Below are 556,605 nucleotides of genomic sequence, written 5' to 3'. Positions count from 1 at the left end.
TCACCAATGACAGGTGCATGCACTAACACTGACAGGGCTTGTGGGGCCATCCTCAGGCCCCTAGTGAAATGCCCAGCTTAGGGGCAAGTGCTCCTGTGTCAGGGGCTCAGCATGGAGAGAGTAGGGCAGTCTCAGCACTGCAGCCTTGGCAGGCAGGAGTGGGGCCTGCTTCCCTCTCACATCCCAGTCCCAGTAAGGCTCACTCCCTAACCCAGACTGTGTCCGCCAATCTGCATATTTATTCAGTCACTGCAGTTTCCTTCTATTCTGCAATGCAGCCCCAGGCAATAGGAGTCATTGCCTGGCTCAATACCATGCCTCCCCAGAAGTTCTCCCCCTGCTCCAGTCAGAAGGTGGGGACAGCCCAGTTCAAGTGCCAGCAGCTGGAGCACACACCAGACTTGATTCTCCATTCTGGCTGTAGGAGTCCCTCACCAACTTGAGCCCCAGTTCCCTGAGTCCCAGCATGAGTCTCTAACACAGTCAACTGATGCCACTGCTAGCTCCCTGGACTCAGTACAGCTTTATAAGAGCTAGGATTGAGAATAACATCCTATTATTGTAGACGCCCAGGTCTAGAGGAGTTCATGGGATACTTCCCAAAGCAGCTCTTCCTCACAGTCTACTGACTGCTCCCAAGTTAGATCCAGGGCTCAGGAGGATCAAGGTGCTCTCCTGTGGCCTGGATTGCACAATTCCCTAGAGGGAAAATGAACCACAGAAAGGCACTCAGTTACCCTCTCCCATATCAGGGATTCACTCCCAGTTTTTGGCCAATTGCAGCCCTGCAGGCTGCCTGCCCTCCTTCTCTTCCCCAGATTCTGGAGATTCCCTTTGCTTTTCTTTTGAACTCCTATGTTCCCTCTTGGATAATATGTTCAAAGTGTGATTGCCCAGACACTAGTTTGGTTCATAGAAGTGGATAAGGTGAACTGAAAAAGCCTCTAGTCAGCCATCTTGGGGAAAGAAAACCAAAATTGTATTTTTCTCTTGAAAATTCTACTTTTATATTGACCAATAAATAAATAAATAATAAAACCCTGTCATTTGCCTTCCTTTAAGTGACAAGTTTACTTGGTTGATTTTTGAGAGAATACCTGCAAAGGTTTCTCAGTCCTTCTTTAATGCAAAGTTCAGCTCCCAATGTAAAGTTCACCTCTCAATGTAAATAATCACACAAATGCTTTTTCTTGAGACAACTGTGGAACTTCAGTATACAGCACAGAACGTTCATTGCACAGATATTAAAAAGAGATGTATTTAGGCCAGGCGTGGTGGCTCACGCCTGTAATCCCAGCACTTAAGAACGCCGAGGCAGGCAGATCATGAGGTCAGGAGTTTGAGACCATCCTGGCTAACACGGTGAAACCCCGTCTCTACTAAAAATACAAAAAAATTAGCTGGGCGTGGTGGCGGGCGCCTGTAGTTCCAGCTACTCGGGAGGCTGAGGCAGGAGAATGGTGTGAACCCAGGAGGCAGAGCTTGCAGTGAGCCGAGATCGCGCCACTGCACTCCAGCCTGTGCGACAGAGCGAGACTCCATCTCAAAAAAAAAAGAGATGTATTTAAGAGTTGATATTTAATAAAATGACTCTTTACTGCTTTATCAAAGACATCCTAAAGTTAAATTGACTTCCTTTAAAAAATACAAATCTGGGTGGAGAGGCTCATCTCTGTAATCCCAGCTACTTGGGAGGCTGAGGTGGGAGGATCACATGAGGCCAGCAGTATGAGACCAGCCTGGATAACATAGCGAGACCCCATCTCTAAATAAAATAAAATTACCCAGGTACGGTGGTGAACACCTACAGTTCTAGCTACTCAGGAGACTGAGGCAGGAAGACTGCTTGAGCCCAGGAGTTTGAGGCGGCAGTGAGCTATGATCATGCTACTGCACTCCAACCTAGGCAACAGAGCTAGACCCTGTCTCAAACAAACAAACAAAACTATGAACGTGTAGTGATGAAGAATACAATGGCTGCTAATAAATATCTTTTTTTGCTATTACCTTGATTGATGCTGAAGTGCCAGCAGTTTTACCCACCATCGTTTTGTACCATCAGTGCAAATTTCAACACAGTAGATAACCGCTTAAAATTGGAAATATCAGTGTTTACTGTAAAATTATTTAAACTCTTCTGTAAGTTTGAAATTTTTCATAAGAAAATATTAGGGGAAAAGTCATTATGGAAAAGATAAACTTTTCAATAAACTGTATAGGAACAACAAGGTAGCTATATAATAATATAAATAAAGATGGCTGTCTCACAATATATTTAAAATAAATCTCAGGTAGATTAAGTACGTCAACTAGGCTGGGTGTGGTGGCTAATGCCACCAAAGCACTTTGGACAATTTGAGAAGACCTCATCTCTAAAAAAAATTTGTTTAAATTAGCTGGGGTGGGGGTGCATACCCGTAGTCCCAGCTACTCAGGAGGCTGAGGCAGGAGGATCCTTTGAGCCAGGAGTTTGAGGCTGCAGTGAGCTATGATCATGCCACAGTACTCCAGCCTGGGTGTCTCTTTAAAAAAAAGTATGTCAGGCTTTAAAAAAAATCAGGCTTTAAAAAATTTTATATATTATATTATATTTTATTTTTATTTTTAGGAACATGATCTTGCTCTGTTGCCCCAGATGAAGTGCAGTGGTATAATCATAGCTCAAGGTAACCTCAAACTCCTGGGCTCAAGTGATCCTCTCACCTCAGCCTCCCAAGTAACTAAGACTACAGGTATGCACCACCATGCCTGACTTTTTTTTTTTTTTTTGGAGAGATACAGTCTCACCACGTTGCCAAGGATGGTCTCAAACTCCTGGCCTCAAGTGATCCTCCAGCCTCAGGCTCCCAAAGTGCTCTTTAGCAAAGCTCATTACCCAAGATAAGGGAAAAGATATTCAGGTATGGTGACATGCCTGTAGTCCCAGCTACTTGGGTGGCTGAGGTGGCGGAGGATTGCTTGAGCCCAGGAGTTCGAGGTTTCAGCGAGCTATGATTACACCATTGCACTCCAGCATGAGTGACAGAGTGAGACTTCCATCTCTTAAAAAAAAACAAACAGAAATGTTCACACAAAGACATGTACATAAATGTTACCAGAAGCATTATTCATAATAGCCAAAAAGTGGGAACAACCCAAATATCCAACAACTAATGTTTGAAAAACAAAATGAGACATATCTATACAATGTAACACTATTAAGCAAAAAAGGACTTAAGTACTGGTACATGCCTGAGCAAATAAACCTCAAAACATTATACTGAATGGAAGAAGCAAGTCTTATAAGACCACATATTGCATGATACTATTTACATGAAATGTTCTCAGAAGGCAAATCTGTAGAAACAGTAGCTTATTGGTTGCCTAGTCTGATTACTAATGGATATGAAGTTTTGGGGAGGGGGTATATGAAAATGTTCTAAAAATTAATTTTTTTTTGGAGACAGAATCTCACTCTGTCACCTAGGCTGGAGTGCAGTGGTGCTATCTCAGCTCACAGCAACCTCCAGCTCCCAGGTTCAAGCGATTCTCCTGCCTCAGCCTCCTGAGTAGCTGGGATTATAGGTGTGCCACCATGCCCGACTGTGTGTGTGTGTGTGTGTGTGTGTGTGTGTGTGTGTATTTTTAGTAGAGACAGGGTTTCACCATGTTGGCCAGGCTGGTCTCGAACTCCTGACCCCAGGTGATCCACCCATCTCGGTTTCCCAAATTTCTGGGATTACAGGCGTGAGCCACCACGGCAGGCCCTAAAATTAAATCATAGAGATGGTTGCACAATTCTGTGAAAATAATTTTTTTCTTTTTTCCTCTGTTTTTTTTTTTGAGACGGAGTCTCGCTCTGTTGCCCGGGTTAGAGTGCAGTGGCAAGATCTCGGCTCACTGCTAGCTCCACCTCCCGAGTTCATGCCCTTCTCCTGCCTCAGCCTCCTGAGTAGCTGGGATTACAGGCGCCCGCCACCATGCCCAGCTAATTTTTTGTTATTTTTTTTTTAGTAGAGACGGGGTTTCACCGTGTTAGCCAGGATGATCTCGATATCCTGACCTCGTGATCCGCCTGCCTCAGCCTCCCAAAGTGCTGGGATTACAGGTGTGAGCCACTGCGCCTGGCCTGTAAAAATAGTTTTAAAATGAAATTATATACATTAAATGGTTACATTTTATGATATGTAATTTGTACCTTATGTTTTCACATATCATAGTGCAATGAGGGTTGGGGGAATCTCTGCTAAAGTCAATCATTCAGAGACCCATGTTTACAGAGTCTGTTGCTTTCAGTATATGATTCTGATAGATTTCTTATGTTGAAATCCAGCTTGCAAATGGTGGATGGGAGAGACAGTGGAAGTTATACAGGGTGTTTTAAGCAACTTTCACAAGATTTTTTTAAAAAATATAAAATCAGCTGGGCACGGTGGCTCATGTCTGTAATACTAGAACTTTGAGAGGCCAAGGTGGGGGGATTGCTTGAATCCAGGAGTTTGAGGCCAGCCTTGACAACATAGTGTAACCCCGTCTCTACAAAAAAATACCAAAAAAAAAATTAGCCAGGCATGGCGGTGTGCCACCCATAGTCCCAGCTACTCAGGAGGCTGAGGTAAGAGGATCACCTGAGCCTGGGAGGTCAACACTGCAGTGAACCGTGATCACGACACTGCACTCCAGCCTGGGTGACAAAGTGAGACCCTGTTTCAAAAAAAAAAAAAAAAGATAAAGTCATGACTCTCATACAAACACAAAATAAACATGTGCCGAATATTTTAATTACCTTCTTATTTAATGAGTGTACCAGTAAGCTGTTGTAAATAGTCCAAAGAAGAATTCAAGGAACCACAGATAAATAGGTAAGAAATACGAGGGTGAATTTACAAAAAGATGCAAAACTAAAGAATTGCATTCAACTAGACATAATATATTTGCATTTCTATGGAGAATAATATATTACAAGTTTTCGATAAAGTACAGGGTTGTAAAACATCTCAAAGACAATGAAAAGCAGATATAATATGGAAGAGTGCTTTAAATAATGCCTAGATTTACACTGAAAATACAAAGTAATATTTTATTCATGTCTAATTCTTTTTCAAGTTTCCCTGACAGTCTTTCCCACTTTGTGTAATAATCTAAAGAACGTTCATTCTTCATCACATGGGACATGACTGAAAGCAGTATATCCCATTTTAGCCCATATTCCATGGCCAGAACTTGGTCACTTGACTCCATGTAACTCAAGGTGTGTTTGGAAAGAGTTGCTAATGAGGAAAAAGCAAACAGTTTTGATGAGCACTGGCAGATCCTCTACTACAGAAAGTTGTCACAGTAATCAGGGTGGAATATGCTTATGTCTCAAGCTATTTATTTGAGATATTTAGATTTTCCTGTTGAGTTTGCCATTTATTATTATAAAATTTTCCTATCTCTCATGATATTTCTTGCCATAGTCTGATGTTAATATAGCCATGCAAGCTTTTTTTTTTTTTTGGTTACTGTATGCATGGTATATATTTTTTCCTCTCCTTACATTTCACCTCTATTTACCCTTATATTTAGAAGGTCTTTCTTACATCTGTTCTTTTAAAAATAAATTAAAGAGACAGGGTCTCACTCTATCACGCAGGATGGAGTTCAGTGGCACGACCATAGCTCACTGTAACCTCAAATTCCTGGGCTCAAGTGATCCTCCTATCTCAGCCTCCTAAGTAGCTAGGAATACAGGTGTGCACCTGTATAATATATATTATATAATGTATGCTACATTATATAATATATATAACATATATACCTGGCTAATTTTTTAATTTTTTTGTAGAAATGGTGTCTCCCTATGTTGCCCAGGCTGGTCTTGAACTCCTGGCTTCAAGCGATCCTCCCACCTTAGCCTCCCAAAGCACTAGGATTATAGGCATGAGCCACCACAACCAGTTCTCTTTAAAAATGTTTTTCATAAATCACATTAGCATAAAAATTTCTTGTCATCTATCACTATCAATAAATATATACTAAAGGCCTGAAAACACCCCCAAACACACACACACAGACAAAATAATTGTGAGGGGAAATTAGCCTATGCTTGAAATGCAAAATTCAATATGATGTAAAATTGGCTAATTCTAACATTTTAAAATTACTCTCTTTAAATTTTTAAAATTTCTTTTTATCTCATTGTGGATATATATACATAATAAAAACTTCCATTTTAACTATCGCTAAGCATACAATTCAATGACATTAATTAGATTCACAATGTTGTGTAACCATCACCACTATTTCCAAAACTTTTCCATCACGCCAAACAGAAACTCTGGTACTCATTTAGCAATAACTCCCCATTCCCCCTATTTGCCTGGAAACCTCTGATCTACTTTCTGTCTCCATGAATTTGCCTATTTGACCTGGGTCATATAAGTGGAATCATACAATATTTGTCCCTTTGTGTCTGGTTTATCTCATTTGGCATAATGTTTTTCAGGATCACCTATGTTGTTGCATGTACCAGAGCTTTGGTTCTGTTTTATGACTGATAATCCTGTTGTATACTCCATTTTGTTTATCCATTTATCTGTTGATGGACATTTGGGTTGATCCACCTTTGGGCTATTATGAATAATTCTGCAAGGAATATTGGCATAAAAGTATCTGTTTGACTCCCTATTTTCAATGCGTTGGGGTATATACACAGTGGCGGTATTATTGGGTCATAGGGCAATTCTGTCCTTTCCAAGAAACCACCAAAATGTTTCTCACAGTGGCTGAACCGTTTTACATTCCCACCAGCAATGTACAGGGGCTCCAATTTCTTCACATCCTTACCAAACACTTGTAGGAAAACAGTCTGTTGCCAGTCAAGAGTAAGGCCATCTTGAAATGAAACTGACATAATGACTAATGTTTGAAGCATGCATACCAAGACATTGCTACGGTAAGTTCAAAAAACAATGCCCGTGCCATAGACAATCCCTCATAGAGATGCTTCTCTAAATTCCTATTGGTCATGAGTTTTGCAAGAGAGTCTGAAACATGGCCAGCTGAACATGTCTTAACAAAAAAGCTTGTGATATAAAGAATTCCTTCTGGAGGGTGAGTGCAGTAATCCGCAGTCTCATGGTTGCCCAAGACATCACTTCTGTTTATAAGTCCCTATTGAATGTTTCTGAGAAACTGGATTTATTAGCTTCTTTCTTTGGCTTCTCAGTTCCCTTGGACTGTAGGGGTAGGTTTGAATATACCTGTTCACTGGGGAATAAGACTTAATACTTTCTGCTTTAAAAAAAAATTACACCTATCCTAGAAGATGTGGAGTGGTATCTCATTGTGGTTTTGGTTAGCATTTCCCAAATGACTAATAACTTGGACCATCTTTTCACATGTTTAGTGGCCATTAGCACATCCTCTTTGGAGAAATGTCTATTCATGTCTCCACTCATTTTTCAGTGGGGTTGTTTTTTGAGTTGTAGGAGTTGTTTAAATGTTCCTGATATTAAACTCTTACATGATTTGCAAATATTTTCTCTATTTCTGTAGGTTACTGTTTCACTTTCATGATAATGTCCTTTGATGCACAAAATTTCAAAATTTTGATGAAGTCCAATTTATCTATTCTTTTCTGTTATTGCTTGTGCTTTTGGTGTCATAATTAAGAATCTATTGCCAAATCTAAGGTTGTGAATATTTTTTCTTTTTTTTTTTAATAGAGATGGGATCTCACTAGGTTGCCCAGGTGGGTCTCCAACTCTCGAGGTCAAGTAAGCCTCCTGCCTCAGCCTTGCAAAGTTCTGGCATTACAGGTGTGAGTCACCATGACAGGCCCTATGGTCATGAGGATTTTTCCTTTATGTTTTATTCTAACAGTTTTACAGTTTTAGTTTTTAAGTCATTGGTCTAGTTTGAATTAATTTTTGTATGTAGTGTGAGAAGGAAGCCAATTTCATTCTTCTGCATGTGGAAATCCAGTCATCCGGTGCCATTTGTTGAAGAGATTATTTTTCCTTACTTAATATACTTGGCACCCTTGTAAAAATCAACTGGACATACATGTATAGGTTTATTTTTGGACTCTAAATTCTATTCCATTGATCTAAATGTTTATAGTTATGCAAATACCACATTGTTTTGATGACTGTAGCTTTGTAGTAAGTTTTGAAAGCAGAAACTGCCTCCGACTTTATTCTTCTTTTTCAAGATTGCTTTGGCTATTCACAGCCCTCTGGACTTCCAAATAAATTTGAGGCCAATATAGTCTGAATTGATACAAAGTTAACTTCAATATCATGCAAAAACTCTGCTCTTATATAGTTCTGTTTCCTGCTTCCCTTTATGTTATTGTCCCAAGTTACATCATTATATATTGTGTGTCTGATAACATAAATTTATAGTTTTTTTTTTTCTTGAGATGGAGTCTCGCACTCTCGCCCAGGCTGGAGTGCAGTGGTGCCACCTCGGCTCACTGCAAGCTCCGCCTCCCGGGTTCATGCCATTCTCCTGCCTCAGCCTCCCGAGTAGCTGGGACTACAGGCGCCAGTCACCACGCTAATTTTTTGTATTTTTAGTAGAGACGGGGTTTCACCATGTTAGCCAGGATGGTCTCAATCTCCTGACCTTGTGATCCACCCACCTCGGCCTTCCAAAGTGCTGGGATTACAGGCATGAGCCACCACGCCCAGCCATTTATAGTTATTTTTATGTATTTTCTTTTACACTGACACTAGCTTCTATAAGTGCCCATGTAGTCTTTTCTTACTGAAAATCTTTCTTACTCTCTATATACCATCAAGTTACTGTCTAGTGTCCTTTCATTTTGACCTGAAGGATTCCCTTTAGAATTTCATGTAGGACAGTAACAAATTCCGACTGCTTTTGTTTATCTCATTTACCATTCTGAAAATCCTAGAGCCCTTAAGAATTATGCTAAACCTATTTTGCTGTGCTCTATAAATGGAACAACAAAGCCTGGGTGACAGCACATCTGTTTATAACATGGTTTACTGAATATTTTAAGCCCACTGTTGAGACCTACTACTCAGTAAGAAAATATTTCTTTCTAAATAGTACTGCATATTGGCAATGCACCTAGTCACCCAAGAGCTCTGGTGGAAATAAATGCTGTTTTCACACCTGCTAACACAATATCCATTCTGTAGCCCATGGTAAAGGAGTAATTTTGACTTTCAAGTCTTATTTCAAAAATATATTTTGTAAGTTTACAGCTGCCATAGCTAGTGATTACTCTGATGGATCTGGGCAATGTAAATGGAAAAAACTCTAGAAAGGATTCACCATTTTAGGTGCCACTAAGGACATCTGTGATTCATAGGAGGGAGTCAAAATATCAACATTAATAGGACTTTAAAATAAGTTGATCCCAATGCTCATAAATGATTTTGAGGAACTCAGAACTTCCATGAAGGAAGTAAATCTAAATGTGGTGGAAATAGCAAGGAAACTAGAAGTGGAGCCTGAAGATTTTAGTCCTTTCTCTTCCTTGTGTCTTTGCTCTACCAGTAGTAGGCTTTATATTTTCATATGTTTTCATGATGGTAGATATTGCTCTTTTGCTTCCAGGTGTAGGACTCCCATACGAATTTCTTGTTTAGCCAGCCAGTCTACTGGTGATGAATTCCCTAAGTTTTTATTTGCCTGGGAAAGACTTTCTTTCTTCTTCATTTATGACTTCATTTAACTTTTCTGGATATAGCATCCTTGTTTGCTGGAGAGTTACTGTGTTCCTTTGGAGGTGTCATTTTTTCCTTAGTTTTTTTTTTCATATTTCTTGTGTTCTCAACATTGATATATACACATCTGGTGAAAAAGTCACTTCTTCCATTTTTTTGAATTTGCTTTAGTAGAGGAGGACTTTTTCCTAAAGATGTATCTATGGTGACTGCAACTATGTGTCTATGGCTGACTGCAAGCTTTACTTCCCGGGCTTAAGCAATCCTCCTACCTCAGCCTCCCAAGTAGCTGGGACCACAGGCATACACCACCTGGCTAAGTTTTGTATTTTTTGTAGAGACTGGGTTTCACCATGTTTCCCAGGCTGGTCTCAAACACCAGAGCTCCAGTAATCTCCCTGCCTTGGCCTCCCGAAGTGCTAGGATTACAGGCATGAGCCACTGCACCTGGCCAGGTAGGGCACTTTTTAATTTAATTTAATTTTTAAATTTTTTTTTTGAGACAGAATCTCACTCTGTTACCCAGGGTAGAGTGCACTGGTGGGATCTGGGCTCACTGCAACCTCTGCCACCCGGGTTCAAGCGATTTCCCTGCCTCAGCCCCCTGAGTAGCTGGGATTACAGGTGCCCACCACCACACTTGGCTAATTTTTGTATTATTAGTAGAGATGGAGTTTCACCATGTTGGCCAGGCTGGTCTTGAACTCCTGACCTCAGGTGATCCGCCCACCTCCCAGAGTGCTGGGATTACAGGCATGAGCCACTGCGCCTGGCCCGGGGTAGGGCACTTTAGTTTTTATTTTGGGTCCATGCAGCAGTGTAGTCTCCATATAATTTCTTCAGCTGTAAGCAGTTTCAGTGGTACCTGTGATTTCCTCAGTGGCTTAGAGCACCATCGTTGGTGTAGACTGTAGTAGTTTTGCTGGAGATAGGGATTCCAGGTGGGCCAGCCCTTGTGCCCCAGGGCCCAAGGGAGTGGGAGTGGTGGGCCAAGCATGCTTGTCAACGGGGCTCCTGGGATGCAGATATGCAGGAGCTATTGAGCACCAATGCAGGGTGAAGTGTGGTAGGGTCTGGGCTCTCAAAATGGCACTGTGCTGCAGCTACTTAGGACTCAGGGTGTGTGTAAGACCCAGTGTATGCCCCATCTCTGTAGCAATGCCATCATGTGGTCTCCAGGCAGCTACTATGTTGGTCTTAGGGCCTGTGAGGGTTGAGGAAATTTCCCATGCTAGGATTGCAAGAAACCATGGTGGAAATGTGGACTGCTAGGGAATCTCTCACATACCCTTTCCTCACATTGGGGTGTTTCTCTGGGTTCTCAGTCAATCTCCAGTGGCTGAGCAGGCTACCTCACCTCCCTCTGCTTCCTTGCCTTAGGTGTTTTCTATCACTTCTCTGTTGAATTATATGTCCTCTCTTAGATGATCTACTCAAAGTGTGATTATATACTTGCCATTTTTGGTTCCTCTTTGTGAATGAGGTGAGTACCAAATGCCTTTAGTCAGTCATCTTGAAGCCCGCCCTCTAAACATAGGTTTTATATTCACTAGGAAACCAAAAATATTGTGTGACTTCCTTATGATGATTGATTGCTTTGTTGTGGTGGTGTAGAATGAAGCCTGCAGTATCTCCAAGGAATGCCTGTAATCTGTTCACTTTTTAAAATTTACTTTCTGTTCCTCACACATATAATTCCAATTGTTTTATCTCCAAGTTTGCTGATTTACCTTCTGTCTGCTCAAATATGCTGTTAAACCTCTATACTGAATTTTTCATTTCAGTTATACTTTTCATCTCCAGAATTTCTCTTCAGTTCTTTTTAATAATTTCTATCTGTTTATCGATATCACCATTTTGTCTAATAAGTTCAATGTCTAGGCAGTGAGGACTGATTCAGGAACACTCATGTGAAAAGCTTCTATTTCCCAAACATATTATCACAGCATTCTCCAGCACTTTTTAACTGAAAAACCCTTCAGATCAGTATATGACAAAATTCATTAGAATTTTAAAAAATTGGCCGGGTGCAGTGGCTCACGCCTGTAATCCCAGCACTTTGGGAGGCCGAGGTGGGCAGATCATGAGGTCAGGAGATCAAGACCATCCTTGGCTAACAGGGTGAAACCCCGTCTCTACTAAAAATACAAAAAAATTAGCCAGGCGTGGTGGTGGGCGCCTGTGGTCCCAGCTACTCGGGAGGCTGAGGCAGGAGAATGGCATGAACCCGGAAGGCAGAGCTTGCAGTGAGCCAGATCGCACCACTGCACTCCAGCCTGAGTTACAGAGCGAGACTCCGTCTCAAAAAATAAATAAATAAATAAAATAAAGATTAATTTCGGGAGGACTGCCATCTTAACAATACTGAGTTTTCCCATCCTTGACCAAGGTATATTTCTCCGTTTCTTTTGTGTTATTTATTCTTATTATATGTTCCTTAACTTCTTCCAGCAATGTTTTATAGTTTTCACTGTGCAGGTCTTTCATGTTTCATTAAATTTATCTAAGTATTTCACATTTTTTCTATCATTGTAAATGGGATTATATTTCTAATTTCATTTCCTAATTGGTCACTGTTAGTCCAAGCTGCAACATTTTATAAACCCCCAACCATTTCACAGACCCTGGTCAAGGCGATTCTTCAGGGGCTTGGGCCATGAGAAACATCCTACCTAACCACCTGACAACAGGAACATCTTTATCAAATGCTGCCAGGCAGCAAGCCATACCACCCAGACCCCTTCCACCCAGACCTATAATTACCCCAGCCTGAAAGCAGCAGTGGGCTCCGGCACTAAGCTGGTCCCCTCTCTGCAGGTTTTTGCTGGCAATAAACCTGTGTTTCTGTTGAGCCACTCTCTCTTTAACCCTCACCTTTCCTTCAAAACCTAACTTTTTTTGTATCATTATAAATGGAACTGTATTTCCAATTTCATTTCCTAATTGGTCACTGCTAGCATATAGAAATAAAATTGATTTTTGTAACCTCATATCCTATGACCGTGCTAAATTCCTTTATTAAGGTTCTAGTAGCTTTTCTTTTTAACGGAAAACGAAGAGTCTCACTCTGTCACCCAGGCTAGAGTGCAGTGGTGCGATCCTGGCTCACTGCAATCTCCGCCTCCCGGGTTCAAGAGATTCTCCTGCCTCAGCCTCCCGAGTAGCTGGGATTACAGATGTGCGTCACCACACCCAGCTAATTTTTGTATTTTTAGTAGAGACAGGGTTTCACCATGTTGGCCAGGCTGGTCTTGAACTCCCAACCTCAGGTGATCCACCCGCCTCAGCCTCCCAAAGTGCTGGGATTACAGGCGTAAGCCACCGTGCTGGGCCTCTAGTAGCTTATTAATATGTATGAGCCCTCACACCCCTTTTTTGGAGACAGGGTCTCACCCTGTTGCCCAGGCTGGAGTGCAGTGCTGTGATAATTCACTGCAACCTCAAACTCTGGTCTCAAGTGGTCCTCCTGCCTCAGGGCCTTTTAAGTAGCTAGGACTATAGGTATGCACCACCACACCTAATTTTTAAACTTTCTGTAGAGACAGGGTCTCGCAATGTTGCCCAGGCTGGTCTTGAACTCAGTCAATCCTCCTCCCTCAGCCTCCCAAGTTGTTGGGATTATAAGCATGAGCTAACACACTGGGCCTTGGTATGAGCTTCTGAAGAAAAAAAAAATTCCATCACTGAGGAGATTGTTTTCCTAATTCTACAAGTAAGATATATTATTTCAGGAGGCTTTGGAAAGAACTGAAAAGTGTAAAAATAGAAAAGGAAACACCAATTTTCCCAATATATAGGCTAACTACTGTTAATATTTTGACAAATCTCCTTAGTTTTGGGCAACACTCATTTTTTACATTTATTTTGACATATTTGAGCTTATTCCATATTAACAATTATTTATCATGCTTTTGTAACACATGACAGCATTTTTCCTTTACCAAACTTTTTGTGTACATATTTTAATGCCTGCATAATCTTCCATTACACGGATATGCCACAAATATTATGCTAGTGTACATTTTTTATTTTGCAAATTATGCACTGTCATAAATATTTCAGTGATCATCCTCATACATATTTCTGTCTTCATTACAAGTTAGACCCTTAAGGTGTTAACAATAGTAATATTATTAATGGCACCTACTATGTGCCAGGCACTCTTTTATGTGATTCATACATATCATCTCAATCCACATGACAACGCTTTGAGGTAGATACTAGTAGTAACCTCATTATACAGTTGAGGAAATTGAGCCACAGGTTATTAGCAATGTTAAGAGCCCCAGTTAAGTGACTATTCTACTCCCTTAATGAAAACCATTTCTGATAGGTATGTTGTATGTGGGCATGGTGTGTACACAGTGAGAAGAGCAGCAGGAAACATGAAACCCAGGACCTAGTTCTGAGTCTGACTTCACTGAAAATGTGAGACCGGGGCCAATTCACTTGATCTCAATTGTACAACGACAAGTATGAGCTAGAGGCTGCCATGTTCCTCGTAGTTCTCAAGTCTCCTGATTCTAACCATCATTTCTAGGTTTTTTCCTCAGAGAGAGATCAAGATCTCTGGTTGGCTTCAGCAATACTTCATCTATCATTCAACAATCAATCATTGAGCAGCTAATATTTATGCCAGAAAATGGAGAATCATGGTCAGTCCCTATATACAACAGACTGATTTATAGAATGAAAGAGAAAATTAAAATAGATCCTCTTCCTGAATCTTTTGTGGGTTATTAACTTACCAGAGAATCTGAAGACTGGGATCCTCTCCATAGAATGGAAAACCTTTGTACAAACAGAATAAATGTGTATACAACATTACAAGCTGTTTATTGATCCTCAGAAATGAAACCTATATCCACTATTTGTCAGTGATTTTCCCAGGCTGTTGAGTTCTGATTTAGGCAAAAGGGAAAAACCATGTATGACTGTAAGGGAAGTGAGAACTCAGTAAATTCTTATAAGCACACAAGCAGATTTCAATTAAATAACAGATATTAGGGTGCGGCAATATTATTAATAATCACAGCCAGTAACTACAGAGAACATAATATATGTCAGGCACTATTCTAAGCTGTTTCCATTTACTCATTTAATACTCACCATAATCCTACCAGGTAAGTACTATTATTATCGCTAATTTACAGATGAGGATATCAGTAAGTTTGGCACAGAGAAGCTAAGCAGCATGTTCAAGATCACCCAGCTAGTGGGGTTTCAACCTGGGTAGTCTAGCTCAAGTCTACGCTCTTAAACACTAATCTTTCTTTATAAAGATAAAAGACTACCTTGAGAAAGAGGGTATCTTTGGACTGTGCTCTGTTTATCACATGAGGACACTTGCTCTAAATATTGTTTAAATACTTGTTCCCACTAAAATGGGGACCCTCCCTGATATGTTCAAATGCCCAATGTTCCCCTAGGTCCTAACATCCAGAGAATTACTGTGTTTTTAAATTCTCAGGAGCTTTTGCAGTGCTAATAAGAGTGGAAAAAGTGGAACTCTGTGACCCAAAACAATTTAGAATAGGAAAGCTCATTAACAGGTGGTACTCAAAAGCTTCTTTGATGGTAGAATAGAGAAACTAGATATCCTCTTACAATATTTAAAAGTTTCTTAAAATAATTATTACAGCAACATTAAACAGACTATAAAACTCAGTCAAAATCTCCTTATCTAACAAATCAATTCTGTTCAATTATCTGTATACTTTCAATTCTTGCCCACATGCAAATGTACTTAAAAATGGGTTAGCACTGGTAGTGGAGATGTGTTGTTTTTAATTGTACTACATTATAAGCATTTTTCTTGCTGTTAACCAAAATATGGTTTCTACCAGACACATAAAACATACCAAACACTACTAAATGTCCCAGAAGAGAGACATAGTCAAGAAAACAATGACATATTGACTGAAATATTATTTTCCATCTTTTGTTGCATTAACTGTATCATTTCTTAATTCTCAGCAACAACTCTCCCTATAGTAGCATACTCATTTCTTTTCAAATGAAGGGGTTCTCGCTCAACAACTCACCTATTTAATAATTCCTTCTCAGATTCTAGCATTTAAGACTTGGTCAAGAATGCTCTCAGGCCAATTACTTCTGTAGGAATTCATGAAAAGAAGAAAATCTGATGGATTTGTGTACTGAAATAAAATCTGTGGTTTCTTTCCCTTCCAGGACCAATTCTCTAATGTGCAATAGGATAGTAACAAGACTGAAAGCATTTCCACATAGATTCAATTTGTACAGCTTATCTCCAGGAGTTCTCCAATGCAAAATAAAGTCATTGCTCTTTGTGAAAAATTCCCATATTTATTAGTAAGCATTTTCTCTAATATGATTTGTCTGGTATCCAATAAGGTTAGAGGTATTAACAAGCGCTGTCCCACATTGATTGCATGTTAAGAACTGCTCTCCAGTGTGAGCTATTTGATGAACTATAAATGGAGAGTTCTGGCTGAAGATAATGCCACATTGATTACATTTATAGGTCTCTTCTCCAACATGAATTCTCTGGTGCTTAATGAGGTCATTCTTCCGGATGAAGGCTTTCCCACACTGACAGCATTCATATGGTTTCTCTCCAGTGTGTATCCTCTGATGCACAATAAGGGCAGAACTCTGGCTGAAAGATTTTCCACAATCATGACACTCATATGGTTTCTCTCCAGTGTGGGTTCTTTGATGTGAATAAAGGTGAGAGCTTCGACTAAAACATTTTCCACAATCCTTACACTCAAAAGGTTTTAGTCCAGTGTGAATTCTATGATGCACAACAAGGTGAGATCTCTGGCTGTAAGACTTTCCACATTCATTGCATTCATAGGGCCTCACTCTCACATGGGTTCTCTGATGCAGAATGAGATGTGTGCTCTGTCTGAAAGATTTCCCACATTCAGGACATTCATAGGGTTTCTCTCCAGTATGTGTCCTCTGGTGTCTAATAAGCCTAGAGCTATGAACAAAAGATTTCCCACACTGATTACATGTGTACAGTTTGTCTCCTGTATGAGTTCTCTGATGAGTAACAAGGTGAGAGAACCAGCTGAAGGATTTTCCACATTCTTTACATTCATAGGGTTCCTCACCAGTATGGGTCTTTTGATGTCCAATGAGGTGAGAACTCCGGCTGAAAGACTTTCCACATTCTTTACACTCATAGGGTTTTTCTCCAGTATGAATAAGCTGATGCCTAGTAAGATTAGAGCGCCAGCTGAAGAATTTTCCACATTCCTTACATTCATAGGGTTTCTCTCTATGTATGCCCTTTGATATACCAAGAGATGAACCATGAGTAAGAGAGTTGTCATTATCAGGGCATTTGTAGGATTTATCACCTGTGTGAGTTCTTGCAAACTGAATAAGGTGAATGTTTTGACAGAAAGTTTGACCACATTCATTACTGTTACTTGCACAACTGTCCTGATGACCATTAAGAACTAAATCATGTTTTAAACTTTTAGTATGTGAGTCACGTTTATGGAAATACTCTCTCAGTACTAGCTGAGCAGGAAGAAGACAGTTTCCCCCATATTTACCACTTTCAGAGACTCTCTCCTGAGTAAGTACTTTCTTTTGGGTGAATGCCACTTGCCTCAAATGTCTCTCTGGGTTTTCCTGATACTTGTCTAACTGGTCTCTACATTTCCAGACTTCTTCTAATGACAAATACCAGAGATCATTCCTTGCCATTCCTTCCATTTTAATGTCACAGGATTGCTTATCTTTAAAAATGCTCCTGCTGGAAACTGATGATTTGATTTCAAATGCAGTCTCTGAATCTGAAAGAAATGAAAAATGTTTGTGTAACTAAACAGAGTATTAAGGTGAGAATGCTAGGATGTATGTGGAGACAAAGTATGCAAGATGTACACAGTTGCTTTCAAATATGGCTTTATAACTTTGATAGAGAATGAGAAAAGGAAGAATGGAGCGGTAAACAATAAATGCATTGTGGTATACAGTACTCACAAAGGGCAAAAGGAGTAAGGAGAAGCCACAGGACACAGCATGACACATGGGATCAGGGTATCAATGGTGAGGGTAGAAATAAGGGAAATTCCATAAAAAGGACTGCACTCTCATTTTCTAATCCAGATATTAACAGTCTAAGTTCCTCACCTGTCTACTTGTTGTCAGGACTTTCCCCTGACACACATTCTTCACATTACTATCAATTTAGTATTCTCTCTCTTTTTTTTTTTTTTGAGACAGTTTCGCTCTTGTTGTCCAGGCTGGAGTGCAATGACACAATCTTGGCTCAATGCAACCTCCGCCTCCCAGGTTCAAATGATTCTCCTGCCTCAGCCTCCCAAGTAGCTGGGATTACAGGCACCTGCCACCATGCCTGGTTAATTTTTAATATTTTTAGCAGAGACAGGGTTTCACTATGTTGGCCAGGCTGGTCTTGAACTCCTGACTTCAGGTGATCCACCCGCCTTAGCCTCCCAAAGTGCTGGGATTATAGGCGTGAGCCAGTGCGTCCGGCCCAATTTAGTATTCTTAAACCATGAATGCAGCCATACGTCAGGCAATGCTTTCTATCCAAATCACAGAAGCACTATAGAATAACACCCAGATGAGTGACACAACAGACCTCTCAGAGCAGCTACATGACAAGGTGGAAGAGTAACTGCACAAAAGTTACCAAGATGCAAGTTCTAAGTTTTATATTACGACTAGTGGTGAATTTAGACGAGTTGCTAAACTTTGAAGAATTCATTTTGCTTATCTGTAATCTAAGGATGACAGTATTTGTTATTTAAGATTATTATATTATATAAAGCATGAGCCTATTACAGTCTCTGGCACATTTATGGTCAAAGCAATAAGATTTACAATAATCATCATCATTCTTCTCATTTTTTTGATTTCTTCGCTCTGAAACATAAGGACTTAACAACTGATAGGACTACTACCACAAGATGTGAACTTAGAATCTGAAGCCTGACCCATACGCTCTTAGAATTTCTGCCATCTGCTACCTGTGTATATTACTGCAAATTATTTCTCTTGAATAAGAGCTTTATCTGTTTCTCAATGTCTTTCAGGTAAAACATATAATCCCAAACCTAAAAAATACACTGATGATACCACTTCATCTTACATAAGTGGGGTGACATTCCACTCTTACCTGGTATTATGGGTTAAACTGTATCCCCCCCGCCGACAAAAAGGTATGTTGAAGTTTTAATCCTCAGTATCTCAGAATATGACCATATTTGGAAATACAGTCTTTCCAGATGTAATTAGTTATGATGAGGTAGTACCAGAAATAGGATGGGCCCCTAATCCAGTATGAGGGTGGTCCTCCATAAAAAAGACACAGACACAGGGGAAGAGACCATGTGAACATGGAGACCAAGACTGGAATGATATATCCACAAGCCAAGGAACACCTGGGGCCAGCAGAGCCTGGAAGAGATAAGGAAAGACCCTCTCCTAGAAGCGTAGCAGAGCCCCACTGACATCTTCATTTTAGACTTAACAGCCTCCAGCTGTGACATGATACATTTTGGTTGTTTTGAGCCACCTAACTGCTGGTTCTTTGTTACCGCAGCCCCAGGAAACTAATACACCTGGTAAATGATCCCTGTGCCAGGCCTGGTCCCTAAATGACTTCCTTATACAATCCCACCCCGACCAGTCCTGTCCCTTACCACTTAGTTAGTTCCTAGTTTCTTCCCCATCCTGATGATTTTTAATAGGAAATACACCACCCTTTCCTCCCTTTCCCCAACCCAGAACATCAGAAAATCTTATGGAGAAGTTTTTCAACCTACAAATGCCAACTGGAAGATTCTATGAAGAATATCTATGATAAGGGGGGTGCTGAGCACTTATGGAGGACAATTCTGAGTGGAGAGTTTGGTCATAAGAATGAGGTGTTTTATTAATATCCTAAAATCTTCCACATATTATGTAATACAACCATGCCAGTAAGTTATTGTCGAAGTCTGTTGGACCCATCAATCAACTAATCATCTGATTTTTAAAAATCATCATTCATTATATTTTTTGATTTGATAATGAATTTAACAGCCTTGTAGATTCTGTAAAACTCCATGCCTTTAAGCCCATGAAGTCTGAGTATTTCTTTTGACAATAAATTCTCAATAAAAATATAAACTGCTGGGTCCAGTTAATAATTGTTATTTTTGGATACTTGTCAACAGACATTCAGGAAAGCTTACTAGATGAACAAAATAGAAAAGAAAGAAAGAAGGTAAGTAATAAAAAGAAAATATAACAATATTTCCTCCCATGGTCCCAAAGAAAGACTTGCTTTGAGATACCATTTTGATACAATCACCTACAAGGCAAATACTAAAAAGTAAAAAAGAGCTTATGATAATATTTCAAAGTAGAGATTTAAACTAAGTGGAAGTTCAGAAGAGGAAGAGGCCAATACTTAATGAGGAATCATAAAAGCCTTCATGGGAAAGAACTTGAGGCTAAATTACAGGACAAGTAAGACTCAGATTTAATTTACATCACACTCAAAGTCTGAGATGCAGGGAAATGCCTATAAATAAATTTTTAAAACATTAAATACAAAACTAGATAGAGGCTGGGCATGGTGGCTCACGCCTGTAATCCCAGCACTTTGGAAGGCCGAGGTGGGCGGATCACTTGAGGTCAGGAGTTCGAGACCAGCCTAGCCAACATGGTAAAACCCTATCTCTCCTAAAAATACAAAAATTAGCTGGGCGTGGTGGTGCATGCCTGTAATTCCTGGTTCTTTGGGAGGCTAAGGCGGAAGAATCGCTTAAACCTGGGAGGCGGAGGTTGCAGTGAGCCTAGATCGCGCCACTACACTCCAGCCTGGGAGACTGAGTGAAACTCCATCTCGAAAAGAAAAAAAGATCTAAAGTACAGTAGGAAAAACTGGTGTTTCTGTGAGCAGCCATTCTGGAAAGGAAGGAGAGTTGAGGCAACAGGAATTATGAGCTCTCTGCAGCAGTTTTCTACCTGGCAGAAAACAAACTCTCAGAAAAGAAGGTGATAAGAGTCCCACTCCAGAGCTTGCACAGAGAACTGAGTTGTGGGAAGGGGTCACATGAAAGAACAAAGAGAGGCAAAAATGCAAGAAGTGATTCTATGACAAACGAAAGCACAAGATGCTAGAGTGAGTGGTAACAATTAGGAGAGCGACACGTGCAAGCGCTGAAACCAAGCACGTCAACAGACAGAGAAACCTTTGCCTCTGAATGCAAATGGAATGTAAAGACTGGCAGTGGGGAAACAGGGGCCAGATAAACTCAGTCTTCCCAGGAAGAAGGGCCTGTGAGGAGGGCCAGTGACCACTATCTCTAGAAGTTCTGGCACCTCACAGCCCATCTGGGCTGCTGCCTATGACAACTCTTGACTGGTCCTCACCAGGATGGGTCTCTTGGTGAATTTCTCTCTCCACCAGCCAGGGCTCTTCTCCCTTCTCCAACCGGAGGATCACATCTGGCTTAGTAAGCTGATAACCTGTTCACAGTGAAAGACAAAGAACAGGGTAAGAGTCAGGGGAGCTCTGAGGTAGGCACGAAGAAACATCTCAGATTCAACCTGACCACCAACCCTCTGCAGGACTGGCAGGGACTCTAAAGTTGACAGAGGCAGGAAAACTTATTTTATTTTATTTATTTATTTTGAGATGGAGTCTCTCTCTGTTGCCAGGCTGGAGTGCAGTGGCATAATCTTGGCTCACTGCAACCTCCACTTCCGGGGTTCAAGTGATTCTCCTGCCTCAGCCTCCCAAGTAGCTGGGACTATAGGAGCACGCCACCACGCCCAGCTAATTTTTGTATTTTTAGTAGAGACGGGGTTTCACCATGTTGGTCAGGATGGTCTCAATCTCTTGACCTTGTGATCTGCTCACCTCGGCCTCCCAAAGTGCTGGAATTACAGGCGTGAGCCACCATGCCCAGCCAGAAAACTCCTTAAAGAGGCATTTTTAAAACTTCAATACATTAAAACAAGTTTTCCACAAAAGCTGGAGTAAAAAAACCCTGTTCTATGCCTCAAAGAAATTAGGTCTCTGAACGCCAAGCCTATACTCTGGTGTGATACATGCTTCAGGGTCTCTGTACCTTTTGATCAATGGAGAACCAAAATCTTCAAAAACAGAGCTAGTCTTACCCAAGGAAACCAGGTTCTTATAGTTCTCCAGCATCACATTTCTGTACACGATCTGCTGAGCAGTGTCCAGCAGCTTCCACTCCTCCCTGGTGAAGTCCACAAATACATCCTTGAAGGTCACCAGTGTCTACAACATCAAACACATTTGCATTGCACCAGATATGCATCTTTGCTATCCCCCTTTCCTGATCGCTAACAGGAAGAGAAATTAAGCTGACAGCACTGGGGCAGGTAAAGTGGATGGACCACAATTTATTCTAGGAGTGAGTAGTATTTATTCTAGTCAAGTCTTAAAAGGAATGGCTATTAGGTACCTACTGTCTGAAAACAAGTTTTATGTGATGCTTTAGGTTAAAGAAAACTGTCATAAGCATTTTTATTTAAATTAAATTTTAAACAGCTATGGCAGGGGGAATCATCCATTCTCCAAAAAAGTTAACCCACTTTTATACTACGTAAATAAAGAACCTAATTCAAGTACACCTTAATGCTTAAGAGATTTACCACCCTAGCCATGTTTTATAACCTAAAATAATTATCCAAAACATTTTTCATGACTATTGGTAGGTACTAAAAAAAAAAAAAACAGAAGAGTTGGGAGATTATATTTTAGCAGTAGCAAAACAATTTGACAAAGAAACAGGAGACAGATGCAAGGCCCTTATCAGCCACATCAAAAATAAGTGTTGATTGTATCTAGAGAAAAACCTATTTGAGTGACTGAGGGTCTCTCATCAAAGACCATAAAGGTCAGAAGACAGTGGAATAATGTTTGTTTGTTTTTAAATGTTGAAAGAACAGACAAACCAGAATTTCTACGTCCAGTGAAAATATCTTTCAAAAATGATGCAAAATTAAGATATTCTCAAATGAACTAAAACTAACAGAATTTGTTGCCCGAAGTTCTGCTCTAGAAGATGTGCTGAAGGAAGTTCTTCAGGCAGAAGGGAAATGATACCAGAGAGAAACCTGAAATCTCAGAAAAGGAAGATAAATAACAAAAACAGTAGATATCTGGGTAAATATAACAGATTTGTTTTCTTCTCTGAAATTTTTCAAAAATATACAGAACAGTTGAAAGAAAGACCTGTAACATTTTCCGGTGCAGTTTTTCAACGTACACACAACTTTAACAAAAAGGGAGGAATGTAAAGGGACCCACATGTTGTAAGGCTTCTAGATTTTGCTTGAAGTAGTAAAAATTAACTCTAAGTGGACTGTAAAAGATTAGATATGTATATTCTAATCCCTACAGCAAGTATTAAAAAATACAAAAATATAAAGCTGAAAAACCAAGACATTAAGTGAAATACTAAAATATATTCAAATAATCCAAATAAAGGCAGTAAATTAAGAAGGGGGAAAAGATATACAGAGAACATATAATAAAATAACACACTTAAATCCAATTGTATTAATTAATAACATTAAACAAAAATGGTCTAAACATAACAATTAAAAAACAAGTAGCCAAACTTTATCAAGAAAAAAAAAAAGCAACCGGGTGCAGTGGCTCACACCTGTAATCCCAGCACTTTGGAAGGCTGAGGTAGGTGGATCACTTGAGTTCAGGAGTTCAAGACCAGCCTGGCAATATGGCAAAACCCTGTCTCTACAAAAAATACAAAAATTAACCAGGCGTGGTGGCATGTGCCTGTAGTCCCAGCTACTCGGGAGGCTAAGGTGAGAGGATCACTTGAACCCAGGAGCCAGATGTTACAGTGGGCTGTGATCACACCACTGTACTCTAGCCTGTGCAACAGAGTGAGAACCTGTCTAAAAAAAAAAAAAAAAAAAAAAAAGCAATAGCAAAAACCACAAGCCCTTGAGCCCTGGAGTTTCAGACCAGCCTGGACAACATAGGGAGATCCTGTGTCTACAAAAAATTTAAAAATTAGCCAGATGTGGTGGCTCATGCCTATAGTCCCAGCTACTGGGGAGACAGGTGGGAGAATCACTTGAGTCCAGGAGTTTGAGCCAGACTGCAGTGAGCTGTGATAGCACCACTGCACTCCAGCCTGGGCAACAATGAGACCCTGCCTCAAAACAAACAAACAAACAAACCACAAGCCTCAACTATCTGCTACCTAAAAGAAAACACTGGGCCGGGCACGGTGGCTCATGCCTGTAATCCCAGAACTTTGGGAGGCTGAGGCGGGCGGATCACCTGAGGTCGGGGGTTCCAGACCAGCCTGACCAACATGGAGAAACCCTGTCTCTACTAAAAATACAAAATTAGCCAGGTGTGGTGGCACATGCCTGTAATCTCAGCTACTCGGGAGGCTGAGGCAGGAGAATCGCTTGAACACAGGAGGCAGAGGTTGCAGTGAGCCAAGATATCGGCATTGCACTCCAGCCTGGGCAACGAGAGCAAAACTCCAACTCAAAAAAAAAAAAAAAAAACCAACATTGAATACAACCTAGAAACCTAGAGAGGTTAAAAGTAAAAGGACAGAAACAGATATACTATGGAAACACTAATCATACAAAAGCTAGAGTGGCTGTATTAGTATCAGACAACATAGAATTAAGAACAAAGAATATTAGCAGAGATAAAGAGGGATATTACACACTGATAAATGTGTCAATCTGCAAAAAAATTTCAAATCCTAAATAGATCAAAATGTAACATATAAATTTATAAAACTTCTGTAAGAAAACATAGGAGAAAATATTTGTCATTTTGAGTTCTTCAGAGGGTTCTTAACAATAACACCAAAAGCACAAATTGATAGGTCAGGCATGGTGGCTCACGCCTGTAATCCCAGCACTCTGGGAGGCCAAGGCAGGAGGATCATCTGAGGTCAGGAGTTCGAGACTAGCCTGGCCAACATGGTGAAATGCCGTTTCTACTAAATATACAAAAATTAGCTGGGCATGGTGATGCACACAAGTAATCCCAGCTACTTCGGAGGCTGAGGCATGAGAATCGCTTCGACGCTGGAGGCAGAGGTTGCAGTGAGCCCAGATCACACCACTGCACTCCAGCCTAGACGAGAGAATGAGACTCTGTCTCCAAAAAAATAAAAAAGAACAAATAGAAAATTGACAAAGTGAGCTTCACCAAAACTAAAAATATTTTTCCTCTTCAAAAGACATTGCTAAGAGAATGAAAAGACAAGCCAGAGACCAGGAAATAATATTTGCAAATCACATTATCTGACAAAGGACTTGTACATATAAGGTACAGAGAACCCTCAAAACTCAGTAAGAGGCTGAGCACAGTGGTTCACACCTGTAATCCCAGACTTTGGGAGGCCAAGGCAGGCCTCGGGAATGCCTCAGGATTGCCTGAGTTCAGCAGTTCGAGACCAGCCTGGGCAACACGGTGAAACCCCGTCTCTACTAAAATACAAAAAAAAAAAAAAAAAATTAGCCAGGCATGGCGTCATGCACCTGTAGTCCCAGCTACTCGGGAGGCTAAGGCAGGAGAATTGCTTGAATCCGGGAGAAGGCAAACGTTGCAGTGAGCTGATATCGTGCCACTGCACTCCAGCCTGGGCTACAGAGCAAGACTCCGTCTCCCAAAAAAAAAAAAAAAAAAAACTCAGAAAACAGACTAGTTTTCTTACTGAGCAAAAGACTAAAATAAACATTTCACCAAAGAAGAATATAGGTAGTTGGTAATAAATAAGCAAATGATGCTTAATATCATTATTTATTAGGGAAATGAAAGTTAAAATGACAGTGAGATACCTCTAAGACACTTATTAGAAAGGGTACTTTTAAAATGTGTGATACCAAGTGCTGGTGAGGATGCGGAATAACTGCCACTCCCACACATTACTGTGAGAATGCAAAAATGCTACAACCACTTTGGAAAATTTGCATATTTTTCATAAAGTTAAACGTACTCTTGGCACACACCTATCATTCTCTTGGCTAAATACCTGAGTATGAAAATTTATGTCCACACAAAAACCTGTATGCAAATGTATAAACCTGAGAAAGGGCTTTATTTATAATTGGCAAAAACTGGAAGAAACTCAAATGTCCCTCAACAGGAAATGCATAAACAAAACGTGGTACAGCCACACAGTGTAAATCTACTCAGTAATAAAAAGGAACATCCTACTGACTCATGCAACAACAGATGAACCTCCGATACATTATGCTATATGAAAGGAGCTAGAGGCTTCATACTATGAGATTCCATTTATGTGACCTTCTGGAAAAGGTAAAAATCAATAGATCAGTGGTTGCAAGGGGCTGGAGGGGGAGTTAGCATGGACTATATACACAGGGGCAGCACACAGGGAATTCTAGGATCATGGGTTTGCCCTGTATCTTGGTGTTTTGTTTTTTTTTTGAGATGGAGTTTCGCTCTTTCACCTAGGGTAGAGTGAAGTGGCACAATCTCGGCTCAGTGCAACCTCTGTTCCCTGAGTTCAAGCAATTCTCCTGCCTCAGCCTCCCAGGTACCTGAGTTTATAGGCGCCCGCCACTGTGCCCAGCTAATTTTTGTATTTTTAGTAGAGACGGGGTTCCACCATGTTGGCCAGGCTGGTCTCGAACTCCTGACCTCAAGTGATCCACCCGCCTCCGCCTCCCAAAGTGTTGGGATTACAGGCATGAGCCACAGTGCCCAGCCTGCTCTGTATCTTGAATGAAGTGGGGGCTACACAACTATATGCATCTGTCAAAAATCACAGAACTGTAAATCCAAAGTGGAAAACGTTACTGTATGTAAAAAAAAAATTTTAAATGGAATGTCCTATGAGATCTGTATGCTGGATATCTTCTCTCCTTCCCTCCAGGTTTCCTCTCCACCCTACTCTGTTCCCCAGGGAGGGTGAGCTGTGTGGATTATACCAAAGGTTTCTCTTGCCCTCTGCCTTTCTGATTTATTTCACCAATGGAGATCACCAGCTGGATATGGCAAGAAAGTTGCCCCAGTGCAGTGGTGGTGACGTAATGGAGGTACCTTGACAGATGGGAACAGCCTCTGTGAACTGCAAGTCTGGTTTCCAGAACCTGTTCTCATCCCTTCAGGCCTAATGGTGATGACACTCTGCTCCCACCTCATTCTCGTATTACTGAAGTTCAGTGTGCCTGCTACTTTCCACTAGTCCTTGACTCACTCATTGCTGCTCAGTTTCTAAGAAGCCTGCCCAGTTTTAACTTCAGTGGCTATCTGATTTCTGGCCTGGTGCTTTTAGCATTCCTATAAGTAATACATTGCACTTTTACTGTGAACACAGAGACAAAGCATATCATGGGGACACCACTGAAAGGTGCATGACATGTTAGCCAAGAACCGGATTTGAAATCAGGCGAACCTGTGGTCAAATCTGTACATCTTAAATTTTGTGTTTTTTTTGTTTTTTTCTTTTTGTGGGGGTGGGGGGGTGGGACAGAGTTTTGCTCTGACACGCGGGCTGGAGTGCAGTGGCATGATCTTGGCTCACTGCAACCTCCGCCTCCCGGGTTCAAGCAATTTTCCTGCCTCAGCCTCCGGAGTAGCTAGGACTATGCCACCACGCCTGGCTTGCTTATTTTTGTATTTTCAGTAGAGACAGGGTCTTACCATGTTGGCCGTGCTGTTCTCAAACTCCTGACCTCGGTGATCTGCGCACCTCAGCCTCCCAAAGTGCTGGGATTATAGGTATGAGCCACCGCACCTGGCCTATATACCTTAAATTTTGGATTGGATAATGCTTATTTAACTTCACCATGAGTCAGTTCTCTTAGCTGTAAAATACCGTCTGTCTCATAGTATTATACACACTAACACAACAGTACAATACCGTGTTAAAGAAGACAGAGATGAGAAGTGCCATCTGCTGCAGTCCAGCATGTACAGACATGCCAAGAAGGTATATAGCCTAAGTATGCTTTCATTCCTCCTAATACTTTTGAAATATCTTGTGTGCTTCTTGTTCTTTGCTGGAAGTAAGCATTATCCTGAATTGTGTTGTTTATTATTTTCAAAATGCCCTTACCTCATATGAATATAATTGTAAACGAATAACTGGTTGGCCGGGCGGGGTAGCTCACACCTGTAATGCAGTGCTTTGGGAGGCCGAGGCAGGCGGATCACCTGAGGTCAGGATATTGAGACTGGCTAACACAGTGAAACCCCGTCTCTACTAAAAATACAAAAATTTAGCCAGGCATAGTGGCACACGCCTGTAGTCCCAGCTACTTGGGAGGCTGAGGCAGAAGAATCACTTGAACCTGGGAGGTGGAGGTTGCAGTGAGCTGAGATCGCGCCACTGGACTCTAGCCTGGGTGACAGAGCAAGACTCCGTCTAAACAACAACAAAAAAAGAATAACTGTTTGTAAATACCTGTTTTTGAATTTTTTGGTCAGCATGAGTTGATCTTTTTCTTGTATTAGCCTCCAGTCCATTTTAAATGTAACACTAATCTCATTCCATTCTGTCATATTTTCCACTACTATTCTACTATTTTTATTTTGTATATATTTGAAAATTTCTATAATAAAAGAAGAGAGGGAAAGACCAAAGCCCACAGTGATCTGTCTTCTTCCTAACTCACCTGGAAACAAAACAAAAACCTAATTCTAGTCTGCTGGAGAAGAAGATATAATTTCTGAAGATCTTTGGCAAAGGAACTAAAGCAAAAAGGAATTCCCAGTTGGAAACTGGGAAGAAAGCCCAGCTTACCCGGGACCAGGCAGTTAGTGACTTAGCATCCATGCCCTCCTTGTTCTTGATGATACTTCCTTGAGTGACAGCAGAGTGCTGAGGAGACAAAGCTGGGAAAAAGAAAGAAACATAAGTTAAGTTTGCTATGACTGGGAGGCTCCCTAAATTGTCAGTCTAAACTTCTTCATACCAGCTGGGTATGACACAAACACCCACTATACAGAGGAACATCAGAGATATTCTATAAGCAAATCTACAGTGCCCGAAGCTCCCCAAGATTAGGAAGAGAAGAGCTACATAAATTGCATTTTTACCCCCTTAATCTCTGGAGTTCCACACCACATTTGAAGATTTAAAACTGAATGATCCTACCTACCATTACAAATTTTTTTTTTGCGGAAAAAAATACCAAACCTGACCTAATCAAATAGTCTCACTTTACAGATTAAAAAAACAAGTGTTGTCTCCAGCTGGTCACAGAACGGAAGTCAGAGATAGAAGCCCAAGAAAAATGTGACGCACCATTACTGGCTTGAAGATGGAATGCAGTGTGAGGAACATGGCAGGCTCCAGCAGCAAAGAGCAGCACCAGCTGAAAGCCAGCTAGGAAGCAGGGACCTCAGTCCTGCAGCCACAAGGAACTGAATTCTGCCAAGAAGAGTGAGCTTGAAAGTGAATTTTTCCCCACGGCCTCCAGATGAGAACTCAGTCCAGGTGACACCCTGATTTCAGCCTTTAGACATCCTGAGCAGAAAACCCAGCCATGCTGTGCTTGCACCGCTTCTGACCAACAGAGCTGATAAGGAAATGCTGTTTGAAGCTGCCAAGTTTGTGGTATATGCTACAAGCAACAGAAAACTAATATAGCCAATTACATTTTAAAGATAATTTAAATATTAAGGAAAAATATTATATATTTACCTAGGTAGTTACCATTCGCCAGTGCTGTTTACTCGTTTGTGTAGATCCAGATTTCCATTTGGTTTCATTTCCTTTCTCTCTGAAGCACATTCTTTAATGTTTCCTGTAACGGAGGTCTCCTAGTGATAAATTCTTTCAGCTTTCTTATAGCTAACAATGTCTTTTTTGTGCCTTTGGCTTTTTTTTAAAGAGCCATATGGTACAATTCAACCATTTAAACTGTGTATTCAGTGGGTTTTGGTATATTATATAATTTTTTAAATTGCAGTAAAATAATTTTTTTTTTTTGCCATTTTAACTGTTTTTAAGTATCCAATTCAGTGGCATTAAGTACATTCACAGTGTGGTACAACCATCACCACTATGTAATTCCAAAACTTTTCCATCGCTCCAAACAGAATCTCTGGTACCCACTCAGTGGTAACTCCATATTCTCCCCTATTCCCTGGAAGCCCCTAATCTACGTTCTGTCTCTATGAATTTGCCTGTTCTACTTAGGTCATGTAAGTGGAATCATACAATATTTGCCCTTTCGAGTCTGGCTTATTTCACTCAGTATACATTTTTCAAGGTTCATCTATGTTTTAACATGTATCAGAACCTCACTCTTTTCATGACCAAATATTCCACTGTGTAGAGACTACATTTTGTTACCCACTCATCTGTTGATGAACACTTGCATTGTTTCCATCTTTTGGTTATTATGAATAACACTGCCATGAGCACTGGCATACAAGTATCTGTTTGAGTTCCTACATTCGATTCCCTTGGATATACACCTAGGACTGAAACAGCTGGGTCATATGGTTTTATGTTTAGCTTTTTGAGGAACCAACAAATTGTTTTCCATAGTGGCTGCATCATTTTTACATTCACACCAGGAATATATATGCATATTCTAATTTCTCTACATCCTTGCCAAATACTTGTTATTCTATTTTTTTTTAATTACAGCCATCCTAGTAAGGATGAAGTGACATCTCATTGTAGTTTTTACATTTCCCTAACGAGTGATGATGTTGAGCATATTTTCATGTGCTTACTAGCCATGTGTATATCTTCTTTACAGGAATGTCAAGTCCTTTACCCATGTTTACAATTGGGCTGTGTGTATTGTTGAGTTGTAGGAGTTCTTTGTATATTCTAGATATTAAACCCTTAACAGATACATGATTTGCAAATAGTTTCTCCCACTTTTTTTTTTTTTTTTTTGGAGACGGAGTCTCACTCTGTCACCCAGGTTGGAGTGCAGTGGCAAGATCTCAGTTCACTGCAACCTCCACCTCCCAGGTTCAAGCAATTCTTGTGCCTCAGCCTGTAGCTGGGACTACAGGCATGCAAAGCTAATTTTTTGTATTTTTTAGTAGAGACGGGGTTTCACCATGTTGGTCAGGCTGGTCTCGAACTCCTGACCTCAGGTGATCTGCCCGCCTCGGCCTCCCAAAGTGCTGGGATTACAGGCGTGAGCCACCGCGCCCGGCCTGTTTCTTCCATTCTATAGGTTGAGTTACCTTTGTTGTTGAAAGATGTTTTTTCCTGAATGTGTAATTCTATTTAATAGGTAGACAGTTATTTTTTTCTTTCAGTACTTTGTAGATATAGTTCCACTCTTCTTAGATGTCTTATTTCTGGTAAGAAATCCAATGTAATCCCTTATTCCTCTGTATATAGCATGTATTTTCCTTCTGGCTGCTTTTGAGATTTTCTCTTTTATTGATTTGAGTAATCTGATTATTATTTTCCTTGGTATACTTTTCATGTTGCTGGAGTTTAGGGTTCCTTGAGCTTCTTGAACTTGCGGGTTTATAGTTTCATTAAGTTTTGACATTTCCAGCCATTATTTCTTCATATATTTCTCCATCTCTCCTTTACTCTCTTCTTCAGGGACTCCAATTACTCATACGGTAGGCTACCTGATGCTATCCACAGCTTACTCAAGTTCTTTTCATTTTTTTTCTGGTTTCTTTTTTCTCTCTGCATTTCATTTTGGATAGTTTTACTGCTATGCCTTCAAGTTCACCCAACTTTTCTTCTGGAAATCTAATCTTCTGTTAACCTGGTATATTTTCATTTCAGGCAATATAGGTTTTCTCCCTAGAATCTCAATTTTTTTTAATACTTTCTATTGCTGTACTTACCTTCTTAGCAATACGAAATACAGTTATAACTAATGTTTTACTATCCTCCTCTGCTAATAATAATATCTATGTTAAGTTTGGATGAGTTTCAAATCATTATTACCGTCCTCACTATGGGCCATGTTTTCATCTCTTTGCATGCTTGGTGAATTTGATTGGATGCCAGATACTGTGAATGTTATTGTATTGGATGCTGGATATTTTTATAGTACTATAAATTTCCTTAAGCTTTGTTTTAGGATGGTTAGGTTATTTGCAAACAGTTTGATCCTTTTGGGTCTTTCTTTTACAATTTGCTAGACAGATTTAGCAGTGCCTAGTATAGGGCTAATTATCCCCCATTACTGAAGCAAGACCTTCTTGATAGATACTGATTGGGTAGACACGACCTATCCAATGCTCCAGGAATTGGAAGAGTTTTCCAGTCTGGCTGGTGGGAATAGATATACTCTTCTCAGCCCTATGTGAACAACAGATACTGTTCCCAATAATCCTTTAGAGGACTCTTTCCCTGGCTCAAGTAGTTTCCTCACACGTATGTACTAATCTGTGCTCTGCTGAATACTTGAGGGAGAACCTTTGCAGATCTCCAGAATTCTCCTGCTGTAAGATGCTCTCTTACAGAAGCCATATTGCTTTTACTTATGGGACCATGCATAAAACTGAAAAGGAAACCCTTAAATCTTCAGAAGACAGAGCAAACAATATACAGGAACAAAGTACAAAAGAAATGCAAATGTAAACATATAGGAAATAGTCAAATTTAGTATTCAAAAAATGGAAATTAAAAAAATCTAAATTTAAAATAAATTTAAAATGCAATGTTTATAAACTTCTGCTTCCAGCCGAGATGGAATACGAGAGAATAGAATTAACCTCTTGCCCCAACAACAACAAAACAGACAAAATACATTAAACAGTGGTTTTCAAGACCAAGAGAGATAAAATAGTATTGACCTCATAGGGTTATTGTGGGAATTAAATGAGTTAGTATTTGTAAAACATAGAATGGTGCCTGACACGTGGTAAGACTTATTTAAAAAAAAAAAAAAAAAAGACGTCTAGTGACCCAGTAACACAAGTGTCTTTCTTTTCTTTTTTTTCCAAAGTCGAGGCCTCATTCTTGTCACCTAGGCCGGAGTGCGGTGGCATGATCATAGCTTACCGTGGCCTCAAACTCTTGGGCTCAAGTGATCCTCCCTCCTCAGCCTCCCAAGTAGATAGAACTACAGGTGTGAGCCACTGCACCTGGCTTTTTTTTTTTTTTTTTTTTTTTTTTTTTGAGACAGGGTCTTACTCTGTCATCCAGGCTGGAGTACAGTGGCACGAACACAGCTCACTGCAGTCTTGACCTCCTGGGCTCAAGTGATCCTCCCGCCTCAGCCTCCTGAGTATCTGGGACCAAAGGCACATACCATCACACTCAGCTAATCTTTAAATTTTTGTAGAGACAGGGTCTCACTATGTTGCCCAGGCTGGTTTCAAAGTCTTGGGCTCAAGTAATCCTCCTGCTTTGGCCTCTCAAAGTACTGGGATTACAGGTGTGGGTCACCATGCCCAGCCTGGCTAATTAAAAAAATTTTTTTTGCAGCGATAGGGGTCTCATTATGTTGCCCAGGCTAGTCTAGAACTCCTAGCCTCAAGCAGTCCTCATGCCTTGGCCTCCTAAAGTGCTGGGCCTCTCAAAGTGCTCAAATGACAGATGTAAGCCACTGCGCCCAACCAGCAAGTGTCTTTCTAGAGTTTCTTTTTAACATCCAATCAGTCACCACAACCTATAAATTCCCCCTCTTAAATGTCTTCCACCAACTCCTACTGCTGTGGCCCTGATTCAGGGCCTCATAATTCTTCACCTAGAGACCTCCTACTTGACTTCTTTGCCTTTGGTCTCTCTCACTCCAATGAGTGTTTGCAGCAACATCATCTCTGTAAAACACAAAAGTTTCACTCCCTGTTTAAAATTCCCTTTTGGTCTCCCAGTACGTATAGAAAAATGGACTAAGTCCTTGGCATAGATTTAGGATCCTCTGTGATTGTGGCTTTTCTACCTCCCTATGCCCTAAATGTTTTATCAAACTACCATACATTTCCCTATAACTATGGTGAACCACTTGAGTTGCCTGAACATCTTTATCTATGCTATTCCTAAGCCAGATATGTTCTTCCTTTTCTTGTCTCTTGGTAAAACCTTACCCATGTTGCAAGATCAAACATTATCCATTCTTATGTCATTACCTAATTTCTCCAGGAAGTTTTAGTGTTTCTTACTCTTTGCTCCCACAGCCACTGAAAGAAGAAGCAACAATGACTGAATTAAAGTACAGCAAGAGAGATCCACAATTAGCTGACCAAAGGGTCATGTCCTTATGGAGAGAAGTTTCTGACATCAGGTACAGGTCTCTGTCCTTACCCTGTTTTTAATCCTTTCACCAGCAATATAAGTAAAGATCAGTTACAAATTTTAGCTGACAATAAAGGCAATGCCATACTATTTCAGGAAATTAAGATATACAAGTGGATGCTATATGTACTTTGTATGGATGTTATCACAGGAGTACAAGGTTCCTTTTAAGGAGTCAGAATGCCAGAGTTAGCAGGATAAAGAGGTGTACGAACCCAGACGGTTCCTTTATTCATCCCTTTTTACACCAGACATTAACTGAATACTTACAATATGCCAAGTACTATCCTAGGGGCTAAGAACAGAGTAGTAGCCATTCAGACATGGGTCCTTCCCTCATAGAGCTTGCTTTTCAAGATAAGCAAAGGCTGAAGTAACTGGAAATACTCAGCCTGAAAAAAATTACTTACAGGAAGCAAGAAAATAGTTTTCACACATTTGCACATCCTATCCTCGGAATAATATTTATTCTGAGTTGTTGCACAGGGAAGGATTAGGACATATGTGTGGAGTTACAAAGAAGTCAATTACAAGTCAATATAATGAGATACTGTTAATCAAATGACATATCTGGAAATAGTACTGGCATCCCAGGGAGGTTATTGTGGCCTCAAACTCCTGGGCTCAAGTGATCCTCCCAAGCAGCTAGAACTACAGGTATGAGCCACTGTACTTGGCTAATTTTTTTTTTTTTTTAGACAGGGTCTCAAAATTTCTGGTCACTAATAAATTTTCAATAGGATCTCATTAAAAAAAAAACAAAACTACAGTAAGGCTTCTGGTTTAGACAGACACATAAGGTCCATTCTAATAACTACCATAATTATAAACAGTTTGGGTTAGGTCTCACTCAATTCTAATTTCCCTTAGCAACTACTACTAGATAACTCACTCAAACCTTTATCTAACCCAGCGGTTTTAAACTCTGGCTGCACGCTGGAATTGCTAAGTATGTTTGGCATTTATTGATACCTGGGTCCCATACCAAGAGATTCTGATTTAATTATCTGAGAAGGGATTAAGGATTTTTTTTTTTTAAGAGCTCCACCTGGTACAAATGAATGTATAGCTAAGGTTGAGAAACACAGATGTAAACCATTATTTATTTAATTCCAGGTTTCTACCATTCTTGAGGTAATCAGATCCATCACAAAGGATCCTTTTATGTGACTGGCCAAAACTGACTTCTCTAAAGTATCAGTCATTCTCAGAGCAGGGATACTGGGAGAAGTTTTGTTTGTTTTTGAGGAAACAGCTGGTAAGTTAATAACTATCTTAGTGGTATAGATTTGGAACTTCTGCCATTTTAATAAATCTCTACCGAACACTTATATTCCTAGCTCTGTACCAGGCCTTGAAGATAGAAATGTGAACAAGGCATTTAATCCCTTACCTCAAGCAGCTGAGGCTACTGGAAGAAACTGAAAACACACATTTACAGTAGAGTTTGATTACTGCTATAATAACAGCAATGGACAAGGGCTCACAGGAGCATAGAAGGTGGTTTCTAACACAGCCTAATGGTTTCAGGGAGGAATGGGCTGAGTGTCAGAGCTGGTTTGGTAGGTAAGGGAGGTTGGGGAACATCGTGAGCAAAGGCAATGCCTAAGAAGATTATGTGTAAGGGGAAGAATTTCAATACTTCTAGTGCATATAGTTTAGGCCAGAGAACAAAAAGAAACAGGGCCAGAGGTGTGCAAAGCCAGATCTAGGTCACAGCCAGCCAAGAATGCCATTCTCAGAAATGTGGACTCTTTCCTAAATGTTGTAAGCCAGGAAACAATATTAGTGTCTTCAAAGTGCTCTTCTAGGGGTAGCTGTGTAATGGACTAGAGGAAGATATAATAGTAGCCCCAAAAAAAACCAGGTAGTAGGCTAATACTTTAATCCAGAAGATTTGGGAACACAAATTAGGGCCATGATGGTAGAAATGGAGAGCAGGTAGATTTGGGTAGGATCAGTATGTCCTGGAATTTGACTGAATGTGGGTGTGAGAAAGGGCTAGCAGCTTCACATGACTCTCAGGCTTCTGTGTGACTAAATGGAGAACAATATCAGAAGGGTTACGTACTAGAGAAATGATGCGATTGGTTTTGAACATAGTGAGTAGGCCACATGAACACAGTGAGTAAGCCACAGAGAAGTGGCATCTAGGAGGCTGTATTTAAATGTGAGGGTTATCCAGATGTACATCATCTGCCTTCCATATCTGTATTCTATCTGAATCCACTCAAGCTGCCTGGCTATATACTCAAACAGGACAAGCTTTTCGGGAGGAGGATGGTCTTTTGTCACATATTTAAGAGTAACTATATTCTCCTGCTATAAGATATAGGTGAAGTAAACACATGAATAAAGGAGTCTAAGGGGGATCATATGTTCCTATCAACAACCCTGTGACATATTTCATATAAAGCTTACTAAGAAACAGTAATATTCAGTAGTGCCACGTAATGGCATTATCAGATGAAACCTTGGCATAAAACCAACCAGAGAACTTGAAGAGTAAAATAAACGGTAGGACCAGGATTATAGAGAAAAATCAACGTTTAGGAAGCAAATAAAAGAGAAGCCCAAAAAGGAGGCAGAGAACCTCCAGATAAAGAGAACTAAGATATGTAAATTTCAAGGATGGGTAGATCAAAATAGAGTTAGATAAATTAAGGATTGAAAGGTATTGGATTGGTTAGATAAGCCTTCACTAATAATTTGAGGAGATCAGTTTCAATACACTAGTGGAAACAGCAGACAAATTCCACAATAGGAATGAAAAGTTTGGAAGTGGAGAAGGAAGAGAAAGGGCAGGTAGAAGAGGTGGTGGGGTCAGAGTGGAGACTAAAAACAGAGGAAGCAATTAATAGACAAGGGAGTTGGAACTAGAGGAGAGAGAAGGGGGGAAGGATGGGGTCAAATCTCTGATGAAGGCATCAGGCTTCTAAAGGAAGAAGGATGCTTCATTCTCTCCTACCTCCTGGAAGTCAGGATAGGTGGGATGTTGACAATTAGCAGGCAGTTCAATAGAAATGTGAGTCAAAAAAGAAAGCAAGGCTATTTGCTAACAATGAGAGGAACAACAGATGGCCATGATCATTGAGGACAGTGATAAAGGTTTGGGCCATGCAGTGACAAACTAGCAAAAGCTGCTGACAAAAGATAAGCTGAGGTTACGGAGAGTATGTCTGTCATACTTGTCTGCCTAGCTGTGATTTCCTCAAGCAGCACTCGCTGCCTGAACAGAAGAAAAGGCAAACTGTGCAGTGTTCTGGGCTGGGATTTCTATGTGTGCAGGTAATGCAGAGCAAGAGAAGTAAGAATGCCTCATGTGAGAAATGTGTGCAATCAACAACAGGATCTAGTTTTGGTATAGACATGAGTCAAGGAAGGAGCTGACAGATTTGAGGAGAACCTCCAAGAAGAGTCGTGAGAATAAGGACATAAAAAGAGCCAGGAGAACAAGGGGTAAGAGTCAGAAAGAGGGATACCGAAGTTTGCAGAGGCTGTGCTGTTTGGGTCATGAGTGGAAGTCTGAGACACACAGGAGTGATGACATGAGCAGAGTGAAGTGAAGAGCCTCCAGAGATGAGAAGGCAAGGTAGGCTCAGCTCATATAACGAAGTCCTGGAACACTGCGATGCCACAGAGGAAAGCTGTTTCAAATCCTCTGCCTGATGATGTCCAGCATTATTTATTTCCTGTTTTGGCTGCAGCAGCATAATGGATCTTGGTATTCAGGGAGCATTGAGTGCCCTTTCCCCAGCTCACAGTGCAGAGTTTGGAGCCCAACTTACTATTTGGTCACTGCTGTGTAAGAACAAAAGATGAGAGGTAGTCTGGATGCTCTGAGATCCAATAATCTTCCCAGTAAGACAAGGCAGACCCATGAAAGGCAAAAGACAATTCTATATGCGCACACTAAGATCAAAAGGCATTTCAGGTAGCTATCAAGAGTGACTGAGCGTCCCCTACCTGAGAAGCTCTTTTTAAGATGTTAGGAACACAACTATGAGAATAATTTCCCTCCCTCAAGCAGATTGTAACCATGGAAGGATGTTAAAAGTCTAGTACCACAGACATGAAGAGAATGGAGAAAGGAAATGTGGCTGGGGAAATCTGCAAAACTTCCTGGGGAAGGAAAAACTGGAACAACGATGAGAAAAGGTCCAATGTTAGGAGTTAGAAAGCACAGCAACAGCCATTCCACAATGTGAGCTTTACATTTGCAAAGAGATTTTTCTTCCCACCTCCAAATGGTAAAATCTCCTAGAAGACTATATAATTCTATTTGTGAACATAAATGTTACAATAAAGTCTATATTTTCTACCAGAGTGGTCACAAAAAATATTTATAATCACTCCATTTTTCTTCTGAGGCAAAGTCAAAACATAGTGCCAGAGAAAGGGAGACTATTTTTATTTTGGTAAACTCTTAAGGACAGAGGGCTATATTAGTTTTCCATTGCTGCCAATTATCAAAACTTTGTGGTTTTCAACAACACACATTTGTTACATAACAATTCTGGAGGTCAGAAGTCTGATACAGGTTTCGGAGGGCTAAAATTAAGGTGTTGGCAGAGCTGTGTTCCTTCTGGAGGCTCTAGAGAAGAATCTATTTCCTTGCCCCCGTCCAGTGTCTAGGACCATCTACACTCCTTGGCTCCTGACCCTTCCTCCACCTGCAAGGCCAGCAATGATACATTTCTCTGTGCCTTTCTTTCATGGTTATATTTCCCTGATTGCTAACCTTCTTATCCCCCTTTTACTTTTTTTTTTTGAGAGGGAGTCTTGCTCTGTTGCCCAGGCTGGAGTGCAGTGAAGCAATCTCGGCTCATTGCAACCGCCGCCTCTTGGGTTCAAGTGATTCTCCTGCCACAGCCTCCCATATAGCTGGGATTACAGGCGCCCACCACCACACTCAGCTAATTTTTTTTTTTTTTTTTTTGTATTTTTAGTAGCGACAGGGTTTCACCAAGTTGGCCAGGCTGGTCTCGAACTCCTGACCTCAGGTGATCTCCCCACCTTGGCCTCCCAAAGTGCTGGGATTACAGGCGTGAGCCACCGTGCCCGGCCACCCAGCTCTTTTACTTTTAAGGACCCCTGTTATTACACTAAGCCCACTGAAATAATCCAGGATAATCTCTCCCCATCTTGAGATCCTTCATTGAATCACAACTGCAAATTTTATTTTGCAGTATAAGGTAAAATATTCCCAGGTGCTGGGGATATCTCTGGGGAGCCATTATTTTGGCTGCCACAAGGGCAGAGATGGGCTGAAAAGAAGCTCCAAGTATCGGCAAGAAGGCTATGAAAGTTACTATTTGAGGCACACGCAGTTCCAAAGCACAGCTCCAATCAAACACTTAGCGTACAAGTTTCACAACAACGTTCTGGACCCTTTTCAACTTAACTCCCACTACACTTGCCCCATATTCTCTAAGGATCACTTTAATGCCATCTATGCTGTGACGCCTTCCCACTATCTCAGAGAGGATCAGTGGTTCTATCATCCGTAAACATGAAGGACTCTGCCCATGCCCTATTCCAGCACTTCAACGCTGCCTTACGGTACCAAGATTTGTCTGTCTCCCTTATGAGATAGTGAACCACTTAAGAATTAGGACAATCTCATTCTAAATCCTGGGAAGAGGCTAGCAAAGTGCTTAGCACTTCATATTCATTCACTCTGACATGTGACTATACTTAACCAGCACTCACATTGACAGGTACAACCTCGTCAGGAACCGCATTTCACTTGGGGACATGGAGTACATGTTCATTAATAAAGAGAACAGGGTCTCTTCAAGTTCTGAATAGGTTTACCAGTATTTGCTTCAGCAAAGGGCAAGGTATGATCAGCAAAAAGGACCCAGCAGCCACAAAGTTAAAACTCGGTAACCAATAGACATGGCAAAGATATACTTAAAGATACAAAAGGCAAAGATCCTGCATCTGTCAAAACTCAGCAAATGTACACTTAAGATTTGCGCTTTTCATGTTATGTAAATTTTACATCTAAAGAAAAATCTAAACAAATATAGAATTCTAATTAATAATACATACGTATTCTGAAATTTTTAAGGAATACGTACCCATGTCAATTTACTTTGAAAAAAATTTAAAAATACAATGAACTGATGGATAAAAAGAGGGACAGATGGGTATGTGTTAAAATTAGGTACAGTAAAATATTAATGGTAGAGTCTAGATGGGAAGGTTTATAAGTATTCACTGTAAACTTCTTTTAATTTAGCTGTATGCTCAAAATTCTTCATAATAAAATTTTGAACAGGAAATGTTAGGATCAGTCAGCAAGGAGATATTGTGTGGAAAGAGGAAAAAATAATGCTCTTGGATGTTCATTACGAGTCAAAGAGGCACATACACAGACAAAGGTGGCCTATATCATATCTTGTCCCAACCTTGCTTCATAGCCAGAAGAATTAAAAGCCCTGGCTGACATGAGACATGCTAGAAAGAGTACTGCTGATGAAAGTAAAAGAGTCTCTTGTAGGCACAACAGAGATATTAACAATAAGAAATTTCTTTTTCCTTAAAATACTTTTTTTTTGAGACGGAGTTTCGCTCTTGTTGCTCTTGTTAATTTAAGATGTGTATCTCAAATCTCTGCCCTTGTGACTGGCATATGTTAATTAGCTGGGCATGGTGGCTGGCGCCTGTAATCCCAGCTACTAGGGAGGTTGAGGCAGGAGAATTGCTTGAACCCAGGAGGCAGAGGTTGCAGTGAGCCAAGATCGAGCCATTGCACTCCAGCATGGGCAACAAGAACAAAACTCTATCTCAAAAAAAAAAAAAAAAATTCTCAGATTTTCTTGACAATTGAATATAATCTATAAACAGAACTGTTTTTATTCTTACTCATCCTTTATTCTTCTAGTAAGAATTGCCTAGTAAGGTTTTGAAGTTTTTCTCATATAGTTCACATATATTTCTAGCTAAAATTATTTTCTTCCTATTGTGAAGACTTTTTAAAAATAAAAGTATGTGCTAACTTGTTGAGGACGGCAATCAATCTATTAGCTTATATATTTCCTTTTCAGTCACTTTACTACAAATTATTGATAGTAATTGAATCTCTTCTCATTTTGGGGACTTAATTAGTTAATTAATTAACAAGGATAATTTTGTAATCTCTTTTCCAGAAGGTAAGCCTCATATCTACTTAAATATTGTCCTAAGTAGAATTTCCAGACAGTGCTTATATAAAATACTGATAAGCAGAAATTCTCATTTAATTTATGATGTGTATCTCAAATCTCTGCCCTTGTGACTAGCATATACTAAGAGCTAAAGAAATGCATGCTGAGAGAAGTAATCAAAAAACAAATGTAACTTTCAAAAAGAGGCAGGAGCGTGTGCAACTTACCATCCAAGAGGCTTTGGAAGATGGGGGACAATTTTAGTAAAACAGAAGAGATTAGTTATGTCACAAGAGAAAAGTTAGTGTGGAGGTAATTTTCAAAAGGGTAGGGAGGATTTGTGCTATCCAGTTCTCGGAGACCTAACTGCAGTCATTTCTAACCTAATAACACTTGTTGGCTGGCATTCTGGGTGACATCCTGCCTTCCCTTTTACTTTTTTTTTTTTAATTAACAGTATCTTTCTGCAATTAATGTATAGCTGGAATTGAAATTGTTCACCTTCTGCATACACTTTGGGTGGGATCTACGTACGAAATCTTGATGTTAACCTTATCTTTGACACTCATATTATGTGTTAGATGGCGTATATATATCTAGTGTCAAGGGAAAATAAAAATATAGTAATTAAACTTATGATCTGTCTCTGAAAATAAAAAAAATAGATTAACCACACAAACACGCCTTCAGTTAATCTATCTGATTAAAAAACAAAACAAAGATGAGGAAGCTAAGAGCTAGAGATGCAGGATTTGTTTTTAAAAGACCACACACGAATCGGCGTCACTATTTCAACAAATACTAGAAAGGCCATATGCAAAATTTTAAACATCTATCCCAGCTGGGGGGAAAAATGGAAGTTAGACTAGAAGAAACCTTATTTTGTATTACTGAAAATATCTGGTTCAAACTTACCACCACCGCCGCCCACTCTGCGTCAATCTCCAGGTGCAGCCGTTATTCTCCACAGAACAAGAACGTCCGCCGTGAACGCCGGGGCCGCGCGAGGGACAGAAAGTGACTGAGGCAAGGGGTGACGATCACCGTTAAATTTTTTCATTGACGAAATTACCGTCTACCTAGAAATACGAAGCTAATACACTGCTACATTACTAAAGGGCTCAACACGCGCCTGATGACGATGCAAACACAAAATTCAGCACTTTCGTATATACCTGCAATAAGCAACTAGAAGGTTCGATGGGAGAAAGCGATCCCGTCACAAAGGCAGCAGCAACAGCAAAACAGAGAACGCGACTCCATTCACCAGCGGAGCGCGAAGAGCGGCGTCAGAGGTGAGTCTGAGGCCGGCTCGGCACGGCGGCGCCACCTCCCCGTGGCCTGACGTCACGCACGCGCACGCGCCCCGCCCCCATTGGTCCTACGCCCGCCCCTGCTGCGAACGCACGCACACGCACCCACAACACACACCGTTACGCACGCGCCCCAGCCTGGCGTTCAGGCCACGCTCCGCCCCCAGCCCGTCAGCCGCGCGCCCCGGGACCCTAGAGCCGGCGATTCGTCGCCGGCGCCGCAGCCGCCACTCTGTGCCGGACCCTGCGGGCCTTCGGCCCAGAGCGCGTCCGTGACGCACAGACCAGGCCCCTCTGCGGGGCGGCGCAGGAGCTCCTGGGAAACGTAGTTCGGCCTCGCGTCCCCCTCGGGCGGGACCGCGGACGCCTGGAGGCAGGCACTGAGGACGGGTGAGCATGCGGGCCTGTGGCTCGTTCACCCGGGACAAGTCCCTCGTGGGATCAGCCTGGCCCGCTGAGTTCTCCTGCGTGCAGGGATCGCCTCACGGGAGTCTGAGCAGCAGGGAGCCTGCCCGGGAGGCGGCGGTGGGAGAGGCCCTTGAGGGAGGAGGGGCTACTTACCGGGTGCGAGTGGAGCGCGGGGAGCGAGTGGGGACCAGGGGCGCGCGGGGCGGAGGGGTCCCGGGCTGGCTGCGGGTGCCACGCAGGGAGCGCTGGGGGGCCGGGGATGCGCGTTTGCCTCCTTCTCTAAGCAACACGGGAGGGCTAAAGGGTGCACGCCTCTGTCCAGCAGCCTCTCTTGAATCTCTAAACCTAGTAATGAGTTGAATCACAGCCATCGTTTTTTTCACCTATTGCCTTATACTGTGGTTGAATGCGATATGGTTTTATTTCTTTAATACTCTGGTGTATTCAATTGGCTGTTTCCCTTTGACTTCACCTATGCTCACAAGATTGTGTTTTAATCTTTTTGTGTACTATCCTTGCCCGTTATACTAACAAGATTTTACAAGCTTCATGAATAATTTGGACAGCACAGTCTCTCTTCTATTCTGTAAAACAGGTCACCACCCCTCACCGCCCCCCGCCCGCCTCCAAAAGTTTGGTGCTATTTGGTCTTAAAATATTTAGTACGCATTTAACTTCTGACTCAATTTTTTTTTTTTTTTTTTTTGAGACAGAGTTTCGCTCTTTGTTGCCCAGGCTGGAGTGCAATGGCGCCATCTTGGCTCACAGCAACCTCCGCCTCCCGGGTTCAAGTGATTCTTCTGCCTCAGTCTTGTGAGTTGCCGGGATTACAGACATGAGCCACCACGCCCAGCTAATTCTGTATTTTTAGTGGAGATGGGGTTTCTCCATGTTGGTCAGGCTGGTCTGGAACTCCCGACCTCAGGTGATCAGCCTGCCTCGGCCTCCCAAAGCGCTGAGATTACAAGCGTGAGCCACCGCACCCGGCCCTGACTCAATTTTTTAAAAAGTCTCATTGATTAGGTTTTTTAGTTCGTATTCTGTTTTAGATACCTTTCCTAGATAATTGTTTTTAATCTAATTTTTCAAATTTATTGGCATAAAATTGCCCATGCTATTTTATCACTGTAAGTAATTTCTATGGTGATTTTTAAAATCACCACTTTTTAATATTTTACTGCTGTAATTGTTATTTTTTTCTTTTTTGAACCTAATTATCTAGGCCTTTTTTTCTTGATTACTCCTATAAGGTATATGTGTACATAGTCTTTTCAAAAATGTAGATTTGGTTTTGGTTTTTTTGTTGTTTTGTTTTGGTCTTTTTTGGGGAGGGGGGTCCTATTACAGTAAGTTTTGCTCTTAATTTTTAAATTTTTCTTTTACTTTGTCTCTGTTTTTCTACTTTTTTTTTTTTTTCGAGACAGAGTTTCACTCTGTCTCCAGGCTGGAGTGCAGTGGCGTGATCTCGGCTCACTGTAGCCTCTACCACCCGGATTCAAGCGATTCTCCTGCCTCAGGCCCCACCACGCCCGGCTAATCCAGCTAATTTTTGTTTTTGTTTGTTTGTTTGTTTTTGAGACAGAGTCTCTCTCTCTCGCCCAGGCGGGAATGCAATGGCAGGATCTCTGCTCACTGCAACTTCCACATCCCGGGTTCAAGCCATTCTCCTGCCTCAGCCTCTGGAATAGCTGGGATCACAGGCGCACACTGCCATGCCCGGTTAATTTTTTGTATTTTTTAGTAGAGACGGGGTTTCACGGTGTTGCCCAGGCTGGTCTCGAACTCTTCAGCTCAGGCAATCCGCCCGCCTTGGCCTCCCAAAGTGCTAGGATTACAGGCGTGAGCCACCGTGCCTGGCCATCTGCTTCTTGATTTGACTGGGTAATTAATTTACTACTCTTTATTTGTGCTCCAAGAAATGTGTGTGTACATTTTTAAGAGCTGAATATGTTAAAAGACTCATAATAAAAACAGGAAACACCTTAACCCCATCTCTTCCCAGTGGCAACCACTTGGAAATATTTAAGCAGTTCTGGCTTCGAACTCCTCTCAGTATTTTTTTATTCACCGATTTGTGACATTATTTTAAAATTTTTATCATGTTAAATAAGAACTTTGGCTGCCTTCTTTCTACATCCTTAAATCACAATGTAATTATTTTACAAATATTATAATGTAGTTCTCCCACAAATTTTGGATAAATATGTTCAGTGTTTTCATTTGATGACTACTCTTTAGTACTGAGCCATAATATGTTTCTTTCTTGTGCAAGGTTTACCTTTCTTGTTTTTAATGACTGCCTTTTTTATTCATTTGCTTAGTTTTTCTTAAATCTATGTAAAATGTCTTTTGGTTCCATTTTCCTCAAGGGCTAATCTGTCATACAGTCTTATCACTTTTCTCCTTTCCTGGACATCCCCCTGCAATGTAGATTGATCAGTTACTCTGTAGGCATGCAGCACGCTGGCATACCACTGGGCTTCCCTTTTGCCCTCATCAATTTCCTCATCTCACCTCTGTGTTAAATCTCCTGTTTCCTGTAAAGCACTTCTATTCCTGTTTGGTGGATTGTAATCTTAACTGCCTTGAAGAAAGGGTCCATATGATCTACATATATTAAAGTTGTAGAAATGATTAGAAATTACTTTTTCCTCACATTTGTGTGGTGTTTTCACCGAGTATACACATCTCAATAGGAAATTACTTTCCATTAGAATTTTGAAAGCCAGTGAAGCTAGATAGGAAATGGAGCAGTGTTACTGTTACTGTTGAGAAGTCCTATTTCATACCTTGTTCTTTTATGTGTAATCTGTTTATCATCTCTTGGAGCTCTTTGGTATTCAAAAATTTCATGATGATGTGTGTTCTAATTATTTAAAGAAATTACTTGCTTTGATGGATCAGTTCTTAGATACTGTGTTTTTTTAAGGAATAAGAAGTTTCTGGCCGGGCACCGTGGCTCACGCCTGTAATCCCAACATTTTGGGAGGCCGAGGTGGGTGGATCATGAGGTCAGGAGTTCAAGACCAGGCTGGCCAAGATGGTGAAACCCCATCTCTACTACTAAAAATAAGAAAATTAGCCGGGCGTGGTGGCCGGCGCCTGTAATCCCAGCTACTTCGGAGGCTGAGGCAGAGAATTGCTTAAACCCGGGAGGCAGAGGTTTCAGTGAGCCGAGATTGTGCCACTGCACTCCAGCTTGGGCGACTCCGTCTCAAAAAAAAAAAAAAAAAAAAAAAGTTTTCCTGTACTTGTTTGTTTCTTCCTCTTGTTTTTTCTTTCTGGAACTCTGAGTAATCTGGGGTACCTTAAATTGCTCATATAGTGGTCTTTTTTTATTTATTCTTACTTTTTCTTTTAGATCAGCTTTACTTATTTATTCATTTATTTATTGAAACAGAGTCTCACTGTGTTGCCCAGGCTGGAGTGCAGTGGCACATCTCGGCTCACTGCAGCCTCCACCTCTTGGGTTCAAGCATTTCTCCTGCTTCAGCCTCCCGAGTAGCTGGGATTACAGGTGTGCACCAACACATCTAGCTTTTTTTTTTTTTTGTATTTTTATTTGAGACGGGGTTTCACTGTGTTGGCCAGGCTGGTCTTAGAATTCTGACCTGAAGTGATTCGCCTACCTCGGCTCCCAAAGTGCTGGATTACAGGCGTAAGCCACTGTGTTCAGCCAAGATCAGCTTTCTAGAAAAGTTCCTTAAGTTTATCTTTTTTTTTTTTTTTTTTTTTGAGACGGAGTCTCGCTTTGTTGCCCAGGCTGGAGTGCAGTGGTACGACCTCGGCTCACTGCAAGCTCCACCTTCCAGGTTCATGCCATTCTCCTGCCTCACACTCCCGTGTAGCTGGGACTACAGGCACCCACCACCACGCCCGGCTAATTTTTTATATTTTTAGTAGAGATGGGGTTTCACAGTAGCCAGGATGGTCTCGATCTCCTGACCTCATGATCCACCCGCCTCAGTACTGGGATTTCAGGCATGAGCCTCCGTGCCCGGCCCTAAGTTTATCTTTTAACCCTTGTACCTTTTTGGGGAGTTTTTAAATTATAATTTTTAACTTCCTGGGAAATTAAAAAAAATCCATAGAGTTGTATTCTTATTTCATAGAGGAAATATCTCTCTGATTATTTTTCAAATTATGAAGTTTTCAAACACATACACAAATATAGTAGTACAGTGTACCAATCATCCTATTTTATTTTTTCCTGATGAGAAGATGTACATATTTAGAATTAGCCAGCTGGACTCAGTTTAGATTATTCAGTTTTGTTGGCAACATCCAGAGCATGGGAACCAGGAGCCAGTCAAACATATGCCTTCTTCTCTCCATCAGGCCTGATCAAGGTGTTGACCTTGGCCACATCAGTGTCATAGAGCTTCTTCACAAGCCTGTGAGGAGGGCATGTTGACCTGGTGCTTGTTGGCTTTAAGATCCACAGTGAGCACAAGTGTGTTACCTTCTATCCTCTTCATGGCAGACTCAGTAGGAATTTGATGATAGCATGGTGGTCAATCTTGTTTCTCCTGAGGGTGCTCTTCTGAAGATACGTGGGCTGCCTCCAGAGCCTCAGTGTCTTGGGCTGCTAGAAGATGGGTGACATGCGGATCTTCTTTTTTTTTGTTGCTGTGAATACCTTTCACCACTGCCTTTTTGACCTTCAAAGCCTTTGCTTTGGCTTTAGCCATAGGAGAGACAGGAGTTTCCTTCTTCGCCATCAGTGCCATCTTGTGAAAAAGGCCCCATTGTTCTATTTTGAAGCAAATCTTGGACATTATATATTATTTGCAAATATTTCAGAATGCATCTCTGAATGATAAGTACTCCTTTTTAAGTAGGATAGTCTCACACCTGCAAAATTTGTAATTCCTTTATATCAAATTTATAGGCAAAAGCCAAGGGATGGGGTGGGGAGGGTATGCCTGTAGTCCCAGCCATTCAGGAGGCCAGAGGCTAAGGTGGAGGATCACTTAAGCCAGGATTTCAAGGTTAGCCTGGCCAATATAGTGACACCCTGTCTCTAAAAAATAAGTAACTAATGTATAGGCAGTGTTCAGATTTTTCCGTTTTCTCGTGAATTTTTAAAATTCATTTCTTTGACTCATGGTCCAGATAATGTTTATACAATTTGAAGTCTGTATGGTTTTTCCATAGAAAAATTATGTCTCCATATTGTTTTAATTCCAATATCCCTTGCTGTGTGCTCTTTTGAATATGCTGTTGTTGCTTTGAAGTTTGTTGTTTTCTGTTTCTTACATTGTTTCCTCTGAATTCCTTCTTTGCTTTTGTTTTACTCCTACACCCCTCTGCTTTCTTCTGAGTTCAGCTTACATCCTTTTAGTAGTTCCTTCAGGAACTATCTTGAGTGGTTAACACACACACCCATATAGAACACCCATATAAAACAACAACAACCTAGAATTCAATCGTATGCTAAAGACTGAGAGCAATATAAAAGGCCTTTTATATTGCTCTCAGTCTTTAGCATACGATTGAATTCTAGGTTGTTGTTGTTTTCCTTTAGTACTTTGAAGATATTATTTTATTGCCTTTTTGGCCTCTATCTTTGCAACTGAGAAGTCTGTAGTCAGTATAATTGATATTCCCTTGTAGATAATTAGCCTTTTTTCTTCGGTAACTTTAAAGTTTTACACATTATTCTTGATATTCTAGTTTACCTTCAGTGTAGCTGGTAGCTGATGTATTTTTAAAATGTATTCTACATGGCACATGGTATATAGGCTTTCAGATCAAGGACTTATATATCCTTCTTTCATCTTGGAGTAAAAACAATCATTCATTATATCTCACATTGCTTCTTTTCTGTTCCCTTTTTTCTCCTCTTCTGGAATTCCTGTTCAACACATATGCATATCTTTAATCCATCTGGAATTTGTGAATGTGAGGGGTGTGTTTTTTTCCAAACAGAAAGCCATTTGTCTTGATATCATTTGTTAAATAGTTCATCCTTCCCCCCACCGATTTAAAGTGCCATCTTTGTTATGTACTAAATGTCTAGCTACACAGAATCTGTTTCTGAAGATACTGTTTTGTTTTCTATTATTGCCCTAATATCATTCTGTTTTACTTACTAGAGATTTATAATGTATTTTGAAACATAATAGGGTAAGGCATTTTAAAGTATTTGCCTTGATTTTTTATATATCTTTAGTTTTCTATAAAACTTTAAAAGCTACATTTCAGGAAATCCCTATTAAATACATAGATTAATCAAAATCCCATGGTGATTCACCTAGTGAATCTCGCCATTTATTCAAATATTTTTTCCTATTGTTTAGTAAAGTTGTTTAGTGTTTGTAATTAGTGCTATAACTAGAAAAGAAAGAAAACTATGAGGAATGAAGGGTTAAACCTGCAATACAATTCTTAATATCTTTTACTACAAGGCAAACAGATTTTCTTTCTTGAAGAGGAAGCCTAACTTTGTTGTTGTTGTTGTTGTTGTTGTTTGTGTGTGTTTTTGTTTTTTTTTTTTCAAGCAAAGGATTTCACTCCGTTGCCCAGGCTGGAGTGTGGTAGCATGAACATGGTTCACTGCAGTCTCAACCTCCTGGGCTCAAGTGATCCTCCCATCTCAGCCTCCTGAGTAGCTGGGGCTTCAGGCGCATGCCACCATGGTTGGCTAATATTTAAATTTTTTGTAGAGACCCAGAGTCCCACCATGTTGCCCAGTCTGGTAGCAGTCCTCCGCGTTGGTCTCCCAAAGTGCTGGGATTACAGGCATTAGCCCCTGTACCCAACCCAGAAGCCTAACAATTTCCTTTTCCTTCTTGAAAGAAGGGTGTGGGTGTGGAAAAAATACCCCCATGCACAAAACCTTAATTATCATAGGTTCATTTGGTTTACTCAAATTGTTGAGTTTCTGCCATGGGCTGAGGACTCTTCTAGGTACTAGGAATATAGCAGTAAACAAATCAGACAAAATCTATTTCTAAATGAGTTTCCCTAAAGTGACAGACCTATATACGCTCCTGGTTTAGGGACATAGACTACCTGATAAAGATCTTTGTCTAAATAAAAATGTCAGTTCTATAATTTTGTCCATTAAAACTGAGTTCTATTGATGTACAGTATTCACAGAAAAGACTTGCATTTGACGGTTAACTACCTAGTCTTCCAAAAGTGAGAACTTTAAAAATATTAGTATAATAAATTGTTTTGTGATTTGTCATGATCCTTAAAGTCCCCAAGCATGTATCTTTTGTATTTACGCTATATGTTATTTTGTTATTTATATTAAATCCATTATAAAAATTATCCAGGAAAGTACAATATCTAATGTTAATAGTTAGTGCCTCACTCCTAAACTTGGGAATGCAGTTCATGGTTCTTCCTTTGTCATTTGACCCCATTCAAGTGTTAGATAGAATAAATTATCATAGATGACAATATGGACTTTGGGGAGGGAGGTTAAACTGGAAGTAATAATCAAATGAACATCTGTTTCTTTATTCTAAGTTCTAGGGTACATGTGCAGAATGCGCAGGTTTGTTAAGTAAACATGTGCTGCACCTATCAACCCATCGCCTAGGTATTAAGCCTGGCATGCATTAGCTCTTTTTCCTAATGCTCTCCCTGCTGCCCTCACCCGACAGGCCCCAGTGCGTGTTCCCCACCCTGTGTCCGTATGTTCTCATTGAAGTGAACATCTGTTTCAAAGTCACATATACACCTTTAACTTCAATAAAATTCATTGGTAGGATAGCAGCCAAGTTGTCAGTCCTGTAAGGTTATTCTTGTAAACAAGTTATAGAAGAAATTTATATGAAACAGGTGTGTTTCACAGGGAAATTGTTTGTTTTTCTGTCCCCAAAAGTTAAAAAAGTAGCAAATAGTACATTAAATTTAATTTGACAGCCATGCATTTTTTACTGGTTGGTTCTCTTTAGTTTACATTTTTAAAAATAACTCATGCCCCATTCACCCAGAGCTCAAAGTGGTCTGCAGGAGAAGCCAGTACAAAGAATCAGGATGGCATTTCTTGAAGTGGGTAAGGATCGTTATATTGCATGTCAGTACAAATCCCAGTAAAGATTTTAAGCTGGTTAGACCTTGCTGAGAGGTAATGGGGAGGGTCTACAATTTTGTATTCACCTTTCCCCAAGTGGGGCCCTGTTTCCAGCTTTCTTCTTTTACCTGAACTTGCTTCTTTGGCTACAGGGAGAACTTCGGGTGAAATGCATCCCTCCTGTGACTGGATTGGAGACACAAGAACAGAAACATCCTGATCTCTCTACTCTACTGTGCAGGCTTATGTACTCATAAAATGGCAGTTATGGACCTATCCTCCCCATGGGCTTTAACTAAACAGGACTCTGCCTGTTTCCATCTGAGAAATGCTGAAGAGGAAAGGATGATTGCTGTATTTCTGACAACCTGGTTACAGGAACCAATGACTTTCAAAGATGTAGCTGTGGAGTTCACTCAGGAGGAGTGGATGATGCTGGATTCTGCTCAAAGAAGTCTGTACAGAGATGTGATGTTGGAAAACTATAGAAATCTCACCTCCGTGGAATATCAGTTGTACAGGCTTACTGTGATCTCCCCATTGGATCAAGAAGAGATAAGGAATATGAAAAAGAGAATTCCCCAAGCCATCTGTCCAGACCAGAAGATTCAACCTAAAACCAAAGAATCAACTGTGCAGAAAATTTTGTGGGAGGAACCATCCAATGCAGTGAAAATGATAAAACTCACAATGCATAATTGGTCCTCCACATTAAGAGAAGACTGGGAATGCCATAAGATCAGAAAACAGCATAAGATTCCAGGGGGACATTGGAGGCAAATGATATATGCCCCAAAGAAAACAGTACCTCAGGAGCTATTCCGTGACTATCATGAATTAGAGGAAAACTCTAAACTTGGATCAAAACTTATTTTTTCACAGAGCATTTTCACCAGTAAACATTGCCAAAAATGTTACTCAGAGATTGGATGTTTGAAACACAATTCAATCATAAACAATTATGTGAAAAACTCTATAAGTGAGAAGCTCTATGAAAGTCATGAATGTGATACAACTCTATGGCATTTTCAGAGAAATCAAACAGTACAAAAAGAGTACACATATTCTAAACATGGAATGCACTTCACACATAATATGTTTCCTGTACCTAACAATTTGCATATGGCACAGAATGCCTGTGAATGTAATAAAGATGAAACGCTGTGTCATCAATCATCCCTTAAGAAACAAGGACAAACTCATACTGAAAAGAAACATGAATGCAATCAATGTGGAAAAGCCTTCAAAAGGATTTCTAATCTTACTTTATACAAGAAAAGTCACATGGGTGAGAAACAATATGAATGTAAAGAATGTGGTAAAGTGTTCAATGATTCCTCAACCTTAAGGAGACATGTAAGAACTCACACTGGAGAGAAACCCTATGAATGTAATCAATGTGGAAAAGCTTTCAGTCAAAAAACATCCCTTAAGGCTCACATGAGAACTCACACTGGAGAGAAACCTTATGAATGTAATCAGTGTGGAAAATCCTTTGGCACAAGCTCTTACCTTATAGTGCACAAGAGAATACACACTGGAGAAAAACTCTATGAATGCAGTGAGTGTGGAAAAGCCTTCAACACGAGCTCTCACCTTAAAGTTCATAAGAAAATTCATACCGGAGAGAATGTTTATGAATGCAGTGACTGTGGGAAAGTTTTCAGTGGGGTCTCATCCCTTAGAATGCATATAAGAACTCACACTGGAGAGAAACCCTATGAATGTAAGGAATGTAGGAAAGCCTTCAGTGTTTCCTCTTCCCTTAGGAGGCATGTGAGAATTCACACTGGAGAGAAACCCTATGAATGTATTCAATGTGGAAAAGCCTTCAGTCAGAGCTCTTCACTTATTATACACAAGAGAATTCATACTGAGAGAGAAACCCTGTAAGTGTTATGAATGTGGAATTGCTGTTTTCATTGTCTTAAGGTGGATTCCAAGCTCCTTGTCTCAGTCTTTGTTCTCTAAAAGAACGATTTAAGGTTACAAATGGCTCTTTTTTTAATATAACATTTTCTGTAAATACTAATTATGACTTTTTTTGATCCATGGCTGTTTAGAATTAGGTATTTTTAATATGTGAGGTAGGTATATTTTCAGTTATCTTTTTATTGTTGGTTTCTAGGTTAATTCCATTGTGTTCAGAGAATCTGGACTATATTTTACTGCTTTGTTGGTGTTTTTATAAAAGTTGTTTTCTGGCCCAGTGAGACTGGTATTGCTAGCAGCCAACCAAACATTTGAGCTCATCTTTCCTTACTAATGAATTCCATCTTAGCCAAGAACAATAAGGTCTCTGGTTATAGAACGCTTCTTTGACTTCTTGTAGCTAAGGGTAGCCATATCATTCATTCTTGCTGATTCAAAAATAGACATATCACTGGGATCAGAACTATCTATCTTGTCCTCTACTTTTTGCACTTCATCTTTGTCCCTATGAATTGGCCATTCCTGAAGCTGCTGAAAGAGCTATCTTGTGATCATGAAAATGACAGCTGTAGCCAAGGGATGAAGTAGAAGAAAGAGATCCCTGTTCCTCAAAGAAATCTTTAAATAGTTGTACCAGCCCTGCACTACTTGTATCTGGATATGTTCCTACATGAGAAAAATAAGGTTTTTTGTTTGTTTTTTGAGATGGAGTCTCGGTATGTTGCCCAGGCTGGAGTGCAGTGGCACAATCTCAGCTCACTGCAACCTCCACCTCCCAGGTTCAGGTGATTCTCCTGCCTCAGCCTCCTGAGTAGCTGGGATTACAGGCACCACCGCCATGCCTGGCTAATTTTAGTATTTTTAATAGAGACGGGGTTTCACCATGTTGGCCAGGTTGGTCTCAAACTCCTGACCTCAGGTGATCCACCCACCTAGGCGTCCCAAAGTGTTGGCATTACAGGCGTGAGCCACTGTGCCCGGCCAAGAAAAATATGTTAATTGATTTTTTCTTTTTTTTTTTCAATTTTTCAGACAGAGTCTCTGTCTCTCAGGCTAGAATGCAGTGGTGTGGTCATGGCTCATTGCAACCTCGACCTCCTGGGCTCAGGTGATCCACCACAGTCTCCTCAGTAGTTGGGATCACAAATGCATGCCACCATGCCTGGCTAATTTTAAAAATATATATTTTGTAGAGACAGGCTCTTCCTACATTGCTCAGACTGGTCTGAAACTCCTGGGCTCAAGCAGTCCTCCTGCCTTTGCCTCCCAAAGTGCTAGGATTCCAGGCATGAGTTACCATGCCTGGCTCTTACTGATTTTTTTTAAAGCACTACATAAATACAGTCAACGCAGTCACCATATTGTAGAAAAACAGAAGTATATACAGTTAAATGTTTTATGTTGGATGTACACATTTGAAGAGGAACATAGAAAAAAAGTATGGAAAAGGAATGTTGACCGAGCTTTTATGCTTAAGCAGCAGATGAAGATAGAACCAAGATCACTGAAAGCAAGTGTTTAGAACAGCAAAAAGAGTATCCCAACATTTCAGCATTGGAACTACAGAAAGTTTTCAGACAGAGGGGAAGTTACCAATTTTAAATGCTAAGTAAAGCATGAGATTTTGCTGCTTGATCTTGCAGATACTGACCAGATTAGTTCTAACAAAATATGGAAGGAGTGGCATACGGTGGAAGAAAGAAGGCAGTAGCTGCTGTTGTAGTTATTCATGTTAGCCTCAGAGGATGGTGAGACATCCAGATGAAGAGGTTGGTACGCAATTCTAGAATTGAGGAGGTGTCTAGATAGAGATATAAATTGTAGTGACATCAGTAAAGAGACAATAACAGGCTTTGGAAGGTGAGTAAGAATGAAAAGGGAAGGTCTGCCACCTACCCTGAAGACATACATTTAAAGGAACTATAGTAGAGAGATAAGAGGAAAACAAGAAGAGTGGAGTTTCACTGAACCAAGACAAACAAGTTTCAAAAAGGAAGGTGAAGTTGGCCAGGTGTGGTGGTTCACGCCTGTAATCCTGGCACTTTGAGAGGCTGAGGCAGGCGGATCACAAGGTCAGATCGAGACCATCCTGGCCAACATGGTGAAACCCTGGTTCTACTAAAATACAAAAATTAGCCGGGTGTGGTGGCACATGCCTGTAGTCCCAGCTACTCAGGAGCTGAGGCAGAAGAATCACTTGAACCTGGGAGGCAGAGGTTGCAGTGAGATGAGATCTCACCACTGCACTCCAGCCTGGTGACAGAGCAGGACTTCATCTCAAAAAAAAAAAAAAAAAAAGGAAGGTGAAGGTAAATGTTTTTAGTGTTACTTAGGGATCCAATTAGATGAAGTCTAAAAAGGTAAACATATACAGCCAAGTGAAGATCATTTGTGATTGTAGTTGGAAATAACATAGTGGTACATAATGAAGATGGTTGCTAGATTGGGCTGACTTTAGGAATCAATAAAGGGCAAAGAAGTAAAGACTGGATGTAGACAAGTTTGAATAATAGGAGAAAGGGTAGTAGCTGGAGAGATTTGGAGTAAAGAGATAATATGTTTAAAATATGAAAAACTAGAACATGTTTGAATTCTAATGTGATGAATGTAGTATGGTGAGGTTTAATATGCAGCATAATAAAGTTTAATATAAGCTTCTGAGAATGGGGTGTAGATGTTTAGAGCACAAACAAAAGTATTGGTGTTTGCCATGAGGCGGAGGGATACTCCCACCATTCTTTCAGGAGTAGAAAAATGGGTGGGTTGGTTTAAATTACTTGTTTATTTATTTACACCTAACTGTACTAAGCAGTGATCAGAATATGTGAACTATATAATGTTTTGTGTTTCCTAAGAACTGTGTGGCAGCCACTGCTAATTACTAACCAAATATATATATTTTTTATTCTTTATGAATAGATCTTCAGTTTTGCTAACAGTAGTATTGTATTTAGCTACAAAACTACTTATCCCAACCTCTTTGTAGCCTTGATGCCATTTCTACTGTTCCTGGCCAGTAAAATATAGATATATGATTATAGGTTTCATGGTAAGATTATCTGCTAAGAGGAAGGTGGATGAAATTCTGCAAGGAGGTTTTAGTGAAGAAGATCTCTATGTATTTGAAAGTCCTTCCAAGTTATCAATAGAGCCATCAGTGGAGAAGACAGCAAAGCAAGTAGCAAAGTCTATGTGATTGAGGAGAGGTCATTTAAATAAAAGATAGCAAGGAAGAGAGGGAGAAAGTGGTATAACTAGATGGTATGAACTTCAAAGGAAGGAGTGGTTTTCTCCAGGCTGCAATGGTTAGAAGCAGTGTTAGGGAGTAAGGAAGATACTGATCCCACTTCCAACCTGTGGATATGTGGAATACATGAGAATAAGCCCCCTTGTGATGTGATTGTTGTCAGGTAGGTGTTTTTTCCTTCCCAGGGAACAGCCAAGTTTAAATTAATGAAAGGAAATGTTCAGGGAAATAGTTGAGGATATTAAGGGAGTTTATTAAGGGAATCTCAGAGGGCACCATGAAAGAGTCTCCAGAAGGGCAGGGGTTTAGGGTTTCTGGCTTTGGCCTGAGGAATACAGAAGATTGTAATGACATTATTGATAGAGGAAAAAAGACCAGATCAGGGGCTATGACCAGTGAAAACAAAATTTAGAGGGAGTATAGGTTAAATCCCAGCAGTCTGTAAGAAGATGATGGGTATTTAGGTCTACTGGGATTCATTTGTAGCTTGGAAAGGAGAGCCTGCAGTCATGCTGTGAAACCAAGTGGTTTCAGGTGTTAGCAGCCCTGGTGGGTATAGCACTAGCCATCAGTAGTTAGAAAATGGTCCCAACTGGCCGGGTGCAGTGGCTCACGCTTCTAATCCCAGCACTTTGGGAGGCCGAGGCAGGCGGATCACGAGGTCAGGAGATTGAGACCATCCTGGCTAACATGATGAAACCTCGTCTCTACTAAAAATACAAAAAATTAGCCAAGTGTGGTGGTGGGCGCCTGTAGTACCAGCTACTCGGGAGGCTGAGGCAGGAGAATGCTGTGAACCCGGGAGGCAGAGGTTGTGGTAAGCCGAGATCGCACCACTGCATTCCGGCCTAGGTGACAGAGCAAGACTCCGTCTCAAGAAAATCGTCCCAACTGCATGTGGTCCTTGGGTGAGATCATCTTAAGGAGTACTCAGCAAGGGATTGTACTTTGCTTGGTTAGGACTGGAATTTACACTCTAATTTTGGCCCAGTGATCTTGGAACAGATTGAGCATCTCAAATCTGAAAATCTGAAATTCAGAATGCTCCAAAACCTGAAACCTTGTGCGCCGATGTGACTTTCAAAAGAAATGCTCATTGGAGCATTTAAAATTTTGGATTTTCAGATTTGTGATGCTCAACTAGTAGGTATAATGCAAATATTCCAAAATCCAAAACAGTTCTGGTCCCAAGTGTTTTGAATAAGGAATACTCATCCTGTACACCAGGAGGTAGACTCAGGCACAGTCTCGCCCAGCATCTCACCTGGATTTTATTGCAATAGCCTCCTAACTGGTTTCTCTGACTTGAATCATACTTTCCTTTAGTATGTTTTCTATGCAGCTGCCATGGTATCCTATTAAAAAACAAAACAAAACAAAACAAAAACTTTGTGGTTTTTAATAATAAAACTAATACATGCATAGGAGAAAACAATGTAAATAACTTCTGCCCTACACAGAAGGAAACCCTGGATTCTACTGCCTTAAAAAATTAATATCGTAGGTGAATGTGCATTCTGTCAGACTTTATGTACATACAAACATTTTATAAAAATTGAGTTATACCTTTTATCCCACATCTTTTTTTTTTTTTTTTTTTTTTTTTTGAGAAGGAGTTTTGCTTTTTCCCAGGCTGGAGTGCAGTGGCACGTTCTCGGCTCACAGCAACCTCTGCCTCCTGGGTTCAAGCAATTCTCCTGCCTCAGCCTCCCAAGTAGCTGGGATTACAGGCATGTGCCACCACTCCTGGCTAATTTTGTATTTTTAGTAGAGACAGGGTTTCTCCATGTTGGTCAGGCTGGTCTCAAACTCCTAACCTCAGGTGATCCGCCTGCCTCAGCCTCCCAAATTGTTGGGATTGTGAGGCCATCGCCCCCAGCCTATCCAACATCTTTTTAAACATCTTTCCATGTCAGTGCATGTAGTTCTATTTCATTTGTAATAGCTGCTTAGTATTTGATTATATGCTTGTACCATAATGTATTTGATCCATTTGCCTCCAGAGTTTTTATAACAATACTGCAATCAATAATATTGTTTATATATTGTGCTTTCCTATCAACTGTTCTCTACACTTCCCAGGGTGATCCATCTAAAGTACTAACCTGATCACATAACATTTCACGTTTAATCTTCTTCTGGCCTTTTTCTCCAGTTAAGATAAAATCTTTTTACAAGACCTTGCTCAAACTCTTGCCTTTTCAGGCCTTATCTCTGGTTATTCCCTTTATCTTCACTGTCTCCCTAATTTAACCTGTCCTATTTATCCTTTAGGTATTGTGTCCTTCATCTGCTTTAACAATACTTGTCACACTTTCACACTGTATTGCCTGTTTGTGTATTGTGCCCTCTACACTGTAAGTTTTGGTAAGGTGGGAACTTTGTCTAAATTTTTCATTGTTTTATTACTTGGCCCAGTGTAGGTGTTCAGTTAAATATTTACGGTTCTTCAGCAAATTTTGTGCCTTTTCTTTTACTTACCATTCTAGTGGAAGTTTAACTTAAAAGCTATTTAAGTGATTGTAAGGTAAAAGTTGCAAGGAGGTGGGTGCAATGGCCTGTGCCTGTAGTCCTATCTGCTCTGGAGGCTGACGTGGGAGGATTGCTTGAGCCCAGGAGTTTGAGACCAGCCTGAGTAACATGAGACTCCATTATAGTAAAAATGCATGGAATTAATTTTTCTTCTAGGTATAGGAAAATGTTGCACCATAACAGGTGTGCAGAAACTAAGACTGTTAGGACAACAGCAGTTTAATGTTATTTATATTATGTCCCTCTCCTAGTCCTTCTCCTCTCTTCCCTCATCCCACTCACCACCACCCCATTCACTACACAGACTTATTTTTTGTAGAGCAAGTGTTCATATTCTGTTCCATTATGTATTATAATATGAAAAGGGATGAGTTGACCAAGTATTGGTGGGTGTGTCGTATACTTGCTTTAGACTACCAATGGAAGCGTAAATTAGTACAAACTTACTGGGTGGGTGTGGTGGCTCACATCTGTAATCCCAGCACTTTGAGAGGCTGAGGTGAGTAGATTGCTTGAGCCCAGGAGTTTGAAACCAGCCTAGGCAACATGGCAAAACCCCATCTCTACCAAAAAAAAAAAATTACCCATGGTGTCATGAATCTGTGGTCCCAGCCACTAGGGATGCTGGGGTAGGAGGATCACTTGAGCTGCAGTGGGGTTGAGTCTGCAGTGAGCTGTGTGCACCACTGCACTCCAGCCTGGGTGACAGAGTAAGACCCTGTCTAAAAACAAAAACAAACCAAAAAAAACTTGGGACAGTAAAGCAATAAATGTCCAAAGCTGGAATATTTATAACCTTTAAATATTTAAAACCCAGCAATTTTAAACTGAGATTTTATAAAAGGATTTTTCATGTATAAGTAACAATATTCACCTGTTTCATGCCCTAGTGAAAAACTGGAAAATTCCTAAATTCCCAGTAACAGTCAATAAAATGGAATATAATGCAGTCATTAAAATGTATTTGTGTGGATTGACATGTGGAGATATATTTGATACATTATGAATTTTAAACAGTCACAAAATATGGTATGACTTTTTAATGCATGTTATAAATATGTGTGTGTGCATTGAAAATATGGAAAGACATAACACCAAAGTTTTATCAATGGTTATGTCATAATTTTTTTCTTTTGTCTTTTTTTAAGATGTCTAGTTTAGTGAACAGAGCTGTGGTCTATTTCTTAAAAATAATTCTATCATTAACTTTTTAATAAATACTTTTTAAAGCATGATTTTAATATCTTCAAAGTTGTAAAGTAAATAATTTGCTTAGGCTGTTGTTGGACACATAGATTCTTTTCATTTTTTTAAATACCAGATTAAAAAAATTGAAAAATATATTTTTTTATATTTTATAAATATATTTTTAATAAATAAATATAAATATATATATATATATTTTTTGAGACAGAGTCTTGCTCTGTCGCCCAGGCTGTAGTGCAGTGGCACGATCTCTGCTCACCGCAAGCTCCACCTCCTGGGTTCATGCCATTCTCCTGCCTCAGCCTCCCGAGTAGCTGGGACTACAGGCGCACGCCACCATGCCCAGCTAATTTTTTGTATTTTTAGTAGAGACAGGGTTTCACCGTATTAGCCAGGATGGTCTCGATCTCCTGACCTCGTGATCTGCCCGTCTCGGCCTCCCAAAGTGCTGGGGAAAATATATTTTTTAACTTACCATTTCTATCTCCTACTTTTTAAAGGCAAACTTTTTGAAAGTGTTGATAAAGGGTGTGGATACTTTTTAGACTTCCTCTTACTCTAGGCAGAATTCAAAATATGAAGGATACAAATAAGTTTCTCTGATAAGAACAGGGAATTGTGTTAGAAAAAGCAGTCAGGGCTAGGCGCAGTGGCGCACGCCTGTAATCCCAGTGTTTTCGGGAGGCAGAGGTGGGTGGATTGCCTGAGCTCAAGAGTTCAAGACCAGCCTGGGCAACATGGTGAAACCCCATGTCTACTAAAAATACAAAAACTAGCTGGGCGTGGTGGCACACACCTGTAGTCCCAGCTACTGGGAGGCTGAGGCAGGAGAATCACTTGAACCCAGGAGGCGGAGGTTGCAGTGAGCCAAGATAGTGCCACTGCACTCCAGCCTGGGTGACAGAGCAAGACTGTGTCTCAAAAAAAAAAAAGAAGGTCTCCATGAGAAAATAACATTTAACTTGAAATACGAAGTTAAAGAAGGAGTAGGGAGCTCCTTCTTCTGGCTCCATGGGCAGAGGGTGGAGGGACAGAGGAAGAGCTTTCTAAATAGAACAGCAAGAGCAAAAAGACTCATCAGGATTTGACATATTTGTGGAACAGAAAGTAAGTCCAGTAAATGGAAAACTGTTAGGCAAAGGGGTAAGGAGAAGAGTATGTGAAACCAGATTGAAAGGAGGCAGGGGCCAGATAAAGACCTTGCTAGCTATGACATGAGTTTATACTTTATTTGAAGAGTTATGAGGAACTATTTAAGTTTTTCAGAGATTGAAATTATTTGTTTTAAAAAGATCACATTTTTGTATAAAAAAATCTTGAGAGACTAGGAAGCTATTTGCAATAGTTCATGTATGAAATTTGAATGCCAAAAACTAATTTCCTTAGCATTCACTTTTTTATTTATTTTTCTTTATTTTTTAATTTTCTGTAAGTTACTGGGTTTCCTTTTTAATTTTTCCATAAGTTGCATTCACTTTTTAAAAGACAATGAGATTTGTTTTAGCATAAACAGGAAATTCATGGCTAATACATGTCATGACTTAAATTCACCTCTAACTTAAGAAATGCATGTCAAATACATAAAATTATATTTTCTACCTATGAGCACAGTTTCATGGGAGTTTTGATTTTTCTAAAATATTTTTTGATGCAATATCCATTTTTTTCCATGCAATTTTGTCCTTTGTGATATTGAGGGTGTTCATGATGCAGAATTTATTTTAAAAAATTATTTCTGTAATATTTATTTCTCCCTTTTTTTGAGACAGTGTCTCACTCTTGCCCAGACTGGAGTGTAGTGGCACAATCTCAGCTCACTGCCACCTCAACCTTCTGGGCTCATGTGATCCTCCTACCTCAGCCTCCTCAGTTGTGGGGACCACAGGCATGTGCTATTACACCTGGATAATTTTTTTATTTGTATTTTTTGTAGAAATGGGGTCTCACTGCATTGCCCAGGCTGGTATCAAACTCCTGGGCTCAAGCAATCTTTCTGCCTTGGCCTCCCAAAGTGCTGGGTTACATAATTTATTTTTTTTTGTTTTGTTTCCTTAAAAGAATTGTTAACATACCAGATAATTTTTTACACTTTTTGCCACTTTTTCTATGTCCTGCCTTTTAAAGGCAGACTTTTTGAATGAGTTGCTAAGGACTCAGACTCTTTCTTCCAAATCAATCATACCCAATAGGCAGGTTTTGCTACCTCTCTTTGCTCTGAAATTTCTTGGATCTCTTCAGAGGGATTTAACAAATTTCCTGTCCTTTTTCTCTTTTCTTTTTCTTTTGTTGGTTTTGTTTTGTTTTGTTGAGATGGAATCTTGCTTTGTCGCCCAGGCTGGAATACAGTAGCGTGATCTCGGCTCACTGCAACCTCCACCTCCTGGGTTCAAGTGATTCTCCATGCCTCAGCCTCCATGAGTAGCTTGGATTACAGGCATGCACCGCCACACCCAACTAATTTTTTGTATTTTTAGTAGCAATGGGGTTTCACCATGTTGGCCAGGCTGATTTTAAACTCTTGACCTCAAGTGATCTGCCTGCCTCAGCCTCCCATGCTGGGATCATGCTGGGATTACAGGCACAAGTCACTTAGCCCCCTGCCTTACATACATTGATGTATGATAGAAAATTCTTTTGGGCACATCACAGCAACAAAAGTTAACCCAGCTTTACCTATTTGTGAGTATCTTAAGTCTCCCAAAGCATTTGATTGTTGCTTTCCAAGAAAATACAGAATTGTGGTCATTCTCCCATGACTATTCTTTACTAATATTGATTGCATCTGTTGTTCTGTCGCCTTTCTGCATTCATAGTAACTTCTTTTTCCAATGCTGAAGATTAGTTTTAATAACCTTTTGGGAGACTTCTTTTAAAAAACTTTTTTTTCCTGAAGAATAATACATAAAGGCATGCAGCTTTATGAATTTCCCCAAATAGAACACACTTAACCAGTCCCCAGATCATGAGAGCCAAATTAATACTTTTACTACTTTTGCAATATTCCTAGACTCATCTTTTAAACGTCTCCCTCCTTTCTTGTGCTATTGTCGTGCTATTTACTTCGGTGTATTTTATAATCCACCAGATATTGTTATGAAAGTAAATATTTATATCAGAGTTGACAAACTTTGTCTGAAGGTCCTGAGAGTAAATAAATATTCTAGGTTTTCTTTTTTTTTGAGACGGAGTCTCGCTCTGTCACCCAGGCTGGAGTACAGTGGCGCAATCTCAGCTCACTGCAAGCTCCGCCTCCCAGGTTCACGCCATTCTTCTGCTTCAGCCTCTCAAGCAGCTGGGACTACAGGCGTCTGCCACCACGCCCGGCCAATATTCTAGGTTTTGCAGGCCATATATGGTAACTGTTGCATATTCTTATTTTTCTAAGCAGCTTTTTAAAGATGTTAAAATCATTCTTAGCTCAAAGGCCTTGATTTGGTCCATAGACCATAATTTCCCAACACCTGACTTGTATTTATCAACATATTTACCCCTCCAGTGTTATTTATTTCTGCATTTCCAAGTTTCTAAGATCATTTCATACTGCCTGAAAAATTATTTCTTTTAGCATAAGAATGCTACCGTAAATTTCCTCTATTTTTATTCTGAAACATCTTTATTTCTGAAGGATATTTTAGCTCAGTATGAAAAGAGGTTAGCAGTTTTTCACAGTGTACATATGAGCCCCCCGTCCCCCACTGCAATAGTTTTTCTTAAAGGGACCTGCCTCTCCCTTAGTTGAGAATATTTAAGTGAACTTGAGAATATTTAAGTGAACTGGCTTCAACCATATGTCAAGTAGTATGTTTGTGGGCTATCAATTTATTTCTAGGAACCCTATGATCATTTAGCCATTGCCACCTATATGGTTAAAATTCTCATTAACAGTGCATCCCTTGGACTCTTGTGCAGATTTTACCCAACCCCTCCCATGCCAAGATCCTATGATCTCTACTGAAATTGGGATCTTACTTTCATTATAGAAGTTCTGCATCATCTACAGTCTAGAGAGGGTGGGTACCACAGAGTTGTCCAAGGATGGTGGTAAACTCCTCACCAATGTATTTCTTAATACCCTGACGGGAATGTCTTTTGGCCTTTCTCTGGCTAAGGGAAAAAATGAACATAATAATTCATTGATAGTTACATCTCCCTCTAAAGCAGAGGTGTCCAATCTTTTGGCTTCCCTGGGCTACACCAGAAGAAGAATTTTCTTGAGCCACAATAACTGATAGCTATCATTAGTGTTCACGTATTTTATATGTGGCCCAAGACAATTCTTCCAATGTGGCCCAGGGATGCCAAAAGATTGGACACTGGATTCCATCCAGTATGACTTTTCAGATATCTAAGAAGATTTTGCTACACTTATTACAATGGTAGTTTTCCCACAGTGTAATTCTCTGATATAGGTTTGAAATATTGCAGAAATTCACTCTACATTCATTTATACAGTTGCTTTTTCTCCTACAAGAGTATTAAAATTTAAGTATTGCATTGTAATTGAAGGCATTCCCAAATCACTGTGTTTGTATCACTTTGGTTAATTGGAGATTGCTCCAAAGTAAACGTTCTCAATGTTGGCTGCACTCAACAAAAACTAGAGGGCAAAGATTTGATGTAGTCAGGGGTTGGCCAAGTTTTTCTGTAAAGGGCTAGATAGTAAATGTTTAACCTTTATGGCTGTATATTAAACTCTTCAGTTATAGAGGTAAGGAGCCATAGACTATGTAAATGAATACCTGGCCCATGGGCTGTAGCTTGATGACCTCTGATATAGTTCATGAGGTGCATCCCCACAGAGTAAACAGTAGGAAGGAAAGTGGATGTGGAGCAGATAATGGGAGAAATTGAGTATACTCTTAAATAAATAAATAATGAATTTTTCATATCCTAATTTTGCTGACAGGGTAACTTGATTTTTACCCTGATACAAACCATTCCTGCCTGAGAAAACCAAATCAGATACTAGATACCCATATGTAATAAGGCATGCTGCTTGAGGACACCAAATCAGATATTAAATACCCATATGTAATAAGGCATGCTGCTTGAGAAAATCAAATCAGATATTAGATACCCATACGTAGTAAGGCATGCTGCTTGTATTCGAGTCAGACTGTACACTATTGTAAGATAAATCAGCCTCTCTGAAACAACTCTTATGGAAACTTGAGAAGCTTCTAAATGTATGTACCAATATGGCATGCCAATGGCAGGTTTGAGGAAATACACTTCTGATAATGTATTTAGAACTCTAGTACATGTAAATAAGGTGTTTTTGGGCTAAAACTTTTATAAATTTCACCTCTTACAAAATTACTTATATTTATCTAATAACACCTCCTACAAATGTGCCCTCAATGCAGCCATTACATTAATGCTCACTAAATTCATTCCTATTCATATTCTCTACCTCTCTTTCTACAAAATAAAATTGCTTACCTTCCTGATTAAGGCAAACTAACCCTGATGGTGTGACCTTTGTCAGCTGGGCAGGTGGTAATGCCAGAACAGTTTTAAATACCTGCTTACAAAAGAACGGTTTTCACCGTACATGGAACAAAACAGGAAGAATACCTTGGTAATTTTCTGTGATGTATCTTATATTTGTTTCACACTGAATAACAAATGTCTATAGTCAGATTCAAGGATAACTGTCAGCATTACCTTAAATCCAAACTCTGTCTGAAAGTTAAAATCATAAAACACCTAAAAACACTTTGTTATGTTTGTATGTTTCAACAAGAAAAACTACTGTTTATTTTTTATGTCAATATTGTAGTTACATTTTCAGAATCACATGCTGTGGGAAAAAATCAGCAAGCAGAAGGTTTATAATAAACCAAAAGATTTATTTATAACATTTTCTGAATTCACTTAAAAAACAAAAAGGAATCCCCCTTCCCTCAAAATAGAACCGTTTCCTACAGATTCCATCCAGTATGACTTTTCAGATATCTAAGGAGATTTTGCTACACTTATTACAATGGTAGTTTTCCCACAGTGTAATTCTCTGATATAGGTTTGAAATATTGCAGAAAGTCACTCTACATTCATTTATACAGTTGCTTTTTCTCCTACAAGAGTATTAAAATGTAAGTATTGCATTGTAAATGAAGGCATTCCCAAATCACTGTGTTTGTATCACTTTGCTTAAATATGAATTTTCTGATCTCCAAAGTGCATCATCTTTGTAAAGCTCATCCCTTGTCCATGCTTTCTGTCCTGGTTGACAGATGCGGAATGAGGGCTAATCTCTGGCTTTCTCCAATCTATTGGATATGTATTCTTTCCTGGTAGGAATTTACACACGTAAAGTAAGGGACTCCTACCAAATGAAGTCTTCTCAACATTACCAGATGGAAGAATCTTCTCAACAATATTGATTTCACCTTGTTATTGCAAAAAAATAAAAGAGTGGTTATTAATGGCTTTTCCACATATTCCTGGGTTTTTTTTTCTCCAGGGTGGTGAATAAAGTGTGGGCCATATTACTTCACAGTCATCACTTTCACATAAGGCTTCTTTCCAAGAGTTCTCTGAAGTAAGGCATTATACTTCTTTTTAAAAAATTCCATACATTCATAGTTTTTCTTTGCAGTGTAAATTCACTGGTGTTCAGTAAGGAATGAGTGGTAATTAAATGAATTTTCATATTCATAGGGGTTGTCAAGAGTGTGTGTCCTCTGATGTTTAGCAAGGTTTGAGCTCCAGCTGAAGGATTTGTTGCATACCTTACATACATAGGGTTTCTCTCCAGTATGAGTTCTCTGATGTAGAATGAGGGAAAAGCTCCGGCTGAAGGCTTTATCACATTCAGCACACGCATAGGGTTTCTCTCCAGTGTGACTCTTCGTATGTTGAATAAGGGATGCATGCCAAGTGAAAACTTTACCACATTCATCACATTCATAGAGCTTTTCTCCAGCATGAATTCTCTGATGTTTAATAAGGAATGAGTGACAACGGAAAGCTTTCCTACATTCATTACATTCATACGGGGTTTTGGTTGTATGGATGCTCTGATGTCGAGTAAGGTGTGAGAAACGGCGAAATGCCTTCCCACATTCAATGCATTCATAAGGTTTCTCTCCAGTATGTGTAATCTGGTGGCGAATGAGTTCTGAGCCACTGCTAAATGCTTTACCACATTTCCTACATATATATTGTTTCTTTCCTATGTGAATTCTTTGATGTCGAGTGAGGTTGGAGGCACGGCTAAAGGCCTTTCCACACTCAGTACATTCATAAGGTTTCTCCCCAGTGTGCGTTCTCTGGTGTTCAATAAGAAATGAAAGGTAACTGAATGTTTTATTACAGTCCTTACACTCATGGGGTTTCTTTCCAGTATGTATCATTTGGTGTTTCACAAGGTTTGAAATCTGGCTAAAGGTTTTGCCACATTCCTTACATGCATATGGTTTCTCTCCAGTATGAGTCCTCTGGTGTAACACCAGGGAAAAGCGTCGACCAAAAGTTTTTCCACATTCATGGCATCCATAGGGCCTCTCCACAGTACTGATATTCATATGTTGAGCCAGGGCTTCTTGATGAGAGACTGTTACTTTCCTAATACATCCCTGATTTTCTTGCAGCATCTCAGTATGATCCTTGCATTTCCAGCCTCCTTTAAAACTGGAATACACAGGGCCTTGACTTAGAATTCTTTCCATGATCAAATACTGGGATGAGTCATCATAAATGACATTTTTTGGTGAAAAGTCTTTGATCTCACCACTTGACTCTGAAACTGAAAGATACCAAAAAAAAAGTGAATGTTTCTTTTTCCTGTATTGAATAAAATAAGGCCATTTCTCCCTTCTTTAGCAACAGAATGAAGTTTCAAAAAATCTTATCAATAGCAGCTTTCACAGCTGTGACTGAAATCTGAGTAGTATGCCCAGAACTTCAGAAAAGATCAAACAGAGATAGACATATAGGTAAATAAAGAGAAAGTGTAAACGTAAGTAATTGAAAGAGCAGGGAAAATAGAGCTATCAGGAAATATTTGTGAAGGATAGGTTGCTAGTCTTCTTCACCACCATTTAAACGGTATTTACTGCCAGAATTATCTAAAAATGGCAATTTCATAATGCTGCTACTAAACACTAAGTGTTCGTCAGATTGCACAAAGACATTAGATTCTGTTCACTTAGTGCCTCTGGAACATCTTATAATAATCTAAATGAAAAAAAAAGCGGTTTCTCTGAAAACTTGCCTATGATCCTCCAACTCTACCTTCTGAACTAGTATGAAGCTCATATTTGGTATAATTATGTCTTTTCTGGGACCTATTTGAGGGTGGAATGTGGGAGGAGGGTAAGGATTAAAAACCTGACTATTGGGCATTATGCTGATTACCTGGGTGACAAAATTATCTGCACACCAAACCCCCATGACACACAATTTGCTCATGTAACATGAGTAACCTTTAACCTAAAATGAAAGTTGGACAGAAAAATAAAGTGTCTTAATATCAAATGTGTTTGACAAATATAAGCCCTAATTTTCTCCATGCTGAATTTTAACGAGGGACTTCATCATTTTTAAATTGGAACAGAATTTTGAAATAATATGAAGTGTCTCCTTAAAAATACATTCATACTCTTGGCCGGGCGCAGTGGCTCACGCCTGTAATCTCAGCACTTTGGGAGGCCAAGGCGGGCAGATCATGAGGTCAGGAGATCGAGACCAGCCTGGCTAACACAGTGAAACCCCGTCTCTACTAAGAATACAAAAAATTAGCCAGGCGTGATGGCATGCACCTGTAGTCCCAGGTACTCAGGAGGCTGAGGCAGGAGAATCATTTGAACCTGGGAGGCAGAGGTTGCGGTGAACCGAGATTGCGCCACTGCACTCCAACCTGGGTGACAGAGCGAGAGTCTGTCTCAAAAAAAAAAAAAAATTGTATCTTTAGGAAATTCTTATTAGGAAATCTACACTTAAGTGTATAGAGGTAAAAGGCCATAATATATAGAACTTATTCTCAAATGTTTCAGAAGAAAAATCATATGCCAAATGATAAGGCAAATGTGTACAAGCAAAGGTGAATGTGAACATTCTTTGTACTATTCTTATAACTTTTACATAAGCTTAAAATTCCCAATAACATCTAAAAACGCATTTGTCATTTCAGTCAAACATACGTTGGCACTTTGGGAAAAATGTTATCTGTTATTGCTCTCACAGTAAGCTTTTAAGGAAAGGTAAATAGACTGTTTCTTTGATGAAATATTTAATTCATATCTCAATAATGGATCAAGATCTGTACCTATATGGTAGGTATACAAAATACATGAAAGATCAAGATGGGGAGGCAGTGAAACAGCTTTTAAAATAATTGTGTCAATGCAGATAAAACATTAAATTCCTTTCTTGCCTCTTCTTTAAACCAATTCTGTATCTACTGAGTACCTAAATAAGAACTCTGTAGATGTGAACTGAGTAATTCTTTTCAGGAACTGAGAATATAAATAGGGAAAGAGAACACAGAAGAAAATATTGATATAAGACACAAGAGCAAGTTCATTATACTTAGGGTAAAAATTGTATAAAAGACCAGAGATAAGATTTAAAAATCCACTCCAATAAATAAAGGCTTCATCTAGAAATGCTTCAAGGAAACTTACTGGGAACTGAAATATACCAAGTGAACCTGGACATTAAAAAAAAATAGAAAGCTGTTGGGGCCGGGTGTGGTGGCTCATGCCTGTAATCCAACTTTGGGAGGCTGAGGCTGGAGGATCACTTGAGTCCTAGAGTTTGAGACCAGCCTAAACAACATAGTGACAAAGTGAGACCCCTGTCTTTACCCAAAAAAAAAAAAAAAAATTAAAACTTAGGCACGGTACTGTGCATCTGTACTTCTAGCTACTTGACAGAGTGACCTGGAAGGACTGCTTGAACCCAGGAATTCAGGCAACAGAATGTCACCCTGTCTTAAAACAAAGGGGGTGTTGGACAGGTAAGATGTTATTGTTAGATATGAAGAATAAGCTCAGGTGTTCTCTTGCATGGTAAGGTGATTATAGCTAATAATAATGTATCTTTCAAAATAGAAGAGAGAAGTTTTGAATGCTCTTATCACATAGAAATGATACACATTTGAAATGATACACATTTGAGATAATGGATTTGCTAATTAATTTTATATGATCATTATACAATGTATACATGTATTGAAACATCACATTGTACTTCATAAACGTACAGTCATTGTGTCAATTAAAAAGAAGAAAAAATGGGGTTAATTGCACAGATTTAGTGTATTTGCCATATTTCTCACAACAATGAGAGTAAAAAACACAATCAAAACAATGTTCGAGATATAAAAATAGAATGCTAATTACATAGCCCTTCACACACTTCCCTTCCTCAATCACCTCACCTCTTCCCATCTCCTACTATACCTCCATACTCTTTTTAGTAGATGCCAAATGGATTTGAGGAAACTCAGTACTTATTAAAAGCCTATAGATAGAAGGTTTCTTTTTTCTTTTTTTTTTTTTTAAGAAACGGAGTCTCGCTCTGTCACCCAGGCTGGGGTCCAGTGGCACGATCTTGGCTCACTGCAACCGCCGCCTCCCAGGTTTGAGCAATTCTCCTGCCTCAGCCTCCCGAGTAGCTGGGACTACAGGCACACGCTGCCACGCCTGGCTAATGGTTTATTTTATTTATTTATTTACTTATGTATCTTAGTAGAGATGGGGTTTCACTGTGTTGCCCAGGATGGTCTCAAACTCCTGAGCTCAGGCAATCTGCCCACCTCGGCCTCCCAAAGTGCTAGGATTACAGACATGAGCCACCAAGGTTTCATTCTTGATGTAATAAAGGATTCCTTTGATAAACCAGCAACTAATATACTCCAAGGAAATTTTTTAGATGTATTCACTCTTTTCTTGGGAAAACAGCCTAATACCTTCTATCACCAATGTTATTTAAGATCAATACAGGAAGAAGGAAATTATGGAAAATTATGACAGGGAGACTTGCAGTTTCCAGTCTGACTTACAAGGATCTTAGAAGTCACTACTCTGTCCTAAAAACAAGTGAAAAGTTGAACAAACTAAACTCCAGCCCCTTCTAGCCATCCTATCCCACATAAGGTGGAAAAAAAATTAAGAACTAATTAAGTTCTTAGTCCAGAAGCACAGGCTTACCATGATTTTAAGATTACAAAATGCTTCTCTTCCCTCAACACCTTACCACTACATTACAAAAGGCAGTTCCTTTTACTCAGTACATCATGTCCACCCTTCAATGTAAAATTATGAGGTATACTAAATGGCAAAAAAAAAAAAGTTTGAACAGACTGAACAAGCATCAGAATCTGAGACAGATACGGTAGGAATGTTGGAATTATCAGTCCAGGAACTTAAGAAACTATGATTAATATGCTAACAGTTTTACTGGGAAAAAGTATACAAGATGCAAGATGAGATGGATAATGTAAGGAGATAAATGAAAATTTTAAGAAAGAATCAAAAGGAAATACTAGAAATAAAAATTCCTGTAATGGGCCAGGTGCAGTGGCTCACGCCTGTAATCCCAGCACTTTGGGAGGTGGAGGCTGGCAGATCACAAGGTCAGGAGATCAAGACCATCCTGGCTAACACAGTGAAACCCGTCTCTACTAAAAATACAAAAAATTAGCCGGGCGTGGTAGCGACTGCCTGTAGTCCCAGCTACTCGGGAGGCTGAGGCAGGAGAATGGCGTGAACCCGGGAGGTGGAGCTTGCAGTAAGCTGAGATCGCGCCACTGCACTCCAGCCTGGGTGACAGAGCGAGACTCCATCTCAAAAGAATTCCTGTAATGAAAATAAAGAATGCCTTCAATGGGCTCATAAGTATTCTGTGTAGATATCTCAATAGAAACGTCCAAAACTGAAAAACAGATAAAATATTGAGGGAAAAAAAAGGAACAGATTATCCAAGAACTGTAGGACAACTACAAATGATGTAATATACGCATAACAGAAATACTAAAAAAGAAGGAAGAACAGAAGCAGTCTTTGAGGAAATAATGACGGAGAATTTCCCCAAATTAATGTCATAAACCAAACCACAGATGGAGGAAACACAGAGAACACCAAGCAAGGTAAGTGCCCTCTCGCCCCTCACAAAAACCCCTACAATTAGGTATATTATATTCCAATTTCAGAAAATCAAATACAAAGAAAAAAGAAGTCAAAGGAAAAAAACCTTACCTATAAAGGAACAAGGCTGGGAATTACAGTAGTCCTCTCCTCTGTAGTTTTTCACCACTTCAGTTACCTTTGTTCAATATTTAAAAGTATTAAATAGAAAATTCCAGAAATAATTCATGTTTAAACTGTACACCATTCTGAGTAGTGTGACGTCTCGCACCATCCTGCTCCACCCCACCCCGAATGTGAATTGTCCTGGCATATCTATGCTGCGAATGCTACCCACCTGTTAGTCACTTAGGAGCTGTCAGATCACCTGATGCAGTATCGTAGTGCTTGTGTTCAACTGACCCTTATTTTACTTAATCATGGCCCCAAAGCACAAGAATAGTGATGCTGACAATTCAGATATGCCAAAAAGAAGCTACAAAGTGCTTCCTTAATGGGAAAATGTGAAATTTCTTCTCCACTCAATAAGGAAAAACTCTCTCATATGCTGAGGTTGCTAAGATTACAGCAGAATGAGTCTTCTATTCATATGAAGAAGAAAAAAAGCAACTCAGCTAGTTTCGCTGTTGCACCTCAAACTGCTAAAGTTGCAACCACAAGTGCATAAGTGCTTAGTTAAGGTGTAAAAGGGCCAGGCAAGGTGGCTCATGCCTGTCATCCCAGAATTTTGGGAGGCCAAGACAAGGGGATTGCCTAAGTGCTTGAGGCCAGAAGTTTGCAACCAGCTGGGCAAGATATGGAGCACCCATCTCTAAAAAAATTTTTTTAAATTAGCCAAGTGTGGTGGTATGCACCTGTGGTCCCAGCTACTCAGGAGGTTGAGGTGAAAGGATCGCTTAAGCCCAGGAGCTCGAGGCTGCAGTGAGCTATGATAACACCACTGCACTCCAGCCTGGGTGACAAAGTAAGACCCTGCCAAAAAAAAAAAAAAAAAAAAAAAAAAACGGAAAAGGCATTAAATTTTTGGATGGAAGACATGAACAGAAACATACTCTAACCAATGGCAATGAGGTTCAATACTATCTGCATTTTCAGGCATCCATCGGAGGTTGTGGAAAATATCCCCTGAAGATAGGGGAGGATTACCGTACATCAGATCTTCTCAGAAACCAAGAAAAAGAACAAGGAGAGTGGAGTGAAATATTTGAAGTGCTGAGAGAAAAAAAAAAAACTCTCAAGCCCACAATTCTGTAGCCTGTGAGATTATCCTTCAAAAGTGAAGGAGAAATTACTCTCTTAGAAAAATAAAAGTTTTTTTAAGGAATTTGTTGCCAGTACACCTGCCCTGCAAGAAATGTTGAAAGAAGTTCTTCAGAGAGGTGGAAAATGATACAGGTCAGAAACTCAGACCTACATGAAGAAAGGAATAGCATTTAAGAAGAAATAAGTAAAAGTAAAATAAATATTTTATTTTTTTAAAAGACAGGGTCTTGCTTTATTGCCCAGGTTACAGAAGAGTGTTGGGATTATATTTCACTAGAGCCTCAAATTCCTGGGCTCAAGCACCTCCCACCCAAGCCTCCCAAAGTACTGAGATTCCAAGTGTGAGCCACTGCACCCAGCCTTAGTTTTCTTATTCTTAATTAACCTCACAGATAACAGCTTGTTCAAAATAATAACAATGTATTGGCCGGGCACAGTGGCTCATGCCTGTAATCCCAGCACTTTGGAAGGCTAAGGCCGGCAGATCACCTGAGGTCAGGAGTTTGAGACCAGCCTGGCCAACACGGTGAAACCCCGTCTCTACTAAAAATACAAAAATTAGCCGGACGTGGTGGTGTGCACCTGTAATCCCAGTTACCCAGGAAGGAAGCTGAGGCAGGACAATGTCTGGAACCCGGGAGGCAGAGGCTGCAGTGAGCCAAGATCATGCCATGGCACTCCAGCCTGGGTGACAGAGCAAGACTCCATCTCAAAAAATAAAATACAAGGCTGGGCACGTTGGCTCACGCCTGTAATCCCAGCACTTTGGGAGGCCGAGGCGGGCAGATCACAAGGTCTAGGAGTTGGAGACCAGCCTGGCCAATATGGTGACACCCCGTCTCTACTAAATATACAAAAATTAGCTGAGCGTGGTGGCTCGCGCCTGTAGTCCCAGCTACTTAGGAGGCTGAGGCAGAAGAATCGCTTAAACCCAGGAGGCGGATGAGCCAAGATAGTGCCACTGCACTCCAGCCTGGGTGACAGAGCAAGACTCTGTCTCAAAAATAAATAAATAAAATAAAATACAAAAAATTAGCCAGGCATGGTGGCACACACCTATAGTCCCAGCTACTCAGGAGGCTGATAGGAGAATCGCTTGGACCCGGGAGGCAGAGGTTGCAGTGAGCCAAGATCGTGCCACTGCACTCCAGCCTGGGCAACAGAGCGAGACTCTGTCTCAAAAAAATAATGATAATAACAATGTATTTTATGATTATAGCTTACATATAAGTGAAATGAATGACAACAGTGATACTAAGGACTGGAGGAAAAAATGAGAAATATTTTATTATAAGGTACTTGCACTACACATGAAGTGGCACAGTATTATTTGAAAGTAGGGTTGGATTATTTATAAATGTAGGCTGGGCATAGTGGCTCATGCCTGTAATCCTAGCACTTTGGGAGGCCAAGGCAGGTGGATTACTTAAGGTCAGGAGTTTGAGACCAGCCTGGCCAACATGGCAAAACCCTATCTCTACTAAAAATGCAGACCATTAGCCAGGCATGGTAGCACGCATGCCTGTAATCCCAGCTACTATGGAGGTTGAGGCAGGAGGATCTGTTGAACTCGGGAGGTGGAGGCTGCAGTGAGGAGAGATCATGCCACTGCATTCCAGCCTGGGTGACAGAACAAGACTCCATCTCAAAAAAAAGAATGTATATTGCAAACTTTAGGACAACCATGAGAAAAAGAAGTATAATCAATATGCTAAGAAAGAAGAGAAAATGAAATCATATAAAATGCTCAATAAAAAACACAAAAGGGGGCTGGGTGCGTAGGCTCACGCCTGTAATCCCAGCACTTTGGGAGGTCGAGGTGGGCAGATCACCTGAGGTCAGGAGTTAGAGACCAGCCTGGCCAACATGGTGAAATCCCGTCTCTACTAAAAATACAAAAATTAGCCAGGTGTGGTGGTGGGCACCTGTAATCTCAGCTACATAGGAGGCTGAGGCAGAATTGCTTGAACCCAGGAGGGGGAGGTCGCAGTGAGCCAAGATTGCGCCACTGCACTCCAGTCTGGGCTACAGAGTAAGACTTCATCTCAAAAACACACACACACACACACACACACACACACATGGTTAGATGTGGTGCCTCATGCATATAATCCCAGCACATTGGGAGACTGAGGCAAAAGGATCTCTTGAGCCCAAGAATTTGAGACAGCAGTGAGCTATGATTGTATCATTGCACTCTATCCTGGGAAATGGGGAGATCCTGTCTCTAAAGAAATAAGTAATTTTTTTTTTTTTTTTGAGACAGAGTCTCGCTCTGTTGCCCAGGCTGGAGTGCAGTGGTGTGATCTCGGCTCACTGCAACCTCCGCCTCCCGGGTTCACGCCATTCTCGTGCCTCAGCCTCCCGAGTAGCTGGGACTATAGGTGCCCACCACCACACCTGGCTAATATTTTGTACTTTTAGTAGAGACGAGGTTTCATCATGTTAGCCAGGATGGTCTCAATCTCCTGAACTCATGATCTGCCCACCTTGGCCTCCCATAGTGCCAGGATTACAGGCGTGAGCCACCACACCCAGCCAAAAATTAAATAAATTTTAAAAATGAAGGTCAACAGTCTAAATACACTAACTTAAGACATTGTCAGAGTGCATCACAAAACAAGACCCAACTATATGTTGTGTACAAGAAACCTAGTTTAAATATGAAGATGCATATAGATTTAGAATAAGTGAGTACAGAAAGGTATACCATACTAACACTTATCAAAAGAAAGAGACGTAGCTAAATTAATTTCAGACACAGCAGACTTCAGAGCAAGGTTAAAGAAGAGCATTGCATAATGATAAAGGAGTCAATACTCCAAGAAAGAAATCATAAAAATCCTTAGTGTGCATGTGCCTAACAACAAACCATCAAAATACATTAGGCAGAGCCTGATAAAACAGCAAGGAGAAACAGATGAATGCACTATTACACTTGGGGACTTCAACACCCCTCTTTCAGAACTGGACAGATCCAGCAGGCAGAAAATCGTTAAGAACACAGCTGAACTTAACAGCACCATCAATCAACTGATATCAGTAGACTACTTCATTCAACAGATTACACATTCATCTCCAATTCCCAAGACATTCACGAAGATAGACGCAATTCTTAGTCATAACACACATCTTAACAAATTTCAAAGAATAGAAATCATATAATATGTGCTGTCAGACCACAATGGAATGAAACCAGAAATCAGTAACAGAAAGATTAAAAGGAAAATCTCAAAACACATGGATATTGAACAACACACTTCTAAGTAACACAAACAAGAAATCTGAAACTTAAAAATATGTTGAACTAAATGAAAATGAAAATACAACTTATTTCAGTGGGATAATCAGTGGGATGCAGTGAAAGCAGTGCTTAAAGGAAAATTTATAGCATTGAATTAATATATTAGAAAAAATGTAAATTGTACGGAAAAGAGAGGGAGATCAGACTGTCACTGTACCTATGTAGAAAGGGAAGACATAAGAGACTCCATTTTGAAAAAGACCTGTACTTTAAACAATTGCTTTGCTGAGATGTTGTTAATTTGTAGCTTTCCCCAGCCACTTTGACCCAACCTGGAGCTCACAAAAACGTGTTGTATAAAATCAATGTTTAAGGGATCTAGGGCTGTGCAGGACGTGCCTTGTTAACAAAATGTTTACAAGCAGTATACTTGGTAAAAGTCATCGCCATTCTCTAGTCTCAATAAACCAGGGGCACATGCACTGCAGAAAGCCACAGGGACCTCTGCCCTTGGAAGCGGGGTATTGTCCAAGGTTTCTCCCCATGTGATAGTCTGAAATATGGCCTCGTGGGATGAGAAAGACCTGACCATCCCCCAGCCCGACACCCATAAAGGGTCTGTGCTGAGGTGGATTGGTAAAAGAGGAAAGCCTCTTGCAGTTGAGATAGAGGAAGGCCACTGTCTCCTGCCTGCCCCTGGGAACTGAATGTCTCGGTATAAAACCCGATTGTACATTTGTTCAATTCTGAGATAGTAGCAAAACCGCCCTATGGTGGGAGGCGAGATATGTTTGCAGTAATGCTGCCTTGTTATTCTTTACTCCGCTGAGATGTTTGGGTGGAGAGAAACATAAATCTGGATTACGTGCACATCCAGGCATAGTACCTTCCCTTAAACCTAATTATGACATAGATTCTTTTGCTCACATGTTTTTTGCTGACCTTCTCCTTATTATCACCCTGCTCTCCTACTACATTCCTTTTTGCTGAAATAATGAAAATAATAATAAAAACTGAGGGAACTCAGAGGCCGGTGCTGGTGCAGGTCCTTGGTATGCTGATGCCGGTCCCCTGGGCCCACTGTTGTTTCTCTATACTTTGTCTCTGTGTCTTCTTTCTTTTCTCAGTCTCTCATCCCACCCGACTAGAAATACCCACAGGTGTGGAGGGGCAGGCCACCCCTTCATCTGGCGCCCGATGTGGGGGCCTTTCTCTAGGGTGAAGGTATGCTAAGAACGTGAGCATTGAGGACAGCCGACGAGAGATTCCCAAGTACATCCACAGTCAGCCTTGCGGTAAGCTTGTGCGCTCGGAGGAATCCAGGGTAACAATGGGGCAAACTGCAAGTAAATATGCCTCTTATCTCAGCTTCATTAAAATTCTCTTAAGAAGAGGGGGAGTTAAAGCTTCTACAGAAAATCTAATTACGCTATTTCAAACAATAGAACAATTCTGCCCATGGTTTCCAGAACAGGGAACTTTAGATTTAAAAGATTGGGAAAAAATTGGCAAAGAATTAAAACAAGCAACTAGGGAAGGTAAAATCATCCCACGTGCAGTATGGAATGATTGGGCTATTATTAAAGCAACTTTAGAACCATTTCAAACAGAAGAAGTTAGAGTTTCAGTTTCTGATGCCCCTGAAAGCTGTGTAATAGATTGTGAAGAGGCAGAAACAGAGTTCAAGAAAGGAACAGAAAGTTCACATGGTAAAAATGTAGCAGAGCCAGTAATGGCTCGGTCAACGCAAAATGTTGACTACAATCAATTACAGGAGGTAATATATCCTGAAACATTAAAATTAAAAGGAAAAAGTCCAGAACCATCAGGGCTGTTGGGGTTAAAAGCACGATGGCCACCTCCTCCTCAGCCGAGTGAGTGCTGGGGGAGGGAGCCTGAAACTACGCTTGCTGCGACTTGGCTCGTGGCACTCATTATTGCCCAACCTGCAGTTCACTACGGTGAAGGAGCAATTCAGACTTGCCCTGCAGCTTCCTGTATGGGTCAAAGAGTGGCCGCTCTCTAAGGAAAAGTTGGGGGTGTTACATAAAATAGTTAAAAAACTATTTTAAATAGGATGTGTTCCACCCACTTTCTCTCTTTAGAATTCTCCTGTGTTTGTAATTCAGAAAAAATCAGGCAGATGGTGCATGCTAACTGATTTGAGAGCCATTAATGCAGCAATTCAACCCATGGGGCCTCTCCAACCTGGGCTGCCCTCTCCGGCCATGACCCCCAAAGATTGGCTTTTAATTATAATTGATTCAAAGGATTGCTTTTTTACCATTCCTGTGGCAAAACAGGATTTTGAAAAATTTGCTTTTACTATACCAGCCGTAAATAATAAAGAACCAGCCACCAGATTTCAGTGGAAAGTGTTGCCTCAGGGAATGCTTAATAGTCCAACTATTTGTCAGACTTTTGTAGCTCAAGTTCTTCAACCAATGAGAGACAAGTTTTCAGACTGTTGTATTATTCATTATGTTGATAATATTTTGTGTGCTCCAGAAACCAGAGACAAATTAATTGACTGTTACACATTTCTGCAGACAGAGGTTGCAAACGCAGGCCTGACAATATCATCTGATAAAATTCAGACCTCCACTCCTTTTCATTATTTGGGAAAGACCAACAGAGAGAAAAGTAAAACTGGGGAGAAAAAGAGAAAGAAAAAGAGACTAAGTGTGAAGGAGAGAGGACACAGGGGATAACAGACAGAGAGACTGGAAAAGACAGAGATCAGAGAAAGACACAGAAAGTGAGACTGGCGAGAGAGATCGTGTAAAAGGAAGAGACAGAGATTAGAGAGAGACACAGAAAGTGAAACTGGAGATAAAGTGTGTGAGAGAGAGAGAGAGGAAGAGAGAGACTGTAAGAGAAGGGAGACAAAAAGTAAGGAATATAACACTCCCCAGATACAACTTAATCTAGCACTCTATACTTTGAATTTTCTAAACATATATAGAAATCAGACCACTACTTCTGCAGAACAACATTTTACTGGTAAAAAGAACAGCCCACATGAGGGAAAACTAATTTGGTGGAAAGACAACAAAAATAAAACATGGGAAATAGGGAAGGTGATAACATGGGGGAGAGATTTTGCTTGTGTTTAACCAGAAAATAAATCAGCTTCCAGTTTGGATACTTACAACTTACAAAAGAAGTTTCCATCTACCAAGAAAGCGGAGCCGTCGACATGGGCCCAGCTAAAGAAGCTGACACAGTTAGCTGAAAAAAAGCCTGGAAAACACAAGAGTAACACAAACTCCAGAGAATATGCTGCTTGCAGCTTTAATGATTGTATCAACGGTGGTAAGTCTCCCTATGTCTGCAGGAGCCGCTACAACTAACTATACTTACTGGGCCTATGTGCCTTTCCCACCCTTAATTCAGACAATTACTTGGATAGATAATCCTATTGAAGTATACGTTAATAACAGTGCATGGGTACCAGGCCCCATGGATGACCGTGGCCCTGCCCAACCTGAAGAAGGAATGATGATAAACATTTCCATTGGGTATCATTATCCTCCTATTTGCCTGGAAAAAGCACCAGGATGCTTAATGCCTACAATCCAAAATTGGTTGGTATAAGTACCTACTGTCAATGCCACCAGTAAATTTACTTATCACATGGTAAGTGGAATGTCAATCGGGTCACAAATGAATAATTTACAGGATTCTTCCTATCAAAGATCATTAAAATTTAGGCCTAAGGGAAAACCATGCCCCAAGGAAATTCCAAAAGAATCAAAAGACCCAGAAGTCTTAGTTTGGGAACAATGTGCGGCTGATACTGCAGTGGTACTACAAAACAATAAATTTGGAACTATTATAGACTGGGCCCCTCGAGGCCAATTATATTATGATTGTACGGGCCAGGCCCACTCATGTTCACAGGCTCCATCTCTCTGGCCCACTAATCCGGCCTATGATGGTGATTTAACTAAAAGGCTAGACCAGGTTTACAGAAGGCTAGAATCACCCTATCCATGGAAATGGGGTGAAAAGGGAATTTCATCACCCCGACCAAAGTTAGTTAGTCCTGTTGTTGGTCCTGAACACCCAAAATTATGGAAGCTCACTGTGGTCTCCTACCACATTAAAATTTGGTATGGAAATCAAGTTATGGAAACAAGAAATCACAAGCCATATTACACTATTAACCTAAATTCCAATCTGACAATTCCTTTGCAAAGTTGTGTAAAACCCCCTTATATGCTAGTTGTAGGAAACATAGTTATTAAACCAGATGTCCAAACTATAACCTGTGAAAATTGTAGATTGTTTACTTGCATTGATTCAACTTTTGATTGGCAGCATCGTATTCTGTTAGTGAGGGCAAGAGAGGGTGCGAGGATCCCTGTGTCCATGGACCGACCGTGGGAGGCTTCTCCATCCGTACATATCTTAACAGAAGTATTAAAAGGAGTTCTAACTAAATCTAAAAGATTCATTTTTACTTTGATTGCAGTGATTATGGGTCTTATTGCAGTCACAGCTACTGCTGTGGCTGCTGGAATTGCTTTACACTGCTCTGTTCAAACTACAAAATATGTGAATAATTGGCAAAAGAATTCCTCAAGACTGTGGAATTCTCAGACTCAAATAGATCAAAAATTAGCAAATCAAATTAATGATCTTAGACAAACTGTCATTTGGATGGGAGATAGGCTCATGAGCCTGGAATATCTTTTTCAGTTAGTGTGACTGGACTACGTCAGATTTTTGTATTACACCTCGAGCCTATAATGAATCTGAACATCACTGGGACATGGTTAAACGCCGTCTACAAGGAAGAGAAGACAATCTTACTTTAGATATTTCCAAATTGAAAGAACATTATTTTTGAAACATCAAAACCCAGTTAAATCTGGTGCCAGAAACTGAGACAATGGTAAAAGCTGTTGATAGCCTCACAAATCTTAACCCTGTCACTTGGGTTAAAACCACTGGAAATTCCACTATTACAAATTTTGTATTAATCCTTGTATGTCTGTCCTTTCTATTATTAGTCTACAGGTGTATACAACAGCTCCGGAGAGACAGCGACCAGCGAGAACGGGTCATGATGACGATGGCGGTTTTGTCAAAAAGAAAAGGGGGAAATGTAGGGAAAAGAAAGAGAGATCAGACTGTCACTGTGCCTATGTAGAAAGGGAAGACATAAGAGACTCCATTTTGAAAAAGACCTGTACTTTAAACAATTGCTTTGCTGAGATGTTGTTAATTTGTAGCTTTCCCCAGCCACTTTGACCCAACCTGGAGCTCACAAAAACATGTGTTGTATAAAATCAATGTTTAAGGGATCTAGGGCTGTGCAGGACGTGCCTTGTTAACAAAATGTTTACAAGCAGTATACTTGGTAAAAGTCATCGCCATTCTCTAGTCTCAATAAACCAGGGCACAGTGCACTGCAGAAAGCCGCAGAGACCTCTGCCCTTGAAAGCAGGGTATTGTCCAAGGTTTCTCCCAATGTGAGAGTCTGAAATATGGCCTCGTGGGATGAGAAAGACCTGACCGTCCCCCAGCCCGACACCTGTAAAAGGTCTGTGCTGAGATGGATGAGTAAAAGAGGAAAGCCTCTTGCAGTTGAGATAGAGGAAGGCCACTGTCTCCTGTCTGCCCCTGGGAACTGAATGTCTCGGTATAAAACCCGATTGTACATTTGTTCAATTCTGAGATAGTAGCAAAACCGCCCTATGGTGGGAGGCGAGATATGTTTGCAGTAATGCTGCCTTGTTATTCTTTACTCCGCTGAGATGTTTGGGTGGAGAGAAACATAAATCTGGATTACATGCACATCTAGGCATAGTACCTTCCCTTAAACCTAATTATGATATAGATTCTTTTGCTCACATGTTTTTTGCTGACCTTCTCCTTATTATCACCCTGCTCTCCTACTACATTCCTTTTTGCTGAAATAATGAAAATAATAATAAAAACTGAGGGAACTCAGAGGCCGGTGCTGGTGCAGGTCCTTGGTATGCTGAGTGCTGGTCCCCTGGGCCCACTGTTGTTTCTCTATACTTTGTCTCTGTGTCTTCTTTCTTTTCTCAGTCTCTTGTCCCACCCGACTAGAAATACCCACAGGTGTGGAGGGGCAGGCCACCCCTTCATAAATCAATCATCTACGTTCTATGTCAGGAAATTTTAAAAAGAGCAAATTAAATTCAAAGGAAGAAGAAAAGAAATAAAAATCAGAGCAAAGGACCCAGGTGCAGTGGCTCACACCTGTAATCCCAGCACTTTGGGAGGCCAAGGTGGGTAGATCATTTGAGGACAGGAGTTCAAGACCAGACTGGACAACATAGCAAGACTCTGTCTTTACAAATAAAAAATAAAATATTTAGTCAGGAGTGTTGGCATGTGTCGGTACTTATAGCTACTTGGAAGCTAAGGCAGGAGGAAGGCTTGAGCCCAGGAAATTTACGTTGCAGTGAGCTACGATTGTGGCACTGCATTCCAGCCTAGGTGACAGAGCAAGATCCTGTCTCAAAAAAATAGGCTGGGTGTGGTGGCTCACATCTATAATCCCGGCACTTTGGGAGGCTGAAGTGCGTGGATTACTGGAGGTCAGGAGTTCAAGACCAGCCTGGCCAACATGATGAGACCCCATCTCTACTAAAAATACAAAATTAGCTGGGCGTGGTGGCGTGCACCTGTAATCCCAGCTACTCAGGAGGCTGAGGCAGAAGAATCGCTTGAACCCGGGAGGCAGAGGCTGCAGTAAGTGAGATAGTGCCATTGCACTCCAGCCTGGGCAAAAGGATAGAAACTCTGTCTCAAAAAAAAAAAAAAGCACAAATATTGATGAAATTTACAATAGGCTATTAATAGAGAAAAGCAACCAAATCAACCTAGTTCTCTGAAAAGATAATTAAAATCAATAAGCCTCTAGCCAGGCTAATTAAGAAAAAAAGATGTCATACATTATTAATATCAGCAATGAAAGGGGGCCTCAGTACAAATTTCATGGGCATAAAAAGGATAATAAAGGAATACCATGAATAACTCTGCCCACAAATTTGATAACATAGCTAAAATGGTCCAATTCCTTGAAAGACATACATTGCTAAAGCTCACACAATAAGGAGGAAACTATCTGAATAGGCCTGTATCTAGCAAAGAAATCAAATGAGGCTGCGTGTGGTGGCTCACACTTACAATCCTAGCACTTTGGGAGGCCAAGGTGGGCAGATTGCTTGAACCTAGGAATTCAAGACTAGCCTGGGCAACATGGTGAAACCTCGTCTCTGCAAAAAATACAAAAATGAGCTGGGCATGGTGGAGCGCACCTGTAGTCCCAGCTACTTGGGAGGCTGAGACGGGAGGATCACCTGGGCCGGGGGAAGTTGAGGCTGCAGTGAGCCATGATTGCACCACTGCACTCCAGCCTTGACAACAGAGTGAGACCCTGCCTCGAAAAAAAAAAAAATCAAATGAATAATTAATAACTTTCAAAAATGAAAGCATCAGGATTCACTGGTAAATTCTACCAAACATTTAAGGAAGAAATTATACCAATCCCCTCAATCTCTTCCAGACGACAGAAACGGAGGGAAAACTTCCCCACTCATTCTATGAGGCCAGCACTGACCTAGTATCAAAACCAAAGGAATTATAAGAAAAGAAAATGACAGGCCAGTATCTCTCATGAACATAAATGTAAAAATTCTCAACAAAATACTAGTAAATTTAATCCAACAATGTATAAAGGGAATTATACTCCATGCCCAAGTGGAATTTATCCCAGGTATACAGGGCTGGTTCAACATTTGAAAATCAATTAATGTAAAATATAATCCATCACATCAACAGGCTAAAGAAGTAAAATCACATAATATCAATAGAAGCAATAAAAGCATTAGCAAAATCCAACAACCAATCGTGATAAAAAAATAAAATCACATGATAATATCAATCATTCATTGCTGACGGGAATGCAAAATGGTACAATCACTTTGGAAGACATTTTGGCAGTTACTTACAAAACTAAATATATTCTTACCATATGACCCAGCAGTCACACTCCTTGGTATTTACCCAAATGAAATGAAAACTTATGCCCATACAAAAACCTGCACACAGATGTGCTTTATTCAAAATTGTCAAAACTTTGGAAGCAACCACAATGTCCTTAAGTAGGTGAACATATAAGTAAACTGCAGTACATGCAGACAATGGAATATTATTCAGTGCTAAAAAGAAAGAGCTATCAAGCCATGAAAAGACATGTAACTAAAATGCATATTACTATGTATTAGTATGTGAAAGAAGCCATTTTGAAAAGGTTAATTCCAACTCTCTGACATTCTGGAACAGGCAAAACTATGGAGACAGTAACAAAAATCAGCGGATGCCAAGGGTTGGGAATGGGTGATTAGGCAGAACACAGAGAATTTTTAGTGCAGTGAAATTATTCTATAAACAATAATGGTATTTGCAGGAAAAAATCTAGAAAGATTTAGAGCCTTCCTTCCTTCCTCCCTTCTTTCTTCCTTCCTTTTTCTTTCTTTTTTTTTTTTAGACAGAGTCTTGCTGTCGCCCAGGCCGGAGTGCAATGGCATGATCTCAACTTACTGCACCCTCTGCCTCCTGGGCTCCAGCGATTCTTCCACCTCAGCCTCCCGAGTAGCTGGGATTACAGGCGCACACCACCACACCCGGCTAATTTTTGTATTTTTAGTAGAGACGGGTTTCACCATGTTGGCCAAGCTGGTCTTGAACTCCTGACCTCAGGTGATCTGCCCACCTCGGCCTCCCAAAGTGCTGGGATTACAGGTGTGAGCCACCACACTCAGCCGTATTATTTGTATAATAAAGATAAAGAGATATAAATATACAAATTGACTAGCATTCCTATAGAGAAGCAATATAGAAAAGAAACTGGGGAAAGTTGCTTAAGAAGAAATAACAGGTATGCAACAATTCTACAAAGAAAATTCAAAATTTTAAGAAGCTGTGCAGGTAACTCCTAAATGTCTACTTTAGTTCAGCATCAGCATCATCTGGTCATTTGTTAGAAATGCAAATTCTGGCTGGTCTGAATGCAGTGGAGTTTATAAGTCATTGATAACAACTAGTTATAGATTTCTTTGTTTCTCCTCCACTCCCGCTTTTTTTTTTTGACTAGCCAAAAAAAGAAAGAAATGCAAATTATTTGGTTCCACCCCAAACCTACCAATTTAGAATTTCCAGGGTGGGGCCTAGGAATATGCATTTGAAGCCTCTTGACTATGATACTCAATTGCCTACTGGATTTATATATTCGTATCCCACAGAGACCCAAACTCAACAAGTCTCAATATAATCTTCCCTCCCCTACAAACTTGCTGATCCTTTTTTTTTTAACTAAGGAAACAATCATACCACCAAAAAGACTAATGTCAACCACGACTTCTCAGTCTTCTTCATGTCTGTCATCTAGCCAATCGCCAGGTCCTTTTGAGTCTACTTCTTCACTTTATTTCCAATCTGTCTACCTCCCTTAGCTCCCTGGATGCCTACATAGTTCAGGTAATGATTAGATCTACACTAGGTTGCAGCAACAACTCTTAAATGGTAGCCCTGTTTACTTAAAATAATTCAGAGAAAAAAAGGGGCAGGGGTAAGACAAATACAATAAAATGTTAATCATTAAATCTGTAACTAAGGCTGTATAGATTTGAGCAAAGAGAAAAATGAAAGAGAATTGAGAACCTAGAAACATACAAACACAAAAATTGACATTTAACTAATTTCAAAACAGTGAGGAAAATGGTTGATCTATCAATAAATGGTACTATGATAACTGGATCTCCATACAGAAGATAGCAAAGTTGACTACTAACTCACATGACAAAATAAAGTGAACGATGGATCGAAATGTGAATGGCAAAATAAGTAGGCTTTTTTAAAAGAAAATATAGGAAGATGTCTTCATCATAATCTCTTAGGAGGGAAAGATTTCTTAAACAGGCTAAAAAAATACTAAACATAAAAGAAAAGATTGATACATCTGACTACACTAAAATTAAGAATTTCTGTTCATCAAAAGAAGCTATGAAGGTTAAAAAAAAGCCACATGTGAAAGATTTTGAAGTACATACAATTAGCAAAGGATTTCTATCTAAAATATATAACTTCTACAAATCAATAAAAGAATCCAATAGATACAAGAGAAAAATCTTCAAGATTCACTTCGCAGATGGGGATACCTAGATGTTCAATAAACATACGAAAAGGTGCTCAACTTTATTAATGGCCTGACAAATGCAAGTTTAAACCACAAGCTACCACTGCACACCCTTCTGATAGATGAAAATTACGATGCCCAACAGGCATTCACTTATTGGGTTTGCGGGAGTATAAGTCAGTCAAGGGTCTTTGGAAAACATTTTGGCATTATCTAATAACATAAAGAGGTGCATTATCCTCCAACTTGGCAATTCCAGTCCTAGATATAAACCACAGAGAAACTTGTGCCAATATGTATCAGGATACATGCACAGTAACAGCATTGCTTGCAGTATCTCTAAATGTGCAAAAAACTTAAGAAGCCCTCAATAGTAGAACGAATAAATTGTGGTATACTTATCGTACAATGAAAAAAACTATTAGAGCAATTACGTTAAAAATTCTTTTAACTTTTAAAAAAATAGGGTCTTGCTGTATTGCCCAGGCTGGAGTGCAGTGGCACAATCATAGTTCACTGCAGCCTGAAACTCCTAGGCTCAAGTGGTTCTCTTACCTCAACCTCTCAAGTAGCTAGGACTATGGGCACATGCCACCATGCCTAGCTAGCTTTTAAAATTTTTTTGTGGAGACAGGGTCTCTCTATGTTGCCCAGGCTTGTCTTCAACTCCTGGCCTCAAGTGATTCTCCCAACTCAGCCTCCCAAAGTATTGGAATTATAGGCATGAGCCACCATGCACAGCCAAAAACATTTTAAAAATAATTTTGAGAAGCAAATCAATAAATACATTATAAATCTTTCTATATAAAGTTAACAAACACATGAACCTCAACTATAGTGAACACAAATGCAAAGAGCTGATGGAACAATAAAGAAAACCAAGGAAGCTACTTTACCATAAAAGCAAAGAGATGATTAGCTTTATTGGAGGGTTAGGATGAGCACACAGAAGGCTCTCAAGGAACCTAGCAGTATTGTGTTTATTGACCTTGGTCACGTGACTGTTTGCCTTATAATAATTTATTAAGCTGTACATGTATGTTCATGCATTACTTCTGTCTGTGTGTGATATTTCACAATGAAAAAAATTTTCAAAATAAGATCCTGGAAGGAATACATAAAAACTTCAAGAACTGTGTTAAAGTAGTAGAATTAGGCCAGGCACAGTGGCTCACACCTGTAATCCCAGCACTTTGGGAGGCCTAGGCGGGCAGATCACTAGGTTAGGAGTTTGAGACCAGCCTGGCCAACATGGTGAAACCCCATCTCTACTAAAAATACAAAACTTAGCCAGGCATGGTGGCAGGTGCCTGTAGTCCCAGTTACTCAGGGGGCTGAAGCAGCAGAATCACTTGAACCCAGACAGCGGAGGTTGCAGTAAGCTGAGATCGCGCCATCGCACTCCAGCCTAGGGGGCAAGAGCGAGACTTCGTCTCAAAAAAAAAAAAAAAGTAGTAGAATTAGAGGCAACTTCCATGTTTTCCTTTTTCCTCACTTCCTTTGTACATGCTTTTATCAGTTTTGTTATTTTTTAATTCAAAAAGGACATTTTTCCTCATTTGCTCCCACTAAACAAAGTTTCCCTGCACCTGTTCCATCTCACTGCTTCAGCCCACATTAGTACCTCCTTTGCAAATCCTTCTGGACATTCTCCTAAGGGACTCCGCAGCATTTCATATGAACCACTACTCTTCCTTAAAGCTACAGCTCAGTTTTCATGACATCTGTTTCATCAGTCCTAAGCTGCTGCCTCCTAAAAAGTACGCATTCCTCCTTTTCTCTCTAAAAATCAGTGTACCTCCATTAAACATGTGCTATAGAAGCAACTATAGAATTTACAGAACTTACAGAATTCATCACCTTTTCTCCAAAACTGACCCTTTTTCTGTCTTTTGTTTCTCTAGTACTATCTGCATCCAAATTACCCAAGCCTAAAACGACAACTGGAAATTCCTTTTTTCACTGCTGTACTGCTAATTTGAGGATATCTAATGCAAGCTATTTAGACACATCACTAGGCCATGAATTCCTTGATAGTTATTACACTTTTGCACACTCTCTAGTCTCTGTAGCACTTAATAGAAAGTCTTGAGAAAGATTTGACAAGATTAAAATTTCTGTAAATATTAAGAGTGTATGTGAAGGAATAAATAAATATCAATTAATCAAAGAGTAATGAATTAATCTTTTCAAGGTGATTAAATAGAACAGCAAAATATGTACTTTTAATTTTTTTTTTCTTTCTCAGGTTGAATTCAGGCAATAGAAATGTATGTCCATTTGAAGAAAGAAAGGAAAGAAAAAACAAAAAGAAATGAAATTCAGAGACCAGACAGAACTAACAATGGGAACAAAAAAGACACCTGTGAGAAAGAAAAGAAAGTATAAGGTGAGAACTGGTCGACTATGTCAGCTGTTAGGTAATATAGAAAAAACAGAATTGGGTATGAAGTAGTGTTTTATGGAGTTGTAAGTGAAACTTCAGTCTTTATACCTCTGGTATCTTTTTTTTTTTTTTGAGATGGAGTCTTGCTCTGTCTCCCAGGCTGCAGTGCAGTGGCGCAATCTCGACTCACTGCAAGCTCTGCCTCCCGGGTTCACGCCATGCTCCTGCCTCAGCCTCCCAAGTAGCTGGGACTACAGGCACCCGCCACCAAGCCCGGCAAATTTTTTTGTATTTTTAGCAGAGATGGGGTGTCACCGTGTTAGCCAGGATGGTCTCGATCTCCTGACGTCGTGATCCACCCACCTCGGCCTCCCAAAGTGCTGGGATTACCGGCATGAGCCACCGTGCCTAGCGTATCTCTAGTATCTTTAAGGGAAAATTTTCCAATCAACATATTAAAAAGTATTCCTTTTTCATTGACTAATTGAGTGGTTTTAAAAAATTTCCCCATCAGCTTCCAACTCACTCACCTGAAAACAGATCTCTTTTCACTTCCCTTTTCCCCAGCCAGGGTTCTTTCCCTTGCTCCAATAAGGAAACCACATCTGGCTTAGAAATGGAAAGACCTGCTTGCAGAAAATGAAATAAATTCAAGATCAGTCATTGAATCCTAAGAGGGGCCACAAAGGAAATGTCAGATGTAAGTTTTTAAAATGTCTAAAAATAAGGTGCAGTTACGTCCCCATCTTAAAACTAATTTTAAGAAACCCCATACCTCTCTTGGGAATATTCAGCCAGATAATTATAACAGCCACCCTAACGGTCAAATTTTGCCTTGAGGGAGATGAAGAAGAATACTTACCCAGTGAGACCAGATGGCCATAGTTCTCCAACATTACACATCTGTACAAATCTCTTTGAGCAGGCTGAAGCCATTTCCACTCCTCCTGGGAGAAGTCTATGGCCACATCTCTGAATGTCACTGACCCCTGAAATGACGGACAGATATTTGCATGACCAGCACGCATGCCCCCAAACTCCCTCATCAAGGAATAAAATGAGTCTCACTGTGGAGGTTAGGCAATGTGTCTAAGTAGTAACAGTGAGAGTTTTCAGAATTCTGAGTAATTATATAATGAAGAGCCTAGCTCTTGTGTTTTGTTGTATAACTGGAGAAAAGGAGAAAAACATAAATTATCTGTCCTGAGATAATTTACAATTTTATTCAAAATAAAGGATTATACACATGAACAATATGGATTTTTGGCATTGGTTGTAAAAATTCTTAAGATTTTACAGTATTCCTTTATGTTAATAAACAATGTATATTTTCCTTAATACCAGCCTATTTTAATATAATTCAGCCAGAATTTCTTCAGGGTAATAATTCGCTACAGCAGATAACAGCACCACCCTTCAAATGGGGCATACAGTCTCAAGTTTGTCACAGTTATCCCTAATCCTAAAGAAATACCTGTGAAACTTAGTGGTAATTTTAGCAATGTCACAGAACAAGGAGGATAAGCAATAAAGAATCTTGATTCCGCAAGAAGAGAATGTAATACCTCCCAGGACAGAACCTAAAGCACTTTCCCTCAGAGTTAGGGGGAATAATATATAAGCCCTTGCTTTGCAGCCTGGTTTTGCACCACTTGAGTGATCCACATTGATCTATAAGGCATGAATGGGAATTTAAAATGTCTCAAACTAGTAGCAGTCCCAGATGGATGGCAGTTATAATTTACAGTTTTGAAGTTTAATAAAAAAGTGATTAAAGACTGTTGACTAATAAAGCAGCTGTTTCCTACACAGCAAGATCTGCAGCAGAGGTGGAAATTGGATTCCCCAGCAAAACTCAGAGAACCTCTGAATTTGGAGAGAAGTATGACAAAAAGTAGGATAAAGAAGTGGAACTGAAATGAGGGACTCATTTTGAATAGTTGACCCTGTTATCCCCACTGCTGTGAAGCACAATTACCAGCCAAGCCCTTAGGCCAAATCAAAATAAAAATGTGTTCCTTATGTCATGTCTGAAAAATGAGCTCTGAGGATTCGGAGATTTTGTTTTGGTCACTTCTGCATCCTCAAGACTTAGAATGAGTTGCACATTAGAATCACTTGGAAGGACTGTTAGACTGCTGGGCCAAATTCTCAGTTTCTGATTCAGAAGGTCTGGGGTAGGACTCAAGAATATTCATTTCTAATACGTTCTCAGATGATGCTGATACTGCTGGTCCAAGGATCACACTGTGGGAACCACTGAAAGTAGAGGTTCAGTAAAAACATATTGAATAAATGAATAAAGGGGCGCTGGAGTAACGTAAAGCACTCCTCATTCTAACACTGTGGGAAAGAGGAGGCGATGTAACAGCTGGCACCCTACCCTCTCACCCTAAAACATGCCAGCCAGGTCAGAAACCCCGCCCACATCTGGATAGCTTCCTGTCACTCTCTTCATGTATACTTAAGTATAAGCACCTGAAAAGGAGGAACAAGGGACAGGGTCCTGGGGTTCTGCCAGGCAGGTGGTTGTAGGAGAAAGAAAGCCACGTCCCAAGTCCTGAAAAACACGGCTGCACTTCACAAAGAAAAGCGGAAACAGGCCAAGTGGGTTGGCTCACTTGAGGCCAAGAGTTTGAGGTTACAGGATGCTATGATCGCTCCACTGCCTGGGCGACAGGAGGAGACCCTGTCTCTCTCTTAAAAAAAAAATAAAAATTTATATATATATATATATATATATTTATCAATCATTAGCTTACCTGAGACATAGCTCACAGAAGGGAAGGAGGAGATCAGAAAAGTGTAAAATGGCAGACCTGGCAGAGAGAGAAAGGAGCCCTGAGCGAACAGGCCAGCTAGGCCGCGCCCAAGTCACTAGATTCCCGCACTGGGGATTCCCGTGGCCCCCGCTCCGCGCCTCCCACGTAGAGAGCAGGGCGCCCTGAGAGATCGCGCTTGGACCACTGGCGCCGGCTTTCTCTTCCTGCCACGGCGCGCCTCCCCAGAACCCCCTCACCTAACAGTGGCCACAGAAGGATGCGTTTCCGTGGTGCTTTCCGCCAGGTGGGCGTAGCGTTCCAGGGCTCCGGACCGAGTCACCGCCCGGGGCCATCCGGCGCAGACCGGGAGGGCTCCTTTCGTTGCCTACAGCCAACACAGGCCAGACGCTCGGCGCCGCCCCCCAGGGCCCCTCCGCGGGCGTCGCAGGAATTGCGTCTTCAGAAGCCTCGCCGACGTCACCCCAACCAGGCCGCCGGCCTCAAGAAACTACAATTCCCAGAAACCAATGCGGCCCTGCGCGCAAGGGCTTTTCGTTCCTACTGGAACTCCCAGAGCGCCTCGCTGCCGTGCCCAGAACGCCAGGAGACAAAGAACGAGGGCCTGCGACAACTACAATTCCCAGAGCCATCGCGGCCCGGTGCGCCAGAGCATAGGGGCTATCCTCCCACGCCCAGAGCCGAGAAACAAAGAACCCGGGTCCTAGGCAACTACATTTCCCAGAAATAACCGCGGCCCCCCGCGGAAGAGTACACAGACCTTTGTGTTCCTATAACTGCCAGAGTGTCTCGCGGCCAAGCGCACAACTAGCGGAGAAACGAAGAACGTGGAACTCAGGCCACCACACTTCCCAGAAACAACCGCGACCCCGCGCGAGAGAGCATATGGCTTTCCCCGCCCCACTGCAACTCCCAGGGTGCTTTGAGGCCAAGCGCACATCATCGAAAGACAAAGAACACGAGCTTCAGGCAACTACACTTCCCAGAACCTCTAGCGACCGTGCGCAAAAGAGCGGAGGACGTTCTTCCCCTACTACGACTCCCAGAGTGCATCGTGGCCACGCCCAAAGCCGGAAGACAACGCAGAGCTCTGGCGACTACATTCCCCCAAACTCCTGCGCCGCACGCCAGAGGGTATAGGGTTTTCCTCCCCTACTACGACTCCCACAGTGCTTCGCTGGCGTGCACACACGGCCCAGAGACAAGGAACTGGAGACTCAGGTGACTACACTTCCCAGAACACACCGCGGCCCAGCAAGAGCCCAAGACCGCCTCTATTAAACAACTAGGATTCTTAACAACGACTGTGGAGTCAGTACTTCAGTCTAAGACCTTTTGCTACTGGAAAGGGGTCCGGATCTCAGACTCTAAGAGAGGGTTCTTGGATCTTGCACAAGAAAGAATTTGAGGCGAATCCATAAGGTGAAAGCAAGTTTATTAGGAAAGTAAAGGAATAAAGAATGGCTAATCCATAGGCAGGGCAGCCCCGAGGGCTGCTGGTTGCGCATTTTTGTGGTTATTTCTTGATGATATGCTAAACAAGGGGTGGATTATTCATGCATCCTCTTTTTAGACCATATAGGGTAACTTCCTGACGTTGCCATAGCCACTGGTGGGCAGTGAGGACAATCAGGTCGTTCTCATCGCTATCTCGGTTTTAGTCGGCTTCTTTACTGCAACCTGTTTTATCAGCAAGGTCTTTATGACCTGTATCTTGTGCCAGCCTCATGTCTCATCCTGTGACTACGAATGCCTTAACCTCCAGGGAATGCTGCCCAGCAGGTCTCAGCCTTATTTTAACCAGCCCCTACTCAAGATAGAGTTGCCCTGGTTCAACCGCCTCTGACAGTGGAAGACGTAGCAATGAGGACAGCCAGAAGTCACTCTCATTGCCATCTTGGTTTTGGTGGGTTTTAGCCGGCTTCTTTACTGTAAACTTTTATCAGCAAGGTCTTTATGACCTGTGTCTCATGCTGACCTGCTGTCTCATACTGTGAGTTAGAATGCCTAACGGTCTTGGAACGCAGCCCAGTATGCCTCAGCCTTATTTTACCCAGTTCTTATTTAAGATGGAGTTGCCGGGTGCTGTGGCTCATGCCTGTAATCCCAGCACTTTGGGAGGCTAAGGCGGGCAGATCACCTGAGGTCAGGAGTTTGCAATCAGCCTGGCCAACAGGCCAGAGTGTAACCTCGTCTCTACTAAAAATACAAAAATTACCTGGGCATGGTGGTGGGTGCCTGTATTCCCAGCTACTTGGGAAGCTGAGGCAGGAGAATCACTTGAACCTGGGAGGTGGAGCTTGCAGTGAGCCAAGTTGGCGCTACTGCACTCCAGCCTGGGCGACAGAGTGAGGCTCCATCTCAAAAAATAAAAATAAAAAAAAAATACAGGCCGGGCGTGGTGGCTCACGCATGTAATCCCAGCACTTTGGGAGACTGTGGCCAGCGAATCACAAGGTCAGAAGTTTGAGACCAGCCTGACAAACATGGTGAAACCCCATCTCTACTAAAAATACAAAAACTAGCTGGGCGTGGTGGTGCACGCCTATAATCCCAGCTACTCCGGAGGCTGAGACAGGAGAATTGCTTGAACCTGGGAGGCGAAGGTTGTAGTGAGCTGAGATCGCGCTATTGCACTCCAGCCTGGGCGAAAGAGCGAGACTGTGTCAAAAAAAAAAAAAGAGCAAAACAACAACAACAAATAAAATAAAAAACAAGATGGAGTTGCTCTGATTCAAGCACCCCTGATGCTTTGGCTTCGTATAACTGTAATAACCAGAATCCTTGCAACGCTCCCAGGTCACCTTGAAACAGTGGTCTCAGAGGATGTGACTCCGAGTCCCTCGTGGCCTTATGGAGCGGCCCAGTCTCTACTTGGTACCGGCACAGCCATGGCTTCTCCCTCTGGGATTCCCCCAGCCTCGAGCAGTCTCTGAGCAGTCTCATGTTACCTGAGAAGGAACGCTGGAGCGGCCCTGGTTTTTCATGTGCTCCAGCTCGAGCCCTCCCCCAGAAGCCTTCTGGAAAGAGGCGCTGGATTGCACCTACAGGGGCTGGACGCCCAGTGACCTGGGGGCGCCTCTACTCCCAGCATTGTGTGGGGCACTGTCCTGGGCACGTAGGAGAGGTTTTGGGGAAGCAAGCCAGTCACATCCCTGTGCTTGAAGAGCACCAACTGTATGCTGAAATACGAGGTTAGGGAAGAGTCAACCCACTGAATCAAAGGAGTATTGTTCCAGATCGAGAGAACAGTTTATGAAAAAGAGAGACAAAAAAGAAAAAGCCCATTATACAAAATGGAAGAGGGCAAAAAAAGAGGAAATTCACTGGCCTGGTGAAAAGACATGAGACTGAAAAAAAAGTCCTTGTGAAGGAGCTTGGATGTCGCTCAGTAAGCTAGGAAGACACATTAAAATTCGAAGGAGGATGTGCGTAATCATATTTGCATTCCACAGCCTGTGTTCATGGTGAACTGAAGGGAAGAAGGCCACTAGGGGCAATAGTTAAATGTTCTGGAAACTAATCTGAACTGTTGCAGAGAATGGATTGAGGGGAATGAGTTAAGAAACAATTTAAGGCCAGGCGTGGTGGCTCACGCTTGTAATCCCAGCACTTTGGGAGGCTGAGGTGGGCGGATCACGAGGTCAGGAGTTCGAGACCAGCTTGGCCAACACAGTGAAACCCAATCTCTACTAAAAATACAAAAATCAGCTGGGCGTGGTGGCGCGCGCCTGTAATCCCAGCTACTCAGGAGGCTGAGGCAGGAGAATCGCTTGAACTCAGGAGGCGGAGGTTGCAGTGAGCCGAGATCATACCATTGCACTCCAGCCTGGGTGACAGAGCTAGACTCTGTCTCAAAAAAAAAAAAAACCATTTAAAGGGAGAATCTAAAGGACTGGGTGATGAATTGGATATCATCCAATTAGATGGAAGGGAAGGAAGAGCTAAGTTTCTTGTTTGGGTGATATGTTCACAGAATTTCCTTCTTTAAAGACTCTTATACCACAGCCTGTCCACTCTTCCGGTTTCAGCTTCCAGTTAGGCTACAGATGACTCACCCAGATCTCATAGCTATTTTGTTTCACTGAGATGATGAACCCAGGAAAAGAAACAAGTTCGGAAGAGAAGAAAATTAATTGGGGGACATGTAGAGAATGATGTGTGTGTGTTTAACTTTATTAATATTGTCCAAATTATCCTTTCTAACCTGGAATCTTGCCAAAGATTTCACTTCATTTCCCCACATCTTTTCTTCACACCGAAGTCAGCCTGATTTTTATAAAGCAATTCTGCTCATATTCTTCTGCTTAACATAACTTGATGACTTTTAATTGTTCTTAAGTAAAGGCAAAAGTCCTTACCATGGTCCACTGGCTGCAGGATCTTACTCCCATCTTTTCAAGCTTTTCTTACATGACTTTCCTCCTCTCTAACTGCACTTTGTTTCCTCAAATGTCACGTGTCTAAGGATCTTTGAGCACGTTAATTCCGTCTGAAAAAAAGGTGACTATCCCTTCACACCATAACCTCATTAGTTCATTTCAGGTCATCCTTTAGATTTCAGCCCAAGCAAGTCTTGCTCAAAGAAATGTTCTTTGATCCCATTATAATCAGTAAGGTCCCAGTGATTACACCCTAGACTTACTCTCTTTAGCATTTACTTAATTTGCAATTATGTTTGTAATTATGTACTTACATTCGTGTGATTATTATGTTAGTGATTACATCACTAGACTGTAAGCACTATGAGTCTAGACACCATTTTGTTCATCACTGTACCCATAATGACTACTATGCTACTTGGTGCTCAGTGAATATTTATTGACTGAAGGAATGACACATATTATCAAATTTTAACTTTATCATATTGTAAGGTAAAGTGATATCGTGTTTTAATTTACTTTTTATGATAATATGAAACTGATCATTGACTAGTGTCTATCTTCTTTCATAGCAAAGGCTATGAAACATTATTTTGCTATGAATCACTTTTCTATTAGGAGTCCTATGTTTTTATTATTAATTTGTAGAAGCTCTTTGCATAGTGGGATTTTATGCCTTTTGTATATATGTTGCAAGTACAGTATATTCTCACAAGTCATTACTTATATTTTCCCTTGTATATAGTGAGGCTGTGTGCTATAAGCTTTTTTAAAAAATTTTGTTTCTCTAGACAGAGTCTCATTCCATCACTCAGGCTGGAGTGCAGTGGTGCGATCTCAGTTCACTGCACCTTCCACCTTCCTAGGTCCAAGTGATTTGCATGCCTCCGATTCCCAAGTAGCTGAGACTACCGGCACACGCCACCACACCTGACTAATTTTTTTTCTTTTTTTAAGTGGAGTTTCACTCTTGTTGCCCAGGCTGGAGTGCAATGGTGCGATCTCAGCTCACTGCAACCTCCTCCTCCTGGGTTTCAGCGATTCTCCTGCCTCAGCCTCCCAAGTAGCTAAAATTACAGGCACCTGCCACCAGGCCCAGCTAATTTTTTGTATTTACAGTAGAGAAGGGGTTTCACCATGTTGGCCAGGCTGGTCTTGAACTCCTGACCTAAGCTGATCTGCCCACCTTGACCTCCCAATGTGCTGGGATTACAGGTGTGAGCCACTGCGCCCAGCCTGTGCTATAAGTTTTTACGTAGTCAAATCTAAAAGTCTTTTCCTTTCTGGCTTTTGAATTTCTCTTGTTTAAAAAGGGTATTCATATACCAATTTTTAAAATATTTCCTACACTCTTAATTTTCCTTGTATTTGGGTCTCTTTCTGGATCTTCTATTTTGTTACATGGATCTTGTTGCCTATTTCTGTGCCAATATTATATGGTCTTAATTACTGTAGCTTTCTGGTAAGGCACATCCTCTCTTACTCTTTCTTTTCTAATTTTCTAGACTATCTATCTTATGTGTTTTCCCCTGTAGATAAATTTTATTTTTTATTATTTATTTACTGAGACGGAGTCTCACTCTGTCACCAGGCTGGAGTGCAGTGGCGCGATCTTGGCTCACTGCAATCTCTGCCTCCTGGGTTCAAGCGATTCTCCTGCCTCAGCCTCCTGAGTAGCTGGGACTACAAGCGCCCACCACCACACCCAGCTAATGTTTGTATTTTTAGTAGAGACAGGGTTTCACCATGTTGGCCAGGATGGTCTCAAACTCCTGAAATTTTATTTATTTATTTATTTATTTCGAGACCAGGCCTCACTCCATCACCTAGGCTGGAGTACAGTGGTGCAATCATGGCTCACTGCAAACTCTACCTCCTGGGCTCAAGCAATCCTCCAGCCTCGGCTTCCCAACGTGCTGGGATTACTGGCATGAGCTATCACACCTGGCTGTAGATAAATTTTAAAATAATCTTGCCAAACTCCTTTAGCAAAATTTATTTGAAATTCCATTGTGATTATATTCAGTGTTAAGAGAGAAACAATATATTCCCTATGTGGTAACAACAATTTGAATGACGGTAGCTTTGTCATCTGAAACCACGGAGGCCAGAGGGAGGTGGCACATTTTCCAAGTGCTTGAAAGATTTGTCAACCTCTAATTCTATATCTACCAAAAATACCTTTCAGGAATTAAGAAGAAATAAAAGCATTTCAGATGAAGCAAAATAATAATTGGTTGACTGCCCTTCAAGACTGACTCACAGAGCATCTCTGACTGAAAAGGTAATAGGCTGGAACTTCGAAAAGACAGAAAAAACTGTGGAGTGGGTTAAAATTGGGGTAAATGTAACAGACTACCTTTCTCGTGAGTTTTTAAAATCATGCTCAATGGTTGAAGCAAAAATTTTAACATCATCTGATGTGAGACTTAAATGTATATAGAGGAAAGACTTAAGACAATTATAGTAAAGAGTGAAAGGGCCAGGTGCAGTGGCTCACACCTGCAATCCCAGCACTTTGGGAGGCTGAGGTGGGAGGCTTGCTTGGGGCCAGGAGTTTGAGACCAGCCTGGGCAACATAGTGAGACCCTGTCTCTAACAGCAAGAAGAAGAGTAAAGGGACCTAAATGGAAGAGAGGTTTTTACACTTTAGTCAAAGTTGTAACATATCAATACCTGTAGATTGTGACATTAGGCATATATATCATACTACCTATTGAAACCACAAAGCTATATTCAAAAATACTTTCAATAGCTAAAAACTGGAATTCTAAAATAAGTTCAAGTAGCCCACAGGAAAGCAAGAAAATGGAAAAACAGTAATAAGCAGAAGGAAGAAACAGAAAATAAAAAATAGAAGTCCCACATAATGCTTATGTATAAAAAATAAAAGTCCCACATAACGCTTATGTATAAAAAATAAAAGTCCCACATAATGCTTATGTATAAAAATAGGAAACACACAGACACACAAGTATATATCACTGTGAGTATACTGTAAATTCTTGTTTTTTCTTCTTTCTGTTTCTTAAATATACTAAGATAATTCTCACGAGTTACTCCTCTCTGCTAGAACACTAGTATTTCCACTCAAATTCACCTTCTTAAAAAGACCTATTAAACTACCAATTATATGTTCACCATTTCGGTAATGGCTATGCTAGAAGCCCAATCTCCACCAGAATGCAATATACCCAGGTAACAAACATGCACCAAGTACTCCCTGAATCTAAAATAAAATTAAATTTAAAATTTAAAAATTAAGGCCGGGCATGGTGGCTCACGCCTGTAATCCTGGCACTTTGGGAGGCTGAGATGGGTGGATCACTTGAACTCAGGAGTTGTAGAGCAGTCTGGCCAATGTGATGAAACCCCGTCTCTACTAAAAATACAAAAATTAGCCGGGTGTGGTGGTGCACACCTGTAGTCCCAGCTACTCGGGAGGCCGAGGTGGGAGAACTGCTTGAACCTGGGAGGCGGAGGTTGCTGTGAGCTAAGATCGTGCCATTGCACTCCAGCCTGGGTGACAGAGCAAGACTCCGTCTCAAAAAAAAAATTAAAAATTAAATAAGCTTGAATAAGATTTTTAAAAAACTACCAGTTGCAGTTTTCCTCACATTTAAATCAATCTGTATCATATTACCCTGTTTTGTTTTATCATAGCATTTATTCAAATATTTAAAAGTATGTATATATAATTAAAAAGTGTATGTATATATACATACACTTTTATATACATATATGTACATATTTACATATATATATATATGTCTCTTGTTAAAATATAAACTCTGTGACAGAAGAAATCTTTTCTTACTGACTTTCACCCTATTGCGTGGAACATTATAGGTAGTACATGGTAGGTAAAGGTTCATAAAATATGTTTTGAATTAGTATATTCAATTTTTTTTGTAAACGTCTGTGCACAGTTTCATTGTATACATTTTTCATAAATTAGCCAATAAAGACTTACAGGAGACAGTTTTACTTTCTATAACCTTAAGTTTTATGCAAGTGAAATCTATGTTTTATAGTTATTCTCCTTAGTGTATGTTTTAACATTTTTTTCACCCACATTATAGATATTAATATAACTATATATAATGTTTTTACTTTTTTTGAGACAGGGTCTCACTCTGTCACCTAGGTTGGAGTGCAGTGGTGCAATCATGGCTAACTGCTGCCTCAACCTCCCAGACTCAAGTGATCCTCCTACCTCAGCCTCCCAAGTAGCTGGAACTACAGGCCTATGCCACCTTGCCCAGCTAATTTTTATTTTTTGTAGGGACAGGGTCTCCCTATGTTGCCCAGGCTGATATCAATTCCTGGGCTCAAGCAATCCTCCCACCTTGGCCTCCTAAAGTGCTGGGACTACAGGTGTGAGCTACTGTACTGTTTCTTATGTGCCAATTGTAGAATTATCCTTTCTGGCATTTGTCTTTTTTAGTGTGATATAGGGATGCAACATTATTATTTTGTACAAACTGCTTGGTTGTAGGTCCAAACAACATGTATTGGATAAAACGTGCTTTGAGCTGGACATAGTGGCTCATTCCTGTAATCCCAGCAGTTTGAGAGGCCAAGGCAGGAGAATCACTTGAGGCCAGGAGTTCAAGACCAACCTGGGCAACATAGCGAGATCCCCATCTCTACAAAAAATAATTAGCCAGACATGGTAGTGTGCATCTGTAGTTCTAACTACTTGGGAGGCTGAGCCAGCAGGATCACTTCAACACAGGAGTTGAAGGCTGCAGTGAGCTATGATCGTACCACTGCATTCTAGCCTGGGTGACAGAGTGAGACCCTATCTCTAATAATTAAATTGGCTGGGTGCGGTGGCTCACGCCTGTAATCCCAGCACTTTGGGAGGTTGAGGCGGGCGGATCACCAGAGGTTGGGAGTTTGAGACCAGCCTGGCTAACATGAAGAAACCCTGTCTCTACTAAAAATACAAAATTAGCCGGGCATGGTAGTGCATGCCTGTACTCCCAGCTACTCAGGAGGCTGAGGCAGGAGAATCACTTGAAACCAGGAGGCGGAGGTTGCGGTGAGCCGAGATCGTGCCATTGCACTCCAGCCTGGGCAACAAGAGCGAAACTCCATGCCCCCCCCAAAAAAATTAAATTAAACTGAATTTTAAAATCAAATTGTTTTCAGTAGCCTAGAGAACACATAGAGGATGCTTCTCTTCAATAGGGCTCTGCCACATGAAGTCATCTCTGGATGTATTTTTAAGAATAAGGATATATATATATGATCTCTCTATATTATATATATAAGATCTGTATATAGAGAGATATAGATATAAGAATAAGTATATATATATCCCCCTCAAGGTTCTTTTAATGACTCATTTTCTCCTTTTCTCTGATCCTCAGTTTATAGCTTCAGCAGCAGAGATCAGAAGAGATCAGCCTAAACATTTCTTAAAATGATATTGTGAACACTAGTGTATAAGTCTTTGGAGACACATGTTTTCATTTTCCTTGGTAAATACAGAAGAGTAGAATTGCTGAATCATATGGCCAGCATATATTTAACTTTTAAGAAACTGCCAAACTGTTTTCCAAAGTGTTTTTTTTTTTTTAATTCCCACTAGCAACGTCTGAGAGTTCTGGTTCCTCCACATTATTGCCAGCACTTGGTATTGGCAGTGTTTTGTTTAGCCATTATGATGGGTGTAATGTGGTATCTCAGCTTTATTCTTCATAGCCGAAAATCTGAAACAACCCAAATGTCCACCAACAGGTGCACAGACAGACAACTGGGTATATTCATACAAAGGAATAATCAGCAATAAAAAGAAACAAACCGCTGATGCCCACACAACACGCACAAATCCCAAAAACACCAGAGTGGAAGTAACCACACAAAAACAAATACTTTTTGCATAATTTCCATTTATATAAAATTATAGAAAAGATAAAAATAATCTATAGTATTAGAAGGGAGATTGGTGGTTACCTGGGGTCAGTGATGGGAGTGAGATTTGACCGGGAAGAGAAACAAGGGAATATTTTGGAGTAAAGGAAATGTTCTACATCTTGACAGGAGCTGTGGTTGCACAGCCAAAGACATTTTTCAAAGCTCATAGAACTTGAACTATACATTAGAAATATGTACACTTAGCCAGATGTGGTGGGGTGTGCACCTTAGTTCCAACTACTAGGCAGGCTGAGGCAGGACAATCACTTCAGCATAGGAGTTCAAGTCCAACCTAGGAAACATAGCGAGACCCAATCTCTAAAGAAAAAAAAGAAAAGTAAGTATACTTATTTGTATGCAATTTTTTTTGAGACAGAGTCTCGCTCTGTCACCCAGGCTGGAGTGCCGTGGCACAATCTCGGCTCACTGCAACCTCCACTTCCTGGGTTCAAGTGATTCTCCTGCCTCAGCCTCCTGAGTAGCTGGGATTACAGGCACCTGCCACATGGCCAGCTAATTTTTTGTATTTATAGTAGAGACGTGGTTTCACCATGTTGGCCAGGCTGGTCTTGAATTCCTGGCCTCAAGTGATCCATCTGCCTCAGCCTTGCAAAGTGCTGGGATTACAGGCATGAGCCACCATGCCTGGCTCTATGCAAATTATATCAATAAAAATTCTAAATGTTTTGAAGAAATAACAAGAATTGATAGCAGTGGCTCAAGCCTGTAATCCCAGCACTTTGGGAAGCCAAGGCAGGCAGATTGCTTGCACCCAAGACTTAGAGACCAGCCTGGGAAACATGGTGAAACTCATCTCTACTAAAAGTTATTCGGGCATGGTGGTGTGCACCTGTAACCCAGCTATTCGGGAGGCTGAGGTGGGAGGATCACCTGAGCCTGGGATGTCGAGGCTGCAGTGAACCAGAGCTCCACTGCACTCCAGCCTGGATGACAGAGTGAGACCCTATCTGAGAAGAAAAAAAAAGCAAAGCAAATAAACAGACTAAAATTTGTTAAAGGAATATTTAAAACACAGCGTGTCTGACCCCACAGAAAGCAACAGTTGAACCAGAGATGGTGCGTGGGCCCTGTGGAGAACAGATCTGAAATTTTTTTTTTTGAGGCAGAGTCTTGCTCTGTCGCCCAGGCTGGAGTGCAGTGGCGTGATCTCAGCTCACTGCAAGCTCTGCCTCCCAGGTTCACGCCATTCTCCTGCCTCAGCCTCCCGAGTAGCTGGGACTACAGGTGCCCACCACCATGCCCGGCAAATTTTTTGTATTTTTTTTTTTAGTAGAGACGGGATTTCACCGTGTTAGCCAGGATGGTCTCGATCTCCTGACCTCATGATCCGCCCGCCTCAGCCTCCAAAAGTGCTGGGATTACAGGCATGAGCCACCGCGCCCGGCCCAGATCTGTAATTTTTATGTAAGAAGTAGCAAGTACCGAAAGTGGCCTAATAATACATATATGTGCTCGAAGATTTAAGGGCCTGACATTTATGAAGTTTTTAGTTCAGTGAATGGAGGAATGCTAAGACATCCCTTTAAGGGAAAAGGCAAGTTATTGCTATTTGTACCCCACACATGCAGAGATAAAATGCTTGGTAGACCTCGTTGGATTTGGAAAGCAGCATAGAACACACTTGGAAATTCTATTCTAACAAATAGGCCTCTTGATGGATCCCAAGTTGTACAGTGTGTGCTTGTGATGCAACTGCAAGGTCCATTTTCAAAGATACCTTGTTTCTTCTATATTTTGGGTTCTCAAAATAAGGTAAGACATTCACAAGCTGTTCATCTATTTTGGCCTTTAAGATCCCTGATCAGTTAACCACTTCCAAAGGTTTATGTAGGTTTAACAATTCTCATCACCATTATGACCATGAACCTCCTGCACTAACCATGCCTGTCTTGCTCCTTGTGAGTAAATTCTGCTGAGAACTGTTCCATTGCAGAACCTATCATCCCCTTTGACATCAGGAATCTCATTTTAATGACAGTATCTATAACACATAACTATACCCACATTTTTACATGAGGCTGGTTCTCCCTTCACCAAGTAATTTCTCATGGTGAAAGAACTGTCCTCTGGCCCCTGTTGGGGGTCAAAATCGGAGGAATGAGTGAGTGGGTTACTTATGACAAATCTATATTAACAATATTTCCTTAAATCCTTAGATTTATGCGAAGAAATTTTTGACATCTCTATTTTACCTTAATATTGGCCTCTGTCAAGTCCAGCTTTCAGCTAATCAGCTAAGTAGAAACAAAGATACAAATAGATCAATAAAACCAAAGTCTTGTTTATTGTAAAAGCTAATAAATAAACAAATTTTGCCAAGATATAACAAGAATAAAAGTAAAAAATAAATATTATTAATGAAAAAAAGCAATATAACTACAAATACAGAAGAGATTCCAAATTTGGGGTTTTTTTTGAGATGGGGTCTCACTCTGTCACCCAACTAAGGTTCAGTGGTGTGTTCATGGCTCACTGCAACCTCAAACTCTCAGGCTAAAGCAATCCTCCCGCCTCAGCCTCCCAGGTAGCTGGGACTACAGGCAAGCACAACCACACCCGGCTAATTTTTTTAATTTTTTGTAGAGATGGAGTCTCACTTGTTTTTTTGCCCAGGCTGGTCTCGAACTCCTGGACTCAAGCGATCCTCCCACCTTGACCTCCCAAAGTGCTAGAATTACAGGCATGAGCCAGCATGCCCAGCTGAGATTTTAAAATCAGTAGGAACATATCTGTAATTTCATGTCAATAAATAGATATAATTAGTAGGAAAAAATCTACAAAAACGTCCTCAAGAATTGATAAAGCAGTGTGGAAAAACTGTGACTTACATGCTATCTTTTGTGGTAACTTGCTGGATTTTTATACGGTTTGTCTCCAGTCCTCTAGAATGCATGTGGTGTCTCCAACCTGCTGGCCACTTCCTACCTATCCTGCCTGACTGACATGACTTTGCTGCCATGTGTATTACTGTGATGTTCTATAAAATGTTCAGTCTATTCAGATTATATTATGATGGCTGACAGCCCTGGGTAAAACTGTGAATGCACAGTATTGTCTGTCTCATGTTAATGCTACATTTTCTGATCCTTTTTCCTGAATTGAATAAAAAGAATTGGTTTTCCAAATCAAAGGCCACTGCCACATACCCAAGGCCACTTAAATCTGCCTTAGAAACAATGTCATGTCTGCAAGTGGGACATGGACTTGGCTGAGCTCACCTGTAGTCATTCCCTAGGATTTGTTAATATCCCAGGGGCACTACTACCACATTCTTTAGGTCTTTACGAGTCGCACTCATCTCTGTCACCCCCTCCAACTCTTCTCCCCAAAATGCAATATTGTTTTTAATTTATGATCTTACCTTCTGGGTGGGATTCAGAGGTTTTCACCTGGCCTTCCCCACTATAGTGGCTTTTAACCAAAGACCAATAGTCCAATGTAGAAAGTACTCCAACTGCCAAGGATGTCAATCCCAATTATACATTCGAAGACCAAGCAAATGAGTAATGCATGGGTCAGGGTCACTGGGACCATTGGCCCCACAGTAAGCCTAAATGTATGACCAGGCCTAAATACGCTCTCATGCTGGCGGAGGCATGATAATGCTATGAAAGTCTGGTATCAGTATCAACTCAGACTTTGCGTATAATAGTCTTTAAAATCTCTGGATATTACCCTTTACCCAGTGTATAATGAACCAAGTAAGTGCCCATCAGTCTTTGACGAAGGGCTGGAGGTGTCGTCACAGTATATATTTGCCGTGGTGTCATAGGGTCTTTCCCCTTGGGGACCCACCTACCTCTTTAGTGTCTTTCTGATCTGAATATTAGCTCAAGTTCAAGGATCATGGCATTTTACTGAGGCAACTGCCCTTAGCCTCTTGCTCACCCATTCTCATCTTCTTGGACTATGTTTACTAACAAATTTCCTGGTTGCCTGTCTTATCTAGTTTATCCTTGGGGAAGTTATGTTTTACTAACCATCTTCACAAGTTCCTGTGAATCAAACCCTCTTGGCTGTCACACTGACCTTACTATTTATTATAATAAATGTGAATCCCTGGCTTCTGCCAATTAAGACTCACCACCCGGCCTTTCTTCCTTCAATTGTGGGATCCTTACAGGTGCATTACTCCAAATACCTTTCAAGAAAATACTTCCCATTCTCCTGGAGGGATTCATTGCTTTTGGGAGTTAGCACAGTATTTGAGACTGTGACCTTTTCAGGCAGCTGCCAGCCAGTGCGTGAGCACCATGGGGGATAGGATGGCCTGGCATCATTTCTGCTCAGTGTGGAACTCCTCTGTGGTAAATATTTGTGCTTGCATTTTACTTTGAGCTGACAAGAAATATCCCATTCCAGAGAGACTCTGGCAAACGTGGCAGCCCAGCTGCTACATATTTCACTGGCAGTTACCTGGGAAAATGTCCAAATGGAGAAAAACACCTGGTTGGTGTGATGACCCAGGCACTTAAAAGGTACGGAAGGGGGCGGGTGCGGTGGCTCACGCCTGTAATCCCAGCACTTTGGGAGGCCGAGGCGGGCGGATCACAAGGTCAGGAGATTGAGACCATCCTGGCTTGTAGTACAGGTGTGGGGAGTTAGCAGACAGCCCTCGCCTGTCAAGCCCTTCATGGTCAGCCTTTGCTGCAGAAGAGCTTCATCCAAAGTCACCTCCCTTCCAGGTCAGGCTGTATTCAGTGACTGAAAGAGGTGTGAACATAGACTAGACCATGCTTGCCTGACACATGAGCCCTGTCAGGCAACACTCACTACAGAGATCCATTCTAAGTTGGGAGCAGTTTTGTAGGATCTGCATTGCAGTTTAACCTTTTCTTTTGCTTAATCCTACTTCCTTCTCTTTCCTTTCACAGATACTGATCTACAGTGAATACCTCCAAAGTATATCTCAGAGTCAACTTTCAGAAAACCCAACAGATTGCAGCTTGTACCATTATTGAGGTGCTCCAAAATAGCAAAGGATGGGCCAAAGTTTTGGAACTGGATTACTCATTATCCAGCTGACATACAAACCCCACCACTGTGGCAGGTGGAGCACAAAGAGGCCCCGGCATAAGGAGGTGGTTCAATCATTAAATAGTTCACCAATAGTAAATTAAGAGGAAGCACCTGTGTTATGTAACAGATGTTTGAACTTAGGAGATAGATTATTATTAAATAACAGGTTTGGGTGCTGATATGTTTTGGCTGTGTCCCCAGCCAAACCTTATCTTGAGTTGTAGCTCCCATCATCCCCCCGTGTCGTGGGAGGGACCTGGGGGAAGGTAATTGTATCATGGAGGTGGGTTTTTCCCATGCTGTTCTTGTGGTAGTGAATAAATCTCATGAGATCTGATGGTTTTATACGGGCAGTTCCTCTGTACACGCTCTCCTGCCTGTCACCATGTAAGACGTGTCTTTGCTCCTCCTTCATTGTGAGGACTTCCCAGCCATGTGAAACTGTGAGTTCATTAAACCTCTTTTTCTTTATAAATTACCCAGTCTGTGGTATTTCTTTATAGCAGTATGAGAACGGACTAATACAGTGGCTACTGCTGAAAGCCACTGATGCTCTACATAAAGATAACAAACAGTTGAGGACAAGTAATAGACAATTGATTGCAGTTGTGAAAGTTAGAGGGCCTTTGGCTGCACAAAAAGCAGCTCACATCTGCTGTATCACAAGTGGTTATTAGGTCCTTGCTTGCAGGAAAAAAAAACTATTGCATGAGGAAAGGCCACGTGGAAGCCTCAAACTACAATCCACCCAAGATAGTAAATAAGAACAATCTCTGGGGGGATAGTAGAGATTAGAGACACCCTTCAGGATATAAAAGATTTAGGAGTGATGGTTCCCATCATATCTCTAGTAAAAACTACTCATAACTGCAATTCAACTTCAAGCTCAACTAAGTAGTAGTCCTGATCACAGCCATTAGGCCAGATGTGATATTTCCACTAGAAGAGATTAATACAGCCTCAGATACATGGTATATGGCCACTGATCCAGTAAATGCATTTTAATATCCCGATTCAGAAAAAAGCATAAATGTTTGCATTCATATCAAGTGAAATGATGTGGGCAATGAAATGAACAACATACACGGCCGGGCACAGTGGCTCATGCCTGTAATCCCAGCACTTTGGGAGGCTGAGGCAGGCAGATCACGAGGTCAGGAGATCGAGACCATCCTGGCTAACATGGTGAAACCCCATCTGTACTAAAAATACAAAAAATTAGCTGGGCATGGTGGCAGGTGCCTGTAGTCCCAGCTACTCGGGAGGCTGAGGCAGGAGAATGGCGTGAACCTGGGAGGCGGAGCTTGCAGTGAGCCGAGATCGTGCCACCACACTCCCGCCTGGGCGACAGAGTGAGACTCTGCCTCAAAAAAAAAAAAAAAAAGAAAAGAAAGAAAAACAATGTACACAAAATGGACAATGATATAACTAGTTTTGCTCCCAGAGCAATATTAACTCTCTCAACCTCAGAGCTGTGGTTATGGGAAGCACAAGGTCCCCCTAGAGGATCATCTGTGATCTTCCTGCTTCCACACTGCAGTACCCAAACCCATGTGTTCTTTCTCTTTGAAAACACAGCACCGTATAAAGGTCAAACATCAAGGATTAGCCCCAGAGGGGGCACTTTCCACCTGAGGACAGAGTGTTCTAAATTATAAACTACAGATACAGCATGGAACTTTGTACCCTTGTGTCCAAGGACCAGCATGCCAGAAAAGCCACTCTTTGCTGGGGCATTGACACTGATCATCAGCAGGTATGGCTGCTGTTACACAACAGGGCAGGAGAAAAAAGGAGTGGAACTCAGGTGGCCCTCCTAGGTGCCTCTTTGAACTTCCTTGCCCCATTGTGATGTAAGTGGACAAATACAGCAACTTGGATCTGAAAAGGACATGGTGGCCAGGGCTCTGACCCCCTCAGGAATAAGGGTCTGGGACAAGCTACCACATAAGCCACTTATGTCCACAGAGGTGCTAACAGGGTGTGATGAGAATCTACAGTGACTAATACAGAAAGCAACTGCAACATTAGGGGCTGTGGTTTGTCCTATGAATCTTCCTTTTCTTAGTGTCTCTTCAGAGAGAGCCCCACCAGAATCCTAGAGCAGCAGCTTCCCAAATGTAACATAGACAAGGGGATCTAAGTGGTGGGAAGGATGGACTGTGTGATCAGAAACATGCATTATGACTCAGATCTCTCTTCAAGGAGGGACTTACCCAGGGCAGGGAGAGTCATCAGCAGAGAACCTCCACTTTTGAAGCTGGCCTCAGCTGAAATGAGCTGCTTCACCTAAGAAATCAGCAGCATCACTGAAGAAAAGAGCTGCTTCACCTAAGGCTGCTTCCTTCCCAGGGCAGCCTGAGTCTGGGTGATGGGGTGAGCAATGCAGGGTTGTAAGGGCCTGGCCGTCTTGGTTCAACACGAGGCACTCCAATGGGCAGTACATGTTCCAGAGTTCCCTGCTGGCTCCAATGCAGTGCAAATTGACTTCTTCCTCAGCTCAATGTTTTCTTTCTTCTTCTTCAATCATTTCACAGCTGTTGATCCTCAGTAGACATCTTGCACCCAAACTTCTCAGTAACCACTTCCAGAGAACAAGTTACGACATAGCCTGATTTCCTCTGTTAGAAATATTTGGGTTGTAACAAACACAACTTGAGCCAGATGAAGCAAACATGAGAATTTATTAGGATATTTGGAGTATCTCACAGAAGAATTCAACAATCAAGACATGAAAAGGGCAGAGGTGGACCTGAACATGAAGACCAGAAGAACCAGGTACTGGAACACAATCGGGACTCTTTCTTGATTTTGCTTTCATCATGGCTTCATTCTTCTCTCTCACTGCAGACCATGTTTCTCCATGTGGCAGAAAACAGCCACTCACTGCACCCACATTTAAATATAGCTTGTGATGCAAAAATTACACAGACAAAAAAGATAGTACTAGCTTTCTAGAAGCTTTCTAGTGGGAAAGATAAAACATGCAATGATTATATTATCACAGTGAGAAACACACGTACAGGTTCATATAGATTCAATAGGCATTAACAAGGAACAAGGGCATTTCAATTGCAGATTTGCAAAAACATAAGTGATAATAGAAATCTCAAGGAACTACAAGTTGTTCACAGAGGCCAGAAAATATTGCATAGGAGGAAAAAGTTTTCAGAAATGATAGATAGATAGGCATTGGTTTATACAAAAGTCCTTACATACCATAAGGAGAATGTTACACTTTAAGTCCACAATAAGCCACACGATATTTCAACATGAGGCATGTGAAATCAGGGTTGCATTTAAAAATAATCACTATGTATACATGTGAAAAATGGACTGAAAAATGATAGCAAGGTGCAGAAAACATGCATGCATCTGCAAGGGTTATGGTTGGTTATCAGCAGTTAGGCCAGGGGTAGGTGTTGAACATCTGAAAGCTCATTGGTACCTGTATAGACTAATAAGACCTCTGAAATTGACAACCTGGACATAGATTGCTGGAATGACCAAATGACTGCAGAGGTCTCAAATGCAGATTCCAAATGCCTACTGCTGTAGATTTTGCTAGAAAGTTACTTTTGATAAATACGGCATTCTGTGGGTGCATTTTATGTCAACATTCTAAAAGTGATGTTCCCGAAACCAAAGTATCACAAATATATGGACCCATAGGTAATGATGTCAGATCCTGCAAGAAAAAGTCACACAGAAGGCAATCCTGATACAGGTCTCAAAATTCAGTCTGGACCTTAAGGAAAACCCACTACTTAGTAAAAGGAAAACAATGTCAATTGTCCTTTGTAGAACTGTGCACAATTCCAGGTCAGTGGGAAAATCCAGGCAGTAAGAGAATAAGAAAAGATGATGCTTCCTGTATTTGGCCTCCTTTAGTATGCTATCTCAATGTACCTTATTGTGCTCCATAAAATCACAAATAAATCCAGTCTAACTTTAAAACTTTCTTCTTGATGTAGAATTTGTGGTAGGAAACAATAAGGGGCAATGCAGAGACACAGATTTGTGGTTTACAAGGTAATTTCAAAAACACATTAAAAAATCTCTAATTGCAGAATCAGAGCTCTCATGACACTTTAGAAGGTGAGTTCTAGTGATTACTGCACAACGTATTTGAACCTCTGCATCAGTTTTTAACTAGACCTCTGCTGTCAGCATCAATCCTCCCCATAACACCTGACATTTAGAAAAAAATGTTTGTTCTTGGGCAATCAATAGGCTAATGTTGAAGTTCCATTATCTAGTGTAGGAAGTATCAGGTTTAACTGCTTAATAGTTAATGGAATAATCTAGAATTTCCAAGACCTAATAAATCAATCTCTGGGATTGGAAAGAGAATGGTGATAGATGGAAAGAAAAAATAGGGCAAAAATCACAAAGTACAACATCACCCTGTAACTGTTCATTTGCATTAGTTGGTCTCCCACGTCTAGTAAAATGAATTTGAGATATTAAAAAGTAGGAAGTTCTTTTTCTTTTCTTTTTTTGACAGAGGCTCGCTCTGTCGCCCAGGCTGCACAATCTTGGCTCACTGCAACCTCTGCCTCTCAGGTTCAAGTGATTCTCCTGCCTCAGCCTCCTGAGTAACTGGGATTACAGGCACGCACAACCATGCCCGGCTAATTTAAGACAGGGTTTTGCCATGTTGGCCATGAACATGCTGGTCTTCAACTCCTGACCTCAAGTGATCCACTTGAGGTCTCCACTTGAGGTCCTCAGCCTCCCAAAGTGCTGGGATTACAGGCATGAGCCACTGTGCCCAGCCAGGAAGTTCATACACTTGAGTATGAACAAAAAGTTGGAAAATTAAATGCTTTAAAATTACAGCATGGAAAGACAGAATTATTTGGCTGTTGAACTGGTATTCTGGTTTAGAAAATTATTCATTTATTTAAAATTCCAACTTTCCCAAAATGTTGCAAAATCAATAATTAAAGGAGAAAATATTGTTTAAGGTAAAGGTGCAAAATACCATACTGATACAACAATTTGAACATAAAAGGAGAAGTCTTGAGTTTTTCTAAGTTTGCAATCAAGCTCAATATTGGACTTTTCTAAATTTCATCAGCATACAAAAAATATTAACTTTGCCAAGCAACATTATTGAGAGAACATTACAAAATCCTTACTTAGCTAAGGGATGGTTCATGCATTTTTATGGAAATATATAATGGTAAGTTCTCAATGTGAAGTTTTCCATGGGGATAATGCAACTAGTGAAACAAAGTCAAATACATTTCAAATGATAAAATGGAAATCTTGTTTCCTTATACAGATAGTTCCTGACTTAAGAGGATGTGACTTACAGTTTCTCAACATTACAATGGTATCCATACACTACTATTTTTCACCTTCAGTATTCAATAATTACATCAGATATTCAACACCTTTTTATAAAATAGATGATGCATTAGAATGTGTTCTGAGAATGTTTAAGGTAGGCTACGCTAAGCTATGATGTTTGGTAAGTTGGGTGTATTAAATGCATTTTTGACTTACAATGTTTTCAACTTACAATGGGTTTATTGGGAGGTAACCCCACTGTAAGTCCAGGATCATCTGTACTTTTCCAGGGACCACAGAAATTTGCTAGAAGATAAAATAGGCATCCTTGAATGTCAAAAATGTTTTTCCAGCACAAAATTCCCTAATACTTTACATCTTCAGAAATGTGATTTTTTAATAATTCATTTATCCATCTAATTTTTACAAGATATTTTATGCAACACAAAAAGCATAACAGCAGCACAAAATATCCATGATACTTTATCACAGTAAATTAAAATAGTGACATTTGGGTTACATATCACTTAAGATACATATATATATACTATATGGAGGCACCTCACTAAATGAGAAAAAGATTTAATACAGCACTACTTTATTTCATTTAGTTTGGGTGTTGTAATGTAGTTCACACACCTTTATTTTGCTCATTCAGTTATATATTACTATGGTTATTCTGTGGTTCCTGCCTTTGCATATTTATTTTATATAAACTGTTACTCAGACTCTGAGGATGCAGAAGACTTACACAATGTTGGCTTCAGTTACTGAATAGAAAGGTCCATAAAAACAAAAGACCCCTTATGTATGTCTATAAGTTAAAAGAAACGGGTTATCACTTAAGGTACTTATTCATGTAGTCATGTTACATGAGTTTCCATTTTTTATATTATTGTTAAAAAATAAAAACCAGTGGTGTGTAGTGTTGTCTTCACAGACATCAGAGGCACTAAAAGGCATATGCATTTCATACTCCCAATTACATTAAATTATAGGTAAGTCCAAAACACAAAACATACGTGACACTAGAAGATAAGCCACAAATACCACTAAGAAATGTCTTAGATGTTTCAATAACCAATTTATTCACGTATTTTTAAAACTTCACACTTCAAAGTGAACATCTGTCAACCACTTAGAATTGGGTATTTTTGGTACCCATGTCTACAAAAAGTGTATGGCTTCCCTTGACAGTACTATACTGAGGGGCAAGTGTTCCCAGTGTCTTTAAATTGTTAGGTTCTCCATAATATGAATTCTCCAAAATACAAAATAGTCTCGTTACTTGTTGCACTGTCCCATATTTAGTACTTTCATAGAACTTCATTCCTAAGAGCATTTTCTTATGTACAATGAACTGTCATTTCTTAAAAATATTGCCTCATTTCCCGCATTCATGGGGTTTTCCCTCATCCCCAGTGGGAATATTTCTAATAGCTTAAGAGACTTGACTTCTGGAAGGCTTTTGGACATTCACAGGATTCTTCTTTGCTGTGAATGTTCTACTCTATAAGGCTTGTCTATGGTTTTAAAAGTTTTTGAGATCCACTGCAGTCATAGGTTCACTCTACTCTATGAATTATGATCGGCTTTCCATACACCACCTCATTTAGAGTTCTCATCCTCATGGAGTACAAACACCTAACATGACGTGACTGTCTACAAACGTTATCATAATTGCATTTCCTGAAGTCCAAGATGATCTGTCAAAGACTACTATTAACTGTATTCCTAGGATTTTTTTACTGTATGAGTTCTCTGATGATTGATGAGCTGTGACTTCTGTGAGAAAGCTTTCCCACATTCAATGCATCGATAAGGCTTCTCTCCTGTATGAATTCTCTGATGATTAACCAGCTGTGACTTCTGAGAGAAGGCCTTCCTACATTCACTGCATCCATAGGGTTTCTCACCCGTATGTGTCCTTTGATGTGGTATAAGGTGTGACTTCCGAGAGAAAGCTTTGCCACACTCACTGCATTCAAAAGGCTTCTCTCCTGTATGTATTCTCTGATGATTGATGAGACTTGACTTCTCCCTGAAGGCTTTTCTACATTCATTGCATTCATAAGGTTTTTCTCCTGTATGAGTTCTCAGATGTCTAATTAGCTCCGACTTCTCAAAAAAAGCTTTCCTACAAAGACTGCATTCATAGGGTTTCTCTCCAGTGTGAATTCTCTGATGGGTATTTAGCTGTGATTTCTGGGAGAAAGCTTTTTCACAGTCCCTGCATTCATACGGTTTTTCTCCAGTATGAGTTCTCTGATGAGTTGCAAGACTTGACTTCTCACCAAAGGCCTTCCCACATTCACTGCATTCATAGGGTTTCTCCCCTGTATGTGTCCTCTGATGTGATATGAGATGTGACTTCTGACAAAAGGCTTTCCCACATTCACTGCATACATATGGTTTTTCTCCTGTATGAATTCTTTGATGATTAGTGAGACTTAATTTTTCACTGAAAGCTTTCCCACACTCACTGCATTCATACGGTTTTTCTCCCGTATGAGTTCTCTGATGTCTAACGAGCTGTGATTTCCTGCTGAAGGCTTTCCCACATTTACTGCATATAAAGGGTTTTTCTCCTGTGTGTGTCATCTGATGTGATATGAGATGTGACTTCTGGGAGAAGGCCTTCCCACACTGAATGCATCCATGAGGTTTCTCTCCTGTATGTGTTCTCTGATGATTAATGAGACTCGACCTCTCTCTAAATGCTTTCCTACACTCGCTGCATTCATAGGGTTTCTCTCCAGTATGAATTGTCTGATGTCTAATAAGCTCTGACTTCTCAAAGAATGCTTTTCTACAATCACTACATCCAAAGGGTTTTGTTCCTGTGTGAGTTCTGTGATGTGTAACGAGTTGTGACTTCCTGCTGAAGGCTTTCCCACATTCCCTGCATTCAAAAGGCTTCTCACCGGTATGAATTCTCTGATGGTTAATGAGATTGGACTTTTCACTAAAGGCCCTCCCACATTCATTGCATCCATAGGGTTTCTCTCCTGTGTGTGTTCTCCAATGCGATATGAGATGTGACTTCCGGGAGAAGGCTTTCCCACATTCACCACACTCATAAGGTTTCTCTCCTGTATGTGTCCGCTGATGGGATGTGAGCTGTGACTTTTGGGAGAAGGCTTTCCCACACTGGCTACAATTATAAGGTTTTTCTCCTGTATGAGTTCTGTGATGTGTAATAAACTGAGACTTCTGGGGAAAGGTTTTGCCACAATTACCACAGCCAAAGGCTATGTCTCTTATATGTCTGCTCTGATGTTTAATGAGACTTGGTTTCTTACTGAAGCGCTTCCTACATTCACTGCATTCATAGAGTTTCTCCCCTAAACGATTTCTATGATATATGATAATCTGTGACTTTTTATAGCTCTCTTTATATTTATCACAGTCATAGTATTTTAACCAGGTATCAGTATCCTCAGGCTTGGAATGGAGAAAAAAATTATCAAACACATTAAAGTCATCTGATTCTGCTTTTCCATAATCTCCTTTTGGAATAAGCAAATCTAAATGATGTTTTAAAATCAATCCATCTAAGTCACCTTCACTGTTTGATTTCCTTAAAGGAACAAAGTTCATGTTCAGATTGAAATTTTTTCCAAATGCATCACATTCATGACCTCTTTTTATAATTTTAAGCTTGTCTTGGTTATCCTGGTGCCACATCATGTTACCATCTACTTTCCAGACTTCTATAAAGGAAACAAAAACAATCTGTTTGGTTGTGCTTTCTAAAAACAAAACAAAACAAAACAAAACTAGAAATGCTATGTTGAGGGGTTGGCTGCTTTTAAGGCTTAGTTTCCGAGTCTGAAATAAGTCCCAAGTATAATAACTATCTTCTAGGTATTGCAAGGAAATGCTAAAAACAGAAACAGGAAACTGACTGGAGATTAAGTCATCTTTGGTTGTTGACAAATATGTTTATTAAATGGGGAATATGAAAAACACATGAAAAGCAAAGAAAAAAGGTTAGAAGAAGCTTTGACCCAATGTTTTGAGTAATTAATTCACTCAATACTTTCTGAGTATACACTATGCCCAGGTAGTGTGTAAGGTACTAGAGACACAAGAGAAAAAATAAGTTCCTGTAGGCCAGGAGCGGTGGCTCACACCTGTAATCCCAGCACTTTGGGAGGCCGAGGCAGGCAGATCATGAGGTTGGGAGATCGAGACCATCCTGTCTAACATGGTGAAACCCCGTCTCTACTAAAAATACAAAAAATTAGCCGGGTGTGGTGGTGGGCGCCTGTAGTCCCAGCTACTCAGGAGGCTGAGGCAGGAGAACGGTGTGAACCCAGGAGGCGGAGATTGCAGTGAGCCGAGATCACGCCACTGCACTCCAGCCTGGGTAACAGAGCAAGACTCCATCTCAAAAAAATAAAAATAAAAAATAAAAAAATAAGTTCCTGTCATTATAAAATTTATATTGTAATGGAAAAGATAATATTTTTAAAACAACAAACTATACACTGTAGTAAATACTAAGAAGAAAATGAAAATATTTGAAAGAATGATTAGTCATTTCAAGCTTAAACAATGAGAAATATTTTGTGTATTGTTTCTTATTCTAAAGTTTTATTTAAACTTGCCATATGCATCTTCACATTACTATTAAGAAAGCCACTTAGATCCTCCCACCTTAACTGCCTGAGTAGTTGGGACAACAGGCATGCACCACCATGCCCAGATAATTTTTTTTTAATATTTTGTAAAGATGGGGATTCCCTATATTGTCCAGAATGGTCTTGAACTCCTGGCTTTATGCAGTCTTTCCACCTCAGCCTCCCAAAGTTCTGGGTTACAGGTGTGAGCCACTGCGCCGGGCCAATTTTGGTTTTTCATGGAGGACTTTTAGCAGGTCTCAAAAGTTTTCTTCTAATAGTTTTCTTGGTGTTCTATCATTCATAGGTGTTGAATTTATCAAACTTTTTCTATTTCAATTATTACATTTTTACTTTGTTCAAGTAATATTGTATCATATTAAACAAACATTGCATTGTGAAAAATACCCTGCTTAGTCATGGTATGTAATCATTCTTATACCTTTTTGTATTCTTTTTTTAAATATTTCTGAGAATTTCTGTGTCTAAATTTAAATAGGATGTTGTTTCATAGTCATCTTGTGATTCTTTTGTCTCCTTTGGGTATTATGGTATTACTGGCTAACAGATGAATTAAGAAATATTACCTCTTCTACTGCTTGAAGTTTTTGTGAGAAATTGATGTTTTTCATTAAGTGTTGATGAAATGTACAACTTAAGCAGTTTATAACAACTATTCTATCTAAAAAGATTTAATTTTTTTGTTATGTGGATATAAGTATATTCTATTATATATATAATGAAACAATTCATAGGATGTTTTTTGAGTTTACTTTTGTAATCCATCTCTATCAGTATTTTCTATTTCACAGTATGTCATGAACAATTATTCTAGGCACTTGACATGGAATAATTTGAACAAATAGAGAATGAGTCCTATACTACAATCAATAAATAACTCAAAATTTTCTCCATTTTTAGGATGAAGAATATGAATATAGTTCTGTTACATAATATTTGTGTTTACTGTGTGAGACAAATGAGTTACTGAATGTAAAAATAATTAGTAAAACTGCCCTTTGATTTTGGAATTCATGAAGCAGGCAAATGCCCTACCTTCTATTTTTATCAATATTTAGATAAGGCAGAAAAATAAATTTTAATAAGATACACAGAATAATCTTGTATTTGAAGAATGCTATGAAAAAAGATAGTTTGGAGCAGTAGTTAGTATTTGGCTCATATAATGTGTTAGGTACTATTCTAAGCCATTAAACATTTGTATGCTTAATACCTAAGAGTTTAAAGTGAAGAAATCAAAGATTCATTGAAAAAGAAAAATTAAATTTAAAAAAAATTGTATTTTTAATTGAAAAATAATAGTTGTACATATCTGTCTACAGTGTAATATTTTGATATATGTTTATGTTGTAAAATGATTAAATCAAGTTAATGTTTATAACCTAAAAAAAAAAAAAAGGAAAGCCACTTAATGCAACACATTTTCAAAACCATATCATCTTTCATCTAAACTATTCAGGCACAGAACTTTAAAATCCATGTGTACTTTCACTAAAACTATCCCAAGACCCAAGTTCCCATTCTAAAAATAATCTAATCTGACAGTTTGACAGTCATTTGTTACATAGCTCTATTTCCATTATCCTCATGACATAACCATTTATACTATTATAAGTTAACTTCAAAATATGTATTTTTTGAGACAGGGTCTTGCTCTGTCGCCCATATTGAAGTGCAGTGTTGTGATGCAGCCTCAACCCCCCAGGCTCCCAGGCTCAAGAGATCCTCCTACATAAGCCTCCCAAGCAGCCAGAATACACAGGTGTGCAACCACATAGCTGGCTAATTTTGTTGTTGTTCTTGTTGAGATGGGGTCTCCCTATGTTGTCCAGGCTGCTCTTGAACTCCTGGGCTCAAGCAATTCTCCCACTTTACCCTCCCAAACCAGTAAGAGACTTGGTCTCTCCCAGAGTGTTGGGGTTTCAGGCATGAGCCAACATGCTGGGCCCATTTTTCAATAAAAATCTACATTTCAAATTTTTTGTGAGGTTGTACCTAGAGGTAAGAAAGATAATCAGTAATGTGAAAACATTCTACAAATTTAAATGTCAACTGAAGGTTATATATTTGTAGGATTATATGGTGGAGGTAGAATCAACAAGATTTGCTGATGTATTTGGTATGGAGAAAATAAAGGGAAAAAGAATCAAGAATTACCCTTAGGTTTGGAGTTTGAACAATTTGGTAGATTATGGTGTTTATGAATTGAGGAAGACTGAGGGAGAAATATGAGGGTTAAAATCAAGACCCCATTATAAACATATTAATTTTGTTTTTTGAGACAGGGTATTGCCCTGTCACTCAGGCTGGAGTTTAGTGGTGCAATTATAGCTCACTGCAGCCTTGAACTCCTGGGCTCAAGTGATCCTCCCAACTCAGCCTCCTGAGTAGCTGGGACTACAGGTGCGTGCCACCATGCTCAAGATAATTTTCAGAATTCTTTTGTAGAGATGGGGTCTCACCATGTTGCTCAGGCTGGTTTCAAAGTCCTAGGCTCAAGTAGTCCTTCCACTTCAGCTTCCCAAATTGCTGGGATTACAGGTGCAAGCCCCCACAATTGACACTGTTAGGCCTAATATATTAATTTTGAGATGTCTATGACGTTTCAATAAAACGGTATCAGAGAATACGGGTGCAGAAAATGAAACATCTATAAATTAAACTTACATTCATGTTATTTTAAATGTTATCAAATTATTGAACTATTAATACTTAAGTATGTGTTTTAAATTTACATCTGCCTTCCCCCATCTTTACTTTTTTTCCTATTAGAAAAATGAATTGCCTTATATTTGGTCATTTGTGGTGTATCCCAAATAGTCCCACTCTCTCCATCACTTTCTCTGCTGTAAACTATCACATTACCTCAATGAAATATCCTTCTAATTGGTTTCCCTGCTTCCAATTACATTTTCTATTTGGCAGTCAGATTAAACTTTCAAAATTCTAAATCAGATTTTACTTTTCAAAATTTCTTGACTCAATTATAAGTCCTTTGTATTGCCTACAAGTTGAGTATGGTCTAGTTCCCATGCTCTCTCCAACTTATCTGTATCTCTCAGGCATACCAACCTCAGCCACATGGGCTTCCATTCCGTTTCTAAAAGTAACTAAACCATTTTCTGACTTCACATATTGTTATTTATCATTCCTTTTGGAGACACTTTTCCCCATGCTCATTTCACATCTTTCATGTCTACAATTAGTTTTCCCATGTCATTCTCTGTTATGGACTAAATGTGTCTCCTCAAAACTTGTATATTGAAGCTTAACTCTCAGAATGGCTGTATTTGGAGATAGGACCTCTAAGGAAGTAAGATTAAATGAGGTCATAAGGGTAGGACCCTGATCAAATAGGGTTATTGTCTTTACAAAAATAGATATGAGGCCAGGCACACTGGCCCACGTCTGTAATCTCAGCACTTTGGGAGGCTGAGGCAGGCAGATTACTTGAACCCTGGAGTTTCAGAGGAGCCTGGACCACACAGTGAAACTGTGCCTGTACAAAAAAGAACCTGTTTTTAATTAGCCAGGTGTGGTGCTGCACACCTGTGGTCCCAGCTGCTTGGGGGGATCACTTGAGCCCAGGAGGTTAAGGATGCAGTGACCCATGATTGTGCCATTGCACTCCAGGTGGGGTGAGTGAGACCCTGTCTCAAAAAAAGAAAAAGAAAAAAGAAACCCCACAAGAGATCTCTTCTCTCTCTCTCTCTCCATGTACACACTGGGAAAAGGCCATGTGAACACATAGTGAGAGGGTGGCTGTCCACAAGGCAGGAAGACAGCCCTCCCCAGAAAAAGATCATGGTGGTACCTTGATCTTGGGACTTTCCATCTCCAAAACTGAGAAATAAATTTCTGTTGTTTAAGCTCCCCAGAATATGGTATTTTGTTATGGCAGACTGAGCAGACTAACCCATTCTCTCATCTAATTTTTCTGTAATAACACTTAGCAGGATCTGAATTTTTTCCTGCTTACTTACTACCCTGTTCTTTTTTTGTCCTCCAGCAAGTAAACACTGTGTTGGCAGGAAATATATATCGCTAATGCTCTAATATACCCATAGTACCTAGCACAGTAACTTAAAAGAAGTCAATAAATATTCTATTTTATCTGAAGTAGTCTAGATAGAAAAGAGCATCAGGACCAAAACTACCATCCATAGAAAGCCCTGCTTGCAAGACTGGCCCCTGGCTGGCATCTGAGAACATGGGTTTCAGGAACGTCCCTACTATTTCCTAACTGATAATTACTATGCCGAGACTGTATACAAACAATATGATCACCACATGTTAGGCAGAGAATACCTACATGACCAGCTCCCAGTAAAGACCTTGGGCACTTATCTCCAATGGTCCTTCCTGGGCAGAAACATCAAACACATGTGTTACTATATTTTTGCTGCAGAGGGATAGTAAACTTTGACCCTTACAGGAGGGAGGGAGCTTAGGAAGCCTGCACATGGGTTCTTCGAGACTCTGCCTGTGCCTTTTTCATTTGTGATCCAGCTGTGTCCTTACAGTGTCACTGTAGTAAATCTGTCATAAGTACAAATATGCTGAGTCCCGTGAGTCCTTCTAGTGACTCTGAACATAGGGGGATCTTGGGGACTCTGACACACAGCCCCCATTTGTGTAATCTTGATAATTAGGCTCTCCACTGCCTTGCAATAAAACAAATGCTCAGTGTTTTAAGTGCTCAATTTTTTAAAAAAGAACACAAATATCTCATCTTCTTAACTAAGTGTTATGCTTCTACAACTTATTTTCTGGTCTTACTTTGTAATCCTTTTCAGTAAAGGATTAAACCCACTAGGTGAGTGGATCTCAACTAAAAAGGGCACATAAAAACAACAAGAAGTTTCTCAAATTACAAATCTGCCTTACCACATAAAACAAAAAAAAAAACCAAAAAACAAAACAAAACAAACAAAACACAGGCATGGTGGCACACACCTGTAGTCCCATCTACTCAGGAGGCTGAAGCAAGAGGATCACTTCAGCCCAGGAATTTGAGGCTGCAGTGACCTATGATCACGCCAATGCAATGCAACCTGGGCAACAGACCAAGACCCTGTCTATAAAAACAAAGACAAGGCTTTTGGAAAGAAATTTATCGAACATTACATGTTCTATAACTAAAGTGAAGACATTTAATTATAAGCCCCTGCATTTATGTGTGCAAACAAAGCTCAGGGACCAACCTTCTAAAAAATATTATATATACTACGATCAGGTCACAGATGGGACTTCAGAAAAAGCTGAGAAAAATGTAGGATGGGGTAGTAAAGGAACATTTCATAAATATGAATGCAGTGAAAATCAAGTTCCTATGGAAAGGATTAAGAATTTCTAGGTAACTAGTATAATACCATCAAAAGTTCAAGATGTTACATATCTAAAAACACTTGAGAAATGTTTAAATGGAACTGACCATGAATGGGAGATAGGAAGAAATAACTGAACAGGCAGCAGTAGTGTCATACTATGGAGGTCCCTGAAAGCAGAGATTACAAGTCTATAGCAGATGCTGCCACTGCATCGCCAATACTCTGACATGATTCCTACCCGAGGCACTCACAACTCTCTACCCAAGAACTTTCTTGAGCTGAAAGCATAAGATTGGTCTGTATGCAGGGACCCTGGACATTCTGGATACTTACTATGGCAGAGCAAACCTCCGGACTGAGAGATGGGAGTTAGTACATAAATACCTGGGCTTCCTGGTACCTCAGAGTATCAAGACTGAGGAATATTCTCACAGTGCCTCAGAGGCACTCAGGAGAACTGAGCATCCACTACCCACAGCAGTAGTCGGAGCGTCAGCCCATCCTTCACTGGCATTAATGCCCCCAGCACTTCCATGGTCTGACTTGCCCATTCTCTCACTACATTTGTGGGGACCATGTCCCCAATAAGTTCTTACACTCACATAAGTATCTGAGGGTCTGCTTTTGAGGGAAACTGAAGTAAGTCAATGTCACAAAGCAGATAATGAGTAAAGAGGTTCAACTGATCAGAGTAGTGTGGGATGCTTTAGGAGATAAAATATGGTGGTATCATTAAGACAGCCTGTAAAATATTAGAATCTGGATCTATCCAGCAATTTGACAACTTCAGAAATGAGACATCATGGACCTAGTTTTAAGCGGAAGTTGAGGGAGGAAGGCTTTAAAAAGATACTTTCCCAATAGAAAAAAAATTTTTAAACAACATGAAAGGATGGTAGAAAGGGGTTATTCGGCCATATGCAGTGGTTCACACCTGTAATCCCAGCACTTTGGGAGACCAAAGCGGGAATCACAAGGTCAGGAGTTTGAGACCAGCCTGGCCAACATGGTGAAACCCTGTCTCCACTAAAAATACAAAAAAAATTAGCCGGGCATGGTGGCATGTGCCTGTAGTCCCAGCTGCTCAGAAAGCTGAGGCAGGAGAATCGCCTGAACCTAGGAGGTGGAGTAGTGAGCCAAGATCGCACCACTGCACTCCAGTCTGGGTGACAGAACAAGACTCTATCTCAAAACAAAAAAAACAAAAAAAACAAGAAAGGGATTATTCATATACTTCATGGTGTCTAATCTATAGAAAAAAACACAAAGGAACTTAATTTAAAAGGGAGGATAAGGATAAATTGGGAGAAATGACGGCTCCATTTTCTAATATAATGAGACTGAACAGATTGGGGCGTTTGGGCATCAGAGAACCCAAACTGAAGACAAAATCAAGATGCTTCAATGTACAAACGGAGGTGTCTTTGACCACAGGGGAAGGAGGGACTGAATGGGATCAAACATGTGAGAGGACAGAATACCAAACAAGAAGTCAAGGTCCCAGATGTTACAGAGAATAACGTCATGGCCAAGATAAGCAGGACACATTTCATTTTAAGCTACAAAGAAGCTACGTCTAAATGTGACTTACTTGAGTAGCTAATGTCAATTGTTCTGAGGCACCACCAAAGGTTTAGAGATTTTGAAAAGAGATCCTTAAAGCACATTTCAAAGATGCCAACCCATCACTGACCAGCCAACCCATCAATGACCAGCCCACCCGTCACTGACCAGCCAACCCATCACTGACCAGCCCACCCATCACTGACTAGCCCACCCGTCACTGACCAGATGACATGGGGCTTCTGCTCTCTCCCATCTGCCTGGTTCTCATACACTCACCTGGAGAATCTGAACTTGGAATTTCTCCATCTCCTACCCACGGCTCTTCTCCTTGCTCCAATTTGAAGATGACATCTGGTTTCATAACTTCATACCCTGTTAAGGGAAAAATCACAAAGGCCTTGGGCCCAACTGCTTGGGGTTTAGGGCCTCTAAAGTTGAGCAAGGTTTCACATCAAAGTTGGCCTGGTGAAGCTGTACCCCAACAGAGTAAGTAATTCTCAAAGTTACAGTAACGGTCTCCCTTGGTGGCTAATAGGGTCTAGTACAAAGCCACTGAACACTTCAGAGGCTCTGGAGCCAGTAAGCCTGGGTTTACATCCAGGCTCTTTAATTTACTAGCTGTTAGTTCTTGGGAAAGTTACTTAACCTCTCTTGGCCTCGATCTTCTCATCAGGAAAAATGGATAATGACTGTACTTGCCACATAGGATTGCTCTGATGACTAAATGAGTTGATATACGTAAAGCACTTGGTATAAGATGTGGCATATAGTAAGTTATATGCATTAGGTGCTATCACTACTGCTCAAACTATTACTACTTAAGTTTCAGAGGCTGCATGACAAACTTACAACTTCATTATTGAAAGGTGAGACCCAAATACTTTCTTGGTGTCATAGTCCAAGCAACTGTGATCTAAGTTTCAGGTCTAAAATCATTAAAAATTTCAGAAGCCTAGCTATAGGCTTCTGAAACTTCCCAGCAACTAAAAATAAAAGGCAATGCATTGGGCATAGTCCAAGGTCCTCAAGAAAGCTTTTATTACCCAGTGACACTAGGCTGCTATAGTTCTCCAACATCACATCCTTGTATAAATTCTTCTGAGAGGGATCCAGTAGCTGCCACTCCTTTTGGGTGAAGTCCACAGATAAATCGTCAAATGAGAATGACTCCTGTAAGAGCACAATCCTGGTAAATCTGAAGCAGTTAACACCGTATGATGTGAGAAAAAAATATTGGAGCTTTAGCACTTCATTCTCATAACAAGTTATACAAAATGCCTACTATGTCTCTACCTTTGCATATTTTGTGTGATAAAATGTCATTGTGCATTCTTCCATCCTTCCATTTATACAACTGTTAACCTAAAGATTAAAGAGAGCCTCTCCAGAAGAAAATGATGTTTGTTTGGGAACAGAGTACTGCCATGAGAAGACAGGTGCCATAGTAAACTACATGTGTATCCAGGGAGGTAAAGAAAGACGAAGGTGTCTACAGCCAGTACGGTCATACCACCCTCAACGCGCCCAGTCTCGTCCGTTCTCGGAAGCTAAGCAGGGTCGGGCCTGGTTAGTACTTAGATGGGAAGAAAGACAAAAGTTTTTAAAGGAAAAAAATGAGGTGCATCACATAATTGTTTTGAAACAGTTATCCTTGGCTACAAAGATCAATAACAAGGGTGACACCAGTCCAAAGCTGGACAGGCAGCTGCTGGGCAGATGTCCCAATAAAAGTATTTTTTGTGTAAGGCTTCAATGGCCTTTGTACGAGGCTGTGGCTTTTGCAGTCTTTTGTGATAATTTTTATCAGGCATGCAAGTGTGAGAACACTTTTTTCACAGGCTTCCCAAGCTCTACCTGTAGGGGTTAAAAAAATTAACACTAGTGACTCCATTTTGATTCTGACAACTTTCACAGAAGACACGCAAACTGGAATAGGTGACTTTAAACCCCCTGAACCACCAATAAAATCTTTACTGAACCTCAAATTTGGCACTGGAAGAGGTAGTAGCAAAAGAAAGAAAATAGGATAGGCAAGGTGGCTCACACCTATAATCCCAGCACTTTGGAGGCCAATGCGGGAGGATCACTTGTGCCCAAAAGTTTGAGACCAAACTAAGTAATACAGTGAGACCTGTATTATATATATATATAAATAATATAATACATAATATAATATATAATATAAATATTATATTAAAAATAATATAATATATAATATAAATATTATATTAAAAATAATATATAAATATATATAATATAAATATCATATATATATAATATAAAATATATATAAATATTAGCTGGGTATGGTGACATATGCCAGTAGTCCCAGTTACTTGGGAGGCTGAGATGGGAAGACTGTTTGACCCTGGGAGGTCGAGGCGTCAGTGAGCTGTGATTGCACCACTGCACTGCAGCTTGAGTGACAGAGTGAGACCCCATCTCAAAAACAAACCAATACACTAAAATACCAAGAAGGAAAATAATAAAATAATACTCTCAAAAGTCGCATTGTCTTACAGAGGGCTGCAAATATGCACTTACAAATAAAATAAACTTATAGTAACTAAGAAATAAAGGAGAGCACAGTGTGGATAAAAAGCAGGCAGCACTTCACTCTATTTGAGTGTAGAGTTAGGCTCTACGGAAAAGGTAAAATTGAAATGGGTTTTAGAAAATTAGTTGTTTTCCACAAAAAAAAGAGGATGCAAAGACATTCTGGGAGGCAGCAGCTCTGATTTAAAAAAAAAAAAAAAAAAAAAAAAAAAAAAAAAAAACTGTGAGGACTGAAGAGATACAAAAACATCAGTCTGACAGGATAATAGGGAATGGGATAGTGATGAGATTAAAGGCCACAGTGGGGCTGGGGCAGAATGTGGTTAGCTTAGCTAGGACACTTTCTTGTTGCCAAGTTAGCCATCAAAGACCTTACAAGAAAGGGAATGATAGAACCAAACAGATTTTAGAAAGGTGACTAGATTTTGGATCAAGATGGATTTCTGTCTCAAAGTCTCCTAAGATAAAAAGAAAACACAAGCACACATCTTTTAAAAATCTAGAATGCCACCAGAAAATCAAAAAATAAATTTGACCCTCACAGCACACAATATACTTTAAGAGAAGTCAGAGAATTTGAAGACAGATCAACAGAAACTGTTTTGAACAGACAGAAAATGACTTAAAAATGAACAGAGCTCATGACACTATCAAATAATACCAAAGACTCTAATGTGAGTGTCATAGGAGTCCCAGAAAGAGAAAAGAAAGAGCATGGTGAAAATAAAGTCTCAAGAAATGATAGCTGAATATTCTGTAAAACTGGCAAAATATATAAACCAAAAAATTCAAGAAGTTCAGTGAATGCCAGGCAATAAACATAAGGAAATCCATACCCAGACACATCATAAATGGCCAGAAAGAAAAAAAATCACATCACTTAAAGGGAACAGCAATTCAGATAACTGCAAATTTCTTTCTTTCTTTTTTGAGACAGAGTTTTGCTCTGTCACCCAGGCTGCAGTGCAGTGGCACAATTATAGCTCGCTGTAACCTCTGCCTCCTGGGCTCAGGTGATCCTCCCACTTCAGCTTTCTGAGAAATGGGGACTACAGGTGCATGCCACCACACCCACTTAATTTCTATTTGTTTGTTTTTGAGACACAGTCTTGTTCTGTCACCCAGGCTGAAGTGCAGTGGCCCAATCTCAGCTCACTGCAACCTCCGCCTCTCAGGTTCAAGCAATTCTCCTGCCTCAACCTCCTGAGTACCTGGGATTACAGGCACCTGCCACTACGCCCAGCTAATTTTTGTATTTTTAGTAGAGATGGGGTTTCACCATGTTGGCCAGGCTGCTCTCGAACTCCTGACGTCAGGTGATCCACCCACCTCGGCCTCCCAAAGTGCTGGGATTACAGGTGTGAGCCACCGTGCCCAGCTGAGAGTAAGCAAATTAATGATTGTCTTAGGCTGGGGTGGGAAGAGGAATTGACCAAAAATGTCACAAAGATTGTTTTGGGGTGAGGAAAATCTTCTAAAACTAGATTGTGATGATGGTTATACAGCATAAGTTTACTTAAAAATCAATGAATTATACATTAAAATGGTGGATCTTATTGAGGTCATACTTCAATAAAGCTGTTAAAAAGATATTACAAACTTATGCCAACATACTTGACAACTTAAGACGAGATAGCTATATTCTTTTTTTTTTTGAGATGGAGTCTTGCTCTGTTGCCCAGGCTGGAGTGCAGTGGCGCAATCTCGGCTCACTGCAACCTCCACCTCCCAGGTTCAAGCGATTCTCCTGCCTCAGCCTCCCAAGTAGCTAGGATAACAGGCGCCTGCCACCACGCCCGGCTAATTTTTTGTATTATTATAGAGATGGGCTTTCACCATGTTGGCCAGGATGGTCTCAATCTCTTAACCTCGTGATCTACCCTACTCGGCCTCCCAAAGTGCTGGGATTACAGGTGTGAGCCACCACACCTGGCCAAATAGCTATATTCTTTGAAAAACAATGAACCCAAAGTAACAAGAAGAAACAAAATCTGAATTAATCCTGTAACTGCTAAAGAAACTGATCCCACAATTTTAAAACTTTCCCTCAAAAAAAATGCAAGATCTATGTAGTTTTAGTGGTGATTCTTCCAAACATTTACTTAAAATGATCTGGCCAGGTGTGCTGGCTCATGCCTATAATTTCAACTATTTGATAGGGTGAGGCAGGAGAATTGTTTGAGGCCAGGAGTTCCAGACCAGCGTGGGCAATATAGTGAGAACCTGTCACTACCAAAAAAAAAAAAAAAAATTTAAACTAGCTGTACTTAGTAGTAGGTGCCTGTAGTCCCATCTACTTGGGAGGCTGAGGTGGGAGGCATGTTTGATTCCAGGAGTTCAAGGCTGCAGTGAGCTATGATTGTGCCACTGCACTCTAGCCTGGGTGACAGAGTGAGACCATGTCTCTTAAAACAAAAAGAAAAAAAAAGTTATTGCTGATGTTTTTGTTAACATGAAAAATCTAATCAAATCTAAAGAAAAATCATTAGAACTAATAAGTAAGCTTAAGAAATTCCTGGCCAGGCGTGGTGGCTCACACCTGTAATTGGGAGGCCGAGGCGGGTGGATCACAAGGTCAGGAGTTCAAGACAAGCCTAACCAATATGGTGAAACCCCATCTCTACTGGAAAAAAAAAAAAAAATACAAGAATTAGCTGGGTGTGGTGGCATACCTGTAATCCCAGGTACTTAGGAGGCTGAGGCAGGAGAACTGCTCGAACCCGGGAGGCAGAGGTTGCAGTGAGCCAACACTGTGCCACTGCACTCCAGCCTGGGCAACAGAGTGAGACTCTGCCTCAAAAAAAATAAAAAAATTAAAAAAATAAGTTCCCGTATACAAAGTCAATATGCCAAAATATTGCGTATTTCCATGTTTTGGCAAGAAAATTCTTTCAAATAACAAAATTTCAGATACCATTTACTGTAGAAATGGCTAACGGCAGGTCTGGGACAAAAAGATTAAACCTGTGCCTTGATAGATTCTGTCATGCTGGAAAGCAGTGTTCTAGCTGATCAAGAAGAAATGATCAAAGTAACCTGTCACCATTTTGCAACTCCCAATGAAATAATCCATCTATGCAATGATCATTTAAAAAATGTTGGCCAGGCGTAGTGGCTCACACCTGTAAGTGGCTCACACACTTTGGGGGGCTAAGGCAGGCGGATTGCCTGAGCTCAGGAGTTCGCGACCAGCCTGGGCAACACAGTGAAACCCCGTCTCTGCTAAAATACAAAAAATTAGCCAGGCGTGGGAGCGTGCGCCTGTAGTCCCAGCTACTCAGGAGAATCGCTTGAACCCTAGAGGCAGAGGTTGCAGTGAGCTGAGATTGTGCCATTGCACTCCAGCCTGGGTGACAGAGTGAGACTCCATCTCAAAAAAAAATAAAAAATAAAGAAGCCACCTCAACTGGGGGAAGGACTGCAGTTGCAATTGCAGTGAATGCCACAAAATGTGAAGTGAAAGAAGACAGAAGTGAGCATACACTACAACAGACAAAATAAATAAAATGAGCACACACTACAGCAGACAAAATCAAATATAGTGTTTAAGAACGCACAGATAGGAGCAGAACTATAAAGTCAGGAAATGGAGACCAAAAAAGGATCCTGGTTACCTCTGTCAGGAGGAAGAGGTTGTGACGACTGGGAGAGGGCACATGAAGGGACTCATCTGGGCTAAGAATATTCTATTTCCTGATCTGAGTGGTGATTTCATGCATATTCCACTGATAACAATTCATCAAACTGTATTTTTTAAAACATACTTTTCTGCATGTAAATTAGGCCTTACAGTTTAAAAAGGTAAAAAGTAAATAATTATGGTCATGAAGTCCTGCTCTGGCATTCTACCCTTGGGACATACTCTGAAGAACGCTATGAAAAATGCCGTAAGGTTCATGCGTTTATTAGCGTTTCTCTAGAGAACATTACCCACCACAGTAGCCCCCACCTATCCACAAAGGAGATGTTCCAAGACTCCGGTGGATGCCTGAAACCAGATAGAACCAAACCCTATAAAGCCTACGCTTTTTTCCTACACATACATACCTATGGTGAAGTTCAGTTTATGAATTAGGTACAGTAAAAAATAAACAACAATAATAAAATAGAACAATTATGACAACATAGTGTAATACAAGTTACCACACACTGAGACTATAACTTCTGCAGTTTGAGGTGTGACAGCAGAATTAGCATGTATTTATTTTTCCTTCTTCACAATTTCATGAATAGATTTGTTCTTACTGTAGATCTTAGCAACCTCAGCCTGTATTTTTCGTTATGTTGAGAACTTTCACCTGTTCACTTAAAGCTTCTCTTTGGTATATCCGAATTACTAGCATCACTACTTTTATGTCTAGGAGCCATTATTAAGTAAAATAAGGGCTACTAAAATACAAGCACTGCAATACCATGAGCTGATCTGACACCTCAGATGGCTACTAAGTGACTGACAGGTAAGCAGCATATACAGCATGGATCTGCTGGACCAAGGGATGAGGCAGGTCCTGGGTGGGATGGTGCAAGAGTTCATCATGCTACTCAGAACAGGAAGCAATTTAAAACTTACCAATTGCTTATTTCTGAAATTTTCTATTTAATATTTTCAAACCATGGGAAATTGGAAAATTGAAACTGCAAAAAGCAAAACTGCAGATAAGGAGGAACTACTGCATATCTCTCATTCATAAGACTTCATCAAGGAAAAAGAAATGGACACCCGATAACCAAGAAATATTTACTTCCTATGGGCAATCAGTTTGCTTTTACCTTTAAACGATGCAAAGCATATAAAAGCTCACATTTCTCTATTACGACTACCAAAAATTTGAAAACAAAGTTTGCAGCTCAAATGCAGTAATTATGTAAGATGTTATGGCTTTAAATATGCTATAAATACTCAATCCTAAGAACCTGTCATGGTCCAGTAGTTAATATATCACTGTGCCAATTTTGTTCCAATCCTGATCATCTGAGGCTATTTTCCTCTGATTTCTTAACTATTTAAACTTTTCTTTTTCACCGGAAGGCTTATACATTTCTTCTAATTCCCTGGGAAAAAATAAGAACTCAACAATCAACTCACCTGTAACATGGTCATTTTCTGCTGCTGTACGAGATGATCAGCAAGGCTGAGATCGGTTCTACTGTGCGTCTCTTCTGCTTCTGCCCCAAAACTGTGGAGTGAGGTCTCAGCTAGGTCTTCTACACTGAGAATGAATTCCTGGTTCCAGGAACTCCTTTCTTATCTCACATGAGCAGGCTTATTTGTAGGGACCAGGATCTGTGGACTTCGGGAGAAATGTACTTCAACTGGTATATTCACATTGCACATGAAATCTCTTTCTCTCTTGCTAGGAACTTGGAATTCACGATCATCTAAGGCCAGAGGTACGCTTGCTATATAACTGAAACAGCACTCTCAGGGAAACAGAATATAGTAAAATGGAACAGTGGAAGCCTAGGTCTCTGCAAACAGATAAGGAAATATCAGAAATAAAGTAATTGTGAGATTCACTCAATATTCACTGTGAATGCTGAAATGCAAATCAGTTTAACAGGTGCTGTTAGGAAAAACACAGTTTATATGATCTGTATTAAAACAGATTTGAGTTTCAATCAACTTTTTCCTTTACCAGCTAGATGACTTTTGGCAAAAACAAACAAATTTCACCATTCTGAGCCTAATTTCCTATTAAAATCTTCTATTAATATATCCTTAACTTTTGTCTGCCATTTTTGTCTACCCATTTCAGAAGGAAATGGGTTAAAATCTCACAATATGACTAGAGATTGGTCAGTTTTTCCTTATAATTCTGCTGATGTTTGGATTATATGCTTATGGCTATGTTGTTTGATGCGTCAAGGTTAAATAGGGGTTTTAAAAAATCATTGTGTAACAACGCTTCATACCCCCAATAATGCTTTTTGCCTTAAAATCTATTTTATCTTAGATGAAGTCTGCAACATCAGCATTCTTTTTTTTTTTTTTTTTTTTTGGTACGGTCTTGCTCCCTAACCCAGGCTGGCATGCAGTGGCACAATCAGAGCTCACTGCAACTTTGAACTCCAGGCTCAAGGGATCCTCCTGCCTCAGCCTCCCACGTAGCTGGAACTACAGGTTTGTGTGCCTCCATGCCCAGCTAACTGTTTTTGTATTTTTTTTCTTTGTAGAGACAGGATCTCGCTATGCTGCCCAGGATAGTCTCAAACTCCTGGGCTCAAGCAATTCTCCCACCTCAGCCTCCCAGAGTGCTAGGATTATAGGCATACAACACCACACCTGGCTTCAGCATTCTTTTGGTATTTACGTGGTATGTTATCATCTGGTCAACTACACTAAAAATCTTAGCATCATTATCTTTGTCCCTTATAAGCAGCTCAGAGCTCAAATTTATTGGTGTTTAAAAAAAAAAAAATCCAAATTGGCCAGGAGCGATGGCTTACGCCTGTAATTCCAGCACTTTGGGAGGCCAAGGCAGATGGATCACCTGAGGTCAGGAGTTCAACCAGCCTGACCAACATGATGAAACCCCATCTCTACTAAAAATACAAAAATAAACCAGGCGTGGTGGCATGCACCTGTAAGCTCAGCTACTTGGGAGGCTGAGGCAGAAGAGTTGCTTGAACCTGGGAGGTGGATGTTGCAGCCCGTGCCATTGTACTCCAGCCTGGTGCAACAAAAGGGAAACTCCATCTCAAAAAAAAAAAAAAAATCCAAACCAACAGTGTGTCTTTTAACTGACAAATTGAATACATTTAATGTTTATTGTGGTTACTGTTTTTCCCCCCTCCTTTCTTGCCTTCAAAGCCTCAATTTCTGTACTTGCTAAAATGGTGAAGATAAAGTGGACCTCACAATGGGAGTCTAAGAAACAAATGAGGTGTTAAAAGGAAAGCGACTGGGGCCTTGTAATAACAGTTACAGCTAACATTCCAGTGCTTTCTGTATGTGAGACAATATACTAAGCATTTTAAATTTAACTCATGCACAACCCTATAAGGCGTTTAACATAATCTCCATTTTACAGAGAGAAAACTGGGACAATGAGTGATTGTAAAATGTGCCTGTGATTGCACATTTAGTAAGTAGCAAAATTCAAATGTTAATTCTCTATCCTGCTATGTTCAAAGCATGAATACTAAAGTCATATTGTCATTTGTGCATATCTACATGCACAAACACACACAACATAAATCCTGGAGTCAGCTCCTATTCCCATGCACACATTCAGTCACTAATTCCCACAAAAATATAAATGAAGGACGCCCTGCCTCAACTGTATCACACTAACAAGCAGCACTTTCTTTTTCATGCCTTTTTGTGGTTCAAACTTCAGTGCCAACTCAGAAACACACAGCAGTTTCTCCCAGTTATACAAGAAATGACTCCTTTATACCTTAAATTGTGATAATACATAAATCTTAGAACAAAAGCTGGCACACAGTCATACGAAACATATACTAGCTATAATTATTATTATAAAAGTAATATATGATGGCAAAATATAAAAAACATACACAAGCTAAATAAGAACTATTATCTATGATCTCACCACAGGTAACCATTCTTAGGATGATGGAAACTATTGTGATATTTTTCATACAATGGAAGCATATGGTCATATTTAAAAGCTGTTTTTGTTTTTTTCCCATTATGTGAAGAACATCTTTCCAGGTCAATAACCTTATTTCTGTAAGATATAAACAACTCACATAAAATAACAAAAAAATAAAATCCGACTCATAATTGACAAAATACATAAAATATGTAGGAATATCAAGACCCATATGAAGCATACTAAAAACACCAATGAGAACTATAAAAATAGAATTAAAGAAATTTATAATTCGATTTTATTCTGGGATAGGAAGACTTCAGATTGTGAAGATAATTTGACCTCAAATGATTTATATAACTCATCGACTCCAATCAGAATCTCAAAATTCTAAAGTTTATGTGTAAGAAAAAAGGTTCAAGAACAATTCGGACACTTTTTTTTTTTTTTTGACAGGGTCTTACTGTGTTGTCCAGGCTGAAGTGCAATGGCATAACCATAGCTCACTGCAGCCCTGAACTCCTGGGCTCAAGTGATCCTCCTACCTCAACCTACAGAGTAGCTGGGGCTACAGGCATGCCCTACCACACCGGGCCTGGATGCTTTTGGAAATACAAAATAATGAGTGTGAACAGGCCCACTGTAATACATACAAATTATAATCATTATAACATTTGACACTGGCTCCAGAGAAGTTATACAGATGAAAAAAAGCAAACTGTCTAAATATGCAAGAGTCAGCATGCAATAAATGTAGCATTTCAAAGCCATCAGTAAAATTAAATTATTTAATGAATACAAGAATATTTGAAAGAAAATAAACGTAGCTATTTCATACAACTACTTTCAGTGGGTTAAATTTTAAAATAATGGAAACCCTAAGAATGTCTACAAAAAAAAACCACAGGTGAATGAATATATGTATAATTTGAGGGGAGATTTCGCTACACCATACCAAAAGCAAAAGTCACTTAAAAAATTTAAAACAGTCAATAAATATAACCATTAAAAAATACACGGCCAGGAATGGTGGCTCACACCTGTAACCCCAGCGCTTTAAAAGCCTCCTTCGATAGCGGCAGAGCCAGGCTGCTGGTGGATGCGGTCCAGCAGGGCAGCCGCTCCTTAGGGCCACGGCGCGGCAAGCGGGCTGGCCCGAGGTCGAGGCTAAACGCGCCCGAGGCTAAACGCGCCCGAGGCTGGCGCCTCCACGCCCGCCTGAAAGGACGCCCAGGAGCGGCGCCTCCGGAAAGGCCGTGCCCGCCCCACAGCCCAGAATCCGCGCAGCTCCGCGGCCCACGGCATCTTCACGACCCGGCCCAGCCCCAACCCGCCCCAGACCCGCATCCGCGCGCGGACGCCCAGGGCCTTGAAGCCGAAGCTCCCCGCGGCCACTCCCGCGCGCCTCCCCCGCCATTCCCGGAGCCCCCAGCGCCGGGCCCGCAATAAACTCACTGAACTCACAAAAGACGCCGCCGCCGAGTCGCGCCCGCGCGCCCGCGGCCTCGCGATCACGTGACACCGCCCGTCCCCCGTGTCCCGCGCACGCGCCCAAACCGTCGGCCTTTGTGCGCTCCCGGGCGGCTCCGAACGGGCCGGGACGAGTCGGGGACTGCACACGCGCACACTCGCACGCGCGCACACGCGTACACTCCCCTCTCACGTGGCAGCGAAGGACAAAGAGGAAGAACGGGCCACCTGCAAGCATTACCAAGAGTGCATGTGCGCATGCGCGAAGGAAGGAGCCCCGCGAACTCAACTTCCCACAGTGCCCCGCGTCCGGAAGTGCCTGTCGCTTGGAGACGGAGTGACTCCAAACGGGCTCACACGGTTTTCTGAGAAACATAAAGGGAAACCGAATCCACCAATATATATATATATTTTCTTGAGACGGCGTCTCGCTCTGTCACCCAGGCTGGAGTGCAGTGGCGTGATCTCGGCTCACTGCAAACTCCGCCTCCCGGGTTGACGCCATTCTTCTGCCTCAGCCTCCCGAGTAGCTGGGACTACAGGCGCCCGCCGCCACGCCCGGCTAATTTTTTTGTATTTTAGTAGAGACGGGGAGTCACCGTGTTGCCCAGGCTGGTCGCGAACTCCTGAGCTCAGGCAATCCGCCCGCCTTGGCCTCCCAAAGTGCTAGGATTACAGGCGTGAGCCACCGCGCCCGGCCCACCAATACTCAATTGGTTTGACTTCAGTTGAGGAAACCAGAAAAAATTTAAATATATTTATGGAAAGAAGGTAAGAATTAACAGAAAAAAGTAAAGTTGATCCATAACTGGAGTCGTAGGGAGAATTATAGGTAAGTCACGATGCTTATGACAGCAAGATGGGGCCGGGGAGATGGAGGAGAGAGATGAAAAAAGAGAAATAACCATAGACACATAGGAAATTGAATGAAAATCCGCTCTATACTAATAAATTTGATAATTTGTGACACAAATGATTCTCCAGGACAACATGGGCCAAATTTGACCCAATTTTATCCACAATTTGAAGACAAATTCAGAGATCCTTTGCCAGAAAGCATCATAATGAGTTGCTTAGTGAATTGCTTCAAACATCCAGTGATTAGAGAATTCTTATATTTATTCCCAGAGGTAGAACTCACCAGTGAAGTACTAGCATAAAAACAGACGCATGGACCAATGTGGAACAGCGTAGAAAAACCAGAAATAACCCCATGCATATACAGTCAACTAATCTTAGGCAAGTCAACTAATCTTGTGTCAAGAATACACGATGGGGAAAGGACAGTCGCTTCAATAAATAGCGTGAGGAAACCGGATATCCAAATACTGCTACGCAAAAGACCTCATTGCCCGATGTGCACAGAAGCCAATACTATGGCACCAGGCGTTTGAGAAAAGAAAAGCTTAATTGCGAGTTGACCAACAAAGTGACAGGAGTTTAGTTCAAATCTATCTCTCTGTGCTGCCCTTAAGGCAGCACTATTGTGAAAAAAGGTTTAGAGGGTGGATTCTGGGATTCACAGGTGAATGGTGAAGGAAAAAGGAAGTCTGGAAAGTCCCCGACCATGTGCAGTTGTCTCTTCAAGCCTCTTCTTGGGTCCCATGTGCAAATTAAGGTAGAGTTAGTGTGAAAAGTGCAGTGGAAATTCAGGCTGCGACATCAGCAAGCTCATTCTGCATGGACTCCGTTTGGTTATATTGGTTTCAACTGATTTCAGCCAGTTGTATTATATTACAAACGGAGTTTCAGCAAACTGTTTCTTATCTGCCATCCTGTAAGCTCAAGAATTTCTGTTAGCCGGACGCGGTGGCTCACGCCTATAATCCTAGCACTTTGGGAGGCCGAGGCGGGCAGATCACCTGAGGTCAGGAGTTCGAGACCAGCCTGGCCAACATGGTGAAACCCTGTCTCTACTAAAAATACAAAAATTAGCTGGGCGTGGTGGTGCACACCTGTAATCCCAGCTCCTCGGGAGGCTGAGGCAGGAGAATCGCTTGAACCTGGGAGGTGGAGATTGCAGCGAGCCGACATCGCGCCACTGCACTCCAGCCTGGGCGACAAGAGCGAGACTCCATCTCAAAAAAAAAAAATTCGTTAGTCACTGGTTTCTTTAACTATTTGGGGGCATGGTTTCACAACTTCTTCTTCTTCTTTTTTTTTTTTTTTGAGACAATCCCTCACCAGAATCTAGGCCTTTTCTAACCTGCTCCTCCAGACTCTTCCAAACTCTGCCCATTACCCAGTTCCAAAGCCACTTCCACATTTTCAGGATTTATTATTAGCAACAGCCCCACTCCTCAGTACCAATTTTCTGTCTTAGTTTATTTTCTATTGCTGTAACTGAATACCTGACACTGAATAATTTATAAAGAAAATGAATTTATTTCTTACAGTTCTGGAGACTGGGAAGTCCAAGGTTGAGGGACACTTCTGGTAAGGACTTCCTTGCTAGCAGGACTCTCTGCAGAGCCCCAGGTCAGTCCAGGGTGCACACTGTGAAGGGGGATCAAGCAGCCGAGCCCATTTCTCTCTTTCTCTTCCTATAAAGCCACTAATGCCCACCCTCATGAGCTCATCTAATCCTAGTTACCTCCCAAAGGTCCCACCTCTCAATTGCCATAGGCAGCTTTCCCACTCTCCTAACACTGTTACAATGGGGGTTAGTTGCAACGTAATTTTCAGAGGGCATAGACATTCAAATCATAGCAGTATATATCCAAAATAAATAAAATTAAAAGATATCTCAGCGATATCTGCACTCCCCTGTTCATTGCAGCATTATTCACAATAGTGAAGATGTAGAAACAACCTAAGCATCTATCAAAAGATAAAGAAAATGTAGTATACGTACACAATAGAATATTACTTGGCCTCAAAAAAGGAGAAAATTCTGTGATTTACTACAACATGGATGAGCCTGGAGGACATTATGCAAAGTGAAATACACATAGAAATACACGGATACAGAAAGAAGATACTACACGATCTCACGTAGATGTGGAATCTTAAAAAGTCGAACTCATAGAAACAGTGGAAGAGTGGTTACCAGAGGTCAGGTGGCAAGTAGGGGAAATGAGGAGATGTTGGTCAAATGTTTTAAAAAGAGAACAAACTTGCAGTTATAACATGAATAAATTCTGGAGACCTAATGGACAGCATGGTGACGACAGTTAATAATATGTTGTACGCTTGAAATTCACTTAGAGTAAGCCTGAAATACCCTAATCACACATACCTAAAGGGTAACTATGTGAGGTGATGGATACATTCACTGGCTTGATTGTGTCAGTCACTTCACAATGATATATATATATATATATATATATAAAGATCCCATTGTCATCTTGGATACAATTTTATCTCATTTTTTTCTTTTCTTAAACATTTTATTGATTTTATAGAGGGATTTCTTTTTTTGTTTGCATTTTTCCAGCTATTGGGAGAGTGGCTGAGTACTGAGTCTATCACTACTTGGATGATACAGGTAAGACTCCAGATTCACATTTCCAAGTACTAAGAGTTCCTCTAAAATGCCACAATCCAGCCGGTCTTCATTTACATTTCTGCTGAACACAGCAATGCCCACTGGTATCTCTGAAGTGTAATTGCACCTTAGGTCGGCATTTCTCCAAGTAAAGCAGCTGTTTGGAATTGAATGCTCCCCTTCTTTTTTGTCTTATAAACTGAACTGCATCTTCATACTTAATTCCATATTCAAAGCAAGCGCTGCCAGCACAGGTGCCCTTCCCAATCCCACAGCACAATGCACTGCAAGGCAGCAACCTGGCTTTTCACGCCCTTTAGTGATTAACAGGTTTAGCCAGTCATCTGCTATCTGATTAGGTGGTGGAGCTTCATCGTCAAAAGACCAATCTAAAATATGGATTCCTTCTTTTTCAACTGGAACTTTACCAAATGTAGCATCACAAACTCAAACCAAAGGTGTCACTCCACACGTCTCACATTCCTCTGTGAACTTGTTGCAGTGGCACTGGTAGACTTGTGGGTTATGAGAAAATGCATGTTCCTGTAAATCTCCACAGGGGCTGAACAGTCCATTATGGCAAAGAAAAAGTGTGAGCATGTGTGTGAGTGTAATGGGGAAAGTGAAAAAAAATCAATAAATCTTGAAATGTTTCACAGCAGAAAACTTTTTAATGTTTTATTTTTAGATCACTAAACTGCCTATTGATCAGTGTTTTTTCTATTTAACTTGTCTATTCCTTATGAAGCTTCTGTCTTCAAGATAAGCAGAATTGTTCAGAATCCACTGGAATCCAAATTCAACTTGGGCCTCAATTTCTGCAGATGGACACCTCTGGACTCCAAAAAATCCAAGGACATAAAAAACTTAAGCAGCCTTTATTACATTTAGTTCAACAAGTTTAAAGTGTAGGTCACTTTCCACTTTTGTTTACTTGATGCTTAATTTTACTGGAATCGTTAAAAGAAATATACTTGCAATTTTTTTAAAAAGGTATCTATTTCTGAGGCCAGTCTTGGTGTCTAGAGTTTTCAAGGTAGTATTAATGACAGCACGTAGAACCTCAAAGCTCATTTGTCGGTGAAAATGCTGTGCTAAGCCTGGCAGAAGTCTGCTCCCACACTCAGAATCACCATAAATGTGCAACATCACCAGAAAGTGCTGGTGTGCTGGGCACTGGGCATTGGAGTTGGGGATGGCTGCCCCAGCCTCTGTACACGACACCTGGCCTGGTGGATCCAGAGTTAGTCTTGCTGCCCAGCTGCCACTCCAGCCACTCCCTAGACACAATTTTAAATTGTCAGATATACCTTTAGTAAAGCTGAAAAAACAATTCCAGAGGAATTAAAAGGAGGAAAATTTTCTATTTATTAAATAGCATAAAGATACCAAAATTGATGAATGTATGATTTGAAAAGAAACCTCAAACTTAAGATTATGCAAGCATCAATATTGAGAAGTTATTAACAGAGAGAAGCTGGCAGTGCATTGCTAAAATATACTATAAGCAAATGGATTCTATTCTAGAAACACAAAGTTGATCAGAAAATCTACTAATATTACCATCGCAGTAAGTTAAGGGGAAAATAAAATCACTTCAATTACATGAAAAAATTAATTTTAAAATATATTTTAGATTTTATAAAAATAGCAAATTTGTTTGCTACCTTAACATGATAAAAAAAGAAAACCATAGGATTTTAACCGTAAAGCCAGTGTGCTTCTTAATGGTAGAATATTAGGAGGAGTTAGGAACAAGATATGGATACTGACTTACATCAGGATTTTTAAAAATTGGACTAATATTAGAAATGCAGAAACTGCAGATAGCGAGTTTCAGTGGTTACTGCTGACACACATTTCTATACATTGGGGGGTTGTTTCTTAAGTTGTCCATTTTTTTTTTTATGCATGGGAGGCATATGGAAAGACAGAGGTTTGCTGACTTCCGGGAAAAAGGAAATTAAGAAACCAACTTATTAACTGTGGCTAAGTGCAGTGGCTCACACCTGTAATCCCAGCACTTTGAGAGGCTGAGGCAGGAACATCGCTTGAGGCTGGGAGTTCAAGACCAGCCTGGGCAACATGGCGAGACTCCCCATCTCTACAAAAAAAATTTTGAATTCCAAAACAAGAAATCAACTTAGCCTGGGATAAGGTCTTGCCTATTGCCCTGCTTACAGTAAGAGTCACCCTAAAAGCAAGCTCCAATTAGGCCCCTATGAAATGCTTTATGAGCAACCCTTCCTTAAAACTAAATTTTGTTAAAATTCCTAAGACAGTCATATTGTAAAAGAACTAGATACCAAAAAATATGTAGAGTCTGGCCAGGCACAGTGGCTCAGGCCTGTAATCCCAGCACTTGGGGAGGCCAAGGCGGGTAGGTCATGAGGTTAGGAGTTCAAGACCAGTCTGGCCAACATAGTGAAACCCTGTCTCTACTAAAAATACAAAAAATTAGCCAGTTGTGGTGGTGTGCACTTGTAATCCCAGCTACTCAGGAGGCTGAGGCAGGAAAATCGTGTGAACCCGGGAGGTGGAGATTGCAGTGAACAGAGATCACGCCATTGCACTCCAACCCAGCCAACAGTGTAAGACTCCATCTAAAATATATATATATAATATATATAAATATCTAAAATATATATAAATATGTATTATTTATATATATTAATATATATTTAAAATGATCTTATCCGTTATTTTATCCATCCAAAATAAATAAATAAATAAATATATATATATACACACACACACACACACACACACACACACACACACACACACAGTCTCTGGGTGCAACTTTGTTCCTATAGATGTTCTTTGTTCCTACAGATGTTCTTTGTTCCTATAGATATTCTTTGTTCCTATAGATGTTCTTTTACAATGCCCTAGCCCAGGAGACCAAGTACCCCTTCAAATCTGGAAAAATCACAACCCTGAGCACCAAATACAGCCCAAATGGAATGGACCCTTATGAAGTTCTCCTGGTAACTCATTCATTCATAAAGTTAAAAGGAGTCAAGCCCTGGGTTCATCAATCACCAGTAAAGATTGTACCTGTCCACTGCACTCCAGCCTGGGTGACAGAGCAAGATCCCATCTCCAATAAAAAAGTAGTATGTGATCATATTTAAAACTCTCTGCAACCCGTCATTACACAGCTTACACTTACCACAGACAACAGGAAGCAGTAGGGCCAAGTCATCCAAACCCCAAATGGCTGTAGAAGCCCAAACTAACTTCTCCACCCAGGAATACACTTGTGAGCCCCTAACTGATCACCCAGGAATACATTCGTGAGCCCCTAACTGATCACCCAGGAATACATTCGTGAGCCCCTAACTGATCACCCAGGAATACATTCGTGAGCCCCTAACTGATCACCCAGGAATACACTTGTGAGCCCCTAACTGATCTTCAGTTACTTTTCAGAAAAAAACAAAAGACTGAAAGGGCTCTTGGATCCCCAGATAAATGAAAAGCCATTTATCCATATTTTCATTCCTTTTAGAGTCTAAAACCAGCCTCTGCCTGATCAAACTAGAAGGCCAGAAACAGAGGGCAGCTGAAGGAAACAGCTCACTCAAGATGCCAACCAGGCCTCTGTTCATGCCATCATGGATAAGATCTATTTTTGAGGGTCTAATTAAGTTAAGAACTATAATTGTATGTATGTTGGGATTCCTTTTCCTTCTTGTCAAGGTACAGATGGAGCAGAGCTATCTTGTATGTCAGTAGCCCCACTCATGCATTCTTTGTACTCAGACCTGCGTGACTTGAAAGCATGAAGTAGCTAGAATGGTCATCACCCCACTTCCCTCAAGATTGAGGAGTGCACAAAAAGGGGGGTACCTGTAACTGTGGGACCAGCTCAAACAAATTAACCATTTCTTAAGTTGTTGCAGGTACACACACAGCCAAAATTGCCTTGGCACATGCAATGCAAAAAGCTTTAATTTCTAATTGTTATCATCACCAGCCTGACAGGCCTGCATTGGCATCATCTGGGTCTAGCTGGAAATGCCATAAAATCTTGACCCACCCCAATCACAGAGACAGATCTGAGCATTGCCTCTTGTCTCCTTGCCAGTTGACTTGGTATAAAGCTTTTTTTTTTTCTTCCTCAAAAGAGGGAACCATAATGTTGGCTTCTGTGCATGTTGTAAAGTAAGCCTATTGCTCAGTAACAAATATATCTTTCCATTTTTTCTTTTTTCTTTTTTTTTTTGAGATGGAGTCTCGCTCTGTCACCCACGCTGGAGTACAGTGGCGCAATCTCGGCTCACTGCAAGCTCTGCCTCCCGGGTTCACGCCATTCTCCTGCCTCAGCCTCCCAAGTAGCTGGGACTATAGGCGCCCGCCACCACTGCCAGCTAATTTTTTGTATTTTTAGTAGAGATGGGGTTTCACCATGTTAGCCAGGATGGTCTCGATCTCATGACCTCGTGATCCACCTGCTTCAGCCTCCCAATGTTAGCCAGGATGGTCTCGATCTCATGACCTCGTGATCTACCTGCTTCGGCCTCCCAAAGTGCTGGGATTACAGGCGTGAGCCACCATGCCCGGCCCATTTTTTAGTTTTTCTTTTACAAACTTTAAAACATTATTGTATTCATAATTTTTCAGTTTATATGTGGTTTTTGGAAGATTTATTCCCAGACAGTTCTCATTTTAAATTTAACATTTTATAAGATATATTTCTAAGTAGCTTATTTCTATTGCTATAATGAATATGAGGGTTTTTTATAGTATTTTTTGTTATTGTTGTTGGTTGTTTTTGAGATGGAGTCTTACTCTGTCACCCAGGCTGCAGTGCAATGGCATGATCTTGGCTCAATGCAACCTCCACCTCCAGGATTCAAGTGATTCTTCCATCTCAACCTCCCAAGCAGCTGGGATTACAGGCGCTCGCCACCAAGCCTAGCTAATTTTTTTGGTACTTTTGTAGAGATGGGGTCTCACCATGTTGGCCAGGCTTGTCTTGAACTCCTGACCTCAGGTGATCCACCCACCTCGGCCTCCCAAAATGCTGGAATTACAGGTGTGAGCCGCCACACCCTGCCTATAGTATGTTTTCTTATTGGAAGTTGGTGGAATCATGGACTGAATGTGCCGCTTAAGTCATATATTGAAGCCCTAACCCCCAGTGTTGCTGTACTGGGAAGTGGAATGTTTAATAAAATAATTAAGGCTAAATAAGGTCATGAGAAGCCAGGAGTGTTGGCTCACGCCTGTAATCCCAGCACTTTGGGAGGCCGAGGCAGGCGGATCACCTGAGGTCAGGAGTTCGAGACCAGCCTGGCCAACATGGTGAAACCCCGTCTCTACTAAAAATACAAAAATTAGCCAGGCGTGGTGGTGGATGCCTGTAATCCCAGCTACTCAGGAGGCTGCGGCAGAAGAATTGCTTGAACCCGGGAGGCAGAGGTTGCAGTGAGCCAACTGCGCCATTGCACTCCAGCCTGGGCGACAAGAGCGAAACTCTTAAAAAAAAAATGTTATGGGATCTTTGAGGTGTCACTTTTCTTGTCAGGAACCTCTGTGGCCAGTGGCACCTTTGCTCGAGTTTTGCTCAGGCTCGCTGGGCTCATTCTGCCCCCTTGGCCTAGCATGCTGTTCTCAGCTCACACTACCAGCCCAGATCCCACACCTCTAAGGGAGACTGAGAGTCAGGTGTGGAGCAGCAAGGGGTGTGTGAGCAAGCATGGGATTCAGCCACTGCACCGACACACTGGCTGCTGCTGTGGGGCAGGCAGCTCCAGGTGCCAGCAGGGGTGCCAGCTCTCTGTGAGGCTGCGGCTGGACTAGGGACACCACAAGCAGCTTCCATGGCTGGCACTGGAGAATGCGGTGTTGCCCAAAGGCTTGGAGACCCCAAACACCACAGGTCCCCAAAGAGGAAGTCACAGCCCTGGCTCAAAGATCTCCCAGGTCTGGGCTCCTCGAAGGGCTGAAGCTCTTCTCTTTTTCTCTTCACCCACAATGTGGCAAGCAAGGGGCATGTTTCAGCTGTGTGTGTTACAGCTCTTTCAGCCTTGCCATTCAGCGGGTCCTGAGTTCTTGTCCTGCGACCAGAAAGAAGTAGGTAGGCAGACAAGTGAGGGTGAGCAAGACGAAGGGGAGCTTTATTGAGTGATAGAATAGCTCAGAGGAGACCGCAGGGGGCAGCTCCTATCTGCAGCTAGCGTGTCCCCCAGTGTTTAGCTCCTTGCACAGAGGGTACCTCCTCTCTGCAGCTGGTTGTCCTGACGAGGGCTCAGCTCTCAGCAGAGAGGAGGCCCTAGAGTGACTGGCTCCTCTCTGCAGGCAGATGGTCCCCCATCTGATCACCTCTGGCTGAGCCTGTGGTTTGTACGGGTCTGAGAGAGGAGGAAGTGCTTGCCGATTGGTTCATGGGCGGCCATGGACGGCCAGGAAAAGGAACCATAGGTTCCCACTCCGGGTGGGAAGCTGGAAGAGTGGCTCAGTCCAAGTACCAAGGCCTCAAAACCAGGGAAGCCTGTGGCATAACTCCCAGTTGGAGGCTGAAAGCCCAGGAACCTTAGGTTCTGATGTTGAAGGGCAGAAGAAGATGATGTCTCAGCTCCAGGAGAGAGAGAATTCACCTCTCGTCAGCCTTTTTCTTCTGTCTGGGCCCTCAACAGATTGGACAGTGCCCACTCACATTGGGTGAGGGTGAATCTTCCTTACCTGATTCAAATGCCAGTCTCGTCTGGAAAAACCCCCACAGGCATAGCCAGAAATAATACTTCGCCAGCTATCTGGGTATCCTTTAATCCAGTCAAGCTGACACCTAACATTAATCATCACAAGATCTTGCTTGCAAATAACCACAAACATTCCTCTTTCTTTCCAGCCCATATACCTCTTAATCTTCATTCCTTGTCTTACCACATTGGTTAGGACTCCAGCTCAACGCCGGGAGAAATAATGAGAGAGCAGTGATCTCAGCGGTTCCTCATTTTAATTATACTGTTCGTAAGGTTCTGCTTGAAGTATGTTTGCTGAGGGGTTTATAATCGTAAAAAGGTGTTGCATTTTATTCTGAGTTTCTTAAGAATTTTATAACAAAGAATTGTTCCAATTTATTGAATATTTTTCTTAACCTATATAGGTATTTATGTTTCATATCACTCTATTTCTACATTATTTGGTTAAAATGATAAATATATAAACTTTAATATTGAATTATCTTTGACATATTTATTTATAAAGTTGAACTAGGCCAGATGCAATGGCTCATGCCTGTAATCCCAGCACTTTGGGAGGCCAAGGCGGGCAGATCACCTGAGGTCAGGAGTTCGAGACCAGCCTAGTCAACATGGTGAAACCCCACCTCTACTAAAAATACAAACATTATCCAGGCGTGGTGGCAGGTGCCCGTAATCTCAGCTACTTGGGAGGCTGAGGCATGATAATCACTTGAACCTTGGAGGCGGAGGTTGCCATGAGCTGAAATTATGCCACTGCACTCCAGCCTGGGTGACAGAACGAGACTCTGTATCAAAAAAAAAAAAAAAAAAAAAAAAAGTTGAACTATATGAAGTTGTCCTTTTTATGGGTTGGTCCAGTCACTCTTCTACATAACAGAACACCTCAAAATTTAGTGACTTATTATTTTAACTTGATTACCTAAAAAAAGAGACTTATTGGCCAGGCGCAGTGGCTTACGCCTGTAATCCCAGCACTTTGGGAGGCCGAGGCAGGTGGATCATGAGGTCAGGAGTTCAAGACCAGCCTGCCCAAGATGGTGAAACCCCATCTCTACTAAAAATACAAAAATTAGCCAAGTATGGTGGCGAGCACCTGTAATCCCAGCTACTTGGGAGGCTGAGGCAGAGAACTGCTTGAACCCAGTAGGAGGAGGCTGCAGTGAGCCAGGATCGTGCCACTGCACTCCAGCCTGGGAAAGAGTGAGAGTGCATCTCAAAAAAAAAAAAAAGTGACTTATTATATCTAATAGTTTCCTGGGTCAGAAATTCAAGATAGGCTCAGCTAGGCAGCTTTTTCTAAGGCTAGATCTAGAACAGAAGGGGCTGGAATGCCTGGGGGTGTTTTAGGCATCTCTCACTCTTGATGTAGTCTGTGTGTGAGCTAGTTTGGGCTTTCTTACTGCAGGGCAGCTCAGGGCCATTGGACTGCTTATATGGCTGCTGAATGGTTCAAGAGTGTGAATTCCAGTGACAAGATGGAAGCTGCATCACCTTTTATGACCTAGCTTTGGAAGTTACACAGCTTCATCTCTGCTGCATTCTTTTTTTTCTTTCTTAAATAGAAACGGGGTCTCACTGTGTTTCCCAGGCTGGTCTCAAACTCCTGGGCTCAAGCAATTTTCCTGCCTTGGCCTCCTGAAGCTCTGGGATTACAGGTATGAGCCACTGCACCTGGCCTATTTCTGCTGCATTCTGTTGGCTACAGGCAAATTACAAGTCCACCCAGGTTCAAGGAGCTGGTGTCGACCTCAACTCTCATGGGAGAAATATATAGCAGGCACACTGTGGAAGAGAATGTGTGATAGGAGATACTGTTTTGGCCATGTTTGGGATTACCACGGTCTGCCCTCTGGCTGTAACAATTCACATCCCCCCCATGCAAAGTACAGCCATCTCCTCCCCCAAGATCCCAATGTCTCATCCCGTTATAATATCAGATTGAAGACCAGGATCTCATCGTCAAACTCTGCTACAGGTGCAGATGGGACTCTTGAGGATGCAGTTCCTGAGGTGCTATTTCTCCCAATCTGAATGCCTGTGAAATATGAGACAAGTTATTTTCATCTTACACACCCAGAACGTAACAGTGGGGCAGACACAGAAAAACTGTTACCAATACTCCTATTCAAAAATGGGGACAAGAGGAGGCACAGAGTAGTCACTGTTCCATAGAAATCCATAAATCCTACTGGGTACCCATTACCAGTTCGGTGATTAGGGTTTGGTTCTGCTTTCTTGGACTTCTCCTCCATGGCTCTTTGCTCTACCCTCTGGATCTTAGTTCTGCTCTCTGAGTCATCCATGGTTTTTCATAAAATGTGACCATGTTTGCAAGTGAGTATCCTTCTCAACCTCCTTCCTGAGCAAAAAGGTTGAGAGTTCAAATATCTTTTTTTATACAGTTTGTCCTTATCTGTAAAGTTAGCATCACTGTTTTTAAGAACGTGTGGGATTTTTAGCTATCTGTGTACAACCCATTCCATTAGACAAAAGCCACACCCCAAAAATCTCTTAATAAGACTTTCTCTACTATGGGCTCTCAGTGGGCCTTTTGTGGGACCTCACCCTTAAAATTCTTAGCAGTTCTGTTGCTTATGAGAGAGGGCTCACAGAAGCATTCTCTCAAGTCCTTAGAAGTCCTTTTTGTTTATTCATTGAAGGGGGTCAGGAGGCACCGCTTCAGATCTTTCTGGAATCTTACATAAGGGTATTATAGCCAGCCTTGGATTACATCTTTTCCCTGAGGAGCTTTCGTACTTTGAGAATGCTTTACAAGCTGAAAAGACTGTTTACCATTTCCTCCATGGAATGGTTCATTTTTTAGTTCTCTTTCCTCTCATTTTATTATAAGCAATGAGGAGCCAGGTAGCATCCTGAACACTGGGTCTAGAAAACACTTAGCTCTATCACTGAGGTCATGAGGTACATCTTCTATTTTCCATTTACATTAGGTGACAGTGTTGATACACCTGTCACTACATAAAAAAGTCTCATTTTCTCCATGTTTCAATAATGCTTTCCTTGTGTTCCTTCAAGCTCTCACCAGCAACCTCCTTGATGACTTTTAGACTCTGCTAATACCATCCCCAAAGCCCACTGGGTTTTACTGATATTTTACTCAAGGGCCTTTCAGATTCTGCTCATCATCCAGTGCCAAGGCCAGTGATGCATGTAAGTAGAACCCCACTTCCAACACTAAATTTCTATTCCAATCACTACTGTAGTCTAACGTATCACCTCAAAACATTATAGCACAAATAGCAACAAAGACGTTATTATTTCTGATGGTTCCTGTTTGTCAGGGATTCAGGAGAGGTCTGACTGAGCCGTTCTGGGTCAGAATTTCTCATGGAGCCAGAAAGGCATGGAACGGGAGCATATGGGGCTGAACAAGCATCTCTTTATGTAATCTCAGAGCCTCTCTATGTGGTTTCTCTATATGGATTATTTGAGATTTCCTCCTAGTACTGCAGCTTCAAGGACTGCTTACATGGCAAATGAAGGATCTCTGCAATCAAGGCAGAAGCCGCATGGCTTTTTATATCCTGCGAAGTTACATGATCACTTCCTCCACATTCTTTTGGCTACAAGTGACTCACAAGCCAACAAAACTCAAAGGATGGGGCAAGACTATAAGTGGGAGGAGTGGCAAGATCACACTGTAGAAGAGGAGATGAGATGGAAGCTACTGTCATAGCCCACTTCAGAAAATAAAATCTGCCACATATGTAAAACATGGTTGATTATTGTAATTTCCTATGGTTCAACCTCATATACAAATGTATGGCGAAAGAGACCTGGATTTCATTTACTCAGAAAATTTTCATATATTAGATTGACCTGTATTTATTTTTTCTTCTACTGTCTCTATCCTGATTTGGTGTAAAGGTTATAAAAGAATTTCTAGGTGAATTTGGAAGTAATCTATATTTTAAAAATTCTCTAATACTGCTTACATAATGATAATCAAGTCCTTAATGTTTGCTAAAATTTTATTGGACATCCATCTGGGCTTTGCTATATTTCACTGAGGGAAGCTTTTGATACTCCAATTCAATTTTGTTATTTATTGTTGATTTTATTCAGTCTTGCTTTTTCTGCTTTGGTCAGTTTTGATAATGTGCAGTATTCTAGAAAACTGAAAAATGTGTTATCTATTTTTATTTGACTGGCGTATGGTTATCCTTAGTATTCTCCCATAATTTTTTAAAATCTAAACTGTTGTATAGCCCCTGTTCATCAAATACTAGTTACAAGTACATTCTCACGAATGCTCTTGAATCTTTCACCCAAACAGAAAATTAAAAATAACTTGAAGCCTCTACTTAGTGTTCCCTTTTTCCAACTCACTGCTTCTTCCACAGGGTGTAGACACTATCCTAAAGATTTTGATTATCATTTTCTAGCTTTTTTTCCCCGTTGTTTTGTCACATAAACACATATGCCTAAACAATATATAACTCCATTTTGCTTTATCTTGGCCTTTAACAAAGATGTTATACTACATACAGTATTTGGGGAATAACATTTATCACTATTAAATGTCTAGGACTTGAACATATTGATGATTCAATTTGTTCAAGCTTGTTCAATTTATTCAGTTTATTTCATAGTTGCATATTTTATCAACTGGATAATAGTCTCTTTATTCTTTTACATCTTTATCAGATTTATTTTGTTTTAATTAAATTTGTATTGAGATAGTTTCACCTAGAGTATACAAAATAATGCAGAGATCCCTTATACACTTTTCCCAGTTTCCCCCAATGCTAACATTTTGCAACACTACAGTATATCACAGCCAGAATACTGACACACAATACTTAACATTTCCCCAGTTTTACTTATACTTTGTATGTGTGTATATTAAGTTCTGTTCAATGTTATCACCAGTGTAGGTTCATGTATCAACAACCACCTTCAAGATGCTGAACAGTTCCAACACCATAAGATTTGTATCTATTTTGTATTTTGATGCCACTGAAAATTGATTCAATTTGTTAAATCCCATTTTATATTATTTTTCTGATATATAGAAATAAAATTGATTTGAATATACTGACATCCAATAATTTTGCAAAATTCAGTTTTTCTTTTTAATGACTTTAATTTTTTGTGTGTGACAGGGTCTCACTCTGTCACCCAGGCTGGAGTGCAGTGATGTGATCCCGGCTCACTGCAACCTCCACCTTTCGAGTTCAAGTGATACTCCCGTCTCAGCCTCCCGAGTAGCTGGAATTACAGGTGCACGTCACCACCCTGGCTAATTTTTGTATTTTTGGTAAACAGGGGCTATCACCATGTTGGCTAGACTGGTCTCAAACTCCTGACCTCAAGTGATCCGCCCACCTTGGCCTTCCAAAGTGCTGGGATTACAGGCGTGAGTCACCACACCTGGCCTCTTTTTAATGATTTGATTTAGAAATGACTCCACAAAACATGAAAGTTTAAAAAGTAATATAGAATTTACACAATGATAATGAATTTGTAAATATTCTTTACCAATATTCCTCAAATTTTTACCATGTTAGCTTTCTCTACAAATAAACGTTTTTCTTTCTTTCTTTTTTCTGAGACAGTTTCACTCTGTCACCCAGGCTGGAGTGCAGTGGTGTGATCCCGGCTCACTGCAACCTCTGCCTCCCGGGTTCAAGCAATTCTCCTGCCTCAGCCTCCCAAGTAGCTGGGATTACAGGTGCCTGCCACCACGCCTGGGTAATTTTTGTATTTTTAGTAGAGACGGGGGTTTCACCATGTTGGCCAGGTTGTTCTCAAACGCCCAACCTCAGGTGATCCACCCGCCTCGGCCTCCCAAAATGCTAGGATTACAGATGTGAGCCACCATGCCCGGCCAAATAAATGTTTTTCTTGAAATGTATAAGCATTGGCAGGGCACAGTGGCTCACGCCTGTAATCCCAGCACTTTGGGAGGCCGAGGTGGGTGGATCACCTGAGGTCAGGAGTTCAAGACCAGCCTGGCCAACATGGTGAAAACCTGTCTCTACTAAAAATATAAAAACTAGCTGGGCGTGGTGGTGGGCACCTGTAATCCCAGCTACTCAGGAGGCTGAGGCTGGAGAATCACTTGAACCCAGGAGGCTGAGGCTGGAGAATCACTTGAACCCGGGAGGCAGAGGTTGCAGTGAGCCGACACGGTGCCACTGCACTTCAACCTTGGTGACAGAGTGAGATTCCGTCTCAAAAAAAAAAAAAAAAAATGAAAAAGAAAAAAAAAATGTATGAGCATAGGTTGGAGGCATAATTTCTCGACATCCCTAAACACTTCAGTGTTGAGTAGTGTCCCCCCAACTCAAAGAGATATGTTGGGGTCCTAATTTCCATACCTCAGAGTGAGGCCTTATTTGGAGAGAGGGTCTGTACAGAGTTAACAATGTTAAAATGAGGACTTAGGAGTCAATATGACTGATGTCCCTATAAAAAGGGGACGTTTGCACAGAGATATGTGCATATAGAAGGGAGATTATGTGATGAGACAGTGAGAAGACAGCCATCTACAAGCCAAGGAGAGAGGCCTGGAACAGATCCTTCCCTCAGAGCCCTCAGAAGGAACCAAAACCTGTCAATGCCTTGATTTCAAACATGGAGGCTCCAGAACAGTAAGACAATATATCTGTGTTGTTTAAGCCATCCAGTTTGTGGTTCTTTGTTACGACAGTCCTAGACAACTTATACGATTGTTCTAATATTGAAAGTGGGATATTAAGTCTCCAACTAGTATTGTTGAGTTGTCTCTCTTCATTTCTGTCAGATTTTGCTTCATGTATTTTGGTGCTGTTATTAGGTACATACATGTTTATAATTATTATATCTTCTTTTTTGCCTTTTTTGAGGCAAAATATAAATATATAAACAAAATGTAAATATATTATAAATATTATCATCATTACCATTTTTAAGTGTACAGTTCAGCAATAATAGATACATTCATATTTTTCCCCTTCATCCTTCCCCCTCTTCCCAGCTTCTGGTAACCACCATCAACTCTATCTTCATGAGGTCTACTTTTTTAGCTTTCAAATATGAGTGAGAACATGCAATATTTGTCTTTCTGTGCTTGGCTTATTTCACTTATTATAATGGCTTTCAGTTCCATCCCAGTTGCTGCAAATGACAGGATTTTATTTTTATGACTGAATAGACATATTGACTGTGTTTATATATATCACACTTTCTTTATCCATTTGTTGATGGGCTCTGATTTTTTTTTTGTTTTGTTTTTTGAGATGGAGCTTTACTCTGTCGCCCAGGCTGGAGGGCAGCAGTTCAATCTCAACTCACTGCAACCTCCGCCTCCCGGGTTCAAGTGATTCTCCTGCCTCAGCCTCCCGAGTAGCTGGGACTACAGGTGTCTGCCACCACACCCCGCTAACTTTTGTATTTTTAGTAGAGACGGGGTTTCACCAGGCTGGTGAAGCTGGTCTTGAACTCTTGACCTCAAGTGATCCACCCACCTCAGCCTCCCAAAGTGCTGGGATTACAGGCGTGAGCCACCACGCCTGGCCTGATTTCATTTTTTGGCTCTTGTGGATAGTGCTGCAGGAAACGTGAGAGTGCAGGTGTCTCTTTGATGTACTGATTTCCTTTCTTTTGGCTTTTCACCCAGTAGTGGGGTTGCTGGATCGTATAATAGTTCTATTTTCAGTTGCTTTGAGGAGCCTCCATACTGTTCTCCATAGTGGCTGTACTAATTTCCACTCCCACCAACAGTGTACGAGGGCTGTCCTTCCTCCATATCCTCACCAGCATCTGTTCTTTCCTGTCTTTCTGATACAAGCCATTTTAACTGAAGAGGGATGATATCTGATTGTGGTTAATTTGCATTTCTCTGATAAGTGGTGATATTGAGCATTTTTTCATATACCTGTTAGACATTTGCATGTCTTCTCTGAGAAACGTCTGTTTGGATCTTTTGCCTACTTTATAATTGGAATATCTGGAGTTTGGGGTTTTTTTTTTGTTATTTTTCTTTGTTTTTGCTATAGAGTTGTTTGAGCTCCCTGTATATTCTGGCAATTAACCCCTTGTCAAATGGATAGTTTGCAAATATTTTCTCCCAATCTGTGGGTTGTCTCTTTATTTTGTTATTTCCTCGGCAGTATGGAAGCTTCCCAGCTTGATGTAATCCCAATTGTCTATTTATAATTGTTACATCTTCTTGATGACTTATCTTTACAAAATACTTTTCTTTATCTCTAGTAAAACTTTTGTTTTAAACTCTATTGTGTCTGATATTAGAAAGCCACTGGAGATTTATTATGGTTGCTGTTTGCGTTTTATATCTTTTTCCATCCTTTACTTCTAATCCAATTGTATCTTTGAGTATGTATGTATGTCTTCTGTACATGGTTGGATTTTTTTTTATCACCACTTTGACAATCTGTGTCTTTTGATAGTTTAATCTATTCACATTTAATGTTATTACTGGCCAGGTGCGCTGGCTCATGCCTATAATCTTGATGCTTCGAGAGACCAGAATGGGAGGATTGCTTGAGCCCTGGAGTTTGATACCTCCATCTCTATAAATAAATAAATAAAATAAAATAAAATAGCCAGGTGGGAGGTGGGAGAATTGCTTGAAGCCAAGAGTTCAAGGCTGCAGTGAGCTATGATCATGCAACTGCACTCCAGCCTGGGCAATAGAGCAAGACCCTCTTAAAAAAAAGTTATTATTGATATAGTTAGATTTACATATGCTGCTTTCCCTTTTGTATTTTATGTCTCATGTATCTTTTGTTCATCTATTTCTCCTTCACTTTTGTCTTAAGTGCATATTTTGTAATGTAATATTTTATTTATTTAATGATTCCTTACAATATTTTTGCAGTTATTTCTTTAGTGTTTGTTCTAGGAAGTGTTAAATACACATTAACTTATCAGAGTCTACTTCAGATTTATACTACCTTAATTCCAATAAGACTTTTATAAACCCATTATTCCTATATAGTTCTAGCCCCCACCCCGACTTTTGTGCTGGTATTGATATATATATCTATGTTACAAATGCAACAACACATTGCTATAAATATTGCTTTATATATTTTATAATTTAAAGAGGCTGAGAGATGAAGAGAAAGTATATATTAACAGCTTTTGTTACAGTAGCCTATTTATTTCCTATTTCTGGTTCTCTCAGCTTATTCTTGTGGCTTTAAGTTGCCATCTAGAGCCATTTCCTTACCCCAACACGACTCTTCTCCCATCCTCCTCCTTTGTGGTGTTATTGGTAGACATATTACACTTCTGTATGTTATAGTCCAAACAGTACTGCATATTGTTTTATATAATTGCTTTTTTTGTTGCTGTTATTGAGACGGAGTCTCACTCTGTTGCCCAGGCTGAAGTGCGGTGGCGTGATCTCGGCTCACTGCAACCTCTGCCTCCTGGGTTCAAGCCATTCTCCTGCCTCAGCCTCCCGAGTAGCTGGGACTACAGGCGCCCGCCACCACGCCCCGCTAATTTTTTGTGTTTTTAATAGAGATGGGGTTTCACCATGTTAGTGAGGATGGTCTTGACCTCCAGACCTTGTGATCCGCCCACCTCGGCCTCCCAAAGTGCTGGGATTACAGGCGTGAGCCACCACGCCTGGCCTATAATTATTAATCAGTTACTAATAAAATAAGAAATCTGCACTTGCACTATCTTTTATTATTACATAATTACCCTTTACTGGTGCTCTTTGTTTTTTCTGTGGAAACAAATTACTGCCTGGGGTCATTCCTCAGACTGTTGCTCTTCAGTCTCCAAACTGATCACTGGAAATGATGTTAAGTGGAGCTGATCCCGTTCCCACTCCTTGGCTCTTGGACCTGTGTACACTCCCTATTGAGGAATCACTACCAGATAAAAGTCTGTGATTCCAGGACTGCATCTTGGAGGACGGTGCCCTGTGCTTGTCAAGTACTGCCACTAAGCTGGTACTTCAAACCACCTTCAGCAGGTCATCCAATGCTCTGTCACACCAGCCGCTTCTAGGTGGTGGGGTAAGCATAAGGTGTGACCAATAGATCAGTCATGGGACCACCACTGAACCTTATCTGTGGTAAAGTGGGTCTCCTTGTCTAATGCCCTGCCATGTGGGATAATCAGAATCTCTACTCCCCTAAAAATTATTAGACTTCTTCCAATGTTACATACTGTTATTTTCTGGGGCTTATTTCCATATTTTTGTACCATCAAATTACATCTTATAATTTTTAAGTCTGTTTAGATTTGGCCGAGCATGACTTTTTATTTTTTTATGTTTCCAACTTTCTTGGTATTAAATATTTTGTTTAAAATGACATTATTTCACCCTGGTTTGTGAATAACCCTTCTAGGTAGATATTTTCTTTCAGAACATTGAAGACATTCTTTTACTGTCTTCTGATTTTTACTGTTGCTATTGAGAAGTCAACCTAAGCATGTAAAATTGGAAAAGGGCAACTCAATGATAAAATATCAGACTTTCAACTAATATTCCCATCCTTACAACCTCCAATGATGGTATCTCATAACATATTACAAATACCAAGAGAGTAGAATTTTTTTTTTTTTTTGAGTCAAGGTCTTGCTCTGTCACCCAGGCTGGAGTGCAGTGGTACAAATATGGCTTACTGCAGCTTCAACCTCCTGGGCTCAAGCAATCCTCCTGCCTCAGCCTCCAGAGTAGCTGGGACCACAGCCCTAAGCCACCATCCCGGGGTATTTTTTTTTTTTCAGAGATGGGGTTTTGCTTTGTTGTCCAGACTGGTCTCAAATTCCTGAGCTCAAGTGATCCTCCTGCCTCCCAAAGTGTTGGGATTATAGGCATAAGCCACTGCACCCAGCCAGAGTAGGGCTGATTTTAAATTTTAGACTTTGGCCCCAAAGTGAGCTGTTATTTTCCTTTTACTGTGATGCTCTTAAAATAGTTAAAAAAAAAAAAAAAAAGTAGCTAAATTGTTTTTAAAAATTAAGGATGCTCTGGCCGGGTACGATGGCTCATGCCTGTAATCCTAGCACTTTGGGAGGCCAAGGCGGGTGGATCACCTGAGGTCAGGAGTTTGAGACCATCCTGGCCAAAATGGTGAAACCCCATCTCTACTAAAAATACAAAAATTAGCCAGGTGTGGTGGCAGGTGCCTGTAATCCCAGCTACTCAGGAGGCTGAGGCAGGAGAATCACCTGAACCCCAGAGGCGGAAGTTGCAGTGAGCCGAGATCACGCCACTGCACTCCAGCATGGGTGACACAGTGAGACTCTGTCTCAAAAAAAAAAAAAAAAAAAAATTACCCCTACACTTTTTCACAATAAACCTTAGATCTTCAAGACACTCACAAAACCAAAAGCCACTTCCTTCTCTCAACACTTACCCCCAAGACAAATGAAGATATATGGAAATATATGGCATACCTAGTTCAGACTTCTATTAAAGAGTCACACAAACATTCCATCAATAAACATGCAGCATGAATTTCTAAATAAACGTCTGCTTGAAGCACTTTTATTTGCCAGTAGAAGTAATATTTCCAACTGTCTCAGGTCAAGAGTTCCTTTTGGCCTCCAGCCTGATCTCAGACTGGACTTTCCTCTTTGGGAACTCCTATGCCCTCTACTCAGAAGACTGTCCTCTTGGCTTCTTTTGGCTTTTCAGCAACATTGACATTTGTCTTCTGTATTATTATTATATAGTTTGTTTATTTATTTTTACTTTTTACAGATATGAGGTCTTGCCCTGTCATCCAGGCTGAAACACAATCATGGCTCACTGCATCCTCAACCTTCTGGGCTGAAGCGACACTCCTGCCTCAGCCTCCCAAGTAGCTGGGACCATAGGAAAGCATCTTATTTTTTTTCATTTTTTAGTTCTCTTTCTTATTCTTTTGCCACAAGTTGATAATTGAGGCCGATGCAAGTGAAGACATAGATACATGCCACAGTTAGGATTGTGTCATATACACAGAACATGTGTTTGTCATTTTCTTTTCTTTTTTTTTTTTTTTTTGAGACAGAGTCTCACTCTGTCACCCAGGCTGGAGTGCAATGGCGCAATCTCTGCTCACTGCCACCTCCACCTCCCGGGTTCCAGCGATTCTCCTGCCTCAGCCTCCCAAGTAGCTGGGATTACAGGCGCCCGCCACCATGCCCGACTAATTTTTGTATTTTTAGTTGAGACGGGATTTCACCATATTGGCCAGGCTGAACTCGAACTCCCGACCTTGTGATCCACCCACCTTGGCCTCCCAAAGTGCTGGGATTACAGGCGTGAGCCACCACGCCCGGCCAGTAGCTACTACTTTCAATAACACACTTTTATTGGGTCTTGGTGGAGGGAGAGGGCTGAGGGTCTTAGGAACACATAATGGATACAATCCAGCATGTCACAAAGCATTATCATTCTTTCTTCTAGATTATGGCAAAGTTCCTGACTTTTGTTCTTCCCCTTGCCATAAGCCAGTGTTGGATCTGGTCTTGCCTTAGCTGCTACAGCTAACTTTTAAAACCATCATCATGGTCAGGCATGGTGGCTCACGCCTGTAATCCCGGCACTTCGGGAGGCCGAGGCAGGTGGATTACCTGAGGTCAGGAATTCAAGACCAGCCTGGCCAACGTGGTGAAACCCCGTCTCTACTAAAAATACAAAAATTAGCCAGGCGCGGTGGCACACACCTGTAATCCCAGCTACTATGGAGGCTGAGGCAGGAGAATCGCTTGAACCCAGGAGGCGGAGGTTGCAGTGAGCCGAGATTGTGCAATTCACTCCAGCCTGGGTGACAGAACAAGACTCCGTCTCAAAAAAAAAAAAAAACAAAACAAAACAAAAAAAAAAACAGAAAGCAAAACCATCATCACTGCTGGGTGTCAGTGCACCAAGTATATGCTGTAAGTAATTGCCCTTCACTGAACACCCTCAAAGGATTTCACAAGTATCTACCCCCTCCCCCAACTTTTTTTTTGAGACAGGGTCTCACTGTTGCCCAGACTGGAGTACAGTGCAGCTCACTGCATCCTTGACCTCCTGGGCTCAAGTGATCCTCCTGCCTCAACCTCCTGAGTAGCTGGGATTGCAGGTGTGCACCGCTGTAACCAGCTTTTAAGAAACTTTTGTAGACAGGGTTTTGTCACGTTGCCCTGGGTGTTGTCATGCTGAGAAGTTTTGATACATTACTCATTCCTGCAATGCTCTATGAATTCTACATATTTTCCTAAATGAGCAATCCCATCCCAGGGCATGTTTAGTGTAGATTATTGTTACCAAACTGGTAAAAATAAGCCATGGGGAACTGGCAGAATAAGCTTCCTCCTGCAAGGCAAATTCCACATTTTCCCAGAAAAGGGAAGGGGTTCTATCTGTATCAGGAGGTGGCAGGTTTTTTATACCTCAACTACTCAACTGTGCCATGGCTGTGCAAAAGCAGTCAAATAATACACAAATATATTTAGCCATGTTCCAACAACAGTTATTTATGGACACTCAAGTTTGAATTTTATATATTGCCAACATCTACTCTATAGCCTTAAATGAAGCATCTGCAGTGCAAAGTCTATCAGAAGAGTTTGCTAGGCTGAGTCCTCAGGTTCTTCCCAGATACTCCTATTCAAAGTCTATCAGAAGAGTTTGCTAGGCTGAGTCCTCAGGTTCTTCCCAGACATTCCTATTCAAAGTCTATCAGAAGAGTTTGCTAGGCTGAGTCCTCAGGTTCTTCCCAGATACTCCTATTCAAAGTCTATCAGAAGAGTTTGCTAGGCTGAGTCCTCAGGTTCTTCCCAGACATTCCTATTCAAAGTCTATCAGAAGAGTTTGCTAGGCTGAGGCCTCAGGTTCTTCGCAGATACTGCTATTCAAAGTCTATCACAAGAGCTTGCTAGGCTGAGTCCTCAGGTTCTTCCCAGATATTCCTATTCAAATTATCAAGGGATAACTTTTTGAGGGGGGGAAGGGTGAGGATAACTTTTTCAACACATGTTTACATTAAGGGATTTAGTAAACATTTGAGGTGAACTGACTTTAATTCACCAAGCCAAATATACTATTTGATTCCCACCACCTCACTCCTACAGCTGTAAGAAACTTTTTCAGCAATGTCAAAGTTGCCAAGTCTGACACTCCACCCTGAGGTGAGATTTCAGGGCTTCAGGCCTGTCATTCTCATGGTCTAAGATCCAGCAAGATCAAAATCAGCCATCTCTGCCCCTGTCTCAGATTTTCTCATAAATTTAAAATTCTTATAATGCTATAATTCTTCAGTGTTTCCAAAATTTCAGTATCAGGCACTACAACGTTCCAGGTGTACAGAAACAATAACCATATTTCACATGATGGCTAAAAGTTGCTATCTTCAAATATAAACAAGAATGTGATTTTCTTGTCTCAGGAAAAACAAACAAACCTAAATCATATACCCCACTTTGTTAACTACATGCTACCAAGGCAACAACTGATCAGTTAAAGCCCTTAGGTTATAAGAAATAGAAAGCTGGCCGGGCTCGGTGGCTCACACCTGTAATCCCATGACTTTGGGAGGCTGAAGTGGGCAGATCACCTGAGGTCAGGAGTTCAAGACCAGCCTGGCCAACATGGTGAAACCCCGTCTATACTAAAAATACAAATATTAGCCAGGCATGTAATCCTAGCCACTTGGGAGGCTGAGGCAAGGAAATTGCTTGAACCCAGGAGGTGGAAGTTGCAGTGAGCTGAGATCATGCCATTGCATTCCAGCCTGGAGGACAAGAGTGAAACTTAGTCTCAAAAAAAAAAAAAAAAAAAAAAAAAAAAAAACCCAAACAACAAAAAGCAAAAGACATTTTTATTGAGAAGTGAGGAAACACACAGATCAGAGAAGCAGGTTCTAAAGGGATCGTATCCACAGTTATTCTTGTAATCAATTAGCCAGAATGAATGGATGTTCTCAACAGAATTCTGGGACAAGAATGAATGAGTTCCCACATTTTCTGGTTCATGTACAAATGAATTACAGACTCAAAATTCTGAAAAAGAGATTACCATTATCCAACAATGGGTAAAATGCTCACCTGTAGCTAGTGGAACGGATACCTGAAAGACACTACCACAGGAAGCACCCCAGAGAGGGGAGGTATTTCTCCAGAGAAAACAGGGGTGCTCATGTCAATCAATGGACAACAGGCATGGAACTGCAAAATATAATAAACGTTCATTATAATGAGTTCTCTTAAGCGGCAGCCCTGTAATAAATGCCAGATCTGCTTATGAAAAAGAAATCAAAAGATAATTAGCATTTAATATGGAAAATACTGGGGGATATTATTCCACAAACTATCAAATATATATATAGATAGATAGAACAAGTTACATTAAAAAATAAAGTACAAAAAATTTTAGAAATACTATTCAGTGTTAACTCAGGAAAGTCACATTAAATATCCATTAACTTTAAGACTCTGTTCCCTGCGTTTTTCCTGAACATTATTTACATATTTTTAAAAAAACAACTTTATACTCCACCATGAAGTCAACTGTTCATACCAAGATTTTATTTTACAAAAACACAGCTTCAAATCTGGAATGTGACTTTCCATGGAACACACTTTCAATGGGAAAATGCTTCCTTAATTTATTCAACTTATAAGGTGTTCCTAGTGTAAATTCTCTGAATCTTCATGATGATACTACAACATTTGATACATTTATTGCTCCACATTCCTTCCATTATTTTCATCTACAAAGATTTGTAACTTATTTCTGAAAGCTTTTACACTCATCCCAAATATGGTTGGTCTCTCTCCTCTCTGATTTTTGACATGAGTGTAATTTTAGGGCCTCCTGCTTGTAAATCCTGTCTATATTATCCGAAGTCTCCTGAACATCAGTTTCTCACATTGCATCATTCTGATTTCTCATTTATGAGTCTTCCGATGTATACGAAGCCCTGAATTCCAACAGAAGGATTTCCCACATTCAGAGCATTTCCATGGTTTCTCTCCGGTGTGAACTCTCTGATGTTCACTGAGAGATGACTTCTGAGTGAAGGCTTTTCCACATTCACTGCATTTAAAAGGTTTCTCTCCCGAATGAGTTTTCTGGTGTATCTGAAGTGATGCCTTCCTAGGGTAGGCTTTTTCACATTCATTGCATTCATAGGGCTTCTCAGTTGAATGAGTTCTCTGATGTATAATCAGCTGTGATTTTCCACAAAAGGCTCTCTCACACAAACTACATTCATAGGGTCTCTCTCCGGTGTGTGTTCTCCTATGTATAACAAGGTATGACTTGCTGCTGAAAGCCTTCCCACATTCACTGCATCCATAGGGCTTCTCTCCTGCATGAGCTCTCAGATGTGCAGTGAGCTGTTCCTTCCTACCAAAGGCTTTCCCACATTCACCGCATTGATAAGGATTATTTCCTGTGTGAACTCCCTGATGTACAATGAGTTGTGTCTTCATATTGAAGGCTTTCCCACAATCACTGCATTGATAGGGTTTTTCTCCTGTATGCATTCGGATGTGAACAAGGAGATAGGACTTACTCCTAAAGGCTTTCCCACATTCACTGCATTTATGGGGTTTCACTCCTGTATGAGTTCTCTGGTGTACAACGAATGGAGACTTCAAACTAAAGGCTTTCCCACATTCGCTGCATTCATACGGTTTCACTCCTGTGTGACTTCTCTGGTGTAAAAGAAGCTGTGATTTCCAACTGTAGGCTTTCCCACATTCACTGCAGCCATAGGGTTTCCCTCCTGTGTGAATTTCCTGATGGACAATGAGCTGTGACCTGAAAGAGAAGACCTTCTCGCACTCACTACATGAGTAGGGTTTTTCTCCTGTATGAACTCTCTGATGAGCATTAAGGTTTGACTTGGCACTGAAGGCTCTTTCACATTTACTGCATTCATAAGGTCTCTCTCCTGTATGAATTCTGAGATGTACAATGAGCTGTGACTTACAACGAAAAGCTTTCCCACATTCACTACACACACAGTTTTTTTCTATGCTATGAGCTCTTTGATGCTTAAGAAAATATGGTTCTTCATAACCATGAAACTTATCAGGATTCTTTCTTAAATAACTTCTGCTTGGAGCTGAGTTTTGTGTCAAACTTTTTCCACGTGTGTTATAGAGTCTCTGTCTTGAAGAATCATGGGTTTTGCTCAGATTAAGTCTTCCCAACACACTACAAGCATAGCTTCTTTCAATACTCTCAAGCTCATCTTGATTGTTCTGGTACCATTCTTCCCAGCCATCTACAAAAAAACAAACAAAATATAACTTTTTGAATCATAACATAAACCTGATATGGAATTAAACAGTATTAGGACTGTGATGTAATCAACCTTTCTCTTTTGGTAACAAGCCTACCACACTGGTTCAAAAGAAATACTGGCCAAGCATGGGGGCAAGGGAACTGAATCAAAACAAACCAAAACAGGTCCCGTCGTGAAAACTGGTAGCAAATTACCAGTAATCAAAAATACTTTTTAAAATAGAGGTTTAAAATTGGCACTTGGATTAGCCAGGCATGGTGGCGGGCACCTGTAATCCCAGCTACTAGGGAAGCTGAGGCAGAAGAATCGCTTGAACCTGGGAGGCGGAGGTTGCAGTGAGCCGAGATCACGCCACTACACCAAGTACAAAGTTCCTGAGGAAGAAGCCTGACTGACAGGGTTTAAGAAATAGAAAAAGGCCAGGAAAGCTAAAACCCACTGAGTGAATGGAATGAAAGCAGAACCAAATTATTCAAATCCATGGCAAAAAGTTGTTCATATTTTTAAGATTTTTTTTTTTTTTGAGACAGGGTCTTGCTCTTTCACTCAGGCTGGAGTGCAGTGGCGCAATCTTGGCTTACTGCAGCCTCGACCTCCTGGGTTCAAGTAATCCTCCCATGTCAGATTCCTGAGTAGCTGGGACTACAGGCACATGCCATCATGCCCAGCTAATTTTTGTATTTTTAGTAGAGATGGGGTTTCACTTGTTGGCCAGGCTGGTCTCAAACTCCTGAGCTCAAGCGATCCGCCCGCCTTGGCCTCCCACAGTACTGGGATTACAGGTGTGAGCCACTGTGCCCAGCCTAAAGGTTTTAATTACAGAAAATCTCAATCTTCTGCATTTAAAAGATCAGTTTGACTGTTCTGTAAAAAGTAAGAAAAGGACAGAGAAATACTTTAGGAAGCTATTGTAGCAGTCCAGAATGAGATAATAATTTGAACTACAGTTCTTGATATACTTTGGGTATCTGTCCCCACCCAAGTCTCATGTTGAATTAGAATCTCTAGTGCTGGAGGTGGGGCCTGGTGGGAGGTGCCTGCATCTGGATTATGGGGGCAGATCCCTCATGGCTTGGTGCAGTCTTCACGATAGTGAGTTCTTGTGAGATCTGGTCATTTGATAGTATGTGGCACATTCCCCGCCCCGCCTTACTCCTGCTTTCACCATGTGATGTGCTTGCTCCCCCTTTGCCTTCCACTATGACCGGAGCTACCTGAGACCTCCCTAGAAGCAAAGGCTGCCATGCTTCCCATACAGCCTGCAGAACTCTGAGCCAATTAAACCTCTTTTCTTATAAATTTAGTCTCAGGTGTTTTTCTTTTTTTTTTTTTTTTTTTTGAGATGGAGTCTCGCTCTGTTGCCCAGGCTGGAGTGCAGTGGCACGATCTCGGCTCACTGCAAGCTCCGCCTCCTGGGTTCACACCATTCTCCTGCCTCAGCCTCCTGAGTAGCTGGGACTACAGGCGCCCGCCACCACACCCCGCTAATTTTTTGTATTTTTAGTAGAGACGGGGTTTCACCATGTTAGTCAGGATGGTCTCCATCTCCTGGCCTTGTGATCCACCCGCCTCGGCCTCCCAAAGTGCTGGGATTACAGGCATGAGCCACCGTGCCCAGCCAGTCTCAGGTATTTCTTTATAGCAATGAAAGAATGGCCTAACACATGTCTGGAGTTGAGGAAATTTGGAACATACGGGAGAGAGAACTAAGATGGTTTGCTAAGGGACTAGATGTGGGAGCAGAGAAGGGGAGGAGTCAACAGCTTGAACGGCAAGATGGCACTGCTCCTTAGAGATGGAAACACTAAGAAAGAAACTTGTGAAAGAAAATGAAGGACTCTGGCCATTTCTTTTGAGGAAGAACGGTAATTTTAGAAGGAAATCCCCATTTCTGATACTGAGAGTAAAGTCTGGGAAAGCGTGGGGTAGCGCTCCCACAGGCAGGTAAAACCCAGGACTCAAGTGCCAAAGAGAAAGACGTCAATTTTGATGTTACAACACTGGGGGGAAAGCGTAAACCTTCGGAACGGAAGAGCCTTTCGACAGTTACAACATTCGGAGAGGAGAGCCAAACTGGGAAAAAATACCCCTCTGGACAACGCAAAAGGGAAGTATAAGGTGTGTAAAGTCACTCAAAGATATAGGAGACACCAGGGCCAAGACTGTGAGTCAAGTCTAGGGGATTTAACTGTGGAAGGCAAAGGAGGAAATAAAAGAAATGGAAATAGAGGGCAATGAGCCACATCAAGTGAGGGGAAAAAGAAATCCTCTAAAGGTCTCGATGCCCAATAAAACCCATGACCATGGGGAGGACGGAAACTTACCCAAAAGCAAACCTGAAGCAGAGTTCAGGAAAGAGGGGCATGCCTGCCTCTCAACAGTAAGGGGGAAGAAAAACCCAAATATATGAAGAGTGACGGCGATGTCCTTATCTGAGGAGCTCCTGGCTTCATCCTGAGTCAGCTCCAATAGCTCAAGGACTTCCAGAAGCATTTCTGAAGACAACACTGTGAGTGCCCACTCCTCAGGTACTCATCAGCTCACTCCCATGCCTCCCACCTTCCTCTTTCTCACTCACCCACCTGGACAGCTCTGCCTGGAAATTTTGGCATTTATTATCCATGGATCTTCTCCTTGTTCCAACTTGAAGATTAAGTCAGGCTTGGTACCATGATACCCTGTTGATGGGAAATCACAAAGGGTGGGGACCAGGCTGTTAGGGACAGGACCGAGGAATCAAGAGCTACAGAGCAAAACTGCTCATCTCACTTGGGGAAAGATTACAATTAGGAAGTGTGGGACAAACAGGGACTAAGGAAATTTGACCCCTAAAGTTCAAGTTCATAATCATTAAGCACTTCAGAGATCCCGGAGTAGTTCAACAACAAAAAAAGGGATGGCAATTTAATATTCACTATCTGAGTAACATTGAGACGCAGTACTTACCCACTGATATCAGGTTATGATAGTTTTCCAATATCACATCTCTGTACAGGTACTTCTGTGTAGAATCCAGTAGCTGCCATTCATCCCAGGTGAACTCCATAGATATATCCTTGAATGACAATAATCCCTGAAATAACACACACCCTGTTCAATTGGATGCAATTACATTAGGTGACATGGAAAAGATGCAGAGGAACTGGGAAGGGATAAATGTTCCTCTACCAACTATTTCCTGTGGCTGGTTCAGCATTTACTTTGTGAGAGAATTAAAAATCAATCAAGGAGTGCCAGGCACGGTGGCTCACGCCAGCACTTTCGGAGGCCAAGGCGGGTGGATCACAAGGGCAGGAGTTCAAGACCAGCCTGACCAAGATGGTGAAACCCTGTCTCTACTAAAAATACAAAAATTAGCTGGGCGCAGTGGCAGGCACTTGTAATCCTAGCTACTCAGGTGGCTGAGGCAGGAGAATCACTTGAACCCAGGCAGCAGAGGTTGCAGCAAGCCAAAATCGTGCCACTGCACTCCAGCCTCGGCGACAGAGTGAGACTCCATCTAAAAAAAAAAAAAAGAAAGAAAGAAAAAATCAATCAAGGAGCTTCTATTTGCCGGTACTCTCTTGGGTCCTGAAGATTTCAGGATGAATAAAATCCAGTTCTGTCTTCAAGAAACTTTCTATCTTGTAGATGGGAATGAACATTTATACATGCAAACAAAATAAGGTGTTCTGAGTCCTTGGTAAAAACATCCAGGGTACATTTTGTACAGAAATGAAGAGAGCCACTCAAGTAGTCTTAGAAGATTCATGATGTGTTCAAGAAGTTGGGGTAGAAAGGGCAATTCAGGAGGTGTTTGGACGAGGTTCAGCTGAGAACAGGGGGATAAACAAGAGAGTTTATCCTTCTACTTGCAGGAGTCTGAAGGCAATTGGTCTGGGGCTTCCATCTCTTGCTCCACCTTACATGGCTTCCACTTCCAGGGCAACCCAGTCTAAGATGGCTCTAGTCATCACATCTGCATTCTAAGCAACAGCAAAGAGTGGGGGCTGGGAGGGAACAGCAGGGAAATTCAGAAATGGAGTTTCTGTATATGCCCAACTGAAAAACTGGCAAATCTATTATGAAAGAAAGAAAAAAAAATAGATGGAACATAATTTGCAGTCCCTGTACCAGAAGCAAGCATCACACAGAACACATGGTAGAGCCTGGTCAATTCAAGGAACAACAAATATTTCAGACACCGAAAAGACTGCTGTCTTTGTTTTCTATTTTTATAACAGAATACCAGAAACTGGGTAATTTATAAAGAAAAATGTTCATTTAGCTCAAGGTTCTGGAGGCCAGGAAGTCCATAAGCATGGTGCTGGCATCTGGTGAGGGCCTTCTTGCTATGTCATAACTTGGTGGAAGGCAATACATGATGAGAGACAGACAGCATGCCAGCTCAGGTCTCTCTTCCTATCCTTTTAAGGCTACTAATCCCATCATAGGGGCCCTGCCCTGATGACTTTATCAAATCCTAAATACCTCCCAAAGGTCCCACCTCCAAATACCATCAACAAATAAATTTAGGAATTAAATTTCCAACACATGAAATTTGGAAGATACACTCAAACCACAGCGATGGCTACAACAGGTGAACAGGTAAGAGCTAGACTACAAAATAAACCTGGCCGGGTGTGGTGGCTCATGCCTGTAATCCCAGCACTCTGGGAGGCCGAGGGAAGCGGATCACAAGGTCAGGAGTTCAAGACCAGCCTGACCAACACGGTGAAACCCCGTCTCTACTAAAAATACAAAAATTAGCCAGGCGTGGGGGTGGGCACCTGCAATCCTAGCTACTCAGAAGGCTGAGGCAGGAGAATCGCTGGAACCAGAGAGGCAGAAGTTGCAGTGAGCCAAGATCGCATCACTGCACTCCAGCCTGAGCGACAGAGCAAGACTCCGTCTCAAAAAAATAAATAAATAAATAAACCTGGAATGATTTTCCTGGTTTATAGAAGAATTACCAATGTAGGTTTATATAAATAAGAGAAATAATAGGGCAATGTTCAAAGAAATGCGGCCTGAAAATTCTCTTGGAGTGAAGACAAATACAGGAGTTCACATGAGAAAAACCTACCAATTGAAATACAAGATAAGTTAACAAACAAAAAAAAGGTCCAAATTTAAGCAGATGGTAATGAAATGTCTGAAAATAAAGTATAAAGAGAACACCTGATAACCAACTAAAAGGAAAGAACAATGCTTCTTGAAAGTGGGAGAGAAATAAAGTACTGAGAAAAAATAATGCTGATTCTGAAATCTTATACCAGCCAAACTAAAAAGCAAAAATAAGGGAAAATAAAAGACATTTTCAAATATACTAGCACCTGGAAAATTTATATCCATCAAATGTGGTACCTCATGCCTATAATCCCAGCATTTGGGAGGCTGAGGCGGGAGGATCACTTGAGGCCAAGAGTTTCAGACTATCCTGGGTCACATAGTTAGACCTCATCTCTACAAATAACAAAAAAATGTGTGGGCATAGTGGTGCACGCCTGTAGTCCCAGTTACTCAGGAGGCTGAGGTGGAAGGATGGTTTGAGCACAGGAGTTTGAGGCTGTAGTTGGCCATGACTATGCCACTGCACTTTACACTGGGCAACAGAACCAGACTCTGTCTCTAAAAAAAAAAAATTACACCCTATAGAGACAACATTAAGACACAGAAAGAATTGGTGGGAAGCTGGATACAACGGTGAGCACTGAAATCAGCAGAACATAAATCTATTGATTCAAACACATCTGAACTAAAATTATAATCAGCTACAATTTAAGCATGTGTGTGATGCAAATAGATGAGAATCATAAAAAATGAAGGTATAAAGAAACATCTTTCACTTGGGAAAAGAGAAAATGCAACTGTTTAGACTTTGTTTTAAAGGGAAACGTTCAGTGTGCCTGTGAACAACTTAAAGACAATCAAGCACTAAAAATGTAGGGAGGGAGCAGGGAGGAAGACAAGTACAGCTTCCCAAACAGTAGAGAAAAAACCGACTGAGAAAGAACACATTCATGTTAGAAGAAACATACTGAAAACAAAACTAAGACAGTTTGAAACTTATGAGATACACCAAAGAAAAAATACAAATTAGAAAATAAAGAAATGAAGAAAGATATCAGGTAAATGCTACATCAATGAAAGCTGATACTCACAGAATTAGCATAAATAATTGCATTTTTACATCAGTTTAACTCAAGGGACTTAAACTAAAGGCATTTCTTATTTATACATCCCAAGTAGCATGACGGTCTCACTACAGCCAACAGACTCCTCTTGCCCAGGCACCTCCACGTGGTTCACCATCCCTCCTGGCTCATCAATACTCGGGCATTATTCTTCTATGCTAGATGGCTTTTCTATAATATATAATTTCACAAATCAAAACACCTACAAAGTTGTAAGATTTATGCCCATTAGGGAGGTTGAGATGGAGACTAAACATGATTTGAAAGTAGGAACAGAGAGAATGGAGAGAAGATTTAAACATGATTATCAGTATCCTCCTCTGAGACCCATTTAAATTACATACAGGAATACAGTACACACAAACACACCTCTAAAAGAAAAGGGAGGCCAGGGGCGGTGGCTCATGCCTGTAATCCCAGCACTTTGGGAGGCCGAGGCGGCGGATCACAAGGTCACGAGATCGAGACCATCCTGGCTAACACGGTGAAACCCCGTCTCTACTAAAAATGCAAAAAATTAGCCAGGCGTGGTGGCGGGTGCCTGTAGTCCCAGCTACTCGGGAGGCTGAGGCAGGAGAATGGCGTTAACCCAGGAGGCAGAGCTTGCAGTGTGCCGAGATTGCGCCACTGCACTCCAGCTGGGCAACAGAGCGAGACTCCATCTCAAAAAAAAAAAAAAAAGAAAAGGGAACTACATAAACAGAAGCCAATATGATATTTTGATAAATTTTTAATAAACAGTAAGCCAAAAATCTGGTAACTGACTTCCGTGAGCAAAAGCTCTCCCAGAGGTAAGCTGATGCACAGCAAACCATCTCTCCCACAGAAGCCCCAAAAGCTTTGGGAACAGTCATCCTGCATGATGAGAATGAGGTGTGAACTGTAAACAGCTAAAAGCAGTATATGAATTAGGCTCCCAGGTCCCACCCACCTAGGGTCTCCAGGGTGGGTGTTACTCAGCCAACACATGACTACCTAACATGCCAGGGGTGCTAGGTACTCTTAACAAAATCCAGGCTGGGCATGGTGATTCACACCTGTAATCCCAGCACTTTGGGAGGCCAAGGCGGGTGGATCACCTGAGGTCAGGAGTTCGAGACCAGCCTGGCCAATATGGTGAGACTCTGTCTCTATTAAAAACACAAAAATTAGCCAGGCATGCTGGTGTACACCTGCAACCCCAGCTACTCAGGAGGCTGAGACAGGAGAATCGCTTGAACCCATGAGGTGGAGGTTGCAGTGAGTAGAAATCGCACCACTGCACTCCAGCCTGGGCGACACAGAAGACTACATCTCAAAACAAAAAAACAAAAAACAAACAAAAAATCCAAGCAGGTAAGGGACAGAGTCATGAGACAGAGGGAGGCACAGGTGCTGTTTCAGACACGGTGATCAGGGCAGCTCTCTGATGAGGTTATACCTAGGCAGAAATGCAAGCGCTGTGAGAAGCCACTGAAAGGCTTCTCGCTCTGACTGGTATTTTGAGATCATCCTGACTGCTGTGGAAGAGGGAGGGGGTTGTGTAAGAGGAGATACCGGGGAGACCAGTTAGAAGGCAACTGTGTTAGTCCAGTGGAAGAAGGCAGTGTAGGCCAAAGTGACAGCGATGGGGATGATAAATGGTGGCTGGATTCTGGGCATCCTGTGGGGACAGAGCCAGAACACAACCTGATAGAGACAGCATGGCACGCTGAGAGACAGAAGGGGGGCCAGGAGGACACCAAGCAGCCTGGCCAAGCAAACTACAGAACTTTCCCTTTAAGGAGGTGGAGAAGCCTGGGGATAACAAACGGAGAAAGAAGATAGTGAATAACTGGTCCATGAATGACGGAAGATGGGGGAGATCCAACCAGAAAACAGTCCACAGAAGTGAGTCACTGAAGGAGAAAAGTGACCTTGCTAAGAACACGTGAGAAGAAAGGGAAGCGGGTATCCATCCTCTCAAACAGGAGGGGCTCTAAGAAAAGGGGACTGTGCAAGTGCCCCACACACAACCTGGACATCTGCAACAGCCGACCAGGCTAAATCTGGGTAATTTTCAGAAGGAACTGACATGTACTTAAGAATTTAAGTAAACAAGGATCGAATAACTGCTTTCCTCTGAAAAATTCTGAAGGCAAAGACTGCCGCGGGACTCTCAAAAGGCAGCTGGGGAGTGAGGGTTCAGCAGCTCACCTCAAACAGGGCCCCGCCTCCCTGCGGCTCACCTCAGGCAGGGCACTGTTTCCCTGGGCCCAAGGAACACCCAGAAGATTCCCGAACTTGACACTTGAGCTCATTAGCAGGCTCCTCCTCAGCAGCACTACCTGCAGGGAGGGAGACCCCAGGGGAAGAGGCAGTGAGTGGACTTCTGGGTGAGTCTGCATGCAGTGAGAGAAAGAATCACATACACCATGGAACTGCAGGGCAGAGCCCTGTCAGAGGCTCCAACCAAGCCCCACTGATGCCTGTCATAACTCTGGGTACTGACCACCGCACAACAGGAGACTCTGTGTCTTTTTCTCTAACCACTGATTTTCCCACCCCAACCCAGAAGGAGCCCCCGTCGGAGGGCAACAAGTAAATGAAGTGGGAATACAGACAAGCCTCCTCCATCTCCCCTCTGCAGGCTAGAATGAGGGGAGGTACAAGAGCTTGGAGTGAGAGTGTGGACTGAACTTTCCCATACCTGAAAGTAACTGAGAGTCAATAACAAACAAGGCTGTGACCAGAGCATCATCAGCTCTCCTCACGACGAGCACTAGGGAAGGGCTGACAGGAAGCCTGAGGCTGTGATGAGAAAAATGAAGCCACTACTGTGCCCTTATTACGTTGAGGTGCTTATCAAGCTGGTTACTTTAAATCTGAGGGAGAAGAAACATGAAACAAGTCACTTCGATGTGACCATATTAGAAGCTGGAGGTCGACAGCAGAAGACGAAACGGAGCCCAAAGTGGCTGCTTCTGGGGACACAGGATGGAAGAGGGAAGGTGCACAGCAGATAGCAGGTAGACCAGGAGCAGCGGGTAGACCAGGAGGCTTATTGTCTATTTTATTTAAAGCCTTTTACTATTTCTTTAAGCTTGATACGAATGAAAACAGGCCAGGCATGGTAGTTCACGCCTGTAATCCCAGCACTTTGGGAGGCAGAGGTGGGTGGATCACCTGCAATCAGGAGTTCAAGACCAGCCTGGCCAACATAGTGAAACCCTATCCTACTAAAAATACAAAAATTAGGCCGGGCACAGTGGCTCACACCTGTAATCCTAGCACTTTGGGAGGCCAAGGTGGGCGGATCACGAGGTCAGGAGATCGAGACCATCCTGGCTAACATGGTGAAACCCTGTCTCTACAGAAAATACAAAAAATTAGCTGGGTGTGGTGGCGGGCGCCTGTAGTCCCAGCTACTCGGGAGGCTGAGGCAGGAGAATGGCGTGAACCCTGGAGGCGGAGCTTGCAGTGAGCCAAGATCGTGCCACTGCACTCCAGCCTGGGTGACAGAGCGAGATTCCATCTCAAAAAAAAAAAAAAAAAAAAAAAATTAGCCAGGTATGGCGGCGCATGCCTGTAGTCCCCACTACTCGGGAGGCTGAGGCAGGAGAATCGCTTGAACCCAGGAGGTGAAGGCTGCAGTGAGCGAGAACGTGCCACTACACTCCAGCCTGGGCAACAGAGCAAGACTCTAACTCAAAATAAATAAATAAATAAATAAAAGAATAAAAGTAAAATACAAAATAACTGTTAAAATTTTGAATTGACCTAGCATGATCAAAAGAAAATTTAAAAAGAAAATTTTATGACCAAGAAGCAGTCCAAAACTCTTAAGAGATTTAAAATTTCACAAGAGATTATGATAAACAGTTCTACTGTAATGGGACATATATGCTGCAAAAAATCACACCATGCAAAGTTGCATAAAAAGCCATAGGATTTATGAGAAAAATGAGGTAAAGGCATAATACTGGTGACACACAAAAAGAGAACCTAGGAGGCCAGGTGCAGTGGCTCACACCTGTAATCCCAGCACTTTCAGAGGCTGAGGTGGGCAGATCATTTGAGGTCAGGAGTTTGAGACCAGCCTGACCAACATGGTGAAACCCTGTCTCTACTAAATACAAAAAAATTAACCGGGCATGGTGACGGGAGGCTGAGGCAGGAGAATCACTTGAACCCAGGAGGTGGAGGTTGTAGTGAGCTGAGATCACAAAATTGCACTCCAGCCTGGGCAACAAGGGCGAGACTCCCCCTCAAAAAAAAATTTTTTTTTCAACACTTTCAAAACTTAGAAGTTAAAGCAAAGTACAAGGAATTTCCTTGACACAATAAAGTGTTTCTTCCTTAAACCTATAGAAAATATTATACTTTGTGTAAACCACTAAAATCATTTTCTTTAAAAACACATGGCGGCTGGGTGCGGTGGCTCACGCCTGTAATCCCAGCACTCTGGGAGGCTGAGGCAGGCAAATAATGAGGTCAAGAGATCGAGACCATCCTGACTAACACAGTGAAACCCCACCTCTACTAAAAACACAAAAAAATCAGCCAGGTGTGGTGGTGGGCGCCTGTATCCCAGCTACTCAGGAGGCTGAGGCAGGAGAATCACTTGAACCCGGGAGGCGGAGGTTGGCAGTGAGCTGAGATCGTGCCACTGCACTCAAGCCTGGGCAACAAAGAGCAAAACTCCATCTCAAACAAACAAACAAACAAAAAAACTAAGAGAATCGGCTGAGATAAAATGAGAACTGGTGGAGATCCACCATCTTGTCTTGCAGCTGCCTGAGACACAGACATGGCTTCTGTTCCACTGACTCTGGAACTGTGTAAACAGCTGTTGGATTCGACAGTCCCTGATAAACAGCTCTCACCTGACTGACAAAGAGCTGCTTGATTTGTGGATGGCAGTTCCAAGGTGAACAAATGACATCCTGTTTGGAAGACTGCTGCTCTGATTAAAGAAGAGTCAAGAATCTTTCTGAGTTATTTATAGCTTAGGGCAATTGGGTAAAGTATGTTTTGTGAGCAAAATTTACCTTTCTCTCTACCTGATTTCTCCAAAATTTGGAAACTATTCATGAGTATTCTGATTTTATGGCAATAGAGTTATTTGCATAAGTTCAGCAAGAATCTGTTTTCTTTTGTAAAAAGGACACAATTGAGAGACTGGTTATTTTATCAAGGCCTCAAATGGAATGGCATATTTTCAGATATAACCAGGCTGCTTTGAGAAATTTAGGTTGGATTTATAGAGCTGATAAAAAGCCCCTTGGAAAGACTCGCCTGGTACCTTGTCCACCTTAAAGATTCCTGATCTGTGGCAAGTAAAGAATGTCACTTTTTAACAGGCTCAGGAACCTCATGGTATTTTGGGATCTCGAGAAGACAGGAATTCATACAGGTGTTACAAGCACAGTCGAGCAGCAAATCCTTGGCTTGGCTTCTGGCCTTCTAAGCTTTTAAAAAGTCGAATCCAAAATTCCTTTAAAAAGTTCCAGCAAGGCCGAGAGCAGTGGCTTATGCCTGTAATCCCAGCACTTTGGGAGGCTGAGGAGGGCAGATCATGAGGTCAGAAGTTTGAGACCAGCCTGACCAACATGGTGAAACCCTATGTCTACTAAAAATACAAAAATTAGCCAGGCGTGCTGGAACACACCTGTAATCCCAGCTACTCAGGAGGCTGAGGCAGGATAATCGCTTGAACCCGGGAGGCGAAGGTTGCAGTGAGCCAAGATCACACCACTGCACTCCAGCCTGGGCGACAGAGCAAGACTCCGTCTCAAAAAGAAAAAAGAAAAAAAAAAAAAAGCTCCAGCAAAGTCAACTTAAAAGAAGCCTACATGGCTGGTCACTATTCTTGCTATTCTTTATGCAAATAACCAGGCCAAGTATAATGAGATCAAAATTTATTTGCAAATAAGTTGGTCCTGCTACGATTTATTCTTGGTAGAAGTAGGGACACCAGAGAGAGAAAATTTTAGATTCTGATTGCTGTTCTGAGTTTTTATTATTTGCCTATAATTTGGGCTAACTGAATTATTTCCTGGCTACAAGAAGTCCCTAAAAAGGAACCAGGTTTTCGTTTTCTTCATGATACTTTTAGTCGGCCCATTAACGGAACAGGTTATTTGCTGGTGTTGTTCTGGCACAATCAAAAGTTCTCTTTCGTTTGTAATCCTTGTGTGCATTCTATTTCTATTATTCAAATTATTGTTATGTATCTCTCATTGTTTTACTTCATCTGAGACAAGCAAAGTCATAGTATTCTGAAGACTAGAAATGATTCAACAACCCTGTGAACCTCCTTAATTTGGAACCCTCCTTGGCCTAATCTGTTTTCCACTGCACTGCTGCTAAAGCTCTGCAATATCAGGCACCCTACCTAACGTTCAGGGGAGGGCGCATAAGATAGAAAAGCTGGACTGGGAGGTGAAGTGTGAAGGCCAAAGCAACTCCATCTTGGAAGCTCATCGACCATGTGGGCTTCTGATTAACCCCTGTTCTGGACTCTATCTTGGAAGCTCATCGACCATGTGGGCTTCTGATTAACCCCTGTTCTGGACTCCATCTTGGAAGCTAATCTACCATGTGGGTTTCTGATTAACCCCTGTTCTGGACTCCATCTTGGAAGCTCATCGACCATGTGGGCTTCTGATTAACCCCTGTTCTGGACTCCATCTTGGAAACTAATCTACCATGTGAGCTTCTGATTAACCCCTGTTCTGGACTCCATCTTGGAAGTTCATCTACCGTGTGGGCTTCTGATTAGCCCCTGTTCTGGGAAGGCCTCTAAGATTTCCAGTTCATCTATTGTTCCTTGTGTCAGACCAGGTACTTACCATAAATCCTACCCTTAGGTCAAACAACCTTGATGTAACTGTACTTCAACTGTCTTACACATCCCTTCTGAACCACCCCTCCCTACGGTCTAGAAGCACTGGGTCTGGGGGTAATGGTGCAGGGATCCACCACCTTGTCTTGCCACTGCATGAGACACAGACATGGCTTCTGTTCTTAAGTCCCTATTAAATGTTTCTTTCTAAGAAAACAAAACAAAACAAAACAAAACAAAAAACCATGAGAACCAGTAAGAAAAGTCAACAGGGTAGCAGTTTTAAACAAAACAATAAGGAATAGCTTTTTGGCACATTAGCAGTCACCAACCAGAAAATATAGTAAGAAAATGCCTATATGATCACAGTAACAAATCTAGAAAGTACTTAGGAATAAAAAGCTTTAAAACGCAGGAAAACCTAACAAAAAATACACATGATAAAATATGTAAGTACAAAGAGATTGAAGCAACATGCCATGTTTATGATGAGTAGACTTACATGGCAAAGATATTAATTTTCCACAAATTAATTTGCACATTTGATAAATTCTCAATGAAAATACCAAGAAAGTTTTTCATTTTATTTCACCTAATAATTCTAACTCTCAATAATGTAAAATAAAATCATATGCTTGGACTACTACTGCTACAACTAGAAAATTCTAAATACTCTTATCTTTTTTAAAACACCAGAGACCTGTGGAAGGAAGGAGGACTAAACAAACTAAAATTGCGAGAGAAAAGAGCTCCTCTTGGGTGAGCTAAAATTGCTGGCTGTTACCTCGCTGGGCCATTTGCTCAGCTTGAGAACAGTGAAGGAAGGGCTCGGCCCAGACAGAGGACTATTCTAGGGGAAAGAGAAACCAGTGAAGGTTTTGATGTGCCCCAGTGGACAGTGAGTTTTCCCCATGGGACATCTGTTGAGTGCTGGTCAGTGCAAGAAGCTGCAGGCTGGGCTGGAATGGCAGACTGAGTCTCCCGCAGCCTCAAGGTGCTCCAGAAACAAAGTACCAGTAGAGAGGAGCCTGCAATAAATATACCATCCAGAAACCCGAAGACACAGGTAACAGAGTACAGCCCCTAAACAGCTCAATTCCTGTTTTGATTGAGGTGATCAGCCATTCCCCTACTGCATGACAGAGAAAAGGGGAAATATCCTCTGATATAAAACAACAGTAAGGTCAGGTATGGTGGCTCACCCCTGTAATCCCAGCACTTTGGGAGGCCAAGGTGGGTGGATCACCTGAGGCCAGGAGTTTGAGACCAGCCTGACCAACATGGTGAAATCCCGTCTCTACTAAATATACAAAAATTATCCAGGCATGGTGGTGGGCAACTGTAATCCCAGCTACTGGGTAGGCTGAGGCAGAAGAATTGCTTGAACCCAGGAGGCGGAGGTTGCAGTGAGCCAAGATCGCGCCACTGCACTCCAGCCTGGGCGACAGAGCAAGACTCTGTCTCAAAAAAAACCACAACAGTAAACTTCAGTCTCTGTGGTTATTCCTTTTAAAACAATGTCAGCAAAAAATTAAAAACTTTGAGACATGAGGCAGGAAAATATGACTGACAAAAGGAATAGGCAGATAATTGATAAAGATGCACAGATGATCCAGATGATGTTAGCAAACAAGTAATATTACAAATAACTATCATAATATATAACTATGTAAATATTTAAAATACAGAGAAGTTGTATACAGTGAATAAAAGGAGAACTGGAATTAAAAAAAAAAAAAAACAAGGAGACATTTAGAAACAAACAACTGATCCCTGAAATGAGCATCAACGGGACAATGGCCAATACAAGTCTGTTAAGGATGTGGAGCAAACCATCCTTCTCGTGGGGTTGTGTTACTGTCCAGTGAGCGCATGGTGAGGGCAATACTGCTAACGCCTACACAACACACCCACATCAACTATGGTGGTGCAATTTTTTGAAAAGTGGAAAACCTCTTTTCCATGAAAATAAAAAGGGATATAGAGCAAATGCAGTTCTCAATTCCTGGTACTGGGAATGTGAAGTCATTTCGCCACTTTGGAAAACTAAGAGTATGTACTAAATTTAAATATACGTATACAATGACTCAACAGTATCATTCGTAAGTATGTGCCCAGTGGTTCTCAATGGGCAGGAGGGAGATTTTGCCCCCCCGGGGGCATTTGACAATGTCTGGAGCCCTTTATGGTTGTCATAGTGGGGCAGTGCTACTGGCACCTACATAAGTCGGGGCCAGGAATGCTGCTCAGCAACCCACGATGCACAGGACGTTCCTCCACAACAAAGAATTATTCCATCCAAAATGTCAATAGTGCTGAGGTTGAAAAATCCTGGTATGTGCCTAACAGAAATGATAGTTGATGTCTACCAAAACAAATGTACAAAAAGGTTCAAAGTCGTGTTATCTAAAATAACCAGTAACTGAAAACAACCTAAACACTGATGTTGATAACAGATTATTACAACAGACAAATTATGAAATGTTCATACAACAGAATATCATACAACTTCACAAAAATAAGCCAACACAAACATTTTAAGGATATAAACATATGCATTAAAAATGTACAGGGAAAGACCTAGAAGAATATCTATCAAACTGATTACCTCCGAGGAGAGAGAGGGGATTGGGATGGGTGGGTGGTTATAAGAGACTGAATTGTGTTCTAAGAGAATCAACTGTATCATCAAAAATTAATAGTTCCAGTTCTGCATGTAAAGAGTTTGGAAGTAGCCACTCTGTCCTAACAAGTAAAAAGTTTAACAAACTGAAAAATCAACAACTCTTCTTAGATCTGAAAGAGAAGTGAAGATACAAGGCAAACAAACCACTGTCCCCAAAATTAGAGACAGGCAGAAACACAGTAGTTACCAGATCACAAATCTCTGTGAGAAAGCGTCAGGACAGAAATACCTGAACTGCAACTGACAAATTGCTAGAGGCTAGGTGTGTACATGTTTGAAGTTAAAAAGTCCAGGGGGACCCAGTCATGGTGGGAGTGGAGGGAGACAAAGTCCCAAGCTTTTCTGAGTTTTACTTTCAGGAGCTCAACCAGGTTCCCAGAGCCTAATATATTGGGGTTTTGTCAGAGCTTAACTAACCTGAGGGAAGAGAGATATACCAAATTCCACCCTGTCCCATCTAAGAGATGGGGTGGGGGTGGCCTGGGAAATACTTGTGAGGTTGAGAGTCCAGGAGAACAGGCTCACAAAGAGACAGACCTAATCAGGGGCCTACAGAATGCTCACCCTTTCCTGACATCTCATCACCACATTAGTAAAGTACTATTAAAAGTAATTCCTTTTACTCAGTACATCATGTCTAGCTATGAATGTAAAGGGACAAGGCAATACTAAAAGGCAAAAAAACATAGGGCAACCACGCGCCGTGGCTCACGCCTGTAATCCCAGCACTCTGGGAGGCCGAGGGGGGTAGATCACCTGAGGTCAGGAATTCGAGATCAGCCTGGCCAGTATGGTGAAACCCCGTCTCTACTAAAAATACAAAAATCAGCCGGGCATGGTGGAGTGCACCTGTAGTCCCAGCTACTCGGGAGGCTGAGGCAGAAGAATCACTTGAACCCAACAGGCGGAGGTTGTAGTGAGCCAAGATCACACCACTGCACTCCAGCCTGGACTCCATCTCAAAAAAAAAAATAAAAACAAAAACAAAAACACAGACAGGGCAAGCATCAGAACCAGACATGATAGGGATGTTGAAGGTATCAGACAAAACTTAAAACAACCATGAATAATATGTTATGGGCTCTAGTGAATAAAGTAGGCAGCATGTAAGAACAGATGGGCAGGCCAGGCGTAGTGGCTCACACCTGTAATCCCAGCACTTTGAGAGGCTGAGGTGGGTAGATCACTTGAGGTCAGAAGTTCGAAACCAGCCTAACCAACATACTGAAACTCTGTCTCTACTAAAAATACAAAAATTAGCTAGGCACGGTGGTGCGCACCTGTAGTCCCAGCTACTCAGGAGGCTGAGGCACAAGAATGGCTTGAACCTGAGAGGTAGAGGCTGCAGTGAGCCCAGATCGCACCACTGCACTCCAGCCTGGGCAAGAAAGTGAGACTCCATCTCAAAAAAAAAAAAAAAGAAATACTAGTGATCAAAAACACTGTACAGAAGTGAAGAATGCCTTTGATGGGCTTATGTATTATGTAGACTGCACGAGATTGAGGAAAAAAATCTTTGAACTTAAGGATGTATCAACAGAAACCTTCAAGCAAAGAGAACACTGGGGAAAAAAAAAAAGAACAGAATATCCAAGATGGACAGCCACAAAAGGTGTAGATATGCACAATGGAAATACCCGAAGGAAAGGAAAAGAACAGAAGAAAGACAGTCGGTGCCTGACGCACAGTGGTTTGACTTAGTATTTTTCAATTTTACAATGGCGCAGAAGCAATACACTTCAGTACGTTCCCCAACTTATGATGAGGCTCCATCTGGATAAACCTATTATAAGTTGAACATATTGTAAGTCGAAAATGCACTTCTGACAAAGAGATTTTCAATTTATGATGAGTTTATCAGGATGTAACCACATCATCAAGTCAAGGAGCATCTATATATGAAACAATAATTACTGAAAATTTCGCTGAAGTAATGTCAGACACCAAATCACAGATGGAGGAAAATCCGAGAATACCAAGAAGATAAATGCCAAAAAACCTGCACGTAGGCATATCATTTTTAAAACACAAAAAATCAAAGATAAGCCAGAGATGAAAAAAAATACCTTACCTACAGAAACCACACAAGCAAGAAAATGGAGTGAAACAGTTAAGGTGTTTAGAGAAAAAAAAATCATCAAAACAGAATTCTGTACCCTGCAAAATTATCCTTCAAAAGTAAAAAAAAGTCTTTCTCAAACAAAAACTAAGATAATTTATTGCTATTTCAAGTAAACTTGCCTTAACTAGGCAGAAAAGGAAAATACAGGTCAGAAACACAGATACACTTTTTTTTTTTTGAGATAGGGTCTTACCCTGTTGCCCAGGCTGGAGTGCAGTGGCATGATCTTGGCTCACTGCAACCCCCGCCTCCTGGGTTCAAGCGATTCTCATACCTCAGCCTCCCAAGTAGCCAGGCCTACAGGCACGCACCACCATGCCCAGCTAATTTTTGTATTTGTAGTAGAGACAGGGTTTCACCATGTTGGCCAGGCTGGTCTCGAACTCCTGACCTCAAATGACCCGCCGGCCTCAGCCTCCCAGAGTGCTGGGATTACAGGGATGAGCCGCCAGGCCCGGCCACAGATATATATTTTAAAAAGTGAGAACATCAAAGAAAGAATAAGTGAAAGTAAAATTAAAATTTTTTTTCTGATCATTTTTTTGAGACGGTCTCGCTCTGTTGCCTAAGCTGGAGTACAGTGGCACAGCAGCCTCGAACTCCTGGGCTCACCTCACCATCTCACCTCCCAAGTAGCTGGGGCTACAGGTGCACACTAGCACACCTGGTTTTTTTTTTAGGTTTTTTTTTTTTTTGTTGTTGTTGTTGTTTTGTATAGGCAAGGTCTCTGCGTTGCCCAGGCTGGTCTCAAACTCCTGGCTTCAGTCTCCCAAAGTGCTGGGATTACAGGCATCAGCCACCATGCCTAGCTATTTTTATTTTGTTGTTGTTGTTGAGTCTCGCTCTGTCGCCCGGGCTGGAGTGCAGTGGCACGATCTTGGCTTACTGCAACCTCTGCTTCCTGAGTTCAAGCGATTCTCCTGCCTCAGCCTCCTGAGCAGCTGGGATTACAGGTGTGTGCCACCATGCCCGGCGCTAACTTTTGTATTTTTAGTAGTGACAGGGTTTCACCATGTTGATCAGGCTGGTCTTGAACATCTGACCTCGTGATTCACCCGCCTCGGCCTCCCAAAGTGCTGGGATTACAGGCCTGAGCCACCACGCCCAGCCATGCCTAGCTATTTTTCTTATACTTAGTTGACCTAGTCTGTTCAAAATAGTAATGGAGGCTGGGCACAGTGGCTCATGCCTGTAATCCCAGCACTTTGGGAGGCTGAGGTGGGTGGATCACTTGAGGTCAGGAGTTCGAGACCAGCCTGGCCAACATAGTGAAACCCTGTCTCTACTAAAAACGCAAAAATTAGCCGGGCATGGTGGCACACACCTGTACTTCCAGCTACTCGGGAGGCTGAGGCAGGAGAATCGCTTGAACCTGGGAGGCAGAGGTTGCAGTGAGCCATGATCATGCCACTGCACTCCAGCCTGGGTGACAGAGTGAGACTCTATCAAAAAAATAAAAAGAAAAAAGGACAATAAAGGAACATCATACTATGTACAATTCTACGTCCACACATTTCATGACCTAGATGAAACAGACCAAATCCCTGAAAGACACAATCTGCCAAAACTGAACAAAAAGAAACAGACACTCTAATAAGCCTAAATTGAATCAAAAATTAAGAATCACCCAAACCAGAAAGTGCCAGGCCAAGATGGGTTCACTCACTGGTGAAGTCTACCAAACATTTAAGGAAAAAAATCACACCAATCTTTTTTTCCCTCTACAATATTTTTCAGAAGATAAAGGCAGAGGGAATCCTAACTCAGTCTATAAAGACAGCATCGCTCTAATACCAAAACCAGACAGAAACCCTAGAAAACTACAGAAAAATTATCTCATAAATATAGATACAAAAATCCTCAACAAAATACTAGAAAATAAAATACAACAATGTATAAAAACAAGTGTACACCACAGCCAAGTGGGATTTATTCCTGGTATGTAAGGTTGGTTCAATACTTGAATCAGTTCCATCGTATCAAATGACTAAAGAAGAAAAAGCATAGATAGATGCAGAAAAAACTTTTTTTCTTTTTTGAGACAGGGTCTCGCTCTGTCACCCAGGCTGGAGTGCAGTGGTGCAAACATGGCTCACAGCAGCCTCAACCTCCCAGGCTCAAGCAATCCTTCCACTTCAGCCTCCTCAGTAGCTGAGACTACAGGCATGTGTCACCACGCCCAGCTATTTTGTTTTTTAATTTTTTGTAGAGATGGGGTCTCACTATGTTGCCCAGGCTGGTCCTGAATTCCTAGGCTAAAGCTATCCTCCTGCCTCAGCCTCCCAAAGTGATTACAGGTGTGAGCCACATCTGGCCCAGAAAAAAAATCTGACAAAATCCAACCCCATTCACAATTAACAACAACAAAAACCCTCACTAAACTAGGAACAAGGGTCTTTCTCAACTTGATAGAGAATATCTACCAAGAAAAATGCTACAACTAACATCATACTTAACTGTGAGAAACTTGAAGCTTTCCCACTAAGATCAACAAGGCAAAATGTATCTTTAATCCCCTCTCACCACTCTTTTTCAACATTGTACTGGAAGTCCTATCTGAGGCAAAAAAACAAGAACAGAAAATACAGGATGAGAATCCCTGTTCCAAAAACCTGAAATCTAAATGCTCCAAAATTCAAAACGTTTTGAGTCCTCACACGTGGAAAATCCCACACATTAACTTAATACAACCTTTGTTTCACACACAAAATTATTTAAAATACTGTATAAAATTACCTTCAGGCTGTACGTATAAAGTATATATGAAACATAAACAAATTCTGTGTTTAGACTTGGGTCCCATCCCCAAGATATCTTATGTATATGTAAATAGTCCAAGATCTGAAAAAATCCAAAATCCAAAACAATTCTGGTCTTAAGCATTTTGAATAAAAGATACTTAACCTGTAAAATGTATAATGACTGTGAAGGAAGGAATAAAACTTTGTTCACAGATGGCATAATTGTGCAAAGTCCAAAAGAATTCACCAGACCCGGCACGGTGGCTCATGGCTGTAATCCTAGCACTTTAGGAGGCCGAGGTGGGCTGATCACGAGGTCAGGAGATCGAGACCATCCTGCTAACACAGTGAAACTCCATTTCTACTAAAAATACAAAAAAATTAGATGGGCGTGGTGGCACATGCCTGTAGTACCAGCTACTCAGGAGGCTCAGGCAGGAGAATCGCTTGAACCCAGGAGGTGGAGGTTGCAGTGAGCCGAGATTGTGCCACTGCACTCCAGCCTGGCCAACAGCGAGACTCTGTCTCAAAAAAAAAAAAAAAAAAAAAAAAAAAATTCACCGAAAGACTCCTGGAACTACATGATTATACCAAGGTTGCAGGATACAAAGTTAATATACAAAAGTCAACCCCTTTCCTGTACACAGGTGTAAGCTGAATTTGAAATAAAAAACACAATACCATTTACAGTAGCACCCACAAAAATTAAATACTTAGGTGTAAGTCTAACAAAATATATAATGATACTATATAAAATCTATATGAGAAAAACTACCAAACACTGCTGAATGAAAACTAAGAACTAGATAGAGAGATATAACATGTTCATGGATAGGAAGACTCAATATTCAAGACTTCAGCTCTTCCCAACTTGATCTACAGATTGAATGCACTGTCAGTTAAAATCCCAGCAAGTTATTTTGCAGATGTTGACAAACTGATTATAAAGTTCAGACAGACAAAAGACTTAGATTAGCTAACAGGATACGGAAGCAGAAGAATACATTTGGGAGAATGAACCTGACTTCAAGACTTATAGGCTGGGCATGGTGGCTCACACCTGTTATCCCACCAATGCTTTGGGAGGCCAAGGAGGAAGAAGTGCTTGAGGCCAAGAGTTGCAGGCCAGCCAGGGCAACACAGTGAGACCCTATCTGTACAAAAAAAAAAAAAAATTTTTAATTAGCCTGATGTGGTGGCATATGCCTGTAATCCCAGCTACTCAGGAGGCTGAGGTGGAGGATCCCTTGAGCCCGGGAGTTCGAGGCTGCAGTGAGTTGTGACTGTTCCACTGCACTCCAACCTGGGCAACAGAGTGAGATCCTGCCTTGAAAAAAAAACAAAAGATTTACTATAAAGACCAGCCTGGGCAACATGGCTAAACTCCATCGCTACAAAATATACAAAAATTACCCGGACTGGGTGGCATGTGCCTGTAATCCCAGCTACTCGGGAGGCTGAGGCTCAAGAATCGCTCGAACCCGGGAGGCAGAGGTTGCAGTGAGCCGAGATCGCGCCACTGCACTCCAGCCTGGGCGACAGAGCGAGACTCCGTCTCAAAAAAATAAAAAAAGACTTATTACAAAGCTACAAAAATCAAGACAGTGTGGCAGTGTGGTATTAGTGAAACAACAAATAGATCAATAGAACTCAATAAAGAGCCCAGAAATAGACCCATATAAATATAGTCAACTGATCTCTGACAAAGGAACAAACTCACAGGGGGAGAAATCCACTCCTAACTTTCTCTCGTTTCTTTAGCACAACAGCCTTTCTCCACCGTGTGTCCTTTCCTTTCATTAACCTGAGTCCTCACCTCGGTCCTCTTGAGGGTTCCAGTTGGTCACACTCTGAGCTTCCACGAATACAATAAGGTGTCTTTATGTATTTCCAGTTTAGACCTCCCATGTGAGTTACAGGCTGAAATACAGGCATTGGATATTCAACACCTGCGAAAGTCATTCCCAGGGTCCCTCTTCCAATAGCATTCCTAGTCTCCGGCTGTATAGCTCAATGGTAGAGCACCACATCCGGCAACGTCGTCAACACCACTCACCGAGGGCAAAGGATTTGGCAATCAAATCACTTGTAAAGACTCCCCTCTGGTTCACTCCATCAATAATTCATAAAGTCCCGATGATCCACTGGCCCGCCCCTTACCTTTCGGACTCTCGAGCTCCGCTCCTAGCCTTTTCTCCCTATTCATTCACCTGTAATTGCGTCCATAGTTCACTAGACTACCCTCTCCACCAAACCAAAGCTCCTCTAAAATTAGGAACATACATAATTTATCTCTGCATTGCCAGCACCAGCCTTAGAGTCCAGCAGACAAAAGGACACTCCATAAACAAGCATTTGGCCAAACGAAAAAGGAGGAACTGATCATTTCTCCAGCTAAGTTCTAAGGGTCTCCATAAGACAACTTTGTGTAGAAAACATGAAATGATGGAGGATCCTCAGACTTCAGGGCCCGCAGCTGGCCATGAAGTGCAGTATAACTGCCCGTCACAGAATACCACAGGCACGTTTCTGCAGGGCCAGAGCTTGGGCGAGCTTCAGAGGCGCTTTGGTTTGGTGGGGAGGGTAGTCTAGTAAACTACGCACACAATTACAGCTGAATGTGAGTTCAGTTCCCGGAGTAACCCTGAAGAGATTAACGTGGCCACCCTCAGTATCCAGTCGAATTTTAAACACGGAAAGTCTCTACTTACCCAGCACGAAGCTGTCCGGAAACTGGTGGCCATCCCCACGCCCACGTTCGCGCGCTGCCTGCGGGGGCAGGACCCGCGGGCTGCGGAGAGACCGTGAGGGATGCGTCCGCCCGAAGACAGGTGCGGGACCAGGGCCCCAGGCTCCTGACCGTCCCGGGGCCGAGTCGTTGGCAGGGACGCCGGCTCCTCAGCTCTCGCCCAACACAGACCGCGCGTGACTAGACAACCTCCCGGTCTGGGTACCAGGAGTCGCACGGATGGATTTGTGCCTTTCCGTGGCCCTGACTCGGGAGAGCAGGAGGCTGATCTGGCCCCGTCCACGCCCCGGACCGACGGAAGTGTTTAGCTGGTCAAGTCTCTGGTCTGCCCAGGATAATCCGAGCCGCTTAGCTCCGCGCCTCCGCGGCCACAGAGACTCAGCCAGGTACACCCGCTGGCCAGATTCCGGTCCACTGAGTCTAAGCCGGAAACAGCCCTGCACGCGCGCACCCGACTAAGGCCGGGAGTGCGGCGCATGCGGAAGTGCGTCCTGCGTCGATGCGCCAGGACGCGAAGGCGCCGGAAAAACTACATCTCCCACAATCCTCGGAGAAGGCTCCCTCGTTACAGGCCTGGCTTCCAGCTGCCGCGGATCTAGAGAGGGGCACAGCCTGACGGGAAAGGAAGGCTGGGAGGGGGCTCCGCCAGCGGCACCTGGTTCACCCTCCCACGGCTGCGCCAGGTTCAGTACCATCCTCGGAGCCTGGACGCCCAGTTTCCCAGGGCCTGTAGAACTGACTCAGAGTCCGACCCCAGCAGAGACGCAGGCGTGCTGAGGTTTTGATATCAAACAAGATAGGGTTCAGACCAGAAGGCACAGCAAAAAAGGACGCTTTGTAAAGCTAAAAGCTGCAGTTCATAGGGTTAAATAACAGTTTTGAATATCAGTGCACCAAATAATACAGTAACCAACTTCATAAAGGAGAAACTATAGTAGATGTGAAAAACAAATAAATAGAACCACACCAGTAATGAAACTGCCTTTGCAAAAATTATATCAGTGAGAAAATTATAGCAGTGGGGGAGGTCTAATCTAACCAAACCCCCAACTCTGCGCGCCTTTGGCTGTCAAGATGCCTTCATTATTCCTGGGCTTAGGCCAAGCTAACTTTGGAAGACATTTAGGTTATAGTTCAAATGATAGCCCTTTTCCAAAACCCAACTGCCTTTGTAAAACCTATGAGAGACCACCAAGCTAGCGGGAGGAGAGGAGCCTGAATTCTGCTAAGATGTGGATTGGTCACAAGACACGCAACTTCCCCAGTTACTCCTACAGATAACACCACTATTGTAGATTGGCCTTTTGAGATTTAAAAATGTGCAAAATGGCCAGGCACGATGGCTCACGTCTGTAATCCCAGCATTTTGGAGGGCTGAGGTGGGTGGATCGCATGAGCCCAGGAGTTGGAGACTAGCCTGGGCAACATGGTGAAACCTCGTCTCTACAAAACATATCAAAAGTAAGCCGGATGTGGTGGCATGCATCTGTAGTCTCAGCTACTTGGGGGGCTAAGGCAGCAGAATTGCTTGAGCCCGTGAGGTGGAGGTTGCAGTGAGCCGAGATTGCACCATTGCACTCCAGCCTCGATGACAGGAGTGAAACCCTGTCTCAAAAAAAAAAAAAAAAAAAAAGTGCCAAACATCTGAATAGACATTTCTCAAAAGAAGACATACAAATGGCAAACAGGTATATGAAAAGGTACACAATATAATTGATCATCAGAGAAATGCAAATCAAAACTACAACGAGATATTATCTCACCCCAGTTAAAATGGCTTTTATCCAAAAGACAAGCAATAATAAATGCTGGTGAGGATATGGGGAAAAGGGAACCCTGGTACATTCTTGGTGGGAATGTAAATTAGTACAACCACTATGGAGAACAGTTTGGAGGTTCCTCAAAAAAATAAAAATAGAGCTACCATACAATGCAGCTATCCCACTCCTAGGTATATACCCGAAAGAAAGAAAATCAGTATATCCAAGAGCTGTCTGCACTCCCTTGTTGACTGCAGCACTATTCACAATAGCCAAGATTTGGAAGTAACCGAAGTGTCAATCAACAGGTTAATGAATAAAGAAAATGTGGTACATATACACAATGGAGTACTAGGAAGCCATAAAAAAGAATGAGATCCTGTCATTTGCAACAACATGGATGGAACTGGAGATCATTATATTAAGTGAAATAAGCGAGGCAGAGAAGACAAACTTCACATATTCTCACTTATTTGTGAGAGCCAAAAATTAAAACAATTGAACTCATGGTGATAGAGAGTAGAAAGATGGTTACCAGCAGCTGGGAGGGTAGTGGGACACTGTGGGGGATGGAAATAGTCATTTGGCAGAAAAAATAGTTAGAATAAGACCTAGTATTTTCTAGCACAACAGGATATACTCAAAAATAATTTAATTGTACATTTTAACATAACTAAAAGTATAATTGGATTGCTTGTAACACAAAGGATAAATGCTTAAGGGTACCCCATTTTCCCTGATGTGATTTTTATGCATTGCATAATAATCATTGCATTATAATATGCATTCTATATCAAAATATCTCATGTAATCCATAAATGTATACACCTACTATGTACTCATAATAATTAAAAATTAAAAAAATTAGCCAGGTGTGGTGGCATACACCTGTAATCCCAGCTACTTGGGAGGCTGAGGCAGGAGAAATGCTTGATCCTGAGAGGTTGAGGCTGCAGTGAGCCATGATCCCACCACTGCGTTCCAGTCTGGGCAACACAATGAGACCCTGTCTCAAAAAAAGAAATTAATTAATTAAAAATTTTCCCACAGAGAAAATCTGGGAATGGATGGCTCCACTAGTGAGTTCCATCAAATACTTAAAGAAGAAAGGATAATTCTTTACAAATTCTTTCAGAAAATAGATGAGAGGGAATACTTCCCAACTTATTCTATGAAGCCAGTATTATTCTCATACCAGAGCTAGACAAAGACATCACGAGGGAAAAACAAAACAGAGCTACACACCAATATTCCTATGGTGTGTAGTACCATAGACATAGACACAAAAATTCTTAAGGCTTGAGAAAACTCTTTTTCTCCTGAAACTGGTTTTGCAGGTGGTTACTCATGTGAAAACTTACCAAATTGTTTAAATACATGCAGTTTATTCTATATCACTTTATAACTTAATAAAGCTGTTTAAGAAAAATGTTAGTAAGCTGAATCTGGCAACATACAAAAAGGATTTTGTAAAATGACCAAATGGAATATATACCAAGAATGAAAGATTGGTTCAACACTGAAAATCAGTATAATAAAAAACAAAAACTATGTGACTATTTCAATAGATGCAGCAAAAGGCATTTAGCAAAACCAACGTCTATTCATGGCAAAAACTCTCAACAATCTAGGAATAAAAGGGAATTTCCTCAACTTGATAATGGGCATTTTTTAAAAACCCTAGCTAACATCCTACAGAATGGTGAAAGACTGAGTGTTTTTCCCCTATAATAGGAAACAAGCAAGGGTGTCTGCTTTCAACACTTCTGTTCAAAGTTGCACTGGATGTTCTAGCCGGTTCTGTTCCACGTTGCACTGGATGTTCTAGCCAGTTCTGTTCCACGTTGCACTGGATGTTCTAGCCGGTTCTGATCCACGTTGCACTGGATGTTCTAGCCGGTTCTGATCCACGTTGCACTGGATGTTCTAGTCGGTTCTGTTCCACGTTGTACTGGATGTTCTAGCCGGTTCTGTTCCACGTTGAACTGGATGTTCTAGTTGGTTCTGTTCAACATTGTACTGGATGTTCTGGCTAATACTGTTCAACGTTGCACTGGATGTTCTAGTTGGTTCTGTTCAATGTTGTACTGGATGTTCTAGCTGGTGCAATCAAGCAAAAGAAAAGAAAGAAAAGGAAGCATCCAGATTGGAAAAAAAAGTAAAATTGGCTTTATTCACAGATGACATAATCCTCTATATAAAAAATTTCTAGGAATCAATAATAATAATAAAACCACTGAAACTAATAAATGATGTTAGCATGGTCAAAGGGTACAAGATCAATATATAAACACTATACTTCTATATACTAGCAGTGAATAATCTTAAAATGAAGTTAAGTAAACAATTTCTTTCACAGCATCAAAAAGAATAAAATAGTAATACATTTAATAAAAGAAGTAAAAATGTGGCCGGGCACGGTGGCTCATGCCTGTAATCCCAGCACTATGGGAGGCTGAGGCTGGTGGATCACGATGTCAGGAGATCGAGACCATCCTGGCTAACATGGTGAAACCCCGTCACTACTAAAAATACAAAAATTAGCCAGGCATGGTGGCAGGCGACTGTAGTCCCAGCTACTCGGGAGGCTGAGGCAGGAGAATCGCTTGAACCCAGGAGGCGGAGGTTGCAGTGAGCCGAGATTGTGCCACTGCACTCCAGCCTGGCAACAGAGCGTGACTCCGTCTCAAAAAAAATAATAAAATAAAAAATAAAAAAGGAAGTACAAACTTGTATGTTGGAAACTACAAAACATTACTCAGAGATATTAACAAATATTTAAATAAACAAAGACATTTCATATTAGTGGATTGAAAGGCTGAATACTATCAATATGGCAATTCTCCTCACATTGATCTATGAATTAAATGCAATTCCTGTCAAAATCCCACCAGACTTTTTGGTAAAAATTGGCAAGCTGAACATAAAATTTATAATGACATGCAAAGAACATAGAATAGCAAAACAATTTTGAAAAAGAATAAAGTTGTAAGACTTACACTACTTGATTTTAAATTTGCTATAAAGCCACAGTGATCAAGACAGTGTGATATTAGCAAGAGGATAAGTAAATAGATCAATGGAAAATAACTAAGGATCTAGAAATACATTGTAACATTTATGGCCAATTAATTTTTGACATAGTTACCCAGATAATTCAATGATGAAAGGTAGACTTTAGTAAATGATTCTGGGTAAATGGATGCCTATATGCCAAAGGAGGAGAAGGAGAAGACTTGCCTTACACGTCATACATGAAAATTAGCTGAAAACGGGTCAGAGACCTAAAAGTAAGAGCTAAAACTATAATACAATAGAAAATTGTTGTAAATTTGGGTTGGGTAAAGAGATTCCAGATATAACAACAAAAGCATGATCCATGAAATAAAAGCATTGATAAATTGAACTTTGTCAATATATAAAAACTTTTGTTTCAAAAGACAGTATGAAGAAAGTGAGAAGACAAGCCACAGTCTAAAAGAAAATATTTGCAAATCATTTATCTGATAAAAGACTTGTATTCAGAACACTTATGACTCAATAATAAGACAAGCAACCCAATTTTGCAAATGAGCAAAAGATCTGAATATATATATATTTTTTTCACCAAAGAAGCTACAGAAATGGCTAATAAGCACATACAAAGATGCTCAACGTCATTATTCATTAGGGAACAGCAAAGTTAACCACAATGAGATACCAGTAAAAATTCAATAGAATGGCTATAATAAGAAAAACAGACAATACCTAGTGTAGGCAAGTATGTGGAGAAACGAGCCTTCATGCTTTGCTAGTGAGATGTAAAAATAGCAGTCACTTTGGAGAACAGTTTGACCATTACTTAAAAAGTTAACCATAAACTTACCGCATGACTCTGCAATGCTACTTCTAGATAGCTAAGAGAAAATGAAAACTTATGTCTGTATAAAGTCGTTTATGATAATGTTTATAGCAATATTATTATTATTATTATTATTATTATTATTATTTTGAGACGGAGTCTCACTCTGGCCCAGGCTGGAGTGCAGTGGCACGATCTCGGCTCACTGCAAGCTCCGCCTCCCGGGTTCACGCCATTCTCCTGCCTCAGCCTCCTGAGTAGCTGGGACTACAGGTGCCCGCCACCATGCCTAGCTAATTTTTTGTATTTTTAGTAGAGACGGGGTTTCACCGTGTTAGCCAGGATGGTCTCGATCTCCTGATCTCGTGATCCGCCCACCTCGGCCTCCCAAAGTGCTGGGATTACAGGCGTGAGCCACCGCACCCGACCAGCAATATTATTTATAATAGCCAGAAACTGGAAACAACCCAAAATGTCTATCAACTGCTGACTGGATAAAGAAAAGTGAAAGCAACTCAAATGTCCATCAAATGATGCCTGGATAAACAAACGTGGTATAGCCATAACGATGGAATACTGTTCAGCAATTAGAAGAGGGGGGAAGTGCTGATACATGCGATGTGAATAAACCTCAAAAACATGATGCTGATGTCAAGAAGCTAGACAGAAAAGTCATCGCATGTATGATTTTGTGGATATAAAATGTCTAGAAAATGCAAATTTGTAGAGTGAAAAATCACATCAGTAGTTGCCTAAGGATAGGAGTAGGAACAGGGGTTAAATGTAAATGGGCATAAAGAACTTTGGTAATGAAGATGTTCTAAGGCTGCATTGTGGTCATGGTAGTAAAACTCTATGAATTTACTAGTATCACTGAATTGAATACTTACAATCGACACATTTTGTGGCATGTGAATTGTATTTCAATAAAACTTAATTAAGGCCACTGAGTTTGACTATTGGAAATGAGAGAGATAAAAGCAGAAATAAATGAGGTCGAAAGCAGAACAACAGCAGAACTAATAAATAAAAACATTTGTTTTTGAAGAACGTTAACAAAATAGAAAACTCGGTGTTCTAATCCAGCAAAAAGAGAAAAAGTACAAATATACAAAATAAGACATACAAAGAGGAAATAACTACTGAAACAAAAGATAGATGTTTTTTAAATCATAAAAGACGTTTTTGCCCAACTCTAGGCAAAAACATTTTGAAGACCTAGATGAAATGATTAAATTCTTAGGAAAATTGAATTTTCCAAGATTTACCTCAGAAGACTCAACAGCCTACTTTTCATCAAATAAACTTGTGAAGAACCACCCCACAAAAAAGTAACAGATTTTGATGGTTTCATAGGAAAATGCTGCCAAACTTCAAAGACCAGATAATCCCAATGCTCATAAATTATTCCAGAATAAATAATACTTCTGGCCGGGCGTGATGGCTCACACCTGTAATCCCAGTACTTTCAGAGGCCGAGGCAGACGGATCACGACGTCAGGAGATCAAGACCATCCTGGCTAACATGGTGAAACCCCGTCTCTACTAAAAATACAAAAATTAGCCGGGCGTGGTGGTGGGCACCTGTAATCCCAGCTACTCAGGAGGCTGAGGCAGGAGAATCACTTGAACCCAGGAGTCGGAAGTTGCAGTGAGCCGAGATCGCGCCACTGCACTCCAGCCTGGCAACAGAATGAGACTCCGTTTCAAAAAAGAACAAACAAACAAACAAAAAAACTTCCGAATTTCTGGAGCAATTATAACAATACTATGTTAACCTAAAAAAGTATCACAGAAAATGAAAACAAAAATTGATTTCACTTGTCAACAGTGATGCAAATATCTTAAGTCATAAACAGAGTGAGGTATTGAAGTCTTCAATTATTACTCTAGAATATTGCTCTCATGAATTCTGTCAGTTTTTGCTTTATATATTTTTATGGTCTGTTATTAGATATATAAGTATTATAATGTCCTATGTTGAATATTTTATTAATCTACAAGGTTATTCTTTGTCTTGTGATCTGTTTTGGTTTAAAGGCTATTTTGTCTGATGCAACCATCACTGCTTTCTTTGGGATATTTACATGGAATATCTTTTTCAATCCTTTCACTTTCTACTATTTGTGTTTTTGGATGTAAAGTCAGTCTCTTATAACAGCATATAGTGGAATTATGTATTTTTATTCAATCTTCAAATGTAAGTCTTTTGATTGAAAAGTTTATCATTTACATGTAAATTAACTACTAATGAGGAAGTTTTTTTTTTGAGATGGAGTTTCGCTCTGTCACCCAGGCTGGAGTGCAGTGGCGCAATCTCAGCTCACTGCAACCTCCGCCTCCCGGGTTCAAGTGATTCTACTGCCTCAGCCTCCCGAGTAGCTGGGACTACAGATGCGTGCCACCACGCCCAGCTAATGTTTGCATTTTTAACAGAGACGAGGGTTTCACCATATTGGTCAGGCTGGTCTCGAACTCCTGACCTCAGGTGATCCACCTGTCTCAGCCTCCCAAAATGCTGGGATTACAGGTGTGAGCCACCGTGCCTGGCCGGAAGATATTATTTCTGTCATTTTGCTTTGTTTTTGAAGTGGCTTATAAGCGTTTTTATCTCTAATTTCCTGCATTGCTGTCTTCTTTTGTGTTTATTTATCTATTTTTTTTGAGAGGGAGTTTTGCTCTTGTTGCTCAAGCTGGAATGCAATGGCACAATCTCGACTCACTGCAACCTCTGCCTCCCGGGTTCAAGCAACTCTCCTGCCTCAGCCTCCTGAGTAGCTGGGATTACAGGCGCACACCACCATGCCCGGCTAATTTTTTGTATTGTTAGTAGAAACAGGGTTTCACCATGTTAGCCAGGCTGGTCTCAAACTCCTGACCTCAGGTGATCCACCCACCTTGGTCTCCCAAAGTGCTGGGATTACAGGGGTGAGCCACTGCGCCCGACCTAGTTGATTTTTTATAGTGGAATGTTTAAATTCCTTTCTGATGTTCTTTTGTGTCTGTTCTATAGCTATTTTTTGTGGTTGCCATGAGGAGTACATTTAACATCGGAAACGATAACGCTCTAATTTGAATTTTTACCAGTTTAACTTTAATAACAGGTGAGAACTCTGCTCCTTTAAAGCTCTGCTCCCACCCCTTTGATTTGCTGATGTCACAAAATTACATCCTTATACATTGCATGCCCCAAAACATACATTAATCCTTCTTTTAAATGCATTAATCTCTTAAATTATGTTTAAAAAAAAAGAAAATGTGGAGTTATAAACCAGAGTTACAATAATGCTATCGTTTGGTCTAATGATTATTTTATGGTCTACTCAAATTTTTTTTTCTTTTGAGACAGTGTCTCACTCTGTCACCCAGGCTGGAGTGCAGTAGCACAAACATGGCTCACCGCAGCCTCAAACTCCTGGGTTCTCCCAAGTCAGCCTCCCAAGTAGCTGAGACTATAGGCATGTGCCACCATGCCTGTAGGGTCTAGCCCTACAGGGTCTGTGGGATTTTCTCCCCATGTGCGGAGACGAGAGATCATAGAAATAAAGACACAAGACAAAGAGATAGAAGAAAAGACAGCAGGGCCCGGGGGGCCACTACCGCCAAGACGCGGAGACCGGTAGTGGCCCCGAATGCCTGGCTGTGCTGTTATTTATTGGATACAAGACAAGGGGGCAGGGTAAGGAGCGTGAGCCATCTCCAATGATAGCTAAGGTCATGTGGGTCACGTGTCCACTGGACAGGGCACCTTTCCCTGTTTGGCAGCCGAGGCGGAGAAAGAGACAGCTTACGCCATTACTTCTGCATTTCAAAGACTTTTAGTACTTTCACTAATTCTGCTACTGCTATCTAGAAGGCAGATCCAGGTGTACAGGGTGGAACATGAAAGTGGACCAGGAGCGTGACCGCAGAAGCACAGCATCACAGGGAGACGGTCAGGCCTCCGGATGACTGCGGGCGGGCTTGACTGATGTCAGGACCTCCACAAGAGGTGGTGGAGCAGAGTCTTCTCTACCTCCCCCGGAGAAAGGGAGATTCCCTTTCCCGGTCTGCTAAGTAACCGGTGCCTTTTCTAAGCACTGACGCTACCGCTAGACCATGGTCCGCTTGGCAACGGGCGTCTTCCCAGGCGCTGGCTTCACCGCTAGACCCAGGAGCCCTCTGGTGGCCCTGTCCGGGCATAACAGGAGGCTCGCACTTGTCTTCTGGTCACTTCTCACTGTGTCCCCTCGGCTCCTATCTCTGTATGGCCTGGTTTTTCCTAGGTTATGATTGTAGAGCAAGGATTATTATAATATTGGAATAAAAAGTAATTGCTACAAACTGTGATTAATGATATTCATATATAATCATATCTATGATCTATATCTAGTATAACTATTCTTATTTTATATATTTTCTTTATTATACTGGAACAGGTCGTGCCCTTGGTCTCTTGCCTCAGCACCTGGGTGGCTTGCCGCCCACACATGCCCGGCTAATTTTTTGTATTTTTTGTAGAGACGGGGTTTCACCATGTTGCCCAGACTGGTCTCCAACTCCTGGACTCAAGCAATCCACCCGCCTTTGCCTCCCAAAGTGGAGATTACAAGTGTGAGCCACCATGCCCGGCCAAATTTTCTATTCTACATGACTCAGTCTTGTTAAGTTATATGTTTCCAGGAATTTATTCATTTTTTTCTGGGTTATTTACATTTTTTTGCTGTACATTTTCTTGTAGTATTCTCTCATGATCCTTTGTATGTCTGTGGTATCAGTTATAATGTCTCCTCTTTCATTTCTGATTTTGAGTCATTTCTCCTTTTTTCTTAGTCTAGCTAAAGGATTGTCAATTTTATTTATCTTTTCAAAAACCAACTCTTAGTTTTGTTGATCTTTCTATCATTTTTATAGTTCTATTTCATTTATTTCTGCTCTGATGTTTGCTATGTCCTTACTTCTACTAACATTGGGTTTAATTTGTTCTTTTCCTAGTTTCTGGAGGTGTAATGCTAGCTTGTTTATAATCTTTTTTAGCATAGGCATTTAGCACTATAATGATCCCTCTTAGAACTGCTTTTGCTGCATTCCATAAGTTTTCATATGCTGTGTTTCCATTTTTTCAAGTCTTAAGATAATTCTAAATTTCCCTTTTGATTTCTTCCCATTGGTTGACCCATTGGTTGTTCAGGAGTATGTTGTTTAATTTCCACATATTCGTGGTTTCTATTTGCATAGAACATTTTATTCTATTCCTTCACTTTCAGCCTATGTGTATCCTTAAAACTGAAGTATGTCTCTTATAGGTAGCGTATGGTTGGGACTTGTTTGGGTTTTTTTCTAATCCACTTAGCTACTGTCTGTCTTTTGACTAGATAATTTAATTCATTTATATTCAAGGTAATTATTGATGGGTAAGGACTTACTATGGTCATTATGTTAATTGTTTTTCTGACTGTTTTATAGATCCCTTTGTCCTTTCCTCCTCCCTTGCTGTTTTCCTTTGTGATTTGATCATTTTCTCTAGGTGATATGCTTTGGTTCATTTCTCTTCATTTTTCATGTATCTACCATAGGTTTTTGTGTTGTAGTTACAATGAGGCTCACGTATAACATAGTTATAATAGTCTATTTTAAGCTTATAACAACTTAACTTTGCATATAAAAACCACATCTTTACTCCTCCTCTATTTTATGTTTATGATATTACAATTTACATCTTTTTATATTGTGTATCTACTAACAAATGGTTGTAGCTATAGTTATTTTTAGTAGTTTTGTTGGCTGGGCACAATGGCTCACACCTGTAATCCCAGCACTTTGGGAGGCCGAGGTGTGTAGATCGCCTGAGGTCAGGAGTTTGAGACCAGCCTGGCCAACATAGGGAAACACCGTCTCTACTAAAAATACAAAAAATCAGCTGGGCGTGGTCGTGGGCACCTGTAATCCCAGCTACTCGGGAGGCTGAGGCAGGAGAATTGCTTGAACCCGAGAGACAAAGGTTGCAGTGAGCTGAGATCGTGCCACTGCACTCCAGCCTGGGCAACAAGAGCAAAACTCCCTCTCAAAAAAAAATTAATTTGTCTTTTAATCTTTATACTAGAAATATAAGTGATTTACAGATCACCATTATAGCATTAGAGTATTCTGAATATGACTGTATGCTTTTACTAGTTTTATACTTTCATATGTTTTCATGTTACTAATTAGCAACTTCACTTCAGCTTAAAGAACACCCTTTAGCATTTCTAGTAAAGCAGGCCTAGTGGCGATGTACTCCCTCAGCTTTTGTTTGGGAAAATCTTTCTCTCTCTTTCATTTCTGAAAGACAGCTTTAGGGATAAAGTATTCTTGATTAGCAGTGTATTTTTCTTTCAGCCCTTGGAAAATATCATCCCACTCCCTCCTAGCCTGCAAAGTTTCTGCTGAGAAATCCACTGATAATCCTTCGTGATTTTCTCTTGCTACTTTCAAGATAGTCTTTGCCTTTAATTTTTTTTTAAGCAGGGACTGCTCTGTCACCCAGATGGAAGTGCAGTGGCAAGATCCTGAATCGCTGCACCTCAACATCCTGGGGTCAAGTGATCCTCACCTCAACATCCTGGGGTCAAGTGATCCTATCACCTCAGCCTCCCAATTAGCTGGCACTACAAGCACATGCCATCACTTCTGGCTAATTTTTATGTGTGGAGACATGGTCTCACTATGTTCCTCAGGGTGGCTTCCAACTCCTGGGCTCAAGTGATCCTTCTGCCTCAGCCTTCCAAAGTGCTGAGAATACAAGTATGAGCCACCACGCCTGGCCTGTCTTTGATTTTTGATGGTTTGATTATAATATGTCTTGGTGATATTTTCTACCTGATTAGAGACTTTTGAGCTTCATGCACATAAATGTTCATATCTATCCCCAGACTTGGGACATTTTCAGCCATTAGCTGCAAACCTTGTGGGGCATTGTTGGATTCCCCTCTTTTTGTGGCTTCTTATCATCTTCCCGATTGCTCCAAAACCTGTCCTAGCTTATCACCCTAGATGTTCAAAAGATATTTGGTTTGTAAAGTGTCTTTATTTATTCTCCCATCTAGTTTCCTCTCCAGGTTGGCTACCCTGTTTCTTCATTTACTGTGCTATCACCCATAGTGTTTCTTGTTGACATGCTTTAGGTTTTGAATTTGTGAGTATGAATTCTTTCTAGTTTCTGTGATATTTTTCACTGTTTCTTCTTCCATTTGAACTTTCGTTTCATGAAATTAGAAAAACTCTATGAAATTTTCAGTAGGTTTTTTAAAGACAGGGTCCCACTCTCTCACCAAGGCTGGAGTGCAGTGGTGTGACCATAGCTCACTGCAGCCATAAACTCTTGGACTCAAGCAGTCCTCCCACCTCAGACTTCTGAGCAGCTGGGATGACAGGCAATGCCCCACCAGGCCTGGCTAATTTTTAAAAATTTTTTGTAGAGGCAGAGTCTGGCTAAGTTGCCCAGGCTGGTCTTGAAGTCCTCAGTTCAAGCAATCCTCCCACCTTCACCTCCCAAAGTGCTGGGATTACAGGCATGAGCGCCGTGCCTGGCCTTGAGTAGAATTATATTGAATAGACAAGTTAACTTGACATTATTTACTCTTCCCATTAAAGTACATCAGAAGTTTCTGTTATTGTATATACATATGCCTCCTCCTGACTTCTTCTTATTAAAATTTGGAGTCTTTACCCATTGCTTCAACTTCTACTCCCATTTTATTCCGAGAATCTAGCTTTTGCTCCCTGTATCCTACCAACAACATTCTTCACATATTCTACCAACAACATTCTCCTGAAAGACACCTTTGACTTTGAGGCAAATTTTAGAACCTCCACTTTTTCAGAGGTTGACATCTTCTCTTATAGCTTTTCATAATTGGCTTATTATTCACCCTCCTGCCTTTTGAATTGGGTCTTCTCTTTGTCTTCCACTGTCCTGTTTTACTTATTTAAGTTTTCTCTAAATTCTTTGATATCTTTGGTCTTGTTTCTGTATAGACATTCTTCATTCAGCAAAGTTATTTATTATTTCCATATTACTTACAATTTGTTAGGTTTTATAGCTGTGATGTTGCTATTTACCAGGTTTATAGGGATGAATAAAGTAGATTCTCAAGATTATGGTTTACAGAGAGCACTAGGGGAAAGAGAAGCAAGAAAGAAAGCTTTGAAAGAGCAGCCATTGACTTTGAAGGAAATCCGGGAAAGGATGGCATCCAGGAAGTGGGAGAAGAAATGTTTTCAAGGTGGAGAGAGCTCCTGATACTTCAAGACTTTTCTGAGGTAAAACATGCGGTGCTGAGAATTTTTTTTATTTCTAAAAATCAAACAGAGACTCTAAGAGAGAAGACTCAGAGCCAAACAATCATGGATGTAAGTCAGCAAAGGCTGGAAGGTAGTGATAACTTCACAGAATTGAAAAGTTGGGATCCTGTTATACAGAAACAACCGGCTATGCCTTGGGATCAAAATTCAGAACAATCAAATGGAAATTACAGTGAAGATGAATAAAAGGGAAAGCAGAAATGGAGAGGAGGAGGAGAAGCAGGCAGAAAGAGAGAAGGAGAAAAACAAGAGGAAACATTAAAGGAGCTGGAAGATGAACAGGAAAAAGAAAGCAAAAAAGAAAATGAAAAACAAAATATCCCAAGAAAAGACTAGTCAGCAAATCCCTCATGGAAACTCTTTGGGCAAAGTTTAAATTAAGCAGATGCCCCACAATACAAGAGAGTCTATTACTCTCATTTGAATTTGGCATGACACATAAACAGATATGTCAATGGTTTTGTAAAAAGGGGACGAAATATAATACAGAAATGTCCAAGGGAAAGCATAATAAAAAACATAAGAGATGAGGGTCTTGCTGAGTTGCCAAGGCTGTTCTTGAACTCCTGCCCTCAAGCGATCTTCCTACCTTGCTCTCCAGAAGTGTTGTGATTACAAGCATGAGCCACCCATACCTGGCTAAGATGTTTTATATGACACCATTCTCACAAATAAATGGAGTTCGGAAAGGATAAACAAGAAAATATTAACAATCGTTAATTTTGTGGAGTAGAACTAAATGAGGGCAGTGCAAAGTGGTTCCTGGACATTCTATTTTTACCCTACTGTGGATTTAACATTTTTATAATGGACAATAATTGATTTTATTTAAGAAAAAAATCAATAAGGAAAGTATCAACCTCTGGGGGGAAAAAAGATTATGGTTTAAATCTTTGACAGACAACTAGACTGGAAATTACTACCAAAAAAAAAAAAAACGTGTTTCAGTGGAAAGCTATGTGTTGGTCACATACTGTACAACCTTCCTCAAAGTTATCTGATTCCAGACATATTTCATTATCTTTTAGCTATTTTTTAAAAAACTCGTTGGGCCGGGCGCGGTGCCTCACGCCTGTAATCCCAGCACTTTGGGAGGCCGAGGCGGGTGGATCACGAGGTCAAGAGATCGAGACTATCCTGGCTAACATGGTGAAACCCCGTGTCTACTAAAAATACAAAAAATTAGCCAGGCGTGGTAGCGGGCGCCTGTAGTCCCAGCTACTCGGGAGGCTGAGGCAGGAGGATGGCGTGAACCCGGGAGGCGGAGCTTGCAGTGAGCCGAGATCACGCCACTGCATTCCAGCCTGGGCGACAGAGCAAGACTCTGTCTCAAAAATAATAATAATTTTAAAAAAGTAAAAACTCTTTGTGGGTTGTAGGGTATCTTAGTCCATTTGTGCTTCTATAACAAAATACCTGAGGCTGGGTAATTCATAAAGAACAGAAACTTATTTATCATAGTTCTGAGGGCTAGAAGATCTAGATCAAGGCACCAGCAGGTTTGGTGTCTGCTAAGAGCCCAGTGTCTGCCTCCAAGACGGCATCTTGTAACCACACCCTCCAGAGGGGAGGAAAGCTGTGTCCTCACAGGGCCAAAGGGATGGAAGGGGCAAAAAGGGCCAAACTCCCTCCATTAAGCCTTTTATTTTATTTTATTTTATTTTATTTTATTTTATTTTTTGAGACAGAGTCTTACTCTGTCCCCCAGGCTGGAGTGCAGTGGCGCGATCTTGGCTCACTGCAACCTCCGCCTCCCCGGTTCAAGCAATTCTCTGCCTCAGCCCCCCAAGTAGCTGGGATTGCAGGCGCCCACCACCACGCCCAGCTAATTCTTGTATTTTTAGTAGAGATGGGGTTTCACCATCTTGGCTAGGCTGGTCTTGAACTCCTAACCTCGTGATCCACCCGCCTTGGCCTCCCAAAGTGCTGGGATTACAGTCGTGAACCACCGCGCCCGGCCCCATTAACCCTTTAATAATGGCATTAATCCATTTATGAGGGCAGAACACTCATGACCTAACACCTCTGCCAAGGCCCCACCTCCCAACAGTGTTGCATTGGGGATTAAATTTCCAAGTTTGGGGGACATATTCAGACCATAGTATAGGAAAAGACAGGCATGCAGAACTCTTGTTTGGTAGAGTTTGTCTCCCTCCTGGGGAAAATGTATTTTTTTCTTAATTTGAAATTCTTTTTTTTTTCACAGTCTCACTCTGTCACCCTAGGCTGGAGTGCAGTGGCTGCAATCTCTGCTCACTGCAACCTCTGCCTCTCAGGTTCAAGCAATTCTTGTGCCTCAACCTCCCAAGTAGCTGGAATTATAGGAACCTGCCACCACGCCTGGCTAGTTTTTGTATTGTTAGTAGAGACAGGGTTTCGCCATGTTGGCCAGGCTGGTCTTGAACTCCTGACCTCAAGTGATCTGCCCGTCTCAGCCTCCCAAAGTGCTGGGATAAGAGACGTGAGCCACCGCCCCCAGCCTATGTAGCCATTTGATGTAAACTGTTTGAGCTTATACCTGGCTTGGAACCACTGTTGTCTGTAAGTGATATAACTGCACTGCTGACTCTGTAGGGGAGAGAATAAAGCCATGTCCCAACCACCTTCGGTCCCTTCAGTGTTCTTTCTGCTGCCCACCACCCATCCACCAACTCCACTCAGACTCCAGCTCAGGTTGGAACCTAACAGAATCCCAAAGCTGAAGAACTTGGAGTCCAGTGTTCGAGGGCAGGAATCATCCAGCGTGGGAGAAAGACATAGGCTGAGAGGCTAAGCCAGTCTAGTCTTTTCATGTTCTTCTGCCTGCTTTTTTTTTTTTTTTTTTGAGACGGAGTCTCACTCTGTCGCCCAGGCTGGAGTGCAGTGGCACGATTTCAGCTCACTGCAACCTCTGCCTCCTGGGTTCAAGCAATTCTCTGCCTCAGCCTCCCGAGTAGCTGGGATTACAGGTGCCTGCCACCACGCCCAGCTAATTTTTGTGTATTTTTAGTACAGACGGGATTATATCATCTTGGCCAGGCTGGTCTTGAACTCCTGACCTCGTGATCCACCCGCCTCGGCCTCCCAAAGTGCTGGGATTACAGGCGTAAGCCACTGCACCTGGCCCTCTGCCTGCTTTTTATTCTGGCTGCACTGGTAGGTGATTAGATGGTGCCCTCCCAGATTAAGGGTGCGTCTGCTTTTCCAAGTCCACTGACTCAAATGTTAATGTCCTTTGGCAACACCCTCACAGACACACCCAGGATCAATACTTAGCATCCTTCAATCCAATCAAGTTGACACTCAGTGTTGACCATCACATAGTGGAAGAGCAGCCCCCATTTTCTTTATGTTAGTCACTTTATCAACATCATTCCTTTTTTTTTTTTGAGATGAAGTCTCGCTTTTGTCCCCCAGGTTGGAGTGCAATGGCGTGATCTCGGCTCACTGCAGCCTCCGCCTCCTGGATTCAAGCAATTCTCCTGCCTCAGCCTCCTGAGTAGCTGGGATTACAGGTGTCCGCCACCATGCCCAGCTAATTTTTGTATTTTTAGTAGAGACAGGGTTTCACCATGTTGGCCAGGCTGGTCTCTATCTCCTGACCTCAGGTGGTCAGCCCGCCTTGGCCTCCCTAAGTGCTGGGATTACAGGCGTGAGCCACTACGCCCAGCCCATCATTCCTTATTCTTAAAACAACTCTATGAGGATCTTTTTATTATGCTCTGATATAGTTTGAATATATGAAACTAGATATAGTTTGAATGTATGTTCCCACCCAAATCTCATGTTGAAATGTAATCCCCAGTGTTGGAGGTGGAGCCTGGTGAGAGGTGTTTGGGTCATGAGGATAGATCTCTCGTGGTTCGGTGTAATCCAATAATGAGTGAGTTCTCACAAGACATGGTTGTTTCTTTTTTTCTTTTTTTTTTTTTTTTGAGACAGTCTCACTCTGTCGCCCAGGCTGGAGTGCAGTGGCGCAATCTTGGCTCACGGCAAGCTCCACCTCCCGGGTTCACACCATTCTCCTGCCTCAGCCTCCCGAGTAGCTGGGACTACAGGTGTCCACCACTGTGCCCGGCTAATTTTTTGTATTTTTAGTAGAGACAGGGTTTCACTGTGTTAGCCAGGATGGTCTTGATCTCCTGACCTCGTGATCCGCCCACCTCAGCCTCCCAAAGTGCTGGGATTACAGGTGTGAGCCACCTCGCCTGGCCAAGATCTGGTTGTTTAAAAGTGTGGTGCCTCCTCCATTTTTCTGCCATTTCTGCCGCATGAGATGCCTGCTCCACTCCATGTTCCACAATGACTGGAAGCTTCCAAAGCCTTCCCCAGAAGCAAATGCCAGGACTGTTTCCTGTACAGCCTGCAGAGCTGTAAGCCAAATAAACCTATTTTCTTATAATTACCCAGTCTCAGGTATTTCTTTATAGCAATGCAAGAATGGACTGACACCTGCTCATTGTGAAGAAACAAGCATAGAAAATTTGCTATTTGCCCAAGGACATAGGTAGCAATTGAAGGACTTATGGTATAAAGTCTGGGTCATTAGGGATCCAAATCCTGAGTTCTTTTCTTTATTCCATTTACCCCCAGTTGTCTCAGGATCCTTGGGGTGTTGCTTTTCCAGCCAGAAACCTCTGTGGCCTGTGGCGCCTTTGCCCGAGTTTTGCTCAGGCCCTCTAGACTCATTCTGTCCACTCAGCCTGGCATGTTGTGCTTGGCTCATGCCACCTGTCTGGACCCTGCGCTTGGCTCGCGCCACCTGCCTGGATCCTGCGCTTGGCTCGCGCCACCTGCCTGGATCCTGCGCTTGGCTCGCGCCACCTGCCTGGATCCTGCGCTTGGCTCGCGCCACCTGCCTGGATCCTGCGCTTGGCTCGCGCCACCTGTCTGGATCCTGCGCTTGGCTCGCGCCACCTGTCTGGATCCTGTGCTTGGCTTGCGCTACCTGTCTAGATCCTATGCCTGCAAAGGCTGAGTCAGGCGTGGCGCGATGAGGAGTGTGTGAGCGAGCATGGGGTCTGGCCGCTACACAGTAGACATGCCGGCTGCTGCAGTGGGGTGGGCAGCTCCAGGTGCTGGAATAGGCACCAGCTCTCGGCAAAGCTGTGGCTGGACCAGGTACACCACAAGCAGCTTCAACAGCTGGCACTGGGAAACGCAGTGGCATTCAGAAGCTTGGTGATGCCAAGGACCACAGGGCCCCTAAGAGGGAGTCACAGCCCTGGCTCAGGGAGCTTCCAGGTCTGGGATCCCCGAAGGGCCGCAGCTCTTCTCTCCTCTGCACTCGCAACATGGTGAGCAAGGGGCATGTTTCAGCCCTGTTTGTGTTACAGCTCTTTTAGCCCCACCATTCAACAGATCCTGAGTTCTTGTCCTGCGACCAGGAAGAAAGAGGTACACGGACAAGTGAAGGGTGAGCGAGGTGAAGAGGAGCTTTATTGAGCAATAGAACAGCTCAGAGGAGACCCACAGTGGGTAGCTCCTTTCTGCAGCCAGGGTGTCCTGACAAGCATTCAGCTCCTAGCAGAGAGAACACCCTGGAGTCGGAGGTGTTCTCACTCTCTACAAGCAGGTCATCCCATTATCTCTGCAGCTTTCAGCAGAGAGGAGGCCCTGGACTGGGTAGCTCTTCTCCACAGCTGGTTATCCTGACACCTGCTCAGCTCTGGCTGAGCCTGGGGCTTTCATGGGCCTCAGAGAGGAGAAAGAGCCTTCCAATGGGTCCATGGGTGGCTGTGGGTGGGCCTGGAAAAGGCACCACAAGTTCCCGCTCTGGTCTGCGGGACTGGGAGCCCGGCCCCCAGCCTTCTAGCCCTTCCTGGCCTCAAGGTGGGGCTCACCAGGGACACGCCCCCTTCCACCCAGGAACCTGTCTGCCTCCTGCTGTCTTCATGGTGCCCAGGCTGGGCAGTGCCAAGCTGCCCTCAGCCCCCCATCATCTTCCCTCCTATGCTCATCAGTGCCCAATGTCCAGAGGGGGCTGAGGCAGCAAGGGACTGGCGGGTCAGCACTGCCTTGAGAGCGTGCACACCCAGCCAGGCTGTGACAGTGCCCAGGCTTGGCCCCAGCTTTGCTCCGAGATTGGAGCAGGCACCGACAGCAGAGAAAAGCCAGGCAGGGGGAGCAGGCATTTCCCAGCCTGCGAGGTCAGGGGGGTCTTCCTGGGCCCTCCAGAGTGCAGAGATGCCTGGGTCTGCAGTCATGGTTTGCAGCTGCGTGGGAAGGAGGGGCGGGGTGGGATTCCTGCCTGTTTCATGGAGCCAGAGGCTCAGATCTGCAGCCACAGTTTGGACAGCTGCAGCTGTGTCCAGGAGGGTGGGGCTCCAGCCTGCTCCCCACCCTGAGAGCACGGGGATACCTGGGTGGTTTGGGCAGCTGCAGTGGCACCTGGGGAACTCCCACCCCAACTTGGAAGGGACGACGTGCTCACTTGTCCCCAGCTCCATGGAGCATGTAGCCCCAGGCGTGCTCCGCTGCTGCAGCCTGCATGATGGCAGCAGGCACTCCAGACAGCCCGCCGCTGCCACAATTTAATCTTCCCTTTCTATCTAAACCCAGAGCTAATAAGGCACTGCTATAGCCTCATAACATTCCTAACAAATTGTATTTTTAGCAAATTCCAGACACATATTCTATGCCCAGTTCTCTAACTGAAGCAAACTTAGTCACCACTTATGACCGTTCTTAGGCCGTCCTTCCACCTGGATTGTGAGATTATATCGTTGACGTAAGTTTAAATGCATAGTCCCTAATCATGCAGGCTTCCCAGAGCTATCCATATTAGACAAGAACCCTGGTCTCCTGCTACCCCAGGTCTTCTTATTCATAATTATATGAATCTTTTGTTACGTGTAAAGCTGCAACTGGCCTAAAACGACGCAGAGCTCCTTTGAGGGAAGAGAATCTACGGTTAGGAATCTACCGTTAGATTTACATGGAGGGGCGGAGAATCTACAGTTAGGAATCTACGGTTAGATTTACATGGACGGGAAAGAAAAGAGGTCCTGGAAAAGTGCGTAAGAGAAATAGACACCTGTAAAAATAATGAACGACAGGATACAGACCAGCGAAGAACAATGAGAACATTTGGGTATGTGAGACACGATAGAATCAACACAAGATAACCATTCTGTTCCTAGATGATCAGGGACAGTGTTCGGGCATTAAAAGAAGCAGAGTTAGCCGGGCCCAATGGCTCACGCCTGTAATCCCAGCACTTTGGGAGGCCAAGGAGGGCGGATCACCTGAGGCCAGGAGTTTGAGACCAGCCTGGCCAACATGGCAAATTCCCATGTCTACTAAAAATACGAAAATTAGCTGGGCATGGTGGCATGTGCCTGTAATCCCAGCTACTGGGGAGGCTGAGGCAGGAGAATCGCTTGAACCTGGGAGATGGAGATTGCAATGAGCCAAGATTGCAATGAGCCAAGATCACGCCACTGCACTCCAGCCTACAGAGACTCCATCTCAAAAAAAAAAAAAAAAAAAAAAAGAGGTAGAGTTGGGCCAGGCACGCAGTCATGGTGGCTCACGCCTGTAATTCTAGCACTTGTGCTCAGGACTTTGAGGCCAGCCTGGGCAAGATGGCAAAACCTGTCTCTACAAAAAAAATTTTCAGAAAATTATCTAGGCACGGTGGCATGTGCCTGTACTCCCTGCTACTTGGGAGGCTGAGTGGGAGGAGGCCAAGGCTGCAATGAGGCATGATCACACCCTTGCACTCCAGCCTGGGTGACAGAGTGAGACCCTGTCTCAGAAGAAAAAGCAGAGTTGCAACAACATGCATTAAAAAAAAAAAAAAAAAAGTATGGCTCACGCCTGTAATCCCAGCACTTTGGGAGGCCGAAGTGGGTGGATCACGAGGTCAGGAGACGCAGACCATCCTGGCTAACATGGTGAACCCCCGTCTCTACTAAAAAATACAAAAAATTAGCCGGGCATGGTGGCGGGCGCCTGTAGTCCCAGCTACTCGGGAGGCTGAGGCAGGAGAATGGCGTGAACCCGGGAGGCGGAGCTTGCAGTGAGCCGAGATCGCGCCACTGCACTCCAGCCTGGGCGACAGAGCGAGACTCCATCTCAAAACAAACAAACGAACAAAAAAGTAAAGTTACAACAACAAATAAGCATACATGATTTCTATAGGGACCAGCCCTACAGAGCCTGTGGGTTTTTCTCTTTATGTGCGGAGACGAGAGATTGTAGAAATAAAGACACAAGGCAAAGAGACAGAAGAAAAGACAGCTGGGCCCGGGGGACCACTACCACCAAGACGCAGAGACCGGTAGTGGCCCCGAATGCCAGGCTGCGCTGTTATTTGTTGGATACAAGACAAGGGCACAGGGTAAGGAGTGTGAGCCACCTCCAATGATAGGTAAGGTCACGCGAGTCACGTGTCCACTGGACAAGGGGCCCTTCCCTGCCTGGCAGCCGAGGCAGAGAGGGGAGTGGGGAGGGAGAACAGCTTATGTCATTATTTCTTATATGCATTTCTTGGAGGAATCAACAGCTTAATACTTTCACTAATTCTGCTACTGCTATCTAGAAGGTGGAGCCAGGTGTATAGGGTGGAACATGAAAGTGGACCAGGAGCATGACCGCTGAAGCACAGCATCACAGGGAGACGTTTAGGCCTCTGGATGGCTGCAGGCGGGCTTGACTGATGTCAGGCCTTCCACAAGAGGTGGTGGAGCAGAGTCTTCCCTCATCTCCCCAAGGGAAAGGGAGACTCCCTTTCCTGGTCTGCTAAGTAACGGGTGCCTTCCCAGGCGCTGGCGCGACCGCTAGACCAGGGAGCCCTCTAGTGGCCCTGTCCGGGTGTGACAGAAGGCTCACACTTGTCTTCTGGTCACTTCTCACCGTGTCCCTTCAGTTCCTATCTCTGTATGGCCTGGTTTTTCCAAGGTTATAATTGTAGAACAAACATTATTATAATATTGGAATAAAGAGTAATGCTACAAACTAATGATTGATATTCATATATAATCATATCTATAATCTATTTCTAGTATAACTATTCTTATTCTATATATTTTCTTTATTATACTGGAGCAGCTTGTGCCCTCGGTCTCTTGCCTCGGCACCTGGGTGGTTTGCGGCACACAGATTTCTTTTACTTCTATATTTTTAAATTATTTATCTTAGGGTTCTTTTGATTGGCATGGAAACAGATGCTGGGAATGCCCTACATAATTACTACAGTAAGTTTGTATTAAGACTCTTTCGAAGTAAAAGTGAATTTGTGGCTGGGTGCAATTGCTCATACCTGTAATCCCAGCACTTTGGGAGGTCAAGGTGGGTGGATCACTAGAGCTCAGGAGTTCGAGAGCAGCCTGGGCAACATGGTGAAACCCCGTCTTTACAAAAATTAACCAGGCATTAGGCTGGACACAGTGGCTCAAGCCTGTAATCCCAGCAGTATGGGAGGCCGAGGTAGGCGGATCACCTGAGGTCAGGAGTTTGAGACTAGCCTGACCAACATGGTGAAACCCTGTCTCTACTAAAAATACAAAAAATTAGCCAGGCATGGTCGTATGTGCCTGTAATCCCAACTACTCGGGAGGCTGGGGCATGAGAATCACTTGAACCCAGGAGGTGGAGGTTGCAGTGAGCCGAGATCGTGCCACTGCACTCCAGCCTGGGCAACAGAGCTAGACTCTGCCTCAAAAAAAAAAAAATTAGCTAGGCATGGTGGCACGTGCCTGTGGTCCCAGCTACTCAGGAGGCTGAGGTGGGAGGATCACCTGAGCCTGGAAGGTGGAGATGCAAACTGTATTTGCACCACTGCATTCCCATTGGTTCACAAAGTAAGATCCTGTCTCAAACAGAAAGAAATGAAAAGAAAAAAAAAAGAGTAAATTTGTAATAAGGCTCTGCCAGAAATATAACTCAAACTAGCTTAGACTAATAGAGGAAATCTATTGGCTTTTATAACCAAAGAAGTCGATCTGTAGGCTTCAGGAATAGCTGACTCCAGGGCTTCAATCAGCATAGGATATGCTAATTTAAAATAACTAAAAGGGCCTGGTGTGCTGGCTCACGCCTATAATCCCAGCACTTTGGGAGGCCGAGGTGGGAGGAGTTAAGAGACCAGCCTGGCCAATATGTTTAAACCCCATCTCTACTAAAAATATAAAAAGTTTGGCCAGGTGCGGTGGCTCACGCCTGTAATCCCAGCACTCTGGGAGGCCAAGGCAGCCAGATCACAAGGTCAGGAGATCAAGACCATCCTGGCTAACATGGTGAAACCCCGTCTCTACTAAAAAATACAAAAAATTAGCCGGGCTTGGTGGTGGGCGCCTGTAGTCCTAGCTACTCGGGAGGCTGAGGCAGGAGAATGGTGTGAACCCGGGAGGCGGAGCTTGCAGTGAGCAGAGATCGTGCCACTGCATTCCAGGCTGGGCGACAGAGCGAGACTCCGTCTCAAATGATAGTAATAATAAACATAATAAAAAACATAAAATCAGCCGGGCATGGTGGCTCAAGCCTGTAATCCCAGCACTTTGTGAAGCCGAGGCGGGCAGATCACGAGGTCAGGAGATGCAGACCATCCTGGCTAACAAGGTGCAACCCTGTCTCTACTAAAAATACAAAAAATTAGCTGGGTGTGGTGGTGCACGCCTGTAATCCCAGCTACTCGAGAGGCTGAGGCAGAATCTGGGAGGTAGAGGTTGCAGTGAGCCGAGATCACGCCACTGCACTCCAGCCTGGGCTACAGAGCAAGACTCCGTCTCAAATAATAATAATAATAATAATAATAATAATAATAATAATAAAATAACTAAAAGGATCTGACTGGGTGTGGGTGGCTCATGCCTGTAATCCCAGTACTCTGGGAGGCCAAGTCGGGTGGATCACCTGAGGTCAGGAGATGGAGACCAGCCCGGCCAACATGGCGAAACCCCGTCTCCACTAAAAATACAAATTTAGCCAGGCGTGGCGGGCGTGGTGGCAGGCACCTGTAATTCCAGCTACTCAGGGGGCTGAGGCAGGAGAGTCGCTTGAACCCGGGAGGCGGAGGTTGCAGTGAGCCGAGATCGCGCCATTGCACTCCAGCCTGGATGACAAGAGCGAAACTCAGTCTCAAAAATAAATAAATAAATAAAATAAAATAACTGAAAGGATCAGAATCTAGTTTAAAGAGAGTTTAAGTGTAAAGTTTGAGGACAGCCACCTGGGAAGTATAAATCTTAAAGAAAGAAAGTTCATATTTTGAAGTGTAGAAGTTTGGGATTGTTTATATAGACAATGTTTAGGAAAGTTTAGCAGAACTTTAATTCTTTACATATAAGGCTTAATGTAGAGTTATAATGGCCTGATTAGTTAAGGTAGTTTCTTTAGGGGGAAGATATACTCACTATTTTATATTGAAGATGTAGTAGTTATGGGTTTTCTGTGTTATTTGGTCTGAGTTAGGTTAGGTACAGGACGATAAAAAGGCATATATGTTAAATACATACAATTATAAATATATATATTTACAACTTGTATAGATATATAAATTGTCGTGGGGGAGCAGTGACTATATGGGAAAGTGGAATAGGAGTAAAAGAATTTACCAAGACAGGGCCAGGCGCGGTGGCTCACACCTGTAATCCCAGCACTTTGGGAGGCCGAGGCGGGCGGATCATGAGGTCAGGAGATCGAGACCATCCTGGCCAACATGGCGAAACTCCGTCTCTACCAAAATACAAAAAATTAGCCAGGCGTGGTGGAACACACCTGTAGTCCCAGCTACTTGGGAGGCTGAGGCAGTGGAATAGCTTGAACCCAGGAGTTGGAGGTTGCAGTAAGCCGAGATCGCGCCCCTGCACTCCAGCCTGGTGACAGAGCAAGACTCCGTCTCAAAAAAAAAAAAAAAAAAATTTACCAAGATAGGCAGATTTATTAGAGAAAGTAGGAAAATACTTTCAAGAAGGTAACAGGCAGCCAGCAAGAGAGGAACTGACTGCAAGGAAACAAAGGTTTCCTGGAGATGTAATAGGTGGTTCTTGGGCTGCAGAGTGCTACGTTCAGTTCTGACAACACCAAGGTTGCAGGAAGCTGACGTGCATTTTTTGTATCAGCCGAGGATCTGGTGATAGCTGGCCACAGGAAGATTGTGAGTTATGACAGCTCTGTGTCCTGGACCATTAAGAAAGGCAGACTTACAGCTTATCTGCTTTCTCTTATTTCGTATTTTGCTTTCCCCTGCTCCCACTACCCTGTCTCTTTTTCCCTAATTAGGACTCCACATTAATACATATTAATTTACAAAAGATAAGTGATTGTATGGGGAGGAGGAAAAAAGAAGTCAAGTCTTGGCAAGGCAGTTTGGAGAAGGAGGGATAAAGAGATGCAGAAGCAGAAGGGTGAGAAGTTTTGGCAGTTTCCTTTTTTAATATATCAATAGTTCTAAAGAGTTTAATTTTTTCTGTAGGGAAAGAAATTTTCAGTCTCTTTTAGATGCTTTTTAGTATTATTGAAAGTAACTTTCAATTTTTTAAAAATTTTAGACTCAGTTTTTAAAAATTATGCACGTAAATAAACTAATTAAGGTATTTTTAATGTCATTTCATTTTGGTCTTTGTAGTTTGGGGTCTTTATGGGTTAAATAAGACCATTTTAAAAGATATTGACAGGAGGTCGCATCATAAGTACTATATATGAATTTAGCTGGAGTTACTTAAAGGTATATATATATTTTTTTTTTTGAGATGGAGTTTCGCTCTTTTGCCCAGACTGGAATACGGTGGCACAATTTCAGCTCACTGCAACCTCCACCTTTCTGTTTCAAGCAATTCTCTTGCCTCAGACTCCCAAGTAGCTGGGATTACAGGCGCCGGCCACCATGCCCAGCTAATTTTTGTATTTTTAGTAGAGACGGGGTTTCACCATGTTGGACAGGCTGGTCTCGAACTCCTGACCTTGTGCTCCACCCACCTCAGCCTCCCAAAGCACTGAGATTACCGGCGTGAGGCACTGCATCCAGCCATTAAAGGTGTATTTCTTTTGAAGGGGAAAGACTCAGTTTTAGATGGATGAATGTCCATAATTTGGGGTTTTTGTTTTAAAGATCAAAGACTGAAAGGGAAAGAGTTGTTGGATCTGGTATGCTGCTTAATAAGGATTATTTATTGAAGAGTCACTTTTCAATAGATGTCTTGGTGAAACCCAGTAATTTTGGGCACTTAGGGCACTAGGAGATTTTTGTATTTTTTTTGTTGAGGGGAGTCTTATGGGTCCAACGTATGTCATGAACGATGAGCTTAAAGTTTCACAAAACCTAAGTCACTAAATTATCTTGTGGCTGGGAGAAAGAGTGTCTTATCTTTAAGACTTATCTCTGTCTTTATACAAAGTTTTTTTTACTGGCTTTGGTCATTTAAAATGGGACTTCAGATGTGCCAAATGAACTGAACTTAAGAGTTTAGCCAGTTTTTTTTTTTTTTAAACTTACAAGTTTTACTTAAGCCATGGAATTTTTTTTTAGAGAGAGAAACTGTTTTCTTTCCTGACCAAAATTGGAATGAAAGAAAAGGCCATGGCCATGCTCAGTGGCTCATGCCTGTAATCCCAGCACTTTGGGAGGCCAAGACAGGCGGATCACCTGAGGTCATGAGTTCGACACCAGCCTGGCCAACATGGTGAAGCCTCGTCTCTACAAAAATACAAAAAATTAGCCAGGCATGATGGTGGGTGCCTGTAATCCCAGCTACTCGGGGGGCAGAGGCGGGAGAATTGCTTCAACCCAGGAGGCAGAGGTAGCAGTGAACTGAGATCGCGCCACTGCACTCCAGCCTGGGTGACAGAGCAAGACTCCATCTCAAAAAAAAAAAAAAAAAAAAGGCGTATAAATTCTAGTAAGTCATTTAATAAATGACACGCTTAACCTCGGAGAAAAGTGAAAATCATAAATCTGTGAACAGCAAAATTTTCTGAGAACAAAAACAAAACTACCTTAAAGCAGAATTTTAATTTTAGCTCTGTTGAGCATGGAATTGGTTTGCTTAAATAAAGTTGAATCTCAGTTAGAAGCAGGGCAATGTGGGCTGGGTACGGTGGCTCAGGTCTGTAATCCCAGCACTTTGGGAGTCCGAGACGCATGGATCACCAGAGGTCAGGAGTTTGAGACCAGCCTTGCCAACATGGTGAAACCCATCTCTACTAAAAATACAAAAAGTAGCTGGGAGTGGCTGGGCGCAGTGGCTCACGCCTGTAATCCCAGCACTTCGGGAGGCCGAGGCAGGCGGATCACGAGGTTAAGAGATCAAGATCAGCCTGACCAACATGGTGAAACCACGTCTCTACTAAAAATACAAAAATTAGCCGGGCGTGGTGGCGCACGCCTGCAATCCCAGCTACTCGGGAGGCTGAGGCAGGAGAATCACTTGAACTCAGGAGGCGGAGGCTGCAGTGAGCCGATATTGTGCCACTGCACTCCAGCCTGGGCGACAAGAGCAAAACTCCATCTCTCACAGGCTCCAAATTTACTAATATAGAATTGAGCAAAATATTATTTCATATATACTTTAATTTGGTCTTTATGGCCATTTCAATTTTTTAAATTGCCAATTGTGAGTGTGTTTCCTGTTTCTCCCCATTTTTATTTTAAAAAACTAATATGCTTTTACAGTTTTTCTTTTTCTTTTTTTTTTTTTTTAGACAGAATCTCACTCTGTCTCCCAGGGTGGAGTGCAGTGGTGAGATCTCAGCTCACTGCAACCTCTGCCTCCTGGGTTCAAGCAATTCTCATGCCTCCACCTCCTGAGTAGGTGGGATTACAGGTATGAGCCATTACAGGCATGAGCCACCACACCTGGCTAATTTTTATATTTTTAGTACAGATGGGGTTTCACCATGTTGGTCAGGCTGGTCTCGAACTCCTGACCTCAGGTGATCCGCCCGCCTTAGCCTCCCAAAGTGCTGGGATTACAGGTGTGAGCCACCGCGCCTGGCCTGGCCAAAAAATATTTTTAAGAGAAGGTGTCTCCCTCTGTGGCCCAGGCTGGAGTGCAGTGTTGCCATCATAGCTCACTGCAGCCTCAACCTCCCAGGCTCAGGCAATCCTCCTGCCTCAGCCTCCAGTAGTTGGGACTACAGGGACAAGCCACTGCTTTATATATCCATAAATATATTTTATTTCCCTGTAATGTCCTCATCTCATTTATTTTTCCTTTTTTTTTTCTTGAGATGAGGTCTCACTCTGTTGCCAGGCTAGAGTGCAGCGGCATGATGGCTCACCGCAACCCCCGCCTCCCGAGTTCAAGTGATTCTCCTGCCTCAGCCTCCCGAGTAGATGGGATTACAGGCGCCCACCACCACGCCCAGCTAATGTTCTGTATTTTTAGTAGAGACGGGGTTTCACCGTGTTGGCCAGGATGGTCTCAATCTCCTGACCTGGTGATCCGCCCACCTCAGCCTCCCAAAGTGCTGGGATTACAGCCGTGAGCCACCGCGCCCAACCCTATCATCTATTTTCATTCCTTTTGTCAATACTGCTGGATTGGATGTACTAAATGTAAGGTCCTCTGAGCTGGCCGCACCATGGTCAAGCCATCGTGACATTCCCCCACCCTTGTGATAATGTACTTTGTAATATTCCCGGTCCTTGTGAATGTACTTTGTAACATTCCTCTCCGCCCTTGTGACAATACACCCTCCCCGCCCTTGTGAATGTACTTTGTAACATCCTCCCCTGCCCGCAAAAAATTGCTGCTGAGGCCGGGCGCGGTGGCTCACGCCCGTAATCCCAGCACTTTGGGAGGCCGAGGAGGGCGGATCACGAGGTCAGGAGATCAAGACCATCCTGGCTAACACAGTGAAACCCCGTCTCTACTAAAAATACAAAAAAATTAGCCGGGCGTGGTGGCGGGTGCCTGTAGTCCCAGCTACTCAGGAGGATGAGGCAGGAGAATGGCGTGAACCCGGGAGGCGGAGCTTGCAGTGAGCCGAGATCGCGCCACTGCACTCCAGCCTCGGCGACAGAGTGAGACTCTGTCTCAAAAAAAAAAAAAAAAAAAAAAATTGCTGCTGACTCCACCGCCTATCCTATCCCAAAGCTATAAGAACCAATGACAAGCCCACCACCCTCCGCTGACTCCTTTCTCAGACTCAGCCCACTTGCACCCAAGTGAATAAACAGGCGTGTTGCTCACACTTAGCCTGCTCAGGTGGTCTCCTATACGGACGCACGTAACACTAACATTTACCGATATTACTTACAGCTACGATGAAAAATGGAAAAGCAGCCGGACGCAGTGACTCATGCCTGTAATTCCAGCATTTTGGGAGGCTGGGGCAGGAGGATCATTTGAACCCAGGAGTCGGAGACCAGCCTGAGGCTGCAATGAGCGTTCATGGCACCACTGCACTCCCCACTGGGTGACAGAGCGAGACCCTGCCTCCAAAAAAAAAAAAAAAAAAAACAAGGAAAAGATGCAGACGCTTCCTCCTGGAGGCGCCTTTAGGTTCTCTCACAGACATGTTGGGCCAGCAGTGCTGGCTCCATCCTAGATTTCTTCCAGTCCTCCCCAGTTAGCCGCCAAGGGGCTTTTCCAACCGGAAACCTCCAATCCGCGACCCCGGCGGGTGCACCGCCGAGCCCCCCGGGAAGTGTAGTTCCAGCGCGAGCGGGACGCTGGGAAATGTAGTTCTGCGCGTTCACGTCCCCGATCGGGCCGTGTCCGCCGCGGCCCTGCGAGGTCCGAGGGGTAAGGGAGCGTGCAGCGGGGGCGGGACCACGAGGCGGCGGGGCTGGGGGCGGCCTCTGTGTCTGCGCCGGGGATCGCGGTGACCCCGCTGCGGACCGGCTCGCGGTGACCCCAGCGCGAACGAGCTGGCTGCCGGCTGGGGCGAGAAAGGCCTGCGGACCGGCCTGGGCGCATGCGCGGAAGGCGGGCCTCAGGCGGGGGCTCTGGGGGCGCGCGGGGGTGGGAGGCAGAGGGTGGGGTGGGGGCTGTAGGGCGGGCGGCGGCGGGGCGCTGAATGTGGGTGTCGGGGGAGATTTGGGGTCAGCTGGGCGATTCACTGGGGGCCTATGGAGGTCGCTGTAGACTTGGGGTGCAGCACGGGCGGGGCAAGGGGACGCGAGGTTGCCCTTGGCCCCAGGGGAGAGGGGCCCCTGGGAGGCCGTGTGGAGGATTTGTCTGCAGCGATTAGGACTCTGCTGATGAATGATTTGGATGCCTTTGGGTGAGCATTGGAGGCCAGCGGGGTGAATGATGAGGCTTCTGCGGGGGCCTGCGTTGGAGGGCTTAGGGGCTTGCTTGTGTGGGTTCCATTCACTGGAAAGCCTGCCGGCTGTGACAGTGTTGGATTTCACCAGAGCCCTGTGCTCCTGGAAAACAGCGAAGGTTGAGGAATTTCCCACCCTTTTGGGTTCCAGCAAATGGCTCACTGCAAAGATCTCCCGTTCCCTATATGACTTTGGTCAGCCTCCAGGATGCCCCTTGTTCACACAGACCTGCCACGTTGCCGTCGCTTGCCTCATCGGTGACTGGCTGAACTCCACCGAGCGGTCGGAGCAAAATGCTCCTTAAGCAAACTTTAGCTAAGCTTCTTTCCTTTCCCCATTTTCTTGAGCTTTGGCCCATCCCCAGCCTGAGCCAACACGCAGCCTCGCCTGAGAACAGGCTGGCTCAGGGTCAAGCTTTCCCCGCTCTGCTGTCTGGTCGCCCGCACTTCCACCTCGCTTGGCCAGGCCTGGTCTTTGCTAACCTTGTTCACACCTCTCTGTGAAAGAAAAACCCTTTTTGCCTTGCAGAGATGCACGTGAGTCTCGTGGCTTCACGGTTCTTCCCAGAAGCCCGTTCTCCTTCCCCTTCCCAACCCTCTTCCGCGTCTTTTTTTCCCCACTTCCAATAACCCTTTGGAACCGTCTTTCTTTGCTCTGTCCAGTTGTATGTTTTATTTGACAGCTGAATAACAGTGGTTGCTCTTTCAACCCCTGTCTCCAATAGCGGAGGCGAGTATGGGGTGGCCTATGCTGGCGAGTGGCTGGGGTTTGTTTCTGTGCTTGTGTTTGGGGATCTTATGATGGAAGCATTAGGAATGGCGCTGTGTATTTGTGACAAGGGAGTCTGGATGTAAGTTAATGGTGGACCTGTTGCAAGTTGTGAGTGCGTGGACAACGGGGGTCATACTTGGCGTCATTGGAGGGGCCTGCGGGATCGGCATTTGTGCAGAGCCCCACAATCCCTTTCCAGGTGGTGTTTGGGAGGGCCTGTGGGAATGTCAGTGAATGCTCCAGCATGGAGTGGATTAGAGAATGGGGTGTCATGGGGGCGAATGCTTGGGGGCCCCGGGGATAAGGGATTAGGGATCCCTGGGCATTGAGTGACTGGGGTCTAATTTAGGGGGTCTGTGGCGCAAGCCTCAGAATGTCAGTTACAGGGGAGGGGCTCTGTGAGCGCCTGACTTGGGCACCTGATGAAGTGAGTGAATGGAGACCAGTGTGTTCGTCCCAGGACAGAAGCCCCTTCTCCTCCCCTCCCCACCCTTCTCCTCCCCTCCCTACCCTTCTCCTCCCCCATCCTTCTCATCCCCTCCCCACCTCACCTGCAGGAGTGACTGAAGCCCCTTCTCCCCCGCTCCCCACCCTTCTCCTCCCCTCCCCAGCTCATCTGCAGGAGTATCTGAGTTCTGTGGGGATCCTTTGGGACTCAGAGTTTGGGGTTTCAGTCTGTGGTGATTCTTAAGTGGGGCTTTGGGGGTGCTGGTGATTATGGTGTCTGGCATCTGTATTTAAAAGCCCTGTGGGAGTCACTGAGGTCCAGTCATCAGTTGGGCCTGTAGGGATAACTCTGCCTGGCCTGTGAGGTCTATGGTGTGACGTAGGAATGGTAAGTGTCTGGGGGCCTGTGGAGGATTAGGAATAAAGGGTCCAGTGTACATCGTTGAATGGGGGACAGTTTTATTGGCTCGTGCCCTGGCATTGGCTTTGTTATTTGAGGGTGTTGGAACCAGGTGAGAAGGAGCTTGTTTGTATTAGTGACCGGGTACCAGAGATGACTGAATGACTGATGGGGTGGGCAGTGAGGTCTGTGAGGAGGAATGATCGGAGGGCTTGGGATCAATGCCAAGTATGCGTGCAAGTGTCTGTGATGGGTGTGCGGGTGGGTGAGGGTGAGAAATTGGGGACCCTGTGGGTGTCAGTGAGAGGGAAGCCTGGGGAGCCTAAGAGTTTGTTTGCCATTTGCGGTGAATGTGGAGTTAGAAGTTAGTGGCCTTAGCTGGGCACCGTGGCTCACACCTGTAATCCCAGCACTTTGGGAGGCTGAGGCAGGCAGATCAGGAGGTCAAGAGATCCACACCATCCTGGCCAACATGGTGAAACCCCGTCTCTACTAAAAATACAAAAATTAGCTGGGCATGGTGGTGGGCGCCTGTAATCCCACCTACTCAGGAGGCTGAGGCAGGAGAATTGCTTGAACCCAGGAGGCAGAGGTTGCAGTGAACCGAGATTTTGCCACTGCACTCCAGCCTGATGACAGAGTGAGACTCCATCTTAAAAAAGATAATAATAAGTTAGTGGCCTTTGGGTATCTGTGATTAGTGGTCTATACTGTGCCAGTCTGTGGAGTCTGTGGTCAGGTGTTTCTGGAGGCTGTTGTGGGGCCACTAGAGTTACCGCCTGGGGTCTTTGTTGGATGGTCACTGGGGAACCCATAGTGTGTGTCTCTGAAGGCCCTGGAGGGGCGGCCTCTTGGGGAGAGAGACTGGGTGGCCTGTGAAGTCAGCCATTGTGGTCCTGTGGGAGTGATGGGGGCACATGGGGTGAGTGAGAGTGGGGTTGATGGGGTTCGGTGGTTGTGTGGTCTGGAGGTCTGTGAAGCAGGCCTATTGGATTCAGTGATCTGGGGATGTCTTGGGATGTGGACCTGGAGAATTCTCAGGTGGTCACTGTGAGTGACTGGGGGACTTGGGATGCTGGAGGTTGGCAGGGGCTTGGAGCTGCGGAGTTCAGTGGTTTGTGTCTGGGGTGTGTGTGTGATGGAGGCCCTCTCTGGGACTTGGTAATCCGGGGAACTTGGCAGGGCCGTGTTGGTGGGTCTGGAAGCAGATCCGAATGTGAATGGGTCGTGGGTTGGCTCAGGCAAGCCTCTCGTGAGTGACAGGTCTTTTTGCCCTTTGGCCCTCTCCTTGTAGCTTGTGACCGCTGATCAGTGATCACTCTTTTTACGTGATTATTTCCTTTTTTAAAAGTTCTCAGTGACCCCGTTGGCCTTAAGGTCTTCTCCTTGTAGAATTTCCCCCTTGCTGTTTGTACCTCCTAGGCCTCTTCCATCCCTCCTGATGACCTCCGGCTCCCCCACCCAAGACCTTTGCATCTGAGGTGCCTGGAGTGGTGTGGTCGGCCCAGCCTTCCGTGGCGGACTGCTCCTGCTTCAGGCTCAGCTAAAAGCCACCTCCTCCCACAAGCCTCTACGACGTCTGGGAGGAATATCTTCTGCCCATTCATCCCTTGGTCACAGTTAAAATTTCCTTTTTTTTTTTTTTTTTTTGAGACAGAGTCGCCCATGCTTGAGTGCAGTGGCGTGATCTCAGCTCACTGCAACCTCCATCTCCTGGGTTCCAGTGATTCTTCCGCCTCAACGCCCCCAGTAGCTGGGATTACAGGTGCCCGCCACCATGCCCGGCTAATTTTTTGTATTTTTAGTAAAGATGGGGTTTCACCATGTTGGCCAGGCTGGTCTCGAACTCCTGACCTCAAGTGATCTGCCTACCGCCTCAGCCTCCCAAAGTGCTGGGATTACAGGCGTGAGCCACCGCGCCTGGCCCACAGTTAAAATTTCTTCTGAGCGCTCACAGTCAGAAATCATTTATTTACTTGGCTGTTTCCCTAGAGGGCAGAGACACCGTACATCTTGTTGAGTGGTCTTTCCCGTGTGCTCAGAACAGTGCCTGGTGTGTAATAGGAATTCAGCAAATGCTGCTTTCGTAGCGAGTAAATGAGACTGTGTGTGTGTGATGTGTGTGAACGTGTGTGTATGTGATGTATGTACGTGTGTGGGAATGTGTATTGTGTGATGTACGTATGTGTTTGAATGTGTGTGATGTGTGTATGAGTGTGTATGTGTGTATGAGTGTGAGTATAGTGTGTGATGTATGCGTGTATGTGTATGTGTGGTGTATGTGTATGTGTGTGATGTGTGATGTACATGTGTATCAATGTGTGTGTACTTGTCTGTGTGATGTGTGTTGTACATGTGTATGTGTCATGTATGTATCATTGTGTGTGCATGTGTGGTGTACGTGTATATCTGAGTTTGTGCATGTCTGTGTATGTTATGTGGGATGTACGTGTGCATCAGTGTATCTGTACGTGTCTGTGATACGAACGTGTGTATCTGTGTCTGAGTGTGTGCATGTCTGTGTGTATGGTATACGTGTGCATCAGTGTGTGTATGTGTGTGTGTGACGTACGTGTACATCAGTGTGTGTGTACGTGTGTGTGTATATGTGATGTATGTATGAATCTGCGTGCATGTCTGAGTGTGTATATGTATGAGATACGTATCTGTGGGTGTACGTGTCTGTGAGTGTGTGTGATGTACGTATCTGTGTGTACGTATATGTGTGATGTACGTGTGTATCTGTGTGTACGTGTCTGTGTGTGTGATGTACGTGTGTATCAGTGTGTGCATGTCTGTGTACGTGTCTGTGTGTACGTGTATCTGTGTGTGATGTACATGTGCGTCTGTATGTACGTGTCTGAGTGTATGTGTGATGTACATGTGTATCAGTGTGTCTGAGTGTGTGTGCATGTCTGTGTGTACGTCTGTGTATACGTTATGTACCAGTGTGTGTGTATGCGTGATGTACTTGTGTATCAGTGTGTCTGTACGTCTGTGAGTATGCGTGATGTACGTATCAGTGTGTGTACATGTCTGTGTATGATGTATCTGTGTGTACATGTCTGTGATGTACGTGTTATCAGTATGTCTGTACATGTCTGCGTGTGATGTACATGTGTATCAGTGTGTCTGAGTGTGTGTGTGCATGTCTATGTGTACGTGTCTGTGTATACGTTACGTGTGTATCAGTATGTGTGTGCGTCTGTGAGTATGTGTGATGTATTTGTATCAGTGTGTCTGTACATGTCTGTATGTGTGATGTTCGTTATCAGTGTGTGTACATGTCTCTGTGTATGATGTATCAGTGTGTCTGTGTGTACATGTCTGTGATGTACGTGTGTTATCAGTATGTCTGTACATGTCTGTGTGATGTACATATCTGTGAGTGTGTGTGCATGTCTGTGTGTACTGTGTGTGTACCTGTGTATCTGTGTGTGTCTGTGAGTGTATGTGCGATGTACTCAGGGTGTCTGTGTATGCCTGTCTTTGTGTGTGTGTACGTGTGCATCAGTGTGTGTGCACGTCTGTGTGTGATGTACGGGTGTATTAGTGTGTCTGAGTGTGTGTGCGTCTGTGTGTGTGCATGTCTGCGCATGTCTGTACGTGTGCGTCTGTGTGTGCATGTCTGTGTGTCTGTATGTGCGTCTGTGCACGTCTGCACGTATGTGCGTGTCTGTACGTGTGCATGTGTGTGCATCCGTGAGTGTGTGCGCATGTCTGAGTGTGCGTGTACTTGTAGATCAGTGTGTGTGGGGTGAGAGTTTCGGTGTGAATGTGAGAGCAGAGGGATTAAATACTCAGGATTCTGAAGGGGGAGGCCAGGGTGGCTGCTTTTGGACTCAGGACGACAAGATGTTCCCTTTGCTGGAGAAGCAGCCGGAGGAGGTCCCCTCTGCATTCACTCAAAAAGGGTCCGAACTAATTCGAAGCTTCCGGGAGGGCAGGGGGACCTTGATCTCAGGGACCCCAGGTTTGGATGCCAGTAACTATGGGGTCTCTTTGTAGTCAGGGCTTCTCTCTGGGCCTCCTAGATGGTAGAGCCCCCGACCTCTGTGCCACAAGCCTGAAGGAGCTCCCAGGCGTCTCAGGAGGAGCTGCGTCTTTGGATGCCAATCTCTGGGCTCTTCCAGGATGTTTTTTCTCGAGAATCTGCCTCGAGCCGCAAACCCTTCACACTGCGGACTAGAAAGAGTCCTCTTAGAGCCTCTGACCTTTCTCTCTACTTCAGCTGCGAACGGGCGAAGCCTGCGCCATGCCTCTCCTTTCCCGCCATTTCTAGGAATTCCTCCTACCTCAGTGTCCTTGCTCTGCCATTCACCACGGTTTGGGTCAGAATCCAGAGTTCAGCCAATGCTTCCAGAGAGACTGTGGCTGTTAACTGTCCCTGTTGACACTGGGACCTGTCTCCCCTCATGACCTGAGTCTTACCTTGATTCTCTTAATGACGGAGAGGGAGACATTAAGAACTTGGGAGCCAATGCCAGGCGCGAGCTACACTGGTCTCCGCCTCCTGCTCCCTGCAGATACTGTTGGGGACCAGCCTCAACACCACCCGTAGGGTACCCAAAGTCCGGTGGCGACAAAGGAATGAGAAGAGACAGGTTAAGAGTGCATAAAGAGTGAGGGCCAGGGGGCCAATTGCAAATCGGAGGCTGCAAAAGGCGCAGGGTTCTGGTCTCCACTCTATTGATTGAGTACCATCACTTACAGCTAAGAAGCAGACGTTCAGGGCGAAACAGTGAAAGGGAGGCAGTGCGCCCATCATACGTGTAATCTATAGCACTGGTGGTTTAAATGAATCTCCTTTGTGCTCAAACAGCCTATTTTTAACTTATCGGAGAGTAGCTAGTGGGAGTGGGCTTAAGTAGGAGCCTGCACGTCTGGCTTCCAGTGCTTCAAAGGAGTGTCCTTCTCCTTGAACACAGTGTTTATGGATGATGGAGCAACTCACTCAGAGCCTGGGAACATCACGGCGATAAGAAGGCTTTCCTCCTCAGAGGCCTCTTGTGGCTTTCCACAACTTCTTGTCCCATATTTTTATGGCCAGTTAATACAGGCACCCCATAAGCCTTTCCCCCAACAGATACCAAGCAGGCGTGAGCTACACTGGTCTCTGCCTCCTGCTCCCTGCAGGTGCCAGGCGTGAGCTACGCTGATGTCTGCTTCCGCAGGTGCCAGGCGTGAGCTACACTGGTCCCCGCCTCCTGGGCCCTGCAGGTGTGGCTGCTGCTGGCTGTGCACCGTGGGGTTCCTGAGCGTGGGGTCACCTGGGAACGACCCTTGTCTAATTCTCCAATCCTCAGCCTCTGGGGTACGTGGGAGACCGCGCAGAGGAGTGGCGTCTGGCTGTACTCTTTTTTTCAGTTGCCCTGAGGCAAAACCCGGCCATTTGCTAATATCCAGTCCTAACTTTCCTCCCTCATTTGAGGCAGGGGAGCGGAGACTTCAGTCATTGCTTACTCTATTTCTGTGGGACAGTGAAGACACACAAAGACGAGAAAAGGGCTCTTGCTGTAGGTCTTCTCGCTCAGTTTACCTCACTTTCTGGAAAGGTGCCACTGGCCTCGTGCCACTTGTTATCTTCCTGGCTAGCCGGTTAGCCCCTTGCCTGTGGGGCCCTTGCCGTGTGCTTGGGAGTCACCTGCTTCAGCCCTGGGAGCTTCAGAGCTGCTCGACAACCATTCCTAGGCCACGTGGCCTCGCTCCACAGGTGTAGATGGCAAGTGCTGGACAAACGTTGCTTGGCAGGATTGCTACGTGAGGTAGAATTTCCGTCCCTCTTGTCTCCCAAGTTTACAGGAAGCTTTTTTTGGACATTTCTTTTCAGACTCATTCTGATGAAGGAAAGAGCGTCCCTGTGCAGCTGCGTGTCCTTCAGTTCTTTGGCTCTGATTCCGTGTCTGGCTTCATCTAAGTGGCCTGGTCCATGGGCAGTGAAGAAATGTAAAGTGTGAGCATTCGTGTGTACCAGGATGTGGTGCTTTTTGAGTTCATTATGCTTATTTTAAATCTTGGTCAGTCTTTTCCATCTTCTGCCTAAGATGGTATCTTTTGTGCAGTTTGTGGTCTTTGAAAAAGTTTTAAAAGTTTTTAAAACTGGAAAAGATACCGCCTGCACTTTCCTTCAGAAATCAGCAGTAACAGCCCAGGCTGTTGGTTTCCAAGGGGTACCTGAGGCAGACCCCAGTCCCTGTGGAACTGAGGAATCATGGAGGGGTTAAGGGCTCCAAAAGTTTGGAGGTGGAGGTTGCAGTGAGCCGAGATCACGCCACTGCACTCCAGCCCTGGCAACAAGAGCGAAACTCCACCTCAAAAAAAAAAAAAACTTTTGAAAAAGTTTTAAAGATGATGGTTATACTTAGTTACCTGATTATTTGGCCTGATTATTTGGGGAAATAAACCTAAAATCTGCCAACCCAGAAGACCTCTTCACAAAAGTAGAAAATAAAGAAAAATAATTTTATTATTGAATAAAAATTAAACGAGGCCAGACACAATGGCTCACACCTGTAGTCCCAGCACTTTGGAAGGCCAAGGCCAGTGGATCACTTGAGCCCAGGAGTTCAAGGCCAACCTGGGCAATAAGGCAAAACCCCGTCTCTACAAAAAATACAAAAATTAGCTGGGGATGGTGGCGTACACCTATAGTCCCAGCTACTCAGGAGGCTGTTGTGGGAGAATTCACCTGAGCCCAGGAAGGTTGAGGCTACGGTGAGCCAAGATCATGCCACTGCACTCCAGCCTGGGTGACAGAGCAAGACCCTGTCTCAAAGAAAAAAATGTGGCCGGGCGTGGTGGCTCACACCTGTAATCCCAGCACTTTGGGAGGCTGAGGTGGGCGGATCACCTGAGGTCAGGAGTTCGAGACTAGCCTGGCCAATATGGTGAAACCCCGACTCTACTAAAAATACAAAAAAATTGGCCAGGCGTGATGGTGGGCACTTGTAATCCCAGCTACTTGGGAGTCTGAGGCAGAAGAATCGCTTGAACCCAGGAGGCGGAGGTTGCAGTAAGCCGAGATCATGCCATTGCACTCCAGCCTGGGCTACAACAGCGAAACTCTGCCTCAAAAAAAAAACCAAAAAAAAACAAGGGGGTGAATCTCTTTCTGTATTTTGCATGAGGGAAAATTAGGGATTTTTTCCTCCTTTTAAATCTATATTTGCCCTTCCAGGCCTGTGAGCACACATTCCCCTCGGGGTGTCAGCTGCTCCCCCACGTGGTCTGGAGATGCGCGTGAGGGAAGGGCTGAAGGCCAGGCTTTAGTCTCTGAAGCTTCTGATGAGTTGAAGCAGAGGGGCGCTCAGGGGCCCAGGACAGAGGGTAGACCTGGGAATTGTGCCCCCTCTTCCAGCTGTGAGCTGCCCCCACTCTGGGCAGCTTGTGAGTTGCCACTCCCGCAACTCCCAGCCCTGGGATGCTGGAGGCAGGAGGTCAGAAAATACCCAAAGAACAGCAGCAGCCTTTACCCCTCCATGATTCCTCAGTTCCACAGGGACTGGGGTCTGCCTCAGGTACCCCTTGGAAACCGGCAGCTGGGCTGTTACTGCTGATTTCTGAAGGAAAGTGCAGGCAGTATCTGTTCCGGTGTGAACTGGGGAAGAGGCAACATAAGACATTCCCTGCCTTGTGTCTTGCTGCGCCCTCTGGCTCCCATCTGCTGTAGGCTGCAGCCAGGCCCTGCTCAGCCTCAGACCCACGCCTCAGCTCCACCCCAGCCTGCGTCTGCCCAGGGGTGTCTGTTTTTCTTTTTTTACTCTTACATTAGTTCCTCTGATCTATGTTTTCCTTTTGTTCCTGGGCTGATCCATCTCCGTCTAAAGTCCATTTTCTGTTTACCACCCTGCCTAGAAGTAAGTTGGTGTTTTACTCTGTAGCACTTAACACAAGTAATTTGATTTAGGTGCCTCCAGGAAGTATTGCTGCCAAATGGATAAGTCCTCATGGCATTTCCAGAGCTTCATGATGTCTGTGCTGAGCAGTCTAGGGTAGTGGTGCTCCTCTGGAGGTGTCTGCTTGAACCAGCCAGGGGAGTGGTTTCCATCTGGCATTTATGGGTGGAGCCGGGGCTGTTCAGTTCCGTGCGTACTGCAGACCTGGCCTAGATGCAGGTCAGACCCGACGGAGACGTGCTAGTAGCTCACATTCCACCCTGCTTCCCGCCCGCTAGCCCTGGTGTGAGCCTACCCAACATCTAGTTCGAGACTTTAAATAATCTGAGCTCCCAGCAAGAGAACACCAAGATTTAGGTTCCCAAATTAATTAGATCATCTAAAATAAAATGTCCACTGCATCCACAGGCAATAGCCCTCTGGAACAAGACAATTCATGTGAGATAAGAAAGAAGAGCCCACAAGACCAAGGATGTATTCTCAGTTTACAGACCACTGACCAGAGGCCACTCCAGGGTGTCAGGACTAAGAGAAGTCACAAAACAGCAGATTTCCCAAGAGCAGCGGAAAATGATCCAGTCACAGGTGGGTTATCGGTTTATCCTCTGTTTCATGAAAATGATCCAGTCACAGGTGGGTTATCGGTTTATCCTCTGTTTCATGAAAATGATCCAGTCACAGGTGGGTTATCGGTTTATCCTCTGTTTCATGAAAATGATCCAGTCACAGGTGGGTTATCGGTTTATCCTCTGTTTCATGAAAATGATCCAGTCACAGGTGGGTTATCGGTTTATCCTCTGTTTTGTGGGTGTTATGAGGCTTACAGAAATCTCTGCAACACACAGAAGGGTCTAAATACATTTAAATAAGAGAAAATATAAACTTGGGAAAGAAGATGTCCAAAGAAGCACAAAGTAGATTATAGAAACATACAAAAGTCTCAGCTGGGCATGGTGGCTCATGCCTGTAATCCCAGCCCTTTGGGAGGCCGAGGAGGGCAGATCATTTGAGGTCAGGAGTTTGAGACCAGCCTGGCCAACATGGCAAAACCCCGTCTCTACTGAAAATACAAAAATTAGCCTCCCAGCTACTCGGGAGGCTGAGGCATGAGAATCACTTGAACCCAGGAGATGGAGGTTGCAGTGAGCTGAGATCGCATCAGTGCACTCCAGCCAGGGTGACAGAGTGAGAAAAAGAATCATACAAAAGTCTTAAAGTTGGAAGAGATCAATAAGAAATGGGATCCTTCCCTGTTACAGAGTTGAACTGCAAGCTTTTCTGTTATTTCCAGAAGCCATAACAGAAAGGGAAGTAGGAATAGTTAACGTGGGTTCCTCTTGTCAAAAGGAAAAAGCAGACAAATTACTCTGGAGAAGCAAATACTTCCGATAATTACACATAAAGAAAATGTTTTGATAATTATTCATATACATGGCATAGTGGTAAGATCCTAAATAGCAGCCTTGTAATAAACAAACAGGTTTCCTAGGACTATTTCTTGGAGCTCCTCAATGTCAGCTAAGGGCATGAATCGAAAGAATTCAGAACACAGTTTCTTCGAGGACTGAGATGGGGTCTTGGTTGCACATCCTACCTAGATTCCAGTTTTAGGAAAGAAACTTAAATCACCTGGCAGAATTGATCATTACGAAACCTTCAAATGGTCCCCATAAGTATGCTCTCCACTGGAATGTTGATGTGTTTTGGATGGAAATGCCGCTCCTGTTGGCAGAGGCTTGACATGCAGGGATCTGCGTTCAGCTCTGTTTCCATACTTTGTTGACTCAAGAAACAGACTGTGGTGTCCCCTCACCTTTCGGAGGAATTCTTACCACCTAGTCAGCCTCTCCCCTCTCACCCTTTCCCTGCCTTTCCTTTCTTCCTGATATTTTCTTTTTTTGATGTTCAGTCCTACGCCAGGAGTGGCACCACTGCACTCCAGCCTGGGTGACGGAGCAAGACGCCGTCTCAAAAAAAAAAAAGTAAAGGAATAAAGGATAGCTACTCCATAGGCAGAGCAGGGCATTCCGGAAAGCAGGAGGAGGAAGGCGCCCACCCTAGGTACAAGGCTTGTTGACATGTAGGACAACAACAATGACAGTCACAGGGAGATGTGCTCAGCCACAAGGGTTTGTGATAAAGGATTGATTTTCTTAATATATTTTATAAGAATCAATATTATTATCTTTAAAGCAAAATTAGAAACGGTTTTGTTCTCAAGACATGGGGACATCAGGACGTTCCTGGGCATGGGCCTGTTTAGTAAACATTATTAATCTGTTCCCTTAACCGTAAACATCTAGAGGCCAGGAATACCTCACCTCCCGGCAATGCTGTCCAGCAAGCTCCAGCCTCATTTTCCCTCGCCCTCACTCAAGATGGAGTCGCTTTGGTTCTAATGCTTCTGACAAAGAGCCAGTTGCATCAGTGCAGATGTGGGGATTGTCTCTTTGCCCTCAGCCGAGGGAGCCCTGAACAAAAAACTCCAGCAATTTTTTTGGACCCTGGGGTAGGGAGGGAGGGGCTGGGAGTAGAAAAGTACCAGGTACTGAGTCAAAGTGGGGAAAAGTGTCTTCAGGGTTCTCCCCCACCCCAACGAGGAGGTCTTGCATTAGCACCTGAGAAAGGCCTCAGGAGACTGGAGTGCAGGTGCCTGGGTAAGAAGGGCAAATGTGTGAGATCACGACCCCTGACTGCAGCTCCCCTCAAAGACCAGAGTGTGCTGGCCGTGCACCAAGTCTCTTGGGAGGGCAGTTTTCCCCTGAGGCCTGCTGGGTAAAGCCTTGGTAATTGCCTGTGCTTACACCTGAACATGCACTACAGGTTTTTTTTGTTTTTTTTTTTTTTGAGATGGAGTCTCGCTCTGTCGCCTAGACTGGAGTGCAGTGGCACAATCTCTGCTCACTGCAAGCTCCGCCTCCCGGGTTCACACCATTCTCCTGCCTCAGCCTCCCGAGTAGCTGGGACTACAGGCGGTACCACACCCAGCTAATTTTTTTGTATTTTTAGTAGAGACGAGGTTTCACTGTGTTAGCCAGGATGGTCTCAATTTCCTGACCTTGGGATCCACCCACCTCAGTCTCCCAAAGTGCGGGGATTACAGACGTGAGCCACCGTGCCCGGCCGCACTACAGGTATTTAACCAGGAGCTGAACTCCTTGACTCCACTCCTTGATTTTTTAGGACCTAAGTGTGAAACAGGCTACCTCATCATGGACCCCAATAGGTCAGACTTTGACGGGCCGTGACAATAACCAGGTAAATCGTCTGAGGCAACAGCAGACCATGGCTATGACGCCACTCCAAGCAGGATGGTCGGGCCCGGAGGACTGAACATGGCCTCAGCAGTCACCTCGGCAGTTGCCATGCCAGGAAAGACGCCCCACAGCCCACTGGAGAGACAGAAGAATCTGTGTGAATCTTCTTTACCTGGCCTGAGGCATCAATTCAGGCACAGCAGAACACTGGCCAGGAAACTGAACGTGACCTGAATGTCTTCCAGGCTGAGACAGGTCCTGAGTGCAATCCCAGAGGGCACACGTGGTCCCCTAGAAACAACGAATTCACAAGGTCAGGTGCCCCAGCCGGGCACGCACGCCTCAGGTTGTGAGGTTAACAGGGATCCAAGGTGGCTTCCCATCGTCGGGCCTCTGTCCAGTCTGGATCATTGGGTTTAGGCCTTGACTTCAGAGGGCCTGCCTGGGACTGAGTTCCAAACCATTCTGTTTATCCATGACATGAGTTTGTTAGTCCCACCTTATCAAGTGTGGACAGTCTCTGGAGGAGTTCTGCACAGAGCCCAGGAGCCAAGGCAGTCCTCTGCCTCTCCTCGTCAGCACCGTGAGGAAGCCGAGGTGTGGGCTCAGCAGACGGTCCAAGTCCACAGCCGCCACAGTCCATGGAAAGGCAGCAAGAGGACCTCTTGTGTTTGGTTTTTTAGGAGGAGGAGAAAGCTTTTAGGAGCAGGTCTGAAAAATAAAGATCATTATTATTTTTTCCCTTTCCCTGAGCCTCCCAGATGCCAGTTTTGTTTTGTTTTTCTGTTACCTGTGTGTCCCATGTAGTAATCAAAACTTAAGAACAAAATGTCTCCTGTTTTCATTCATACGTGCTGTCTGGAAAGGTTGTATACAAGAGGGACAAAATATTTTTACATAACCAAAAAGATAAATCATGTTTAAGAATTGTTGAGCACAAAATCCTGAACTTTTAAAAGGTTTAAAAATAGGTTTACATATCTCCCGTCTATTTGAGGCTTCAGAAAGGGGATGAAAGGGCCTTGCACCGTGCCCCGTGGAGTCTGAGGTGTCTGTAACTGGAGAAGAAGAGTGCGTGATGGAGGGCAGCCTGGAGAAGAAGGACGCGTGATGGAGGGCAGCCTCGAGAAGGAGCGTGACAGAGGGCAGCCTGGAAAAGGGCGCGTGACGGAGGGCAGCCCGGAGAAGAGGGACGCGTGACGGAGGGCAGCCTGGAGGTACCCGTGGGAAGTGCCCTGCGGGGAACGGCTGCGTGAGGCCTGAGGTCGCTTGCCTGAGCTGCGTAGTCCAGGCTGCGGTTATCTCGTCCCCTCCCAGCAGCCACCGAAGCTGTCCGTTACAACAGTCAGTTACCCTGTTGCTCGTGAGCGATACGGTTCCTCAGACGCCCCATGATTGGGCCTATTGATGTGTAGTTTGGACTGGGGCTGTTCTCAGAAGCACTGCGCTCAGGAAACCTGAACGGGAAGCAGATCTGGTCATGTCGGGCCTGGATAGTGTGGCCCAAGTCAGTGGAATGTGTGGGGTTGGCTGGGCCAAACCACAAGGAAACAGCGAAACATTGATCTACCTGCCGAGAATGTCATGGCCGATTGACCTGGCAATCTACCTTTGGGCGCTGCTAGCCTTGACCAGAGTCTGGAAAGCAGGACAGCTGTTTCCCGTGGTTCACCGTCTTCTGAGAGCAGAAGCAGCACACGCGGAGGCTCGGTCTAGGCCATGTCTGCATCTCTGTGGGACGTTTCTCATGGCTCCATGAGGCGGTCAGTCACATATCTGCTTGCTCCGGAGTGGAAGACATCTTAGTCTGCATTTAGCAAGCGCAGTTGGGTGGTTGTGTTTCCTGGGTCAGCACTGGAGTCTTTTTGGTGAGCACCCGTATGGGTAACAAAATGCTTCTTAGGAGCAGAACTGATTTTTATCTAAATGTCTCATCCTCAGGAACAGAAAACCAAATGTTCTCTGTTCTTATTTATAAGTGGGAGCAAAACACTGGGTACACGTGGACACGAAGATGGGGCCAGTAGACACAGGGGACCTCAAACGTGGGGAGGGAGGGAGGGAAGAGGGAAGCCTGTTGGGTTCTGTGCTCACCACCTGGGCGACAGGATCAGTCGTACCCCAAACCTCAGCATTACGCAGTAAACCCACAAAACAAACCTGCACATGGACTTGTGGATCTAAAGAAAAAGTTGAAATTATTTTTTTTTTAAAAAGTCCTGTCTCCACCAGGAACCTTGTTTTACCTGCCAGTCTGAGGCTGGCCGGCGGCCTGATCCAATGGCCAGGGAACTAGCCATAGCCTGAGTCGGGTGGATTCAGTCTTCCTATGCTGCTCTGTAACGGCCCTAACTGCAGCAGTTCCCATCAGGGACTGGGGCAAAGGCTAGCAGGGGTGTACATAGATGGGACATCAGCATCAACAATACACTCAGGACCGGGGACCACATCATAGTCCTGTAGCATCCACAGTACGTTGGCTGTACACCACGTCCGTTGTGGGGAGGGCAGTTTTCCTCCATGAGGCCCACAGGGTAAAGCCTTGGTGATTGTTTATGTTTGTGCCTGAAATTTCGCACAGACCTTTTTAACCAGGAGCCAGCTTCCTCAGAGGAGTTTTAAAACACGTCCAAGTTCATGTCATCAACATCACAGTCGGGACAGAGCGGCTCCGTCACCACACAGGAAGTCTGTGAGGCCCCTCTGTGGCTGTGCATCCCTTATCCCTGGCCGCCACTATCTGTTCTCTGTCACTACAGCTTTGCCTTTTCCAGAATGTCCTATAAATGGAATCATGTCGGCTAGGCACAGTGGCTCACACCTGTAATCCCAGTGTGTCCAGAATGGGTGGGTTCTTGGTCTCACTGACTTCAAGAATGAAGCCGCGGACCCTCGCGGTGAGTGTTACAGCTCTTCGGGTGGCGCGTCTGGAGTCTGTCCCTTCTGATGTTCAGCTGTGTTCGGAGTTTCTTCCTTCTGGTGGGTTCGTGGTCTCGCTGGCTCAGGAGTGAAGCTGCAGACCTTCGCGGTGAGTGTTACAGCTCTTAAGGTAGTGCGTCTGGAGTGTTCGTTCCTCCCGGTGGGCTCGTGGTCTCGCTGGCTCAGGAGTGAAGCTGCAGATCTTCGCGGTGAGTGTTACAGCTCATAAAAGCAGCGTGGACCCAAAGAGTGAGCAGTAGCAAGATTTATTGCAAAGAGCGAAAGAACAAAGCCTGCACAGTGTGGAAGAGGACCCGAGCGGGTTGCCACTGCTGGCTCGGGCAGCCTGCTTTTATTCTCCTATCTGGCCCCACCCACATCCTGCTGATTGGTAGAGCCGAGTGGCCTGTTTTGTCAGGGCGCTGATTGGTGCGTTTACAATCCCTGAGCTAGATACAAAGGTTCTCCACGTCCCCATCAGATTAGTTAGATACAGAGTTTCCACACACAGGTTCTCCAAGGCCCCACCAGAGCAGCTAGATACAGAGTGTCAATTGGTGCATTCACAAACCTTGAGCAAAACACAGGGTGCTGATTGGTGTGTTTACAAACCTTGAGCTAGATACAGAGTGCCGATTGGTGTATTTACAATCCTTGAGCTAGACATAAAGGTTCTCCATGTCCTCACCAGCAGCTAGATACAGAGTGTTGATTGGTGCACTCACAAACCTTGAGCTAAACACAGGGTGCTGATTGGTGTATTTACAATCCCTGAGCTAGATATAAAGACTCTCCACGTCCCCACCAGACTCAGGAGCCCAGCTGGCTTCACCTAGTGGATCCCGCACCGGGGCTGCAGGTGGAGCTGCCTGCCAGTCCTGCGCTGTGCGCTCGCATTCCTCAGCCCTTGGGTGGTCGATGGGACTGGGCGCCGTGGAGCAGGGGGTGGTGCTCGTCAGGGAGGCTGGGGCCGCATGGGAGCCCATGGAGTGGGTGGGAGGCTCAGGCATGGTGGGCTGCAGGTGCCCAGCCCTGCCCCGCGGGGAGGCAGCTAAGGCTCGGTGAGAAATCGAGCGCAGCGCCGGTGGGCCAGCACTGCTGGGGGACCCAGTACACCCTCCGCAGCCACTGGCCCGGGTGCTAAGTCCCCCATTGCCCGGGGCCAGCAGGGCTGGCTGGCTGCTCCGAGTGCGGCGCCCACCAAGCCCACGCCCACCCGGAACTCCAGCTGGCCCGCAAGCGCCGCACACAGCCCCGGTTCCCGCTCGTGCCTCTCCCTCCACACCTCCCTGCAAGCTGAGGGAGTGGGCTCCAGCCTTGGCCAGCCCAGAAAGGGGCTCCCACAGTGCAGTGGGGGACTGAAGGGCTCCTCAAATGCCACCAAAGTGGGAGCCCAGGCAGGGGAGGTGCCGAGAACAAGCGAGGGCTCTGAGGACTGCCAGCACGCTGTCACCTCTCACCAGCACTTCGGGAGGCTGAGGCGGGCAAATCACCTGAGGTCGGGAGTTCGAGACCAGCCTGACCAACATGTAGAAACCCCGTCACTACTAAAAATACAAAAATTAGCAGGGTGTGGTGGCGTGTGCCTGTAATCCCAGCTACTCGGGAGGCTGAGGCAGGAGAATCGCTAGAACCCAGGAGGCAGAGGTTGCAGTGAGTCGAGATCGTGCCACTTCACCCCAGCCTGGGCAACAGAGTGAGATTCTGTCTCAAAAAAATAAAAAATAAAAATAAAAAAATAAATGGGATCGGCCTGGCACAGTGGCTCTTGCCTGTAATCCCAGCACTTTGGGAGGCCGAGGCAGGTGGATCACAAGGTCAGGAGATTGAGATCATCCAGGCTAACAGGGTGAAACCCCGTCTCTACTAAAAATACAAAAAGTTAGCCGGGCGTAGTGGCAGGCGCCTGTAGTCCCAGCTACTTGGGAGGCTGAGGCAGGAGAATGGCGTGAACCCAGGAGGCGGGGCTTGCCATGAGCCGAGATCGCGCCACTGCACTCCAGCCTGGGCGACAGAGCGAGACTCCCTCTCAAATAAATAATAAATAAATAAATAAATGGGATCACATATGTGACCTTTTGACAGTGGCTTTTCTCACTTAGCATACCTTTGAGATTCATTCATATCTTATCGGTAGTTTCTTCCTTTTTCTTGGCGTGTGATTCCCTTGAATATGATCCCATGTATGGATGGGCCACAGTCTCTATCCATTCACTTATTGAAGGACATCTTAATTGTTCCACTTTTTAGCAGTTTTGAATAAAGCATTCATCTGCATATAGGTTTGAATATAAATTTTCAGGTGAATGTAAGTTTTCAGTTCACTACTTGAGTAAACACCTAGGAGTGGAATTGCTGCGTTGTGTGGTAAGTCTGTGTTCAACTTTATAAGAAACTGCCAAAATGTTTTCAAAAGCTGCTGTACATTTTACATTCCCACCACAATGAATGACAGTTGCTCTTGCTCTGAGTCCTCACAGATATTTGTCAGGGGTGTGTGTGTGTGTGTGTGTCTGTGTGTGTGTGTGTTTAGTTTTAGCCTTCTAATAAGTACATAGTAGTTTTTCATTATAGTTTTAATTTGCATTCACCTTTTGACAGATATATTGAACATCTTTTCATATATTTACTTTCCATCCATACATTTTCTTTTTTTTTTTTTTTTTTTTTGAGACAGAGTTTCATTCTTGTCGCCCAGGCTGGAGTGCAATGGCACCATCTCGGCTCACTGCAACCTCTGCCTCCTGGGTTCAAGCAATTATCCTCCCTTAGCCTTCCCAGTAGGTAGGATTACAGGTGCGTGTCACCATGCCTGGCTAATTTTTGTATTTTTAGTAGAAATGGGGTTTCACCATGTTGGCCAGGCTGGTCTTGAACTCCTGACCTCAGGTGATCCGCCTGCCTCGGCCTCCCAAAATGCTGGGATTACAGGCGTGAGCCACCGCGCCCAGCCACCTTCCATATATTTTCTTTGGTGAAATGTCAAGATATCTTGTTAATTTTTAAAATGAGGTTATTTTCTTAGTAAGAGTTCTTTATATCCTGGATATGAGTGCTTTAGCAAGTATGTAATTTGCAAATAATTTTCTCTTAGTCTGTGCCGTGCCTTCTCTTTCTCTTAACATTGTCTTTCACAGAGCAAAAGTTCTTAATTTTGAAAAAGTCCAATTTATCAAATTTTTTTCTTAAATTGATCAGGCTTTTGGTGTTGTATCTAACTCATTGCCAAACCCAAAGTCACACAGGTTTTCTTTGGTTTTCTTCTAAAAGTTTTATAGTTTTTTATGTTTAGGTCTGTGATCCATTTTGAGTTAGTTTTGATATAAGGTGTGAGGTATGTGTTGAGATCCCTTTTGCTTATGAGTATAAAATTGTTGAGACATTATTTGTCACAAAGACTGTAGAATTGCTTTTTGTACTTTTGTGAAACAATTGAGTATATTTGTAGGGGCTTATTTTTGAGTTCTGTGTTCTGTTCCATTAACTTGTGTTTTTATCCTTTCACAAATGCCATCCTGCCTTAATTACTGTGGTTGCATAGGAAGTCTTGAAATCAAGTAATGTGAGTCCTTTTATGTTTAAACTATTTTGAATATAAATGTGCCTCTTTCGTAGGCAGCATGTAGCTGGGGTTGCTTTATATTTTCCATTTCTGAGCTTTTGCTTTATTATTTCTTCTGGTCTATCTTCCAATTCACTTATTCTCTCTTTATCTTTTCCTAATCTACTCTTAAGCCCTTCCATTGACTTCTTAACTTTACTTATTATGCATTTTATCTCTAGAAGTTATATTTCATTTTTTTCAAATCTGCTTATTCATTTTTATAGTCTTCTGATTATTTTTCGTACTTTCATTAACCTCTCATTTCTTTGAATATATTAAATATATTTATTTTATATTCTGTGCTGACAGTTCAAATATCCTAAGTCTTTTATACCACTCCTGTTTGTTTTTTTTTGGTTTTTTTTGAGATGGAGTCTTGCTCTGTCGCCCAGGCTGGAGTGCAGTAGCGCCATCTCGGCTCACTGCAAGCTCCACCTCCTGGGTTCACGCCATTCTCCTGCCTCAGCCTCCCGAGTAGCTGGGACTACAGGCACCCACCACCACGCCCGGCTAATTTTTTTTTTTTTTTTTTTAAGACAGAGTCTCACTCTGTCACCCAGGCTGGAGTCCAGTGGTACGATCTCTGCTCATTGCAACCTCCGCCTCCCGGGTTCACGCCATTCTCCTGCCTCAGCCTCCCGAGTAGCTGGGACTACAGGCGCCCACCACCATGCCCGGCTAATTTTTTTGTATTTTTAGTAGAGATGGGGTTTCACCATGTTAGCCAGGATGGTCTCGATCTCCTTACCTCGTGATCCACCTGCCTCGGCCTCCCAAAGTGCTGGGGTTACAGGCGTGAGCCACCGCACCTGGATGATTTTTTTTTTATGTGTGCATTCCGGTTTCTCTTTTACTCTGTACTCATTTTTCTTGAATCTTTATTTGTGAGAATTATTTTGATCTCTTTCTCTAAATAGAATTTGCATTTGATTCTGCCGGATGCCTGAATGCATGGCCCCCTCAAAAACACTTTAGAACTCTCTGTGCTTAAGGTTTTTGCAAAACACATCTATACTGGAGTTGAGCCCACACACCCATATAAATCCAGCTTGTTATAATTCTCAGGGACAATTTTTGACCTCTTTGTGTAACACTAACATTTGAGGCAAGAAATTGATTTTCTTTGATTTTTTTTTCATTGACCCACACACGGAGTACTCCTTGTGTTCCAGCTTTATGAGGGAAAATAACCTATTAGTCCCCTATGCTTGGGCTTATTCTAAGCTTTCCTCCTTTTTCCTGTGTCCCTTGTAGCTGCTGGGACTGGAATGCTCAAATTTACTTGAGTCCAGCTGAAGGCTGGCCTCTGCTTACCTCTCTAGGTTTCCACGTTCCCTTTTAAAGAGGCCAGGACCATTCCCACCGCTCCCACTCCCTCTCTTATATTCCTGAACTTTCATCCCTCAGAAAACACACTTTATTTCCATGTCTTTGCTCATGCTGCTGCCTTGAGAGTGTCCTTTTCCTCATCCCCCTCTGTAACCAGGACTTTCTAAAGACCCTTTCTAAGCCTTACTGTCTTTACAGCACCTAACCCAGTGTTGTTAAATCCAGTGTTTTTATCCCCGTTTTGTCTCTATATTCTGTAAATGCTAGCTTCATAGCCCTGTAACCTTATTCACTCTGGCCTGAAAGGTACTTGAGAATGTGATTTTTTTCTACTCATTTTTAAATTTCTAGTACCTGTTATGGTTCCTGGAATCTTTTTTTTTTTTTTTTTTTAGACGGAATCTTGCTCTGTCACCAGGCTGGAGTGCAGCGGCACAATCTCAGCTCACTGCAACCTCTACCTTCTGGGTTCAAGCTATTCTCCTGTCTCAGCCTCCCGAGTAGCTGGGATTACAGGCACACACCACCACACTTGGCTAATTTTTGTATTTTTGGTAGAGATGGGGTTTTACAGTGCTGGCCAGGCTGGTCTCCAACTCCTGACCTCAGGTGATCCACCTGCCTTGGCCTCCCAAAGTGCTGAGATTTCAGGTGTGAGCCACCACACCCAGATGGTTCCTGGAATCTTAATTGCTCAATATGTGTGTTTTGGAAGATACCTAAAATAGCTGGCCAGTTCTTACTTGGGAGCAGAATCACTCCCAGAGGAAAGAGAGTGTTTTTGTTTTTGTTGTTGTTTATTTATTTATTTATTTATTTGAGACAGAGTCTTGCTCTGTTGCCCAGGCTGCATGCAGGTGCACGATCTTGGCTCACTGCAACCTCCACCTCCCAGGTTCAAGTGATTCTCCTGCCTCAGCCTCCCTGGTAGCTGGGATTGCAGGTGCCCACCACCACCCCCAGCTAATTTGTGTGTGTGTGCATGTGTGTGTGTGTGTGTTTAATAGAGTTGGGGTTTCACCATGTTGGCCAGGCTGGTCTTGAATTCCTGACCTCAGGTGATCCGCCCACCTCAGCCTCCCAAAGTGCTGGGATTACAGGCATAAGCCACCGTGCCCAGCCAGTGACTGAGAGATATTACTGTCATTAGCAGACAGAGGCCAGGCATGCTGAAGGGCTCAACTGCATGGAACAGTATTCCTTACCTAAGAATGGTTCTCAAATACTAGTGGCACCTTCTTTGAGAACCACTGTATTGTTTAAAGACAACCTATTCTGGTTTCTTGTTCAGTGGATAGGTACATGGATGAATGAATTCACAATGATAAATATTTTTAAAACATTCCTTCCTCAAGGCATAATGCAAGATTATTATATTTATTATATTAGATTATATTGGTTATTCATTATTGTGTCACAAATTACCCCAAACCTCAAGGGCTGAAAACAACAAACATTGATCTGTTTCTGGGTTTTGGAATCTGCCAGGTACTTGCCCAGTTGGTTCTGGTTGAGGGTCTCACATGATGCAGTGATGAAGGTGTTGAGAAGGGCTGCAGCGAGGAAGGAGCTGGCTCCTCCAGGCTCACTCAGTGGCTGTTGGGAAGCCTCAGTTCCACGGCACATGAGCTTCCACATGGCGGCCTTACAACACAGCAGCCAGACTCCTCCAGAGAGAGAGAGTGCCCAGGATAGAAGTTGCATTTCTTTCTAACCTAGTCTTGGAAGTGGCATCTCATCATGTTTCCCTGTTCTGTTCAGGACAATGAGTCAGTGAGTCCAGCCCACGGTCAAGAGGGGAGGATTATGCAAAAGCATGAATACCGGAGTCAGAGGTCACTGGGGCCATCTTAGAGGCCACCTACCACAAATACAGAAGAAAGTATTTTACAAGACCAAATGAGAACCACTTCAGGTTTAACAGGGATTATGCTTTTCCAGATATCATTTGAGGATGTGGCTGTGGATTTCACGCTGGAGGAATGGCAGCTACTTAATCCTACTCAGAAGAACTTGTACAGAGATGTGATGTTGGAGAACTATAGCAATCTGGTTTTCTTGGGTAAGAACATTCTTATGTAACTTAGTGTATGGCCAGTAACTGGCCTGTGAGGTGTTTGTTTATTTTGGATGTAAGTTTTACATGTCAAAGATTATTTGACTTTTATACTGAATTGAAAGATTTTCATTCACTTGCTTTATTTTGCAGCCTTTATAATAAAACATTCTACATATTTAAGACTCTTAGCCCAGGCAGTTAGGTCCAAGTCCTCTGTGTTTCCAATCGACAGGTTTTCAAATTCTCAAACCTGATGCAATGTTCAAACTGGAACAACAAGATCCATGGATAATAGGTCAAGAAATCCTAAATCAGAACTTTTCAGGTGAGGAATAATCAGGTTTATGAGATACAGTGAACATTTTATCTCAGGTTTTTGATGACAGGTGGGCACTTTTAAAGTGTTGTTTATAAAACTGTGTTTAAAGTTCCTGAATCTTTAGAGTTGACTCAAGATTGGTGACATGAGTTTTAATGGATGTGCTCCATAACCTGGTCTCCACATCGGGATGTGTCTTTTCTCCATGGAGTTTATGATGAAATGTATCCCTCTTATTCAGTGGCATAGATTGGTGGCCATTTACAACCCCACTTTCTTAGTTAAGGCTCTCTTTATGAATTCATAATTTTTTTCTTCTTTTAGATAACACTGATTGCCTTTGAGTTTATTTAAACTTCAAACTTTTAATTTATTATTTTTCTTCTCTTCCTCTAATTTGATATATTTCTATTTTAAAACCACAGAGAGTAGAAGATGAACCCACTGATACAGAGTGAAAATCTAGGCTGGGCGCAGTAGCTCATACTGTAATCCTCATGCTGTGGAGGTTGGGGAGAGGGCAGGGCACGACAGTCACTTAAGGCCAGGAGTTTGAGACCAACCTGGGCAACAAAGCAAGACCCCATATCTACTACTACTAATAATACCTAACAATAATAATAATAATTCAGCCAAATATGGTGGTGTGCACCTCTAGTGCCAGCTACCTGGGAGGCTGAGGTGGGAGGATTGCTTGACCCAAGGAGCTGGAAGCTGCAGTGTGCCATGGATGTGCTAGGCAACAGAGTGAGACCCTGTCTCTAAAAACAAAAACACACACACACAAAACCCTAATACCTTAAACATAGTAAGGAGATTTTGCTTCTTACCTTCCTCTGTACAAACTAAGGATTTTCAAGTCAGTTCCCAGTGCATCTTTCTGGTACATTTGATGTTTAACTTCTCTAAAGCTTCTCTCTCATACCATCACATAGTCAGGTGGGTTTAAGTCTCCATTACCTGCTGTGTGATATTTAATCTCCGTTTTTGTTGAAGAATCTCATGGTATGGGAACATCTTATCTCTCCACTTATTTTTCTATGCTCAAGAGTCATTATTAACTCCATTTGAGCTAGATTTGTGCTCAAGAGTCATTATTAACTCCATCTGAGCTAGATTCTTCCTCACACGCTCTTCTGAAATTTTTCTCTGCATCTGTACCTCTGATTATGGTACATTTTCCCCAGGTAGACTTCACTTTGAGCTCTTTTCTTCAACTTCAGTGAATGTTCCTTGACTCACAGCTTTCTCTGAAATCTCTATCCACGTAGCATCTATAGTATAGTAACTCAGGCCTGATGGACATTATCTGAAATTCCTAAAACAACTAGTCCTAAGATTTTTTTCCCCATAAAGAGAGATTGCCAGTAACGTAGTCTGTGTTCTCTGTGGAATTTGTGGTATGCACTTACTTGATTTTTAAAAATTGGTTATTATGGACCCAGATAAGGAAAGGTCTTGTTTATCAGATGTCCCTTCAGTAGAAAAGTTTCCATCTAAGCCTCTACCCTGGGAAATATTTATTTAAAAAATTTTTTTGAGACAAGGTCTCACTTTGTCACGCAGGTTGGAGTACAGTGGCGCAGTCACAGCTTACTGCAGCCTTAACCTATCTGGACTCATGAGCTCCTCCCACTTTAGCCTCCCCAGTAGCTGAGACTACCACCACACCAAGCTAATTTTTAAAAATTTGGTTTTTCTGGAGAGACAGGATCTCACTATGTTGCCCAGGCTGGTCTCAAACTCTGGGTTCAAGTGATCCTCCCGCCTTGGCCTCCCCAAGTGCTGGGATTACAGGAAGAGCCATAATGCACAGCAGGGAAACTGAGATTACAGGGGTGAGGCATAATGCACAGCAGGGAAATATTTCGGGTTACAGATGTCTGGGCACCATTCCCATTGTTGTTTAGGTCTGAGTGTGTGCAGTTTGGAAAAGCTGTAAAGATAGTTGTTATATTCCCCTATTAATTTAGAACCACTTCTCATGTGGAATGAGAGGAATTGAAATGAGTCATGAAATAACTTTATAGGATTTTAATTTAGAAGACAATATAAAACCATAAAATATTTAGTGATGCAGTATTTGAACATGAAGCATTTGTGTTAAAGTGCAAAATTAATTGCCAAGATTAATGATACCAAAAGGAACTATATTAGAAGCTCAATGACAAGTGAATAATATTTATCCTACCTATATTGAGGGCTTGTTATGTGCTATGCAGTGGGGGTACATTAGTGAAAAAGACAAACCTGTTCCCTACACTCATACAGTTTACATTCTACTGGGAGAGACACGAGTAAGAGGATTACCTATTTGATAAGTACTATGAAGGAAAGAAATAAAGAGGGTATTTGTTGGTGTGCCATCAGAATGACATTTTGGTGGGCGTGACATGGTGGCTCATGCCTGTAATCCCAGTGCTTTGGGAGGCCAAGACAGGAGTATTGCTTGAGGCTGGGAGTTGCAGGCCCGCCTGGGCAACATAGCAAGACCCCATCTCTACAAGAAGGATATTAAAAATTAGCCAGGTATGCTGGCACACACCTACAGTCTCAGCTACTTGTGTGATTGAGGCAGAAGGATCACTTGAGCCTGGGAGTTTGCAGCTGCAGTGAGGTATGACCCTACCTCGTCACTCCTTGGGCGACACAGTGATATCCTGTCTCTAAAAAATCACCAAATACTACTTTTAAGCCTGTACATAAACTACTTTATTATTGTTTATCATTTAATCCATTAATTTGGATAGACATATTTATTTATTTATTTATTTTGAGACGGAGTCTCGCTCTGTTGGCACGCTGGAGTGCAGTGGCACGATCTCAGCTCACTACAACCTCCGACTCCCGGGTTCAAGCGATTCTCCTGCCTCAGCCTCCCAAGTATCTGGGATTACAGGCGCACACCACCACGCCCAGCTATTTGTTGTATTTTTAGTAGAAATGGGGTTTCACCATGTTGGCCAGGCTGGTCTCGATCCCTTGACCTCGTGATCTGCCTGCCTCGGCCTCCCAAAGTGCTGGGATTACAGACGTGAGCCACCGCACCCGGCCTGGATAGACATATTTTTAATCTCATCTTGATTTGATTTTAATTTAAAAGTATTGTTTTTCTTTTTTCCCACATCTTATAAAACAATTTTCTGTAAACTCTTCAAGTGGATCTCACACTTGTCTACATATGACTCTTGCTTTTGATCTTCAAACTTCTTTGCATAGTCTTTTTCATCTCAATGAATAGTATTATCATCTTTGTTTATGCCCGAAACACTGAGTCTTTCTTTAATTTTCCATATCAGCAGTTGTGCTTCCTCTGAAATTCTATTTTCTTTTTGAGATGGGGTCTCACTCAGTCACGCAGGCTGACGTGTAGTGGGCTCACTCTCATCTCACACAACCTCCTCCCACCTCAGCCTCCCAAGTAGCTGGGACTACAGGTGTGCACCACCACACCTGGCTAATTTTTGTATTTGGGTAGAGATGGGGTTTCACCATGTTGGCCAGGCTGGTCTTGAACTCCTGGGGTCAAGTGATCCACCCACCTCAGCCCCCTGAAGTGCTGGGATTCCAGGCATCAGTCACCGCAGCCAGCCTGCTTCATCTGAAATTCTGATATCTGAGAATTAGATGAGGCTTTTTCCCCCCTAGAAAAGAGTAGTTTTTGGGGTTTTTTTGTTTTGTTTTGTTTTGTTTTGTTTTGTTTTTGAGCCTGTGTCTCACTCTGTCTCCTAGGCTGGAGTGCAGTGATAGTTATGGGTCACTGCAACCTCAACCTCTCAGGCTCTAGTGATCCACCCCCTCTGCCTCACAAGTAGCTGGGACTTCACGTGTGCACCACCACACATGGCTAATTTTAGAAAAAAAAAATTTGAAGAGACAGTTTCTCCATATGTTGCCCAGGCTAGTCTCAAACTCCTGGGCTCAAGCAGTCCTCCCACCTCAGCCTCCCAAAGTGCTGGGATTGTTGTTGTGAGCTGCCACCAGGCCCAGCCTCGTTTTATATTTGAGACCATGCCAGATCTTTTCATCTCGCAGAGTACTTCCTGAGAATATTACCCCACAATTGCTAGTAAATAATATCATCAAAAAGTCAAGTAAATAAACCTTTAAAATATGCAATAAATGGTCTTGTAGAAATCACAAACAATTGTACTTATTGGATGAAAATATCTGTTCTACTATTATAAAAAAATTATTGTGGTTAGGAGTAATTTCCAGTGATAGCATTACATATACATAAAATATATACTTTACAGATCCAATTAAAGGAGGATGAATGTGAAGAAGTTGAATAAAAGTGTTGATACTGAGCTCTGGAGAACTCTTGGATAATTCCAAGAGGAAGTTTTACTGATGATGGTGAAGTTATTGATATCAGTGATTTAAGTAATGATCCCGAATAAGAATATTTTATAAATGCAATAATAGTACAAAAAAATGTTTCTTATCTTTCAGGTGTAAAGTTGATATTGTACATTTATTCTGCATTATATCCCTTACTTTTTCTATTATACCATTCAACAATATATACTAATGTTGCATTTTTATGTTTTTATTATTCACATTCTTAACTATATTACCTCACTTCTTCTCTGATCTTCTGATACTAAGTTCTGGACACATAGTAGATAATCATAGATTATTGTCAAAAAAGTAAACTAATCACTTCAGTATTTGATTGGAAATTGCTCCAGGCTCTTTCATCTCATGATCACTGTTCTTTGAGTATATTTAATATTTCCTTATTTAAAAGTTCATGTATTTAGCCAGGCGTGGTGGCTCACGCCTGTAATCCCAGCACTTTGGGAGGCCGAGGCAGGTGGATCATGAGGTCAGGAGATCAAGACCATCCTGGCTAACGTGGTGAAACCCCATCTCTACTAAAAATACAAAAATTAGCCAAGTGTGATGGCGCACACCTGTAGTCTCAGCTACTCAGGAGGCTGAGGCAGGAGAATCGCTTGAACCCGGGAGGTGGAGGTTGTGGTGAGCTGAGATCGCACCACTGCACTCCAGCGTGGTGACAGAGTGAGACTCCCTCTAAAAAAAAAATAAGGCTGGGCGCAGTGGCTCACACCTGTAATCCCAGCACTTTGGGAGGCTGAGGCGGGTGGATCACGAGGTCAAGAGATCGAGACCATCCTGGCTAACACGGTGAAACCCCGTCTCTATTAAAAATACAAAAAGTAGCCGGGTGTGGTGGCACATGCCTGTAATCCCAGCTACTCAGGAGGCTGAGGCAGGAGAATTGCTTGAACCTGGGAGGCAGAGGTTGCACTGAGCCAAGATCATGCCACTGCACTCCAGCCTGGTGACAGCACGAGACTCCATCTCAAAAAAATATATATAAACAGTAAAAATAAAAGTTCATGTATTTAAACATTTGTAATTTAAAAGTTCATTTTCATTTCTGTTAAAATTGTCAATGCCCAATAAGTACACATTATTTGAGGGAATTTTAAAAACTGGGATTATGGCGCCATTTCAGAAGCTTTATGCAATAAGCATAATAATTGAAGGAATTACACAGTATGGTTCATTTTTTTCTCTTTTTAGAAGTCTGGCTAGATAATCCCAAAATGTGGCTCCGAGATAATCAAGACAACCTTAAAAGTATGGAGAGAGGCCATAAATATGATGTTTTTGGAAAAATATTTAATTCAAGCATAAACATTGTTCATGTAGGACTGCGATCCCATAAATGTGGCACAGGAGAAAAAAGTTTGAAATGTCCTTTTGATTTGCTTATTCCAAAAAATAATTGTGAAAGAAAGAAAATTGATGAACTCAATAAGAAATTATTGTTCTGTATCAAACCTGGCAGAACCCATGGTGGGATAAAATACTGTGATTGCAGTACATGTAGAAAATCCAGCAACGAAGAGCCATGGCTCACTGCTAATCACATAACACACACAGGAGTCTATTTATGCATGGAATGTGGCAGATTTTTTAACAAGAAGTCACAACTTGTTATACACCAGAGAACTCATACAGGAGAGAAGCCCTATCAATGCAGTGAGTGTGGAAAAGCCTTTTCACAGAAGTCACTGCTCACGGTTCATCAAAGAACTCACTCAGGAGAAAAACCGCATGGGTGCAGCGAATGTCAGAAAGCTTTTAGTAGGAAGTCACTCCTCATTTTACATCAGAGAATTCATACTGGAGAGAAGCCGTATGGATGCAGTGAATGTGGAAAAGCCTTCAGTAGGAAGTCGCAGCTTAAAAGACATCAGATAACGCACACAATAGAGAAACCCTACAGTTGCAGTGAGTGTGGGAAAGCATTCTCCCAGAAATTAAAACTCATCACACATCAGAGAGCGCACACAGGAGAGAAACCCTATCCATGTAGTCACTGTGGAAAAGCCTTCTTTTGGAAGTCGCAGCTGATTACTCATCAGAGGACCCACACAGGGAAGAAACCTTACGGATGTGGTGAGTGTCAAAAAGCCTTCAGCAGGAACTCACTTCTCATTAGGCATCAGAGGATTCATACAGGAGAGAAGCCCTACGAATGCAACGAATGTGGTGAAGCCTTCATCAGAAAACCACAGCTGATTAAACATCAGATAACTCACACAGGAGAGAAGAACTATCGATGCAGTGATTGTGAGGAGGCCTTCTTTAAGAAGTCAGAGTTAATAAGACATCAAAAAATTCACTTAGGAGAGAAACCATATGGATGCATTCAATGTGGGAAAACCTTCTTTGGGAAGTCCCAGCTCCTAACGCATCACAGAACACACACTGGGGAGAAGCCTTATGAATGCAGTGAGTGTGGGAAGGCCTTCACCCAGAAGTCAAGCCTGATATCACATCAGAGAACACATACAGGTGAGAAACCCTATGAATGCAGTGAATGCAGGAAAACCTTCAGTGAGAAGTCAAGTCTCATTCATCATCAGAGAACCCATACTGGAGAAAAGCCCTTTGAATGTAGTGAATGTAGGAAAGCTTTTGCCTGGAAGCCACAGCTTCTTAGGCATCAGAGAATTCATACAGGGGAGAAACCCTATGAATGCAGTGAATGTGGGAAAGCATTTGTTCAGAAAGTGCAGCTCATTAAGCATCAAAGAAATCACACAGGAGAGAAAACCTATGGATGCAGCGATTGTGCAAAAGCTTTCTTTGAGAAGGCACAGCTGATTATACATCAGAGAATTCATACAGGAGAGAGACCATATAAATGTGGTGAATGTGGGAAATCTTTCACAAGAAAGTCACACCTTATGAGGCATCAGAGGATTCATACAGGAGATAAATACTATGGATGCAATGAGTGTGGGACCACCTTCAACAGGAAGTCGCAGCTTATGATACATCAGAGAAATCATATAATATAAAAATCATGACTTTGGCGAATGCAGAAAGGTTGCTATCAAGTGTCATACTTTCTGACACTTTTGAGGATGCATGTGGGAGAGAAACCCTATTGAGGCAGTGACTGTTGAAAAAGCTTGAATTGAGGAGTCAAGAGTCACTAAGCAGAATTTAGAAAGAGAAGTTTTTAAAAAGCAAACAGTGTAAAAAAAGTCATCTCCCAGAAGACACTACTCGTTACATATTGGATGACTCATTGAGGTGAAAACCTTATTAGTGTTGTGATAGTAGAGAAGCTTTTAGTCAAAAGTCAGTTTATTAAATGTTTAGAATACCTAAACAGGAAGAAAATTCTATTGTTTTTTATAACAAAGTGGAAGATTTCAAGAAAGGACAACTCACTGTACACTTGAGAATAATACCTACAGAGGTTCATACTGAAGAGTAGTCTCAATAATGTAAAGAATTTGACAAGCATGATGCTATTGAAATAGTTCTGTAAGGAAGTGGTGTTCTTTATACATCAATTATTACAAAAAGCAGTGAATTGTAAGTGTGAGGTGTGTTTACTTAGATGTGAAGAGTTCTCCTTACTGCTGTGATGGAATAACAAGGGTCAGATTTCCTCTCCTGCCTTAAACAACTGGAAGCTATACAATACGTATAATAGGTAATGGTTTTTAGACATAGGACAAGCACAGGTTTGTGATCCTCAGGAGACTGCAGACAGAGTGAGGTGAGCACCATGGTTTCTCAGCCTGCCCCCGCATGGCAGTTCCTAGGTTGCAGTTCAGGGAAGGGAAACAATAAATCTCGCTGAATTGAAGAGACAGGACTGGCAGTTGGGGAGGCCACAGCAGCTAGAATTTCCAGGGGAAAGTACTGGAGAGATGGGATCCTTCTAGATACAGGGCTCAAGAAGTCTGCTGGGAGTCCCCTGAGTCCTTTGACTTAGTACTGACTTGCACTGAGGCCAGGAAAAGAAGCACTGGAAAGCAGCAGGCTGAACAATTCCTGGAACTCATGCAGGGCTGGGAATAGTTTATGTTCTCAGCAGCCAGAGTGGAAACAGAGTGGAAACACATGGAGCATCAGGTAGAATTCTCAGAAAGGTTTTGTTTTAGTAGTGCAGCTAATTAACTCTAGATTAAAAGCTACTCTGGACCTACAGTGTCCGGCATCCAAAAAAACTAATGTGTTATGCAAAGAAGCAATAAAATATGACTTATAACCAGGAGAAAAATCAGTAGAAACCCAGAAAAGACAGAGGTGATGGAATTAGTAGACAAGGATATTAAAAGAGCTATTGTAAATATAAAGTAGAGGAAAACATAAGATTGATGAAACCTGAGGTATAAGAGATATTTTTACTGGCCAAAATGGAACTTCTAGGGATGAAATCAACTTCTGATTTTGTTAAAATCCCGAGTGGAGAGATTAGATACAGAAAAAGAAGAAAAAATCAATGAACTTGAAGAGTAAGAATAAAAACTACCAAAGTGATATACAGAGAGAAAAAAAGACTTAGAGAAGAGGAAGAGAATAGGAAAACCATTACAGTAGTGTAATATATGTTTAACTGGAGTCCCAGAAGGAGAGGAGAAAATGAAGAGGCATGAAGAAGTATTTGAATAAATAATGGCTAAAGATTTTCCAAATCTGGTGAAAACAATACCCCCACATATTCAAGAAGCTCAAATGACCTGAAGTAGAATAAACATAATTTACATCACAGCAGTGCACCTCAGAGTCACATTCATGAAAAGCACTGATAAACAGAATACTTTTAAAACACCTTGAGAAAAAAAGATAATACATACACATGAACAAAGAATGGCAGCATATTTCTGGTGAGAACTATGCAAGCTATAAGACAATGGAGTATTATCTCTAAATTCCTTAATGAAATAAACAACAAACCCTGCAACCTAGAATTCTGTTACTGTCAAAAACGTTTTCAAAAATGAAGGCAAAATAAAGACTGTTTCTGAGAAACTAAATCAAAGGTAATTTTATTACCTGTAGACCTGTCTTTGGGAAACATTAAAGGATGTTTGAGGGCAGCAGGAAAATAATACAAAACTTAAGTTTGGGTCTGTACAAAGGAATGAAGTTCTGAAAATGGTGAATATGTGGGTAAATATAAAAGATATTTCTCTCTTTTTAAAATCTTTTTAAAAGGGAATTGGCTGCTTAAAGCCAAAGTAATGATAACGTATTTGGAGTTTATTTAGAAGTAAAGTGTGATGACGATAACACTTAAGTGTGAATTTTTAAATATAGTTGAGTAGACTGCATCATCTGAGTTAGAAGCCTATTCCTTCAGGGCTCGGGGTAGCTTGAATTTGTAGCAGGCACATGACAGAAATTGTATGTATTGTGGATCTGCATGTGTGCTGAGTATTCCCTATTTCTTTGATCCCTTTTCCCCCATTTTCTGCTCTGCTCCCCCCTGAGGCTGTCTTCTAGAGACTGGGGTTTCTTCATAGGTTTGAACAGTGGGAGATACCAGAGGTGGGAGGAGAAAAAGTTATTTATTACCGTTCCCTTCCTCCTGCCTGGACCATGGTAGCTTCTGTGTTCCCGTAAGGATACAGCTTCCTTTGGGAAGCCCCATCTATGGCTGTAGATCTCTCGGTTTCAGTTGACACCATTCCCTCTCCATGATCTTCAGACTTAACTACTACTGGGTGCTTCCCCAACCCACTGGTTGGGTGTCTTTAATTGTGAACACATATTTGTAAATAGTGCCTTTATTAATTGTTCTTGAGTTAATATTCTGAGTGTGCCATTTATTTTCTGTGCCATCTGTTAAATGATGAGCATTTAATAAAATTGTGATAATCAGTTATCAGTACAAGTGCCGCATAGTGCATAGGCTGAAATGTCTCAAGATTCCCCACACTACATATCAGTATTTTCTATCTGTATCTGGACAATGCAGTAGAAATTATAACAAATACAAAGTTCTTTGTGCTTTTCTGCTGCATATGTCAGTGGCTCTGGAGATTGTTACCATCTGCTACATATATAAATAGACTTGCAGTTATTACTAAGCTCCTCTTCAGTAATAGAAAGACTTATGAAGTCTTTTACTACCTCTGGGTTAGCCAAACAACCTTCAAAAAGCATTGTTATTTAGGTTAAATATCTGTGGACAAGAAACAAGATAATCAGTTACTGAGTGAAGAAAGACGGGAATGATGTCCCATACTTCCCAGCTCTCTAAAGTGTTATGCTGTACAATTAAAATACCCCTGACCCATCATCTGCTACCATTCGTTGTGGATAATTCATGTAATCTCTAACCTGTGGGCAAGTCTTTACCCTTCAGTAGTCAAGATTACGTTAGAGACTTCGTCCACGAATCCACACCACCTTTCCCATCAGTTCTCACCGGAAATATGCTGCCAAAAAGAAAATCAGCTTTTCTAAGATCAAGCCAGAGTTGCTTCTCTTACAACCTTACGGCGCTAATGCATTAAGTTGAAGTCGACTGCCAAAGAGGCCCAGCAGAGGGCAGCACCCCCATCATTTTTTTGAATTTCTCCCTTAGGAATTTTGCCTTCCTTTGTCTTCTGTCCACCAGGCCTTCTCTCCAGCTGGACACAAACCTCCTTTGAAGGGAAATAATTGCCGTTAGGCTTCACAGTAGTGCTTTTTCCTTTCACTTGGATTTGCATTTTAACCTGCATTTCGAAGATTTTTATACATGTTTTCTATTTCCGACAATGCCAGGAGGCTTCATTGACGTTGTAGTCTGTGTTAATAAACTTGTGTATCACTCTGCTCTGATCTTTTAGGAATTAACTTGCAAATGAAATGAATATGTTGGGACTTTGGCATAATTTGAATATAGCATTGTGTGAGTTGTGATTGTCTCTTCCTAATTGTGCTGTAATAACCTGTGTATGAGAATAAAATGATTTCCACCATCAGGATTCTCCCATGCCCCCCTTTATTTTGCCATAGACTAAAGGGGAAAGGCCATTCTCACTCTCCTTACCTTAGAAAATTTTATTTGCCTCATGATGACTGTCTGCCGCTTAGAAGTAGACAATATAAAATCTCATCACTATTTCACAAGAATAAAATTCAAATCAGTTATATCCAAAGTAACTTTTCAACTGGGGGTGGTGTCTCACACCTGTAATCCCAGTGCTTGGGGAGGCCAAATTGGGAGGACCGCTTGAGCCCAGGCGTTTGAGACCAGCTGGACAACATAGCAAGACTCATCTCTACAAAAAAAAAATTTAATTAGCCATGAGAGGCTGGGTGCAGTGACGCAAGCCTGTAATCCCAGCACTTTGGGAGGCCGAGGTGGGTGGATCACCTGAGTTCAGGAGTTCGCGACCAGCCTGAATAACATGGTGAAACCCCGTCTCTACTAAATACAAAAAAATTAGCCGGGCATGGTGGCACATGCCTGTAATCCGAGCTACTTGGGAGGCTGAGACAAGAGAATCACTTGTACCTGGGAGGAGGAGGTTGCAGTGAGCCGAGATCACGGCATTGCACTCCAGTCTGGGCAACAAGAACAAAACTCCATCTCAAAAAAAAAGTTAGCCATGATGGTGCATGTCTGTAATCCCAGCTACTTGGGAAGCTGAGGCAGAAGGGTCACTTGAGCCCAGGAGTTCAAGGCTGCAGTGAGCCATGATGGGGCCACTGCATTCCAGCCTGAGTGACAGAGTGAAACCTTGCCTCTTAAATGAATAAAAATAAAGTAAGCTTTCTTCAACAAGTTTTCTTCCAACGCCACACACTCCATCACCATATTAATTTAAATTATTTAGTATGTAGCAGATTTACTTTGAGACCAAATCTGTGAAGTTGGTGATGATATTTAATAATTCTTTATTTCCCTTATGGGATCTTTGCAACTTAGAACACAATTATTACTCATTGTATCCGGGTCATTTAACATCTTGTCAGAATGCTAACATTAAATAAACCAGGCCAGGCGCGGTGGCTCACGCCTGTAATCCCAGCACTTTGGGAGGCCAAGGCGGGTGGATCACGAGGTCAGGAGATCGAGACCATCCTGGCTAACACGGTGAAACCCCGTCTCTACTAAAAATACAAAAAATTAGCCAGGTGAGGTGGCCAGCGCCTGTAGTCCCAGCTACTCAGGAGGCTGAGGCAGGAGAATGGCGTGAACCTGGGAGGTGGAGCTTGCAGTGAGCCAAGATCACACCACTGCACTCCAGCCTGGGTGATAGAGCGAGGCTCTGTCTCAAAAAAATAAATAAATCAGGCGCTGGGCGCGGTGGCTCACACCTGTAATCATAACACTTTGGGAGGCTAAGGCAGGCAGATCACAAGGTCAGGAGTTCGAGACCAGCCTGGCCAATATGGTGAAACCCCATCTCTACTAAAAATGCAAAAATTAGCCGGGCTTGGTGGCACGTGTGTAGTCCCAGCTACTCCGGAGGCTGAGGCAGGAGAATCGCTTGAACCCAGGAAGCCGATGTTGCAGTGAGCTGAGATCACACCACTGCACTCCAGCCTGGGTGACAGAGCAAGACTCCATCACACACACACACAAAAAAACAGGGAACACCAAACTTATTTAGTGATACCTAAATCTCGAAATGTGCACAGCAAAAAGAATGTAGCTATCGAGGCATTCACTGTTAAGATGAAAAGAAATGTAAGTGAAGGGACATTTATAACTTGAAGTTCTCATTTAAGAATTACTGGCCAGGGCCGGGCATGGTGGCTCATGCCTGTAATCTCAGCACTTTGGGAGGCCAAGATGGGTGGATCACGAGGTCAGGAGATTGAGACCATCCTGGCTAACAAGGTGAAACCCCGTCTCTACTAAAAATACAAAAAATTAGCCGCGCGTGGTGGCGGGCGCCTGTAGTCCCAGCTACTCGGGAGGCTGAGGCAGGAGAATGGCGTGAACCCGGGAGGCGGAGCTTGCAGTGAGCTGAGATCGCGCCACTGCACTCACTCTGGCCTGAGCGACAAAGCGAGACTCCATCTCAAAAAAAAAAAAAAAAAAAAAAAAGGCATTACTGGCCAGATGTGGTGGCTCATGCCTGCAATCCCAGGACTTTGGGAGGCCCAGCTGGGAGGAGAGGAGAGCTTGAGCCCAAGAGTTTGAGGCCAGCCTGGGCAACATAGTGGCACTTTGTTCTCCACAAAAATAATTAATAAAGCAAGTAAGCATTCCTATCACTAAAAGTACTTAAAAAAACAAATCAAGCTTAAACTTACAATAGGGGGTGGGAGAAGTGAATTAACTTTTTATTTTCATTAGTGCGTGCTCATGTGAAAGGAGCAGTTAGGCAATGGAGTGTTACCACTGCAGCCAGGCAGGTCTAGTGTAGATTCGTCCCCAAACCATGGTATTTGCCAGGCAGCTCTGAGGGTATGAACAAGGCATGTGCATTGTGTCCTGTTGTGTGTAATGCGTTTGTATGAAGCAGATTCTGTAAGAAGATGATGTTGGCTGAGATGTGGGCCAGCTGTACTTCACTGCTTCATTACAAGGGTAAGGCTGGCCAGGTGCGATGGCTCACGCCTGTCATCCCAGCACTTTGGGAGGCCAAGGTGGGTGGATCACTTGAGTTCAGGAGCTCAAGAGCAGCCTGGCCAACATGGCAAAACCCTATCTCTACTAAACATACAAAACAAAAAAAATAGCCGGGTGTGGTGGAGCACCTGTAAACCCAGCTGCTCGGGAGGCTGAGGTGGGCAAATCACATGAACCCAGGAGTTGGAGGTTGCAGTGAGCCAAGATGGCACCACCACTGCACTCCAGCCTGAGCAACAGAGTGAGACTCCGTCTCAAAAAAAGAGAAAACAAGGGTGGGGCTAAAAGGCTAATAGCTAACTGAAAATGAGCAGCTGTTTTTCATTCTGTGAGGAGCATCTTGTATAAGCCGTAGTGTTTGATCCACTCATCATTGCATGGGCAGCTGTGCGAGGTCAGACCTGTTACTGACACTTCCTTCTGTGCTCTGTTTGAAAAGAAAATCTCTGTATGCAAATGTTAACTGAGTAAACTGTTTCATGAATTCATATGTGTGAGTGTGATCACTGGGAGCAATTTGCAAATAAACTCTGGTTTCCATTCCAACCAGGTATCCCCAAATTAAATCTGAATTATCATCAGTTTTCAATTTGTTGTCATCCATAAGCATCCAGATACACCCCCACACCCAAAGAAGCAGCTGTTCCCTTTCAGTTTCTTGTCTGTTCCTTTTATCCTCAGTGAGAGTGAGCTGAAACGTCTCCAGCCTGATCCTGTCTACTTAACCCCCTTCCTTGCAGGACCACCCACTTCTGTTAATTTTTTACACCCCTTTAACTTTCCTGCTTTAGGACAATGAACAATTAGCTGTCATTTGGTCCATCCCATAGGCAATTATGTGGGTTTGTTTTCTAAAGCACTGGTAACTATAATTAGATGGTTCAAATAATATTAAAAACTAGTGTTTTCTATGGCACAATTATGCATTTGTCAAAATATACACAACTTGCCCGCTGCAGTGGCTTATTCCTGTAATGCCAACTACTAGGGTGGCAGAGGCGGAAGGATCACTGAGCTCAGGAGTTCCCGACCAGTGTAGGCAACATAGCAAGACCCCATCTCTCTTTTTTTTTTTTTTTTTGAGATGGAGTCTCACTCTGTCACCCAGGCTGGAGTACAGTGGTGCGATCTCAGCTCACTACAACCTCCGCCTCCCAGGTTCAAGGAATTATCCTGCCTCAGCTTCCCAAGTAGCTGGGATTACAGGTGTGCACCACCATGCCCAACTAATTTTTTGTATTTTTAGTAGAGACAGGGTTTCACCATGTTGACCAGCCTAGTCTCGAACTCCTGACCTCAGGTGATACACCTGCCTCAGCCTCCCAAATTGCTGGGATTACAGGTGTGAGTCACCACGCCCAGCCAAGACCCCATCTCTAAAAAAAAATTTTTTTTAGGCTGGACCTGGTGGCTCAAGCCTGTAATGCCGGCACTTTGGGAGGCCAAGGCGGGCAGATCACGAGGTCAGGAGTTCGAGACTAGCCTGGCCAATATGGTGAAACTCCATCTCTACTAAAAATACAAAAATTAGCTGGGCGCAGTTGTGGGCTTCTGTAACCCCAGCTCCTCTGGAGGCTGAGGCAGGAGAATCACTTGAACCTGGGAGGCAGAGGTTGCAATGAGCTGAGATCGTACCACTGCACTTCAGCCTGGGTGACAGAGCAAGACTGTCTTGGAAAAAAAAAAAAAATTTAGCCTGATGTGGGAAGCTGAGGTAGGAGGATTCCTGGAGCCCAGTCTGAGGCTACAGTGAGTTATCACACCATTGCACTCTAGCCTGAGCAACAGAGTGACGGAGTGAGTGAGACCCCATCTCTAAAACAAAACAAAAGCAAACACACACAACTTGATATAAAAAAGTAGGCCAGGCACGGTGGCTCACACCTGTAATCCCAGCACTTTGGGAGGCCGAGGCGGGCGGATCCCAAGGTCAGGAGATCAAGACCATCCTGGCTAACACGGTGAAACTCCATCTCTACTAAAATATAAAAAAAAAAAATTAGCTGGGCGTGGTGGCAGGCCCCTGTAGTCCCAGCTACTCGGGAGGCTGGGTCAGGAGAATGGCGTGAACCTGGAAGATGGAGGTTGCAGTGAGCCGAGATAGCGCCACTGCACTCCAGACTGGGGGACAGAGCAAGACTCTGTCTCAAAAACACACACACACACACACACACACACAAAAGTAGATTTTACCCTTCTAACGTGTACATGAGAAATAAGGAAAGATTTTTAAATCAGTAATTTAAGTTTCTACCTCAGGAAACTAGAAAAACAAGTGCAAAATAAATCCAAAACAAGTGCAAGGAAGAAAATGATAAAGAACTGAAGTCAGTGATTGAAAATAGGACAACTAAAGCTCATTCTTAAAAAAATTAACAAAAATGATTAACTTATAGCAACATTGACAGAAATAAAAAGATACAAATCACCAGTATTAAAAATGAAATACTTTATTACAGACCTTGCCAACATCAAAAATAAAAAAGGATCTCTACTAACAACTTCACACTTATAAATTCAACAGCTTGGAAGAAATGGATTAATTTCTTAAAAACCACAAACTACCAAAACTCACCCATGATGAAGTTGAGTATCGAAAAGCCCTATATCCAGTAAAGAAATTGAACTACTAATGATCTACCCAAACAGAAATCTCTAGGCCCAGATGGAGAACTGTACCAGTCATTTAAAGAATAATTTATATCAGCTTTACATGATATTCCAGAAAAATAGAAGAGGGGGAATATATCTCTCAACTCATTTTATGAGGCCAGTATTACACTACCCTGATAACAAACCGAAGACAGCATGACTGCATGCACACGTGTGCACACACACACAACTACAGGCCAATATCTGTCATGAACTTACATGTGAAAATCCTCAACAAAATATTTGAAAACAAAATTCAAAATATATAAGAAGTATGCACCATGACCAAGTGGGATTTATTCCACGTATGTAAGGGTAAGTTGAATATTTCAAAATACATCAATGTAATTCATCTTTAAAACTGTACAGCAGGCCAGGCGCAGTAGCTCACACCTGTAATCCCAGCACTTTGGGAGGCCGAGGTGGGCAGATCACGAGGTCAAGAGATTGAGACCATCCTGGCCAACATGGTGAAACCCCGTCTATACTAAAAATATAAAAATTAGCTAGGTGTGGTGGCATGCACCTGTAATTCCAGCTACTCGGGAGGCTGAGGCAGGAGAATCGTTTGAATCCAGGAGTTGGAGATTGCAGTGAGCCGAGACTGTGCCATTGCACTCCAGCCTGGGTGACAGAGCAAAACTCCATCCCAAAAAAAAGAAAAAAAAAACATTATAAAATGGGCAGTAGACATTAACAGATATTTCACTGAGAAAAACATACAGATGACAAGCACATGAAAAAACATTCACTATCATTAGTGATTTGGGAAACGCAAATTCAAATCACAATGAAGTGCTACTACACACCTATCAAGATATCAAGATGGCTTAAGTAAAAAATAGTCTGAGGCAGGAGGTTGGTGTGAACCTGGGAGGTGGAGCTTACAGTGAACCGAGATTGTGTCCCTGCACCCCAGCCTGGGCGACAGAGCGTGACTCCGTCTCAAAAAAGAAAAGAAATAGTGACAGCGGCTGGGTGCAGTGGCTCATGCTTGTAAGCCCAGCACTTTGGGAGGCTGAGGCGGGTGGATCACGCGGTCAGGAGTTCGAGACCAGCCTGGCCAAGATGGTGAAACTCCATCTCTACTAAAAATACAAAAATTAGCCAGGCATGGTGGTGCGCACCTGTAATCCCAGCTACTCGGGAGGCTGAGGCAGAGAACTGCTTGTACCTGGAGGCGGAGGTTGCAGTGAGCCAAGACACGCCATTGCACTCCAGCCTGGGCAACAGAGCAAGACTCTGTCTAAAAAAAAAAAAAAAAAAAATAGTGACACCATCAAATGTTGAGGGTACATAGAAGCTGTATCACTAATACATTACCAGTGGGAGTGGAAAATGGTACAGCAATTCTAGAAAACAGTTTGGCAGTTTCTTATGAATTAAACATCAAATTACCATATAACCTAGCAATTGCACTTTTGGGGATTTATCCCAGATAAATATATTTTCTCACCAAAACCTGTACACAGATTAATATCAGTTTATTTGAACAGCCAAAAACTGAGAATAAGGTAAATGGTTAAACAAATTGTGGCACACACATATGGAATGCTATTCAGGAAAATAAATGGACTACTGATACACACAAAAACTTGGATTAATCTCTAGAGAAGTACACCAAATGCAAGAAATCAGTCCCATAAGGTTGCATATTGTATTATTCCATTTATATAACATTTCTGAAATCATAACATTTTTAATGGAGGACAGATTCTTGTGTTGCCAAGGTTTAGGAATGGGGGTAGAATGGTGGGAAGTGGGTAAGTGTTGTTATAAAAGATCTGTATGTTGAAAACGTCAAAACGCTTATGAGAGAAATAAGGGAAATCCAAATCCTAAATAAATGGAAATATGTATCATATTTGTGGTTTGGAACAATAAATAGTAGAATGTCAGTTCTCTCTAGATTTACCTATAAATTTATTGCGATCCCAATGGAAATTCCAGCAGGAGTTTTTGTAGACATTAACAAGTTAATCAAATTTATTTGGAAAAGCAGAAGAAACTAGAATAGCCAAAACATCTTTTGTCAAAGAGGAACAGAGCTGGAAGACTCGCACTCCCTGACTTCGAAACTTACTGTAAAGATACAGCAATCTAAACATTGTGTCAGAGAAAGGATAAACACATAGATCATGGACCATAATTGAGAATACATAAATAGACCTTCGTGTATATGGTCAATTGATTTTTGACAAAGTTGCAAGGGCAAATCAATGAAAATAGTGGTTTAAAAAAATGGTGCTGCAACAATTGAAAGTCAATATACAAAACAAATGAACCTCAATCCATAACTCATCCCATATTCAAACTTAATAGATGAAGATTTAAATGTAAAACCTTCACTTAACAAAAATTCTAGACACTGCACCACAGCAAAGATAAAGAGTTTACCACTAATAAACCCTCAATGAAGGAACTTCCAAAGATTGCCATCAGAGAAAAGTAGTGGGTGAAGCCAAGAGGTAATACATGTGAACCTAAACTAGTATTGGCTATGTAAACTAACAATAATAATGTTATGTTACTGGTTATGCAACAAAAATAACGCAGAACTAAAACAGTGAGTAACATGGTATGTGTTCAGGATGATCAGAGATAAAAATGTTGGGACGCTGGGTGCAGTGGCTCACGCCTGTAATCCCAGCACTTTGGGAGGCCAAGGCAGACAGATCACCTGAGGTCAGGAATTCCAGACCAGCCAGACCAACATGGTGAAACCCTCTCTCTACTAAATACAAAAAATTAGCCAGCTGTGGTGGTGGGTGTGTGTAATTCCAGCTACTTGGGAGGCTGAGGCAGGAGAATCGCTTGAACCTGGGAGGTGGAAGTTGTAGTGAGCCAAGACTGTGCCACTGCATTCCAGCCTGGGCAACAAGAGTGAAAACTCTGTCTCAAAAAAAAAAAAAAAAAAATTGGAGCCAGGCGTGGTGGCTCACACCTGTAATCCCAGCACTTTGGGAGGCCGAGGCTGGTGGATCACCTGAGGTCAGGAGTTCGAGACCAGCCCGACCAACATGGAGAAACCCCAGTCTCTACTAAAAATACAAAAATTAGCTGGGCGTGGTGTCAGGCACCTGTCATCCCAGCTACTCAGGAGGCTGAGGCAGGAGAAATGCTTGAACCTGGGAGGAAGAGGTTGCAGTGAGTTGAGATCGCGCCATCGCACTCCAGCCTGGGCAAGAAGAGCAAAACTCTGCCTCAAAAAAAAAAAAAAAATTGGGATGCCTCTCTGTTGGTTATGGAGAGAGCAGATTAAGTGATTACCTTTAGACTTTGTTAAGTCTTGTATACATAGCAAACACCTTAACATTAACACTTAAAGAATAGATATTGAAAATGGAAGTGAGAAAGCTTGATTAAATCCAAAAGAAGATAGAAAATAATAAGGGACAAAAAACACAAGGCCAATGGAAAGCAAAAAGTAAAATGATAGAAATAAACATAACTGTATCAATAATCTTTTTTTTTTTTTTTTTTTTTTTTGAGACGGAGTCTCGCTCTGTCGCCCAGGCTGGAGTGCAGTGGTGCCATCTTGGCTCACTGCAAGCTCTGCCTCACGGGTTCACGCCATTCTCCTGCCTCAGCCTCCTGAGTAGCTGGGATTACAGGCACCCACCACCACACCCGGCTAATTTTTTGTATTTTTAGTAGAGATGGGGGTTCACCATGTTAGCCAGGATGGTCTCGATCTCCTGACCTAGTAATCTGCCCACCTCGGCTTCCCAAAATGCTGGGATTACAGGCGTGAGCCACCGCACCCAGCCAACTGTATCAATAATCACAAATCATATAAACTCATCGGTTTAAAAGCAGAATGTCGCATTATGCTTTAAAATATTCCATGTATATGTTTATAAAATAAATGCATAAAAATGTTATAAAAAGTGAGTATGAGTGGAAAAATATATACCTGGCAAACATTAATTGGGTAACATAAGCTTTAGGGAAACCATCGTTAGGAATAAAAAGGGTCATTATATAAGGATAAAAGTACAATTTTCTATGAAGATATAATGATTCTATGTTCAAAATTTCAAATTAACATAGACCAAAGAATGTATTATACAAAATAGGACAATTAGAGGAATAAACTACAAATCCACATTACCATTTGGAAATTTTTGCACACTTTTCTTAGGAATTGATAGAGCAGGACAGCACATAATTGGTAAGTGATCTGGTTTGGCTGTGTCCCCACCCAAATCTCTTCTTGAATTGCAGCTCCCTTAATTCCCACATGTGGGAGGGACCTGGTGGGAGATAACTTGTTTTGGCTATGTCCCCACCCAAATCTCATCTTGAATTGCAGCTCCCACAATTCCCACATATTGTGGGAGGGACCCAGTGGGAGATAACTGAATCTTGGGAGTGGTTTCCCTGATACTGTTCTCATGGTAGTGAATAAGTCTCATGAGATCTGGTGATTTGACAAGGGGTTTCCTTTTTGCTTGGTGCTCTGATTCTCTCTTGCCACCAGCATGTCAGAAGTGCCTTTCACCCACCATGATTATGAGGCCTCCCCAGCCACATGGAACTGTGAGTCCATTAAACCTCTTTTACTTTATAAATTACTCAGTCTTGGGTATGTCTTTATCAGCAGCGTGAAAATGGACTAATACAGTAAGTATATGAAAAATTTGATTTATACAATGAATACGGTGGGTTTAACTGATATAGGACACCACACAAAATGGGATATAATCTAAAGTGGCACTTACTGGAAAATGCATTACCCCAAATGCCTCTATTAGGAAAACAGGATCAATGGAAATGTAAGTGTTAAGCATCCAACCCAAGAGATTAGGAAGAATCCTAGAAAATATCCAAATAAAAGTAGCAAAAAGGAAATAATGAAGATGAAAATGAGAATTAACAGATAATAAATCCACATCTAAAAGCTTCTTTCTTGAAAAGACTAGTGAGGCAGGGCGCGGTGGCTAACGCCTGTAATCCCAGTACTTTGGGAGGCCAAGGCAGATGGATCACGAGGTCAGGAGATCAAGACCAGCCTGGCCAACATGGTGAAACCCCGTCTCTACCAAAGATGCAAAAAATTAGCCAGGTGTGGTGGTGTGTGCCTGTAATCCCAGCTACTTGGGAAGCTGAGGCAGGGGAATTGCTTGAACCCTGGAGGTGGAGGTTGCAGTGAGCCGAGATTGTGCCGTTGCACTCCAGCCTGGGCGACAGGGTGAGACGCTGTCTGAAATAAATAAATAAATAAAGACTAATGAAATGCAAAACTTCCATTGCTAGATTAGAAATAGACCCAGAATAGTCAACACAGTATTGAAGGAGAAGAGCAATGTTGGGGAGCTGACACTACCCAACTTCAAAATTTCCTATAAAGCGATAGTAATGGAGACACTCTGATACTGGCAGAAGAATGGACAAAGAGGTCAGTGGGGCAGAATAAAGAGCCCAGAAGCAGCGCCACACAAATATAGTCAACTGATGTTTGACAAAGGAGCAAGGGCAATGCAATGGAGAAAGGATAGTCTTTTTAGCAAATGGTGCTGGAAAAACTGGACATCCACAGGCAAAAATGTGAATCTAGACAAAGACCTTATACCTTTCACAGAAACTAACTCAAAATGGATCAAAGACCTGAATGTGAAATGCAAAACTATACAACTCCTGGAAGACAGCACAGAAGAAAATCTAGGTGATCCTGGGTTTAGTGATATTTTCTCAGATACCATACCAAAAGTACAATCTGTGAAACAAAAAACTGATAAGTTGAACTTCATTAAAATTTAAAACTTGTGGCCAGGCGTGGTGGCACATGCCTGTAATCCCAGCTACTTGGGAGGCTGAGGCAGAAGAATCACTTGAACGCGGGAGGTGGAGGTTGCATGGGGCCGAGATCGCGCCATTGCACTCCAGCCTGGGCAACAAGAGCAAGACTCCGTCAGGAAAAAAAAAAAAAAGGGCCAGGCGTGGTGGCTCACGCCTGTAATCCCAGCACTTTGGGAGGCTGAGACGGGTGGATCACAAGGTCAGGAGTTCAAGACCAGCCGGGCCAAGAGACCAGCCTGGCCAATATGGTGAAACCCCGTCTCTACTAAAAATACAAAAATTAGCCGGGCGTGATGGCGGGCACCTATCATCCCAGCTACTTGGGAGGCTGAGGCAAGAGAATTGCTTCAACCCGGGAGGCAGAGGTTTCAGTGAGCCGAGATCGTGCCATTGCACTCCAGCCTGGGCAACAGAGCGGGACTCCGACTCAAAAAAAAAAAAAAAGTAAACTATAAACTTCAGTTAATAATAATATATTAATATTGGTGTATCAGTTGTAACAAATGTACCAGAGTAATATGAAACGTAAATATAGGGGAAACACTATGGTAGAACATAAGGGGAACACTAAGGTAGAAAGGGATGGGGGGAACTCCTTGTTCTTTCCAGTTGATTTTTCTGTAAACCCAACACGCTCTAAACAAAAATAAAATATATTAATTTTTTTTTAGTGCAACTAAACAAGGTCCATGAAAAAGAGAATATTGGGTGGGCGCGGTGGCTCATGCCTGTAATCCCAGCACTTTGGGAGGCTAAGGCAGGAGGCTCGCTTGAGACCAGTCTGGGCAATAGAGTGAGACCTCGTCTCTATAAAAAATTTAAAAATTAGCTGAGTGTGGTGACACACACTTGTAGTCCCAGCTACTCGGGAGGCTGAAGTGGGAGGATTGCCTGAGCCCAGGAGGCAGAGGTTGCAATGAGATTGTGGCACTGCACTCCAGCCTGGGTGACAGAAAGAGACCCTGTCTCCAAAAAAGAAAAAAATATTACAGGTTGGTCTTAGGATATATATTTTTAAATCCTGGTGAAGGATAAGTGAGCTTTTCTCAGGGAAGCAGGTGGGACAGAGGGGAATCACTTTGGGAGTGGCCTCCCACTAGTGACCTCACAGACCCCCTCACTGACCCGGCAGACCCCACATCACTGACACGTAAGACCCCAGATGACGAGGCCTGCACATCTCCTGTGACGGACAGCTGAGACCCCGTACCACTGCCCGGACCCAGCCCTGGCCCAATGGGGCTCGCACCTCCAAAGCCCACGTCCACACGTTCCGAGCCCGCCGTCCCATCGCAAACATCCGGGGGCCGCCACTGCGCCTAACGACCGCCCATCTCTGACGCCTCGGGTCGGCGTTTGATTTTTAACCCAAGAAAAGAGTAAAAGTCAAGCGGAAATCAACGCAGAAGCGGTGCTGCAGCCTCTGAGCTTCCTGACGGCCGTGTCCAGAGCCGGGCTCCTCCTCCGGCGGCAGCCGCCGGGCTCACTTCAGTGCGCTCAGCTTCTCGCGGGGACAAGCGTCTGGGCGGGGACGGCCCGAGGCGGGGGTGTGGCGAGGCTGGAGAACGCTGAAAGCTGGTGGGCTTGGGAAGACAAACGACGCTCTGAAATTTGGCTCCCAGGTAATACGTTCCGGCACTTCGCGGCGGCTCAGTCAGCGCTGCTGGGTTCCACCCCTCCTATGCGTTGCTCAGGGACAGGTTTCTTAGTGACAGGCCCCTCACTATTCCCATTGGCCAGGACGCCCAAGGCCCACGCAGCCGTTGGCTAAAATTGTTGTCTGTTTCAGACACGTTGGCGAATTCCCCGCCTCTACGTTGCCGGGAGACAGCATGTTGCCTAGCAGCGTGCGGCTCCCATTGCCTTTGGGCGCGGCTCTCCGCCCCGACCCGCCCCTCTGGGACCCATCCGGGTCTGCGCCTCAGCTAGACAGGGCGGGCTGCGGCGCGCAGTCTTAGGCGTGCGCTTCGGGGAAGGGGCCCTCGCGTGGGAGGAGCGCGTCTGCGAGGGATGCGCCGGCGCAGGCGAGACCCGGAGCCGCGTGGTCTCTGCGCAGTGCGTCGTGTGGGGCGGCCGACCCCGGCCCGGGTTTCCCTGCTCGTTTTCGTCCGGGCGGGCGTCTTGGTTCCCGTTCCAGGCCAGCCCCATCCTAGGTCGCTGCTTCATCCAGCGCTTGGGGCATTTGTGTCGTTGGCGTTGTTTTCCTCTTAACTACAAACTTTAAATGTGTTCATCTACTCGTGACGGCGAGTTTAGCAGACTTTCATTCCCAGAAGACGTGTCACACGATCTGTATATTTTTCATACAGAAATTGACGGACGTCGTTACTTCTAAATTTCCACAGGGGCTGGTTCATCCCGCGGCTTTACCTAGAGAAAAACGTCTGAGGCCGGGCGCGGCGGCTCCCGCCTGTAATCCCAACACTTTGGGAGGCCGAGGCGGGCGAATCACGAGGTCAGGAGTTCGAGACCAGACTGGCCAACATGGTGAAACCTCGTCTCTACTAAAAATACAAAAAAAAAAAAAAAAAAAAAAAAAAAAAAAAATAGCCGGGCGTGGCGGCGCATGCCTGTAATCCCAGCTACTCAGGAGGCTGAGGCAGGAGAATCGCTTGAACCCGAGATGGTGCCACTGCACTCCAGCATGGGCGATAGAGCGAGACTCCGTCTCAAAAAATAATAATAAAATAAAAACCATGGACAATGGGAGGAGAACATCACACACCGGGGCCTGTCGGGGGTGGGGGGCCAGGGGAGGGATAGCATCAGGAGAAATACGTAATGTAGATAACTGGTTGATGGGTGCAGCAAACCACCATGGCACGTGTATACCTATGTAACAAACCTGCAGGTTCTGCACATGTACCCCAGAACTTAAAGTATAATTTTAAAAAGAGAGAGAGAAGCGTCTGAGCGTTTCTCAGGGACGGCGGGTGGCAGCCAGGACGGGCTGGGGCGGTGAAGTGCGGGGCGGGAAGCGACGCGTGCGCCTCCTGCGCTGGCTTCTGTGAAAGGAGGGACTGATTGGAGATCACTGCTGAAAAGTGGACTACGCATCAGTGAATAGTTAGTGAAATATGAGCTTCTACATTCAAAACCATTTGTGCTTTAAAGATTTTGTTTCACCATGGTATCGTATTTATCTGAATCCTATGTTGCTTTTGCTTTGTAATCTGAATTGTCTGTCACTCCCCCAGTCTCAGTTTTTTGTTAACTGTTCAATATTCATAGAAATGTCTCTACATGGGACCCTTTAACAGAGAGAGTAATCTGTCATAGCAAGTATTTCCTGAGTAGTTTCACTGATTCTATGTTTTTAGCAGGTCAATGTTTTCCTGGTTAGTTTTATGATTTTATCTCAATTTTTACCAGTTTGTAACCAGAACTGGAGTATTAATGAGAAGATATATAATTGTAAGTAAATATTCTATTTATTAGAAGAATAAATCACCCTGACAGTCAACAAATAATCTTTTTAAAATTTTTCATTGATGTATTGATTTATTTATTAGAGGGAGAGTCTCTGTCGCCTCATCTGGAGTGCAGTGGTGCCATCATAGCTCACTTCAGCCTCGAACTCCTGGGCTCAAGTGGTCCTCCCGCCTTAGCCTCCCAAGTAGCTGAGACTACAGGCACGTGCCACTGCGTCAGGCTGATTTTTGTATTTTTATTGGAGATGAGGTCTGCCTAGGTTGCCCAGGCTGGTCTCAAACGCCTGGGCTCAAGCCATCCTCCCGCCTCAGCCTCGCAGAGTGCTGGGATTAGAGGCACGAGCCACCACACTCGGCAATAATAACAATCTTTTTAATGGATCCACTCAAACAAAATAGAACCTGCTCAACTAAAATTTCCTGTCTATCCTCAAATAATATTAAAAACCATCCTATCTTAATATGAATTACCCTAAAATCTATTATTGGCAAATATAAGTTTTCAGTACATCAGTGAATGCTGAAGTTAGTTATATTGGGGAAACTGGCTTTTGAAATATATTTTTTAATCGATTGTAGATAGCATTGTGTGTTCAGAAGCTGTGATGGAAGTGGCATTCTACACCGGACATCTGCTGATACAATACACATCTCTATAGAATCTACTTATTATAAGGACCACTTCATGTATTATCATTATGAAAATCATGATCTGCGAAAATAGGAAGAAAATTAAAGCTAGAAATGTATGTGATTTAATCTCTCTGTTTTGGCTGGCCTCAATTCTGCAGCTTCCTAACACGTTTGAAGCAAGGGTCCTTGCCTGTGATTGTATTATTAATACATTCTATGTAAGCTTAGTTTAAATGATATTGTTCCAGCCAGGCGTGGTGGCACCTATAGTAACAGCTACTCAGGAGGCTGAGGTGGGAGGATCCCTTGATCCTAGGAATTCGAGGCTTCAGTGAGCTATAATGGTGCCAGTGCACTCCAGCCTGGGTGACAGCAACACCCTGAAAAAAAATTAAAAATAAGATAAAATGATATTGTTCATGTGAAAGAATGCCCATTCTTTTGCAAAGATAGTGCTCTTTTGGTAGCTTTTAGAAGTTTTGGATTTGGAAGTTGAGTTCTTCAAGTTCATTATTATTCAGGGTTGTATTTACAATTCTAGGTTTACAAACAGTTTGTCAACATCTACGAAATTAATTGCGGGGATTTTTGTCGGAGCGGCACCAACTCTACAGTTGGGAAGAATTGACATCTTAGCAATATTGTGACTACAATAATGAAAAAGGAGTATGCTCCGGTTATGTTTTCCTTTTTTTTCTCTCTTTCTCTCTCTTTCTTTTCCGTCCCTCCTTTCCTTCCTTCCTTCCCTCCCTCCCTCCCTTAAGATAGAGTCTCCCTCTGTTCCCCCGGCTGGAGTGCAGTGGCCCCATCATGGCTCACTGCAACCTCCCTCTCCAGGGCTCAAGCCATCCTTCCATCTCAGCCTCCCGAGTAGCCGGGACTACAGCCGCACACCACCAAGCCAGTCTAATTTTTGTATTTTTAGTAACGACAGGGCTTGGCCATATTTCCCAGGCTCCTCTGGACTCCTGACCTCAGGCGAGCCCTCTGTGCTCCGGACCTTCCGGAGTGCTGGGATTACAGGTGTGAGCCACTGCGCCGGCCTACGTTTTCTTTTAATAGTGTTTCATAGTTTTCTGGATACAGATGGTTTCATATTTTGTTAGAGCAAGGATTTCTTGGATTTGTTGTATCCAAGGATTTCTTTTTGTTGTTTTATTGCAAACGGTAGGCCTTTAAAGTTTTCCAGTTTCAGTTGACTTTAATATATTGGCTTTGTACTTTTGCTTCTTGTTACCTCCCCCACTCCTATCAAGCCACAGAAGAGGAGGCTCCACCGCACTTTTGATCTCCAAAATTATAGTTTAGGAGATACGGTTCAGAAAAGAGCGGGGAGGCGCGCTTCTTTCGCTGATGGGGTGCGCTCAGCTCCTGCGCTGCCCCTGGTGGCCGGCAGGGCGCGCCCAACCCTACGATTGTGGCTCGTGGCGCGCATGCGCATTCCGCCCGCGGCGTCGCCACAGGGTGAGGGAGCTTGGCTTCCTGAGAAGCCACCCAGGAGCCCCGGCTTGGGGATGACTTGAGGCCGCGTCTTCGGTGAGGAAAAGCTTCCCAGAGGAACTCTGCCGGGGAATCTCTAGAGTCATTGTCCTTTTTTAAAAATGTTTTTATAGGCCGGGCGCGGTGGCTCTCGCCTGTAATCCCAGCACTTTGGGAGGCCGAGGCGGGTAGATCATGAGGTCAGGATATCCAGACCAGCCTGGCCAACAAGGTGAAATCCAGTCTCTACTAAAAATACAAAAATTAGCCGGGCGTGGTGCCGCGCGCCTGTAATCCCAGCTACTCAGGAGGCTGAGGCAGGGGAATTGCTTGAACCTGGGTGGCCGAGGTTGCAGTGAGCCGAGATCGTGCCATTGCACTCCAGCCTGGGCAACTTGAGCAAGACTCCGTCTCTAAATAAATAAATAAATAAATAACGTTTTTTCGCTTTTTTTTTTTTTTTCTCTGAGACAGAGTCTGTTTCTGTCGCCCAGGCTGGAGGTGGTTTCGGCTCACTGCAACCGCCGCCTCCCGGGTTCAAGCGATTCTCCTGCCTCAGCCTCCAGGGTAGCTGGGATTACAGGCTCCCGCCACCACGCCCAGCTAATTTTTGTATTTGTAGTAGAGATGGGGTTTCACCATCTTGGCCAGGCTGGTCTTGAACTCCTGACCTTGTGATCCATCCGCCTCGGCCTCCCAAAGTGCTGAGATTACAGGCATGAGCCGCTGTGCCCCGCCATGCGCCGCATTTTCTTTCTTTCTTTCTTTTTTTTTTTTTTTTTTTGAGACGGAGTCTCGCTCTGTTGCCCAGGCTGGAGTGCAGTGGCGCGATCTCAGCTCATTGCAACCTCCACCTCCCGGGTTCACGCCATTCTCCTGTCTCAGCCTCTCCAGTAGCTGGGACTGCAGGCGCCCGCCACCACGCCCGGCTAATTTTTTGTATTTTTAGTAGAGACGGGGGTTTCACCGTGTCAGCCAGGATGGTCTCGATCTCCTGACCTCATGATCCGCCCGCCTGGGCCTCCCAAAGTACTGGGATTACAGGCGCCGCATTTTCTTATCCATTCATCTGTTGATGGACATTTAGGTTGCTTCCAAATCTTGGCTGTTGTGAACAGTGCTGCAGCAAACATGGCAGTGCAGACATCTCTTAGACATGCTGATTCCCTTTCCGGTATCTAGCCATCAGGGATTGCTGGAGCTTGTGGTAGCTCAATTTTTAGTTTTCTGAGGTACCTCCAAACAGTTCTCGGTAGTGGTTGTACTAATTTACATTCCTTCCAACCGTGTATGAGGGTTCCCTTTTCTCCACGTCCACCAGAGACACTTTCCTTAAATTCATAAGCAGAGATTCCCTCATGTTCTGGAATGTTCCCATGCGTTATTCTTTACTTTCTCTGGAAAGTAAAGATCTCGGAGTGAGATCTGTTTTAGGCATTTCCCTTCACAGAGGGGTTGGCAGCGGGAAACAGAGAGCACCTGGTGTTTCCTTAATCAGGATTGTTCTGGGAGGAAATCCATGCAAGTCCAGAGAAGTGCGTGGCCCAGGTGAGACTTGCAGAGAACAGTGTTCGTGCCTACAGCTTGGGGAGTCTGGGAGAAGGAAAATGAGCACTCCTGTGGATGTGCTTTATTCATTTCTTCCTGTCTTATTTTCCCTACAGGGTTAAAGTAGTTGTAAAGAAGAAAGTTTTGCAAAGTACATGTATTAAAACTCAAAACATTAGGCCAGGTGCAGTGGCTCATGCCTGTAATCCCAGCATTTTGGGAGGCTGAGGTGGGCAGATCACACGGTCATTAGATCGAGACCATCCTGGCTAACACGGTGAAACCCCGTCCCTACTAAAAATACAAAAATTAGCCGGGCGTGGTGGCACGCGCCTGTAGTCCCAGCTACTCGGGAGGCTGAGGCAGGAGAATTGCTTAAACCCAGAAGGCAGAGGTTGCAGTCAGCCGAGATTGCGCCATTGCACTCCAGCCTGGGCAACAGAGCAAGACTCTGTCTCAAAATAAAAAATAATAAAATAGAATAAAAATCATTATTTCCACTTAAAATAGTTCATAGCGGCTGGGCACAGTGGCTCACACCAGTAATCCCAGCACTTTGGGAGGCCAAGGCAGGCAGATCACCTGAGGTCAGGAGTTCAAGACCAGCCTGGCCAACATGGTGAAACCCTGTCTCTACTAAAAATACAAAAAAAAGCAGCTGGGTATGGTGGTGCATGCCAGTAGTCCCAGCTACTAGGGAGGCTGAGGCAGGAGAATCGCTTGAACCCGGGAGGCAGAGGTTGCAGTGATCCCAGATCCCGCCACTGCACTCCAGCCTGGGCAATAGAATGAGACTCCATCTCAAAAAAAAAAAAAAAGTTCATATCAAAAGGAAAATATAGGCTGCTCTGCCTGTGGAGTAGCTATTCTTTTGTTTCTTTACATCTCTAATAAACTTGCTTTCACTTACAAAAAAAAAAAAAAAAAAAAAAGGAAAATCCTAGCACTCTGGGAAGCTGAGGCAGGCAGATCACCTAAGGTCAGGAGTTCGAGACCAGAATACAAAAATTAGCCGGGTGTGGTGGTGCATGCCTGTAATCCCAGCTACTCAGGAGGCTGAGACAGGAGAGTTGCTTGAAACTGGGAAGCGGAAGAGGTTGCAGTGAGCCGAGATCATGCCACTGCACTCCAGCCTGGGCAACAGAGCAAGACTCCATCTCAAAAAAAAAAAAAAAAGGGCTGGGCACGGTGGCTCATGCCTGTAATCCCAGCAGTTTGGGAGGCCAAGGCAGGCAGATCACCTGAGGTCAGGAGTTCGAGCCCAGCCTGGCCAACATGGAGAAACCCTGTCTCTACTAAAAATATAAAATTAACTGGGTGTGGTGGCACATGCCTGTAATCCGAGCTACTGGGGATGCTAAGGCAGGAGAATCGCTTGAACCAGGGAGGTGGAGGTTGTGGTGAGCCGAGATTGCGCCACTGCACTCCAGCCTGGGCAACAGTAGCGAAACTCTGTCTCAAAAAAAAAAAAAAAGAAAATGTAAAAGGTAATTTTACTTTTCTGGTTTTAATAGAAGCAAATTCCTCAGTAATCTTTTTTTTTTTTTTTTTGAGACAGAGTCTCTCGCTCTGTACCCAGGCTGGAGTGCAGTGGCCGATCTCGGCTCACTGCAGCCTGCGCCTCCCGGGTTCAAGCAATTCTCCTGCCTCAGCCTCCCGAGTAGCTAGGACTACAGGAGTGCGCTGCCACATCTGGCTAATTTTTGTATTTTTTAGTAGAGACAAGGTTTCATCAGGTCGGGCAGGATGGTCTTGATCTCCTGACCTTGTGATCTGCCCATCCCAGCCTCCCAAAGTGCTGGGATTACAGGCATGAGCCACCGCACCCAGCCCATCAGTAATCTTTTAAAAATGTACTTATTAGCTCACTTCATTTTCACTTAAGAGAATTTCCATGTTTGATAATTTTTTATGACTCACTGACTATCTCAAAAGGTTTTCTGTGGCCAGGTGTGGTGGCTCACGCCTGTAATCCCAGCACTTTGGGAGGCCGAGACTAGCGGATCACCTGAGGTCAGGAGTTGGAGACCAGCCGGGCCAAGATGGCAAAACCCCATCTCTACTAAATATACAAAAATTAGTTGGGCCTGGTGGTGGGCACCTGTAATCTCAGGTACTCAGGAGGCTGAGGCGGGGGAGAATTGCTTGAACCCTGGAGACAGAGGTTGCAGTGAGCCGAGATTGTGCCACTGCACTCCATCCTAGGTGACAGAGTGAGACTCTGTCTCAAAAACAAATAAATAAATAAATAAATGGGTTTTTTTTGTTTGTTTTTTGAGACAGGGTCTCACTCTGTTGCCCAGGCTGGAGTCCAGTGGTGCTATCATGGCTCATTGCAGCCTCCACCTCCCGGGCTCAAGCAATCCTCCCACCTTAGCCTCCTACATTAGCCTCCCTAGTACAGGTGTGCATCACCACATCCGGCTAATTTTTTGTATTTTTGGTGGAGACGGGGTTTCACCATGTTGGCCAGGCTGGTCTCGAACTCCTGAGCTCAGGCAATCCACCCACCTTGGCTTCCCAAAGTGATGGGATGACAGGCTTGAGCTCCCAGCCAGCTGCTAGTTTTGAGTGGGGCCCAGAACAAGTGAAGGCTCTGCAACAGATGCAGGCTGTTGTGCAAGGTGCTCTACCACTTGGTCACATGACCCAGCAGATCCAATGGTGCTTGACATGTCAGTGGCAGAGAGCGATGCTGGGTGGAGCCTTGGCAGGCCCGCATAGGAGAATCACAATGTAGACTTTTAGGATTTTGGTGCAAAGCCCTGACATTGTCTGCAGATAATTACTCTTCTTTTTTTTTTTTTTTTTTTTTTTGACTTCAACGTTTTATAACAATAGAGAGTAGCTGAAAATACTACATGCTAACACAGACAATATGATACACAACCTCGGGGGACAAGTTGGCAGGGAGCACGTGGCAGAGGCCACAGGTTTAGACTAAGAGCCTTTTGATGGACTGCTGAATGGATTGGATCTGCTGTTTCAGCTGTGAGCCTTCTTTGATGGTGACAGAACAGGTGATGACAGGCCTGGAGACCCCACAGGCTCTTCCCAGGGCCTGCTTGGAGCGCACAAATATGAAGGGCACGTTCTTGTCTTCACACAGCAGTGGAGGTGCGGAATGATCTCCTGTGGCTCGGTGTCTGCAGCCATCACGATGAACTCAGAGATGCCCCTGTTAAGGGTTTTGGTGGCCTCGTTGGCTCTTTTCTGAAGCTGCTTGTAGTTACACGACTACTGAATGAACTCCAGTGGTTTCTTGGTGAGGTGGGCATCGGCGAGGGGCTAGGCCTTCAGATTCACATTGGCCTCAGTCATGGCTGTGGTTCCGTGAGCTCGGCACTCCTAGGGCCGCGCAGCCGAGGTCTGAGAAGCGCTCTCTTCCACCCGTACTCTTCTTTTGACAACCAGCTTTTGGCTTGCTACAGGACGGTATTAGGGACTGAATAATTAAGCATGGCCCACCAAATTACTGCATGACCTGAGCTGCTCATCACGAACTCAGTGTTATCTGACCCCCCAAGCCATAAAGTGAGGCATACAGAGTAGTACTCCATCATCACGCAATGACAGTGCAAAACTCACAGAATACCTTACCCACCGTTGTGGTGTTAGAGAAACCTGTTTACCAGGCCTCTGGTTTCATAAAACATGACCAGAGTGACTCTATCTTAAGGTAAGTAGCTAGGCACTCACAAGACACCTGTAAGGTTGCTATGGTCTGAAAATAGCCACATTCTAAGCTGACCACCAATTATAATTGCAGAAATATTTATGGTCATACGGGACATCTCCCACCAAGCCTGCAGAATGTCCAGATGTCCTAAGAGTGCAGCCCACTTTACTCAGAGAGAACCTTAATGAGCAGGCTTAGGTTGAAGGATTAATGGTCACTGATAGCACCAATAGCCCTACCTTCAGTGAGCACATCTGCACATTCCAGGTTTAATTGTAGCTCCTTAAGAGTTTCCTGTACAGCATTCCTCTTCCTGCTTTCTGAGGATGCCTTACTCTGTAACAGAGTAGATTCTGATAAACTTGCTTCTTTCACGGTGCTCAGTGACTCACCTCAAATTCTTTCCTGTGTAAGATCTAAGAGCCCTTTCTTGGAGCCTGGACTGGAACTCCTCTTTTTCCTGTAACAATGACATCGCTTCTGATCGAAGAACCCACTTCACAGTAAATGAGGTGCACCGTGGGCCCATGCTCATGGAATTCATGGGTCTTGCTGTGTTCTCCATCATCCTACCGATTTTGGTTCTGTTTTTCTGGTGGAACTGACTGAGAGAAACATATAGTGAAAGGTAAGTCTTCATTACCCCTTGACTTTAAGTCCGTGTTTCAGAGGAAGCCACCGCCATTTCCTTGTGTATCCTTCTAGAGAGATTTTCATTTTCATAAACATATTTGTATGTACACATTATTAATTAAAAGAGTCAAGCTCTACAAAATTTGAAGAGGTTTATTCTGAGCCAAAAGTGAGTGATCACGGCCCACGGCACAGTCCCAAGAGGTCCTAAGACCCTGTGCCCATGGTGGTGGGGCTACAGCTTGGTTTTATACTTTTTTTTTTTTTAAAGACAGAGTCTCACTCTGTCACCCAGGCTGGAGTGCAGTGACGCAATCTCGGCTCACTGCAACCTCTGCCTCCCGGGTTCAAGCAATTCTCTGCCTCAGCCTCCTGAGTAGCTGAGATTACAGGCACCTGCCAACAAGCCCGACTAATTTTTTTTTGTATTTTTAGTAGACAAGGGGTTTCACCATCTTGGCCAGGTTGGTCTTGAACTCCTGACCTCGTGATCTTTCACTCGCGTCCGTGTGAAGAGACCACCAAACAGGCTTTGTGTGAGCAATAAAGCTTTTTAATCACCTGGGTGCAGGCGGGCTGAGTCTGAAAAGAGGGTCAGCAAAGGGGAGATGGGGTGGGGCCGTTTTATAAGATTTAAGTAGGTAAAGGAAAATTACAGTCAAAGGGGGTTGTTCTCTGGCGGGCAGGGGTAGGGGTCACAAGGTGCTCAGTGAGGGAGCTTTTTGAGCCAGGATGAGCCAGGAGAAGGAATTTCACAAGGTAATTGTCATCAGTTAAGGCAAGGACCGGCCATTTTCACTTCTTTTGTAGTGGAATGTCATCAGTTAAGGCAGGAACAGGCCATTTTCACTTCTTTTGTGATTCTTCAGTTACTTCAGGTCATCTGGGCATATACATGCAGGTCACAGGGGATGTGATGGCTTAGCTTGGGCCCAGAGGCCTGACATTCCTGCCTTCTTATATTAATAAGAAAAATAACATAAAATAGTGTTGAAGTGTTGGGGCAGCGAAAAAAATTTTTTTGGGGGGCTGGCATGGAGAGATAATGGGCGATGTTTCTCAGGGCTGCTTCCAGCGGGATTAGGGGTGGCGTGGGAACCTAGAATGGGAGAGGTCAAGTTGAAGGAGGATTTTGTGGTAAGGGGTGATATTGTGGGATTGTTAGAAGGAGCATTTGTCATATAGAATGATTGGTGATGGCCTGGATACGGTTTTGGATGAATTGAGAAACTAAACGGAAGATACAATGTCTGAATAAAAGAAGGAGAAAAATGGGTATTAAAGGACTAAGAATTGGGAGGACCTAGGACATCCAATTAGAGAGTGCCCAAGGGAGTTCAGCGTAATTACTTGCTTGGTTGGCAAGTTTTTGGGCCCTATCCTTGAGTTTTTTTATGTTGTCATACACCAGGCCAGATTAATTTAGGTAAAAACAACACTCTTCATTTAAAAATATACAGAGTCCTCCTTTTTCAGCATTGAGTAAGTCAAGGCCTCAGCGATTTTGGAGGACAGCTAAAGAGTCAACTTGGGCCTGGAGGACTGATAAAGTTTGTGATATGTCTGTGATGCTAGCAGAGAAGTCATTAGAGAGGCTACAGAAGGTTGTGACAGAGGTTGAAATGCCTGCTATCCCAGTACTGAGAGCAATAGTAGAGGCAGAAAGTCTTAAACCGACAAGCAAGGGAATTAGTGGAATAACTCTTTTTTGTCATGTTGGTGTCATGAGGGGAACAAGGAGCTTTTTGCTCCTATTGGCAAATTGAATTTTGGGAGTAAGGAAAACTAATGTGCATGTGCCTGTCCAATTAGCAGGTAGACACATGTAGGTAGAGGATCCACAGAGGAAGAAGGGACCTTGTGCCAGGCAAAATTGGAGATGCAAAGTAAAAAGATGAGAAGGAGTGCTGAAAGGGGTGTCTTGTACCTACACTCCTAGGGATCCAGCTAGGGCAGCAGCCATCAGAGGTTGTAATGGGGACTGGTGGGGTGACTGCATAGAGGGGGACGTTCGATTTTCATGGTGTATGAGAAAACGTCTAGTGTCTATGAGCAACCTTTCATGATGGGGTAACTGCATAGAGGGGAGGATCGATTTTCATGGTGTGTGAGAAAACATTGAGTGTCTACGAGCAACCTTTCATGATGGGGTAACTGCATAGAGGGGAGGATCGATTTTCATGGTGTGTGAGAAAACGTTGAGTGTCTACGAGCAACCTTTCATGATGGGGTAACTGCGTAGAGGGGGAGGTTAGACTTTCATGGTGTATGAGAAAACGTCGAGTGTCTACGAGCAACCTTTCATGATGGGGTAACTGCGTAGAGAGGGAGGTTCGATTTTCATGGTGTATGAGGAAACGCTGAGTGTCTACAAGCAACCTTTCATGATGGGGTAACTGCGTAGAGGGGGAGGTTCCATTTTCATGGTGTGTGAGAAAATGTCGAGTGTCTACGAGCAACCTTTCATGATGGGGTAACTGCGTAGAGGAGAGGATCGATTTTCATGGTGTGTGAGAAAACGTCAAGTGTCTACGAGCAACCTTTCATGATGGGGTAACTGCATAGAGGGGGAGGTTAGACTTTCATGATGTATGAGAAAATGTCGAGTGTCTATGAGCAACCTTTCATGATGAGGTAACTGCGTAGAGAGGGAGGTTCGATTTTCATGGTGTGCGAGAAAACGTCGAGTGTCTACGAGCAACCTTTCATGATGAGGTAACTGCGTCGAGGGGAGGGTCGATTTTCATGGTGTGTGAGAAAACGTCAAGTGTCTACGAGCAACCTTTCATGATGGGGTAACTGCATAGAGGGGGAGGTTAGACTTTCATGGTGTATGAGAAAATGTTGAGTGTCTATGGGCAACCTTTCATGATGGGGTAACTGCGTAGAGAGGGAGGTTCGATTTTCATGGTGTATGAGGAAATGCTGAGTGTCTACGAGCAACCTTTCATGATGGGGTAACTGCGTAGAGGAGGAGGTTTGATTTTCATGGTGTATGAGGAAACGCTGAGTGTCTACAAGCAACTTTTCATGATGGGGTAACTGCGTAGAGGGGGAGGTTCGATTTTCATGGTGTGCGAGAAAGCGTTGCGTGTCTACGAGCAACCTTTCATGATGAGGTAACTGCGTAGAGGGGAGGGTCGATTTTCATGGTGTGTGAGAAGACATCAAGTGTCTACGAGCAACCTTTCATGATGGGGTAACTGCATAGAGGGGGAGGTTAGACTTTCATGGTATATGAGAAAATGTCGAGTGTCTATGGGCAACCTTTCATGATGGGGTAACTGCGTAGAGAGGGAGGTTCGATTTTCATGGTGTATGAGGAAACGCTGAGTGTCTACGAGCAACCTTTCATGATGGGGTAACTGCGTAGAGGGGGAGGTTCGATTTTCATGGTGTGCGAGAAAACGTCGCGTTTCTACGAGCAACCTTTCATCATGAGGTAACTGCGTAGAGGGGAGGGTCGATTTTCATGGTGTGTGAGCAAATGTCAAGTGTCTACGAGCAACCTTTCATGATGGGGTAACTGCATAGAGGGGGAGGTTAGACTTTCATGGTGTATGAGAAAATGTCGAGTGTCTATGAGCAACCTTTCATGATGGGGTAACTGCGTAGAGGGGGAGGTTCGATTTTCATGGTGTATGAGGAAACGCTGAGTGTCTACGAGCAACCTTTCATGATGGGGTAACTGCGTAGAGGGGGAGGTTCGATTTTCATGGTGTATGAGGAAACGCTGAGTGTCTACGAGCAACCTTTCATGATGGGGTAACTGCGTAGAGGGGGAGGTTCGATTTTCATGGTGTGCGAGAAAACGTCGCGTTTCTACGAGCAACCTTTCATCATGAGGTAACTGCGTAGAGGGGAGGGTCGATTTTCATGGTGTGTGAGCAAATGTCAAGTGTCTACGAGCAACCTTTCATGATGGGGTAACTGCATAGAGGGGGAGGTTCGATTTTCATGGTGTATGAGAAAACGTCAAGTATCTACGAGCAACCTTTCACTATTATTTATGGGTCTGGGTATAAGTAAACAAGAAGAGGGCCTGGGAGGAGAGCCTGATGAGCAAGGGGAAGGTAGCCAAGGATGGAGTGAAATGCAGGGTAAGTGTCTTCTTAAGCAATAATTACTACTAATATTTTTAAGTTTGTCAGTATTGATAGAGGGCTTATCTGTAATATGGAGCTGGAAGGCTTCAATTGTTTCAGTGATGTGTGTAGTTGGGCTTTGGAGATGAAGAATAAAGGAACATCGAGAAGGTGAAAGGTTACCTAGGGGAATTCCAGTGGGTCTTTGCTGAGAGATACATAAAGGAGCGGCCTTGAGCAGAGTTTTTATTAAAGAGGCATTAATGATGGAGGAACTTTGCGTAGTGAGGAAACCTCTTTCAGCCTATATAACAGCATGGTGGTGCAGAATATGGAAGGCATATTTAGAGTCAGTATAAATATTGACATGTAGTCCTTTTGCAAGAGTGAGGGCGCCGGGTGTGGTGGCTCACACCTGTAATCCCAGCACTTTGGGAGGCTGAGACGGGCAGATCACCTGAGTTTGGGAGTTCAAGACCAGCCTGACCAACATGGAGAAACCCTGTCTCTACTACAAATACAAAATTAGCCGGGCGTGGTGGTGCATGCCTGTCATCCCAGCTACTTGGGAGGCTGAGGCAAAAGAATTGCTTGAACCCAGGAGGCAGAGGTTGCAGTGAGCCGAGATTGCGCCATTGCACTCCAGCCTGGGCAATAAGAGCGAAACTCCATCTCAAAAAAAAAAAAAAAAAAAAAAAAAAAAGAGTGAGGGACTGAGTTAAGGCAACTAGTTCAGCTTCCTGAGAGGTAGTGGAGGGAGGCAGAGTGGTAGCCTCAATGATAGATGTGGAAGATACTATAGCATAGCCTGCCTTTGCTAGTGAGTGGCAATTAGGCCTGGTGGAACTGCCATCAATAAACCAAATGTGATCAGGGTGAGGAACAGGAAAGAAGGAAATATGGGGTGAATGTCAGGTGGATCAGAGAGATACAGTCATGAGGGTCAGGTGTGGTATCCGGAATAATGTGGGAGGCCGAATTGAAGTCTGGGCCAGGAGCAATGGTAATTGTGGGAGACTAAAGGAAGAGTGAGTATAGCTGAAGGAGCCAGGGAGCAGAAATTATATGTATCAGGTGTGAGGAAGAAAATAGATTTTGGAAGTTATGAGAGCTGCAGAGAGTGAGTGGAGCATAGTTTGTGATTTTTGAGGGCCTCTGAAAGTATTAGGGCGGCAGCAGCCACTGCATGGAGACATGATGGCCAGCCTAAAACAGTAAAGTCAAGTTGTTTGGCCAAAAGGCTACAGGATGCAATCCTGGTCCTTGTGTAACAATTCTGACTGCACAGCTCTGCACTTCGGCTGTGTGTAATGAAAAGGGTTGGGATGAATCAGGGAGAGCTAGTGGGGGCAGTCTCTAAAACTGTCTTTAAGGAAAGGAAAGAGGAGTGGGGAAAGGATTTAGGATCTATGGGGTCAGCTAGGTTTCCTTTTGTGAGTTTATATGATGGTTTTGTTAGGATGGCAAAACCATGTATCCAAAGTTGAACGTATCTAACCATGCCTAGGAAGGAAAGGAGTTGTTTTGTAGACGGTGTTGGGGTTTGAGATATCAGTTGGACATGATCAGCAGGGAGAGCACGTGTGTCTTTATGAAGAATTATCATGAGGTAGGTAACAGATGAAGAAATTTGAGCTTTGGAGGGGGATACCTGATATCCTTTGGAGAATAAATGTTGAAGGAGCAGGAGGGTGTCTTGTTGAGAATATTCAAAGGAGGGGCTACAAAGAAGAAGGTCATCAACATATTGAATAAGGTGAGAAGCGGAGGGGTGGAAAGAAAGTAAATCATGAGAAAGAGCTTGGCTGAAGTAATGAGGGCTGTCCCCGAAACCTTGCGGCAGCACAGCCCAGGTAAGCTGCTGGGACCGATGGGTGTCAGGGTCAGTCCAGGTAAAAGCAAAGAGAGGCTGGGACGAGGGGTGCAGCGGAATAGTGAAAAAAGCATCTTTAAGATCAAGAACGGAATAGTGAGTTGTGGAGGAAGGTATTGAGGACAAAAGAGTGTACGGTGGGGCACCACGTGGTGACTAGGCAAAACAATTTGGTTGATAAGGCGCAGATCCTGAACTAACCTGTAAGACTTGTCTGGTTTTTGGACGGTAAAATGGGGGAATTGTAAGGAGAGTTTATAGGTTTTAGAAGCCCATGCTGTAGCAGGCGAGTGGTAACAGGCTTTAATCCTTTTAAAGCATGCCACGGGATGGGATATTGGCATTGAGCGGGGTAAGGTTGATTAGGTTTTAAGGGGATAGTAATGGGCATGTGATCGGTTGCCAGGGAGGGAGTAGAGGTGTCCTATATTTGTGGGTTAAGGTGGGGGGATACGAGAGGAAGACGCAAAGCAGGCCTTGGGTTGGGAAGAAGGGCGGCAATGAGATATGGCTGTAGTCCAGGAATAGTCAGGGAAGCAGATAATTTGGTTAAAATGTCTCGGCCTAATAAGGGAACTGGGCAAGTGGGGATAACTAAAAAAGAGTGCATAAAAGAATGTTGTCCAAGTTGGCACCAGAGTGGGGGAGTTTTGAGGGGTTTTGAAGCTTGGCCGTCAACACCCACAACAGTTATAGGGGCAAGGGAAACAGGCCCTTGAAAAGAAGGTAACGTGGAGTGGGTAGCCCCCGTATCGATTAAACAGGGGATGGACTTACCCGCCACTGTGAGAGTTACCCGAAGCTCAGCATCCATGATGGTCCAGGGGGCTTCCAGGGTGATCAGGCAGCGTCAGTCTTCAGCCGCTAAGCCAAGCAGATCTTGGAAGGAGTCAGTCAGAGAGTCTTGGGCTAGAGCTTTAGGGGCTCTAGGGGTGGCTGCCAGGCGAGCTGGGCAGTCTGATTTCCAGTGGGTCCCTGCACAGATGGGACACGGCTTGGGAGGAATCCCAGGCTATGGGCATTCCTTGGCTCAGTGGCCAGATTTCTGGCACTTGAAGCAAGATCCTGATGGAGGAAGTCTTGTAAGAATGCTTGACTGCTGTGGCTTAGGTGTGTGCGGCTTAGGCATTTTGAATTTCTTGTGTGCTGGAGGTGTGGCTGGGTTTTGTCTTACAGCAGAGGCAAGTAATTGTAACTCAGAAATGCGTTGCCGTCTGGCTGCCTCCTCTCTATTATTGTACACCTTGAAGGCAAGGTTGATTCATTCCTATTGTGGGGTTTGAGGGCCAGATTCTAATTTTTGAAGTTTTTTCCTAATGTCAGGAGTGGATTGGATGATAAAATGCATATTAAGAATAAGGCGGCCTTCTGGCCCTTCTGGGTCTAGGGCGGTAAAGTGTCTGAGTGTTGCTGCTAAGCAGGCCATGAACTGGGCTTGGTTTTCGTCTTTACCTTGGGTAGTTTCTTTAAGCTTGTCATAATTAACAGGTTTGTAAGCTGCCTTTTTAAGCCCTTCAACTAGGCAGGAAATCATGTAATCTTGCCTAGCTGTACCTGGGGAATCTGCCTGATAGTTCCATTGGGGATCCTCTCGGGGAACTGCTCTGATGCCTTCCTGGAGGTATGGCTCGTGAAGCCGGTGGTTATCAGCGTGAGATTGGGCTAGAGAAAAAACTCTTTCCCGTTCATCTGGGGAGAGGGTAGAAGTCAGGATGACATTTAGGTCACTCCAGGTTAACTTGTAGGACAAAGTTAGATATCGGAATTCCTGTATATGTTTAGTGGGGTCTGATGAGAAAGAGCCTAAATGTTGACTGATCTGAGAGAGGTCTGATAGAGAAAAAGGCACATGTACCCTGACTATGCCTTCAGCTCCAGCCACCTCTCTAAGAGGAAATTGTTGGGCAGGTGGGGAAGAGCTAGTCAAGGAACTAAACTGTAAGCCGGACCGGGTGTGAGGAGGGGAGGTGACAGAAAGATTATAGGGTGGAGGAGCGGAGGCTGAGGAAGAATTGGGACTTAGCTTGGCCTGGCGACGAGCAGCCTGGGGAGGAGGGGAGAGGTCAGATGGGTCTGTAGAAAAGGAAGACTGGAAAGACTCAGCGACGCTTGGGGTTGGGACTGAGGGAACAGGCAGGAGGGAGAGAAGGAGGATTTGGGAGGAATCGCATTGGGAACAGAGACTAGGGAGGGAACGAAGTGTGAAAAATGCCTGGATGTAAAGCACCTCAGATCATTTGCCTATTTTTTGACAAAAATTATTTAGGTCTTGTAGAATGGAGAAGTTGAAAGTGCCGTTTTCTGGCTATTTAGAGCCATTGTCAAGTTTGTATTGGGGCCAAGCGGTGTTGCAGAAGAAAACAAGGCGTTTAGGTTTTAGGTCAGGTGTGAGTTGAAGAGGTTTTAAGTTTTTGAGAACACAGGCTAATGGAGAAGAGGGAGGAATGGAGGGTGGAAGTTTGCCCATAGTGAAGGAGGCAAGCCCAGAGAAAAGAGAGGGTAGAGACATGGAGAGAAGGGGGTGGGGGGTGCTTGCCACCCAGGAAAGTGAAGAAGGGGTAGAGACACGGAGAGAAGGGGTTGGGGGGTTCTTGCCCCCCAAAAAAGCATTACTTGCCACTAAGGGTGAAGGACCAAGGCAGGCGTCCCTGCATGGTCAGACACCTCTGAAACGTGGGTGAATAATCAGGCAGGCGTCCCTGCGCGATTAAACACCAAGGGAAGACTGTCTTCCCGAGTCCATGACCGGCGCCGGAATTTTGGGTTCATGGATAAAACGCGTCTCCTTTGTCTCTACCAGAAAAGGAAAGGAACTGAAATTAAGAGTAGGGAGAGATTAAAGTGTGGCACCAAGATTGAAAGGAGAAAGAGGTTGAAGGATAGTGAGAGAGGTGGGAGAAGAGAGTGAAAAGAGGCCATTACCCGATTTAAAATTGGTGAGATGTTCCTTGGGCTGGTTGGTCTGAGGACCTGAGGTCGTAGGTGGATCTTTCTCACGGAGCAAAGAGTAGGACAGGGGATTGATCTCCCAAGGGAGGTCTCCCGATCCGAGTCACGGCACCAAATTTCACTCGCGTCCATGTGAAGAGACGATCAAACAGGCTTTGTGTGAGCAATAAAGTTTTTTACTCACCTGGGTGTAGGCGGGCTGAGTCCGAAAAGAGAGTCAGCAAAGGGCAGATAGGGGTAGTGGGGCCGTTTTATAAGATTTAAGTAGGTAAACGAAAATTACAGTCAAAGGGGGGTTGTTCTCTGGTGGGCAGGGGTGGGGGTCACAAGGTGCTCAATGAGGGAGCTTTTTGAGCCAGGATGAGCCAGGAGAAGGAATTTCACAAGGTAATGTCATCAGTTAAGGCAAGGACCGGCCATTTTCACTTCTTTTGTAGTGGAATGTCATCAGCTAAGGCAGGAACAGGCCATTTTCACTTCTTTTGTGATTCTTCAGTTACTTCAGGCCATCTAGGCATATATATACATGCAGGTCACAGGGGATGCGATGGCTTAGCTTAGGTTCAGAGGCCTGACATGATCCACCTGCCTCAGCCTCCCAAACTGCTGGGATTACAGACGTGAGCCACTGCGCCCAGCCGGTTTTACACCTTTTAGGGAGAAAGTTCATAGATGGATTCAAAGATTTTCTGATTGGCACTTGGTTGAAAGAGTTGTTATTATCTAAAGACCTGGAATCAATAGAAAGGATTGTCTGGGTTAAGCTAAGGGAGACAAAGTTTCTATTTTGTTATTTTTTTTTTGACAGGGTCTCTGTTGCCCAGGCTGGATTGCAGTGGCACAGACTGTGGTTTACCGCAGCCTTGTCCTCCCGGGCTCAAGGAATCTGCCCACCTCAGCCTCCTGAATAGCTGGGACTATAGGCATGTGCTGTCATCATGTCCAGCTAAGACGGGGTCTCCCCATGTTGCCCAGGATGGTCTGAATTCCTGGGCTCAAGCGATCCACCCACCTCGGCCTCCCAAAGTGCTAGGATTACAGGCTTGAGCACCACCACTCTGGCCATTCTAATGCAGATGCCGCTCCAGGCAGCAGGCTTCAGAGAGAATAGATGGTAAACTTTTCTTATCAGAGTTAAAAAGGTGCCAGAGTCTTACATTCTCTCCTGGATCAGGAAAAGATGTGGAAAAGGAAGGAGATTCTCTACAAAGTAGATTTCCCCCAGGAGACAGTTTTGCAGGGCTACGTAAAACTATGTTAAATAAATACATGTCAGGGTAAAATACTTCGTTTTCTTCCAGGGCCTGCTATTTGTCATGTGATGTATCTTAATGCTACAGACCGTTTGGTCAGCCTTAAGTTGTCTGTTTTAACGTCGACGCTGGTCAGTTATACCTGAATTCCAAAGGGAGGACAGTATAATGGGACATATCCAAACCCTGCTTCCCATCAGGGACTGAACTGGTTTTTCAGATTAACTTTGGCGTTGAGAGACTCAGTTCATTCAGTTGGTTGGGGAGGCTTACAATTTTATTTTTGGTTTACAAGGTATAGATAACTATGCCTATACCTATATATACAAATGTTTATATATGTATATATGTGTGTATATATGGTTTGTTTTACACAAATGGATGCCTACTTTATTTATTTTGGTAGCGATGAGGTCTCAGGCTAATCTCGAACTCCTGGGCTCGAGATCCTCCTGCCTAGGCCTTCCAAAGCACTTAGATTACAGGCGTAAGTCACTGCGCCCGGTCCTGCTTCACCCTCTTAAAACCGCCCTTGGGGGCTCCTCATGAGTGCAGACATTGGCGCGTTCCTCCAAACCGCACAGACTCCCCCTGCGTGGACGCGTCTCGCCGTCTTTACTCCTCTTTCGCCGACCTTTCACTTTCAGGGAATACCCTCTGGCGCCCTTCTCTGGAGCACACACGTGAACGCCGCCGGATTCCAAGAAGTGAGATACTGAGGCAAAAGTTACGCGCGTTCAGAACAGGAAGACCCCGCAAAACGCCGGCCAAGACGTGGCCCCGCGTCCACCCTGCCCACAAGCAGCCGCTCCCACTCGCGGACCGCGCCCTGTGCCTCAGACTTCGGATCTGTGTGATCCACTGTGTGCAACTGTACCCGAAAGGGTCCCCACGTGCACTACCTCGTGACAACTAAGATGGACCGTCTTCTACTCCTAGGAGTCATCCCCAGATTAGCGGGGCTCTCAGAATCCTTGGGGCTTCCAATCCGGAAGTTCCCCGTCCCTTCTGCCCCAACATAACATGGCGCCGACCGCAGCCACTTCCGTGATCCGCAGGCGACGAAGTCGCCTGGTCAGGATCAAAGATGGCCGAGCGCCCTCCACGCGCCTACTCTCGCGGGCCACTCCCGGCTCCGCTTTAGCTGCCGCTCTTGGTGAGCGCCGCCGCCAGCCAATCGCGGGGCGCAGAGGCCTCTGGCCCCGCCCCGCGGATCAGCTGAGGGAGCCGCAATGTCTCTTGACAGCGGCGGCGGCGCAGCCGGTTCCGGGTTCGGCGCGGGGCGGGGGTAAGCGCGGCTGGCGAGGGGGCTGCGGCGGGCGGCGAAGGGGGACCTGGTTGCGGCCGTGGGAGGGGGCGCCCGCCGGCGTCCAGGCCGGGCTGCGGGGCTGCGTGGGCGCGGGCGGCCGGGCCGGGGCCCGCGGGGTGGGGCGGGCGCCGAGTCTCGGCCTCTGGGGTCGGGAGTCTCCATGGGCGTTTCCGGGGTCTCCGCAGATGTGAATCCCGATGGAGCGGCCCGAGGAAGGCAAGCAGTCGCCGCCGCCGCAGCCCTGGGGACGGCTCCTGCGTCTGGGCGCGGAGGAGGGCGAGCCGCACGTCCTCCTGAGGAAGCGGGAGTGGACCATCGGGCGGAGACGAGGTGCGGGGCTGAGGCCGGGGCCGGGGGCCGGGGCCGGGCAGAGCCACCGGGTTGCGGGCAGGCCACACGGGCGGCGGTGCAGTGTGCGCTCCAGATTTTTCCGTGGAGTGAAATGTCATGTAAGAACTGGTATTTATTCGGTGTTCTGCCCACCGATTCTTGCGCATGATTCACGCACATCATTTAGCCTTCGTTACAACTGTATAAGTTAGTTGTGTTCATATACTCTCCAGAATGCAATATTGTCACGTTCGTTGCCGTACAGAGTATCTTTTCTGACTGTAATGGAACGAAATTAAAAATAATAGAAGGAAAAGTGGAAAATTCACAGATATGTGGACATGAAACACCACACTCTTAAAGCAACCGGTGGGTCAAATAAGTCTTTACAACGGGGACCTTGTTTTGAGACAAATGAAACAAAAATAGAATACACCAAAAGGTATTTAGGATGCAGCCAAGGCAGTACTCAGAGGGAAATTTATAGCTGTAGTGCTTATATTAAAAAAGATCTCAAGTCCCAGCCCCTAGAATATTTATTTATTTAATAAACCTGGAAAGCTAAAAACTTGAACAAAGTCATACAACGGGTGAGAGAAAGTTCCCTCAGCCTCCACATTCACTGCCTCCAGTCTCCCAAGTGACCATCTGGTTGTTTGATTTCCTCTGAAGCCTTTGTATGGGGAGAGAAATGCGCTGGTCCTGTCAACAAAAATGTTTAGTTTGTCTGAAAATTAATGAATTAGCTCCGACATTATACTCTAAAAAGGAGCGAGGATGGGAAATATTTGCTGTTTGGAAGCAATTTTTTTTTTTTTTTTGGTTAATTTCACCCCTTATAATGTGCTTGCACCTGGTTTTTTTTGTTTTTTTGTTTGTTTTTTTGAGATAAGAGTCTTGCTCTGTGGCCCAGACTGGGGTGCAGTGGTGTGATCTCAGCTCACTGCACCCTCTGCCTCCCGGTTCAAGTGATTCTCCCGCCTCAGCCTCGGAGTAGCTGGGACTACAGGCGTGCGCCACCATGCCTGGCTAATTTTTGTATTTTTAGTAGAGATGAGCTTTCGCCATATTGCCCAGGCTGGTCTTGAACAACTGAACTAAAGTGATTCACCTGCTTCGGCCTCCGAAAGTGCTGGGATTACAGGTGTGAACCACTGTGTCTGACCTGGTTTTGTTTTTTGGGGTGTTTTGGTAGTCTTACATTCCAGTATCAAGTCAAAGTTTATTTTACAACTTTGAAAGTATTTAGATATCATCATAACATATCAAAATTATCCCTTTAAGACAAGAGGAAGTATTTGAAGATTTTTCCCTTTGTCTTTACTTGATAGACTAGGAGGTTTGGTGAAGAGCAGAGGCCCTAGAGACAAATTATGTGGGTTTCCAATCTGTCAACACATTACTCTGGGCTAACGACATCTTTCTGCGCCTATGTACCTACTTCATAGATTTGCTCTGAGGAGTTAATGAGATCATACACGGACTGCTTAGAAGGAACTTTAGCGTTAGCACTTAGCATTAGCCATTGTTATTGTAACATGTTATACATGTTATTACATGGTAGGACATTACATGTTAAGACAAGGAGAGAAAATATGTCGTTGAGTTTATCTTTTAATAGGAACGATTTTAGTGAATTTATAAATAATGTTGCCAGCAAAAACTTTAAGATTATTGTATTAGTTTGTTCATACTACCATAGCAAAATACTACATTCTGGGTGGCTTAAGCAACAGAAATTTATTTATTTATTTATTTATTTATTTATTTATTTATATATTTTTTGAGACAGAGTCTCACTCTATCACCCAGGCTGGAGTGCAGTGGCGCGATCTCGGCCCACTGCAAGCTCCACCTCCCGGGTTCTTGCCATTCTTCTGCCTCAGCCTCCCGAGTAGCTGGGACTACAGGCGCCCACCACCACGCCTGGCAGTGGTATTTTGTATTTTTAGTAGAGACGGGGTTTCACCATGTTAGCCAGGATGGTCTCAATCTCCTGACCTCGTGATCTGCCTGCCTCAGCCTCCCAAAGTGCTGGGATTACAGGCGTGAGCTATCGCGCCCGGCCAGAAATTTATTTTTTATTTTATTTTATTTTTTTAATTTTTGAGATAGAGTCCTGCTCTGTCACCCAGGCTGGAGTGCAGTGGCATGATCTCGGCTCACTGCAACTTCCCTCTTCCAGGTTCAAGCGATTCTCCTGCCTCAGCCTCCCGAGTAGCTGGGACTACAGGCACGTACCACCACACCTGGCTTATTTTTTTCTATTTTAGTAGAGATGGGGTTTCACTGTGTTGCCCAGGCTGGTCTCGAACTCCTGAGCTCCAGCAATCTGTCTGCCTCGGCCTCTCAAAGTGCTAGGATTACAGGTGTGAGCCACTGTGCCTGGCCAGAAATTTATTTTCATGGTTCAGGAGGCTGGGAAGTCCAAGATCAAGGTGTTGGCAGATTGGGTTCCTGGTGAGGGCTCTCTTGGCTTGCAGGTGGCCACTTTCTTGCTGTGTCCTCACATGGCAGAGAGGGGGACTCTGCTTGCTCTCTCTGCCTCCTCTTAAGAGGGCACCAGCCCTGTGACATCTGATTCCCACCTAGTGACCTCATTTAACATTTATCAGCTCACAGGCCCCATTTCCAAATACAGTCACATTGGGGATTAGGACTTAAATATATGAATTTTAGGGGGGTACAGACACTCAGTTACAAACATTCAGTTCCTAACAGTTGTAGAACTTGATTATTTTATTTATTTATTTTATATATATATATGTATTTTTTTTTTTGAGACGGAGTTTTGCTCTTATTGCCCAGGCTGTAGTGCAGTGGTGCCTTCTTGGCTCAACCTCCAACCTCCCGGGTTCAAGCAATTCTCCTGCCTCAGCCTCCCGAGTAGCTGGGATTACAAGTATGTGCTACCACGCTCAGCTACTTTTTGTATTTTTAGTAGAGACGGGGTTTCTCCATGTTCGTCAGGCTGGTCTTGAACTCCTGACCTCAGGTGATCCACCCGCCTCGGCTTCCCAAAGTGCTGGGATTACAGGCGTGAGCCACTGTGCCCGGCCTGATATATTTATTTTTTGAGACGGAGTCTTACTCTGTCACCCAGGCTGGAGTGCAGTGGTGCGATCTTCACTCACTACAACCTGCATCTTCCAGGTTAAAGTGATTCTCCTGCCTGAGCCTCCAGACTAGCTGAGATTTCAGGCGTGTGCCACCACACCTGGCTAGTTTTTTGGTATTTTTAGTAGAGATGAGGTTTTACCATGTTGGTCAGGCTGGTCTTGAACTCCTGGCCTCAAATCAAATGATCCACCTGCCTTGGCCTCCCAAAGCGTTGGGATTACAGCCATGAGCCACCTCGCCCAGACAGAACTTGATTATTTTAAAGCAATGATGTGCCTGCCATTTATAAGGCATTATTTGGGGGAAAAGGGAAAGCCTAGGTAACGTGTAGGAAGGGGTGCAACAACCTTGTTTTCCCAAAGAGCTCTTTATCCAGTCTGGAGTGCAGTGGCACGATCTCGGCTCACTGCAAGCTCTGCCTCTTGGGTTCACACCATTCTCCTGCCTCAACCTCCCAAGTAGCTGGGACTACAGGCACCCGCCACCATGCCCGGCTAATTTTTTTTGTATTTTTAGTAGAGACAGGGTTTCACCATGTTAGCCAGGATGGTCTTGATCTCCTGACCTCATGATCCACCCGCCTCGGCCTCCCAAAGTGCTGGGATTAGAGGCGTGAGCCACTGCGCCCAGTCTTTTTTTTTTTTTTTTTGAGACGGAGTTTCACTCCTATTTCTCAGGCTGGAGTGCAATGATGTGATCTCGGCTCACTGCAACCTCCGCCTCCCAGGTTCAAGTGATTCTCCTTCCTCAGCATCCAGAGTAGCTGGGATTACAGGCACTCACCACCATGCTTGGCTAATTTTTGTATTTTGTAGAGACAGGGTTTCATCATGTTGGCTAGGCTAGTCTCTAAGTCCTGACCTCAGGTGATCCTCCCGCCTCGGCCTCCCAATGTGCTGGGATTACAGGTGTGATCCACCGCGCCCAGCCAAGAGCTCTTTATTCTAAGAGAGTGGCAGAAATGTACATCAACTGCTTGAAAGATTTAACCCACCAAGCGTCAAGCGCAGCAAATGCTGTGAATAGAACTTTAGCACAAAGCATCTCGGTTCCAGATTAGAATGCTGATATTCAGGCCAGGCACGGTGGCTCATGCCTGTAATCCCAGCAGTTTGGGAGGCCAAAACAGGAGGATCTCTTGACCCTATGAGTTTGAGACCAGCTAGGGCAACATAGACCCTGTATCTACAAAAACTTAAAAAATTAGCTGAGCGTGGTGGTGCATATTGGTAGTCTCAGCTACTCAGGAGGCTGAAGTGGGAGGATCACATGAGCCTGGGAGTTCAAGGCTGCAGTGAGCTGTGATTGCTCCACTGCACCACAGCTGGGGTAACAGCGCAAGGCCTTGTCTCAAAGAAAAAAAAAAAAACCTGATGTTCTGGCATGGAGACGCCTCTGTTACAAACTGGCTCTGGCGACACCGTGACTTGCACTGGTTTTGGGGCTTGAAGGAGACTGTCCTGGCAGTTAACGCTCAATGGAATGGGAAGAGCTTGACCACAGGTGATACTTGCCTTGGATACAGTACTTCCAATAGTACAGAATGTTTGCACAAATAAGATTTTTAATATCCGGTTTCATGGCAGTATCATTTACTTGTAGTAAAATTCACCTTTTTTGGGGTTCAGTTCCATGAGTTTTGGGAAATGTACTCACCAGTGCAGTCAAGATGTAGAACATGTTCGTCACCCTGAAAGGTCCCCCTGAGTCCCGGCTCCTGGCAGCCACTGATCTGGTTTCTTTGCCTTCTGCTGCTTCCAGCGTGTCGTGACACAGGGTCACAGGGTGTCTGCCATCATCTTCTGCGCCTGGCTTCTTTCCCTGGCACGCACCTTGTTGCATGGATGAGCAGTTTGCTCCTTTCTGTTACCGGGTAGTGTTCTGTGGTTTGGATGCACCATGGCTTGTTAGTTTACAACCAGTGGATGGACATTTATACTGCTTCCTGTTTTTGTAAGAAATAAAGCTAATATAAACATAAGTGTGCAGTCTTTGTAGGGACATACATTTTTCTCTTAGCTAAGTAACTATGAATGGAATTGCTGGGCCACGTGGCCAGTGTCTGTTTAACTTGCTGAGAAACTGCCGCATTGTTTCCCATGTGCTTGTCCATTTTGCAGTCCCACAGCACAGTACGAGAGTTCCAGGTTTTCCACTTCCCTTTTGGCCACTTGTAGGTGGTCAGTCTTTTTTTTTTTTTTTTTTTTTGAGACAGCGTCTTGCCCTGTCGCCAGGCTGGATTTGCAGTGGCGCAATCTCAGCTCACTGCAACCTCCGCCTCCCGGGTTCAAGCCATTCTCTTGCCTCAGCCTCCTGAGTAGCTGGGACTACAGGCACGTGCCACCATGCCCGGCTAATTTTTTTGTATCTTTAGTAGAGACGGGGTTTCACCATGTTGGCCAGGATGGTCTCAATCTCTTGACCATGTGATCCGCCCGCCTCGGCCTCCCAAAGTGCTGGGATTACAGGCGTGAGCCACCGTGCCCGGCCCGTGGTCAGTATTTTCAGCCAATTCTTATTTGGTGTGTAGTGGTATTTCATGGTTTTAATTTGCATTTCTCTGAAGATTAATGATGTTGAGCATTTTGTCATGTGCTTAATTTGCCATCCATATCTCTTCTTTGATAAAGTGTTTAAATTGTTTTAAGTTGCATTATTTACTTTCTATTTATTGAGTTATCAGAGTTCTCTATACATTCTGGATACAAGATCTTTGTCAGATATGTGTTTTACAAATATTTCCACCAGTCCATAGCTTGTCTTTTCATCTTTTTAAACAATATCTTTGAAGAACAGATTTTTACTTTTTTTTTTTTTTGAGATGGAGTCTCGCTCTGTTGCCAGGCTGGAGTGCAGTGGCACGATCTCAGCTCACTGCAACCTCCACCTCCCATGTTCTCCCACCTCAGCCTCTCAAGTAGCTGGGATTACAGGTGCATGCTACCATGCCCGGCTAATTTTTTGTATTTTTAGTCGAGATGGGGTCTCATCCTGTTGGCCAGGCTGGTCTCGAAGTCCTGGTCTGAAGTGATCCGCCCGCCTTGGCCACCCAAAGTGATGGGATTATAGGCGTGAACCACCGCCCCCAGCCTTACTTTTTTTGTTGTTGTTGAGCCAGAGTCTCGCTCTGTCGCCCAGGCTGGAGTGCAGTGGCGTGATCTCGGCTCACTGTAACCTCCGCTTCCTGGGTTCCCACCATTCTCCTGCCTTAGCCTCCCGTGTAGCTGGGATTATAGGCGCCCGCCACCATGCCTGGCTAAGTTTTGTATTTTTAGTAGAGACTGGGTTTCACCATGTTGGTCAGGCTGGTCTTGAACTCCTGACCTTGTGATCCGCCCGCCTCGGCCTCCCAACGTGCTGAGATTACAGGTGTGAGCCACCACGCCTGGCCCAGAATTGACTTTTTTTTTCTTTTTTTGAGTCGGAGTCTTGCTCTGTTGCCCAGGCTGGAGTGCAGTGGCACCATCTTGGCTCACTGCAAGCTCCACCTCCTGGGTTCACGCCATTCTTCTGCCTCAGCCTCCTGAGTAGCTGGGACTACAGGCGCCCGCCATCACGCCCAGCTAATTTTTTGTAGTTTTGGTAGAGACGTGGTTTCACCATGTTAGCCAGGATGGTCTCGATCTCCTGACCTTGTGATCCGCCCCCCCCTTGGCCTCCCAAAGTGCTGGGATTACAGGTGTGAGCCACGGCACCTGGCCCACATTTTACTTTTGACAAACCTCAGCTTATTATTATTATTTTTTCCTGGTTTGTGCTTTTTATATCCTATCTGCGAAGTCCATGCAAGACCCAACGGCACTAAGATTTTTGCCTGTCTTTTCCACTGGAAGTTTCATAGTTTTAGATTTTACATTTGTCTCTGTCTGGCCATCCTTACACAGCCACAATACTGTATTGTTTACTATAGCATGATGGTAAGTCAGTTAAGTAATATGAGTCTTCCAGCTTCATTCTTTTTCAAAATTGCTTTGGTTTTTCTACACGTTTTTTCTGTGAACTTTAGAATCAGCTTGTCAGTGTCTACAAGCCCTCTGGGATTTTGACTGGAATTGCATTGAATGTATGAAACAATCTGGAGGACAGCTGACATTTTAACAATACTGAGTCTTCTGATTCACACACCCATAGGTCAGTGATGGGAGCAAGGCTCAGGCTAAAGCAGATTCAGGGTGTCTTTCTGTGTGGAACGTTTAGGAAAAGTATGTTTGCATGCCACTGTCTCCTGACCAAACCCTTCGCTTTTTTGTCTTCTAGTATCTTTATGTATCCTTATAGATTATTATAGGCAGTAATGATTAATGATGAGATATTAAAACGCCTTTGTTCTTTTGATTTAAGGAGAGGGCAAGTATTGAGGATTTTCCCTCTTGCTTTTGTATTCAGGGCCGGGCGCTGGTGGCTCACGCCTGTAATCCCAGCACTTTGAGAAGCCGAGGCGGGCATATCACGAGGTCAAGAGATCGAGACCATCCTGGCCAACATTGTGAAACCTCATCTCTACTAAAAATACAAAAATTAACTGGCCCTGGTGGTGTGCGCCTGTAATCCCAGCTACTCAGGAGGCTGAGGCAGGAGAATCGCTTGAACCCGGGAGGCAGAGGTTGCAGTGAGCTGAGATCGTGCCACTGCACTCCAGCCTGGGCCACAGAAAGAGACTCCGTCTCAAAAAAAAAAAAAGAAAAAAAAAATCCCAAAGTGTCAGAATTACTGTATTCAGCTATAGATGCATCCCTGTATATAAGATGCAGTTTCTTATACGTGTACAAATGCCTATCGCAGGCCAGGTGCGGTGGCTCAAGCCTGTAATCCCAACACTTTGGGAGGCTGAGGCGGGTGGATCAAGAGGTCAGGAGTTCAAGACCAGCATGGTGAAACCCCGTCTCTACTAAAAATACAAAAAATTAGCTGGGTATGGTGGCGCATGCCTGTAGTCCCAGCTGCTCAGGAGGCTGAGGCAGGAGAATGGCTTGAACCTGGGAGGTGGAGGTTGTGGTGAGCCGAGATGGTGCCACTGCACTCCAGCCTGGGCGACAGTGCGAGACTCCATCTCAAAAAAAAAAAAACAAACAAAAACAAAAAAAAAAACAAATGCCTATCACAGTTGGCTCAGTCACTTTTTCTGTGACTGTCATTGCTTCAATTTTATGTTGATTTATGAAACCTAAGTTTACACAGAAAAGAAATTAAGGACTAAATTAAGATACTGAAGAATTACTTAAGCCCCTGAGTTTTTTTTTTTCTTTTTTTTTTTTTGAGACAGAGTCTTGCTCTGTCACCCAGGCTGGAGTGCAGTGGCGCCATATCGGCTCACTGCAAGCTCCTCCTCCCGGGTTCTCGCCATTCTCCTGCCTCATCCTCCTGAGTAGCTGGGATTACAAGGCGCCCGCCACCACGCCCGGCTAATTTTTTGTATTTTTAGTAGAGATGGGGTTTCACTGTGTTAGCCAGGATGGTCTCGATCTCCTGACCTTGTGATCTGCCCGCCTCGGTGTGAGCCACCGGACCTAGCCAACCCCCTGAGTTTTTTTAAAGTTCTAATAATACTCATCAGGTTAGCTGTGTATGCAAGCATATTGTAAAATTGCTTTTTTTTTTTTTTATTTCCAGTTGGAGTCTAGCTCTGTCGCCAAGGCTGGAGTGCAGTGGCGCGATCTCAGCTCACTGCAACCTCTGCCTCCTGGGTTCATGCGATTCTCCTGCCTCAGCCTCCCAAGTAGCTGGGATTATAGGCAACCGCCACCATGCCCAGCTAATTTTTGTATTTTTAGTAGATATGGGGTTTCACTGTGTTGGCCAGGCTGGTCTCGAACTCCTGACCTCGTGATCCATTCACCTCAGCTTCTCAAAGTGCTGGGTTTACAAGTATGAGCCACTGCGCCTGGCTGTAAAATTGCCATTTAAGAGGCTGTGTGTAACTGGAGGTATTGATGGGTGTCTTTGAGAGGGTGGGGATTCAGAAAGGTTCAGGATGGGCCGGGCGCGGTGGCTCACGCCTGTAATCTCAGCACTTTGGGAGGCCAAGGTGGGCAGATCATGAGGTCAAAAGATCGAGACCATCCTGGCTAACATGGTGAAACCCCGTCTCTACTAAAAACACAAAAAATTAGCCAGGCGTGATGGCGGGCGCCTGCAGTCCCAGCTACTCTGGAGGCTGAGGCAGGAGAATGGTGTGAACCTGGGAGGCGGAGCTTGCAGTGAGCCGAGATGGTGCCACTGCACTCCAGCCTGGGCGACAGAGCGAGACTCCGTCTCAAGAAAAAAAAAAAAATTTCTTTATGTCTTTCTTGGTCAAGTGTTTTTTTTTACATATGTACAATGGGGATCCTGAGTTGGAACCACATACTTTGGTAAACAAAGTGCAGTAGTGTTCACAGTTACCACGATCATATCCCGTGTTGACCCACCCTCTCTTTTTTAGGTTGCGACCTTTCCTTCCCCAGCAATAAACTGGTCTCTGGAGATCACTGTAGAATTGTAGTGGATGAAAAATCAGGTCAGGTGACACTGGAAGATACCAGGTGAGTATGTTCTGAGCTTCTTTTGGTGTTTCTTCTTGTAGCTTAAGAAGCCTGACTTCGTGCTCTGTGCTGTGTGCCACGGCTGAGGAGGAGAAGAAATGCTGTCTTTAGTGTGATAACAGCGGCTCATTTTTATAACAGCACAGTCATGTGTCCCTTAGCAACAGGGATCCAGTCTGAGAAATGTGTCAGACAATTTGATCATCTTGCAAACATCATGGAGTATACTTAAACAAACCTAGATGGTGTAGCCTACTACATACCTAGGCTATATGGTATAGCCGATTGCTCCTAGGCTATCAACCTATACAGCGTGCTACTGTACTGAATGCTATAGGCAGTTGTAACACAATGGTAAGAGTATTTATCTAAACACAGAACAGGTGCAGTAAAAATATGATATTTTAATCTTGTGGGACTCCTATCGTATATGCGTCTGTTGAAAAAAACATTATTATCAGCCCGGGCGCGGTGGCTCACACCTGTAATCCCAGCACTTTGGGAGGCTGAGGCAGTTGGATCACCTGAGGTCAGGAGCTCAAGCCCAGCCTGGCCAACATGGAGAAACCCTGTCTCTCTTAAAAATATAAAAATTAGCCGGGCGTTGTGGCATGCGCCTGTAATCCCAGCTACTCGGGAGGCTGAGACAGGAGAATCACTTGAACCCGGGAGTCGGAGATTGTGGTGAGCTGAGATGGCACCACTGCACTCCAGCCTGGGAAACGAGTGAAACTCCATCTCAAAACAAAACGAAACAAAAGTTTATTATCTGGGGCATGACTGTAGTTAATTAGGCTCCCAAGGTATTAGAAGATGTATTTCCTGGTTTCCAGGATGGGACACTTAGTGACACTTTGGTGTCTATGACCCTTCTTGAATGTATTCAAATTAAGTATGTCTCAGAAATAAGACTTAAAAGATGCTGGTAATTTTTGGTTCTTGCAAGCCTATTCAAGTTTGATTTCTTTCCCTCAAATCAAAAAATCATTTTTTAAAACTAATAAATTCTCGTTCTTGTACAACTGAAGTACAGATTGAGTATCTGAAATGATTGAAACTAGACTGTTTAGATTTTGGATTGTTTCAGATTTTAGAATATTTTCATTATACTTACCAGTTGAGCATGTCTGAATCAAAATTCTGAAATGTTCCAGTGAGTATTTTTTTGAGTGTCTTGTTGGTGCTCAAAAAGTTTTGGATTTCACATTTCTGATTAGGGACATTCAGCTTAGGGATATTCAACTTGGAAAGTGGAAAGCTTTCCAAAATCCTATTCATACGTTAAAAATGCATATGTTGGTATATATATTTTGCATAAATGCAATCACACTACACATACTGTTGTAGCGTCAGCTTTTTTCTTTCTTTCTTTTTTTTTTTTGAGATGGAGTTTCACTGTGTTGCAGGCTGAAGTGCAGTGGTACGATCTCGGCTCACTGCGACCTCCGACTCCCAGGTTCCAGCCATTCTCCTGCCCCAGCCTCCCGAGTAGCTGGCATTGTAGGCACACACTACCAAGCCCGGCTATTTTTTTGTGTTTTTAGTAGAGACGGGATTTCACCATGCTGGCCAGGCTGGTCTCGAACTCCTGATCTCAGGTGATCTGCCTGCCTCAGCCTCCCAAAGTGCTGGGATTACAGGCGTGAGCCATCGCGCCCGGCCAGCTTTTTTCACTTACGGTGTTTTATGGAGCGCTTCACATGTCACTGCATCTACATCCAGCTCATCTTTTCATTATCTTAGGATAGTTTCTTTGTCACTTCCCTTATTGGTGGACATTTATTGTTTTGACTTTTTCTTACTATAAATAACACTGCAGTGACTCTTTCCCAAACTCTGCCTTCATGTCTGTTTTCTTGGGATGATTTCTCGGAAGGGAAGTCTGTGTCAGTGTTACTCAGAATGTGCCTATTCCTTTTTTTCTCTTTTTTGAGACGGAGTCTCGCTCTGTGGCTCAGGCTGAAGTGCTGTTGGTGCGATCTCGGCTCACTGCAACCTCCGCCACCCGGGTTCAAGCGATTCTCCTGCCTCAGCCTCCCGAGTAGCTGGGATTACAGGTGCCCGCCGCCACGCCTAGCTCAGATGGGGTTTCACAATGCTAGCCAGGCTGGACTTGAACTCCTGGCCTCAGGTGATCCACCTGCCTCAGCCTCCCCAAGTGCTGGGATTGCAAGTGTGAGCCCCCACACCCGGCCAGAATGTGCGTCTTTTAAATCTGCTGCAAGTGGCAGGTGGTCTTCTAGCAGTATGTTGAGAGTGTGCTGTTCTCACTGCAGGATTTTTTTTGTTTGGTAAAGATCAGGCTCTGTGAGATTCTTTGGTAACTGATAGTTTCAGGGATAGAAGACTAGGAAGTAGGTTTTAATAGGAAGAACTGATGCTCCGTTTCCTAGTCTAATAGATATCAGATTAAGTTCTCTATTTCTTGGCACAATGGGAAAGGCAGGGTGCTGGTCCCTAGCTGTCCCGCCTGCTTCAGGGCCTGGCTTCCCCATGCTGGGTGCTGGTCCTGGGCTTTCCTGCCTACATCAGGGCCTGGCTTCTCCACGCTGGGTGCTGGTCCTGGGCTTTCCCGCCTACATCAGGGCCTGGCTTCCCCGTGCTGGGTGCTGGTCCTGGGCTTTCCCGCCTACATCAGGGCCTGGCTTCCCCGCGCTGGGTGCTGGTCCTGGGCAGTCCCGCCTGTTCCAGGGCCTGGGTTCCCTGCACTGGGTGCTGGTCCTGGGCAGTCCCGCCTGTTCCAGGGCCTGGCTTCCCCACGCTGGGTGCTGGTCCTGGGTAGTCCCGCCTGTTCCAGGGCCTGGCTTCCCCGCGCTGGGTGCTGGTCCCGGGCCTTCCTGCCTGTTCCGGGGCCTGGCTTCCTCGCGCTGGGTGCTGGTCCCGGGCAGTCCCGCCTGTTCCGGGGCCTGGCTTCCCCGCGCTGGGTGCTGGTCCTGGGCAGTCCCGCCTGTTCTGGGGCCTGGCTTTCCCACGCTGGGTGCTGGTCCTGGGCAGTCCCGCCTGTTCCGGGGCCTGGCTTCCCCGCGCTGGGTGCTGGTCCTGGGCCTTCCCACCTGTTCCAGGGCCTGGTTTCCCTGTGCTGGGTGCTGGTCCTGGGCCTTCCCGCCTACATCAGGACCTGGCTTCCCCGCGCTGGGTGCTGGTCCTGGGCCTTTCTACCTGTTCCAGGGCCTGGCTTCCTTGCGCTGAATGCTGGTCCTGGGCCTCCCTGCCTGTTCCAGGGCCTGGCTTCCCCACGCTGGGTGCTGGTCCTGGGCCGTCCCGCCTGCTTCAGGGCATGGCATCCCTGTGCTGACTGCATGGTGGTGGTACTTTCTTATGGCTATTGTAATTTACCACAAGCTTAATGGATTTAAAAAACACAAATTTGCTGTCTTACTATAGTTATGGAGGTCCAGAGTCCGATATGGGTCTGATGGGGCTAAAATCCAGGTCTGAACAGGGCTGGTTTCTTCTGGAGGCTCCAGGGGAGAATTTGTTCTCTGCCTTTTCCAGGTTCCAGAGGTGCCACGTTCCTTGGCAGAGGTGGGCTGGAGGGGAGGGGTGCTCAGGCAGAAGGAACCACGTGTGTAGGGGCCCCTGAGCATAAGCAGGGCTGTGTGGTCGGAGCGTGTGGTGAGCGGCAAAGTCACACAAGGGAGCTTGGGCTTTAGCCTGAGAGCAGTGAGGAGTCATCAAAGGGGTGTAAGCGGAGGAGTGAAATAATCAGATTTTTGTTTGGAAAGAACAGGAGGATGAGTGATGGCTGCAGTCGCCCCTCGGCATCTGGGGGGATTGGCTCCAGCCCCCTGCATGCACCCAAGTCCGTGCACACTCTAGCCCCGTAGCCAGCCCTGTGGAGCAGGAGGACACAGAAAGTCAGTCCAGCTCCAGCGCCCCTGCATGCACCCAAGTCCGTGTGCACTCCAGCCCCGTAGCCAGCCCTGTGGAGCAGGAGGACACAGAAAGTCAGTCCAGCTCCAGCGCCCCTGCATGCACCCAAGTCCGTGTGCACTCCAGCCCCGTAGCCAGCCCTGTGGAGCAGGAGGACACAGAAAGTCAGTCCAGCATATGTGTGGGATTCATTCCCTCTCATTGAAAAAAACCCGTGTATAAGTGCATCTGCACAGCTCAAAACCGCATCTTCCAGGGTCAGCTTTGTGTTGTAACAGCAGAACTCAGACACACACAGCCACTGCCTGGTTTCGGAGGTTTTACGGGGAGACGGCTGTGGCAGTTCATTTGCTTACTGTCTGCATTTGCTTTCCTGCTACAGACGGCAGAGCTGAGTAGTGGCAATGGTGACCACAAAACCTACACTGTTTACCCTCTGTTTATGGAAATCGTTTGCCACTCCCATCCCTCAGCAAACCGTGGTGGTCACTCGGATGTGAGTTCTGTCCACTGCTGGGGCCTCGGGAGTGAAGCTGCAGAGCTGAGGCCTGTGTGGTTTCAGTCGTTTTGCCCGGTTGCCGTTTTGTGTGTCGGGTATGCTGTGCTCTTGGATCTTGGTCACCTGACCAACACCTGATTTGCTGTCAGGTCTCTGCTCAGAAGTCCCCAGGAGGCACTTCCTGCCCCATCAACTTAGCCTCCTCCTGTCTGTCCCTGGGTCAGCAGCATCTGCATTGGCCTCTCCCTGGGCAGAGTACCTCAAGGGGCTTGGCAGCCAGACCACAAGCTCTGAGTGCAGGGCCATGTCCTGCAGCTGACGGCCCAGCATTTAGTCCGCTTCTGCCCAGAGCCAGTCTCTTGGGAGGGATCAGTACTCATTGGAGGCATGAGTTCACCGGGGTTGTGATGGCTGCAAGGAACAGAACTGTGGATAGCACAAGTCCAGCTCAGGGGAGGCTGGAGGTGGAAGCACCACACTGTAGACGAGGCCTCCGGGTCCACTAGGAGGCAAACGGGGAGAGAACCCAGCCCTGCAGCAGCAGAGCTGCCAAGCACGTGAGGAGGTGTAGTGGCTGGTTAGGCTGTCAGTCAGGGAGAAGTGGGCGAGCCATTTCTTGAGAGAATGGTGAGGGGTGCGTGGATGTGTGCATCGTTACGTATTTACACTGTTCCTATGAGTATTTCCAGAGTGGTCATATCGAGCTGCTTGCTAATGGTGCTAGAAAAAAAATCTTGTAACTCCAAGTTATTTTAAGTAGAATAAATTGTGTTTTTGTTTTTTTACAGCACCAGTGGAACAGTGATTAACAAGCTGAAGGTTGTTAAGAAGCAGACATGCCCTTTACAGACTGGGGATGTCATCTACTTGGTGTACAGGAAGAATGAACCGGAACACAGTAAGAGAGAGGAAGGCTTGCCGGGGTCAGACCCGCACGGGGGTGCACGTGAGGGCGCTCTCTGAACGTTCCTCCTGGCTACATCCCTTCCCATAGGAACGTTCCTCCTGGCTACACCCCATTTCTTGCTCACATGGGTTCCTGCCGTGAATAGTGTCTGTTGAGTGGGAGTGTCGACTTTGCAGCCTGAGCCCAGCCATTCCTCAGGAATACCACTGTGGCCATGAGCAGCCAATCCCAAAATGGCAGCCAAGGAGAAACTGATGGGGATGGTTTGGGTTCTACAGGAGAAGAACTTGAGTTATGGGGAATAAAACCTAGGACCAGGGGTCTGGAGGCCATTGATGGTTCTGCTTTTGGAGACCTTACAAGAAACATCAAAGGTTAGACTGGATTCCAGTAAGTTTTTTCAGCTCCAGAAGTCCCGTTTTTGTTTTGTGGAAGAACAGTATAGGACAAGGAAAGTTATGGGAGTCCTTCGAAGGTCACCCCTGAAATACTTTTTTTTTTTTGAGATAGAGTTTCGCTCTTGTTGCCCAGGCTGAAGTGTAATGGCGCAATCTCAGCTCACCGCAATCTCCACCTGCCGGGTTCAAGCAATTCTCCTGCCTCAGCCTCCTGAGTAGCTGGGATTATAGGTGCCCACCACCACGCCCGGCTCATTTTTGTATTTTTAGTAGAGACGGGGTTTTGCCATGCTGGACAGGCTGGTCTCAAACTCCCGACCTCAGGTGATCCACCCACCTCAACCTCCCAAAGTGCTGGGATTACAGGCATGAGCCACTGCACCTGGCCAATACTTATTTATTTAATTTTTTAAATAAATAAGAGACAGAGTCTCGCTCTGCTCTGTTGCGGAGGCTGGAGTGCAATGGCGTGATCTCAGCTCACTGCAACCTCCACCTCCTGGTTTCAAGCGATTCTCCTGCCTCAGCCTTCCAGGTAGCTGGGATTACAGGTGCACACCACCACACCCGGCTAATTTTTGTATTTTTAGTACAGACAGGGTTTCGCCGTGTTGGCCAGGCTGGTCTCGAACTTGGGACCTCAGGTAATCCGCCCGCCTCGGCCTCCCAGAGTGCTGGGATTACAGGCAAGAGCCACTGCACCTGGCCACCCCTGAAATACCTAAAGACCACAGTGGTGAGGGAGAATGGGGCAAATATGTCTTAGGCATCTTCAGCATAAACTTAACCAGCCCCTGGCCACACGGAAGGATCTTGTATCTGCTCCTTTGTGTAGTTTGAAATTATAAGTGAGGCATAGATTCTTCACCTTCTTCTGCCTCCTGATGCCATTTTTTCCCGAGGCTTATTTCTTTTGTGTTGGTAGAGATGTTTTAGATTACTTGTTTTGAAATCTCTTAAACTGATGAATTTGTTATTAGCTGATGAGTCAAAATAATCAACAAAAACAAATGGACTGGAGAACAGAAGAGAAAAATGAGTTCTCAGTTTGCACAGGGGCCACCACTTTTCTGATTTGATTGATTTTCTTTTAGACGTGGCATACCTCTATGAATCTTTAAGTGAAAAGCAAGGCATGACACAAGAATCCTTTGGTAAGTAAGAGTGTAGCAAAGAAGTGGGTGCATGTTAGGAGCTATAGCATTCCTTTTGTGTTTTGAGATGGAGTCTCGCTCTGTTACCCAGGCTGGAGTGCGGTGGCGCGATCTCAGCTCACTGCAGCCTCCGCCTCCTGGGTTCAAGCAATTCCCCTGCTTCAGTCTCCCATTTTTTTTTTTTTTTTTTTTGAGACGGAGTTTTGCTCTTGTTGCTCAGCCTGGAGTGCAGTGGCGCGATCTCGGCTCACTGCAGCCTCCTCCTGCCGGGTTCGAGAGATTCTCCTGCCTCAGCCTCCCGAGTAGCTGGGATTACAGGTTGCACCGTCACGCCTGGCTAATTTTGTTTGTTTGTTTGTTTGTTTGTTTTTTGAGATGGAGTCGCGCTTTGTCGCCCAGGCTGGAGTGCAGTGGCGCGATCTCGGCTCACTGCAACCTCCACCTCCCGGGTTCATGCCATTCTCCTGCCTCAGCCTCCCGAGTAGCTGGGACTACAGGCAGTCGCTACCATGCCCAGCTAATTTTTTGTATTTTTAGTAGAGATGGGGTTTCACCGTGTTAGCCAGGTTGGCCTCGATCTCCTGACCTCGTGATCTACCCGCCTCAGCCTCCCAAAGTGCTGGGATTACAGGTATGAGCCACCGCGCCCGGCACGCCTGGCTAATTTTTATATTTTTAGTAGAGACGGGGTTTCACCATGTTGGTCAGGCTGGTCTCGAACTCCTGACCTCAGGAGATACACCTGCCTCGACTTCCCAAAGTGCTGGGATTACAGGCCTGCACCACCGTGCCTGGCCTTGGGGCTGTTGCATTCTTAAGAGCATTTCAATCCCTAGAGTGTCTGCTTGAGCCCTGGTTGTGTGCTGCTTCTGCTCCTTTTGGGTTACAGAAGCTAACAAGGAAAATGTGTTCCATGGGACCAAAGATACCTCAGGTGCAGGTGCAGGGCGAGGGGCCGATCCCCGGGTCCCTCCGTCGTCGCCCGCCACTCAGGTGTGCTTTGAGGAACCACAGCCATCAACATCGACGTCAGACCTCTTCCCCACAGCCTCGGCCTCTTCCACGGAGCCTTCTCCTGCAGGGCGAGAGCGTTCCTCCAGTTGTGGTGAGGTCACATCTCATGAGGTCTTGGTGCTGGTTGCATGGTTTTTGTTCACTACTCTTTACCTGTGTTGTTACAGAGGCAGATAAGCGACTGAGGACTGGCATGAGGTTCTCAGTAGTGAGATTTCTGTAGGAGTCAATATTGAGTGTGTTGTTCCCTTCACTTCCCAAGAGAAGTGAAGATCAGGGACTCTAGTACCATTGTGTATTTTGCAGTTTCATTGAGACTATAATTCGCATACCATAAAAGTCATCCAGCCGAAGTGTACATTTCAGTGGATTTTAGTACATCACAAGGTGTGGGACCATCACCACTCATTGACACGAAAAGGAAACCGGTGCCCACCAGCAGTGACTCCACATGTCCCCTTCCCCTCGGCCCCACCAGCAGTCACTCCCCATGTCCCCTTCCCCTCGGCCCCACCAGCAGTCACTCCCCATGTCCCCTTCCCCTCGGCCCCACCAGCAGTCACTCCCCATGTCCCCTTCCCCTCGGCCCCACCAGCAGTCACTCCCCATGTCCCCTTCCCCTCGGCCCCACCAGCAGTCACTCCCCATGTCCCCTTCCCCTCGACCCCAGCAGCAGTCACTCCGCATGTCCCCTTCCCCTCAGCCCCAGCAGCAGTCACTCCGCATGTCCCCTTCCCCTCGGCCCCACCAGCAATCACTCCCCATGTCCCCTTCCCCTCGGCCCCACCAGCAGTCACTCCCCATGTCCCCTTCCCCTCGGCCCCACCAGCAGTCACTCCCCATGTCCCCTTCCCCTCGGCCCCACCAGCAGTCACTCCCCATGTCCCCTTCCCCTCGGCCCCATCAGCAGTCACTCCCCATGTCCCCTCCCCCCAGCCCCTGGCAGCTGCGTGTGCTTTCGGCCTCTGGATTTTTCTGTTCTAGACACTTCACAGACATGGAATCATGCGTGCTCTTTTTTGTTGTTGTTGAGACGGAGTCTCGCTCTGTCGCTCAGGCTGGAGTGCAGTGGTGCGATCTCGGCTCACTGCAAGCTCCGCCTCCCAGGTTCACGCCATTCTCCTGCCTCAGCCTCCCGAGTAGCTGGGACTACAGGTGCCTGCAACCACGCCCAGCTAATTTTTTTTTGTTTTTTGTTTGTTTGTTTTGAGATGGAGTCTCGCTCTGTCACCCAGGCTGGAGTGCGGTGGCGCGATCTCGGCTCACTGCAAGCTCCGCCTCCCACGCCATTCTCCTGGGTCCACGCCATTTTCCTGCCTCAGCCTCTGAGTAGCTGGGACTACAGGCACCCGTCACCACGCCTGGCTAATTTTTTGTATTTTTAGTAGAGACGGAGTTTCACCGTGTTAGCCAGGATGGTCTCGATCTCCTGACCTCGTGATCTGTCCGATCGGCCTCCCAAAGTGCTAGGATTACAGGCGTGAGCTGCCGCGCCCAGCCGTGACTGGGCTCTTTCACTTAGCGTGGTGTTTTCAGAGTTCATCCAGAAGAGGATGTTATTTAAAACTAGTTTTGCAGATGCTGTTCCTTACGGCATGACTCTTACCTCTTCCATGGTCATTGGGAAGAAATTCCATCTGGGTGCAGCGTGACGGGAATGTTTTCTGTTTTCTTTTAGGGTTTGTCACGTGGAGGATGTGTACATATGGATTCTCTAAATTGGATCGCGCTATACATATTATTTTTTTTTAATTTTCTTAGCTATTCTCTATTCTAGATTATGTTTTGAATTAGCTTTTCCAGTTTAATAGAAAAATCTTTTTGAGATTTTTGATTTGGGGAGAATTGACAGTTTTACAGAGCCCAGGAAAATGGTGTTTCTCCTTGTTTGTTAAGCTCTTCCTGTTCTTCAGTGAAGTCTCACGGCTTTCTTCGTGTCGTCTGGGCTCATTCTTAGTCCTGGAGTGCTTGGCTCTCGCGTTCTTACATTCCATAGCAGTCTGCAGATTCCTATGAACAGAAGAGCCTCTGAATCTCAGATTAGGCTGTGTTTCGATCTGACAGGAAAGCTGGTTCCCTGATAAAAAGTCCAGAAATGCCCGCTCAGCTCAGCTACTCCTGAGGTCACCAGGGCCTTCTGTGCACTCCACGCTGCTGTTTTTGCTCAGGTTTTTGCCTCGAGGTTTCACAGTGGCTGCCAGAGCTCTGAACATCACTGACACATTCATGGCAGGCACCAGGAAGCCTCCGGAGAAGGGACCTTTGCTTTCCATGGATCTGTTGGCTGATCCGCAGCAGCAAGAGCCATGTCTCCCAGAAGACTGCTCCCTCTGTCTCATGAGCCAGCCTGGCTGCTCTGCTACAGGACACTCCTTGTTTTTATGTCTCTCTGTGTATTCCAGTGGGATTTGGGGAAGGAGCGGCATCGGGTGCAGGGACTCAGTGTGCCTTCTTGAAACCAGAAACCTCTCACGCTCTCTGGGCCTGTTTCCACTTCTGTTGATGTGGTTTTTACTCCGTTGTATGCCGTTGCTCTGTCTTCACACGGGCAGCCACACCTCTCCTGTTCGTTGATGTTCTTGAGGCCTTGTTGCATCCGCTCCTTCCTTCTTCAGAGGCTCCTTTGGATGAGCCCAGCTCCTCAGCAGCAGAGTGCTCTTTATTTTCTGTTTTTTTGAGACAGAGTCTTGCTCTGTTGCCCAGGCTGGAGTGCAGTGGCGCAATCTCGGCTCACTGCAACCTCCGCCTCCCGGGTTCAAGTGATTCCCCTGCCTCAGCCTCCTGAGTAGCTGGGGTCACAGGCGCGCACCACCACCACGCCCAGAAAATTTTTGTATTTTTAGTAGAGACGTTGTTGGCCAGGCTGGTCACCAGGAGCAGAGTGTTCTAAAAGCATACCTCAGTCTGATGGATGACATCCCAGCCATCTGAAGAGTAACATCCAGATGTGTTGTAACATTCCAGTGTGTTGTAACATTCCTGTAACATTCCAATGTGTTGTAACATTCTGGTGTGTTGTAACATTCCTGTAACATTCTGGTGTGTTGTAACATTCCGGTGTGTTGTAACATTTGGTGTTACGCGGTGTGTTGTAACTTTCTGGTGTGTTGTAACTTTCTGGTGTGTTGTAACATTCTGGTGTGTTGTAACAATCGCGGTGTGTTGTAACATCCGGTGTGTTGTAACATTCCAGTGTGTTGTAACATTTGGTGTTACATGCTGTGTTGTAACATTCTGGTGTGTTGTAACATTCCCGGTGTGTTGTAACGTTCCAGGGTGTGTTGTAACATTCCGGTGTGGTGTTCCGGTCTGTTGTAACATTCCAACATTCCGGTGTGTTGGTGTGTTGTAACATTCCAGTGTGTTGTAACATTTGGTGTGTTGTAACATTCCGGTGTGTTAACATTCCGGTGTGTTGTCACATTCTGGTGTGTTGTAACATTCTGATGTGATTTCGGGACTCACCTGGGAGGACTTCTCAGGTGCTAATTGGGGACACTAAGTTGCAGGCAAGACTGTGGAGAGTGAGTGCTATGTAGTTTCCACCTGATATTTCTGGAGATAAGAGGAACAGCGGAGACCAAACCCATGACAGACAAGTTTCTACTAGCCTGTCTCCTGTAGACTAAACACAACCCCGGCTTCTCAGAGCCTCTTTGATTTACCTTTGTTTTAACATCATAACCTTAAATTTATGAGTGAAAGAAAATAACACTTCAAGATGAAAGCATCTCAGCACTGGGCACAGTGGCTCACGCCTGTAATCCCAGCACTTTGGGAGGCTAAGGTGGGCAGATCCCTTGAGCCCAGGAGTTCAAGACCAGTTTGGGCAACATGGTGAAACCGTATCTTTACAAAAAATACAATATAAAAAATACAAAAATTAGCCGGGTGTGGTGGTGCATGCCTGTAATCCCAGCTACTTGGAAGGCTGAGGAGGGAGGATTGCCTGAGCCTGGGAGGCAGAGGTTACAATGTGCTGAGATTGCACCACTGCACTCCAGCCTTGGCAACAAAGCCAGAGCCCATCTCAAAAAAAAAAAAAAAAAAAAAAAAGACCTGTAATCCCAGCACTTTGGGAAGCCAAGACAGGCGAATCACTTGAGGTCAGGAGCTTGAGACCTACCTGGCCAACATGGTGAAACCCCGTCTCTACTGAAAATACAAAAATTATCCAGGCATGGTGGCAGGCGCCTGTAGTCCCAGCTACTCAGGAAGCTGAGACAGGAGTTTCACCTGAGAGAGGAGGATCACCTGAGGCTGGGAGGCGGAGGTTGCAGTGAGCCGATACCGCGTCACTGCACTCCAGCCTGGGCGACAGACCAGGTCTCAAAAAAAAAAAGAAAAGAAAACATGCCAGATTTGAATAGCCACCTGAATGCTGAAGTTTTACCAGCTCTCTTGGGCTGTGTACCCTTCATCGTATCTTCCAGGTTCCTTAAAACCTACCCTTGGGCACAGCTGGGATGTGCACTGGCTCTTCACAGCTAGATCCAGCATGCACTGACTCTCCCCGTGCAGGGACAGCCCCAGAGGAATAGAGGTGGCGTTCCGGCCGCTCCAGCGTGGCCCACAGCGTTTCAAGTGCAGCAAGCACAGACAGGACGCGGGGTTACTAGTATTTTGGATTGACTGCAGATTTTGAACTGTCTGCCTAGATGAACTATACCATGTCCCTAGGGCCAAGTCCCATGTGCATTTTGTGGCTACTAGACCCTCTTCAGAAATCAAACACAAAATAGCTCTGGCCTGTAAAGAAAACAAACTTCACCAGTAAAATTGTTTCCTGTTCCTATCCACCAATGTGCATAGCACAGTGTGTAGTCTGGGTAATACGGTTTGCATAATTTTTTGATAATGTTCTACTTAAAAAGGGCAGCGTATTTATATATTACTTATGTAATTAAAAAAAAAATTCTTCTGGCCGGGTGTGGTGGCTTACGCCTGTAATCCCAGCACTTTGGGAGGCCGGGTGGTTGGATCGCCTGAGGTCGGGAGTTCAAGACCAGCCTGGCCAACATGGCAAAACCCCATCTCTACTAAAAATATAAAAATTAGCCAAGTGTGGTTGCGGGCGCCTGTAATCCCAGCTACTCGGGAGGCTGAGGCATGAGAATCTCTTGAACCCAGGAGGTGGAGGTTGCAGTGAGCCAATATCCTGCCACTGCACTCCAGCCTGGGTGACAGCACAAGACTCTGTCTCAAAAAGAAAATAAAAATAATAAAAAATAAAAATTCTTCTATCTGTATGCCTAAGTGTATGCATACTAACAAAATAAGTATAGTTACTGCTTATTGAGCAGCTACTAAATGTGAGGCAGTGTGCCAGGTACATTCTGTAAGTGGTAAGATGGTGCTCCTCTCCACGTTGGCTGAGCACGGGGCGCTGGAGATGATGGCGTGAGTGGGTGCCGGCTGGGGGCCGGCCCACAGGCTGTCTCTTTCCTTCTGTTCGTATATGAGGTGGTTTGTCCCCAAAACTATTCTGTTTTCTTTCAGCTGCTGTAAGCCAGTTTCTTGTGTTTTTTTTTTTCAAATAATAACACTTACATTTGAATACTGTAAGCTAGATATGTATTATGCTGTAATATGATAAACTAAGTCTTTATTAAGATATAGGTTATTCACACCTGTAATCCTTATTCACACCTGTAATCCTTATTCACACCTGTAATTCCAGCACTTGGGGAGGCCGAGGTGGGTGGATTGTTTGGGCTCAAGAGTTTGAGACCAGCCTGGGTAAAATGGCAAGACCCTGTCTCTACCAAAAATACAAAAAACAATTTAGCTGGGCATGGTGGTGCACACCTGTAGTCCCAGATACTCAGGAGGCAGAGGTGGAAGGATCGCTTTAGCCCAGGAGGCAGAGGTTGCAGTGAATGAAGATCTCGCCACTGCATTCCAGCCTGGGTGAAGAGTGAGACCCTGTCTCAAAAAAAAGATAGAGGTGATTAGAAAGTCTGCCTGTTTTTCTGCCAAGGTCATTCCTGTCGTTATGACTCTGGCTTCTTGCTCGTGGAGATAGCGCTCTCCCTACAAGTCACTGTGCTGTATCCTTCCCGTTATCACACCTCTTGTAAAATAGTTCACACGCAGCACCATCTCCACCCGTTGGAAGCTATGCATCCCTCCACTGGAGCATCTGTGCTTTACACAGACTTCTGTTTTTTTTTGTTTGTTTGTTTTGTTTTACTTTGTTTTTTTGAGACGGAATTTTGATCTTACTGCCCAGGCTGGAGTGCAATGGCGCGAACTTCGTTCGCTGCAACTCCGCCTCCTGGGTTCAAGCAGTTCTCCTGCCTCAGCCTCCCAAGTAGCTGGGTTACAGGCATGTGCCACCACACCCGGCCAATTTTGTATTTTTAGTAGAAATGGGGTTTCACTGTGTTGGTCAGGCTGGTCTCGAACTCCTGACCTCAGATGATCCACCCACCTTGGCCTCCTGAAGTTCTGGGATTACAGGCATGAGCCACCGCGCCTGGCATTTTTTTTTTTTTTTTAAGAAATGAGGTCAGGCCGGGCGCGGTGGCTCACGCCTGTAATCCCAGCACTTTGGGAGGCCGAGGTGGGTGGATCACGAGGTCAGGAGATCGAGACCATCCTGGCTAACACGGTGAAACCCTGTCTCTACTAAAAATACAAAAAATTAGCCGGGCGTGGTGGCGGGCACCTGTAGTCCCAGCTACTCAGGAGGCTGAGGCAGGAGAATGGCGTGAACCAGGGAGGCAGAGCTTGCAGTGAGCCAAGATCACGCCACTGCACTCCAGCCTGGGTGACAGAGTGAGACTCTGTCTCAAAAAAGAAAAAGAAAACAAAAGAAATGAGGTCTTGGCCAGGCACAGTGGCTCATGCCTTTAATCCCAGCACTTTGGGAGGCTGAGGCAGGTGGATCATGAGGTCAGGAGATCGAGACCATCCTGGCTAACACGGTGAAACCCTGTCTCTACTAAAAATACAAAAAAATTAGCTGGGTATGGTGGCGGGTGCCTGTAGTCCCAGCTACTTGGGAGGCTGAGGCAGGAGAATGGCGTCAACCCAGGAGGCGGAGCTTGCAGTGAGCCACTGCACTCCAGCCTGGGCAACAGAGCAAGAGTCCGTCTCAAAAAAAAAAATGAGGTCTTGCTCTGTTGTGCAGGTTGGGAGAGTGATGTGGTCATGGCTCACTGTAGCCTCGAACTCCCGGGCTCAAGTGATCCACTCACCTCAGCCTCCTGAGTAGCTGGGACCATATGCTCGTACTGTCACGCCTAGTTAATTTTTTTTTCTTTTTTGTATTTTTTGTAGAGATGGTGCCTTGCTGTGTTGCCCAGGCTGGTCTAAAACTCCTGGGATCAAGTGATCCTCCCACCTTGGCCTCCCAAAGTATTGTGATTACAGGTGTGAGCCCCATGCCCAGCCTCAGACCTCTATTTTTTATTTTTATTTTTTTTTCCCCAGAGGGAGTTTCGCTCTTGTTGCCCAGGCTGGAGTGCAGTGGCACGATCTTGGCTCACTGCAACCTCCGCCTCCCGGGTTCAAGCAATTTTTCTGCCTCAGCCTCTTGAGTAGCTGGGACTACATGCACTCGCCACCACGCCTGTCTAATTTTTTTGTATTTTTAGTAGAGATGGGGTTTCACCATGTTGGCCAGGCTGGTCTCGACCTCCTGACCTCAGGTGATCCACTTGCTTCGGCCTCCCAACGTGCTGGGATTACGGGTGTGAGCCACCGCACCCGGCCCAAAGCTCTGTTGTAACAAGTTTATGACACAGTGTGTATCATATGACCACGGGTATGTGGGTTTGCCCTGCGTTAGACTCGGTGCTCGAGGGCTAAGCCTGGTCACAGACATCTCCGCATTTGTTTCTCTGCAAATGGGCTCCTTGCCCCCAGCTCCACCCCACGTAGAGATAGGCACAAATAGAGTTAAGATGTGAGTTGAGTGAGCACACACTCCTCGTAAGCCACTTGTCATTCCTAAACTACGACATCTCAGGCTGCCAGCTGCACTGGGCTCCAGTCAGTGACACCTTACAGGCATGGTTCTCTCCTGAGCTGGATGGATCAGCACCTATCTTGTTTGATTCCTCTCACAGGGTCTGGGGGTGGTGGCATCTCCCCTAAAGGAAGTGGTCCCTCTGTGGCAAGTGATGAAGTCTCCAGCTTTGCCTCAGCTCTCCCAGACAGAAAGACTGCGTCCTTTTCGTCGTTGGAACCCCAGGATCAGGAGGATTTGGAGCCCGTGAAGAAGAAAATGAGAGGAGGTTAGTGTCTGGTTGTGTGTGTCCTCAGTCCTCTCGTGTGCTCCTGGGGCATGCGGGGGCCGCTGCCATGCTCCGTGCTGTGGGGCATTGCTTCCTGCAGGGGCATGTGGACCCTGCCTCAGGTTGATGCCTGTAACACCTCCGGCATTTTCATTCAGAAAACCTGGGCCTGTTTTTTTGCGGTTTGCATAATCCAGATAGAACTGTGATTTGCTACAGGCTGTTCTCTTGGTCTGGAAATAGTGCATTCTGAATTGCAGAATTAATCTCAAAATCCTCCTTCCTGGCCAGGTGCAGTAGTTCATATCCGTAATCCTAACACTGGGAGGCCAAGGCAGGAGAATCACTTGAGGTCAGGCGTTCGAGACCAGCCTGGGCGACAGAGCAAGACTTTATCTCTAAAAATAAAAATCAAGCCTGACACCGTGGCTCCCGCCTATAATCTCAGCACTTTGGGAGGCCAAGGTGGACGGATCATCTGAGGTCAGGAGTTCAAGACCAGCCTGGCCAACATGGTGAAACTCCGTCTCTACTAAAAATGCAAAAATTAGCTGGGTGTGGTGGTGCATGCCTGTAATCCCAGCTACTTGGAAGGCTGAGGCAGGAGAATTGCTTGAACCCGGCAGGTGGAGGTTGCAGTGAGCCAAGACTGTGCCATTGCACTGCAGCCGGGGCAACAAGAACAAAACTCCATCTCAAAAAAAAGAAAATCAAAAAGAAAGCCCTCTGTCCTGGTAGGACAATAATTTCTAAAAATGTAGCTTAAATCTTCACATTGAAGATGATTTAGGGAGAAGTCTGCACTTTGAAAGCCAAAGTTAAGATTATTAGAAAACATTTGGGAATGTTATGGTAGAAGCATTGCTGTATAGCAGTCCAGAGAGCAGCCAGCCACTGGGGCACTGTGACAGGAAGGTTCTAGGAGGGGTCCCCAGGGAAAGAAATTAGGTTATCTGACACGTGGGGTTGATCGGTGTGGGGAAGGTGTGGAAAGAGTCAGCAACAGTTACACAGGAAAAATAAGCACAGGAATGAGGAAATTTTAATTCTAGCAAACATGAAAAATTGTGTAAGTCACACAACTTAATCTAGTAAACTACTTGGCTCAGCAGTGAATACTTGCATAAGCATAATAATACAAATACAGTATCATGAACTAATGTAATCTGTTAATGTAATGTTGGCAGGGGTGTCTCAGGACAGAGTTTTTCTCTACCTTAATAGATGTCAGGAATGATGTCTAAAATTGATAAATCAAATGTACCATGATAACTTAGAAACACAGAGGTAAATACCAGAAGAAACAGCTCAAAGACATGAAAATAGTTTTCCTCCGAGGAGGGAAATTGGGTGAGGAGCGGCTGAGACGGAGGGTGACTGCCTTTGTTTTCTTCTAAATATATTATGTATACATTTTTTTAAGAGACAGGATCTTGCTTTGTCACCTAGGCCAGAGCGCCGTGGTGCAGTCTTGGCTCACTGCAGCCTCCACCTCCTGGGCTCAGACTGTCCTCCCACCTCAGCCTTCCGAGTAGCTGAGACCACAGGTGCACGCTACCATAGCTGGCTAATTTTTTTTCCCATTTTTTTAGAGATGGGGTTTCATTATATTGCCCAGACTGGTCTTGAACTCCTGGGCTCAAGCGATCTGCCCACCTCAGCCTCCCAAAGTGCTGGGATTACAGTTGTGAGCCATTGCACCTGGCTTCTTCTAAATACTTGGCTTTTTAAATTGTGTACAGTTTCTTTAATTAAAAATAAAAATTAATTGATTACCAACATCTGAGCATTATAGAAAAATAAAAACACCAGAAGAGGGTGGGGCGCGGTAGCTCACACCTGTTACCCTAGTACTTTGGGAGGCCGAGGCGGGTGGATCACGAGGTCAGGAGATTGAGACCATCCTGGCTAACACGGTGAAACCCTGTCTCTACTAAAAATACACAAAATTAGCCGGGCGTGGTGGTGGGCACCTGTAGTCCCAGCTACTCAGGAGGCTGAGGAAGGAGAATGGCATGAACCCGGGAGGCGGAGCTTGCAGTGAGCCGAGATCGCGCCACTGCACTCCAGCCTGGGCGACAGAGCGAGACTCTGTCTCGAAAAAAAAAAGACTGCATGTATTTCCTTCTCGGTTACGACAGTTAGAACACATCCCTTTCTCCTGTGGACGGGGACCTTGACCTGAACCTGCGTGTATTTCCTTCTTGGTTACGACAGAACACATCCCTTTCTCCTGTAGATGGGGACCTTGACCTGAACGGGCAGTTGTTGGTCGCACAACCGCGTAGAAATGCCCAAACCGTCCACGAGGACGTCAGAGCAGCGGCTGGGAAGCCAGACAAGATGGAGGAGACGCTGACATGCATCATCTGCCAGGACCTGCTGCACGACTGCGTGAGGTGCGACCGTGTTCACCCTTGGCTCACGGAACATGGCACTGCAGGTTCTTCGTCCCGTGTGGGGCAGGGCTGGGCATGAGACAAGCCTGCAGGTCCTGTTTGGCCTGGCATCTGCTGAGGTTACTCTGTCACCCAGATAAGTGGGTGGAGTGGGTGGAGTGGGTGGAGCTTTCTCAGCCCACTGCAACCTCTCCCTCCCAGGATTGAGCGGTTCTCTGACCTCAGCCTTCTGAGTTGCTGGGACTACAGGTGCACACCACTATGCCTGGCTGACTTTTTTTTTTTTTTTAATGTTCTAAATATTTTTTATTCCTTTTTTTTTTTTTTTTTTTTTTTTTTTTTAGATGGAGTCTCGCTCTGTCACCAGGCTGGAGTGCAGTGGCACAGTCTTGGCTCACTACAACCTCAGCCTCCCGGGTTCAGACGATTCTCCTACCTCAGCTTCCTGAGCAGCTGGGACTGCAGGCGTGTGCCACCATGCCCGGCTAATTTTTTTGTATTTTTTAGTAGAGACAGGGTTTCACCATGTTGGCCAGGCTAGTCTTGAACTCCTGACTTCAGGTGATCTGCCCACGTTTGCCTCCTAAAGTGCTGGGATTATAGGCGTGAGCCACTACTCCCAGCCACCCTGCTGATTTTTGTGTTTTTTGTAGAGACGGTTTCGCCATGTAGCCCGGGGTGGTTTTTTGTTTTTGTTTTTGTTTTTTGGAGTTAGAGTCTCGCTCTGTCACCCAGGCTGGAGTGTAGTGGTGTGATCTTGGCTCACTGCAACCTCCACCTCCCAGGTTCAAGTGATTCTCCTGCCTCAGCCTCCCAAGTAGCTGGGACTACAGGCATGCGTCACCACATCTGGCTAATTTTTTTGTATTTTTAGTAGAGACGGGAGTTTCACCATATTAGCCAGGCTGGTCTCGAACTCCTGCACTCAGGTAATCTGCCCACCTTGGCCTCCCAAAGTGTTGGGATTACAGACGTGAGCCACCCCGCATGGCTACCACTTTCATTCTACTCGTGGCACCAACAAGGAGGAAACCTGGAACCCAGAGCCGGAGGCTGTAGACCCCACAAGTTTTGAGTGTGTGGGTCGTGTGTGACCCCGTGAACTCTGCAAACAGATGAAAGGAACTCTGCACATTTTAAATGCTCCTTATCTGGGAAGGTGTATTTCGCATAGAATGAACGTAGGAGCCGCTGAGGAAGGGCCTCCTTGCTTTTCCGCGGGAACTCAAGAGTGACAACCTTCCAACTTCTGGGCCAGAAACACTTGCTGTCTCTGTTGTTTGTGTTCCTGAAGTCATAATCTACTCGCCTCTGTCTTTCCTGAAAACACAGAGGCCGTGTGGCCTCTGATTTCTTTTCATTAACCAAGACTGACTTAAAGGGTTTTTAGGTTGAACGATGGCTGGGCCCCTGTAGGCCCTTCCGTGGTGGGGCTGCTGCGGACCTTGGTCGAGGGTCGCGGTTGCATCTGTGGGACTGTCTGGACACTGTTCCTCTTGCACTTTCAGTTTGCAGCCCTGCATGCACACGTTCTGCGCGGCTTGCTACTCGGGCTGGATGGAGCGCTCGTCCCTGTGTCCTACCTGCCGCTGTCCCGTGGAGCGGATCTGTAAAAACCACATCCTCAACAACCTCGTGGAAGCATACCTCATCCAGCATCCAGGCAAGTGAGGGCATCCACACCAGCACCCGGGCACGTGAGGGCGGTCCCTCCACCACCACCCAGGCACGTGAGGGCATCCACCCAGCAGCACCCGGGCACGTGAGGGCTGTCCCTCCACCAGCACCCGGGCACGTGAGGGTGGTCCCTCCACCAGCACCCGGGCACGTGAGGGCATCCACACCAGCACCCAGGCACGTGAGGGCGGTCCCTCCACCACCACCTGGGCACGTGAGGGCATCCACCCAGCAGCACCCGGGCACGTGAGGGCTGTCCCTCCACCAGCACCCGGGCACGTGAGGGCTGTCCCTCCACCAGCACCCGGGCACGTGAGGGTGGTCCCTCCACCAGCACCCGGGCACGTGAGGGTGGTCCCTCCACCAGCACCCAGGCACGTGAGGGCATCCACACCAGCACCCGGGCACGTGAGGGTGGTCCCTCCACCAGCACCTGGGCAAGCGAGGGTGGTCCCTCCACCAGCACCCAGACAAGTGAGGGCGGTCCCTCCACCAGCACCCAGGCAAGTGAGGGCATCCACACACCAGCACCCAGGCATGTGAGGGCGGTCCCTCCACCAGCACCCGGGCACGTGAGGGCATCCACACCAGCACCTGGGCACGTGAGGGCAGTCCCTCCACCAGCACCCGGGCACGTGAGGGCGGTCCGCCCAGACCCCTCCTTCCGCAGCACTGCGCACGCGAGCTCCCAGCAGTGTGAGCTGTGTCTGCCTGCCATGTCTCACTGCCGGTGAATGGCGCTGTGTCCTTTCAATTCTAGACAAGAGTCGCAGTGAAGAAGATGTGCAAAGTATGGATGCCAGAAATAAAATCACTCAAGACATGCTGCAGCCCAAAGTCAGGCGGTCTTTTTCTGATGAAGAAGGGAGTTCAGAGGACCTGCTGGAGCTGTCAGACGTTGACAGTGAGTCCTCAGACATTAGGTAAATCATGCCCCTGGCTCAGAGCAGAGTGTGTGAGCCAGAGGAGCATCACAACCGTGACCGAGAGCTCACTACTGGGTGGACAGCATGGGTCCTGAGATCTAGTTCTGCCCTGAGCAGCCAAGCTCTTAAATGGCTTGAGCTTGTTTTCTGATATTGGATAGTATTAGCACCTCCCCTGAGAGGCGTGGCAGGGACTGGGTGAACACTTAGCGGGGTAGCCAGGGGGTAGCCAGCAGAGCGTCAGCCGCAGGCGACTGCTGTAGACATTTGCACCCTCGGCTGACACCCTTCCCTTTGCTTCGACTCGTCATGGGTGTGGCATCTCTGGCTGTGACAGAGGGACATCATTCCATGTTATTTTTTCCCACATGAGCACATGTATTCTTTGTAGTTGATCTAGCGACTATAAAGTCCTATAGTATAAATTGCAATGTTTATCATTTGTCAGGACGTTATTACAGAAGAGGCACCATCACCAGGCCAAGACAATCCCAGCCTCAGAGACCTTATTTATCTGCTGACATGTTGAGGTTTCCTAATGCACAAGACCGGGGTCTGAATGTTGGGTCGAGGCCATGATATTTAAAAAGACAATGAACGACAAAAAAAAACACTTGAAACTTTTATCTTTATTTCCTTTTGCCAAGTTTAGCATGTGACTGTTAAGCAAAAAGAAGGAAACCAAAACCACTTTAGCATTAAGATTTTGCTGCCTCTACCCAGCCATTCATACGTGTGTCATAATCGTTAACAAAATGAAATGTAATGTACTAACAAATTTTTTTTTTCTTTTTTTTTTGAGATGGAGTGTCGCTCTGCTGCCAGGCTGGAGTGCAGTGACACGATCTCAGCTCACTGAAATCACCACCTCCTGGGTTCAAGCGATTCTCCTGCCTCAGCCTCTCGAGTAGCTGGGACTACAGGCGCATGCCACCACACCCAGCTAATTTTTTTGTATTTTTAGTAGAGATGGGGTTTTACCACATTGGCCAGGATGGCCTTGATCTCCTGACCTCGTGATCCGCCGGCCTCGACCTCCCAAAGTGCTGGGATTACAGGCATGAGCCACTGCGCCCTGCCAATGGCACAATCTTGGCGCATTGCAACCTCCGCCTCCCGGGTTCAAGCGATTCTCCTGCCTCAGCCTCCCAAATAGCTGGGATTACAGGCATGCACCACCAAACTTGGCTAATTTTTTTTTCTTTTCTTTTTTTTTTTTTTTCGAGACAAAGTCTCGCTCTGTTGCCCAGGCTGGAGTGCAGTGGCATGACCTTCGCCCACTGCAACATTCATCTCCTGGGTTCAAGTGATTCTCCCGTGTTAGCCTCCCGAGGGGCTGGGATTACGGGCATATGCCACCACACCCAGCTAATTTTTGTGTTTTTAGTAAAGACAGAGTTTCACCATGTTGGCCAGACTGGTCTCGAAATCCTGACCTCAAGTGATCCGTCTGCCTTGGCCTCTCAAAGTGCTGGGATTATAGGTGTGAGCCACCGCGCCCGGCCGCTAATTTTGTATTTTTAGTAGAGACAGGGTTTCACCATGTTGGCCAGGCTGGTCTTGAACTCCTGACCTCAGGTGATTAGCCCGCCTCGGCCTCCCAAAGTGCTGGGATTATAGGCGTGAGAAACAAATTTATTTTTTGTTTGTTTGTTTTTTGAGATGGAGTTTCGCTCTGTTGCCCAGGCTGGAGTGCAGTGGCTGGATCTTGGCTCATTGCAAGCTCCGCCTCCCGAGTTCACGCCATTTTCCTGCCTCAGCCTCCCGAGTAGCTGGGACTACAGGCTCCCGATACCATGCCCGGCTAATTTTTTGTATTTTTGGTAGAGACTGGGTTTCACCGTGTTAGTCAGGATGGTCTTGAACTCCTGACCTCGTGATCCGCCCGCCTCAGCCTCCCAAAGTGCTGGGATTACAGGCATGAGAAACAAATATTTTTATGAAGCTGGGATTCGGCTGCATGTACAGCTCGGTAATGTCCCCAGCGTTTGAATTGGGAAACAGTTGCTGCTGTGCATTTCTTCCATCCGTATTTGTGCACATGCGCAGTGACGTCAATGTTTAGACGTGAAGCAGTCGAGTCACAGAGTGTGACTGGGAATTGGACCTTGATAGACGTTTGATAAGTTTGTTATCCAGACACCGATCGGAAAGGGTGCACCTAATGCACTCTACAAGGTCTGCATGAGGGCCTCTTTTTGCCAGTTTAGAAGGAGAAGTAGGTAATCTCATTTTCATTTACATTTTTTCCTTATGAAAAAAATGTCTTTTCACTGTGCCTTGTTTTTTACCTGGTTGGGTCTTACCTGTTGGCCTTATTGGCCCCTGGCCTTGGTGTGAGGCGCAGAAAAGCCTTTCAAATGGAGAGGAGAGCCTCGTGTATTTTTTCCTACAGGTTCTTTTTTTACAGTTGACATTTTTATCTGCTCGTTTTTGGAAGTACAAGGGAAGTGTGGAAAAGACAAGTGATTCGGGGCTTTGCAGGCGCCTGGTGTGGCTCCCAGTACGTTGCCCACCGCGCTCTGCTTTTAACGGGAGAGTAGGCGGGTCCTGAGGAGCACGGGGCGTGCGCGCACGTGCTGGCCCTTGCCCTGCTCTGGCGTCGTCTCCTGGGAGCACACGTCAGTGGGGACCTAGTGACCCTGGGGATGGGGCTCCAAAGCGTGGGGGCTGAGCTGGGGATGCAGAGTGGCGTGTCCTTGCCCTTCGACTCGTTCTGGTCCCTCTCTAACACTGGGGTGCTGGACAGGAATGGGGCCCGGCCCTTCCCCTCACACCAAGCAGCTGAGCGACGGTGGAGCTGAGCTGTGATGGCTGCGGACCCGCGTTGCACCGGCCCTACCTGAGAGGCTTGGGGCCTGCACACAGCTCGGCCCTGTGCTTCCTTGCAGCCAGCCATACGTCGTGTGCCGGCAGTGTCCTGAGTACAGAAGGCAGGCGGCGCAGCCTCCCCACTGCCCAGCACCCGAGGGCGAGCCAGGAGCCCCACAGGCCCTGGGGGATGCACCCTCCACGTCCGTCAGCCTGACGACAGGTGAGCCGCGCCGCCCTCAGGCCTCAGCCTTCGCGTGAGTCACTTTGTGGCTGTGCCCGGTGCTGACGTGCACGTGGCCGCGCTCTGCCCGCCTCCTGTCTGCACTGCTCGCCCCCTTTGGGCCCTGGCCTCATTGGTCTCCCTGCACTCACAGTTGGTTGCTTTTCGTGACTGATTTTGGGTTGGGAAATCAGATAAGTAACTGTTCATTCGTAGCCCCTCCTGAACACTCCTGGGAATTAACAACCCTGACCTTAATACTTGGCCTCTCCCCAGCCACTGCCTCAGGGCAGCTGATGTCCCCCAGTGGGTTTGCCAGACCCAAAGTGATGATCGCATATCTGTCCCTCAAGTAAGAGGCGGGCTTCTCCCCAGCAGTGGCGATGTCACCAGAAGCTGCCCTGCGTCACCAGAGTTGGCTTAATGCGAAATGTTTCCCCGTCAGGTGCCTTTTTCCAGCAAGGGGCTCCAGGTGCTATCCAGGAAGTCAGAGGAGAGCTGGGCAGGGGGTATGGAGGCTTCACTTCTCTGCCCTGCTCACTCCAGACTCATAGAATGGGAAGATGCCCTCAGGGGTCCTGGCTTCCTGGCCACGGGTGGGGGCTGAGCACATCACGAGGCCACTGGCCTGGGATGGATGTAGAGCCACATCCTTGTGCTGCATTCTCAGTGGCTTCTTGTAGAACCCGTGGACGGAACGGACAAAGCAGTGCTTGGCGTTGGTATGGATGCCCATCCACCAGCCTGGGTTTGCTTCCGCCACTCAGCAGCTCTGTCTGGGTCACTGGACAAGCTCCTTCCTTTGCATGGTGGGACCAGCGCCTCCCTCTGGGGTCCTGGGTCCCTCAGTGGGTGCTCAGTGAACCTGGGTGGTGAAATTGCCGTCCTTATGGCCGGCATGTTGACCTCGCAGGGTCTTTCCTGTGTGGGTGGCGAGTGTCCAGGGAACTTGGCTGTGTGGGCTCAGACTTCTGCTGCCACATCGATTGGTCTTGTGCACCGTGGCTGTCCTTTGTTTATTTGAGAGATGGCTGTTCTCTCACCTGAGCGGAAATTGAACACACAGCTTGTTTTATTCTATATCATAGGTTCTATGGGCTTGTCCTCTCTTTATAGGAAATAATAGAAAACCTTCAACAGATCGGCCGGGCACGGTGGCTCATGCCTGTAATCCCAGCACTTTGGGAGGCCGAGGCGGGCGGATCACAAGGTCAAGAGATTGAGACCATCCTGGCTAACATGGTGAAACCCTGTCTCTACTAAAAATACAAAAAAAAAAAAAATTAGCCAGGCGTGGCAGGCACCTGTAGTCCCAGCTACTCGGGAGGCTAAAGCAGGAGAATGGCGTGAACCCGGGAGGCGGAGCTTGCAGTGAGCCGAGATCACGCCACTGCAGTCCAGCCTGAGCGACAGAGTGAGACTCTGTCTCAAAAAAAAAAAGAGAACTTGCAACAGATCTTTGAAATCTTGCTCCAGCTGCTAAATCAAAGATCATTTTTGGTTATTGTTAATCTGTTTTGACTCCCCGAGTTTGGGTGGCAGAAGGTCCCCGGTGGTTTAGCAGGGCAGGTCTGCTTCTTCCCCGGCTGTCTCAGGTGCACCTCTCCTCGCTGTGCTTCCCGGCGGCCTCTCTAACCTGCTGTCTTTCTGCCCTGGGTCCCACGTGCTCCGGCTGAATGTGCGTGTGCTTCAGCAGTCCAGGATTACGTGTGCCCTCTGCAAGGAAGCCACGCCCTGTGCACCTGCTGCTTCCAGCCCATGCCCGACCGGAGAGCGGAGCGCGAGCAGGACCCGCGTGTCGCCCCTCAGCAGTGTGAGTGCCCGCGCCACCGCACGCAGGCGGGTTCCTATCTGTCCTTCAGGGGTCAGGTTTCAAAGCGGTGTTGGCCTTAGGGTAACCTGTGAAGTAAGGATGCCGTTTCTTTTTTTCCATCAGTGTGATCAGTTTTCCCCACGTCACCATATTGAATAATCTATCTTTTCCCACCATCTAGTAACATTGCCCCTTCACAGGCTACATCTCCATCCACCGGGGGCTCGGCTTGGATCTGTGTCTATCCCCTGCCAGCACTGTGGTTGCTTTATAATGTGTCACTGTTAAACCTCTTATATGAATGTTGATGCTTTAGTATACAACTCTGGCCAGGCACAGTGGCTCACGTCTGTAATCCCAGCACTTTGGGAGGCCAAGGTAGGTGGATCTTCTGTGTCCAGGAGTTTCAGACCAGCCTGGGCAATATGGTGAAACCCCATCTCTACAAAAAATACAAACATTAGCCAGACATGATGGTGTACACCTGTAATCCCAGCTACTCGGGAGGCTGAGGCCAAAGGATGGCTTGAGTCCGAGAGGAGGAGGTTGCAGTGAGCTGAGATCGTGCCACTGTACTCCAGCCTTGGCGACAGAGGGAAATCCTGTCTCAAAACAAAACATATATATATATATATATATATATATATATATATGCACACACATACAGTTATTATTAAAAATGGAGCTTGTCCTTTATTTCATGGCTGTTTTAATGTATTCCTGCAGAAATGTCTGTCTATGTCCTTTGCCTTTTTTTTATGACTTCCTAATTTGTCAGAGCTTCTTATATGTGAAAGTGTTAGGTGAAGAAAGCCCTAGCCCTGTTGAGCACCGCGGTTGGCTCCTGCCGCACACACCGGTGTTGCTCTGTGCACTGAGCCCTGTGTGAGCAGCACACAGGACCACAGCACTGGTTCTGTCTGGAATGGCTTAAAAATGTTCTGGGCACTCAGGAAACCAAACAGGTTACTGCTGGGGTCTGTACCCTGAGACTGGGCTTGGCAGGGGTGGGGCCTAGCCTGCAGCGTCGGGACACATGGCCGTGGGACACACCCGGTGATCTGGGCGGTCGCTGCCTCGGGGGTCATCCACGGCAGGCGCTGGCCACTGCTGATGCTGCACGTGGGAGGGCAGGTGAGAAGCCACAGAGAACAGCTTGTCCCATGTCTCACACACGCGGTGGTCAGCAGATGGCAGCTCGGCCCAGCTTTTCCCCAGGAATCCAAACTCTTCACTCTAATTTCACAGAGCATGCTTCGTATATAGAGGCATTGGTGAAGTGGTCGTAGGCGTTATAAGACTTAAGGACTCAATCCTGTGAGAATTTTAGCGAGGGTTTACCTAACATTATATTTTAGGGATTTCCATTGTATAGAATATCAGACAATTAAAAATAATTTCCTTTGGGAGGCTGAGGTGGGTGGATCACGAGGTTAGAAGATCAAGACCATCCTGGCTAACATGGTGAAATCCCATCTCTACTAAAATTACAAAAAATTAGCCGTGTATGGTGGCGGGCGCCTGTAGTTCCAGCTACTTGGGAGGCTGAGGCAGGAGAATGGCGTGAACCCGGGAGGCAGAGGTTGCAGTGAGCCGAGATGGCGCCAGTGCACTCCAGCCTGGGTGACAGAGCAAGACTCTGTCTAAAATAAATAAATAAATAAATAAATAACGTCTACAAAGCCAAGGTGACAACATGGAAAAATACCTAGGTAGAAAAAGGCCACCTAGGCTGGGCATGGGCTCACGCCTGTAATCCCAGCACTTTGGGAGGCCAAGGCAGGCGGATGACCTGAGGTCAGGAGTTTGAGACCAGCCTGACCAACGCGGTGAGACCCCATCTTTACTAAAAATGAAAAAATTGGCCAGTTGTGGGCATCTGTAATCCCAGCTACTGGGGAGGCTGAGGCAGGAGAATCGCTTGAACCCAGGAGGCGGAGGTTGCAGTGAGCCGAGATTGCTCCACTATACTCCAGCCTAGGCCACAGAGCAAGACTCTGTCTCAAAAAAAAAAAAAAGCCACCTGAATATGTGCAGTTGGGGGCAAGCATGTTGCATGTTCAGAGCTAGAATGAAGCCCATCGAAGCCGTGTTAGGGTGGTGGAGCAGGTGAGATTTCTTTCTTTTGTGTCTCTCACTGTTTTCCTGGGATGAGCATGTGGTGTTCAGTTTAAGAAACGATGTGGGTCTGAGGCCGGGTGCAGTGCATCACGCCTGTAAATGTTCAGTTTAAGAAACGATACGGGTCTGAGGCCGGGTGCAGTGCATCACGCCTGTAAATGTTCAGTTTAAGAAACGATACGGGTCTGAGGCCGGGTGCAGTGCATCACGCCTGTAAATGTTCAGTTTAAGAAACGATGTGGGTCTGAGGCCGGGCGCAGTGCATCATGCCTGTAATCCTAGCGCTTTGAGAGGCTGAGGTGGGAGGATCCCTTGAAGCCAGGAGTTTGAAACCATCCTGGGCAACATGGTGAGACCCTGTCTCTACAAAAATAAAAAATAAATTAGCCGGGCCTGGTGGTGTGCACCTGTAGTCCTAGCTACTCAGGAGGCTGAGGTGGGTGGATCCCTTGAACCCAGGAGGCGGAGGTTGCAGTGAGCTGTGATTGTTCCCCTGTACTCCAGCCTGGGCCACAGAGCGAGACTCCATCTCTAAAAAATAACAAACCAGAAAATGTGAGCCTCGCCTTTTTTCAGGGATACAACTCCTCGCCATCACAGTCCATCACAACCTGGGTGGCGTTAGCTGGATGTGGCCCCGCCCCGATTTCCATGAGACCCCTCCTGAACAATGTTTCCAGAAAGAGTTGAGCTCCTGAGCCTGGTGCTGACGAATTGTGTTGGAGACAGCCCTCAGCGCTGAGTGCGTGTAACGAGTGTCCTCTCTCCACAGGTGCGGTCTGCCTGCAGCCTTTCTGCCACCTGTACTGGGGCTGCACCCGGACCGGCTGCTACGGCTGCCTGGCCCCGTTTTGTGGTAATACTGGCTCTTCAGGCCCCAGTTGCTTTGACCTTTGCATGTTCTCTTGGTGAACTTGAGGGCAGGGGATGGTGGGGTCCATAGCCTGATGTTTATAGGGATGAGGCCACTGTTGGTCATCAAATGATACCTATTCCTGGCTGGACTGCAGAGGTGTGTCAAATTCGTGTTAGCTCAAAATCAAGCCTTAACAGAATTATTAGGGGAGATACTCCCAGGACAGAATCCTTGCAGCGGGGTTCTGCTGTTACGATACCAAGACCAGGTGCTGGGGAGACTCGGAGAGCTGATCTTTTTAAGGAGGGAGTGGAATGGAAATCATTTCTGCTTGTCCTCTGTTTAAAATTGAGTTTTATCATTGAACTTCTTATTCTTTCTAGAATCTGTAATGAAAAGAAATATGTTTATCCTCAGTGTCGGGCAGACAGTGCTTTCCTGCGACATCATTATAAACAGGTAACATTGCCCCTTCATCTCGGCAGAGCTCAACCTGGGTGACAAGTGTCTGGACGGCGTGCTGAACAACAACAGCTACGAGTCAGACATCCTGAAGGTACCGACTCGCTGCGGGCTGGGGAGCCGGGAGCCACATTTTCTCCCTAGTGCAGCCAGCTGGTTCTCTGCATTCTATTGGTGTTTATCTGTTTTACCTGACCCGCTGCGGGTTGGGGAGCCGGGAGCCATGTTTCCTCACTGGTGCAGCCAGCTGGTTCTCTGCATGCCATTGGTGTTTGTCTGTTTTTTCCGTATTCCAAAAATAGGTATTTCGTTTTTGTGCCTCCTGCCACCAATTCGTAGGAGCCGCTTCCCGCAGCTCTTGTTCCCGGCAGCTCTTGTTCCCACAGCTCTCGGTGAGGGCTTCTTGAAGGTGCCGCCCTTTAGCAAGACCAGGGCCTTTTCTCTGGTCCCTGTCTCTTCTGGCCATTTGCCTTCCCACGTCTAGGAAGCTACCTCGGTTTCTAGGATTTACATATGTTTAACATGCGCATTCGCCCTCCTGCCGAGCACTTTGCTGACAGCACACACAATGGTGGGGCCTTGAGGCTTGCCACAGACACACCTGGCAGGCGCCCGCTCAGCCCCACACTCTGCTTTGATGCCCACAGAAGGAGCTCAACAGCTCGTGTGTGTTTGAAGGGCACAGAGAACAGATGCCAAGTCCTCAGCTTTTCTTGTGCAACAGCCTGGGCTCGTTGCTGGGCTGTGTGCACTGTGGCCTGGCTTTCATGTCTCATTCACACCTGGGCTGTGTAGGTCTTGGCAGAACTTTTGAGAGACTCTGGTAACTGTTACACTGGAACCTTTTGGGACTTCCAGGAGGCTCTTGGACAAGACTTCTCGTGCTGCAGGCCGTGAACGTGCAGCCCTCTGCAAATGCCACTTATAAGGGTCTGAGCTTTGGCTTTGCACACTTTCAGGGGCCTTTTATGAAATGTTTTCTCTCGTTATTTCAGTGTTTCTTCCTCTAAACGAGTATTTCTTATTCCTCTCTTTTTTTGCGTCACAGAATTACCTGGCAACCAGAGGTTTGACATGGAAAAACATGTTGACCGAGAGCCTCGTGGCTCTCCAGCGGGGAGTGTTTCTGCTGTCTGGTGAGTTCTTCTGTTGCCTCCTGCTCTAAGGCGCATGTGAGTGTCCAGGGCTGTGCCTGCGTGTCTGCTCTCCCAGTGACAACTCCGACCTTCACCCACCCTGGAAGAGAGGAAAAAGATCCTGATGCTTTCAGGTTGTTTTTGTTTGTTTGTTTGTTTTTTGAGATGGAGTCTCGCTCTTGTTGCCCAGACTGGAGTGCAGTGGCATGATCTCAGCTCAAGGCCCCCTCGGCCTCCTGGGTTCAAGCGATTCTCCTGCATCAACCTCCTGAGTAGCTGGGATTACAGGCATGTGCCACCACACCCAGCTAATTTTGTATTTTTAGTAAAGATGGGGTTTCCCCATGTTGGCCAGCCTGGTCTTGAACTTCTGACTTCAGGTGATCTGCCCACCTCAGCTTCCCAAAGTGCTGGAATTACAGGCGTGAGCCACTATGCCCGGCCTTCAGGTTGTTTTTTGAAAGTTGAGCGTGGGCCGGGTGTGGTGGCTCACGCCTGTAATCCCAGCACTTTGGGAGGCTGAGGCGGGCGGATCATGAGGTCAAGAGATTGAGACCATCCTGGCTAACACGGTAAAACCCTGTCTCTACTAAAAAAAGAAAAATACAAAAAATTAGCCGGGCGTGGTGGCGGGCGCCTGTAGTCCCAGCTACTCGGGAGGCTGAGGAAGGAGAATGGCGTGAACCCGGGAGGCGGAGCTTGCAGTGAGCCAAAATCACGCCACTGCACTCCAGCCTGGGGGACAGAGCGAGACTCCGTCTCAAAAAAAAAAAAAAAAAGACAGTTAAGCATGAACCTGTATGACATATTCCAGCAGCTTCTATCCTTGTAGGGGAGGGTGGGTGTGGCCGACTGCCACTACTGCTGCTTGAGACCCTCACTACAGCAGTTACTGCTGTTACTGCTTGAGACCATCATTACAGGACTGAACAAAGGGACAAACGTAGAAATGAAAACAAAAAGACAAAAGAAACTTTTAAGGAAAGGCAACATGGGGAAGAAGAGGAGAGCTCCCTGCTTCTAGTGAGTAAAGGCTGCCCCTGAGCTTCTACAGCCCTTCATATTTATTGGGTAACAAGAGCAAGGAGGAGGTAACAACTGGGCAGCTGCTAAATTGATCACAGGTTCATACTGTTACTGACAGGCTTCAATTATGCCTAATCATAAGAAACATTTGTGTGGCCTCCAACAGGTGGGGCCAGCTTGGAGGGTCTCTACCACTTGTCTATCCAGAGGTCCTGGGGTCAGTTGTCCTGGGACCCTCGGGGACTTGGTGAATCTCTTGCTTGATGTGTCAGTCACTTGGTGAGGGTCACTCCTCTCCAGGGGGGCACACGATGCTTTGTGGAGTATGATAATTTATCACTAAGGGAGGCTGTAGAAATATATATATGAGACAGGTTCTTGCTCTGTCGCCCAGGCTGGAGTGCAGGGGCATGATCACAGCTCACTGCAGCCTCGACCTCCTGGGCTCAAGAGATCATCTCACCTCAGCCTCCCAAGTAGCTGGGACCACAAGCGTGTGCTACCATGCCTGGCTAATCTTAGTTTTTTTATTTTTATTTATTTATTTATTTTTTTTTTTGAGATGGAATCTTGCTGTGTCACCCAGGCTGGAGTGCAATGGCACAATCTCAGCTCCCTGCAAGCTCCGCCTCCCAGGTTCAACAATTGTCCTGCCTCAGCCTCCTGAGTAGCTGGGATTACAGGCACCCGCCAACATGCCCAGCTAATTTTTTTTTTGTATTTTTAGTAGAGGTGAGGTTTCACCATCTTGGTTAGGCTGGTCTCGAACTCCTGACCTTGTGATCCGCCTGCCTCGGCCTCCCAAAGTGCTGGGATTACAGGCGCGAGCCACCGTGCCTGGCCGATATCTTTGTTAATTAAGGGTATAGCACATTTTCATTTGTGTTGCAAATGTTTCCACTATAGTAGTAGTTCACTTTTGTTGTATTTATTTTAATTTTGATGTTTAAATTGTAGATAGCCAAATGTACAAATCCTTTCCTCTGTGCAATTTGGTTTTCAAGACATACTTAGAAATAGCTAATTTTCTCATTTTCTTCTTGTTTTTTGGGAGTTTTAATATTTAAATTTTATATCCATGTGGGGCCGGGCGTGGAGGCTCACGCCTGTAATCCCAGCATTTTGGGAAGCCGAGGCGGGCGGATCATCTGAGGACAAGAGTTTGAGACCAGCCTGGCCAACATGGTGAAACCCCATCTCTACTAAAAAAGTATAAACATTAGCCGGGCACGGTGGCACACACCTGTAGTCCCAGCTACTCGGGAGGCTGAGACAGGAGAATCAGTTGAACGCAGGAGGTGGAGGTTGCAGTGAGCTGAGACCCCGCCACTGCACTCTAGCCTGGGCGACAGAGCAAGACTTGGTCTCAAAAAATAAATAAAATAAATGTTATATCCACGTGGGATTGTTTTGCTGTAAGAAAATAAATTGGTGGCCGGGCGCAGTGGCTCACGCCTGTAATCCCAGCACTTTGGGAGGCCGAGGCGGGTGGATCACGAGGTCAGGAGATCGAGACCATCCTGGCTAACACGGTGAAACCCAGTCTCTACTAAAAATACAAAAAATTAGCCCGGTGTGGTGGCGGGCACCTGTAGTCCCAGCTACTCAGGAGGCTGAGGCAGGAGAATGGCGTGAACCCGGGAGGCGGAGCTTGCAGTGAGCCGAGATCGCACCACTGCACTCCAGCCAGGGCGACAGAGCGAGACTCCGTCTCAATAAAAATAAATTCGTATCTAGATTGGCTTTGTTCTTATTTTCCTAATGTGTCGCCCGTTGTCTTCACCCCATTTATGGTCAGTGCGTTAGTCTCCCACTGCTGTGAAGTCCGTGCGCTGCTGTTGGGAAGATGGTGTTGCTGGGTAACTGGCTGTGTTTCTTCCAGATTACAGAGTCACGGGAGACACCGTTCTGTGTTACTGCTGTGGCCTGCGCAGCTTCCGTGAGCTGACCTATCAGTATCGGCAGAACATTCCTGCTTCCGAGTTGCCAGGTAAGGAGCCCCCGACTTCCTCATGGCTCTAGTTCTGTCTGGGTTGGCTTCTTGGCTTCTGCCTCTCTTTTTTTTTTTTGAGACAGTTTCGCTGTTTTTGCCCAGGCTGGAGTGCAGTGGTGCAATCTCGGCTCACTGCAACCTCTGCCTCCTGAGTTCGAGCAATTCTTCTGCCTTAGCCTCCTGAGTAGCTGGGATTACAGGCACCCGCCACCACGCCCGGCTAATTTTTTGTGTTTTAGTAGAGACGGGGTTTCACCATGTTGGCCAGGCTGGTCTCGAACTCTTGACCTCGGCCTCCCAAAGTGCTAGGATTGCAGGCATGAGCCACCACGCTCGGCCAGCACTCTTTTCTTTACAGACACCCTGTTTGCACTTTGCTCAATGTTCTAAGCAGAATTTGGCCTCAGTCAGGAGCCGGCAGGACGTCAGGCCATACAGGGCTGTGGTTGTTTTAGGCCCTGGGTCTATTTGCAGTTACTCATGAGTGTAACGTGGGTTTCTAAAACAGATTTGTAAAGACATCCAATAGTCAACTGGGGTAATTTTATTTCCTCAATTGGGTTTTTATTTTTTAATTTTTATTTATTTATTTATTTTTGAGACAGAGTCTGACTCTGTCGCCCAGGCTGAAGTGCAGTGGTGTGATCTTGGCTCACTGCAACTTCCCTCTCCCAGGTTCAAGCGATTCTCCTGCCTCTGCCTCCCAAAGTGCTGGGATTACAGGCATGAACCACTGTACCTGACCCTCAGTTGGGTTTTTAGTTAAACATGTGTTTCCTTTCCTGAAATCTCAGAACGGTCCGAGGAAACTAGTTATGGAGGGACCAGAGGCCGTGCGTTTCCACCGCAGCGTCTGTCGTTGGGTCTCTGCTGGGATTCAGGTAGCTGAGTGGGTGCGTGCAATACATCTCATAGATGCGTACCCCTTCTCTTTTTCCAGTGGCCGTAACATCCCGTCCTGACTGCTACTGGGGCCGTAACTGCCGCACTCAGGTGAAAGCTCACCACGCCATGTGAGTGCAGCTGGGGGCACAGGCGTCAGCTACAGAGTGATGAATGAGTTAACTGCCTGCTTATAAATAGGCTGATATGGTCATTATGCTTCTCTCAGGTTGCATCCTTTAGGAACCGGTATCTTCATTTAGAAATCCTGCTCTTCCTTTATCCCTTCGTTTCATGCAGTTTTATCTCCGTCTTCCACTTCTGTGTCTTCCTGGCTGGAGTAGCTTTATCTGTTGTCTGAGGCATCCGGGGCACACCCCATCATTTCAGGCTTAGCCGTTTCTAAGTCGAAGGCTGCAGTCACTGAGGGCCTCAGGCCCCCCTCGCAAAGCGCTGCACAGCTGGGTTCTCGTCCGTCCCGTGAGCAGGCATTTGTGATTGCTGTCACATCGTCACCCTCACGTGGTGTCTTTCCCGTGCTCCTTAAAGGAGGTTCACAGCGCCATCTGCATTGCCCTGGGAGGCGTAGGTCAGGAGGCATCTCTTAGGTTAGGTGATCACGTAAATCACTCCTGTGGCCCAAGGAGTTCAGATTAAAGTGATGGAGACAGTGCCCTCAGGACGAGATGTTGTGTGGACTCAGAGAAAGGCGCCTCCCTCACAGGGATTTTGTGGAATAAAAACCTTGCTTTGTGTTTGAGCACAAACAGCACATGGAAGAGACCATGTTGTTACAAAAAGAGATTTCACTGTTGACTGGCAGACAGTTTTCAGTAGAAATGTGCAGCCATGCTGGTCCTCCTTGCCCACAGTCTGTGGAGAGGGAAGGTGGCCACAGGCCATCCAGCTTGGTGTGTCTGCCTCAGCCCTGTCAGCAGATGCCACGGGGATGCCTGAGGAGGTGCAGCTTTTATTCTCTTCTCTAAAAAAATTATCTAAGATGTTTGCACTTCTTTTTTTTTTTTTTTTTTTTGAGATGGAGTCTCGCTCTGTCTGCCAGGCTGGAGTATAGAGGTGTGATCTCAGCTGATTGCAACCCTGCCTCCCAGGTTCAAGCAATTCTTTTGCCTCAGCCTCCCGAGTAGCAGGGACTACAGGTGCTCGCCACCACATCAGGCTAATTTTTTAAATATTTTTAGTAGAGATGGGGTTTTACCATGTTGGCCAGGCTGGTCTCGAACTCCTGACCTCAAGTGATCCGCCCGCCTCGGCCTCCCAAAGTGCTAGATTACAGACATTAGCCACTGTGCGTGGCCAGATGTTTGCACTTCTGTTTCAAAATTTTTAAAGGGATAAAGAAGTTTACCTTTGGGGGTTAGTTTCTTTGATATTGTGAGAAGCACACACACTCTTTCTCAGGTAGCTCTTTCTGTGTATGGTTTCCGAATGCGTTTATTTGAATGCCTTTCTGATGCTCTGTTGTGTAATTTATTTGATTGCCTCTCCAATGCTCTCTTGTGTAATTTGGCCATTTTCTCCCTGCAGGAAATTCAATCATATCTGTGAACAGACAAGGTTCAAAAACTAAGCATCCAGAGGCCCTGAGCAGCTTTCAGCACTGGAGGTGAAGAGAGCGTGTTTTTAAAATACAGAGACAAGCACGTCAAGGTGTTTTCACAGCCCCCTGAGGGAAGGGACGCAGGGTCTCCGACAGGTGCTCTGGGGTGACTCTTCTGTGGAGCTTTACCCTCTGAGTGAGACCCTCCCCAGAGCCCCGGGGGCCGCAGCCCGCCCTCCTGGTGAGCGCTGGGCAGGGCTCGTGGTGGCATCAGCAGCAGAGACGAAGCCTTTCTGTAACATGCGGCCGTCCCGCCGAGAGGGGCAGTTTTGCTCTTTTGTACATTTTCCGAAACTACAGTTAAAGCAGAAGTCTGTTTTTAGGAAAAGTTTCAAGGGAGAAGGGCAAGTTTATCAAAAACATTGTTTCAGGAGAAGGGAGCATAAGTTTACAGCCTACAGGACGTACACAATATCCTGCTGCTGGGAAAACCACAGCATTTTATCTATTTTTTATTTTAATAGGTTTGGTGCTTATCTTCTAATAAGATTTAAATGTCACAAACTGTAGCACAAATAATATAATTTATAATTTACAAATTGACTAAAATTGGGTATAGTATGGTATTTGAAAGAATAAGCATATGCTTCTGTTTATTAAAAAAAGAAACCTTCCAATGTCCAAAACTGCTAACCCTCGACGTGGCCGCCAAGTTAGTCGCTCCTTGCTAACCGGTGAGTGACCGCGGCCCCGAGCCTGGGGCTGGACGCAGGTCCCAGGACATGCTGCTCCCTTGTGTGAGTGACCGCGGCCCCGAGCCTGGGGCTGGACGCAGGTCCCAGGACGTGCTGCTCCCTTGTGTGAGTGACCACGGCCCCAAGCCCAGGGCTGGAGGCAGGTCCCAGGACGCGCCGCTCCCTCATGCTGCCCGGGCCCTTCCTCCAAGACCCTACAGAGCCTGAGGGGCACCTTGGCTTCCGCCTGTGCTAGCTTTGCCATGTCATCTGGAATAATACTTGAAATTTTGATTTTTGGAAAAAAAAGTTTTTTATCTTTTGTTGAAATCACCTGTTATCCTTGTTTGTAAACTGATAACTTTTTTGCTTCTTCTCAGGAATACAGTTTTCAACTGTTGTCTTGCTCTTGATAGAAACTGAGAAGCAGCAATCTGTATTTGTGGAGGAAAGTCCTCTCTTTTGCATATTCTAATAAATGAGCCGCGTTTGCTCCTCCGCTCTCGTGTTGGGCTCGTGTCTGGGGCTGCCTCACTTCCCCATGCGAGGGAGGCAGGCCCCATGCAGAGTGAGCTCCGAGTGCCTCACTGCTAGTGATGGTCACTCTGTCACCTGCTGTCCCTCAGTGACTCCTGTGAAACCTGCTCAGGTCTCTTCATTCTGCCAATGCTGGGAAGCCACAACCTGTTCATCCAGTGTGGAGGCTTTGTCTTCAGCTGAGCACCAGAAGAAGCCACAATGCAGAGACCCTGAGTTTGTGCAAGGGTGGGGCTGAGAGGGGAGGTCCCGTGTTAGTGCAGGGGTGAGGCCGGGAGGGGAGGTCCCGAGTTTGTGTAGGGGCGAGGCTGAGCAGGGAGGTTCTGAGTTAGTGCAGGGGCGAGGCTGAGCAGGGAGGTCCCGAGTTAGTGCAGGGGCGAGGCTAAGGGGGAGGTCCCAAGTTTGTGCAGGGGTGAGGCTGAGCAGGGAGGTCCCAAGTTAGTGCAGGGGCGAGGCTGAGAGGGGAGATCCCGAGTTTGTGCAGGGGCGAGGCTGAGAGGGGAGGTCCCTAGTTAGTGCAGGGGTGAGGCCGAGAAGGGAGGTCCCAAGTTTGTGCATGGATGAAGCCAAAAGGGGAGTTTGCACGTTTGTGCAGGGGTGAGGCCAAGAAGGGAAGTCTTGAGTTGGTGCAGGGGTGAGGGAGAGGGGAGGTCCTGAGTTTGTGCAGAGGCGAGGCTGAGAGGGGAGGTCCCTAAGTGCAGGGGTGAGGCCGAGAGGGGAGGTTGCAAATTTGTGCAGGGGTGAGGCCAAGAGGGGAGGTCCTGAGTTAGTGCGGGGGTGAGGCCGAGAGGGGAGGTCCTGAGTTTGTGCAGAGGCGAGGCTGAGAGGGGAGGTCCTTAGTGCAGGGGTGAGGCTGAGAGGGGGAGGTCCCAAGTTTGTGCAGGGGTGAGGCCGAGGGGAGGTTGCAAGTTTGTGCAGGGGTGAGGCCAAGAGGGGAGGTCCTGAGTTAGTGCGGGGGTGAGGCCGAGAGGGGAGTTCCTGAGTTTGTGCAGAGGCGAGGCTGAGAGGGGAGGTTGCCAGTTTGTGCAGGTGCGAGGCTGAGAGGGGAGGCTGGCATTCGCCAATGAAGTGGGCTGGGGCTACCCTGCGTCTGTGTCTTAGAGAGATCGGTTGATACTCACTCTTCCCCTTCCCATCTCCAAAAAGTAGAAACAAGAACACTTGCCCTGTAGAGGATGCTGGTCTTTCCTCAGGACCAGCTGCACCTGTCCAGGAAGGGCAGGCAGCTCAGAGAGCCTCTGGGCTCCAGGTGTCCTAGGGACTCACTCCTGCTTCCTTAGTCCTTCAGAGAAGTCCAACTCCTGGCCCACTGTGAAGAGGATTTCTACCTGGAGCAGTCGGAACAGCTTGGGTTTGGCTGTGATGTGAGGGAGGAGGCCTTGGGAGCAGGGCAGTTATCCTCCCAGCGTGGTAAGGAGCCGTGTTTTATGGAGGCAGGGAGATCAGGGCAGTTACTCCTCGGGTGTGGTAAGGAGCTGTGTTTTATGGAAGCAGGTGGCCGTGAACTCATTCCGTCTTTTCATGAGCTTCTGTACTTCCTCGTCCTCAAGACCCAGCCATCCCACCCAGCAAAACTGACCGGCTGTGGTGGTTTTGGAGCCCTGCTCTCCTTGTGGGGTGGCTGCGTGGGTCGTCCACAGGCTTTCTGGAGGACAGCCTGGTGCTGCTGCAGATCCCACTGCTTCTTCCTGGCTCCTTGGCCCAGCCTTGGGACAAACCCAGGGCAGGGCTGCAGCTGCCCGCTGGCCCCACAGACCGTCTCCCCACGCACTCCTCATCTGCGGCTCCCTCTGTGCTCCCTGGTGCCCCTCAGAAGCGGGGGTCAGCCCTGCCCACCCCTCCGTGTGCTGCCCAGGCTCCAAGCCAGGGAAGGGGGCCTCAGGTTCTAGGTGAACCCGTCCACCCCAGTGAGGCCTCTCTGGGATGGCCTCTGTCATAGCTTCTGACTGCAGCCAGGAAGTCTGGGCAGATTGGCTTAAAACAGACTGAGGGATTCAGGCCAACCCTCCTCCCTAGGCCAGCTACAAAGGCTGTTTTAAATCTGCTTTAAGTCATCTTAATGACCTCAGGGCCAGCAGGATGGGAGTGGTCGGGCCCAGGTGTGAGAGCCGGGGTCCAGGGGCTGCTCCCAGCACCACACGGCCTTCACCCCAGGGGTGTGGCCAAGGCAGAGAGGCAGCTGAGTTTGGAAGGGGCTTCCGCCAGCAAGGGTTTCCTGGTGACAGCCCCCCAGCTTCGGGCTGGCAGGCTGGGAGAGTGGAGCAATGCTGGCCCTGAGGCAGCTGCAGCCGGCTCCCTGAAGAGGCCCCAGAGTCACTGCCAGGGCCGCTAGGTTGCCGGGAGCCCTGCACTGGGAAGGGAAGGAAAGCATGAGAACGGAGGGGATTTAGGAAAGTAGATCGTCCCTCCAGCCTGGCTTGATGGGGAAACCAGAACGCTGTCCCCGCGGCCGTGCCCGCCCTCTGCCTCCACGTGGGCTCCGTTTTGGCATGCACGCTAGCTCCTGCGCCTTCTGAGGGCGGCTGCAGCCGTGTAGAGAAGCCGGGTCTTGCCTCCCTGAGGACGGAGGGCCGCATGCAGAGCACAGCCTAGCCCTGCAGATCCGCGCGCTGACCAGCAGCAGGACGGAGCCGGGTGATCTTCGGGGGAGCCACCTCCAGAAACGCCTAGTGCTGGTAACTGGTAGACAGCCATTATTCAAGCATCCTCTACACTTAGAATTGAGTTACACTGAAAACAAAGGTGATGAGTGCTCAGGACGCACTACTTTCTAGTTAGTTTACCGCACCTGCCTGTTACCTGCAGGCCCGAGGGTGTGTGCTTCTGTGGCCTGTGTGGGATGGCACCCCTTCCAGCCTTACCCACTCAGCTCAGTTGGCCTGGTTGGAATGGGCCCTGGGAGGAGTGTTTGCACTGTGGAAATTGGTAAATGCTTCAAATCAGGGTGGTTTTTAATTTTGCTTTTGTTTTCTTCTGAAGAGAAGGTTGTTAAACACCAGCACAGTGCTGCACCAGGCAGCCAGCATATAATCATGAGAAATAAGTAGTTGTTTAAGCCACTGCATTTGGGGTGGTTTATTACATAGTAATGATAACCATATCATGGCCCTTGAAGGCCCAGCATGTATGACCCCTGCCTCCACCCCTCAGAAAACCTCTTCTCCCTACCTGCTTCTCCTGGAGCCCCTCAGGTGTTCCTCTGCTTCTCCACCGAACCAGCTAATTCTCACAAACAGCCCCTCAGGTACCAGCCCCTCCCTCTGCAGCCTCTCCTCATTCAGCTCCTGCAGGGCTGCCCCCACCCCGCCAGCCAGTCTAGTTTCCCCCCAGCACCTGTCACTATCGGAAAGGAAACATCTGTTTACCGTTTGTCTCCCCCTCTCAAAAAAATAGAGCAGGGATCTTGCCTGTCTGCCCACTGTTGTTTATTTGTCTGAAATGTTTGGCCCCAGGGCAGCATCTACTGATCACTGACCAGTTGGCTACTGAACGGTGAAGGTCTGATGAGCTGATGAGCCGTCCCCTGGGCTTGAAATCTTTCCCGCGGCACAAACAGGCGCCCCTTCCTCTGTCGCTCACTTTTCACGGTTGTCTCCTTCTGAGGCGGTGAGTCTAGATGGTGGGGTCTTAAAGTTCCTCACACAGAGCAGACACTTGGTCGTGCATGTCTGTGGAAGGAATGGACTCAGGAGAGAATGTTGAAGGCCAGTCAGACCAGGAGTGAGTGCCGTGCGCCGTGCTGGGAGCCTGTCACTGTGAGTGCCGTGCGCCGTGCTGGGAGCCTGTCACTGTGAGTGCCGTGCGCCGTGCTGGGAGCCTGTCACTGTGAGTGCCGTGCGCCCTGCTGGGAGCCTGTCACTGTGAGTGCCGTGCGCCGTGCTGGGAGCCTGTCACTGTGAGGGCCGAGCGCCGTGCTGGGAGCCTGTCACTGTGAGGGCCGTGCGCCGTGCTGGGAGCCTGTCACTGTGAGGGCCGTGCGCCGTGCTGGGAGCCTGTCACTGTGAGGGCCGTGCGCCGTGCTGGGAGCCTGGCACTGTGAGTGCCGTGCGCCGTGCTGGGAGCCTGGCACTGTGAGGGCCGTGCGCCGTGCTGGGAGCCTGGCACTGTGAGTGCCGTGCGCCGTGCTGGGAGCCTGTCACTGTGAGTGCCGTGCGCCGTGCTGGGAGCCTGTCACTGTGAGTGCCGTGCGCCGTGCTGGGAGCCTGGCACTGTGAGTGCCGTGCGCCGTGCTGGGAGCCTGGCACTGTGAGTGCCGTGCGCCGTGCTGGGAGCCTGGCACTGTGAGTGCCGTGCGCCGTGCTGGGAGCCTGGCACTCTGAGTGCCGTGCGCCGTGCTGGGAGCCTGTCACTGTGAGTGCCGTGCGCCGTGCTGGGAGCCTGTCACTGTGAGTGCCGTGCGCCGTGCTGGGAGCCTGGCACTGTGAGTGCCGTGCGCCGTGCTGGGAGCCTATCACTGTGAGGGCCGTGCGCTGTGCTGGGAGCCTGGCACTGTGAGGGCCGTGCGCTGTGCTGGGAGCATGCATTTGTGAGACCCGCCCTGCCCAGTGCTGGCCTTGAATGTGGGTCCACTTGGGCCGCTGGATCAAAACGCCGCAGAACAGGCGGCTTAAACAACAGAAAGTATTTTCTCACAGTTCTGGGGCCTGGAACTCTGAGATCAGGGTGTCAGCGGGGCCGGTTCCTCTTTGGTCTGTCTCCTTGGCTCGTGGGCAGCATCTCCTTGAGTTCTCACGTCATCTTCTCTTCATGCGTGTTTGTGCCCTAATCTCTTCCTGCGAGGACACCAGTCCTATTGGATTAGGGCCCACACCAGTGGCCTCATTTTATCTTAATCACCTCTTTAAAGACCACACCTACTAAAACTGGAACGATATAGAGAAGATTAGCATGGCCCACGTGCAGGCATGACACCCAAATTCATGACGTGTTCCATGTCTGCAGATACAGTCACCTCTGAGGTCCTGGGATTTAGGGCTTGAACATATTGTAACACTCTGCCATCAAAGCTCGCACGCCACGGGGTTTTATAAAAATTGGGTGGTTTTGTTTGTTGTTGTTTGGCAAACCCCACATGCTGGATACCATTGACACTCCGTGGTGGGCTGAGCCATGTCCCCGTCCCGCCACCACAGATACCCGTATCCGATCACTTGAGCCTGTGATGATGTTGCCTTGCACCGTAAAAGGGGCTTTGCAGATATGGTGGAATTAAGGACCTTGAGATGAGGGGAGGATCCTGGATTAGCTTGTGGGCCCTCTGTGCAACAGTAGGAGTCGTTGTAAGAGGGAAGCAAGAGGCCGGGCGTGGTGGCTCACGCCTGTACTCCCAGCACTTTGGGAGGCTGAGGCGGGCGGATCACGAGGTCAGGAGATCGAGACCATCCTGGCTAACATGGTGAAACCCCGTCTCTACTAAAAAATACCAAAAAATTAGCCGGGCGTGGTGGTGGGTGCCTGTAGTCCCAGCTACTCGGGAGGCTGAGGCAGGAGAATGGCTTGAACCCGGGAGGCGGAGCTTGCAGTGAACCGAGATCGCACCACTGCACTCCCGCCTGGGCGACAGAGCGAGACTCTATCTCAAAAAAAAAAAAAAAAAAAAAGCAAGCAAGAAGTCAAAGGCAGGAAGAGGAGGCTTGGTGACAGAGAAGAGGTGGGAGGGATGTGCTTTGCAGAGGGAGCAAGGGCCTCCAGCCAGGAGAGGAGGGCAGGCTGTCGAAGCAGAAAAGAAAACAGATCTCCCTGCAGGGCCACCAGAAGGAACCAGCCCTGCCTGCCCCTTCATTTTGGACTTCCGAGCTCCAGAACTGCAAGAGAATAAATCTAGTTTAAGCAGCAAAGTTGGTGGTAACTTCTTAGAGCAGCCACAGGAAGCTCACTACCCCCCACACACTCATCCCGTTTGGTTTTTGTTTTCAGGAAGGGTCCAGTCTGTCTCAGAGGTGCTGTGGTTGGAGGTGGAGTGTGGGGCATGGCTGAGCACCCAACATCCGCTTCACCCTCTCCCCTGCTCCCCAGCACGTTCCTTCACCCTGTAGCTCTAGGTCTCTGTGGCAGACACTCAGCTCTAACTGCTGACCTGATGGCTCCACTTGGTGTTCAAACATCCCAGATTCATGTTGTCAAAGAGAGCTGTTTCCAGTGGGGACCCCAGGCCCACCACGTACGCCCGGCAGACCTGCCCTCTCCACTGTCAGAAGATGGCATGGCCTCCCTGTAGCTCAGGCCCAACCCCAGGAGTCATCCTGCTGGCTGTCCTCAGTGCCCCAGGCTTCTCTTCAGGGGCTTCTTGTGGCTCTGATTGTTGCCCCCTCACCTCACTGCTCTTCTCCCAGATCTGTGCGTGCATTGGTCCTCCTTGTCACGCACGTTCAGCTCAAATATTACTTCCTCAAAGGTGCCTTTGAGTACTCGTTCTCCTTGCCTTTCCCTCTCCTGGGACACTGTTCCCACCAGTACCTGCATGATTCCTTTTTTTTCTTTTCCTTTTCTTTTTTTGTTTTTGAGACAGTGTCTTGCTCTGTTGTCAGGGCTGGAGGGCAGTGGCGCAATGTCAGCTCACTGCAGCCTCCACCTCCTGGGCTCAGATGATCCTCCCACCTCAGCCTCCTGAGTAGCTGGGACTACAGGTGCACACCACCACACCCAGCTAATTTTTAGTAGAGAGCAGGGTTTCACCATGTTGCCCAGGCTGGTCTTGAACTCCTGAGTTCAAGCGATCTGCCCGCCTCTACCTCCCACAGTGCTGGGATTCCAGGCGTAAGCCGCCACGCCCAGCAACTCCGTTTCTTACTTGTTGGCTCACATTCTCCTGAGAAGTCCTCCCTCAACCATCGGCCTGAAATAGCAGCGAGCCTCCCCAGGGTTGCCTCTGCCTTTTCTTGACTCTTTCTGTCACCTTCTATGCTTGTTGTCTGGTCCCCACTAGAATATACCTTCTGTAAGAGCAGGGATTTGGGACAGTGCCTAGAATAGTACTTGCAGACAGTAGGCTACGATAAATATGAATGACGGCCCCATGCAGATGGTAGCCCCTCTCGCTCGAACGCTTCACCCAGTTTTATTTTCTTTTCATCAGTTACCGCCCTCTGAAGGTATCCACACACAAACATGAAACTGGACCAAAGCAGGGACCCCCCGCACGCAGAATAGTGCTGGGCTCGCGTAAGGCACCTCAGTGGGTCCATCAGCTGATGCATGGACAGACAAAATGGGTGTATCCAGACACTGGAGTATCGTGCAGCGAGGAAACGTGCTGAGTGTGGATGGACCTTAAACACACCATGCAAGTGAAAAGGCGTCACAGAAGGCCACATACGATATGATCCCATTTCTATGAAATGTCCAGAAGAGGCACATTCATAAAGACAGAAGGTGACTGAGTGGTTGTCGGGCTGGGTGGAGGGGATAGGGAGTGAATGCAAGAAGGATCCTTCTGAGGTAACGGAAGTATCCGGAAACTGGGTTGGAGTGATGGGTGCACAGCTCTGCACATTTACTACAGTCGCTGAACTGCACACACAACACGGGTATATTTTATTGCATAGAAATTGTATTAAAGCTGTTAAGAATTTTACTTAGATTAGCATTTTTCCCACACTGTGCCATCAACTTAGTATATGATTAGATTCATTGTTTCTAACTGTATTTAAATTTAATGTTTGTCACATTTTGCTTGCTAAATTTTTAAAATTTTAAATTACTGTGGGTACATAAAAGGTGTATATATTTATGGAGTACCTTGATATTTTAATACAGACATACAATGTATAATGATCAACTCCCAGTAACTGGGGTATCCATCACCTCAAGCCTGTATCATTTCTTTGTTAGGAACATTCCAGTTCCACTCTTTTTGTTATTTAAAAATATACAATACATTATTATTAACTATATTCACCCTCCTGTGCTATGGAATACTAGATCTTATGCTAATTAAATGTTTTCCCTATTTCTCCCATTGGCTACACCTTAGGATAGTGCAATATGAAAATCAGGAAACTGAGCTTGGTGGAGTGTTTTCTTCATTCTGTCATTTTATCACATGAGGACATTCACGTAACCACGGTCACAAAATACAGAACAGTTCCATCACCACAAAAATCTCTCTCCATCTACCCCTTTTTAGTCATCCGAACCCCACCACCACTCTATAATGCTGTCATTTTGTGACATAAGTGGACACATCGTACAGTTCATGCAGTGTAGACCTTCGGAGATGTTTTCCTCCCTGGATGTAATGCCTTGGAGCTTCGTCCAAGTTATTGCACACATCAGTGGTCAGCTCCTTTTTATTGCTGAGTAGTGTCCATGGCATGGGTGGTCCACGGTTTGTTTCACCACGTCAGAGTGGCATGGGTGGTCCATGGTTTGTTTCACCACGTCAGAGTGGCGTGGGTGGTCCACAGTTTGTTTTGCCACGTCAGAGTGGCGTGGGTGGTCCACGGTTTGTTTCACCATGTCAGAGTGGCGTGGGGGGTCCATGGTTTGTTTCACCATGTCAGAGGACATTTTGGTTGTTTCCAGTTTGGGGTCAGTAATGTACAGGCTTTTGTGTAGACATAAGTTTATTTCTCTGAGTTCAATGTCTAGGAATGCAGTTGCTGGGTCATAAAATTGTTTACTTTTTGAAGAAACTGCCCAACTATATTCCAGAGTGGGTGCACTATTGCTGTTCCCATCAGCAATGTATAAGAGATTAGTTACTCCAGAATACATTATTCCCAGCATTTCATATTGCCACTGCTGTATATTATTTCAGCTGTTCTAATAGGTGTATACTAATATCCCAAGGCAGTCTTTTTTTTTTTTTTTTTTTGAGACAGAGTCTGACTGTGTCACCCAGGCTGGAGTGCAATGGTGTGATCCCAGCTCACTGCAGCCTCCACCTCCCAGGTTCAAGCGATTCTCCTGCCTCAGCCTCCCAAGTAGTTGGTATTACAGGTACCTGCCACCATGCCCAGCTAATTTTTGTATTTTTAGTAGAAGCAGGATTTCACCATGTTAGTCAGGCTGGTCTCGAACTCCTGACCTCAGGTGATCCACCTGCTTCGGCCTCTCAAAGTGCTGGAATTACAGGCTTGAGCCACCGCGCCTGACCTCAAGATAGTCTTAATGTGCATTTCTGTAATGGCTAGTGATGCTGAACCTGGTCACAAGCTTATTTGCCACTCATATATCCTTTTAGTGAAATGTGTTTTCATGTTTTTTGCTTGTCTTCTGTTTGTGTGTGTGTATGGTTTTTTTTTTTTTGAGATGGAGTCTCATTTTGTCACCCAGGTTGGAGTGCAGTGACACAATCTCAGCTCACTGCAACCTCCGCCTCCCAGATTCAAGCAATTCTTGTGCCTCAGCCACCCAAATAGCTGGCATTACAGGTGTGCGTCACCACGCCTGGCTAATTTTTGTATTTTTAGTAGAGACAGGGTTTCTCCATGTTGGCCAGGCTGGTCTCAAACTCCTGGCCTCAAGTGATTTGCCCCCTTAGCCTCCCAAAGTGCTGAGATTACAGGCATGAGCCATTGTGCCCAGAATAATTGTATTTTTTTTTACTGTCAAGTTTTGAGAGTTCTTTATATATTCTAGCTACTAGTCCTTCAACAAACGTGGTTTGAAAATATTTTCTCACAGTCTGTAACTCATCTTTTCATCCTCTTAATGTGGTCTTTCTCACAAGGTTGGTTTGTTTGTTTTGAGATGGAGTCTCGCTCTGTCGCCCAGGCTGGAGTGCAGTGGCACGATCTCAGCTCACTGCAACCTCTGCCTCCCAGGTTCAAGTGATCCCCCTGCCTCAGCCTCCCGAGTAGTTGGGACTACAGGCACACACCACCACGCCCAGCTAATTTTTTTGTATTTTTCATAGAGACAGGGTTCACCATGTTGGCCAGGATAGTCTTGATCTCTTGACCTTGTGATCCACCTGCCTCGGCCTCTCAAGGTGCTGGAATTACAGGCGTGAGACACTGTGCCCGGCTTTTTTTTTTTTTTTTGAGACGGAGTCTTGCTCTGTTGCCCAGGCTGGTGGCACGATCTCCGCTCACTGCAACCTCTCCGCCTCCTGGATTCAAGCGATTCTCCTCCAGCCTCCTGAGTAGCTGGGATTACAGGCACATGCCACCATGCCCGGCTAATTATTATATTTTTAGTAGAGATGGGTTTCACCATTTGGCCTGGCTGGTCTCAAACTCCTGACCTCAGGTAATCCGCCCACCTTGGCCTCCCAAAGTGTTGGGATTACAGGCGTGAGCCACCGCATCCGGTGAAAAGTTTCTAATTTTTTCATGAAGTTTACTCTATCAACTTCTTTTGTGAATTGTGTTTTTTTGGTCAGATCTAAGAACTCTTCCCCAAGCTCTAGATGTGAGAAATTCTGTTTTCTTCTAAAAGTTGTATATTTTACGCCTCAGTCTGATCATTTTGTGTTAGAATTTGCATTTGCAGATAACATGATGGCCCATGTAAAAAATACAAGGATTTTACAACAACAACCGCAAAACACCAAATGAACCCTCAAACTAATGAGTTCAGCGAGGTCTCAGGATAAGAAAATCAACATAGAATTCATCACATTTGTGTAGACCAACAGTGAACACGTGGAAAACGTCAAAAACGCAGTGTTACAGTTGTTTGATGTGAAATACTATAAACTTAAAAGGTGCAGAATCTGTATGCTGAAATTACAAAATGCTGGTGGAAGAAATCAAAAGACCGAAATAAATGGAGGGGCCACCAGGGACGCAGATGAAGGACCGAGTCAGCGATGCCCGTGCTCCCCAAACGATCTGCAGCAGTTCCCATCAAAATCCCAGAAAACTTCGTAGACTGAAGCGTATTCCAAAATCCGCAGAGATGAGCGCAACATCACAGAGGACCCCGAGGCGCCCTCCAGGCCATTTCCTTCCTGACAGCTGGAAGAGCGGCCTGGCGGATGAGGGAAGGTGGAAAGCCGTTCCCCAGCGGCCAGCGGCCCGCGCCGTCCAGCTTTGCCCTTTTTAAAGGGGAAGCAAATAGGGTCCAAAGCAGCGTCGCCTTTGATCTGGCACCTGAAGCGCGAAGGGCGCCGGCCGGGTGGAGGTGCGGGGTTGGGGCGGGGACCCGACTAGGGCGGGCGGGGAAGTCACGCCCACACCGAGCTCGGCCGCGCCCATGCCGAGCCCCGGCCACGCCACTTCCGCCGGAAGCTCGGTTCAGCTTCCTGAAAGAGTTGGTCCTGCAGTTCCGGAAGTTGCGTTTCTACTAGGGAAAGGTCCGCAAACTCTTAAGGTCACTTTCTGAAGGCGGCCTCATCACAGTCGGAGGTGAGCTCGATCCGGACCCTGTGGGCAGAGGGTCCCCGGCCCTAGGGTGGCCACTTGAAGAAGAGGAGGACGTTCTCTGTTCCGGAACGAAAGTAGCGCGTGCAGGCTGTTTCCGGGGACCCGAGGCCGATGCACCGCTCGCCCCGCCCCTCTCACGGCCACGTCTCCGCCGGAGCATCCGGGCCGGGCGGCCTCCGGGGCTGCCAGAGCAGCAGGGTGAGGGGCTCGGAGGCCGCGGCGCCTCGGGGCTCGGGCTCCCGCTCCCGCTCCCGCTCCCGCAGTGCATGGGCGGGGGAGGCTCGAGGGGCGGCGGCGGGGCCTGGGCGCGTCCCTGCAGCGTGGCGGGACGGCCCCGTTCCAGTCACCCCCGCCTCGCTGCGGTGGCCTCGGGCCTGGGCGCCCGCCTTCAGCTGCGGCGGAGCTGGCTCTGTAAATGCCGGTGCCCGCGAGCCCTCCTGAATGCTTGTCTGCGCCCGACGAGCGCGGCCTGTCCCGAAGCTGTCCACTGCCACCACTCGGGCAGTGCTTGCTTTAGCCTGGCCCTTTGCAGCTGAAAGGCGTGACATGGTGTCGGGTGGTTCGTGGGAAGTCGGGGTTTCAGGAGTCCGTGTACTTCCTTGTTTGTCTTTGTCGCTGGCCGACTTGTCTTCATTCCAGGTGGCCAGAGCGAGTGGGGCCGGGCGTTGTCACGGGTATGAACCCGACGAATGTCAGTCGTGTGGCGGGTCCTGGGTATTGTGGGTCTGGGTCACTGCCCCCGCGGAGCCCACCTAGGACAGGGACACCCAGGGTCGCCAGCGAGAGGGTACCGGGCGGTGGTTGGGTGGGGTCCGCTACTCTAAGTGGGAGCCTGGGGGGCGGGCGACTTCCGTGCTAAGGCCTCTATGACGAGAAGCAAGCCAGGCAAAATTGTGAGAAAAGCGCGCCTCAGGCAGAAAGTTTGAAGACCCTGAGGGCGGAGGATGTGGCCACAGTGTAATGGCAAAGGGGGAAAGCGATGGCGGTAAGGATGTTGGTGTAGGCAGGTGCTGGATTCTTAAGAGGTTGGAGTTTATTGTCACTGGGCCAGTGTAAGCCATTTACAGATGACTCATGGATTTTTTTTTTTTTTTTAAGAGACTGGGTGTGTTGCTGTATTGCCCAGGCTGGTGTGGAACTCCTGGCCTCAAGCGATCCTCCCACCCCAGCCTCCCAAAGTGCTGGTGTTACAGGTGTGAGCAGCCACACCCGTCGTCGTGGATTATTTTGAACTGTCTTTTAAACGACATCAACATAGCGCTTTATAACCCTTTAATATCTTTTCAGGCAGTATACCTTAAATGGCAAGAAGGAAATAAATCATCTGACATCACTCAGATTGAAGAGGAGCTTTTTTTCCCCCGATTGCCTTAAGAAGTAGCATACTTTCCCAAGTGAGAATGCCTTCAGTTGGCTTTTAGCGATTTTGACAAGCAACAACTAAAGGGAAAATCGTGATAATTACTGTCATTTTATTGAGGACACGGGACAGACTCTGTGCCTTGTTATATTTAATCCTGGCAAAATTTTGCGTTCATTTTCTCATTGTTTTACTGGTGAGGAAACAGGCTAAATGTGATTAAGAAATCTTTAGCCCAGGCTCTCACAGGTAAGTGGTGGAGGGTCGGGAGCTGAGGCCGGAGTCCTGACTTCCAAGCCTGCCCTTCACGTCTCTGCAGTGACATGAGGCTTGCTTGCTTTTGGTTTTCACTTTGTGTATAGATCTGTGTTTACTTTTGGATACTAGTGTGGCCTCCACCAGGTACTCTTTTCCTGAGGAAATCGTGTTTGGTTTTTGGCTGTGCTCTGTTGTTTCTAATACCCGATAGGAACAGGTGAAACGAGGTGGTGTAGATGGAGCCGTGAATGTTTGTATACAGAATTCAGGTGTGGGGGAAGCAGAAAGTCCTGTAGGTGCCTGAGGTGGTGGTTTCTCAGTATGAAGTCCCTTGATGTTACCCAGCTGTGAACCTAGGGTTGTGTGTACCTTTCGCAGTTCTAAGTGACAGCTTTGTCCTGTCTCTTCTCTCTAGAGACGCAGGAGTGCGAGTGATCATAAGTGAGACTGATTAGACTGGCCTCTTTATTTAAAATAGAGCCATGTTTGTAGTACCAGCTTTCTGTGATGCACTGGCAGTTGCTCCTCCTCCTCGCTGCCCGGAGATCGCTTTTTGTCAGTAGTCTGAGGTAATGAGGCCCTGACGACTGAGTCATTCCAAATTTTAACTAAAAATCAAGCAAGACTGGGAATCGACCGAGACTGCCAGCTTATTGCCCTACAGGGAGAAGTATCACTGTCACCAAACTCCAGGCAGTTAGTGAATTCTCTCTCTGGTCCGGCTTCAGGAGGAGCTGCCTGTAAAGAGGGGCCGTCTTTGTGACTTACAGTCACCGTCATGGGGTCTCTGTTCTGGAGAGGTGGGCTGCTTGGACACCAGCAGGGGAATTAAGTGAGCAGAATCTGTGATTGCACTGGACTCAGCTCGGTGCGGTTGGCTGTCACCATGTTGGCGTGCCCTCTCGGTGGAACCTGAGCGTCTTTGGCTGTGTTCCTTCTTGGTCAGTGTAAGGCCCAGGCGTCGTCACTGTGGGCCTCTGCAGCAGTTCTCCTCTGCAGCAGTTCTCCTCTGCATGTTCCACCTGTAATGGCTGAGTCCAGTCCTGCTGGTCATCCCATCCTTCCTTCTGTTCAGGTGGTGGTGCCTGTCTGGGCCGTGGCCGTGATGCTGCTCTTCCAGTTTCTTTTTTTTTTTTTTTTTTGGAGAATGAGAAAATAACTTTATTTCATTGTGGGGAGCGGGCTGATGTCCAGCCTCAGAACTTCTGGAACTGCTTCTTGGTGCTGGCAGCCTTGGTGACCTGGAGCACGTTGAGGTGCACTGTCTTGCTCAGAGGCCGGCAAGGCCGGCACTCGCCCACTGTGACGATGTCACCGATCTGGACGTCCCTGAAGCAGGGGAACAGGTGTACAGACATGTTCTTGTGGTGCTTCTCGAAGTGGTTGTACTTGCGGATGTAGTGCAGGTAGTCTCGGCGGATGACAGTGGTCCTCTGCGTCTTCATCTTGGTCACCACGCCAGAGAGGATCCGCCCTCGAATGGAGACATCACCAGTGAAGGGGCATTTCTTGTCAATGTAGGTGCCCTCAGTAGCCTCTTTGGGTGTCTTGAAGCCCAGACCAATGTTCTTGTAGTACCGCAGGAGCTTCTCCTTGCCAGTTTCTCCCAGCAGGACCCTCTTCTTGTTTTGAAAGATGGTCGGCTGCTTTTGGTAGGCACGCTCAGTCTGAATGTCCGCCATCTTCCCGGCCACTGAAAAAAGGTGCTCTTCCAGTTTCTAACTCCCTGGACTCCCTCATTGGAACTGAAGCTCACAGATGTTTCAGCTGGACTAGTTTAGACTTTGCTGTATTTTAAAAGGCAGTGTTGATGCTCCAGGATTCAAATACTTAATCATTTTGTTTTGGAACCATTAGCTTTGTAGCAGAGGAATGTACTCAGCAGAATCAGCAGAACTGAAGATTTAATTCGGCAAATTAAACCTGTGTTGGCACTTTAGGAGTTGGGAGTGTTCAAGGTGGTGGGAGGCAGACGGGGAATGAGTCTCTGTCTTCAAGGATCTCGCCATGTAATGGGCACACACGCAATGGCAGACATGACGTGCTGTGGTGGAGGCCACGTGAGGTACAGTGATGGCAGAGGGGGTAGACGAGACACTTTACCTGCGGGGCCAGGAGGGTCTGCACGCGCAGGCACACACCGTCGGTTCCTTTACCTGAGGGGCCAGGAGGGTCTGCACGCGTAGGCACACACGGTCGGTTCCATATAATCACCCCACCCCCGCAAGGCAGAAGCAAAGACATCACAAAGCAAAACGCAAGTTTTCTTTTGCTAGGAAATTTTCAAGAGGACCAGATGTACAGGGTACCAGTATTCAGTGGCGCAGTCGAGTCCACATTCCACCGCGTGTAGTCCTCCGTGCCAGTTTGTAATTCATCTGTCAAAGGGGCAAGCCTGTGATAAGCAGCCATCATTTTGCTGATGCTCCTCCCCTTGTTTTGTGGGTGTCTTCTCCATTCCCAGGTGGGCGTGGCCGGCTGACCCCCAGTTCTCTTGGAGTGTGTCTGGGATTGTAGCTGAGGGGCAGGCTTGGTGGAGATCGCAGTGTTTTTCCTGGAAAGTGATTTTCAGAGGGTTCTGTGCTGTGTGTAAGGACAGGTGTGTAGTTCAGATCCCTGCCTAGGCTCTAAGGCCCATTTATCACCCACCCACCCGGAAAATCCAGGGATGAGAGATGTTACTAGATGATCATAGACGCAAACATGAGATTGAGAATTCGTTGCACACAGGATTAGCTTTTGACCAGCCTTGGTAACTTCCTTCACTTCTGTGCTTCAGACATTGCTTTAATCTTTAAATATTTTTATGTGCCAGGCACCCTGAGTCAAGACATCTAGGATCCTTTGTTTACAGTAGTTTCTTGATTAGCTATGCGAGATTTATAGTTACTAATGTTAGGACACATTTCTATTCACAGTGCTTTCTGGTTACAAACCCTTAATGCTAGTTTTACACTAATAGCATACGTAACCTTTTAATATTCTGAACAACACTGTTATGAACTCATAACTGTCTCTGGCCTGTAGGATGCAAGGTGGCAGAGAGGAATGGTGGATTATTATAGTTATGAGCAGATACTCACAGGTCTGCACGCCCTTCAGTGAGTCATTGACTGTGTCAGTGGACTGGGTTACACCCACCACCCATAGGTTTCCTCTTTTACGGGTGACCAGTCTAGATGGCAGGTAGAGTAAAAACCCCTAGAAAGACAGGCACGTCCTGCTGCGGGGTCAGTGACACACATGCTCTCGAGGACCAGCCACGTGGGCTTCTCTTTTTTTTGTTGTTTTTTGTTTTTTGAGATGGAGTTTTGTGCTTGTCTCCCAGGCTGGAGTGCAGTGGCACAATTTTGGCTCACGCAACCTCTGTCTCCCAGGTTCAAGCGATGTTCCTGCCTTAGCCTCCTGAGTAGCTGGGATTACAGGCACGCGCTGCCATGCCTGGCTAATTTTTGTATTTTTAGTAGAGACGAGGTTTCACCTTGTTGGCCAGGCTGGTCTTGAAATTCTGACCTCAAGTGATCCACCCACCTTGACCCCCCAAAGTTATGGGATTACAGGCATGAGCCATCACACGCAGCCCTTTTTTTTTTTTAGACGGAGTTTCCACTCTTGTTGCCCAGGCTGGAGTGCAATGGCGTGGTCTTGGTTCAGTGCAACCTCCGCCTCCCAGGTTCAAGTGATTCTCCTGCCTCAGGCTCCCAAGTAGCTGGGATTACAGGCGCCTGCCACCACGCCTGGCTAGTTTTTTGTATTTTTAGTAGAGATGGGGTTTCACCATGTTGGCCAGGCTGGTCTCAAACTCCTGACCGCAGGTGATCCGCCCGCCTTGGCCTCCCAAAGTGCTGGGATTACAAGCATGAGCCACCGCACCCGGCCCCATGTGGGCTTCTTGTCTATACCTTCTGTGTGGGATTTGTAAGCTAGAGGCGAAGGTTGTGTAATGTTTCTCATGAAAAATGTTAAACACAGAACATAATGTAGGTTAATATGAAACTGATTTTAAAGGAATAAATGCCAACATTTCTGCAGAATGAATGGAAGCTCATGCTAGTGTCTTACCTGTTGATAAGGAAATGAGTTAATAATATCACCAGCACATTTCAGGGTGGATAATCACTTGCCAAATGTTGGGCAAAGTTTTGCTCCCCTGAATGTAGCCCGGCAGGGCAGGCTGAGAGAGCTAACCCAGCTAGAGGTAAAGACGGGAACGGGCCCTGCCGTGAGATGCCCTTTCTGTGCCCCCACTCCAAGGCAGCTGCCTTTCTGGTGTCCTTGTACACCCTGTATAGAGTTACCACATCCCATGGCACCTGCTTTTTAAAGTTTTGTTTCTCTGGATCTGAGTTGTCCAACCTGAAGGGGTGGGGCTGCCGGCAGGAGCCGTGGCCTTGGGCAGAGTCACTCACTAGCTGAGAGGGGGGCCTGTGAGTCTGGTATTGTAATTTTTAAATTGTTTTTGAGATGGGGTCTCCCTCTGTCACCCAGGCTGCAGTGCAGTGGTGCGATCTCAGCTCACTGCAACCTCCGCCTCCCGGTTTCAAGTGACTCTCCTGCCTCAGCCTCCCGAGTAGCTGGGATTACAGGTGTTCACCACCACACCCGGCTATTTTTTGTATTTTTAGTAGAGGTGGGGGTTTCACCATGTTGGCCAGGCTGGTCTTGAACTCCTGACCTCAGGTGATCTGCCTGCCTCGGCCTCCCAAAGTGCTGGGATTACAGGGGTGAGCCACCGCGCCTGGCCCAAATTAATTTTAAATAAAATTTAAAGCTCAGTTGCCCTGTGTGACACCTACTCCACAGATTCAGAGCTGCGCTGTCCCAGCAGAATGTTCTTTAGTTGGCACCGATACAGACATTAAGCTCCTTCAGGAAAGGGCCCAGTGTGGCTGGGTCAGCATCTTAGCCTCAAAACCTAGGATGTTGTGGGTGCTCCAGGATTATTTGCTGAATGAAAAAGTTTGTATTTGTTTCTTGTACGTATGCAAATTGGGAACCAAATGCTAATTTTGTAATTGATACTTGAAATCTGACAAGTTTCATAATACATTTTGTCTCTCTCTCCTGTCAGGTATCATGATATTAGCTGGTTTGACATCAAGTCATTTGTGAGTCATCAGATCTTCTCCTGAAAATGGGAGACACAGTAGGGCCCCTCCCAGGAGCTCTTGGCTGTTGCTGATGGCAGAAGCCAAGCTTGTCCAAGGTTCACTTGTAGCCCCTCAGCGTCAGCTCAGCTGGTGTCGTCCTGACCATGGACGGCGCGTCGGCCGAGCAAGATGGCCTCCAGGAGGACAGATCCCACAGTGGCCCCTCGTCTCTCCCCGAGGCCCCACTGAAGCCCCCGGGCCCACTGGTGCCACCTGACCAGCAGGACAAAGTCCAGTGTAAGTCGTGAGGTTCCTCTGTGTGCTGGTCACAGGAGGACCTGGTGTTGAGGGAGGACGTGGTGTTGAGGGAGGATGTGGCGTTGAGACCACTGTGAGCTTTTCACTTAATTCAAAGTTGTTTTTTTTTTTTTTTTTTTTTGAGACGGAGTCTCGCTCTTTCGCCCAGGCTGGACTGCAGTGGCGTGATCTCGGCTCGCTGCAAGCTCCGCCTCCCGGGTTCATGCCATTCTCTTGCCCCAGCCTCCTGAGTAGCTGGGATTACAGGCGCCCGCCACCGCGCCCGGCTAATTTTTTGTATTTTTAGTAGAGACGGGGTTTCACCGTGTTAGCCAAGATGGTCTCGATCTCCTGACTTCGTGATCCGCCCGCCTCAGCCTCAGCCTCAAAGTGCTGGGATTACAGGTGTGAGCCACTGTGCCCGGCCCAAAGTATGTTTTAGTAACTGAATGATGCCACCTTTAGATCAGGCACATTCCTGCTAAACAGAACTCCATTAAACGTGTGGGGCAGCAGCAGTGTTTCCCTGAAGGGATCTATGGGTCTTTATCATGTTCCCTGCCTAAAATTCTACCTTTTTTTTTTTTCGACGTGGAGTTTTGCTCTGGGTGCCCGGGCTGGAGTGCAATGGCGAGATCTCGTTTCACTGCAACCTCCACTTCCCGGGTTCAAGCAATTCTTCTGCCTCAGCCTCCCGAGTAGCTGGGATTACAGGCATGCGCTACCACGCCCAGCTATTTTTTGTATTTTTAGTAGAGATGAGGTTTCTCCATGTTGGTCAGGCTGGCCACGAACTCCCAACCTCAGGTGATCCGCCCACCTTGGCATCCCAAAGTGCTGAGATTACAGGCGTGAGCCACTGCGCCCAGCCATTTTTTTTTTTTTTTTTTTTTTTTGAGACGGTGTCCTGTTCTGTCGCCCAGGCTGGAGTGCAGTGGCACCATCTCAGCTCACTGCAACCTCTGCCTCCTGGGTTCAAGCGATTCTCCTGCTTCAGCCTCCCGAGTAGCTGGGACTACAGGCACCTGCCACCACACCCAGCTATTTTTTGTATTTTTAGTAGAGACGGGGTTTCACCATGTTGGCCAGGCTGGTCTCGAACTCCTGATCTCAAATGATCCACCCACCTCAGCCCCAAAAAGTGCTGGGATTACAGGAGTGAGCCACTGTGCCTGGCCGAATTCTGCCTTTTTGATTGGTCAGTTGCTGAATTTGTAATAGCTAGAATTCAGAAGTCGTCCCGTAGAGATCTAAGGATTACGGAGCACAGTGTTATGTTAGCCCCCTGGGTTATTCACGTGTCAGAGGGAAAGGGTGACTTAGTTATTCACTCAGTTCTCATGCCTCTTCCTGGCCAGGAGGTTCAGTGCTTTAAAACTGTAGACTACAGATGTGCTAATTTACTAGCAGAAGTCACAGTCTAATTCCTGTAAAATGATACTCAGGCGCTTAGGATGGCTTTGCTGGTCCTTGCTACATAAGCATCAGGTGAGGCAGATAACAACTTAGAGGCCCAAGATCAAGAGTTCTGAGACCCGCGGCCGTGGAACCTGCTCTTAGATCTGCTGCTCAGGAGCAATGTGCCCTCGAGCAAGACGCTGGGTTAATCTCAGCCTCCGCCCCTTTTTCTATTTTAAACATTTTATTACTGTTTTTAGAGTCAGGGTGTTGCTCCATTGAGCAGGCTGAAGTGCAGTGGTGTAATCATAGCTCACGGCAGCCATGAACTCCTGGGCTTAAGTGATCCTCCTGCCTTGGTCTCTGGGGTAGCGGTGACTATCGATGCGTGTCAGCACGCCTAGCTGATTTTTTTTTTTTTGAGACGGAGTTTTGCTGTTGTTGTCCAGGCTGTAGTGCAATGGTGCGATCTCGGCTCATGGCAACCTCCGCCTCCCGGGTTCAAGCGATCTTCTGCCTCAGCCTCCTGAGTAGCTGGGATTACAGGCATGTGCCACCACGCCCAGCTAATTTTGTATTTTTAGTAGAGATGGAGTTTCCATGTTGATCAGGCTGGTTTTGAACTCCCAATCTCTGGTGATCCCCCCACCTTGGCCTCCCAAAGTGCTGGGATTGCAGGCGTGAGCCACCGCGCCCTGTTGCCTGGCTCATTTTAAAAACTTTTTGTATAAACAGTCTTGCTGTTGCCCGGGCTGGTCTTGAATTCCTGGCCTTGAGTTATCCTTCCACCTCGGCCTCCCAAAGTGCTGGGATTACAGGTGTGAGCCACTGCGCCCGGCCTAACCCAGTAACTTTTATCTGAAATGCAAGGTTCCCCCTCTCCCAGCAGTGGAGCTCACGGGTCCTTTGCATGAAAGGCGTCTCAGTGCGTTGGTCGGGTGCCCGTGGTCTGGCTTCCTGTCTGGCACCCCTGCTTTTATTCTGGTTTTTCTTTCGGGAGGCATGACAGTAAGTATCTGCTGTTAGTTTGAACTCACATTTGCAAGTGAAAGAAACCTTTTCTTTTTTTGAGACGGAGTCTCGCTCTGTTGCCCAGACTGGAGTGCAGTGGCACGACCTCAGCTTACTGCAAGCTCCACTTCGAGGGTTCACGCCATTCTTCTGCCTCAGCCTCCCAAGTAGCTGGGACTATAGGCGCCCGCCACCACGCCCAGCTAAGTCTTTGTATTTTTAGTAGAGACGGGGTTTCGCCGTGTTAGCCAGGATAGTCTCGATCTCCTGACCTCGTGATCCACCTGCCTCAGCTTCCCAAAGTGCTGGGATTACAGGCGTGAGCCACCGCGCCCGGCTAAGAAACTCATTTTTAATTTGCTTGAGCAAAAAGCAAATTTGCTGTCCTGCATGCACGTGGGATCCGAGGAATGCTGACCCCTGTGAGACACGGAGGTGTTGCCGGGCCTCCAGAGCCACCGGAACCAGGACCAGAACCCCCTGAGGACCCTCCCTCCCCCCTCACATGTCTTGGTTCTTTGACTGTGAACTGGCCCACCCACCAGTCAGCAGTTAGGGGGCAGGGAAAAGACTGAAAATCACTTCATTGAAAGAAATCTTTCTTTGTTCCATTTGATGAGGAAATATGTTTTAGTTTGTGTTGTGGGTAATTTGTATATAATCATTTTAGTGGGTGAACTGAGGTAACACGTGGGTATAGAATTGTCACTGGTCCAACCCAGGCCTTTACCCAGCAGGCTGTCATCAAGCAGAAGCGCGGTTCTGGGCTGTCTCTGCTTCACGGGTGGTGTGATGACATCATCCACCTCTTCGCCTTAGGGTCCTCGCCTTGGAGGATAAGCTGAGGCTTTGAAATGACTCCAAAATCAGCCTTTGTAAATGTGAGGCTGTGACTCTGATTAACACTGCTGTTACCAGTGCCTGCTAGAAAGATTGTCAGCTGTGTTTTAAGTGTTTGTGGTTTTCGCTTGTTTTAAACTGGCGACTTTCATAAGATTTCTTATTGGTTTTACTTAAATGGAAAGGAAACATTGGCTGGGTGCGGTGGCTCACGCCTGTAATCCCAGCACTGTGGGAGGCCGAGGCTGGTGAATGGGGAGGAGTTTGAGACCAGACTGGCCAACATGGTGAAACCCCATCTCTACTAAAAAGACCAAAAATTAGCCAGGTGTGGTGGTGGGCACCTGTAATCCCAGCTACTGGGGAGGCTGAAGCAGGAGAATCGCTTGAATCTGGTGAGTGGAGCTTGCAGTGAGCTGAGCTTGTGTGACTGAACTCCAGCCTGGGCAGCAGAATGAGACTCCGTCTCAAAAAAGAGAAGAGGAAATGTTACTGTCGTTACTACATAAATTCTACAGCCAAGAGTGTGGAGGTGTGGAGGGTGAGTTCACCTTATAGTGTAGAGGTGTGGAGGGCGAGTTCACCTTAGAGCATGGAGGAGTGGAGGGTGGGTTCACCTTAGAGCATGGAGGAGTGGAGGGGGGGTTCACCTTAGAGCGTGGAGGTGTGGAGGGCGGGTTCACGTTAGAGCGTACAGGTGTGGAGGGTGGGTTCACCTTAGAGCGTGGAGGAGTGGAGGGTGAGTTCACCTTAGAGTGTGGAGGTGTGGGGGGGGGTTCACCTTAGAGCGTGGAGGAGTGGAGGGTGAGTTCACCTTAGAGTGTGGAGGTGTGGGGGGGGGGTTCACCTTAGAGCGTGGAGGTGTGGAGGGTGAGTTCACCTTAGAGCGTGGAGGAGTGGAGGGCGGGTTCACGTTAGAGTGTGGAGGTGTGGAGTGCGGGTTCACCTTAGAGCGTGGAGGAGTGGAGGGCGGGTTCACCTTAGAGCGTGGAGGTGTGGAGGGTGGGTTCACCTTAGAGCGTGGAGGTGTGGAGGGCGGGTTCACCTTAGAGCGTGGAGGAGTGGAGGGTGAGTTCACCTTAGAGTGTGGAGGTGTGGGGGGGGGGTTCACCTTAGAGCGTGGAGGTGTGGAGGGTGAGTTCACCTTAGAGCGTGGAGGAGTGGAGGGCGGGTTCACGTTAGAGTGTGGAGGTGTGGAGGGTGGGTTCACCTTAGAGCGTGGAGGTGTGGAGTGCGGGTTCACCTTAGAGCGTGGAGGAGTGGAGGGCGGGTTCACCTTAGAGCGTGGAGGTGTGGAGGGCGGGTTCACCTTAGAGCGTGGAGGAGTGGAGGGCGGGTTCACGTTAGAGTGTGGAGGTGTGGAGGGCGGGTTCACCTTAGAGTGTGGAGGTGTGGAGGGCGGGTTCACCTTAGAGCGTGGAGGTGTGGAGGGCGGGTTCACCTTAGAGCGTGGAGGAGTGGAGGGCGGGTTCACGTTAGAGTGTGGAGGTGTGGAGGGGGGGTTCACCTTAGAGCGTGGAGGTGTGGAGGGCGGGTTCACCTTAGAGCGTGGAGGTGTGGAGGGCGGGTTCACCTTAGAGCGTGGAGGAGTGGAGGGCGGGTTCACATTAGAGTGTGGAGGTGTGGAGGGTGAGTTCACGTTAGAGCGTAGAGGTGTGGAGGGCGGGTTCACGTTAGAGTGTGGAGGTGTGGAGGGCAGGTTCACCTTACAGGAAGGACGTGGACACCAGAGGGGCTGTGGGCCTTATCCTGGCCACCCCGCCTGTGGGACGGGGCCCATGGGCTGCTCCTCTCAGAGTGAAGCCTTTGTGGGATGAGAAAGTGCCGTGCTCATGAGTCTGGATCCTCTTCTCTCCTACTCCAGCTGCATGTCTGAAAAGCGACGTCACCTTGTTGTTAAAGCCATGGTGGTCCAGCGTGCTCTGTCTTTCCAGGTGCCGAGGTAAACAGAGCATCCACGGAAGGGGAAAGCCCGGATGGACCTGGCCAGGGAGGCCTCTGTCAGAACGGGCCAACGCCACCCTTCCCAGACCCTCCGTCGTCTCTCGATCCCACCACAAGCCCAGTGGGCCCTGATGCCTCTCCAGGTGTGGCTGGTTTCCATGACAACCTAAGGAAGTCTCAGGGAACTAGTGCTGAGGGCAGTGTTAGAAAAGAAGCTTTGCAGTCTCTCAGACTCAGTCTTCCTATGCAAGAAACGCAACTGTGTAAGCATCCGTTACCCCGCTTTTCCCACCCTCCACGTCCGCGTCGCTCAGCCCCTTGGGAGCAGGTGCCCTGCGCACTCACTGTCTGAGCTGTTGTGTGCCTGTGCCTGCCGTGTGCCATCTGAGTCCCACGTGGGGCTGTGAGTTTAGCAAGGAGAGCTTCAAGTTAGAGAGTGAAGATGCAGGTGGAGTCAAGGTTCTGCTGTGGTCTGACTGGCAGCAGTGCTGACGCTTTTGCGTTAAAGGCCAGCCTGCATGTCCTGTGTCACCCAGGTGCTTGGTAAGCAGACGGTGGGCATCCAGTCTGTTGTTTTGGTTTTTTTTGGTTTGCTTTTTTTTTCTGAGACAGAGTCTCGCTCTTTCGCCCAGGCCGGACTGCAGTGGCGCTGTCTCGGCTCACTGCAATCTCCGCCTCCTGGGTTCATGCCATTCACCTGCCTCGGCCTCCCGAGTAGCTGGGACTACATGCACCCGCCACCAGGCCCGGCTAATTTTTTGTATTTTTAGCAAAGATGGGGTTTCACCGTGTTAGTCAAGATGGTATTGATCTCCTGACCTCATGGTCTGCCTGCCTTGGCCTCCCAAAGTGTTGGGATTACAGGCGTGAGCCACCAGGCCCAGCCTGTTTTGTTTTTTAATTAGAGTCAGGATCTTGCTCTGTCGCCCAGGCTGGAGGCCAGTGGCAGAGTCAGAGCTCACTGCAGCCTCTGCCTCCCAGGTTCAAGGGATCTTCCTGCCTCTGCTGTCAAGTAGCTTGGACCACAGGTGCGTGTCACCACACCTGGCTAATTTTAATTTTTTGTGTGTGTAGAAACGGGGTCTCACCATGTTTCCCAGGCTGGTCTTGAACTCCTGGGCTCAAGTGATCGTCATACCTTGGCCTCCCAAAATACTGGGATTATAGGCGTGAGCCACTGTACCTGGCCTGCAGTATATTTTTAAAAATTTCTTAAAACTAAATAACAACAACAAAAAACCCTAAATTACTGAAATCAGACTGCATTTCACATGTGTTTATTTGAAACAATTCTGAAAACTCACTGCCAGCATTTAAGTTGAGAAGTAGCATGTAAAAAAGTCTAGATTCCTGATTTTTTTCAACTTAGTTTATTTACTTTGGGGTCCTGAAGTTACAGATGTGTGAGCTCTGGCCCAGGTGTCTGGGGCAGCAGCGCTGGGTCTACGTGCACACCTTTGCGGGATGCCCCTGGTCACCTGTTCCTGCTGGCGCCTGGCCCTGAGCCTATCTCCTGCGTCAGTGTTTGGTTGAAACCCTGCTTATTTTGCCGACTTATATAAATATCTGCCTGGTGGCCATAGGCCTGAATTTGCCACTTACGGTCTAGCCATCTGGACCACTTTGCCATGTGAAAAGGACTAGAGATCTTTTCAGTGATAAAATGTATAAACTAATAATGGTACATTTACAGTGAAATTCTTGGTGACTGCTCAGATGTTAGGGATTATTTAGGACAGTAGCTGCTCATCTCCTCAGCATCTACCTGTAAGGAGGGTGTCATGTGTAAAGCGTTGCTGTGTGATTATGCTTTCCTACTCTGGTCGGCACCCAGGCCGTCGGGCGGTGTCTGCTGATGGCTTAGGAAGGATGAGGCCACACACTCAGTCCTGGGAAGTGGAGCCCTGGGTTTGTAACTATAACACGTTGGCACGTACCATGCAACTCTTTCATCACCTACAATGAAAGGTCTGGGTTTTAGATATTTTAAATTCTGGTTTTGGCTAAAAAGTTGTAAATTTTCCCCTCCTGTCCCGGAGCATGACCTCGGATTGGAGTCTTGTCTGTCTGGAAACTGAGGTAACCCGCCCCCAGCCCTGGAGGGCGGAGCCTGTGCAGCATTTACCCTGCAGTGAGGCCTGGCGCCAGGCTTCAGCCATTTGAGTACCGCCAGAGCCTTATCGTAATGTGACTTGTTACTGCAGGAGCTGAGATGAGCTGTGCGTCAGAGCGGACCCCAAATGTAACTGAGCAAAGAAATGCACTCGGGGTCTCGTGACCCCACGACGGCTGAGCTCCTGTGGCTGGGTACTGCCTGTAACTCCACGGTGCCGGCGTTTCAGGTTCTCCCAGCGGGGTCACGAGAACCTGCTGTGAAGCCAGGGCAAGTTGCAGCGTGGTGAGAGCTGAGCCTGCCTCAGAGTGCTCGGCACGGCTCCAGCTTTGAACCCAGTTCTTTCTGTTGTTAAAAGGCACTTGCTGCCGGGCACGGTGGCTCAGGCCCATAATCTCAGCACTTTGAGAGGCCGAGGTGGGCGGATCACCTCAGGTCGGGAGTTCGAGACCAGCCTGACCAACATGGAGAAACCCTGTCTCTACTAAAAATACCAAAGTCGTCAGGGGTCGTGTTGCATGCCTGTAATCCCACCTACTCAGGAGGCTGTGGCAGGAGAATCGCTTGAACCCAGGAGGCAGAGGTTGTGGTGAGCCGAGATCGCACCATTGCACTCCAGCCTGGGCAACAAGAATGAAACTCCGTCTCAAAAAAAAAAAAAAAAAAGGCCGGGCGCGGTGGCTCACGCCTGTAATCCCAGCACTTTGGGAGGCCGAGGCGGGTGGATCATGAGGTCAGGAGATCGAGACCATCCTGACTAACATGGTGAAACCCCGTCTCTACTAAAAATACAAAAAATTAGCCAGGCGTGGTGGCGGGCGCCTGTATTCCCAGCTACTTGGGAGGCTGAGGCAGGAGAATGGTGTGAACCTGGGAGGCGGAGGTTGCTGTGAGCCGAGATCATGCCACTGCACTCCATTCTGGGCGACAGAGTGAGACTCCATCTCAAAAAAAAAAAAAAAAAAAAAGGCACTTGCTGCCATTTCCTGTTTTACCAGGGGAATGCCCCAGGTGGGGTGTACTCATCATGGGATCACAGACCCAGTGCCTGGCCACTGTGTCTCCTGTGAGGTAGATCCCGCCTGTGGTCCGTGTCCGGGGCTCACAGTTCTCTCTTGATCTAGAAATTGTCCTTCCAAACAAGATGGCTGTGCATTGTTTAGGTGTAAAGTATATGGGTAATTAAGTACAAAATGACCAAGTTCTTGTGCCTGATTGTTCTGCATCCTGGTATTTTATGAGTTTCCAAATTGCCCTTTTCCCACTGCAGGCTCTACAGATTCTCCCCTGCCCCTGGAGAAGGAGGAGCAGGTCCGACTTCAGGCTCGGAAGTGGCTGGAAGAGCAGCTCAAACAGTACAGGGTGAAGCGCCAGCAGGAGAGGGTGAGTCTCCCTCTCCCGAACAAGCTCATGGAAAGCTTCCTGTGCCAGAGACAACTGTTGGTCCCACATAACCCGGGGACCTGCCATTGGCTTCTCTGAGCTGCCATGGGCTCAGGGGCAACAAGCACATTTTATTTCTAAATCTGCCAATTGAAAAGCAAAGAAAGCAAACACGGGTGACCTCAGAGGTACTGTGGGTTCAGTTCTGGACCACCACAAAAATGTAAACATTGCAATAAAGCAAGTCCTACAATGTTTTTGGTTTCCTAGTGCATAAAGAAGTTATGTGTATACGCTACTGTAGTTTACTAAGTGTGCAGTAGCACTGTGTCTAAATAAAACTGATGTACCCACATTAATTTGAAAATGCTTTATTACTAAAAAATGCTAACGATCATCTGAGCCTTCAGCAAGTCGTAATCTCTTTGCTGTTGGAGCATCTTGCCTCAAGTTTGATGGCTGCTGACTCATCAGGGTGGTGGTTGCTGAAGGTTGGGCTGTGGTAATTTCTTAAAACCGCACTAAAGTTTACCATATCTTAGAAAAGATGTCTCTGTAACATGCGGTGCTATTTGATGGCATTTTACCCATTCAGGTTTTATCCTGAGATTGCAGCAATTCAGTCACATCTTCAGGCTCCACTTCTAGTTCTAGTGCCCTTGCTGTTTCCACCACATCTGCAGTCAAGTTCTCCACGGAAGCACTGAATCCCTCAACGCTGTCCGTGAGGGTAGAAATCAGCTTCTTCCACACTCCTGTTAATGTTGATATTTTGACCCCTCCACCCATGAATCATGAATGTTTTTAATGGCATCTAGAATGGTGAATCCTTTCCAGAAGGTTTTCAGTTTACTTTGCCCAGATCCATGAGAGGAATCACTATGACTATGGCAGTTGTACCCTTACAGAAGGTATTTCTTAAGTAATAAGACTTGAAAGTCAAAACTAGTCCTTGATCCATGGGCTGCAGAAGGGATGTTGTGTCTGCAGGCAGGAAAGCGACATTCACCTCCTTGTACATCTCCCATCAGAGCTCTTAGGTGATCTGGCGTATTGTCAATGAGCAGTTAAAAAAAATATATATATATATATATGTGTGTGTGTGTGTGTGTGTATTTTGAGACAGAATCTCGCTTTGTCACCCAAGCAGGTGTGTAGTGGTGCAGTCTTGGCCCACTGCAACCTCCGTCTCCCTAGTTCAAGCAATTCTCCAGCCTCAGCCTCCCGAGTAACTGGGATTAAAAGCACGTGCCACCATGCCCGGCTACTTTTTTTTTTTAATGTTTTTTTTTTTTTTTTTTTTTGAGAGACGGAGTCTCACTCTGTTGCCCAGGCTGGAGCGATCTCGGTTCACTGCAACCTCCACCTCCCAGGTTCCAGTGATTCTCTGCCTCAGCCTCCTGAGTAGCTGGGACTACAGGCACCCACCATCGCGCCCAGCCTATGTCATGTTTCAAAAGGATCTCTTCAGTAGAAGAAGATCAATAAAATGACCAGCGTGTTCTTCTTATACCTTTAAGGTTATGTTTTTAAATACTTTAATCTGGCTGGGTGCAGTGGCTCACACCTATAATCCCAGCACTATGGGAGGGTGGGGCGGGCGGATTGCTTGAGGTCAGGAGTTTGAGACCAGCCTGGCCAACGTGGAGAAACCCCGTCTCTACTAAAAATACAAAAAATTAGCCGGATGTGATGGCACACCCCTGTAATCCTAGCTACTCAGGAGGCTGAGACAGGAGAATCGCTTGAACCCAGGCGGCAGAGGTTGCAGTGAGCCAAGATTGCACCACTGCACTCCAGCCTGGGTCCATCTCAAAAAAAAAATAAAAATGCAAGTATGAAAAATGAAGAGTTATCCTAGCAGTTGTAAGATTAGTGGGAAGTATAACATTTATAACAACAAAAAGGATAAACTGAGAAATAAGTTAGAATGGCCGCAGAGGGCCTGGGTTCTAGATGGGGGTGGGGTAGCTGCTCTGTTGAGGGGCGTGCATGTAGGGTCCAGCCCCACAGGGTCAGTGGGTTTTCTCCCTGTGTGCGGAGACGAGAGAGTGTAGAAATAAAGACACAAGACAAAGAGATAAAAGACAGCTGGGCCGGGGGGACCACTACCACCAAGACGTGGAGACAGGTAGTGGCCCCGAATGTCAGGCTGTGCTGTTATTTATTGGATACAAAGCAAAAGGGGCAGGGTAAAGAGTGTGAGTCATCTCCAATGATAAGTAAGGTCACGTGGGTCACGTGCCCACTGGACAGGGGGCCCTCCCCTGCCTGGCAGCTGAGGTAGAGAGAGAGGGAGAGAGAGAGACAGCTTATGCCGTTATTTCTGCATATCAGAGACTTTTAGTACTTTCACTAATTTTGCTACTGTTATCTAAAAGGCAGAGCCACGTGTACAGGATGGAACATGAAAGCAGACTAGGAGTGTGACCACTGAAGCACAGCATCACAGGTTGATGGTTAGGCCTCCGGATAACTGTGCGCGGGCCTGACTGACGTCAGGCCCTCCACAAGAGGTGGAGGAGTAGAGTCTTCTCTAAACTCTGCTAAGTAGTGGGTGTTTTTCCTTGACACTGATGCTACCGCTAGACCATGGTCTGCTTGGCAATGGGCGTCTTCCCAGATGCTGGCGTTACCGCTAGACCCAGGAGCCCTCTGGTGGCCCTGTCTGGGCATAACAGAAGGCTCGCACTTGTCTTCTGGTCACTTCTCACTGTGTCCCCTCAGCTCCTATCTCTGTATGGCCTGGTTTTTCCTAGGTTATGATTGTAGAGTGAGGATTATTATAATATTGGAATAAAAAGTAATTGCTGCAAACTAATGATTAATGATATTCATATATAATCATATCTAAGATCTATATCTGGTATAACTATTCTTATTTTATATACTTTATTATACTGGAACAGTTCGCGTCCTCAGTCTCTTGCCTCGGCACCTGGGTGGCTTGCCGCCCACACGTGCAAGCAGATGTGGGCAGGCGGAGGAAATTATGGATTTAAGGTGGTTATAGTTCAACAGAATGTTCTTCCTTTTTGAAGAAATTTTTTTTTGTTTTGGAGACAGGGTCTCACTCTGTCACCCAGGCTGGAGTGCAGTGGCATGATCTCGGCTTATTACGACCTCCACCTCCTGGGTTCAAGTGATTCTCCTGCCTCATCCTCCCAAGTAGCTGAGATTACAGGTGTGTGCCACCATGCCTGGCTCATTTTTTTGTATTTTTAGTAGAGACGGGGGTTTCAACATGTTGGCCAGCCTGGTCTTGAACTCCTTACCTCAAATGATCTGCCCGCCTCAGCCTCCCAAAGTGCTGGGATTACAGGTGTGAACCACCACGCCCGGCCTTGAAGAAAATTTCTATGTTTATCCAAAAAAATAAAATAAACTGGAGAGTAGCCAGGAAAGTTCTGTTGAGGAAGTCTGTGGGTGGCAAGCCACTCAGGCACCGAGGCAAGAGACAGAGGACACGGGCTGTTCCAGTATAATAAAATATAAAACAAGAATAGTTACACCAGATATAGATCTTAGATATGATTATATATGAATATCATTAATCATTAGTTTGTAGCAATTACTTTTTATTCCAATATTATGATAATCCTCGCTCTATAATCATAGCCTAGGAAAAACCAGGCCATACAGAGATAGGAGCTGAGGGGACATAGTGAGGTGTGACCAGAAGGCAAGAGTGCAAGCCTTCTGTTATGCCCAGACAGGGCCACCAGAGGGCTCCTTGGTCTAGCGGTGAAGCCAGTGTCTGGGAAGACGGGAAGACGCCCGTTACCAGGCGGATCGTGGTCCAGCGGTAGCAAAAGGTGTCAAGGAACAACACCCACTACTTAGCAGACCGGGAACCGGGGGGCGGGGGGGCGGGGGTGGGGGTTGGTGTCTCCCTTTCCCCGGGGGAGTTTAGAGAAGACTCTGCTCCTCCACCTCTTGTGGAGGGCCTGACTGATGTCAGGCCTGCCCGCAGTTATCCGGAGGCCTAACCATCTCCCTGTGATGCTGTGCTTCAGTGGTCACACTCCTAGTCTGCCTTCATGTTCCATCCTGTATACCTGGCTCTGCCTTCTAGACAGCAGTAGTAAATTAGTGAAAGTACTAATAGTCCCTGATATGCAGAAATAATGGCGTAAGCTGTCTTTGTGTCTCCTCTCCCTCTCTGCCTTGGTTGCCAGGCAGGGAAGGGCCCCCGTCCAGTGGACACGTGACCCACGTGACCTTACCTATCATTGGAGGTGACTCACATTCTTTACCCTGCCCCTTCTGCCTTGTATCCAATAAATAACAGCGCAGCCCGACATTCAGGGCCACTACCGGTCTCCGCGCATTGGTGGTAGTGGTCCCCCAGGCCCAGCTGCCTTTTCTCTTGTCTCTTTGTCTTGTGTCTTTATTTCTACACTCTCGTCGCCGCACACAGGGGGAGACCCACTGACCCTGTGGGGCTGGTCCCTACAGAAGTCTGATGAGGAGGTACTTGCTGGGATGTGTTTTAAACGTGTTGAGGTCACAGTCACTGAAGAGTGTGCTTTAGACCAGAGGTGGTCATGCTGGTCACTAGAGTGGGGCCTTGCGGCAGTGAGACCACCACGGATCGGAGGCCTGGCCGCACCCTGTGTGGTGAGGGGCTGGGGAGGTGGTGCTCTCTGGTTGTCAGCGGAGGGAGTAGTGATCGGTGCCACCTTTCTGAATGGCAGTTTTAAGTATGCTGCTTGTGGATTTTAAATGTAATTTTTGTACTTTTGTTTTCTTCTCAGTCCAGTCAACCTGCAACCAAAACGAGACTTTTTAGCACGCTTGATCCTGAGCTCATGTTAAACCCAGAAAACTTACCAAGGGCCAGTACCCTGGCTATGACAAAAGAATATTCCTTCCTGCGCACCAGTGTCCCTCGGGGGCCTAAGGTGGGCAGCCTGGGGCTTCCGGCACATCCTAGGGAGAAAAAAACTTCCAAATCAAGCAAAATCCGGTCTCTGGCCGATTACAGAACTGAAGATTCAAATGCGGGGAATTCTGGGGGAAATGTCCCGGCTCCCGATTCTACCAAGGGTTCCCTGAAGCAGAACAGAAGCAGTGCGGCGTCCGTTGTGTCTGAGATCAGCCTGTCCCCCGACACTGACGACCGTCTGGAGAACACCTCCCTGGCTGGAGACAGCGTGTCTGAGGTGGATGGAAATGACAGCGACAGCTCATCGTACAGCAGCGCCTCCACCCGAGGGACCTATGGCATTCTGTCGAAGACAGTGGGCACGCAGGACACCCCCTATATGGTCAACGGCCAGGAGATTCCTGCGGATACCCTGGGCCAGTTCCCCTCCATTAAGGACGTCCTCCAGGCCGCAGCCGCTGAGCACCAAGACCAGGGGCAGGAGGTCAACGGGGAGGTGCGGAGTCGGAGAGACAGCATCTGCAGCAGGTGGTGGGGACAGCAGAGGTGGGCGGGGTGGGTGGAGGTGGGTGGGGCCAACAGAGGGGGGTGTGGGGCGGGCAGAGGTGGGTGGGGCGGTAGCAGAGGTGGGTGGGGCCAACAGAGGGGGCGGGGTGGGCAGAGACGGGCAGGGCAGGCAGAGGGCCTGGCCTGAGATGTTGCTTCCCGGGCCCACGGCTCTCCGCACTGGAACAGGTGATACACAGCTTTTCTTCCTGATTCTATCCTTAGTCTTGACATGAACATTTAATTCATAACAAGTCTGCTGCTTTTTAATCAGTAGAATTAGATCAGCAATGGTCTGTGTTACTAAAATATCCAGTCTCCCGTTTACATAGACTTGTCACTAAGCTGCACGACGCTTGCATGTCTCATGTTTCTGTAACAGTTCCCACTGCGTGAGGTGCCAACTGTTGGCAGGAATGTTCATCCGTGCATCATGCAAGCCTCAGCTCTCTACTTAAATCTCTTACTTAATTTTAAAAAATTGGGAGAGAGCAGCAGGGGTGTGTGGAATTTGGAGAATGTGGAGGAGTGTGAAAGAAAATGAGGATGGCTCGCACAGGCCTGACCCGTGCCTTTGTCCCCAGCGTGTCCTTGGAGAGCTCTGCAGCAGAAACACAGGAGGAGATGCTGCAGGTGCTCAAAGAGAAAATGCGACTCGAAGGACAGCTGGAAGCCTTGTCACTGGAGGCGAGTCAGGTAACGGACGTTCGACTGACATCTCAGCGTGCGGCGAAGTCGGAAAGCATGTGTGGCTCCTCTGTTGGGTACGAGGTTTCACAGATGTGGTTGGGAATCAGCCGCCGCAGCATGTGTGGCAGCCGAGGGTTCTGCATCTTTACGTTTTTTGTCTACTTGTCAGCCTTAGAAAGAGTTGTGAGTTTTCTGCCTCATCGTGCATGGGCGTGTTTCTCCCTGCGTCTCTACCAGAATATTTGCTAGATGTTAGGTGTCTCACAGTCCATAAGAGTCAAATTCTCTTGGTGGGTTGCAGCTTTTTCTGGCATGGTGAACCTTTTTTCTTTGTAGTGATTTCTGCTTTTTCTGATACTAATTGTGCTGTATCAGAGAAAGCTGCACACGCTGGCTTGGTTAGCATGTGCCAGAAACATCATTTTCCATCCCTTATTTCAGCTCTCCTTTGTCATTTTGTCGTATGCACTTTATCCACAGTGAAGAGCTAGGTATTTATCTTCTGTCGGCAGTTGAGTAAATCTGTTCAGTGGGGTTCAGCTGTCCGCTTCTGGCGTGGGAGGGTGAGAATGCACCCAGGCCCTGAGGTGACACAGCTGAGGGAGCCTCCTGTGGCCTGCGAGGCCGCAGAGCAGGGCTGGAGCTGCTCACAGTGTCCGGAGCTTGCCTTGCTAAATGCACGCCTCATGTCGAAGATGGTTTTCTCATACAACATGGTCCTTGGACACAAACCAACCAGTTTGTGACACCTAAAGCTGTGTCTACAGAAGAGGTGATTTCGGCTGTTTTGAGGCTAATTCTGGTTGTACGGTCGTCACTTCTCCAGTGTTACAGCGTGAGCCTCCCTCCGTCGGATGCATTTCCCCTCCTCTGTGTAGCCACTCTCTCGAACGGTGGCTTGCTGTCACTGCACTTTGTCTTCTTATCCTCTTAGGATCACTGATTGGTCCTTCGGTTGCATCCACACCAAGATCGTGAGGGTTGTTTCAGGTGTGGTGGTTGCTGGCCCCTTGCTCTAGGGTCTCCTGGAGTTTGTGGAGTTCCTCAATTGCTTTGGGTGTTTGTTGTCTTGGTGATGTGTGAACTGGATCCCTGCCCCTGTAGGCCTCAGCGTGGGGGCAGGTGGTGGGGCGATTTCCTCTGGCGATTCTCTGCTGCTCCTGGGACCACACAGCACTGCGGTGGCCACTCAGGACTGTGCTGTGTCCCGTGGCTCTGGCTGGAGCCGCACTTAGGCAGCCGCCTTTCCCTGCCTGTGTTTTTTGCCCATTTCCCCCCAGATCTGAATCCGCTTTTAATCTCTCAGGGGTCCCTCTACACGTCTGGCATTCTGTGTGTGTGCGCATACATGTGCACCCGTGTACACGTTTGGTGTTTTGAACACGTTTCCAGTGTCCTCGCAGGAGACGGGTGCTTCCCCAGCCCTGCCCTAGCGCTGCCCTGTGCAGGTGCAGTTGGGCCCAAAACCAGTGCAGGCTCCCTGTGCGTCCTGGGCCTGTTTGGAAAGTCGCCTTTTTCTGTGACGGCTGTGCTGGGAGAGCGCCTGGGGGTCTCGGGGTCCTCTGTCAGGCCTTGGGAGAGCGCCTGGGGGTCTCGGGGTCCCCTGTCAGGCCTTGGGAGAGCGCCTGGGGGTCTCGGGGTCCCCTGTCAGGCCTTGGGAGAGCGCCTGGGGGTCTCGGGGTCCCCTGTCAGGCCTTGGGAGAGCGCCTGGGGGTCTCGGGGTCCCCTGTCAGGCCTTGGGAGAGCGCCTGGGGGTCTCGGGGTCCCCTGTCAGGCCTTGGGAGAGCGCCTGGGGGTCTCGGGGTCCCCTGTCAGGCCTTGGGAGAGCGCCTGGGGGTCTCGGGGTCCCCTGTCAGGCCTTGGGAGAGCGCCTGGGGGTCTCGGGGCAGGGTCCTCTGTCAGGCCTTGGGAGAGCGCCTGGGGGTCTTGGGGTCCCCTGTCAGGCCTTGGGAGAGCGCCTGGGGGTCTTGGGGTCCCCTGTCAGGCCTTGGGAGAGCGCCTGGGGGTCTTGGGGTCCTCTGTCAGGCCTTGGGAGAGCGCCTGGGGGTCTCGGGGTCCCCTGTCAGGCCCTGACTGACTCGCTGGTTGTGTTCCTGTTAATACACTGGATGGAAGTGACTCGTTTTCTTAAAATCATTGTGGTTGTTGGGATCTTTTCAGGCACTTAAAGAGAAGGCTGAGCTGCAGGCCCAGCTGGCCGCCCTCAGCACGAAGCTGCAGGCGCAGGTGGAGTGCAGCCACAGCAGCCAGCAGCGGCAGGATTCGCTGAGCTCGGAGGTGGACACCCTGAAGCAGTCGTGCTGGGACCTGGAGCGAGCCATGACTGACCTGCAGAACATGCTGGAGGCAAAAAATGCCAGCCTGGCGTCGTCCAACAACGACTTGCAGGTGGCCGAGGAGCAGTACCAGAGGCTTATGGCCAAGGTAGAGGACATGCAGAGGAGCATGCTCAGCAAGGACAACACAGGTGAGGCTGGCCCTGGCCACGCCCTCCCCTCCCTGACTGGTCCCTGCTGCTCCCTCCTCCTTCCTCGACTGGCCCCCGCCACGCCCTCCTCCTTCCCTGACTGGTCCTTGCTGCTCCCTCCTCCTTCCTCGACTGGTCCCCGCTGCTCCCTCCTTCCTCGACTGGTCCCCGCCACGCCCTCCTTCCCTGACTGGTCCTCGCCACGCCCTCCTCCCTGGTGCTGACAGCTCTGTCGGCATGTGACTGTGCCTGTGAGGGTTGCATTGGTTTATAGTTTACACATAAGGAGGCTGCTTTTCTAAAGGAAATACAAGTTTTAGTTGAACTTGTGGAATTGTGTACATTTTTGTGTGCACATCCAGGGGAATGAATTAGGTCTTGGAGATTGACCTTGGACCCTGGAGTATCTGCGGTGATCCTGCCTCAAAAGTCCAGTGTTATTTGGGAGTATAGAGCTGCCCACTTATTCCACAGAATTGCAGATTCCATTTAAAATATTCAAGAACAGCTCCTTGACTGTCCGTCTGGCAACCTTTTCTCCCTGGATGCAGTGCGTCGGTCCAGCTGCCTCCCTATAGGGCTCGCCCAGAGAGTACAAGTAGGGCAGTGGATTGCGGAAGCCGCGGCGGGCTTCCATGTGGCTTGGCAGCACGCCTTCCACCCCCTCAGTCCCCGCCCGGGCCAGTCCCAGAGCTCACACTCCAGTGCCCAGCAGACACGGAGAAGACTGTGGTTGGCCTGCTCAGAGCAAGCGTGAACAGGAGTGGGAAGGAGAGGGCGAAGCAGGGTGGGAAGATTGAAGACAAAGCCCGAGGGGTGTAGAGTGACCCGGGTCCAGAGTCCTCCCAGGGAGGCCGCTTGGTGGGCTCATCTCTCAGGTCTTGGGATCTCCTGAGCCAGGGGTCCCTGGTGCAGCCGCTGTGAGGGCTGACTCCATGTGAGCCGGTCCGCCTATGAGGCTGTGAGACTGGGTCTTGGATGACACAGAGGAAGGTGACAAGCTGGCGTCACAGAGGCTACATTCTAATACTAGGAAAGAGAAAGCCGGCCGAGAGACAGTAGTACTCTTGTAATCGCTTTAATATTTTAGTCCTTGAGCATTTCGTGATACCCAATCCCTTAGGAAAAACCATGAAACCCAAAAAGTTCTCAACACTAAAGTAGTTTGGGGCCCTGTGGGTTGCCACGCTTCACTTGACCAGTGATCGGGGGGTGGCAAAACCAACCTGAACTTTGATGAGGCCGCCCAGTCCTAACCGGTGGGTTTAAGTTGGAATTAGCCACACGGATACCCTTGCTGTTTGTTGATGGCTGGTAGACATCGTTGGGTCGAAGACAGAGCCTCGGCGTCCATGACCATTTTCACAGATTTCCTAAGTGTGAATTTGCCGACTTGATTAAATTTGTTTGAACCACAAACTCAGTATTCATGGACACGTGTGGAGCAGCAGAGTACGTGAGTCATCCTAGGCGCCCGCTGAGGAGGGCAGGATACTCTGCCTGCCTTGGTGCTCAGCCGGGCTGCAGGCAGGAGTTCTTTCCAGGGCCATGTTTACATGTTTGTGCTTTGGGGGGTAATTTTGCAGTTAAAGATGGCCCCAAACACTGTCTAGTGTTTTTTTTTGTTGTTTTGTTGTTGTTGTTGTTTTGTTTTGTTTTTGAGACGGAGTTTCACTCTTGTTGCCCAGGCTGGAGTGCAATGGCGCCATCTTGGCTCACCGCAACCTCTGCCTCCCAGGTTCAAGCGATTCTCCTGCCTCAGCCTCCCTAGTAGCTGGTATTACAGGCGTCTGCCACCGCGCCCGGCTAATTTTGTATTTTTATTAGAGACAGGGTTTCTCCATGTTGGCCAGGCTGGTCTCGAACTCCCAACCTCAGGTGATCCGCCCGCCTCAGCCTCCCAAAGTGCTGGGATTACAGGCGTGAGCCACTGTGCCCGGCCAACACTGTCTAGTGTTTTTAAACACAGAGAGGATGTGAGGTGTTTCATGGAGAAGATGTACTTCATTTTTTTCTTTTGGTTTATTTTTTTCAATTCATCCTGTTTCTATTTTTTTAAATTTTCTTTTTGTTTTTAAAAATTCATTTGTCTTTGAGATGGGTTGCTCTGTTGCCCACGCTGGAGTGCAGCAGTGCAGTTGTGGCTCACTGCAGCCTCAAACTCCTGGGCTCATGGGATCCGCCCGCCTCAGCCTCCCAAGTGGCTGGGACCACAGATGCATGCCACCCCGCCTGGCTAATTTTTTTTTTTTGGTGGTGGGGGATCTCGCTGTGTTGCCCAGGCTGGTCTGGATCTCCTGGGCGTGCACCCCTGTGCCCCCTGCACCCCCCATGCCCCCTGCACCCCCGTGTCCGGCCACTGTTATTTCCTAGAGAATCTTTGCTCAGGCTTGTTGGTCAAGTTGCTGTTGGCCGTGAGCTCGGTGTGAATGAATCGACGCTATGTATTAGATCGGTGTCGTAAATGGAAACACTGAACAGAGGTTATGTATTGATGAGCTGGTGAAGGTGCTGTGAGCAGAGGCCTGCAGGAACCTCACCCTGCATTTCTGCCAGGAGCGGCATCTCTCAGCGCCCACTAATGCCGTGTTCACGGCGACTTCATGGAGTCAGCTATGGGGAATAACCGGAACTGACTCATTCTTGGTCTCCCCTGAGAGTCCCGCCTTGTGTCCCGCACGCGCGGAGCTGCGGACTCCCCCGTTGGCCGTCGCTGGCCTGAGCCGCTGTGCTTGCCCCATTTCAGTGCACGACCTGCGACAGCAGATGACAGCCTTGCAGAGCCAGCTTCAGCAGGTGCAGCTGGAGCGGACGACGCTGACCAGCAAGCTGAAGGCGTCGCAGGCGGAGATCTCGTCCCTGCAGAGTGTCCGGCAGTGGTACCAGCAGCAGCTCGCCCTGGCACAGGAGGCCCGCGTCAGGCTGCAGGGTGAGATGGCCCACATCCAGGTACGGCCCACATCTACCTTCCAGGGCAGGTCACGCTTCTTGTCTTCATGTAGAACGGTGCTTTTTCCTGAGATTTTTCTGTTTTTAGAGTTCACAGGCATGTTTTTGTTTTTAACCTGCTGTCCAGCCCACCCCGTGTCCCATGTAGGACGTGTCGTATGCAGGACGTGTCCCGTGGGCCCCCCCCCAACCTTCTGACATGGGAGTCCCACGGCAGCCTCTGCCAGCATTTTCAGTTCCAAAGCCTCTCTTGCTGGGCATGGTGACACATGCCGGTGAATCCTCATTTGCCTGGGTCTCGGGACCCTCCCACCCTGGCCTCCTGACTCGGCACAGTGTTGCGTGCCTGTGAATCCTCATCTGCCTGGGTCTCAGGACCCTCCCACCTCAGCCTCCCCACTCTGCTGTGATGTCTCACAGGCGTGCGGTGCCAGTGGGGTTCTCTTCCCGGTTGGAGCTTTTCCTTTCCCTGCTGCCTGAGCCCTCAGTGATACACGGGGACCACGTCTTCCCAGCAGGCCTTGCATTTTCTACGTCCTGTTGGAAAACTCTTTCCTCTCCCGTCCACTCGTTAGCGGGCACAGCCCATGTCCAGCTTGGTCCCGCATATGTGGGAGTGTGTGTCCGTCCAGGCCTGTGCCTCGGCCCACAGCAACTGCTTCGTGTGCTGGAGACGCCCAGACCGACAGGCGAATGGTTCGAGTGAACCTCGATCCGAGTCTCAGCACCTAGACTAATTAGGATGACCTCAGAGATGCTGAAGAGTACCTTTGGTCAGCCTCAGTCTTTTTGTTTTTGGTTTTTTTTTGAGACTGTGTCTCACTCCGTCACCCAGGCTGGAGAGCAGTGGTGCGATCTCAGCTCACTGCAGCCTCAACCTCTCAGACTCAAGCTATTCTCCTACCTCAGCCTCTTAACTAGCTGGGATCACAGACATTTGCCACCATGCCCGGCTAAGTTTTGTACTTTTTGTAGAGACAAGGTTTTGCCATGTTGCCCAGGCTGGCCTCCAACTCCTGGGCTCAAGTGATGCCTGCCTCAGCCTCCCAAAGTGTTGGGATTACAGGCGTGAGCCACCGCACCTGGCCTGTTATTTTTTAATTAGCTGTGGAATTTTTTTTTCCCAGATAAAATATTATAAATTTATTAAAACTTTATTTCTCAAGAGGGGAACGTGAAATACTAATTCCACCAAATGTTCCTTTTACATCTAGAGTTACAAATATACACAATAGAACTTTTCTTCAATTTTCGTTACTTTTTTGTTTGTTTTGAGATGGAGTCTTGCTCTGTCTCCCAGGCTGGAGTACAGTGTTGTGATCTCAGCTCACTGCAACCTCTGTCTCCTGGGTTCAAGTGATTCTCCTGCCTCAGCGTCCCGAGTAGCTGGGATTACAGGCGCCCGCCACCATGCCCGGCTAATTTTTGTATTTTTAGGAGAGATGGGGTTTCACCATATTGGCCAAGCTCGTCTTGAACTCTTGACCTTGTGATCCGCCTTCCTCAGCCTTCCAGAGTGCTGGGATTACAGGTGTGAGCCACCACACTCGACTGTTACATATTTTTTAAGCCAAAGAACAATACGGAAAAGCATTTGTTCTACTTACAACATAGCTTGGAAACAAATCAGTATACAAATTAATACACTTTTTTACAGCTGCAGTGCATTTATATGAGGTATTTAAAGACGTAGGCCAAGCCAGGTGTATTTTAGAAGTATAGTTTGGGCCAGGTGCAGTAGCGCATGCCTGTAATCCCAGCACTTTGGGAGGCCGAGGCGGGCCGATCACTTGAGGCCAGGAGTTCAAGACCAGCCTGGCCAACATAGCGAAACTGCATCTCTACTAAAAATGCAAAAGTTAGCCAGGTGTGGTGGTGAGTGCCTGTAGTCCCAGCTACTTGGGAGGCTGAGGCATGAGATGTGCTTGAATCCAGGAGGCAGAGGTTGTAGTGAGCCAAGATTGCGCTGCTGCACTCCACACTTCAGCCTGGGCAACAGAGCCAGACTTTGTCTCAAAAAAAAAAAACCAACAACAAGGAAGTATGGTGGTGTAGCCTGGACAACAAAAAGAGAGGAAGCTTTAAAGCAATGGTGGCTCCAGAGCCCTATCTGCTGTTTTTTCGGAGACAGGGTCTTGCCCTGTCACCCAGGCTGCTGGAATTCAGTGTTACCATCATAGCTCCCTGCAGCCTTGACCTGTTGGGCTCAAACAGTCCTCCTGCCTCAGCCCCCCAAGTAGCTGGGACATAGGTGAACACCATCACACCTGGCTAATTGTTTAAAAGTTTTCTGTAAGGACAGGGTCTCGCTATGTTGCCTAAGCAGGTTTTGAACTCCTGGACTCAAGCGATCCTCCCAGCGTGCTGGGATTACAGGATGAGCCACTGCCGGGCCCTCACTGCTTTTTCCAAATACCTTTGGAACCCAGGTTCAGCATTCCTTAATCAGAGTTTTTAATACATTTTTTTGGTACCCAAATGTATCCCTTCATTCCCAGTAACGTTCAGGAGGGAGGAGAATTCCAGGCAGTCAGTCTGCTTTCATGGTCTCGAAACACAGTCCCAGCAAAGGCTGTCTTCCCTGGCTCCGTGCACCTTCTCCTGAGGTCCTGGAGCGTGTGGCTTCTGTCACGTCTCGCACTGTGCACTCCAGGAAGCAGCATGGAGCTAGAGGCGATGCGGGCAGGTCTAGCCTCAGGCCCCAGGCTGTCCTCACACCTCCTTTTCAGTGCTACTTCCCTTGGCTGACGCCGTCCTCCTCAGGGCCATGGTCCTGGGCTTTTTCACGAGACGCTTGGCCAGCGTGGGCCTGAGCACCTGGAGGTCTGGGCCGGGCCCTAGCTGGCTGAAAAGGCTGTATCCCTGGAATGGCACCTGTCGGGCGTCTGGCTGAGGGCAGGCCCTGGTGTGTGTCTGGCTGGATTTGTTCAGTTAAGATAAGCCTCCTCACCTACAGGGGCTCAGAGATGCCCCTCCTCACCCACAGGGGCTCAGAGATGCCTTGTCAATGGGGACTTTTGGGTAGGTCCTGCTACAAACCGCAGTCTGATGAGCTACAAACAGCATGATGAGCGCTGGCTGATGGCCCGCCCGCCCTCCCACTCAGGCACGCAGAGCCCAGACAGCGCATATTTTGAGATGGGAAGACGTGTAGTGGGTAGTGGGGCTTGCGTGGGAGACACTGAGGGGGCAGCCAGTGACCCTCACCCTGGGGCCTCCAGGGACAGGCTGGTCTGCATTTCTTGCTTGAAATTGAGCAACTTTTTACTTTGTGGGTTTTTTTTTTAAGGTTGGACAGATGACCCAGGCAGGTCTCCTGGAGCACCTGAAACTCGAGAATGTGTCCCTGTCCCAGCAGCTGACGGAAACTCAGCACAGGTCCATGAAGGAGAAGGGGCGCATCGCGGCACAGCTGCAGGGCATTGAGGTGAGGCTGCGGCCGGGGCCGTGGAAGCTTAGGAGAACAGACGCAGACATCGATACCATGTGTGTTTTCTTACATGTTCCGTCTCTCTGTGTGTATCTCTTAAATATTCTCATGGATGGCGGGCAGTGACTGCTCGTTAAGGCTTTGGGACCCCCCCCCCACCCCTCATCCCTCACCTGTGGGGGCTTAGCATGGATGGCCTGCAGTGACTGCTCGTTAAGGCTTTGGGACCCCCCCCACCCCTCATCCTCACCTGTGGGGGCTTAGTGCAGTGAGCACTTGCGGCTCTTTTCCTGCAAGCCCCGCCTTGGGCCTGGGCCCCCGGCTGTCAGTCATTGCCAGTCAGGGATGGCGCTGGGTACAGAGTGGGTACGGAGGAAGGGGCCAGTGCGTTTTTGCCTGACAGCCTGTCGAAGCCTAGGGATGAGAGGATTTTCTTTGCTTACTGAGCACTCAGACTGCATTGCCATTTAACCCTCCAGCAACCACACGCTGTCGAGGTCATGGCCGCTGCCTGCACAGCCATCTCCAGAGGACAGAAATGCAGCAGCCTTGATAGCTGTTCTCCTTTAGCTGTGGGGCGCTGGACAATTTCTTACCTCTCTGAGCCGCATCTTTTTTTTTTTTGAGGTGGAATTTTGCTCTTGTCGCCCAGGGTGGAGTGCAGTGGTGCGATCTTGGCTCACTGCAACCTCTGCCTACCAAGTTCAAGCAATTCTCCTGCCTCAGCCTCCCGAGTAGCTGGGATTACAGGCACTCGTCACCATACCCTGCTAATTTTTTGTATTTTTAGTAGAGACGGGGTCTCGCCATGTTGGCCAGGCCAGTCTCAAACTCTTGACCTCAGGTGATCCGCCTGCCTCGGCCTCCCAAAGTGCTGGGATTACAGGCGTGAGCCTCATCTTTATAAAATGGGGATAGTGTCACCTACTCGATAGCCTTGTGGAAAAATTAAAGAAGAAGAAATGGTGTAAAACCCCAAGGCAGTGTATGGAGGGAGGTTCTGTGCTGGATGTTGCTGGGCTGGTCTCGTTGCCGATCTTGCCAGTTGTACAGGGAGCTCTCTGCAGCCTCACGTGGTTTCTCATCTCCTGCGACTGCTCCCACCTCTCTGTGGCATTAGCTGGGCTGCCCGGCTGGGATGAGAAGAATCACGTTGCGTCAGCCATAGTGCTTCAAGGGCTTAGTAGAGAAGAACTGAAAAGAATTTCAAGTTTCAAGTTAGGAATTTGTGTTTTCCCTAAGAAGTGTACCCCGATGTGAGGCTGTGTTCACTGCGGGGGCCTCTGGTCTCTTACCCGGTAGCACCAAGCACCGCTCTTGTGAGAGCATGTCCGGGTCTCACTCCCGAAAGGAGGCAGCTGTCGCCACACGAGAAAGTCGGGGAGGCTCTGCTCACCAGTGGGTCCAAGTCCTTCTCACGGGGTTGCTGGCCTGGGCTGGGCCTGGCCTCGGTCTCCTGGTTGGGGGGCGGCCAAGCTGCCCATCCTGGGCCCTCAGTCTGCAGTCGGTAGACAGGATGAGGAGGTGGATGGGGCCCATGCCAGGGCGGTGGGTTTCTCTGCAGAGCACGGGGCCACCGGCTGCTGTTCACTATTAAGGTTTCCTGCCTTTTTAAAAACAAGTTTCCTGGGCTCAGGCTGACATGTTGGATCAGGAAGCAGCCTTCATGCAGATTCAGGAGGCAAAGACGATGGTGGAGGAGGACCTTCAGAGGAGGCTGGAAGAGTTTGAAGGTGAGAGGGAGCGGCTGCAGAGGATGGCGGACTCGGCGGCATCCCTGGAGCAGCAGCTGGAGCAGGTAAGTCCCTGCAGCCCTTCAGGCTGGACCCAGGCCCCAGGTGATCCCGAGCAGCCAGGACTGCACACAAGGAGACCGAGCAGTCCTCTGCTGTGGGGCCACGTCCGCTCAGGTGGGAGTTGGGCTGTCGGTCAGACGCTGCTGCTGCTGCAGACCTGACCCTGTGTTTGCCCTGCTGGTTCTTCTATACCAGGATTGTGCGTGAAAAAAAGACCCTCCATAGTGTCCATCAAAATTACTTGAAACCCGAACAGGAAAAGGGCATACGCTCTCGGAGGAGGGTCAGGCGCAGCCATGTGGGCTTCATTCCTTCTCCAGGTGAAGTTGACTTTACTCCAGCGAGACCAGCAGCTTGAGGCTTTGCAGCAGGAGCACCTGGACCTGATGAAACAGCTCACCTTGACTCAGGAGGCTCTGCAGAGCAGGGAGCAGTCCCTCGATGCCCTGCAGACACACTACGATGAGCTGCAGGCCAGGCTGGGGGAGCTGCAGGGCGAGGCCGCCTCCAGGGAGGACACGATCTGCCTCCTGCAGAACGAGAAGATCATCTTGGAGGCGGCTTTGCAGGCGGCCAAGAGTGGCAAGGAGGAGCTTGACAGAGGAGCAAGACGCTTGGAAGAAGGTACCGAGGAAACGTCGGAAACTTTAGAGAAGTTAAGAGAAGAATTAGCTATCAAATCCGGCCAGGTAATGCATTCTGCTGTGTTTTGTTTTGAATCAGAACCCTCCTTGCAGGAATGATGCTGATTATTTGCTTCTTTCTTTCTTTCTTTTTTTTTTGAAACAGTCTCGCTGTGTTGCCCAGGCTGGAGTGCAGTGGGATGATCTGCGCTCACTGCAACCTCCACCTCCCAGGTTCAGGCAATTCTTGTGCCTCAGCCTCCTGAGTAGCTGGGATTACAGGTGTGCGCCACCATGCCCAGCTAATTTTTGTATTTGTAGTAGAGATGGGGTTTCGCCATGTTGGCCAGGCTAGTCTCAAACTCCTAACCTCAAGTGATCCACCCGCCTCGGTCTCCCACAGTGCTGGGATTACAGGCTGAACCACCATGCCTGGCTAATTTTTGTATTTGTAGTAGAGATGGGGTTTTGCCATGTTGGCCAGGCTAGTCTCGAACTCCTAACCTCAAGTGATCCGCCCACCTCAGTCTCCCACAGTGCTGGGATTATAGGCCTGAGCCATTGTGCCCAGCTAACTTTTGTATTTGTAGTAGAGATGGAGTTTTGCCATGTTGGCCAGGCTAGTCTCGAACTCCTAAACCCAAGTGATCTGCCTGCCTCCGCCTCCCACAGTGCTCGGATTACAGGCGTGAGCCACCGCGCCCGACCCCTTTTTTCTTTTTTTTTTTTTTTGAGATGGAGTCTCACTCTGTCGCCAGGCTGGAGTGTAGTGCGGTGATCTCGGCTCACTGCAACCTCTGCCTCCGGGGTTCAAGTGATTCTCCTGCCTCAGTCTCCCAAGTAGCTAGGACTACAGGTGCATGCCACCACACCCAGCTAATTTTTGTATTTTTAGTAGAGATGGGGTTTCACCATGTTGGCCAGGATGGTCTGCATCTCTTGACCTCATGATCTGCTCACCTCGGCCTCCCGAAGTGTTGGGATTACAGGTGTGAGCCACCTATTCTGTCTTTAAATCCCACTCTATAAGGATCAAGGGCAAGAGGAAATCATGAGCCTGTTTTCCCTCCTTTCTGAAGGAAGCTGTCACTACAAACACTGACCTGTACTAAGTGATTTTCTAGTAAAGAGGCACTCAGACAGGTCATTACTGTTTACAGTGTTGGGGGAGTAAATTTAGAGGAATTGTCCCAATTCTGTGGATGAATTTAAACTTGATTTTACTGACCATTAGCTCAGTAAGAAACAGCTGATACCTGGAAGACTGCGAGAGAGACTTTTGTGGAGCTATATGTTATTTCTCATATTGGAATTTTACCTGTGTTGTCATTACTGGCAGTTATTTAATCCAAGTTAACCTCTGGGTTGGGCTGTTTTCCCCAGGGCAGATGAAGGTGGTGGTAGCAGTGACCTTGTCTTGGAAGCTGCCTTCCCAGCTCTGAAGTCTGTTTTCCACCTGGGGACCATAGTCAGCCGACTGGGAGACGGACTGGCCTCCTGGGCCTGCCTGGTGTTGGCCACTCTGCCTGGCCTTGTCGGAATGTGCACACATCCCCGGCCATCTTTTTTTTTTTTTTTTTTTTTAAATAGATACGGGGTTTTGCCATGTTGCCCAGGCTGGTCTCAAACTCTTAGGCTCGAGTGAACTGCCCGCCTCAGCCTCCCGAAGTGCTGGGATTACAGGCGTGAGCCACTGCATTCCCTAGGCATCTAGACACAGCAGTATCCACGTGGGGGCTGAGGTTTCTCTGACCATGGCTCCCTGTTTGCTGAGTTCCAAGTCTGTTGCCCACTGTGGGAGCCGCTGTGGGACCAGGGGCAGGTGACGTGAGGATCATCGGAACGGATGAATGATGCGTGTGGAACAACCAGCACTTTGATCCTTCGCAGGGGGGCTCCTGAGGGACCGCCCTCCATATTGTAGGGAAAAAGGCTCATTCTTCAGTCATGCTCTAGTGATAACTAGGATTTGCATGCAGTGTGTTCTGTATTCAGACAGAAAACCTAGGCCCTAAACAAGCTCTTCCCTATTTCTGGAGTCGGCCGCCCCATGTGTGTGTGCACTGAGAGCTGTTTGCTGAGGTAGAGAAGTGTTTCACAAACACATGGATTCCTGAGTCCTCCGGGACCCTCCAAGTGCAGGTCCTGTGCCGTGGGTCTGTATGGAGCCCTCCGAGTGCAGATCCCGTGTGGTGGGTCTGTGTGGAGCCCTCCGAGTGCGGGTCCCGTGCGGTGGGTCTGTGTGGAGCCCTCCGAGTGCGGGTCCCGTGCGGTGGGTCTGTGTGGAGCCCTCCGAGTGCGGGTCCCGTGCGGTGGGTCTGTGTGGAGCCCTCCGAGTGCGGGTCCCGTGCGGTGGGTCTGTGTGGAGCCCTCCGAGTGCGGGTCCCGTGCGGTGGGTCTGTGTGGAGCCCTCCGAGTGCGGGTCCCGTGCGGTGGGTCTGTGTGGAGCCCTCCGAGTGCGGGTCCCGTGCGGTGGGTCTGTGTGGAGCCCTCCGAGTGCGGGTCCCGTGCGGTGGGTCTGTGTGGAGCCCTCCGAGTGCGGGTCCCGTGCGGTGGGTCTGTGTGGAGCCCTCCGAGTGCGGGTCCCGTGCGGTGGGTCTGTGTGGAGCCCTCCGAGTGCGGGTCCCGTGCGGTGGGTCTGTGTGGAGCCCTCCGAGTGCGGGTCCCGTGCGGTGGGTCAGTGTGGAGCCCTCCGAGTGCGGGTCCCGTGCGGTGGGTCTGTGTGGAGCCCTCCGAGTGCGGGTCCCGTGCGGTGGGTCTGTGTGGAGCCCTCCGAGTGCGGGTCCCGTGCGGTGGGTCTGTGTGGAGCCCTCCGAGTGCGGGTCCCGTGGGGTGGGTCTGTGTGGAGCCCTCCGAGTGCGGGTCCCGTGCGGTGGGTCTGTGTGGAGCCCTCCGAGTGCGGGTCCCGTGCGGTCTGTCTGTGTGGAGCCCTCCGAGTTCAGATCCCGTGTGGTGGGTCTGTGTGGAGCCCTCCGAGTGCAGGTCCCGTGGGGTGGGTCTGTGTGGGGCCCTCCGAGTGCAGATCCCGTGTGGTGGGTCTGTGTGGAGCCCTCCGAGTGCAGGTCCCGTGTGGTCGGTCCGTGTGGAGCCCTCCGAGTGGAGATCCCGTGGGGTGGGTCCGTGTGGAGCCCTCCGAGTGCAGGTCCCGTGCGGTCAGTCCGTGTGGAGCCCTCCGAGTGCAGGTCCCGTGCGGTCGGTCCGTGTGGAGCCCTCCGAGTGCAGATCCCGTGTGGTGGGTCTGTGTGGAGCCCTCCGAGTGCAGGTCCCGTGCGGTCGGTCTGTGTGGAGCCCTCGGAGTGCAGGTCCCGTGGGGTGGGTCTGTGTGGAGCCCTCTGAGTGCAGGTCCTGTGCGGTGGGTCTGTGTGGGGCCCGAGGCTCTGCATTTCTCACAAGCTCCTGGGCTGAATGGGCTGGGCTCCAACAGACTTTGCAGGACAAGGACCAGAGCCTGGGGTCAGCACCCTCAGCCTGTGGGCGCAGCCCAACACCGGGTTCTGTAAACTGTCACTGTAACAGCCCTGCTCGCTCGCCTGTGCTGCAAGAGCATTGCTGAGCAGCTGTGACTGACGTGCAGCCTGTGAGCTGCAGTCTTTTCCCATCAGGCATCTCCAAGAAAGGCTTGCCGAGCCCTGGGCTGCAGTGTCCCCTGGCCTCATCCCCTCTCCCACCTCCCTGCCACTCACTGTGCCTTCATGCTGTCAGTGGTGAGGAGGGAGAGCCCAGGCCTTAGGAACCACCAGTTCCCGTCAGAACACAAGTGCTTCTTCCTATAACATCTGTGCAGATGTGTGCCCTCCTGGAGCCATCAGTGTAATGTCTGTGTAGTTGCATCCCCCTCCTGGAGCCCTCAGTGTAACATCTGTGTAGATGTGTCCCCCTGCTGTAGCCCTCAGTGTAATATTCATGCACATGCATCCCCCTCTTGGAGCCCTCAGTGTAACATCTGTGCAGACACATTCCCCTCCTATAGTCCTCAGTGTAACAACTCTGCAGATGTGTCCTTTCCTGGAGCCCTCAGTGTAACATCTCTGCAGATGTGTCCCCTTCTGGAGCCCTCAGTGTAACAACTCTGCAGATGTGTCCTTTCCTGGAGCTCTCAGTGTAACATCGCTGCAGATGTGGCCCCTTCTGGAGCCCTCAGTGTAACATCTCTGCAGATGTGGCCCCTCCTGGAGCCCTCAGTGTAACATCTGTGTAGATGTGTCCCCCTGCTGTAGCCCTCAGTGTAATATTCATGCACATGCATCCCCCTCTTGGAGCCCTCAGTGTAACATCTGTGCAGACACATTCCCCTCCTATAGTCCTCAGTGTAACAACTCTGCAGATGTGTCCTTTCCTGGAGCCCTCAGTGTAACATCGCTGCAGATGTGGCCCCTTCTGGAGCCCTCAGTGTAACATCGCTGCAGATGTGGCCCCTTCTGGAGCCCTCAGTGAAACATCTCTGCAGATGTGTCCTTTCCTGGAGCCCTCAGTGTAACATCTGTGAGGATGTGTCCCCTCCTGGAGCTCTCTGTAACATTTGTGCAGATGTGTTCCCCTCCTGGAGGCTTCAGTGTAACATCTGTGCAGACAGATTCCCCTCCTGGAGCCGTCAGTGTAATGTCTGTGCACATGTCTCCCACAGGTGGAACACCTGCAGCAGGAGACTGCTGCTCTGAAAAAGCAAATGCAAAAAATAAAGGAACAGTTTCTCCAACAAAAGGTAAAAATCTGTTGTTGATTTCTTCACTTGAAACAAGCATATGAACAGAGTTTTCTGTGGTTTAATTGCTTAGCAATTCCAATGTCATTGAAGTTGAGAAGAAGGTAACATCTTGAGTTCTCTTTAAATTTTTTTTTTTTTTTTTTTTTTTTTTTTTTTTTTTTTGAGACGGAGTCTCTCTCTGTCAGCCAGGCTGGAGTGCAGTGACGCGATCTTGGCTCACTGCAAGCTCTGCCTCCCGGGTTCAAGCTATTCTCCTGCCTCAGCCTCCCGAGTAGCTGCGACTACAGGCGCCCTCCACCACGTCCGGCTAATTTTTTGTTTTTTGTATTTTGAGATGGGGTTTCTCCGTGTTAGCCAGGATGGTCTCAATCTCCTGACCTCAGGTGATCCACCCTCCTCGGCCTCCCAAAGTGCTGGGATTACAGGTATGAGTCACCGCGCCCGGCCCTCTTTAACTTTTTTTAAAGGTACTTAATCTGCAAAGTCAAGACACACTTCCACAGTGGGGTGGGGGTCTTGGCCCCTCAGATCTCCAGGGGCGGCTGTCACTGGAGCGCCTGTCAGCATACCCTGTTGTGCTCACTCCAGGGAGCTGTGTGTTGTGCAGTGTTGTTAACACACAGGTTGGGTTTGCCATTTAAAATGTCTTTGAAAAATGCACATAGAGTTCCAGCATTGAAACAAATTTTGGTTATCCAAAAAGACACGGAATATAAATTTTGTGTCAGTGAAGCCAGTACCTCCTGTTGGATTTTATGGGATCTGAGCAAGGGTGACCCCGAAGCTATATTGTGAGTGCTGCTGTGTTTTATTTCTGAGCGAGGGTGACCCCTGAAGCAGCGTTGTGAGCGCTGCTGTATTTTATTTTATTTTATTTTTGAGATGAAGTCTCGCTCTGTACCCCAGGCTGGAGGGCAGTGGTGCGATCTCGGCTCACTGCAAGCTCCGCCTCCCAGGTTCACGCCATTCTCTTGCCTCAGCCTCCTGAGTAGCTGGGACTACAGGCACCGGCCACCACGCCCGACTAATTTTTTTTTGCATTTTTAGTAGAGACGGGGTTTCACCGTGTTAGCCAGGATGGTCTCAATCTCCTGACCTCGTGATCCGCCCACCTTGGCCTCCCAAAGTGCTGGGATTACAGGCATGAGCCACCACGCCCGGCCTGTAATTTAGTTTTTTTGAGACAGAGTCTGGCTGTGTCGCCCGGGCTGGAGTGCAGTAGTGCTGTCTCCGCTCACTGCAACCTCCAACTGCCAGGTTCAAATGATTCTCATGCCTCAGCCTCGTGAGTAGCTGGGACTACAAGCATGCACCACCACGCCTGGCTAGTTTTTTGTATTTTTAGTAGAGATGGGGTTTTCACCTTGTTGGCCAGGCTGGTTGAACTCCTGACCTCAGGTGATCAGCCAGCTCGGGCTCCCAGAGTGCTGGGATTACAAGTGTGAGCCACCGCGCCCGGCCTGCTGTATTTTATTTCTGAGAGTGCTGGGATTACAAGTGTGAGCCACCGCGCCCGGCCTGCTGTATTTTATTTCTGAGCAAGGGCGGCCCCTGAAGCGGTGTCGTGAGTCCTGCTTTGCTTTATTACTGAGCCACAAGCAAGGGGATTACCTGTTGGAAGCAAAGCCGTGCAACTGAAGTCAGGAGAGAGCCAGACTCCTTGGAATAGAGGAGACGTCTATGAGGCCGGTGTGACTGCCTTGTGCACCACGCAGTCTCTCAACAGGCAGTGATGTCACCTGTGGATAAACAGTGGTGTGTCTCAGTCGATGGAGTCTTAGATTTGATGAAATGTATCTTTACCTCAAAAAAGTTATGCCCCCGATAAGTGGTAAACATTTTTGTTGAAGCCAGCTTGACCCCCAGGTACGCCCCCCACGCCCCGCCGCCCAGCGTCCGCTCACAGCCTCTGTCTTTGGCAGGTGATGGTGGAGGCCTACCGGCGCGACGCCACCTCCAAAGACCAGCTCATCAGTGAGCTGAAAGCCACCAGGAAGAGGCTGGACTCGGAGCTGAAGGAGCTGCGGCAGGAGCTGATGCAAGTGCACGGGGAGAAGCGGACTGCCGAGGCGGAGCTCTCGCGCCTGCACAGAGAGGTGGCCCAGGTCCGTCAGCACATGGCGGACCTTGAAGGGCATCTCCAGTCGGCGCAGAAGGAGCGAGACGAGATGGAAACACACTTGCAGGTCTGTCCGTGTCGGGTTGACTCATTTGATGGGGAGGATTCGGCCAAAGTGCTTGTCGGGAGGGTGGGGCCTGTGTCTGGGGCGGGGCCTGTGTCTGGGGCGGGGTCTGTCTGGGTCGGGGCCTGTGTCTGGGGTGGGGCCAAGGTGGGAGAGGCTTTTGGAAGAACAGCTGGGAACAAGGCCCACCTGGAGCATAGGTCCCAGAGGGGCAGTCCGGTGAGGCCTGATAAGTCCAGGTGGTGATGGTGCATGAAGGGAGGGAGTGAGGAGGCCCCGTGAGGCACCCAGCTTCTCCCCATTGCCATGGGCTCCCGGGATCTAGCATGTGAGAGGACAGCGGCTGTCATGCAGAAAGCAAGGGTGAGTGTTTTGTGGAGACCCCACGTCAGGGCAGGGCGTCGGGGCCCGGGGACCCTGGGAGTCCCTCGTGGCTGAGTGCGGAGCTGGGACTGACCAGAGCTAGTCATGTTCCTGTGGAAGCTGAGCCTGGGCTGGCTTCTGCACACAGTGGGTGTCCGAGATGCTGGTGACAGTTTCTCGGCTGCAGGTAGCAGAGCAGGTGAGGGGTAGAGGCGGGGGACGGAGGCCGCAGTCCAGGATCCTGTCCAGACATCCAGGCTGAGGAACCGGGAGGTGAGACGAGAAATCAGGAGAGCAACAGTAAATTTGGGGAGAGTCGTCTGATGGCACGTTAGACCAAGTGCTACGTTTTGCTTATGAAGTTTCTGAAGTTGCCGGAGAGGACCGAGCCAAGGTCCCAGCAGGCAGATTGGTCAGCATGTCTGGCTCATTAGGAGCCAGGCTGAGGCCTGTGAGTAGGCGGTGTGGCCGGCACCATCATTGTTGGAAAGTGAGGGCTGATGGATTAGCGCTGGTGCCGGGGTGGGGAGGTGGGCCAAGGGGAGGGCCGGCTCTTTGGACTGTAGGAGGCTTGGAGGACTCAGCAGTGCGGGCAGAGCACGTTCGGACCCCACAGCTGCAGGCCTGGGCTGGTTGTGGGGACTCGCCTCGCACACAGGAGCTGGGGAAAGGCTGCGAGGGCAGGAGCAGGTCGGGGACGCGGCCCTCAGTGTTCACAGTTGATCCTGAGGAGGGCATCCGGGGGGGGTCCAGGGAAGGGTCCTGGGGTCTCAGGAAGGGTCCTGGGGTCTCGGGAAGGGGTCCCGGGGTCTCCGGGGAGGGGTCCCGGGGTCTCCGGGGAGGGGTCCCGGGGTCTCCGGGGAGGGGTCCCGTGGTCTCCGGGGAGGGGTCCCGTGGTCTCCGGGGAGGGGTCCCGGGGTCTCCGGGGAGGGGTCCCGGGGTCTCCGGGGAGGGGTCCCGGGGTCTCCGGGGAGGGGTCCCGGGGTCTCCGGGGAGGGGTCCCGGGGTCTCCGGGGAGGGGTCCCGTGGTCTCCGGGGAGGGGTCCCGGGGTCTCCGGGGAAGGGTCCCAGGGGTTCTGGGGAGGGGTCCCGGGGTCTCAGGAAGGGTCCTGGGGGCTCTGGGGGAGGGGTCTGGGGACTGTGGGGAGGGGATCCAGGGGCTTGTGGGGAGGGTTCCCGGGGGCTCTTGGGGAGGGGTCCTGGGGTTTCCTAGGAGGGGTCTGGATCCTTGAGGAGGGGTCCTAGGCCTTGGGGAGGGTTCCTGGGGCCCTGGGGAGGGGTCCTGGGTCCTGAGGGTTTGGAGGAGAGGTCCTGGGTCCACAGGCTTTCCTATGAACCAGTCATGTCCTGTTGTGCCTCTGATGCTCTGGACAGTGTTTGGAAACGCTTGTTGGTCTCAGTAATGAGTGGTTTGTGGCCGGGTGCAGTGGCTCACACCTGTAATCCCAGCACTTTGGGAGGCCGAGGCAGGTGGATCACGAGGTCAGGAGTTCAAGACTAGCCTGACCAATATGGTGAAACCCTGTCTCTACTAAAAATACAAAAATTAGCTGGGCATGGTGGCGGGCACCTGTAGTCCCAGCCACTCGGGAGGCTGAGGCAGGAGAATCACTTGAACCTGGGAGGCGGAGGTTGCAGTGAGCTGAGATCACGCCCCTGCACTCCAGCCTGGGTGACAGAGTGAGACTCCATCTCAATAAAAAAAAAAAAGAGTGGTTTGTAAGAAGGCAGACGTCTCTCTCAGGATTTTTCTCAAGGCCCAAGTCCTCCAGGGCGAGCCTGAGCAGTGCCTTTGGTGGGGGTGATGGGCTGGAGCCAGGAAGGGGAGACAGGCTGGGGGTGGCAGTGCCGCTCCTCACGCCCTCCTTCCCTTCCACAGTCGTTGCAGTTCGATAAGGAGCAGATGGTCGCGGTCACAGAGGCCAATGAGGCGCTGAAGAAACAAATCGAAGAGTTGCAGCAAGAGGCCCGGAAGTAAGTCTGCATGTGCCCGGGGGAGGTGCGGGGGCCAGGTGGGAGGTGCGGGGGCCGGGGGGGAGGCGAACCAGAATGCCAGACGGTCACATCGGGATAATTCAGCTTCCTCCTGTGTCTCCCTCATGACACCCCAGGGCCATCACGGAACAGAAGCAGAAGATGAGGCGGCTGGGCTCAGACTTGACCAGCGCCCAGAAGGAGATGAAGACCAAACATAAGGCCTACGAGAACGCCGTGGGCATCCTCAGCCGCCGCCTGCAGGAGGCCCTCGCGGCCAAGGAGGCTGCGGACGCGGAGCTGGGCCAGCTCCGAGCCCAGGGTGGCAGCAGTGACAGCAGCCTGGCTCTACATGTAGGTAACACCGTGCCATCCCCGGCCAGGGTCACCAGCCCCTCAGTGCAGGGAAGGGCTCTCCATCAGCAGTTGTCCCCTAAAGCCTAGCGGGGCCGAGCTCGCGTGGGAGGTGGCAACTCTCTAAACTCCCGCTCATCTTCCAGGTTACCAGGAACCCACAGTGACTGAGCATTGCCTCGCGTCTCCCTCATGAACCCCACATGGCCTGTGGCCTGTGGCGTTCACCTGATTTTCCTCAAGAAATCTCCTTGGCTCAGAGAAGTTCAGCTGCTCCCTTGGGGCAGAGGGAGGGCCTGCCCTGGTCCGCTCGCGTTCCAGCTGCCTCTGCGCCTCCTCGCATCTCAGGAGGAAAAGCAGCCTCCGCACTCACTGAGAAGCAGGAGTGAGGGCATGGGGTCAGCGATTGACAGGGTTCAGGGAGCGTTTAGAGGTAGCCATGCTGCGGTGGCCCAGAACAAGCGGGTGCCCTTTCTGGAGGGCTCTGAGCAGAGCCTTCCGTGGAGGCCGTGGCCCTCCGTGCTCTGTCACCTTTCGTGGTAGGCATAACATTCTACCTGAGTGAGTTCATCCGCATTTTATTTATTATTCTCCAATTCACGTCCTTGCACTGACAACTTAGTATTTCTTCTTATATGTGGTTTGTTTCTATCTCCTGTCCACTTAAGAATTTATGGGTAGGAAGAGACTGTATCATAACGTGGGGTTTTCTTGTCAAATAAACTCGGCCGGGCACGGTGGCTCACACCTATAATCCCAGCGCTTTGGGAGGCTGAGGCAGGAGGATCGCTTGAGCACAGGAGTTTGAGACCAGCCTGGGCAACATAATTAGACCCTGTATTTACAAATAATACAAAAATAAAACCCAGGCATGGTAGCACGTGCCTGTGGACACAGATGCTTGAGACACTGAGGTGGGAGGATCGCCTCAGCCTGGGAGGTGAGGCTGAAACTGCAGTGAGTCATGATTTTGCTGCTGCACTCCAGCCCGGGCGATAGAGACTCTGTGTCTGAAATTCAATAAATAAATCAAGTGCTTCCTCTCACCTGGTTGCTTTGTAAAATGTTGGGGAGATTGATTCAGTTGCCATTTTCTTTGGGCTCACTAAGGGCTGGGGTGGGGAGGTCGCAAAGGCCGGGCAGAGCTGGCCCCTCGCCACGCTGTTGCAGCTGAGGAATAGCACAGCTGCGAGCCGATGTCTTGTGTCCGTCCGGGCTTCACCCCTCGCAAGTGGTGACTTTTGGCAAATTTCTCACCTTTTTGATCCTCAGCAAAATGAGGCCAAATTGAGGTGAATGAGAACCTTCTCATGTAAGGGTTAAGTTAGGTGGTACTGGAACATGCTTGGCAAGGGCCTGGTACCATCGAGGCAGCAAGTGGGCGGGGTGTGAGAGCACACCTGTGCCTGCATGTATCCGTGCATGTGTGAGGTGTGAGCATGTGTGTGTGCAGCGTGTGGAGTGTTTGTGTGCATGGTGTGTGGGATGTGAGCATATGTGTGCATGCAGTGTGGGGTGTATGTGTGCATGCAGTGTGAGGTGTGAGCACATGTGCATGTGTGGTGTGGGGTGTGAACACGTGGGGTGTGAGCATGTGCGTGTGGGGTGTGAGCACGTGTGTGTGTGGTGTGTGGGATGTGAACATGTGCACGTGGTGTGTGTTACATGAGTGTGTGTATGTGATGTGTGGTGCGTGAGCATGTGTGTGGTATTTATTACAACTGGTGCTGCTTGCTTGCCACAGATGGTGATTTATAGCCATTATCTGCAGGTCAGATTTTCTTCTGTATTTTTGAAGCATTGAACTGAAGAGATGATTTTGTTTGTCCCAACTATCCCCGTGTGTCATCGTGTGCATGCTGTGGTCGGTTAATTCAACTTCTTTAACAAAAAGGAAGGTTGTGAGACTGTGTCAGACAGCTGGTGTCTGGTGTGTGCAGCCACACAGCCTCATGCCTGCCGGCACCACAGGAAGTGAGGGGGGTCAGGGCCTGTCCCATGACCAAGCGCCCGTTCCATCTTGGCCCTTAGGAAAGGATCCAGGCCCTGGAGGCGGAGCTGCAGGCTGTCAGTCATAGCAAGACGCTGCTGGAAAAGGAACTGCAGGAGGTCATAGCGCTGACCAGCCAGGAGCTGGAGGAGTCCCGGGAGAAGGTGCTGGAGCTGGAGGACGAGGTGAGGCCTGGCCATCTGCTGTGGCGGCAGCGTGGGGCAGGTCACGTGAGCCCTGGACATGCCGCCACGCGTGAGACCCGAAGAACAAAACTTCACCGTGTGCCCAGCGTTGCTACTTTTGGTGTTGCCACCTTCTGACCGTCGGCCTCTGGCTCTGTGGTGGGGCAGGCCCTGATTCCAGCCCTCTGGGGAGGATCACTGTACAGCCTCTTTGGTGGAATGGTTACAGAATTCATAGTGGAACCCTTCTCAGTTCAAATGCTTTGGTTGCAAATAAGAAACCCAACTTCGCCAGGCGAGTGGCTCATGCCTGTAATCCCAGCACTTTGGGAGGCTGAGGTGGGCGGATCATGAGGTTAGGAGCTCGAGACCAGCCTGGCCGACATGGTGAAACCCCATCTCTACTAAAAATACAAAAATTAGCCGGGTGTGGTGGCGGGTGCCTGTAGTCCCAGTTACTTGGGTGGCTGAGGCAGGTAAACCGCTTGAACCCAGGAGCGGAGGTTGCAGTGAGCCAAGATCGCGCCACTGCACTCCAGGCTGGGCGACAGAGTGAGACTCCGTCTCAAAAAAAGAAAAACGTCAGATATCTCAGGTTCAGAGACAGTTCTCGCTTCAGCGCTGCTGGTGGCAGCTCAGTGTCCCGGCGCCCCCCACTCCCCAGCCCCTCCCTGTGGAGCTCCGTCACAGTAGGGCCGCCTGTTCCACTCTCTGGCTGTGTCCTGCCCTGAAGTGGTTTTGCTCATGCCCACCCTGCTGAGTGGCCTAGCCAGGGCTCAGTGCCTGGACAGACTTCTCCAGAAGCCCATGGCCCCAGGAGAAGGCTGGGCTCTTGGCCATGGGGAGGAATGAGAGGGGCCTGGGGAAGCAACTGACCATGACCACGACAGCCTTCAGATCATGAAGCAAGCACGGTCCTGTGGTGTCCATCGCAGGGTTGTGTGGTGTCCATTGTTCTTTGTTTTTGTTGTCTTGAGACAGAGTCTCACTCTGTCATTCAGGCTGGAGTGCACAATCTTGGCTCACCACAGCCTCCACTTCCCAGGTTCAAGTGATTTTCCCGCCTCATTCTCCTGAGTAGCTGGAACTACAGGTGATCGCCACCACACCTGGATAATTTCTGTAGTTTTGGTAGAGACAGGGTTTCATCATGTTGGCTAGGCTGGTCTCAAACCCCTGACCTCCCAAAGTGCTGGGATTACAGGTGTGAGTCACTGCGTCCAGCCCATTGCTGTGTTTTAGTTTTCGATGTTTCTTTTCTTTTCTTTTTCTTTTTTTTTTTTTTTTTGAGACAGAGTCTCGCTGTGTTGCCCAGGCTGGAGTGCAGGGGCACAATCTCAGCTCACTGCAACCTCCACCTCCTGGGTTCAAGCGATCCTTCTGCCTCAGCCTCCTGAGTAGCTGGGACTAAAGGCATGTGCCACGATAGTGGCTAATTTTTGTATTTTCAGTAGGGACGGGGTTTCACCATGTTGGCCAGGCTGGTCTCAAACTCCTGACCTCAGGTGATCCCCCTGCCTCGGCCTCCCAATGTGCTGTGATTACAGGCGTGAGCCTCTGCGCCTGGCCTAAGTTTTCGCTGTTTCTTGTTGAAAACTCACCTGTTTCTGGGGTATGTGAACTCCACTCACCAGTGCAGGTAATTTTACAGTGACATTGGTATGTTTCAGCTTCAAGAATCCAGAGGCTTTAGGAAGAAGATAAAACGCCTTGAGGAGTCAAACAAGAAGTTGGCTCTTGAATTAGAGCACGAGAAAGGGAAGCTTACGGGCCTCGGTCAGTCCAACGCAGCTCTGCGGGAACACAACAGCATCCTAGAAACAGCTTTGGCCAAGAGGGAGGCAGACCTAGTCCAGTTGAACCTTCAGGTATTCAAACTCGTCAAACTCACGCCAGCAACGGTGTGAGAGTTGGTGGGGCTGTGCGCACTCCGAGAATCTCATCCAGATTCAGTCACCTGTGCTGACTCCTAGCCCACCCGGCCTGCAGCCGAGAGAACAGGCTCAGGAGTCCGGGTGACCCACGGCCCTGGGTCCCCAGCTGTTGGTGCAGGGCTGGGCTCTCCGAGGGGAGGAACAGGCTCAGGGGTCTGGGTGACCCACAGCCCTGAGTCCCCAGCTGTTGGTGCAGGGCTGGGCTCTCTGAGGTGAGGCTGGAGCCCCTGCGTGTGCTCAGTTCACCTGTTTAGTTGAGGGGCAGACCTGCTTAGTCGGGGGGCAGACCTGCTTAGTTGGGGGGCAGACCTGCTTAGTTGAGGGGTAGACCTTCCATGTGGGTGTGGCTGAGTTCCAGTCCCAGACGGTGACATTGTTTGTAGGGGGCACTTAACAAGAGGTTCACACAATTCAGAACTGGGACTTGAACCCTGACCTGGTTCTCACTCAGCTACTTAGTCTCCACAGCCTCTCTGAATTGAGGACTAGGCTGGGCATTTCAGGGAAATCCTGGGGGCCAAATCGAGCTGCTGGTGTTGACTATCCCATCTTAGTTCCATATTTTGCCCTAGTTCCCACCACTTCTGTTCTTTTTGTACCCGGCTGCAGCCCCTGATTTGTATGTAGTTTTTGAGTTCCCAGCCACCATGTTCCATTTTTTTGTTGTTGTTGTTGTTAGTAATACGGAGTCTCACTCTGTCTCTCAGGCTGGAGTGCAGTGGCACGATCGCGGCTCCCTGCCTCCCGGGTTCAAGCGATTCTCCTGCCTCAGCCTCTGGTATAGCTGGGACTACAGGCGTGCACCACCGCGCCCAGCTAATTTTTCATATTTTTAGTAGAGACAAGGTTTCACTGTGTTAGCCAGGATGGTCTCGATTTTCTGACTGTCATCCGCCTGCCTCGGCCTCCCAAAGTGCTGGGATTACAGGTGTGAGCCACCGCGCCCGGCCCATTCTTTTTTTTTTGAGACAGGGTCTGGCTCTTGCCCGGAGTGGAGGGCAGTGCGGTGGAGGGCACTGCGGTGGTACCATCATAGCTCACTGCATCCTCAACCTCCTGGGCTCCAGCGATCCTCCTGCCCTGGCCTCTGGAGCCGTGGGGCCCACAGGCGTGCCACGTTCTTGAGTGCGGCCCTGTGATCATGCTCCCGCAACCTAGGATTCTGTTTTTGTCACAGATTCTTCAGCAGTGAAGTTCCCTCTACCTCCCTGGCGTGTGCCTGTGATGTGGCGTGTGTCACGTTGCCTGCTGTAGCAGCCTTGTGTGTTTGTAATTCGACGTCCTTCCTTATCTGTCCTCCTGCAATCTGATCTAGGTGCAGGCAGTTTTGCAGCGCAAAGAAGAGGAGGATCGCCAGATGAAGCATCTTGTCCAGGCCCTGCAGGCCTCACTAGAGAAGGAGAAGGAGAAGGTGAACAGCCTCAAGGAGCAGGTGCGTGCCACCTTCCGTCTCACAGGGCGTTCCAGAGGACGCTCCAGTGCCTAGAAATCTATGCAGGGTCCTTCACACACCAGCCTCCTTCCAGCAGTTACACAGAGCAAAGGTGTGTTGCAGTTGTTGGTGACGGAGGCCGCAGAGCACCTGCTCTGGTCCGTAGAAGGTGGCGTTAGATTAAATGGCAGTGCAGCTGTGAGGGCCTGGGGCCAATGAGCTCCGCGTGCATGTGTATTTATATTGTGCTGGGAGTGGTGTCCTGTATGTCGTGTTGCATTGCAAAAGCAAACTTGAGAATAGCATATGATCCCATTTGTGTTCGGCAGATAAGAGGGGTGGTTCTGTGGACCCTTCTCTGTGTAGAGAGCTGTCTTTTCGTGGCTGGCCCCTGCCCTGCTTCAGGTGTTCACTGACACGTTGGTCACGTCGCCAGCAGAGGCCCATCCTGACCCCCAGGTGCCCTGTCTGGGCCCTGCTCCTCTGTTAGAACGCTGCTGCTTGCTGGCTACCTCCGCCATACCTGGCACAGAGCAGCTACTCCTAGTACGCTTGCCGTGTGTGTGCACATGGGGGGTGTGCGTGCACGTGTGCCTGGGGTGTGGTGTGTGTGCACGCGGGGGGCTGTGCATGCAAGTGTTGTGATGTCTGTACACACGTGTGCCTGGGGTGTGTGCACGCGGGGGGCTGTGCGTGCAAGTGTGATGTCTGCACACACGTGTGCCTGGGGTGTGTGTGTGTATGTGCGCGGGGGGGTGTCCGTGCAAGGGCTGTGGTGTGTGTGCGCACGTGTGTGCCTGGGGTGTGTGTGCACGCGGGCTGTGCGTGGAAGGGTTGTGATGTCTGTATACGCGTGTGTGCCTGGGTTGTGTGCATGCGGGGGGCTGTGCGTGCAAGAGTTGTGATGTCTGTACACACGTGTGTGCCTGAGGTGTGTGTATGTGCGCGGGGGGGTGTCCGTGCAAGGGCTGTGGTGTGTGTGCACACACGTGTGTGCCTGGGGTGTGTGTATGTGCACGGGGGGGGTGTCCATGCAAGGGCTGTGGTGTGTGTGCGCACGTGTGTGCCTGGGCTGTGGTGTGTGTGCATGCATTTGATGCTGATGTATATGTAGAAAATTTCTAGGAGGAACACAAGAAATAACTGGTTGTCTCTAGAGAAAGGCAGGAAAGAACACATCACTTTTCCTTTAAATCCCGTTTGAATTGAACTTGTAAAAAAGTAATTGCTTCACAATTCAAACTTTTCGGCCTAACAGTGAAGCTGCTTTCGTTCCTATGACCTGGCTTTGCCACAACCTTTAAGAACTTTTCTATGATAATGTAATTGAGATGAAAAGAAAAAGGTTCTTGATTTTTTTTAAGGGGTGAAACAACAAAGTTTCTTTATAAATAGAATTAATTTTAAGATGTGGCAGGTGGCTGGGCGCGGTGGCTCATGCCTGTAATCCCAGCACTTTGGGAGGCTGAGGCAGGCAGATCACCTGAGGTCGGGAGTTCAAGACCAGGCTGACCAACATGGAGAAACCCTGTCTCTACTATGAATACAAAATTAGCCTGGCGTGGTGGCACATGCCTGTAGTCCCAGCTACTCGGGAGGCTGAGGCAGGAGAATCGCTTGAACCAGGAGGCGGAGGTTGTGGTGAGCCAAGATCACACCATTGCACTCCAGCCTGGGCAACAAGTGGGAAACTCCGTCTCAAAAAAAAAATGTGGCTGGAATATTTTAACAGGAGCAGTTAACAGCTTTCTCTTGGCCCCACAGGCCTCATCCGCCCGGCCGTTTAACCCTGGCCTGGGGCCTGCTGCTGGGCCGTGGTTCAGGCTGGCTCACACGGTGCCCCAGCTCTCCAGCTTTCGCTCCGTGCTTAGGGTTCACTGAATTTTTTTCGGTTTTTTTTTTTTCAGACGGAGTCTCACTTTGTCACCAGGCTGGAGTGCAGTGGCTTAATCTTGGTTCACTGTAACCTCTGCCTCCCGGGTTCAAGTGATTCTCCTGCCTCAGCCTCCCCAGTAGCTGGAACTACAGGCGTGCACCACCATGCCTGGCTAATTTTTTGTATTTTAGTAGAGATGGGGTTTCACCATATTAGCCAGGATGGTCTCAATCTCCTGACCTGATGACCTGCCCGCCTTGGCCTTCCAATTAATTTTATTTTTATTTTTTAAATGTATTTATTTTATTTTATTATTTTTATTTATTTATTTGTTTATTTTTTTGAGATTTTGAGATGGAGTCTCGCTCTGTCGCCCAGGCCGGAGTGCAGTGGCGCGATCTCGGCTCACTGCAAGCTCCACCTCCCGGGTTCACGCCATTCTCCTGCCTCAGCCTCCTGAGTAGCTGGGACTACAGGTGCCCGCCACCACGCCTGGCTAATTTTTTGTATTTTTAGTAGAGACGGGGTTTCCCCGTGTTAGCCAGGATAGTCTCGATCTGACCTCGTGATCCACCCGCCTCGGCCTCCCACAGTGCTGGGATTACAGGCGTGAGCCGCCACGCCTGGCCTATTTATTTCATTTTTGGGACCGGGTCTCACTCTGTCACCCCAGCTGGAGTGCAGTGGCGCGATCACAGCTCCCCTGCAGCCTGGAACTCCTGAGCTCAAGTGATCCTTCCACCTCAGCCTCCTGAGTACCTGGGACCACCATGCCCTGCTAATTTTTTTATTTTTTGTGGAGACAGGGTCTTGCTATGTTGTCCAGGCTGTGAATACACTGGAAGAAGACTATAAAAACTATTTAGACCGAGAAATCTCGAATAAATGTGTTCATTCAACAGATAGCAGCAGCCACATAAGTGTGCACTTGCTGCGTGCCGAGCTCCGGGTCAGGTGGTTTCATCTTTACAAGGAACTTGACAGGCCTGTGGAGAAGCACACGCCGGCAGCCAGGACATGCACGGGGCCGGGAGTGCATTCACCCCCTGCGCCCGGCACGTCATAAAGCTGTGGGTGTCACGCAGGGCATGGACAACGTGGCTTCCTTCCTCCTAGGTGGCTGCTGCCAAGGTGGAAGCCGGGCATAACCGCCGCCACTTCAAGGCGGCCTCCTTGGAGCTGAGTGAGGTGAAGAAGGAGCTGCAGGCCAAGGAACACCTGGTGCAGAAGCTGCAGGCCGAGGCCGACGACCTTCAGTGAGTGCCTGGGCCCCGCCAGCCCTCAAACATGGCTGTCCTGGCAATGGGCGGGGTCTAATTCACACCTTCAGCACAGCGAGGGTCATCTATATTTTGCAAATTGCCGAGTACTTGAGTGAATCATAGGAGTAGAAGGCACCCAGCCTCCGTCTCCAGAATCCTGAGCCTCACTCACTGCCCCGTGTCCTCCCCCCAAGAGAGAAAGCGCCCCAGCAGGAGTACTTAGCTTCAGGTCAGAGGCGGGAAGGGGCGGCCCGGCGCGGGGCTGATGCTGTGGCTCTGTGGGTCCCATGCACTGTGGTCTCGGGGCCGGCACTCTCTGGGATCTGTGAGGGGTGCCGGCAAAGTGAGTCTCTGGGATCTGTGAGGGGTGCCAGTGAAGTGTGAGTCTCAGGTGCTTCGTGAGGACTGCCCGAGTGCACACTGTGGGCACCAAGCATGGCTGCAGCACGCAGTGCACAGCAGAGGGCCTGCCAGGACGAACGCCTTCCACAGGCAGCATTTCCCAGCGGGAGGGCACAGCACACTGGAGGAGCGTGGCGATTCCCTTCTTTCTTGTTTTTTTACGCTAGGATTCGGGAGGGGAAACATTCCCAGGAGATAGCACAGTTCCAAGCAGAGCTGGCCGAGGCCCGGGCACAGCTCCAGCTCCTGCAGAAGCAGCTGGACGAGCAGCTCAGCAAACAGCCCGTGGGAAACCAAGAGGTGACGGTTCACGGGGGCTGGACTTGCAGGGCTGGACTCACGGGTGCCCTGGGTGACTTCACTCCATCCTGCTTGGGGAGCAACAGTGATGGTTTTCTGAATATGGTATTAAAAGATAAACCAAAACACAGCTAGAGCCATTTTCCAGGGCAGTAAAGCCACTTTAATATTCTTTTGGCCATGTGACTTTCCCCTCTTTAGATGGAAAATCTCAAATGGGAGGTGGATCAGAAAGAAAGAGAAATCCAGTCCTTGAAGCAGCAGCTGGACTTGACGGAGCAGCAGGGCAGGAAGGAACTGGAAGGGCTACAGCAGCTGCTGCAGGTACCTGTGTGTGAGGCGCTGGGCACAGGCGGGAGCAGCAGGGAGGAAGGAGCTGGAGGGGCTACAGCAGCTGCTGCGGGTACCTGTGTGTGAGGCGCTGGGCACAGGCGGGAGCAGCAGGGAGGAAGGAACTGGAGGGGCTACAGCAGCTGCTGCGGGTACCTGTGTGTGAGGCGCTGGGTACAGGCGGGAGCAGCAGGGAGGAAGGAGCTGGAGGGGCTACAGCAGCTGCTGCGGGTACCTGTGTGAGGCTCTGGGTACAGGCGGGAGCAGCAGGGAGGAAGGAGCTGGAGGGGCTACAGCAGCTGCTGCAGGTACCTGTATCTGAGGCGCTGGGCACAGGCGGGAGCAGCAGGGCAGGAAGGAGCTGGAGGGGCTACAGCAGCTGCTGCAGGTACCTGTGTATGAGGTGCTGGACACAGGCGGGAGCAGCAGGGAGGAAGGAGCTGGAGGGGCTACAGCAGCTGCTGCAGGTACCTGTGTATGAGGTGCTGGACACAGGCGGGAGCACCACTTCTGGGGCAGCCCCTGGTTCCTGTGCCATGCGGCCTGCGGCCAGGCAGTGCTCCCGGGGAGCTGGCGCCCTCGTCCAGTGGGGCGCTCGCAAAGCCACCTGGTCCACGTCATGCGGCAGGACAGAGGCAGGGGCGAAGCCTGGGCCGGCTCCGATCCCTTGGCCGCGCTGTGTGTCACGGACCAAGAACGTGATTTCATGGACTACAGCAAATGGGAGGGTGCGTGGGAAAAGTTTGCCAATTTGCGATAAACTTCTCAACAAAGAACTCAGGGTTCGGTCTTGACTGCTCGGGAAAGGAGTGTAATTGCTAAGTTCCCCTTGTAAATGAGGGGCTTGAGTTACAGTGAGAATTTATTTATAGACACAGGCCGACAAGCGTCCATCATCCAGAAATCCAAAACCTGGCCAGGCCTGGTGGCTCACACCTGTAGTCCCAGCACTTAGGCAGTGAGCTGTGGTTGGACCACTGCACTCCAGCCTGGATGACAGAGTGAGACCCTGTGTCTAAAAAAAACAAGAACAAAAATCCAAAATCTGAAACTTTCTGAGCATCAACATGATAAAGGAAATGATCATTGGAACATTTCAAATTTTTGGATTGTGGATACTCAGCTGGTAGTTGTAACGCAAATATTCAAAATTCCAAAATTTGACACACTTCTGGTCCTGAGCATTTTGGACCTGGACTGGCATCATCTAGATGGCGCCGAGGAGGACATGTGTGTGCTTAACCTATGAAAATACAAACTCGGATCTTGGCAGGATGTTTAAGATCTGTTAGCTTTTAAAAATCTGACTTCATTTTCCACAGAACGTCAAGTCTGAGTTGGAGATGGCCCAGGAAGACCTGTCCATGACCCAGAAGGATAAATTTATGCTCCAGGCAAAAGTGTCGGAGCTGAAGAACAACATGAAGACCCTGCTCCAGCAGAACCAGCAGCTCAAGCTGGACCTACGCCGCGGCGCGGCCAAGACGGTACTCAGGCCCGCGTCCCTCCCGGGGTAGCCGACGTGCGCTGTAGATGCTCTCGGACAGGAGGCTGGCAGACGTGTTAGTCATTCAGACATAAACGGATTTGTTGAGCCCACACTGAGCAGCTGCTGTGTAGTCAGTGGTAATGGGGTGACAGATGAAATCATTTCATTCTGGTTTCATTCATCCAACAGTGTTTTCCTCGTTCTGTGAATTCAAATACCACTTTGTTGTAATGTGCTTTGTAAAGCAGATGAGCGGTGGTCTGTGACTCGGCAGTCCCTGCTGTGTGTGAAGGGCTGGGGCCCGGGAGCTGTGCCCAGGCGCCCGGCGGTTTTCTGTGCTCGGTCCACATCCATGTTTTCCAGGAGGCAGGTGGGAGGGCAGCGCTCGGATTGAGAGGCCGTTTAGCGTCGTGTGCTTATCTGTGGAAAAAGTTTGAAGTCCCAGAAAAGGGAGCCTAAGCTGGAAAACTTACTTAATTTCTTACGGAAATTCCACATCAAGGTCTTGAGTATCTGATGGGAGAAGCGTCTGGGAGAGCTGTAGTCTGTGGCTCGGCCCCGTCCTGCCGCAGACCCAGGACTTAGGTTGTCTCTGCTTTGCTCTGGTTTTGTGCCTTAGGAATAAAGGTGTTTCCTCAGCCAGCTATTCTGGAGCTCCGGGGACTGTCGTGCTGGGCTGCCACGGCGGCCAGGACGGTCCCCTTCCCAGAGGCCCCACGTCCACCAGTTGGGGAGGCCCGTTTGCCACAAGCTGTGCTAGTGAGACTGACCCGAGGGAGGGGACGGTGGGAAAGCTGATCATGTGCTTTTAAAAACAGAGAAAGGAGCCGAAAGGCGAGGCCAGCTCTTCCAACCCTGCCACGCCCATCAAGATCCCGGACTGCCCAGTTCCCGCCTCGCTGCTGGAGGAGCTGCTGAGACCACCGCCCGCCGTGAGCAAGGAGCCCCTCAAGAACCTGAACAGCTGCCTCCAGCAGCTCAAGTACGACCGTATTCCGTGCTGCACTTCAGCTAGTCTTAAAGATTAATGCCCTCTTACCTGGGAGGGCACTCCTGGTGCCAGTACTGAGTGCCCAGCAGAGTTTCAGCAGGTTTATATAAGGGTGGGGGACTCGCATACATAGCCTCTGAGGTTTATATAAGGGAGGGACTTGCACACACAGCCTTTGAGGTTTATATAAAGGGGGAAGGACTCAGCCTCTGAGGTTTATATAAAGGGGGAGGGGGACTCGCACAGCCTCTGTGGTTTATATAAAGGGGGAGGGACTCACAGCCTCTGCGGTTTATATAAAGGGGGAGGGGGACTCGCACAGCCTCTGAGGTTTATATAAAGGGGGAGGGGGACTCACACAGCCTCTGCGGTTTATATAAAGTGGGAGGGGGACTCGCACAGCCTCTGAGGTTTATATAAAGGTGGGGGAACTCGCACACACAGCCTGTGAACTCATAGGTGGAAACTGCCTGGAGTTAAACTACCCTGATAGGCCCTGAGAAGCTGGAAGGCCACACATGGTGCACCTGGCAGCCTGAGGCTGAGCGAAGTGTGTAGGGCGGAGCCAGGCGGCGCCCCGAGGGCAGGTAACGGAGTGGAAGTCGTGTGTGCCAGGCCTCAGTGACAGCTTCCACCCTGCCGCCTGGTCAGGACTGGTCCTTGAGCCTGTGTCCTCTGCACAGTGTAGAGAACGGTGCTGAGAACAGCTGAGCTTCTGTGGTCTCAGTTGGTTTGCGGATCCCCGAAGGCGCCCCGGTCCACTCAGGTGCTAGCGAGTGACGCTGTCCACAGGTGGCGCGTTCTGCCTGGCACTTGTGTGATCTGGGCCTTCTTCCTCCTTCTTCTGTCCCAGGCAGGAGATGGACAGCCTGCAGCGCCAGATGGAGGAGCACGCCCTGACGGTGCACGAGTCTCTGTCCTCGTGGACGCCGCTGGAGCCAGCCACTGCCAGCCCTGTGCCCCCGGGGGGTCACGCCGGCCCACGCGGCGACCCACAGAGACACAGTCAGAGCAGGGCTTCCAAAGAAGGGCCGGGAGAGTGACTGCTGTGGACTCGCCTCCGTGCGCCGCTGCCCCAGAAGGCTCTTATCAATGTTATTTATTTGATTGTGTGGTCGATGTTTTTCTAAGACATGAAATTTAAGTTTTGTTTTGCCTTTAACAAGAAGTAAAATATATAGCAGAATGAGAGCCAAGGACTAGAAAAACATTCGAAGATCACAATTAGCTTTTCACATGGAATGACCAACTCTTAAAAGCCTGATAGGCTCTCGGCGAGGAGCTTTGAACGTGTCTGAAGGGTTACTTGTAGGTCGTGGCTTCTGAGCGGCCACCGATGCTGCTCTCTGCGGGTGACAGGGAGAGGCTGCGTAACTGGGAGCAGCTGTGTGACAGGGTCTGCGGCACCGCGCCTGGCCAGGCCGGCTGCAGTTTCTCACTTCCCTGTTCCATTCAGTAAGAGCTTTACTTTTCCGCAGAAATGAAATTTTATCTGTACCTTTGGCTTTTTACTTGTTTTTTTGGATAGCCATCCCACCATAGGATGTGTACATAGATACTGAATATCATAATCCAATCTTTGTTTTTTTTTTTTTTTTTTTTTTGAGACAGAGTCTCGCTTTGTTGCCCAGGCTGGAGTGCAGTGGCACACTCTCCGCTCACTGCAAGCTCCGCCTCCCAGGTTCATGCGATTCTCCTGCCTCAGCCTCTCGAGTAGCTGGGATTACAGGCGTGCGCCACTATGCCAGGCTAATGTTTGTATTTTTAGTAGCAATGGGGTTTCACCATGTTGGCCAGGATGGTCTCGATCTCCTGACCTCAAGTGATCTGCCCATCTCAGCCTCCCAAAGTGCTGGGATTACAGGCGTGAGCCCCTGCGCCCGGCCTGTCACCCAGTCTTTAAGAAGCATATGCTCATGTTATTGAAGAAGAACCTACTTATTATTGATTGCCTTTTGAAAATTTGTTGGGAATAATTTACCTGCAGGATTTAGGGATAGTCAGAAAATTCTAAGAAATATAATTATTTTATTTACCTTCTAAAGCCAAATATTCTTACACAGAAAGGTCCTCTGTTGTTCTGGTTTTACTTTGTTGCTGAGGATCTTTCCTTCCTGCTGGTCTCTTCCTCTCAGGCCACTGGCCCTGTGTGATTCCACCGTGGCTGGCCACTGGGAAGGGGCAGCTTGGACCCTTGGTCAGGCCTGACGGCCATCAGGAGGCACAAGGACACTGAGGCCCCATATCTGATCTGACCTTTGGGGGGGCACAGGGAGAGGCCGGTGGAGGAGGAGGAGGAGAGCAGACCAGGGGCTCCCTGCAGCGACTCCCGCGGTTTCCCCTGGAGTCAGCCAGGTGTAGGTCGCAGGCGGTAACAAACCTCACACTCCTGTTCCCCAAGTGAAAATCTTTACCATTGTCTGTGGGAGCGCCTGTACTCGTGTGTAGGAGCACCTGTACTTCTGCAGTCATCGAGAAGTCCTGGATCTTTTGTGGTTACACCAGCATCATGTGGCAAGCAGAGGCGACTTCCGGAAGAGACAGGCAGGCACCGTGAGGAAGGTGGCTGTGCTCTCCCAGGTGTCTCAGAGACAGATGCCTTATTTAAAATCAGCACGACATGTGTGAGATCTTCTGTTTCCTACCCCAAATCCTGAAACCCTGCAGACACTGGCTGACTGGGAGAGGTGGGGTCTGTAAGTTGTCCCCTAGTTTGCTAAGAAAATCTAAAATAATATTTATTATATGAGTTAGGAGAGAGAGAATGGGTCCGCGTGGCCTCCTCTGCAGATGTACTGGTCTGAAATGAGGTTCTGAGTCACTGGCCAGGCCAGATGTGCTCATGTCGGTGTCTGGTGTCTGTTTTGTGGAGAAAACAGTATGGTGTGTTTTAAGCTATTTGTGTTCTGTTGTAATATACTTTTAGAAGGTTAATTGGTAAGGTTAAGGTAGCATTAACCACAAAGATGTTTGGTATTTAAAAAATATTCTCTAGCAAATATTGGAATTTCCAAAATATATCATTTGTACAGGGTTAATTTTGAAATAATACTTGAAAATTTCATTATAAATATATCCTACTTTTTATCTTAAGTTGAAGATGTTATTTACTAAATTGTTCTTGTACCATTAGAAAAAAAAATACGGCAATTTACGTTCTTATTTATTTTGGCTGTACTACCCCTTTGTTTTAATTTTAAAATCAAGAAATCGGGCCGGGCGCGGTGGCTCATGCCTGTAATCCCAGCACTTTGGGAGGCCGAGGCGGGTGGATCACCTGAGGTCAAGAGGTCCAGACCATCCTGGCCAACATGGCAAAACCCCGTCTTTACTAAACATACAAAAATTAGCCGGGTGTCGTAGTGCGCACCTATAATCCCAGCTACTTGGGAGGCTGAGGCAGGAGAATCACTTGAACCCAGGAGGCGGAGCTTGCAGTGAGCCGAGATCGCGCCACTGCCCTCCAGCCTGGGCAACAGAGCGAGACTCCGTCTCAAAAATAAATAAATGATTTTAAAAAATCTAAAATCGAGAAATCACACATTCAGTGGGGAGCGACTTCTCCTTGCTTATGGGAAGTCCTCAAGTGAGTGATGTTCACCATGTATTTTTTTTTCTCTTAGGACAGACTAATTCTGAAAATACCGAAGGAAAAGTAGCTCTATGTTCTCACCCCGGTTTTCCTGCGTGTGTGCCCTTGGGTGCGATGCCTCCCCCAGCGCTCTGTGGTCGCCGGTGCCAGGGCCCCCTCTGGTTTGGCAGGGCCTGGCTGCCTTTGCTCCCTGCAGTGAGTCTTTTGGTGTTTTCATGCACGGCTTGTGCTTCTGGATCTGAGGCCTCTCGTGTTCACGCGGACACTTCCTTCCTTAAGAAGACGCCTAAAAGAGGAAGTTGGAATTTTTTTTTTTTTTTTTTGAGACAGAGTCTCGCTCTGTCGCCCAGGCTGGAGTGCAGTGGCGTGATCTCTGCTCACTGCAAGCTCCGCCATCTGGGTTCAAGCGATTCTCCTGCCTCATTCTCCCCAGTAGCTGGGATTACAGGTGCCCGCCACCACACCAGCCTAATTTTTGTATTTTTAGAGGGGTGGAGTTCCACCATGTTGGCCAGGCTGGTCTTGAACTCTTGACCTCAGGTGATCCTGAGCCTCAGCCTCCCAAAGTGCTGGAATTATAGGCGTGAACCACCGCCCCCGGCTGCAGTTGGATTTTTAAATTGCTTTTTTTTATTGTTGAGGTTTTTTTATCTCCAAGGGACTCTCCCGGCACTTCTACCTTCCAGAGTTACTTCAGTGCATAAAGTTTGAATTATTTTGTTCTTGTGGGCAGAAGTGGGAATGATGGAATATCCTCACGGAAAAGGCAGTGAAGTTGGGAGTACTGCTTACAAAACAGGGTCACCAGTGCATTATGTGGCGTGTTCATCCCCACGCCGTGTGTCACGGGCTAGGGCGGCGTGTTCATCCCCACACCGTGTGTCACAACAGGCTAGGGCACTTCACGATGTCACTACTTGTTTTTCTGATGTTCCAAAAACAACGTAACTTGGTTTTCATGTGTTTTTCCGTGGTATATGTGAGATTGATGCTACGGGTCTTACGGACTCACACCCGTTCCCACTCTCTGCAATATGGATCAGGCAGTGTTTCTGATAGGATGTGAAATGGACTCTCCTCGGGTGGGTCCAGCAGGGGCCCTGCCCACCAGAACACAGTCCGTGCTGTGCTGCGCTAAGGAGCTGGCCCTCAACTCTCCTTGGTGCAGGGTTCCCACAACCGAGTTCTAGTTCCCTGAGGTCTTTAAAAACAAAAACAGAATGTTGTACGTGAAGATTCTAGGAGGGGAGGGACCAGCAAATCTGAGAGAACCGTCCTGGGGCCTCCCTTCGAGGAGCCCTCTGATGTGAGGAGGGACTTGAGTTGAGTGACGCTGTGGTGTGAGGTGTTCTGAGCTCACTGACCGGAAGGTCCAGGTGAATCTCGTCATAAGTGATCTCAGGCTCTCACAGGATCCGGAGGGAAATGTGTTAGAGGGTCTGGAAAATTCAGTGCTTTTGAGTTACTTGTTTTTATTAAAAATTTCCTCACAAAAGAGAGTCCTCAAGTTGTGGCTGTTCTTGGGAAAGGGGTCACCGTGTCTGACAAAGTGTAACTTTAAAAAGCACGTTGATTTTTTACAAATGTAAGTGTGCTTGGGAATTCCTTAAATTTTGTGCAATAAACTATTTTTTGGTAAAGATTTTCATATTCATTGGAAGCTTCATTTTAATAGTTATATTTTGTCGTTTGGCAGTAACTTTTTAATCTCATGTTATTACACACTCTGTTCAACACGTGCTTTAAAAGAGAATTCTACTGTCCTGCCGGTTTCTGGCAGGAGTGAAGCAAACTTCTGTGGCTTGTGACCACGGCAGACGCGCGGCACCGCCTCCTCCGTCCTTGGCCCACGCTTCGCTTTGCCCGTTGTCATTTGCCAGGAATACAGAAGGAGGGGGAGCAAGCTTCCCGGTGAACCGGGGAAGGATGGTGACCGCTCTGTGCTGCGCCTCCTGAACTGGGTCTCATCATCCAGGTGCTGCCCTCTGCTGGGCCTCCCCGGTGACAGTGGAGTCATGACTCTCAGACCTCAGCAATGTGACTTCCCAGATTCTCGTCTTTTTCATCCATACTTTGATTTTGGTCATTAAGAGTTAACCAGGCGTAAGCTGGGTGTGGTGGCTCACGCCTGTAATCCCAGCACTTTGGGAGGCTGGGAGGGGGTGGTCACCTGAGGTCAGGGGTTCAAGACCAGCCCGGCCAACATGGTGAAACTCCACCTCTACTAAACAAAAAATTAGCCAGGGCGTGGTGGCGGGCGCCTGTAATCCCCACTTGTCAGGAGGCTGAGGCAGAAGAATCGCTTGATCGGGCAGAGGTTGCAGTGAGCCGAGATCACACCACTGCACTCCAGCCTGGGTGACAGAGCATGACTCCGTCTAAAAAAAAAAAGAGTTAACCAGGTACAGAGTTTTCAGTTAGACGTTATTAGAGGCCACCATGGTTTAAAAAGTACAGAAAAGGGGCAGGAAGTGGTGGTCGCTGGGCTTGGCCCTGTGGGATTAATGCACTTCTTCCTGTGAGCGTTACCAGCTTCTGTACCCAGAGAATTGCTACACAGAGTAAAAATTCCCTGACCACCTTCTGTGGCCTTAACTTTCTGAAATATTAAGGATATAATTTTTTTTGGTCTATAGAACCCTTAAGGGGACATGTATGTATCTGAACTTTTTCCTTTTCTCCATGGAGTTGCTACGTGTTTGCAGGCACTGCACTGACAGGTATATTTTAAGCTGTGTCTGTCTCAGCAGCTCGAAGCTCCACGCTGCGTCCTGCTACAGAGCTCAGCAGTGGGTGTCAGGAGTGGTTTTGGCAGAGATGAATGGGTCACTTCTTCCTGGCTTAGAGTGGCGGCAGGTACTGTCAGGAATTTGGGTTGAGTGTAGGACAGAGGACGTATCGCTGATGGGAGGCTCAGGATTTTTTTTTTTTTTTTTTTTTGGAGACGGAGTCTCACTCTGTGGCCCAGGCTGGTGTGCGGCGGCGCGATCTCGGCTCACTGCAAGCTACGCCTCCCAGGTTCACGCCATTCTCCTGCCTCAGCCTCCTGAGTAGCTGGGACTACAGGCTCCCGCCACCACGCCCGGCTAATTTCTTTTTGTATTTTAGTAGAGACGGGGTTTCACCGTGTCGGCCCGGATGGTCTCGATCTCCTGACCTCATGATCCGCCCGCCTCGGCCTCCCAAAGTGCTGGGATTACAGGCATGAAGGAGACTCAGGATTTAAAAATTACCAGGTCACTCAGAAATCTGAGACCTCGGGTAGTATTAGGAAGCAGGCCAGGCACAGTGGCTCATGCCTGTAATCCCAGCGCTTTGGGAGGCTGAGGCGGGTGAATCACTCAAGATCAGGAATTTGAAACCCGCCTGGCTAACATGGTGAAACCCCATCTCTACTAAAAATACAAAAATTAGCCGGGCGTGGTGATGGGCGCCTGTAATCCCAGCTACTCAGGAAGCTGAGGCAGGAGAATTGTTGAAGCCGGGAGGTGGAGGCTGCAGTGAGTGGAGTTCGTGCCGTTGCACTCCAGCCTGGGCAACAAAGTTGAGACTCGAGATAAAAAAAAAAAGCAGGAAGCAGATAATGGGGGAAACTAAGACGACTGCACTTCCGCCGTCTAGCTTGATGGATAAACATGACAGTTGCTGGCAGCGTCCCCAAGCCTTTCCCAGATGACGAGAGCAAGTCCCAGCACTTGGTGGCGTCTACAGTCGGGAGCATTTGTTGGAACTTGGCGGCCTCTACACAAGCTTCCGTCTGAGGGGGAATGTTGCAGGTTGCGATAAAGAGCATACTTGGGCAGTGGCCTTTCTCCTGGACACAGGGCAATGTTAAACTGCTGCTGGGCCGCCTCTGCCCATGTTTGCAACGCCCTCTGCTCGCCTGTGTGTGGGGGCGTCCTACAGCCCTCCTCCTGGCAGTGCCCTCTTCACCTCTGTGTGGGGGTGTCCTACAGCCCTCCCCCTGGCAGTGCCCTCTTCACCTGTGTGTGGGGGCGTCCTACACCCTTCCCCCGGCTCCACCACTGGCTGCCGGTGACCTTCACAGTGTCCACATCTCTAAGTTCTGACTCCATCTGAAGTGAGGGCTGAAGGTGGCGGAACCTCTGGGAGGCGTGAAAGCCGACTGTGGGCGCCCAAGGCAGCTGAGGGCTGGCGATGCCCTCGTTACTGATGAGGTGGGAACCTCTAGCCCCAAAGGCAGCATGTCCTGGTGGCACCTGGGGAGGCAGCTCTGGGAGCACCACCAGGACACCCATCTCCGCGGCCATCGGCTCAGGGATTTGCGGGAGATTGCTGGGCTTTTCTACACATCGTCGGGGTTGGATTTCACCTTCACATGAAATAGATATATTTTGAGACGGAGTTTCACTCTTGTTGCCCAGGCTGGAGTGCAGTGTCTCGATCTCAGCTCACTGCAACCTCTGCCTGCCAGGTTCAAGTGACTCTCCTGCCTCAGCCTCCAGAGTAGCTGGGCTTACAGGCTCCCGCCACCACGCCCGGCTAATTTTTGTATTTTCAGTAGAGATGGGGTTTCACCATTTTGTTCAGGCTGGTCTTGAACCCCTGACCTCAGGTGATTCACCTGCCTCTGCCTCCCAAAGTGCTAGGATTACAGGCATGAGCCACCGCGCCCGGCCCACAGTGAAATATTTTTGAGTGTCATGTCTAAATGCCCTGAAACCCAGAGAAGGACAATCTTGTCTCTGCTCGCGGAGCCTCCCACAGCACTTCAATTGTTGCAAGATTTCCTTCTGAGCGTTAAACGTGCATTTCTGGAGACTGGATAGATACGTCAAGTGTATCTTCCCAATGCTTTCAAAAATGCCCCCATCTTCACCCAGAAAACAGACCCCCCCCCCCCGCCACCTGCCTGTCCCTGCAGCTGGGCGTCTGATGGTCACGGCCGTAGCTCCCCTGAAACCCCTCATTCCCCTGCATCAGCCCAGGTCCCACCAGGTTCTGGAGCCTGTACGTTTCCACTCAGGGCCGTTATCTCCACCTGAGGGCCTCTGGCGTCCTGCGGTTGCCGTCCCTGCCCCTGCATTTCCTCTGCTGAACCACTTGGCCTGGGCTGTTTTCCTGACTAGACCCTACTGTATGTAACATACGGCTGGGTTTCTACAAGTGCTAAATAGCCATTGATAACAAACTTAATAGACACACGGCCTTTAAGGAAATCCAATTAATATTGAAAAAGAAGGGGAAGAAAAGAAATTAGCTACTCCCTGCTCATCTAGGGCTTTTCCCAGCACGTTGGGAGTAAATCCTCGAGCTGTGAGACTTCAGCTTCCGCTCAGTCCCTGGGGCTCACATGGCCCCTTTGTGATCTCGGATCAGAAATGAAGTAGAAGTTAAATTACAACTAGGAATAAAATCAGGGCTGGGCGCAGTGGCTCACGACTGTAATCCCAGCACTTTGGGAGGCCGAGGTGGGCGGATCATGAGGTCAGGAGATCAAGACCATCCTGGCTAACGCGGTGAAACCCCGTCTCTACTAAAAATACAAAAAATTAGCCGGGCGTGGTGGCGGGCGCCTGTAGTCCCAGCTACTGGGGAGGCTGAGGCAGGAGAATGGCGTGAACCCGGAAGGCGGAGCTTGCAGTGAGCCGAGATCGCGCCACTGCACTCCAGCCTGGGCGACATAGCAAGACTCCGTCTCAAAAAAAAAAAAATTCAGAACGGCTCTCAGAAGAGGCCATTGATTCTAATAAGCTTCATTTTGTTCATTCACCGGAAATCTACTTCTACCTGCAGGAGTTTACGTCTCAAAGTTTTTCATTTCTACCTAAACAGTAGCTAATATAGGGTTGGCTTCTGAACAGTGGAGTTGTTCTCCATGTTTTCCTGTGATTGTTCCTTTCTCATTTAACTGGGAGTGGATGCATTACATGGGGGTGAGGGCATGGCCCTATCAGGACCCTGGCTGCTTACCTGGATTCCACAGAAGTCCTGGTGTCAAGGCTGGTGGAGCTGCTGCACCAGAGACCCTCAAGCATGAAAACAGGATTGACCAGGACAGCCTCACGGTGCCGAGAACGAAAGTGCCTTCCCTCTCCGCTAATCCACAGCGTCCACCTGCCCGAGAACAGCTCTCCCAGTCCCACCTTCCGTCCCGCTCTGAGGTGAGCGGGGAGAGAAAAGACAGGAATGCGCATTGTGGGCGCTTGGGCTCCGTGGCCGCGTCCATCACCGTCCGTCCACTCTCCGCTGCCTTTGCTTAGTCATGTGGTCGCTGGATGTGTTCAGGAGACGGCAGCGTCTCCACAGCCCACTGAGAGCTTCTGTAACTAAGAAAAAGCTCTTAATAACTTAATGGAGAGTGGACGCTGGGTGTCAACAGCTGACTACAGCTGACCATTTAACAAATCGGCTCTAAAGCCCTTCATGTATGGAGGCTCCGTAACGAGGACTTACATAATTACCTTTTTATGTATGTATGTACGTACTTGTTTATTTATTTATTTTTGAGACAGGGTCTCTCTCTCCCAGGCTGGAGGGCAATGGCGCAATCTTCGCTCACTGCAGCCTTGACCTCCCAGGCTCAAGTAATCCTCCCTCCTCAAGGCGTGTGCCACCACGTTCAGCTAATTTTTTAAATTTTTAGCACAGACAGCGTCTCGCCATATTGCTCAGGCTGGTCTCCACCTCCTGGGCTCAAGCGATCCTCCTGTCTCGACCTCCCAAAGTGCTGGGATTACAGGTGTGAGCCACCGTGCCCAGCCTTCTTGGGCCTCTTCTAAGGGAAGTATATAAGGCTCTGTCCCATGACCTATCACCTCCCACAAGCCCCACATCCTAATACCATCACCTTGGGGGTTAGGGTTTCTTTTTTTTTTTGAGACAGAGTCTCGCTCTGTCACCCAGGCTGGAGTGCAGTGGCGCGATCTTGGCTCACTGCAAGCTCCGCCTCCCGGGTTCACACCATTCTCTTGCCTCAGCCTCCCGAGTAGCTGGGACTACAGGTGCCTTCCAGCATGCCCGGCTAATTTTTTGTATTTTTTAGTAGAGACTGGGTTTCACCGTGTTAGCCAGGATGGTCTCGATCTCCTGACCTCGTGATCTGCCCGCCTCGGCCTCCCAAAGTGCTGGGATTACAGGCGTGAGCCACCACGCCCGGCCAAGGGGGGTTAGGGTTTCAACATACGAACGCTGGGGACAGACACTCAGAATACAGCAGAGGTGTACGTTTAACTTTGAAAGAAACTGCCTCACTATTTTCCAAGGTGGTTAACTCAGTGTTTGCTCTTGCCAGCAAAATTTGATATTGCCAATTTTTAAATTTTAGCCATTCTGGTGGATTTCAAGCAGCATCTCATCGTGGTTTGAATTTCCATTTCATCCATCTTCAAAATTACTGACCCTTTCTTCTGTAGTGCCCAACCAACCATTAGTACCATCCAATGATATTTTTTAAGAGATGGGGTCTTGCTATGTTGGTCAGGCTGGCGTGCAGTGGCTATTCACAGGCGAGATCACGCTCATGGCAGCCTCGAACTCCCGGACTGAAACTACCATCACCCCTCACGCTCCAGAGTTGCTGAGACTACAGACCTGAGCCACCTCGCTCAGATCAATTATGTTTTTAACCAAGGATATCAATTATATTTTTCAGGTCTTTCATTTTCATTTAATAATATCTAAATTAGGCGGGGCGCGGTGGCTCACGCCTGTAATCCCAGCACTTTGGGAGGCCGAGGCTGGTGGATCACTTGACATCAAGAATTCGAGACCAGTCTGGCCAACATGAGGAAACCCCGTCTCTACTAAACATGCAAAAATTAGCCAGGCGTGGTGGTGGGCACCTGTAATCCCAGCTACTTGGGAGGCTGAGGCAGGAGAATCGCTTGAGCCCAGGAGGCGGAGGCTGCAGTGAGCCGAGATCGCGCCACTGCACTTCAGCCTGGGCGACAGAGCAAGACACCGCATCAAAAAATAAATAAAACATCTAAATTACATACAGTAAAATCCTCCTTCCCTTTTTCGAGACAGGGTCTCACTATTAGGTTGGTGCAAAAGTAATTGCGGCTTTTACCATGACTTTCAAAATATTTGCCCGGGCTGGTCTCGAGCTCCCGGGCCGTGGGGATCCTCCCGCCTCGCCTCCCAAGGCGCTGGGACTCCGGACGCAGCCGCCGCGCCCGGCAAAATCCGCGCTTTCAACTGCGCGTCAGGGCCCCTTGGTGAAGGAGCGGGAAGCTCCGCCGGTCTCCATAGCGCCGGCGGCCTGTTCTGCGGGTTCGCGGGGGAGTGAGAGGCGCTTCCTCACTCCTGCTCCAGGACGGGACGACGGCCGCAAACAGTACTCGGGCTCGGAGCACACGAACCCGGAGGCCGCTTCGTTCTCGGAGACGCACAGCGCCCCACGGACGCCAGGCCGGGGCCGGGAGGCGCGAAGAAGCGCCGCCCCGCGCCCGGCCCCGCCCTGGTGGCCTCCCCGGGCCCCAGCCCCGGCCCCCGCCAGCACATTGCGCTCCCCGCGCCTCGCCGGTCCCAGGACCCCGCGTCGGGCTGCCCGCGCCCCGCCTGCCGCGCCCGCCCGTCCGCTCGCCCGTTCCCGCCCGCTTGGGTCCCAGGGCCGGGGCCGCGCCCTCGCCGGGCCTCCGCGAGCGGGGCCGCCGTCCGTGTCCCCCGCGCCGCCCCGGCCGCCTCGAGCGCGGCGCCGTCAGGCAGGGCGCGGGCAGCCCGGCGCGGGGTCCTGGGACGGGCGCGGCGCGGGGCGCGGGCTTCTCGGCGGCTGCGGCCCGGGCGGCGGCGATGCTGTGGCCGCGGCTGGCGGCGGCCGAGTGGGCGGCGCTGGCCTGGGAGCTGCTGGGCGCCTCGGTGCTGCTGATCGCTGTGCGGTGGCTGGTGCGGCGGCTGGGCCCGCGGCCGGGAGGTCTGGGCCGCAGCGGGACCCCAGTTCCTCCGCCAAGCGCGGCCGCCGCCCCCGCCTCAGGTAAGGCCCAGGCGGTCGCTGGGTCCCCGCACCCTGGCCCCTTCCCCGCCCCGACGCCCTCCTCGGGCCTGGGGTCCCGGCCGCGCCCCTGGAGCCGGCAGCAGTTGGGCGAGGCGGCCGGGGAAACCAGGGCCGGTCGGGAAAGGCCATTCCGGCCGCGGAAAGGGCAGTTGCGGGGACTTGGCTTCCCGGGCCGGGGGCGGAGGGGCCACGCCGGGTTCGGGGGTGAGAGCTTTCCCGGGCCCTGGAGCAGCCTCCGGGGAAGGCGGCGGGGGCCCGGCGAGGCGTTAGCGGAGACTCTTGCTGCGGTCTCTCGAGACCTGGGGAGGGATGGCCCAAAGGAGGGCGGCGCGGGGAGGAAACCCCTGGGTCCCGGATGTGTTTGGAACGTGAAGCCATTGCGGTTACTGGTCATGGAACATAAGGCAGAGACGGAAAAGGCAAATGTAACTCAGGGGTTTGGGGCCAGAGGAAGAGGGAGAAGGTGGCCATTTATTGCTTTGCGGTAGACTGTCGGGTCTGGGTGATGTGGAGATCAGAGGTGGGTTTTGGTCGTTTTAAGTTTGAGGTAACTGATACAGTGAACTGTGTATTTCAGCTCCATCCCCTTTTCCTGGCATACAACTCTTGAAATCCCGGGAACCTCCAAAGTGATGTCTTTTGTAGGCTGAGTGGACTGGTGGCCGGCAGCCCCTAGGGAGCTTCTGGATGGGGCTGGTCGCAGGAAAGACCAAGGCAGGGTTAGAGGTTCTGGGGACTTTCAGCCCCACCCCCAACCTCTGGGGAGGAGAGAGGGGTGAAGGTTGCGTTGATCACCAGTGGCTGATGAATCACGCCTGTGAAATGAAGTTCCTGTAAAAACCCAAAAGGGCTGGGTTCAGGGAGCTTCCAGATAGTACGTGGGGGTTCCTGGAGGCGGTGCCCAGAGAGGCCCTGAATTTCCAAGCGCTTCCCCCCGGTTTTACGTCACGCATCTCTTCACCTGTATTCTTTGTAATCCTTTATACTCTGCTGGTAAGTGTAAGTAAAACATGTCTGTGAGTTCGGGAGCCACTCTAGCAAATTACCGCAACCTGAGGAGGTCACCGGGTTACGCCCCGTCGGTCCCAAGCGCAGGTCAAACAACCTGGGCACTGGAAGTGGGGGGCAGTCTTGCGGGGCTGAGCCGTTAACCTGTGGGGGTCTGCTGGTATCTCCAGGAAGACGCTGTCAGAATAGATGACTGAATTAGGATGACAGACGACACCCAGCCTGTGTCCACTGCAGAACTGACGACCTGCGTGATTTGTGGGGAGAAAATCCCCACATACCTGGTGTCCGAAGCATGTTGCAAGACTAGTGGGAGAAACTGAGTTTGTTTTTACTCTAAATTGTCAGACTGTTAGTCACTGCGGAGAGGTGCTTTCTGATGATTGAGTGGGGATTCCTGTCCAATTGTGTGAGTTTGTGTCTCGGCCCTACCACTTTTTTTTTTTTTTTTTTTTGAAATGTAGTCTCGCCCTGTGGCCCAGGCTGGAGTGCAGTGGCGCGATCTCGGCTCACTGCAAGCTCCGCCTCCCGGGTTCAAGCGATTCTCCTGCATCAGCCTCCCGAGTAGCTGGGATTACAGGCGCCTGCCACCACGCCCGGCTAATTTTTGTATTTTTAATAGAGACGGGGTTTCACCATGTTGGCCAGGATGGTCTCGAATTCCTGACCTCAGGTGATCCACCTGCCTCAGCTTCCCAAAATGCTGGGATTACAGGTGTGAGCCATCGCACCGGGCCCTACCACTTATTGCTGTGGGCTTAACCTGTTTTCAGCCTGCTCTTTTAGGAATGGGGATGATAGTGATACCTGGTTAGGCTTTTTTGGGAGTTGGGTAAGTGCAGCACTTGGTATGTGTTAAGCACCTCTGAGTGCTGTTACTGTCACCAGCGGCATCATCCAGGCAGAGCTGCGGACAAGGTGGCGGCGGGTGAGGGTGGTGTTTTGAGAATGGCTGAAATAAAAAAATACTGATTTATTTTATATAAAAATATGTTTTTATATATGATGTATAATATACGTATATCATGGCATATGATACGTGTATATCATATAGCACATATAGTATACATATATATAGTCAGCAGAGATTTAGAGAAACTGGGCCTCGTGCATTGCAGGTGGGGACGGTAAGTGGTGCAGCTACTCTGGGAATCAGCCTGGCAGGTTTTTAGGAAGTTAAACCTGCCCTGCATTCCTGAGCTTTTATTAGACAAATGAAAACTATTTTCACACAAAAACCCATATTTAATGTTCATAGCAACTTTATTTGTAATTACCAGAAACTGAAATAACTCAAATGGTTAAACTTGCACACTGATACCCCGGGGTGCCACTCCGCAGCGATCCTCTCTGCCACGTGGGTGCCCCGGGGTGCCACTCTGCATGATCCACTCTGCCACGTGGGTGCCCCGGGGTGCCACTCCGCAGCGATCCTCTCTGCCACGTGGGTGCCCCGGGGTGCCACTCTGCGTGATCCACTCTGCCACGTGGGTGCCCCGGGGTGCCACTCCGCAGCGATCCTCTCTGCCACGTGGGTGCCCCGGGGTGCCACTCCGCAGCGATCCACTCTGCCACGTGGGTGCCCCGGGGTGCCACTCCGCAGCGATCCTCTCTGCCACGTGGGTGCCCCGGGGTGCCACACTGCGTGATCCACTCTGCCACGTGGGTGCCCCGGGGTGCCACTCCGCAGCGATCCACTCTGCCACGTGGGTGGATCTCAAGGGCATTATGCTGAATAGGAAAAGCCAGTCTCAAAAGTTGTGTACTTGGCCGGTTGCGGTGGCTCATGCCTGTAATCCCAGCACTTTGGGAGGCCGAGGCAGGTGGATCACAAGGTCAGGAGTTCAAGATCAGCCTGGCCAACATGGTGAGGCAGTCTCCACTAAAAATACAAAAAAATAGCGGGGCGTGGTGGCAGGTACCTGTAATCCCAGCTACTCGGGAGGCTGAGGCAGCAGAATTGCTTGAACCCAGGAGGTGGAGGTTGCGGTGAGCAGAGATCGTGCCACTGCACTCCAGCCTGGGCGACAGAGCAAGACTCCATCTCAAAAAAAAAAAAATTGTTAATGGAACATTATAACCCAGTGTTCAGACCTAGCTGTTTCTCACATCTTTACCCATCGATCTGTCAAAGACCTTGTGATCATACTGATACTTCCAATTTCAATGCGACGTCCGCGGGTTTATTCTTTTTTTTTTAGGTGGAGTCTCACTCTGTTGTCCAGGCTGGAGACTCACTGCAACCTCTGCCTGCCCAGTTCAAGCGATTCTCCCACCTAGCCTGCTGAGTAGCTGGGATGACAGGTGCATGCCACCATGCCTGGCTAATTTTTGTGTTTTTAGTAGACACCTGGTTTCATCATGTTGGCCAGGCTGGTCTCAAACACCTGACCTCAAATGATCCATGCACCTTGGCCTCCCAAAGTGCTGGGATTACCAGCATGAGCCACCGTGTCCGGCTCCCTGGCTTTATTCTAATGCAAGAGTCAGTAAACTGTGGTCCAAACTGGCCCCCACCTATTTTCCTTAGTAAAGTTTTATTGGAATACAACCATACCCTTTTGTTTATGTATATCTGTGGCTGTTCTTTTTTTTTTTTTTTTTGGAGACGGGGTCTTGCTCTGTTGCCCAGGTTGGAGTGCAGTGGCACAAACAGGGCTCACTGCATCCTCAAACTCTTAGGCTTAATTTATCCTCCTTCCTCAGCCCCCCAAGTAGTTGGAACCACAGGTGCACGTCACCACACTCAGCTAATTTTTTTTTTTTGAGACGGAGTCTCGCTCTGTCGCCCAGGCTGGAGTGCAGTGCCGCCATCTCTGCTCACTGCAAGTTCTGCCCCCTGGGTTCACACCATTCTCCTGCCTCAGCCTCCTGAGTAGCTGGGACTACAGGCGCCCGCCACCATGGCCGGCTAATTTTTTAGTATTTTTAGTAGAGACAGGGTTTCACCGTGTTTGCCAGGATAGTCTCAATCTCCTGACCTCATGATCCACCTGCCTCGGCCTCCCAAAGTGCTGGGATTACAGGCATGAGTCACCGCGCCCAGCCATCAGATAATTTTTAAAGTTTTTGTAGAAAGGGTGTCGCTGTGTTACCCAGGCTGGTCTTGAACTCCTGGGCTCAAGTGATCTTCCCGCCTCGGCCTCCCCAAGCGCTGGGGTGACAGGTGTGAGCCGCCACACGCGGCCTGTGGCTGTTCTGAGCACTCACGTGGCCTTTGGCTCATAGAGTCTGAGATGCTTACTCTCTCGCCCTTTACAGGAATCGTTTGCTGAAACCCTGTTCTCACTCCCACTTTCCTTTCTGTCATTGAGAGTCCTGGCTCTCATCAGCCACCGTGTATTCCAATTATTTGCTTTGCCCTAGAGTCCACAGAAAATAGCTTTAGGTGTGTTAACCTATACCATTGTGAAAACATCTACTGCCTAGAGCCTGTTCACACGGTAATGGTGCACAGTCCTTTTTGTCTTTCTCCTTAGAGCACCTAGTCACTCACTGTTTTCCAAAGTTACGTAGGTTAGCTTCCCCTGTGTTACTCACTTGTAATACAGTTAGGTGCATTTCTTCTGGCTAGTATTCCATGTGGGTGTCTCCCCCATCTTTTTGTTTATTTACTTATTTCTTTTTTTTTTGTTTTTTTTGTTGTTGTTGTTTTATTGAGGTGGAGTCTCGCTCTGTTGCCCAGGCTGGAGTGTAGTGGTGCGATCTCGGCTCACTGTGACCTCTGCCTCCTGGGTTCCAGCGAGTCTCCTGCCTCAGGTTCCCGAGTAGCTGGGATTACAGGTGCCCGCCACTGCGCCTGTCTAATTTTTGTATTTTTTTTTTAGTAGAGATGGGGTTTCACCATCTTGGCCAGGCTGGTCTCGAACTGCTGACCTCGTGATCCACCCACCTCGGTCTCCCAAAGTGCTGCGATTACAGGCGTGAGCCACCGCACCCGGCTTTACTTATTTGAGTATGTAAATCACGAACATGTTTTTAAAAGTCAGAACCCTGTAGAAACTTAAATTCAGATGTATTACTCCCCCCCGCCATCTTTTTTTTTGTTGTTGTTGTTGAGACAGGGTCTGATTCTGTCACCCAGGCTGGAGTGCAGGGTTGCCATCTCAGCTCGTGGTGGCATCCACCTCCCAGGCTCAAGTGATCCTCCTGCCTCAGCCCCCTGAGTAGCTGGGGCTGTAGGTGTGCACTACTATGCTCGGGTAATTTTTTTTTTTTGAAACAAGGTCTTGCTCTTGTCCCCTAGGCTGGAGTGCAGTGGCGTGATTTCGGCTCACTGCAACCTCCACCTACTGGGTTCAAGCAATTCTCTTGCCTCAGCCTCCCGAGTAGCTGGGGTTACAGGCATGTACCACCACGCCCGGCTAATTTTTGTATTTTTAGTAGAGACAGGGTTTCACCATGTTGGCCAGGCTGGTCTCGAACTCCCGACCTCAGGTGATCTGCCTGCCTCCCAAAGAATACAACGGGCTGGGCATGGTGGCTTATGCCTGTAATCCCAGCACTTTGGGAGGTTGGGAGTTCAAGACCAGCCTGACCAACATGGAGAAACCCCGTCTCTACTAAAAGTACAAAATTAGCTGGGCGTGGTGGTGCACGCCTGTAATCCCAGCTACTCGGGAGGCTTGAGGCAGGAGAACCGCTTGAACCCAGGAGGCAGAGGTTGCAGTGAGCTGAGATCGCACCACTGCACTCCAGCCTGCCTGGTGACAGAGCGAGACTCCGTCTCAAAAAGAAAAAAGGCTCACGCCTGTAATCCAAACACTTTGGGAGGCCAAGGCAGGTGGATCACCTGAGGTCGGGAGTGCAAGACCAACCTGGCCAACATGGTGAAACCCCGTCTCTCCTAAAAATACAAAAATTAGCTAGGTGTGATTCCAGGCGCCTGTAGTCCCAGCTACTTGGGAGGCTGAGGCTGGAGAATCACTTGAACTCAGGAGGTAGAGGTTGCAGTGAGCTGCGATAGCACCACTGCACTCCAGCCTGTGCGACAGAGGGAGACACCATCTCGAAAAAAAAAAGAAAAATTCTTTTTTTTTTTTTGAGCTGGAGTTTCGCTCTTGTTGTCTAAGCTGGAGTGCAGGGGTGTGATCTCGGCTAATTGCAGCCTCCGCCTCCTGGGTTCAAGCGATTCTCCAGCCTCAGCCTCCCAAGTAGCTGGGATTACAGGCATCCGCCACCACACCCGGCTAATTTTTTGTATTTTCAGTAGAGACGTGGTTTCACCATGTTGGCCGGGCTGGTCTCGAACTCCTGACCTCAGATGATCCGCCCGCCTCAGCCTCCCAAAATGCTGGGATTACAGGCGTGAGCCACCGCGTCCAGCCAAGAAAAAAAGTTTTTAATGAAAGAAACAGAAACTGATGCCATTATATAATGAACCCTAGTACCCATCACCCAGCTTCAGCAGGTGTTAGTATTTTGTGACTCTTTGATTTTTTTGTCTTGGGCCTAGGTGAAATGACAATGGATGCTCTGTTGGCTCGATTGAAACTTCTGAATCCAGATGACCTTAGAGAAGAAATCGTCAAAGCCGGATTGAAATGTGGACCCATTACATCAACTACAAGGTTCATTTTTGAGAAAAAATTGGCTCAGGCTTTACTGGAGCAAGGAGGAAGGCTGTCTTCTTTCTACCACCATGAGGCAGGTGTCACAGCTCTCAGCCAGGACCCACAAAGGATTTTGAAGCCAGCTGAAGGGAACCCAACTGATCAGGCTGGTTTTTCTGAAGACAGAGATTTTGGTTACAGTGTGGGCCTGAATCCTCCAGAGGAGGAAGCTGTGACATCCAAGACCTGCTCGGTGCCCCCTAGTGACACCGACACCTACAGAGCTGGAGCGACTGCGTCTAAGGAGCCGCCCCTGTACTATGGGGTGTGTCCAGTGTATGAGGACGTCCCAGCGAGAAATGGTAATGGGACCGTGTGTAGGATTTCCTCACACAGATAGCACATACGCGGAGGGGCGGGATGACGTCTGAAAATGGAAAACTACAGATTAAGAAGGAAAAAATCCAATCCCCTCCATCTCATCACCCCAGTTAACCATTGTTAACATTTTTATGTAGAACTTTTCTGAAATATTTGTGAATTTAACATGAGAACTGTTAAAATTTGTGAGGTAAATTGGATTCTATGAGATATGCTGGACTGAGATATTAATATTAACTGGCTGCTGCTGTTGGTTAGGAACTTTGTTGATTAGTCATCTCCGCCTTTTTAAAATGCAGTGTAACCTGCACATCTTTTATGTTAATGAATGCAAATGGCCAATGAGTGTATAAATACTTTTCAGCATCAAAGATTTGTGGTTTTATTTTGTTTTTATTTATTTATTTATTTTTTGAGACAAAGTCTCACTCTGTTGCCCAGGCCAGAGTGCAGTGGCGTGATCTCAGCTCACTGCAACCTCTCCCCTCCCAGTTTAAGCGATTCTCCTGCCTCAGCCTCCTGAGTAGCTGGGATTACAGGCGCCTGCCACCGCGCCTGGCTAATTTTTTGTATTTTTAGTAGAGACGGGGTTTCACCATCTTGGCCAGGCTGGTCTTGAACTCCTGACCTCATGATCCACCTGCCTTGGCCTCCCAAAGTGCTGAGATTACAGGCTTGAGCCACCGCGCCTGGCCATTTTATTTTTTTAATTTATTCATTCATCTGAAACAGGGTGTTACTCTGCCACCTAGGCTGCATTGCAGTGGTGCAGTCACAGCTCACTGCAGCCTCAACCTTTCTGGCTCAGGTGATCCTCCCACCTCAGCCGCTTGAGTAGCTGGGACCACAGGCATACGCCACCACGCACAGCTAATTTTTATGGTTTTTTTTTGTTTTGTTTTGTTTTGTTTTTTTGAGACAGAGTCTCGCACTGTCACCTGGGCTGGAGTGCAGTGGTGCGATCTCAGCTCACTGTAACCTCAGCCTCCTGAGTAGCTGGGAACTACAGGCGCCCGCCACCATACCCAGCTAATTTTTTATTTTTTGTATTTTTAGTAGAGACAAGGTTTCGCGATTTTGGCCAAGCTGGTCTCGAACCCCTGACGTCGTGATCTGCCCACCTCGGCCTCCCAAAGTTCTGGGATTACAGGTGTGAGCCATCACGCCCAGCCAATTTTTGTATTTTTTATAGAGGCGGGGTTTCGCCACGTTGCCCACGCTTCTCTCGAACTGCCCTCAAGCGATCCACCCACCTTGGTCTCCCAAAGTGCTAAGATTACAGGCACACACCAGCACGCCTAGCTAATTGGTTGTTTTTGGTGGTTTTTTTTTTTGAGACTGGGGTCTCTCTCTCACCCAGGTTGGGGTGTAGTGATGCAATCTCAACAACTCACTGCAATGTCTGCCTACCAGGCTCAAGGAGTCCTCCCACCTCAGCCTCCGGAGTAGCTTGGGATCGCTGGGATCACGGGCACGTGCCAGTACGCGCCAGTTTTTTTGTATTCTTGGTAGAGACAATGTTTCCCCATGTTGCCCAGGCTGGTCTCCCAACTCCTGGGCTCAAGTGATCTGCCAGGCTCAGCCTCCCGAAGTGCTGGGATTACAGGCGTGAGCCACCTCGCCTGGCCACACCTAGGTAATTAAATTTTTTTTTTTTTTTTTAAGAGACTGGGTCTCGCTTTATTGCTTAGTCTGGTCTTGAACTCCTGGCTTCAAGCAGTCCTCCCACCTGAGCCTCCCAAAGTGCTGAGATTACAGGTGTGAGCCACTGTGCCCAGCCCAAGAATTGTAATTTTAAAGAAGATTTAGCATTGGAAAAAAGAAATGAGAACTCAGTATTAATTGGGATGCCAGAAATTGCACACTGTTATGAGTATTGTTATTACTGTGATACCATTTGTGGTGACGCCTATGAGTACATAATTGGTTAAACACTATGAATAGAATGGAATATTGTTCTGTAAGATCTTTTTAAAGAATACGTAGGGGCCGGGCGCGGTGGCTCACGCCTGTAATCCCAGCACTTTGGGAGGCCGAGGCAGGCAGATCACGAGGTCAGGAGATCGAGACCATCCTGGCTAACACGGTGAAGCCCCGTCTTTACTAAAAATACAGAAAATTAGCGGGGTGTGGTGGTGGGCACCTGTAGTCCCAGCTACTTAGGAGGCTGAGGTTGCAGTGAGCTGAGATTGTGCCACTGCATTCCAGCCTGAGCGACAGAGCTAGATTCCATCTCAAAAAAAAGAAAGTAACACTGGGAAATGATCATGGTGCAGTTTTTATTTTTATTATTTATTTATTTATTTACTTATTATTTGAGACAGAGTCCCGGTCTGTCGCCAGGCCGGAGTGCAGTGGTGCGATCTTGGCTCACTCCAACCTCTGCCTTTTGGGTTCCAGTGATTTTCCTGCTGCAGCCTCCCGAGTAGCTAGTACTACAGGGGTGTGCCACCACGCCCGGCTAATTTTATATTTTTAGTAGAGACAGGGTTTCTCCACGTTGGTCAGGCTGGTCTCAAACTCTCAACGTCAGGTGATCCACCTGCCTCAGCCTCCCAAAGTGCTGGGATTACAGGCGTGAGCCACCGTGCCCGAACTATGGCTATTTTTATCCAGTAGTGGACAGTAACCATTCGTCTGTTACATTGTTCATAAATTTTTGTCTCCTGGCCAGTAGTGTATATCTTATGTATTTACGATAGTCTCATACAAAACTTAATTGTGATAGTTCCACTACAGAGCTTTAATATTTTTATATAATCAGGATTATCTTGTTTTGAATGGTTTCTTGGCATGTTTAAAAAGGCATTCCCAGCCGGGTACAGTGGCTCATGCCTGTAATCCCAGCACTTTGGGAGGCTGAGGTGGGCAGGTCACCTAAGGTCAGGAGTTCAAGACTAGCCTGGCCAACATGGTGAAACCCCGTCTCTACTAAAAATACAACAATTAGCCAGGCATGGTGGCCGGTGCCTATAATCCCAGCTACACGGGAGGCTGAGACGGGAGAATCGCTTGGACCTGGGAGATGATGGTCGCAGTGAGCCAAGATCACACCACTGCACTCCAGCCTCGGCAGCTGAGTGAGACTCCATGTCAAAAAAAAACAGCCATTCCCGGCTGGGCGCCGTGGCTGACACCTGTAATCCCAGCACTCTGGGAGGCCGAGGCGGACAGATCACCTGAGGTCAGGAGTTTGAGACCAGCCTGGCCAACATGATGAAACCCCGTCTCTACTAAAAATACAAAAAATTAGGCATGGTGGCGGATGCCCATAATCCCAGCTACTCGGGAGGCTGAGGCGGGAGAATCGCTTGAACCTGGGAGGCAGAGGTTGCAAGAGCCAAGATCGTGCCACTGCACTTGAGCTTGAGCGACAGAGCGAGACTCCGTCTCCAAAAAAAAAAATAAAGTAAAAAATAAAAAGGCGTTCCCTGTTCAAAATTGTGTTTAAAATTCTCTTATGTTCTTGGCTGACATAATTATAGTTTTTTTTTTTAATTTGCCTTTTAATAATTTTTATTTAGATCTTTATATGAAATTTAGTTTTTAGGATAGAATCTTGGCATATAGAATTACATATATGAACATAATATATATCATGTTACATGCATATATGCACACTGTCGAGCTTGTTAATTGTTCTATTTTGGCTAGCTTAGGCCCTTTTTCTTCAGGATTAAAGATCTGAACTAAGCCAGGCGACTGGGTAGCAGATGTGGAAGCTGATGGTTAGGCCCAGGGCATGGCCAGGTGACAGCTCTCCAGTCACTCTTCTCTGATTTTCATTTGTTACTTTTCTTACCCAGAAAGGATCTATGTTTATGAAAATAAAAAGGAAGCATTGCAAGCTGTCAAGATGATCAAAGGGTCCCGATTTAAAGCTTTTTCTACCAGAGAAGACGCTGAGAAATTTGCTAGAGGAATTTGTGATTATTTCCCTTCTCCAAGCAAAACGTCCTTACCACTGTCTCCTGTGAAAACAGCTCCACTCTTTAGCAATGACAGGTTGAAAGGTAAATCATGCAGCCGTTCACATCTTGATGTTCCTGTCACATTGATCCCACCCTGTTTTGTGCCTTCTTTCCTCTGATGTGGTAACTTGTTTTCTCCATGAGGGTAGAGTCGATGGGGTCTCAGTGGACCAGGAGGCCATGCTGGCTCTGATGCTCGTGTAATTAGCATCTTGACTCTGGAGAAGCTGAAAAGAACGCTGTGGCCGCTTCCATCTGTCCCCGTGTCTGTTGGATTTTTTTCTTTTTTTTTTGTAAAGAGACAGGGTCTTGTTCTTTTGCCAGCCTGGAGTGCAGTCTGGTGCTATCATGGCCCACTGCAGCCTCAAACTCCTGGGCTTAAGCAATCCACCTGCTTTAGCCTCCCAAGTAGCTGAGAAATAGGCGTGCACCACCACACCCAGCTAATTTAAACTTTTTCTTTTTTTTTTTTTTTTTTTTGAGATGGAGTCTTGCTCTGTCGCCCAGGCTGGAGTGCAGTGGTGCGATCTTGGCTCACTGCAAGCTCCACCTCCCGGGTTCAAGCGATTCTCCTGCCTCAGCCTCCCGAGTAGCTGGGATTACAGGTGCACACTGCCACACCCGGCTAATGTTTGTATTTTTAGCCACCATGTTGGCCAGGCTAGAATTTAAACTTTTTTTATGGAGACAGGGTCTTGCCATGTTGCCAAGGCTGGTTGAATTGCTGGCATCAAGTGATCCTCCCATCTCAGCCTCCCAAAGTGCTGGGATGACAGGCGTGAGCCCCTGCGCCTTTTTGGATCCTGAAACCAGTCTACTTCCCCACCTGAAGCTATACCTACTTCAAGGACTAGGGCATCTGGAGAAGGCGGGCTTATCTGTAGGAGCGGTCCAGCCCGAAGTCTGACCCATGCCCACCTCCCAGCTCAGAACTAGGGTTTTGTGTGAAGAGGCTCTTCACGGTCAGTGTGGGGTAGAACCTCCGCCTTTACCTTTCATCTGGCCTCAGTTCCTGCTCCCTCTCGCAGCTCACAGTTGTCTGGGCTTCCCTGGCGGGCTGGTACTCCAGAGGAATGTTGCCCTCTCCTTCCAGTCATCCGCCTGCCCTCAGTCAGCCTTATACAGGTGCTTCCTGGATGGAAACCAGAGTGGCTTCTAACAGGTACGGATTTCCTTCTTTGCAATTTGTGAGGATTCCTCAGAAGGAAATCACCTTAAGACAGAAATCAGGCCGGGCGAGGTGGCTCACGCCTGTGATCCCAGCACTTTGGGAGGCTGAGGCGGGTGGATCATCTCAGGTCAGGAGTTTGAGACCAGCCTGGCCTACATGGTGAAACCCCGTCTCTATTAAAAATACGAAAATTAGCTGGCCGTGGTGGCAGGTGCCTGTAATCCCAGCTACTTGGGAGGCTGAGGCAGGAGAATTGCTTGAAACTGGAAGGCGGAGGTTGCAGTGAGCTGAGATCGCGCCACTGCACTCCAGCCTGGGCGAAAGAGCAAAACTGCGTCCCCCCCAAAAAAATCAGCTGGGCGTGGTGGCAGGCTCCTTAATCCTGTAATCCTTTGCAGCCACACTGTGCACATCGAAGGTCTTGCGTGATTTCTGGGAGTGTTCCCTTGCCCGCTGCTGCCGTTATTCCTCCTCCACCTACTGACCGAGCTTTCAGAGTTCACTGGCCGGGTGTGGTGACTCGTCCCTGTAATTACAACACTTTTGGGGGCTGAGGCAGAAGGATCCCTTGAAGCCAGGAGTTTGAGACCAGCCTGGGCAACATAGACCTCATCTCTAAAAATACGTGTGTATATATATATATATATATATATGTATATAAGCCAGGCGTGTTGGCATACAACTGTAGTCCCAGCTACTTGAGGGCCTGAGATCACTTGAGCCCAGGAGGTCGAGGCTGCAGTGAGCTATATTCGTGCCACCACACTCCAGCCTGGGTAACAGAGCCAGACCCTGTCTCTGAAAAAACACAAAGTTCACCAAACTTGGCCTCATTCACAGAGCCTTTCCCAGCAAGATTGTGGCAGGGTCTGGCTGCTCTTCCACTTGCTGTGCTCATGGGGGCGCGCTGGCTGCCGTTGTAGGCTGGGGCCCCCAGTGAGATTGTGGCCGGGTCTGGCTGCTCTCCCTCACTTGCTCTGCTGACGGGCACGCTGGCTGCCATTGATTGCGTTGCATGCTGGGGCCGGTGGCCGTGGGCCCTTCTCGTCTTTTCTCACCTGTGCCTCCCAGTTGGCCCAGAAGCCTCTGTGGAAAGCTGCTTATCCCTCATCAGAGGGTGCATGGGTGATGAGTGACTTTTGGTGAAACTGATTGTTCTTAAATTCTGTCTCTTACTGACAGATGGTTTGTGCTTGTCGGAATCAGAAACAGTCAACAAAGAGCGAGCGAACAGTTACAAAAATCCCCGCACGCAGGACCTCACCGCCAAGCTTCGGAAAGCTGTGGAGAAGGGAGAGGAGGACACCTTTTCTGACCTTATCTGGAGCAACCCCCGGTATCTGATAGGCTCAGGAGACAACCCCACTATCGTGCAGGTAGGTCTCGGCGGTTCCCTCGGGCAGGTGTGCGGTCCCGGCCGTTCCATCGCAGCACTCGCACAGGGCGTGTCCACACATCAGATAGGAAGCTCAGAGCATGCGGTTCTCTTTCAGGAAGGGTGCAGGTACAACGTGATGCATGTTGCTGCCAAAGAGAACCAGGCTTCCATCTGCCAGCTGACTCTGGACGTCCTGGAGAACCCTGACTTCATGAGGCTGATGTACCCTGATGACGACGAGGCCATGCTGCAGAAGCGTATCCGTTACGTGGTGGACCTGTACCTCAACACCCCCGACAAGATGGTGCGTGCACACCCTCCACTCACGCTTTCTTTATTTAATTGGTTAAAAGTCTTTCCCCAAAAGAATGCTTTATCGACAAGTTACTCATTAGTATAATAACTTTGGGGAAAAGATACATCAATTACACCCCTGCAACCTGCCTTCTTACCACATCCCACTGGACAAAGGGCACCGAGCGCTGGGGTTCCCTGGCCCCTGCATTGTCGTCGTGTGTGCGATGCTGTCCCCGAGGGTGTCTGAACTGTCTGGGGACACGGTTGTCAGAGGACATTTCCTCTGCCGAACAGGACACCTTGAGCTGAGCAGCACTTCCCCTCCCGGGAGTGGCAGAGCTGTGCACACCACAGGCAGGCCCTCAGTGTCCTACCAAGAGCCACTGAGGCACAGAGCTGCCCCTGCAAACCATGCTGCCTGACACGCAGGGCTGTGGAGAGAGAGAGAGGCTGCCTGACACGCAGGGCTGTGGAGAGAGAGAGAGGCTGCCTGACACGCAGGGCTGTGGAGAGAGAGAGAGGCTGCCTGACACGCAGGGCTGTGGAGAGAGAGAGATGCTGCCTGACACGCAGGGCTGTGGTGTGAGAGAGAGGCTGCCTGACACGCAGGGCTGTGGAGAGAGAGAGGCTGCTGGGGTGCGACTGCTTAGAAACAGGAACGATCTTGGTAGCTCCGGAGAAAAGGTGACAGCAATCCTGGCCGATGCCCATGCCCCACCCTCCACCTGACCTGTGGGGTCATTTCATCTGAAGTGCAGCCAGCAGGCGGGTTGGAGTCACTGATGAGTGCCCCCCGGGCCAGGCCCATGCAAGGCAGCACTGGGAAGCGGGCACAGCTCTTCTAAAGGGTGCTAAAGACAGGCTTTTCCTTCTCTTAGCCCCTCCCACCCCTGGGAGCCCAAAAGTCCTTCAGGGCAGAGTAGGGAGCCAGGGGAGCTGCCCTGCTTGAGAAGAGAAGCAAGTTTTATACACTGGGATGGAGCGTGTTAGTGAAACCAACACCCCAACTGGAACAGGCAGTCACACAGGCCAGGTGTAAAATCCCACACAGTACTCACAGCCATTGAGCAACCCTCATTTATATGTTTATGATAAATAAAGCATGAGGTAATGTGAGGCTTGAATTTCAGCTTGAGTCCAAAGAAATAATATTCTCTCACTAGGAGGCTAAAGCTGCTTTGCCTAATTTCGATTTTTGAAAAGTCCACTGCATTAAAAAAAAATAATGAATTTGCTTTTCATTAAAGCTAGATTAGTACAACAATTGGGCAGTTGTTGATATTCAGTTTACTTTCTGTGGGCAGGAAATGGACACTTCTTGTTTAGCATTTCAAGATAAAAACTCATGGAACAGGTAGGGCTTTCTGGGTGATTGCATTCCTTCTGTGAGTTAGGGAAGGAGGAGGTCAAAAATGCCACTTATGCGTAGGACTCTTCAATGCTTCAACATTCTGATGGGCTAACCTGATTCTTTTTTTTTTTTTTTTTTTGAGACAGAGTCTTGCTCTGTCTCCCAGGTGGGAGTGCAGTGGCACAATCTCGGCTCACTGCAAGCTCCTCCTCCTGGGTTCAACTGATTCTCCTGCCTCAGCCTCCCGAGTAGCTGGGACTACAGGCACCCGCCACCATGCCTGGCTAATTTTTTTGTATTTTTAGTAGAGATGGGGTTTCACCGTGTTAGCCAGGATGGTCTCCATCTCCTGACCTCGTGATCGGCCCGCCTTGGCCTCCCAGAGTGCTGGGATTACGGGCGTGAGCCACCGTGCCTGGCCACTAACGTGATTCTTAAAGGGAGCCTGGGCTTTGGCTCAGTATTTCAAATCCTCCGCCCTGTCCACTTCCTGTACCCCTAGGAAGGACAGCACAGTTATCTGTTTCACCTACAAACTTTAGTATATAACTATGTACACAACTGTTGAAATTCATGTGGATGCGGTAGCCACGTCTCCTTGTGGATGGGCAGGACTATTCTCAAAGCCGGCTCTGCGTGTGCGTCCTGGCTGGCCGCTTTGTTGCTCAGAGCTCCGGCTGTGATGCTGAGGGTGTGTGTGTGTGCTCTGCAGCTGAGCGTAAGCGACCACAGGCTTAGAGAGGTGCGGGATCCGACGGGCTCGTCGCCCCTCCCTGCTGAGGAAGGGAGATTGTCCTTGCTGTTCTCTGTCACCCACGACCTTAGACTTCATGGGCCCAACTTGGTCTTCAAACGACTTGAAAGTTGCAAATTTCCTTACGTCTCCGAGCTTCCTACTGATGGCAGAGCCCACCATGGACAGGGCCGCTGAGGTCTCTGTCTTGGTTGAGGTCTTCTGTCTTGCTGTGGGAGCATTTCCTGAGTCTTGCAGAGATCCGGGTGGGCCACTTTCTCATTCCACTTCCACATTTCTCAGAAGTCTTCACATAGGCGTTAGAGAGGGTTCCGTTTCAGCCTCCAAGGCAGAGAGGCCCAGCCTCCTCTCAAGCTCTCCACAGTCCCCCTCCTTGGCTGCCAGCACTGGTGTAGAGTGACAGTTTCCTCATCCGTCTTGGTAGCTGGGCCCTGAGCTCTTCCTCCTCAGCCTCTGTCAGACCCTCAACAGCAGTAGCCTGGGCAGCCCCACCTGTGTCAACAGGGACATTGGTCATGGAGTTGGACGGCAGGCCTTTGTGAGGAGAATTCGGGTTGACATCTTGGCTGGCGGCGTCTGTGTTCAGGCAGTCATGGGCCGCGGTGCGGGCGCTGTGGGAGCCGAGTGATGGGCTGTGGGAGCCGAGCAGGCAGCAGCAGGGTTGCTCACTGCACGCACGCTGCCCGGGAGCTGCCTCTGCTGGCTGTTTTAATAGGAATGGTAGCCAGTATTGTAGTTTAAGAAAGATTTGTGAGGCCGGGTGCAGTGGCTCACGCCTGTAAACCCAGCACTTTGGGAGGCCGAGGCAGGCGGATCACGAGGTCAGGAGATCGAGACCATCCTGGCTAACACGGTGAAACCCCGTCTCTACTAAAAATACAAAAAATTAGCTGGGCGTGGTGGCGGGCACCTGTAGTCCCAGCTGCTGGGGAGGCTGAGGCAGGAGAATGGCGTGAACCCGGGAGGCGGAGCTTGCAGTAAGCCCATATCACGCCACTGCACTCCAGCCTGGGCGACAGAGTGAGACTCTGTCTCAAAAAAAAAGTCTATAGTGCTTACTATCTGGTCCTTGTCCAAGAAAGCTTGCCAGCCCCTGGACAGAAGGATGGAGTACAGGTAGCGTGGTGGTATATGCAAACATCCAGACCTTTTTGGGGTCGTGTGAGAGAGTTGTAAGGGATACCTCTAGTGGGTGATGGCGGGAGGGAGCTGTAGGAGGACATTTGCGGGTGACCTAGGCTGTGTTGCCAGGGAGTGGAGGCGGGGGTGTCAGTGCAGGCCGCAGGGTCCATGATGAGTTTTTCTTCCCTGTGCAGAAGCTTAGGGATGGCTGCCATGGCATACGATGCCACCGGACACTTCACAGCCAGAATCTTGGTAATCAGAGGTGACGAGAGAAGGTGTTTCTGGCTGTGCTAGGTGTAAATGAATTCTGTTTTCTACACGGTGCAGTGGAGCTGCCTGTGGGATGTCCAAGTGAGGTGACTGGGAGGGAGTTGGCCCTTCAGGTCTTGGGCTCAGGGGCACTGTTGACCATGAGGCCCGCTGGTCTGTAGGCCACAGTTGAAGGTGACATTGAGACTGCCCAGAGCATAAGGAAGGATAGAGGTGCAGCTGTGGGAGCTCCAGGCAGATGGTGTGGAGACCTGTGACACCATCCGGGGAAGGAGGGCGTGACGCAGCGTCATGGACGGAGACCTGGGTTCCCAGCCAGGGCGCGATGCAGCATCGTCAGCAGTGAAAAAAATTTCGTTTACTGTGGTGTCACAGGCCGCAGAGACTTCTTTGAGTACAGACCAAATTCGTGCGCTTTGCTTTATTCTGGTTGTGGTCCTCATCTGTGTATTTCACTTCCTGGGCATGTTTTACATGACATTGTACTGGGCCCTGAATGGTTAAAGCTGCTGTTCACTGTTTATGGAGAATTTAAGCTCCTCCAGGGTCTGGGCACCCAGGTCAGTATGCTAAGCTCAAGCCTTGGCACGAAGTGGGTATGTGCTAGAATGCCAATTATTTTTCCATTATAAAAGCAGAGTCTTTTATGGCCTTTTTGTTTGTGAGTCTTTTTTTTTTTAAAAAAGTATAAGCCAGGCTCGGTGACTCACACCTGTAATCCCAGCACTTTGGGAGGCAAAGGCAGGTGGATCACCTGAGGTCAGGAGTTCGAGACCAGTCTCACCAATATGGTGAAACCCCATCTCTACTAAATATTAAAAAAAAAAAAAAAATAGCTGGGTGTGGTGGCGGGTGCCTGTAGTCCCAGGTACTGGGGAGCCTGAGGCAGGAGAATCGGTTAAACCCGGGAGGCAGAGGTTGCAGTGAGCCAAGATCACGCCAGTGAGACTCCGTCTCAAAATAAATAAATGAATGAATGAATGAATGAATATGTATTTTCACCTTAGAGCAACCTCATGAGACAAGTGTGAATAATTGTACTTCCTCTGCACCTTTTTTCAGGGCTATGACACACCGTTGCATTTTGCTTGTAAGTTTGGAAATGCAGATGTAGTCAACGTGCTTTCGTCACACCATTTGATTGTAAAAAACTCAAGGAATAAATATGATAAAACACCTGAAGATGTAAGTACTTATTACAATGCAGTTGCTATCTAGAGTTAGAAATGGAAATATATAAATTTACAGTCTGTGATCACAGGCACAGGGAAGCCACAAGGAGCTCTGTATGAGTTGTGTTTGCTTTATGGGCACATGTTAGAACCTTGGCTGTTGAGTAAGATGCACTTTGTGAAGAAGATGCATCTGTAGAACCAGGAGGGAAGGAACTGACGCAGTTTGCTGATTTTATTTTCCTAAAACTGGCAGTCAGTTGCTTTGAACAGCTCACAGTCTTTTATCAAGTTCCCTCTCTGAACACATCAGTTGACCAGAGTCAGAGAGAACAGAGGTGGTGATGGTGGTGGTGATGATGATGGTGATGGTGATGATGGTGGTAGTGAGGATGATGGTGGTGAGGATGGAGATAGCAATGATCATGGTGGTGTTGGCAGTGGTGGTGATGATGGTGACGATGGTGGTAAGGATGATGATGCTGAAAGCAGCTAAATTGTATTCAGCTCAGTGTGCACCAGGTGCTGTGCTAAGCTTCTCACACATACATACTCATCGGACCCAGACAAGCCTTCAGTCAGGCCTCGTCATGATCCTGAGCAGTTGAGCAAAGTGCACCTTGCAGAGGGCAGAAGTATATTCTGTGCCCACAAAGTGCAAGAAGTATCTGGACCTTCTGAGAACTGAAAGATGAGTTTGATTTTTCTGTGTATTACAGCTGTGAGCTGTCCCTTGTCTAGCAGCCCTTTAGAAATAAAAGCTATAAGGATCTTCTGGTGGCAGTGGCCTCTCCCACACCCCTTCTGTAATTGCTGTTATTACATAAGCTATACATCCACTTGCCATAGAAAACTTAAAATACTGCTTGATCAAAAAGAATAAAATTCACCAGAAAATTCTACAACTGAGAAATTGCTATTATTTTGCATACATGTGATTCTTTTTGTGTGTGTGTGTGTGTGTGTGTGTGTGTGTGTGTGTATCTGTACTTCAACATAAGAATGGCATTTGGTAACCAACTTAAAACTCCTGGCATTTTAAAAAGCATTTGACTTTTTAAAGCTCACAATCAGGTACAGACTCAAAAATGTAGTTGCATTCATAGTTTTAATTAGTTTCTCTCATAGGCTGGTTCCTTTCTTTCCTTTTATTTGAAGGTTGTTGGTTTTTCTATAGTTTCTAGCAAAAGTTCGTATTGCTGCAATTCTTCAAGGGCTGAGAAAGTTGATTTCTTTAGTGGCAAAAATAGAACTTTGATGTTCCGTGTTACTTAGGAGCTCCACCTTGACCCAGCCTCACAACAAAAAGTTTGTGTATGACCAGGCTTCCTGTAAGTGGAACTCAACCAACCAAGAAGGTTAGAAACATGTTCACGTGCTTCTGCTTTTACTCGATGCGCTGGTACCTTTTCCTCTCCTTGCAGACAGTTAGAAAATGTCGAGTAGCGCAAACAAGAAGTAAATTTACCCATAATCCCAGAGTGTGTTCTCCTAGCTGTCTCCTTAGACTTTTAGAAAGACCACACTCTTCACACGTTTTCTGAGTGTGAGCTTTATTAAATCTTTAGCATTAAGATACTATTCTACTTTACTGAGTTTAAAACTATTTTTCTGAAATCATTGTAATGATAAGGAAATGTTGCGATCAAATAAGATTTAGACACACTTTTTTTTCCAATAGGTAATTTGTGAAAGAAGCAAAAATAAATCTGTGGAACTGAAGGAGCGGATCAGAGAGTATTTAAAGGGTAAGATGGGGAGTTGGTGCCTGGATCGTGGGGTCCACGCCGGGAAGGGCCTTGGAGCGTTGGGGGACACAGCAGAGCTTTGCTTTCCTGAGCTCCCCGGGCGTGTGCCGGCTCCCCTCGGAAGCCTCTCCTCGGGATCATCCTTTCTTCTCCTGAGCTCTCCTAGCTCATTTGCCACCTTTTTTCTGTTATCCCTTCTCTGAAGTCTTGTATCTGTTCCTTGAGCTTTCTGTGAGAGAACTTTTTTGAGGTTGTGTGTCGCTGCCTGTTGCTGGTGGCCTCATCCCTGGATCCATCGGTCTCTCTCGCAGTAGCTTCATTGTGATGGCTTCTCTTCAGGTGGAGCCTGCAGTTGGCAAAGAACAGCTCAGGGAGAGGCAGGGTCCAGAGCTCCTTGGCTGGGTGGCTGGCCTGGCTTTTGTGTGTCTCTTTGCCTGTGTTGGGGTGGGGGTCGCTCCCTGTCACTCCTTCGATTCTGAAGCTGCCTCCTTCCTCCTCCTGTACTCCTGGTGCACGCCCAGGCTCCTGTCTTGGCTCCGGGACACTCCCTCCCCACTCGCCTCCGGGACGTTCCCTCCCCACTCGCCTCTGGGAGAGAGGCCTTTGCTTTCTGGGCCGCCCTCTTCTAGTCAGCAGCTTCTAGTTGTTGGCCCCTGTGCCTTGCGGTTTGTAGGTGCCAGGCATGTGAAAACGGCTGGTTTCAGGGATGGCTTTTCCCTGCCATCTTCCTCTGTTTTCAGTGAATTTTGGAAGATGACACTTCTAGAAGCGCCTCTTCTTTGCCATCTTAGCTCGAAGTCTGGAGCTTCTGCTTGCTGGTGAGATTGAAGCAGACGCTGAGGTCCTTTCACCCACCTGCCTGCTTTCCTCTCTCTCGGATTCCATTCCTATCCAAAACTCTGTCTCTATTTAAAGCAGGGTCCGCAAATGACTGCTTTTAAAAATAAAATTTTATCAGCATAAAGCTGTCACCACCATTTGCACACTGTCCGGGTTCTTTCCCAGCACACAGTGACTTGTGGCCTACTGAGCCTAATTATTTACTGTCTGACATTTTATAGAAGTTTACCAAGCGTGATCTAAGGTGTGAAGAGCCTCTGCTTGTCCCCTGATCTGTTCCCGTCCTAGGTATAATTTATTAATTACACTTCTTCAGTGTGTGTAGCTGTGCACAGGAAATGAATCCTGCATGCTGTTAGCGGCGAGAGTTCCTCCTCAGGGCCGTTGAGGCGTCGCTGCAGAGGCCCAGCCGGAACCTTCAGAGGCCCTGGGAACACACAGCTATGTTGCCAGAACATCCCTGAAGAGCCGAGAGTCTGCTCCGGATTTTCAAACCACACTGTCAGAAATGCTTTGCAACGCTGACATTAAGCATTGCTTTGTGATGGTATTTAGGAAGCAATTCTGTCTGAGAGATCCTTGCCTATGTGTGACAGTAAAACACTGTCGCCTCTAAGATCTGCCCCAGCAGCTGTTTGCTGAGGAGAAGGCAGCTCTGTGAGATCCATGTTCCTGTGGGCTGAGCTACACGGCACCTCCAGAGCTCCTACACCTCCTTCCTGGTCCTTCTGAGGCTCATGCGAAGCCCAGGCATGGTCAGCATCTGTGGTCACGCTGGGGCCTCGGTCACGTTGTAGCTTCACATGCCACAGAGCCTGCTACAGGGCTGGCTGCATCCTGCATCCCACCCTTCCCGTCACTCAGAGAGAGACCCACGCTTGTGTGAAGATGAGGAAGGACTCTAAAGTGTTATGAGAGACAAATAGGATCAGAAAGCCAGGCACAAAACTGTCCAGAGACCGTGAGTCCCATCTGTAGACAGAAATTGTTAAAAGGGACTCAAATCAATATGCCAAAAAAGTAAACATTAGTATTTTATGAGTAAAGTGTAGGTAAATTGTACCGTATACCTACCATGCACCCTATACTGTACATACTGTATGTCTTCTTTTCCTGTGCCACTGAAAGAGGGAAAAAACTGCCAATTAACCTGTAAAATGCCAACATACATAGGATGCATCCAAATATAAGATAGTAATATGTAAGACAGAGTATTTGAATTGCCCTAATTTTCAGTATGGAAAATTAGTACTCTTGAATGGAAATTCTTCAGTACCTTCAGTACTCTTGAATGGAAATTGTCGTACTTTTTCTTAACTTTCATTTTAGGTTCAGGGGTAAGTGTGCAGGTTTGTTATATAGGTAACCTGCATGTCACCGGGGTTTGGGGTACGGATTATTTCACCTGGTGATCAGTATAGTACCCAGGAGGTAGTTTTTCCATCCTCTCCCTCCTCCTCACTCCCTCCACCCTCAACCAGGCCCTGCTGACTTCTTGTTCCTTCTTTGTGTCCATGTGTGCTCAGCGTTTGGCTCCCACTCATAAGTGAGAGCCATGTTTGGTTTTCTTGCCTGTGTCAGTTCCCTTAGGGTCATGGCCTCCAGCTCCAGCCATGTTACTTCAGAGGACATGATCTTGTTCTTAATATCCTGTGGTATATATGTACCACATTTTCTTTATCCAGTTGACCGTTGATGGGCATACAGCACTTTTACAATTAGAAAAAAATTAAAAGCATAAAAACTATGATAAGCAGCCGGGTGCGGTGGCTCATGCCTGTAATCCCAGCACTGTGGGAGGCCGAGGCAGGCGGATCACAAGGTCAGGAGATCGAGACCATCCTGGCTAACACGGTGAAACCCCGTCTCTACTAAAAATACAAAAAATTAGCCAGGTGTGGTGGTGGGCACCTGTAGTCCCAGCTACTTGGGAGGCCGAGGCAGGAGAATGGTGTGAACCCGGGAGGTGGAGCTTGCAGTGAGCCGAGATCACACCACCGCACTCCAGCCTGGGTGACAGAGCGAGACTCTGTTTCCAAAAAAAAAAAAAACTATGAAACTATGATAAGCCTTTAACATAAGAAATTCCCAGGCATTCCAGAGTAGCATGATTGACTGTAAAGGAAGCCTCTTGACTCTGGGTCTCCAGGAGCTGGGTTTGAAAGCAGGACGAGGTGGTGTGTGGCCTCCGTGCAACCTACAGAACCTCACGACACTATCCTATATGGCTTGACTGCGCTGTCCCGTGGGACCTGAAGACACTACTCTTCCTTGTGCTTTTTCCATACTCACATCCAAGTGCCGTGTGATTCCAGATCTGTTGAGAGATGCGTATTCAGTGATGCAAATTGTAAAGTACAAGAGAAGCAGGACTGAGAAGCGAGGAGGCCGGGCACAGCGGCCCACACCTGTGATAAACTACAAGAGAAGCAGGATTGAGAAGCAGGATTGAGAAGCGAGGAGGCCGGGCACAGCAGCCCACACCTGTGATAAACTACAAGAGAAGCAGGACTGAGAAGCGAGGAGGCTGGGCACAGCGGCCCACACCTGTAATCCCAGAACTTTTGGAGGTGGAGGTGGAATGATCACTTGCATCCAGCAGTTCGAGACCAGCCTGGGCAACAGAGCAAGACCCCATCTCTACAAAAAGTAAAAATTAGCCGGGTGTGGTGGCGCATGCCTGTGGTCCCAGCTACTCAAGAGGCTGAGGTGGGAGGATCCCTTGAGCCTGGGAGTTCGAGGCTGCAGTGAGCCATGATTGCACCACAGCACTCCAGCCTGGGTGACAGAATGAGACTCTGTCTGAAACTAAGAGGAGAAAAAAAGGAGAGAAGGAATAAAATATTACTTTTTTTTGTTTTTTTGAGACAGATTCTCACTCTGTCGCTCAGGCTGGAGTGCAGTGGCGTGATCTCGGCTCACTGCAACCTCCACCTCCCAGGTTCAAGTGATTCTCCTGCCTCAGCCTCATGAGTAGCTGGGGTTACAGGCACCCACCACCACACCCGGCTAATTTTTGTATTTTTAGTAGAGATGGGGTTTCATCATGTTGGCCAGGCTGGTCTTGAACTTCTGACCTCAGGTGATCCACACACCTCAGCCTTCCAAAGTGGTAGGATTACAGGCGTGAGCCACCGCACCCGGCTGGAATGAAATATAACATTTTTAAAATGTATTAAGCTCCTACTGTGTGCTACTCTTATTCACTCAGGTCCGACCCCTTAGTCCTTTAACTACCTGGGGCTTCCTTTTCTTTTCTTTCTTTTCTTGTAGCAGTGGAGGAAAATGAGGCTGGTTAAGTGAAGTGAGCTCTGAGACCTTGTGTGACTTTGTTTCCATTGTATCCATTTGCATTAAGTGCAGTGAGCTCTGGCGGAAACCACCCTCTGCCCCGTCTGTTGGATCCATTTGCAGAGGCCTTGGCAAGGGCTCGCGTGATCCCCGTCCTGCTCACCCAGGCCTGACCTGCGGAGGGGGCGGAAGCCTGCAGCCAGTGCCTGTCTCCTCCCTCAGGCCACTACTACGTGCCCCTCCTGAGAGCGGAAGAGACTTCTTCTCCAGTCATCGGGGAGCTGTGGTCCCCAGACCAGACGGCTGAGGCCTCTCACGTCAGCCGCTATGGAGGCAGCCCCAGAGACCCGGTACTGACCCTGAGAGCCTTCGCAGGGCCCCTGAGTCCAGCCAAGGTGAGCTGCTGTAGAAGCTTCTGGAAGTGGTGCCTGGCTGTCCCTATACTGTGCTGCTGGGTGTTCCAGCCTGTTGCCTTGTGCGTGGTCTCAGGGACCATGTCCTGTGGAGCCCCAAGGTTGTCCTCATCTCAAACCATCCACCAGTGATTGGTGATGAGAACGTTTGTCAGAGAAATGTGTGTTCTTGGCTCTGTGGCTTGCTTACCAGGGCCGATGTGCTGGGAGCCACTGTCTCAACAAAGCAGACATTCCCTGGGCCAGCCCCGTCCTGTGCGCGTGTCGCCCTGTTCTTGCTGTGTTGATGGCCCGTCCTAGGCACCTTGCTGGTGTAGCGAGGCTGCCCGTTGTGACTAGGAAAGCTCCATCTGCACGTCCACCTCCTGACCACGTTTCCCTGTGGCTGCAGCCCCCGCTGGCTTCCTCTCAGACAAGTCCCTCTCCTGGAAGCCTCAGCCCCAGGTTCTACTCATCCCCAGTGTTCAGAGAAATCCTTAATGGTGGTGTTGCTGGGTCAAAGGTTGTACACTTTTTTATTTACAGTTGACAATTCTTTCTCCTGTTGGAATACTTCACACACTGACCTGCACGCACCATCCTGTGCTAGAAACTTTCTAAATCAGTTGCGATGAAAACGGCTCCAGGCCGGGCGCCGGGACGCATGCCTGAAATCCCAGCACTTTGGGAGGCCGAGGCGGGTGGATCACGAGGTCAGGAGATCGAGACCATCCTGGCTAACACGGTGAAACCCGTCTCTACTAAAAATACAAAAAATTAGCCGGGCGTGGTGGTGGGCGCCTATAGTCCCAGCTACTCGGGAGGCTGAGGCAGGAGAATGGCCTGAACCCCGGAGGTGGAGCTTGCAGTGAGCCGAGATCGTACCACTGCACTCCAGCCTGGGCGACAGAGCGAGACTCCGTCTCCAAAACAAAAAAGAAAATGGCCCCAAAATTAGGTGGTATCAGGTAAGGTTAGGTGAGATGCATAAAGCATAAAGCTCTAGGGAGAGTGACTGAGAAAGATCTGGTTTCTTCTCCTGCGATGGGAGCAGTGTCACATGTGCGTCGGGGTGGCAGCTCCGAGCCGTCCACTGTCCTCAGGGTGAGGCCTCGTGCTCGGGCCCTCCTGGTTCTGAACCTCACAGCCCAGACGGGGCTGCAAGAAAGGAGACCGCCTCCCCTCCCCCAGGTCAGAGTGCAGCCGTGCGGCCACTCAGCCATGCCACAGGTGGGCACGTGGCCCAGGGATCTGCTAGTGAAGGGGAGAGAAGGAAGGGTGTGCGGAGACAGGCAGCTACTGCGATGACGACGGCTCTTCAGGTTTCCGCAGCTGAGGGGCGCAGTGCCTGACACGGCTCAATACATTTTTTTTTCTTCATAGGCAGAAGATTTTCGCAAGCTCTGGAAAACTCCACCTCGAGAGAAAGCAGGCTTCCTTCACCACGTCAAGAAGTCGGACCCGGAAAGAGGCTTTGAGAGAGTGGGAAGGTACTGAAAGGCTGAGCCGCAGCAGCGTGGGGCACACAGTTGGTTGCATTTTGATTAATGACAGAAGGTCAAATCACAGCTTCAAAGTACCAATTTCCAGAAGGCTTTTCTGGGAGACTTGGTCCTTTTCGTGAAGGTCTAATTCCTTGTGGATGTTGTGGAATTCTAGCTTAAGCCAGTCCCGTCCCAGACCTGGGGGATGTCTGCAGTGCCTTCCTTTCCTTTTCTAATTGGAATTCCTTGTTGGTTCTGGGACATGTTTCTAAGGAACCTTAATATTTTATAGAAGGTACCATATAATGCTATGGATTCCTTGGGAAAAAATAGGCCATAGCCACAAAGCTAAATTATGCTGTAATCAAATAAAGCTTCGTGGAATTGTTTAGAATATTTTCTCAAAATATGTGCCCAGTGTCAGGTGTACAACTGGAACCCAGAAAGGACCTCCAGGCTTTCGTGTGCCTGGCCATGACTAGAACCACGGGCAAGTTCACAGGGCTGTTCCGTGATCATGAACACGTCCGTCTGTGGGAGTTGAACTGTGTGACCTGGGTTGCTGGCGTGAGGGTCTGTCGGGCTGAGGCCTCCTTCCTGCCTGCAGCCGGTTCACGGCTCCTGAGAGCTGTGCCGGGTCCTGCTTACCTGTGAGGAGGCGTGCTGTTTCAGAAAATGCACCGTATGATTTCAGCTGCCAGTTAAGGATAAAGGAAAATTATAACCATGATTGCAGACATTGCTTTGGTACTTGAAGCTTTAGTGGCTTTTTTCTGTGTAGTTCTGAGTATTTTTTCTGGTTTCACAGCTGGTTAATTGTGTTTTGTTTCTTACAGGGAGCTAGCTCATGAGCTGGGGTATCCCTGGGTTGAATACTGGGAATTTCTGGGCTGTTTTGTTGATCTGTCTTCCCAGGAAGGCCTGCAAAGACTAGAAGAATATCTCACACAGCAGGAAATAGGCAAAAAGGCTCAACAAGAAACAGGAGAACGGGAAGCCTCCTGCCGAGATAAAGCCACCACGTCTGGTAAGCATGTGCAGGCGTGGCTGTGGCAGCTGGGAGGGGCCCCCCATGGCCGGGGTCTGACGGGATGCGCACATCTGTTTCTCGTCTCTTGGTGTTTTTAACGTAAAGGTCTGGTACTTTCCCTTAGGTTAGTATTTTTTGAGACGGAACCTCTCTTTGTTACCCAAGCTGGAGTGCAGTGGCGCAATCTTGGCTCACTGCAACCTCCACCTCCTGGGTTCAAGCGATTCTTCTGCCTCAGCCTCCTGAGTAGCTGGGACTACAGGCGCCCGCCACCACGCCTGGCTAATTTTCGTATTTTTTTTTTTTTTAGTGGAGATGCGGTTTCACCGTATTGACCAGGCTGGTCTCGAACTCCTGACCTCGTGATCCACTAGAGTGCTGGGAAGGTTAATGTTAAATGGGTTGTGTGTCGGGGAGGGTACATGAAAAATAATGGCATCGCTTTGAGCAGTATTGCTGTTTCTGCTTGTGTTTGCATTATCCAAAATCTAATATAGTTTCATTCTGTGCCGTTTTCTCAAAACTCATAATAGCTGAACTCCATTGGCTGAGCCTGATATTTTAGATTTGGTATATTTTCAGGAAAAAGACGAGTGCACATCAGAATACTGGTGTATATCAGACACCAGGGCACGAAGCGCCTTGCACGGTGCGTATCAGACACCAGGACGCAGAGCGCTTCACACAGTGCATATCAGACACCAGGACGCAGAGCGCTTCACACAGTGTATTTCAGACACCAGGACGCAGAGAGCTTCACACGGTGCATTTCAGACACCAGGATGCAGAGTGCTTCACACGGTGCATTTCAGACACCAGGATGCAGAGCGCTTCACACGGTGCATATCAGGCACCAGCACGCAGAGAGCTTCACACGGTGCATATCAGACACCAGGACGCGCAGTGCTTCACACGGGGTATATCAGACACCAGCACGCAGAGAGCTTCACACGGTGCATATCAGACACCAGGACGCAGAGAGCTTCACACGGTGCCTGTCAGACACCAGGACGCAGAGCGCTTCACACGGTGCATATCAGACACCAGGACGCAGAGAGCTTCACACGGTGCACGTCAGACACCAGGACGCAGAGAGCTTCACACGGTGCATATCAGACACCAGGACGCGCAGTGCTTCACACGGTGCATATCAGACACCAGGACGCAGAGAGCTTCACACGGTGCATATCAGACACCAGCACGCAGAGAGCTTCACACGGTGCATATCAGACACCAGGACGCGCAGTGCTTCACACGGTGCATATCAGACACCAGGACGCAGAGAGCTTCACACGGTGCGTATCAGACACCAGCATGCAGAGCGCTTCACGGTGCATATCAGACACCAGGACGCAGAGCGCTTCACACAGTGCATATCAGACACCAGGACGCAGAGCGCTTCACACAGTGTATTTCAGACACCAGGACGCAGAGAGCTTCACACGGTGCATATCAGACACCAGGATGCAGAGCGCTTCACACGGTGCATTTCAGACACCAGGATGCAGAGCGCTTCACACGGTGCATATCAGACACCAGCACGCAGAGGGCTTCACATGGTGCACGTCAGACACCAGGACGCAGAGAGCTTCACACGGTGCATATCAGACACCAGGACGCGCAGTGCTTCACATGGTGCATATCAGACACCAGGACGCAGAGAGCTTCACACGGTGCATATCAGACACCAGGACGCAGAGAGCTTCACACGGTGCGTATCAGACACCAGCACGCAGAGCGCTTCACGGTGCGTATCAGACACCAGGACGCAGAGAGCTTCACACGGTGCGTATCAGACGCCAGGACGCGCAGTGCTTCACACGGTGCATATCAGACACCAGCATGCAGAGAGCTTCACACGGTGCGTATCAGACACCAGCACTCAGAGAGCTTCACACGGTGCATGTCAGACACCAGCACGCAGAGAGCTTCACACGGTGCATATCAGACACCAGGACGCAGAGAGCTTCACACGGTGCGTATCAGACACCAGCACGCAGAGCGCTTCACAGTGCGTATCAGACACCAGGACGCAGAGAGCTTCACACGGTGCGTATCAGACACCAGGACGCAGAGAGCTTCACACGGTGCGTATCAGACACCAGGATGCAGAGCGCTTCACACGGTGCGTATCAGACACCAGGATGCAGAGCACTTCACACGGTGCGTATCAGACACCAGGACGCAGAGCGCTTCACACGGTGCGTATCAGACACCAGGATGCAGAGCGCTTCACACGGTGTATATCAGACACCAGGACGCAGAGCGCTTCACATGGTGTATATCAGACACCAGGACGCAAACGCAAAGCGCTTCACACGGTGCACATCAGACACCAGCATGCAGAGAGCTTCACACGGTGCATATCAGACACCAGGACGCAGAGCGCTTCACACGGTGCATATGAGACACCAGGACGCAGAGCGCTTCACACGGTGTATATCAGACACCAGGACGCACACGCAAAGCACTTCACACGGTGCATATCAGACACCACGATGCAAAGTGCTTCCAAAGCACAGATGCACTGAATGGAAAGAGCATGATGGAAGAGGTTAATCTACAAAATCTAAAAGTGATTCATAAAAACATCAACGATGGCCGGGCACGGGAGCTCAGGCCTGCAATCCCAGCGGCCGGGCGTGGCGGCTCACACTATAATCCCAGCACTTAGGGAGGCCAACGTGGGTGGATTGCTGAAACCCAGGAGTTCGAAGGCAGCTTGAGCAACATAGTGAGACTCTGTCTCTATTTATTTTTTTAAAAAAACAGAAATTTGCTAATAACTAGAGATTCGAATCTGCTAAAATACAAATTAAAGCAGATATACAGTTTAAACTGTGTGTGTGTGTGTGTGAGTGTGTGTCTGTGTGAGTTTGTGTGTGTAAGGTCATAATAGAACCATTAGCCCGCAAGACACTTCATTTATAAAACAAACTCCCTGGAATGATAGAAAATGAAAATGATTGACATACATTAAACTAAGAAGCAGTGAATCTTCAACAGTCACGACCTGTGACTCTGAACCACAGAACTAGAGCGACGTCAGTGCCGTCGTTATACAGGAATCATTGAAGTCTGACCTTGCTGTGTTGTAGCTGATGGTGGCACAGAACTCACTTCTGTAAAGCGGCCTCATTTACAGTGTTGTCTTGTGACTATGTACATTTTAATTAGTAAATATTAAATAAAGTTGAGGCATTTCCTAAGTAGCAGGAGCCACAGCTCAAGTGTTCTGGATCCTCCTGTGGCCGCGGCCACCATCGTGAACACCAAACGGGACATTTCTGTTGCCTGTCGCACAGTGCTGCGCCCGGGAGCTCTTCTGTGTTATCTTCACACCTAAAGCGCAGCAGGGTTACTTCATGGAGTTGTTCTGGACGATCTTCGGGATCCTCTGGGGCACTGTGACACTCGGAGCCCCTGGGGTCGCAGCAGATCGGAGCTGGAGGGTGGCTGGGGGTGCAGGGCAGTCATCTCGCCCATCACCTGGGCTGCCCTTGGCGTTTTCATGTCCCTGCCTTTGAAAGAAAAGTCAGCCTGGCAGCTTTATTTCCCTCCTCGTCTGAAATAGGGTCTCACTCTGTGGCACAGGATGGAAAGCAATGGTGCAGTCACAGCCCACTGCAGCCTCCCCCTCCTGGGCTCAAGCGATCCTCCCACTTGAGCCTCCCAAATAGCTGAGACTACAGGTGCGTGCCACCATGTCAGCTAATTTTTCTATAGAGAACGGGGTTTCGCTATGTTGCCCAGGCAGTCTTGAACTCCTGGGGTCCAGCGACCCCCCTGCCATGGCCTCCCAGAGTGCTGGGATTGCAGGCGTGAGCTTCTGTGCCTGGCCCCAGCAGCCTGATTGTGTCTGGAGGGTCCTGTTTGCCCTTTTCCAGGGAGTCGTGTGGGTGGTTTTCCATCCTGAAATCTGATGAGGAGGTTTTGGATGCAAGAGTTGCTGTTGCTGGGGTCACGGCAGTTGGTCGCGGATGGAGTGGGGAGGTTTTGGGTATAAGAGTTGCTGTTGCTGGGGTCACGGCAGTTGGTCATGGATGGGGCGGAGCAGCTCCGTGGCTTCCTGTCGTTCCCATCACTGAAGTGCTCCTTGTTGTCCTCACAGGCAGCAATTCCATTTCCGTGAGGGCGTTTCTAGATGAAGATGACATGAGCTTGGAAGAAATAAAAAATCGGCAAAATGCAGCTCGAAATAACAGCCCGCCCACAGTCGGTGCTTTTGGACATACGAGGTGCAGCGCCTTCCCCTTGGAGCAGGAGGCAGACCTCATAGAAGCCGCCGAGCCGGGAGGTCCACACAGCAGCAGAAATGGGCTCTGCCATCCTCTGAATCACAGCAGGACCCTGGCGGGCAAGAGACCAAAGGCCCCCCGTGGGGAGGAAGCCCATCTGCCACCTGTCTCGGATTTGACTGTTGAGTTTGATAAACTGAATTTGCAAAATATAGGACGTAGCGTTTCCAAGACACCAGATGAAAGTACAAAAACTAAAGATCAGATCCTGACTTCAAGAATCAATGCAGTAGAAAGAGACTTGTTAGAGCCTTCTCCCGCAGACCAACTCGGGAATGGCCACAGGAGGACAGAAAGTGAAATGTCAGCCAGGATCGCTAAAATGTCCTTGAGTCCCAGCAGCCCCAGGCACGAGGATCAGCTCGAGGTCACCAGGGAACCGGCCAGGCGGCTCTTCCTTTTTGGGTAGGAGTGTGTTGCCCTCTGCACTCACTTTCCTTCCCCACCTTCCCTCCCCCCTCCCCCTCCCCTCACCTCCCCCTCCCCTTCCCCTCCCACCCATCCACTCCCCTCATCTCCCCCTTCCCTCACCTCCCCCTCCCCCTTCCCTCACCTCCCCCTCCCCTTGCCTCCCCTCCCCCTCCTCTCACCTTCCCCTCCCCTCCCCCTCCCCTCCCACCCTCCCATTCCCCTCATCTCCCCCTCCCCTACCCCTCCCCTCATCTCCCCCTCACCTCCCCCTCCCCTATCCCCCCACCCCATCCCCTCGACTCTCCTCTCCTCTCCTTTCTTTCAGATGGAGTCTTGCTCTGTCGCCTAGGCTGGAGTGCAGTGGTGCGATCACAGCTCACTGTAACCTCCACCTCCCAGGTTCAACCAATTCTCCTGCCTCAGCCTCCTGAGTAGCTGGGATTACAGGCGCCTGCCACCACGTCTAGCTGATTTTTGTATTTTTAGTAGAGATGGGGTTTCGCCATATTGGCCAGGCTGGTGTCGAACTCCTGACCTCGTGATCCACCTGCCTCGGCCTCCCAAAGTGTTGGGATCACAGGCGTGAGCCACCGCACCCGGCCTCCACACAAGCTTTTGTGTGGACTTGCCGTGTGCGTTCAGTTCCTGTCTCTGAGTCCAGCTTCTAGATGCTCTTTCTGGGTCTTCCTCTGGTTGGACCGTGGGTGATCCTAGTGTTGGCTGTTATTTGCTAGGGATGTGCCTGCCAGTGGTGTGAATGATCTCTTCTAAATCCTTCTAGGAAGAAAAGCCATCTTGGGGTCAATCTCAATCTAACAGGGGATAAATGTCCCTAACCTTCTGGTACTGAGCACCCTCTGGGGGTGCAAGTATGCAAAACTGCATTTTAACAGCGGGTGGATCCTGCTACCATAGAGAATGCAGGCGTGCACCCAGAGGCGACTCCTCCCTGGCCCCTGCTCTTCTCATCACAGAACAGCGAGTCTGCATCCGCCTCCCTGGCCTTGGGAGATGCCTCCCTCTGCAGAGCTAATGCCCTGACATGCTGCTGCTGGTTCCCTGGTTCCATCTGCTCAGGCCAGATCGATCCTTGCACACTGTTGTTTTGTGTGCTGGGTTCTTGAGTTTAAAATGTAGTGATATTTGTCTGGGTGTGGTGGCTCACGCCTGTAATTCCAGCACTTTGGGAGGCCGAGGTGGGTGGATCACAAGGTCAGGAGTTCAAGACCAGCCTGACCAAGATGGTGAAATCCTATCTCTAATAAAAATACAAAAAATTAGCCGGGCGTGGTGGCAGGCACCTGTAGTCCCAGCTACTCGGGAGGCTGAGGCAGAGAATTGCTTGAACCCGGGAGGCGGAGCTTGCGATGAGCCGAGATCACGCCACTGCATTCCAGCCTGGGCGACAGAGCAAGACTCCGTCTCAAAATAAAAAAAAAAGTAGTGGTATTTTAGAAGTCTTTATGTTTTTACCAAAGATGTTTTTGCTTCTTTTATTGTGCTTTCTAGAGAGGAGCCATCAAAACTCGATCAGGATGTTTTGGCCGCTCTTGAATGTGCAGACGTCGACCCCCATCAGTTCCCGGCCGTGCACAGATGGAAGAGTGCTGTCCTGTGCTACTCACCCTCGGACAGACAGAGGTATGTGGGGCCCGGACAGCCTGTCACCCGCAGGGCAGCTTTTGGAAACTTCTGCAGGGTCCAGTTCCACTTCATGCGAACCTATCAGTGGCTTTTCCCAACGCTGGCAGGCCCGTCAGCCAGGCTGTGGATTTGGGTGTTGTGGCTCTCTGCACACAGGACAGAGCTCTGGTTGGGTGGAAAAGCTGAACGGGTCAGCTCCTGACAAGCTGAGGGCTAGAAGGGTGGAAGCAGCAGGGTTTCTACTCAGATCACACAGGATTCTCCGGGAAACCCCCATGAGCTTGACTCTCCCAGTGCCCGCGGTGCCAGGGTTCAGCAGTGCCTCTCCTCCACCCAGACGCATGTGCCCACGGTGCCAGGGTTCAGCAGTGTGTCTCCTCCGCCCGGGCGCGTGTGCCCGCGGTGCCAGGGTTCAGCAGTGCGTCTCTTCCACCCGGGCGTGTGTGCCCGCGGTGCCAGGGTTCACCAGTGCCTCTCCTCCGCCCGGGCGCATGTGCCTGAGTCTGGGGCCATTATTCTCCGACTTTTGCTGTTCATCTCCGGGCCTGTGCCCGTCTGCTAACAGTTCTTTCTTGCTTTCCGCAGTTGGCCCAGTCCCGCGGTGAAAGGAAGGTTCAAGTCTCAGCTGCCAGATCTCAGTGGCCCTCACAGCTACAGTCCGGGGAGAAACAGCGTGGCTGGAAGCAACCCCGCAAAGCCAGGCCTGGGCAGTCCTGGGCGCTACAGCCCCGTGCACGGGAGCCAGCTCCGCAGGATGGCGCGCCTGGCTGAGCTTGCCGCCCTGTAGGCTTGGCGCTGGGCTCTCGGTTTGTTCTTCATTTTTAAAGAAGGAAGGGTCATATGTTTATTGCTAAACTGTCAAAAAGGAATATATTCTGATTAAATTATTACTCCTCACTTTGAGGGTGTGAGAATTTTAGAAGATTTAAATGTTCTATATAACACTTAGATTTCTGATATTTTGGAAGAAGTTAGAAGTTAATGAAAGCAAACTCAGTTACCAATTTTCTGGAAAATATCCATGTGGTAATGGTAGACTTTTTAGGTGGCAATTTCTAGGTCTGAAATATAGCAGAGGAAAGGGCGCTGAGGCAGTTGCAGGCAGGCAGCCCTGTACTTACCCTGTACTCACCTCATCCGACAGACGCTGTGGATGAGGAGGGGCTTGGCGGAGGCGTGAGCACCGATGTCCCTTTGATAACCTGCACTCACCAAGATGAACTATTTGCCGCCCTGTCTTTTCCTGGGTTGGGGGGTGGCATCTGATGGTGGCAGAGTGCCTGTTGGTTCGCCCGTGGGTCTCATGGTTCAGACAGAGGGAGGTGGACGGCAGGGATCAGGGAGCCAGGAGCGCGCCTCAGACTTGCAGCAACCATTGTGATTTGGGTTGTTCGGAATATTTAAATTACTGATCAGAAGATGAAAGTAGCTTTTCTCTTGGGAAGTCTTGCAGCCCGTGGGAGTGATACCAGGAGCAACACAGAGCTCAGCAGCGGCGCCAAGGTGTTCCCTGTTTCCTCAGCACGTGAGCCTTCACCGCCTGCTTCATTCAGGAGCCAGTGCAGCAGTAATACAGTCTATACATTGTTCTGTTTTCAAATTTATCCTGAGGCTTTGTTGAGCATAAATGATTATACGATAAAGGTATCCGTTATTTTGGAACTCATTTCAGTTGGGATCTCCTGTATGCAGAGTGTTGCATTTAGAGGTTTGAGTCCCATCTTGGTTTCTTGCCGTGCTGACTGTAGCCTTCACCTTGACTTGAATGAAGGTCTGTGGTTGGAATGTGTGAGGAGCCGCTGAGGTGTTCAGGAGGTGCTGCCTGGAGGTCGGTTTCTTCCTGGGTGTTACGGGCAACTGCTCACACAGTTGTTTCTCTGTGAACATTTCCAGTGTTTAATCCAAAATGAAAACCCACCAATGCTTTTGCTAACTTCAGTGCCTTTTATAAATCATTTTTAAATTTCCTGAACTTGCTTTTTGAGGATATACAGGGATATTAAGTAGACGCAGGATTGTTTTTGTTTGTAAAAATTCTGAATTGAAACTTTGTTTTAAAAAAAGGCTTCTTTCTTTCATATGACAAGAGATAGGTCAGGAATATTGGAATCAAGATTTAAATGTTAAAATTCGATTTTGTTACACAGGGTGTGTTCATTTGTTTTGTAGCAGACAAGATCTAGATCCCAGACAGAAACAACACATGCTATTCTAAAAAGCCGCATTTTAAAAGGCACCTTGGTTCTCAAAAGAAATCAGAATATGGATATTCGTAGTGATGATCTGTTTTCTCTAAAATCTTACCATATTGTCTGTATATGGTTGTAAATTCAAATGGAAAGTAAAACGTTTTGGCCCTGATTTTGTATGTGGACCACTGCTCCTGATTTCCCAGGTCTTAGGCCACCTTTGACTGTTTCTCCGTTTGTTTGTGGGCAGCGATTCCAGTCCCAACGGAGGCATTCTCGTGTGTCCCGGGGGGTTATGTCCTTCACAAAACACTTAATGAAATGAATTACTTCAAAACCGCGTGGTAATAATTGCAAGCTTTCGGAAGGATCCCTCACTTGTGCCCAGGCGCACGGCACTGTTTTGGTTGGACGGCCATCAACCTGGGTGCCCTCAGATTCGCTCGCTGTTTTTAAGCCCCTTTCTTGACTCAGTTGTGAAAGATTTTCTGGCATCCGTTAAAAGAGCACAGATTTTACCGTTGCTCTTGGCAGTGGGAAACCTTGGTGACATTAACAGTTGCTGTGGTGGCTTTGGTTGGAAAGTGCCCTTCTCCAGCGTGGTGGCAGCTGTGAGGGAGGCGCCCGGTGAGTCTGCTGCTCGTTTCTGGGTAAAAGCAGCCATGGTGCTGCGTACCAGCCGTGGGAGTGCCAGCGGCGCCATGGCAGGGACCACAGCCAGGTCCTCCAGAGCCGTGTGGATGTTTCCAGAAGCCTGCAGAGTTTTCCCAGGGAAGGGCTGATGGAAACCCTCATTGGGGCCCGGCTGTGCGTGCGGGGTGCAGGCGTGTTTGTCGTGGTTGGAAACCCTGTGACTGCTCCAGCTGCAGATTCCCGCCCGTGCTCCCTCCTTAGAAAAGGCTTTGGGATAAACGTCGGCATGGCGACCCCTGGCAGCTGGCCGCCATCTGGTGGCATTGCCTTTCCCACCAGTCTCATTGAGGCTTCTGGTGTGCAGTTTTCACTTTGGCCAGACAGAGGCTATCGTTACTAACATGTGAGAAGTCTTCAGTCTGTCCCAAACCAGGGGACGGTTTCCATCGTTGACGTCGCTGGGCCCCTGTAACTCACCCAGTCCAGACACCCTCAGCCTTCCCCTCATGCGGCTCCCTCCACGCAGGCGTTCACAACATGCACACTGAAGATCCCTGGGGGCTGCCCTGGTATGGGTCAGCTCCCCACTCCCCAGTCTCCTGCCTGCCCCTCCCTGCCTTCTCCCCCGCCATACCTGCCCTGAGTCCAGCATTCAGAAATTAGACCCCCACCAGCTACCAGCCAAACCGGGAGCCATCCTCACTTTGCTAATCTACGTCCGTCCCACATGCAGAAGACTGGAAAAGGCCATTTAAGGAAGAACCACTTTGAACAGCAGGTATTTTAGAAGGGAAGTCTACCAGGCACAGTGGCTCATGTGCTTTGGGATGCCGAGGTGGGCGGATCACTTGAGGCCAGGAGCTCGAGACCAGTCTAGCCAGCATAGTGAAACCCATCTCTACCACAAATGCAAAAATGAGCCAGGTGCAGTGACGCACACCTGTAGAACGAGCCACTTGGGAGGCTGAGACATGAGAATCGCTTGAGCCTGGAAAGCGGAGGTTGTAGTGAGCCGAGACTGTGGCACCGCACTCCAACCCAGGTGACAGAGCCAGAGTATGTCTCAAAAAAAAAGTTTGCTGGGAATTTACTCTAGAAAAAGAAACTAAAAATTATTTAAAGTTTCATATTCAAGAAACTTAGGTAATCATCTATGGGCATACTACCCCGAGCACACCCAGTCTCTCTGATCTTGGCAGATAAGCAGGGCCTGGTTAGGACTTGGAGTGGAGGCTGCCTGGGAATACCAAGGGCTGTAGACTTGGTTATCATTGCTGTACGCTCTTAAAGAATTAGTCACACACTGAGTTTGTGGCTTAACTTTTCAAAATCCTTGACTTCAGATTTGACTTAAGCAGCATAATCAGGTTTTCTTTCCTTTTGGGTTTTGTTTGTTTTTTTGCAGAAGGATTTGAAGACTCTGGGTCACTGGTTTCTTGTGATCCATTGAAAACTGCTCGTGGTCTCCCATCCACTTCCCCCTTTAGACCAGGTAGTCTGTCCAGATCTTCACATGAGTGCGACTCACGTCTATGACGTGAGCGATGGGAGTGGCCGTGGGCTGCGCAGGGCATTGGGGCCAGCTGATGTGTGGTCATTCCACTTTGTGATGAGCTTTGCTGCCCAGCAAACCTGCGCCTGCTCTGAGCATTGCCTCAGTGCCAGGCGTGCTGGCGCTGCTCCCACCTCCAAGCTTTCCCACTTTACAGAGGAGCCGGGGCCCTAAGCAGAACAAAGGCTTAGCCCTGCAGCGCTGCCCCATCCCTGGAGGCCCAGCGTTGGGGCTGTGGCGTGGGCGCCCTGTGTAGCTGACTTAGAGCATCCCGGACTGCTTCCTCGCCAGCCTTGCTCCCGTCTGAGGTCAAACGTGAGCGTGCCTGGTATTTGTTTTTGAAGTTGGCGCGTCCCTGGCTTATCAAACTATTTCTAGACAGTGGTGTATGGTTGCTGTGGCTGTTGTCTCCACAACCATTGGTCAGCCTTGCCGTCCTGGTCAGGGATTTGGAAAGGGCCCAGGCCACTGGCGGAAGTCCTCTGAGCAGGCAGCCGGTGCGATGCGGGCAGAGGCGTCAGCCACGGGGAGACAGGACACTGTGCAAAGGGTTCTGGTGACACCATCGTTTCTCACACTGCACAAGTTTCCTTTTTTTTTTTTCTTATTAGATGGTGTCTTGCTCTGTGGCCCAGGCTGGAGTGCAGTGGAGCGATCTCGGCTCACTGCAAGCTCCGCCTTCCGGGTTCAAGCGATTCTCCTGCCTCAGCCTCCTGAGTAGCTGGGATTACAGGCGCCTGCCACACCTGGCTAATTTTTGTATTTTTAGTAGAGACGAGGTTTCAGCATGTTGGTCAGGCTGGTCTTGAACTCCCGACCTCATGATCCACCTGCCTGGGCCTCCTGAAGTGCTGGGATTACAGGCGTGGCCACCGCGCCCGGCCGAAGTTCCACGCTTTTAACACACTCACAACTAGTCCTTTTAAAAAAACAGTAAAATTTTATTTATTATGCAATCATTTCCAAAGTAGACAGAGAAATAGATCAGATATCCCAACTGTATTGACTACAGAAAATAGTCACAACCACTTCATAGAAATTGTACTGTTTTTCCTAAATTAACAGCATATCTGGGTACACACAACATGTTTGAATATTTTAATCCCTGGCCAGGCATGCTAGCTCACGCCTGTAATCCCAGCACTTGGGGAGGCCGAGGTGGGTAGATCACGAGGTCAGGAGTTCGAGACCAGCCTGGCCAACACGGTGAAACCCCATCTCTACTAAAAATAAAAAATTAGCCAGGCATGGTGGTGGGCGCCTATAATCCCAGCTACTTGGGAGGCTGAGGCAGGAGAATCGTTTGAACCCAGGAGGCAGAGGTTGCAGTGAGCCGAGATCGCGCCACTGCACTCCAGCCTGGGTGACAGAGCGAGACTCCGTCTCCAAAAAAAAAAAAACAAAAAAAAAACCACACATTTAATCCCTAAGCATAAAAGATTAACTGGAGGCAAACTAAGATTGAGCTGTCAATCTGAAGTATTTTACTCAATAAGGGTAACCCCCTATTGGGCTGTCACTAGCGTGTCACCTCAGCCGAGACCAGCATGAAGGTCAAAGGCGAAGCCACCTCTGTAGACCCACCTCACCTGCCCCTCCCCCATCCAGTCACCTGTGCAGCTGGCTAGTCCCTCGGCCCCTAAAGACCTAATCAAGTTGGTGAGTTCAGACCCAACATCATCAGGAAATCTGTAAATTTGGAGAAACTTGTTTTCAAAGCAAAAACCCAGATGAAGAAAAAAAAATTTTTTAGGCCAGGCACGATGGCTCACACCTTTAATCCCAGCACTTTGGGAGGCCAAGGTGGGTGAATCACCTGAGGTTGGGAGTTCGAGACCAGCCTGAACAATTCTATATTGGTTTCTCCATGAAACCCTGTCTTTACTAAAAATACAAAAAATTAGCCAGGTATGGTGGTGGGCGACTGTAATCCCAGCTACTCGGGAGCTGAGGCAGGAGAATCACTTGAACCCAGGAGGCAGAGGTTGCGGTGAGCCGAGATCGCACCACTGCACTCCAGCCTGGGCAACAAGAGTGAAACTCCGTTTCAAAAGAAAAAATTGCTTTAAGTCTCCCTCGCTTGCCCAGGCTGGAGTGCAGTGACACAATCACAGCTCACTGCAGCCTCCAGCTCCCGGGCCCAAGTGATCCACCCACCTCAGCCTCCCAAGTAGCTGGGACTCTAGATGCCCACGACACACCCAGCTAAGTTCTGTATTTTTAGTAGAGACAGGGTCTCGCTATGTTGCCTTGTCCAGGCTGGTCTTGAACTCCTGAGCTCAAGTGATCCTCCCACCCTGGCCTCCTGAGTAGCTGGGAATACAGGTGTGAGCCACTGTGCCCAGCCAGAAAATCTTTAATTGACAAATATTTAAGGGACAAGAGGGTTTTAAGAAATTAAAAGGATGTATGAAGTGAAGTGAGTTGTGAACAGAACCTGGGTGCCCTCCTCATCCACGTGCCTCAGTCGCCCTCGTGCCTGACCGGCTTTGCCAATGGAGCCTGGACCCTCAGCACGGGTCAGCTGTGGGTGCGAACATGGTGGTCTGGGTCAGGCCTCTTTCAAGTCCCCACAACAGGCCTGACTTGTGCGTGAGACGCTTTCACCTTAAACCCCACGCCATCCTGGGGGTTCATGGTCAGGTATAAAACCCTGCAGAGAAGTCAGGCTGTCTGATCCCAACTCTCCCCTTCTCAGCCTGGTCACAAGTCAGTTCCCAGATGCAGCATTGCAGGTTTCTACTTTCCGCCGGTCTCCTTGGGAACAAAACGTTAAGTGTGTGCGGCCTGTGCAGGGAGGACAGAGGGAAGGAGAGGCCGGAGCCCTCAGGATCGAGTGATCTTGTCGGGAGGCATGAACCCCGTGTCCCCGAGGGTCCTGAGCGCAACTCGGCCGTTGGGTCGGATCACCAGGTGGGTGATGCTGCCATTATTGAGGGAGAGCCGGAGCCAGCCTTCAGGAGGAAACTGCAGTGCTCTGGGGAGAGAGAGAGAGAGAGAAAGAGCACGTTAGAGCCAGGGGGCTCTGTCCTTAAAACGGGCTGAGCTAGGCCGGGCATGGTGGCTCACACCTGTAATCCCAGCACTTTGGGAGGCCAGGCGGGTGGATCACAAGGTCAGGAGATCGAGACCATCCCAGCTAACACGGTGAAACCCCATCTCTACTAAAAATACAAAAAATTAGCTGGGCGTGATAGCAGGCACCTGTAGTCCCAGCTACTTGGGAGGCTGAGGCAGAAGAATGGCGTGAACCCGGGAGGCGGAGCTTGCAGTGAGCTGAGATCGCGCCACTGCACTCCAGCCTGGGTGACAGAGCGAGATTCTGTCTAAAAAAAAAAAAACGGGCTGGGCTAGAGCCAGGGGACTCTGTCCTTAAAAGAGGCTGGGCCAGGCTGTGCCAGGGGGCTCTGTTCTACAAACAGAGGCTGAGCCCCTCAGAAGTCTCAGAGCAGCCTCAGGGCCGGGGTACACATCAGCCGAGCCGCTCCTGTCTTCAGTCGGGGCTTCTCGGGGAAGATCTGGCTGGGATCGACGTGAATCGATGACTGGGATCGACATGAATGGAGCCATCACACTTGGGGACCTGCCCTCTTTAGGACAGGGGCCCAACCCCAACTCAAGATTTGCACAGATCAGAACAACGCTGACTTCTTACGAGGAAACACAGTTTAATTTCTGCTTTTCCCATATAAAAGCAGGGAGCAGCCAGTTAGTGCAACAGGTCCCTTTCTGGGAAAGCAAAGAACGGAGATGGGATCTACCCGCCGTGGCATCTTCATGCACTTCTTAGGCACAATTCGCATTTGCGGAAAAGCTCGGAGTTGCCTTCATCGCCTCTGAGCCACCCACCGCCCTGTCTCAGTGGGCCGCATGGCCACCCTCACGCTGCTTCCCGAGCCTCCTCAGGGCTGCCTGGCGGCACCGGCCGGAACAGCACAGCCATATTCTCGTGTCCAGGTGCACGTGCCTGGCCCTCACCACTGTGTGGACTCAGGTCGGCTCCACTCTCCCGCCCCGGTTATTTCTGTGCATTTTTAGCATTTGTGTCACCTCGGGGTGACTGTGTCATGGACACACAAGGTGGTGGTGGCAGCATAGAAGCCACCCATATGGCTCATTCACAAGCACAGACAGGAGGCAACGAACGACTCACAGCAAACAGGTACTCACTTAGCCTGAGGCCACACCACCCGGAGGCTCCAACCCCCAGAAAAGCTCTATCTGGTCTGGAGCCAAGCTTGAGAATCTCGGCCCGTACATCCTCGACTTTCTGGGAGCTGCTGCTCTTGACCATGGTGCTCCCAGCAGCCCCAGCCCTGGTGACAGGCCCAGGTGACAGACGGGCAGAGACCAGGGCCCAGCCTCACACGGCATCACTGACCAGTGCCGTCCTGTCCTCCCACCACAGGACTCGTCACACTCAAGAGGGCCCCCTCAGCTGCGGAGCCCACACACACATTTCCTAATGGATCCAGAGAAGAGGCAAATTTGTTTCAAATTTGCATTTAGTGAGATTTGGCCAACCCTTCTGACTGTTTCAGGCATGTAACCGTAGAGCTGGCCCTGCCCCCCAAGGGGCCCTCTAACGTGGCTGCAGCCCTGGAGCTCCTTAAAGAAGTGGCTGATTGCAGGGTGGTGGCAGGGAAAACGCAACCTGAACCCGGATCATTCTGTGGTGCTGAGAGTGGGGCACCAGAGCAGGTTGAGGGACAAGGGCCCCCCGAGGGAGCAGCCCGAGCAGCAACGTGACTCAGCTGTGGCCTCGACCCAGAGGGGAGCGGACACCCCGAGCCGTCACGCTGGCACACGGGTGGGAGCGCCCACAGATCAGCAAGTGAAAGAGGTCAGGACCCCAGAAGCACAAAATCCCCAGCGGACAACAGCGGCGGGATGCTGCCAGTGGGATCCAGCCGGAGGCAGAAGGTGGTTGGTCGAGTTTGAGGGGAAACAGGACGTTCAATTACAAAGGGAAAACAACCAGGGCAGTGCGGACGCCCAGCATGCACCGTACCCAGGACCCCCCACCCAGCACGCACCCCACCCAGGACACCCCCACCCAGCACGCACCCCACCCAGGACCCCCCACCCAGCACGCACCCCACCCAGGACACCCCCACCCAGCACGCACCCCACCCAGGACACCCCCACCCAGCACGCACCCCACCCAGGACACCCCCACCCAGCACGCACCCCACCCAGGACCCCCCACCCAGCACACACCCCACCCAGGACACCCCCACCCAGCACGCACCCCACTCAGGACCCCCCACCCAGCACGCACCCCACCCAGGACACCACAGGGGTCCCTCCCTGTCTGCACCACCCTTGCCCAAAACAGCCTTATGAGAAGCTCCAAGTAACACGCCACCTACCGCGTAACTGACTAGGACTCGCGGGAAGTGGACGCCCGGGGGCTGGTGAGGCCTGACTAGGGTGGCATCGGCAGTGGAGGAGGGTCTCGCTCGGCTTCTTCCTCATGCTTTTCTCTAAGTCTGAAATTATTTTAGACCACGCCCAGCCCAGCAGCTGCCTACCTGCACACGATGTAGCGGATGACGTTGGCGTGACAGATGAAGATCTCGTAACTGTCCTCCTCCTGCCTGGCATCTGCGCGGTGGATGTAGTTCCGGAAGGCGGCCTCGATCCGGGCTCCGTCTTCGTAATACTGCTGGGGGCAGAGTGAGGAGCCGTCAGTGCGGAAGTGCTCGGGCAGGGCGGGTGTCAGGAGGACAGACCCCATCGCCGCCCGGGGAAGCCCGTGGGACGGCCGGGCACGTGGTGGATGGTGAGCCCAGCAGGGCCGCTTTGCCCAGGGAAGGCGAGGGTGACACAGCTGCCCCCCGGGGAGGTTTTTACCACAGCTTCCGGCTTCCAATGAGACACGGGCGGGTCTGGCTCGATGGGGGCGCCTTCCCGCAGCAGATCTGTGCTGACTTTGCAGACGCCTGCAGAGAAGCACAGCGAAGCGCTGGGTGAGGCGGCCCCGCCGGCGGAGATGCTGTGACCTCCCGGTGGCCAGGAGCTCAGGCCGGGGCCCTGCCACGAGCCGCCCACTGCTGCAAGCATGGAGGCCCCGCGCGCAGCACTCACCTGGCAGGTGCCGGCTGATGATATCGGTGGTCTCTATGGCGCGCGTCATAGACGAATGGACGATTTTATTAAACTTCAACCCCAAGCTTGCCAGGCGGAGCCCAGTGAGTTCAGCCTGCTCCCGACCTGGAAGGTGAAAGGCACCTGAGTGCCGCACCTGCACCCCCTCCTCCACCCTCAAACACCCCCTCCTCCGCCCGCAAACACGCCCTCCTCCACCCTCAAACACCCCCTCCTCCGCCCGCAAACACCCCCTCCTCCGCCCGCAAACACGACCCCTGATCAGGCAGCAAGCTCAGCAAGCTCAGCCGATGGCTCCTGCCCGCCCGAGGCTTGGGCCAGAGGGGCCGGCACTCAACTGTCTTCACCCCCATACAGGAAAAAACATGCATCTGATTCCACCAATGGAGCAGCAAGCAAACCGGATGGTGGCTGGCGCTTGGTGGGGCCCAGGGGTGGTTTCTGGGTCCCCCCTTGTCACCCTCACTCAACTGTGTCCAAAACCTGAGCCTCACAGGCCCCCAACCACGCGCCATGGCGGAGGCCAACACAGCGGGACCTAAACACCCCAAGCTGCTATGTGGGGGCCGGACACCAGTGCAGATGCCTTTTCTCTTGTGAGCTTTTGCATCCAGGTGAAAACGCCTCAGGAAGGCCGAAGCCACTGGATGCAGCCACACCTGCATCTGTCACTCCACTTTCTTTGTGCACAAGCAGCCAGGACAGCTCTGGGGACTGGGGGGCGGCGTCTGTGGAGGACAGCCCTGCACATTTTTACTATCTGAACTTTTAGTATGTGCATGAACAGGCACTATCCCATTCGAAGAACTTTTCAAAATGTAAACTCTACCTTAGCCCACCCTGCATTTCCTTCTCTAGGCAGGCATTTCTTCTACAGATCCACCTGCACAGGGACACAAGGACAAGGTGGAAGGACCCTCCTGGACGCTGTCTATGCAGCATCTGCCAGTGGGGACAGGCGGGATCCTGTTGCTCAGTCCCGCCTGTTCAACAGGGCATTAAGAGGCAGAGGCCAGGCCGGGCGCGGTGGCTCACACCTGTCACCCTAGCACTTTGGGAGGCCAAGGCGGGCGGATTACGAGGTCAGGAGTTTGAGACCAGCCTGGCCAATATGGTGAAACCCCATCTCTACTAAAAATACAAAAAAAAAAAAAAATTAGGCTGGGTGTGGTGGCTCACGCCTGTAATCCCAGTACTTTGGGAGGCCGAGGCGGGTGGATCACAAGGTCAGGAGATAGAGACCATCCTGGCTAACACGGTGAAACCCCGTCTCTACTAAAAATACAAAAAAATAGCTGGGAGTGGCAGCGTGTGCCTGTAGTCCCAGCTACTTGGGAGCCTGAGGCAGGAGAATTGCTTGAACCCAGGAGGCAAAGGTTGCAGCGGGCCAAGATCACGTCACTGCACTCCAGCCTGGGTAACAGAGCAGGACTATGTCTCAAAACAAACAAACAAGCAGACGCCAGGCATCAGGCCTGTGAGTGCCACAGGCCGCAGAGAAGCGTCTTTGGCAGCAGGTCCAGGTGAGCAGCCGAGGGCACAAGCCACGCCGCTTTCCAAGGCATCAAGCAGGTATAAAATCACTGCTGGGATATGCACTGCATTTGGTCTCATGCAAACAAGATCTGTCCAACATTTGCTAAAAGTTAAGGGCTTTTTTTTTTTGAGACGGAGTCTCACTCTGTTACCTAGGCTAGAGTGCAGTGGTGCAATCTTGGCTCACTGCAACCTCCACCTCCCAGGGTCAAGCAATTCTCCTGTCTCAGCCTCCTTAGTAGCTGGGATTACAGGTGCCTGCCACTGCACCCGGCTAATTTTTGTACTTTTAGTAGTGACGAGGTTTCGCCCTGTTGGCCAGGCTGGTCTCGAACTCCTGACCTCAGGTGATCCACCTGCCTCGGCCTCCCAAAGTGTTGGGATTACAGGCGTGAGCCACCGTGCCTGGCCAAGGTAAGGACATTTTTTTTTTTTTTGAGACGGAGTCTCGCTCTGTCGCCCAGGCTGGAGTGCAGTGGTGCGATCTCAGCTCACTGCAAGCTCCGCCTCCAGGGTTCACACCATTCTCCTGCCTCAGCTTCCCGAGTAGCTGGGACTACAGGCGCCCACCACTGCACCTGGCTAATTTTTGTACTTTTAGTAGAGACAGGGTTTTGCCGGGTTGGCCAGGCTGGTCTCGAATTCCTGACCTCAGGTAATCCACCTGCCTCGGCCTCCCAAAGTGCTGGGATTACAGGCGTGAGCCACCGCGCCCGGCCAAGGTAAGGACATTTTGAAAAGCTTGTCTTCTGTCCAAGTTCAGCTGACAGTTACTGGTAATAATGTGTGATTCAGGGGTGATGGTCTCGGACATGGGCCCCAGGAGGCCCAGTGCCCCAAGCACTTTCAAGAAAGCTGACCAAGGGGGTCGGCGGAGGACCTGCACCCAGTCACATAACCAAGGCGCCAGCAGATATGCACCTGGCCACATAACCACGAGGGTCCACAGAGGATCTGAACCCACCACATACCCAGCGGGGTCAGAGTGCGGTCCTTCTCCAGGGAGCCATCCACGTGGTACTGGGAATGCCTGATGAGGAAGATGTGCCGCGTGGCCTTGGCTTTGTAGTGGTCCAGCTTGGACGCCAGCTCTTCTTCCCCAGATTCCACGTTCCTCTTCCGCACGTTGATCAGAGACAGTGGTTCTCGCCTGATGTTGAAATACAAGATATGTCCTTGAGACCTCTGTTCCCAAGTTTGAGTTTTTCTGACAAGATGTTATTTCCAAATTGTCAGACTATTTGGGAAGAGCATGGAGAGAAGACAAGGCCCTTGGCACAGCCCTGGGGAGGCCTCTCTGAGCATACCGCCACTCTCCCTCCCACAAAGCTAGTGCCAGGTCTGTTCTGAGTGATGCGCTGGAGAGCAAAACAGACAAGCAAAGCCCTGTGCATCTTCTTCTCTAATGAGAGGCAGACAGTGAACAGCAGGAGACAGACTACCCCAAACGCAACTGTGGTTACGGAGAACGCCAGGCTAGGAAAGAGGACAGCGGCTATCGGGGCGCAGGCGGAAAGTGTCCACGGGGCCAAGATGGGCCTCCCTGACCATGATGCTTCAGCAGAGCCTAGAACTGCAATGCCCAACAGCAGCCACTAGCTATGAGGATGTTTCAATTCAAAATTTAAGCAAAATTAAATAAAATTAAAACATCATGTCCTCAGTCATACTAAGCACATTTTAGACCCTCAGGCCGGGTGCAGTGGCTCACACGTGTAATCCCAGCATTTGGGAGGCTGAGGTGGCCAGATCAACTGAGGTCAAGAGTTCGACACTAGCCTGGCCAACATGGTGAAATTGCACCTCTACTCAAAATACAAAAATTAGCCGGGCTTGGTGGCACACGCCTGTGATCCCAGCTACTTGGGAGGCTGAGGCAGGAGAATCGCTTGAACCTGGGAGGCGGAGGTTGCAGAGAGCCGAGATCGTGCCACTGCACTCCAGTCTGGGCGACAGAGTGAGACTCCGCCTCAGAAAATAAATAAATAAACAAACACTCAGTGAGGAAGAAAACATTCCCATTATGAAGGTCTGTTCCAGAGCTGCTGGAATCTGAAAAAGAGTGGATCCCAGCACTTTGGGAGGCCGAGGTGGGCAGATCACTGGAGCCCAGGAGTCCAAGACTAGCCTGGGCAACACAGGGGGACCCCGTCTCTACAAAAACATTAAAAAATTAGCCGGGCAAGGTGGTCCACAGCTGTAGTCCCGGCTACTCAGGAGGCTGAGGTGGGAGAATTGCTTGAGCCTAGGAGGGAGCCATGATCTTGCCACTGCACTGCACTGCACTCCAGCCTGGGCAACAGAGCGAGACCCTGTCTCAACAGCAACAAAAAAAGTTCAACGCGGCAGAGCTGGGAATAGCAAAAGTCGAACCTGCTGGTATTTACTCGCTGAGACAGTGGCGGAAAAGGAAGCTGTGGAAGGGCACGGTGGTGACTCAAGGGCTCCGTTTGGGCCACGCCGACCTGGGGGCCTGTCATAAACCAGGCCAAGACTCAAATTGGCAGGTATGGGGGAGTCAGGCTGAGCCAGAGAAAATATTTGGGAGCTATAGGCACAGAGACAGGAAGCCGTAAACTGCATGAGACCTCCAGGAAGAAGCTGGAGATTTCACCAGATGAGGCTCTGGAACTTTCAAGTGTGGACAGGTGAGACTCAAGAAGAAACATGCTGTCTTCTAGCACCTTCCTGTAGTTGCTCATGCCTTCTGTCTGTATAAGTCTTTCCCAACCCACAAGGCCCAATTCACTTCTCCCCAGACATGACAAGCAAATACAGAACACCTGCTTAAAAGAGAAAGGCTGGGCTCAGCTCCCGGTTCTACTTCAAGTTCTTTTTTTTCTTTTTTGAGACAGAGTTTCACTCTATCACCCAGGCTGGAGTGCAGTGGCACGATCTGGGCTCACTGCAGCCTCCACCTCCTGGGCTCAAGTGATTGTCCTGCCTCAGCCTCCCAAGTAGCTAGGACTACAGGTGCATGCCACCATGCCTGGCTAATTTTTTTGTATTTTTAGTAAATACAGAGTGTCACCGTGTTGGTCAGGCTGGTCTCGAACTCCTGACCTCAAGTGATCCGCCCACCTCAGCCTCTCAAAATGCTGGGATTACAGGTGTGAGCCACCGCACCCAGCCTACTTCAAGTTCTTTAACGGCAGAGTAAATCTGTTTCCTTAAAAAGACCTAAGAAATTCAGAATATTGATTCAGAATTTCTGATTTTTCAGAATTCTGATTTTTAAAAAAGAATATAACAGGCTGGGCATGGTGGCTCATGCCTGTAATCCCAGCACTTTGGGAGGCCGAGGTGGGAGGATCACCTAAGGTTGGGAGTTCAAGACCAGCCTGACCGACATGGAGAAACCCCGTCTCTACTAAAAATACAAAATTAGCTGGGCATAATGGCGCGTGCCTGTAATCCCAGCTACTCGGGAGGCTGAGGCAGGAGAATTGCTTGAACCCGGGAGGCGGAGGTTGCAGTGAGCCGAGATTGCACCATTGCACTCCAGCCTGGGCAACAAGAGCGAAACTCCGTCTCAAGGAAAAAGAAAAAAGAAAAGAAGGAAAAAGAATGTAACTCCAGTCTAATCATGAGAAAACCTTCAGAGAAGTCTCAATTGAGGGACCTTCTACCAAACCCCTGACCAGGACGCCTCAAACACTCATGATCATCAAAACAAGTCTGAGAAATTGTCACAGCCAAAACATGCCTACGGAGGCATGAAGACTACTTGTCATGTGGGACCCTAGAACAGAACAGCAGGTAAAAGCTGAGGAAATCTCAATGAAACATGAACCTTAGTTAACAGTAATGTATTATAAACTAATATAATAACTATAATTAATCTATATTATTTTGGCTCATTAATTTTGATATATACACCATGCTTAGTGTATGATGCTAATAATAGAGGAAATAAGGTTAACAAAAGATAAAAATCTAATATAAAGTACCTAACGCAACCACAGTAGTATAATTCTGTGCCCCCTTTCTCAAAGTACTGAGTATAATGAGGAGTTAGGACTGGGAAAACCATCCTTGCCGCTAGAGCAGTCCTGGCCGACAGAAACAGAATGCCAGCAACATGTGAAATTATACATTTTCTAATAGCAACATTAAAAAGAAACAGGTGAATTTCGATCATACTTTTAATTCAATATGCTAAAAATACTATTTCAACACATAACTAATGTTAAAAACCTGCACTACTTTTTTTTTTTTTCCTTTGAGACAGGCTCTGTTGCTCAGGCTGGAGTGAAGTGGCGGGATCTCGGCTCACACTGTGCAGCCTGGGACCCCTGGACTCAAGGGATCCTCCTACCTCAGCCTCCCGAGTAGCTGGGACCACAGGCGCGCGCCACCTCGCTCGGCCAATTTTTTTTGTATTTTTTGTAGAGATGGGGGTCTCACTATGTTGCCCAGGCTGGTTTCAAATTTCTCAAGCGATCCTCCGGCCTCAGCCTCCCAAACGCTGGGATTACAGGCCTGAGCTACCGCACCCGGCCCTGCTTGCGTTAAGTTTAAATTGACGTAAACTAAGCATTCCCTTCAGGAATCACACGAGCCATATTTCAAACGCTCAATAACCGCACGCAGCTCGCGGGCGCGCTCCTGCAAACGCCCCTGAAGGAGGCCCGGCTTCCACCTCAGCCTCGCCCCGGCCCGCGCTCCGGCGATGGCACCCAGGGCGGACTCGCAGGGGCGGGGAGAAGGGCGAGGACGCGACGGAGCTCGGCCACAGAAGCCGGCGGGAAGGGTCAGCCGCCCCCGGAACCCTCCGCGCAGAGCGGCCCCGGAAAGCGGCTCCTCCGCTGGGGAAAGCAGACGGCGACCCCAGATCCCGACCCGATCGCAACCTTAAACCTGGTCCCGATCTCGATCCCAACGGTAACACCTGCCCTGACCCCCATCCCGACCCCGGCCCCAAACAGCCCCGCGCGCACCTGTCCCAGTTGGGGTCCCAGACACCGGGGCCCGGCCGCGCGCCCCCCGCCCAGGCCGGCGGCTCAGCCGGGCGTGGCTCCGCGTCCCCGCCTGCGCGCGGCTTCCCTACCGCCACGGCCGAGAAGAGCACGGCGGCCGAGCCCCCGGCCAGCCCGCAGGCCGCCAGCTGCAGCGCCTGCCGGAACGCCATGCCGCTTGCTCCCGCGCCGGCCCGCGCAGGCGCCCACGGCCCCGACGGCGCTCCGCGAGGAACACGCTTCCCCCGGCTGCCGCTTCCGGGCGGCGGGGGCGGAAGTCCCGCCTCCTGGGGCGCGGCAGGACGCGGGGCAGCCTTGCGCGAAGGGGCGTTTTCGTGGAGCCACCTGCCGCGCCACGCTCCAGTCCCGTCACTTGTGCTCGCGAGCGCCGGTGCGCGCAGGTGCGGGCGGGGTTGTGGGGACGCCGGGAGGGCGGCGCGGTACTTTCCAGAAGGTTCCGCACCGGAAGCGCCTGCCGAGGCCGGAGGCTGGGTGCAGGGGCGGAGACGCGGAGAACTTGGGATCCTGGTTTAAGGGAGCTGGGAAGCTGCCGCAGGTTTGTTTAAACGATATTTTTTTGGTGGCGGAACACGAAGTAAAGTTTTCCGTCGGCGCAGTTCCTGCGTGTGCTGTTCAAGCGGCCTGAAGTGCGTTCAGGTTCGGCCGGGCTGTCCCTCCTCCTGGTCCCGACCCCTCAAACCCCGGGCCGAACACCGCCCTCTCCTGCGGGACAGTCTTTCTATGGCCGGCGCGTTTCGCCTAGCAGGGTCCTCAGAGGGACCGCGTTAGAGCCTGGGTTTCCTTCCAGGGGGACCAGCGCTCCCTGGGTGGACCGACCCCACCGCTTACCCATTGCTGGACGCCTGCGTGCACCGACCCCACCGCTTACCCATTGCTGGACGCTTGCCCTGTTGCCATCTCCTCGCTAGCGTGAACAGTGCTGCGTGCAGATCTCTCTTTCATTGATTGTTTTGCGTCTGTACCCAGAAGTGGGATTGCTGGACCATCTCTGCCCATTTTAAAATTGGGAAATGACATGATCTGATTTAAGCTATTTAAAAATCACTTGGGCCTGGGCTCGGTGGCTCACGCGTGTAATCACAACACTTTGGGAAGCCGAGACAGGCGGATCACCTGAGGTCAGAAGTTTGAGACCAGCCTGGCCAACATGGTGAAACCCGGTCTCTACTAAAAATACAAAAATTAGCCGGGCACGGTGGCTCCAGCCTGTAATACCAGCTACTCAGGAGGCTGAGGCAGGAGAGTTGCTTGAACCCAGGAAGCGGAGGTTGCAGTGAGCTGAGATTGCCTCACTGCACTCCAGCCTGGGCAACAGAGTGAAACAATGTCTCAAAAAAATAAAAATAAAAAAACTGAATGGTTCCACAGAAATACTGAGACTTCTGCTTAAACAGGCTTTCTTGAACCTGTACGCTTCCAGTTGGGTCTGCTGCTTCCAGGTCATTTACTAAAAATGATAGGAAGATTTAAAAAATAAAAATAAAAGGAAGGCCGGGCGTGGTGGCTCACGCCTGTAATCCCAGCACTTTGGGAGGCCTAGGTGAGCGGATCACGAGGTCAGGAGCTCGAGACCATCCTGGCTAACACGGTGAAAACCCGTCTCTACTAATAATACAAAAAAAAAAAAAAAAAATAGGGCATGGTGGCGGGTGCTTGTAGTCCCAGCTACTAGGGAGGCTGAGGCAGGAGAATGCCGTGAACCCGGGAGGCGGAGCTTGCAGTGAGCCGAGATCGCGCCACTGCACTCCAGACTGGGCGACAGAGCGAGACTCTGTCTCAAAAAAATAAAGGAAAATTGGGCCGGGCGCAGTGCCTCACGCCTGTAATCCCAGCACTTTGGGAGGCTGAGGTGGGCGGATCACGAGGTTAGGAGATCAAGACCAGCCTGACCAACATGGTGAAACCCCGTCTTTACTGAAATACAAAAAAGCCTGGCGTGGTGGTGCGCGCCTGTAGTCCCTGCTACTCGAGAGCCTAAGGCCGGATAATCGCTTGAACCTGGGAGGCAGAGGTTGCAGTGAGCCAGGATGGTGCCACTGCACTCCAGCCTGGGTGACAGAGACTCTGTCTCAAAAAAAAGAAAATCAGCCAGGCTCAGTGGCTCATGCCTGTAATCCCAGCACTTTGGGAGGCCGAGGCGGGCAGATCACCTGAGATCAGGAGTTTGAGACCAGCCTGGCCAACATGGTGAAACCCCATCTCTACTAAAAATACAAAAATTAGCTGGTACATACCTGTAATCCCAGCTACCCAGGAGGCTGAGGCAGGAGAATCGCTGGAATCCAGGAGGCAGAAGCTGCAGTGAGCTGAGATCACACTACTGCACTCCAGCCTGGGTGACAGAGCAAGACTCCATCTCAAAAAATAAAATAAAAAACAAGGGAAAATCCACAAGGACATAGTTGAATCCATAAGAAGAAATGACAGCAGATAAATCAGTTAACAAAAGTTCAAGAGCTGGAGATCAGATCTTTATCGACCTGAGAATATGGAACACCAGTGCCTATGTGGAAGGAAACCAGGAAGCAAGTTCATTTAATCCAGTGAGTCTGGAAGAGTCTGGGAGTTGGCAGCATTAGCCTCCTGTCTGAGAGCTGTGGGGCTGAAAGCAGGAGCATTTAGAGGAAAAGGTTGCCTTCCACATTTCGTTTCTCCCCCACATGTTCAGGGGAATAGCTCACTTTCATCACCGTGGAGCACTAGAGAAAGGCCATTCCAGGGGACTTGAACAGGAGGGTTCTGGATTTCAGGACACCAAGCATAGCTCAGATTGGGGATGCAGTAATAAAGATGGGATTATACAGAGTTCACATAAGGAAGAGTAGGACCTCTAACCCCTTTCCTCCAGATAGCCACAAGAATGTTGGCCACTAGGCTCATTCCCTGCTCAGCTACCACCACCATCCTTCCCCCAATGCCCTGACAAGAACTAAAGGATTCCTCTGTGTGGAAACTGACCAGCCCAGGAGAAAATATTTTTTTTTAATGTATTTTTTACGCCGGGCGCAGTGGCTCATGCTCGATAATCCCAGCACTTTGAGAGGCCGAGACAGGCGGATGGATCACTTGAGGTCAGGAGTTCGAGACCAGCCTGGCCAACATGGTGAAACCCCATCTCTACTAAAAATACAAAAAATTAGCAGGGCATAGTGGCACGCGCTGGTAATCCCAGCTACTCAGGAGGCTGAGCCAGGAGAATCACTTGGAAACGGGAGGCTGCAGTGAGCTGAGATCATGCCACCGCACTCCAGCCTGGGCAACAGAGTGAGACTCTGTCTCAAAAAAAAAAAAAAAAAAAAAGCCTGTTTTCTGATGACTGTTAAGTGTGTGAAACTAAAAACTCCTGGTCTCTGCTCTCCCCTGTGTGCCTGACAGCACTCCGTAAAGGTGTGTTCAGCGAACTGACCGGATGCGGGCTGTGGTAAGCCATATACATGATGTGAAATCTTCTCCAGCAAATTCTCTTGACCTTGCCGTGACACTCTGATGCCCTATGATGAGGTGGTGAAGATGGTGGCTCAAGACCTGGCTGACTGCCTCTGAATCAGGACTGTCTCTTGCTAGCTGAGGCATCTTGCATCCCCCACATGTGGAGTAGAGAAAACAATGGCACCTCCCTCAGGGCTGCTGCAGCTCTCAGAAGAGTTCCGGCACAAAGCAGCCCTAAGCGGTGTCAGTACTGTCATCTCTGGATTCTAATCTAGAATCTGTTCTGAGATCCAGGTTCTTAATCCTCCATCATGGCAGGGGGTGGGACTCACTGGGAAGTGGCAAGTTAGAGGGATAGTCAGAATTGTCACCTTCTGCATCAATTGCAGGAGCATCTGTTACTTTTGCAAATGCCCTAAACTTCCTTTGGGAACGACCCCACCTTAAATATTCTGAACTGAAAGAGCAGTTCTTTGAAAACCCAAGGCAAGCAGGACTTGAGCAGGCATTAGTGCCGCTGTCTTCACCGCCACATCCTTCACGGCATCCAGGAGCTGGAAACAGTCTAGCCACTGACGGACAGACGGACAGGCAAAATGCAGTCCACGCACACGGCAATGTTCAGCCTTTTAAGTTTTTAATTTTTATTTTATTATTTCTTAGTAGAGAGGGGGTTTCATCATGTTGGCCAGGCTGGTTTCAAACTCCTGACCTCAAGTAATCCGCCTGCCTCGGCCTCAAAAAGTGCTAGGATTACAGGCGTGAGCCGCTGCACCCAGCCCTATTTTTATTTTTTATTTTATTTATTTATTTTTTTGAGACAGAGTCTCACTCTGTTGCCCAGGCTGGGGTGCAGTGGCACGATCTTGGCTCACTGCAACCTCTGCCTTCCCAGTTCAAGTGATTTTCCTGCCTCAGCCTCCCAAGTAGCTGGGATTACAGGCATGCATCACCACACCCAGCTAATTTTTTTTTTTTTTTTTAAGACGGAGTCTTTCTCTGTCGCCAGGCTGGAATGCAGTGGAGCGATCTTGGCTCACTGCAACCTCTGCCTCCCAGGTTCAAGCGGTTCTCCTGCCTCAGCCTCCCGAGTAGCTGTGATTACAGGCACGTGCCACCACGCCCTGCTAATTTTTTTTTTTTTTTTTTTGAGACGGAGTCTCACTCTGTTGCCCAGCCTGGAGTGCAGTGGCACGATCTCGGCTCACTGCAAGCTCTGCCTCCCAGGTTCACGCCATTCTACCGCCTCAGCCTCCCAAGTAGCTGGGACTACAGGCGCCCGCCACCACGCCCGGCTAATTTTTTGTATTTTTTTTAGTAGAGACAGGGTTTCACCATGTTAGCCAGGATGGTCTCGATCTCCTGACCTCGTGATCCGCCCGCCTCGGCCTCCCAAAGTGCTGGGATTACAGGCATGAGCCACCGCGCCTTGCCCATGCCCTGCTAATTTTTATATTTTTAGTAGAGACAAGGTTTCACCAGGTTGGCCAGGATGGCCTCGATTTCTTGACCTCGTGATCCACCAGCCTTGGCCTCCCAAAGTGCTGGGATTACAGGCATGAGCCGCTCTGCCCAGCCGCTAATTTTTTATATTTTTGGTAGAGATAGGGTTTCACTATGTTGGCCAGGCTGGTCTTGAACTCCTGACCTCAAGTGATCCATCTGCCTCAAGTGATCCCAGCCTCCCAAAGTGCTGGGATTACAAGCGTGAGCCACCGAGCCTAGCCTATTTTTATTTTCTTTAAAGAATCTTAAGGACAATCAAAAGTCAGCCTTTATTAAAAGGAAAGAGGGCCGGGAATGTTGGCTCAAGCCTGTAATCCCAGCACCTCCGGAGGCCAAGGCAGGCAAATCATGAGGTCAGGTGTTCGAGACCAGCCTAGCCAACATGGCGAAACCCTTTCTCTACTAAAGATACAAAAAATTAGCCGGGCATGGTGGTGCACACCTGTAATCCCAGCTACTCGGGAGGCTGAGGCAGGAGAAATCTCTTGAACCCAGGAGGCAGAGGTTGCAGTGAGCTGAGATCACGCCATTGCACTCCAGCCTGGGCAACGGGGCAAGACTCTGTCTCAAAAAAAAAAAAAAAAAAAAAAAAGAGCCCAGTGCAGTTGCTCCCACCTGTAATCCCAGGAGTTCAAAGACCAGCCTGGGCAACACAGGAAGACCCCATCTCTACAAAAAAAAGAAAACAATTAGCCAGGTATGGCTGGGTGGGAACTTATAATCCTAGCTACTTGGGAGACTGTGGCAGGAAGATATCCCAGGAGTGTATGTGTGTGTGTGTGTGTGTGTGTATATATAGACACATATATACATATATATGTGTGTGTGTGTGTGTGTGTGTGTGTGTATATATATGTATTTCTTTTTTTTTCTTGTAGAAATGAGGTCTCGCTGTGTTGCCCAGGCTGGTCTCAAATTCCTGGCCTCAAGCAATCTTCCTGCCTCGGCCTCCCAAAGTACTGGGATGACAGGCATGAGCCACCACGACCAGATGCATGGTAAATTTTGTGTTTTATGTATCGTACCACACACACGAAAATTTAAAAAACATCTGGCTATGCATGTCTTTCAAAGCAACAGCAATTGTTCTGAGAGATTAAAGTCACCATTGAAGAACCTGCATTATCGTTTATTGTGATCCTAATTCGGTCCACAGTAACAATTGAAACTGCCTCGACTAAATTTTAAGTTTCTGGGGCAGCACCACCTGAAGGCAGCGACTGCCTTTTTAAAAGACAGGGTTCTGACATTCAGAGATTTCTGTTTCTCTATCCATCATTTTTGGGCATCTTGAATCACCTGATTTAGAGTCAGTGACATCCTGACTGGATTGGTTCTGCTCTCGCTGGGCGGGTGAGACCCCCAGACCCACGTCCACAGTGCACCTGATGTTCTCCCAGCGGTCGTCACTTCCCCAAGGAGGCCAGGTAGGCATACCAGAACAGAGCTGCCAGGTTGGCGAAGAGCACCCGGAACTGCCGAAAAGAACAGTCCAACAGGCCACGGTCAGCGGGAGGCCGTGGCCAGTTATCCAGCCTCAGTCACCCAGTTCATTTGTTTACCCGTTTGTTGGTCAGCTGGTCCAACCACCCATCCATTACTGCATTTACTGAGCCTTTGTTCGTACCAAACGCTGTGCTAGGCCCCTAGCAGAGAGGAGTGGAGAAGAAAAACGGTCCCCTAGTTACAGTGTTCACAGGCTACAGCGGCCCAGGAATCCCAAAGCCAAGTCACTCTCCTTTTGCCCCCTTCACCGCACACCTTAGCTCCTGGTTCAGCCTCTCTCACTCCAGGACCAGCCATCATGCAGGTGGCTGCACCCTCCTCAGGGGACACAGCTGACGAACAGCGGAGGGGCCCCAGACCTTCCCTCCTCTAACCCATCACCATCCCACTGCCCTGCTTTGGTGACTCAGCAGCTTCACCCTTCCCCAGAATCCTCTGGCCCAGTGCTGAGTCTCTCCCTGGCACGTGGTGCTATGAAAGTAGCAGCCCATGTGTCTGGTTAATCGCCGCGTCTCCGAGTCTAGCAGCATGGCGCACAGTCACTGCTCAGGAAACGCTTGCTGAATGAATGCTGCTTCCGCATACACCTGCACCCACCTAGGATGGCGACTCTGCCCCCACGCTACTCAGAGGCGCGGCTTCCCAGCTCTCCCCTCTTCCATCCCAGATCCTCCGTGTTCCCGGCCAGTCTGTCTTCTCAGTTGTCTCTGCTTCCTTCTCTAAATTCCCGAGAACCAGTGGCCCATGGCTGTAGCTTCCTTAGCCTACTGTTCTTCAGTCACACTCCCTGGAAAATCCTTTATCCTTCCTGCCTTCTCACTTCCCCAGATGCTGACCACAGCTGGACAAGCCCCAGCCCCCTCTGCCCAGAGGTCTTTGTCTCTGCAGTCAGCATGCTCTCCCATCCTCCACATGGCCAAACTTGCCCCTCCTGTATCCCCTTAAAATGCCCGCCTGACTTCCTCTGCCCTCAGTCCCAGCCCCTGGCCCTCCAGAGAGGCACGTGGGGGCTTGAGGCAGGATGTCCCACTCTCCTGTCCGCTCAGCTGTCACTTTCTCTCTCCTCTCTCATCACAGAGGGCAGGGCCTCTGTCCAAGCACCACTGTGAGTGTGCTGGGGGCTCACATCCACCCTGACTCCTTAGGGGACCCCGCAGAGCTGCTCTTTCTGGACATGCGTGTTTGCCCATCCCACAAGCAGCTTCACGTCTGCACCCACCATGGCCGCATCTCTGAGTGTCAGAACCCCCTCTGCCACCCAGCCTTCTTCCATCACTTCTCACCTTCTCTCAAACTTTTTAAAATTCATTTTTATAAAATAGAGATGGGGTCTCACTATGTTGCCCAGACTGGTCTCAAACTCCTGGCTTTGAGTGATCCTTCTGCCTCAGCCTCTCAAAGTTCTGGGATTACAGGCATGAGCCACCATGCCTGGCCCCCACAGACTTTGAGAGCATGTTCTAGACTTGTGATTTTTAAAATAATTCCCACCCACTCTTCAAGGCAATCTGGCTTCAGCCCCATAGAGCTGAAATTGCTCTGGGAAGGGCCACTGTTAAAGCCAAAGGAAATTTTTTTATTTTGCTTTAACTCCTGGCAACTTTGGCTAAGGGTGAACTGCCTCTTTGTCCTGTCTGTGTGCACCCCTGGTTTCCTGCTGCTTCTTGGTGTGTTTGTGGTGTGTGCAGTGTGCACACACTGGGCCGCCTCCCTCCTCTCCCTCGGGGGTCACCCTGGTCCTTTCCTCCCTCCTGGGCAGGGCTCAGAGCCGGTGCTAATGCAGGAAGGCCCTCTGCAGCTGAGGTCCAGCCACTGCAGGCCTGTTCAGGTCCTCCCTAGCAGCAGCCTGGGCTGGGACGGCACCCACCTTTCCCAGAAGGGCCACCTGCCCTGTGCCTGGACTGTTTGCACCAACAATGCAGGCTCCACACAGCTGCTGTCTTTCTAGGGGTCTGGAGCTTTGGGGCAGCAGGCAGAGATGCCCGCCCAGAGTACCAGTAAAAAACCCTGATGGGCGGCATACCTTCTGGGGGAGGGAAGCACGTGGCCCCTGCAGGCTCTGCCAGGCCTCCTCCTGTAGCATCTGGGGGTATCCTGCCATGCTGCAGGGGGTGCTGCACCCCATCCTCCCAGTGTGGGAGTGGTCCTGGGGACCCTGGCTGTGCATAAAGACAGTTGATCCCAGTGGCAGAGCCTGGAGCTCCAGCCTCCACACCACCAGCCCAGCCCCAATCTGACACCTTTGACTCAGCCCCCACAGCAGCTCCTTCATGCACAGGATAGCGGAAAGGCTCAGCTTACCCAGAAGGCCTTCACTCTGCACCTGGATGGGCCCACCCCTTGCCCAGGTGTGGCTGCCATGGCTGCAGGTGAGGCAGCTCTTCCAGGCCAGCGGCAGGACCCATGGCCGCACAGTGCCTGCCTTCAGGCTCAGCTGTAATTCATGAGCCCAGGGACCACGAATGCTTTGTTTCTTTTTAACATTTTATTTATTTTTTGAGACAGGGTCTTACTCTGTTGCCCAGGCTAGAGTGCAGTGGCACAATCTCAGCTCACTCCAACCTCCGTCTCCCGGATTCAAGTGATTCTTGTGCCTCAGCCACCTGAGTAGCTGGGACTACAGGCACCTGCCACCATGCCTGGCTAATTTTTGTATTTTTAGTAGAGATGGGGTTTCGCTATGTTGGCCAGGCTGGTCTCGAACTCCTGGCTTCAAGTGATTTGCCCACCTCAGCCTTCCATAGTGATGGGATTACAGGTGTGAGCTACTGTGACGGCCTTCTTTTTCTAAGTATAACTAGAGTTTATTTGGGCCAAGTTTGAGGACTGCAACCCAGGAGCATAGATTCAAGTTGCCTGCATGTACATTCCTGGGACTGGGAATGTTTCAAAGGCTAGAAAACTCATAGGCATCCCTGGCATGGGGGCTTTTAATGAGAATTTGCTGAACGAACAGAAGAGGCAAAGACGACCACTCGGGACACCCTTCTCTGTTGCTTCCTGAATCCCGAACTAGCAATGATTCAGGGTCATGGGCAAAATCCAAGGGTAGTTGAGGAGTCTAGACACGGATGAAACTAAGTCTAGCGGAAAACTACCAAAGAAAGAAGAGAAGAGAAAAGAAGAGGGGAGGGAGGGGGGGAGGAAAGAGGAAGGAAGGAAGGAAGGAAAAGGCTGACAAAGTAATGTTAGCAGAGGCTGAGCCCCGTGGCCCTCACCTTCAGAGGGACGTAGTTGATGTTGATGAACTGTAGTGGCGTCCACACCCGCCAGTTCATCCTCAGCGCCGGCCAGAAGCCCCCCCTCATCTTGGCGGCGAAGGCTGAGGCGTCTTTCCCCTGCAAAGGAGGGAAGGCGGGTGGTGAACAGTCTCACTGCCCATCAGAACTGAATTCCGGGCACCCAGACCCTATCGTGATGGTTTTTAAACTGCTATTGGATTTTGTTCTGTGTGTACGCAGACAGCACACATGTGTACTCAGCACTGCGGCTCTAAGGAGCCAACCAGCAAGATGGAAAATGATCAGTGAGATGCCAGACAGCAGCCTGCTCATGCTGGCAGTGATGTCTGTCCTGGCCCAAAACTCCTTGCGGACAACTGGAGGAGGTGACTCCCAAGGCTGGCCCTGGGCACCAGAACTGCTACTCAGAGCTACGCTGTCAATTCCTCCCAAATAACCTCCAAAGTCGATGTCTTTCCAATCAAAACTTGTTAGGAGTTATGAAAAAAAAAAAAAAAGGACTCCAGTAAGTTCATTCTAAATGTCAGCTGGTGGATTCAAGACCTGAACCCAAGACCTGACACCATAAAGATCCTAGGAGCAATTCCTCTGGACGTCCGCCAAGACAAAGAATTTGTGACTAAGTGCTCAAAAGCAAATACAGCAAAACCAAAAACAGACAAACAGGACTTCATTAAACAAAAAAGCTTCTGCACAGCAAAAGAAACAATCAACAGACAGTCTACAGCCTGGGAAAAAATATATGCATATTATGCATCCTACAAAGGACTGTTATCCAGAATCTGTGAGGAACTTACACAACTCAACAAGAAAGAAATGAATAACCTCATTAAAAAAGTGGGCAACGGATACAAACATTTTTCAAAAGAAGAAAAACAAGTGGCCAAGAAACATATGAAAAAATGTTCAACATCACTAATCATCAGAGAAATGCAAATTAAAACCACAAGGAGATACCACCTCACGCGAGTCAGAATGGCTATTATTAAAAAGTCAAGTGGCCAGGCGCGGTGGCTCATGACCGTAATTTAAGCACTTTGGGAGGCTGAGGTGGGCGGATCACGAGGTCAGCAGTTTGAGACCAGCCTGACCAACATGGGAAAACCCTGTCTCTACCAAAAAAAAAAAATACAAAAATTAGTTGGGCATGGTGGCGTGTGCCTGTAATCCCAGCTACTCAGGAGGCTGAGGCAGGAGAATCACTTGAACCCGGGAGGCGGAGGTTGCGGTGAGCCGAGATCGTGCCACTGCACTCCAGCCTGGCTGACACAGTGAAACTCTGCCTCAAAAAAAAAAAAAAAAAGGTCAAAAAACAATAGATGCTGGCAAGAATGTGGAGAAAAGTGAACACTTACACACTGCTGGTGGGAATGCAAATTAGTACAGCCCTTCTGGAAAACAGTATGGAAATTTCTCAAAGACCTGAAAATAGAACCACCATTCGATCCAGCAATCCCACTACTGGGCCTCTACCCAAAGGAAAAGGAATCATATCAAACAATCCCTGCCCTCGTGTGTTTATCACAGCGCTATCCACAACAGCAAACACGTGGAATCAACCTAAACGTCCCCCAACAGAGGACTGGATAAAGAAAAAGTGCCATAAATACACCACGGAACACTACTCTGCTATAAAAAAAAGAATGAACTCGGCCGCGCACGGTGGCTCACGCCTGTAATCTCAGCACTTTGGGAGGCTGAGGCAGGAAAATCGTTGAACCTGGGGGGCGGAGGTTGCAGTGAGATGAGATTGCGCCACTACACTCCAGCCTGGATGAAAGAGCGAGACTCTGTGTCAAAAAAAAAAAAAAAAAAAAAAGCATGTCTTTTGCAGTGACGTCGATTGAACCGGGGGCCATTATCCCAAGTGAAACAACTCACCAATGGAAAGTCAAACACTGCATGTTCTCACTTTTTTTTTCCAAGACAGGGTCTCGCCATCTCACTCTGTTGCCCATGCTGGCTGGAGTGCAGTGGCGTGATGTCGGCTCACTTGGCCTCAACCTCCTGACATCAAGCCTCCGTCTCAGCCTCCTGAGTAGCTGGGACTACAGCCATGTGCCACCACAACCCTTTGATTTTTAATTTTTTTGTAGAGAAGGGGTCTCACTCTGTTGCCCAGGCTGGTCTCGACATCCTGGGTTCAAGTGACCTTCCTGCCTCAGCCGATGTTCTCACTCATAAGTGGTGGCTAAACAGTGGGTATACATGGACCAACAGAGGGAAATAACAGACACCAGAGACTTGAAAAGGTGGCGGGGAGAAGAGGGTTGAAAATCACCACTGACTACTTGGGTGATGGGAAGTAAAAGCTCAGACTTCACCACAGCACAGTCACATAAGAAATCTGCACTCGTACCCTCTAAATATATACAAACTAAAAAAAATTTTTAAAGAAATGCTTAAATATTTTCTTGTTTAAAGTAAGGGGGAGAAGCTGGGTACAGTGGCTCATGCCTGTAATGCCAAGGTGGGCATATCACTTGAGGCCAGGAGTTCAAGACCAGCCTGGCCAACACAGAGGAACCCCATTGCTACTAAAAATACAAAAATTAGCCAGGCGTGGTGGTGGGCGCCTGTTGTCCCAGCTACTCTGGAGGCTGAGACATGAAAATCACTTGAACCCGAGAGGCGGAGGTTGCAGTGAGCCGATATTGTGCCACCACACTCCAGCCTGGGCGAGAGTGAGACTCCATCTCAAAAAAAAGAAAATAATCCAGCAAAAGAACAAAGAGTGCAGATAATTGCCTGTACAGATGGAAATGAGAATATTTCAAAATACTGGGGATTGCCCAATAAATGGTAATGAGAAAATTTGCTATGTAAGTGGAAAAATCAACACAGAAGTCTATCTCCTACTGTACACAAGTAAAACCATAAGAATACCGGAGGAAAGCAGAGGAGAATATTTCTATTATCTTCCTGTAAGGAAAGGCATGAAGGAGAATAATGTCATGTTTGAATACATGAACCTTTATAACTTCTGTATGGAGAAGTGAATGGTTAAAACAAATTTACTTTCAGGACAGAAGGTGACGCCAGGTGCAGTGGCTCACACCTGTAATCCTAGCACTTTGAGAGACCGAGGCGGGTGGATCACGAGGTCAGGAGTTCAATACCAACCTGGCCAAGATGGTGAAACCCCGTCTCTACTAAAAACACAAAACAATTAGCCGGGCATGGTGGCGGGCACCTGCAATCCCAGCTATTTGGGAGGCTGAGGCAGAGAATTGCTTGAACCCAAGAGGCGAAGGTTGCAGTGAGCTGAGATCACGCACTACACTCCAGCCTGGGCAACAGTGTGAGACTCCGTCTCAAAAAAAAAAAAAAAAAGGTGACACGTCTCAGACACACAGCACAACCTGGCTGGTGCTCCTAGAGATGGTGAGGATTTGAAGGTGCTCGTGAACGGGGGAGGTGGGACAGTCAGAACAGACACACCTGCTGAGTGCAGGTGAACACGCCTCCCATGCGTTGGATTCTGACTGGGATTATGCCGGTAGGTTAACCTCCAGGCCCGGAACTCTTCTGTGTTATCAGTAGGGGTCTCAAACTTCTTGTGCCACAGATCTCTTTGGCAGTTTAGTGAAGCCTGTGGACCCCCTTCTCAGAATGTTTTGTAATCTATAAAATAAAATACGGCTGGGCGCAGTGGCTCACGCTTGTAATCCCAGCACTTTGGGAGGCCAAGGCAGGCGGATCACGAGGTCAGGAGTTCAAGACAAGCCTGGCCAACATGGTGAAACCCCATCTCTACTAAAAATACAAAAATAAGCTGGGTGTGGTAGCGGGCTCCTGTAATCCCAGCTACTCAGGAGGCTGAGGCAGGAGAATCGTTTGAACCCGGGAGGCAGAGGTTGCAGTGAGCTGAAATCGCACCACTGCACTCCAGCCTGGGCAACAGGGCGAGATTCTGCCTCAAAAATAAAAAATAAATAAATAAATAAATAAAATAGGACTACAAAGGAACCAATAATACTGAAATACAGTTATCAAAATATTCAGAAAAAATTTTGACAGACTAATGTGTTTATTTATTTATTTATTTATTTTTGTCTTTTGAACCAGTGTCTTGCTCTGTTACCCAGGCTGGAGTGCAGTGGTGTGATCTCTGCTCACTGCAGCCTCCACATCTTGGGCTCAAGGGATCTTCTCACCTCAGCCTCCCAAACAGCTGGAACTACAGGTGCACATCACCACACTGGCTCATTTTTTACTTTTTGAGAGATGGGTATTCGCCATGTTGCCCAGGCTGGTCCCGAACTCCTGGCCTCAAGCTATCCACTGGCCTTGGCCTCACAAAGTGCTGGGATTACAGGTGTGCACCATCATGCCCGGCCCTGTTTCTTTTTTCTTTTTTCTTTTTTTTTTGAGGCAGAGTCTTGCTCTGTTGCCCAGACTGGAGTGCAGTGGCACAATCTCAGCTCACCACAACCTCCACCTCCCGGCTTCAAGCGATTCTCCTGCCTCAGCCTCCCGAGTAGCTGGGATTACAAGCACGCACCACCATACCTGGCTAATTTGTTTTGTTTTGTTTTTTGTTTTTGAGACGGAGTCTGGCTCTATTACCCAGGCTAGAGTGCAGTGGCGACATCTCGGCTCACGGCAAGCTCCACCTCCCGGGTTCACGCCATTCTCCTGCCTCAGCCTCCCAAGTAGCTGGGACTACAGGCGACTGCCACTGTGCCCAGCTAAATTTTTTGTATTTTTAGTAGAGACGAGGTTTCACCATGTTGGCCAGGCTGGTCTCGAACTCCTGACCTCAGGTGATCCACCCGCCTCGCCCTCCCAAAGTGCTGGGATTACAGGTGTGAGCCACTGTGCCCGGCCTGTTTCTTTCTTTACACAGTGACAAGACCTCTAATGGCAGGTCCAAGTAGTAATGAGCATAAATTATATTTCGAGATATCTGTAACAACTGATGTGATATAAAAATATCTGATTAGCTGGGTGTGGTGGCACGCACATGTGGTCCCAGCTACTTGGGAGGCTGAGGCAAGAGGATCGCTTGAACCCAGGAGTTTGAGGTTTGCAGTGAGCTATGATTGTGCTACTGCACTGCAGCCTGGGTGACAGAGTGAAACCCTGTCTTTAAATAAATAAATAAATAAAGTGACTCTACTGGGTACAAACAGGTCCTGCCAATACTAGATGTTTGCTTCCTATATTCATAAAAGAAAATGCAAAATTTCAATTTGAGTGAAAAATCTGCAGACCCTCTGAATTCTGCCGAGAATGTCAGGTGAAGAATCCCTGTGCTAAACGAAGAGCTGCAGTAAGTGCTGTGGCAGACACCCACCTCCAGAAAGTTCATGATGAGGAAGAACAACATGAGGAAGGCCGGTGCAAAGACGAGGCGGTCCAGGAGAAGCCTCCTGAGCCCTGCCAGGGGGACCTCAGGAGGGATCCAATGTTCCATGAAGAAGTAGAAGAAGTGACTCAGCGGCCCTGTGAAGAAGAACCTGAGGCCCCCAGGGGGTGTGAGCCAGATTGTGGTTCTCTGGATGTGCTCTTCTCTGGTCTAGCTTCACCCCCAAATCCCAGGTCCTAACCCCTGCTTCCTGATGTCCCTCAGTATTGGCCACACAGGTCTGTACAGATAAGTCGGCTTCAGGGGCGCTCTGTCTCTGTTGCTCTAACAGACCAGACTTGCTCCTGCCGTTGACTCTCTGCTCCCAGCGCGTCCCCGCCTAGCTATGTTGGCTCGCTCCTCCTCACACTGTCAGCTTCCAGGTCGTCCCAGCACGTGTGCACGCCTGTGCTAACACTCTTGGCCCTGGTTCATTTTCTGCCTAGCACTGTCCTTATCTCATATGTTAGGTTAGTCTGTGCCTCTCGTCCCCCCTAGAAGGCAGGCTCCACAAGGGAGGCTACGTCTTCTGTCCACTGCAGTGCCCAGAACAGGGCCAGGCTTCGAGAAGCACTCAATAATGAATCATCAGACATGTCCCTGGTTGTGGAGCTTTTCATTAAACTCACTAGGCTAACTGGCAAGGGAACTCACTAGGTTAACTGGCAAGGGCACTCACTAGGCTAACAAACTGGCAAGGGAACTCACTAGGCTAACTAACTGGCAAGGGCACTCACTAGGCTAACTGGCAAGGGCACTCACTAACTGGCAAGGGCACTAACTGGCTAAGGGAGCTCACTAACTAACTGTCAAGGGCGCTCACTAACTAACTGTCAAGGGCGCTCACTAACTAACTGGCTAAGGGAGCTCATTAACTAACTGGCAAGGGAGCTCTCTAACTAACTGGCTAAGGGAGCTCACTAACTAACTGGCAAGGGCACTCACTAACTAACTGGCTAAGGGAGCTCACTAACTAACTGGCTAAGGGAGCTCACTAACTAACTGGCTAAGGGAGCTCACTAACTAACTGGCAAGGGAGCTCACTAACTAACTGGCTAAGGGAGCTCACTAACTGACTGGCAAGGGCGCTCACTAACTGACTGGCAAGGGCGCTCACTAACTAACTGGCTAAGGGAGCTCACTAACTGGCTAAGGGAGCTAACTAACTGGCTAAGGGCGCTCACTAACTAACTGGCAAGGGCGCTCACTAACTAACTGGCAAGGGCACTCACTAACTGACTAAGGGAGCTCACTAACTAACTGGCAAGGGAGCTCACTAACTGGCAAGGGAGCTCACTAACTGGCTAAGGGAGCTCACTAACTAACTGGCTAAGGGAGCTCACTAACTAACTGGCAAGGGAGCTCTCTAACTAGCTAAGGGAGCTCACTAACTGGCTAAGGGAGCTCACTAACTAACTGGCAAGGGCGCTCACTAACTAACTGGCAAGGGCGCTCACTATCTAACTGGCTAAGGGCGCTCACTTAACTAACTGGCAAGGGCGCTCACTAACTAACTGGCTAAGGGAGCTCACTAACTGGCTAAGGGAGCTCACTAACTAACTGGCTAAGGGAGCTCACTAACTGGCAAGGGCGCTCACTAACTAACTGGCAAGGGCGCTCACTAACTGGCAAGGGCGCTCACTAACTGGCAAGGGCGCTCACTAACTAACTGACTAAGGGAGCTCACTAACTAACTGGCAAGGGAGCTCACTAACTAACTGGCAAGGGAGCTCACTAACTGGCTAAGGGAGCTCACTAACTAACTGGCTAAGGGAGCTCACTAACTAACTGGCAAGGGAGCTCTCTAACTAGCTAAGGGAGCTCACTAACTGGCTAAGGGAGCTCACTAACTAACTGGCAAGGGCGCTCACTAACTAACTGGCAAGGGCGCTCACTAACTGGCTAAGGGCGCTCACTATCTAACTGGCTAAGGGCGCTCACTTAACTAACTGGCAAGGGCGCTCACTAACTAACTGGCTAAGGGAGCTCACTAACTAACTGGCAAGGGAGCTCACTAACTGGCTAAGGGAGCTCACTAACTAACTGGCAAGGGCGCTCACTAACTAACTGGCAAGGGCGCTCACTAACTGGCTAAGGGCGCTCACTATCTAACTGGCTAAGGGAGCTCACTAACTAACTGGCAAGGGAGCTCACTAACTAACTGGCAAGGGAGCTCACTAACTAACTGGCTAAGGGAGCTAACTAACTAACTGGCAAGGGCGCTCACTAACTAACTGGCTAAGGGAGCTCACTAACTAACTGGCAAGGGAGCTCACTAACTAACTGGCTAAGGGAGCTCACTAACTAACTGGCAAGGGCGCTCACTAACTAACTGGCAAGGGCGCTCACTAACTGGCAAGGGCGCTCACTGACTGGCAAGGGCGCTCACTAACTAACTGGCAAGGGCGCTCACTAACTGGCAAGGGCGCTCACTAACTAACTGACTAAGGGAGCTCACTAACTAACTGGCAAGGGAGCTCACTAACTAACTGGCAAGGGAGCTCACTAACTGGCTAAGGGAGCTCACTAACTAACTGGCTAAGGGAGCTCACTAACTAACTGGCAAGGGAGCTCACTAACTAACTAAGGGAGCTCACTAACTGGCTAAGGGAGCTCACTAACTAACTGGCAAGGGTGCTCACTAACTAACTGGCAAGGGCGCTCACTAACTAACTGGCTAAGGGCGCTCACTATCTAACTGGCTAAGGGCGCTCACTTAACTAACTGGCAAGGGCACTCACTAACTGGCAAGGGAGCTCACTAACTGGCTAAGGGAGCTCACTAACTAACTGGCTAAGGGAGCTCACTAACTAACTGGCAAGGGAGCTCACTAACTAACTAAGGGAGCTCACTAACTGGCTAAGGGAGCTCACTAACTAACTGGCAAGGGTGCTCACTAACTAACTGGCAAGGGCGCTCACTAACTAACTGGCTAAGGGCGCTCACTATCTAACTGGCTAAGGGCGCTCACTTAACTAACTGGCAAGGGCGCTCACTAACTGGCAAGGGAGCTCACTAACTGGCTAAGGGAGCTCACTAACTAACTGGCAAGGGCGCTCACTAACTGGCAAGGGCGCTCACTAACTAACTGACTAAGGGAGCTCACTAACTAACTGGCAAGGGAGCTCACTAACTAACTGGCAAGGGAGCTCACTAACTGGCTAAGGGAGCTCACTAACTAACTGGCTAAGGGAGCTCACTAACTAACTGGCAAGGGAGCTCTCTAACTAGCTAAGGGAGCTCACTAACTGGCTAAGGGAGCTCACTAACTAACTGGCAAGGGTGCTCACTAACTAACTGGCAAGGGCGCTCACTAACTAACTGGCTAAGGGCGCTCACTAACTAACTGGCTAAGGGCGCTCACTATCTAACTGGCTAAGGGCGCTCACTTAACTAACTGGCAAGGGCGCTCACTAACTAACTGGCAAGGGTGCTCACTAACTAACTGGCAAGGGCGCTCACTAACTAACTGGCAAGGGAGCTCACTAACTAACTGGCTAAGGGAGCTCACTAATTAACTGGCAAGGGAGCTCACTAACTAACTGGCTAAGGGCGCTCACTAACTAACTGGCTAAGGGAGCTCACTAATTAACTGGCTAAGGGAGCTCACTAACTAACTGGCAAGGGAGCTCACTAACTAACTGGCTAAGGGCGCTCACTAACTAACTGGCTAAGGGAGCTCACTAATTAACTGGCAAGGGAGCTCACTAACTAACTGGCTAAGGGAGCTCACTAACTAACTGGCTCAGGGAGCTCACTAACTAACTGGCTAAGGGCGCTCACTAACTAACTGGCTAAGGGAGCTCACTAACTAACTGGCTAAGGGAGCTCACTAACTGGCAAGGGAGCTCACTAACTAACTGGCTAAGGGAGCTCACTAACTAACTGGCAAGGGCGCTCACTAACTAACTGGCTCAGGGAGCTCACTACCTAACTGGCTCAGGGAGCTCACTAACTGGCAAGGGAGCTCACTAACTAACTGGCAAGGGTGCTCACTAACTAACTGGCAAGGGAGCTCACTAACTAACTGGCAAGGGCAGGACCTGGTGCAGCACTCTAGGTTGTGTGCGTTGCTACTAATCATTCCCCTGTGTGTTTGGGAGAGAATGGAACCAGCTGCCACATCTACTGGGACAAGAGGCCTGCAGTTCCATAAAATTCAGCAACAAAAAGAGGGGTCTTTCAACTTGTGACGTTGACAGTCTTTAGATAAGTGGTTCTCAGTGTTTTTTCCCACCCAGTCATAGGGGGTTATGTGGCCTATGCAGGGATTCTCAGTGGGGAAGGGGACTGAAGTCCTGTGGATGGGAAAACTGTACTTGGATGAGGCCTGCTAGGTGATCTCATCACCTGCCCCTCTTGGGGGGATTACTGCTTTAAATACAGTATGGAAAAATCCATGATGACTCAAGTTAGCAAGCTTGGAAGTATAAAAATGATCTTCAGGAATTCTGAATTAAAGAAAACATCACTGTAGTTGGAAAATACTTCACATTACTGTTGGCCGAGAGCTCACGGTGGATTAAATTGGTAAAACTCTTGAATTACTGTGCTTTTGCAACTCAGAAAGTGGTTCAGAAACTGGACATTTTTCAGGGTACCGAAGCATTTATTTTCTGGATGTTTACACTATGAAAATAACAATAGAGGCCAGGCACTGTGGCTCGCGCCTGTAATCCCAGCACTTTGGGAGGCCAAGGTGGGCGGATCACGAGGTCAGGAGATCCAGACCATCCTGTGAATGGTGAAACCCCGTCTCTACTAAAAATACAAAAAATTAGCCGGGCGTGGTGGCAGGTGCCTGTAGTCCCAGCTACTCGGGAGACTGAGTCGGGAGAATGGCGTGAACCCAGGAGGCAGAGCTTGCAGTAAGCCAAGATCGCGCCACCGCACTCCAGTCTGGGCAGCAGAGTGAGATTCCGTCTCAAAAAAAAAAAAAAAAAATTAAAATAACAATAGAAACTAACTGGTCAAATTGGAGTCAGTTTTCCCTTTCCATGAGCCCAGTCTAGGACGCTTTCAGGGTTTTTGAATCCTGAAGTCTGACTTTAGGTTAAGTTGAGTTACTTGTCCTCAGGTTTGCCTCTCAGCCCAATTAAGACAGTCACCCCTACCCATCCAATTAAAAAGAAACATGATAAAACCACAAATGTGAGCCTGTACTCCTAGCACTGTAATCCCAGCACTTTGGGAGGCCAAGGAAGGTGGATCACTTGAGGTCAGGAGTTCAAGACCAGCCTGGCCAACATGGTGAAACCCCATCTCTACTAAAAATAACAAAAATTAGCTGGGCATGGCGGTGTGTGCCTGTAATCCCAGCTATTTGAGAGGCTGAGGCAGGAGAATCACTTGAACCAGAGAGGCAGAGGTTGCAGTAAGCCTGGGTGACAGAGTGAGACTCTGTCTCCAAAAAAAAAGAAAAAACAAAAAAAACCACGTATGCGTATATATGCCATACAAACTATATGAACCATTCGAGTTTTTTCCCATGATGATTACTACAATGGTTTTTAAAAAATTATATTTCCAAATAAGAGTACTCCAACTACTCGGTTTTGGTGCCCAGCTTGGTTGCACTCAGCGGCTACAAGGTAAACCCACCCCTTGTATGGCACTCACCCGTAAACGGCATATCTCAGAGGCCCACCGACATCCAGACTTCTAGAGTTTTCTTTTTTCCGCTTCTTCTCAATCATCTGGGCCAGGAAGTTCCCAAGTGCTGACAAAATGCCACTGTGGAGAGGGAGGTCATCAGAAAACAGCAGTGACCAGCAGGAGGGTGTCCCTTTCCCATAGGTGAATTAGCAGGGCCGTTCTGAGGCCATGCAGCAGATGGGCGGGGGGTAGGAATTCTTGTTAAAGCGGCTGCAATGTATAGTTCTTGTATCAAAAGGTGGAGACGGTGGACTTAAACACACAGGTAAGGACAAGTGGCTTTCCAGTATCTATGTCAACATCCTGGCTGTGATGTTATACTATAATTTGGCAGTTTGGGAGTTGGGAAGCTGTGTGGTTATGAACGGGCAACAGGACAGCCCTATCATGACGCTGTTCTGCATTTTGACTGTGGTAGTGAACACAAGAATGTACAGATGTGATAAAACTGTACAGAACAGATACAGCTACAAGAAAAATGGAGAAATCCGAATAGGATCTGTGGACTGTGTCCACGCAATGCCCTGGTCGATACTGCACTACGTTTCACAGAATGTAACCAATGGGGGACACTGGGAAGGTGTGCAAGGAATCTCTCCATGTTAGTCTTGTAACTGTTTGTGAATCTACAATTATCACAATAAAAATTTCCATAAAAAGGTGGAACAGGCCCAGTGGCTCCCTCCAGGCCTTGGTTTGTATTTGCCTTCTGAGAAGCTCTCTGGACTATAAAATCCAAAATTCCTAGCACGGACCTAGACACCTTCTCGATCAGATCCCTGGCGATTCCCTTCACATCTCCTGCCTCTTGCTCAGGGTTCACTTTCTCCACACACAGATCTTCCCTCCCTCGGGACTGAGTCCAAGCTGCACCTCTCTCCGCCTTTCTTTAACGCCGGCCTTCCCTTCAAAACCTAACAGAGACCTTTGCCCTGCTGTTCCCTGTGCCAGGAGAGCCTCTGCTCCACTTCTTTACACAGCCTGTTCAATGTCACCTTCTCAAAACACCTTCCCTGGCCGTGTCTCCACCCGCGCCGTGCGGACCCGCGCCCCGCAGACTCGCTCCCTTGGCCCTGTCTCCACACGCTCCATGTGGACCCGCTCCCCTGGCCCTGTCTTCACCCGCACCACGCAGACCCGCTCCCTTGGCCCTGTCTTTACCCGTGCCCCGCAGACCCGCTCCCCTCGCCCTGTCTTCACCCGCGCCCCGCAGACCCGCTCCCTTGGCCCTGTCTTCACCCGCGCCCCGCAGACCCGCTCCCTTGGCCCTGTCTCCACCCGCGCCATGAGGACCCGCTCCCCTGGCCCTGTCTTTACCCGCGCCCCCAAGACCCGCTCCCCTGGCGCTGTCTTCACCCGCGCCCCGCAGACTCGCTCCCTTGGCCCTGTCTCCACACGCTCCATGAGGACCCGCTCCCCTGGCCCTGTCTTCACCCGTGCCCCGCAGACCCGCTCCCCTGGCCCTGTCTTCACCCGCGCCCCCAAGACCCGCTCCCCTCGCCCTGTCTTCACCCGTGCCCCGCAGACCCGCTCCCCTGGCCCTGTCTTCACCCGCGCCCCCAAGACCCGCTCCCCTCGCCCTGTCTTCACCCGTGCCCCGCAGACCCGCTCCCCTGGCCCTGTCTTCACCCGCGCCCCCAAGACCCGCTCCCCTCGCCCTGTCTTCACCCGTGCCCCGCAGACCCGCTCCCCTGGCCCTGTCTTCACCCGCACCACGCAGACCCGCTCCCTTGGCCCTGTCTTTACCCGTGCCCCGCAGACCCGCTCCCCTCGCCCTGTCTTCACCCGCGCCCCGCAGACCCGCTCCCTTGGCCCTGTCTTCACCCGCGCCCCGCAGACCCGCTCCCTTGGCCCTGTCTCCACCCGCGCCATGAGGACCCGCTCCCCTGGCCCTGTCTTTACCCGCGCCCCCAAGACCCGCTCCCCTGGCGCTGTCTTCACCCGCGCCCCGCAGACTCGCTCCCTTGGCCCTGTCTCCACACGCTCCATGAGGACCCGCTCCCCTGGCCCTGTCTTCACCCGTGCCCCGCAGACCCGCTCCCCTGGCCCTGTCTTCACCCGCGCCCCGCAGACCCGCTCCCCTCGCCCTGTCTTCACCCGCGCCCCCAAGACCCGCTCCCCTCGCCCTGTCTTCACCCGCGCCCCGCAGACCCGCTCCCCTCGCCCTGTCTTCACCCGCGCCCCGCAGACCCGCTCCCCTCGCCCTGTCTTCACCCGCGCCTGCGGACCCGCTCCCCTTGCCGTGGCTTCCCCGGGCGCGCGGGGCCCCTGTTGGGTCCTTGGGTGGAACCTCAGCGCCGACCCCCGGGTCTGGGCGGGCCCTCCACGCGCTGGGAGGGCGGGATCCGCAAGGCGCCTCACAATCGCTGACTGCGGACGCGGGTGTCGCCGCGGGAAGTTCAGCGCCGGGTCGGAGGGCGCCCGCTCCGGGGGTTCTGACCCGGGCGCGCCCCCAGCCTGGTCCCGGCCCGGCGCTCCCGTCCAGGCCCCGCGCCGCTGCGGCCGACCTGGGGCCGGGGCGGCGTCCGATTCCCGCGCCCCCGCTCACCTGGTGGCCGCCTTGGTGAGCACCGGGTAGAGCCGCAGGAAGAGCAGGTACTGGGCGAGCGCCCGCCGCGGCAGCGCCCCGAGCCCGGCTTCGGCCCGCAGCCTGGACGCGGCCGGCGCCATCGCCTCCCCAGCGCCGTGCCGCCGGGGGCACCGACCCCACCTCAGGCTGGCCGGGCGCGGAGCCCGAGGCGCCGAGAGCGGAGTGGGGACCGCCTGACATTTCCGGCCCCACCGCGGCCCGCAGCGCCGCCCGGTCCCAACCCCACGGTGCGCCGCGCGCGCCTACCACACACTTTTCCCCGGTCCCTGCCGGCCACCTCCCCCGCCGGGCGCCGGCGCCAATTGGAGCGCCTCGGGGGGCGGGGGAGGGGCGGAGCGCGCCTCTTGATGGACGGCGGCATTTCCGGCTCTCGCGAGTCTGGGTGGGAGCGCGCCAAATTTCTCCCCTGAAGCAGAGGTGGTAGCCAACGGCTCCATGTCTCTGAGGAGCGGCGGGCGGCGGCGCGCGGACCCAGGCGCGGATGGCGAGGCCAGCAGGTGAGGGGCGCCCTCCTGAGGCTCTCGGGCCGGCCCTCCGGAGGGTGCCATGGGGCCGTCCTCGGCTGGCGCCGCCGAGGCGGGAGGGAGGCCCGGTTCCCGCAGCCGCCCGCACTCGCCGCGCCTGACTGGGGTAGGGCGGCGCGCCCCGACCGCCGACGGAGGGGCTCGGGGCGGGCGGAGGCGCTACGGGCGCGGCTTCTTTGCGGGGAAACGAGGCGGGCCGCGCGGCCTTTCCCTGCTCGGCTCTTTCTGAGGTTTTTCGGGCCTCGCCTTCCGCGCAGCTGCGTTTGGGACCTGCCGCGCGGCGGGGGCGATGAGAGCGGCGGGACCCGGGCCAGGCCCTGCGGGGTGGACGCGCGGCTGGGGAGGGTGCGGGGAGGGGCGGGGCCGGGGACCCTGCCTGGGGGCCTAGCGCTGGGGGAGGCCGAGGCGGGCGGATCGCTGGAGCCCAGGATCCTGTTCTAGATCAGCCTGGGCTACAGAGAGAGACCTCGTCTCCTCTGTTTTATTTTTTTGGGCAGGGAGTCCCGCTCTGTCGCCCAGGCTGGAGTGCAGTGGCGCGATCTCGGCTCACTGCAACCTCTGCTTCCCGGGTTCAAGCGATCCCGCTGCCTCAGCCTCCCGAGTAGCTGGAATTACAGGCGCCCGCCACCAGGCCCGGCTAGTTTTTGTATTTTTAGTAGAGACCGGGTTTCACCATGTTGGCCAGGCTGGTCTCGAACTCCTGACCTCAGGTGATCCGCCCGCCTCGGCCTTCCAAAGTGCTGGGATTACAGACGTGAGACTCCGCGCCCGGCCCTTCTCTTGTAAAAACAAGAAAAATTAGACAGGCTGGTGGTGCGCGCCCGAGGTCCCAGCTATTAATACTCCCGAATCCGAGCCGGAGGTTCACCTGAGCCCGGCAGGTCAAGGCTGCTGTGAGCCGGGATCGCGCCACCGCACTCCAGCCTGGGCGACGGAGCCAGACCCAGTCTCAAAAAAAATAGAGCAAGGATAAGACGCGGCTGCTTGGTGGCCAGAGCAAACGGTAAACATGACCGGAGGACTGGCCTGCCATAAGCAGAAAACGGATGAGGCCCGGCGCGGTGGCTCACACCTGTAATCCCAGCACTTTGGGAGGCCGAGGCAGGAGGATCACCTGAGGTCAGGAGTTCGAGACCAGCCTGACCAACATGGAGAAATCCCGTCTCCACTAAAAAAATACAAAATTAGCGGGGCGTGGTGGCGCATGCCTGTAATCCCAGCTACGCAGGAGGCTGAGGCAGGAGAATCACTTGAACGCGGCAGGCGGAGGTTGCGGTGAACCGAGATCGCGCCATTGCACTCCAGGCTGGGCAACAAAGAATGAAACTCTGTCTCAAAAAAAAAAAAATAGAAAAAACGTGTGAGAACGTGAAGCTTTTTACAGACACTTAGCTGAACAAAATTCTTCCCAGAGGAGAAACCAAGTGGTAAGGATCCCTAACTGCTGTTGTGCTCATCGCTGTCTGTCCATATCAGGCAAGCCCTAGAGAGGCAGGTACCCTTAGGGTCTACATGGTGTGTTGGAACTTGGAGCTTAGAGACGGTTACTGACTGCCCTGCTTCAGGACACAGGACTGCACTCACGTGCTCCACTCCACTGCCCTGCCCCAAGCTCAGTGATGGCCTCCAGGCAGGGGGAAGGCTGCTGCTGGGATAAGTACAAGTGATGGCTTTTACCTTACATGCTTTATGTGGGTTACCTCATCTCATCCTTAAAACAGTCCTGGGAGGTGAGTGTGCCCCAGGAGGCAGTGGGTGCTGTTTGCCTGCGTTTCTTCTTGTGTGAAATGGGGACACCAGTGGCCTCCCTCGTAGGGGTTGTCATGAAAACTGAATGAGAGCATATGTGGAGTACTGGGACGGTGTGATACAGTAACCAGTCAATGGTAGCTCTCTGTGAATGAGAGCCTGTGTGGAGTACTGGGACAGTGTGATACAGTAACCAGTCAATGGTAGCTCTCTGTGAATGAGAGCCTGTGTGTAGTACTGGGACGGTGTGATACAGTAACCAGTCAATGGTAGCTCTGTGAATGAAAGCCTGTGTGGAGTACTGGGACGGTGTGATATAGTAACCAGTCAATGGTAGCTCTCTGTGAATGAGAGCCTGTGTGGAGTACTGGGACGGTGTGATATAGTAACCAGTCAATGGTAGCTCTGTGAATGAGAGCCTGTGGAGTACTGGGATTGTGTGATACAGTAACCAGTCAATGGTAGCTCTCTGTGAATGAGAGCCTGTGTGGAGTACTGGGACGGTGTGATACAGTAACCAGTCAATGGTAGCTCTCTGTGAATGAGAGCCTGTGTGGAGTACTGGGACGGTGTGATATAGTAACCAGTCAATGGTAGCTCTCTGTGAATGAGAGCCTGTGTGGAGTACTGGGACGGTGTGATATAGTAACCAGTCAATGGTAGCTCTGTGAATGAGAGCCTGTGTGGAGTACTGGGACGGTGTGATACAGTAACCAGTCAATGGTAGCTCTCTGTGAATGAGAGCCTGTGTGGAGTACTGGGACGGTGTGATACAGTAACCAGTCAATGGTAGCTCTCTGTGAATGAGAGCCTGTGTGGAGTACTGGGACGGTGTGATACAGTAACCAGTCAATGGTAGCTCTCTGTGAATGAGAGCCTGTGTGGAGTACTGGGACGGTGTGATACAGTAACCAGTCAATGGTAGCTCTCTGTGAATGAGAGCCTGTGTGGAGTACTGGGACGGTGTGATATAGTAACCAGTCAATGGTAGCTCTGTGAATGAGAGCCTGTGTGGAGTACTGGGACGGTGTGATATAGTAACCAGTCAATGGTAGCTCTGTGAATGAGAGCCTGTGTGGAGTACTGGGACGGTGTGATACAGTAACCAGTCAATGGTAGCTCTCTGTGAATGAGAGCCTGTGTGGAGTACTGGGACGGTGTGATATAGTAACCAGTCAATGGTAGCTCTGTGAATGAGAGCCTGTGTGGAGTACTGGGACGGTGTGATACAGTAACCAGTCAATGGTAGCTCTCTGTGAATGAGAGCCTGTGTGGAGTACTGGGACGGTGTGATACAGTAACCAGTCAATGGTAGCTCTCTGTGAATGAGAGCCTGTGTGGAGTACTGGGACGGTGTGATACAGTAACCAGTCAGTGGTAGCTCTCTGTGAATGAGAGCCTGTGTGGAGTACTGGGACGGTGTGATACAGTAACCAGTCAATGGTAGCTCTCTGTGAATGAGAGCCTGTGTGGAGTACTGGGACGGTGTGATATAGTAACCAGTCAATGGTAGCTCTCTGTGAATGAGAGCCTGTGTGGAGTACTGGGACGGTGTGATATAGTAACCAGTCGATGGTAGCTCCCTGTGTGACACTTATCCCCATTTTTCAGATTTCTTACTGTCCCTGGATTAAAAGTGAGATACACAGCTCAGAGAAAGCAGTTTTGGGAGGAAATATGGTCCCAGTGAGCAGTTTTCTAGTCTACTTAATCCAACTTACTTGAGGCAAGGATATTTGGAGGACTGGCATAGAGGGCCGTGCGCCCCTGTTAAGAGGTGATGCCTCGTAAATAGCACTTCATTCACTCTTGATTTTGATAAAGATCTGGGACTCAGAACTGAGGCTGTTCTCTAGCAAGATTTGGAATATAGTTTTTCTGTGTTTTTGATTACGGGTGCATTCAACTATTTAAAAGATTAAACCTTTATTATACAGTATGGTGGTGTATCAGTTTCCTATTGCTGCAGTAACACATGATCACTTAGTGACTATATAAATTTATTCTCTTACGGTTTTAGAAGTCAGAAGTCGTAATATGAAAGTGTCTGGTTGGTTATATTTATTGTGATGGTTCCCGGGGGAGAATCTGTTTCCTTGCTGCTTCTTCATCTTCAGAACCAAGGGTTGCATCTCCTCTCCCCCCTACCCTCTCTCTCCCATCCCTTTCTCCTTCCTGACTCTAGCTCTCCTGCCTCACTCTACAAGGATTCTTGTGATTACACTGCGCCCACCCAGCTAAGCAGAATCTCAAGGCCCTTAATTTAGTCAGATCTGCAAAGACCCTTTTGTCTTGTAAGATAACATTCACAGGTTTGGGGGATTAGGATGTGGGTCTTTCATGGGGGGTGTCATCCTGCCTGCCTACCACAAGTGGTTATAATCTTTCATGAGAAGTAAGGATCCTAGTCTTGGAATATGGTCATTCTGCTCTTGAGTTGAAGGTGATCCAAGGAATACCTTCAGACAAAGGAAGGGTCTTCCTTTCTTTTTTTATCTTGTTCTTTTTTTATTTTATTTTTTTTTTAGACGGAGTCTCGCTCTGTCGCCCAGGCTGGAGTGCAGTGGCATGATCCCAGCTCACTGCAAGCTCTGCCTCCTGGATTCACGCCATTCTCCTGCCTCAGCCTCCCGAGTAGCTGGGACTACAGGCGCCCGCCACCACGCCCGGCTAATTTTTCGTATTTTTAGTAGAGACGGGGTTTCACCATGTTAGCCAGGATGGTCTCAAACTCCTGGCCTCAAGTCATCCACCCTCCTTGGCCTCCCAAAGTGCTGGGATTACAGTTGTGAGCCACTGCGCCTGGCCCTCAACCTTTTTTTGAGGTAATTGTAGATTGATTCTCATGCATTTGTCAGAAATGATACAGAGATTCCCGTATCACTTCACCATAACATCTTGTGTAAGTAGAGTACAATTGTCACAACTAAGAAATTGACATTGAGACGACCCATCTAATTTATTTTATCTTATTTTATTTTATTTATTTTTTTGAGACGAAGTTTCACTCTTGTCACCCAGGCTGGAGTGCAGTGGCGCAATCTTGGCTCACTGCAACCTCCACCTCTAGGGTTCAAGTGATTCTCCTGCCTCAGCCTCCTGAGTAGCTGGGATTATAGGCCCACCCCACCACACCCAGCTAATTTATTTATTTATTTATTTATTTTTATTTATTTTTTTTTTTTTGCCGGAGTCTCGCTCTGCTGCCCAGGCTGGAGTGTGGTGGCGCGTTCTCGGCTCACTGCAAGCTCCACCTCCTGGGTTCACGCCATTCTCCTGCCTCAGCCTCCTGAGTAGCTGGGACTATAGGCACCCACCACCACGCCTGGCTAAGTTTTTGTATTTTTAGTAAAGACGGGGTTTCACTGTATTAGCAGGATGGTCTAGATCTCCTCACCTCGTGATCCGCCCGCCTCGGCCTCCCACGGTGCTGGGATTTAATTTTTTGTATTTTTAGTAGAGACAGGGTTTCACCATGCTGGCCAGGCTGGTCTCAAACTCCTGACCTCAGGTGATCCACCCGCCTTGGCCTCCCAAAGTTTTGGGATTACAGGCGTGAGCCACTGTGCCTGGCCTGACAATCCGTCTGTTTTATTCAAATCATGTCAGTGTTACATGCACTCTCATGAGCCACCGCGTCTGGCTAGTTTTATGCATTTTTAGTGTCCCAAGAGGCAACAGTGTCTAGCCATCATGACTCTTTTTGTTAGTATTCTGGTTATAAAGTTGAACAGGTTTTGAAGGGCCTGCCCTAATTGTGTTTTTCCAATGAGTCCTTTTATCTTAATGAGCCTTTTTCCAAGCTCGGGGTTTTTCAGGAATATATATACCCTGTCATATCCGAAACACTTAACACTAGGTGGGATGAGGGTTGCAGAAGTAGGTGGCAGTCGGATCACAAGGTCAGGAGATCGAGACCATCCTGGCTAACACGGTGAAACCCCGTCTCTACTAAAAATACAAAAAATTAGCCAGGCGTGGTGGCTGTCGCCTGTGGTCCCAGCTACTCGGGAGGCTGAGGCAGGAGAATGGCGTGAACCCGGGAGGCGGAGCTTGCAGTGAGCCGAGATCACACCACTGCACTCCAGCCTAGGCGACAGAGCAAGACTCCGTCTCAAAAAAAAAGAAAAAAAAGAAAAAAAGAAGCAGCAGCAGGTGGCATTACAAATTAAGCACGGGGTTCCCTTCTTTCACTCAGGGATGATGGCGCCACTTCCTCAGTTTCGGCACTCAAGCGCCTGGAACGGAGTCAGTGGACGGATAAGATGGATTTGCGGTTTGGTTTTGAGCGGCTGAAGGAGCCTGGTGAGAAGACAGGCTGGCTCATTAACATGCATCCTGTAAGCACTAGGTCCTTCTCCCACCCAGGAATATGGCTGCAACCCTTCTGGTCATAGCGTGGTCCTTATCTAAAGAGTGGGGGACACATGAGGGAACTTTGAGTGAATCAGGTGGGAGATGTGAAGGTTCCCAGCTCTCCTTTCCTCTTTAACGTCATTGAGGGCCACAGAGAGGCCACTGTGAGAAGCCGGAGGTGATGGGCATCTCTTTTAGCCATCAGAATAAAGCTTTCAAGGATTATGAGGGAGAAATTGAGAGAGATCCCCATTTGGAGGCCGTTACAGTGTGGTTCTTGTGAATAAGGCTGGTAGTGTTAATGTAGGGGTGGAGTAAAGACCTAGATGAGAGGGTTTGTTTCTAAAGTGCTGAGTTTCCCGAAAGGTAGGAGGAAAGTTTCTCTAACTGTGTAGAGGATGGTCTTGTGTCTGTGTTGACTGATTCTCTTGTAGACCGAGATTTTAGATGAAGATAAGCGCTTAGGCAGTGCAGTGGATTACTACTTTATTCAAGATGACGGAAGCAGATTTAAGGTAAGCCCCTGACTGCGACAAGCTAAAACCCACTTTTATGGGTGTTCATGTAGCTCTGTGACTGTCAGGGAGGGCATGGGAGGCTTCCAGTGCACAGCAGCCCATAGCCCAGCAGAACTCGGGCCCCTGGAGGCCCCATCAGTCATCACGTAAGATGTCCTGAGAGAGGTCAGTTCAGGAAGACTCTGAATGGTGAGAAGTAGCGTGTCTTTCAGATTCTTGCCCCTGTGAAAAGTGCGCATTCTGACTTCCTGTATGCTACCAAGGTCAAGGCTACCCTGGCCCTAGGCTGTTCATGGGATATAGGAGCAAGCAATGTGTTTTCACTTTTCTCTCGCTTTCTTCTTTCTCATCACCCCTGGATGGGTTGGTGACTCTTAACAGGTGGCTTTGCCCTATAAACCGTATTTCTACATTGCGACCAGAAAGGTGAGTGTGTTTCATAGACTCAGGTCAGACGACCTGTGTGTCATTCTGTGGTGGGCTTTGCAACTGGGAAATAGGCAAGGAAGGAAATGTATTTTACCAATGGAAAGCCTTTTCATTCTGATCCTGATTAGGGTTGTGAGCGAGAAGTTTCATCTTTTCTCTCCAAGAAGTTTCAGGGCAAAATTGCAAAAGTGGAGACTGTCCCCAAAGAGGATCTGGACTTGGTGAGTATCACCCAGACTTTCCAGGGGTAAATGAGGCCAGAGTCTACATTGTTCCTGGCAGGTGGGATCGGAAGAGGTAGAAATTCAGGTCATCTGTTGGGTGATGGGGCGGTGTGGTGACCGTCTATAAAATTCCTTCCAAAGAGCTCTAGTGGTGTTAGTTGGTGCCACGTGCAGAGTTGGACAAGGTGCCTTGAAGTCGCCAACTCTTTGACTTGTGTGTTTACCTTTGAGTGTTTACCCTCTCACCCATAAAGTCCTATTTCTCTTGAACCAATGAGCGTGATCTCTTCGCATTATAGCCAAATCACTTGGTGGGTTTGAAGCGAAATTACATCAGGCTGTCCTTCCACACTGTGGAGGATCTTGTCAAAGTGAGGAAGGAGATCTCCCCTGCCGTGAAGAAGAACAGGGAGCAGGATCACGCCAGCGACGCGTACACAGCTCTGCTTTCCAGGTAAACTTTGGTCTTGTGAGCAAAGCATCAGCGGTTCAGAACGACAAGATGGATAGGAGACAGGAACACGTAGCAACAAAGTTACCTTAATGGCTGGCTCTGTTTGATACGGAAAACTTGAGCAATTAGGTAGAGATTTCTGTATGTTCTGTGTTAAATAAACAGTGGCTTCCCAGGTTATATTTTATGTGTTAGCTCTCTTTTCCAATGGAGGGGTGGGTTTATGGCTCTAAAATTGAGTGGTTGTAATAGTAAAGTCACCTTAGAGGGGAAAAGATCCCTCATCCTACTGCCCTAACACAATCCATCTATGAATTTCATTAAGTGCTGAGATTTACACAGCACATCTCCAGAGAACCTTGGGTATCGTCCACAGAAATTTAAGCCTAGAACACTAAACACTGTTCTTCAAGTATTTGAGCATCAACAATAATAGGATGCAAAGTAACCAGTTAGGAAGAGAAAATCTTGAGTAATGAAGTTTAGATGACTTCGGAAGAACCTACCTTACCCTCTGACAAAAGAGGATCAGTTTGGGATGCTGAACATTTCTACAGTCCCTACCCGGAGTCCGCCTTCCCTGGCAATGCCACAAGTTGCTTTTTGAAATATTGGAAGGTGTGATCAGAGACTGAGTCCTCAGAGACTTGAGCCATATCTGAGACTCGTCTGTCTTTTTCCCCCTGAATAGCCCGTTCAGTATTTGAGCTTATAGGCCAATAGTGGCCGCAATGGTGGGCCACTTCTTTAGACATGGCAGAGACCCATGCACAGGCTGTGTGAAGCCCAGGCCTGCTCTTCAGCCTGCATGAGGCAGCCTCCTGAGTATCAGGACCATGGTGGGATGGTCATGCCTGGCTCTCCTGACTGGCAGCACTTAATGTTTTCTTTCTTTTTTCTTCTATTTACTTATTTGTTTTGAGACAGGGTCTTGCTCTGTTGCCCAGGCTGGAGTGCAGTGGTGCAATCATAGCTCACTGTGGCCTCGAACTCCTGGGCTCAAGCGATCCTTTCACCTCAGCCTCCTGAGTAACTGGGATCACAGGTGTGTACCCCATGCCTGGCTAATTATTATTATTATTATTATTACTTTTGTAGAGATGAGTCTCCCTATGTTGCCCAGGCCTGTCTTGAACTCCTGGGCCGAAGCGATCCTCCTGCCTCCCAGAGTGCTGGGATTAGAGGCATAAGCCACCATGCTTGGCCCTCTTTTTTTTTTTCTAGTTGGGGTGTAACTCACATCATATAAAATGAATACATCTTACACTGAATTTTCTCCTGTCTGTAGAGTTATCATCCAAGCTATTCTTTATTTTTTTGAGATGGAGTCTCGCTCTGTTGCCCAGGCTGGAGTGCAGTGGCGCAATCTGGGTTCACTGCAACCTCCGCCTCCTGGGTTCAAGTGATTCTCCTGCCTCAGCCTCCCAGGTATCTGGGGTTACAGACATGCGCCACCACGCCTGGCTAATTTTTGTATTTTTAGTAGAGATGAGGTTTCGTCGTGTTGGCCAGGCTCGTCTCGAACTCCTGACCTCGGGTGATCCGCCTTCCTTGGCCTCCCAAAGTGCTGGGATTACAGGCGTGAGCTGCCACGCCTGGCCCAGTCCAAGCCATTCTTAAAGGAAGGACTGCCTTGGTCGTTGAAACCACATCAATTTACCTTTTGTGTTTCCTCGGTTTGAACTCTGGTCTCACCTCTTCCTACTGAGTTGGAACTCTGGTCTCACCTCCTCCAGACCCTGGCAGCTGAGTTAGTTGCTCTCTTGTTAATTCCTAGTGTTCTGCAGAGGGGCGGTGTCATTACTGATGAAGAGGAAACCTCTAAGAAGATAGCTGACCAGTTGGACAACATTGTGGACATGCGCGAGTACGATGTTCCCTACCACATCCGCCTCTCCATTGACCTGAAGATCCACGTGGTGAGTGGGGCAGGGTTGGGTCGCTGCTCACATGAATTTCCTAACAGCCAGGAGATGATCATTATGGGTGAATCCACAGAAGAATAGACTTTCCTGGATGTAGAACTCTAGTTAGCACACTGTGTGTTTTGCAGGCTCATTGGTACAATGTCAGATACCGAGGAAATGCTTTTCCGGTAGAAATCACCCGCCGAGATGACCTTGTTGAACGACCTGTAAGTTTTGCTTGTGTTACCTTCATCCTAAAATTTCCAGTTTTCTGGAGAGAATATTCTTCAGTGCTGGAGAGTGAATCTGACTCAAAGATATGTTTGCTGCTTTTCCCCCAAATACTTTATTAAAGGAAATATGGAGTTAGAATTTTTCATCAGTTTCTGACAGTATCATTTCCTTTTTTGTTGTATATCACTGTATGACATCAGTGTTTGAGCTAGGCAGGATTTGGACACTCGAGGGAAAGCTGGGACTTCCGTTTGGGTAGTTGATAGTGAAGGGACATGGTGAAAAATGGATTTGTAACTAGAAGGCCTTGGTTCAAACATGACTTTGTGGTGTTGGGAAAGTCTTTGTATTCAGTTTTCTCTTTTCCGAAATGAAGATATCATCTCTGTGCCACAGTTACCTTTCAGAGTTGTCATAACCACCAGAATGAGGTGATGTCTTTTGAAGAGTTTTTCTCCTAAAGTTCTGTGATTTTAGGCTTGTCCTGTGATCAGCTGCTCTCTTAGGTATGTCAGTTTTCATACCATAGGGAGTCGTGATACTCTTGATGTAGGTTGGTTAGTCTTAGGGTCCTTCTCCCAGCTCTAGAGCCTTTTGACTCTTTTAACAACCAGAGGGAGGTAGAGCAGGCTGGGGGTGGGTGTTCAGGGAGGCCTAATGGGGAGTTTAGAGCTTGGCTTTATGCTTATTTTGTCCCCACAGGACCCTGTGGTTTTGGCATTTGACATTGAGACGACCAAACTGCCCCTCAAGTTTCCTGATGCTGAGACAGACCAGATTATGATGATTTCCTACATGATCGATGGCCAGGTGAGCAGGTGGCTTCTGGGAAGTAAGCTCCTGGGATGGGGACCTTGTCTGGTCCCCATACTACAGCAGCATCTGCCCCACTGTTAGTATTTGTTGAGTGAATAATGAGTTAGTCCAGGAATGGGAGCAACCAAGCCGTTCCGACCTCCAGCTGTACCCTCCCCTTTCGAGTGGGAATCCACACACAGAGCGTCTCTTCTCAGGAAGCTTAAAGCACTTTCACATTGCTGTGGACTTCTTTGTAGTGAGAATCTCTAGGCAGAGTGTGTGGGCAGGGTGGGAACGCCATTTCTTGGCTTTGCAGCCTCTGACTTGTGCTGATTGCTAATGAACTTGGCTAGGGCTACCTCATCACCAACAGGGAGATTGTTTCAGAAGATATTGAAGATTTTGAGTTCACCCCCAAGCCAGAATATGAAGGCCCCTTTTGTGTCTTCAATGAACCCGATGAGGTAAGGAGGTATCACTTGGGAAACTACCCGGTATTGTGGGAAGAACGGACATGTGGATCTTTCCAAGGCCTCAGGCATTCCGTCAGATCAGAATTGCAGCTCCATGAGCTTTGTTCTCAGGGTATGACCGTCTTTTCTGCCAGAGACGGGCGGAGGGGCGGGGCAGGAATAAGGGCCAACATGAGGCTGCTGCTTCTGAACTTTGGGAGAGGAATTTGGAATAGCTTGAAGAAGAGAAAGAGCAGACCTCTGACTGCTGTGACTTGGGTTCAGGCTCATCTGATCCAAAGGTGGTTTGAACACGTCCAGGAGACCAAACCCACCATCATGGTCACCTACAACGGGGACTTTTTTGACTGGTGAGTCTGTGTCTTCTCTATGAGTAACTGGGCAGCATTTGAGAGGGAGGGCGTTGCGTGGTGCAGGGGCGCTTCCCATGTCGACTTAGGAGGTGGCTCCTGGGTTCACTCTGCACCTCCCGTGTCTGGGTTCCTCCCTGGGTCTGAGGGAGGAATGGAGAAAGGGGCATTAGAGCCTGACCTGCCCACTTGCTTGTCTGTCCTCTTTCCAACCCAGGCCATTTGTGGAGGCCCGGGCAGCAGTCCACGGTCTGAGCATGCAGCAGGAGATAGGCTTCCAGAAGGACAGCCAGGGGGAGTACAAGGCGCCCCAGTGCATCCACATGGACTGCCTCAGGTAGGGGCCACAGAGCAGCATGGCTCCTCACTGCTGTCCGTGAGCGAGATCTGAAGGCCTCTTGCAGACTGTGCTGTCACCACATCTCATGGGAGGAGGGTGGCCTCCGAGAGGCCGTTTCAGGTCACCCAAGAGTATGGCAGCTGCAACCCTGCCAGGGCCCGGGATGTGCTGTCTTTGACTGTTGACTGACAATTCATCAGTGACCAGGCACATTGAGCATCAGCCTCTGGGGTGGGGAAGCCGCTGGAAAGACGCACTCAGCTGACAGGTCCCAGACCTAGGACCTCATGGAGCTGCTCTGCCCAGGCAAGGTTGGGATGTGGCAGCCCGGCTGCCTCACAGGACAAGCCTCACGGGACAACCACAGATTCCATATGAGCTAGGGTGGGAGGCAGCTCAGAGCTTCGGAGAGTCACGGCGTTCGGGGGCTCTGACATGACTGGTTGGGAAGACAGGTGGATGTGGAAATGCCAACAGAAGGAGGCTGGAAGGGAAGGAAGGGAAGGGAGGGAGGAAAGGAGGGAAGGGAAGGAAGGGAAGGGAGGGAGGGAAGGAAGGGAAGGGAGGGAGGGAAGGAAGGGAATGGAGGGGCCTCCACGGCCTCTGTATTCTGCACAGTGCCACTGGGGTGCTTGCAGCCTGAATGCGTTTCTGTTTAGCTCTGATGCTCAGCACTTGGCTTGGAGAGGGAGGCCAGGAGGCTGGGGCCGGTTTAGCGTGTGACGGTGTGACAGTCCTGATCCAAGGCAGGGAGTGAGGGTTGTGAGGATTCAGGATCTGTCATGTGGGGCAGGGGGAGGCCCAGGGATGCTGGTTCTTAGGGAGGGGTTGGCACCTGGGGTTTTTGTGCCATCCGTGGAGACAGGGAATGGGTAGAGAAGGGGCTTGAGGCAGGAGGTGACCCTGCTACCGATATGCTAGCCTGGAAGCCCCACCCATATGGGGGCCCTGAAGACCACCATGAGGCTTGGTTTGGGCTCGCACTGTAGATTGGGACTCACTGGGTTGCGGGTGGGTCTTGGTGAAAGCTGGGGTAGTGGATGAACTGAAGGCAAGAGGTAAAGTGAGAGAAGAAGGCCACAGGGTGGAGGCTGCGGGGGGTGGAGACCGGACATGACCCCTGGACAGCTGCTCCAGGGAATGCGTCTGTAGGGAGGAGGTAGAGACAGGTTCCGGGTAGAGTGTGGGGGGCCTTCTTTTCTTAATTTTTATTTTTTATTTATTTTTTAAATTTTTATTCTTCTTGGCATCTGATCACATCTTGCCTTCTATTAAAGGAGGGTGGGCTTGAGTGTTTCCGTGCTGAAGGGACAGTGTGAGGAGAGAAGATCAGTGTGGTTGATAGAACTAGGCCCCAGGGGTGCAGACCTGAGGTCTGGGGAGAGGCCCAAGGAGGTGGGGCGCCCGTCGGAGAGGCCACAAACTCTGCTGAGGATGGGAGGAAGGCGAGGGCCGGAAGGACCAGTCCTGGTGCTTCCTTGTGTTGTGGATAGGTCTGTGAGATTAACTAGATCCTGATGAAGGGTTTTCACAAGGTGTCTACACCATGTGGGGCCTTGGTGTGAGGCTCCTGGGTGCCTGTTAGGAACTTGCATCTGTCTGTGTGGTGCCCAGTTTTGCCAGTTCTCAGGGGTTCCCGGGCTGCATGTTAGAATCATCCTGGCTTCTGTTCTCATTCTCCTTCCAGGTGGGTGAAGAGGGACAGTTACCTTCCTGTGGGCAGTCATAATCTCAAGGCGGCCGCCAAGGCCAAGCTAGGCTATGATCCCGTGGAGCTAGACCCGGAGGACATGTGCCGGATGGCCACGGAGCAGCCCCAGGCACGTAAGCCACATCCCGGCTGCCCCTGCTGCCGTGTGCACGCATCCAGATGGCCACGGAGCAGCCCCAGGCATGTGAGCCACATCCCGGCTCCCCCTGCTGCCGTGTGCACGCATGTATGCCAGCCCGCTCCACCCAGCAGGCTGTGTCTCCGGGACACACGTGTTTTGTCCTGTGCCGGTCTCCTTACTGTGTGTGCGGCAGGCTGGTCAGGCCAGGCTTTGCTTTCTGTGCTTCACACTTGACCCTGGGCTCTTGATTTTTGATGGCCCTGCTCTCTGGCGTTCTCTCCTCAGACTCTGGCCACGTATTCTGTGTCAGATGCTGTCGCCACTTACTACCTGTACATGAAGTACGTCCACCCATTCATCTTTGCTCTGTGCACCATTATTCCCATGGAGCCCGACGAGGTGAGCATTATCTGTCCTGTCGGCACCCTGGCCTCCTCAGCCCTTGCCCCATTCCAAATGCACTGGAGCTGAATGGAGGTGGATGTCCCAGGAGTGCTGGCACCAGAGGCGGCAGTAGAATTCTGGTGTGTGACGTCAGGGATGTCCTTTGGGAATTCTCTGGCCCTGGTGTGAGGAAGAAACCACAGGAGGCAGAATTTGCAGCCATTTACCACGAGGTTTTCTCTCCTTTCACACTGAAGTTCAGCTTAGGTTCCTGGACTTTGCCTGCAAGTCAGGGCCTTTGGTGTTGCTTTTGGCTGGAAGCCTTGGTTTCTCTTGCAGGTGCTGCGGAAGGGCTCTGGCACTCTGTGTGAGGCCTTGCTGATGGTGCAGGCCTTCCACGCCAACATCATCTTCCCCAACAAGCAAGAGCAGGAGTTCAATAAGCTGACGGACGACGGACACGTGCTGGACTCTGAGACCTACGTCGGGGGCCACGTGGAGGCCCTCGAGTCTGGGGTTTTCCGCAGCGATATCCCTTGCCGGTTTAGGATGGTGTGCTTCTTCCCTGGGATTCAGATTCTTCCCACTCTTGTGCTGTGGTAGGACCCAGAAGCTGCAGGGGCTGAAATAAAGCCCCTTCTCCCCATCCTGTCCCACGGCCCCTCACCGGGTGTGGCTTCTCTGGCCCAGCACCCCCCGGGGGCTTCTTTAGGGCAGTGCACTGCAGATTGTGCACATGAGTCCTTCCGGAGCTTTCTCGGGCACAACCTGCCACGTGCAGCCACAGCGTCAAACCTGAGGCAGGCTAGTGTGGGTGTGTTTCCCCTCTGACCCCGTCGTCTCACTGTTGTGCTAGAATCCTGCCGCCTTTGACTTCCTGCTGCAGCGGGTTGAGAAGACCTTGCGCCACGCCCTTGAGGAAGAGGAGAAAGTGCCTGTGGAGCAAGTCACCAACTTTGAAGAGGTAACCATCAGGGAGGCAGGAAGAGCCAGTCTGTGTTTGGCGCCTTCTTCACAGACCACGTCTTTCAGCAGCACGTTTATTGTGCACCTGCTGCGTGTGGTGCTGTGGACGGATGACACAGGGTCTCTGGTGGGACAGGGCAGTCATGGTTGTGACGTGTGATGCTGTCACAAGGTCGGAGGGCTTCATGAGAGGTGGGGTGTGAGCTGCTCCTGAAATGCAGTAACATGGAAGGTGGGTCCTGGTGGGATGTATCCCGTGTCCTGTTTTAAAGCATTAGGACTTTATTTTATAGGCACTGGGGAGCCATTGGAGGTTTTAAATTTTATTTACTTTTTGTTGTTGAGACTTAAAAATGACAGTAAATTCCTACAAATGACAGGATTAGTGACTGTAAAATCTGTTTACATAATGGTTAGAAAGCACACTTACAAAGTGTGTTATGTGACTGGAGAGGGAGACACCAGTTCTTCTCTGATCCCTGTTCCTCAGGACATGGCACATCTCAGGTCTTTTTTTTTTTTTTTTTTTTTTTTCCCTTTTTGAGATGGAGTCTCGCTGTTGTTGGCCTGGGCTGGAGTGCAATGGCATGAGTTTGGCTCACTGCAACCTCTGCCTCCCGGGTTCAAGCAATTCTCCTGCCTCAGGCTCCCCAGTAGCTGGGATTACAGGCATCCGCCACCACACCTGGCTAGTTTTTGTATTTTTAGTAGAGACAGGGTTTCACCATGTTGTCCAGTCTGATCTTGAACTCCTGACCTTGTGATCCGCCTGCCTTGGCCTCCCAAAGTGCTGGGATTACAGGTGTGAGGCACCGCGCCTGGCCTATCTCAGGTCTTTATGTCAGGCACTGTGCAGCACTACATCATGTTCAGTGAGGTTGCTGGTTTAGAGTTTTTAACAGTTTTCACATTGATGCCAAGAAACTTTTTTTTTTTTTTTTTTTTTTTTTGAGACGGAGTCTTGCTCTGTCACCCACACTGGAGTGCAATGGCATGATCTCGGCTTACTGCAACCTTTGCCTCCTGGGTTCAAGCGATTCTCCTGTCTCAGCCTCCTGAGTAGCTGGGATTACAGGTGCCCACCACCATGCCTGGCCAATTTTTGTATTTTTAGTAGAGATGAGGTTTCACCACGTTGGCCAGGCTGCTTTCGAACTCCTGACTGTAAGTGATCTGCCCACCTCAGCCTCCCAAAGTGCTGGGATTACAGGTGTGAGCCACTGTGCCTGCCCTCAAGAAACATCTTGTAATAGATTCACTAGTCAAAATTTAAACAAGAATATGTGTACACTCTTGGCAAGCTGTGAAGCACTGTTTGGCTATTGTCAGCCACATCCATTATTATACTTCAGGGAACTCTTATGAACCGATCAGGAAGAGAGCCTTGTCTGAATAACAAATAGGAGTTAAAGAATGTCGGCCATGGCCGGGCACGGTGGCTCACGCCTGTAATTCCAGCACTTTGGGAGGCCGAGGTGGATCACGAGGTCAGGAGATTGAGACCATCCTGGCTAACACGGTGAAACCCCGTCTCTACTAAAAAAATATAAAAAAATTAGCCGGGCGTGGTGGCGGGCACCTGTAGTCCCAGCTACTCGGGAGGCTGAGGCAGGAGAATAGCAAGAACCCGGGAGGCGGAGCTTGCAGTGAGCCGAGATCGCTCCACTACACTCCAGCCTGGGCAGCCTGGAATCCCAGCATTTTGGGAGGCTGAGGCGGGTGGATCACCTGAGGTCAGGAGTTTGAGACCAGCCTGGCCAACATGGAGAAACCCCGTCTCTACTAAAAATACAAAAAAAAATTACCCAGGCGTGGTGGCGAGACGTCTCAGAATCTGAGACAGAGTTTCACTCTTGTTGCCCAGGCTGGAGTGCAATGGCATGATCTCGGCTCACCACAACCTCTGCCTCCTGGGTTCAAGAGATTCTCCTGCCTCAGCCTCCTGAGTAGCTGGGATAACAGGCGCTTGCCACCACGCCTGGGTAATTTTTTTTTTGTATTTTTAGTAGAGACAGGGTTTCTCCATGTTGGCCAGGCTGGTCTCGAACTCCCGACCTCAGCTGATCTGCCCGCTTGGCCTCCCAAAGTGCTGGGATTACAGGCGTGAGCCACCGCGCCCGACCTAGAAGCAGATATTTAAAGTCTTTAAGAAACAGTGAGATGGGCAGGTAGAGTGAGGCTGGAGGTGTGGTAGATGTGAGGATGCCAGGCTCCCTGGTGAGTGAGGAAGAGAGCTCTGTAGATGTGAGGACGCCAGGCTCCCTGGTGAGTGAGGAAGGGAGCTCTGTAGATGACATTGTCCTGTTAGCGATTCCTAAGTCCTCGCAAGTGCCCTTGAAAGGGAAGCCCAGGATCGCCTTTGTGTCCCTGAAGGGTCACCTGTTGGGCGGAGGGTGGCTGGGGGGATGTCAGCAGGGGCTCACAGCCACGTGGGGCATGTCCAGGTGGTGTCCCCACCATGGAAACTTGGCCATTCACTTGTCCCAGCCCATCCTCCCCTTCTTGACTGGACAGCCTTTCAGAACACGCCGTTACTGGGCAGAGAAGGGTGCAGTGGAGGCTCTTCCCCGGCTGATTCGTTTATCTGTAATTCAAGTAGAAACAATAGGTGTTACTGTTGTGGTATTTCCTGTTCTATGGAATAGATGTTATTCCTTGTAATCACTTTTTTCTTAAAATTTTAGGTGTGTTTTCTATTTTTACTACTTTGGAGGGTTTTAAGGATTTTTCTTTTTCTTTTTTTTTTTCTGAAACAGGATCTGGCTCTGTTGCCCAGGCTGGAGTGCAGTGGTGCAATCTGGGCTCACTACAGCCTTGACCTCACGGGCTCAAGCGATTCTTCCACCCCAGCGTTCCGAGTAGCTGGGACTACAGGTGCCACCGCCACACACGGCTAATTTTTTATTTTTTATAGAGACGGGGGTCCCACTGTGTTGCTCAGGCTGGTCTCGAACTCCTGGGCTCAAGTGATCCTCTGGCCTCGGTCTCCGAAAGTGCTAGGATTACAAGCATGAACCACTGCACCTGGCCTAAGGATTTTTTTTAATACTAAGGAGAGTTTAGTGTTCAAGTAATTTTCTAATGACTCCACCAAATTTAATGTATTTCATAGAAATGATGGCAACCCTTCTTAACTTTTTTCTTCTGGCTAGTTTTTGCTCTATTTATATATTTTTCAGCTTTTTCCTCTCCTGAATGTCTAAAAGGGGTTGGTGAACTGCACACGAGGCAAGCTTGGTCACCAGCCTCTACTGAGTTTCGCTTTCTCTGCAGGTGTGTGATGAGATTAAGAGCAAGCTTGCCTCCCTGAAGGACGTTCCCAGCCGCATCGAGTGTCCACTCATCTACCACCTGGACGTGGGGGCCATGTACCCCAACATCATCCTGACCAACCGCCTGCAGGTGAGACTTTACTTCCCGTGTCAGAGTCGGAGCTCTCTCTGCCCAGCCCTAAGTGCTTTCTCACCCCTCCCAGCCCTCTGCCATGGTGGACGAAGCCACCTGTGCTGCCTGTGACTTCAATAAGCCTGGAGCAAACTGCCAGCGGAAGATGGCCTGGCAGTGGAGGGGCGAGTTCAGTGAGTGTCGGCCGCCTGGGTGGGCACTCGGTGGGAAACGGGTGGGTGAGTGTCGGCCGCCTTTCTCCACTTGGTGGGAAGCCGGTGTGTCTGTGCCTCCTTTTGAACTTGCCCCCATTGCCTCCTTCCCAGTGCCAGCCAGTCGCAGCGAATACCATCGGATCCAGCACCAGCTGGAGTCAGAGAAGTTCCCCCCCTTGTTCCCAGAGGGGCCAGCTCGGGCCTTTCATGAACTGTCCCGCGAGGAACAGGCGAAATACGAGAAGAGAAGGCTGGCGGGTGAGTGCCTGGGCATGGTCACGGCTGTAAAGATGTGGCTCCTGCTCCCACTTTCTGTTCTTACTGGGCTGCGTTGGTCCATCCCAGCTGGGGCCCCAGAGGTGTTGTCACAGCAGACCAGAAGCTGCTCTAGGTCACTGTAAGCTGTGCTCTCACTGCAGGGTCCTTTATTTGCTTCCCCATCTGCAAGTGTTAGACACTGCTGCTCTGTGGTCTTGGGGTATTTGGCCTGTTCCTACCCCTGGGCTGTCCTATTTCTTTCTTTTTTTTTTTGAAATGAGGTCTCACTCTGTCACCCAGGCTGGAATGCAGTGGTGTGATCTTGGCTCACTGCAGCCTCAACCTCCCAGGCACCGGCAATCCTCCCATCTCAGCCTCCTAAGTAGCTGGGACTACAGGTGTGCGCCACCATGCCTAGCTAATTTTTTGTATTTTTTGTAGAGATGGGGTCTTGCCATGTTGCCTAGGCTGGTCTCAAACTCCTGGGCTCAAGTGATCCGCCTGCCTCGGCCTCCCAAAGTGCTGGGATTACAGGTGTGAGCCACCGTGCCCGCCCACCTTTTTCGGTATGAGAAACTAGCAGTGTATCTGAGCTGTTGCTCCTTTGTGGTGACGTAGAAGCCATGTTCTTCAGCACCCCTGTGCCCTGGCTCCCTCTGCTCTGGGAGATCTCACCCACCTGCTCTGCCCATCTCCGTCGTGCTTAGATTACTGCCGGAAAGCCTACAAGAAGATCCACATCACCAAGGTGGAAGAGCGTCTCACCACCATCTGCCAGCGGGAAAACTCCTTCTACGTGGACACCGTGCGTGCCTTCCGGGACAGGCGTTACGAGTTCAAAGGGCTCCACAAGGTGAGCTCTGAGGGGCTGCAAGCTTTGGCCTCTGTGAGGGCAGTTTCAGTCGGCTCATGAAGTGGGCACTCTTGGCTCCTTGCCTGGGATCCTCTGAGCAGGCACTTGCACTCGGATGGTAACGTGCAATTGTTTTTGACTTGGAAGAGTTGATGGCCACGAAGGATGCAGACCATCATCCACCCTGGTCTGAGGCCTCAGAAGGACCCTAAAGGATGATTTCTAAAGTGATTATTTAGAGCAGGGGTCAGCAAGCTACAGCTGGCTGGCCGTTTGAGTACATCAAGTTTTACGAACCCAACTGCCTTCGCCTATTGTTTATCTCTTTCCCGCTGTCATGGGAGGTGAGGAGTTCCTAGAAACTCTAAGGCCTTCTCATCTATGGTATTCACCATCCGGCCCCTCGTGTTTAACTGACGTATTTCATCCGGTAGGAACATGGAAAATGCATAGCAACACCTCTGTTTTGATACCAACGGGTCATTATTTTATATCTGATCAGATTGAGCCATTTTTTTTCTGAGAGACCTTCACTGTAGACTCAGCACGGCCCCTGCTGTGCGGCCCCCTGGCATCCTGCACTGCCCTGCTGAACTCATCGTCACATGTTCTTTTTTATAATGGTAAGGCGGACATAATATGACATTTAGTGTTTTTAAGTGCTCAGTTCAGGGGCATGAAGCATATTCGCACTGTTGTGCAACTATCACCACCATCTACCTCCAGAATTCTTCGCCTTCTGAAACGGAAACTCTTATCTCCATCAAACAGTAGCTCCCCACCTCCTCCCTGGCCCCTAGTGACCCCATTCCACTTTCTCTCTCTGAATTCCACGACTCTAGGGATGTCATGTAAGTGAACCGTGCAGTATTTGTATCTTTGTGACCGGCTTTTTCACTTAGCATGATGCTTTCTTTTTTGGAGACGGGGTCTCACTCTGTCACCAAGGTTGGAGCACAGTGGTGTGACCTTGGCTCACTGCAGCCTCCACCTCCCAGGCTCAAGTGATCCTCCCGCCTCAGCCTCCCCAGTTCCTGGGACCACAGGCGTACCATCACGCCTGATCGTTGTATGTTTGGTAGAGACGGGGTTTCACCATGTTGCCCAGGCTGGTCTCAAAGTCCTGAACTCAGGTCATCTATCCACCCCAGCCTCCCACAGGGCTGGGATTACAGGCGTGAGCCACCGCGCCCAGTCTTAGTATGATGTTTTCAAGGTTTATCAACATACAGCGTGTATCTGTACTGTATTTTTGTAAATGGCTGAATAATATTTCATTGTGTGGATTTGTCACATTTTGTCTATCCTTCATACACCGACGTGCACTTGGGTTGCTTCCACCTTTTGGCTGTCGCGAGCAATCCTGGTTTCAACATGGGCTGCAAGTGCGTCTTCAGGTCTCTGCTTTTGGTGATTTTGGATATGTACCCAGCAGTAGAGTTGTTGGGTCATATGCTAATTCTACATTTACCTTTTAAGGAGCTGCCTTACTATCTCACTTTATTTTAATTAAGCAACTGCTAAATTACTTGTTCATCTGTCTCCCTCATCAAATAAGCACCAAAAGTGTAGTGACTGTCTCGTGCTTCAGAGTACAATGGAGTTCCTGGCACATACTAGGCACTCAGTAATTATCTTAAGGAATTTGCTTTTGTTCCTTAAATACCCAGCCTTTAAAAACCTTTTCTCATGTTGGGTGGGGAATTTGATGAGACATCTGTGGTCTTAGCTGCATTTCTTGATTGATTTTACCAGGCACCCCCGAGTAGCTCTTGTTCCCTAGAAACTGTGCTGAAGCGTTTAGGATGTCAGACCGTGAAATCTACAATGTTCAAATGATTCTGTCAACACAGAGAGACAGAATAAAGGAAGTGTGACAAAATATTGACAGTTGGCCAGTCTAGGAGAAGAATGTACACTCTTCATTGTACTGGTTTTTTAGGTTTTCTATAGATTTGAAAATTTTCAAAATACTAAAAACCTGGGCTATTGACTTTGTAGAATGTGAAATGGAAGAATCTGTGAGGTGCTCCATGTTCATGTGCTTCTCAGGTGTGGAAAAAGAAGCTCTCGGCGGCCGTGGAGGTGGGCGACGCGGCTGAGGTGAAGCGCTGCAAGAACATGGAGGTGCTGTATGACTCGCTGCAGCTGGCCCACAAGTGCATCCTGAACTCCTTCTATGGCTATGTCATGCGCAAGGGGTAGGTGGGCCCGGGCCCGGGAGAGGCTTATGGGAGGAATGGATGAGTCCACGTTTAGGGCAGCTTCAGGTGTAGGCTGCTGTGCATGGAGGGCCGTTCATCTGATTCAAGGAATGTTGGAGGGAGAAGGCTTTGGGCTGGGGTGGGGCTGGGAGGTTGAAGAGAGTGGGGGCCACGCTGACTTTGAGGGTCTGGGTGTCCATGAGTGATGCGTGCTGTGGGGTGTATGTGTCTCTGCATCATGGGCTGGAGACACGACTTGCCATTTTCCAGCGCGTTCATGTCTCCCAGCGTGGATCCTCACTCAGGGACTTGCAGAGTGTCGGGCAGTTGCTTCACAGCATGTCTGCGTGTCCGGGAGGGGCAGAGAAGCAACTGACAAGGGGCATGGGGCTGGTGCCGGGAGGGGAGGGTGGGACAGCTGACAGCAGGGCTGGGACCCAGGCTGGAGGAGGGTTGGGCCTGGCAGCTAGGCCTGGGCTTTCTCTGAGAAGCTGGAGGTGAGAATGGGGCTTGGGAGGAGGTGTGAAGAGAGTAGAGAAGGCGTGAATGGGTCTGGGTGGTATTAAGAGTCCTGCTGAGGCTGGAGTCCTGAACGGCTGGACGCAGTGGCACATACTGCACCCTTCCAGATCCTTCCTGGGCACCAAGGTGGGGACAGAGAGGTGTCCTCGGGCAGAGCCAGATTCCACCTTAGTTCTGTCCTGGTGCACGCACATTTGGCTGCTTCCCTTGTCCCTGTCGCATCTCTCCTTTCCTCCTCCCTACTCCTCACTGCCTCTGATACCCCCTGGAGGAGCCATGCCAGCCCCACCCACCAGTTTGTGGTGTCCTCTCAGGGCTCGCTGGTACTCCATGGAGATGGCTGGCATCGTCTGCTTCACAGGGGCCAACATCATCACCCAGGCACGGGAGCTGATCGAGCAGATTGGGTGAGTGCAGAAGGGGAGCCGTGGGGCTGGGAGCAGGTCCTGGGGGCAAGCATGGGCAGGAAGGAAGGAGGGAAGGCTGGAGGCCACACACTGGGCAGGAAGGAAGGAGGGAAGGCTGGAGGCCACACACTGGGCAGGAAGGAAGGAGGGAAGGCTGGAGGCCACACACTGGGTGAAAAGGAAAGGGGAACTCACGACCTTGCTCCTCTCTTTCTCTGAAGGAGGCCCTTAGAGCTGGACACAGATGGTATATGGTGCGTCCTGCCCAACAGCTTCCCAGAAAATTTTGTCTTCAAGACGACCAATGTGAAGAAGCCCAAAGTGACCATCTCCTACCCAGGCGCCATGTTGAACATCATGGTCAAGGTGAGTCTGGGGCCTCTGGTCCTGAAGCTCTGGCTGGCCTGGCGTCAGTGCCCTGATGTCACTGGCTCTGCAGCACCTCACAGTGTGCATGCCTTCCTGGCACCCAGCACTGCTCACATTGCTTTTCTATAGCCTGAAGACCATGGTCAGAGGTATCAAGTGATTCCACTCCTTTCTCTTTCAGCATAGCTCCCAGAATTTTTTGCTTTTAACTTTTTATTTTGAAATAATTTTAAACTTACAGGAAATTACAAAAATAGTACAGAGAATTTCTGTATCCCCTTCAACCTGCCTTCCCCTAATGCTGACCTCGCATAAACCATGGTGCGCTTGTCAAAACTAAGAAACCTATGTCTGTGCCCCAGTAACTGCACTGCAGGCCTCACCTGGATTTCCCATTTCCCACCATAGCCCCTCTTCTCTCCCAGGATCCCAGCAAGGACCCACGTGGCGCCGAGTTGTCCTGTCCCGGTCTGTCCTCGTGTCACGACCTCCCCCTCTGGTGGTGCCGGCCAGGCGATGGTTGGCTGTCCCTTGATCAGGGGTTGTCTGTTGTTTCTCGTGACTAGACTGAGGTGATTTGGGTTTTTGGAGGAGCTCCACAGGTGCGACACCCTCCCCACGTTCTCACACGCATCGTGTTGGTTTGTGGTGGTGTGGGAGTGTGGGTGTGTTGTGGGGACGGCTTAGTCTCCTGCCTGAGGGGCTTCTGCAGGCCTTACTGTGGCGCTCCTGTGCCCCCTCCCATACGGCTCTTCAGTCGTAAATACACACCCAGTGGGGAGGATATAAGCGTCCCTGGAGGAGGGCTGTCAGAGTTTCTGGACCTGTATTAGAGCCATCACAGCAGCAAATAGATATCGTGGAGCAGGTGCTTCGAGACAGTGTATCCACAGCTGCTCCATAAGCTTCTGCCCACTGTGTTAGCGTTGCTGATGGGCTGTGTTTGCTGGTGGGCCGCACCTGCAGCAGTTACGCCTGAGGTTTCCTGTCGTGGTTTTTCTCTGGCGATTGTCTGTTTCCTTCATTCCTTCTACTGTATCAATTGGGATCCTGTAGGGAAGCGTTGCTATCCTTCTCTTCCATTTGTTCTCGTTTATTTGTCTGCTTATTGACATCAGTGTGGATTTGCGGATCAGAGTGGACATCCCAGGGTTATTGTTCATAGGACCGGAGTGGCTTCCTGCTCCACGTGTTCCCCTTGGGCCACTGGGGCCTCCTAGTTTGTGGCGTGTTCTTGGGACACGCCCTCTTCTGGTCTTTGTTTCTGGAGCACTTTCCTACTTCTTGGTACTGTAAGGTCCACCAGCCTCATCTTGTATTTTCCCTGCTCCAACCTGGAGTCAGCCAGTTCTCCGAGAAGAATGATGTAAAAACCCGAGATGGGGTGCTTGCTGTGCTCACTGTTCCTGGGAGTGTCATAGCTTCCAGTCTCTCATAGTGGAGGCAGCCAGGAAGTATGTCTCTAGTAACGCACGCACACAGAACTGTTTATTTCTGTGTCTGTCTGTCTGCATGGATGCATTTAAACACATGAGTCTGCCCCTTTCTTATTAGTGACTTCTTTCTCCTTCAGTGATAAACCTGTTTCGAATTTCTCAATATATGTGTTTGTTCAATCCTAGAGTCCATGTAAAGTAGTTTTAGAATTGCTAACAGACTTGTGTCCCATGAGAAATAATTTCACCAGCCACTGTACAGCATTTGTAGATAGTTACTTTTGTTTTCAGCCTTACCCTGTCCAGTCAGCAGAGTTCACGGGCAGCTCCTTCCTCCCCACCCTGTTGGCATGTTCTGCTGTATGTCCACAGTGCTGTTGGGCTCATTTGGCCCAGTCTGCACCCCTCTTGGGATCCCAGCACCATGGCTGGATGGCTTGTAATTTGCACACAGTGACGTTCACTCTGTAGCGTACAGCCCTGTGGGTTTGGACAAGTGCATAGTGTGTGTGTCCAGCACCACGAAGCAACACAAAACAGCTGCAACCCCTTTGTCAGCAAATCCTCTCCCTACCCCGAAACCCTGGCAACCCACAATGTGTTTTTTGTACTATAATTTTGCTTTGTCGAAAATGTCATGTAAAGGGAAGCATACGGCCTGTAGCATTTTGGGTCTGGCTTCTTGGACCTAACAGATACACCTGAGTTTCACCACTTGGTTGCATGCATCAGAACTTCCTTCCTTCCTGCTGCCAAGTCGTGTTAGTTATGTGGAAAAGCCTCGGTTTGTCAATCCATCCACTCCTGGAGGGACACCAGGTGGTTTCCAGGTTTGGGCCATCATGAGTGAAGCTGCCCCCTCTTCACTCTTGTTTCTCAGGAAGGCTTCACCAATGACCAGTACCAGGAGCTGGCTGAGCCGTCCTCACTCACCTACGTCACCCGCTCAGAGAACAGCATCTTTTTTGAGGTTGATGGGCCCTACCTTGCCATGATTCTTCCAGCCTCCAAGGAAGAAGGCAAGAAATTGAAGAAGAGGTGGGACTCTCATAGCTTTTGTGCTTTAGAAAGGACATGGATTGAGATAGATTAAATTTAGCCCAGAAAGGAGGTTGGATCAGGAGCCAGGATAGAAACAGACCTGGGTTCTTGTGATCTTACTGATTCCGTTTGCACCAGCTCTGTCTGCCCGCCTGCTGTATTCTGGCTCTGTGGCTGCAGGCCCTTCAGCCATTTTCCTTTTAGAGAAGCAGTGGCCTAAGGGAGAGAGACGTTTGCTGCCTCGTGGATGACAGGTGGAGGGTTGGAAAGGGAAGAGGCGGGCAGAGAGGATGAGGCACAGCTGGTGGCTCCCCAGCGCTCCTTGCCACTGCTGTGCTTGCCTTTTTTTTTTTTTTCAGGTATGCTGTGTTCAATGAAGACGGTTCTCTGGCTGAGCTCAAGGGCTTTGAGGTCAAACGCCGCGGGGAACTGCAGCTGATTAAGATCTTCCAATCCTCGGTGTTTGAGGCCTTCCTCAAGGGCAGCACGCTGGAAGAGGTGTATGGCTCTGTAGCCAAGGTGGCTGACTACTGGCTGGACGTGCTGTACAGCAAGGTAAAGGCCTACCCTCCACCCTCACCTGCTCTGAGGGATGAAGGATGAAGCAAGAAGGGGACCCCGTGCTTCCTGGGCTCCTGGAGACCAAGGTGACCGAAGAACACAGGGCCAGTCCTAATGAAATCCCAAGACCTCCTGAGCACAATTACCCCCTTGGAGTTCCCCTCAACTTCTGCATCCAGGGACACAACTCTGAGGGAAACGTTTTTCTAAATAGCGTGATAAGCCTGGCATGGTGATGCGTGCCTGTGGTCCCAGCTACTTGGGAGGATCACTTGAGACCAGGAAGTAGAGGCCACAGTGAGCCGTGACTGCACCACTGCACTCCAGCCTGGGATATTTGTTTATTTCTATGTTACTTTGTATTTTTTATATTTTTCAGGCTACATAACATTTTGACAGTTTACATACCTTAATTTACGTAACTAGCCCACGATTATTTACTACCAGATAGGTTTCACATTTCCATTGTTATCAATGGTGTTGCATTGAACGAGATATCTCGGTGCATATGTTTCCCAGGCACAGGCGTCTTGGGTAGAAGGAATACTGGAACACTCTGCAGTGCTTTCCTGGCTTGCTTTGCTGTGTGGGCTTCTGTTTCTTGGCATATTGTCTTGTATAGAGTGAAACACACGAGCAAGGGAGCACCAGGGTATCACACAGAATATTCATGAGCCCAGCACTCCTTACAGGATGTGGGGGGCCTGTGGTCAGGAACATGTGTGCAAAGCACAGCTCCAGCTGGATGTGGGTGCCACACTGGAACTGCTCAGGCCTCCACTGCTCAGGCCACTCTCCAGCCGGCCGGAGTTTCTCTTTCCTCTCTTCTGGCTCTTCCTGCCCCTTCTTTCTCTTCCTTTCAAGGAGAAAAACTTCCTGTCTTAGGCCGAGCAACATCCTTTTCTGCAGCCTTGGTGCTCTTCAGTAAATTCTTCTTGATATTTTGTGCACAGTTTAATAAAATAAAAGCCAAGCCAGGCGTGGTGGCTCACGCCTGTAATCCCAGCACTTGGGAGGCCTCGGCGGGCAGACCACTTGAGGTCAGGAGTTGGAAACCAGCCTGGCCAACATGGCAAAACCCTTTCTCTACTAAAAATACAAAAATTAGCTGGATGTGATGGCATGTGCCTGTAATCTCAGCTACTTGGGAGGCTGAGGCACGAGAATCTCTTGAACCCAGGAGGGGAGGTTTTAGTGAGTTGAGATTGCACCACTGCACTCCAGCCTGGGTGACAGAATGAGACTCTGTCTCAAAAAAAATATAAAAGCTAAAGTTTTGTGTGTGTGTGTATGTTTTAAAGTATTGCCACACAGGCATATTAGAGAGCTCTTGAAATTGCAGCCTTCTGCGTCTCAGGCTAGAGAAGGGCATGGCCTAGAGGAGCACAGTCCAGGGTGAGCTCAGACTCTGCCCCTTGATTTCTGCAGTGTTTTACCCATTGTCTTTCTCTAGGCAGCCAACATGCCTGACTCTGAGCTATTCGAGCTCATCTCTGAGAACCGTTCCATGTCTCGGAAGCTGGAAGATTACGGGGAGCAGAAGTCTACGTCCATCAGCACAGCAAAGCGCCTGGCCGAGTTCCTGGGAGACCAGATGGTCAAGGATGCAGGGCTGAGTTGCCGCTACATCATCTCCCGCAAGCCCGAGGGCTCCCCTGTCACGGAGAGGTGAGGGCTCCCCCCATCACGGAGAGGTGAGGGCTCCTCCCATCACGGACAGGTGAGGGCTCCCTCCGTCACGGAGAGGTGAGGGCTCCCCTCATCACAGAGAGGTGAGGGCTGCCCTGTCACGGAGAGGTAAGGGGTTCCTTACAGATTTGGGCTGTGTTTAACACCAAGTTTGGGGATGGCATAAGTGTCCATCAACCAGAAATGGATAATTGCCATTTTGTAGGGAATGAGATACACTATACCAGAGTTCAAAGGGTTGAATTGCAGCTACAGGTTACAACACTGACAGTTTGAAACCACTTTGGAGAAAAAAGCAAAAATCAGGTTGAAGGAAGACCCTTATGCCTCCGTGTATGTAAAACTTAAAAACATGGAAACTGCTCTTTTTTTTTTTTTTTTTTTTTTTTTTTGGTGGTTATATACAAATAGGACCAGTACAAATGCCTGCATGGGGTTGATGAACACCAGAATAAGGGTTGTCTTTACTTCTGTGTGAGGAGGGAATAGGTTGGGGTCACACAGGGCTTCACTCTAATCGTCTCACAAAGGAAGTCAGAGTGGCCAAGTGTTGAAGCTTGATGGAGCCGAGTGGATCATAGTGTGCGTGTCTTCTTTAGGTCTCCTTATGTTTGCAGTATTCACCACAGATGTTTCCTCCAGTGAAAGGGAAGCACTGACGGTTGCCAGTTGCTTTGCTAGTGACATGAAAACAGGCTCGTTTTTTCTAGAAAGCAGCCTGAGTCTTCTGTGTGTTACTCAGCAAGGAACATGTAGACATGGTTATGAACGTGCACGTTTGCCTGTATGCATGCACGTGGTTACTCAGAAACGCAGACATGTTTACGCACACACGCATGTCTTTGCCTATACGCATGCGCGTGGTTACTCAGAAACGTAGACATGTTTACGCACGCATGCGTTTATGTATGTGCATGCACATGGTTATGCCGTGAGAAACATGTAGACATAGTTACGAACATGCACGTGTTTGCCTGTACGCATGCACGTGGTTACTCAATGAGAAACGCAGACATGTCTACGCACACGCATGTGTTTATGTATATGCATGCCCATGGTTACGCTGTGAGGAACATGTAGACATGTTTACGTGCACACACGCACGTGTTTACACATACGCACGTGTTACTCCCCGAGGAACCTGTAGGCATGTTTGTGCATACATATGCACGCAGATGTATACATTGATGTTTGTGAACAGCTGTTACACGTCCTTATTTCCATGTTCATTTGATAAGAGTTAGGATCAGATTTTGGGTGATTTTCACTGTTACTGAGCTGTGTGCCTGTCTTCCTTACCCAGGGCCATCCCACTTGCCATTTTCCAAGCAGAGCCCACGGTGAGGAAGCACTTTCTCCGGAAATGGCTCAAGAGCTCTTCCCTTCAAGACTTTGATATTCGAGCAGTGAGTGCCAGTTGCGTTCTCTACTCTTAAAAGTTTACAAGGAAAGCTAGACAGAGCAGAATATGTCTGAGTTGGATTATGTTTTTTGTCTGGCGTCTTCACTCTTGACTTCCTCCTTTCTGATAAGTAATAGGTGAGCACCTAATAACCTTTTAGGGCAAAACTGAAAACATGAAGTGCCTGGGGCCCTTTAGCTGTTCTATTGGATGGACTAAGGCCAGGGGTGTTGGCTCAGCCACCTACTAGCTCTGTGATCTAGAGGAGTCAGTGAAGCTCCCTGCCTTGGTGTCCTCTGTTGTGCAATGGGCACCTTTCATCATAGAGTTTCTGAGAGGATTAAATAAGACACAGTGGTTAGCCCTGTGCTCAGCATGAAGTGAGCCCCACTCTTGGCTGCTGCCACCTGCTGTTCTCTGTGCCCGTTTCCTGCACATGCAGATTCTGGATTGGGACTACTACATTGAGCGGCTGGGAAGCGCCATCCAGAAGATCATCACCATCCCTGCGGCCCTGCAGCAGGTAAGGGCGGGGTCAGTGGCACGGGCTGTGGGGCTAAAAACTGTGCAGTTAGACAAGGGTCTCTCTCTGATGGGTGTTGGCCTCACACAGGTAAAGAACCCAGTGCCACGTGTCAAACACCCCGACTGGCTGCACAAAAAACTGCTGGAGAAGAATGATGTCTACAAGCAGAAGAAGATCAGTGAGCTCTTCACCCTGGAGGGCAGGAGACAGGTGACGGTGGGGCCCCAAGGCTGGGCTGGGCGGGATCCTTGTGACACACAGGACTCCAGGCTTCTTGCGCTGCTGTGTGTGCTGTAGTGAAGCTTCTGTTCAAGCATCGAAAATGGACTTTTTCTGAAAATGTGCCCATTGGCACTTTACTCTCTAACTCTGAGTGTCACTCTTTTGTTAATAGGACACCATTGTGAGGCTGAGGTGAGGGCAAGGAACTGTCTCCTTATGTGAAAATATTAGGGTGCACTACTTAGACTCAGTGCCTTGGGCAAATCACTGTCTCTTGAAGCCCCAGTTTTCTGAATGTGAAATGAATATCTTCCCTATGGAAACACTTAGAAACACAGGACACAGTGTAATAAAAGGTACAGTGAAAGTCAGAAGAGCAAAAGGAAAATTCTTAAATGCTGAAAATTAAAAGTAAGCTATAAATCAGAGCAGTATACAAACTCACATGACAAGAACAAGGTTCTTTGACCAGGTGCGGTGGCTCACACCTGTAATCCCAGCACTTTGGGAGGCCTAGGTGGGCAGACCACAAGGTCAGGAGATGGAGACAATCCTGGCTAACACAGTGAAACCCCATCTCTACTAAAAATACAAAAAATTAGCCAGGCGTAGTGGTGGGCGCCTGTAGTCCTAGCTACTCGGGAGGCTGAGGCAGGAGAACAGCGTGAACCCGGGAGGCGGAGCTTGCAGTGAGCCGAGATCACGCCACTGCACTCCCCTGGGCGACAGAGCGAGACTCCGTCTCAAAAAAAAAAAAAGAAAAAGGTTCTGAGATGGATTGGATTTTAAAATTTAACTGTCTTATTTGTAAGAGTTATATATGTATTCTTTCCCCTGCCCCCCAAGACGGAGTCTTGCTCTATTGCCCAGGCAGGAGTGCAGTGGCACAATGCAGCTTCTGCCTCCTGGGTTTGGCTCACTGCAGCTTCTGCCTCCTGGGTTTAAGCAGTTCTCCTGCCTCAGCCTCTAGTGTAGCTGGGATTATAGGCACACACCACCATGCCTAGCTAATTTTTATTTTTTTAATTTTTTTCTGCCTCAGCCTCTAGTGTAGCTGGGATTATAGGCACGCACCACCATGCCTAGCTAATTTTTATTTTTTTAATTTTTTTTTTAAATTTTTAGTAGAGACGGGGTTTCACCATGTTGGCCAGGCTGGTCTCAAACTCCTGACCTCAGGTGAATGCACCCGCCTTGGCCTCGCAAAGTGCTGGAAATACAGCACTGCGCCCAGTGGCTTATGGGCCAGTATAACAATTTCAAGAGTTATATTGAAAAGATAGGACGCAGGAAAAGCAAAAGGAGTAAAAAATACGTATACCAGGTAAATGTTAACCAAAAGAAAGCTGATGTGGCTGTATTAATACCAGACAAAATACTCTTTAGGCCAAAAGTATTAGGAAACATAAGGACTATTGTTACATAATACTGAAAGTCACAATTCTCTGGAAATATATACTAATTGTAACAATGTAGCCTCACATTAAATAATGTAAACATTTACCTAATTATAAGAAGAATTTACCTCCAATCAGTTTGGGAGATGTTAACATCCCTCCCTCAATTGATAGTTGGAGCAGACCAAAAATCAGCAAAAATATGTTTGGAATGACACAATCAACTAACTAGATTTAGTCACTAGCTATAATACATTTAGTGAACAAATGTAGTCTTGCACTAAAATTAGAGAATACCTATCCTTTTCAAGAATACATAAAATAATGACCATATATATACCACAGAGTAAGCTGCAACCAATTCTAGATAACTTAAATACAGACCATGTTTGGAAATTTAAGAAAAAAAAAACACATTTATAACTTGTGGATCAAAAAAGTCATAGAACTTAGACAATACTTGGAACTGAATGTAAATACAAATGCTATTAAAATTTGTAGTATGCAGTTAAACAGGACTTGTATACGCATTTATATATCTAAATGCATGTATTAGTAAAGAAAAACAAATAGAAAATTAAGTTTCCAACTGAAAAAGTTAGAGAACAACAGATCCATCAGAGGAAGTAGACAGAAGTTATAAAGAGTTATAAAGGTAACCAGGCATGGTGGTGCACACCTATAGTCCTAGCTACTCGGAAGGCTGAGAGGCAGGAGGATTGCTTGAGCCCAGGAATTTGAGGTTGTAGTGGGCTATGATGGCACCTGTGAATAGGCACTTCACCCCAGCCTGGGCAACACAGGGAGAACCCAACTCAAGAAAGAAAAGAAAGAGGTTACAAAATTGAGCCAGAATGAGTGAAACAAACAATACAACCAAAATGTTGTTCTTTGAAAAGACTTAGGAAAATAGTCACATCTTTTTCTTTTCTTTTGAGACAGGGTCTCATTGTGTCACCCAGGCTGGAGTACAGTGGCGCAGTCATGGCTCACTGCAGCCTTGACCTCCCAGGCTCAATTGATCCACCTGCCTCAGCCTCCTGCATAGCTGGGACTATAGGCGCACACCACCACATCCAGCTAATTTTTGTAATTTTTTGTAGAGACAAGGTTTTGTCATGTTGTCCTGGCTGGTCACATCTTTTTCAGGACAGAGTTTTTTATTTTAATGAAAACAGACATCATTATAGATATAGTAAAGCCTAAAAAAATGGAAGGATTCCCATTTTCTGCTAAACAGTTGGAAAACATAGATGGAACGGACAGTATCCTCAAGTTATGCACTGACCTAAGAAGTAATAAAAACCTGAATAGAACTTTAACCATTACAGAAATTGACACTTAAAAAGAAACAGGCCAGGCGCAGTGGCTCACACCTGTAATCCCAGCTCTCAGGGAGGCAGAGGCGGGAGGATAGCTTGAGCCCAGGAGTTCGAGACCTGCCTGGGCAATATAGCGAGACCCCGTTCTCCACAAAAAGAAAAAAAAAAGAGACGAAAAAAAATAAGTGTAAAAGAAACATCAAACCCAAATGATTTTTAAGAGAAAAAGGAAAAAAAAAACCCTTAGCTCATTTGGTAACCTTGGCAATCCTTGTTACTTTGGTAACATAATTGAAAACAGGAAAGGAAAGTTACGGGCCATGAACAATAGATGAAAAAATATCAACATACATGAACAATAACAATATGACCAACTAGGACTTATGCTGGGAATAGCAAGCACTGTTTAATTTTAGAATTTGCCAGGTTAGTTTTTCTTGGGAGAAATCCACTAATTCATCATTAAAGGAGAAGGCTCGTAAGATCATCTCCAATAGATGCAGAAACAACATGCGGTAAAACTTTAACATCTGCTCATGTTAAAGTTTGAACAATCAAAATCAGAATAGATGAGATGTTTCTTAACCTGATAAAGTGTTCTTGAAACCTAACAGCAGACCTCATACTTAACCACAAAACACTGGAAGCATTGAAGTAAGGAGTAAGAAATGGATGCCTGTTAACCACTGCTTCTGTTCAAAACAGTTTGGAGATCCTAGCCAGCATAATTAAACCAGAAAAAGAATTAAGGATTGAAAAGGGAGACATCAACTTATTATTTACAGGCGATGTAATTTGTTAACAGAAAATGTAAGGAAACCTAGATTTTGTGTTAACTTATATGTATTTCAGCAACAATTAGATACCAAGGTAAGATATAAAAGTCTATTGCTTTCATTTATACTAGAAACAAAATATTTTTTGAAAGATACCATTTACAATAGCAATAAATAATGTACTAAGGAATAAATTCATGGTAACAATGTGTGTAAGACTTTTACAGAAAAAATTACACAACTTTTTTCTTTTTGAGACATGGTCTTCCTTTGTCACCCAGGCTAGAGTGCGGTGGCAAGATCATGGCTCCCTACAGCCTAGAACTCTTAATCTCACGTTATCCTCCCACCTCAGCCTCCTGAGTAGCTGAGACTGCAAGTGTGCACCACCACACCTGGCTATGTATTTTTTGTAGAGGCTGGGTCTCACTGTTGCCCAGGCTGATCTTAAACTCTTGGGCTCAAGTGATCCTCCTGCCTGGGCCCCCCCCAAAGCACTGGGATTACAGGTGTGAGCCACCATGCCTGGCCTATACACAACTTTATTGAACATATAAAAATTTACCTAAGTAACAAAAAGAGGTACCATCTTTACAGATGAAAGGACTCAGTATTAAAATATGGCAGTTTGCCCCATATTAATTCATAAAATTCAGTGTAATTCCAATAAAAAAGAATCTGCCAAAAGCTTTTTGGATAGAACTTGACAGACGAATCCTAAAATTCATATAAAGGGTAAGGATAAGAATAACCAAAGAATTTTGAAGAATAAGGAGGGCACGTTGATCTTACTATGTAACGAGACACACTATCATGGCATCTTGACAAGATGAGAGGAGAGCAGTAGAGCCGATTGGGAGCCTAGAAACAGACTCCCCTGTTAGTCGGAAGTTGGTAGGTCACAGATCGTTAAGGAGAGAGTGGACTGCAGTGAGTGATGCTGGTGAAAATGGTTTTTCATATTTGGAGAAGTAAGTTGTTGTATCACACTGAGTGTGAAACTAAGGCTGAGTGTGATGGCTCATGCCTGTAATTGCAGTGCTTTGGGAGTCCAAGGAAGGAGGATCAGTTGAGCCCAGAAGTTCCAGACGAGCCTGGGCAACATAGGGAGGTCTCGTCTCTACAAAAAAAATCCGGCACAACATTAGGCATGGTTGTGCATGCCTGTAGTCCCAGCTACTTGGGAGGCTGAGGTGGGAGGATCACTTGAGCCTGGGAGGTTGAGGCTGCGGTGAGCCAAGATGACCACTGCACTCCAGCCTAGGTGACAGAGCGAGACCCCTGTGTCTTTAAAAAAAAAAAAAAAAAAAAAAAGGAAACTACAATCTTTGGTAAACAACTCAGGAGACTATGATGCTGGGGTGGGAAGGGCTTTTTTAAGGCACATGTGAAAAACATCACAAAGGGAAAGAATGATCAATTAATTAAAAGTTAAATCTTGTGTAGTCTGTGACAAGAAAGGCAGAATGTTGATAATTGTTGACACTGGTGATAAGAACATGGGAGCTCATTACTGTGCTTTCGTGTATGTTTGAAAACTTTCCTGATAGGAAGTCAACACACACAAACTTACATGTAGCACAGAAGTCACCATGAAACAAAGGCCTGAGTCACATTTTGAAGATGTTTAGAATGTATAAAAGTTAGAAATGGCTCATAAACGTGTTAGCTATCTATTGCTGCATAGCAAGTAACCCCAAAACTTAGCAACTTAAATGCACTCGTGTATCCGAGGGCTCCACTGGAGAAGGAGCCACTTCCGAGCTCCCTCCCATGGGGATGGCAGGACTCGGTTCCTCCTTGGCCTTTGTCTGGACGTTATCCTTAGTCCCCTGCTCCATGGGGCTCTTCACAGGACAGCTCACAGCATGGCACTGGACTTTTGAGAGAGTGCCAGCCAGGCAGAAGCCACAGTGTTTTATAGCTGCTCTCAGGAGTGGCATTCCATGACTTTTGCTGGAATCTGTTCATTACGGGCAAGTCACCGGGTCCCACCCCCACTCAGGGAAGGAGTCACACAGGGTGTGAACACCAGGAAGTGGGGGTCGTTGGGCCATTTTGGGAGCTGCCTGCACAGGGCCAAGATGTTCAGCCTTACTGTTGATGAGGTAAATGCAGCATGATGTATTTAGATAGCAGGTCACACTGAAGGCAAGTAAGTGTGGTGGCATCAAGTAGCAAGATTGTGGGAAGTAGGAAATCCCTGGTGCTAGAGGTGGAGGTGGTTGTTCTCCGGGACCAGGCAACACATACAGAGATGGTCATTGAGTCACAGTTTGTAGTTTTGAAAAAGTAGGCGCTTGTCATTCTTCATTTGCAAAGTCATGGGTAGGTAGGCTGATGTGTTTATATGATAAATCATTTCACATCAGTTACAATGAACGAACCATATGTGCATGTTTCACCCGGTGTCAGTCTCAAAAATACATGGCTGAATAAAGAAACAAGTTGCAGGGACAGGCATGTGGCTCACGCCTGTAATCTCAACACTTTGGAAGGCTGAGGTGGGTGGATCACTTGAGGTCAGGAGTTCGAGACCAGCCTGGCCAACATGGTGAAACCCCATCTTTACTAAAAATACAACAAAAAATTAGCCGGGCTTGGTGGCAGGTGCCTGTAATCCTAGCTTCTTGGGAGGCTGAGGCAGAATTGCTTGAACCCAGGAGGCGAGGTTGCAGTGAGATGAGATCGTGCCATTGCGCTCCAGCCTGGACAACAGAGTGAGATTCTGTCTCAAAAAAAAAAAAAAAAAAAAAGGAAACAAGTTGCAGTCAGATGTGTCCCACATGTTACTATTTAGGTTAAAACTTACAGCTGTGGCATGTGTCTGTGGACATGTGGTAAAAATTTAAAGGTGTGTGGGGGCAGACAGAAGAGGGCTGTACCCATTATTTGCAATATTTTCTTTCTTACAAAAAGCATTCTGGAGCAAACATGGCAAAATGCAAAGATTTACTTATTGGTGGTATTGAGTGACGTTTTATTTTTCGGTTTGATCTTTTCACTTTTTTTTTGAAAGAGGGTCTCACCCTCTCGCCCAGGCTGGAATGCAGTGGCGCAACCTTGGCTCACTGCAACCCCTACCTCCTAGGCTCAAGTGATCCTTCCACCTCAGCCTCCCAAGTAGCTGGGACCACAGGCCCACACAACCACACCCAGCTAATTTTTCTATTTTTTGTAGAGACGGAGTTTCACCATGTTGGCCAGGCTAGTCTCAAACTCCTGGGCTCAAGTGATCCGCCCACCTCAGCCTCTCAAAGTGCTGGGATGACAGGCGTGAGCCACCACACCCGGCCTTCACTATTAAAGGTTCAATAAACTTGTGTAAACGAACATCCCATTTCAGGTGATATACTTATACTAGATTTCGAGAAGTAGAATTTGTGGGGATGAGATCCTGAGATTTTTGTTTGCTTGTTTTTATGAGGCAAGGTCTCACTTGCCCAGGCTGGAGTTCAGTGGTGTGATCATAGTTCGCCGCAGCCTCCAACTCCTGGGTTCAAGTGATCCTCCTGCCTCAGCCTACCAAGTAGCTTGGGACTACAGGCGCACTACCACGCCTGGCTAATTTGTAATATATTTTGTAGAGACAGGGTCTTGCTGTTACCCAGGCTGGTCTCAAACTCCTGGCCCCAAGCAATTCTCCTGTCTTGGCCTCCCAAAGTGCTGGCATTCCAGGCATGAGCCACCCTGCGCAGCCCGAGATCCTGAGATTTAAGGCTTCACTGGGTCTTTCCAGGTCACGATGGCCGAGGCCTCAGAAGACAGTCCGAGGCCAAGTGCTCCTGACATGGAGGACTTCGGCCTCGTAAAGCTGCCTCACCCAGCAGCCCCTGTCACTGTGAAGAGGAAGCGAGTTCTTTGGGAGAGCCAGGAGGAGTCCCAGGACCTCACGCCGACTGTGCCCTGGCAGGAAATCTTGGGGCAGCCTCCCGCCCTGGGAACCAGCCAGGTAAGGCACACAGCTGTGATACTGTCTGTCTCTGAGGGGTCTGCACAGCCCAGGGAGCCCGAGATGCGTCCTGACCCCTAGGGAGGCTGCTTGTGAGAAAGTCATGGCGGGCATTCCCATCTCACCACTTGCACACTGGCTGTGCTCACCATCCATCCCAGGAGGAATGGCTTGTCTGGCTCCGGTTCCACAAGAAGAAGTGGCAGCTGCAGGCCCGGCAGCGCCTCGCCCGCAGGAAGAGGCAGCGTCTGGAGTCGGCAGAGGGTGTGCTCAGGCCCGGGGCCATCCGGGATGGTCCTGCCACGGGGCTGGGGAGCTTCTTGCGAAGAACTGCCCGCAGCATCCTGGACCTTCCGTGGCAGATTGTGCAGGTATAGACCTTGATCCAAGGGGAGGGCAGTGGCTCTGCTGATGGCCCAGGGAGGGGGTGTCCAGCTGGGCCCTGAGGTCTGGGATGGGAGGGTTAGAGTGGGCCTGGAGTTTCCTGCCCATCGTAGGGAGGCCTAAGGCCCTGTGCTGGGAGCTGCAAGCTACCTGGAAGGTGGCCCCGTCTGTGGGTTCCAGTGTGTCCTGTGATGTGCTGTATGTCCGTGTGGCCTTTCAGATCAGCGAGACCAGCCAGGCCGGCCTGTTCAGGCTGTGGGCGCTCGTTGGCAGTGACTTGCACTGCATCAGGCTGAGCATCCCCCGTGTGTTCTACGTGAACCAGCGAGTCGCTAAAGCGGAGGAGGGTGCTTCGTATCGCAAGGTAGGGAGGAGCTGGTGCTGCCTCTGCAGTCATCTGGGCAGCCTGAGGTGGCTTTCCCATGATCTAGCCTGGCCTCCAGCCTCCATCTCCTCAGTACCTTATGGGGATGTTCTAGGAATTCCTCAAAACAACGTGTGTGAGCGCTGAGCACCGAGCCTGGGGCAGAGCGAGTGCCGGGAATGGAGCTGCTGGTGTCCTTGTCACGATGAGCTTGTCTGCCCGCGAGGTCCATGTTGCGGGGACAAACCAAGTGGCATTGGTTAGAGATTGTGAACTCTGTCTCCGTAGGCTCTTTGGTTGTTAACAGCTTTATTGGGATGTAAAGTTACGCCATCCAACTCACCCATTTAAAGTGCAGAATTCAATGACTTTTAGTGGCATGACTATTGCCAGTCAATAGTGACATTTTCTTTTTTTTTCTTTTTTTTAATTTTACTTTGATTTCTGGGATCCATGTGCAGAAAGTGCAGGTTTGTTACATAAGTAAGCACATGCCATGGTGGTTTGCTGCACCCATCACCCCGTCACCTGGGCATTAGGCCCCACATGCATTAGCTGTTTATCCTGATATTCCCCCTCCCCTCACCCCCCCATTCGGATATTTTCATCACTCCAAAAAGAAACCTGGCATCCCTTACCTGTCACCATCCTCCCCCAGCCCTCAGTAGCCACTGATCCACTTCCTGTCTCTGGGTTTGCCTGTTTGGGCATTTGATGTAAATGGAACCCTACAGTAGGTGGGTCTTTGTGCTGGGCTTCTTCCACCTGCAGAAACTGCGAGGGTTTTCATGTGGCCATGAGTGCGCTGAGGCTCTTAGATGGCATCTCCACCCGAACTCCCCGTTGTTAATGTGTCGGCTCAGCACATTTCTTGACTGGATGCTGTGAATCACGTAAGAAGTGACACGTAGTTGGGGAGATGAGGTGTGCATATTTGTACCTACACAAGGAGGTTTTCTGGAGAAGGTGAAACTCGATTCCAGCCAGGTGATTCAGTAGAATGTGCATATAGAAAGTAGACGCAGAGCCAGGTGTGGTGGTTCACACCTGTAATCCCCGCACTTTGGGAGACCGAGGTGGGCGGATAACAAGAGGAAAGCGGACGCAGAGGCATCGAGACCACAGAGAACAGGTGGGACTGTGGGGTTTCTACACCTTCCTTTCGATGCGTGGTGCTGTGGTGCTGTGGCCGTGTGGAAGTGCCCTAACTTTTGGGATGTTTCCCTTTATGACTATCAGCTCATCTCGAGGGAGGTTCTGGCGCTGTGTGAATATTCTGTCCTCAACGTTTGACTGGATGGTGTCAGCATCCATGTCTCGTGGGGTCCATGGGGCTCCAGGATGATATCTTCAGATTCTGTTCCTCTGTGTGTATTAGCTGTTTCCTTTATAACGAAGAGCTTTGTGCAGATCAGGTAGAAATGAACTCTATTCCTTAAAAAGCAAGATACGAGAGGGATAATACGCTTTTTTTTTTTTTAAGCAAGATAAATGCTTTTTCCCTTTAAATTATTTTTAATTTTCAAGGTAGGGCATGGCAAAATGGGTTTATTCCTTTCATTTTTCCTCTCTTTTTAAAGTATTACTATGGATTAGAGGATTTTTGTTTAACTTTTTTGTTTCTGTTTTTGAGAAGGTCTCTCACTCCATCACCCAGGCTGGAGTGCAGTGGCATGATCTTGCCTCACTGCAGCCTTGTACTCTTGGGCTCAAGCAATCCTCCTGCCTCAGTGTTTAATGTTTTAACATCAACCGTAGCCAAATCCCGCCCAACACACACACGTTAGGTATGTTAAGGTACACGGTAGGCCCTCACTTTATGTTGTTGATAGGTCCTTAGAAACTGCAATTTTAAGTGAAATGACTAAGTAAGATGATGTATAATGAAACAGATTTTTTTTCTTCTCAGAAACTATAATGAAACTGTGTTGGCCAGGCGCAGTGCTGCATATCTGTAATCCCAGCAATTTGGGAGGCTGAGGCTGGTGGATTGCTTGAGCTCAGGCATTCGAGACCAGCCTGGGCAACGTGGCAAAACCCCTTCTCTACAGAGTATTTTTTAAATTTATTTATTTTTATTTGTTTGTTTGTTTGTTTTGAGATGGAGTTTCTCTCCTGTTGCCCGGCTGGAGTCCAGTGGCGCATCTCGGCTCACCGCAACCTCCGCCTCCCGGGTTCAAGAAATTCTCCTGCCTCAGCCTCCCAAGTAGCTGGGATTACAGGCACGCACCACCACGCCCGGCTAATTTTGTATTTTTTAGTAGAGATGGGGTTTCTCTGTGTTGGTTAGGCTGGTCTCGAACTCCTGACCTCAGGTAATCCATCCACCTCGGCCTCCCAAAGTGCTGGGATTACAGGTTGAACCATGGCGCCCGGCCCCAGAATTTTTTTTTTTTTTTTTTTAAAGGAAGAAAGAATGTTGAACAAAATGATGTTATTTGAGGACCTGCTATACATTACTTCACTTAACCATCACAGTTTCCAGGAATCCATTGATGTTAAGTGAGGACTTACTGTAATTTACATATAGTTAAGTGCAGATTTTTAAATGTGCAGTTGATTGGGTTTTTGGACACATGACTATGCCTGTGTCACCCACACCCCCACCCAGGTGCAGAACGTTTCCATCACCCGGGAGGGTGCTCTTGTCCCCCTGTGCAACCTTCTGCTGGCCTGATTTCTGTATTTCTGTAACTGTGTGCATGTGACTTTCTAGAACTTCATATTAATGGAACCAGACAGTAGACTCTTTGGTGGTCAATATCTTCTTGAGACTCAAATTATCCCAAATTGGGCTGGCCAGATCCCTTCAAGCTGGCACCTGAGTCCTTTTGACATGCCCTGTTGGTCTTTGAAAACTTCCTTGCTTTTTGGCCACTAAGAGAGGCCAGGCTCACCTTGAACTTCCAGACGTGGAATTAGCTGTTCCTCTAAAGAGCCTGAGCCTCGTTGAGAGGTTATGTTGAGAAACCAAGCTTAGAGCTCAAGGGGTATCATTTCATCTAGATTCCTTCAGTGAACAGCCAGGAAATATATACATTTTAAAAAGTGCAATTACACTAATTGTTCCAGTTCATATTTACCAGAACATAATTTTTCATTTCTTTGATTTTGTGTGTGTGTGTGTGGGTGTGTGTGTGTGTCGGTCTAATTTCATGTTACTGGAAAAATCTAACCCTACTGGTTCTCTTCTCGCTTGAGAATTATTCAGATTTTCCTGGTTGTTGTTACGCCAAATAACGCTTTATTGCAACCTGGACATTTTACATATTTGAGACTTTGGGTATTTTTAAAAATCCTTTAGCGTGTCAGGTTTTTTTGTTTGTTTGTTTTAGCAACAACCAACACGGTTAATTCCAGTGCCCAAGCTCTTCCTTGCCTCTTTGTGCAAAGCTTCCAATGTCAGCTCAGCCTCCAGAGCCTCTGCTGCGTTGTTTTGGGTCACCTGTGCAAGTGCAGCTCGTAGTGAGCCTGGGACTTGTGCTGCTGGTTCATGCATGAAGCTAGGGTGCTCCTCTCCAGGATTCCCCCAGCCCCCCACACACGAAGCTAGGGTGCCCCCTCTCCAGCTCTCCTCTCCAGGATTCCCCCAGCCCTCCACACAGGGAGCTAGGGTACCCCTCTCCAGCTCGCCTCTCCAGAATTCCCCCAGCCCTCCACACAGGGAGCTAGGGTGCCCCCTCTTCAGCTCTCCCAGACCCCCCAGGACCCCACACAGGAAGCTAGGGTGCACCCTCTCCAGCTCTCCCAGACCCCCCAGGACCCCACACAGGAAGCTAGGGTGCCCCCTCTCCAGCTCTCCCAGACCCCCCCAGGACCCCACACAGGGAGCTAGGGTGCCCCTCTCCAGCTCTCCCAGACCCCCCCAGGACCCCACACAGGAAGCTAGGGTGCCCCCTCTCCAGCTTTCCCAGGCCCCCCCAGGACCCCATTCACGAAGCTAGGGTGCCCCTCTCCAGCTCTCCCAGACCCCCCCAGGACCCCACACAGGAAGCTAGGGTGCCCCTCTCCAGCTCTCCCAGACCCCCCCAGGACCCCACACAGGGAGCTAGGGTGCCCCCTCTCCAGCTCTCCCAGACCCCCCCAGGACCCCACACAGGGAGCTAGGGTGCCCCTCTCCAGCTCTCCCAGACCCCCCCAGGACCCCACACAGGGAGCTAGGGTGCCCCCTCTCCAGCTCTCCCAGACCCCTCCAGGACCCCATTCACGAAGCTAGGGTGCCCCTCTCCAGCTCTCCCAGAGCCCCCCAGGACCCCACACACACACTCTGGCTCCCCCAGGGGCTCTCTTTCCGTTTCTCTGACTAGGAAAATGTGATTTCTCTCAGTTTTTGCCATCTACACCCTCAGGTTAAACCCATGAGAGAATGGAGGAAGATGAACTGGGAACCTCCCCAGATCAGTGTTGACTGCTGTATTCTGACAGCTCTTGTCTATTCTCAGAGGCTGCAGGTTGCTTTTCAAAATTGCGTCCAGAGGCCAGGCATAGTGGCTCACACCTGCAGTTCCAGCGATTTGGGAGGATCACTTGAGTCCAGGAGTTTGAGACCAGCCTGGGCCTCATAGTGAGACCTCCTTTCTACAAAAAAAAAAAAAAAAAAAAAAAGCCATCCGTGGTGGTGTGTTCCTTGTCCCAGCTACTCAGGAGGCTGAGGCTGGAGGACCACTTGAGCCCAGGAGTTGGAGGCTGCAGTGAGCTGTGATCACACTGCTGCACTCCAGCCTGGGCAACAGACTAAGACCCTGTCTGTAAAAAATAAATAAATAACATAAAAATTACATCCAGAGTTTTTAGTTGTAATCATTGAGAGAGGTGGACTGTGGCGTGGTGGGTGTACCCCGTCGCTAGGGGCACCAGAAGTCTAGGACTCCGAATAGCGTGTGCTTTGTGTGTGTACCACAGACATTACCACTTACGCCCAGTGACGAGATCATCGTCGTATTCTCGCCAGGTAAATCGGGTCCTTCCTCGCTCCAACATGGTCTACAATCTCTATGAGTATTCAGTGCCAGAGGACATGTACCAGGAACACATCAACGAGATCAACGCTGAGCTGTCAGCGCCAGACATCGAGGGCGTATATGAGACTCAGGTGACTCCCCAGCCACCCTCGACTGAACTGGGGGAGGCTCCAGCAGGGTGGTATGGAGGAAAGAAACCCGCCCAGGGTGTGGGCTGGGGAACAGCAGCGACAGTGGACTCGTTCCCACAGGTGAGGTGAATGTCAGCAGTGTGTCTGCCAAAAGTGGCCTTTGGGCAGTGGGCCGGGCAGCTGCAGGGGCACAGCCACATCCCGGGCAGAAGTCACGTGGGCAGCCAGAGCCCCCACCATCCAGCCCTTGCCGGCCTGTCTGCCCGATTCTTCCAGGTTCCGTTACTGTTCCGGGCCCTGGTGCACCTGGGCTGTGTGTGTGTGGTCAATAAACAGCTGGTGAGGCACCTTTCAGGCTGGGAAGCAGAGACCTTTGCTCTTGAGCACCTGGAGATGCGCTCTCTGGCCCAGTTCAGCTACCTGGAACCAGGTATGGCCTGCACCAGCCGCCCATCATGTGCCTGCCTCCCACACATCTGGGGTGACGGTCTTGTTTCCTTCTCCAGGGAGTATCCGCCATATCTACCTGTACCACCACGCACAGGCCCACAAAGCGCTCTTCGGGATCTTCATCCCCTCACAGCGCAGGGCATCCGTCTTTGTGCTGGACACTGTGAGTCCTGGGCCCTCCATGGCAGCACATTGGCTGGGGCAGGGTTTGGGGAAGGAGGACATCTCCCAGGGTGCCCAGGCCCTCCAGGTCTTGTCCTCAAGGGCCTTTGCCCATGAGTGCTTGTCGTGATTGAATTGGCAGTGCCGTGGCAGTGGTGGAGTCTGCCCCAGGGCTGCCCCCACTTCCTCCTGCGCAGGGGGAGGCTGACGTGGCCTGCGTTGGTCTAGGTGCGCAGCAACCAGATGCCCAGCCTTGGCGCCCTGTACTCAGCAGAGCACGGCCTCCTCCTGGAGAAGGTGGGCCCTGAGCTCCTGCCACCCCCCAAACACACCTTCGAAGTTCGGGCAGAAACTGACCTGAAGACCATCTGCAGAGCCATCCAGCGATTCCTGCTCGCCTACAAGGTGAGAGTGGTTGGGGTCTTGCTGTGTGAGCCCCATCTTCTTTGAGGCTGGGTCCACCCAGGTCTTTTCTTCCATTTTGCCTTGACCCAGGAGGAGCGCCGGGGGCCCACACTCATCGCTGTTCAGTCCAGCTGGGAGCTGAAGAGGCTGGCCAGTGAAATTCCTGTCTTGGAGGAATTCCCACTGGTGCCTATCTGTGTGGCTGACAAGATCAACTATGGGGTCCTGGACTGGCAGCGCCATGGAGCCCGGCGCATGATCCGTCACTACCTCAACCTGGACACCTGCCTGTCGCAGGCCTTCGAGATGAGCAGGTGAGCACAGTACTGTCGTTGTGGGCCAGTGGTCCCCAGGCAGAGCCGGCCTCGGTGGTCTCTGTGACCCGGCGATGTGCCCCGGTGCTGACCTGTGCCCTGGTGCAGGTACTTTCACATTCCCATTGGGAACCTACCAGAGGACATCTCCACATTCGGCTCCGACCTCTTCTTTGCCCGCCACCTCCAGCGCCACAACCACCTGCTCTGGCTGTCCCCTACAGCCCGCCCTGACCTGGGTGGAAAGGAGGCTGATGACAACTGTCTTGTCATGGAGTTCGATGACCAAGCCACTGTTGAGATCAACAGTTCAGGCTGTTACTCCACAGGTAAGTGGGCGGGAGGACGAGGCCCATGAGACCTGGCTGGTGTTTCTGCCATTCTGTGACATCTTCTCAAGGCAATAGTGCCGAGGATGGGCTCAGAGTTCGACCGCGCAGGTCAGAGCTGAGGCTGCAGGAGACGGTCCTGGGGTCAAGGTCCAGGTGGGGCCTCCTGTGCCCTCGGGAATCTGAATAGCCTGGCAGGTGTGAGGATGGGTGTGGGCAGGTCTGTTGCTGGTTCTGGAGGTGGTGGTGGCTGGAGTCAGGCCCAGGGGGCTGGTGGTGCTGGAGCTGGCAGGATGCTGGCTGAGCATGGCGTCTTCCTGTGCAGTGTGTGTGGAGCTGGACCTTCAGAACCTGGCCGTCAACACCATTCTCCAGTCTCACCATGTCAACGACATGGAGGGGGCCGACAGCATGGGGATCAGCTTCGACGTGATCCAGCAGGCCTCCCTGGAGGACATGATCACGGGTGGTCAGGCTGCCAGTGCCCCGGCCAGCTACGATGAGACAGCCCTGTGCTCTAACACCTTCAGGTGCCACCCTCTCTGGGAAGGAGTGTTACTAATAGAAGGGTCTTATCCTTTGCCCTTAATTTGGAAAGCTAAGGTCTAAGACAGGGTCCATTGGGCTTCCCTTAGTCTTAATGGCAGAGCCAGAGACCACTGTGTGGCGAGTTTTCCATAGTCTATTGTCTTTACCACTGTGGGGGTCCGGCCTGGTCCCTGGCGACTGTTCAGTGTGCTGCCTCTGACCTCCCTGTGGCCAGAGGTACTTCACACAGAGTCTTTCTAACCAGGGCCACTTTTCGATGTGACCAAAGGTACATCACAGGGATCTCCAGCCAGCTCTACTGAGTATGATGTGTGAGGCATCAGCACTTAGGTGTCAGGAGCCGTCGGTCTGCTGCAGAGGGCGTGGTTGAGGGTCAGGAGCCATCAGTCTGCGGAGAGCATGGTTGAGGGCAGCTACTCGCATTACCCACCAGCGGTGGTTCATGCTGGGCAATGCTTGCTGTGTACCAGGAGGTGGGCCGAGCACTTCGCATTCTGCCTCTGTCCCCACATCAGCCCAGGGACGGGGAGCGGTTATTGTCTGTTTTTCAGATAAGGAAACTGAGGTCAGAGGGGCTGCCTTTGTGGTCATACCACAAATGAATGGAAGGGTAGGTGCTCAAAAACAAGTCTTTGTAATTCCAGAGCCTGTACTCAGCTGTAGTTTTAATGACTCCATACAAAAGGGGAGAGGGAGCATGCCAGAGCTGGGAAATGAGGCAGGGAGAGGACTGGTGGAAAGAGGCAGGGAGGCAGTTGGGAGCCGGGAGCAGGGTCTTGGCAGAGAGACAGTAGCCCAGGCCTGAAAGGTAGAAGGAGTCCAACAGCAGATACCCAAACTGCCGCTCTGGAGAATGTGGGGTTTGCCAAATTATTGAAGAGTTTGTGATGAAAGGGAGTTTTAGGAATGGGACTTGGACCTCTGTAGGTTCTCTTGTAACATTCTGTTCTTGACCCCATTGAAGTTCCCGCTTCTTCAGTAGGGTGATGTGCAGTTTTGGAATCCTTTAGCTGAATTGGGGTTCCAGTACCAGAGCAGCTGGCATCTCTGCCCCATGGGAAGTGAAGGGGGCCAGACAGGGCGTGTACAGTGCACTGGCCAATGCCTAGCTGTCTGGCCTGTGACCAGGGCCCCCCGGAACGGGAAACTTGTTTACACTGGCACACGCCCTTGTGGCTTTTGTGTGACCTGTGTCTAGGTACCACCTGCCTGACCATTGCTTCGGTGTAGGGGCCCAGCCTTGTGTTCCCCCTAGTGTCGTAGGGAAGACCCAGCCCAGGGCAGCCCCTGCCTCTTCAGAGGGAAGGCACAAAATCAGTCACCACCACAATAGGGAACAAGTGCAAAGATGTGTTCCTTACAGCTCCTGGGCAGGGAGGGTGCCGTGAGTAGGGAGGCCATCCTCCATCCCTGGGTCCTGCAAGGCAGGACTGAAGAGTCAGACAGGGAGGGTGCCCAGGGCAGCTAGGCGTGTGAGGGAATGGGGTGTAGGCATGTGTTAGTTCACGGGCGAGCGCCTGAATGGTCCATTTAAAGGAAGTGGCGGGAAGGCAGGGCCCAGCCTGCTAGGCGGGAGAGAGGCCTCTAAGTTCTTGTTTCTGACCAGCTGGGGCCATGTGGGTATGGTGATGTTTTGTTTTGTTTTGTTTTGTTTTGTTTTGTTTTGTTTTGTTTTTGTTTTTTGAGACAGTCTCACTCTGTCACCCAGGCTGGAATGCAGTGGCACCATCTTGGGTCACTGCAACCTCCACCTCCCGGGTTCAAGCGATTCTCCTGCCTTAGCCTCCCGAGTAGCAGGATTACAGGCATGCACTAGCCCAGCTAATTTTTGTATTTTTAATAGAGACGGGGTTTCACCATGTTGGCCAGGTTGGTCTCAAACTCTTGACCTCAGGTGATCCACCTGCCTCGGCCTCCCAAAGTGGTGGGATTACAGGCGTGAGCCTCTGCATCCGGCCTAGTGTGGTGTTCTGATGTCTAGGCAGTGGCTTTGCTGTGTCCTTCCTGTCAGGGTCCCCGGCCCGTCACACACTTGCTGCTTTGTACTGTGCTGCCCTCCCGTCCTGCTTTAGAACACACAGAGTTTGGGATGCGGTGAAGCCTGAACAAGTTTAAGGAATGAAATGGGAAGAAACAGATGAGGCATGAGGGTGAAGGGATGAAATTTGGACCGTGACTTAAGGTGGGGACAGTGAGAAGGGGAGGCGACAGTGACGGATTTGGACCCAGCCGTGTAGGGAAAACCTGTGCCCATTTCAGTTGGAGCGTCCCGCGTGGCAGCAGCGTGGGAGGCTGAGGGTACGAGGGTGTCGTGCACCTTCTCTTTCAGGATCCTGAAGAGCATGGTCGTGGGCTGGGTGAAGGAGATCACCCAGTACCACAACATCTATGCAGACAACCAGGTGATGCACTTCTACCGCTGGCTTCGGTCGCCATCCTCTCTGCTTCATGACCCTGCCCTGCACCGCACACTCCACAACATGATGAAGAAGCTCTTCCTGCAGTGAGTGCTCCTCCTCCCTGGGCTGTCCACCGCGTCCTCAGCTGGGCTGGTCCCTTACTCCCCAGAACCAGAGACATGGCCAGCCAGTGCCTCTGGGATAAGTAGTGTATTTCTGAGTTTGTGGAGCATAACAATCCAAAGGATCCCAGAGAAACACGCAGCTGCTGCTGCAGCGTCGCCTGCACATCCTGCAGAGAACACTAGGTGGCACCTCCTCTCCTGCCCCTTTCCTGCACAAAGTCATGCTACACATTGTATTGCTGTGTGCCTTGTTGTTTTAGTGAAAATATGCCTGTGTCAGGAGATCTGTGTGAGGACATGCCATATGAAAGAACATTTAGCCTCTCTCCAGCCTTGTGCCGTTGTTACAAATAGCAAATCAGTGAGAGGCTTCATGCATGAGCTCATGCAGATAGATCCGTGGGGTAATTGCTGGGGCGTAGCCCTCTTGCAGGCCTCAGAGGTGTTGTAACTCGGGATGAATCCTGATTTGATGGACTTCACCAGAGCGGCCCCACAGAGGCCCCTTGTGGACACTTCTTCCCTGGCCGCGCCTCACCAACATGGCCGGGGATTATTACCCAACTGCTGGGATAAAAGTGCTTCTTGGTGCAGTCTTAACTTAGGATTCTTACAATGAATGAAGTCGAATTTTCTCTTCTAGTCCTTTGTCTATTTTTCTGTAGTTTTGGTGGTTCTTCTCTTATTAAATATCGAATGAGTTGTCTCCATACAAAAAGTTGCCATTTTTCTGTGATAAGAATTTGCTAATTTTTTCCTGTTTTTGGTTATCTTTTGCCTTTGTTTGTGGTGGATTTTTGCCATGCAGAAATCTTTGCTCTTCATTAGCTTCTGGGTTCTAGTGTATCTCGGAGGCTTTTCTGCTTCAGGACCCTCAGCTCTTTTCCCTCTTGGATTTTCTGGGTGCCCTCTGGCTCTCCATGACTGTGGCGTCTCCACCACGGACTCTCAACTTGCTCCACAGGCTCATCGCTGAGTTCAAGCGCCTGGGGTCATCAGTCATCTACGCCAACTTCAACCGCATCATCCTCTGTACAAAGAAGCGCCGTGTGGAAGATGCCATCGCTTACGTGGAGTACATCACCAGCAGGTGCGGCTGGCTGGTCCTGGTGACGCAGCACTGTGGCTTTGAGAGGGATGCTAAAATGACCCCCTGAGGTGCCAGCTCTCCTCCTGGGTGGGCTGGGAGGTCGTTAGAAGTGCAGGACTCACCATGGTGAATCTGAGCAGCGTGAAAAGGGGGTTACCGCCACCTGTGCGCGGTAGCAGATCGGAGGCCACTCAGCTGTGCAGCTTGAGTTGGGCAAGTTCAGGAAGTGGCCTGCCTTTGCTAAGAAGGTTCCACAGTGATTTTTGTTTGTTTGCTTTTTTTCCCCATGGATATTCAGGGCACAGATTCAAGGTGCCCTGAATATATGCACCCCGTAAGTGTTGACGTTGTAAGCCTTTTCATAGACGTCAGTGTTGGCGAGTGGAGTGGTGTGGTTCCCGGGTGCTCAGGTGTGCACAGCTCTCAGCTGTCAGAGCCTGGTGTGGTTTTGACTTCCTGCCTTCCAGGCCATGTTCCTGAGGTTCCCTCCTAGGCCTTGCTGTGCTTCTCACACACTCAGCACTATTTAAATCTAAATAGAAGACAAAGCAACAGAAAAATCTCCACCAGCAACTTTTGTTCAACTGATAGTAGGAAGCTCCCTCCTAGGTGCGCTCACCCTGGGGATGAATGCAGCCCTTTCTGAGCACAGAGGGGAGTTGCTTGTGGAGGCACAGAGAGTCTGCATGGGTCTGATCTTTGCATGGTTACAGGGGTAGCATCTGGGGGCGCTGCAGAAAAGGCTGACACTAAATTGATAATAGGCCTTATCACTGAGAAGTAGGAAGGTAGAGCTTATAAGACTTTCATTCCTAATCAAACCATATGCACTGGATTAATTTGAAACACAAAAGCACTGTTGTCCTCCTGCAGACCCACTGTGGCCCCTTATGTCTATCCAAGATGAGCCTTGATGGTCAGTGGTCACGCTGTGTGCCTGGGAAAGCTGGCTTGGGCTAGAATTGTATTTCGGAGCATGGCTGAGATAATGGGAAGGATGTGCCTCTCCCCACGTTGGCCATGGGCAGCTCCAGGGGTGCCCTGTACCTGAGGAGGCCGGGGTTGCTCATGTCGAGAAACAGGCTGCTATTCTTCCTTAGCGCGAAGAGCAGAGTTAGGGAGAACATAAAGTTCTCCTGCAGGAGCTGCGATGTGGGCTACTCAGCTGCATTTTGAAACTGTGATTTAGGATGTTCCTCCTTCCTTCCTCTCTTTCTTTGTTTATTCTTCCATTTTTTGGGGTTTTGTTTGTTTTTTAGGAGATGGGGTCTTGCTCTGTCACCCAGGCTGGAGTGCAGTGGTGCAGTCATGGCTCACTGCGGCCTCAAACTCTGGGCTCAAGCTATCTGCCCACCTCAGCCCACTGAGTAGATGGGACTAGAGGTGCATGCCAGCATGCCCAGCCAATTTTTGTATTTTTTGTAGAGACAGGGTTTTGCCACGTTGCCTGGGGTGGTCTTGAACTCCTGAACTCAGGCGATCCTCCTGCCTCAGCCTCCCAAAGTGCTAGGATTACAGGCGTGAGCCACCGTGCCTGGCCTGTTCTTTTTTTTTTTTTTTTTTTTTTTTTTTCCTTAAATGGATCTAATGTGCAGAGGATTGGGTCAGCGCTAGGGAGGCTTAACCGAGGAGTGACAAGGATGACGATAGCTTAAAAGAGCTTGGCAGTGGGAAGCACTGTGGTTGGTTACCAGCAGGTGCAGGTCACCTAAGGCCGCAGAGCAGAGGCAGAACACCCTGTGGGCCATCCCCAGCACGAGGAGGCACCCAGCTCTCTTTGTGGCGCCAGCTCCCAGGGGCCTGGTGGGCCTCCTTAGTTTTACGTTTACCACATTTCCCCAGGAAGCCTGAGGGATGATGTGGTCTGAATGAACTTTCAAATTCAGTGTTAAGTAAGTGGAGGGTACAGATAGATACAAGGGGAAATAAAGGAAAGTTGAGAACAAGGTCGATTTCACTGAAGCAGCGTCTTCAATGCTTCCTCTGCAGCATCCATTCAAAGGAGACCTTCCATTCTCTGACAATTTCTTTCTCTCGATGCTGGGAATTTCTTCTCTGGATGGATCCATCTAACTATGGCGGAATCAAAGGAAAAGTTTCATCTCGTATTCACTGTGGACTGGTAAGCGAGCTGCAGTGTGGCACCCGAGCCAGCTTTGGGGGTCGCGTTCATTCCTGCAGCAAGTGCTGAGTGCTCAGGGCCCCGGCGGGCCTGGCCGTGAGCAGCAGACACTGCACCCGCATCCTGCCCTCATGAACACGGGGAGGGACCATGCGCAGACAAGCACGTCAGTGTGGAGTGTGGCGTCAGCCCTGGTGATGGCAAGGCTTGCCGTGGGCAACAGGGAGGTGGAGGCCCATGAGGTGGTGACAGGGAATCCGAGAGCTGATGAAGTGCACCATAGTTGTGCGAGCATAAGGCGCCTCCAGCGGATGGACACCAGGGAGGCAAAGCACAAGTCAGTGGAGCAGTGGTTGCAGATGCAGGCAGAGAGCTGACAGAGCCAGGCAACTTGGGCATGGCAGGGCAGGGCCTCGGCTTTCGTGGGGATGGGAGCTTCTGTGTGGGTGATGTTGGAGCTTTCTTGGCCCCATGTGGATAACCCACCATTGGAGGGCACAGGCAGGTAAAGCCGGTTAGTGCCTGTGTCAGGGAGATGCTGGGCAGCGAGGTTGGTGAGAAGGGCCTGGGTGGGCTTTGAAGTGGAGCCAAGGGGCCAGCGGATCGGATGTGTGTAAATGCCCAGGTGCGGGCCAGGCTGTGGGTGAGTGGAGGTGGCTGTCGGGAGCAGTCTGGGGAAGGGGTCACGTCTGGCTGGGGCTCATGGTGTTTGCAAGGTTGAGACGTGGGTGGTCAGCTGGTGCAGGAGTGGCCAGAGAGTGGCTGGGTGGGTTGAGAGGAGGCCTGTGTCCTCCACAGGGGCCCTCATAGTGGACTGAGAGGAAGCTGTGGGTACCAGAGCCAGGGGCTCAGATGTCAGAGGGAAAGCCCTTTGTAAGGACGCAGACGCTTCTGGGAGCTGGCAGGATGAAGCCAAGACTGCCCAGGACACCTGGATGGGAGCGATTCTGGTTGGAGTTGGGGGATAAACCCTGATTGAAGGGATTCAGAACAAAGTGGGAGGGTAGAAACTCAGGCAGTGTAGACCGCTCTGAGGAGGGGATCAGCGTGTGGTCAGGGCAGGTGGCAGTGGGTGTCGGTGTCTACACAGACGTGGATGGTGCCGTGGCACGAACACAGGCTGCGCGGGAGGCTGGGTCTGTGATGGGGTCGTGCCGTCCCAGGAGATTCATGGACTCAGAGGAGAGAACAGTCACCGGGAAGCTCTGGCTGGTTCTTTCGTCCTTGGGGGGTGGGAGTTCAACAATTAAAGTGAACTCTGGAAGAGCAGAGTGAAGCTCACAGTCCCAGGTCACGAGCACTTCTGTGTGCCAGGCGCTTCCCACAAAGCACTTTGTACTGGGAGCCACCCTGGGGGATTCACGCAGGCTCCAGGGGATGCCTTGACTGCGAGGAAGGCCTCTGGTCAAACGGGGCAGATGGACCCAGGTTGGAGGAGCCTTCGCTGTGGCATCCTACCCCTCTACCAGGCCGCGATGGTGCAAACACAGCCGCGTTGTCTCATGTGTTACAGCAAGACTCCCAGAAAGCAGGGGGAGCAGAGGATGAGCAGGAAAATGAGGACGATGAGGAGGAAAGAGATGGGGAGGAGGAGGAAGAGGCGGAGGAATCCAACGTGGAGGATTTACTGGAAAACAACTGGAACATTTTGCAGTTTTTGCCACAGGCAGCCTCCTGCCAGAACTACTTCCTCATGATTGTTTCAGGTAAGCCCAGAGCCCAGGGCTGCGCAGCCCCCACTGAAGGGACTCATGGTTAGTAGATGTGGCTCCTGTGCCATGGTATCGCAAGAAGGGAGACAGGGAAAATCAGATCGGGCGGAGCCTGCCCAGCAGTTGGGACTTTGTGAGCCGAGGGGCCTCCTCTCCAGGCTCCAGGCATGTTCCACTGGAGGGCCCGGAGAGGGGTGACTGTCTTCCCTCCAGCCTTTGCTCTCAGGAAACTCCATGGGGAGCGGCTGCCCCTGGCCGTGTCATTGAGGAGTTTCCTAGCTCTGCTCCCGCCATCTGATTCGGTAACTCAGTCACATACATTCCCAGGGAACATTTGTGTGTGTGCACGTTCAGTAGCTGAAGATAAAGCCCTGGGTCAGGTCAGCTGCCCCCTGGCTGGTCTGTGAGGCCTAACTTTCTGGTGGGGGAGTTCCTATGCCTTGGTTTGGGTCTGCAGGCTTAGAGTTTGCAAATCAAGCTATGCAGGTTAGTGTGCAGATGAAGTGTATCGAGGAAGCACTGTTTGTAGTTGACAGCCCTAAGTTAAAGAATGCCCTAAGTAAAAACAGCAGGTTGTGATGTGCACACACAGGTGGATGCGGTCACAGAGGCCTTCGTTGATGATCATTTTATATTTTTGTCTACTTGTCCTTGAGTCTTTAACTTTCTCAGTTCTCTCTTGCAACTTTCTATGTCTCTTTTGAAAAGTTCCGGGTTGGCCGGGCGCAGTGGCTCATGCCTGTAATCCCAGCACTTTAGGGGGCTGAGGCGGGTGGATCACGTGAGGTCAAGAGTTTGAGACCAGCCTGGCCAACATGGTGAAACCCCATCTCTACTAAAAATACAAAAAGTAGCCAGGTGTGGTGCGCACACCTTTAATACCAGCTACTCAGGAAGCTGAGGCAGGAGAATCACTTGAACCCAGGAGGCGGAGGTTGCAGTGAGCTGAGATTGCGCCATTGCACTACAGTCTGGGCAACAAGAATGAAACTGTGTCTCAAAAAAAAAAAAAAAAAAGGGTAAGTGCCAGGTGACAGGCCCGGAGTAGTTTTTGGAGAAGCTTGCTGATGCCAGGGGCCCTGCCTTTGCTTGTGTTGGGAGCTGTCTTTCACGCGCTACCCAGTGAGAGGCTTAGTGTACATGGCCCCATTTATACAGTTTTCTCTCTGACAATGAACTCAGGTGTCAGCGAGTGTTCCTTCTCATTTCCACTTCTCACTTCTCTAATTTACTTTTAGCTCATCTAAAGGCTGCAGATAAAATTATTAACAATGACATTTTAGCCTCATCTGTGAGGCAATCTGACCAGCCATGGGTCCCCTCAGATTCTAGGGTGTTTGCAGCAGCCCGACTCAGGGCCTGTGGTGTGTGTGCCTCTCCACAGCGTACATCGTGGCCGTGTACCACTGCATGAAGGACGGGCTGAGGCGCAGTGCTCCAGGGAGCACCCCCGTGAGGAGGAGGGGGGCCAGCCAGCTCTCCCAGGAGGCCGAGGGGGCGGTCGGAGCCCTTCCCGGTGAGCAGTCTTTTGTCTTTTGAGGCCACTGCCATGTGCCAGTGACCTAACTCCTCTGTGTGCCATGGGTGGTCCCCGGTGCCAGTCCCCCAGGTGGGAGGTCCCCAGTGCCAGACAGGTCCCAGACCCCTCCCTCAGCATCCTTATACTTCCAGGAATGATCACCTTCTCTCAGGATTATGTCGCAAATGAGCTCACTCAGAGCTTCTTCACCATCACTCAGAAGATTCAGAAGAAAGTCACAGGCTCTCGGAACTCCACTGAGCTCTCAGAGATGTTTCCTGTCCTCCCCGGTTCCCACTTGCTGCTCAATAACCCTGCCCTGGAGTTCATCAAATACGTGTGCAAGGTGAGAGTGCCAGCGTGCGTGTGAGGAGAGGACACTAACGTACATGTGTAAGGCGAGAATGTTACTGTGTGCAAGGTGAGGCTGTAATGCGTGCACCATGAACGTGCTAGCGTATGTGTGCAAGATAAGGACACCGACATACCTGTGCATGGTAAGGATGTTAATGAATGCAGGATGAGGCTTTCAGCTGTGCAAGGGGGAGGTACCTACATGTGTAGGGTCAGGGTGCCAGCGTGTGCAAGGTGAGGAGCAGGTGTAAGTTACTTGTTCATTCCACCAACATTTATCATGTCCCTGTCACATGCAGCCACAGTTGCGGCATCTGTGCTCAGGTGTGAGCAAGACAGGAAAGGTCCTGCCTTGTGGGGCCTGTCTGCTGCCAGCCGACCCGAGAAGGGAGAGGGCCGTTCAGAGGCGCAGGTGCTGTGGGGATGGAGCCTGTGAGGGGCGCTGGGACCAGGTGCAGGAGGAGGGAAGACGCAAAGGCCCTGGGGGGTGAGCTTGGTGTGTTGGTGAAGGCACAGCCGAACACCCAGTGCCACCGGCTGGGAGGATGGGTCACCGGAGACCAGTAGGCTGGACCAGGACCCAGAGCTGATGAGATGAGAGCTTGCTCGGATGCTGAGGCCTTTCTGGGAAAGGCAGGCTGAGTCCAAGGAGGGATAATATTACCAGATAACGACCGCGGGTGTCAGCCCTTACAGAGCAGAGTGCTTCACTGTCCATTTCCTCACTCAGCCTTCCCAGCAAACTGCATCTCACACACGGCTAAGGTTACGCTGGAGATCAGGTGACAGCCTCAAGGTCTGGTTGTGGTGAAGAAGTGTTTTTAGCTCACCATTTTAATTCCTTTATTGACTTTTACATATTTTAAATTCATTTTTATTAAGGTGTAATTTATATACAGTAAAATGTACTCTGTGGCGTGCAGTTCTGTGATTTTTCCTAGGTGAATGGAATTGCATCATCATCAGCAGGATACAGGATAGTCACCGCCCGAAAACATTCCCCGCACTGCCCTCCTCACCTGACACCCTTTAGCCACTGGTGTGTCTTCCGTCCCTGCATTTTTTTTCTCTTCTAGAGCGTCACATAAGTAGAGACATTGTGCAGCCTTTTGGATGTGGCTTCTTAGCAAAACACACCTGGAATTGGTTCATCCACGCGCTCGTGTGTATCAGAACTCCCTTTCTGTTGCGAGCAGTGTCCATTGTGTGGGCAAACCACAGCTTGCTTTTCATTCACTGGTGGAAGGACATTTGCGTTGCTTTCACTTTGGGGTGATTAATAACAAAGCTGCTGTAAACATTCTGTAGGTGTAGGTTTTTGTGTGAACATAAATTTCAATTCTCTGAGGTCATTTTTTAAGTGTTTGTTTAACTTGATAAGAAACTGCCAAACTCTTTTCTGAAGTGGCTGCACCGTGTCAGGGTCTCCTCAGCAGTGTGTGGCAAGAGTTGCTGTTCCACATCCTCACCAGGACTTGGTATCATTGGGTTTTTAAATTGCAGCTATTCCAGTAGGTGTGTAGTGGTATCGCATTGTGTTTCTGATTTGCATTTCCCTGGCGACTAATGATGTGGAGCTTTTTTTTGGAGATGGAGATTCACTCTCATTGCCCAGGCTGGGGTGCAGTGGCGCGATCTCAGCTCACTGCAACCTCTGCCTCCTGGTTAGCTGGGATTACAGGTGCCTGCCACCACGCCCCCCCAATTTTTTGTATTTTTAGTGGAGACGGAGTTTCACCATGTTGGCCAGGCTGGTCTCGAACTCCTGACCTCAAGTGATCCACCTGCTTCGGCCTCCCAAAGTGCTGGGATTACAGGCGTGAGCCACCACGCCTGGCTGTGGGGCATTTTTTAATGGGCTTCTTTGCTGTCCTGGTGTCTGTCCTCTTTGGTGAAGTTTTAGGTTTTATCCATTTGAGTTAATTTTTATACAATGTGCATGCTGTAGATCCAAGTCCATATTTCTGCATGGGATATCTGATTGCAGGCATATCCTGTCTTATTGTGCTTCGAAGCGGTTACCTGTATTTTTATAAATGGAAGGTTTGTGGGAATCTTGTCTTGAGCAAGTCTCATCTTTCCAACAGCATGTGCTCACTGTGTCTGTGTCACATGTTGGTAACTCTCAGGATATTTCAGACTTTTCCACTATTATTATATCAGCCGTGATAACCTTTGATGCTTCTATGGCAATTGTTTTGGGGCGCCATGAACCGTGCGCATAGAAGACAATGAGCTTCATCAATGTTGTGTGTGTCCTGATTGCTCCACTCACGGGCCATTCTGCCATCTCGCCCTTTCTCCTTGGGCCTCCCCAGTCCCGGTGACACAACACTATAGAAATTAGGTAAGTTAATAGCCCTGCAATGGCCTCTACGTGTTCAAGTGAAAGGAAGAGTCACACGTCTCTCACTTTACATAAAGAGCTAGAAATGGCTAAACTTAGGAAGGCATGTTGAAAGTCGAGACAGGCTGAAAGCTAGGCCTCTCACACCAGTTAGCCAAGTCAACTGCAAAGGAAAGGTTCTTGAAGGAAATTACAAGTGCTCCTCCAGTGAACACATGAAAGATAAAGAAGTGAAGCATCCTGTTGCTGATATGGAGAAAGTTGAGTCTGGATAGATCAAACCAGATATAACATCCCCTCAAGCCAGAGCCTAATCCAGAGCAAGGCTCTCACTCTGTTCAGTTCCATGAAGGCTGAGAGCTGAGGAGGCTGTAGAAGGAAAGCTTGAAGCTGGCGGAGGTTGGTTCATGGGGTTTAGGGAGAGAAGCCGTCCCAGTAACATAAAAGGGCAAATGAGGCAACAGGTGCGGGTGGAGAGGCTGCAGCGAGTTCTCCAGAAGATCTGTCTGGGATCATTGGCGAAGGTGGCTACACTGACAACATATTTTCCGTGTAGACAAAACAGCCTTCTTTTGGAAGAAGATGCCATCTAGGACTTTCATAGCTAGAGAGGAGGCCTCAGAGCCTGGCTTCAGAGGAAAGGCTGACTCTTGTTAGCGGCAGATGCAGCTGGTGACTTTAAGTCGAAGCCACTGCTCATTCAGTCTTTTAAGGCCACTACCTGCAGCTCAGAAAAAGATTCCTTCCAAAATAGTACTGCTCATTGACAGTGGACCTGGTCACCCAAGAGCTCTGATGGAGACGTACAAGGAGATGAATGTTGCTTTCATGCCTGCGGACACAGCATCCCTTCTGCAGCCCATGGATCAAGGAGCAATTTCGACTTTCAACGTTTATTATTTAAAAATATATTTCATGAGGCTATAGCTGCCATAGATAGTGATTCCCCTGATGGAACTGGGCACAGTAAATTGAAAACCTTCTAGAAAGGATTCACCATTCTGGATGCCATTAAGAACATTTGTGACTCATGGGAGAAGGGGTCAAAATATCAACATTAACAGGAGTGTGGAAGAAGTTGATTCTGACCCTCATGGATGACTTTGAGGGATTCAAGACTATTGTGGGAGGCGTGACTGCAGATGTGGTGGAAACAGCAAGGGAACTAGAATTAGAAGTGGAGCCTGAAGATGTGACCAAGTTGCTGCAATCTCAGGACAAAATTTAACAGATAAAGAGTGGCTTTTCATGGATGAGCAGTAAAGTAGTTTTTTGTTTTGTTTTGTTTTGTTTTGTTTTGTTTTGTTTTGTTTTGAGATGGAGCCTCCTTGCTCTGTCGCCCAGGCTGGAATACAGTGGTGCGGTCTTGGCTCGCTGCAACCTCCGCCTCCTGGGTTCAAGTGATTTTCCTACATCAGCCTCCCAAGTAGCTGGGATTACAGGTGCCCGCCACAATGCTCAGCTAATTTTTGTATTTTTAATAGAGACAGAGTTTCACCATATTGGTCAGGCTGGTCTCAAACTCCTGACCTCAGGTGATCCACCCGCCTTGGCCTCCCAAAGTGCTGGGATTACAGGCACAAGCCACCACGCCCAGCCCAAAAAAGTAGTTTTTTTTTTAAGATGGAGTCTCGCACTCTCGCCCAGGCTGGAGTGCAGTGGCGCGATCTTGGCTCACTGCAAGCTCCCTCCCAGGTTCACGCCATTCTCCTGCCTCAGCCTCCCGAGTAGCTGGGACTACAGGCAAGCGCCACCACACCTGGCTAATTTTCGTATTTTTAGTAGAGACAGGGTTTCACCATGTTAGCCAGGATGGTCTCGATCTCCTGACCTTGTGATCTGCCCACCTCGGCCTCCCAAAGTGCTGGGATTACAGGCGTGAGCCACCGCACCTGGCCAAAAAGTAGTTTCTTGAGATGAAAGTGAACATTGTGGAAATGACAAAGGATTGAGAATATTCCATAAACTTAGTTGCCAAAGCAGCAGCAGAATTTGAGAGGACCGACTCCAATTTTGAAAGAAGTTCTACTGTGGGTGAAATGTTATCAAACAGCATCACATGCTACAGAGTCTTTCATGGAAGGAAGAGTCAGTTGATGCAGCAAACTTCATTGTTGTCTTGTTTTAAGAAATTGCCACAGCCACCCCAACTCTCAGCAATACCACCCTGATCAGTCAGCAGCCGTTTACATTGAGGCAAGACCCTCCACCAGCAAAACGATTGCGACTCACTGAAGGCTCAGATGATCGTTAATATTTCTGAGCAATAAAACATTTTAAAATTAAGGTACATACATTGTTTTTTAGACATAATGCTGTTATGCACTTAATAGACTACAGTATAGGGTAAACCTAAGTTTTGTCTGGGTAGAGTGACTCACACCTGTAATCCCAGCACTTTGGGAGGTCAGGGTGGGTTGACTGTTTGAGCCCAGCAGTTCAAGACCAGCCTGGGCAACATGGCAAAACCCATCTTTACAACGATTACAAACATTACCTGGGCATGGTGGCGCATGCCTGTCGTCCCAGCTACTGGGAAGGCTGAGGTAGAAGGATCAATTGAGCCCCAAGAGGTCAATGCTGCAGTGAGCCATGATTGTGCCACTGCAGTCCATTCTGGGTGACAGAGTGAAATCCTGTCCCAAAATAAAAAAAATCACATAGCTTTTTTTTTTTTTGAGATGGAGTCTCACTCTGTCACTCAGGCTGGAGTGCAGTGGTGCAATCTTGGCTAACTGCAACCTCCACCTCCTGGGTTCAAGCGATTCCCTGCTTCAGCCTCCCAGGTAGCTGGGATCACAGGTGCACCCGCCACCATGCCCAGCCAATTTTTGTATTTTTAATAGAAATGGGGTTTCACTGTGTTGGCCAGGATGGTCTTGAACTCCTGACCTCAGGCCATCCACCTGCCTTGGCCTACCAAAGTGCTGGGATTACAGGCGTGAGCCACCACAAATCACGTAACTTTTATATGTACTGAGAAAACAAGCGTGAGCCAAAAATCATGTAACTTTTATATGCACTGAGAAACCAAATAATTTGTGTGATTTGCTTTATTGTGATGTTAGTCCATTGAGGTGGTTTGAAACCGAACTTGCCATATCTCCAAGATACGCTTGTATTCAAGAACCATTTGTTGAAAAGACTATTCTTTTTCTATCGAATCATCTTTGTACCTTTTTCCATAACTTAGTAACCTTATCTATGTGAGTCTCTTTCTGGATTATGTATTCTTTTTTTCGATCTTGCATTCAATTTGCTAATATCTCGTTGCGCATTTTTGTGTCTGTGCTCAGGCTGTTATTGGTCTGTAGTTTCTTAGTACGGTCTTTGGTTCTAGTATCAGGGGATGCTGGCCTCATAGAATGGGTTGAGTGCTCTCTCTCTTCAGTGTTTTGAAAGATACTGTGTAGAATCAGCAGCATTTCTTCCTTAAATGTTTAGTAAATTCCCCAGGGAAGCCTGTCCTCACCGATGGAAAACTGCTAATGTAGAGAAGTCAGCTGAGGCGTCTAAAGGGACTAAGGAAGGGAGGAAAGGACACCAGGAAACTGTAGCCTAAGGTCCAGAGGGTTCTGGTCCAGACAGAGCAGCAGGGAGGCCCCGGGAGCTCCTTCCCGATGTGGGCTGTGGTCTCTGCAGGTGCTGTCCCTGGACACCAACATCACAAACCAGGTGAATAAGCTGAACCGAGACCTGCTTCGCCTGGTGGATGTCGGCGAGTTCTCCGAGGAGGCCCAGTTCCGAGACCCCTGCCGCTCCTACGTGCTTCCTGAGGTCATCTGCCGCAGCTGTAACTTCTGCCGCGACCTGGACCTGTGTAAAGACTCTTCCTTCTCAGAGGTGCGGCTGAGCTCCAGCGGGCCCTTCACTGTGGAGCAGAACATCCGAGGGCACTGCGGTGTCTTGAGGGCTTCTGCAGCTCCAGCTCTGTGGGTCACACCTGCTGCCCCTCTGACTCACATGGATTGGCAACAGGCCCCTTCCCAGGCCTCCCCACACCATGTTCGGAATGTTGTCCTAGGAAGGGCTCAAGTGCAGGTGGGAGGCCAGAGTGCGTGCAGCTGCACTCAGGAGACTCGCCCGTCACCAGGCGCTTCTCACAGCCCCTTCCTCTCCTGAGATCCTGCCCATGGCACTGTGGTCTGGAGGCTGGGCTGGTGACCTCTCGCACTCTTGCTCTGCCTAGGATGGGGCGGTCCTGCCTCAGTGGCTCTGCTCCAACTGTCAGGCGCCCTACGACTCCTCTGCCATCGAGATGACGCTGGTGGAAGTTCTACAGAAGAAGCTGATGGCCTTCACCCTGCAGGACCTGGTGAGTCGTGCATGCCGCCTGCCCGTGTGCCCTGGAGTCCACAGGGGGGTTTCTGTGCACTCCCGGGAGCCGGGGTGTGTGCAGGTCCTGAGGCACGCCCTGGTGTCTTCCAAGGGGCCTGCCCTGCAGACCAGTCCATGCCCTGAGCCTGATGGACTGTTCTGTCCACACTGGTTGAGCACCTGCCTTGGGTCAAGAGCTGGCCTTGTGGGTGCTTCGTTCTAGCGGAAGGAGGCAGACACTCCCAAGTGTGAAGAGAAGGAAAGGAGGAAGAGGGAGTTGCACAGCTCGGCCACAGGAAGGTCTTGCCGAGGGGCATCTGAGCAGAGGCTGGGGGACGCGCCAAGCTGCCGTGTGGTGGTGCACGGCGTTCAGGCCTGCAGGATGGAGGGAGTGAGCAGGGCCTGGAGGAGGCCTCAGGACTGGGCATCTGGGGTGGAACATCCACAGCGAGGGTGGGTGTAGGGAAGGCGCTGGCACCGTGGGATGAGGTCGTGCATTTTACTCATAACCGAGGGCTGGCTGCACACAGCAGGGGCTCGAGGCTTACTGATGGGCCCACGAATGTGTCTCGCGAGCCTGTGAAGAAGCAGCAGGCAGGTCTGGCCAGCGCGGGAGGGCTGGCGCCCATCGGGGCTGCTCCCTTTCAGGTCTGCCTGAAGTGCCGCGGGGTGAAGGAGACCAGCATGCCTGTGTACTGCAGCTGCGCGGGAGACTTCGCCCTCACCATCCACACCCAGGTGGGCTCTCCCTCATCTGCCTCGGCTCAGCCTGGCCTCCTTGGCCTCCTCTCTGAGTGGACTGGGGTCTCACTGTGCCTGTTTATTCCTGCAGGTCTTCATGGAACAGATCGGAATATTCCGGAACATTGCCCAGCACTACGGCATGTCGTACCTCCTGGAGACCCTGGAGTGGCTGCTGCAGAAGAACCCACAGCTGGGCCATTAGCCAGCCCCGGGCCCCGGGTGCCTCTGCGTCCGTGCCAGGCCTCCTGATGCCAAGGCCACATCCCCGTGCTTCCAGTGACCAGACCACTGACCACCCTGACTGTCCAAACCTGTGACCCCAGGCCAGGGAACGGGGAGGAAACCAAAGAAAACCATTTTCAGGGAGCTCAGACGTCACAGGAGGGAGCGGGAGCAGGATGTGGCCCTGGCCTCGCCAGAGCACCTGAAGAAGCAGGCCGTGAGCGAGGCTGCGAGTGCCCTGGGCGCCGTTTCTCACGCAGTGAATGCTTTTCCAGGCCTCTGTTGCTTCCTGCACCACACCTGGTGGGGTGGGAGCGTCCTCTAGGTGCCCCTAGTTCTTTGTCCTGCCTCCCAGAGGGAGGAAAAGCCCCTGGGGGCTTCTGGCTCCCTGAGATTGGGCTCTGAGACGAGACGGGTTCCCAAGGCCCTGGTGGGGCTGGAGTCTCACCTGTTTGCATGGAGAAATGGGCTGGCCCCACAGCCTCACAGGAGCAGTTTGTGGGCTGGTTTCCCCAGGAATCCAGACCCTAACCCGTGAGAATCTGGATTTTGGCTTGTGAGCCCTGCTTATTTGGAGCCGGGTCTAGAGGGAACCCTCTATCAGCCTCAGGAAAACAAGACCTCTGTGCACCTCACTTTTGGCTCACTGCAGCCCTTGTCCTTCACCTCCACACAGGACCAGCTGGAAGCAGAAAGAAGAAAGGCCAATTTCACAGGGCACCAAACAAGTATGAAATGTAAATCAGAAATGCAGACACCCCAGACGAGAGCCTCACAGGAGGGAGGGGGCCCCACAGGCTCCCCAGGAGGCTCGTGTCTTTGGCCCAGAGCCAGCCTTAGTTTGTCCCTGCCATCTACTGTCTGAGGCCATCGCTGCTACACTTTGTTTTTATTTGTATTTCATACTGAAGTTTCTCTAGGTTGTCACTGTGTATTTGTGCAGAGCGCCTCAGATCGGGGACTGGGTACCACTGGGCACGTGTTTGGCCCCTGGATGCTGCTGGGGCCGCCTGCCTGGAGAAACCTGATGCCTGCTCAGATGGAGGAGTGCTGAGGCCTCCAGAGTGGAGATCAAATCAAATTAGGGCAAGCAGGGGAGGAGGGAGGCTGGCTGACTAGGCTTCATTCCTGGAAGCGAATCTGGAGAACCCTCAGGAATGAGGAGTGATGGGGCCAGGGGACAGCCGCTCGTCCCCCAGGAAGGCCACCTAGCAGGACCAGGGGTCGCCCGGTGCAGCCGTGGGCGCCAGTCAGCCTGGGTTCACTGTGAGGCTAGCTGCGGGCATTTGAGTAGTGGTGGAGGGGTCAGAAACGGGAAGCTCTGGCCCTGGTTCCCAAGCAGCGGCTCAACCAGAAGAGCCAGTTTCTCCAAAAATGAGCTGGATATTTGTGAGCCACACAGCATGTGCAGGCCGTGGGGTGACCTGAGGCCGATGCCCGAGGCTGGGAGGCCACAGTCAAGGGAAATGGGGCCCACGGAAGACATGTTCTCGCCACCTGAACACAGCGCTGGGATGAGGACTCTGGAGTTGTGCTGAGACCTCCAAACTCAGGCTTTAGGGTCAGACCAGGGTCGTCTTACCCGCCCTTCTCCGCTCTTTGACCTTTGGGCGTGGTGTTGCTCTCCTGAGACTGGGTTTCCCTTCAGAGGCAGGATGTCATCTGTCACTGGCACAGGTGACATCATGACGCTGTTCTGGGCTCCTCCCCCCACCCAGTGGGCACCAGTCTAACCACTGCAGCATCTGAGGATGCAGTAACCAGATTACCCCCAGGCCCTGATGCAGTTAGTGCTGGCTCCCGGGCTGGTGTCCTTCCACCCCCGCCTGGCCTGACTTCCCATCTCGGCATTCCTGCCCCCTCCCATGGAGTAGGAATGAACACTGGTCTGAGCACTGCTGTAGTCTGAGCTTTCGTTTTCCTTGTGTGCAGCTGTCCCGGCCTCCCTCCTATTTCTCTCTTCCTGAGTCATGCTGTCCTCCCACATTTTGAGATGAGCCAGCTTTGGTTTGGAGTCTGGGGTGGCCCTGTCAGAAGCAAGTGCACTGAGGAGGTGGCCTGGGTCCCAGTGCACTCCCAGCCTGGGCAGACCTGACCGTGGCCTGGCTGGCTGTGGGGACCATGTGTCATGGGGCAGGCAGACATGTGCCCTGCACACCTCGCAGGCTGCTTAGAGGGGAGATGACCCAGACAGAGGTCACCGTGCAGCCCAGCTCCAGGCCGACAGGGCCTGACATCCCATATTGACAGGCTCACGATGCTCCTCCCCAAGGAACGAGGCCAGAAGGTTCTGCTCACAGGTTTATTGGACTGAGTATGTTGTGACTTCTAAGGGAAGAGTCTGGGCAGATTCAAGGTTACAACGCCTGTGGGGTGGGGTGGGGTGGGGTTCCCAGGGCCCAAGACCGGGAGCAGAGCCCCTCAGAGCTCAGCTGGCTTGGGTTCCAGGTGGCTGTGAGAGGTGATGGGAAGTGAGCAGCCCTGTAGGGACCAGCTGGGGAGGAGGTGTCAGGGGCTGTATGCCAGGGTGGGGCACAAGCCTGGGGCCAGAGCGTGCCCCCAGCCCTTGCACAGGGATCCTGTGGTGCCCCGTTTCGTGGAGATGCTCCGCTACTGAGGTGCCCACGTCCACGTGCAGGTCCCTAGCTGGGGACTCTCTGGCCCCACCAGGCCGGGTCTGCAGTCCAGTGAGATGGAAAGGAGCTCAGAGTTGAGCCAAACCTTTGGGGTCTGTGGGTGTGGAGGCTTGGGCAGGCTCGGAGGCAGGAGTGTCCACCATCTGCTCAGAAGGGGCAGAGATGGGGCAAGGCCGCAGGGGCGGGAAGGCTGGGCCACACTCTGCCCCTTGTTGGCCCTCCTGGCCTGATGGAGGGCTGGGGTGCTGGTCCTCGGAGCGGTGGCCGGGTTCGGGAGGGGCCTGGCCCAATACACGGGCAAGGGTCACAGGCCAGCTACCTGAGGGGTGGCTCGGCGTACACACCTTGTCAAATTTCTTATGGCTGTAGACCTTGTTTTTGTTCATGAATGTTAGCAAGATCCAGTCGCACAGGAAGGAGCCCTGGGGCCAGCAGAGACCGGTGTGTAAGGGCCTGGTGGACCCCCCGCACCCGCTGGGACCCCAGAGAGGGTTCCTTACCACCCCGACGGAAGTCAGAGCTGTGGCCAGATTAATAATGGTGGGAATCAGGCTGAACTTCCCGGCCTGGGGAGAATGGGGGTCGTGGTCAGAATGTCTGACGGCGTCTGATGGGGCTTAAGGGAGGGGTGGGGCGTGAGGAGCTCAGACCCAGGCTAGCAGGGCTGGCCACCCACCCCCAGCAGGTGCAGGCACCTGTCCATGCACAATGACGTCAATGCGGATCCCGTAGGCCTTGATGAGCGTGCGGGTGGTGGTGCCATTGATCTTGTAGTATTTGGCAAACCTGCAATGGGAACGCCAGTGCCCACTCGTCCTCTGCACTCCAGGGCTGCCCCACAGGCATTGGGCCTCTCGGGACCCCACCACAGCTATGCCAGTGTGGACAGCGGTGTCCCAAGTACAGCACCTGAAGTTGTAGCCTGACGAGGCAGGCACGTGCTTGGGGTCAAGCCTCCGGAAGGAGTACTTGGGGTTGCACTCCGATGCAGGCAGGTCCAGGTCACAGTCCCAGTTGATAATGACCCCGATGACACCACCCTGCCAAGAAGGAGCCAGAGAAGGGGGTCAGGAGGGCACACGAGAGGCCCCTCGAGAGCCCGGGTCAGTCCCAGGCCAGGGAAGGGGGTCACAAGGGCACACGAGAGGCCCCTCGAGAGCCCGGGTCAGTCCCAGGCTGCATGTGAGGTGTGCACTGAGGGGCCCATGGGGCAGCTCAGGGGTACTGGTGGGCGTCCAGTGTCTGAGGCACAAGGGGTGCCAGCAGCCAGCCCCATGGCCAGTGTCAATAATTCAGCAAGCGCCACACCGGATGGGTTGCGCTGATCGCATTTCTTTTCCTCTGCCTGAGCGGGGCCAGCTGGTCAGGAGGGAGGAGGGACTGGTCCCCTGTACCCCAGGCCCTCTCTGTGCAGGTGGGAGCCCACCCTGGCCCCACCCTGCCTGCGCTTGCCCTGCCTTGTGTGCGAGCTCTGTGAAGCTCTCCCCAGCCTTCTCCACGATAAAGCCCAGCTTGAAGATGGGGCAGTAGAGGTCGGAGGCCTCGTGGAACGTGCAGCGCTTCAGGTACCCGTCTGTGCGGTCGGCGATGTTGCCCCTGAGGAGGCGGCAGGAGGCGAGACCTGCACCCCAAATACCCCATTCCCAGAAGGCAGCCCTCAGGCTGGGCCGTCACCACACCCCGCGGCTCTTACTTGGAGAAGTGGAATTTGGGGTAGTGGATGCTGTTCTTGATGAGGATGGTGAAATTTGGGGCCATCGTACCCAGAAATTGGCTGAGGAGGCACAGAAGGGTTGTTTAGTCCCCTCTTCCCGCAAAGCCCCCGCCTGGCATTGGCCCCCACCCCTCCCCAGATCTTGTCACTCCTGCCCCGCCCGTTTGGCCTCTGGTCAGGGGAAAAGGATCAGAGGGGAGGCTGGGCCCCAGGCCGGGGCGCAGGTGCACCTGACAGAGGCCCCATCTTCCACCGGGCACCAGCCGAACACCTCGCAGGTCTTGGAGGGCCCCTGGTAATAGGGCACACAGCGCCCAGTCCTCAGGCCTGGGAGGCAGAGGTCACTGAGGCATTAGCGGGGACGCAGCCCTGCCCCACCCGCCCAGCCCCAGCTGGCGCACACCGACCGTTTCCCAGCATGTCCAGCTCCCCAGCCACGCAGTCGGCGTCGGAGAGGCAGGTGGCGTTGTGGACCCTTATGCTCTAGGGTGGAGGCGGCCCAGTCAGGGACCCCGCAAGGGACAGCTGGCCCGCCTAGCTGAGGCGGGGTCCCCCAGCGCCGCGGGATCCCCTCACCTCGGGGCAGGTTCCCTGGGTCTGGGAGTGGGTGGCCTCGACCCTGGTGATGATGCTGAACACGCTGCCCCCCTGGGCTCAGAAAGAGGGGGCGGTCGGCCAGGCGGCAGCCGCTGCCCCCTCCGCCCACTAGGGTAGGGTGCACGGCGGGGCGGGGGGCAGGGGGCGGCCCGCACCTCGGGGGGCTTCACGTACTCCTCCACGTCCCACACTTTGTGCTCGGACGTGGTGATCCCCTTGACCTTGGTGATGATGGAGCTCTCGGGGCCCGTCTCGCTCTCCTGGTAGCTTTTCTGCACGATGAATACGTACCTGCGGGCAGGGGCGGCGCCGGCTCCGGAGGCGACCCTGGGAAGGCTGAGTCCCGCCCGCAGGCACGGCAGGGGCCCTCCCGCGACCCGGGTCCGCTCTGCGGGGCTCTTGGGGCCTGCCCCGCGCCCTCGGTCCCAGCCCCAGCCCCTGCCCCGCGCCCCCGGTCCCAGCCCCAGCCCCTGCCCCGCGCCCCTGGTCCCAGCCCCAGCCCCGCGCCTCCAGCCCAGCACCCCGAGTCCCAGCCCCTGCCCCACGCCCCCAGTCCCAGCCCCTGCCCCGCGCCCCCAATCCCAGCCCCTGCCCCGCGCCCCCGGTCCCAGCCCCAGCCCCTGCCCCGCGCCCCCGGTCCCAGCCCCAGCCCCAGCCCCGCGCCTCCAGCCCAGCGCCCCCAATCCCAGCCCCTCCCCTGCGCCCCGCACCCCGCGCCCCGCACCCCGCGCCCCGCGCACCACACGAAGTAGAGCAGGATGAGCAGCTGCACGGCGCGGTACAGGACCCCCAGGCGCCGGTTCCTCACCACGATCACCTTGGGCGTCTCGTAGTCCCAGAGGGCGGACCAGCAGCCCCGGGCCAGGCGCCGGGCGGTCGCCCCGGCGGGGTACTTGGGCTGGGCGGCGGCCATGGCGCGGGCGGCCCCCACCTCCAGGAAGGCGCTGCAGGGCTGAGGGTCGGCCCCGCTGCGCACCGAGAGCGGGGGGCGCGCGGCGGGCGGGTAGCTCGCGGCTCCGCCTCCGGGGTGCGGCCTCGAGCCCGCCCCGCCTCGCCCCGGCCCCGCCCCGCCCCGCAGGTGTCCCGGGAGTCCCGGGTGTCCCAGGTGGGGCTGGGAGCGGGGCCTCGCGGGGACAGAGCCGGGGGCGCGGCAGCCCAGCCCCAGCTCTTGGTCCAGGTGGGGGCCGAGCGCGGAACCGGCGGTCTCGAAGTTGGAGGGTCGGGATTCCCCGGGTGGGAACTTTTTCCGAGCTCGAGGAGAAAGACATGGGAAGTCCCGCCGGCCTCCGCGGCGCCCCCCACCCCGTCCAGGCCGGTTCCTGCCGCGGCTGCCGGGGCTTCGAGCGCAACCTGCACTCCCGCCTTTGCCAGCAGACGCCTCGCTTCCAGCTCCTGCCTCCGCCGCAGCTCCAGCCCTCGAGCTGGAGAGGGATCCACGGCCGATCCGTTTTCTTCTTTGCAAGCCAGAGTTTTCTTTCTTTCTTTCTTTCTTTTTTTTTTTTTTTGGTAACTTTTCGAACCTCCACCCCACCCACATTATTTTGAAGCAAATCCCAAGCATCACAGTTTTTCACAAAATAATTTTAAAATAGTTTATTATGATAAAATCAGCATAGCATGTAATTAACTATTTTAAAGTAAACAATTCAGTGACATTCACAACATTGTGCAACCACCACCGCCTCTGTTTCGTCCCCAAACACTTTCCCCACCCCAAAATAAAACTCCCATCCATTAAGCAGTCACGACCCGTTCCACACTCCTCCCATGCCCTGGCAACCACTGGTCGCTTTTCTGTCTCAGTGAATGGACTTGCCTGTTCTGGATATTTCATATCAAGGAAATGCAATATTTGTTTCTGGGTTAATGCCTTTTCTGTCTGGCTTCATTCACTGAGCATGTTTTCAAGGTTCATCCACATTGTAGCATGTGTCAGGGCATCACCCCTTCTTATGGCCAGGAGAAATGTCTAGGCTATCCAAAGAAGGAATTTAGATTGCTTTCAAACTAACTCTGTGAATAGTGCTGTTATAAACACTGGTGCATAAGTATTTGTTTGAACTGTTAAATTAACTCAATTAACAGGCTGCCTCTGTGCCTTGAGTTTCTAGGTAACAACAAACTGCAACCTAATGTACCACAGAAACAAGCTAAAAGCTTAACCTATGAGTATATTTTGGAACAAATAGCTGGGTCTCAGCCAGTCACAGGCTGCTAACTGATCTGATCATGCCATATAAGGCAAACATTTCAAGCAGTAACAAAATCAAGCTAATTGTGATTTTTTTTTTTTTGTATCTCACTTCTGTGTTCTATCTATAAAAACTTCCTGCCCACATTACAGAGTGGAGCTCTCGAACCTCCCCCATTGGTTCTGAGTGCTGCCCAATTCATGAGTTGTGTTTTGCTCAATTAAACTCTGTTGGCTGGGCACAGTGGCTCATACCTGTAATCCCAGCACTTTGGGAGGCCAACATGGGTGGATCACTTGAGATCAGGGGTTCGAGACCAGCCTGGCCAACATGGCGAAACCTCGTCTCCACTAAAAACACAAAAGTTAGCCAGGTGTTGTGGCATCTGTAATCTCAGCTACTCGGGAGGCTGAGGCAGGAGAATCACTGGAATCTGGGAGGTGGAGGTTGCAGTGAACTGAGATTGCACCACTGCACTCCAGCCTGCATGACAGAGGGAGACTCTGTCACACACACACACACACACACACACACACACACACACACACACAAACTCTTAAATTTAATTTGTCCAAAGTTTTTGTTTTAACAGTTTGGTGTCAGAAGTGGGATCTGAAGTAGACCTCCAGCCACCCCCTAGGAGCACTGAATGCTCAGTAGGGCCTGTGTGCCTGCTGATCTCTCAAAGCATCTAGAGTCATAGGTGAGTTCTCTCTGCTGGATTTGTGCTCTATGACCATGTGTTTTGAGCCCTCTACTTTGAGCAATTCTTTTTTTTTTTGAGATGGAGTCTCACTCTGTTGCCCAGGCTGGAGTGCGGTGGCGTGATCTCAGCTCACTGCAACCTCCGCCTCCCAGATTCAAGCAATTATCCTGTCTCAGCCTCCCAAGTAGCTGGGATTACAGGCACATGCCACCGCGCCCGGCTAATTTTTTTGTATTTTAGTGGAGACGGGGTTTCACTGTGTTGCCTGGGCTGGTCTCAAACTCCTGAGCTCAGGCAATCCACCTGCCTTGGCCTCCCAAAGTGCTGGGATTACAGGCATGAGCCACGGCGCCCGGCCTTGAGCAATTCTTAGACCGGAATGGGTCCAGGATTGAATTGGATCCAAAACTTAACTCTATTGTATCCAGTTAGAGGCCTTGAGTAGGTCCCTTTTGGCTTGGGTTTGTCTGAAT

At 47.4% G+C, this 556,605-nt stretch overlaps 13 protein-coding genes, 5 long non-coding RNA genes and 9 pseudogenes across 98 annotated transcripts, besides 62 other annotated features; 12 read left to right on the top strand and 15 right to left on the bottom strand.

Annotated features, from left to right (window-relative positions):
* Positions 12,920-13,089: an enhancer, noted in NCBI's record as "experimental_26242 CRE fragment used in MPRA reporter constructs". NCBI's record gives its function as "activates a minimal promoter by MPRAs in K562 erythroleukemia cells, with activity observed for both the introgressed and non-introgressed 12:133736546 variant alleles {active_cell/tissue: K562}" and the evidence as "EXISTENCE:reporter gene assay evidence [ECO:0000049][PMID:34662402]".
* ZNF10 (zinc finger protein 10) lies at positions 13,499-42,337 on the bottom strand. Its single transcript, NM_015394.5, has 5 exons — positions 42,210-42,337; positions 28,439-28,530; positions 21,810-21,936; positions 21,060-21,155; positions 13,499-17,461 (listed from the first exon to the last, which is right to left on the bottom strand). The coding sequence occupies exons 2-5, from the start codon at positions 28,469-28,471 to the stop codon at positions 15,996-15,998; spliced, it is 1,722 nt and encodes a 573-aa protein (NP_056209.2). The 5' UTR covers positions 28,472-28,530; positions 42,210-42,337; the 3' UTR covers positions 13,499-15,995.
* Positions 16,556-17,755: an enhancer, noted in NCBI's record as "P300/CBP strongly-dependent group 1 enhancer chr12:133731795-133732994 (GRCh37/hg19 assembly coordinates)". NCBI's record gives its function as "activates an origin of replication core promoter dependent on BRD2, BRD4, P300/CBP, MED14 and CDK7 cofactors, with strong dependence on P300/CBP, by STARR-seq in HCT116 cells {active_cell/tissue: HCT116}" and the evidence as "EXISTENCE:reporter gene assay evidence [ECO:0000049][PMID:35650434]".
* Positions 40,703-40,872: an enhancer, noted in NCBI's record as "experimental_26228 CRE fragment used in MPRA reporter constructs". NCBI's record gives its function as "activates a minimal promoter by MPRAs in K562 erythroleukemia cells, with activity observed for the non-introgressed 12:133708763 variant allele {active_cell/tissue: K562}" and the evidence as "EXISTENCE:reporter gene assay evidence [ECO:0000049][PMID:34662402]".
* Positions 41,955-42,234: an enhancer, noted in NCBI's record as "active region_7400". NCBI's record gives its function as "activates an Ori minimal core promoter by ATAC-STARR-seq in GM12878 lymphoblastoid cells {active_cell/tissue: GM12878}" and the evidence as "EXISTENCE:reporter gene assay evidence [ECO:0000049][PMID:35858748]".
* Positions 42,285-42,524: a silencer, noted in NCBI's record as "silent region_5136". NCBI's record gives its function as "represses an Ori minimal core promoter by ATAC-STARR-seq in GM12878 lymphoblastoid cells {active_cell/tissue: GM12878}" and the evidence as "EXISTENCE:reporter gene assay evidence [ECO:0000049][PMID:35858748]".
* ZNF891 (zinc finger protein 891) lies at positions 42,690-68,185 on the top strand. Its single transcript, NM_001277291.2, has 2 exons — positions 42,690-42,737; positions 50,940-68,185. The coding sequence occupies exon 2, from the start codon at positions 51,046-51,048 to the stop codon at positions 52,678-52,680; it is 1,635 nt and encodes a 544-aa protein (NP_001264220.1). The 5' UTR covers positions 42,690-42,737; positions 50,940-51,045; the 3' UTR covers positions 52,681-68,185.
* Positions 42,895-43,074: a silencer, noted in NCBI's record as "silent region_5135". NCBI's record gives its function as "represses an Ori minimal core promoter by ATAC-STARR-seq in GM12878 lymphoblastoid cells {active_cell/tissue: GM12878}" and the evidence as "EXISTENCE:reporter gene assay evidence [ECO:0000049][PMID:35858748]".
* On the bottom strand, positions 46,977-47,498 carry RPL23AP67 (ribosomal protein L23a pseudogene 67; annotated as a pseudogene).
* Positions 49,663-49,832: an enhancer, noted in NCBI's record as "experimental_26217 CRE fragment used in MPRA reporter constructs". NCBI's record gives its function as "activates a minimal promoter by MPRAs in K562 erythroleukemia cells, with activity observed for the non-introgressed 12:133699803 variant allele {active_cell/tissue: K562}" and the evidence as "EXISTENCE:reporter gene assay evidence [ECO:0000049][PMID:34662402]".
* ZNF140 (zinc finger protein 140) lies at positions 65,536-92,539 on the bottom strand. 9 transcript variants are annotated; one of them, NM_001300778.2, is made up of 6 exons: positions 91,892-92,041; positions 91,635-91,691; positions 89,735-89,861; positions 89,403-89,498; positions 71,911-71,977; positions 65,536-67,454 (listed from the first exon to the last, which is right to left on the bottom strand). In NM_001300778.2, exon 6 carries the CDS (start codon positions 67,375-67,377, stop codon positions 66,313-66,315), a length of 1,065 nt encoding a protein of 354 aa, NP_001287707.1. In that variant the 5' UTR covers positions 67,378-67,454; positions 71,911-71,977; positions 89,403-89,498; positions 89,735-89,861; positions 91,635-91,691; positions 91,892-92,041; the 3' UTR covers positions 65,536-66,312. The 9 variants fall into 9 exon arrangements, with proteins under 9 accessions (NP_001287707.1, XP_011533136.1, XP_011533137.1 ...); XM_011534834.4 differs by lacking the exons at positions 71,911-71,977; positions 91,892-92,041 and adding an exon at positions 92,413-92,539 and having other exon boundaries at positions 89,403-89,501; XM_011534835.4 differs by lacking the exons at positions 71,911-71,977; positions 91,892-92,041 and adding an exon at positions 92,413-92,539.
* Positions 92,053-92,252: an enhancer, noted in NCBI's record as "active region_7399". NCBI's record gives its function as "activates an Ori minimal core promoter by ATAC-STARR-seq in GM12878 lymphoblastoid cells {active_cell/tissue: GM12878}" and the evidence as "EXISTENCE:reporter gene assay evidence [ECO:0000049][PMID:35858748]".
* Positions 92,323-93,012: an enhancer, noted in NCBI's record as "active region_7398". NCBI's record gives its function as "activates an Ori minimal core promoter by ATAC-STARR-seq in GM12878 lymphoblastoid cells {active_cell/tissue: GM12878}" and the evidence as "EXISTENCE:reporter gene assay evidence [ECO:0000049][PMID:35858748]".
* ZNF84 (zinc finger protein 84) lies at positions 109,665-135,455 on the bottom strand. Of its 15 annotated transcripts, none has more exons than XM_047429507.1 (6): positions 135,410-135,455; positions 133,952-134,089; positions 131,482-131,864; positions 124,883-125,009; positions 124,116-124,211; positions 109,665-116,010 (listed from the first exon to the last, which is right to left on the bottom strand). In XM_047429507.1, the coding sequence occupies exons 3-6, from the start codon at positions 131,494-131,496 to the stop codon at positions 114,032-114,034; spliced, it is 2,217 nt and encodes a 738-aa protein (XP_047285463.1). In that variant the 5' UTR covers positions 131,497-131,864; positions 133,952-134,089; positions 135,410-135,455; the 3' UTR covers positions 109,665-114,031. The 15 variants fall into 15 exon arrangements, with proteins under 15 accessions (XP_047285463.1, XP_047285460.1, XP_047285462.1 ...); XM_047429504.1 differs by having other exon boundaries at positions 131,482-131,686; XM_047429506.1 differs by having other exon boundaries at positions 135,419-135,455.
* Positions 113,854-114,054: a silencer, noted in NCBI's record as "peak2056 fragment used in MPRA reporter construct". NCBI's record gives its function as "represses an SCP1 promoter by STARR-seq MPRAs in K562 erythroleukemia cells {active_cell/tissue: K562}" and the evidence as "EXISTENCE:reporter gene assay evidence [ECO:0000049][PMID:32103011]".
* Positions 135,349-135,528: a silencer, noted in NCBI's record as "silent region_5134". NCBI's record gives its function as "represses an Ori minimal core promoter by ATAC-STARR-seq in GM12878 lymphoblastoid cells {active_cell/tissue: GM12878}" and the evidence as "EXISTENCE:reporter gene assay evidence [ECO:0000049][PMID:35858748]".
* ZNF84-DT (ZNF84 divergent transcript) lies at positions 135,742-140,305 on the top strand. The gene is made up of 3 exons (NR_110091.1): positions 135,742-136,195; positions 138,861-138,911; positions 139,660-140,305. It is a non-coding gene; the product is annotated as a ZNF84 divergent transcript (long non-coding RNA).
* Positions 135,749-135,838: an enhancer, noted in NCBI's record as "active region_7397". NCBI's record gives its function as "activates an Ori minimal core promoter by ATAC-STARR-seq in GM12878 lymphoblastoid cells {active_cell/tissue: GM12878}" and the evidence as "EXISTENCE:reporter gene assay evidence [ECO:0000049][PMID:35858748]".
* On the bottom strand, positions 138,784-140,058 carry PTP4A1P2 (PTP4A1 pseudogene 2; annotated as a pseudogene).
* A 5,556-nt stretch (positions 140,306-145,861) lies between the features above and the next one.
* Positions 145,862-186,597, bottom strand: ZNF26 (zinc finger protein 26). 9 transcript variants are annotated; one of them, XR_007063124.1, is made up of 5 exons: positions 186,091-186,597; positions 165,796-165,922; positions 165,432-165,527; positions 160,640-162,828; positions 145,862-147,662 (listed from the first exon to the last, which is right to left on the bottom strand). XR_007063124.1 is itself a non-coding variant. In NM_001330514.2 (5 exons), the coding sequence occupies exons 3-5, from the start codon at positions 165,893-165,895 to the stop codon at positions 161,483-161,485; spliced, it is 1,542 nt and encodes a 513-aa protein (NP_001317443.1). In that variant the 5' UTR covers positions 165,896-165,922; positions 185,196-185,299; positions 186,091-186,597; the 3' UTR covers positions 145,862-161,482. The 9 variants fall into 9 exon arrangements, 7 of the variants coding, with proteins under 7 accessions (NP_001317443.1, NP_001243208.1, NP_001317442.1 ...); XR_007063123.1 differs by lacking the exon at positions 186,091-186,597 and adding an exon at positions 171,233-172,177; NM_001330514.2 differs by adding an exon at positions 185,196-185,299 and having other exon boundaries at positions 145,862-162,828.
* RNU4ATAC12P (RNA, U4atac small nuclear 12, pseudogene) lies at positions 177,662-177,774 on the top strand (annotated as a pseudogene).
* Positions 185,752-186,251: an enhancer, noted in NCBI's record as "H3K27ac hESC enhancer chr12:133563299-133563798 (GRCh37/hg19 assembly coordinates)". NCBI's record gives its function as "activates a minimal SCP1, AML or CMV promoter by ChIP-STARR-seq in primed H9 embryonic stem cells {active_cell/tissue: H9 hESC(primed)}" and the evidence as "EXISTENCE:reporter gene assay evidence [ECO:0000049][PMID:30033119]".
* Positions 185,977-186,026: an enhancer, noted in NCBI's record as "active region_7396". NCBI's record gives its function as "activates an Ori minimal core promoter by ATAC-STARR-seq in GM12878 lymphoblastoid cells {active_cell/tissue: GM12878}" and the evidence as "EXISTENCE:reporter gene assay evidence [ECO:0000049][PMID:35858748]".
* Positions 186,507-186,976: an enhancer, noted in NCBI's record as "active region_7395". NCBI's record gives its function as "activates an Ori minimal core promoter by ATAC-STARR-seq in GM12878 lymphoblastoid cells {active_cell/tissue: GM12878}" and the evidence as "EXISTENCE:reporter gene assay evidence [ECO:0000049][PMID:35858748]".
* On the bottom strand, positions 189,254-216,415 carry LOC124903064 (uncharacterized). Its single transcript, XR_007063552.1, has 2 exons — positions 216,234-216,415; positions 189,254-189,988 (listed from the first exon to the last, which is right to left on the bottom strand). It is a non-coding gene; the product is annotated as an uncharacterized LOC124903064 (long non-coding RNA).
* Positions 195,793-196,043: a silencer, noted in NCBI's record as "fragment chr12:133553507-133553757 (GRCh37/hg19 assembly coordinates)". NCBI's record gives its function as "represses an EF-1alpha promoter that drives an FKBP-Casp9 reporter gene in an ReSE screen in HepG2 liver carcinoma cells {active_cell/tissue: HepG2}" and the evidence as "EXISTENCE:reporter gene assay evidence [ECO:0000049][PMID:32094911]".
* Positions 200,074-200,626, top strand: NANOGNBP2 (NANOGNB pseudogene 2; annotated as a pseudogene).
* Positions 216,281-217,109: an enhancer, noted in NCBI's record as "H3K27ac-H3K4me1 hESC enhancer chr12:133532441-133533269 (GRCh37/hg19 assembly coordinates)". NCBI's record gives its function as "activates a minimal SCP1, AML or CMV promoter by ChIP-STARR-seq in primed H9 embryonic stem cells {active_cell/tissue: H9 hESC(primed)}" and the evidence as "EXISTENCE:reporter gene assay evidence [ECO:0000049][PMID:30033119]".
* Positions 216,448-216,527: an enhancer, noted in NCBI's record as "active region_7394". NCBI's record gives its function as "activates an Ori minimal core promoter by ATAC-STARR-seq in GM12878 lymphoblastoid cells {active_cell/tissue: GM12878}" and the evidence as "EXISTENCE:reporter gene assay evidence [ECO:0000049][PMID:35858748]".
* Positions 216,658-254,658, top strand: ZNF605 (zinc finger protein 605). 2 transcript variants are annotated; one of them, NM_001164715.2, is made up of 5 exons: positions 216,658-216,721; positions 227,167-227,343; positions 239,809-239,929; positions 240,159-240,251; positions 245,802-254,658. In NM_001164715.2, exons 2-5 carry the CDS (start codon positions 227,329-227,331, stop codon positions 247,589-247,591), a joined length of 2,019 nt encoding a protein of 672 aa, NP_001158187.1. In that variant the 5' UTR covers positions 216,658-216,721; positions 227,167-227,328; the 3' UTR covers positions 247,592-254,658. The 2 variants fall into 2 exon arrangements, with proteins under 2 accessions (NP_001158187.1, NP_899061.1); NM_183238.4 differs by lacking the exon at positions 240,159-240,251 and adding an exon at positions 224,694-224,816.
* Positions 216,688-217,027: a silencer, noted in NCBI's record as "silent region_5133". NCBI's record gives its function as "represses an Ori minimal core promoter by ATAC-STARR-seq in GM12878 lymphoblastoid cells {active_cell/tissue: GM12878}" and the evidence as "EXISTENCE:reporter gene assay evidence [ECO:0000049][PMID:35858748]".
* Positions 217,110-217,940: an enhancer, noted in NCBI's record as "H3K27ac-H3K4me1 hESC enhancer chr12:133531610-133532440 (GRCh37/hg19 assembly coordinates)". NCBI's record gives its function as "activates a minimal SCP1, AML or CMV promoter by ChIP-STARR-seq in primed H9 embryonic stem cells {active_cell/tissue: H9 hESC(primed)}" and the evidence as "EXISTENCE:reporter gene assay evidence [ECO:0000049][PMID:30033119]".
* Positions 217,387-217,681: an enhancer, noted in NCBI's record as "tiled region #9872; K562 Activating non-DNase unmatched - State 2:TssF". NCBI's record gives its function as "activates a minimal TATA promoter and a strong SV40 promoter by Sharpr-MPRA in K562 cells {active_cell/tissue: K562}" and the evidence as "EXISTENCE:reporter gene assay evidence [ECO:0000049][PMID:27701403]".
* Positions 254,659-258,231: 3,573 nt separating the features above from the next.
* Positions 258,232-264,296, bottom strand: LOC124903065 (uncharacterized). The gene is made up of 2 exons (XR_007063553.1): positions 263,816-264,296; positions 258,232-261,970 (listed from the first exon to the last, which is right to left on the bottom strand). It is a non-coding gene; the product is annotated as an uncharacterized LOC124903065 (long non-coding RNA).
* Positions 264,523-264,572: a silencer, noted in NCBI's record as "silent region_5132". NCBI's record gives its function as "represses an Ori minimal core promoter by ATAC-STARR-seq in GM12878 lymphoblastoid cells {active_cell/tissue: GM12878}" and the evidence as "EXISTENCE:reporter gene assay evidence [ECO:0000049][PMID:35858748]".
* Positions 271,037-271,206: an enhancer, noted in NCBI's record as "experimental_26180 CRE fragment used in MPRA reporter constructs". NCBI's record gives its function as "activates a minimal promoter by MPRAs in K562 erythroleukemia cells, with activity observed for both the introgressed and non-introgressed 12:133478429 or rs77590322 variant alleles {active_cell/tissue: K562}" and the evidence as "EXISTENCE:reporter gene assay evidence [ECO:0000049][PMID:34662402]".
* Position 271,121: a transcriptional cis regulatory region, noted in NCBI's record as "Neanderthal adaptively introgressed variant 12:133478429 (GRCh37/hg19 assembly coordinates) or rs77590322 in the experimental_26180 CRE". NCBI's record gives its function as "modulates activity of the experimental_26180 enhancer by MPRAs in K562 erythroleukemia cells {active_cell/tissue: K562}" and the evidence as "EXISTENCE:reporter gene assay evidence [ECO:0000049][PMID:34662402]".
* LOC647503 (SNU13 homolog, small nuclear ribonucleoprotein (U4/U6.U5) pseudogene) lies at positions 272,473-273,048 on the bottom strand (annotated as a pseudogene).
* Positions 274,378-275,116: an enhancer, noted in NCBI's record as "NANOG hESC enhancer chr12:133474434-133475172 (GRCh37/hg19 assembly coordinates)". NCBI's record gives its function as "activates a minimal SCP1, AML or CMV promoter by ChIP-STARR-seq in naive and primed H9 embryonic stem cells {active_cell/tissue: H9 hESC(naive and primed)}" and the evidence as "EXISTENCE:reporter gene assay evidence [ECO:0000049][PMID:30033119]".
* Positions 282,963-283,763: an enhancer, noted in NCBI's record as "OCT4-NANOG-H3K27ac hESC enhancer chr12:133465787-133466587 (GRCh37/hg19 assembly coordinates)". NCBI's record gives its function as "activates a minimal SCP1, AML or CMV promoter by ChIP-STARR-seq in naive H9 embryonic stem cells {active_cell/tissue: H9 hESC(naive)}" and the evidence as "EXISTENCE:reporter gene assay evidence [ECO:0000049][PMID:30033119]".
* Positions 283,764-284,566: an enhancer, noted in NCBI's record as "OCT4-NANOG-H3K27ac-H3K4me1 hESC enhancer chr12:133464984-133465786 (GRCh37/hg19 assembly coordinates)". NCBI's record gives its function as "activates a minimal SCP1, AML or CMV promoter by ChIP-STARR-seq in naive H9 embryonic stem cells {active_cell/tissue: H9 hESC(naive)}" and the evidence as "EXISTENCE:reporter gene assay evidence [ECO:0000049][PMID:30033119]".
* On the bottom strand, positions 284,393-285,122 carry CHFR-DT (CHFR divergent transcript). The gene is made up of 2 exons (NR_110919.1): positions 285,032-285,122; positions 284,393-284,844 (listed from the first exon to the last, which is right to left on the bottom strand). It is a non-coding gene; the product is annotated as a CHFR divergent transcript (long non-coding RNA).
* Positions 284,903-285,312: an enhancer, noted in NCBI's record as "active region_7393". NCBI's record gives its function as "activates an Ori minimal core promoter by ATAC-STARR-seq in GM12878 lymphoblastoid cells {active_cell/tissue: GM12878}" and the evidence as "EXISTENCE:reporter gene assay evidence [ECO:0000049][PMID:35858748]".
* Positions 285,346-340,608, top strand: CHFR (checkpoint with forkhead and ring finger domains). Of its 5 annotated transcripts, none has more exon segments than NM_018223.2 (18): positions 285,346-285,417; positions 285,624-285,768; positions 295,310-295,409; positions 300,570-300,679; positions 302,181-302,240; positions 310,539-310,631; positions 311,330-311,497; positions 313,737-313,896; positions 315,405-315,559; positions 316,334-316,496; positions 319,391-319,533; positions 321,227-321,346; positions 324,240-324,323; positions 324,809-324,879; positions 325,834-325,921; positions 328,830-328,937; positions 329,881-329,953; positions 331,368-332,612. In NM_018223.2, coding segments are annotated over 17 exon segments (1,872 nt in total). In that variant the 5' UTR covers positions 285,346-285,417; positions 285,624-285,635; the 3' UTR covers positions 331,411-332,612.
* Positions 285,383-285,502: a silencer, noted in NCBI's record as "silent region_5131". NCBI's record gives its function as "represses an Ori minimal core promoter by ATAC-STARR-seq in GM12878 lymphoblastoid cells {active_cell/tissue: GM12878}" and the evidence as "EXISTENCE:reporter gene assay evidence [ECO:0000049][PMID:35858748]".
* Positions 297,688-298,383: an enhancer, noted in NCBI's record as "H3K27ac-H3K4me1 hESC enhancer chr12:133451167-133451862 (GRCh37/hg19 assembly coordinates)". NCBI's record gives its function as "activates a minimal SCP1, AML or CMV promoter by ChIP-STARR-seq in naive H9 embryonic stem cells {active_cell/tissue: H9 hESC(naive)}" and the evidence as "EXISTENCE:reporter gene assay evidence [ECO:0000049][PMID:30033119]".
* Positions 298,384-299,079: an enhancer, noted in NCBI's record as "H3K27ac-H3K4me1 hESC enhancer chr12:133450471-133451166 (GRCh37/hg19 assembly coordinates)". NCBI's record gives its function as "activates a minimal SCP1, AML or CMV promoter by ChIP-STARR-seq in naive H9 embryonic stem cells {active_cell/tissue: H9 hESC(naive)}" and the evidence as "EXISTENCE:reporter gene assay evidence [ECO:0000049][PMID:30033119]".
* Positions 299,080-299,775: an enhancer, noted in NCBI's record as "H3K4me1 hESC enhancer chr12:133449775-133450470 (GRCh37/hg19 assembly coordinates)". NCBI's record gives its function as "activates a minimal SCP1, AML or CMV promoter by ChIP-STARR-seq in naive H9 embryonic stem cells {active_cell/tissue: H9 hESC(naive)}" and the evidence as "EXISTENCE:reporter gene assay evidence [ECO:0000049][PMID:30033119]".
* Positions 299,776-300,473: an enhancer, noted in NCBI's record as "H3K4me1 hESC enhancer chr12:133449077-133449774 (GRCh37/hg19 assembly coordinates)". NCBI's record gives its function as "activates a minimal SCP1, AML or CMV promoter by ChIP-STARR-seq in naive H9 embryonic stem cells {active_cell/tissue: H9 hESC(naive)}" and the evidence as "EXISTENCE:reporter gene assay evidence [ECO:0000049][PMID:30033119]".
* Positions 315,210-316,409: an enhancer, noted in NCBI's record as "BRD4-independent group 4 enhancer chr12:133433141-133434340 (GRCh37/hg19 assembly coordinates)". NCBI's record gives its function as "activates an origin of replication core promoter dependent on BRD2, P300/CBP, MED14 and CDK7 cofactors, and independent of BRD4, by STARR-seq in HCT116 cells {active_cell/tissue: HCT116}" and the evidence as "EXISTENCE:reporter gene assay evidence [ECO:0000049][PMID:35650434]".
* Positions 319,764-320,263: an enhancer, noted in NCBI's record as "H3K4me1 hESC enhancer chr12:133429287-133429786 (GRCh37/hg19 assembly coordinates)". NCBI's record gives its function as "activates a minimal SCP1, AML or CMV promoter by ChIP-STARR-seq in primed H9 embryonic stem cells {active_cell/tissue: H9 hESC(primed)}" and the evidence as "EXISTENCE:reporter gene assay evidence [ECO:0000049][PMID:30033119]".
* Positions 320,264-320,765: an enhancer, noted in NCBI's record as "H3K4me1 hESC enhancer chr12:133428785-133429286 (GRCh37/hg19 assembly coordinates)". NCBI's record gives its function as "activates a minimal SCP1, AML or CMV promoter by ChIP-STARR-seq in primed H9 embryonic stem cells {active_cell/tissue: H9 hESC(primed)}" and the evidence as "EXISTENCE:reporter gene assay evidence [ECO:0000049][PMID:30033119]".
* Positions 336,208-337,407: an enhancer, noted in NCBI's record as "BRD4-independent group 4 enhancer chr12:133412143-133413342 (GRCh37/hg19 assembly coordinates)". NCBI's record gives its function as "activates an origin of replication core promoter dependent on BRD2, P300/CBP, MED14 and CDK7 cofactors, and independent of BRD4, by STARR-seq in HCT116 cells {active_cell/tissue: HCT116}" and the evidence as "EXISTENCE:reporter gene assay evidence [ECO:0000049][PMID:35650434]".
* On the top strand, positions 337,464-337,590 carry RNU6-327P (RNA, U6 small nuclear 327, pseudogene; annotated as a pseudogene).
* Positions 343,578-343,787: a silencer, noted in NCBI's record as "silent region_5130". NCBI's record gives its function as "represses an Ori minimal core promoter by ATAC-STARR-seq in GM12878 lymphoblastoid cells {active_cell/tissue: GM12878}" and the evidence as "EXISTENCE:reporter gene assay evidence [ECO:0000049][PMID:35858748]".
* Positions 343,868-344,007: an enhancer, noted in NCBI's record as "active region_7392". NCBI's record gives its function as "activates an Ori minimal core promoter by ATAC-STARR-seq in GM12878 lymphoblastoid cells {active_cell/tissue: GM12878}" and the evidence as "EXISTENCE:reporter gene assay evidence [ECO:0000049][PMID:35858748]".
* Positions 343,883-404,050, top strand: GOLGA3 (golgin A3). Of its 18 annotated transcripts, none has more exons than NM_001389687.1 (26): positions 344,095-344,161; positions 345,062-345,156; positions 345,251-345,357; positions 350,653-350,968; positions 356,152-356,304; positions 359,545-359,657; positions 364,415-365,073; positions 365,676-365,787; positions 367,942-368,248; positions 370,995-371,197; positions 374,487-374,624; positions 376,264-376,425; positions 376,744-377,112; positions 381,671-381,748; positions 383,674-383,937; positions 386,177-386,271; positions 386,409-386,625; positions 388,657-388,800; positions 390,471-390,668; positions 392,050-392,166; positions 395,159-395,298; positions 395,874-396,006; positions 396,208-396,330; positions 397,659-397,823; positions 398,644-398,807; positions 399,670-404,050. In NM_001389687.1, the coding sequence occupies exons 4-26, from the start codon at positions 350,836-350,838 to the stop codon at positions 399,857-399,859; spliced, it is 4,377 nt and encodes a 1,458-aa protein (NP_001376616.1). In that variant the 5' UTR covers positions 344,095-344,161; positions 345,062-345,156; positions 345,251-345,357; positions 350,653-350,835; the 3' UTR covers positions 399,860-404,050. The 18 variants fall into 18 exon arrangements, with proteins under 18 accessions (XP_047284662.1, NP_001376613.1, NP_001376616.1 ...); NM_001389685.1 differs by having other exon boundaries at positions 356,152-356,424; NM_001389688.1 differs by lacking the exon at positions 344,095-344,161 and adding an exon at positions 344,575-344,637.
* Positions 344,158-344,217: a silencer, noted in NCBI's record as "silent region_5129". NCBI's record gives its function as "represses an Ori minimal core promoter by ATAC-STARR-seq in GM12878 lymphoblastoid cells {active_cell/tissue: GM12878}" and the evidence as "EXISTENCE:reporter gene assay evidence [ECO:0000049][PMID:35858748]".
* Positions 344,718-344,817: a silencer, noted in NCBI's record as "silent region_5128". NCBI's record gives its function as "represses an Ori minimal core promoter by ATAC-STARR-seq in GM12878 lymphoblastoid cells {active_cell/tissue: GM12878}" and the evidence as "EXISTENCE:reporter gene assay evidence [ECO:0000049][PMID:35858748]".
* On the bottom strand, positions 346,727-347,283 carry RPS11P5 (ribosomal protein S11 pseudogene 5; annotated as a pseudogene).
* Positions 352,451-352,500: an enhancer, noted in NCBI's record as "active region_7391". NCBI's record gives its function as "activates an Ori minimal core promoter by ATAC-STARR-seq in GM12878 lymphoblastoid cells {active_cell/tissue: GM12878}" and the evidence as "EXISTENCE:reporter gene assay evidence [ECO:0000049][PMID:35858748]".
* Positions 377,925-378,094: an enhancer, noted in NCBI's record as "experimental_26074 CRE fragment used in MPRA reporter constructs". NCBI's record gives its function as "activates a minimal promoter by MPRAs in K562 erythroleukemia cells, with activity observed for both the introgressed and non-introgressed 12:133371541 variant alleles {active_cell/tissue: K562}" and the evidence as "EXISTENCE:reporter gene assay evidence [ECO:0000049][PMID:34662402]".
* Positions 383,758-384,259: an enhancer, noted in NCBI's record as "H3K4me1 hESC enhancer chr12:133365291-133365792 (GRCh37/hg19 assembly coordinates)". NCBI's record gives its function as "activates a minimal SCP1, AML or CMV promoter by ChIP-STARR-seq in primed H9 embryonic stem cells {active_cell/tissue: H9 hESC(primed)}" and the evidence as "EXISTENCE:reporter gene assay evidence [ECO:0000049][PMID:30033119]".
* Positions 400,963-401,162: an enhancer, noted in NCBI's record as "active region_7390". NCBI's record gives its function as "activates an Ori minimal core promoter by ATAC-STARR-seq in GM12878 lymphoblastoid cells {active_cell/tissue: GM12878}" and the evidence as "EXISTENCE:reporter gene assay evidence [ECO:0000049][PMID:35858748]".
* Positions 403,254-403,423: an enhancer, noted in NCBI's record as "experimental_26051 CRE fragment used in MPRA reporter constructs". NCBI's record gives its function as "activates a minimal promoter by MPRAs in K562 erythroleukemia cells, with activity observed for the non-introgressed 12:133346212 or rs13254 variant allele {active_cell/tissue: K562}" and the evidence as "EXISTENCE:reporter gene assay evidence [ECO:0000049][PMID:34662402]".
* Position 403,338: a transcriptional cis regulatory region, noted in NCBI's record as "Neanderthal adaptively introgressed variant 12:133346212 (GRCh37/hg19 assembly coordinates) or rs13254 in the experimental_26051 CRE". NCBI's record gives its function as "modulates activity of the experimental_26051 enhancer by MPRAs in K562 erythroleukemia cells {active_cell/tissue: K562}" and the evidence as "EXISTENCE:reporter gene assay evidence [ECO:0000049][PMID:34662402]".
* Positions 404,892-404,941: an enhancer, noted in NCBI's record as "active region_7389". NCBI's record gives its function as "activates an Ori minimal core promoter by ATAC-STARR-seq in GM12878 lymphoblastoid cells {active_cell/tissue: GM12878}" and the evidence as "EXISTENCE:reporter gene assay evidence [ECO:0000049][PMID:35858748]".
* Positions 405,052-405,101: an enhancer, noted in NCBI's record as "active region_7388". NCBI's record gives its function as "activates an Ori minimal core promoter by ATAC-STARR-seq in GM12878 lymphoblastoid cells {active_cell/tissue: GM12878}" and the evidence as "EXISTENCE:reporter gene assay evidence [ECO:0000049][PMID:35858748]".
* Positions 410,464-410,563: an enhancer, noted in NCBI's record as "active region_7387". NCBI's record gives its function as "activates an Ori minimal core promoter by ATAC-STARR-seq in GM12878 lymphoblastoid cells {active_cell/tissue: GM12878}" and the evidence as "EXISTENCE:reporter gene assay evidence [ECO:0000049][PMID:35858748]".
* Positions 410,714-411,003: a silencer, noted in NCBI's record as "silent region_5127". NCBI's record gives its function as "represses an Ori minimal core promoter by ATAC-STARR-seq in GM12878 lymphoblastoid cells {active_cell/tissue: GM12878}" and the evidence as "EXISTENCE:reporter gene assay evidence [ECO:0000049][PMID:35858748]".
* Positions 410,714-411,786: a biological region, named in NCBI's record as "H3K27ac hESC enhancer GRCh37_chr12:133337764-133338632".
* Positions 410,918-411,786: an enhancer, noted in NCBI's record as "H3K27ac hESC enhancer chr12:133337764-133338632 (GRCh37/hg19 assembly coordinates)". NCBI's record gives its function as "activates a minimal SCP1, AML or CMV promoter by ChIP-STARR-seq in primed H9 embryonic stem cells {active_cell/tissue: H9 hESC(primed)}" and the evidence as "EXISTENCE:reporter gene assay evidence [ECO:0000049][PMID:30033119]".
* Positions 411,094-411,683: a silencer, noted in NCBI's record as "silent region_5126". NCBI's record gives its function as "represses an Ori minimal core promoter by ATAC-STARR-seq in GM12878 lymphoblastoid cells {active_cell/tissue: GM12878}" and the evidence as "EXISTENCE:reporter gene assay evidence [ECO:0000049][PMID:35858748]".
* ANKLE2 (ankyrin repeat and LEM domain containing 2) lies at positions 411,132-447,461 on the top strand. Of its 8 annotated transcripts, none has more exons than NM_015114.3 (13): positions 411,132-411,346; positions 417,831-418,289; positions 422,115-422,321; positions 424,633-424,826; positions 424,944-425,132; positions 429,688-429,810; positions 431,479-431,545; positions 435,899-436,071; positions 437,452-437,558; positions 438,389-438,579; positions 442,694-443,285; positions 444,801-444,932; positions 445,521-447,461. In NM_015114.3, exons 1-13 carry the CDS (start codon positions 411,166-411,168, stop codon positions 445,720-445,722), a joined length of 2,817 nt encoding a protein of 938 aa, NP_055929.1. In that variant the 5' UTR covers positions 411,132-411,165; the 3' UTR covers positions 445,723-447,461. The 8 variants fall into 8 exon arrangements, with proteins under 8 accessions (NP_055929.1, XP_006719798.1, XP_011533089.1 ...); XM_005266159.4 differs by lacking the exon at positions 411,132-411,346 and adding an exon at positions 411,809-411,887; XM_006719735.2 differs by lacking the exon at positions 442,694-443,285.
* Positions 415,342-415,521: a silencer, noted in NCBI's record as "fragment chr12:133334029-133334208 (GRCh37/hg19 assembly coordinates)". NCBI's record gives its function as "represses an EF-1alpha promoter that drives an FKBP-Casp9 reporter gene in an ReSE screen in HepG2 liver carcinoma cells {active_cell/tissue: HepG2}" and the evidence as "EXISTENCE:reporter gene assay evidence [ECO:0000049][PMID:32094911]".
* Positions 427,538-427,943, bottom strand: LOC100419935 (TPD52 like 2 pseudogene; annotated as a pseudogene).
* RNA5SP379 (RNA, 5S ribosomal pseudogene 379) lies at positions 448,907-449,019 on the top strand (annotated as a pseudogene).
* On the bottom strand, positions 450,230-462,122 carry PGAM5 (PGAM family member 5, mitochondrial serine/threonine protein phosphatase). Of its 3 annotated transcripts, none has more exons than NM_001170543.2 (6): positions 461,897-462,122; positions 457,928-458,106; positions 455,400-455,525; positions 455,166-455,254; positions 454,844-454,977; positions 450,230-452,286 (listed from the first exon to the last, which is right to left on the bottom strand). In NM_001170543.2, the coding sequence occupies exons 1-6, from the start codon at positions 462,085-462,087 to the stop codon at positions 452,136-452,138; spliced, it is 870 nt and encodes a 289-aa protein (NP_001164014.1). In that variant the 5' UTR covers positions 462,088-462,122; the 3' UTR covers positions 450,230-452,135. The 3 variants fall into 3 exon arrangements, with proteins under 3 accessions (NP_001164014.1, NP_001164015.1, NP_612642.2); NM_001170544.2 differs by having other exon boundaries at positions 454,844-454,974; NM_138575.4 differs by lacking the exon at positions 450,230-452,286 and adding an exon at positions 453,797-454,202.
* Positions 461,606-461,715: a silencer, noted in NCBI's record as "silent region_5125". NCBI's record gives its function as "represses an Ori minimal core promoter by ATAC-STARR-seq in GM12878 lymphoblastoid cells {active_cell/tissue: GM12878}" and the evidence as "EXISTENCE:reporter gene assay evidence [ECO:0000049][PMID:35858748]".
* Positions 461,926-462,385: a silencer, noted in NCBI's record as "silent region_5124". NCBI's record gives its function as "represses an Ori minimal core promoter by ATAC-STARR-seq in GM12878 lymphoblastoid cells {active_cell/tissue: GM12878}" and the evidence as "EXISTENCE:reporter gene assay evidence [ECO:0000049][PMID:35858748]".
* On the top strand, positions 462,369-467,986 carry LOC124903063 (uncharacterized). Of its 2 annotated transcripts, none has more exons than XR_007063551.1 (2): positions 462,369-462,470; positions 467,749-467,986. It is a non-coding gene; the product is annotated as an uncharacterized LOC124903063 (long non-coding RNA). The 2 variants fall into 2 exon arrangements; XR_007063550.1 differs by lacking the exon at positions 467,749-467,986 and adding an exon at positions 462,723-463,306.
* Positions 462,556-462,605: an enhancer, noted in NCBI's record as "active region_7386". NCBI's record gives its function as "activates an Ori minimal core promoter by ATAC-STARR-seq in GM12878 lymphoblastoid cells {active_cell/tissue: GM12878}" and the evidence as "EXISTENCE:reporter gene assay evidence [ECO:0000049][PMID:35858748]".
* Positions 465,454-465,654: a silencer, noted in NCBI's record as "peak2052 fragment used in MPRA reporter construct". NCBI's record gives its function as "represses an SCP1 promoter by STARR-seq MPRAs in K562 erythroleukemia cells {active_cell/tissue: K562}" and the evidence as "EXISTENCE:reporter gene assay evidence [ECO:0000049][PMID:32103011]".
* PXMP2 (peroxisomal membrane protein 2) lies at positions 467,979-485,377 on the bottom strand. The gene is made up of 5 exons (NM_018663.3): positions 485,172-485,377; positions 482,588-482,701; positions 476,918-477,080; positions 471,595-471,714; positions 467,979-468,345 (listed from the first exon to the last, which is right to left on the bottom strand). Exons 1-5 carry the CDS (start codon positions 485,291-485,293, stop codon positions 468,277-468,279), a joined length of 588 nt encoding a protein of 195 aa, NP_061133.1. The 5' UTR covers positions 485,294-485,377; the 3' UTR covers positions 467,979-468,276.
* Positions 468,168-469,041: an enhancer, noted in NCBI's record as "H3K4me1 hESC enhancer chr12:133280509-133281382 (GRCh37/hg19 assembly coordinates)". NCBI's record gives its function as "activates a minimal SCP1, AML or CMV promoter by ChIP-STARR-seq in primed H9 embryonic stem cells {active_cell/tissue: H9 hESC(primed)}" and the evidence as "EXISTENCE:reporter gene assay evidence [ECO:0000049][PMID:30033119]".
* Positions 481,117-481,286: an enhancer, noted in NCBI's record as "experimental_26027 CRE fragment used in MPRA reporter constructs". NCBI's record gives its function as "activates a minimal promoter by MPRAs in K562 erythroleukemia cells, with activity observed for both the introgressed and non-introgressed 12:133268349 variant alleles {active_cell/tissue: K562}" and the evidence as "EXISTENCE:reporter gene assay evidence [ECO:0000049][PMID:34662402]".
* Positions 484,862-486,171: a silencer, noted in NCBI's record as "silent region_5123". NCBI's record gives its function as "represses an Ori minimal core promoter by ATAC-STARR-seq in GM12878 lymphoblastoid cells {active_cell/tissue: GM12878}" and the evidence as "EXISTENCE:reporter gene assay evidence [ECO:0000049][PMID:35858748]".
* On the top strand, positions 485,622-549,202 carry POLE (DNA polymerase epsilon, catalytic subunit). Of its 7 annotated transcripts, NM_006231.4 has the most exons (49): positions 485,622-485,710; positions 491,685-491,826; positions 492,277-492,357; positions 492,742-492,786; positions 492,918-493,010; positions 493,313-493,467; positions 495,245-495,386; positions 495,521-495,601; positions 496,311-496,418; positions 496,760-496,870; positions 497,144-497,229; positions 497,447-497,566; positions 499,257-499,389; positions 499,687-499,800; positions 500,125-500,337; positions 500,642-500,749; positions 504,025-504,153; positions 504,227-504,329; positions 504,462-504,608; positions 505,316-505,461; positions 507,514-507,662; positions 508,502-508,594; positions 508,816-508,960; positions 511,280-511,437; positions 511,800-511,995; positions 513,455-513,669; positions 514,994-515,096; positions 515,535-515,615; positions 515,706-515,828; positions 523,075-523,287; positions 523,449-523,658; positions 523,892-524,035; positions 528,987-529,127; positions 529,404-529,557; positions 529,634-529,740; positions 529,968-530,144; positions 530,235-530,458; positions 530,567-530,787; positions 531,113-531,317; positions 533,666-533,839; positions 534,825-534,950; positions 536,940-537,072; positions 538,586-538,778; positions 540,169-540,300; positions 540,456-540,649; positions 546,647-546,847; positions 547,194-547,319; positions 547,970-548,059; positions 548,154-549,202. In NM_006231.4, exons 1-49 carry the CDS (start codon positions 485,649-485,651, stop codon positions 548,265-548,267), a joined length of 6,861 nt encoding a protein of 2,286 aa, NP_006222.2. In that variant the 5' UTR covers positions 485,622-485,648; the 3' UTR covers positions 548,268-549,202. The 7 variants fall into 7 exon arrangements, 6 of the variants coding, with proteins under 6 accessions (NP_006222.2, XP_011533097.1, XP_047284974.1 ...); XM_011534795.4 differs by lacking the exons at positions 547,970-548,059; positions 548,154-549,202 and adding an exon at positions 547,545-547,947; XM_047429018.1 differs by lacking the exons at positions 533,666-533,839; positions 534,825-534,950; positions 536,940-537,072; ... (5 more) ...; positions 547,970-548,059; positions 548,154-549,202 and adding an exon at positions 531,605-531,940.
* On the bottom strand, positions 550,576-554,188 carry P2RX2 (purinergic receptor P2X 2). Of its 13 annotated transcripts, none has more exons than NM_174873.3 (12): positions 553,975-554,188; positions 553,390-553,525; positions 553,214-553,285; positions 553,045-553,120; positions 552,868-552,964; positions 552,617-552,697; positions 552,381-552,519; positions 551,833-551,963; positions 551,619-551,709; positions 551,424-551,489; positions 551,268-551,345; positions 550,576-551,066 (listed from the first exon to the last, which is right to left on the bottom strand). In NM_174873.3, exons 1-12 carry the CDS (start codon positions 554,145-554,147, stop codon positions 550,992-550,994), a joined length of 1,215 nt encoding a protein of 404 aa, NP_777362.1. In that variant the 5' UTR covers positions 554,148-554,188; the 3' UTR covers positions 550,576-550,991. The 13 variants fall into 13 exon arrangements, with proteins under 13 accessions (NP_777362.1, XP_016874524.1, XP_005266213.1 ...); XM_017019035.3 differs by having other exon boundaries at positions 550,576-550,964; XM_005266156.6 differs by having other exon boundaries at positions 551,268-551,489.

This window comes from Homo sapiens, chromosome 12 (genome assembly GCF_000001405.40).
Source record: "Homo sapiens chromosome 12, GRCh38.p14 Primary Assembly".
NCBI classification, from domain to species: domain Eukaryota; kingdom Metazoa; phylum Chordata; class Mammalia; order Primates; family Hominidae; genus Homo; species Homo sapiens.
The sequence above is the reverse complement of the archived record's forward strand: the minus strand, read 5'-3'. Positions and strand labels throughout refer to the sequence as shown.

Coding starts and splice junctions, on each gene's coding strand:
- ZNF10 (NM_015394.5), bottom strand. CDS start 28,471: ATGGATGCTAAGTCACTAACTGCCTGGTCCCGG. Junction 21,937..28,438: donor CACTAACTGCCTGGTCCCGG/GTAAGCTGGGCT, acceptor TTGATGTTGTAG/ACACTGGTGACCTTCAAGGA. Junction 21,156..21,809: donor TAAGAACCTGGTTTCCTTGG/GTAAGACTAGCT, acceptor CACTGTGAACAG/GTTATCAGCTTACTAAGCCA.
- ZNF891 (NM_001277291.2), top strand. CDS start 51,046: ATGGCAGTTATGGACCTATCCTCCCCATGGGCTTTAACTAAACAGGAC.
- ZNF140 (XM_011534834.4), bottom strand. Junction 89,502..89,734: donor TGGCCATCTGGTCTCACTGG/GTAAGTATTCTT, acceptor ATTTTCTGCAAG/CAGGTCTTTCCATTTCTAAG. Junction 67,455..89,402: donor GAAAAGAGATCTGTTTTCAG/GTGAGTGAGTTG, acceptor GGTATCTTTCAG/TTTCAGAGTCAAGTGGTGAG.
- ZNF84 (XM_047429505.1), bottom strand. Junction 124,212..124,882: donor TAGCAGCCTAGTGTCACTGG/GTAATAAAAGCT, acceptor TTCCCTTAACAG/GGTATGAAGTTATGAAACCA. Junction 116,011..124,115: donor TCCAAGTTCAGATTCTCCAG/GTGAGTGTATGA, acceptor TTTCCTTTATAG/AAGTCTGGAAAGTAGATGGT.
- ZNF26 (XM_047429502.1), bottom strand. CDS start 171,391: ATGCAGACTCACCCAGAAGTCCACTCACTGCCTCTTCCCCTGGGGTCT. Junction 165,923..171,232: donor GAAACAGTGCCCTGCCTGAG/GTGAGCCGCAGG, acceptor GTGTTATTTCAG/GGATTATTGTCATTCAAGGA. Junction 165,528..165,795: donor TCATAACCTGATATCAGTGG/GTAAGTACTGCG, acceptor TCCCATCAACAG/GGTATCATGGTACCAAGCCT.
- ZNF605 (NM_001164715.2), top strand. Junction 239,930..240,158: donor TAGCAATCTGGTTTTCTTGG/GTAAGAACATTC, acceptor TCCAATCGACAG/GTTTTCAAATTCTCAAACCT. Junction 240,252..245,801: donor CCTAAATCAGAACTTTTCAG/GTGAGGAATAAT, acceptor TTCTCTTTTTAG/AAGTCTGGCTAGATAATCCC.
- CHFR (NM_001161346.2), top strand. CDS start 285,636: ATGGAGCGGCCCGAGGAAGGCAAGCAGTCGCCGCCGCCGCAGCCCTGG. Junction 285,769..295,309: donor GACCATCGGGCGGAGACGAG/GTGCGGGGCTGA, acceptor TCTCTTTTTTAG/GTTGCGACCTTTCCTTCCCC. Junction 300,680..302,180: donor GAAGAATGAACCGGAACACA/GTAAGAGAGAGG, acceptor ATTTTCTTTTAG/ACGTGGCATACCTCTATGAA.
- GOLGA3 (NM_001389684.1), top strand. CDS start 350,836: ATGGACGGCGCGTCGGCCGAGCAAGATGGCCTCCAGGAGGACAGATCC. Junction 368,249..370,994: donor GCTCAGCAAGGACAACACAG/GTGAGGCTGGCC, acceptor GCCCCATTTCAG/TGCACGACCTGCGACAGCAG. Junction 396,007..396,207: donor AGCCCGTGGGAAACCAAGAG/GTGACGGTTCAC, acceptor TCCCCTCTTTAG/ATGGAAAATCTCAAATGGGA.
- ANKLE2 (NM_015114.3), top strand. CDS start 411,166: ATGCTGTGGCCGCGGCTGGCGGCGGCCGAGTGGGCGGCGCTGGCCTGG. Junction 425,133..429,687: donor TCAACACCCCCGACAAGATG/GTGCGTGCACAC, acceptor ACCTTTTTTCAG/GGCTATGACACACCGTTGCA. Junction 437,559..438,388: donor GGCTTTGAGAGAGTGGGAAG/GTACTGAAAGGC, acceptor TGTTTCTTACAG/GGAGCTAGCTCATGAGCTGG.
- PGAM5 (NM_001170543.2), bottom strand. CDS start 462,087: ATGGCGTTCCGGCAGGCGCTGCAGCTGGCGGCCTGCGGGCTGGCCGGG. Junction 455,255..455,399: donor CATCAGCCGGCACCTGCCAG/GTGAGTGCTGCG, acceptor GCTTCTCTGCAG/GCGTCTGCAAAGTCAGCACA. Junction 452,287..454,843: donor ATCCGCTACATCGTGTGCAG/GTAGGCAGCTGC, acceptor CTCTCTCCCCAG/AGCACTGCAGTTTCCTCCTG.
- PXMP2 (NM_018663.3), bottom strand. CDS start 485,293: ATGGCGCCGGCCGCGTCCAGGCTGCGGGCCGAAGCCGGGCTCGGGGCG. Junction 477,081..482,587: donor CTGAGATATGCCGTTTACGG/GTGAGTGCCATA, acceptor TGGGGGCCTCAG/GTTCTTCTTCACAGGGCCGC. Junction 468,346..471,594: donor TCAACTACGTCCCTCTGAAG/GTGAGGGCCACG, acceptor TCTTTTCGGCAG/TTCCGGGTGCTCTTCGCCAA.
- POLE (XM_011534795.4), top strand. CDS start 485,649: ATGTCTCTGAGGAGCGGCGGGCGGCGGCGCGCGGACCCAGGCGCGGAT. Junction 496,419..496,759: donor CCTACATGATCGATGGCCAG/GTGAGCAGGTGG, acceptor GAACTTGGCTAG/GGCTACCTCATCACCAACAG. Junction 496,871..497,143: donor TCTTCAATGAACCCGATGAG/GTAAGGAGGTAT, acceptor ACTTGGGTTCAG/GCTCATCTGATCCAAAGGTG.
- P2RX2 (XM_005266154.5), bottom strand. CDS start 554,147: ATGGCCGCCGCCCAGCCCAAGTACCCCGCCGGGGCGACCGCCCGGCGC. Junction 552,520..552,616: donor CCCAAATTCCACTTCTCCAA/GTAAGAGCCGCG, acceptor CCGCCTCCTCAG/GGGCAACATCGCCGACCGCA. Junction 551,964..552,380: donor TCACAGAGCTCGCACACAAG/GCAGGGCAAGCG, acceptor CCTTCTTGGCAG/GGTGGTGTCATCGGGGTCAT.